The following is a 500,163-nucleotide window of genomic DNA, read 5'->3' as shown; positions in this document are numbered from 1 at the left end:
CTGGCCGGGGTTTCCTGGATGAGTGGGGACACCTTAAATCAAGGAGTCCCCCCTTCCAGGCACTCAAGGGCCAGGGGTGAAGCCCGAGGCTGTCCCCAGCACCCCTGGGTGGTGGGTGCCAGGCTGATAGCCATGTGTGTAAAAAAAGGATATTGTTTTTTTGTTGTGGAACTACAAGGCCCAGCAAGCTTCCCCCGCTTGCTGGTACTTGGAGAACCTCAAGTACCAGCATGCGGGGAAATGACGGGCTTGCTGGTACCTGTAGTTCTACAACAACAAAAATACCCAAATAAAAACACAACACACACACCGTGAAAGTAAAAATTTATTAGAAAAACACTTACACACTCACACATACTTACCTAAATCCCACGCCGGTCACGTCCACTTGTCCAGTAGAAGCCAATAGGGTACCTGTAAAAATTAGACAGATAACTTACCTACATCCCACGCCGATCACGTCCACTTGTCCAGTAGAATCCAATAGGATAGGGGGACCTGTAAAAATGAACATTATACCTACACATCCACAGGAGAGGGAGGGAGAGAGAGAGAGAGAAAGAGTCACACGAACTAACCTGCTGCTGGAGGACGGAGCCGGCGGAGAAGGACGGGGGACAGCCGCACGTACTGTAGGCCCACCGCTGCTGGCTGTCAGGTGAGCAGGAAGACGGAGCCGGCGGGGGAGGACGGGGGGAGAGCCGCACGCTCCGCAGGCCCACCACTGCTGTCTGTGAGGGAGCGGGAGCCACCGGAGGAGGACGGGGGGGGGGGAGAGCCGCACACACTGCAGGCCCACAACTGCTCCCCGCTACCTCCAACGCCACTCACCGCCGAGACCCGCCACCTCCAGCGCCACGTGTGGGTGATTGGACAAGCGGATCCAGCCCTGGATCCGCTGTCCAATCACAGGTGCCTCGCTGACATGGGGGTGGTGTTCCAGTTTAAGTGCTGCTTTCCCTATATTTTTTAATGGGCTTTTACAGCCCAGTGCTTGGCCTCGCCCCCCGCTCTGTCCCCGTTCCCATTATCCACGGGAGGCACTGCTATCAGTGCCTCCCAAAGTACTTTAAGGATCTAAAATTATTAGAATAAAATAAAGAAGATACTTATGACACAGAATATGTGTCATAAGAATCTTTTTTTTATTATTTTAATAATCACAGGGGAGGCACTGCCTCCCCTGACTGCATGTCCCTGACTAGTACATGTCTTTAGCAGGTTGGGAATACCTAAGGAAATCCTGTCTGATTAGGGTACCACATTTATGTCAAAAATCATGAAAGAATTATGGGCCTAGTTTAGACCCTGTCGCTGATGTGCAAAAAGCGATATGAAGCGAATTTTGCCATCTGTGCATACATAAATTAAGAAAATATTAGCCACAAGTGTGCGCTGTGAATAACAGAATTATAAGCAGCTGGAGATCAACTCAGACGATGTCCATTAAACATCAAATAACAGTTTAGAAAGAAAAGAAGTGAGATGTTCACCCTGCGCTTATCTGTTAAAACGTATAGATATTCCACCTCAGTGAAGAGATAAACACAAATGTGCTGTAAACACACAATGAACAATAATACTGAGCTTTTCAAATGATAGCTCAGACTTCAATTGCAGATTTTTTCTGATATCGAAAACGCGTTTAAGTGTGAGCTGTGGCATCGCTTGCCTGGACATTCTTTGGCGCTGGACATTCATTCGGAGGGTGATTGCAGTTTCCGGACCTGCTGACCACCGCTTCACTACTTCCTGGAACAACAGTGGAACTCCGTGAGATGTCCTTTATGTAGCCGTGTCTGTCCTGAAAGGATGGAGAAAATAAAAAATTACCCGAAGGTAATTATTTCTAGGCGCTGAGTGGGGAGGTTCAACACAGCAGCTATATAAAGAGGTTGGTCAGACCTCATACACAAACAGCAAACAAATATATTAATAGCGCTAAATAGTCATAGATGAGATGAGCAGGTCAATATATATATATATATATATATATATATGTTTAATTCCTTAAAAAATTTCAAAAAAACATCAATGAGAATAATTAAAATGAATATAGAAACCCTTGAAAGGGTCTAAGGCGTTACTCCTAATCACATTTATCTGAGAATGGAGGAGATGGTAGGATCTGTTCCTATAATACAGTCCCCTTCTAAGTCCAGGATGGACCCAATTAAGAGTCGGACGTGAACAATAATTACCACAGATGTATCCAAGGGTTGTTAAGTGGCTCAGCACTCCACAATATTGCAGTTCCTTGGTAAAGTGGTAGAGAAACAATGTCCTCAGTTCAAATAGTGTACCTCCAGCAAAGGTCCATGAGGTTCAATGGCGGGGGCTTGGTTCAGGTCCTCAGATCTCCAAGTGTTGTATGTCCAGGGAGTGATGCAGGGGAGCAGCTCACACCAATGCGTTTCGTTGTGTTCACACAACTTTTTCAAGGTGCTCACTGGGCTGTAAACAAGGGTTTATATACCCAACCAATATGGCTGCTCATTTGCATGTGTAAGTGAAATTAACCATCTCATAATATGACCAAATAATGATAGACATTAGTATCCAGAATAAAACACATGCTCATAAATGTAGTATGTTTATTAAAAAACTTTAAAACTTCCAAAGCAATATGTTTATTTTCATATGTAATGGTCACATGACCTTTTGTAAATACCTTGTATGGGCTGTTATACCCAAAACAAGGAATGGTGTCTGATGTAGTTTTACCATATTAATCATGGTCATGCTTCCTGAATAGGAGGAAATCCAATCCACAATTTGATCTATCAGAGTGGGGGTCCCCTCCTCCTCACTCGCATCATCGGCACTACTAGTCCGGGCTAATAGGGGTGGCGCGAACGGATCCCGTCCCATCGCATCATCAGTCCTCGCCCGACCGCATGTATATGACGCGGTGGACTTCCGACACCGCATCATTCCAGCGTGCCCGGGCGCACGTGCCGTGACGCGGCGAATGGTTACCCCGGTTGTCAGGGCAACACATCACTACATGTGTTGTCCTGGCCTGGCTATGTGGCAATTACAATCCCAAGCATTACAGAAAGTGTCCCACATGGTGACGTCTGCATACTTCCGCCAACCACCATGACAACCACAGAAGAAAACACAGTATATCATATATAGTTTGTGTATAATTATGTGTTAGTATAATTTACTTATATTGCGCTATTTGGTAGTTCATTTGGTTCACATACAGGGTTCAGAAAGTAAATAATATTCAAAATGAAAAATAATAGTAAAATTAAAAAATATTAAATAATAAATGGTAATAAATAATGAACAATAAAGGGAGGGTTAATAATAATGGTATATAGCCCTTTACTACAATACAGACTATAAAGATAAATCCAAAGGGATATATAGCACAAAGTACATATATACAAAGGTTATATAACAAGGGAAAAGCACATGGGATCTAGCTTAATAGCATATGTACAGGTTACAGATAGCACATCATATTATGATCTAAATATACTCATATGACACCATATTTGTATATTAATAACAGGAGACAACCATGATATACCAATAAACTAATACCATTAAAATTAGTTCTAAGTCTGACGGGGAAATCAAGGAAAAGGGGGAATAGAGTAAGGAAATATAGCGATAGTGTCACACGCCATGGGCGGCGTTCGCCGCACTTACCCCTGCGTGCCTGCTGGTCTGTGTTGCGGCCTCCGCCTTCGGTGGTCCACGGGCTCCGGCGTCTGGCTGGCGCGGCTCCCGGCGGTTCCCCGGGGCAGGGGCGCCGCCATGACACCCGGCATCACGTGGGCAGGGAGCGGGTGACGTCATCGGACTGTTCCGCCAATCCAGCGGAGGCGGAAGATTCAAAGGCAGATGCCGGGCAGAGCCTCGGCGCCTGAGTATCATCTTTTCCTCTGAAGTGGATGCCAGTGCTTCTGTTCTCGGCGGATCTCTCTGCAGCATACCCCAGTGTCTCCGGCATTTCCAGGTGTCAGTTGTTGCACAGCTTCCAGCGTTCCCAGCCGCTGCTGGGTTCCACTGCTTCTCGGAGTCAGCGTGGGCTGCAGGTTAAACGTCGCTCTCAAGTTATACAAGTCCTCAGTGTCTTTAACCCTCGCTCCCAAGTTATACAAGTCCTCAGTGTCTTTAACCCTCACTCTCAAGTTATACAAGTCCTCAGTGTCTTTAACCCTCGCTCCCAAGTTATACAAATCCTCAGTGTCTTTAACCACCGTTCTCAAGTTCTTCAAATCATCAGTGTCTTTAACCACCGCTCTCAAGTTCTTCAAATCATCATTGTCTTTAACCACCGCTCTCAAGTTCTTCAAATTATCAGTGTCTTTAACCACCGCTCTCAAGTTCTACAAATCATCAGTGTCTTTAGCCACCGCTCTCAAGTTCTTCAAATCATTAGTGTCTTTAACCACCGCTCTCAAGTTCTTCAAATCATCAGTGTCTTTAACCACCGCTCCCAAGTTCTTTATATCATCAGTGTCTTTAACCACCGCTCTCAAGTTCTTCAAATTATCAGAGTCTTAACCACCGCTCTCAAGTTCTTCAAATCATCAGTGTCTTTTAACCACCGCTCTCAAGTTCTTCAGTCACCAGTATCTTTTACCATCACTCACAAGTACTTTCTGGACATTTCTCCATACGCTCCTTCTCTGTTATGTGACATTGTGTTGCCCCCTTCCTGCAATAAAGTCCTTTAATATTTTCACCAAGCTTTACTGTCAGAGTCCTGTATGAGGAAGACCTATATCAAGCCATCCCTGTTCCGACCCAACTGTGGTTCCTCTCCCCTACCATCGGGAGAACCCCCGAGTTCACAACACCCCCAACCTAGGTCAGTGACAGTATACTCAGGCCTCATGGACCCGGGGGATCGGAGCCCAGAGGCAAGTACTATCCAGGACTTGAGTTCTCGAGTACAAAGTCAGGAAGCAGCACAGGGCCAGGTGATGCATTATCTCCAGGAATTATCTGGTCGGTTGGATCAAATTCAGACTTCTCTGGCTTCAGTAGTACCGGCCCCAGCTCCAGTACCCATTCCAGTGGTTGTCTCTAGTAATGTTCCATCCTCCTCTGGAACCAGGTCACACCTTCAGCTCCCTACTCCTTCTCGCTATAATGGGAATCCAAAGAATTGCCGTGGTTTTCTCTATCAGTGCGAGGTACATTTTGAACTGCTTTCACATAACTTCCCTACTGATCGATCCAAGGTGGCATACATTATTTCTTTGCTCGAGGGTTCAGCGTTGGATTGGGTGTCTCCATTATGGGAGCGATCTGATCCATTGGTTTCTAGTTACACCAATTTCATTACGTCATTCCGGAGGATCTTTGATGAGCCCGGCAGGACGACCGCTGCCTCTGCAGACTTGCTTCGTGTCTGACAAGTGGGACAGTATGTGATTAATTTTCAGACCATAACCTCAGAACTGCGCTGGAATAATGATGCTCTTCGGGCTGCCTTTTGGAACGGGCTCTCCGATCGTCTAAAGGACGAGTTGGTCACTAGAGATTTGCCGGATTCTTTAGAACAGTTGATCTCGTTCTGTGTAAAGATGGATCTTCGCATGCAGGAACGAGGTGGCGAACGTAGTCGGTCAGATCGATCAAGGGTCCGATCTCTTCCGTCTAAGCAGACGGTTATTCCAAGTCCTGATGAACCCATGCAGATTAATCGATCTCGGCTGTCCCCAGAGGAACGTCAGCGTCGTCGTGAGGGTAGACTCTGCCTCTACTGTGGAGCCGCGGATCATTTTCTCAAGTTTTGCAAGTCTCGCCCGGGAAACGGGCAGTCCTAGCTTGTTCCGGAGGAGTCGAGCTAGGGGTTTCTTCTAAACCTTCTCCGCCAGTGGACTGTTTACTCTCCGTGTCTCTGTTTACCGGGTCAGTAGCCAAACCCGTTAAGGCTCTGCTGGACTCAGGGGCTGCAGGGAATTTTATTTCCCTTTCCTGTGCCCAGGATCTGGCTTTTCAGTTACGGTCGGTCGAACTACCTATTACGTTGACTGCTATCAATGGTACCCAAATTTCTAACGGTCTGATTTCAAGTTGTACAGTACCAATCAAACTGCAAGTGGGAGCTCTGCATCAAGAACACCTGGAATTTCTAGAGATTCGGGAGATGCCCCACGATCTGGTTCTTGGCCTTCCTTGGCTCAAACTTCACAACCCTCAAGTCGACTGGAGTTCGACACAGATAACATCTTGGGAGTCCTTTTTGTCATTCGAATTGTCTCACCCCTGTCTATCCACACCGTGTATCTTCCAAGTCAGATGAAGGGCTCATTCCGGAGGCCTATCAGGAGTTTTCTGACGTGTTCTCGGAGCAAGCGGCCGATCAGCTACCACCGCATAGACCCTGGGACTGCCCCATTGAGCTCATTCCGGGGAAAATGCCACCTCGGGGTCGCACTTATCCCTTATCATTACCCGAGACCCAAGCTATGTCGGACTATATCAAGTCTAATTTGCAGAAAGGATTCATCCGCCCCTCTACCTCCCCGGCGGGGGCGGGTTTATTTTTTGTGAAGAAGAAGGACGGAGGGCTGAGACCATGTATTGACTATCGTGGTCTAAATGATGTCACCATTAAGAATAAGTATCCTTTGCCACTCATTACGGAGCTTTTTGATAGAGTTCGCGGAGCCCGATTTTTAACCAAGCTTGATTTAAGGGGAGCTTATAATTTGATACGTATTCGACAGGGGGACGAATGGAAGACGGCCTTCAATACCAGGGACGGGCATTACGAGTATCTGGTAATGCCGTTTGGCCTCAGCCATGCCCCTGCCGTCTTCCAGGGATTCATTAATTAAGTCTTTCGGTATATATGCTATACCTAAGTGTAGTGGTATATTTGGATGACATTTTTATATTTTCTAGAAATCTCACAGAGCACAGAATACAGGTCAAGGAGGTACTTCTTCGATTGCGAGAGAATCATCTTTATGGCAAGATTTCCAAATGTACTTTTGAGGTTCCTTCTATTCCATTTCTTGGTTACATCATTTCGGGCACGGAGCTTCGTATGGATCCAGAGAAACTCACTGCCATCCTTGAAAGCGGTACAACGATTTCTGGGTTTTGCAAATTACTACCGGAAATTCATAAAGGGATTTTCTACCATCGTGGCACCTATTACTGCCCTGACCAAGAAGGGTTCTGACCCAAGTCATTGGTCCTCCGAAGCTGTAGCAGCATTCGCTCAGTTGAAGGCAGCCTTTATGTCTGCTCCAGTACTTCAACAACCACATTTTTCAAAACCATTCTTTTTGGAAGTTGATGCCTCCACGGTAGGCATAGGTGCCGTGCTTTCGCAGTACGCTCCAGATGGGAAGTTACATCCATGTAGCTTCCATTCTCGCAAATTCTCTCCTGCGGAACAGAATTACACCATTGGAGACAAAGAGCTTTTGGCAATAAAATCTGCCTTGGAGGAATGGAGATATCTTTTGGAAGGTGCTAAACACCTAATTACAATTTTCACTGATCATAAGAATTTGCTGTACCTCAAGACGGCCCAGTGCTTGAATCCCCGTCAGGCTAGATGGGCGCTCTTCTTTACTCGGTTTTCGTTTGTTATTAAGTACCGGGCCAGGACTTTTAACACCAAGGCTGATGCTTTATCCCATTCCTTAACAGCTTCGGATGAGGAGAATTCCATTGAGAAGGCTTTGATTCTCAGTCCAGTTTCTATGTCAGCGGCTCCCACCGCTCTGGGCCCTCCTCCTGGGAGAATGTCTGTGCCAGCTAAAATTCGACCAAGGTTGTTGCAGTGGGCTCATATTTCCAAGTTTTCCGGTCACCCTGGAGTTCAAAAGATGTGGGAGTTTCTACGAAGGTCTTACTGGTGGGACACTATGAAGAAGGATATTCAAGATTATGTCAACTCATGTCCTCAGTGTGCTCAGCACAAAATTCTTCGTTTGCCTCCTGCGGGGTTGTTGCATCCACTGTCCATTCCTCAGAGGCCTTGGACTCATATCTCTATGGACTTTGTCACCGAACTGCCCCTCTCCAAGGGTCACAATACTGTCTCGGTAATTATCAACCGTTTCTCTAAGATGGCACATTTCGTACCTTTGACCGGGTTACCATCAGCTCCCAAGTTGGCGTTGTTATTTATCCGAGAACATTTCCACCTGCACGGCTTACCTCAGGAAATCGTCTCTGACCGGGGGGTACAATTCACTGCAAGATTCTGGAGAGCTCTCTGTGCGGCCTTACAAATAAAACTCAAGTTTTCATCCGCTTACCATCCACAAACCAATGGGCAAACTGAACGCGTCAATCAAGATTTAGAGACTTTTCTCCGTGTTTATCTCTCTCCCTCGCAAGATGATTGGGTGGAACTGTTGCCATGGGCCGAGTTTGCCCACAATCATCTGTACCACTCTTCGACTGGTGAGTCCCCATTTTTCATTAATTATGGGTTCCATCCTCAAGTTCCTGAATTACCCATTTGTCCTCCGGAGGATGTTCCTGCTGCAGCCTCTACTCTTCGACACTTCAGCCAAATTTGGAGTCGAGTTCATGCTAATCTCAAGAGAGTCTCCGGCCGCTATAAGTTCTTTGCGGATAGGAAGCGACGAGAAGCTCCCCAATACAAGGTTGGTGACAGGGTATGGCTCTCCACCCGCAACCTCCGGTTAAGGGTGCCCACTATGAAGTTCGCCCCAAAGTTTATTGGTCCTTACCCCGTGTTACAAGTCCTGAACCCGGTTGTTTGCAAATTGGGATTGCCTTCCCACCTCCGGATACCAAACTCCTTTCATGTCTCTCTCCTTCGCCCCCTTATTTTAAACCGGTTCCATTTAAAATCCCCGAGGCCAACCTCTGCTGAGTCTGAAGCTGGAACGGACTTTGAAATCAAAGCTATTCTCAACTCTCGTTATCTTCACAAGAATCTACAGTATTTGGTGGAGTGGAAAGGTTTTGGCCCCGAGGAGAGGAGCTGGGTCAAGGCTACTGAAGTTATGGCTCCCCGACTGGTGCGGATTTTCCATTCCAGACATCCAACAAACCTGGAAAGTGTCCGGGGGCCACTCCTGGAGGAGGGGGTACTGTCACACGCCATGGGCGGCGTTCACCGCGCTTACCCCTGCGTGCCTGCTGGTCTGTGTTACGGCCTCCGCCTTCGGTGGTCCATGGGCTCCGGCGTCTGGCTGGCGCGGCTCCCGGCGGTTCCCCGGGGCAGGGGCGCCGCCATGACACCCGGCATCACGTGGGCGGGGAGCGGGTGACGTCATCGGACTGTTCCGCCAATCCAGCGGAGGCGGGAGATTCAAAGGCAGGCGCCGGGCAGAGCCTCGGCGCCTGAGTATCGTCTTTTCCTCTGAAGTGGATGCAAGTGCATCTGTTCTCGGCGGATCTCTCTGCAGCATACCCCAGTGTCTCCGGCATTTCCAGGTGTCAGTTGTTGCACAGCTTCCAGCGTTCCCAGCCGCTGCTGGGTTCCACTGCGCTCCAGTCACCAGTGCTTCTCGGAGTCAGCGTGGGCTGCAGGTTAAACGTCGCTCTCAAGTTATACAAGTCCTCAGTGTCTTTAACCCTCGCTCCCAAGTTATACAAGTCCTCAGTGTCTTTAACCCTTGCTCTCAAGTTATACAAGTCCTCAGTGTCTTTAACCCTCGCTCCCAAGTTATACAAATCCTCAGTGTCTTTAACCACCGTTCTCAAGTTCTTCAAATCATCAGTGTCTTTAACCACCGCTCTCAAGTTCTTCAAATCATCATTGTCTTTAACCACCGCTCTCAAGTTCTTCAAATCATTAGTGTCTTTAGCCACCGCTCTCCAGTTCTTCAAATCATTAGTGTCTTTAACCACCGCTCCCAAGTTCTTTAAATCATCAGTGTCTTTAACCACCGCTCAAGTTCTTCAAATTATCAGTGTCTTTTAACCACCGCTCAAGTTCTTCAGTCGCCAGTATCTTTTACCATCACTCACAAGTACTTTCTGGACATTTCTCCATACGCTCCTTCTCTGTTATGTGACATTGCGTTGCCCCCTTCCTGCAATAAAGTCCTTTAATATTTTCACCAAGCTTTACTGTCAGAGTCCTGTATGAGGTAGACCTATATCAAGCCATCCCTGTTCCGACCCAACTGTGGTTCCTCTCCCCTACCATCGGGAGAACCCCCGAGTTCACAACACCCCCAACCTAGGTCAGTGACAGATGGTAATAGGGAGAGGTGGTCATAACACTGAGTTAAGCTTTGGCGTGAACCTCATCCTCTATGGGCGTTACATTGATGATATTTTTATTATTTGGGATGGGGATTCACTATCAGAACAATCATTTGTTTCAAATTTGAATTCTAATCACTTTAATCTTCAATTCACTCACTTCTTTCACCCTTTCACTATTAACTTCCTGGATATAACTCTAGAGGCCAGGGATAACAAAATATACACCTCCAACTATAACAAGGAGGTTGATACCCACTCTTACCTGCACTACCGGAGCGCCCACTACCCCCCTTGGAAGAAGTACATTCCAAGGGGACAGTTCATGCGGTTGCGGCGCAACTGTACAGAAAAAAACAAATTTTGTAACGGGCCAACTCTATGGTAGAGGCGTTTAGTGGAAGGGGATATCCCTACTCACAGTTAAAAAAGGCTGTTAGAGAGGTTTCAAATCTGGATAGAGATGTTTTACTCAGACCCAACAAAGTACGTGATAAAGAAAGAGATCCTAATGTTGAACTAGATTTAGCTTTTATATCTACATACAATAATGAAAGTATGCAGATCAAAAAGATTGTAAGTAAAAACTTTAACATTCTGAATCAGGACAATTTACTTAGAAGCCACTTACCGCCTAAACCGAAATTTATTTTCAAAAAGAATAAGTCACTCAAAAACATTCTTGCTTCTAGCTTTATCAAAAAAGTTACTACACAGCAGATTATAGGGGACACCTGGTTGATGTCTAAACCTAAAGGCTTTTTTCGATGTGGGGCCACTAGGTGCACCACTTGTAAACATATATTTAGGAAAACCACACACCTTCACGTTAGAGATGGAGAGGACTATGAACTTACTAGTTTCATGAATTGCGACTCAACTTATATTATATATCTCCTCTCTTGTGGATGCGATCAGATATACGTGGGGCGGACAACAAGAAGCATTAAGACTCGCTTCATGGAACATCGCCAAAATATTGTCAAGAAAATCTCTACACATAGTGTCTCTAGACATTTTATAGATTACCATGAGGGGGACCCTACCTCCCTCCATTTAACAGCAATTGAACAGGTGGACTTAAAGAAGAGAGGGGGGGGGGAATCGGTATAGAATTTTATGTAAACAAGAACTGTACTAAATGTTCAAACTAAACACCATATATCCAAGAGGATTAAATGAAGCAGTTGAACTTAACTCAGTGTTATGACCACCTCTCCCTATTACCATCACTATATTTCCTTACTCTATTCCCCCTTTTCCTTGATTTCCCCGTCAGACTTAGAACTAATTTTAATGGTATTAGTTTATTGGTATATCATGGTTGTCTCCTGTTGTTAATATACAAATATGGTGTCATATGAGTATATTTAGATCATAATATGATGTGCTATCTGTAACCTGTACATATGCTATTAAGCTAGATCCCATGTGCTTTTCCCTTGTTATATAACCTTTGTATATATGTACTTTGTGCTATATATCCCTTTGGATTTATCTTTATAGTCTGTATTGTAGTAAAGGGCTATATACCATTATTATTAACGCTCCCTTTATTGATCATTATTTATTACCATTTATTATTTAATATTTTTTATTTTTACTATTATTTTTCATTTTGAAAACTATTTACTTTCTGAACCCTGTATGTGAACCAAATGAACTACCAAATAGCGCAATATAAGTAAATTATACTAACACATAATTATACACAAACTATATATGATATACTGTGTTTTCTTCTGTGGTTGGCATGGTGGTTGGCGGAAGTACGCAGACGTCACCATGTGGGACACTTTCTGTAATGCTTGGGATTGTAATTGCCACATAGCCAGGCCAAGACAACACATGTAGTGATGTGTTGCCCTGACAACCGGGGTAACCATTCGCTGCATCACGGCACGTGCGCCCGGGCACGCTGGAATGATGCGGTGTCGGAAGTCCGACCGCGTCATATACATGCGGTCGGGCGAGGACTGATGACGCGACGGGACGGGATCCGTTCGCGCCACCCCTATTAGCCCGGACTAGTAGTGCCGATGATGCGAGTGAGGGGGAGGGGACCCCCACTCTGATAGATCAAATTGTGGATTGGATTTCCTCCTATTCAGGAAGCATGGCCATGATTAATATGGTAAAACTACATCAGACACCATTCCTTGTTTTGGGTATAACAGCCCATACAAGGTATTTACAAAAGGTCATGTGACCATTACATATGAAAATAAACATATTGCTTTGGAAGTATTAAAGTTTTTTAATATACATACTATATTTATGAGCATGTGTTTTATTCTGGATACTAATGTCTGTCATTATTTGGTCATATTATGAGATGAGATGGTTAATTTCAATTACACATGCAAATGAGCAGCCATATTGGTTGGGTATATAAACCCTTGTTTACAGCCCAGTGAGCACCTTGAAAACGTTGTGTGAACACAACGAAACGCGTTGGTGTGAGCTGCTCCCCTGCATCACTCCATGGACATACAACACTTGGAGATCTGAGGACCTGAACCAAGCCCCCGCCATTGAACCCCATGGACCTTTGCTGGAGGTACACTATTTGAACTGAGGACATTGTTTCTCTACCACTTTACCAAGGAACTGCAATATTGTGGAGTGCTGAGCCGCTTAACAACCCTTGGATACATCTGTGGTAATTATTGTTCACGTCCGACTCTTAATTGGGTCCGTCCTGGACTTAGAAGGGGACTGTATTATAGGAACAGGTCCTACCATCTCCTCCATTCTCAGATAAATGTGATTGGAAGTAACGCCTTAGACCCTTTCAAGGGTTTCTATATTTATTTTAATTATTCTCTCATTGATGTTTTATTGACATTTTTTTATGAATTAAACATGTATATATATTGTATAGAAAAAGAGGAAAAATGGCGCCCCAGGGGTTTACAAATTCCCTTATACAAAGACTATTACTTAACAGGATTTGCAATCAATATTTATACAGGTTTTTAAAACACATAACGGACTGTACTTTTCATAAAAATTTATTAAAACAATTATACAGAAACATGAAGTATATCCATCATTATTACATGTACATTATGATGTAGTTTCTCCTACAGAAATCCATCAATGGGATATGGAGGAAAGAAGGCAACCTTTCTGTTGTATCCTTATTCTTCCTCATTAAATATTCGGAGATAACATCAACAAGAAATACAGTAACCCAACGCGTTTCGTCTAGGAACTAGACTTCATCAGGGGTGCGTCTAGAAATTATAGAACATCCATTCAATAAAATATATGAATATATGAAAATACATAAAAATACATAAGAAAATGTACAAACAATCCAAAAGAACAGTCCTAAAAAACAACAAAGATGGGCAAGACAAGGAAAAAATTGAAAACATGGAATGAGCAGTTGATAATCTCACATAATTAGAAGAGACTTTAAGATGTTATTCATAAATATGGTCCACCGAAAATGTATATATATTGACCTGCTCATCTCATCTATGACCATTTAGTACTGTCCTGAAAGGATGTTTACATACTGTTTTTAACTTCTATGATGTAAGTGTATTTTATTAAAGCTGGTGCTTTTTTGTGAAGAACGCTGCACCAGTGGCGTAACTACAGCCCCTCGCCCCCAAGCCACCGCGAGGACTGCGGGGGCGCCGCCACTGAATTAGAGCAGATTGACATGCGGACGAGCGTCCGCATGTCAATCTGCTGTCTCCTCTCCCTCCCTGCTGTAAGGAGAGACACGGAGGGCACAGCGCGCGCCTCTCCCGTGTCCCTCCTGCATCTACGTCTGGTCTAATAAAGGAAGTGCCGGTTCGTGAGCTCTGATTGGCCCACGAACCGGCACTTCCTTTATTAGACCAGACGGAGATGCAGGAGGGACACGGGAGAGGCGCGCGCTGTGCCCTACACAGCAGTGGGGGAGCGTGGGGGGGCACTGAGGGGACATATATGGCACTGGGGGGGCACTGAGGGGGCATGTATGGCATGGGGGGGCACTGAGGGGGCATATATGGCACTGGGGGGCACTAAGGGGGCATAAATGGCACTGAGGGGGCACTGAGGGGGCATATATGGCACTGGGGGGGTACTGAGGGGGCATATATGGCACTGTATGTGTACCTGGCACATGGGGGGGGCTATATTTGGCACTGGGGGCACGTGAGCACCTGGCACTGTGGGGGAATATCTGGCACTGGGGGCATATGTGGCACTGGGGTGGGGGGGGGCTATATTTGGCACTGGGGGCATGTGAGTACCTGGCACCGTGGAGGAATATCTGGCACTGGGGACATATGTGGCACTGGGAGCACAGCCCTAGCAACAAGCACTACCCCCTAGCAACGAGCATGACACCCAGTGCATAAAACCCCTGGCAACGAGCGTGACACCCAGTGCAAGAAACACCTGGCAACGAGCATGACACCCTGAGCATGAAAACCCCTGGCACCGTGCATGGAACCAAGAGCATGAAACCCCTGGCAACGAGCAGGTAATTTAAAAGTAATTAGAAGCCTTACTGTAGGACTTAATGTGTAATGGGCATTACGGTGTGTGGCATAATGTATCACGGACATTGCGGTGTGTGTCATAATGTGTCACAGGCATTACGGTGTGTGGCATACTATATCAAGGGCATTGTGGTATGTGGTATAATGTCTCAGGGGCATTGCAGTGTGGCATAGGGTATAATGGGCATTGCGGTATGTGTCACAGGCATTACGGTGTATGGTATACTATATCACGGGCATTGTGATATGTGGTATAATGTCTCAGGGTCATTGCAGTGTGTGGCATAATGTATCACGGACATTGCGGTGTGTGTCATAATGTGTCAGGCATTACGGTGTGTTGTATACTATATCACGGGCATTGTGGTATGTGGTATAATGTCTCAGGGTCATTGCAGTGTGGCATAATGTATAACGGGCATTGCGGTATGTGTCAGGCATTACTGTGTGTTGTAAACTATATCACGGGCATTGTGGTACGTGGTATAATGTCTCAGGGTCATTGCAGTGTGTGTCATAATGTGTCACAGGCATTGTATGTGCTATAATCTATCAGGGGCATTGCAGTGTGTAGCATAATGTATAACGGGCATTGCGATTCCTGTCGTCATGTGTCACAGGCATTACGGTGTGTGGCATAATGTGTCACAGGCATTACGGTGTGTGGCATAATGTGTCACAGACATTGTGTGTGCTATAATGTATCAGGGGCATTGCAGTGTGTAGCATAATGTATAACGGGCATTGCGATTCCTGTCGTCATGTGTCACAGGCATTACGGTGTGTGGCATAATGTGTCACAGGCATTACGGTGTGTGGCAAAAAGTGTCGGGGGCATTATGGTGTGTGCATATTGTGTCATGTGCATTATTGTGTGTGGAATAATGTCTAAGGGCCATTGCAGTATGTGGCATAATGTATACTGGGCATTCCGACGGAGCTACGCCCCCTTTTGCAGCATGCGCGCCTTCGGCGCGCGCATGTTTGTCCCTTTAATAGTGCCAATTATGGGGGATGGGGGGGGGGGGGCGCTGAAGAATTTTTTGGCTTGGGGGAGAAAAACTTCTAGTTACGCCACTGCGCTGCACTATTATTTTATTATTGTGCTTATCCCTCCCATGCTATCAAAGCGATTGTGAGGGGAGCACATATGTTGTTTCAGATCCCCTTACTAAAAAGGATGGATCACACACCACAAAGAAAAATCTACAATTGAAGCCTGAACTATCATTTGAAAAGCTCAGTATTATTGTTCATTGTGTGTTTACAGCACATTTGTGTTTATCTCTTCACTGAGGTGGAATATCTATTAGAGATGAGCGGGTTCGGTTCCTCGGAATCCGAACCCGCCCGAACTTCAGGTTTTTTTACACGGGGCCGAGCGACTCGGATCTTCCCGCCTTGCTCGGTTAACCCGAGCGCGCCCGAACGTCATCATCCCGCTGTCGGATTCTCGCGAGGCTCGGATTCTATCGCAAGACTCGGATTCTATATAAGGAGCCGCGCGTCACCGCTATTTTCACACGTGCATTGAGATTGATAGGGAGAGGACGTGGCTGGCGTCCTCTCCGTTTATAGAGAAGAGAGTGAGACTAGAGTAGAGAGAGACACAGTATTTACTTTAGTAATTTTGGGGAGCATTAGGAGGAGTACTACTACTTGCTGAAGTGATAGTGTGACTGTATATCTGACTTGTGGGGGAGACAGTGGGGAGCAGTTAGAGTCTGAGAGCAGGAGTACATATTTTAACGTACAGTGCACACTTTTGCTGCCAGAGTGCCACACTGCCATTGTGACCACACTGACCACCAGTATATATTGTGATTGTCTGCTTAGGAGTACTACTTGCAAGTTGCTGATAGTGTGACCAGTGACCTGACCACCAGTTTAATTAATCACCACCAGTTTAATATATATATATATATATATAATTGTATATAATATATATATAATTGTATACCACCTACCCGTGTTTTTTTTTTTTTCTTTCTTCTTGATACATACTACTATAGTAGCTTACTGTAGCAGTCTGCGGTGCTGCTGAGCTGACAGTGTCCAGCAGGTCCGTCATCAGTCATTACATAATAAATATATATACCTGTCCGGCTGCAGTACTAGTGATATTATATATATATATATATATATTAATTTCATCTCATTATCATCCAGTCTATATTAGCAGCAGACACAGTACGGTAGTCCACGGCTGTAGCTACCTCTGTGTCGGCAGTCGCTCGTCCATCCATAATTGTATACCACCTACCCGTGTTTTTTTTTTTTCTTTCTTCTTGATACATACTACTATAGTAGCTTACGGTAGCAGTCTGCGGTGCTGCTGAGCTGACAGTGTCCAGCAGGTCCGTCATCAGTCATTACATAATAAATATATATACCTGTCCGGCTGCAGTACTAGTGATATTATATATATATATATTAATTTCATCTCATTATCATCCAGTCTATATTAGCAGCAGACACAGTACGGTAGTCCACGGCTGTAGCTACCTCTGTGTCGGCAGTCGCTCGTCCATCCATAATTGTATACCACCTACCCGTGTTTTTTTTTTTTCTTTCTTCTTGATACATACTACTATAGTAGCTTACTGTAGCAGTCTGCGGTGCTGCTGAGCTGACAGTGTCCAGCAGGTCCGTCATCAGTCATTACATAATAAATATATATACCTGTCCGGCTGCAGTACTAGTGATATTATATATATATATATATATATATAATAATTTCATCTCATTATCATCCAGTCTATATTAGCAGCAGACACAGTACGGTAGTCCACGGCTGTAGCTACCTCTGTGTCGGCAGTCGCTCGTCCATCCATAATTGTATACCACCTACCCGTGGTTTTTTTTTTCTTTCTTCTTGATACATACTACTATAGTAGCTTACTGTAGCAGTCTGCGGTGCTGCTGAGCTGACAGTGTTCAGCAGGTCCGTCATCAGTCATTACATAATAAATATATATACCTGTCCGGCTGCAGTACTAGTGATATTATATATATATATATTAATTTCATCTCATTATCATCCAGTCTATATTAGCAGCAGACACAGTACGGTAGTCCACGGCTGTAACTACCTCTGTGTCGGCAGTCGCTCGTCCATCCATAATTGTATACCACCTACCCGTGGTTTTTTTTTTTCTTTCTTCTTGATACATACTACTATAGTAGCTTACTGTAGCAGTCTGCGGTGCTGCTGAGCTGACAGTGTCCAGCAGGTCCGTCATCAGTCATTACATAATAAATATATATACCTGTCCGGCTGCAGTACTAGTGATATTATATATATATATATATATTAATTTCATCTCATTATCATCCAGTCTATATTAGCAGCAGACACAGTACGGTAGTCCACGGCTGTAGCTACCTCTGTGTCGGCAGTCGCTCATCCATCCATAATTGTATACCACCTACCCGTGTTTTTTTTTTTCTTTCTTCTTGATACATACTACTATAGTAGCTTACTGTAGCAGTCTGCGGTGCTGCTGAGCTGACAGTGTCCAGCAGGTCCGTCATCAGTCATTACATAATAAATATATATACCTGTCCGGCTGCAGTACTAGTGATATTATATATATATATATATATTAATTTCATCTCATTATCATCCAGTCTATATTAGCAGCAGACACAGTACGGTAGTCCACGGCTGTAGCTACCTCTGTGTCGGCAGTCGCTCGTCCATCCATAATTGTATACCACCTACCCGTGGTTTTTTTTTTTCTTTCTTTTTGATACATACTACTATAGTAGCTTACTGTAGCAGTCTGCGGTGCTGCTGAGCTGACAGTGTCCAGCAGGTCCGTCATCAGTCATTACATAATAAATATATATACCTGTCCGGCTGCAGTACTAGTGATATTATATATATATATATATATTAATTTCATCTCATTATCATCCAGTCTATATTAGCAGCAGAAACAGTACGGTAGTCCACGGCTGTAGCTACCTCTGTGTCGGCAGTCGCTCGTCCATCCATAAGTATACTAGTATCCATCCATCTCCATTGTTTACCTGAGGTGCCTTTTAGTTGTGCCTATTAAAATATGGAGAACAAAAATGTTGAGGTTCCAAAATTAGGGAAAGATCAAGATCCACTTCCACCTCGTGCTGAAGCTGCTGCCACTAGTCATGGCCGAGACGATGAAATGCCAGCAACGTCGTCTGCCAAGGCCGATGCCCAATGTCATAGTACAGAGCATGTAAAATCCAAAACACCAAATATCAGTAAAAAAAGGACTCCAAAATCGAAAATAAAATTGTCAGAGGAGAAGCGTAAACTTGCCAATATGCCATTTACCACACGGAGTGGCAAGGAACGGCTGAGGCCCTGGCCTATGTTCATGGCTAGTGGTTCAGCTTCACATGAGGATGGAAGCACTCAGCCTCTCGCTAGAAAAATGAAAAGACTCAAGCTGGCAAAAGCACCGCAAAGAACTGTGCGTTCTTCGAAATCCCAAATCCACAAGGAGAGTCCAATTGTGTCGGTTGCGATGCCTGACCTTCCCAACACTGGACGTGAAGAGCATGCGCCTTCCACCATTTGCACGCCCCCTGCAAGTGCTGGAAGGAGCACCCGCAGTCCAGTTCCTGATAGTCAGATTGAAGATGTCAGTGTTGAAGTACACCAGGATGAGGAGGATATGGGTGTTGCTGGCGCTGGGGAGGAAATTGAGAAGGAGGATTCTGATGGTGAGGTGGTTTGTTTAAGTCAGGCACCCGGGTAGACACCTGTTGTCCGTGGGAGGAATATGGCCGTTGACATGCCTGGTGAAAATACCAAAAAAATCAGCTCTTCGGTGTGGAAGTATTTCAACAGAAATGCGGACAACATTTGTCAAGCCGTGTGTTGCCTTTGTCAAGCTGTAATAAGTAGGGGTAAGGACGTTAACCACCTCGGAACATCCTCCCTTATACGTCACCTGCAGCGCATTCATAATAAGTCAGTGACAAGTTCAAAAACTTTGGGCGACAGCGGAAGCAGTCCACTGACCAGTAAATCCCTTCCTCTTGTAACCAAGCTCACGCAAACCACCCCACCAACTCCCTCAGTGTCAATTTCCTCCTTCCCCAGGAATGCCAATAGTCCTGCAGGCCATGTCACTGGCAATTCTGACGAGTCCTCTCCTGCCTGGGATTCCTCCGATGCATCCTTGCGTGTAACGCCTACTGCTGCTGGCGCTGCTGTTGTTGCTGCTGGGAGTCGATGGTCATCCCAGAGGGGAAATCGTAAGACCACTTTTACTACTTCCACCAAGCAATTGACTGTCCAACAGTCCTTTGCGAGGAAGATGAAATATCACAGCAGTCATCCTGCTGCAAAGCGGATAACTGAGGCCTTGACAACTATGTTGGTGTTAGACGTGCGTCCGGTATCCGCCGTTAGTTCACAGGGAACTAGACAATTTCTTGAGGTAGTGTGCCCCCGTTACCAAATACCATCTAGGTTCCACTTCTCTAGGCAGGCGATACCGAGAATGTACACGGACGTCAGAAAAAGACTCACCAGTGTCCTAAAAAATGCAGTTGTACCCAATGTCCACTTAACCACGGACATGTGGACAAGTGGAGCAGGGCAGGGTCAGGACTATATGACTGTGACAGCCCACTGGGTAGATGTATGGACTCCCGCCGCAAGAACAGCAGCGGCGGCACCAGTAGCAGCATCTCGCAAACGCCAACTCTTTCCTAGGCAGGCTACGCTTTGTATCACCGGTTTCCAGAATACGCACACAGCTGAAAACCTCTTACGGCAACTGAGGAAGATCATCGCGGAATGGCTTACCCCAATTGGACTCTCCTGTGGATTTGTGGCATCGGACAACGCCAGCAATATTGTGTGTGCATTAAATATGGGCAAATTCCAGCACGTCCCATGTTTTGCACATACCTTGAATTTGGTGGTGCAGAATTTTTTAAAAAACGACAGGGGCGTGCAAGAGATGCTGTCGGTGGCCAGAAGAATTGCGGGACACTTTCGGCGTACAGGCACCACGTACAGAAGACTGGAGCAACACCAAAAACGCCTGAACCTGCCCTGCCATCATCTGAAGCAAGAAGTGGTAACGAGGTGGAATTCAACCCTATATATGCTTCAGAGGTTGGAGGAGCAGCAAAAGGCCATTCAAGCCTATACAATTCAGCACGATATAGGAGGTGGAATGCACCTGTCTCAAGCGCAGTGGAGAATGATTTCAACGTTGTGCAAGGTTCTGCTGCCCTTTGAACTTGCCACACGTGAAGTCAGTTCAGACACTGCCAGCCTGAGTCAGGTCATTCCCCTCATCAGGCTTTTGCAGAAGAAGCTGGAGACATTGAAGGAGGAGCTAACACGGAGCGATTCCGCTAGGCATGTGGGACTTGTGGATGGAGCCCTTAATTCGCTTAACAAGGATTCACGGGTGGTCAATCTGTTGAAATCAGAGCACTACATTTTGGCCACCGTGCTCGATCCTAGATTTAAAACCTACCTTGGATCTCTCTTTCCGGCACACACAAGTCTGCTGGGGTTCAAAGACCTGCTGGTGACAAAATTGTCAAGTCAAGCGGAACGCGACCTGTCAACATCTCCTCCTTCACATTCTCCCGCAACTGGGGGTGCGAGGAAAAGGCTCAGAATTCCGAGCCCACCCGCTGGCGGTGATGCAGGGCAGTCTGGAGCGACTGCTGATGCTGACATCTGGTCCGGACTGAAGGACCTGACAACGATTACGGACATGTCGTCTACTGTCACTGCATATGATTCTCTCCCCATTGAAAGAATGGTGGAGGATTATATGAGTGACCGCATCCAAGTAGGCACGTCACACAGTCCGTACTTATACTGGCAGGAAAAAGAGGCAATTTGGAGACCCTTGCACAAACTGGCTTTATTCTACCTAAGTTGCCCTCCCACAAGTGTGTACTCCGAAAGAGTGTTTAGTGCCGCCGCTCACCTTGTCAGCAATCGGCGTACGAGGTTACTTCCAGAAAATGTGGAGAAGATGATGTTCATTAAAATGAATTATAATCAATTCCTCCGTGGAGACATTGACCAGCAGCAATTGCCTCCACAAAGTACACAGGGAGCTGAGATGGTGGATTCCAGTGGGGACGAATTGATAATCTGTGAGGAGGGGGATGTACATGGTGATATATCGGAGGATGATGATGAGGTGGACATCTTGCCTCTGTAGAGCCAGTTTGTGCAAGGAGAGATTAATTGCTTCTTTTTTGGTGGGGGTCCAAACCAACCCGTCATTTCAGTCACAGTCGTGTGGCAGACCCTGTCACTGAAATGATGGGTTGGTTAAAGTGTGCATGTCCTGTTTATACAACATAAGGGTGGGTGGGAGGGCCCAAGGACAATTCCATCTTGCACCTCTTTTTTCTTTTTTTCTTCTTTGCGTCATGTGCTGTTTGGGGAGTGTTTTTTGGAAGGGCCATCCTGCGTGACACTGCAGTGCCACTCCTAGATGGGCCAGGTGTTTGTGTCGGCCACTAGGGTCGCTTATCTTACTCACACAGCTACCTCATTGCGCCTCTTTTTTTCTTTGCGTCATGTGCTGTTTGGGGAGTGTTTTTTGGAAGGGCCATCCTGCGTGACACTGCAGTGCCACTCCTAGATGGGCCAGGTGTTTGTGTCGGCCACTAGGGTCGCTTATCTTACTCACACAGCTACCTCATTGCGCCTCTTTTTTTCTTTGCGTCATGTGCTGTTTTGGGAGTGTTTTTTGGAAGGGCCATCCTGCGTGACACTGCAGTGCCACTCCTAGATGGGCCAGGTGTTTGTGTCGGCCACTAGGGTCGCTTATCTTACTCACACAGCTACCTCATTGTGCCTCTTTTTTTCTTTGCGTCATGTGCTGTTTGGGGAGTGTTTTTTGGAAGGGCCATCCTGCGTGACACTGCAGTGCCACTCCTAGATGGGCCAGGTGTTTGTGTCGGCCACTAGGGTCGCTTATCTTACTCACACAGCTACCTCATTGCGCCTCTTTTTTTCTTTGCGTCATGTGCTGTTTGGGGAGTGTTTTTTGGAAGGGCCATCCTGCGTGACACTGCAGTGCCACTCCTAGATGGGCCAGGTGTTTGTGTCGGCCACTAGGGTCGCTTATCTTACTCACACAGCTACCTCATTGCGCCTCTTTTTTTCTTTGCGTCATGTGCTGTTTGGGGAGTGTTTTTTGGAAGGGCCATCCTGCGTGACACTGCAGTGCCACTCCTAGATGGGCCAGGTGTTTGTGTTGGCCACTAGGGTCGCTTATCTTACTCACACAGCTACCTCATTGCGCCTCTTTTTTTCTTTGCGTCATGTGCTGTTTGGGGAGTGTTTTTTGGATGGGCCATCCTGCGTGACACTGCAGTGCCACTCCTAGATGGGCCAGGTGTTTGTGTCGGCCACTAGGGTCGCTTAGCTTAGTCATCCAGCGACCTCGGTGCAAATTTTAGGACTAAAAATAATATTGTGAGGTGTGAGGTATTCAGAATAGACTGAAAATGAGTGGAAATTATGGTTTTTGAGGTTAATAATACTTTGGGGTCAAAATGACCCCCAAATTCTATGATTTAAGCTGTTTTTTAGTGTTTTTTGAAAAAAACACCCGAATCCAAAACACACCCGAATCCGACAAAAAAAATTCGGTGAGGTTTTGCCAAAACGCGGTCGAACCCAAAACACGGCCGCGGAACCGAACCCAACGCGCACTCCCGAAAAGGGGAGTGGCCTATGGAAAAGGGGGCGTGGCCTCGCGGAGGACCCGCAATCGCGAGCCACGCCCCCGATTTCGTCATTGAGGGGGCATGCCCAGCGCTCTGTGAGCTGCTGGCATGCCCTCTCTCCCTCTGTCTGGACTGAATAGACGCTGTGCGCATGCGCACAGCGTCTATTCATCGCTGCTCTGCTAAGCAGAGCAGCGCGTGCAGGAGCCTCCCAACTGCCCCCCCCCACCGCGGGACACTGCGGCCCGCGGGTGGGACAGCGGGACAGTCCCCAAAAAACGAGACTGTCCCGCGAAAATCGGGACAGTTGGGAGGTATGGTTTAAGACATGGAGGGGGGCAGAAATGGAGCGGCAACAATGTGTTTTGTGGGTGTTGATGCTCAGTTTATGGGGTGCGGTTCGGACAATGGAGGCATTTCTGGATCATTGCTGGGGCGGGTCGCAGTGGCTGCGTGATGTCACATGCAGACGCTGTGACCCTTAACATGGTGGGTAGCCATCTGCCTTCACGGACAGCATGCAAAGCGGACTTGCCCTGTGCTGGGCATCCCTCCGCATGTCAAAGAATTAGCATTTTTTCGCACATCTACAATAAAGTCTGAATTGCCCCCTATGCCACCTGATTAAAATTACTCAGTTAAGAACCTCTGTGTATCACACCCAGATGGGTTAGTGGAGAGGTTTAACAAAATTTTAAAACACACTAAAGAAAGTGGTGGATAAAGATGGAAGAGATGGGGATTATTTACTTCCTTATTTATTGCTGGCCATAAGAGAGGTTCCCTAATCCTCCACAGGGTTTTCACCTTTTGATTTGATGTATTGGAGACACCCAAGGGGTTTATTGCCAAAGAGACAATCCAGTCCATATAAAACTGTTATTGAGCATGTTTCTCAGATGCAGGAGAGGATTGTTACAGTGGTGACGATAGTGAGAGAGCACTTGTAACAGGCACAGCAGTGAGTGCAAAATTGCAATGTCCAGTTATGCTTATTCTGGTTCCCACAGTGGACAGTAAACTTGTGGCTATGTTGGAAGGACCCTTTGAAATCTTAGAAAAAGTGGGGGAGGTTAATTATAAAGTGTACCAGTGTGGGAAAAGAAAACCAGAACAAATCTACCATGTAACTCTTATAAAACCTTGGAAGGATAGAGCAGCTATGTCAGCCATCCCAGTGCCTTCAGTAAACCCAGTGCCTTTGGTTCCCGAAGTAACAATAGTTTAAACCCTCTCAACTGTTCAACAGCAGAAGGCTAAATCATTTCTTACTAGAGAAATAACCGCAACTCTGTTCTCAGTATTATTGTGGGTTATACACACTAGGGAACCTCGGACTATTGTCAGACACATGACCACACACCTGTTACACAAAGTGCAAAGAAATATACAAAAACTTTAAAAAGAGAAAAACATTTCAAAACATACCTCAAATATTGTGATGCAAATTAGATTGATTAATCCTACTGTAGTACTTTCTAAAACTTTTAAAGTTATTACTCTCATTTAACCCCCTGGACCAATTGTATCAAGATCAAACATCCATTTTGCCTCTCTTTGAGGTATATTTACTAAAGTACGGGTGTTTTAGAAGTGATGTTGCCTATAGCAACCAAATAACACTTACAACTTATATAGCACCTTCTAGAAGATTATAGCTAGAATCTGATTTGTTGCTATGAGCAACATATCAACTTCTAAAGATTTTAGTAAATATACCCGAGTAGCAGAATACGGGACGTATCCACTTTCAGATTCAGGCACGCGATCTATTATCATGTATTTTAATTACCCATGGGTCTATTCATGAAAGAGTGGAGAAGTTGCCTATGGCAACCAATCAGCTACTCTGTACAATTGTATAGTATGCACATTATAAATGTTACTTATTTATTGCCAGTTATTTATATAGCGCACACATATCCGCAGCGCTTTACAGAGAATACTTGGCCATTCACATCAGTCCCTGCCCCAGTGGAGCTTACAATCTATATTCCCTACCACATGTACACACACACACATTCATGCTAGGGTTAATTTTGTTGGGAGCCAATTAACCTACCAGTATATTTTTGGAGTGTGGGAGGAAACCAGAGTACCCGGAAGAAATCCACGCAAGTACGGGGAGAAAATTCAAACTCCCCACAGTTAGTGCCATGGTGGGAATCGAACCCATGACCTCAGTGCTGTGAGGCAGTAATGCTAACCATTACACCATCCGTACTATTTCAATGTTGATTGGTTGCCATGGGCAACTTCTCCACTGGCTCACTTCTCCACTCTTTTCACTGCTTCATGAATAGACACCCCCCCTCCCACCCCCAGTCTGGTGACCCATATCCATGAAATGGTTTGCCAAAGGTTTGCCGCTCTGGCTACAGCTAGTGGTCATAGGCAGCAATCCTCTGAAGGTATGCTGAGAGCAGTAATAGTGATAAAAAAAAAATCACTTCCCTACTGATCAAAAGCTGCAGCTGCGTGGATGCACGGAACGGACGGCTTGTGCGCGGTCATCTACATGCACACTGTCAGCTGGGCGCACAGCTGCAGCTTTTCAGAAGCTTACTGATGGCAATCCTTTTCCCCTTGTACCATAGAATTGTAATAAAGAATGATTTGTGTGTTAAGGAACTGTAGATGTAATTGTAACCAATCTGTTTATTATGTACGGTATCTGGATGATAGATAGTGTCTAGGTTGACAGTCAATAAGTCAACACCATATGGTCGACATGCATTAGGCTGACAGGTTCAAAAGGTTAACATGATTTTTTTTTCTACATGTTTTCCCAGCATTTACTAGATTTACTATCCACATGGACTATTATTGGGAACAGTAACCTGTGGCGAGCGAAGCGGAGTGAGCCACCTTGCCCGAAGCATGGGGAGAGAAGTGAGCCCACAGGGGTATACATTTTTACTGATGATGGTCACATGTTACCAACCATACAAGATTTGATAAAAAAAAAAAAAGTTAAAGAACACAAAAGACTGGTGTCGACCATTTTCATGTCGACACTTTGACCCTGTCAACCTTTTATCTGTTGACCTTTTGTACCTGTTGACCTTATGCATGTTGACCATTTGATGTCGACCTATTGACCGTTGACCTGAATACTGTAGATTTTATATAGCACACCATTATGAACATCTGAGCTATCACTATGTAGCAACTTGGAGACTGAATTTCGCTAATGCAACTAAGTATACCTTTAGAATACAAAGAAAAACTACACAGATGTGTGAATTGGAACTTTCTAAGTAACCAATATACTGATACAGGGAAGGTGAACAATCCAAGTAATAAACTTCTGTAACTCCACCAAGTGAGAATTTTTAAAAGGCTGGAGTCTAGGTTTTATTCTCTTTATGGTTTCGACCTGTGTTTTTCTTCTGGCTACTTGGAGGTGCTGAAAGTTAGAGAGTAATGATAATGAATTTTGCACAAGGTTTGACGAGTCACTAACAGAAAACAGCTACAGTATATGGTGGGATGGATTGGTGCTGTTTTTAGGGGACGGTGGACGGGATCCCCCCTTAGTCCCAAAAAACAGCCCCTTTCCGCAACCTAACCCTCCCCCATAGTGCTTAAACCTAATCTCCACCCCACCCCAACCCACAGCATAACCCTAAATCCCCCCCCCCCCCCAGTTGGCACCTAAATCAAGCCCCCCTTCCGCAGCCAGACACTAACCCTCCTGACTATACTTACCTTCGGGATTCTGGCTGTTGGGATTCCAGCATTGGGCTCTTGACCTGTTCGCTTCGCCCTTGCTAAGTCACTGTCAGGAATTCTCAGTTGAAAGATGGATACCCTAGCCTTGGCACTCTCACTCCTCCATTTTGTGAAACGGCTGCCATCGCCGTCCTCTCCCCGCCTCCAGATGGCTGTAGACTGTAAATCACTTGTCATATGGAGCCATACTGCGGCTGACGATGCAGGGCCCGTACTACACATGCACAGTAGGGGTTTGGCACTTGTGCAAAATACCGAACATCGATACTTTGAGTGTTTTATTTCCTCTTGTGCTAGGACCTGAATCAGGTCATAGACTACGGCAAGCTACAGTCTGTTCTTCGGGAGGCTTGTCACCTTGCAATAGTCAGGGTTGCTCTGGGAAAGTTTGTAGGGCCTAATTCAGCATGGATCGCAAAAGCAAAATCTTTAATGGGCAAAACCATGTGCACTGCAGGGGGGACGGCAGATGTAACATGTGCAGAAAGAGTTAGATTTGGGTGGGGTGTGTTCAAACTGAAATCTAAATTGCAGTGTAAAAATAAAACATCCGGTATTTAATCTGCACAGAAACAATTTACCCCACCCAAATCTAACGCTCTCTGCACATGTTATATCTGCCCCACCTGCAGTGCACATGGTTCTGAGAAAGATTTTGCTTTTACGATCCATGCTGAATTAGGCCCTTTGTCCCGATCTCTAGGTCTCCTGTAATATTTTGTAAACGTTTGCTGATGACCAGCGTGCTGTGTACATGATCGTTTGTAATGGTAATCCTGTACAATAATCATAAACCACAATACAAGTCATCAAGCCCAGTCCAAATGCGTTTATTTATAAATGGGCCCCTTAGACTCTTATACCCCTTTCACACTGCCAATGCCAGATCCCACCAGGGAATTGGAAATGGGTCCTTCCCGGGTGGGATCCGGCATTGGCAGCTGCTGCTGGCTTCCCCGACGCATCGACCCAGGAGCCCGTTTACGCAGCCACTGACTCGGTATTCCACCCGGGTAGAACACTGCTTTATACCCATGTTGAATTGCTGGGTCAGGCGACCCGCGATTTCGGCAATGCCCCTTTCACAGTGCACGCCGACCTGTGTCGATATCGGGTTATTTGTGCAGTGTGAAAGGGGTATTATATGGTTATTTTGTTGTATTATTATTATTAGTAAATATTATAATAATAATAATAATACTTTTTTCTTTAGTACCTATTGTCCTCTTGAGTTAAGTGATGGTGGTGTGTGGTTGTCTAAACTGGAATTCGGAGCACTTATTAACCAATGCAGTTCCCCTGATAGTAAGAACATAGGTCACCGGTTTCCTGTAGATAAGGATCACTTGTATTTGTACAGCAGCAGCATGATTATCCAGCCAAACTCAACACGGATGTGTACCTATAGTACGCCATTGTGTACATAGACATTACTAGTCTGTGCTAGCAGCCAGGCACATTACTGACTTACGCAAGTGAATCCACAAACACACAATATGTACATCCAGCACTATGTAGCAGAACGGTACTGAGTATAGACCCTTTGCAGCTCATGCGTTAAACGAACACGTTTTATTAAATTTTCAATGTAGAGTTCTTACAGTGACTGTTCCATAATCAAAGATCGGTACACCGATGACTTGTACTTTGTCCGGCGGGAGGTAGGTGGCAGCAATCCATGCAGAGGTGACTTGCTTGTCTCTCCCTCGAACGCTCTCGCTGTCCTGGCGCTCTATATATAAGTAGCGGAATCTGATTCAGCAGTTAGCAGCTGGCTGGGAAAGGTCCTCTCCAGGAAGGTAAACTAGACGCTACCCAGGAGCTGTGGCAGTGCCACGTGTGCAAGGTGAGTGGGTGGGGCTTATGTCATGTCACCATACTGGTGCTAATTCCCATAACCCAGTCCCTGCTGCTCAGGCGGACGGTGACTAGCTGACCATTACTGTCTCATGGGAGCAAATACATGACCTGGTACAGTAGCAAAGTCGTTTGGGTACATGGAGCTTGTAGAGCTGCATCACAATGCATATAGATGCTGCACATCCTGTAGTGCTCATCCTCCCTTACACTGCATTGTGGCACATGCTTACACATTATTGATTGTTTAATATAATATACAGGTGTGTGTGTGTGTGTGAAAGATTTCTGTTTTTTTTTTGGTTTTTTTTTAGGACAACATATAATGCAGTGCTACTACTGTAACATTATTGAAATTAGTGTTCTAATTCAGGACATGGACCCCCTGGGTTAGCATAACCTCACAACACTATCCTTGTGACGATGCTGAAGTTAGCTTCTTATTCGGCCAGCTTCTTATTCACTTCTTATTCAAGCTCTAGCTTCTTATTCACTTCTTATTCGAACTCCAGCTTCTTATTCAGATCATTCAGTTTTGCAAGGGTTAATGAGTCTTGGGTAACAAATTTGACACCGGAAATCAACAGAGTAGGTTCCCTTACATATGACCCACTTGTATTTTGCCTGGCCCAACGCTGTTTTGGGCATGAAATACACTGGCAAAGTGGGCACACACAACATATTTTGACATTTTGAATAAGTAGCTGTAGTTTTGCAAGGATTAACCAGTCTTGGGCCACAAATTTGACACCTGAAATCAACAGAGGGTGGTCACTTACATATGACCCACTTGTATTTTGCTTGGCCCAATGCTGTTTTGGGCATGAAATACACTGGCAAAGTGGGCACACACAACATATTTTACCATTTTGAATAAGTAGCTGTAGTTTTGCAAGGGTTAACCAGTCTTGGGCCACAAATCTGACACCTGAAATCAACAGAGGGTGGTCAGTTACATATGACCCACTTGTATTTTGCTTGGCCCAACGCTGTTTTGAGCATGAAATACACTGGCAAAGTGGGCACACACAACATATTTTACCATTTTGAATAAGTAGCTGTAGTTTTGCAAGGGTTAACCAGTCTTGGGCCACAAATCTGACACCTGAAATCAACAGAGGGTGGTCACTTACATATGACGCAGTTGTATTTTGCTTGGCCCAACGCTGTTTTGGGCATGAAATACACTGGCAAAGTGGGCACACACACCATATTTTGCCAGTTTGAATAAGTAGCTGTAGTTTAGCAAGGGTTAACTAGTCTTGGGCCACAAATTTGACCCCCAAAAACAACAGAGGGTGGTCACTTGCATGTGACCCACTTGTATTTTGCTTGGCCCAACGCTGTTTTGGGCATGAATACACTGGCAAAGTGGGCACACACATCATGTTTTGCTATTTTGAATAAGTAGCTGTAGTTTTGCAAGGGTTAACTAGTCTTGGGCCACAAATTTGACACCTGAAATCAACAGAGGGTGGTCACTTACATATGACCCACTTGTATTTTGCTTGGCCCAACGCTGTTTTGGGCATGAAATACACTGGCAAAGTGGGCACACACACCATGTTTTGCTATTTTGAATAAGTAGCTGTAGTTTTGCAAGGGTTAACCAGTCTTGGGCCACAAATTTGACACCTGAAATCAACAGAGGGTGGTCAGTTACATATGACCCACTTGTATTTTGCTTGGCCCAACGCTGTTTTGGGCATGAAATACACTGGCAAAGTGGGCACACACACCATGTTTTGCTATTTTGAATAAGTAGCTGTAGTTTTGCAAGGGTTAACTAGTCTTGGGCCACAAATTTGACACCTGAAATCAACAGAGGGTGGTCACTTACATATGACCCACTTGTATTTTGCCTGGTCCAACGCTGTTTTGGGCATGAAATACACTGGCAAAGTGGGCACACACACCATTTTATAAATTGCCATTTTGAATAAGTAGCTGTAGTTTTGCAAGGGTTAACTAGTCTTGGGCCACAAATTTGACCCCTGAAATCAACAGAGAGTGGTCACTTGCATGTGACCCACTTGTATTTTGCCTGGCCCAACGCTGTTTTGGGCATGAAATACACTGGCAAAGTGGGCACACACACCATATTTTCCATTTTGAATAAGTAGCTGTAGTTTTGCAAGGGTTAACCAGTCTTGGGCCACAAATTTGACACCTGAAATCAACAGAGGGTGGTCAGTTACATATGACGCAGTTGTATTTTGCTTGGCCCAACGCTGTTTTGGGCATGAAATACACTGGCAAAGTGGGCACACACAACATATTTTACCATTTTGAATAAGTAGCTGTAGTTTTGCAAGGGTTAACCAGTCTTGGGCCACAAATCTGACACCTGAAATCAACAGAGGGTGGTCACTTACATATGACCCACTTGTATTTTGCTTGTCCCAACGCTGTTTTGGGCATGAAATACACTGGCAAAGTGGGCACACACACCATATTTTACCATTTTGAATAAGTAGCTGTAGTTTTGCAAGGGTTAACCAGTCTTGGGCCACAAATCTGACACCTGAAATCAACAGAGGGTGGTCACTTACATATGACCCACTTGTATTTTGCTTGGCCCAATGCTGTTTTGGGCATGAAATACACTGGCAAAGTGGGCACACACAGCATGTTTTGCCATTTTGAATAAGTAGCTGTAGTTTTGCAAGGGTTAACCAGTCTTGGGCCACACATCTGACACCTGAAATCAACAGAGGGTGGTCACTTACATATGACCCACTTGTATTTTGCTTGGCCCAACGCTGTTTTGGGCATGAAATACACTGGCAAAGTGGGCACACACACCATGTTTTGCTATTTTGAATAAGTAGCTGTAGTTTTGCAAGGGTTAACTAGTCTTGGGCCACAAATTTGACACCTGAAATCAACAGAGGGTGGTCAGTTACATATGACCCACTTGTATTTTGCTTGTCCCAACGCTGTTTTGGGCATGAAATACACTGGCAAAGTGGGCACACACAACATATTTTACCATTTTGAATAAGTAGCTGTAGTTTTGCAAGGGTTAACTAGTCTTGGGCCACAAATTTGACACCTGAAATCAACAGAGGGTGGTCACTTACATATGACCCACTTGTATTTTGCTTGTCCCAACGCTGTTTTGGGCATGAAATACACTGGCAAAGTGGGCACACACAACATATTTTACCATTTTGAATAAGTAGCTGTAGTTTTGCAAGGGTTAACTAGTCTTGGGCCACAAATTTGACCCCTGAAATCAACAGAGAGTGGTCACTTGCATGTGACCCACTTGTATTTTGCCTGGCCCAACGCTGTTTTGGGCATGAAATACACTGGCAAAGTGGGCACACACACCATATTTTCCATTTTGAATAAGTAGCTGTAGTTTTGCAAGGGTTAACCAGTCTTGGGCCACAAATTTGACACCTGAAATCAACAGAGGGTGGTCAGTTACATATGACGCAGTTGTATTTTGCTTGGCCCAACGCTGTTTTGGTCATGAAATACACTGGCAAAGTGGGCACACACAACATATTTTACCATTTTGAATAAGTAGCTGTAGTTTTGCAAGGGTTAACCAGTCTTGGGCCACAAATCTGACACCTGAAATCAACAGAGGGTGGTCACTTACATATGACCCACTTGTATTTTGCTTGGCCCAACGCTGTTTTGGGCATGAAATACACTGGCAAAGTGGGCACACACACCATGTTTTGCCATTTTGAATAAGTAGCTGTAGTTTTGCAAGGGTTAACCAGTCTTGGGCCACAAATCTGACACCTGAAATCAACAGAGGGTGGTCACTTACATATGACCCACTTGTATTTTGCTTGGCCCAACGCTGTTTTGGGCATGAAATACACTGGCAAAGTGGGCACACACACCATGTTTTGCTATTTTGAATAAGTAGCTGTAGTTTTGCAAGGGTTAACTAGTCTTGGGCCACAAATTTGACACCTGAAATCAACAGAGGGTGGTCAGTTACATATGACCCACTTGTATTTTGCTTGTCCCAACGCTGTTTTGGGCATGAAATACACTGGCAAAGTGGGCACACACAACATATTTTACCATTTTGAATAAGTAGCTGTAGTTTTGCAAGGGTTAACTAGTCTTGGGCCACAAATTTGACACCTGAAATCAACAGAGGGTGGTCACTTACATATGACCCACTTGTATTTTGCTTGTCCCAACGCTGTTTTGGGCATGAAATACACTGGCAAAGTGGGCACACACAACATATTTTACCATTTTGAATAAGTAGCTGTAGTTTTGCAAGGGTTAACTAGTCTTGGGCCACAAATTTGACCCCTGAAATCAACAGAGAGTGGTCACTTGCATGTGACCCACTTGTATTTTGCCTGGCCCAACGCTGTTTTGGGCATGAAATACACTGGCAAAGTGGGCACACACACCATATTTTCCATTTTGAATAAGTAGCTGTAGTTTTGCAAGGGTTAACCAGTCTTGGGCCACAAATCTGACACCTGAAATCAACAGAGGGTGGTCACTTACATATGACCCACTTGTATTTTGCTTGGCCCAACGCTGTTTTGGGCATGAAATACACTGGCAAAGTGGGCACACACACCATGTTTTGCTATTTTGAATAAGTAGCTGTAGTTTTGCAAGGGTTAACTAGTCTTGGGCCACAAATTTGACACCTGAAATCAACAGAGGGTGGTCAGTTACATATGACCCACTTGTATTTTGCTTTGCCCAACGCTGTTTTGGGCATGAAATACACTGGCAAAGTGGGCACACACACCATGTTTTTCTATTTTGAATAAGTAGCTGTAGTTTTGCAAGGGTTAACTAGTCTTGGGCCACAAATTTGACACCTGAAATCAACAGAGGGTGGTCACTTACATATGACCCACTTGTATTTTGCTTGGCCCAACGCTGTTTTGGGCATGAAATACACTGGCAAAGTGGGCACACACACCATTTTATAAATTGCCATTTTGAATAAGTAGCTGTAGTTTTGCAAGGGTTAACTAGTCTTGGGCCACAAATTTGACCCCTGAAATCAACAGAGAGTGGTCACTTGCATGTGACCCACTTGTATTTTGCCTGGCCCAACGCTGTTTTGGGCATGAAATACACTGGCATAAGTGTATCACTTACATATGACCCACTTGTATTTTGCTTGTCCCAACGCTGTTTTGGGCATGAAATACACTGGCAAAGTGGGCACACACAACATATTTTACCATTTTGAATAAGTAGCTGTAGTTTTGCAAGGGTTAACCAGTCTTGGGCCACAAATTTGACACCTGAAATCAACAGAGGGTGGTCAGTTACATATGACCCACTTGTATTTTGCTTGGCCCAATGCGGTTTTGGGCATGAAATACACTGGCAAAGTGGGCACAAACACCATTTTATAAATTGCCATTTTGAATAAGTAGCTGTAGTTTTGCAAGGGTTAATTAGTCTTGGGCCACAAATTTGACCCCTGAAATCAACAGAGAGTGGTCACTTGCATGTGACCCACTTGTATTTTGCCTGGCCCAACGCTGTTTTGGGCATGAAATACACTGGCATAGTGGGCACACACACCATATTTTCCATTTTGAATAAGTAGCTGTAGTTTTGCAAGGGTTAACCAGTCTTCGGCCACAAATTTGACACCTGAAATCAACAGAGGGTGGTCACTTAAATATGACCCACTTGTATTTTGCTTGGCCCAATGCGGTTTTGGGCATGAAGTACACTGGCAAAGTGGGCACAAACACCATTTTATAAATTGCCATTTTGAATAAGTAGCTGTAGTTTTGCAAGGGTTAATTAGTCTTGGGCCACAAATTTGACACCTGAAATCAACAAAGCGTAGTCACTTACATATGACCCACTTGTATTTTGCTTGGCCCAACGCTGTTTTGGGCATGAAATACACTGGCAAAGTGTGCCCACACACCATATTTTACCATTTTGAATAAGTAGCTATAGTTTTGCAAGAGTTAACTAGTCTTGGGACACAATTGTGAGACCTGCAATCAACAGAATGTGGTCACTTACATATCACCCACTTGTATTCTGCTTGGCCCAACATTGATTTGTGAATGAATTACGCTGGGAAAGTAGGCACAACCACCATATTATGATTTACCATTTTGAATATGTAGCTGTAGTTTTGCAAGGGTTAACTAGTCTTGGGCGACATATTTGATACCAGAAATCAAGGGTTAGATTAGCTCCTTATCGCACAGGGGAGTCATAGAGAGTCTATGTTGCGTTAAAGTTGTCTGAAGTCAGCTCTTATCCTTGCTTGAAGGAAGCTATACTCAGCAGGATTGGGGTGACGGGTCCCAGCAAAGCCCAAGAATATTATGAGTTGCAGCTGAACCCATCTGAGCCTCCAGTGGTCAAACTGGCATAATTGGCCAAACTGAGTAAAACCTGGTTACAGATAAAAACTCTTCTCAGTGGGTAGTGGAAGTGATGGCTCTAGACCAGGCTATACGGGTATCAGACCGTGGTGTAAAACACTGGGCCTTTGCAGGCTGACCCCAGACAATTGAGGAGCTAGCAGTGGTGATTGAGAGGTACCTGACCCTGGGAAATTTTAATAAAGCCAAGCAAGGGTTACAGCCAGTACATAAGCCCAATACCCAGATCCCCATTGTTAAACCAAACAGCCCGTCTCCAGTCATATGTTTTGAGTGCAGAGAGCCCAGTCATGCACAGCGGTACTTCCTAAAGCAGGGTGAGCTAGTGGATTGCAGCTCAGGGAAAACAGTACAACCTGTATTCAGTATGGCACCTGGAATTATTTCCCCAGCTGAAACTACCATTTCATCTGATGGTACAGATTGAAGGCTGGGATATCTGGGCCTTGGTTGATACTGGCAATGAATTGTCTATCATCTCTGCTAACCTGGTTCTTCCCGGGTCTGGCCAGGTTGTGCTTCTGGTAAAGATGCTATGTATACTTGGTGACATAGAAGAATGCCCATGAGTGCACCTGCCGGTGGTGATTAAAGTAAGACCAGTAAAAATGGTAGTCACAGTAGCTTCCAAACCTCTTTATCCACTAATCCTGGGCCAGGACTTCCCACTGTTGCAGGAGTTTGTTACCTGGCATGACATTGGCAGACAGACAAATGTTAAGCTGTCGCAGGGGCCAAGATCTACTGGAAGCCAAGGTTGTATGACTGTAAACCCCTCTCTTGCCAGTGAGATTGAGACACATTAGTCCCCCATTTGCGAAAGAGTGTCTTTGCAGGACTTTAGGCGAGATCAACATAACGATGGCAACTTGTCTAATACTTTTTAAAATGTGGTAGTGGTAAATGGTAAGGTAAACTCTGCTTTACCACCTGAAGGTGTACCTTACTTTATGTGAAAAACATTTTTTTTTACCTTGTAACTTATTTGCAAGGTAAAAGGGTAGACCAGTTGCTGATTCCCCGAAAACACGAGCAGCTGGTACTGAGGGCGGCTCACATGCATTTATGGGGTGGCCATTTAGGGGAGAGGAAAACTCTCCAGCTATGTTTCTCCTGGCCAGGCATTCATGCTGCAGTAAAAGAATATTGTCAGGAATGCCCAGTGTACTAAAAGAATGCACCCCAGACAGAATTTAGGGCGACCTTGGTTTTCCTGACTATAATTTCCATGCCTATTGAGCCAATTTTTATAGATCTGATAGGGCCAGTAGAAAAATCGGATCATGGGCATCAGTATATATTGGTGACGGTGGACTTCTCCACCGGGTACCCGGAGGCCATACCACTATGTAACATGAAATCTAGCACTATTGTCCAGGAGTTCTTGATGCTGTATACCCGTCTAGGAATACCAATAGAGGTCCTGACCGACTAAGGTACCCCTTTTGTGTCTAAATTAATGAAATACCTGTGTCGCCTGTTAAAGGTGGATAGAATAACCATTTCGGTTTACCACCCGCAGACAGACGGCTTGGTTGAATGCTTTAACAGAACCCTTATGCAGATGATGAAAAGGGCAGTGTCACAGGAGAAGCGAGATTAGGACCTACTCTTACCTTAGCTAATGTTGGCAGTTTGAGAGGTACCCCAAGCCTCTTTTTTTATTATTATTATTATTATTATTATTATTATTATCCTTTATTTATATAGAGACTTTATATAGAGACTGTATGGGGTTTAGACCCTTCAAACTCCTCTATGGTAGACAACGCAGAGGGATACTAGATCTATTAAAAGATGGGTGGGAGCAGCAATTGTCCCAAGGGGATGCGGTTAAGATCCCGCCGGACGGAATCCCGGCGGTTGAAATACTGACGCCGGAACCCCGACCGGCACAATCCCGACATATTCTGCCTCCGTGGGTGTCCACGACACCCATAGAGGGAGAATATAAAAGTGTGCTGAGCATAGCAAAGCACCGTGCCTGCAGCGTGGCGAGCAAAGCGAGCCCACAATGGGCTGCGTTCTGCTCGCCACCCCTGTCGGGATTGTGTGGTCGAAATTCCGGCGTCAGTATTTCGACCGCCGGGATCCCATCCTGCGGGATTTAGTACTGATCCCGTCCCAAGAGCCTAACATCGTTCAGTTTGTGTCCCAATTATATGGCTGTCTAAGGCAAATTGCGCCACTTCTGACCAAGCATATGGCAAGAGCTCAACAGGATCAAAAACGCAGTCATGGCGTTACTGCTGTCAACCGGACTCTCAATAGGGGCAACAAGGTACTGATACTTGTGTCTAGGTACGGCAGGAAGGTAGAAGGAAAGAGGTAAAAGTCTACCATGTGAATTTGTTGAAGCCTTGGAAAGTGCCAGTCATCCCTCTTTAGTGGCCATGAAAACCCCAGAATGTCAGGTGCCTACTGAAGTAACTGAGTCCTAGCCAGAAACAAGAAGTGGTAAACTTAGTAGCACAGTACCAGGTTGTGTTCTCTGCCCTCCTGGGGAAAACTCAAATCATACAGCATGACAATGTTACTCCACCCAGGGGGGTGATAAAACAAAGGCAATATTGTATATCTGAGGCCCAACAGGCAGCAGTAAAACGGGAACTGGAAGTGATGCGGCGCTTGGGGGTCACAGAGTAGTCAAACAGTGAATGGAATAATCCCATTTTTTTTTAGAGCCCAAGCTTTTTGGAGCTTTGAGATTCTGTAATGACTTCAGAAAGTTAAATAAAGTTCCTCGGTTTGATTCCTATCCTATGCCCCGGGTTGATGAACTTAGCAATAAGCCTGTATCTAACTACGCTAGATTTACTGAAGGGGTACTGGCAAATTCCTCTGATGGAAAAAGCAACAACAGCCTTCTCTACCACAGTGGGTTTGTTCCAGTCGCACCTTCCAAAGGTGGATGCAGTGTTACAGTCTCTACAGGCACAAGGGTTCACAGCTAACCTGGAGAAGTGTGCCATCATATCTGTGGAGGCAAAGTATCTGGGGTATATTGTATGCCAAGGGTAAGTTAAACCTCAACCTGGCAAGGTGGAAGCAGTCTTCACATGGCCTAAGCTAAAATGTATGTCGCAACTCAGGATATTCTTTGGTCTGGTGGGCTATTATCGTAGGTTCAGGGGTGGAACTTGCAGCGGTGCAACCGGCAGGGCCCCTCCACGATGAAGGGGCCCACAGCCGGAGGCACTACAATGAGTGAGACTGACTCATTACATGCCACCTGCCGGCGCGCTGCAAGCCGCCGCTTCCCCTTAACAGAATGAGGCTGAGCTGCAGTCTGGCCAGAGGGGGAGGAGGATGCAGTGGAGGAGTCTGGAGAAGGAGAAGGGGCCATCTTCCCCTCTCATTCACGGGCAGCCCAGCTGTTTCTTTTTGCTACCGGAGCCGGAGCATCACGTGACCATGCGGCTAAACTGTAGAGTTAGTGCAGCAGCATTCCTTGTAAAGGCGGTAAGGCAGCTGTGTGTTTATTTATTTTTATTTTATTATACATTTTTCTAATTGTACATTTCATCCTGCAAACTCAGAATCGCGGACCTCGAAGAGGCGGAGCTTACATTGAGGGGGCGGAGATTGGGAGGCGGTGGTCTCTCTGCAAATAGTAATGGTGACTGTGCAGTGACATATAACATACAGCACAGCATAGAGTGACCCCACTAAGGCAGCCAGGCACAGGGTCATGTGTTGTCACCCAGGGTGCATGTGCTGCTGCTGGCTGCATGATGCATAGTGTGGACATCTGTCTCCATGGGCCTTGTGTATCCTTGTACAAAGGAATTGTCCCATTTTTATACAGTGAGAAGTCTTCTGAGTTTTTGTGGGAGTTGGATACAATTGGCCGACAGTTATCATATTGATATTCATTATGTCGACATAAAGAACTGTCAACAAACAGTCCCTTGTGATATAGCAGTTTCGTACTTTATACCGGTGACAGCAGTGCCTTTTTCTGGATCACATTGCATTGGCGATGTCTCAGCAGTGTTCTGGTGAGTATTTTCCCCATTATCCCTAATCCCTAAACCTTTCCCTAGTAGCTAACCTTAACCTTTACCCCTCCCCACATCCTAACCCTAGCCACCACCCCAGTGCCTCACCCCCCCCCCCCCCCCCCAGCAGCCTAACCCTAAAACTTTACCGTAGTGCCTACTATATTGGCGTTATGTGTAAAAGGAGCTCTACTGTGTGGCGTAATGTGTATAAGGAGCTCTACTGTGTGGCTTAACATGTATAAGGGGTATTACTGTGTGGTGTAACGTCTATAAGAAGCACCACTGTGTGGCGTAACGTGTATAAGGAGCACTATTGTGTGGCGTAAAGTGTATAAGGACCATTACAGTGTGTTGTAACGTGTATAAGGAGCTCTACTGTGTTGCGTAACATGTATAAGGAACAGTACTGGGTGGAGTAACGTGTATCAGGAGCACTACTGTGTGGTATAAAGTATATTAAGATACTACTGTGTGGTATAACGTATATTAAGATACTACTGTGTGGCGTAACATGTATAAGAGGCACTACTGTGTGTTGTAATGTGTATAAGAACTACTGTGTGGCGTAACGTGTAGAAGGAGCTCTACTATGTGGCGTAATGCGTATAAGAAGCAGTACTGTGTGGCATAACGTGTTTCAGGAGCACTACTGTGTGGCGTAACGTGTAGAAGGAGCTCTACTATGTGGCGTAATGCGTATAAGAAGCAATACTGTGTGGCATAACGTGTTTCAGGAGCAGTACTGTGTAGCGTAATGTATATAAGGAGTACTATTGTTCAGTGTAATGTAATGTAAATCAGTGTAATGTAATGAGGTTGCACTACTGTGTGGCATAATTTGAATTGGTGGTACTATTGTGTGCCCACACCCCTTTTCAATGAGACCATGCCCTATTTTTTGACACACGTTTTGGATCTTGGGCGGGCTGGGGCAACGCATTTTGTTGCACCTCGGCCCACCATGGTCTTGTTCCGCCACTGCGTAGGTGCATGCGCGAATTTGCCACAGGGCAGCATCATTCACTGAATGTCTGAGGAAACAGTCCCCAGACAAGATCTAATCACAGATGTGCTAAATGTAGCACATCTACAATCATGTACTCTGACATGCGGGTGGATGCCCAGCACAGGGCTGGTCCGCCCTGCATGACTGGCCCTAGCCCCCCCCCCCATCCCCCTCGCACAGGTACAAAACCATTGCACGGTGTCGATGATTTTGTACCTGATGAGTAACTCCCTGCAAACGAAGCTCCTGCACGCTGGCAGTCCGCTACTCGCCACATCCTGGGTCGCAGAGTCTGTGTGTAACACCACGCAGCTGCCTCGGGCCACCCCCCAACGGTCCAGACAGGCCTCCGTTGTCCGGACCGTGGTTCTAAAGCCGGTGGCATGCCCCTTCCCGCCACATGACCGCCTCTGCCTGTCAATCAGGCAGAGGCGATCGAAGCCCTGAGATGCTGATAGAATCTCACTGGGCTCCCGGATTGCGCACTCCACAAAGTAATTCAGACGGCGATCGCTGCTGCTGCAGTGATGCAGTCTGAATTACCCCCTAGGCCCGCAGACACTACTTTGCAGAATTTAAGAAAAGCTTTATACGCAGAGACTGTATTGATAGGCTCCTGATTCCAGGTGTCAAATTTGTGGCCCAAGACTAGTTAACCCTTGCAAAACTACAGCTACTTATTCAAAATAGCAATTTATAAAATGGTGTTTATGCCCACTTTGCCAGTGTATTTCATGCCCAAAACAGCATTGGGCCAAGCAAAATACAAGTGGGTGATATGTAAGTGACCACTCTCTGTTGATTTCAGGGGTAAAATTTGTGGCCCAAGACTAGTTAACCCTTGCAAAACTACAGCTACTTATTCAAAATGGCAAAATATGCTGTGTGTGCCCATTTTGCCAGTGTATTTCATGCCCAAAACAGCGTTGGGCCAAACAAAATACAAGTGGGTGATATGTAAGTGACCACCCTCTGCTGATTTCAGGGGTCAAATTTGTGGCCCAAGACTAGTTAACCCTTGCAAAACTACAGCTACTTATTCAAAATGGCAAAATATGCTGTGTGTGCTCACTTTGCCAGTGTATTTCATGCCCAAAACAGCGTTGGGCCAAACAAAATACAAGTGGGTGATATGTAAGTGACCACCCTCTGCTGATTTCATGTGTCAAATTTGTGGCCCAAGACTAGTTAACCCTTGCAAAACCACAGCTACTTATTCAAAAGAGCAATTTATAAAATGGTGTTTATGCCCACTTTGCCAGTGTATTTCATGCCCAAAACAGCATTGGGTCAAGCAAAATACAAGTGGGTGATATGTAAGTGACCACCCTCTGTTGATTTCAGGGGTAAAATTTGTGGCCCAAAACTATTTAACCCTTGCAAAACTACAGCTACTTATTCAAAATAGCAAAATATGGTGTGTGCCCACTTTGCCAGTGTATTTCATGCCCAAAACAGCGTTGGGCCAAACAAAATACAAATGAGTGATATGTAAGTGACCACCCTCTATTGATTTCAGGTGTCAAATTTGTGGCCCAAGACTAGTTAACCCTTGCAAAACTACAGCTACTTATTCAAAATGGCAAAATATGGTGTGTGTGCCCACTTTGCCAGTGTATTTCATGCCCAAAACAGCGTTGGGCCAAACAAAATACAAGTGGGTGATATGTAAGTGACCACCCTCTGCTGATTTCAGGGGTCAAATTTGTGGCCCAAGACTAGTTAACCCTTGCAAAACTACAGCTACTTATTCAAAATGGCAAAATATGGTGTGTGTGCCCACTTTGCCAGTGTATTTCATGCCCAAAACAGCATTGGGCCAGGCAAAATACAAGTGGGTCACATGCAAGTGACCACTCTCTGTTGATTTCAGGGGTAAAATTTGTGGCCCAAGACTAGTTAACCCTTGCAAAACTACAGCTACTTATTCAAAATAGCAATTTATAAAATGGTGTTTATGCCCACTTTGCCAGTGTATTTCATGCCCAAAACAGCATTGGGCCAAGCAAAATACAAGTGGGTGATATGTAAGTGACCACCCTCTGTTGATTTCAGGGGTAAAATTTGTGGCCCAAGACTAGTTAACCCTTGCAAAACTACAGCTACTTATTCAAAATGGCAAAATATGGTGTGTGTGCCCATTTTGCCAGTGTATTTCATGCCCAAAACAGCATTGGGCCAAACAAAATACAAATGAGTGATATGTAAGTGACCACCCTCTATTGATTTCAGGTGTCAAATTTGTGGCCCAAGACTAGTTAACCCTTGCAAAACTACAGCTACTTATTCAAAATGGCAAAATATGGTGTGTGTGCCCACTTTGCCAGTGTATTTCATGCCCAAAACAGCGTTGGGCCAAACAAAATACAAGTGGGTGATATGTAAGTGACCACCCTCTGTTGATTTCAGGGGTAAAATTTGTGGCCCAAAACTATTTAACCCTTGCAAAACTACAGCTACTTATTCAAAATAGCAAAATATGGTGTGTGCCCACTTTGCCAGTGTATTTCATGCCCAAAACAGCATTGGGTCAAGCAAAATACAAGTGGGTGATATGTAAGTGACCACCCTCTGTTGATTTCAGGGGTAAAATTTGTGGCCCAAAACTATTTAACCCTTGCAAAACTACAGCTACTTATTCAAAATAGCAAAATATGGTGTGTGCCCACTTTGCCAGTGTATTTCATGCCCAAAACAGCGTTGGGCCAAACAAAATACAAGTGGGTGATATGTAAGTGACCAACCTCTGCTGATTTCATGTGTCAAATTTGTGGCCCAAGACTAGTTAACCCTTGCAAAACCACAGCTACTTATTCAAAATAGCAATTTATAAAATGGTGTTTATGCCCACTTTGCCAGTGTATTTTATGCCCAAAACAGCATTGGGTCAAGCAAAATACAAGTGGGTGATATGTAAGTGACCACCCTCTGTTGATTTCAGGGGTAAAATTTGTGGCCCAAAACTATTTAACCCTTGCAAAACTACAGCTACTTATTCAAAATAGCAAAATATGGTGTGTGCCCATTTTGCCAGTGTATTTCATGCCCAAAACAGCGTTGGGCCAAACAAAATACAAATGAGTGATATGTAAGTGACCACCCTCTATTGATTTCAGGTGTCAAATTTGTGGCCCAAGACTAGTTAACCCTTGCAAAACTACAGCTACTTATTCAAAATGGCAAAATATGCTGTGTGTGCCCACTTTGCCAGTGTATTTCATGCCCAAAACAGCGTTGGGCCAAACAAAATACAAGTGGGTGATATGTAAGTGACCACCCTCTGCTGATTTCATGTGTCAAATTTGTGGCCCAAGACTAGTTAACCCTTGCAAAACCACAGCTACTTATTCAAAATAGCAATTTATAAAATGGTGTTTATGCCCACTTTGCCAGTGTATTTTATGCCCAAAACAGCATTGGGTCAAGCAAAATACAAGTGGGTGATATGTAAGTGACCACCCTCTGTTGATTTCAGGGGTAAAATTTGTGGCCCAAAACTATTTAACCCTTGCAAAACTACAGCTACTTATTCAAAATAGCAAAATATGGTGTGTGCCCATTTTGCCAGTGTATTTCATGCCCAAAACAGCGTTGGGCCAAACAAAATACAAATGAGTGATATGTAAGTGACCACCCTCTATTGATTTCAGGTGTCAAATTTGTGGCCCAAGACTAGTTAACCCTTGCAAAACTACAGCTACTTATTCAAAATGGCAAAATATGGTGTGTGTGCCCACTTTGCCAGTGTATTTCATGCCCAAAACAGCGTTGGGCCAAACAAAATACAAGTGGGTGATATGTAAGTGACCACCCTCTGCTGATTTCAGGGGTCAAATTTGTGGCCCAAGACTAGTTAACCCTTGCAAAACTACAGCTACTTATTCAAAATGGCAAAATATGGTGTGTGTGCCCACTTTGCCAGTGTATTTCATGCCCAAAACAGCATTGGGCCAGGCAAAATACAAGTGGGTCACATGCAAGTGACCACTCTCTGTTGATTTCAGGGGTAAAATTTGTGGCCCAAGACTAGTTAACCCTTGCAAAACTACAGCTACTTATTCAAAATGGCAATTTATAAAATGGTGTCTGTGCCCACTTTGCCAGTGTATTTCATGCCCAAAACAGCGTTGGGCCAAACAAAATACAAGTGGGTGATATGTAAGTGACCACCCTCTGTTGATTTCAGGGGTAAAATTTGTGGCCCAAAACTATTTAACCCTTGCAAAACTACAGCTACTTATTCAAAATAGCAAAATATGGTGTGTGCCCACTTTGCCAGTGTATTTCATGCCCAAAACAGCATTGGGTCAAGCAAAATACAAGTGGGTGATATGTAAGTGACCACCCTCTGTTGATTTCAGGGGTAAAATTTGTGGCCCAAAACTATTTAACCCTTGCAAAACTACAGCTACTTATTCAAAATAGCAAAATATGGTGTGTGCCCACTTTGCCAGTGTATTTCATGCCCAAAACAGCGTTGGGCCAAACAAAATACAAATGAGTGATATGTAAGTGACCACCCTCTATTGATTTCAGGTGTCAAATTTGTGGCCCAAGACTAGTTAACCCTTGCAAAACTACAGCTACTTATTCAAAATGGCAAAATATGGTGTGTGTGCCCACTTTGCCAGTGTATTTCATGCCCAAAACAGCGTTGGGCCAAACAAAATACAAGTGGGTGATATGTAAGTGACCACCCTCTGCTGATTTCAGGGGTCAAATTTGTGGCGCAAGACTAGTTAACCCTTGCAAAACTACAGCTACTTATTCAAAATGGCAAAATATGGTGTGTGTGCCCACTTTGCCAGTGTATTTCATGCCCAAAACAGCATTGGGCCAGGCAAAATACAAGTGGGTCACATGCAAGTGACCACTCTCTGTTGATTTCAGGGGTAAAATTTGTGGCCCAAGACTAGTTAACCCTTGCAAAACTACAGCTACTTATTCAAAATAGCAATTTATAAAATGGTGTTTATGCCCACTTTGCTAGTGTATTTCATGCCCAAAACAGCATTGGGCCAAGCAAAATACAAGTTGGTGATATGTAAGTGACCACGCTCTGTTGATTTCAGGGGTAAAATTTGTGGCCCAAGACTAGTTAACCCTTGCAAAACTACAGCTACTTATTCAAAATGGCAAAATATGGTGTGTGTGCCCATTTTGCCAGTGTATTTCATGCCCAAAACAGCGTTGGGCCAGGCAAAATACAACTGCGTCATATGTAAGTGACCACCCTCTGTTGTTTTTGGGGGTCAAATTTGTGGCCCAAGACTAGTTAACCCTTCCTAAACTACAGCTACTTATTAAAAATGGCAAAATATGGTGTGTGTGCCCACTTTGCCAGTGTATTTCATGCCCAAAACAGCGTTGGGCCAAGCAAAATACAACTGCGTCATATGTAAGTGACCACCCTCTGTTGATTTCAGGTGTCAGATTTGTGGCCCAAGACTGGTTAACCCTTGCAAAACTACAGCTACTTATTCAAAATGGTAAAATATGGTGTGTGTGCCCACTTTGCCAGTGTATTTCATGCCCAAAACAGCATTGGGCCAGGCAAAATACAAGTGGGTGATATGTAAGTGACCACCCTCTGCTGATTTCAGGGGTCAAATTTGTGGCCCAAGACTAGTTAACCCTTGCAAAACTACAGCTACTTATTCAAAATGGCAAAATATGGTGTGTGTGCCCACTTTGCCAGTGTATTTCATGCCCAAAACAGCGTTGGGCCAAGCAAAATACAACTGCGTCATATGTAAGTGACCACCCTCTGTTGATTTCAGGTGTCAGATTTGTGGCCCAAGACTGGTTAACCCTTGAAAAACTACAGCTACTTATTCAAAATGGTAAAATATGGTGTGTGTGCCCACTTTGCCAGTGTATTTCATGCCCAAAACAGCGTTGGGCCAGGCAAAATACAACTGCGTCATATATAAGTGACCACCCTCTGTTGTTTTTGGGGGTCAAATTTGTGGCCCAAGACTAGTTAACCCTTGCTAAACTACAGCTACTTATTCAAAATGGCAAAATATGGTGTGTGTGCCCACTTTGCCAGTATATTTCATGCCCAAAACAGCGTTGGGCCAAGCAAAATACAACTGCGTCACATGTAAATGACCACCCTCTGTTGATTTCAGGTGTCAGATTTGTGGCCCAAGACTGGTTAATCCTTGCAAAACTACAGCTACTTATTCAAAATGGTAAAATATGGTGTGTGTGCCCACTTTGCCAGTGTATTTCATGCCCAAAACAGCGTTGGGCCAAGCAAAATACAAGTGGGTCATATGTAAGTGACCACCCTCTGTTGATTTCAGGTGTTAAATTTGTGGCCCAAGACTGGTTAACCCTTGCAAAACTACAGCTACTTATTCAAAATGGTAAAATATGGTGTGTGTGCCCACTTTGCCAGTGTATTTCGTGGCCAAAACAGCGTTGGGCCAGGCAAAATACAACTGCGTCATATGTAAGTGACCACCCTCTGTTGTTTTTGGGGGTCAAATTTGTGGCCCAAGACTAGTTAACCCTTGCTAAACTACAGCTACTTATTCAAAATGGCAAAATATGGTGTGTGCCCACTTTGCCAGTATATTTCATGCTCAAAACAGCGTTGGGCCAGGCAAAATACAACTGCGTCATATATAAGTGACCACCCTCTGTTGTTTTTGGGGGTCAAATTTGTGGCCCAAGACTAGTTAACCCTTGCTAAACTACAGCTACTTATTCAAAATGGCAAAATATGGTGTGTGTGCCCACTTTGCCAGTATATTTCATGCCCAAAACAGCGTTGGGCCAAGCAAAATACAACTGCGTCACATGTAAGTGACCACCCTCTGTTGATTTCAGGTGTCAGATTTGTGGCCCAAGACTGGTTAATCCTTGCAAAACTACAGCTACTTATTCAAAATGGTAAAATATGGTGTGTGTGCCCACTTTGCCAGTGTATTTCATGCCCAAAACAGCGTTGGGCCAGGCAAAATACAACTGCGTCATATGTAAGTGACCACCCTCTGTTGTTTTTGGGGGTCAAATTTGTGGCCCAAGACTAGTTAACCCTTGCTAAACTACAGCTACTTATTCAAAATGGCAAAATATGGTGTGTGTGCCCACTTTGCCAGTGTATTTCATGCCCAAAACAGCGTTGGGCCAAGCAAAATACAACTGCGTCATATGTAAGTGACCACCCTCTGTTGTTTTTGCGGGTCAAATGTGTGGCCCAAGACTGGTTAACCCTTGCAAAACTACAGCTACTTATTCAAAATGGTAAAATATGGTGTGTGTGCCCACTTTGCCAGTGTATTTCATGCCCAAAACAGCGTTGGGCCAGGCAAAATACAACTGCGTCATATGTAAGTGACCACCCTCTGTTGTTTTTGGGGGTCAAATTTGTGGCCCAAGACTAGTTAACCCTTGCTAAACTACAGCTACTTATTAAAAATGGCAAAATATGGTGTGTGTGCCCACTTTGCCAGTGTATTTCATGCTCAAAACAGCGTTGGGCCAAGCAAAATACAACTGCGTCATATGTAAGTGACCACCCTCTGTTGATTTCAGGTGTCAGATTTGTGGCCCAAGACTGGTTAACCCTTGAAAAACTACAGCTACTTATTCAAAATGGTAAAATATGGTGTGTGTGCCCACTTTGCCAGTGTATTTCATGCCCAAAACAGCGTTGGGCCAAGCAAAATACAACTGCGTCATATGTAAGTGACCACCCTCTGTTGTTTTTGGGGGTCAAATTTGTGGCCCAAGACTAGTTAACCCTTGCTAAACTACAGCTACTTATTCAAAATGGCAAAATATGGTGTGTGCCCACTTTGCCAGTATATTTCATGCTCAAAACAGCGTTGGGCCAGGCAAAATACAACTGCGTCATATATAAGTGACCACCCTCTGTTGTTTTTGGGGGTCAAATTTGTGGCCCAAGACTAGTTAACCCTTGCTAAACTACAGCTACTTATTCAAAATGGCAAAATATGGTGTGTGTGCCCACTTTGCCAGTATATTTCATGCCCAAAACAGCGTTGGGCCAAGCAAAATACAACTGCGTCACATGTAAGTGACCACCCTCTGTTGATTTCAGGTGTCAGATTTGTGGCCCAAGACTGGTTAATCCTTGCAAAACTACAGCTACTTATTCAAAATGGTAAAATATGGTGTGTGTGCCCACTTTGCCAGTGTATTTCATGCCCAAAACAGCGTTGGGCCAGGCAAAATACAACTGCGTCATATGTAAGTGACCACCCTCTGTTGTTTTTGGGGGTCAAATTTGTGGCCCAAGACTAGTTAACCCTTGCTAAACTACAGCTACTTATTCAAAATGGCAAAATATGGTGTGTGTGCCCACTTTGCCAGTGTATTTCATGCCCAAAACAGCGTTGGGCCAAGCAAAATACAACTGCGTCATATGTAAGTGACCACCCTCTGTTGATTTCAGGTGTCAGATTTGTGGCCCAAGACTGGTTAACCCTTGAAAAACTACAGCTACTTATTCAAAATGGTAAAATATGGTGTGTGTGCCCGCTTTGCCAGTGTATTTCATGCCCAAAACAGCGTTGGGCCAAGCAAAATACAACTGCGTCATATGTAAGTGACCACCCTCTGTTGTTTTTGGAGGTCAAATTTGTGGCCCAAGACTAGTTAACCCTTGCTAAACTACAGCTACTTATTCAAAATGGCAAAATATGGGGTGTGTGCCCACTTTGCCAGTGTATTTCATGCCCAAAACAGCGTTGGGCCAAGCAAAATACAAGTGGGTCATATGTAACTGACCACCCTTTGTTGATTTCAGGTGTCAAATTTGTGGCCCAAGACTAGTTAACCCTTGCAAAACTACAGCTACTTATTGAAAATGGCAAAATATGGTGTGTGTGCCCACTTTGCCAGTGTATTTCATGCCCAAAACAGCGTTGGGCCAAGCAAAATACAACTGCGTCATATGTAAGTGACCACCCTCTGTTGTTTTTGGGGGTCAAATTTGTGGCCCAAGACTAGTTAACCCTTGCTAAACTACAGCTACTTATTCAAAATGGCAAAATATGGTGTGTGCCCACTTTGCCAGTATATTTCATGCTCAAAACAGCGTTGGGCCAGGCAAAATACAACTGCGTCATATATAAGTGACCACCCTCTGTTGTTTTTGGGGGTCAAATTTGTGGCCCAAGACTAGTTAACCCTTGCTAAACTACAGCTACTTATTCAAAATGGCAAAATATGGTGTGTGTGCCCACTTTGCCAGTATATTTCATGCCCAAAAGAGCTTTGGGCCAAGCAAAATACAACTGCGACACATGTAAGTGACCACCCTCTGTTGATTTCAGGTGTCAGATTTGTGGCCCAAGACTGGTTAACCCTTGCAAAACTACAGCTACTTATTCAAAATGGTAAAATATGGTGTGTGTGCCCACTTTGCCAGTGTATTTCATGCCCAAAACAGCATTGGGCCAAACAAAATACAAGTGGGTGATACATAAGTGACCACCCTCTGCTGATTTCAGGGGTCAAATTTGTGGCCCAAGACTAGTTAACCCTTGCAAAACTACAGCTACTTATTCAAAATGGCAAAATATGGTGTGTGTGCCCACTTTGCCAGTGTATTTCATGCCCAAAACAGCGTTGGGCCAAGCAAAATACAACTGCGTCATATGTAAGTGACCACCCTCTGTTGATTTCAGGTGTCAGATTTGTGGCCCAAGACTGGTTAACCCTTGAAAAACTACAGCTACTTATTCAAAATGGTAAAATATGGTGTGTGTGCCCACTTTGCCAGTGTATTTCATGCCCAAAACAGCGTTGGGCCAAGCAAAATACAACTGCGTCATATGTAAGTGACTACCCTCTGTTGTTTTTGGGGGTCAAATTTGTGGCCCAAGACTAGTTATCCCTTGCTAAACTACAGCTACTTATTCAAAATGGCAAAATATGGTGTGTGTGCCCACTTTGCCAGTATATTTCATGCTCAAAACAGCATTGGGCCAGGCAAAATACAACTGCGTCATATATAAGTGACCACCCTCTGTTGTTTTTGGGGGTCAAATTTGTGGCCCAAGACTAGTTAACCCTTGCTAAACTACAGCTACTTATTCAAAATGGCAAAATATGGTGTGTGTGCCCACTTTGCCAGTATATTTCATGCCCAAAACAGCGTTGGGCCAAGCAAAATACAACTGCGTCACATGTAAGTGACCACCCTCTGTTGATTTCAGGTGTCAGATTTGTGGCCCAAGACTGGTTAATCCTTGCAAAACTACAGCTACTTATTCAAAATGGAAAAATATGGTGTGTGTGCCCACTTTGCCAGTGTATTTCATGCCCAAAACAGCGTTGGGCCAGGCAAAATACAACTGCGTCATATGTAAGTGACCACCCTCTGTTGTTTTTGGGGGTCAAATTTGTGGCCCAAGACTAGTTAACCCTTGCTAAACTACAGCTACTTATTCAAAATGGCAAAATATGGTGTGTGTGCCCACTTTGCCAGTGTATTTCATGCCCAAAACAGCGTTGGGCCAAGCAAAATACAACTGCGTCATATGTAAGTGACCACCCTCTGTTGATTTCAGGTGTCAGATTTGTGGCCCAAGACTGGTTAACCCTTGAAAAACTACAGCTACTTATTCAAAATGGTAAAATATGGTGTGTGTGCCCGCTTTGCCAGTGTATTTCATGCCCAAAACAGCGTTGGGCCAAGCAAAATACAACTGCGTCATATGTAAGTGACCACCCTCTGTTGTTTTTGGGGGTCAAATTTGTGGCCCAAGACTAGTTAACCCTTGCTAAACTACAGCTACTTATTCAAAATGGCAAAATATGGTGTGTGTGCCCACTTTGCCAGTGTATTTCATGCCCAAAACAGCGTTGGGCCAAGCAAAATACAAGTGGGTCATATGTAACTGACCACCCTTTGTTGATTTCAGGTGTCAAATTTGTAGCCCAAGACTAGTTAACCCTTGCAAAACTACAGCTACTTATTGAAAATGGCAAAATATGGTGTGTGTGCCCACTTTGCCAGTATATTTCATGCTCAAAACAGCGTTGGGCCAGGCAAAATACAACTGCGTCATATATAAGTGACCACCCTCTGTTGTTTTTGGGGGTCAAATTTGTGGCCCAAGACTAGTTAACCCTTGCTAAACTACAGCTACTTATTCAAAATGGCAAAATATGGTGTGTGTGCCCACTTTGCCAGTGTATTTCATGCCCAAAACAGCGTTGGGCCAAGCAAAATACAACTGCGTCATATGTAAGTGACCACCCTCTGTTGTTTTTGGGGGTCAAATTTGTGGCCCAAGACTAGTTAACCCTTGCTAAACTACAGCTACTTATTCAAAATGGCAAAATATGGTGTGTGCCCACTTTGCCAGTATATTTCATGCTCAAAACAGCGTTGGGCCAGGCAAAATACAACTGCGTCATATATAAGTGACCACCCTCTGTTGTTTTTGGGGGTCAAATTTGTGGCCCAAGACTAGTTAACCCTTGCTAAACTACAGCTACTTATTCAAAATGGCAAAATATGGTGTGTGTGCCCACTTTGCCAGTATATTTCATGCCCAAAAGAGCGTTGGGCCAAGCAAAATACAACTGCGACACATGTAAGTGACCACCCTCTGTTGATTTCAGGTGTCAGATTTGTGGCCCAAGACTGGTTAACCCTTGCAAAACTACAGCTACTTATTCAAAATGGTAAAATATGGTGTGTGTGCCCACTTTGCCAGTGTATTTCATGCCCAAAACAGCGTTGGGCCAGGCAAAATACAAGTGGGTCACATGCAAGTGACCACTCTCTGTTGATTTCAGGTGTCAAATTTGTGGCCCAAGACTAGTTAACCCTTGCAAAACTACAGCTACTTATTCAAAATGGCAAAATATGGTGTGTGTGCCCACTTTGCCAGTGTATTTCATGCCCAAAACAGTGTTGGGCCAGGCAAAATACAAGTGGGTCACATGCAAGGGACCCTACTCTGTTGATTTCAGGTGTCAAATTTGTGACAGAAGACTCATTAACCCTTGCGAAACTGAATGATCTGAATAAGAAGCTGGAGTTCGAATAAGAAGTGAATAAGAAGCTGGAGCTTGAATAAGAAGTGAATAAGAAGCTGGCCGAATAAGAAGCTAACTTCAGCCTCGTATCCTTGTGGGCGTCTGTGGGGAATAGTAACTTGTGGTGAGCGAAGCAGGGCAAGCCACTGTGCCTGGAAGGTGGTGGGCGAAGTGACCCAGTGAGGGTATGCATTATGATGTTCTGAGCAAGTTTAATGATGATCTGAAGCAGTTTAGTTATGTTAACCCGGGGGGTCCCATGTTCTGGACTTGAACCCAATATTAGAATTTACATCAGAGTAATGTGACCATACATCTTTGCCTGTTGCATTTTTAATGGTCCTAAACCATCTTCTTTTCGTATAGTCAAGTGTACATAAAGTTACTAGCAAATGCTTCCATCACAAGATTGTAGCCCATGGTTTGGTACACGAAACCTGGATAAAAAATAATTTAGGATGGTAGAACTATGTGGGCTTAAGGACCTCTGATGTCAGCTGGAGGAGCTAGGCTGGACGGATAGTACTTTATCCACGTCAACCACTACTCCTTTCCTGTGAGTCACTGAGCCTGAAGCGTGGCGGGTGAAGCGAGGATACATTTCGAGTACCATGTTCAGGCCTTGCTCCTCCCCCTTGTGACATCAGAGCTCCTTTCTCCAACTTGGTTTTACCCATAGCCCATTTAGGATGGTTTGTCATACCTCGGAGGAAATGATCTGCCACTGTTGCACATACTTGCTATTGTTACGTTTGTAATGGACTGTAACTTCTGCTTGGCCTGGAGCCAATGCTGTGTTGTGTACAGAATTCTAAGATTAGATGTATATTTTGTGATAAATGCCTGTTTACAGAGATCTTATCTAATCTGAACACGTGAATAAAAACTCAGTTGACTCACTTTCAATTGTTAAATATGTTTAAATGATTTAATGAGGCCAATGATCAGTATTTTGTTTCTGTAGTAATGTGTGAGAAGAAAACACAATTGAATAGTCCAGAAAGAAGTATACGAATATGTTAACTCCAGGTGAAATGGACCTGGGCATGTCTAACTTCCGTTCTAGCAAAGGGTTTCAATGCTGATGGAGTCGTGTGTTCACCACTGTAAGGGTTGTGCCAATGTTTGTCCCCTGTATGTTTACTTATATAGAATATTTATGCTTTGCAATATTACAGCTTGCTTGGATCATCTGAAAAACTTTGAGCAGTCACTGAGACTCATGCCATGTAATGACTAGGAATAGGAGATCATGTGACTTTGGGCTATGTCCCCTTCAATGTGTTCCTCGGCGTGGAGGACTAGTGTGCTGCAGTTGGTGTTTTGCATTTTCAATTCCAAATCTACTAATAAGATTCTTTTTCTCTTATGTTTAATCCCCTCTGTGACCGGACGGTCCCGTACGAAAGCCTTCACCGCTTTCGCGTTCTGTCCCCAGTACACAGAATGGATATTTAGGTCACACGGGACCTGGCCACATAGGGGATTCCCGCTTACCGTCAGTAACCGCCTGTTACTGACTCCACCCACTGCACCGTGGGCGGGTTTATGCTGCCACCACCAAACTCCTAACCTGCCGTAGCGTTTGGAACCACGGTTCTGCTCTGTATGTGCCGACACACTGCCTTACCACACCTGTGTGGTGTTGACGAATCCCCACTAGTCTCTTGACTAGGCCTCTACCGGTAGCTAGCGAAAGGCGGATCTTGGAGACGCTGGTTCACCCTGGACAGCCGGTGAACGGAGCTAGGTTTCGCCTAGCTCTATAGGTTACAAGATGAAGCAGACTTCTTGAGGTGGATGATGTTTAATGCCAACAAATAGTTCTGAAAACAACTCCGCAATACAGCAGATGTTACAGCAGAATGAAACTGGTATAATACACACTGGAGGCTCACAGGCCCAGTGGTGCACCCAGGGGGGGTTTCCGAGCACCCAGAAACCCCCCTCCACAAAAAAAAATAAAAAAAAAATATTTTTTTATTAGCTGCATGAGTATTATTAATGGCTGTCTAGCGTCCTCTGTAGCCTGCTGTCTTCCTGGTGGCACTTGTAAGTGCAATAAAAGTTTACTTTATTTTAATTATAGTACATATATATCCATGTGCATACATATATACACATGTACATACATACATACATACACACACACACACACACACACACACACACACACACACACACACACACACACACACAATATATATACATGTGTATATATGTGTGTGTGTGTACATATATATGTATGCATGTTTAATATGCTGTATGTATATATGTGTGTATGTATGTGTATATATATATATATATATATATATTTCTCTAACGTCCTAGTGGATGCTGGGGACTCCGTCAGGACCATGGGGAATAGCGGCTCCGCAGGAGACAGGGCACAAAAAGTAAGCTTTTAGGATCACATGGTGTGTACTGGCCCCTCCCCCCATGACCCTCCTCCAAGCCTCAGTTAGGTTTTTGTGCCCGTCCGAGCAGGGTGCAATCTAGGTGGCTCTCATAAAGAGCTGCTTAGAAAAAGTTTTTTAGGTTTCTTATTTTCAGTGAGTCCTGCTGGCAACAGGCTCACTGCTACGAGGGACTTAGGGGAGAGAAGTGAACTCACCTGCGTGCAGGATGGATTTGCTTCTTAGGCTACTGGACACCATTAGCTCCAGAGGGATCGAACACAGGCCCAGCCATGGAGTCCGGTCCCGGAGCCGTGCCGCCGACCCCCCTTGCAGATGCCGAAGTTGAAGAGGTCCAGAGGTCCGGAAACAGGCGGCAGAAGACTTTCAGTCTTCATAAGGTAGCGCACAGCACTGCAGCTGTGCGCCATTGTTGTCGGCACACTTCACACCAGCGGTCACTGAGGGTGCAGGGCGCTGGGGGGGGCGCCCTGGGCAGCAATGTATAATACCTTTTTCTATGGCTAAAATACATCACATATAGCCCTTGAGGCTATATGGATGTATTTAACCCCTGCCATATATCGCAAACTCCGGGAGAAGAGCCCGCCGTTTTAGGGGGCGGGGCCTATTCTCCTCAGCACACAGCGCCATTTTCCTGCTCAGCTCCGCTGTGAGGAAGGCTCCCAGGACTCTCCCCTGCCCTGCACTACAGAAACAGGGTAAAACAGAGAAGGGGGGCATATTTTGGCGATATTTTTATATATTAAGCGCATATAACAGAAACAACACCTTTTAGGGTTGTTTATATACATTTTTATAGCGCTTTGGTGTGTGCTGGCAAACTCTCCCTCTGTCTCCCCAAAGGGCTAGTGGGGTCCTGTCTTCGATAAGAGCATTCCCTGTGTGTCTGCTGTGTGTCGGTACGTGTGTGTCGACATGTATGAGGACGATGTTGGTGTGGAGGCGGAGCAATTGCCGGTAATGGTGATGTCACCCCCTAGGGAGTCGACACCGGAATGGATGGCTTTAATTATGGAATTACGTGATAATGTTAGCACGCTGCAAAAGTCAGTTGACGACATGAGACGGCCGGAAAACCAGTTAGTACCTGTCCAGGCGTCTCAGGCACCGTCAGGGGCTGTAAAACGTCCCTTACCTCAGTCAGTCGACACAGGTACCGACACAGATGAATCTAGTGTCGACGGTGAAGAAAGAAACGTATTTTCCAATAGGGCCACACGTTATATGATCACGGCAATGAAGGAGGCTTTGCATATCTCTGATACTGCAGGTACCTCAAAGGGGGGTATTATGTGGGGTGTGAAAAAACTACCTGTAGCTTTTCCAGAATCAGAGGAATTGAATGACGTGTGTGATGAAGCGTGGGTTAACCCCGATAGAAAACTGCTAATTTCAAAGAAGTTATTGGCATTATACCCTTTCCCACCAGAGGTTAGGGCGCGCTGGGAAACACCCCCTAGGGTGGATAAGGCGCTCACACGCTTATCAAAACAAGTGGCGTTACCGTCTCCTGATACGGCCGCCCTCAAGGATCCAGCTGATAGGAGGCTGGAAACTACCCTGAAGAGTATATACACACATACTGGTGTTATACTGCGACCAGCAATAGCCTCAGCCTGGATGTGTAGTGCTGGGGTGGTGTGGTCGGATTCCCTGACTGAAAATATTGATACCCTGGATAGGGACAGTATTTTATTGACTATAGAGCAATTAAAGGATGCTTTTCTTTATATGCGAGATGCTCAGAGGGATATTTGCACTCTGGCATCGAGAGTAAGTGCGATGTCCATATCTGCCAGAAGAAGTTTATGGACGCGACAGTGGTCAGGTGATGCGGATTCCAAACGGCATATGGAAGTATTGCCGTATAAAGGAGAGGAATTATTTGGGGTCGGTCTATCGGATCTGGTGGCCACGGCAACAGCCGGAAAATCCACTTTTTTACCTCAGGTCACCTCCCAACAGAAAAAGACACCGTCTTTTCAGCCGCAGTCCTTTAGTTCCTATAAGAACAAGCGGGCAAAAGGACAGTCATATTTGCCCAGAGGCAAAGGAAAGGGTAAGAGGGTGCAGCAAGCAACTACTTCCCACGAACAGAAGCCCTCCCCGGCTTCTACAAAGCCCTCAGCATGACGCTGGGGCTGTGCAAGCGGACTCAGGGGCGGTGGGGGGTCGACTAAAGATTTTCAGCACACAGTGGGCGCGCTCACAGGTGGACCCTTGGATCCTGCAGGTAGTATCTCAGGGTTACAAGTTGGAATTCGAAAAGTCTCCCCCTCGCCGGTTCCTAAAGTCTGCTTTACCAACGTCTCCCTCAGAAAGGGCGACGGTATTGGAAGCCATTCACAAGCTGTATTCTCAGCAGGTGATAGTCAAGGTACCCCTCCTACAACAGGGAAAGGGGTATTATTCCACACTATTTGTGGTACCGAAGCCGGACGGTTCGGTAAGACCTATTCTAAATCTGAAATCCTTGAACCTGTACATACAGAAATTCAAGTTCAAGATGGAGTCACTCAGAGCAGTGATAGCGAATCTGGAAGAAGGGGACTTCATGGTGTCCCTGGACATAAAAGATGCTTATCTGCATGTCCCAATTTACCCTTCACACCAAGGGTATCTCAGGTTCGTGATACAAAACTGTCATTATCAGTTTCAAACGCTGCCGTTTGGTTTGTCCACGGCACCTCGGGTCTTTACCAAGGTAATGGCCGAAATGATGGTTCTTCTACGAAGAAAAGGCGTATTAATTATCCCTTACTTGGACGATCTCCTGATAAGGGCAAGGTCCAGAGAACAGCTGGAAGTCGGAGTAGCACTAACCCAAGTAGTGCTTCAACAACACGGGTGGATTCTGAATCTTCCAAAATCTCAATTGACCCCGACGACACGTCTGCTGTTCCTGGGAATGATTCTGGACACTGTTCAGAAAAAGGTGTTTCTCCCGGAGGAGAAAGCAAGGGAGTTATCCGAACTTGTCAGGAACCTCCTAAAACCAGGAAATGTGTCAGTACATCAATGCACAAGAGTCCTGGGAAAGATGGTGGCTTCTTACGAAGCAATTCCATTCGGCAGATTCCACGCACGAATATTTCAGTGGGATCTGCTGGACAAATGGTCCGGATCGCATTTGCACATGCATCAGCGGATAACACTGTCACCAAGAACAAGGGTGTCTCTTCTGTGGTGGTTGCAGAGTGCCCATCTGTTAGAGGGCCGCAGATTCGGCATACAGGACTGGGTCCTGGTGACTACGGATGCCAGCCTACGAGGCTGGGGAGCAGTCACACAGGGAAGAAACTTCCAGGGCGTGTGGTCGAACCTGGAGACGTCTCTTCACATAAATATACTGGAGCTAAGAGCTAAGCCTGGCAAAACCGCTGCTTCAGGGTCAGCCGGTGTTGATCCAGTCGGACAACATCACGGCAGTCGCCCACGTAAACAGACAGGGCGGCACGAGAAGCAGAAGAGCAATGACAGAAGCTGCAAGGATTCTTCGCTGGGCGGAAAATCATGTCATAGCACTGTCAGCAGTGTTCATTCCGGGAGTGGACAACTGGGAAGCAGACTTCCTCAGCAGACACGACCTCCACCCGGGAGAGTGGGGACTTCATCCAGAAGTCTTCCACATGATTGTGAACCGTTGGGAAAAACCAAAGGTGGACATGATGGCGTCCCGCCTCAACAAGAAACTGGACAGATATTGCGCCAGGTCAAGAGACCCTCAGGCAATAGCTGTGGACGCTCTGGTAACACCGTGGGTGTACCAGTCCGTGTATGTGTTTCCTCCTCTGCCTCTCATACCAAAGGTACTGAGAATTATACGGCTACGGGGAGTAAGAACAATACTCGTGGCTCCGGATTGGCCGAGAAGGACTTGGTACCCGGAACTTCAAGAGATGCTCACGGAAGAGCCGTGGCCTCTACCGTTAAGAAGGGATCTGCTTCAGCAGGGACCTTGTATGTTCCAAGACTTACCGCGACTGCGTTTGACGGCATGGCGGTTGAACGCCGGATTCTAAAAGAAAAGGGCATTCCAGAGGAAGTTATTCCTACCTTGATTAAAGCCAGGAAGGAAGTGACCGCACAACATTATCACCGCATTTGGAAAAAATATGTTGCGTGGTGTGAGGCCAAGAAGGCCCCAACGGAGGAATTTCAATTGGGTCGATTCCTACATTTCCTGCAGGCAGGATTGTCTATGGGCCTCAAATTGGGGTCTATTAAGGTTCAAATTTCGGCCTTATCGATTTTCTTCCAGAAAGAATTGGCTTCAGTGCCTGAAGTACAAACCTTTGTCAAAGGTGTACTACATATACAGCCCCCGATTGTGCCTCCAGTGGCACCGTGGGATCTCAACGTAGTTTTGGATTTTCTCAAATCCCATTGGTTTGAGCCGCTCAAATCGGTAGATTTGAAGTATCTTACATGGAAAGTAACCATGCTACTGGCCCTGGCTTCAGCCAGAAGAGTATCAGAGTTGGCGGCTTTATCGTACAAAAGCCCATATCTGATTTTCCATTCGGACAGGGCAGAACTGCGGACGCGTCCTCAATTTCTGCCTAAGGTGGTTTCGGCTTTTCACTTGAACCAGCCTATTGTGGTGCCTGCGGCTACTAGCGACTTGGAGGACTCCAAGTTGCTGGACGTTGTCAGAGCATTGAAAATATATATTTCAAGGACGGCTGGAGTCAGAAAATCTGACTCGCTGTTTATCCTGTATGCACCCAACAAGATGGGTGCTCCTGCGTCTAAGCAGACGATTGCTCGTTGGATCTGTAGCACAAACCAACTTGCACATTCTGTGGCAGGCCTGCCACAGCCTAAATCTGTAAATGCCCACTCCACAAGGAAGGTGGGCTCATCTTGGGCGGCTGCCCGAGGGGTCTCGGCATTACAACTTTGCCGAGCAGCTACGTGGTCAGGGGAGAACACGTTTGTAAAATTTTACAAATTTGATACTCTGGCTAAGGAGGACCTGGAGTTCTCTCATTCGGTGCTGCAGAGTCATCCGCACTCTCCCGCCCGTTTGGGAGCTTTGGTATAATCCCCATGGTCCTGACGGAGTCCCCAGCATCCACTAGGACGTCAGAGAAAATAAGAATTTACTTACCGATAATTCTATTTCTCATAGTCCGTAGTGGATGCTGGGCGCCCATCCCAAGTGCGGATTGTCTGCAATACTTGTACATAGTTATTGTTACAAAAAAATCGGGTTGTTTATTGTTGTGAGCCATCTTTTCAGAGGCTCCTACGTTATCATACTGTTAACTGGGTTCAGATCACAAGTTGTACGGTGTGATTGGTGTGGCTGGTATGAGTCTTACCCGGGATTCAAGATCCTTCCTTATTGTGTACGCTCGTCCGGGCACAGTACCTAACTGAGGCTTGGAGGAGGGTCATGGGGGGAGGGACCTGTACACACCATGTGATCCTAAAAGCTTACTTTTTGTGCCCTGTCTCCTGCGGAGCTGCTATTCCCCATGGTCCTGACGGAGTCCCCAGCATCCACTACGGACTATGAGAAATAGAATTATCGGTAAGTAAATTCTTATTATATATATAATATATATACATATATATATATATTAAAAAAAAAGTGAAGTGCAGTAGAGCGCCTACTGGTGTTTATCGAGAATCTGGATTTATAGAATTTTTATGTAGCCAGTTCACCATGTGAAAAGTGCAAAGTGTAAGTTTAAGACGGATTGACTTAGCTTCCTTGGGAACAGCTTCAGTCTGATGATGCTTTTTAGGACATGTAAAACAGAAATAAAACCAACATAGTGTATACTGTTTGAATTATAAATAATGTTTAACGCTTTAGGGACCTTGCTAGTCCCAATATGGAAAAATAAGCTGGATAATAGGTACTGATTCCAGTACACAAGGGCTGGACAGATATTTATAAAACAAGAAATTTTAATATAACAAATCCTGAAGTAAATGTAGGTAGCACACGTACAAAAATAAAATTGTATAAACAGCTTATCTGTCCGTAAACGAAATCACCATGTGAGCAGCAGCCCAATCCTATTGGTGAATGTTAAAATGTCCTGAAGAAAATGCAGGTAGCATACGTACAAGATATAAAATTAAAACAGCTTATCTGTCCATTCAGAGAAGTCGTGGGTGAGTCATAAGTCCTGGTCCCGACGCGTTTCGTCCTGTAACGTAGGACTTCATCAAGGGGATACATAGTGGGAGCACAGCAGGGTATTTATGAGGTAGATCATTAGTCACATGACTACCAGGAAACAGACATCACTTCCTGTGAGGACTGGAATGTATTTACTATTACATTTTTAATATACCTCTACTCAGGCAAGTTAATATAAGTAAAAAGCAGATGTAGAACATATATTGCCATGAATACATAAAAACATAAAAACGAGGGATTTCTATACCAAAAAACGGCTCTGGAGCGGCTGTGAACCGCATTTTTGAGCCGCATGACGTCACTTCCGCCCGGCGCTGTGGAGAGCGGTTGTGCGCCATGTGACACGTGACGTCATGCGCACAACCGCTCTCCACAGCGCCGGGCGGAAGTGACGTCATGCGGCTCAAAAATGCGGTTCACAGCCGCTCCAGAGCCGTTTTTTGGTATAGAAATCCCTCGTTTTTATGTTTTTATGTATTCATGGCAATATATGTTCTACATCTGCTTTTTACTTATATTAACTTGCCTGAGTAGAGGTATATTAAAAATGTAATAGTAAATACATTCCAGTCCTCACAGGAAGTGATGTCTGTTTCCTGGTAGTCATGTGACTAATGATCTACCTCATAAATACCCTGCTGTGCTCCCACTATGTATCCCCTTGATGAAGTCCTACGTTACAGGACGAAACGCGTCGGGACCAGGACTTATGACTCACCCACGACTTCTCTGAATGGACAGATAAGCTGTTTTAATTTTATATCTTGTACGTATGCTACCTGCATTTTCTTCAGGACATTTTAACATTCACCAATAGGATTGGGCTGCTGCTCACATGGTGATTTCGTTTACGGACAGATAAGCTGTTTATACAATTTTATTTTTGTACGTGTGCTACCTACATTTACTTCAGGATTTGTTATATTAAAATTTCTTGTTTTATAAATATCTGTCCAGCCCTTGTGTACTGGAATCAGTACCTATTATCCAGCTTATTTTTCCATATTGGGACTAGCAAGGTCCCTAAAGCGTTAAACATTATTTATAATTCAAACAGTATACACTATGTTGGTTTTATTTCTGTTTTACATGTCCTAAAAAGCATCATCAGACTGAAGCTGTTCCCAAGGAAGCTAAGTCAATCCGTCTTAAACTTACACTTTGCACTTTTCACATGGTGAACTGGCTACATAAAAATTCTATAAATCCAGATTCTCGATAAACACCAGTAGGCGCTCTATTGCACTTCACTTTTTTTTTCATTTTATCCATTTACTGGGCACGAGCTGCCACCCATTGATCCATGGGGGGTGTCAAAATATTTTTTATCTGATCACATTGTATTTCACTTTTGTGTGTATAATTTCAGGATTAGCCTGGGCGCTGTTCTTCATTTTTTTTATATATATATATATATATATATATATATATATATATATATATATATATATACACACACACACTAGTTTTACGGACCCAGCATATACTGGGTCACCTCAGTCCCCACCCCCGTGATTGGCTCCACCCAGTTCTGGAACCCCCCCCCCCCCCATGCAAATCCTGCGTTTGCCACTGAGGCCTCCTCTTTTTATCTCCGTTATGCACACAGTACCACAGGGGGGTAAGCCCTCCCTGTCTTCTCCAACCAATCAGGTTATCGCACAAAATATAAATAAATACAAGTTACATTTCAAAAGTTAAGAATGAGATAAAGCACATTTCTGCTCCTTTTCATATATAACCAAACCAGTGGCTTTCCCAAACACAATCTGATAACCAGGTTCCTGTCTCTTTCACAAATGTAAATGTAACTTGCATTTCGATTGCATTCATCCTCTCACACATAGACAACATTCTTATACTGTAAATTAAACATAATCTGCATCCTACATAATACAGCCTAAGAAATGTTACATCAAACTGTTGGTAAACGAAACCCACTAGTTTGCATTCATAAAACACAATCTGAATTAGCAGCCCCTTGTGTCTCCATGCAAAACCAGTTTTGAATTATCACACCACAGGAGATGCTGAAAGCACAGTCTTCTTTCCGAACCTTCGTTTGTACCTGAAAGAAAACGTCTGCCGACCAAAAAGCCTGCTAATCGACACCCTGCTTTAGCTAGGACAATTAACATATGACTGGCTATGTACAAGTTGCTGAACAACAATTGTCAAGGTCTTTTTAGAAACAAAATACCTTGTACTTTCCTCATAAGTGCCCTGTCCATCAGTTTATCATTCACCAACTGCGCACAGCGCAGCAATATAACATATTAAGACACATTATTAAACATATTTTCTCTAACGTCCTAGTGGATGCTGGGGACTCCGTAAGGACCATGGGGATAGACGGGCTCCGCAGGAGACATGGGCACTTTAAGAAAGAATTTAGGTTCTGGTGTGCACTGGCTCCTCCCTCTATGCCCCTCCTCCAGACCTCAGTTTGATACTGTGCCCAGACGAGCTGGGTGCTTTTCAGTGAGCTCTCCTGAGTTTGCTGAGAGAAAGTATTTTGTTAGGTTTTTTATTTTCGGGGAGCTCTGCTGGCAACAGACTCCCTGCATCGTGGGACTGAGGGGAGAGAAGCAGCCCTACTCTCTGAAGCTAGATCCTGCTTCTTAGGCTACTGGACACCATTGGCTCCAGAGGGATCGTACGCAGGATCTCACCCTAGCCGTCCGATCCCAGAGCCGCGCCACCGTCCCCCTCGCAGAGCAAAGAAGACTTCACAGGCGGCAGAAGACTCCGTTCTTCACTGAGGTAACGCACAGCACTGCAGCTGTGCGCCATTGCTCCCACACACATCACATACTCCGGTCACTGTAAGGGTGCAGGGCGCGGGGGGGGGGGGGGGGCGCCCTGGGCAGCATTTGGGACCTCTTTTGGCAAAAGTTAAACATATATACAGCTGGGCACTGTATATATGTATGAGCCCCCGCCAAAAATTGCATATTTAAGCGGGACAGAAGCCCGCCGCCGAGGGGGCGGAGCTTCTTCCTCAGCACTCACCAGCGCCATTTTTTCTCCACAGCTCCGCTGAGAGGAAGCTCCCTAGGCTCTCCCCTGCAGATACACGGTAGAAGAGGGTAAAAAGAGAGGGGGGGCACATAATTAGGCGCAAAAAACAATATATAAACAGCAGCTACTGGGTTAACATTAAGTTACTGTGTTATTCCTGGGTTTATAGCGCTGGGGTGTGTGCTGGCATACTCTCTCTGTCTCTCCTAAGGGCCTTGTGGGGGAACTGTCTTCAAAAAGGGCATTCCCTGTGTGTGTGGTGTGTCGGTACGCTTGTCGACATGTCTGATGAGGAAGGCTATGTGGAAGCAGAGCGGGAGCAAATGAATGTGGTGTCTCCGCCGACTGCGCCGACACCTGATTGGATGGATATGTGGAAGGTTTTAAATGATAATGTTAATTCCTTGCATAAAAGGTTAGAAAGCCTCAGGACAGTCAGGGTCCCAACCCGTGCCTGATCCTATGTCGCAGAGGCCGTCAGGGTCTCAGAAGCGCCCACTATCCCAAATTGTTGACACAGATAGATGGATTCTGACTCCAGTGTCGATTACGATGATGCAAAGTTACAGCCAAAATTGGCTATATCCATCCGTTATATGATTATAGCAATTAAGGATGTGTTGCACATCACAGAGGAAATCCCAGTCCCTGACAAGAGGGTACATATGTATGGGGAAAAGAAGCCGGAGGTAACCTTTCCCCCCTCACACGAGCTAAATGAGTTATGTGAAAAGGCTTGGGAATCTCCAGATAAAAAACTGCAGATTTCCAAAAGGATTCTTATGGCGTATCCTTTCCCGCCAACGGACAGGTTACGCTGGGAATCCTCCCCTAAGGTGGACACAGCTTTAACACGCTTATCCAAGAAGGTAGCCCTGCCGTCACAGGATACGGCTACCCTCAAAGATGCTGCGGATCGCAAACAGGAGGTTACCCTGAAGTCCATTTATACACATTCAGGTACCTTACCGAGGCCGGCGATCGCGTCAGCCTGGGTGTGTAGTGCTGTAGCAGCATGGACGGATACCGTGTCTGAGGAAATTGATACCTTAGACAAGGATACTATATTGTTGACCTTGGGGCATATTAAAGACGCTGTCCTATATATGAGAGATGCTCAAAGAGACATTAGTCTACTGGGTTCTATAATAAATGCTATGTCAATTTCTGCCAGAAGGGTCCTGTGGACTCGGCAATGGACAGGTGATGTCGACTCAAAAAGGCATATGGAGGTTTTACCTTACAAGGGTGAGGAATTGTTTGGGGAGGGTCTCTCGGGCCTGGTCTACACAGCTACTGCTGGAAAGTCAAATTTTTTGCCATATGTTTCCTCACAGCCTAAGAGAGCACCGTATTATCAAATGCAGTCCTTTCGATCACAGAAAAACAAAGTCCGAGGTGCGTCCTTTCTTGCCAGAGGCAGGGGCAGAGGAAAGAAGCTGCACAACACAGCTAGTTCCCAGGAACAGAAGTCCTCCCCGGCCTCTACAAAATCCACCGCATGACGCTGGGGCTCCACAGGCGGAGCTAGGCCCGGTGGGGGCACGTCTTCGAAATTTCAGCCACAAGTGGGTTCACTCCCAGTTGGATCCCTGGGCAATAGATATTGTGTCTCAGGGATACAAGCTGGAATTCGAGGAGATGCCCCCTCACAGATACCTCAAATCGGCCCTGTCAGCTTACCCCCCACGAGAGGGAAATAGTGTTAACTGCAATTCACAAATTGTATCTTCAACAGGTGGTGGTCAAGGTTCCCCTCCTTCAACAAGGAAGGGGTTATTATTCGACCATGTTTGTAGTCCCGAAACCGGACGGTTCGGTCAGACCCATATTGAATTTAAAATCCCTGAACATATTACCTGAAAAGGTTCAAGTTCAAGATGGAATCGCTGAGAGCGGTCATCGCAAGCCTGGAAGGGGGAGATTTTATGGTGTCTCTGGACATAAAGGATGCATACATTCATGTCCCCATTTATCCACCTCATCAGGCGTACCTCAGATTGTGGTACAGGATTGTCATTACCAATTTCAGACGTTGCCGTTTGGTCTCTCCACGGCACCGAGAATATTTACCAAGGTAATGGCGGAAATGATGGTACTCCTGCGGAAGCAAGGAGTCACAATTATCCCATACTTGGACGATCTCATAAAAGCGAGATCAAGAGAGCAGTTGCTGATCAGCGTAGCACTTTCTCTGGAAGTGTTACGGCAACACGGCTGGATTCTAAATATTCCAAAGTCGCAGTTGGTTCCTACGACTCGTCTGCCTTTCCTGGGCATGATTCTAGACACAGACCAGAAAAGGGTTTATCTCCCGATGGAGAAAGCTCAGGAACTCATGACACTGGTCAGGAACCTATTAAAACCAAAACAGGTGTCAGTGCATCACTGCACTTGTGTCCTGGGAAAGATGGTGGCATCATATGAGGCCATTCCCTTCGGCAGGTTCCATGCGAGGACTTTTCAATGGGACTTACTGGACAAGTGGTCCGGATCACATCTTCAGATGCATCGGTTAATCACCCTATCCCCCAGGGCCAGGGTGTCACTCCTGTGGTGGCTGCAGAGCGCTCACCTTCTCGAGGGCCGCAGATTTGGCATTCAGGACTGGGTCCTGGTGACCACGGACGCAAGCCTCCGAGGTTGGGGTGCAGTCACACAGGGAAGAAATTTCCAAGGTCTGTGGTCAAGTCAAGAGACTTGCCTTCACATCAACATCCTGGAACTAAGGGCCATATACAACGCCCTACGTCAAGCGGAGACCCTGCTTCGCGACCAACCGGTTCTGATTCAGTCAGACAACATCACCGCAGTGGCTCATGTAAACCGCCAAGGCTGCACAAGGAGCAGAGTGGCGATGGCGGAAGCCACCAGAATTCTTTGCTGGGCTGAGAATCACGTAAGCGCACTGTCAGCAGTGTTCATCCCGGGAGTGGACAACTGGGAAGCAGACTTCCTCAGCAGACACGACCTCCACCCGGGAGAGTGGGGACTTCATCAGGAAGTCTTCGCACAGATTACAAGTCGGTGGGAACTGCCACAGGTGGACATGATGGCATCCCGCCTCAACAAAAAGCTACAGAGGTATTGCGCCAGGTCAAGAGACCATCAGGCGATAGCTGTAGACGCCTTGGTGACACCGTGGGTGTTCAAGTCGGTCTATGTATTTCTTCCTCTCATACCCAAGGTGCTGAGGATAATAAGAAAAAGAGGAGTGAGAACAATACTCATTGTTCCAGATTGGCCACGAAGGACTTGGTATCCAGATCTGCAAGAAATGCTCACAGTTGACACGTGGCCTCTTCCTCTAAGACAGGACTTGTTGCAACAGGGGCCCTGTCTGTTCTAAGACTTACCGCGGCTGCGTTTGACGGCATGGCGGTTGAACGCCGGATCCTAGCAGAGAAAGGCATTCCGGATGAGGTCATTCCTACGCTGATAAAGGCTAGGAAGGACGTGTCAGCTCAACATTATCACCGTATATGGCGAAAATATGTTGCTTGGTGTGAGGCCAGGAATGCTCCTACGGAGGAATTCCAGCTGGGCCGTTTCCTTCACTTCCTACAGTCCGGAGTGAATTTGGGCCTAAAATTGGGTTCCATTAAGGTCCAGATTTCGGCCCTATCCATTTTCTTTCAAAAGGAGTTGGCTTCTCTACCTGAAGTTCAGACGTTTGTAAAGGGAGTGCTGCATATTCAGCCCCCTTTTGTGGCACCTTGGGATCTTTAACGTGGTGTTGAGTTTCCTGAAATCCCACTGGTTTGAACCACTCAAAACGGTGGAGTTGAAATATCTCACGTGGAAGGTGGTCATGCTATTAACCTTGGTTTCGGCTAGGCGTGTGTCAGAGTTGGCGGCTTTGTCACATAAAAGCCCCTATCTGGTTTTCCATGCGGATAGAGCAGAATTGCGGACCCGTCCACAATTTCTGCCGAAAGTGGTTTCATCCTTTCATATAAACCAACCTATTGTGGTGCCTGTGGCTACTACTGACTTGGAGGATTCCGAGTTACATGATGTGGTCAGGGCTTTGAAGGTTTATGTAGCCAGAACGGCTAGGGTCAGGAAAACAGACTCTTTGTTTATCCTGTATGCTTCCAACAAGCTTGGTGCTCCTGCTTCAAAGCAAACTATTGCTCGCTGGATCTGTAACACGATTCAGCAGGCTCATTCTGCGGTTGGATTGCCGCTGCCAAAATCAGTTAAGGCCCATTCCACTAGGAAGGTGGGCTCTTCTTGGGCGGCTGCCCGAGGGGTCTCGGCATTACAGCTTTGCCGAGCGGCTACTTGGTCAGGTTCAAACACTTTTCCAAAGTTCTACAAGTTTGATACCCTGGCTGAGGAGGACCTTGTGTTTGCTCAATCGATGCTGCAGAGTCATCCGCACTCTCCCGCCCGTTTGGGAGCTTTGGTATAATCCCCATGGTCCTTACGGAGTCCCCAGCATCCACTAGGACGTTAGAGAAAATAAGATTTTACTTACCGGTAAATCTATTTCTCGTAGTCCGTAGTGGATGCTGGGCGCCCGTCCCAAGTGCGGACTTCTTCTGCAATACTTGTATATAGTTATTGCTTCAATAAGGGTTAAGTTATGGTTGCATCAGGGTTTGACCTGATGCTCTGTTATTTGTCATACTGTTAACTGGTTGTTATCACATGTTATACGGTGTGATTGGTGTGGCTGGTATGAATCTTGCCCTGGATTACCAAAATCCTTTCCTTGTACTGTCAGCTCTCCTGGGCACAGTTTCTCTAACTGAGGTCTGGAGGAGGGGCATAGAGGGAGGAGCCAGTGCACACCAGAACCTAAATTCTTTATTAAAGTGCCCATGTCTCCTGCGGAGCCCGTCTATCCCCATGGTCCTTACAGAGTCCCCAGCATCCACTACGGACTACGAGAAATAGATTTACCGGTAAGTAAAATCTTACTTTAAATACCTGGTGCCTAGCACCCACAACACATTTAAAGCTGGCGCCTAGCGCCAGTGCACAGTTTAAAAGTGGCGACAAGCGCCCATTGTCCTCCTAATGGTGCTGGGCACTAGGGGTTAACCCCTTCAGTGCCACGGCCGCCATTGTCCATGTGGCCACCAGGGCTGTCTGGCCACACCCTCTAAATGTGTTTATTAGGGTTTCATTCCTGTGTGATCTTGATCTCAAAGTATTAGCGTAATAGGGTTCTAATAATGTATCCAGGTTTTTACCCTTGATGAAGTGAGATGAAATTTAGGCTATGGCAGAAATGTGATCGGGTCTAATTTTAACAAGTTGTGTGTGTTTTTTTTTTGTTTTTTGTTTTTTTTGTGATGCTAAAATGGCATTTAAAGATGCATTCATTTTCCTTTTTAAAACAAACGCACCAGGTTTTGCTATAAAAAATATAAAACAATAAGCCTCTTTAAATTCCACAACACATATCCCTGTTAACCTGTGACTTTGATTTAGTTCATTCAATAAACCCCACAATGTCTCGCTACCAGGTTCTCTGAGTAAGAATAGAATATTCTACCGTATTCAATATAAAATACTTTTACTCGCACACAAGGCCATTAACCAAACTATACCAACGTACATCACTTCACTTATCTCAAAATATCTCCCAACCAAGATCTGTGTCTCTCATTACTCGCTCCCACTCACGATTGCAGGACTTTCATCGGGCTGCACCCACTCTGTGGGCTGCCCTACCACGTAGAATAAGACTCTTCTCTAGTGTCCAAACTTTCAAGCGTTCCCTGAAAATTCACCTCTTCAGGCAAGCGTATCAAATTCCAGAACCGCCCACATAACTTTCATAAACCGTCCTATCAAATTGCATCCACTCTGCACAGTCCACACATATCCTCACATGTCTTCTCACCCTTCCTCCAGTCCCCGGTTCATCATTGCTGTGTGACCATATCATACAGACCACCAAGAACCTTTGCAATCTGGTGGACAACTGTGCAATAGATAGCACCTATCCTTGTGTATTAATGCCTATTTCCCTATAGATTGTAAGCTTGCGAGCAGGGCCTTCCTACCTCTATGACTGTTTATTACCCAGTTTTGTTATATCATTGTTTCCAATTGTAAAGCGCAATGGAATTTGCTGCACTATATAAGAAACTGTAAATAAATAAAGGGCAGGTATGTACATTTCTGGGGCTGTGGACAATGAGGTATTTTACCAGCTGTTTCTTACTTTTACAGGCTCTGACCTTTAACACCAGGATGAACAAGAGGATCCTGGAAGGCTTTGCAGCTGAATTCTGCATCCGGGTACTGCTGCTAGGAATCTTTCTGTGAGTCCTACTATCTGTGTGTGCTACCACCTACACAAAATGTGAATGCAGCCTACTAATTACACAGAATCTAGTGACCTCTCTCATGGTTAACGAATACTCGAGGCACTAGATCCTAGCAAATTAGCGGTTTCGCCTCCTTATGGTTTAAAAACAAAATAAACGAAAAATGCATGTTGGATATATACAGGCAGTCTGTCTCTCGAATAGGGTTTATGCAACAATATTAAATTGATTGTTTTTAGAATAACTTCAGATTATGGGGGTTATTCAGATTCCAAAGGATCTGTGGCGGGATGCGCAAAGTACCGATTATCGGTTCTTTGTGCATGCGTAGGACCTGTTCTGCGCATGTGTGAATGGGTCTTGTGACGTAGCACGCAGTCCGGCATCAGACTGTCAGTGATTGACAGGCTGATGCCATTTGAGGATCAGGGAGGTGGCGACGATAGCTGCCACTTCTCCGAATTGAGGCGTGTAGCTGCTATTTAGGGTGAGGGAAGAGACCGTGGGTCTGTGGTTGCATGGAGATTTCCTGGCCTCTGTAATGGATGGCTTTCATATTACTATGGGTTCTGCAAGCTGCCCAATGGTGAGTGACTGATCCATCACGGGCGCAGGTCGAATCACTACTGCAGCAGGAGGCATCTGCTTGTAATAGAGTCCTCCTGCTGCGTTGCCATACAGCAGTTGTGCCAGATCTCTTCTGCCATAGTGATACCCCAATGGTATTAAAAGGTAGTGGCAGCATTCCCAGTTACATAGAAGTGCTGAAACCATGCCCAAGCAGTCTGATCCTCCCCTCTATAGATTGTAAGCTATGTCTTGGCTACATAATTATGCTAATGACCTACTATAATTTTGTATTTGTGTGAAACTGTTAATTTGCTTGTATTAACCTGTGCACATGTGACTTGTCCCTTTGATTCCTCTGGCTACTTACAAATAAATGATGATAATCTTAACAGTGTAGTATTCTAAGGAAGGCTGGTACCAATACCACAATAGAAAAAAAAAGAACCTAAGTAGCACAACTAAAAACTGCACAGGGGTAGAGGAAAGTAACAAGGCTGGTGGTGGCACTGAAAGGAGTAATCGCTTCCCATCTGAACTTGCATTCTCCATTATGCTTTTTCCCCTCAAAATGCTACACACTACCCCATAACAATGTGACATTTTTTATTTTTGTGATTTTTGCTAATTTATTAAAAAAAAAAAAAAATAAGATCACATGTACAGAAGTATTCACAGCCTTTACTCAATACTTTGTTGATGCACCTTTGGCAGCAATTACAGTCTCAAGTCTTTTTGAATATGATACCACAAGCTTGGCGCACCTATCTTTGGGCATTTTTGCTCATTCCTCTTTGCAGCACCTCTCAATCGCCATCAGGTTGAATGGGATAATTGGATTATCCTGGTCGGATATGCTACCCATACCAAGGTTGTACGGATTCATAGCCTGGCTGTTGAGCAAATGTGTTTTTCATCCTATTGAAAAGAAAGAAGCTATCAACAAGTCATGTTATCTTGTATTCAGGGGCTGAAAGAAACCTAATAAGACCAAACATTCCATCAATATCGACAATACTTAAACTTTTTTTCAAGATGGTCTTTATAAAAGCTTGGCAAGAAGTACCCTCAAGGTCCAAATGTCTGCTCTAAGATCACCGCTGCGTAAAAAGCTAGCGGTTAAGGAAGATGTCATGAAAATCTGCCAGGCAAGAAGATGAAACCTTTATTTCACCCACTTCTGGCACCCTGAGTCCTAAATTTTGGTGTTTGAGACACTCAGAATCTGCCTGAGCCTTTGCAAGACTACTTTTTTTTTTTTATAGTCTCACTACGCTGTTACGTTCCTGATTGCTATTGCAGTATACCAGCGCGGAGTGTCTCAGAATTCTCCCTCTATGGGTGTCATGGACACCCACAGAGGGGGCTCTCCTACCACACCAGTATTCCATTGGTGGGATCCCGTCCATCGGTATGCTGACTAAGAGTCCATTCTTATCCTAAATAAAGACACGGGTATCTCTTGGATCAAACCCTGTTTTTCTACCTAAGGTTATTTTTCAATTCTATGGACCAGGATTTTGTTCTTCCTTCATTACTGTATGCCCTAAATCCAGGAATGAAAAAGAAAGCAAATGACTTTCCTTTTTATATATGGTTAGTATAAAATGTAGAAAAGCAATTAAGAAATGTGAGGTCTTAAATCTTGTGCTAGATGGAAAAACTGCTGCTTTCTATACTCACTGTACACTGTCAAGAAAGGAGAAATGGCAGTATGAATGCACAACTACTAAAGCTATGGTTTCTTCCATGAACTGAGAAGGATTAGACGTTATTGTCAAGCTCATCTTCATATGGAACCCACCAATAGTGGAGTCAGCTTTATCATAACCCCACTGCGTACTTGTTGGAGGAGGAAATGGAAACTGGAAACTTATAGCTGCTACTCTAGATTCCTTGACTCCTTCATGGCATTAGTCATTCTCTTTAAAGAGTATTATGGCGTGTTGTGTAAGATCTTACAATTTGGGGAGAATGAGAAAACAACACACCTAGAGGTGTGGCCATATATACCATCCAGGTGTATGTACTCTCTATGGAGAATTAATCACAATATTTGTTGCCATAGAGGACTGAAAGAAGCCAGATTAGCAGGGAATAGGGACCAATGAAGAGTTTTTGTAGCCTATATTGCATGAATTTGCTTAAGCTCTGAAAATAAGTTGTGTGCTGTTTGGATGCCTAACTCTTCTGACCAAATAGGTGGAATTGGGTTGGGAAAGGATTTGTTGTCTAGGCTATTTCAGTAACTGGGTTCATGCAAATGTGACCCTTGCAGACCAGCACTTGGCATATTGTAGATGCAGGTACATGTTTGGTCTTCTCTAGCTGTAAATCAGGCACATATTCAGCAATAGCATTGACTTGTTGAGTCACATTATTATGACCACCAGCTAATAGCTAGTCAGCAGCTAGACACATGTCTGGTAGCCCCTAGGTTTGACTGTAGCGTGTCTATCAGCACTTGCGTACCTTTGTCAGGATTTGATTGTCAGCTACAATTGTTTGGGTGTCAGACACCCATAACAATTGAATTGCCCACATTGTGTCATAGTTGCAGTGCGATGTGACTAGTACATGCCGGTAGACTACTGATTTTGTTTTATATTTTTCGCACTATGGAGCACCGTCTATCATTGTTTTGAGGGGGGGGGGGGAGATAAGTACAAAAATTTAACTGTGCAGGATCCACAAATTATGTGCATCACTGATAAGTCCATTCTCCCATATGAATAGGTAATTACAGAACCTTTATGCTACTCCTCCAACTCGGTTTTACTTTTAGGGGTCAATGAAGGAGTGATTCCAAACCAATGTGGCTTAACAAAGATTAAGGAACTAATGCCAAAAGGAGGTGAGCTTTCTAAAAGTATAAACATGATGGGAAGGCGGAGTCATTACAGTACTATAAGGATTGTAACAAAATATGCAAAAAAGAAATCAGAGCGTCTAAAATAGAAACTGAAAAGCTAATAGCAAAGGAAAGTAAATCCAACCCCAAAAAGTTCTTTAAATTCATCAACAGCAAAAGATTAGAGTATAGGCCCTTTAAAAGGCAAATTGGGCGTCCTAATCAAAGACAATGACATAGCAGAAAAATTAATCATGGTTTTTCTTACCTGTATTCACAAGAGGACCAGACGGTGGGATTGACGCATAACCTCCGCAATTCTGTCCCACTGCTTAATGCTTATTTAAGTGAGGACGTAGTCTGTGACAGATTTAAAATAAAAAAATTAAGATTAATAAATCACCTGGTCCCGACTGAATTTTCCCAAGGGTTATCATGGAGCTACACTCTGAATTAGCAAGACCCCTATATTTGAATTTTCAATGACTCTTACATCAGGCATGGTCCCCAAAGACCGGCGTGTTGCGGAAGTAGTGCTGATATTTAAAAAGGTAAGTAAATCTGAACCGGGTAATTATAGACCAGTAAGTCTTACATCTATAGTGGGGAAAGTACTGGAAGGTATTTTAAGAGATTGAATACATGAGCTTCTTGAAACCAATAAGGTTATTAATAGGAACCAACACGGATTTGTGAAAGATGGATCATGTCAAACTAACTTAATAAGCTTTTATGAGACAGCTAGTGCAAACCTAGATCAAGGTAAAGAGGTGGATATAATCTTTTTAGACTTTGCTAAAGCTTTTGATACAGTACCTCACATGAGACTTATCTACAAATTAAGAGAACTTAGGCTAGGGAGCACAGTATACACTTGGGTTAGAAATTGGTTGGATAAAAGGGAGCAGTGAGTGGTGGTAAATAGTACTTCAGTCCAATTGGAAAAACGTTCCAATTTTTGTGCTACAAGGGTCTGTACTTGGACCAGTATTTAACATTTTTTCCCCCATAAATTATCTAGAAGTAGGTCTAGAGTACAGTGTAAATTTTTGCAGATGCCAAACTCTGTAAGGTTATTGTCAGGAATCGACTTACTGCAGCTGCACCTGTCCGCCGGTGCAACCTCCGTCTGGGGCTCCCATGTCTCGCTGCCACTGGTCACCTTGTCGTTAAATGCTATTCTGGGCCTAAGGACACTCCTGTTGTCAGCAGGCGTGAATGCACGCCGCATTCCCGCCAAACCACTGCATGGGCGCTGCCATGACAGTCCCCGTCAGCTCTTCCGCATCAGCCAATCCAGAGCCTGGCCGCACCTCCCATTCACTCCCAACCAATACCTGCAGACTGGGGGGTATATCAGGAGCAGCAGGGTGAGTCAGTCCTTGCCTTGGACTTCGTGTCATTCCTCTGACCTGTGTCCCTGGCTCCGTTCTCCAGTTCCTCTTTGTACCTGCTCTGCCTTCCAGTCTGGTCCTGCACTACCGTGGAACCACAAGCACCAGCAACCCGGGTACCTGTGATCAGCTTCACACCTTATCCAACTACAGTGTGCTCCAGCCCTCTGCAGTAGAGACTCTCCTCCAGGTGCATCTTGTTAACCTACACCTGTTCGTCAGCCTGCAAGCTGCCAGTGTTATTCCAACCTGCACTGAGGATTTAAACCATTTGTTCCTGTCTCCTGCAAACGGTTACCTGGCTCGCTATTCCCACCATCATCCCTGCTGTGCTCCACGATCCAGGAACCATCAGTTCCCATACCGATACATCGTCCCCTGATCGATTGTTACCCACATCACAGACTTTGCCATAAACTTTCAGCTTCCACGCGGTTCCACCCACAATTGCATATTTTCTGTTGTCATCAGTATTCCTGCTGCCATATTGTTTGAATCAGTTGCTAAATAAACAACACAGCGCACAAATCTTATCCAGCCTCCTCGTTTTCTCCATCCCATCTCCACTGACCCACTAGTGCCCTCTCCGGGAACACAAACTAGACAGAGCCTGACAGTTATAAATTAGGAGGGGGATGCTAAGTCTCTAAAGAACGACTTATTTAGATTGGAAACATAGGCAGCAAAATAGAGAATTCAGTTCAGTGTACACAAATGTAAGGTAATGCACTTTGGTAGCAAGAACAAATACTACCTACGTACTAAATGGGAAGAAACTAGGGAATTCTGTACTGGAAAAAGATTTAGGTGTTCACATAGATAACAAACTTAGCTGTAGGAATGCAGCATAAAAGGCAAACAAGGTATTAGAATGCATAAAGCAGGGAACTGATGCAAGGGATGAGTGTTATAATCCCATTATATAAATCACTAGTGAGGCCACATCTCGAATACTGTGCACAACTATGGGCACCGTACTACAAAAAGGATATCCTGGAACTAAAAAAGGTTCAAAGACGGACGACCAAATTAATTAAGGGGATGGAGATGCTAGAATGCAAGGAAAGGCTTGATAGGCTAGGCATGTTTACACTGGAAAAAAGGAGATTAAGAGTGGACATGATTAACATTTACAAATATATAAGGGGTCAATACACAGCTAACGGGGGATTTGTTTTTGTAAGAACATTACAAAGGACCCGTGGACACCTGCTTAAGTTAGAGAAGAGGAGATTTCGCACACAGACGGAAATGTTTCTTCACAGTAAGGACGATGTGCATTTGGAATTCCCTGCCTGAGCGAGTAGTAATAGCGGACTCGGACGTTACTTTTAAGAATGGGCTAGATAAATTCCTAATGGATAAGGATATACATTGTTATGGTGGGTAAATCAAGCACTATATAGTAATAAAATAAAATGACAAAAAGAGGAATTGACATAACAGCTAAACATTCACTACAGTTAAAATTAGTCTTAAAAATATAAGTGTAGGAGATCACTAACAGGTTGAACTCCATGGACAAATTCTTTTTTCAAACGGTTACTAATTAGGGGCAACGTTCTTGTCTCCCGTGAGTGCGGCTATATGTTGCGCCTACGGGACCACCAGACTCGATGACTTTTGACTGCAGACTACAAGGGGTGCGATTTTAGGTGCCATTGCATTGGCAACTCGAGCCCTTTGTCCTGAATTGAATTGACCCCTTAATGTAGATCTTCTGTAAAAATGTAGTTCATAATTTTTTTTTTTTTCTCACCTCTCTGCTCCATAGGTTGACAGAAATGATGCACCCTTTCCAACGAGTGATACAGCCGGAGGAAATGTGGCTTTATAGAAATCCATATGTGATCTCTGATCGGGTCCCCACTAACAGTATGTTTGTAAGTTTCCATAGGTACTAGACAATACTAGTGTAAAGGAACTGCTCCTCCTTCCCTTTTTTTTTTTACTTTTTTTTTTTTTCTGTAGACCATAAACGCAACTCTATCTTCAGAGGTTTTGGCAAAGGGGTCAGTATATTTAGTACGAAACGGTGTGTGATGTATTCAGTTTAATTGGTCCTTTAAATTTTTTAGCTAAAAAGTGTCGTATAGTAAATTTAGCCCTTTTTTTTTTTTTCTCCTTAGTTTTGTCTAATTTATAATTGGCTGAATAAAGGAATTTGTTATTATTTTTACATTTTATTTATATGGCACCACAAGGGGTTCGCAGCATCATACATATGGCACACATTAGAACAATACAAGGTCCACAGAACTTTAAAGTAACTGAAACTATAACAGCACAGATAACAATTAGCACCACAATTCTCAGCTGAGATGCAAAGCAGTACATCTAGGGCCGGGCAGTCAGTGGAAGAAATGAACGAGAGAAGATGAGGGTATAGATTATCGCTGAGTAGAAGAGAGCTGTAATTGAAGTGTAAGAAGAGGGCTGTGAGAACAGAAGTGAAGAAGGCGCTGCTCCAAGGAGCTCACAATCTAGGGGGAGGGGGGATTACATGAGGTGTGAGCAAGCGGAACATGGCCTGATCGTAGGAAGTAAGCGAGGCAGGGCCGTCGGGCAGCTCTGCGGCGGATCGGTCTGTGTGTAGGGCCCATAAGACTCACGAGCAGCCTCTGCTGATTAAAGTGCTGTAGGCTGTATCTGTATACGAAATGGTACGTTACACTGTTCTCTAGGAAAAATAAGATTTTACTCACCGGTAAATCTATTTCTCGTAGTCCGTAGTGGATGCTGGGAACTCCGTAAGGACCATGGGGAATAGACGGGCTCCGCAGGAGACTGGGCACTCTAAAAGAAAGATTAGGTACTATCTGGTGTGCACTGGCTCCTCCCTCTATGCCCCTCCTCCAGACCTCAGTTAGGATACTGTGCCCGGAAGAGCTGACACAATAAGGAAGGATTTTGAATCCCGGGTAAGACTCATACCAGCCACACCAATCACACCGTATAACTCGTGATACTATACCCAGTTAACAGTATGAAGTATAACTGAGCCTCTCAACAGATGGCTCAACAATAACCCTTTAGTTAGGCAATAACTATATACAAGTATTGCAGACAATCCGCACTTGGGATGGGCTCCCAGCATCCACTACGGACTACGAGAAATAGATTTACCGGTGAGTAAAATCTTATTTTCTCTGACGTCCTAGTGGATGCTGGGAACTCCGTAAGGACTATGGGGATTATACCAAAGCTCCCAAACGGGCGGGAGAGTGCGGATGACTCTGCAGCACCGAATGAGAGAACTCAAGGTCCTCCTCAGCCAGGGTATCAAATTTGTAGAATTTAGCAAACGTGTTTGCCCCTGACCAAGTTGCAGCTCGGCAAAGTTGTAAAGCCGAGACCCCTCGGGCAGCCGCCCAAGATGAGCCCACTTTCCTTGTGGAATGGGCTTTTACTGATTTAGGATGCGGCAATCCAGCCGCAGAATGCGCCAGCTGAATTGTGCTACAAATCCAGCGAGCAATAGTCTGCTTAGAAGCAGGAGCACCTAGTTTGTTGGGTGCATACAGGATAAAAAGCGAGTTAGTTTTCCTGACTCCAGCCGTCCTGGAAACATAAATTTTCAAGGCCCTGACTACGTCCAGTAACTTGGAATCTTCCAAGTCCCTAGTAGCCACAGGCACTACAATAGGTTGGTTCAAGTGAAAAGCTGATACCACCTTAGGGAGAAACTGGGGACGAGTCCTCAATTCTGCCCTATCCATATGGAAAATCAGATAAGGGCTTTTACATGACAAAGCCGCCAATTCTGACACATGCCTGGCCGAAGCCAAGGCCAATAACATGACCACTTTCCACGTGAGATATTTCAGATCCACAGTTTTAAGTGGCTCAAACCAATGTGATTTCAGGAAACTCAACACCACGTTGAGATCCCAAGGTGCCACAGGAGGCACAAAAGGGGGCTGAATATGTAGCACACCCTTTACAAATGTCTGAACTTCAGGCAGTGAAGCCAGTTCTTTCTGGAAGAAAATCGACAGAGCCGAAATCTGGACCTTAATGGAACCCAATTTTAGGCCCATAGTCACTCCCGACTGTAGGAAGTGCAGAAAACGACCCAGCTGAAATTCCTCAGTAGGGGCCTTCCTGGCCTCACACCACGCAACATATTTTCGCCAAATACGGTGATAATGGTTTGCGGTTACTTCTTTCCTAGCTTTTATCAGTGTAGGAATGACTTCCTCCGGAATGCCCTTTTCCTTTAGGATCCGGAATTCAACCGCCATGCCGTCAAACGCAGCCGCGGTAAGTCTTGGAACAGACAGGGCCCCTGCTGTAGCAGATCCTGTCTGAGCGGTAGAGGCCATGGGTCCTCTGATATCATTTCTTGAAGTTCTGGGTACCAAGCTCTTCTTGGCCAATCCGGAACCACGAGTATCGTTCTTACTCCTCGCCTTCTTATTATTCTCAGTACCTTTGGTATGAGAGGCAGAGGAGGGAACACATAAACCGACTGGTACACCCACGGTGTCACTAGAGCGTCCACAGCTATCGCCTGAGGGTCCCTTGACCTGGCGCAATATCTCTTTAGCTTTTTGTTGAGGCGGGACGCCATCATGTCCACCTGTGGCCTTTCCCAACGGTTTACCAACAGTTGGAAGACTTCTGGATGAAGTCCCCACTCTCCCGGGTGTAGGTCGTGTCTGCTGAGGAAGTCTGCTTCCCAGTTGTCCACTCCCGGAATGAACACTGCTGACAGTGCTAAGACGTGATTTTCCGCCCATCGGAGAATCCTTGTGGCTTCTGCCATCGCCATCCTGCTTCTTGTGCCGCCCTGTCGGTTTACATGGGCGACTGCCGTGATGTCTGATTGGATCAGTACCGGCTGGTTTTGAAGCAGGGGCCTTGCCTGACTTAGGGCATTGTAAATGGCCCTCAGTTCCAGAATATTTATGTGTAGGGACGACTCCTGACTTGACCAAAGTCCTTGGAAATTTCTTCCCTGTGTGACTGCCCCCCAGCCTCGAAGGCTGGCATCCGTGGTCACCAGGACCCAGTCCTGTATGCCGAATCTGCGGCCCTCTAGAAGATGAGCACTCTGCAGCCACCACAGCAGAGACACCCTGGTCCTTGGAGACAGGGTTATCAGCCGATGCATCTGAAGATGCGATCCCGACCACTTGTCCAAGAGGTCCCACTGAAAAGTTCTTGCATGGAACCTGCCGAATGGAATTGCTTCGTATGAAGCTACCATTTTTCCGAGGACTCGTGTGCAGTGATGCACCGATACCTGTTTTGGTTTCAGGAGGTCTCTGACTAGAGATGACAGCTCCTTGGCTTTCTCCTGCGGGAGAAACACTTTTTTCTGTTCTGTGTCCAGAACCATCCCCAGGAACAGTAGGCGTGTGGAAGGAACCAGTTGTGACTTTGGAATGTTTAGAATCCATCCGTGCTGTTGTAGCACCTCCCGAGATAGTGCTACTCCGACCAACAACTGCTCCTTGGACCTCGCCTTTATAAGGAGATCGTCCAAGTACGGGATAATTAAAACTCCCTTTTTTCGAAGGAGTATCATCATTTCTGCCATTACCTTGGTAAACACCCTCGGTGCCGTGGACAGTCCAAACGGCAGTGTCTGGAATTGGTAATGGCAATCCTGTACCACAAATCTGAGGTACTCCTGGTGAGGATGGTAAATGGGGACATGCAGGTAAGCATCCTTGATGTCCAGGGATACCATGTAATCCCCCTCGTCCAGGCTTGCAATAACCGCCCTGAGCGATTCCATCTTGAACTTGAATTTTTTTATGTGTGTGTTCAAGGATTTCAAATTTAAAATGGGTCTCACCGAACCGTCCGGTTTTGGTACCACAAACAGTGTGGAATAGTAACCCCGTCCTTGTTGAAGTAGGGGCACCTTGACTATCACCTGCTGGGAATACAGCTTGTGAATTGCCTCTAGCACAGCCTCCCTGCCCGAGGGAGTTGTCGGCAAGGCAGATTTGAGGAAACGGCGGGGGGGAGGTGCCTCGAATTCCAGCTTGTACCCCTGAGATACTACTTGAAGGATCCAGGGATCCACCTGTGAGCGAGCCCACTGATCGCTGAAATTTTTGAGGCGGCCCCCCACCGTACCTGGCTCCGCCTGTGGAGCCCCACCGTCATGCGGCGGACTTGGAAGAAGCGGGGGAGGACTTTTGTTCCTGGGAACCTGCTGTTTGTTGCAGCTTTTTTCCCCTACCTCTGCCTCTGGACAGAAAGGACCCGCCTTTTCCCCGCCTGTTTTTCTGGGGTCGAAAGGACTGTACCTGATAATACGGCGCTTTCTTAGGCTGTGAGGGGACATGGGGCAAAAATGCTGACTTCCCAGCTGTTGCTGTGGAAACTAGGTCTGAGAGACCATCCCCGAATAACTCCTCACCCTTATAAGGCAAAACTTCCATGTGCCTTTTCGAATCTGCATCCCCTGTCCACTGCCGAGTCCATAAGCCTCTCCTAGCAGAGATGGACAATGCACTTATTTTAGATGCCAGTCGGCAGATCTCCCTCTGTGCATCTCTCATGTATAAGACTGAGTCTTTTATATGCTCTACGGTTAGCAGAATAGTGTCCCTGTCTAGGGTGTCAATATTTTCCGACAGGGAATCTGACCACGCAGCTGCAGCACTGCACATCCATGCTGAAGCAATCGCTGGTCTCAGTATAATGCCTGAGTGTGTATATACAGACTTCAGGATTGCCTCCTGCTTTCTATCAGCAGGCTCCTTTAGGGCGGCCGAATCCGGAGACGGTAGTGCCACCTTTTTTGACAAGCGTGTGAGCGCTTTATCCACCCTAGGGGGTGTTTCCCAACGTGACCTATCCTCTGGCGAGAAAGGGAACGCCATTAGTAACTTTTTAGAAATTACCAATTTTTTATCGGGGGAAGCCCACGCTTCTTCACACACTTCATTTAATTCTTCAGATGGGGGAAAAACTATTGGTAGTTTTTTCTCCCCTGTCAAAGTCAGAAAAATGTCTCTATGCACGTTGCCATATTTGCACCGCACACTGGTCCGCGCTGCGCATGCGTACGCTCTCCCGTGAAGGCGCATACCCGCAATAGCGGGCACTCGCAGGCGCGGTATGCGTATTTACGGTAGAGTTTATGTAGTCGTAGCGTGCGACTCATTCGTTACATATTTTCACAATTAATGTAGTTTATAGATCATGGTCCCTTTGATAGTTTCTGAAAGTTTGGTTAATATAGAAGGTCCCTGAGCTAAGGAATCCCTCTTTGTATCGTACGAAGGGTCTAACAGGAATCATACAGCAGTGTTTGGTACCCATCGGAAGAGTATTTAATTAGCAATATTCCGGTGTTGGTTTGGAGCGTATTAATCGCTCGTGCGAATAGTTATGGACATAAGAAGTTTATGTCCATTTCTACTATTTACTCATACTCAGGTATGCGGCGGGAAACTTAGTTCCCCACCCACCTGAGCTGTTTGAAATCGTCACAGCCCACCTGTATGAATCAACCTATGACCTTTTGTTGTGATACAGGGTCGAATTCCTTCATCCAATGGACAATGGGATTGTAGGGACTATGAGATTGCATTGTGTGTGGGGCATAAATAGGCAGGCCGACCACATCCAGCTCTCACTCTTCAACGGTTCTCATTGCTGAAAATCGGGTGCTGGATGTCCAGGCGCATGCGATCGTTTACCCTTGTGCGTAAGTTTCTCTCCGTAATCATTGTCTTTCTGTGAGCCAATTTCTCTCATCTCTCTCCGTCTCTCTCTCTCTCTTTCCCTTCTCTTTCTCTCGTATCTCCCCTAGACTAGTATTGTATTGTATTAGATAGTATTGTATTTTGGTTAGGAAGTCTTTGTTATATTGTAGTGTATCATTTGTACTGTTATCCCCTTTTTACAAGTATATTAGATATAATACAGTTAATAGGCTTTGGAACCTAAACCAGTATCTGTGTATTTCCTATAGTGTTAAGTGTTCACTTGAGCGTCGGTGACGCTCAAGCAGCTTTGTAGTTAGTCAGGTTACACAAGGTTGCACTTACACCCTGTATTCACATTAAGGTATTCCGTGTATTTCATTGGTATAAGGTTTAGACATAAAGGTATAGCGTTGTGAGCGTCTGCGCCGCTGGTGATCTCCTCGTGGTCTCGAGCGTCCGCTACGCCATAGCGAATCATTACTCTAGTCATAGCCAATATCGTGTCCTGTGATCACTGGGCCGTGAGCGAACGTGACGCTTGAGCGTCTCGCCTACGGCTGAGCGATCGTTACGCAACTAGCGTACCATTACGGTACTTCTTAAGTAAACAGCGTACAGTGTTCTTAGACTTCATAAAAGGTTGTTTATACGACAAGGGAATTTAGAATTGTCAATTGGGGACTCGTCCTATCCTTCTCATATCTGCACTAGGTAGATCAGCAGACATTATCCCCCCAGCAAAGGGTGGGAGGTTGTCTCGCAGTGCTGACGGGATAAGCGTCTGCTTCGCTTAGATAAAGAGTGCTGAAGGAATCCGGGAACCGGAAGTAAGAACAAAACGCTTGTGTCTTTTAAAACTGTTTTATTTCTCTTCTGTCTTGCGTATACACGCACGCATACATTTATCTGCATTTCTTTTTTCAAATTTCGTATATCACTATTCCTGTTTGCCAAGTTTTATAGTTGATAGAAAGTGCTAAAAGAGATTTGCTGTTATTTCATAGTAGAGGTAATAGTTAAAGTATAGACCAACACACGGCTTGTCTGGGAGATAAGACAGTCAGTGTGGTGTGCGGTAGATGATCAGGGATCACCTACATTGATAAAAGTAGAAATTGTGTTACGGTGGATCTTTGTTTTGCGTACACGTGTCCCTAACAAAAGACTTGCGTACGCAATCCAAACGGCAGACGCACGCAGCGTACATTACGCAACGTAGCGTCTGGTTACGCCCACGTAGCTCAAGTCACGAAAAGTTGAATTAGCGCAAAGCGATAATTAGCGCAAAGGCGATAAGTAACGCACAGCGGTAAATAACGCGACACGGTAAATAACGCAAATCTATTTTTGAAAAAAATCTGAAATTTAGCTTAACAGATCCTGCTCCTAATTGGTAACACAGTTGGACTGAAGACAATTTCTGCGCAGAAATAGATATAGAAACAAAGTGTACATGTGTTGAGTGAGTGTGTTTTTATTACATAAGTTTATATAACTTAAGAGGTTGAACCAAAAGGAAAGTCGGGTACTCGTCAAGGGACACACGTGTAAGTGACATATACGGTGGCTAGGGAGGCATCCTTGGTTAAATAATATTTGAGCATTAGAGTATAGCGGACCATAAGGTAACAGACCAGGAGGTCATAAGGTAACAGACCAGGAGGTCATAAGGTAACAGACCAGGAGGTCATTAACAGACGGTAACAGACCAGGAGGTCATAAGGTAACAGGTAAAATAGACAAAGAGGTCCGCTATAAAAGTCCAGTGGCACAACGCCTGGGGTGTTGGTGCAGAACCCATATAGGCCATAAGCTCTTGCTGAAGGAATCGCGGCCGGAAACATCGATTCCATTGATCTTTCAGTACATGACAAGTAGTGCTTATGTACTGAACGATTGGACCGCACGTAATTGTGTGCAGTAGTTAGTAATCTGACCTAATACCATTAGAGTAAAGTGGTCACAAACGCTATCTGTACATTCTGACGTGATTTGTGTAATTTTTTATTTTTGGAAGGGAAGTTCGCTGGTCACTCAGGAACTATCTAACAACCCCAACTTTACTGGAAAGAGTAAGTGTCCTTCGGGTAACCCTCATATGTTCCAGTAAACAGAAGGTTCCATAGGGGCCCTGTATCGAGTACGCCAGCACCATATCGGTGTGATCAGGTCGTATTGGTCGAGGTGGGCGAGTGAGTGGGGTACTCGGTAAACCGCCACCGCCGGCCTGCCCAGGACATCTTGGTTTGTTTGTAAGGGTTCGCTGAAAACCTTGAGATAAAGATCCAAGGAGGAATAAGCAACACCTGCAGAATTATGGGGGCCAGTTGTTCAGGTAGGGGGCGATCAACCTCGGTTCGGGTTGATTCAGAGAACCGACCCGTTGGGTCGGCAAGGTACATCATGTGTGAAAAATACGGAAGTCACACAGAATCTTTATGTGATGAATGGGAGAGAATGACTGTACAAGACAGGGACAAATTCCCAAGAATAGGTAGCTTCAGTCCAGACGTGTTACAAAATTTAAGGAGGAGGATATGTCTCATTGAACCAACAAAGAGACGAAGTAAACATTATGATTATGTGCAGTTAGGGCAACAGGAAGGTGAATTACAAAGAGAGTCAATTGACTTTTCTGAATCTTATCTTGAGAGGAGAGACATGGCATCGGGGAGGATTATGGTTGCGGAGAAAAGCACAAGGTTGAACAATAAAAACGCTCTTAGCAACTGTAGTATAGATTATAAGAATAAGTGTAATAACTGTAACAATGATTATTGTAATACTGTTGAATGTACAACTATTAACCTATGCAAGTTGCACCCCATGTCAAACTTCCCTCAGGAATACAAACAAGAAAGTGAGCCCAGAACGATGTCAGCACCTCTTCCAGCAACCATCACAAAAGCCATCCAGGTGGACGCGACCAAATTGGTAAAGGCAATAATCAAACCCCCTAACGGAGGGTCAGGTGAGGTCGTGTCCACAGGTACGTACAATGTTTTATATCACGCACAAACAGATGTACCCCAAAATATAAGACCAACACAAGATGATGTAACTGAGCTCGATCTGGCCAGGGTGATCTCAGTCCCCAATGGGAAGACTGACGATCAGGGAATCATTCCCGTCAAGGACAGTGCAATGCGCTGTCTCTGGTCCCGGACCGAATTGAGATCAATTGTGTCTGAATTTCCTGATCCTAGGAAAAATCTAGTCAAATGTCAAAAGTTTATTAAAGAACTAGGAAACGCCACAGAACCCACCAACAAAGAATGGCGGACAGTGCTGAGGGCATGTTTGCCCTCCAGTGTTGACCCTGAAAAGTTCATTGCTGATTGTAAATTAAACACGGAGGTACCTTGTATGGAAGAACACAATCAGGAATGTATTAGGCAGATTAACCGACAGTTAGGAATATATTTCCCAGCTGCTGTCAAGTGGAATGACATTCTCTCCATAAGGCAAAACGAAAGGGAAAATGTTTCTAATTATTTCAATCGAGCACTACAAATAATGGCTAGAAACACTGGGATCGCAGACATCAAGACAAATGCACAACATAAAGGAATAGCGGTTAAGGTATTAATGAATGGTTTAAAAGATGAATTAAAAACAAGGGTACAGACCACCAACCCAAACTGGAGAGATATCTCGGTGACCGCACTAAGAGAGGCCGTCATCAATCATGATCAGAATATCACCAGATACAGAGAGTCACAAAGAGATGAGTTAATGGCAGCAAATATACAGGCCCAAAACACAAGACCACCCCAACAAAAGCCCCACACCCCTGTGAGAAATCCAGATATGGAAGTCTGTTACAATTGTCATAAAAAGGGACACTTTGCAAGAGATTGTAGATCAAGAGAAAGACAACACCATAATCATAAAAATCCAAGGAATCAGGGAAGTACAGGGGAAACGATTGATGATGATGAGCATCCGAGCGTTTGAGGAGGCATCAAATCAACCAAAACCTCAGGTCATTAACACGTGGAGGAAGCCCAGGATTTGTTATCATTGTAGGAGAGAAGGGCATTATGCTAGCAACTGTAATAACCCACATAAAGTTAGACCCCCTAGACCAAGAAATGAGCAAAATTACAATACACACCATTATAATCAGGGATCACATAGGCAGGAAAGGTGATTATTAGGAATGGAGGCAAGCCTGAGGTAACGGTTAATGAAGTGGGAGGTCATTCACTGAAGACACCGGAATGACCAGGTGAAAAGTTGTAAATGTATTTGTGAAAAATGTTTTTTTTTCTCTCTCTCTCTCTATCCCCATCTCTGACTAGTATTGGTAAGAATTCACACATTGCATACCCACTTGGTCCTTGCAGAAGTCTACCAAACCCCAGCATGACCTCCGCCACAATGTATTTCTGGCCAGATACAGACAGTGGAGTAATGCAGGTGCTGGTGGGAAGGGACTGCTCAAGGAGACCATTAGACACATAGATATGACAGCCTAATAAGTCTGACAATGTTTTTCTAATGCTAACAATGTTTTCTTAATGTTGACAATGTTTAAAAATGCTTTGTTTCTCTTTTCTTATTAATGGTTATTGTCGAGTTATGTAATGTATATATGCACATGAATTGTTCTCTATCTCTTTTTTTTCTTTTTGTGCTTTCTCTCTCTTCTCACTCATGTTTCATGGTTTAAAAATGGTATGTCACCCCTCAGTTGGACCAATGGTAATGCCAGATTTTTGCTCCTTACAGAAAGATCGTCGGTTGGGAAGGAATATTGCATCACCAGAATGTTCGTTTGGAAGACTGAGAGACAACACCTTTGAGAAGACAGCAGAACAAGAAGAACAACAAGACGAGAGAACTTATTATCGTAACAAGTTCTCTCCCCCTCAAACTGTTTTCTTATGCCCCCTTTACAAATTTCTTCTTTTCTCCTCCTGTAAGATGGACTTGCCCCAAGAGACTGCAATATGGATTTTCCCGTTAACCAGGATGTTGACCAGAGCAGTCTGTTTCGGTGAGAGTACCAGTGAGGTCGAGAAAGGATCCAGAAAGGTTCTAATGACTGAGACGGAGGTGTAAATTTCCAATAGCAACCCAATCACCAAGCAAAGGCGAGTACCGGGCACGATCTAACAACCATGTTATCTGTAAACATTTTCTTTGAAGGATTGTTAGCTCAAAAAGAAAATTGTATCTGTAGGCTCTGTGATAATCTGGTTGAAGATGGATGCATAAAGAAATGCCAATCCAGTTTTAATATCCATATGGACCGGCATCCATTGAGTGACTATCACTCCATAGTGGGTAGCGTGTTAAATGAGACAAAATTTTTGGGTATGTTCTCAAGTACCTCAAGGGCATAGCAAATCAGGGCTAGTACCATTTCCTTTAACGGTAGGGGAGGTACTTGAGCTAAAGGGTGGGAGACCGGTGGACCGGAGATTTAACATCTCCAGCCCTCCTAGTTTGAAGCTCCACCAATACCATGTGGATAGGTCCCTCTTATGTTTCAATATCTCCAACCCCCGTAAGCCGGGAAATTGGGAAGTGTCATGGAGCAACCTTACCATGACCTTTTCACACAGAGCAGATAGAATGCCTACAGATACAGAGCTGGTACGCCACATAGCCAGTAGAGGAAAATCTTTTCGGTATCGATATACCTTAGGAAATAGGATTACTAGAGTTGGAGAGGTATCACCAGGATACTGTGCACATATCGTACAAACTGATACGTGCATTAGGCAGATGGAAGAATTAGGGTCAGGAGATTTCACCTGGAAGGTTTGTAACATGGTAATGTCCTTCTCCGTCCCATATGTTCTCCCCGATGACGCATATTTCATATGCGGGAGAAAGGCGTACAAGTGGCTTGCCCCAAACTCTGAAGGATTGTGTTATATTGGAAAAGTATTGCCTGAAGTGATGACTGTTACACATGACAAAATGAAGGACATACACCGTGGTGCCCAAGCTCCTTATACTCACACTCATTACGAGCACCGAGTTAAAAGACAACTGTCAGAAAGGTTAGAGCATCCGGCCTCTGATCTTATCCATGAATCCACCGGGATTCAGGTTCTGGTAGCGTTAGATTTCACTCGCACCGCTCGAGGAGTGATGAATTATAGATACATTTCCGCACTCGCCAATTTGTTAGATAATATCACTGAAATGTATGATGACACGTTTAGATACACTGGAAGAGAACTTCAAGCTTACAAAACGGAACTAGTTCAGCATAGGATGCTTCTTAATTATCTTACAGCAGTAACAGGCGGATATTGTGTTACATTGGCAACACAGTACGGCATAAAGTGTTGCACTTATATCACGAATAGCACCGAGGATCCGGTAGAGGTCATAGACCAAAAGATGGATGATATTCTCCAATTGAAGTGGGAATTTCGTCGGAAACACAATCTCACCCTTGCTGCTGTAGGTATTGAGCTGACTGGTTGGGTGTCATGGTTGAACCCGCGAAATTGGTTCTCCGGTTTAGGAGACTGGGCTCAAGGAGTCATAATGGATGTTGGAAAGTTTCTACTATGTATCTTAGGTGTTGTTATATTTATTGGATTGATATTTAGATGCGGGCAGGCTTTAATGAGGTGCAAACAAAGTACAAGAGTGATGAGCTTGAGGAGCGAGGAAACTGTAATTAACCTGGATTTGATTTATGACCCAATGATAGAAACCAGGATGGGATGAAAATGCGATTATACGGTCCGTTTCTTTCACCTGTTTTTCTGCTTTTCTCCAAGATACAAAGACCCCCTTGGACGAGGAAGTTGACGAGACGCTATACAGACAACAGACAAGCACCAAAGATGAAGTTTTGACCACTTGAGAAATGGACACTTGATGAACTTTGCCATGGATCCCCAGTTTCCCTAGTGCTTTTAAACTCACGCTAGCCCAACATTTTTTGTAAATCTGATGGCTCAGACAAAGCTATTTGCTCATGCCCAAGGAGCAATACAGCGCAAAGAAGACGACTCTCAACAGATACCGAACACAACTTCGACGACAGATGTACATTTCCCTGACATAGAATATCATTGCATTTTCCATAAGTGTTCTTTATCTTCATCTCTACAACCCTCAGGTAATGGCACACATAGACGATAGGGAATACAGGCACAGATATCAGCAACCACATATCTCCCCCATTCATGTATCATCAACTAAAATGTGCTCCCCATTTTGTTCAAAATCCGAAAAGAGCTCGGTAAAGTTTGACAGCCCATCCACAGACCTGTACCACAGGATAAGAAGGAATTCAAATGTATACTTCGCAATACCTCGAAGCTTGATTTACAACACGTACGGCACGATGATACATGACCCTCCAAACATGGACTCATACACACATGCTTCTACTTTCTCACTAGGTCATACCCTCTTCACACCTACTCCTCTCTTCTTCCTTACCCCACCATGGAAATCAATTAACCCCTGACTTGCATTTTTCTCCTTAAATGTTTTGTGGCAGTTATTATTGACTGCCAAAGGGTGGACTGTCAAAGTCAGAAAAATGTCTCTATGCACGTTGCCATATTTGCACCGCACACTGGTCCGCGCTGCGCATGCGTACGCTCTCCCGTGAAGGCGCATACCCGCAATAGCGGGCACTCGCAGGCGCGGTATGCGTATTTACGGTAGAGTTTATGTAGTCGTAGCGTGCGACTCATTCGTTACATATTTTCACAATTAATGTAGTTTATAGATCATGGTCCCTTTGATAGTTTCTGAAAGTTTGGTTAATATAGAAGGTCCCTGAGCTAAGGAATCCCTCTTTGTATCGTACGAAGGGTCTAACAGGAATCATACAGCAGTGTTTGGTACCCATCGGAAGAGTATTTAATTAGCAATATTCCGGTGTTGGTTTGGAGCGTATTAATCGCTCGTGCGAATAGTTATGGACATAAGAAGTTTATGTCCATTTCTACTATTTACTCATACTCAGGTATGCGGCGGGAAACTTAGTTCCCCACCCACCTGAGCTGTTTGAAATCGTCACAGCCCACCTGTATGAATCAACCTATGACCTTTTGTTGTGATACAGGGTCGAATTCCTTCATCCAATGGACAATGGGATTGTAGGGACTATGAGATTGCATTGTGTGTGGGGCATAAATAGGCAGGCCGACCACATCCAGCTCTCACTCTTCAACGGTTCTCATTGCTGAAAATCGGGTGCTGGATGTCCAGGCGCATGCGATCGTTTACCCTTGTGCGTAAGTTTCTCTCCGTAATCATTGTCTTTCTGTGAGCCAATTTCTCTCATCTCTCTCCGTCTCTCTCTCTCTCTTTCCCTTCTCTTTCTCTCGTATCTCCCCTAGACTAGTATTGTATTGTATTAGATAGTATTGTATTTTGGTTAGGAAGTCTTTGTTATATTGTAGTGTATCATTTGTACTGTTATCCCCTTTTTACAAGTATATTAGATATAATACAGTTAATAGGCTTTGGAACCTAAACCAGTATCTGTGTATTTCCTATAGTGTTAAGTGTTCACTTGAGCGTCGGTGACGCTCAAGCAGCTTTGTAGTTAGTCAGGTTACACAAGGTTGCACTTACACCCTGTATTCACATTAAGGTATTCCGTGTATTTCATTGGTATAAGGTTTAGACATAAAGGTATAGCGTTGTGAGCGTCTGCGCCGCTGGTGATCTCCTCGTGGTCTCGAGCGTCCGCTACGCCATAGCGAATCATTACTCTAGTCATAGCCAATATCGTGTCCTGTGATCACTGGGCCGTGAGCGAACGTGACGCTTGAGCGTCTCGCCTACGGCTGAGCGATCGTTACGCAACTAGCGTACCATTACGGTACTTCTTAAGTAAACAGCGTACAGTGTTCTTAGACTTCATAAAAGGTTGTTTATACGACAAGGGAATTTAGAATTGTCACCCCAAACATAATACACTTTTTTGAGGTACCTGGGTTTATATCAGAAATGTGTAATACCTCTTTCATTGCCTCAATCATGCAACGAATGGCCCTAGTGGACATTAAATTAGACTCTTCGTCGTCGACACTGGTATCAGTATCCGTGTCGACATATGTGTCTGCCATCTGAGGTAGCGGGCGCTTTAGAGCCCCTGATGGCCTTTGAGTCGTCTGGGCAGGCACGAGCTGAGAAGCCGGCTGTCCCGCATTTGGCATGTCGTCAAATTTTTTATGTAAGGAGTCGACACTTGCACGTAATTCCTTCCATAAGTCCATCCACTCAGGTGTCTGCCCCGCAGGGGGTGACATCACATTTATAGGCATCTGCTCTGCCTCCACATAAGCCTCCTCATCAAACATGTCGACACAGCCGTACCGACACACCGCACACACACAGGGAATGCTCTGACAGAGACAGGACCCCACAAAAAGCCCTTTGGGGAGACAGAGAGAGAGTATGCCAGCACACACCAGAGCGCTATATAATACAGGGACTAACTGAATTATATCCCCTTATAGCTGCTATAAATTATATACTGCGCCTAAATTTAGTGCCCCCCCTCTCTTTTTTACCCTTCTGTAGTGCAGACTGCAGGGGAGAGCCAGGGAGCTTCCTTCCAGCGGAGCTGTGAGGGAGAAATGGCGCCAGTGTGCTGAGGGAGATAGCTCTGCCCCTTTTTCGGCTGACTTTTCTCCCGCTTTTTTATGGAATCTGGCAGGGGTATTTATCACATATATAGCCTCTGGGGCTATATATTGTGATTATTTTGCCAGCCAAGGTCTAATTATTGCTGCTCAGGGCACCCCCCCCAGCGCCCTGCACCCATCAGTGACCGGAGTGTGAGGTGTACAAGAGGAGCAATGGCGCACAGCTGCAGTGCTGTGCGCTACCTTGGTGAAGACTGAAGTCTTCTGCCGCCGATTTTTCCGGACCTCTTCTAGCTTCTGGCTCTGTAAGGGGGACGGCGGTGCGGCTCCGGGAACGAACACCAAGGACGGGTCCTGCTGTCGATCCCTCTGGAGCTAATGGTGTCCAGTAGCCTAAGAAGCCCAAGCTAGCTGCAAGCAGGTAGGTTCGCTTCTTCTCCCCTTAGTCCCTCGTTGCAGTGAGTCTGTTGCCAGCAGGTCTCACTGTAAAATAAAAAACCTAAAATATACTTTCTTTCTAGGAGCTCAGGAGAGCCCCTAGTGTGCATCCAGCTCAGCCGGGCACAAGATTCTAACTGAGGTCTGGAGGAGGGTCATAGAGGGAGGAGCCAGTGCACACCAGATAGTACCTAATCTTTCTTTTAGAGTGCCCAGTCTCCTGCGGAGCCCGTCTATTCCCCATGGTCCTTACAGAGTTCCCAGCATCCACTAGGACGTCGGCGAAAACATTTTATATACTGATGCAGGTGCGCATAAATATATATATATATATATATATATATATATATATATATATTTTATGAGAGCATGTTTAAATAAATTTTTTTTTTTTCCTGGTGTACGCACAATGTAGAATTGCATGAAGCTTTGACTACATGTCCACAATGTGGACACTTCCACTAGCCAGAGTGGAGCTGCATCATGTAAAGTACAATCCAGCCAAGTTCCATCTCACTCATAGGATGGACATAATCAAAAATGCATATGTGTGCTCCTGTGCCTGCGCTGTAGTGTCCGCACGTGCTAAGTCATCCGTCCAACTTAGAATGGTGAAAACTCCCCCAAGCTCACCAGCCATAAGACATTTGCACTTTAATGCTAGATGGCTATATCTGTATTGTATAACCCTTTTATGGAAAGATCTGTTTCATTCATGCCAGGAGTTGTGTGTTCTGGTTATTCTTCAGCCGCACCTCTCATTTCAAATCTTATTGCACTTGGATACTCAGCATGTCAGCTCGGACGGCTCAGATTTAAAAACTTGTGCTGCTGTTTACATTATACATTGTGTGGTGTCCTCACTAGGTACAGGCTGCGCTGGCCCCACCTATATCATCTTCTGCATGGTCATCACTCACTTAAGTGAAAAAATAAGTAGTCTGTGCTCTTAACCCTAAAGGTTCTTGGTGGGTTTGATGGTCCACATATGAATATGGAAATACTTATGTCCATGTTTTATTCTTTGTTTCCAGCTGATCTCTTTCCTGGCACCTGTTTTGGTCGTGGTCATCGCACGTATTTGCCGCCGGGCGGATCACACGGATACATGGGTAGCCATACTTGGTAATACACTGACTTTAAGTAGTTTGCTCAAAGCACTGTAGGTCTAAAGCTGTGTACGCACTAAAAAGAAATGTCATTCATTCATGTGACAAACAGAATATCTGTGTGTGCACCCGATTCATCTAGGAATGTCCTTGTTCACAGACCTATCGGGCCGGCTCTGCAGCACAGCCGTTATATCGTCCTATCTGGCTGTGTGTATGGCCGGCTGTCTCTTATGCTGACCAAGATGACACAGCTGCACGGGCAAATTCAAAGCCCAGTTGTGAGGTCTAGCCTGACATATTGAGCAGTCAATTGGTAATTATGTACAATTACCAAATTGGTTGCTATGTGGAGGGGAATTCGGTGGTTGCTGAATGCTTTGGCACAGTGTGTACCCAGCATAACATAGCTCCTTTGTGTGGAGTTCAGCGACCCGTCAGGGCAGTCTGAACAGCAGTGTAGGCCCCCTGGGCAAAGCAATGCATCGGGGCCCCTACACATCCTCCAGCAGTAGGGGGTGCCATCAGCTGCAGCTTTGATGTCCCGTGGGAGGTAGGGGGTGTTCTATATCCCACACAGCATGTAGGACATGGAGCAGTAATTTTTGCTAATTATTCCTTTGCTGCACAGATGGAGGGAGAACACTAAACTGTAGAAGGGGGCATTGGGCTGAATAAAGAAGCCCGGGTACATGACTTCCAGGGTGGTAGGGGGTGTTTAATACGCAGGGGAGGGGTGGATAGTGGAGTAGGATTAATATTCATCATTTTCTGGTGGGAGGGCAGCGTGCTTGACTGCAGAAATTTCCAGTTCCTGGAAATAGATCTATCATTCAATGGGATTAAAAAAAAAAAAAACAGATTCCCACCTTTTCAGGAGGTTCTGGGGCCTTGGGGATCAGAGTTCAGGAGCCAGAGCAATCCACCGACGAAACACTAAAACTGCATATCAGGCGTGTGGATCAGCTGCTGGAAGGCTGATATCTCTGGTTCTGGGCATAGTAGAGACAAGCTGCCAGTGTCCACCGGAAGGGGAGAGAACACAAGATATCTGTCTGGGAACAGCAATTATCAGGCTCTGATGGGGATCACTGCTTTTGAAGTCAGATTATCTCTGGTTCCACAGGACCAATTTAAAAAACTGTGATACCCCTGGAAAAAAGTGGGTCCCTCGGCTATCAGACTAGGGCCCATAGACTCGAGGGGCCCTTGGGCAACTGCCCACTGAGCCCATACAAAAAGATGGCCCTGGTGACCGTGCCAGGGGTTGATACACTAAGCAATCCTGCTTCCAGGGCCTGATTTGTTGGTGAGCAATATAACCGTGCCAGTAATGCCTGTACTCTCCTTGCGTGGCCACTAAGAATTTCTGGTTTCCACACCTCTAATAAACAGAGCTTCCAATATATGGCTCTCCATAGCTGCGAGTGTCAAAGATATCCATTCTGTGTGTATGTTCTAGAAACCCTTCCAGTTCTCCCTCTTGTGCTTTTTATAGCAATCACTAAGTCGCATTCTACATTTGTAAGTTTCCGTCCATCTTTATCACCCAGTTAGCCATAATAGGGTTACTTTTATGTATTGCAATGAAAGATCAGTGGTGCAGCTTATTTGATTACTACTTTTCTTCCCTATCCTCTTGCAACACTTTGAAAAGAAGAAATTAGTCAGAACCTAATCTAATAAATTATAAAATGTTTGTGACTGATACAAAGGGGGCTGGAAATGTGTTCCTAAAAACGCAGGCGCAATTGGCGTTTACAAAAAATAAAAATTGTATATGAAAAATTGCGATTACCATAAGGTACATTCAGGTCGGCACCAGTGGCATATGCACCCGCTTTACATCCCATACACTTGTAAGAAAATAAACAATTTGTATAAACATACACCTAAAGTGAATGTATGTGTGACAAACAAAGAAAGCAGCAATCATCGCCAGGCATAATTAGTGTGAGTGCTGGTTGCACCTGCTCCTTCCCACCTGCAATTAATGCAGCTCTCAGGTGTGTATATGTCTGTCTCTGTCTGCACCTGTTAGCACAAGCTCCCCAATACTTTACATGGCCTGTGTTGGGACTCTGCTCTCTACCCACCTCTCCAGACGCAGGCTGGTTTCAGATTCCCATAAGTGTACCCTTTGGGTGCATGCAGAGTGATCCACGCAAGATCTGCTCGGGAAAATAATGCGCACTGTGCATCAATTATTATTTTGATGCAAAATTTCCACTACTTTATCAAATGTGTACGTCATGATTAAAATATTCTTTACAGTTATGGATAAAGCTTCCTTATCCTGTCAGTGCACCTCCTTTCATGATAGCGTTACTATATTTGTGGCCTAATACCAGGATATTGCCCTTTACTACTTCCTCATTGAAATAGATGGTAAGAAAACCTAGAAATAATTTGAACCAACAGAAATGGAGTAACTTGTATATTGGGCAGTGAGATGGAGACAGAAAATATATATAGCTCCAGTGGTCGAAGTGGGGGTATGGAAAAGTGAAGGTTGTAATTATGCTCTCCTGGAAAAGGGGGTGTAGTCACTTAAAAGGCTGTGTGTCCATAAGTATAGTGTACTGCACCATGGGGGTCATTCCGAGTTGTTAGCTCGTTGCCGATTTTCGCAATGTAGCGATTAAGGCAAAAATGCGCATGCGCATGGTACACAGTGCGCATGCGCTAAGTATTTTAGCACAAAACTTAGTAGATTTACTCACGTCTGAACGAAGAATTTTCATCGTTGAAGTGATCGGAGTGTGATTGACAGGAAGTGGGTGTTTCTGGGCGGAAACTGACCGTTTTCTGGGAGTGTGCGGAAAAACGCAGGCGTGCCAGGATAAAACGCGGGAGTGTCTGGAGAAACGGGGGAGTAGCTGGCCGAACGCAGGGCGTGTTTGTGACGTCAAACCAGTAACGAAATGGGCTGAGCTGATCGTAGTGTAGGAGTAAGTCTCGAGCTACTCAGAAACTGCTAAGAAATTTCTGTTTGCAATTCTGCTAATCTTTCGTTCGCAATTCTGCTATGCGAAGATACACTCCCAGAGGGTGGCGGCCTAGCGTGTGCAATGCTGCTAAAATCTGCTAGTGAGCGAACAACTCGGAATGAGGGCCTATATACACATTATGCACCACAATCATAGGACCCCTTATACTATCTAGTACTGGTGTCCCTTGCACATTATCCCACACGGAATGAGCCAAAATTCACATTACACCACACGGAATGAGTCAAAATTTCACATTACGCAACACAGCATGATCCACAATTCAGGGAGACAGCAGAGACAGGCAGAGGGACATAAGGAAGCAGGGAAACATTACCTAATGAGATGAGCAGCGGAGGTGCGGAAGGGACTGGAGTCGGCGGCAGCGGAGGAGCTCATGGTCAGTGAGAAGAAGGCCTTTGGTGTGGTGGCGGGGAGGTCCCTCTGACAATATATGCAACCACTGGAAATCTATTCATGCTGCTATATAAATTTATGTGACACCCCGGTGTAATGAGGTTTTTATATATACTGTATGATGTATAAATGCAGGTCAGATGGTACCTTATGTTAGCACAGCTTCAGGTATCGACTCTTGCTCTGGCACCCTGACTTTGGCAGCATTGTTGCTGCTTCCGTCCAAGCACACCACAGGAGAGAGGCTCTCTGCCGCCTGCCACTGGCCGTTCACTGCTGCTAACCACAAATGGTGGTCAGCGGCAGGCGGCTGTGGGCGGCAGAGATCCTAGAGCCTCACAGGTCCGGCGCTTTACACAGCCGCCTATTCAGCGTGGGTGCCGGGCAAGGACGAGAGCAGCATCCTTAGTGCAGCAGGCTGGCCACTTCCCTTGCCTCCTGCTGCACACTCTTTAAAAAAAAAAAAACTAATTCCAGGTTTAGTGAAAAGAAGTGCCGGTATGTCATACCGCCGCATACCGACCCACTTCTACCACTGTATAGCTCTATAAATAACATGTTGGGTACATGGACTTTGTTTACAGAGTTATATGGCACAGCACACACTTCCTGTATATGTTTAGGTAGCCAGACTCTCTAGCAGAAAATCCTTCTGTTTTATAAAACGCAATACTGCAGAGAGAACAACCCATCTATTACAAACGTTTGCATTACACCGCTTTATTAAGATTTCAGACTACCACACAATGGTACACAGTTGTAAGTTGTTGGTACAAATCTCTACCTTTTAAATAAGCGTGGTCTGTTCCATTTAAAAAATTTGTATACTCCCATGGCTTGTAAAAAGCTTTAGGTTCATAAATCTAGCCCCAGGGAGCAATGTTTGGGTGTGTAGTATGGATCACAGGTGACTACTGTAACCAGTCTGTGGAAAAAAACATTTCTAAGCTAACCTTTTGTTTATATCACAGGCTTTAAGGTGTAAGGTGTGTACACACGGTGAGATCCTTGCTATGTCCTATTTTTTCTTGAGATTTCCCTTGAACTCCCCGGAGGCCAGATAGGACAGATATGCCCCCCCCCCAGTGCCAGATATGCCCCCCCCAGTGCCAGTTTTGCCCCACAGTGCCAGATATGACCCCCAGTGCCAGGTTACATTGCCCCACGGTGCCAGATATGCCCCTCAGTGCCAGGTTACATTGCCCCACAGTGCCAGTGCCCCACAGTCCCCAGTGCTGCCCCCCAACCCCGCTGGATATACTTACGTGTCCTTGGATTTTCTCCTCCACGTGCTGCCGCTGCTTCTTCTTTCTTCCTTCCTCCGCGCTGTGAAGAGAATGGACCGGCGGGGAGTGGCCACATGACGCTGATCGGCATCGCAAGCTCATATCGCAAGGTACTAGAAACACTTGCGATATGAACTAGATAGGACACCGATCTAGCAAGGATTGACTTGCCAGCTCGGTCTATCTTTTCTTGCGATGCCGACCGCGCGGGGACGCGCATCGGGATCGGATAAGGATCGCAAGGTGACTTTCACCTTGCGATCTGCACTATATTTTCATCCGATTCTGACTATATAGTCAGAATCGAATGAAAAAATCGTACCGTGTGTACACACCCTAAGGGTGTGTACACACGGTACGATTTTTTCATTCGATTCTGACAAATAGTTAATCGAGATGTGTGGGTTCAGATTTACTTGGTTTGGATTTTTCGTATTTGGCTATCTAAAACACGTTACAGTTGGATAGCCAATAAGATGCTGTTTTGTGATCGGAGTAAATTTATTATGTTTCTTATATAGCACAGCATATTCCCTTTCGCTTTGAATTGGAAAATGAACACGCACATCTCTAGTTATTAATCAAGACTGTGTATTAAGAAACACCCATTACACTTGTATGCTGTGGGGTTGATATGGTATCCAGTCTTTAGGTCGACCACTATTGCTCGACATGGCCACTAGGTCAACATATCAAAGGTCGACACATGAAAAGATCCACATGAGTTTTTCACAATCCCCCCCCCCCATTTTTGAACTTTTATACTTTACGTTCCACGTGGACTACGATTGGGAATTGTAACCTGCCTGAAACATGGCGAGCGAACACTGTGCACTAATTGGGGTTCCCCGTCACTTTACAAAGAAAACACCAATTTACAAAAAAAACCCTCATGTCTATCTTTTCAATGTCGACCTAATGACCGTGTCGACATGTCATGTGTCGACCTAGTTCCTGTCGACCCAACGATCCACACCTGTTGACAGATGCATGGATATCCTTAAAACCTGGACTGGTAGGGTACATTGAGGACTGAGGGCCTAATTCAGCATGGAACGCTGCTCTTGACACCATTCAGTCCTGTGCAGTGTGCGCACGTGCAGAAGGGAGAGGGCATTGCATTGGCATTTCGTGGGTGTCATTGGGGGGGATGTGCAGTCTAGACAATGGAGGCTTGTGTGGGCAATTTGCGAGGCGGGCTGCAGCAGCTGCGTCCCGAAACATGGCGGGTAGCCGTCTGCCTTAGCTGCATAGTCAGAGTGCAACCCTAAATATGTGAGAGCGCTCGCATGTCTGCGGGGGTGGGGCAGGGCCCGGCATGCGGGGAGCGGACTTGCCCTGTGCTGCGCGTTTCTTCACATGTCCGAGTAAAGGGTTGTAGGTGTGCGATTTTCTACAACCCTTACTGAATTAGGCCCTGACTTTGGGAAACACTGATGTGCAGTAAAAGTTGGGGAAAGGCCCAGGAACAGACCAGATGAATCGCGTTACCAAGAGTCCAGAATGGTTTTGAAGTTGCAGTGAGGGAGATTGCTGGGAGTAACAAAGCTGACAACATGGGCTAATTGTATCTGATTGGACTGGATGTAAGGTGCCAAAGATCGGATGCAAGTAGGATCGAGAACTCTCCACTTTGCTATCTTGTGCACCCATCAAATGTGGGGAGATGAGCTTAGTCCCTACCCCATGGGTAAAGGAATGCAGTGTAGTAGAGTGACCTCCCATTGAGGAGGTGGAGTTTATAATGATAGATGTCCGTAAAATAGTTTCCCAACTCAATGGCTTTTGTCTCGGTCTGACCAGAGTTTAGCCAGCAGTACTACTGTTATGTTGCCCACAGCAAAATGTAATTCCTTTTTTCTACTACTACAAGTGATAAAACATAATATGATGTAGCAAGAAAATTAACCTGTCAAAAACCACTAGAAAGTGTTTCTACACTCAGAACGTTGCAGTATACTGGTGCCCCATCTCTGCTGCTCTCCATCTCACTCTAACACCAGGTTATAGTCGTGGAAAACAACTAGGCAAGAGTTTACAGTGATGATCAGAGTTTCCGTCTGTTAAAATAAATTAGCTATAAATCCATTAAAAAAAAGTTTTTTTCCCCAACTATAATGAATGCAGGGGTTTTACAAATGTACAAAGCAATATTGCCCAGGGAATAAAAAAAACAGCAACCCTATTGTGATAACCAGGCCTCTATTACTAACATTAGGCAGAACATTTACTAAAGCCTAATGTCCGTGTGACTCTGTTATGTGCAGAGCGGAAATCTTTCCTCCTTACCATAATATTGGCAGCGTCTGGAATATGTAGTTAGTTACTGTTTCCTGTTCTTTGTTTTTGCAGCCGCCAGTCTCTCTCTTGCCCTCAATGGCATCTTTACCAATACAATAAAACTCCTAGTTGGAAGGTAAGTGACCTGCAACAAGACGGCCCTTTCCCTAATACGCTGTATGCGGCATTATCTGTACACCTTCCTTGCTCTGGACGAATTCCCCTGACAGACTACTGTAGGAGACCACGTTAGAGATGGAACTGCGCGTACACCCTGGAATTGGACAGACTGTAGCTGAGCGCTATCGTAGTGCAAGTCAAAAGATCCACGTGTGAAGTGTTACAACGCCCTGAAACTAATCTAATTATATTTTTAGTTTGTGTGTCTGTGCATTTGCTTTATTTATTAACCGTTTCTTATACAGGTTGAGTATCCCTTATCCAAAATGCTTGGGACCAGAGGTATTTTGGATATCGGATTTTACCGTATTTTGGAATAATTGCATACCACAATGAGATATCATGGTGATGGGACCTAAATATAAGCACAGAATGCATTTATGTTTCATATACACCTTATACACACAGCCTAAAGGTCATTTAATACAATATTTTCAATAACTTTGTGTATTAAACAAAGCTTGTGTACATTGAGCCATCAAAAAACAAAGGGTTCACTATCTCAGTCTCACTCAAAAAGTCCGTATTTCGGAATATTTCGTATTTCGGAATATTTGGATATGGGATACTCAACCTGTATAACGCAGCATATTCCATTGCGCTTTACAATTGGAAACAACAACAATGATCTAGCAAAACTGGGTAAAAACAGACAGACATAGAGGTAGGGAGGCCCTGCTCGCAAGCTTACCATCTATAGGGAAATAGGCATTGTTACACAAGGATAGATGCTATCTATTGCATAATGGTCCACCAGATTGCTAGGTTCTTAAGGGGTTGTATGATATGATCACCCCGCAATGTTGGCCAAGTGTCAGGAGGGTGTGAGAGTAAAGAAAGACAAAATATGTGGGGTTTATGTGTACTGTACAGAGAGGATGCACTGAAGGTTATGTGGGTGGGTCTGGAATTTGGTAGGCTTGTCTGAAGAGATGAGTTTTCAGAGAACGTTTAAAGGTTTGGAGACTAGAGGCAAATCTTATTGTGCGTGGGAGGGCATTCCACAGAGTGGGTGAAGCCCGGATAAAGTCCTGTCATTTTGAGTGTGAACAAGTAATGCGTGTGGATGAGAGATGCAGATCTTGTGCAGAGCTTAGAGGTCGGGTAGGGAGATATTTTGAGATGAGTGAAGAGATGTATGTTGGTGCAGTTTGGTTAATAGCCGTGTATGTCAGTAAAAGTATTTTATATTTAATATGGCAGAATACTGGTAACCAATGGAGGGACTGACAGAGCGGATCTGCAGACGATGAACGTCTAGCGAGGAAGATTAGCCTCGCAGCTGCATTCAAAATGGATTGTAGTGATGAGAGCCTATGTTTGGGAAGACTGGTCAGGAGACTATTACAATAATCAATGCGGGAGATAATGAGAGCATGGATTAGAGTTTTTGCTGTGTCTTGTGTAAGATAAGGCCGTATTTTGGATATGTTTCTTAGATGTATGTAACATGATCTTGAGACAGATTGAATGTGGGGAACATAGGACAGATCAGAGTCATGTATGACACCTAGGCAGCGAGCTTGTGGGGTAGGGGTGATTGCAGAGTTCTCAACAGTGATAGAGATATCAGGTTGGTAACTACTATTGGCCGGTGGAAATATAATTAATTCTGTTTTGAAAATATTAAGTTTGAGGTGGCGAGATGTCATCCAGGATGAAATGGCAGAAAGGTATTCAGTGACACGGCCCAATACAGATGGTGACAAATCTGGGGAGGATAGGTACAATGTTTTTAAACGGGTTATACACCAATTTTCATAAGTCTCTGCTATCATTATTTATATGGTGCCAGCATATTCCTTTTACAATTGGAAACCAAACAGAAATAAATTGAGACTATGTAATAACAAAAAGACAAGGTAAAAGGTTACACGGTTACAGTCTATAGGGAAATAGGAAGCTATCTAATATGGGGCCTAATTCAGACCTGATCGCTGTGCGGCTAATTTTGCTGTCCTGCGATCAGATAGTCGCCGCCCAAGGGGAGTGTAAATCCGCCTGTGCAATCACATGTGTACGCCGTGCGAAAAATGTCCCTCAGTCAGCGGATAGCTGCAAATCCATTCGCACCTCACTCACCATTGAATGATTTTGCCACTGTGTGCAGTCTGTACGCAGCCCAGGACTTACTCCTACACTGTAAAAACCCAAAAAAAAACAGGCCGATTGGGTCCGGAGCTGATATCACACAGCCTCCCAGAAAACGTTTGGAAATACCTGCGTTTTCCCTGACACTCCCAGAAAATGGCCAGTTACCACCCGCAAACTGCCCCTTCCTATCAATCATCATGTGAATGGCTGTGCGATTGATTTTCGCACCAGCTTGTCGCTGTTTGGCGAAGCCTGTGTGCATTGTGGTGCATGCACAGTCAATCGATAACTGCTGTGCGTTTTCGCACTGTGGGCGATTATCGGGTCTGAACCTGGCCCATAGTGTATTGGTTCAGCCAGACTGCAGAGGTTCTTGGTATGCTGCATGTTACAGTCACACAGGAGTGTTGGCCTGGGGTCAGGTGTGTGTGTGTGTGTGTGTGTGTGTGTGTGTGTGTGTGTGTGTGTGTGTGTAGAAATAGAACATGTAAGATACAGCTTGTGTGGACTGTGTAGAGGGGAAGTAATTGGGTAGAATAGCTTAAGAAGGTTATGTGGATGGTTCTGGAATGTGATAAGCTGCCTGAAGAGGTGACTTTTCAGGGAAGTACTTAAAGTTTTAAAGGCTAGAGCAAAGTCTTATTGTGAGCGGGAGATCAATCCAGAGTGTGTGCGGCCTGAAGTCCTGTAGCTGTGAATGGGTGTAGGTAATGAGTGTGGATGAGAGATACAGCCCTTGTGCAGGGGGGTTGAGTTGGGAGATATATTCAGATGTATGTTGGTGCAGTTTTGCCTTATATAAGCACAAGTATTTTTATATTAAGCGCCGTAAATTACAGGACAGCAATGTAGGGCTGAGGTAAGAGCAACTGAAGAATGTTTTGCTAGAAAAATCAGTCTCTGCTGCATTTACAAAAGATTATAGGTCTTATTAAGAATTTTAAGGTCCCTTTAATACTCTCCCCTCGTGATTTTTTAGACCTCCACCCAAGATTTATTTAGTTTATTCTAAGTGTGGGTGCCCAAGGTTTAAGAGAATAACAATGTACATGCTTCCCATCTTTCTATCTCCAGACGCATCCAGCTCCTCTTTATTGTAGGGAGTCTGTCATGGATGAGAGAATTTGTACATACAGTACTATGTGGGAGGGGCAACATAGTAAATAGAAAATAACTCTTCTGTAACATGTCCCAGCACTGTTGCGGTGCATGTGACTGCTGTAGGCACCATAACTAGAATGCTGCAGGTATGCTCCTTTTTGTGGGTTTACTATTCAGCTGGTCCTGCACACTAAACACGTGTCTATAGTCCATGCCAGACCATCCTTGGTGAAGGAGACGTGAATGTCTCAGCCTTCATGCCACTTGCTTTTTTTTTTTCTTAGGCCTCGTCCAGACTTCTTGTTCCGCTGTTTTCCAGATGGCCGAGAATCGCCCAGACTCGATTGTACAGGTGACCCGGAAGTGGTGATTGAAGGGAGAAAGAGCTTTCCCAGTGGCCACGCCTCATGTAAGCAGCATTTAAAATGAATTGCCACATGATTAAGAAAAATAATAATAATAACAAAATATGTATAATAAATATTATATAATATACTGAGAGTCCAGCACTCCCCTTAGTAAGCTCACTCACCTCAATACATCCGTACATAAATTAATAATGGGGTTTTAGTTCATGAATTGTACAATGCATTTAAGCATGCAGCCCAACATCAAGGGACCCCATCTCTCTGCAAGTCCTTTTGTAACACCTAGACTTTTAAAAACATGCCCACTGCTATCACATCAGTCACATTAAAATATGCTTAACTCCTGCAGTTCCATCGACTCTCCCGCCCTCGCTGAACTTTGCCTACATAACAACTTCCTATTACATCTCCCTTATATGTAGAAGTGACTGACATGTGTACACTTTTGCATCACCCATACTTGCGTCTGTGCTTTGCCAACAGTCAAACATTCAACTATGCATCTCCCCAAAGTGTCTGTTTCAAAACTATTAGGAAAGATGACAACGTGGGGGCTGGCGAGGGCAGATATATGCATGGACATTATGTAGTCCTCTTTGCACGGATGAGACCGAACTGTCACAGCCGTGTATCCTAGCGCCTGTTGGGTGAGTGTCCCTAGTGACTATAAAGGGGGGTACACACAGAGATCTGTGTTTTTAAAATGTAAGCAATCTGACTAGATTGCCTAGATTTTAAGCACTGATCGGCCGTGTGTATGCCTCCCAGCGATAGGGGTCGCGCATCGCTATTGCCGGTGCTAGATTGAGCCTGCATGCAGGCTCAATCTAGCGGGTCGCTCACTTCAGCGCTGTGTGAAGTGAGCGCACCCCCCCTCGCTCAGCACATCGCGCTGTGCTGAGCGGGGGGAGAGATGTGTGCTGAGCGGTCTGTGTTAAGATCGCTCAGCACACATCTCTCCCGTCAGTACTGGCCTTAAGAGATTACTCTGTGCAGTGCTGCACTCTATGGGACTGTTATTGGCCCCCCAGCCCCCATGTACTGTAGTGTAGGTATTAGCTGACCCCTAGGTAGGTATATGATGAGAAATGGGAATTTTTTTTATTTATGTGACACACAATAGACTTTACCAAGCTTTATTTCTAGTAATTGTCTTACTATACTCCATTAAAACACAGCAAAGGGTTTACACACAACACAAAATAAACTTTTCCGTTCCTTGGATACTTTTTTTTTTTTTTAAATTGTTTATTTTAATTTTCAGGTTATAGATAATACAACAGCTCCCCACCACACGTGGGGTGAGCTGCTACGTGTAACAATATACTACCAGAGGCAGAAATATAACCTTAATACAAAGAACATGCGGTTCCCAACATGCGAAAAGAGAGAAAAAAAAACCAAAAAACAAAAAAAAAAACAAATAAGAGCCAATACCCAAACATTTTTAGCGCGAGGAACAGCAGTAAATTATGCTTCGGGGGGAATAGAGGCTATTCAGTCGGGTTGGGAGCCGGGGGTTAAACTCGTGACTATAGCAGTATGAGGAAAAAGACTAAAGAGAGAGAGAGCATGAAGAGAGAGAAGGAGAGACGGGAAAGACGAGGAGGGAATAGAGTAGGGGGGGAGAAGAGACAGGGTTGGAGGGACCGCCGGTGCGCCCCCGGATTCTGCTAACCTCGTACAGGGCGCTAGTACAAAAAGGAAAGTGCTATTTGAGGGACACAAAGAGGACATATTTAGGGCGAGCCCATATCTACTCGTCTGGGTAGGGGATTACAGAAATCATAGTAGGAGAGCCATCGAGCCCCCGGGGGGTCGTAATCCACTTGCGGGAGCCTGAGAATCGAACCATAGTTCCCAACTCAGGAGAAACTGGAAAGATCTATTATGAAGGTATGCAGTGATTTTTTCCATGCTTGCGAGGTACCATACTTTGTTGATGACCTGTTTAATAGGGGGGGTCTCCTTCTGTTTCCATTGGAGGGCAATTGAGCACCGGGCAGCGTTTAGAATCTGTGTCAGTAGTTTACCGGAGTTTGGAGGTGCGTTAGCAATGGGGAGGCCCAGTAGGAAGGACCAAGGGTCTTTTTTTACCTGGGTCTGGAGCACTGCGCTCAACAGGCGTGTGACTGCGTCCCAAAATAGCATGATTTTAGGGCATGTCCACCATATGTGGAGGAAAGAGCCATGTCCGCCGCATCCTCTCCAGCACATGGACGATGAGGAGGGAAACATTTTGTGGAGTCTAGAGGGGACAAAATACCACCTATATAAGATTTTATATGCGTTTTCCTTTACTAGGGTTGAGATAGAGGACCTCGCGGCCGCAGTGAAGACATCCGCCCAATCATAGTCATCAGGCACCGGACCTAGGTCCCGTTCCCACTGGAGTATGAAAGCCGGGGTCGCCGACTGGTCCCATGTCTGGAGAAGGGAATACAGTAGGGAGATGATTCCTCGAGCGAGCGGTTTGTGATAGCAGTAGGACTCCAGAGTGGAAAGAGGTTGGAGCGGGGACGAGTTCGAAAAAGAAGTGACAAAATGTCTTAGCTGGAAATAGGTAAAGGGGTTCGCTTCCGGGAAGTCAAATTTCGTTATGATATCCGGTAAAGGTGCACAGGCACCCTCGGACAGCACGTCCAGAACAAAGCGGATATTCCGTTCCAACCATGGACGCGAGCGGGTCTGAGAAAGACCCGGGGCGAAAGAAGGGTTGTCCCACAAGGGGGTAAGCGCCGAGGGAGATGTCAGCAGGTGAAAGCGACGTGTACAATAGTCCCAGATCTGGCAAGTGAATTCCAGCACCGGGTGCAGTTGTAAATGAGGTGATCTAGTTCTAGGAGGGGATAATAGTAGGGACGACAAAGATGGAATGTGACTAAGCGCCGTCTCCAACTGGAGCCAACGTATGGACTGCATAGGGGCGAACCAGGTCACCGCTTGGCTGAGGTGAGAGGCCAAATAGTAAAGACGGATATCTGGAAAGCCTCTACCCCCGTCTTGTACTGGTTTGCGCAAAGTAGAGAAACCTATCCTAGGGACCTTGTTTCTCCACACAAAGCGGAGCAACCATGAGTGGACTTGTGCCAAAACAGAGTCCGGAACTTTCACTGGCAGCGTCTGAAACAAATAAAGTAGGCGGGGGACAATGTTCATTTTCAGAGCTACAATACGTCCCAGCCAGGAGATAATTAATGATTGCCATTTATGGAGGTCGGCCTTAAGGTTTTTAAGCAATGGCGTGAAGTTTTCCTTATAAAAGTCTCCGTATCGGCGCGTAATAAAGATCCCCAAGTAACGGATTTTAGAAGCGCACCAGGAGAATTTAAAGTTGTTTTGCATGTGGGACAGTCGGGGAGGGGGAATGTGGAAGGGGAGAGCTTCCGTTTTGGACCAATTGACCTTGTAACCCGAAACATGTCCATATTCAGACAGGAGGTCAAAAAGGTTCGGCAAAGAAGTGTGTGGAGAGGAAAGCGATAGTAGGACATCATCCGCGAACAGGGAAATCTTGTAAACAGAGCCCCCCACCTCTAGCCCTCCAATGTCGGGCGAGGCTCGTATGCGGGCTGCCAATGGTTCTATTACTAAGGCAAAGATCAGGGGCGAGAGTGGGCAGCCCTGTCTGGTACCGTTGGAGATGTCCAGATGGTCCGACTGCACTCCATTCACAGATACTCTGGCGGACGGGCTCGAGTACAAGGCCTGGATTCCCGTGAGAAACTCCCCCTGGAAGCCAAAATGAGCAAGAGTTTCGAACAAAAAGGGCCAACCTATCCTGTCAAACGCTTTCTCCGCGTCCAGAGAAAGCAAAAGAGCAGGAGTGTGTGTGAGGTTGATGTGGTGAGCAAGGCTAACAACGCGCCTCGTGTTGTCTCGGGCCTGGAGGCCGGGGATAAATCCCACCTGATCATTATGGACAAGGTGGGGTAAAACACTGTTCAAGCGAAGGGCTAGGATTTTTGCGTATATCTTGATATCCGAATTAAGTAGCGAAATAGGTCTGAAGTTGGCGCAATTGGATGCGTCTTTGCCGTCCTTGGGAATAACTATAATCTTAGCCTCCAGAGCCGATTTAGAAAAAGAAGCTCCCTGTAAAACAGCGTTGAAGAGGGATGAAAGGTGGGGCATAAGCTGGGGGAGAAAAGTCTTGTAATAGGCGGCCGTAAAGCCGTCTGGGCCAGGTGCCTTGGTAAGTTTTAGGGTTTTAACCACTGTGGCAATTTCTTCATCGGAGATCTTTGAGTTTAATTCGGCCGCAACCGGTGGGCTCAGACAAGGCAGTTGGCAGTGGGATAGCAAGGTACGAATGGTCCCAAGAAAGTCCGGGCTCGATTGAGTGGGCCCATGGGCGTTGTACAATTTTTTGTAGAAGCGCGAAAAAGTTTCAGTGATACGTTTGGGATCAGCTGTTTTCGTACCTGGGGAAGACTGGATAGACATAACGTTGTTCCTTGCGAGTTTAGCTCGAAGCCTAGAGGCTAGTAGCCGATCAGCTTTATCCCCTTTTTCGTAAAAGGACTGATTGAGCCATTTCAAGCTGGTTTCTACCTTAGCCGTCAGGAGCATGTTTAGTTCCCCCTAGCCGTGGACAAGGACGAGAGATCTGCTTCGGACCCTGTTTGTTTGTGTTTCCGTGAGAGGGAAGCGACCAAGTCCGAGAGCTCCCGGATGCGTTTGGATCTGGCCCTCTTATTATAAGAGGAGGTACTGATCAAGCATCCACGTATTACCGCCTTGTGAGCGTCCCTCAATAACATAGGAGAAACAGACAGGGATGTATTTGTCTCAAAGTAATGGGAGATTTCAGCGGCTATGTGGGCTTTCGTTTGGGGATTAAGAAGGAGTCTGTCATTCAGCCTCCACACAGGGTGGCGGGCGGGAGGATGTGGACCCGGGACATCCACAGTAACCGGGCCGTGGTCTGACCACGTGCTAGGGTGAATGGAGGTGTCAAGGATACATTGAGCAGGCTCCGAGCTTAAAAATATCATGTCCAGTCTTGTGTAAACATCGTATATAGGGGAATAGTATGTGTAATCCTTAGCATTTGACTCTTTCACTCTCCAAGCATCGAAGAGAAGGTGTCGCGATAGCAGGAGATTCAAAGCAGCTGCATTGCGCGAGTGAGAGGAGCGCATAGATCTGGGCAGAGGTTTAGATCTGTCCAGGGCGCTATCCAGAGTTACATTAAAGTCCCCTCCCAAAACCACGTTACCGCGTCTATGCAGGGCTAAGAGACTATTTAGGGAGTGGAAGAAAGGGGCCTGAAGCTGATTTGGAGCATATATATTCAGGAATGTATAGGGGGAACCGTTTAACAACCCCACTAGCAGCAGGTATCTACCTTCAGGGTCCCTCCATATTTCTGAGGGGGTGAAATCCAGGTGGCTAGCAAAGAGTATAGAGACCCCCTTCTTCTTGCACATGGGGTCGCAAGCATGGAAAGTGTGTGGGAAGGATTTTGACCTAAGTTCTGGATGGGACTTACCCGAGAAGTGGGTCTCCTGTAGAAATATGATGTCGCCTCTAAGTTGTTTAAGGGACTGAAATAAGAGAGAACGTTTACGTGGGCTGTTCAAACCTTTCGTGTTCAGAGTAACTATTCTAAGAACCATGGTATAGAGGTGGAGCACTATTCATGCGGAAGCGCACCAGCGGGACCCCAGGAGAGAGAGGGGAGAGAAAAGGGGAGGAGACCAGAGAAAGAGGAGGAGAAAGAGTAGGAGAACAGAGGAAGAACAGGCATAGATTAGTACCAGTAACTAGAAGATATAGAAAATCCATTCTCACTTGTCGGACCCAAAGAGGAAGCGGACCCGCAGGTCCAGTTCGTCCGACGTCGACCTCGGAGGTCGAGTGGGGGGTGGATGAACCCAGCCGATCGGAGAGGAGACCGGGTCCTGTGTGTGAACAAAACCAATTTAAGTGTACACATTGCAGTTAGTAGGCAAATGGAGCTAACGGGGAAGGGAAAAGGGGAGGGGGAGGGAGGAGAGCAGGTTTAAAAGGAACTGAGGGTAAACATGGTATGGTGAATACAAAGCAACAGTAGTAACACACAAACCAATCTGAGGTAAGAAAAGAAGGTGCGGCCCAGTCGGGCCCCCCCGGGACAGGAGCCCTTGCGGTCAGCCGCGAAGAACCCCTGCCCCGGGGGCCCGAGAAGGCCCACCCACAATAAATTCAATAAGGCAATAAACGGTAAACATTAGTTATACAAAGGGCTCTGCGCCACATGGGAATTCTGGCGAAGTGCAACGAGCCCCCTTAAGTTCCGCTGAGGACCTGTGTGGGTATTATGTCCCTGTAAGGATATCAGCAGATGTGGAATCATGTATCTGGAGAGGTACGGGAAGCTGGTCCAACGGTGTTCCAATTTGAGGAAGGGGCTGCGAGGGGAGGGGAGGTGTTGACTGGGAGGGGGCTTTGGGAGGCGGCCGGAGGGCCGGAGATGTTCAGTTGACGGAGAAGCTGAAGGGCCTCGTCAGGGGACCTGGCAGAGAGGAATTTGCCATCCGCCCTGACTTGGAGGGCAAAGGGAAAGCCCCATCTATATCTGATATTGTTGTCTCTCAGGGTTTTGGTTATGTCCTTTAGTTCCCTTCTTCTGTTCAACGTAACCGGTGACAGGTCCTGGAAGATCAAAAGCTCGGAGCCTTCGAAAGAGGTGATCGGAGACCTCCGGGCTTTGGCGTAGACTTGGTCTTTAACAGCAAAGTAGTGAAAACGTAGAATCACATCTCTTGGTGTTTTAGCGTCTTGAGATTTAGGACGCAGAGCTCTGTGAGCCCTATCTAGGAGTAGCATGTCGTCCGGAACGGAGGGGGCCATTGATCGGAAGAGCGGAGCAGGTAATCCATGAGGTGGGTTTGTTCCACTGTCTCGGGGACGTTACGGATTCGGAGATTGTTCCGACGGCCTCTGTTGTCCAAATCTTCTTGTTTATCCGCTAGCAGCATAACGTCTATACGCATTTGAGACATCTCCTGTTCCGATTCTTGTTGGAAGGCGATGAGCTCCTCTTGTTTTCTTTCAATGGCATCAACTCTGGAGCCCAGGTTGTCCACGTCCGTTTTCAGACCTGAAATAGCCTCCTGCACCTCCGCACGAATTGATTTTTTAATATTGCGCATTTCGGACAGGAGCAGGGCGACGTCCGCTTTTGTGGCGGGGGTAGAGGAAGAGTCATCATCTGAATCTCGGTCAGAGGTGGGTGGAGGTGAGGATAGTTTCCTGGTGGAGGATGGGGTAGAATTCTTGAAGTAGCCCACCAGATTATGGGCGTTCGCCTTTTTCCCCCCTTTAGGCATAATGGTGGAGAGAGGAGAGGTAGATTGGTAGTCAACACCTGGATAGGTATGGGGGAGCTCCTATAGCATTAGAATCACACACGGGATCGGAGGTCTTACATAGCGAGATCACATGGTAGGCGGTTCACAGAGGATGACCCGGAGAGCCCGGCCGGGTGCGTTATAACGTGTAAGTGCATCTCTAAGCTCCAAAAGATTTGGGATCCTCAGATGGCTGATATTTTTATTAGGGTCACCCAAAGCACCGCAGCCGTTGTAAGTGTGGGTGGAAGGGATGGCGCCTGGAGGGTGCCCCGAGTGGTACCGGCGCTTATATGCACACGGTAGTTTATCAGATCCTTGCCTAGTTGCGTCTGAAGGGGGCAGCGTCACCCTCAATAGGGAGTATTTAGGGGGGAAGAAAGCGTGTGCAGGGAAGTGTTCTACCCCAGCAGCTGCGCAGTGAGATATCCCGTCGGTTTGCTGTGTGAAGCTGTGCAGCTAGTTGGGGGTTCAATGCTAATAGTGTATGCTTGGACCAAGTGGTCTAATTGCGTGGAGGTTCAGTTCAAGCGCGGTATAGTAAAGCAGGTGAGGGGATATGCGATCCCCCAGCCACAGGAACGTGGTCTCTACCACACTTTGCTGCAGTGTTGGGCTGTGTAGCGAGTATAATTTAATTTAATTTCCGGGGCCCAGGACAGGGGTTCTGAGGGTTGGGGAGTGCTGCTGTGATATATAACCCGCAGCACGGAGCCCCGCAGGGCATCTAGGGCCGTGCTGGGTCTTCTCCAAGATGGCCGCCGTGTACTCCGCAGTCCCGCCGGGCAGGTCGGCTTTTAACTTGATCCCCAGCCGTGGAGGCAAGTAGGGTCAGCGGGGAGGCCCGCCGGTTGAGTCGGGGGTTGAGGGCGAGGCAGGAAGCCCGATCCGCGGCAATCGCGGGCCCCGTCTGGCCGGCGGTGTGATCCAGGTCCCGGTCCGGAGGCAGCTGACAGGCTGCAACCCGCAGGAGTCCCAGGGGCTGCTCCCCGATTCCGCGGTCTGTGTCCGGCTCCCGTGAGGTGATCTATGTGGGTAGGGGCAGCGTGGAGGGAGGGGAGGGATCCCCAGTGGTGCGCCGGGAGGAACCAGCGAGAGACTCACCCGCTGCGTGAGGCCGCCGCCGCCAGCCGCTCCCAGTCCCGACGATGGCAGCGGGAACTCCGGGGCACGTCAGCTCGGGGGATATCGCCGCCTTCTAGCTTATTAACTTCACCGGGGTGTGAGGAGCACGTCTTCCCGGACTTCTCCGCCAGCAGGCCCGCACAGCTGCGTCTCCGTGCGGGGGGGAGAACCGTACTCCAGCCCCCGGCTTCTAATGGAGGGGAAGGCCGCAACCTGCGGGAACCCTTAAAAGGGCTCCCCGGCTCCGCAACCGAAACACCCCCCGCCCCTGGTGACAAAGGGAGCAGGTAACACGGTTTGTGGGCTTATGCAGTCCGGTAAAGCACTTTTACACGGAGGTAAATGAATAGGGCAGCAGGAGCTCATATCGATCCTTGGATACTTTTGTTTACTTCCACCATGGATGTACCATTTACCTTGCTGCAGGCTATGGAGGCGTAGCCCAAATATTACCCCAGGTTTGTTAGACCCAGTGTTGTGAGAATTTGCAGGCTAGCGCAGATTGTGTTTGTATCAGTTGGATCGCAAGGTCCTTCCTCATTCAACCATTCTACAGGAATAATGATCTCTAGCCAGTACTGTATCATACACACTGTCCTAGGACTTGAATTGTTCTACTTTCTCCAGTTCACATGCAACTTCTGGCCAAGGGTATGGAGTTGGCTGGGGCACAGGTATTATTGGTTCTGCTCAATAGAGGAGACTGCTAATGGGAAGGGGGATCCTCTATCTATTTCTCACTACCCCTTTGTGTCTAACTGCTGTAAGTTGGACAAAGCAATACTAAAAAATAATCATAAGTAAAAATAGACATAAAGACCTAAAGGCTGGAGTACCGCCTCCACTTGAACCAGTTATCTATACATAGGCAATATGTACTGTATCCCACTATGAAGTGTTCTAAGTTATTTGGATTCTCCTCCATATCTCTGAAAAGCTGCCATCCAACTCTATTCTTAGCCTTTCCCCCCCACCCCCTCACTCTCTCAACCAGTTGCCTTTGCCGGGCTGGGCTTCACCGCTCTGTATATAGCTGGGAAGCTTGGAAGCTTTTCCCCCAGTGGTCGTGGACATTCCTGGAGACTGTGCACTTTCCTGTTTCCCCTGCTCTGTGCTGTAGCCATCGCACTGTCCCGCACCTGCGACTACAAGCATCACTGGCAAGGTGAGCATGCGGATCTGCTGGTATAAAGTGGTGGGTTAGTGTCATTATTGCAAAGCATGCCACGTTTTATGGTAACTGTACAAGGATTTCTTTCTCTTGCAGATGTGTGTGTTGGTGCTATTATTGGACTGTTTTTCGCCTGCCTTTGCTACAGACAGTATTACCCCCCACTGACCGACAGAGACTGTCACCAACCCTACAGGAGCAAGGGACGAGTTTCTGGGGCTCAGGAGAGGAAGCTGAGTACTGCAGGGTACAGTCTGGATGTGTAACCACACAAAGGGATAGAGATGACTTTACATTCCTTATATATGGACTTTTAATCTTCTGCCACAATGCATGGCAGCCGCCTCTTATAGCACCGAGGTAACGTCTGCTTTCTCAGGAGCATATAATGGTTTTTATTAGTAGTGTTAATATTGTCACACTGGACTGAATCAAGTTGTGTGACTCACTTGAAGGACATAACCTGTGACTGGGCCAAGCTATAGTCTCTATAGCAGTACCGGATAGTAGTGTTGAGTTTGGTTGCCTAGTTAGGTGCTATCTGCATTGGGGGAAACGTAGCATTCCAGTGCTAAGAAACCATGCATATTTTATAACATGTCGTTACACAGTGTTGGAATTCTATTTAACCTGACGGCAGGATAAGATCACTAAATACTGAATGTGTCTCTTGCTCCTCTCTGCTTTCAGGCCATGGAGGTGTGCACAGAACTGTAGGTACTGTAATTGCTGTTATGGGCACCGCACACTCCACACAAAGCTGCCAGTGCATAACTGAATTTGCCCTGCGTTGTCCAATGATCTTCTCATTTCAAGAAAGGGTAGACTTAGTGTTGGTTATACGTGATGTCCTTGCTGCTGAAAAGATCATACAGTGCTGAGGAAAAAATAAATAAATAAATTATATATATATATATATATATATATATATATATATAAATGTCCAGTAATCTGACTGCAGATTAAGATGGCCATACAGATTTCAGACAGGCAGCCAATGTTAGTGTATGTGACTTGCTAAACACCTACAATATCCTTAAACGGGATGTAGTTATGTGACTGGAGGTCACATTACCTCCCGCTATATCCCGCACCCTCACAATCCCGACGGTTGGCATGCAGACCAGCAGGGACTAACCGAGCCCGCAGAGTGGTGAGCGTAGCGAGCCCGCAAGGGGCTTGCTATGCTCGCTCCCCCCTCCGCCAGCATTCTGCGCCCAGGATCCCGGCTTCGGGATGCTGACTGCCGGGATCCCGATACACACCCTCCTTAAACAGTCCAATTATCTGATGGTTTATCAGATAGGGTAGATGTATTAAGCCTGGAGAAGTGATAAAGTGGAAGGTGATAACGCACCAGCCAGTCTGCTCCTAACTGTCATTTATTCAAACCCAGCCTGTAACATGGCCGTTCAGAGCTGATGCGTTATCACTTTTCACTTTATCACTTCTCCAGGCTTAATACATCTGCCCCAGAGAGATATCTAAGCATAAATGATCACATTGATCGTCAATACTGTAGGATTTCTCATATCTGGTCATCACCAGACAGTATTATCCTAACGCAGAGGTTCCCAAACGCGGTCCTCAAGGCACCCCAGCAGTCCAGGATTTAGGTATATCCATGGCTCAGCACAGATGGTTAAATCAAATTGACTAAGGTGCTAATTAAGTCACCTGTGTCCAAGCATGGATACATTTAAAACCAGGACCGTTGGGGTGCCTTGAGGACTGAGTTTGGGAACCTCTGCCCTAACGTTTTCCTCATATGGGTACCCTATCACGCTTTGTAAATGTGGGGTCACTCACATATGTAAGAAAGGAGTCCCCTCTTTCAAACTATGTGGCCCCCTTAGCAGCTATTATCTAGTGATCTCCTGAACATATAGCCCAGCGTGAGAAAATATATAGCGTTCCATAGATAGAAAGCTATTTTCTCTCCAATGCTGGCACACACAAACCCTGGACACCCTGATTTGAAAGAGGGGAGTCTCCTCTCTCAAACAATGTGCATCTCTAGTGGTTACTGCCTGATCACTAGACAATATCTGAAACGGTATACAAAATATAAAATTTCCCATATACTGAGGTATAGAAGGCCATATCCCCCCCCCCCAGTCTTGCACAAATAAAAAAAGTGATAACTCCTTCAATGGGGTCAATCCAATTGTGTGCGAGTTTCTCTCACACGTAAGTCATCGCAGCAGTAGCTACACTTTACGGTGGCCTGAACTCGCACAAAAGTGCTCGCTGCCCCATAGGGCTAAGAGCAATTTTGTGCAAATTCGGGCACAAATCAGGCTGCAAGTTCTGGTGTCACTGCCGGCATTGAAAAGCAACAGCAACTCGCACCCACTGCATGTAATTGGATGGACCCCAATGTGTTAGGTTATCTTGTTTCTAAACTGACTTTTTGGGCTACTACATTCTTCTTACACATATGAAGTGTTAACTGATACTGTGAAAATGTGTATGTGAGGGGGGAGCAATTTTCAAGCAAAGTGTAGAGTTTCTTTGATAAAACCTACACAGAAAATCCTGCTTTTTACTGTTTTGGAAAGGTGAGTTATTGGCAAAACAAAAACTACAAAGTGTTTTTGAGGTACTTGTAACACCGTAATAAAAAATTTGCTTTATATTGAAATTTGAAGAAACAAAATACAGGTTGTGCTTTTTTTTTTGTATGATTTAGAATAAGTAAAGTCTAATGGTAATTCTTCTCCATTCCCTCCATGGCAGCAATTACTCTGGGATTGCATCCCATCCTCCTATGTTTAAACTAATGTACGTAGCGCCTAATTCAGGTTTGATCGCAAAACGCGATCCAACAGCAAAAATTGCTAACATTTTCTGCGGGGGCCACAGAAAATGTGATTTGCTTCTGTCAATCAGGCAGAGGCATTGGTGGGAGGGGTGCAATGCTCTGTTTCCTACACGGAGCGTTGCGGGTGTGGTGCCGGCGAAACGGGTGGGTTAGACAAATGTATTTATTATTATTTATTTATTACTAGTTATTTATATAGCGCACACATATTCCGCAGCGCTTTACAGAGAATATTTGCCCATTCACATCAGTCCCTGCCCCAGTGGAGCTTATAATCTAGATTCCATATCACATGTACACGCACACACATTCACAAGGGTTAATTTAATTGGGAGCCATTTAACCTACCAGTATATTTTTGGAGTGTGGGAGGAAACCAGAGTACCCGGAGGAAACCCATGCAAGCACAGGGGGAACATACAAACTCCACACAGTTAGGGCCATGGTAGGAATCGAACCCATGACCTCAGTGCTGTGAGACAGTAATGCTAACCATTACACCATCCGCACTGCCCCCGTACAAATGGGGCGTGATCGCGGCGGCTGTGTGATGTCACGTAGCCGCCATGATCAGAAAGATGGCGGCAGGCGCCGTCAGGAGACAATGTTAATTTCTGCTATTAAGCAGAATTTGCGAGGGGATAGGCCCCCAGCATGCGTTCAGAAGCATTGCAAATTCTGCTAATTAGCAGAATTTGCAATCCTTACTGAATTAGGCCCTTAATCCAGCTCCCTCCTCTTCCCCTCTCGTCTTTTTCCTGTCTCCTTGTAAAGACTAGTGTAGGGAAGTTTGAAGTTTTTGATCACAGGACTTACCCCATATTTTATGCCCATGTGCCTTCCGGAGCAGCGGTCTCTGGTTGGTGTGGCACCCCGGGGTTATTACTGAGTATTTGAAGGCAGGTTGGAATGAGTCCGGCTCACCAGAGGACTCGCAAACAGCCTCCTGTTTATGCGCCTCAATGAGCCGCAGTCTGAGGCAGTGGTGGTACCCCTGGGATAGCACTTTGTGTTTTGTAGGTCCTTGAGTCGAGTACAGTGCATGTCGGAAGAGGACCATGCATTTGAAAAAAGGAGCTGCCTTTGACCCTCTGTATAAGCAGTGTAGCAATGTATGGTACTGCTTTCTGTGGATATAGCAAAGTGGAATAAACCCATGTTGACCTATTGTCCCTGTCGACCTTCCATGGTAGACCTAAGTTGAGTCGACCCAACCCCCTTTAGCTAATGACACACTATACAATTATCTGAGAGAGGAGAGAATAGGGGGGTGGCCCAAATGTTTTTTTGTTTTCAATGCCCGCTGTCCGGTCCTACGGCAGGCATTCGGAGCCCCGCCCCCTTGTAGCTGTATACCCCGATTCGGGGGTTGGAGCAGAGGGGGCGGAGCTAATATGAGATCTTTTTACAGAATCACGATATATTGGCTAATGGGCCTAATGGTGAACTGTGTCCCTGGCTCCCAGCAATATCTCCTGGCTGTGGCATCCATCCATTCCTCACCCCTTTCCTCAGGGCAGGCTTCCGTGTAAGTGTGTGCACAGTTTGTGCTCTATCTGTGTATACTGTATGTATGTGCATATGTTCTATTAGTGTATACAGTATGTATGTGTGTATATTTTCTATGTGTGTATGTGTTTTATGTGTATGTTATGTATTTGTGTGTATGAGATCTATGTAATGTGTATCTGTGTATATATATATATGTGTGTGTGTAATATATATATATATATATATATATATATATATATATATATATATATATATATATTAAACAGAAAATAAAACAAACACCAAAAGAAAATACCTTGCCTGTCCGGCACTAACTAAACACAAGACGTTCCTAACTATCACTAAATAAAAAATAAGAATTTACTCACCGGTAATTCTATTTCTCGTAGTCCGTAGTGGATGCTGGGAACTCCGTAAGGACCATGGGGAATAGCGGGCTCCGAAGGAGGCTGGGCACTCTAGAAAGATCTTAGACTACCTGGTGTGCACTGGCTCCTCCCACTATGACCCTCCTCCAAGCCTCAGTTAGGTACTGTGCCCGGACGAGCGTACACAATAAGGAAGGATTTTGAATCCCGGGTAATACTCATACCAGCCACACCAATCACACCGTACAACTCGTGATATGAAACACAGTTAACAGCATGAAACAATAGAGCCTCTCAACAGATGGCTCAACAATAACCCGATTTAGTTAACAATAACTATGTACAAGTATTGCAGATAAACCGCACTTGGGATGGGCGCCCAGCATCCACTACGGACTACGAGAAATAGAATTACCGGTAAGTAAATTCTTATTTTCTCTGACGTCCTAGTGGATGCTGGGAACTCCGTAAGGACCATGGGGATTATACCAAAGCTCCCAAACGGGCGGGAGAGTGCGGATGACTCTGCAGCACCGAATGAGAGAACTCTCCTCCTCAGCCAGGGTATCAAATTTATAGAATTTTGCAAACGTGTTTGCCCCTGACCAAGTAGCAGCTCGGCAAAGTTGTAAAGCCGAGACCCCTCGGGCAGCCGCCCAAGATGAGCCCACCTTCCTTGTGGAATGGGCATTGACAGATTTTGGCTGTGGCAGGCCTGCCACAGTATGTGCAAGCTGAATTGTACTACAAATCCAACGAGCAATAGTCTGCTTAGAAGCAGGAGCACCCAGCTTGTTGGGTGCATACAGGATAAACAGCGAGTCAGATTTTCTGACTCCAGCCGTTCTGGAAACATATATTTTCAGTGCCCTGACAACGTCTAGCAACTTGGAGTCCTCCAAGTCCCTAGTAGCCGCAGGCACCACAATAGGCTGGTTCAGGTGAAACGCTGACACCACCTTTGGGAGAAACTGGGGACGAGTCCTCAATTCTGCCCTATCCATATGGAAAATCAAATAAGGGCTTTTACAAGACAAAGCCGCCAATTCTGATACTCGCCTGGCAGAAGCCAAGGCCAATAACATAACCACCTTCCACGTGAGATATTTCAGATCCACGGTTTTTAGTGGTTCAAACCAATGTGATTTTAAGAAACTCAACACCACGTTGAGATCCCAAGGTGCCACGGGGGGCACAAACGGGGGCTGAATATGCAGCACTCCTTTAACAAATGTCTGAACTTCAGGTACTGAAGCTAGTTCTTTTTGAAAGAAAATTGACAGAGCCGAGATCTGTACCTTAATGGAGCCCAGTTTTAGGCCCATATTCACTCCTGCTTGCAGGAAATGCAGAAATCGACCTAGTTGAAATTCTTCCGTTGGGGCCTTTTCGGCCTCACACCATGCAACATACCTCCGCCATATGCGGTGATAATGAGTTGCTGTGACCTCTTTCCTGGCTTTAATAAGCGTAGGAATGACTTCCTCCGGAATGCCCTTTTCCTTCAGGATCCGGCGTTCAACCGCCATGCCGTCAAACGCAGCCGCGGTAAGTCTTGGAACAGACAGGGGCCCTGCTGCAGCAGGTCTTGTCTGAGCGGCAGAGACCACGGGTCCTCTGAGATCATCTCTTGAAGTTCCGGGTACCACGCTCTTCTCGGCCAATCCGGAACGACGAGAATTGTGTTTACTCCTCGCTTTCTTATTATTCTCAATACCTTTGGTATGAGAGGTAGAGGAGGGAACACATAAACTGACCGGTACACCCACGGTGTCACTAGAGCGTCCACAGCTATCGCCTGAGGGTCTCTTGACCTGGCGCAATACTTCTCTAGTTTTTTGTTTAGGCGGGACGCCATCATGTCCACCTGTGGACGACCCCATTGATTTACAATAATTTGGAAGACTTCTGGATGAAGTCCCCACTCTCCCGGGTGGAGGTCGTGCCTGCTGAGAAAGTCTGCTTCCCAGTTGTCCACTCCCGGGATGAACACTGCTGACAGTGCTAGTACATGATTCTCCGCCCATCGGAGAATTTTTGTGGCTTCTGCCATCGCCGTCCTGCTTCTTGTGCCGCCCTGTCGATTCACATGGGCGACTGCCGTGATGTTGTCTGACTGGATCAGCACCGGCTGGTGTAGGAGCAGGGATTTTGCTTGACTTAGGGCATTGTAAATGGCCCTTAGTTCCAGAATATTTATGTGAAGGGCAGTCTCCTGACTTGACCATAGTCCTTGGAAATTTCTTCCCTTTGTGACTGCCCCCCAGCCTCGTAGGCTGGCATCCGTGGTCACCAGGACCCAGTCCTGTATGCCGAATCTGCGGCCCTCCAGAAGATGAGCACTGTGCAGCCACCACAGAAGAGACACCCTGGTTCGTGGAGACAGGGTTATTAAACGATGCATCTGAAGATGCGATCGGGACCACTTGTCCAACAGGTCCCACTGAAAAATTCTGGCATGGAACCTGCCGAATGGAATTGCTTCGTAAGAAGCTACCATCTTTCCCAGGACCCGCGTACAGTGATGCACCGATACCTGTTTTGGTTTTAGGAGGTCTCTGACTAGAGAAGACAACTCCCTGGCTTTCTCCTCCGGGAGAAACATTTTTTTCTGTGCCGTGTCCAGAATCATTCCCAGGAACATTAGACGTGTCGTGGGGACCAGCTGTGACTTTGGGATATTCAGAATCCAGCCGTGCTGGCTCAGCACTTCCTGAGATACTCCCACTAACAACTGTTCCTTGGATCGTGCCTTTATTAGGAGATCGTCCAAGTATGGGATAATTAGAACTCCCTTTTTTCGAAGGAGTATCATCATTTCCGCCATAACCTTGGTAAATACCCTCGGTGCCGTGGAGAGTCCAAACGGCAGCGTCTGGAATTGGTAATGGCAATCCTGTACCACAAATCTGAGGTACTCCTGGTGAGAATTGTAAATGGGGACATGCAGGTAAGCATCCTTGATGTCCAGGGATACCATGTAATCCCCCTCGTCCAGGCTTGCAATAACCGCCCTGAGCGATTCCATCTTGAACTTGAATTTTTTTATGTATGTGTTCAAGGATTTCAAATTTAAAATGGGTCTCACCGAACCGTCCGGTTTCGGCACCACAAATAGTGTGGAATAGTAACCCCGGCCTTGTTGAAGTAGGGGTACCTTGATTATCACCTGCTGGGAATACAGCTTGTGAATCGCTGCTAGCACCGCCTCCCTGTCTGAGGGAGCAATCGGCTCAGTATCCGTGTCGACATCTACTTGTGCCACCTGAGATAGCGGGCGTTTCAGAGCCCCTGATGACTTTTGAGACACCTGGACAGGCACGAGCTGAAGACTCGGCTGTCCCACAGTCGGCATGTCGTCAAATTTTTTATGTAAGGAGTCTATACGTGCACTCATTTCCTGCCATAATACCATCCACTCAGGTGTCTGACCCCCAGGGGGTGACATCCCTGCTAAAGGCATCTGCTCCCCCTCCACATCATTATCCTCCTCAAACATGTCGACACAGCCGTACCGACACACTCCACACACACAGGGAATGCTCAAACAGAGGACAGGACCCACAAAAGCCCTTTGGGGGGACAGAGTAAGAGTATGCCAGCACACACCAGAGCGCTATATATATACAGGGACTAACTGAGTTATGTCCCTAATAGCTGCTTTTCAAATATAATATGCTGTATACAGTGGCAATTTTAATGCCCCCCCTCTCTTTTCCCTCTTACTGTACTGTAGAATTGCAGGGAAGAGCCAGGGAGCTTCCTTCCAGCGGAGCTGTGAGGGAAAAATGGCGCCAGTGTGCTGAGGAGATAGGCTCCGCACCTTTTTCACGGCGTATTCTCCCGCTTTTTATGGGATTCTGGCAGGGGTATTTACCTCATATATAGCCCCAGGGGCTATATATTGAGGTATTTTAGCCAGCCAAGGTGTTTTTATTGCTGCCTCAGGGCGCCCCCCCCCCAGCGCCCTGCACCCTCAGTGACCGGAGTGTGAAGTGTGTATGAGGAGCAATGGCGCACAGCTGCAGTGCTGTGCGCTACCTTGGTGAAGACAGGATGTCTTCATGCCGCCAATTTTCCGGTCCATCTTCTTGCTTCTGGCTCTGTAAGGGGGACAGCGGCGCGGCTCCGGGACCGAACATCAAGGCTGGGCCTGCGGTCGATCCCTCTGGAGCTAATGGTGTCCAGTAGCCTAAGAAGCCCAATCCGGCTGCAAGCAGGCGAGTTCGCTTCTTCTCCCCTTAGTCCCTCGCTGCAGTGAGCCTGTTGCCAGCAGGTCTCACTGAAAATAACAAATTCTAAGACTATAACTTTCTAAGAGCTCAGGAGAGCCCCTAGTGTGCATCCAACCTCGGCCGGGCACGAAATCTAACTGAGGCTTGGAGGAGGGTCATAGTGGGAGGAGCCAGTGCACACCAGGTAGTCTAAGATCTTTCTAGAGTGCCCAGCCTCCTTCGGAGCCCGCTATTCCCCATGGTCCTTACGGAGTTCCCAGCATCCACTAGGACGTCAGAGAAACACAGGGTTCTCCAGTAAACGCTGTACAGCTCACTTCTATAAAGCGTGTTTCTCTCTTCAGAGAGTCTCCAGTCTCCCCAGGCAGTCTGCCCACACTAATCAGGCCAGCAGCTCTATAACACTTACACAGCTGAAAGCCTGATTAGCCTTCTGTGAGGCCAAAGACCCAAACTGGGCCCAATGTCTGGAACTTGCCCCATCTCTCTTTCAGGGCCCTTATCCAGCTTTTCCAACAAACTGAAAAGGTTCTGACAAAACAAAACATTTTCATAGAAGTTTTCATTCTTCTAATACATGTAAGACAAGAACCTGGGACAAACATACCTGCCCTCAAACACTATTCCAGTGTTCTTGTCACAAAATATATATATATATATATATATATATATATATAGAGAGAGAGAGAGATGGATATACAAATTGATTGGCCGGCACTCCCTCTCCTTAATCAGCAGCCGTGGTGCTCTTTTTTTTAAATTCAATATTTTTTATTGAGATTTTCAATTTTGCTTTAACACTTCACACATACAACACACAAACAGTGTCCACACCCAACATGTGTGGAGACAACAGTACATGTATGCAGTTTATAGTATATTTAGTAAACATTATTACCCATATAGCTTAGATTCACATAGCAACGGTGTCTTAGCTCAACACATCCTAAACATAACAGTTCCCTTAAGCTTATACACACATCAGAATTGCCACATTATGTTACAAATATCATAGCAAGGCAAGACCGGCCGCGGAGACTCCCCGCCCACACAACATCCCATACTAACACCCTGGGAAGAACCCGGGTCTAGCTATATCTCTCTTTGTAATATTTAGAGTCCATCCATCTACTCCATATTGTGGACCATTTCTTCTCCACCTTCCTAGCCAGAAACACAAATCTTTCATGCGCAATTGTTTCATTGACCAAGGATATCCAAGCCCCAGATGTCGGGGCCTCACTGGCCAGCCATAGCCGGGCAATACAGACTCTAGCTAAAGCGCATAGGTTAATAACATATCGCCTACTAGGTGGGTCTAAGGCTTCCTCGTCCACAATCAACAATGTACAAAGCGCAGGAGTACACACGAAGGAGGGAATACCTGTGTCGCACAAGATCCGTATTACCGCCGTCCAAAACACAGACACGCCAGGACACACCCACAGTAAATGCCAGAAGTCGGCATCCACGGCTCCACATCTAGGGCATTGCGAGTTGTGAGCACCCCCGATATGTGCCAATCTCACCGGGGTCATATACACCCTGTGTAGAATGTACAGTTGTATTTGCTGATATCTAACAGAGGAAGTGGAGATCCGATGGGCCCCTATGGCAGTATTCCATGCATCATCTGATAGCAAGCCCACATCCGATTCCCACCTACCTCGAAGGGCCGTGAGAGGGTCACTGTGGTGCATTAGCAGGATACGACCATATATTCTAGAGACTAAGTGTCCCGAGTCTAGTGTTTGCAACATTGTTTTAACCGGGGAGTCAACTAAGACTGGAGGGCCATTTGGGAACTGGGCTGCCAGTGCATGTCTCAACCGTAGGAATTGAAAAAAGAACCCTAAGGGAATATTGTGTGCGTGTTGAAGTTGTTGGAAAGAATTAAGAATCCCATCACTATATATATGGCCCATAGATGTCACTCCCCATCTTCCCCAAACTTCTCGGACCTGAAGATGACTCAGTTCGGGTAACCCATATATGTTATCCAGAGGGGTGTCAGGGTCGACGCCATGGCCCCGCATCACCGAGTGCACCATTTTCCACACCAGGATGGCTTGCTTAATAAGTGGTATTGTGGACATTTTAACACTGCCACAGAGAAGTAGCTGTAATGGGGAGCCCCCCGGGTAGTCGTGATGCAACATCAGCGAATGCAAAGCCAGGGGATCGAGATCATTAACCCACTCCCAGACATGTATCAGTTGCGCCGCGTAGTAGTAGAAACGGAAATTGGGGAGGGCCAGACCCCCCATTTCACGTGTTCTGGTCATGGTATCTAGTTTTAAGCGTGCACGTTTACTGGCCCACACCAGGGAGGAAAGCAACCCGTCTATTTGTTTAAAAATCTTCTGTGGAATATAGACGGGTGATTGCTGCAGGACATAGAGAAGCTTGGGCAGGAAGACCATTTTAACCATATTAACCCTCCCCGTGACTGTTAAGGGCAACTTACCCCACGCCTGCACCCGGCCGCGGAGATATACTATTTGAGGAGTAACATTGAGAAGAGAGAATTTTTGAGGGTCATTAGACACCCAAACACCCAAATATTTGAATGATTCCACCCACTTCAATGGAAGAACCATCAACGGGGAGGCAGGGACTTCGCCCTTAAGTGGGATGATAGAGGATTTCTCCCAGTTTATCAGTAAGCCAGAGTATCGCCCGAACCCATCAATAATTTCCAAGATCCTAGGCATAGACTCAGCATAGCGATCCACAAACATCAGGATGTCATCAGCGTATAGGGCCACTCTGTCCTCCCGAGCACCCACTTTAAGTCCATAAATACCCGTATCAGTTCTCAGAAGACATGCAAGGGGTTCAACGGCCATAGCAAACAGGGTAGGGGACAAGGGACAACCCTGCCGCGTGCCTCTAGACAAGGGAAAGGAGTGAGACACGAAACCATTGACCGCCACCCTTGCCGAGGGAGAGGAGTACATCAGTCGGACATATTTAATAAATTTCGGGCCTATGCCAAATCTTCGCATAACTTCCCATAAATATTCCCACTCCACAGAGTCAAAAGCCTTAGCGGCATCCAGCGAAACAACAATGGAGGAGGAAGGGTCCGCCCGGGGGATTTGTAGGTGGGTAAACAAACGTCTGAGATTAATGGAGGTCGATTTATTAGGCATAAATCCCGTCTGATCCGGGTGTATAATGTGGGAAATAACTGTATTTAGTCTACCAGCCAATATCTTAGCCAAAATTTTAATGTCAGTGGGTAGGAGGGATATAGGACGGTAGGACTCCACTTTCTTAGGATCCTTGTCAGGTTTAGGGAGAACCACAATCATTGCCTCCGCCATAGACGGGGGAAGAGAATCCTGTGTAAACATCTGGCCATATAACTCAAGTAGGTGGGGGACAAAAAAATCCAAGTTATGCTTATAAACCTCGGATGGTATTCCATCCAAGCCCGGGGCTTTACCACTAGGAGAGGCCTCAATCGCTGCTCTAACTTCATCGGGGGAAATGGGCGCCTCCAAAAGGTCGCAAGCCTCCCCGGACAAGGTGGGGAAGCAGACACCGTCTAAGTAATCATTTAATTGTGATGAGGTACAATCTAATTTAGATTCATATAAGCGACTATAGAAGGATACAAATTCAGCCGTCATCTGTGGAGTCTGGGTCAGGTGGACACCGTCAGCGCTCACAATCTCTACCACCACACTAGTAGGTCTGTCTCCCCGAGCCAGAGAGGCCAGATATGTCCCCGGCCTGTCCCCCGTTGCGTAAAAGGTATGGGATGAGAAAAGGAGTCCATGCTGAGTCTTTTCCATTAGGTAGTCTCTCCATTCCCTCTGAGCCGACAACCAGGCTGACCTGGAACTGATCAAGGAATCCTGCAAGTATTGTAGTTCTGCAGCGACAGTCCGGGCCTCCAACTCAGCCTCCCTTTTCCTATAGAAGGATTTGAGTTCAGACACCCGTTTAATCAAACTCCCCCGTAAAAAGGCCTTAAATGTGTCCCATAGGTTAGAGATAGACTGGTCGGTACTATTCAGCTCGAAGAACTCCCGCCATGCGGCCACCATTTCAGATCCTTCACCCATGTGAACGAGCCAAAATGGGTTAAATTTCCACACAGCTTGACCCCTATCACAATTAAAGTCTAAATTAAAGGTCAAGGGGGAGTGGTCTGATATACCTCTAGTCTCATATCTAATGTTACCGACGCGCGGAACCATGTCATTCGAGAGGAGGGCCAGGTCGATCCTAGAGAACGAAGAATGGGAGTGTGAGAAACACGAGTATTGTTTAAGAGAAGGGTGTCTCAGTCTCCATGGATCGACCAGGCCCAATCCCGACACCACATTTGCAAACCCAGACCCCCCAGGACCCGCAGCAGACGGAGACCTGGATAGCCTATCCATGACCACGTCCAGCACATTATTGAAATCCCCCAAGCAGATAACAGACACCCCGGGGGATAAGGCCATGAACCCAGCAACCCTCTTAAGTACATCGGGAGAGTATGGAGGGGGCACATAGACTGCCAGCAGGAGGACAGGAACATAAAATAACCTACATTTCAAAAACACATATCTCCCCCAGAGATCCGTTTGTATAGATTCCATTACAAAAGGGACGGTCCGTTTAATAAGGACTGAGACCCCGCGTGAGGCGGACGTGTGCATAGAGTGGTATGCCCAACCCACCCAGGGCCTCTTCAGTGAGAGAATCTTACTACCTACCAAATGTGTTTCCATAAGGCAAACAATATCAGCGGCATAGTGTTTGAGCTGTCGGAGCACAAGAGACCTCTTAACTTTATCATTGAGCCCTCTCACATTCCACGATACCACCTTAATCCCCGTCATAGTACAGTAGAGGTATAATCAGTGTATCGCCCCGCGGCCGGTCAGCCCCGTCACATACAAATTCTGTAACCAGACACCATTGCTTATAATGCACAGTTGTAGACCATGTACTTGCACTACATACATTTCCGCTCAAAAAATAAACATAACCCATCCCCCTCCCCTTCCCCCCACCCTGTATACCACCCCCAACATGCAGCATACCTGGATCCCAAAACTGAGTGTTCATACCGAAAAATTAAAATAAACCAAACTGTATTGCACCATCGGCCAGTGCAAACACCCCATAATCGGGGCTTAGTTGGTGCAACCACACCTCGATCGGGGCCAAGAATATAATGACTCTCGGGAAAATAGAGATAGCCTCCAGCCACCAACCCCCCCCCCGAAAAAATGTAGGAGGGGAAATCATAGACATCCACCCCCTGGGTCCGGTCACACCCAAAATGAGCATACATGTATAACAGAGAGCCAATCATATCGACCCACAAACATAACCCCCCCCACCCCCCAGAAACAACAGGAGATAATATAAATCCGATAGCCTACCCGAAACATCAACGTAGGCAAACGAGTAGTCACATGCCCTGTCTAACCTGTGAGATCAGAGTAAAATAACTGGGATACAGAGGACATTGACCACAGAATATCACCCCCGCAGCCTATCACCACACATTAATTAACACGCATGTGCAGCCCACATAGTAAATAACAAGAGAAGCACACAAGGAGAGAAAAAAACAAAAAAAACAAATACAGCAAACAGGATAAAGTCAGCGTCAGGGGTAGTTGGAGACTCAGGGGTCTGCAAGGGCACGCCTCGCTGGGAATCGACTATCCAGCCACGCCGCGGCCTCACGAGGAGTTGTGAAAAACTTTGTTTCCCCATCAGCCACCACTCGCAATCTAGATGGGAAGAGCATGGCATACGGCAGGTCAAGTTCACGGAGCCTCCTCTTAACAGACAGGAACTGAGCCCTATCCTTTTGTACATCCACGGCAAAGTCCGGGAAAACCGATATGGGCGATCCGTTCCATTTCAAAGGTCCTTTGGTGCGGGCCAGCCTTAGAACTGTGTCGCGGTCTCGGAAATGAAGGAACTTAGCAATAAAGGTGCGAGGTGGAGCCCCCGGAGGCAGTGGGCGCATCGGAACTCTATGGGCCCGTTCAACGGTAAAATAAGGCGAGAATTCCTCAGTCCCAAAAGCATCCCGGAGCCACTTTACAAGAAATTCTTCAGGAGTTGAGCCCTCTTCCTTTTCCGGCAGGCCAACGAAACGGACATTATTGCGCCGCAAGCGCCCCTCCATATCCGTCAGTTTTTTTGCGCACCTCAGTCATTTGGGATTCCAAAGCATCAGTGCGATGACCCAGCGGCCCGACGGAGTCTTCAACATTGGATATACGGGTCTCAGCCTCTCCCACTCTCTCTCTCACTCGTTGAAGGTCTTGATGGATAATGGAGAGATCAGACTGCACTTGCCCAATCTTGTCCGCCAGACGTGCCTCACTGGCAGTCACCGCCTCTAATACTCTCTGCAGAGCAGCATCCGGATGATCCGAGGAAGCGGAACTATACGCAGGAGATGGTGGTGCTGTTTCAGAACCGGCGCTCTCACCCCCCCGCCGCTGAGAGCCAGGATTCCGGACAAACTTATCCATTGCGCCCGCCGCCGCATTACTTTGGCGGCCGCCGCGCACCATTTTAGACAACACGGTGTCGCTCTACTCAGCCGACCAGGTATATCAAAGCAAATATAGGCAAGCAGGAGGGGGGCGCCCACGCCGACACCCCACAGAAAGGCCAGTGGGTTCAAGGCAGGGTATAAATATATACAGCTAAGCAGCAGGGCCAGAGCCTCCTGATATAATGCAAAGTGACCGCCTGATGGAGCAGGGAATTAGGCAATGTCCCCCCTAATCAGAGCTGTGCGGTAAAGATAAACAGCCCCCAATGTTGACCTCCAGGCAAGGTGAGATCCGGAACGGTCAGCTAGAGATGTGCAGCAGGAGGAGAAGGGGGAAGGGTACAGACCGCCAGCCAGCTCAGTTAGGCCCCCACAGATTAACAATCCGCCCCGTATTAGTAGGTACCGATTTTCAGTCAGGATGGGAGGATGCAGCAGCAGATGGTCAGATCAGTGGACGCAGCGGCCGGCAGCCGAATATGGGCAGGATGAACTTCCAGGCTCCCCAGAGTGTCCAGGCGATACAGCGCCCCAGCCCCGCTCAAAAGTCCCGGACGGCTGCAGCGGGCGGGGAGAGATCGCGGGAGCCGCACTTCCGGTCCCCCGGGCCTGCGGCGGTGCAGGATGGTGCAGGCAGCCTCAGACGTGCTCCGGGTCCTCCCAGCAGGCACACAGGGTGTCAGTCAAGCTCCCCTCGCTCCCCTCCTCAGAGACGCGGGCGGCGGTGGAGAGCCGGAGCCGAACTTCCGGTCCTCCGGGCGGCACAGGTACGTGGCGGTGCAGGGCGCAAAGTGCTCCAGGCGCCACAGTCTCGTCTCGGGTCCCTCAGCAGGCACACAGGGGCGGCAGACGAGCTTTCCTACTCCCCACCACAGAGACGCGGGTGGCGGCGGTGAGCGGGAGCCGAACTTCCGGTCGGAGGTGAGCGCGAGGCGGCAGCTCCAGCGCCGAGCAGGGCCCGCCGGGTAGATAGGGCTGCAGGAGCCAGAGGGACAACGGGATCCGGCCCAAATTCACACCAGGGGGGCAGGAAGCATTCATGCAACGTTGACCCCAATATCAGACCCAGGGGGGGAGTCCAGGATAATGTTTCAGGATATATTGGCTGGAGAGCTGCACAGTACAAGTGCTACTCCATGCCCGTCCAGGCCACACCCCCCAGCCGTGGTGCTCTTTACACTGCCTTCACATAAGCCTCCAAAAGTATGGCACTCAGCGGAGTTCTTAATCACATATCACAAACGCCAGCAAGTTCAGCAACGTTTCGGGTTTTATTTACCCTCTTGTCGTATATGTGCTGTTTGACAAAGGGTAAATAAAACCCGAGACATTGCTGAACTAGCTGGCGTTTGTGATATGTGATTAAGAAGCCCGCTGAGTGACATACTTTTGAAATATATATATATATATACATACACATATACAGTGGTCGAAGTGGGGCGGTATGGTATACTGCCACTCCTTCCACTGACCCAGAAATGAGGAAATTAAATGCAGCAGGAGGCGAGGGAAGTGGCCATCCTGCTGCACATGTTGCTCCCCGTCCCTGCGCGGCGGCCTGCGGCTGTATAGAGCGCTGTACTAGCTCACCGCCACTCACCGCTGCCAGCCACCCACCGCACGCCGCTCACCACAGGCAGCCACCAGCCGCTCACCGCCGCCAGCCACCTGCCGCTCACCCGCAACAAATGAGGTAATGTTCCCCTGCTGTCACCTCTCTCCCTGTCGTTACCATCCCTGTCCCTACTGTCACTCTCTCTCTCTCCCAGCTGTCACTGTCGTCACTCTCTCTCCCTGTCATCACTCTCTCTCTCTCCCAGCTGTCACTGTCGTCACTCTCTCTCTCCCTGCTGTCACTGTCGTCACTCTCTCTCTCTCCCTGTCGTCACTCTCTCTCTCCCTGCGGTCACAATTTCAGCTCATTCAGTTTGCTATAATGTGAATTTTGGATCATTAAGTGTGCTACAATGTGAATTTCAGCTCATTCAGTGTGCTACAATGTGAATTTCGGCTCATTCAGTGTGCTACAATGTAAAATTCGGCTCATTCAGTGTGCTACAAGGTGAAGTTCGGCTCATTCATTGTGCTACAACAGTGATTTTCAACCTTTTTTCAACTCGTGGCACACCGGCAAGACTTTAAAATTGCCAAGGCATACCACCAGTGCCCCAGGAGGAAAAAAAACATTGGCCCTCATAGTAATTAAACAAACACACTGGCCACCACAGTAGCACAAACACATTGGCCCCAAAGTAATACAAATACATTGGGCTCTGCGGTAATAAAAAAAAAAAAAAAAAAAAGTGCTTTCACCCCCACAGATTTCTAATAATGGGATGCAGTTAAAAGACCAGCTGTTGGGATTCTGGCATTCAGGAGACTGACGCCGGAATCCTGACAGCCAGTGAAAGTGGAATCCCAACCTCTGCAGGGTATTCCCACTCGGTTGGTGGGTCCACGCCACAAACTGAGTAGGAATATTACCTGTGGCGAGCTACCGGGCTTGAAGTGTGGTGAGCGCAGCGAGCCCGCGAGGGTACTCGCTGCTGAGATTCCGACCATCGGGATGCCACTGTCGGTATACTGAGAGCCAGCATCCCGTTTGTCGGTAAAACATATCAATTTTATAATAATGCCACACACTTTTCCCCAAGTAATTTCACCACACACTGGGGCAGATGTATTAAGCCTGGAGACAGCATAAGGAAGTGATAAACCAGTGATAAGTATAAGGTGATAAACGCACCAGCCAGTCAGCTCCTGTTAATTTACATATTGGAGCTGATTGGCTGGTGCGTGTATCACCTTGCACTTATCACTGGTTTATCACTTCCTTATGCCTTCTCCAAGTTAACACATCTGCCCCACTGTCCCCCCAGTAATTCCACACTCCCCCATAGTAATTCCACTCACTGCCTCCCATAATAATTCCACTCACTGTCCCCCCAGTAATTCCACACACTGCCCCATAGTAATTCCACTCACTGCCTCCCATAATAATTCCACTCACTGCCCCCCCAGTAATTCCACATGCTGCCCCACATAGTAATTCCACTCACTGCCGACTATAGTAATTCCATTCCGTGCCCCCCATAGTAATTCCATTCCCTGCCCCCCATAATAATTCCACTCCCTGCCCCCATAATAATTCCACTCACTGCCCCCCCCCCCCCCCCCAGTATTTTGAAGCATTGTTTGCACTTGATTCCAAACACCTACAGTAACTAAAAAAATAAAATGTTTTTTTAAAAATATATACCTGCAGCTGGGACGAGTGCTGAGAAGGCAGCACGGAGCAGCATGGATGGAGGAGCAGCACTAGCCAGTGGGAGGGCGGGCACTCCAGGCAGGAATGCGACGTGGCGTGACCTATGAGTCACTATAGGTCACAGGCCGCTCACGGAAGTGCACAGCGCTGCCCGAGCCGGCTACTGATTGTGGCGGGTGGCGGTGGCTGGTCTCTGTGGCTGTCGGCAGCGGATCTCCCTGGCGGGCAGCGGCACACCTAGAGACCGCTTGCGACACACTAGTGTGCCGCGGCACAGCGGTTGAAAACCGCTGTGCTACAAGGTGAATTTCGGCTCATTCAGTGTGCTATAATGTGAATTTCGGCTCGTACCGTGTGCTATAATGTGAATTTCAGCTCGTACCGTGTGCTATAAGGTGAAAGGGGCACCAGTACTAGATAGTATAAGGGGTCCTACTACACTGGACACGCCCCCTTTTGTGTGACCGCCCGCCGAAGTCGCGCGCATAATTGTGTCCTTGACTTTTGCATACCCCCACTTCAAAATTTCCACTTCAACAACTGTGTATATGTGTGTGTGTGTGTATATATATATATATATATATATATATATATATATATATATACACTGCTCAAAAAAATAAAGGGAACACTTAAACAACACAATGTAACTCCAAGTCAATCACACTTCTGTGAAATCAAACTGTCCACTTAGGAAGCAACACTGATTGACAATCAATTTCACATGCTGTTGTGCAAATGGAATAGACAACAGGTGGAAATTATAGGCAATTGGCAAGACACCCCCAATAAAGTTGTTCTGCAGGTGGGGCCGCAGACTACTTCACAGCTCCTATGCTTTCTGGCTGATGTTTTGGTCACTTTTGAAAGCTGGCGGTGCTTTCACTCTAGTGGTAGCATGAGACGGAGTCTACAACCCACACAGGTGGCTCAGGTAGTGCAGCTCATCCAGGATGGCACATCAATGCGAGCTGTGGCAAGAAGGTTTGCTGTGTCTGTCAGCATAGTGTCCAGAGCATGGAGGCGCTACCAGGAGACAGGCCAGTATATCAGGAGACGTGGAGGAGGACGTAGGAGGGCAACAACCCAGCAGCAGGACCGCTACCTCCGCCTTTGTGCAAGGAAGAACAGGAGGAGCACTGCCAGAGCCCTGCAAAATGACCTCCAGCAAGCCACAAATGTGCATGTGTCTACTCAAACAATCAGAAACAGACTCCATGAGGGTGGTATGAGGGCCCGACGTCCACAGGTGGGGGTTGTGCTTACAGCCCTACACCGTGCAGGACGTTTGGCATTTGCCAGAGAACACCAAGATTGGCAAATTCGCCACTGGCGCCCTGTGCTCTTCACAGATGAAAGCAGGTTCTCACTGAGCACATGTGACAGACGTGAAAGAGTCTGGAGACGCCAAGGAGAACGTTCTGCTGCCTGCAACATCCACCAGCATGACCGGTTTGGCAGTGGGTCAGTAATGGTGTGGGGTGGCATTTCTTTGGGGGGCCGCACAGCCTTCCATGTGCTCGCCAGAGGTAGCCTGACTGCCATTAGGTACCGAGATGAGACCCTCAGACCCCTTGTGAGACCATATGCTGGTGCGGTTGGCCCTGGGTTCCTCCTAATGCAAGACAATGCTAGACCTCATGTGGCTGGAGTGTGTCAGCAGTTCCTGCAAGATGAAGGCACTGATGCTATGGACTGGCCCGCCCGTTCCCCAGACCTGAATCCAATTGAGCACATTTGGGACATCATGTCTCGCCCCATCCACCAATGCCACGTTGCACCACAGACTGCCCAGGAGTTGGCGGATGCTTTAGTCCAGGTCTGGGAGGAGATCCCTCAGGAGACCATCCGCCACCTCATCAGGAGCATGCCCAGGCGTTGTAGGGAGGTCATACAGGCACGTGGAGGCCACACACACTACTGCGCCTCATTTTGACTTGTTTTAAGGACATTACATCAAAGTTGGATCAGCCTGTAGTGTGTTTTTCCACTTTCATTTTGAGTGTGACTCCAAATCCAGACCTCCATGGGTTAATAAATTTGATTTCCATTGATAATTTTTGTGTGATTTTGTTGTCAGCACATTCAACTATGTAAAGAACAAAGTATTTAATAAGAATATTTCATTCATTCAGATCTAGGATGTGTTGTTTAAGTGTTCCCTTTATTTTTTTGAGCAGTGTGTGTATATATATATATATATATATATATATATATATATATATATATTTATTATATACACACACACGTGCATCAAAGGAAACCCCCTTTCAAATCCTACTTTTGCCCCTGCAGGGGGTGGTTGCTGGTGGGGGTGCCCCCTGTCTTGGGTGCCCTGGGCCCCCCAAGGGCTTAATCCGGCCCTGACCACAGCCATGACTTCAGTAGATGCAAAAGCAGATGTAGTAGTGTCCACCTCTGAATTACGCCCTCTACTTATTAATTATTTTATTTATGTAGTGCTCTTTCTCCAACAGGAATCGAGGCGCTTTACAGACTTAAAAAGCAATGCACTTTGGACCTTATTCAGTTGCAGTTTTGCTGTTTTAGCAGAACTGCAACTGGCTGTGATCATAAGCTGGGGACTGCCCAGTACAGGGCAAGGCCGGCAGCGATGCGATCGCAATTCAGTTGTAATCGCATTGTTGTTTTGTGGATTCCCCCTGCTTCTAGAGTAGTCCAAATTCTAACTCCAGTTCTAATTCCGGGTCTAACTGCATCCTTGAAATGCATCCTTGACAAATGCAGGCCAAGCCCAGACTGCAGTCCTTGACAATACCACAGAATCACATTATTTTAATTTGTGCTGGTTCCTATAAAAGGCAAGTGGCATTTAGTGGGCAACCACAAGCACACAGTGAACCTGAGTCTGATAAATATAAAGTGATAACTGAACAATCAAATGTGAATGGGAAAATTGGCGTACCGTAAAGTACACGTTTCTTCACCTCATGGTGATTTCATCAGAGGACAGGTGAGCATAAAGATCTAGAAGGTGAGTTGCTGATTTCCCGGCTGCATATAGCAGGTTTACCTTGCAGCAATTTGATTGTATGGGCTGCCCTGACACACTCTCCTAATGTGAGCATTCTCATGCTGAATACAACATATTCTGAGAAGCTGGCCAGGTCGATATGTACATACACACCGAGTTGGTAATGGTGCAGCCCGCTGAACTCCATGTCCACTTCTACTGGAGACACATACTGTATGTGGGTCTTCTTTGTACATGCATGGCATGTCAAATATCACTCACTGGTCACCGATTGCTTGGACTACTGTAATCTCTTATCTGGTCACTGTCTCCCAACTCTCTCCACTCCAATCTGTGCTCATTGCTGCTGCCCGGCCCATCTTCCTCTCCAAACTCACTACATCTGCCTCCCCTCTCCTACTAGTCCTACACTGGCTCTCCTTCCCCTTTAGAACCCAATTCAAACTCATCATTGTCACTTGCAAAGTCCTTACCCAACCCTCTCCTATTTACATTTCTGAGCTCCTCTCCCTTCACACTCTCGCCCACCCACTTCACTCCACAAGTGACTGCCACCTTTCTTCCCAACTGATTTACTTACTCCTATTCTTAGCTCAAAGCAAGGGTGTAGCTACCATAGGTGGAGGGAGTGCAGCTGCCATGGGGCCCAGAGCTTAGAGGGGCCCACCTGCCCTGTCAAAGTTTCATGAATTCTATAACTTTTCACCACTGGCAGGTACATAGGGGCTGGGGAGTTTATCTTACTGCACTGGCCGAAAAGGCTTTTCTCTATCGTCCTAGTGGATGCTGGGGTTCCTGAAAGGACCATGGGGAATAGCGGCTCCGCAGGAGACAGGGCACAAAAAGTAAAGCTTTAGGATCAGGTGGTGTGCACTGGCTCCTCCCCCTATGACCCTCCTCCAAGCCTCAGTTAGATTTTTGTGCCCGGCCGAGAAGGGTGCAATCTAGGTGGCTCTCCTAAAGAGCTGCTTAGAAAAGTTTAGCTTAGGTTTTTTATTTTACAGTGAGTCCTGCTGGCAACAGGATCACTGCAACGAGGGACTTAGGGGAGAAGAAGTGAACTCACCTGCGTGCAGGATGGATTGGCTTCTTTGGCTACTGGACATTAGCTCCAGAGGGACGATCACAGGTACAGCCTGGATGGTCACCGGAGCCTCGCCGCCGGCCCCCTTGCAGATGCTGAAACAAGAAGAAGGTCCAGAATCGGCGGCATGAAGACTCCTCAGTCTTCTTAAGGTAGCGCACAGCACTGCAGCTGTGCGCCATTTCCTCTCAGCACACTTCACACGGCAGTCACTGAGGGTGCAGGGCGCTGGAAGGGGGGCGCCCTGGGAGGCAATGAAAACCTATTTTTGGCTAAAAATACCTCACATATAGCCTCCGGGGGCTATATGGAGATATTTAACCCCTGCCAGAATCCGTTAAGAGCGGGAGACGAGGCCGCCGAAAAAGGGGCGGGGCCTATCTCCTCAGCACACAGCGCCATTTTCCCTCACAGAAAGGCTGGAGGGAATGCTCCCAGGCTCTCCCCTGCACTGCACTACAGAAACAGGGTTAAAACAGAGAGGGGGGGCACTAATTTGGCGTTAGAAATATATAAAAAAGATGCTATAAGGGAAAACACTTATATAAGGTTGTCCCTATATAATTATAGCGTTTTTGGTGTGTGCTGGCAAACTCTCCCTCTGTCTCTCCAAAGGGCTAGTAGGTCCTGTCCTCTATCAGAGCATTCCCTGTGTGTGTGCTGTGTGTCGGTACGTGTGTGTCGACATGTATGAGGACAATGTTGGTGAGGAGGCGGAGCAATTGCCTGTAATGGTGATGTCACTCTCTAGGGAGTCGACACCGGAATGGATGGCTTATTTAGGGAATTACGTGATAATGTCAACACGCGGCAAGGTCGGTTGACGACACGAGACGGCCGACAAACAATTAGTACCGGTCCAGACGTCTCAAAAACACCGTCAGGGGTTTTAAAACGCCCGTTTACTTTAGTCGGTCGACACAGACACAGACAGGGACACTGAATCCAGTGTCGACGGTGAATAAACAAACGTATTCCTTATTAGGGCCACACGTTAAGGGCAATGAAGGAGGTGTTACATATTTCTGATACTACAAGTACCACAAAAGAGGGTATTATGTGGGATGTGAAAAAACTACCGTAGTTTTTCCTGAATCAGATAAATTAAATGAAGTGTGTGATGATGCGTGGGTTCCCCCCGATAGAAAATATGGGCGGTATACCCTTTCCCGCCAGAAGTTAGGGCGCGTTGGGAAACACCCCTTAGGGTGGATAAGGCGCTCACACGCTTATCAGAACAAGTGGCGGTACCGTCTATAGATAGGGCCGTCCTCAAGGAGCCAGCTGACAGGAGGCTGGAAAATATCATAAAAAGTATATACACACATACTGGTGTTATACTGCGACCAGCGATCGCCTCAGCCTGGATGTGCAGAGCTGGGGTGGCTTGGTCGGATTCCCTGACTAAAAATATTGATACCCTTGACAGGGACAGTATTTTATTGACTATAGAGCATTTAAAGGATGCATTTCTATATATGCGAGATGCACAGAGGGATATTTGCACTCTGGCATCAAGAGTAAGTGCGATGTCCATATCTGCCAGAAGATGTTTATGGACACGACAGTGGTCAGGTGATGCAGATTCCAAACGGCACAAAGGTGTATTGCCGTATAAAGGAAGAGGAGTTATTTGGGGTCGGTCCATCGGACCTGGTGGCCACGGCAACTGCTGGAAAATCCACCGTTTTTTACCCTAAGTCACATCTCTGCAGAAAAAGACACCGTCTTTTCAGCTTCAGTCCTTTCGTCCCTATAAGAGTCATATCTGCCCAGGGATAGAGGAAAGAGAAGAAGACTGCAGCAGGCAGCCCATTCCCAGGAACAGAAGCGTTCCACCGCTTCTGACAAGCTCTCAGCATGACGCTGAGACCGTACAGGACCCCTGGATCCTACAAGTAGTATCCCAGGGGTACAGATTGGAATGTCGAGACGTTTCCCCTGCGCAGGCTCCTGAAGTCTGCTTTACCAAGGTCTCCCTCCGACAAGGAGGCAGTATGGGAAAAAATTCACGAGCTGTATTCCCAGCAGGTGATAATTAAATTACCCCTCCTACAACAAGAAAAAGGGTATTATTCCACACTATATTGTGGTACTGAAGCCAGAAGGCTAGGTGAGACCTATTCTAAATCTAAAAAAATTTGAACACTTACAAAGGTTCAAATCAAGATGGAGTCACTCAGAGCAGTGATAACGAACCGGGAAGAAGGGGACTATATGGTGTCCCGAGACATCAGGGATGCTTACCTCCATGTCCCAAATTTGCCCTTATCACTAAGGGTACCTCAGGTTCGTGGTACAGAACTGTCACTATCAGTTTCAGACGCTGCCGTTTGGATTGTCCACGGCACCCCGGGTCTTTACCAAGGTAATGGCCGAAATGATGGTTCTTCTTCGAAGAAAAGGCGTCTTAATTATCCCTTACTTGGACGATCTCCTGATAAGGGCAAAGTCCAGGGAACAGTTGGAGGTCGGAGTAGCACTATCTCGGATACTGTTACAACAGCAGGGGTGGATTCTAAATATTCCAAAATCGCAGCTGATCCCGACAACAAGTCTCCTGTGCTTAGGGATGATTCTGGACACAGTCCAGAAAAAGGTGTTTCTCCCGGAAGAGAAAGCCAGGGAGTTATCCGAGCTAGTCAGGAACCTCCTAAAATCAGTGCATCATTGCACAAGGGCCATGGTAAAAAAATGGTGACTTCCTTCGAAGCAATTCCAGTCGGCAGATTTCATGCAAGAACTTTTCAGTGGGATCTGCTGGACAAATGGTCCGGATCGCATCTTCAGATGCATCAGCGGATAACCCTATATCCAAGGACAAGGGTGTCTCTCCTGTGGTGGTTACAGAGTGCTCATCTTCTAGAGGGCCGCAGATTCGGCATTCAGTTTTGGATGTTGGTGACCACGGAGGCCAGCCCGAGAGGCTGGGGAGCAGTCACACAAGGAAAAAATTTCCAGGGAGTGTGATCAAGTCTGGAGACTTTTCTCCACATAAATATAGCTAAGGGTAAATTTATAATGCTCTAAGCTTAGCAAGACCTCTGCTTCAAGGTCAGCCGGTATTGATCCAGTGGGATAAAACATCACGGCAGTCGCCCACGTAAATAGACAGGGCGGCACAAGAAGCAGGAGGGCAGTGGCAAAAACTGCAAGGACTTTTCGCTGGGCGGAAAATCATGTGATAGCACTGTCAGCAGTGTTTCATTCCGGGAATGGAAACTGGGAAGCAGACTTCCTCAGTAGGCACGACCTCCACCCGGCAGTGTGGGAACTTCATGGGGAAGTTTTCCACATGATTGTAAACCGTTGGGAATTACCAAAGGTGGACATGATGGCGTCCCGTCTGAACAAAAAACGGGACAGGTATTGCGCCAGGTTAAGAGACCCTCAGGCAATAGCTGTGGACGTTCTGGTAACACCGTGGGTGTACCAGTCGGTGTATGTGTTCCATCCTCTGCTTTTCATACCTAAGGTACTGAGAATTATAAGACGTAGAGGAGTAAGAACTATACTCATGGCTCCGGATTGGCCAAGAAGGACTTGGTACCCGGAACTTCAAGAGATGCTCACAGAGGACTTATGGCCTCTGCCGCTAAGAAGGGACTTGTTTCAGCAAGTACCATGTCTGTTCCAAGACTTACCGCAGCTGCGTTTGACGGCATGGCGGTGGAACGCCGGATCCTAAGGGAAAAGGCATTCAGGAAGAGGTCATTCCTACCCTGGTCAAAGCCAGAAAGGAGGTGACCGCACAACATTATCACCACATGTGGCGAAAATATGTTGCGTGGTGTGAGGCCAGGAAGGCCCCACGAAGAAATTTCAACTCGGTCGATTCCTGCATTTCCTGCAAACAGGAGTGTCTATGGGCCTCAAATTGGGGTCCATTAAGGTTCAAATTTCGGCCCTGTCGATTTTTCTTCCAGAAAGAATTGGCTTCAGTTCCTGAAGTCCAGAAGTTTGTCAAGGGAGTATTGCATATACAACCCCCTTTTGTGCCTCCAGTGGCACTGTGGGATCTCAACGTAGTTCTGGGATTCCTCAAAACACATTGGTTTAAAACCAGTCAAATCTGTGGATTTGAAGCATCTCACATGAAAAGTGAACATGCTCTTGGACCTGGCCTGGACCAGGCGAGTGTCAAATTGGTGGTTTTTTTCTCAAAAAAGCCCATATCTGTTTGTCCATTCGGACAGGGCAGAGCTGCGGACTCGTCCCCAGTTCTCTCCCTAAGGTGGTGTCAGTGTTTCACCTGAACCAGCTTATTGTGGTGTCTTGCGCCTACTAGGGACTTGGAGGACTCCAAGTTGCTAGATGTGGTCAGGGCCCTGAAAATATAGGTTCCAGGACGGCTGGAGTCAGGAAAACTGACTTGCTGTTATCCTGTATGCACCCAACAAACTGGGTGCTCTTGCTTCTAAGCAGACTTTTGCTAGTTGGATGTGTAATACAATTCAGCTTGCACATTCTGTGGCAGGCCTGCCACAGCCAAAATATGTAAATGCCCATTCCACAAGGAAGGTGGGCTCATCTTGGGCGGCTGCCCGAGGGGTCTCGGCTTTACAACTTTGCCGAGCGGCTATTTAGTCAGGGGCAAACACGTTTGTAAAATCCTACAAATTTGATAACCTGGCTAAGGAGGACCTGGAGTTCTCTCATTCGGTGCTGCAGAGTCATCCGCACTCTCCCGCCCGTTTGGGAGCTTTGGTATAATCCCCATGGTCCTTTCAGGAACCCCAGCATCCACTAGGACGATAGAGAAAATAAGAATTTACTTACCGATAATTCTATTTCTCGGAGTCCGTAGTGGATGCTGGGCGCCCATCCCAAGTGCGGATTATCTGCAATACTTGTACATAGTTACAAAAATCGGGTTATTATTGTTGTGAGCCATCTTTCAGAGGCTCCGCTGTTATCATACTGTTAACTGGGTTCAGATCACAGGTTGTACAGTGTGATTGGTGTGGCTGGTATGAGTCTTACCCGGGATTCATAAATCCTTCCTTATTGTGTACGCTCGTCCGGGCACAGTATCCTAAAGCTTTTACTTTTGTGCCCAGTCTCCTGCGGAGCCGCTATTCCCCATGGTCCTTTCGGAGTCCCCAGCATCCACTACGGACTATGAGAAATAGAATTATCGGTAAGTAAATTCTTATATTTGATGTATTTTGATGTAAATTCTTATATGTGATGTATTTTTAGCCAGTATAGGTATTTTCATTGCTGCCCAGGGCGCCCCCCCCAGCGCCCTGCACCCTCAGTGACCGTTGGTGTGAAGTGTGCTGAGAGCAATGGCGCACAGCTGCAGTGCTGTGCGCTACCTCATGAAGACTGAGAAGTCTTCAGCCGCCGATTTCTGGACCTCTTCTCTCTTCAGCATCTGCAAGGGGGTCGGCGGCGCGGCTCCGGTGACCCATCCAGGCTGTACCTGTGATCGTCCCTCTGGAGCTAGTGTCCAGTAGCCTAAGAAGCCAATCCATCCTGCACGCAGGTGAGTTCACTTCTTCTCCCCTAAGTCCCTCGTTGCAGTGAGCCTGTTGCCAGCAGGACTCACTGAAAATAAAAAACCTAATAAAACTTTTACTCTAAGCAGCTCTTTAGGAGAGCCACCTAGATTGCACCCTTCTCGGCCGGGCACAAAAACCTAACTGAGGCTTGGAGGAGGGTCATAGGGGGAGGAGCCAGTGCACACCACCTGATCCTAAAGCTTTACTTTTTGTGCCCTGTCTCCTGCGGAGCCGCTATTCCCCATGGTCCTTTCAGGAACCCCAGCATCCACTACGGACTCCGAGAAATAGAATTATCGGTAAGTAAATTCTTATTTTTACATGCTTATTATACATGCTAGTACAGTCAATAACTAGTTATTACCACTTAAAAATATAAATATACTGCTCAAATATTTTTTTAATTTTAAATGGTGGTGCTCCCACAAAGTAATATACAATTGTGCTCATAAGTTTACATACCCTAGCAGAATTTGTGATTTTCTGGCCATTTGTCAGTGAATATGAATGATAACTCACAAACTTTTCTTTCACTCATGGGCCCTCATTCCGAGTTGATCGCTCGGTATTTTTCATCGCATCGCAGTGAAATTCCGCTTAGTACGCATGCGCAATATTCGCACTGCGACTGCGCCAAGTAATTTTACAATGGAGATAGTATTTTTACTCACGGCTTTTTCATCGCTCCGGCGATCGTAATGTGATTGACAGGAAATGGGTGTTACTGGGCGGAAACAGGCCGTTTTATGGGTGTGCGGGAAAAAACGCTACCGTTTCCGGAAAAAACGCAGGAGTGGCCGGGGAAACGGGGGAGTGTCTGGGCGAACGCTGGGTGTGTTTGTGACGTCAAAACAGGAACGACAAGCACTGAACTGATCGCACAGGCAGAGTAAGTCTGAAGCTACTCTGAAACTGCTAAGTAGTTAGTAATCGCAATATTGCGAATACATCGGTCGCAATTTTAAGAAGCTAAGATTCACTCCCAGTAGGCGGCGGCTTAGCGTGTGTAACTCTGCTAAATTCGCCTTGCGAGCGATCAACTCGGAATAAGGGCCATGGTTAGAGGTTGGGTGATACAATTTATTGTCAAACAACTGTGTTTACTCTTTTTAAATCATAATGACAACAGAAACTACCCAAATGACCCTGATCAAAAGTTTACATACCCTGAAGATTTCTCTAACGTCCTAGTGGATGCTGGGGACTCCGTAAGGACCATGGGGAATAGATGGGCTCCGCAGGAGACAGGGCACTTTAAGAAAGAATTTGGATTCTGGTGTGTTCTGGCTCCTCCCTCTATGGCCCTCCTCCAGACCCCAGTTTGAATCTGTGCCCGGACGAGCTGGGTGCTACTTAGTGGGCTCTCCTGAGCTTGCTAAAAAGAAAGTATTTTGTTAGGTTTTTTATTTTCAGAGAGATCTGCTGGCAACAGGCTCTCTGCTACGTGGGACTGAGGGGAGAGAAGCAGCCCTACTCACTGAAGATAGGTCCTGCTTCTTAGGCTACTGGACACCATTAGCTCCAGAGGGATCGTACACAGGATCGCACCCTTGGTCGTCCGATCCCGGAGCCGCGCCGCCGTCCCCCTCGCAGAGCCAGAAGCCGGTGTCAGAAGCAAGAAGACTTTGAAATCGGCGGCAGAAGACTCCAGTCTTCATATGAGGTAGCGCACAGCACTGCAGCTGTGCGCCATTGCTCCCACACTAAACCCACACACTCCGGTCACTGTAGGGTGCAGGGCGCAGGCGCCCTGGGCAGCAATTAGGTACCTCTTGGCAAAAGTTTACATAATATACAGTTGGGCACTGTATATATGTATAAGCCCCCGCCAAAATTGTACATGAAAGCGGGACAGAAGCCCGCCGTCGAGGGGACGGGGCTTCTTCCTCAGCACTCACCAGCGCCATGTTTTTTCTCCACAGCACCGCTGAGAGGAAGCTCCCTAGTTTCTCCCCTGCAGTTACACGGTAGAAGAGGGTAAAAAGAGAGGGGGGGCACATAATCAGGCGCAAAAATCAATATAAACAGCAGCTACTGGGTTAACAGTAATTTACTGTGTTATTCCTGGGTTAATAGCGCTGGGGTGTGTGCTGGCATACTCTCTCTCTGTCTCTCCAAAGGGCCTTATGGGGGAATTGTCTTCAGATGAGCATTCCCTGAGTGTGTGGTGTGTCGGTACGTGTGTGTCGACATGTCTGAGGTAAAAGGCTCCCCTAAGGAGGAGTTGGAGCAAATATGTGTGTGAGAGGGTGTCTCCGTCGACAACGCCAACACCTGTTTGGATATGTGTAATTAAGTGCTAAGGTGAATTTATTGCACAAAAGATTAGAGAACAGACAGGAAATCTACCCATGTCTGTCCCTATGTCGCAGAGACCTTCAGAGTCTCTCAATGCTCACTATCCAAAATAATAGACACTGATATCGACACGGAGTTTGACTCCAGTGTCGACTACGATAATGCAAAGTTACAGCCAAAATGGCAGAAAAGTATTCAATATATGATTAATGTAATAAAAGATGATTTGCATATCACTGATGACTCATCTGTCCCTGACACAAGGGTACACATGTTTAAGGGGAAGAAAGCTGAGGTAAATTTCCCTCCTCTCATGATGAAAAAGAGCGGGAATCTCCAGACAAGAGACTGCAGTTTCCCACAAAGAATTCTCAGGCAGTATCCTTTCCCCACTAGGACCAGGATATGATGGGAATCTTCCCCTAGGGTGTCACGTTTGCCCAAAAGGTAGCCCTGACGTAACAGCTATTCTCAGGGATCCTGCAGATAGCGTGCACATTCTGGTACACTACTCAGACCGGCGATTGTGTCGGCATGGGTTTATAGCGCTGTGGCAGCGTGGACAGGTACCTTATCAGCAGAGATTGAGACCCTAGTATGCATATAGATATATATATGTGTATATATATATATATATATATATATATATTAAAGATGCTGTCTTAAGAGATATGTATATATATAAAACATGCCCAAAGAGACATGAGTATACTGGGTCCTAGAGTCAAAGCTATGTCGATTTCTGCTTGACGTGTCCTGTACAATATGCAATGGACAGATGATGCCGACTTAAGAGGCATATGGAAGGCTGAGGATTGTGTGGAGAAGGGTTCTCGGACCTGGTCTCCACAGCTATAGCTGGTAATTCTGATATTTTGCCTTATATTCCTGCACAGCCTAGGAAAGCACGACATTATCAAATGCAGCCTTTCGAATAAAGAAACAAGAAAGTCCGAGGTGCGTCCTTTCTTGCCAGAGGCGAGGGCAGAGGAAAGAAGCTGCACAACACAGCTAGTTCCCAGGAACAGAAGTCCTCCCCGGCCTCTACAAAAATCCACCGCATGTCGCTGGGGCTCCGCAGGCGGAGCTAGGCCCGGTGGGGGCACGCCTTCGTAAGTTCAGCCACAAGTGGGTTCACTCCCTGTTAGATCCCTGGGCATTAGATATTGTGTCTCAGGGATACAAGCTGGACTTTGAGAAGATGCCCCCTCACCGACGGCCCTGCCGGCTTCCCCCCACGAGAGGGAAACAGTGTTAACTGCAATTCACAAGTTGTATCTTTAACAGGTGGTGGTCAAGGTTTCCCTCCTTCAACAAGGAGGGGGTTATTATTCGACCATGTTGTAGTCCCGAAACCAGACGGTTCGGTCAGACCCATATTGAATTTAAAATCCCAAAGGTTCAAGTTCAAGATGGAATCGCTAAGAGCGGTCATTGCAAGCCTGAAAGGGGGAGATTTTATGGTGACTCAGGACATAAAGGATGCATACCTTCATGTCCCCATTTATCCACCTCATCAGGCGTACCTCAGAATTGCGGTACGGGATTGTCATTACCAATTTCAGACGTTGCCGTTTGGTCTCTCCACGGCCTTGAGAATATTCACCAAGGTAATGGCGGAAATGATGGTGCTCCTGCGGAAGCAAGGTGTCACTATTATCACGTACTTGGACGATCTCCTCATAAAAGCGAGATCAAGAGAGCAGTTGCTGAACAGTGTATCACTTTCTCTGGAAGAGTAACGGCAACACGGCTGGATTCTATATATTCCAAAGTCGCAGTTGGTTCCTACAGCTCATCTGCCTCTCCTAGGCATGATCATAGGCACAGACCAGAAAAGGGTTTATCTCCCGATAGAGAGAGCTCAGGAGCTCGTGACACTGGTCAGGAATCTATTAAAACCAAAACAGGTGTCAGTGCATCACTGCACTCGAGTCCTGGGAAGGAGGGTGGCATCATACGAAGCCATTCCCTTCGACATGTTCCATGCGAGGACCTTCCAATGGGACTTACTGGACAAGTGGTCCGGATCACATCTTCAGATGCATCGGTTAATCACCCCATCCCCCAGGGCCAGGGTGTCTCTTCTGTGGTGGCTGCAGAGTGCTCACCTTCTCGAAGGTCGCAGATTCGGCATTCAGGACTGGGTCCTGGTGACCACTGATGCAAGCCTCCGAGGGTGGGGGGCAGTCACACAGGGAAGAAATTTCCAAGGGCTGTGGTCAAGGCAGGAGACTTGCCTTCACATCAATATCCTGGAACTAAGGGCCATATACAACGCCCTAAGTCAAGCGGAGACCCTGCTTCGCGACCAACCGGTTCTGATTCAGTCAGACAATATCACCGCAGTGGCTCATATAAACCGCCAAGGCGGCACAAGGAGCAGGGTGGCGAAGGTAGAAGCCACCAGAATTCTTCGCTGAGCGGAGAATCACGTAAGCGCACTGTCAGCAGTGTTCATTCCGGGAGTGGACAACTGGGAAGCAGACTTCCTCAGCAGGCACGACCTCCACCCGGGAGAGTGGGGACTGCATCAAGAAGTCTTCACGCAGATTGCAAGTCGGTGGGAACTGCCACAGGTGGACATGATGGCATCCCGCCTCAACAAAAAGCTGCAGAGATATTGCGCCAGGTCAAGGGACCCTCAGGCGATAGCTGTGGATGCACTGGTGACACCGTGGGTGTTCCAGTCGGTATATGTATTTCCTCCTCTTCCTCTCATACCCAAGGTGCTGGGAATCATAAGGAAAAGAGGAGTGAGAACAATACTCTTTGTTCCGGATTGGCCAAGAAGGACTTGGTATCCAGATCTGCAAGAAATGCTCACAGAGGACCCGTGGCCTCTACCTCTAAGACAGGACTTGTGCAACAGGGGCCCTGTCTGTTCCAAGACTTACCGCGGCTGCGTTTGACGGCATGGCGGTTGAACGTCGGATCCTAGCAGAAAAATGCATTCCGGATGAGGTCATTCCTACGCTGATAGAGGCTAGGAAGGATGTGACGGCTCAACATATTCACCGTATATGGCGAAAATATGTTGCTTGGTGTGAGGCCAGGAATGCCCCTATGGAGGAATTCCAGCTGGGCCGTTTCCTTCACTTCCTACAGTCGGGAGTGACTTTGGGGCTGAAATTGGGTTCCATTAAGGTCCAGATTTCGGTCCTATCCATTTTCTTTCAAAAAGAACTGGCTTCTCTTCCTGAAGTTCAGACGTTGTAAAGGGAGTGCTTCATATTCAGTCCCCTTTTGTGCCTCCAGTGGCACCTTGGGATCTTAACGTGGTGTTGAGTTTCCTGAAGTCACACTGGTTTGAGCCACTCAAAACCGTGGAGTTAAAATTTCTCACGTGGAAGGGGTCATGCTATTGGCCTTGGCTTCAGCTAGGCGTGTGTCAGAATTAGCGGCTTTGTCACATAAAAGCCCCTATCTGGTTTTCCATATGGACAGGGCAGAATTGCGGACCCGTCCACAATTTCTGCCAAAAGTGGTGTAATCTTTTCATATAAACCAACCTATTGTGGTGCCTGTGGCTACTAATGACTTGGAGGATTCCGAGTTGCTGGATGTGGTCAGGGCTTTGAAGATTTATGTAGCCAGAACGGCTAGAGTCAGGAAAACTGAGTCGCTGTTTATCCTGTATGCATCCAACAAGCTGGGTGCTCCTGCTTCAAAGCAAACTATTGCTCGCTGGATCTGTAACACGATTCAGCAGGCTCATTCTGCGGCTGGATTGCTGCTTCCAAAATCAGTAAAAGCCCACTCCCCAAGGAAGGTGGGCTCTTCTTGGGCGGCTGCCCGAGGGGTCTCGGCATTACAGCTTTGCCGAGCAGCTACTTGGTCAGGTTCAAACAGTTTGGCAAAGTTTTACAAGTTTGATACCCTGGCTGAGGAGGACCTTGTGTTTCCTCATTCGGTGCTGCAGAGTCATCCGCACTCTCCCGCCCGTTTGGGAGCTTTGGTATCATCTCCATGGTCCTTACGGAGTCCCCAGCATCCACTAGGACGTTAGAGAAAATAAGATTTTACTTACCGGTAAATCTATTTCTCGTAGTCCGTAGTGGATGCTGGGCGCCCGTCCCAAGTGCGGACTTCTTCTGCAATGCTTGTATATAGTTATTGCTTAAATAAGGGTTATGTTTGGTTGCATCAGGGTTGATCTGATGCTCCGTTGTTGTTCATACTGTTAACTGGGTAAATTTATCACGAGTGATACGGTATGATTGGTGTGACTGGTATGAGTCTTGCCCTGGATTCCAAAATCCTTTCCTTGTACTGTCAGCTCTTCCGGGCACAGTTTCTCTAACTGAGGTCTGGAGGAGGGACATAGAGGGAGGAGCCAGAACACACCAGAATCCAAATTCTTTCTTAAAGTGCCCTGTCTCCTGCGAAGCCCGTCTATTCCCCATGGTCCTTACGGAGTCCCCAGCATCCACTACGGACTACGAGAAATAGATTTACCGGTAAGTAAAATCTTATTTTTGGCCTGATAACATGCACACAAGTTGACACAAACGGGTTTGAATGGCTACTAAAGGTAACCATCCTCACCTGAGATCTGTTTGCTTGTAATCAGTGTGTGTGTATAAAAGGTCAGTGAGTTTCTGGACTCCTGAAAGACCCTTGCATCTTTCATCCAGTGCTGCACTGACGTGTCTGGATTCTGAGTCATGGGGAAAGCAAAAGAATTGTCAAAGGATCTGCGGAAAAGGTAATTGAACTGTATAAAACAGGAAAGGGATATAAAAAGTTATCCAAGCAACTGAGAATGCCAATCAGCAGTGTTGAAACTCTAATTAAGAAGTGGAAAATGTATGGATTCTGTGGAAACCAAATCACGGTTAGGTAGACCAACAAAAATTTCAGCCACAACTGCCAGGAAAATTGTTCGGGATGCAAAGAAAAATCCACAAATAACTTCAGCTGAATTACAGGACTCTCTGAAAAAAAGTGGTGTGGTTGTTTCAAGATGCACAATAAGGAGGCATTTGAAGAAAAATGGGCTGCATGGTCGAGTCGCCAGAAGAAAGCCATTACTACGCAAATGCCACAAAGCATCCGGCTTACAATACTCCAAACAGCACAGAGACAAGCCTCAAAACTTCTGGAACAAAGTCATTTAAAGTGATGAGACCAAAATTTAACTTTTTGGCCACAACCATAAACGTTACATTTGGAGAGGAGTCAACAAGGCCTATGATGAAAGGTACACCATTCCTACTTTGAAACACGGAGGTGGATCGCTGATGTTTTGGGGATGTGTGAGCTACAAAGGCACTGGAAACTTGGTCAAAACTGATGGCAAGAAGAAAGCAGCATGTTATCAGAAAATACTGGAGGAAAATATGCACTCATCAGCCCGGAAGCTGCGCATGGGACGTGCTTGGACGTTCCAACATGACAATGATCCAAAACACAAGGCCAAGTCGACCTGTCATTGGTTACAGCAGAATAAAGTGAAGGTTCTGGAGTGGCCATCTCAGTCTCCTGACCTCAATATCATTGAGCCACTCTGGGGAGATCTCAAATGTGCAGTTCATGCAAGACAGCCCAAGAATTTACAGGAACTGGAGGCTTTTTGCCAAGAAGAATGAGCAGCTTTACCATCTGAGAAAATAAAGAGCCTCATCCACAACTACCACAAAATACTTGAAGCTGTCATTGATGTTAAAGGGGGCAATAAATGGTATTAAGAACTGGGGTATGTAAACTTTTGATCAGAGTCATTTGGGTAGTTTCTGTTGTCATTATGATTTAAAAAGAGTAAACACAGTTGTTTGACAATAAATGGCTTCACCCAACCACTAACCATGAGTGAAAGAAAAGTTTGTGAGTTATCATTCTTATTCTCTGACAAATGGCCAGCAAATCACAAATTCTGCAAGGGTATGTAAACTTATGAGCACAACTGTATACTACAACACAGAAGGGGCCAAGCTCTTTAAGAAAAGTGCTTGAAAAAGACTCTAGAGGGCACTCTTTTAGGGTCAAGGGATCAGTAAATATAAAACTTAACTTTTATTACTTATATTCAAAAAAGGATTTAAAAAGGCATGTATAAGATTAACATACATGGAATATATGTTCCACAAAAGGGCAAAATATAAAGACAATACAAAACATCAAGATAAAATACACAAAGTTAAAAAGCACACAGGTTCAAATTTATAACAATAATTACTCCAAGATGTCACTCATAAGTTTGATATCCATGATTAGGAACTGTTTAGAGAATAAATAGACAGTACTAACTGGACACTTTCGGAATTCTGCTGTCCCCCATGTGTTAGGCAGTGAATGGGGGATGAGAGATTCTTACTGGTGTTAGTCCTTAGAAATAAAAGATATCAGAGATTTGGACAGCTTTTCTGCTTTTGGCTGATGTGTAACTGACACAGCGCAGCCAATGAGAGACATACTAGGCTGTCTCCCTCAGTGATAGGTAGTGTTCCTTCTAGGATGATGAAGGGGCAGGGCGCTGGAGTTCGGGGGCACATTGGCACGCGCGTGCCTGAAATGGGGGAGCGGTCATGCAAATTAGGGGGCGTGGCCACCCCCGTCATTTTAGTGGGCGGTGCGGCCCACAGACACTGCTATAAAGGGCGTCTGTGGCCGTCGACGTCACTGTTGGGGGCGTGCCCAGCACCTCCGTCGGTGCTGGGCTTCCCCCAGCTCTCTCCCAATGCGTGAATGGATGCCACTCGCATTCGCGCGGCATCTTTACACGCTGGGAGGGCAGGAAGTGGGCGGCTGTTCTAGCAGGGTGCCGCAAAAGGGGCAGGGGGGGTTTTGCCTTCTAAAAAACGAGCAGGGCGCGGCGCCCTGCTAAAACAGCCTAGAGTGAACACTAATAGAAACAAAATTAGTTACAGTGTGTTCTAAATATCTACAGGATGTTGCTTAATTATCAGAAACAATTATAACATTTTTTGTTTAAAGTGAAAATAAAGCAACAATCACAGTCTGAGGTTTTTTTTTTAGCAGTCTATTAATATGTAATTGATAAAGGTAAATTCATGGTGCATTCAGGGTAAACTCAATGGCAAAGGTGATTCTTTAGATTAAACCAGAAATAAGATTGCTATGTAGACTATCTCATAAATTGCTGTCAATTTCTTCAATGTTGCACATTGGCTCATAGACACCTTAAACAGCTGAAATTGTTACTTTCAGTGCCACATTATATATAATAGCGACCGCCAATAATATATGCATAGCATGAACTGTCTCTGACATCATTTTCTGCCTTTTAAAATGAATCATGCAGGTATAAATACTTTAATCATCTCCACAAAGACCATGATTACTGTTTTTACACTATGTGTTGGCACATTGCTCAGTTATATATCACCAAGGTTCTTCATAACAATCACACATATAAAGATCTATTCACCTAGACTGATAAATCAGATAATACACAGGATTGATTTATCCTCAATAAAAAAGAATCTATATAATCGTCTTAAATGTCTTATTCAGAGATAAATACTATCAGTTTCCATGTTCAGACGAGGGAGGGGGTCATTAACGACGCGCGGGAGTGCGCATCATTAACGACATTGAGTGTACACGCTGGACGAGATTGTTAAAGATCTCGCTCAGATTGGCCCTTCTGAGTGAGATATTTTACTTTCTCGTCTACCGTGTATGGGGCTTAAGGACAATTCCAACCTTCTCCTTGTGCAAACTTCTGTTTCTCTGCAAAAATATGCGCACGGATGGAAACCTCAGGTCGAAGCACATGTTGGGACCAAATGCAGCTGTGCAATGTAAATGACCTTTATTTAACACTGAACAGTGGATTCCTGTGTATATGACATTTTTGCCAATTTTTTATGACTAGTAAAGGGACCTGGCCTATGCCGGGTAATCTTGGTCTGCTCTGTCCCCGCTGTATACTTGGGATGTAGTCAGGATCCTGACATCGGAATCTCGATGCTCACAATGCAGACGGATGCCCAAGGTGAATATTAGGGTTAAAGTTAGTTATAGGGTTAGTCCCTATGGGGAGGGTTAGGGTTAAAATACTTACCGGAATCCTTCGTCATTCTGTGCACTGGGATTCAGATGTCAGGATGCTGACCATCAGTATCACGACCGCCGGTAATTCCATACCAAACCATGGGGCAGATTTATCAACAAGTGATATTCTTCTTATCACTCGTTAAGATTGATAAATGGTGCCCCAACCAATCAGCTCCAAACAGGACTGTGTTAAAAAAATGACAGCTAGGAGCTGATTGGCTGGAGCACCATTTATGATTCGTAACAAAAGTATCACCCATTGATAAATCTGCCCCCATATATTTAGACTATTGTTCGAGTTACAGAGTGGTCCTCCGCCCATACGGGCTGGTCTGTCCCGTTGCTGCAGTGGGAGCTGTTGGGGAAGGGCGGGTGGGTTTGTATGCCGATGGGAGATTGAGGGATCCACAGTCGAAGGGTGTGCAAATTATGTCATCAGCACCAGAATCATATTATCACGCTCCTGTACGGCTCACCTCACTGGGCAATGATGTGGGTGTGGTTAATTGGGTCGACCCTAACTAGGTCGATAGCAGTGGCGTGCGGTGAGGTCAGTGGCTGGTGAGGCACTGCAGCCATAATGTCCGCCGTGTCCCACCGATGCCCGCTACCGCCGCTGTCCCTGTATGCGCTGAAGGTATTGGAGATTTGGAGATTACAGTGGCTTGGCAAAAAGTTACCCAACATGTGATGTTATGGAACTACAAACCCCAGCGTGTCGTGGCAAGACATGCTGGGAATTGTAGTTCTATCAACCTGTGGAGAGCCACAGGTTGGCCAGGCCAGCTACAGGGGCTTATCGTGTGCCTATCTATATAAACAATAATGCAACTTCCTGGCTGCACGGTGCCCGCCTCACCTTGTAGGTGTTCTCAGTGATCGTGGCCATGGCTTCAGGGTCCCGGGACATGACTTCGGCTGTCTCCTGGTCACCACACGCAGTCACACGGGCAGATTACAGGGGCAAATGCAGGATTTCTGTAGGGGGGTTTCCAAATATTTGATTTTAGTGCTGTTGTTGCCAGGCCAAGAAAATAAGATTTTACTTACCGATAAATCTATTTCTCGTAGTCCGTAGTGGATGCTGGGACTCCGTCAGGACCATGGGGAATAGCGGCTCCGCAGGAGACAGGGCACAAAATTTAAAAGTTTGACCACTAGGTGGTGTGTACTGGCTCCTCCCCCTATGACCCTCCTCCAAGCCTCAGTTAGGATACTGTGCCCGGACGAGCGTACACAATAAGGAAGGATTTTGAATCCCGGGTAAGACTCATACCAGCCACACCAATCACACCGTACAACTTGTGATCTGAACCCAGTTAACAGTATGACAAACGTAGGAGCCTCTGAACAGACGGCTCACAACAATAACAACCCGATTTTTTTGTAACAATAACTATGTACAAGTATTACAGACAATCCGCACTTGGGATGGGCGCCCAGCATCCACTACGGACTACGAGAAATAGATTTATCGGTAAGTAAAATCTTATTTTCTCTGACGTCCTAGTGGATGCTGGGACTCCGTCAGGACCATGGGGATTATACCAAAGCTCCCAAACGGGCGGGAGAGTGCGGATGACTCTGCAGCACCGAATGAGAGAACTCCAGGTCCTCCTTAGCCAGGGTATCAAATTTGTAGAATTTTACAAACGTGTTCTCCCCTGACCACGTAGCTGCTCGGCAGAGTTGTAATGCCGAGACCCCTCGGGCAGCCGCCCAAGATGAGCCCACCTTCCTTGTGGAATGGGCCTTGACAGATTTAGGCTGTGGCAGGCCTGCCACAGAATGTGCAAGTTGAATTGTGCTACAAATCCAACGAGCAATCGTCTGCTTAGAAGCAGGAGCACCCAGCTTGTTGGGTGCATACAGTATAAACAGCGAGTCAGATTTTCTGACTCCAGCCGTCCTTGAAATATATATTTTCAATGCTCTGACAACGTCCAGCAACTTGGAATCCTCCAAATCGCTAGTAGCCGCAGGCACCACAATAGGCTGGTTCAGGTGAAACGCTGAAACCACCTTAGGCAGAAAGTGAGGACGCGTCCGCAGTTCTGCCCTGTCCGAATGGAAAATCAGATATGGGCTTTTATACGATAAAGCCGCCAATTCTGACACTCTCCTGGCTGAAGCCAGGGCCAGTAGCATGGTTACTTTCCATGTAAGATATTTCAAATCCACCGATTTGAGTGGCTCAAACCAATGGGATTTGAGAAAATCCAAAACTACATTAAGGTCCCACGGTGCCACTGGGGGCACAACCGGGGGCTGTATATGTAGTACTCCTTTTACAAAAGTCTGGACTTCAGGAACTGAAGCCAATTCTTTCTGGAAGAAAATCGACAGGGCCGAAATTTGAACCTTAATGGACCCTAATTTGAGGCCCATAGACAATCCTGTTTGCAGGAAATGTAGGAATCGACCCAGTTGAAATTCCTCCGTCGGGGCCTTCCTGGCCTCACACCACGCAACATATTTTCTCCAAATGCGGTGATAATGTTGTGCAGTCACCTCCTTCCTGGCTTTTACCAGGGTAGGGATGACCTCTTCCGGAATGCCTTTTTCCCTTAGGATTCGGCGTTCAACCGCCATGCCGTCAAACGCAGCCGCGGTAAGTCTTGGAATAGACACGGTCCCTGCTGAAGCAGGTCCCGTCTTAGAGGTAGAGGCCACGGATCTTCCGTGAGCATCTCCTGAAGTTCCGGGTACCAAGTTCTTCTTGGCCAATCCGGAGCCACGAGTATCGTTCTTACTCCCCTTTGCCGTATAATTCTCAGTACTTTTGGTATGAGAGGCAGAGGAGGAAACACATACACTGACTGGTACACCCATGGTGTTACCAGAGCGTCTACAGCTATTGCCTGAGGGTCTCTTGACCTGGCGCAATACCTGTCCAGTTTTTTGTTGAGGCGGGACGCCATCATGTCCACCATTGGTCTTTCCCAATGGACCACAATCATGTGGAAGACTTCTGGATGAAGTCCCCACTCTCCCGGGTGCAGATCGTGTCTGCTGAGGAAGTCTGCTTCCCAGTTGTCCACTCCCGGCATGAACACAGCTGACAGTGCTAACACATGATTTTCTGCCCAGCGGAGAATCCTTGCAGCTTCTGCCATTGCCCTCCTGCTTCTTGTGCCGCCCTGTCTGTTTACGTGGGCGACTGCCGTGATGTTGTCCGACTGAATCAACACCGGCTGACCCTGAAGCAGAGGTTTTTCCAGGCTTAGAGCATTGTAGATTGCTCTTAGCTCCAGTATATTTATGTGAAGAGACGTCTCCAGGCTTGACCACACGCCCTGGAAGTTTCTTCCCTGTGTGACCGCTCCCCAGCCTCTCAGGCTGGCATCCGTGGTCACTAGGACCCAGTTCTGTATGCCAAATCTGCGGCCCTCTAACAGATGAGCACTCTGCAACCACCATAGCAGAGACACTCTTGTCCTTGTGGACAATTTTATCCGCTGATGCATCTGCAGATGCGATCCGGACCATTTGTCCAGCAGATCCCACTGAAAAGTTCGTGCATGGAATCTGCCGAATGGAATCGCTTCGTAAGAAGCTACCATTTTTCCCAGGACTCTTGTGCATTGATGCACAGATACTTTTCCTGGTTTTAGGAGGTTCCTGACTAGATCGGATAACTCCCTGGCTTTCTCCTCCGGAAGAAATACCTTTTTCTGAACAGTGTCCAGAATCATCCCTAGGAACAACAGACGTGTCGTCGGGATCAGTTGGGATTTTGGAAAATTCAGAATCCACCCGTGTTGTTGGAGCACTACTTGGGTTAGTGCTACTCCGACCTCCAGCTGTTCTCTGGATCTTGCCCTTATCAGGAGATCGTCCAAGTAAGGGATAATTAAGACACCTTCTCTTCGAAGAAGGATCATCATTTCGGCCATTACCTTGGTAAAGACCCGGGGTGCCGTGGACAATCCAAACGGCAGCGTCTGAAACTGATAATGACAGTTTTGGACCACGAACCTGAGGTACCCTTGGTGTGAAGGACAAATTGGAACATGAAGGTAAGCATCCTTGATGTCCAAGGACACCATAAAATCCCCTTCTTCCAGATTCGCTATCACTGCTCTGAGTGACTCCATCTTGAACTTGAATTTTTGTATGTACAGGTTCAGAGATTTTAGATTTAGAATCGGTCTTACCGAGCCGTCCGGCTTCGGTACCACAAATAGCGTGGAGTAATACCCCTGTCCCTGTTGTAGGAGGGGTACCTTGACTATCACCTGCTGAGAATACAGCTTGTGAATGGCCTCCAATACCGTCGCCCTGTCGGAGGGAGACGTTGGCAAAGCAGACTTTAGGAAACGGCGAGGAGGGGACTTCTCGAATTCCAACCTGTAACCCTGAGATACTACCTGCAGGATCCAGGGGTCCACCTGCGAGTGAGCCCACTGTGCGCTGAAATGTTTGAGGCGACCCCCCACCGCCCCTGAGTCTGCTTGTAAGGTCCCAGCGTCATGCTGACGCCTTTGTAGAAGCCGTTTGGAATCCGCATCACCTGACCACTGGCGCGTCCATAAACTTCTTCTGGCAGATATGGACATCGCACTTACTCTTGATGCCAGAGTGCAAATATCTCTCTGTGCATCTCGCATATAAAGAAATGCATCCTTTAACTGCTCTATAGTCAGTAAAATACTGTCCCTATCCAGGGTATCAATATTTTCAGACAGTGACTCCGACCAAGCCACGCCAGCACTGCACATCCAGGCTGAGGCGATTGCTGGTCTCAGTATAACACCCGTATGTGTGTATATACTTTTTAATGTATTCTCCAGCCTCCTATCAGCTGGATCCTTGAGGGCGGCCGTATCAGGAGACGGTAACGCCACTTGTTTTGATAAGCGTGTGAGCGCCTTATCCACCCTAGGAGGTGTTTCCCAGCGCGCCCTAACCTCTGGCGGGAAAGGGTATAATGCCAATAACTTCTTTGAAATTAGCAGTTTTCTATCTGGGGTAACCCACGCTTCATCACACACTTCATTCAGTTCCTCTGATTCAGGAAAAACTATCGGTAGTTTTTTCACACCCCACATAATACCCCTTTTTGTGGTACTTGCAGTATCAGAGATATGCAAAGCCTCCTTCATTGCCGTGATCATATAACGTGTGGCCCTACTGGAAAATACGTTTGTTTCTTCACCGTCGACACTGGATTCAGTGTCAGTGTCTGGGTCTGTGTCGACCGACTGAGGTAAAGGGCGTTTTACAGCCCCTGACGGTGTCTGAGACGCCTGGACAGGTACTAACTGGTTTGCCGGCTGTCTCATGTCGTCAACCGACTTTTGTAGCGTGCTGACACTATCCCGTAATTCCATAAACAAAGCCATCCATTCTGGTGTCGACTCCCTAGGGGGTGACATCACCATTACAGGCAATTGCTCCGCCTCCACGCCAACATCGTCCTCATACATGTCGACACACACGTACCGACACACAGCAGACACACAGGGAATGCTCTGATAGAAGACAGGACCCCACTAGCCCTTTGGGGAGACAGAGGGAGAGTTTGCCAGCACACACCCAAGCGCTATAAATATATATAGGGACAACCATAATAAGTGTGTTCCCTTTATAGCAGCTCAAATATTATAAAAATCGCCAATAAGTGCCCCCCCTCTCTGTTTTTACCCTGTTTCTGTAGTGCAGTGCAGGGGAGAGTCCTGGGAGCCTTCCTCGCAGCGGAGCTGGGCAGGAAAATGGCGCTGTGTGCTGAGGAGAATAGGCCCCGCCCCCTTCTCGGCGGGCTTCTTCTCCCGGTTTTTTTTGGAACCTGGCAGGGGTTAAATACATCCATATAGCCCCAGGGGCTATATGTGATATATTTTAGCCAGAATAGGTATATTACATTGCTGCCCAGGGCGCCCCCCCCAGCGCCCTGCACCCTCAGTGACCGCTGGTGTGAAGTGTGCGGAGAGCAATGGCGCACAGCTGCAGTGCTGTGCGCTACCTCATGAAGACTGAGACGTCTTCTGCCGCCGGTTTCTGGACCTCTTCTCTATTCGGCATCTGCAAGGGGGTCGGCGGCGCGGCTCCGGTGACCCATCCAGGCTGTACCTGTGATCGTCCCTCTGGAGCTAGTGTCCAGTAGCCTAAGAAGCAAATCCATCCTGCACGCAGGTGAGTTCACTTCTTCTCCCCTAAGTCCCTCGTTGCAGTGAGCCTGTTGCCAGCAGGACTCACTGAAAATAAAAAACCTAACAAACTTTTTCTAAGCAGCTCTTTAGGAGAGCCACCTAGATTGCACCCTGCTCGGACGGGCACAAAAACCTAACTGAGGCTTGGAGGAGGGTCATAGAGGGAGGAGCCAGTACACACCACCTAGTGGTCAAACTTTTAAATTTTGTGCCCTGTCTCCTGCGGAGCCGCTATTCCCCATGGTCCTGACGGAGTCCCAGCATCCACTAGGACGTCAGAGAAAGATGCATAATTGGCATGTAACAAGCTATAGTCTGCCCCAAACACATTGCCGTGAGTCCCACCCCCTTCCAGACAGGTCAGGCACCAAGAACACACACACACACCCACCCACCCACCAGCAGCACCCCCACCCCTCCATAGAAAGCAAAGATATCAAGATCACCCCCACCCACCCACCCCCTCCAGACAGTTCAGGCACTAAGATCACTGTCACCAGCAGCACCCCCCCCCCCCCCCCCCCCCTTCCAGACAGTGCAGGCATCGGGATCATACCCCACCCCCCCACAGAGCAGGCACCAAGATCATAACCCACCCTCACAGTGCAGGCACCAAGATCATCCCCCCCCCCCCCCACACACACAGTGCAGGCGCCAAGATCATACCCCCTTCCCCCACACAGTGTAGGCACCAAGCACCAAGATCATACCCACCCCACCCCCACCCCTCATAGGCAGACTGCACAGTACCACCACGGCACTCGCAGCCTGTCCCATTCCCCAACATATACAGAGAGTGACAGCGCCTCCTACTTGCCCCCTCCTGCGTGCGCGTGTGACTCCCCAGGCATCCCTAGAAGATAGGATCCCGGCAGCAGCTCTCCCTCCTCTCAGCACACCTGGCTCTGCCCTGCGCCCCGCACCATGCCCCCGCCTCAGCTCAGCCTCTCGGGTCCTTACTGTCACAACTTTCGGGGACCGGCGGCAGCGGAGAGGTGAACCGGCAGCAGGGCCGGTGAGGTCAGCGGGTCCTTACCGTCAGTACTTGCGGGGACCGGCGGCAGCGGAGAGGTGAGCCGGCAGCAGGGCCGGTGAGGTCAGCGTCATCAGCCGGGGAGGTGCGCACCTGCGTGGGGAGAGGGGTGGAGCGGACACCGGTAGAGAAGTAGAGGGGAGGGGGTGAGCTGGCTGCTGGAGCTTGTAGGCAGGGACTCGGGAGCAGTGTATTAGTGACAGGGGCGTGCTCTCATATGGGCTGAAAGCACGCCCCTGTCAAAGCGGCACTTCCAGTAAGTGCCACTTTTGCTTCTTTTTTTAATGGGCTTTCACCGCCCAATGCTTGGCCCCGCCCCCCGCTTCCGGTCCTTTCTCACAGATAGCGGGAGGCACCGAGAGCGGTGCCTCTGACATACCTTAAAAGCATTTTTAAATAAGGTAAAAATTATAAAAATACAGTAAAGGCTAAAGAAGATACTTATGACACATAATATGTGTCATAAGTATCTTCTTTGTATTATTTAATCATTAATGATGACAGAGGAGGCACTGCCTCCCCTGACTGCACGTCCCTGGTTGATAGTCATTAGCTCGACCACTATTGGTCGAAAGTGACTAGGTTGACACCTGAAATAGGTCAACACAGTCATTAGGTCGACATGGAAAATGGCGACATGAGTTTTTTCGACAAGGTGTCTTTGTAAACTATGAAAAAGTAAAAAAAATGGAAGAAATTGTGAAAACTCATGTTGATCTTTCCATGTGTCGACCTACTGACCACATCGAACAATAGTGGTCGACCTAATAACTGTCGCCCTAAAGACCGGATACCGGATGAGGTAGGGTGCTCTCCATCAAGGCCATAAGACTACGCAAGAATTCGAGAGCATCCTGGAAGTATCGGGAACTGTAGTGTATGTGCTGCAAAATCAGTGTGTCCTGAAGTAATTCCACATATAGAAAAAGCACCCATTACTCATGGGTCTTCAGCCTTCGGTCCTCCAGCTGCTGTGCAACTGCACATCCCAGCATGCCCTGCCACAGTTTTTCTATTAAGGCATGCTAAAACTGGGCAGGACATGCTGGGATATGAAGTTCCACAACAGCTGGAGGGCCAAAGGTTGAAGACCCATGCATTACATGTATTCCCAAATAGCCTGGCTTAAAAATTAAATAACAACTTAGTTTTGTGCATAGTAATAAGCAATGCTTCCAGTTCCACAGCATACACACACAACCCCCCAGGGTAGATGCTAGAATCAAGTGGGCTAAGGGACCTTTTCCGTAAGGGGGAGGAGTTACGACGCAAGGGGGAGGAGCTAGGCCAGCGGGATAGTTCCTCTACTATCCACGCCACCATTACCTTTAGTAATTAGGTGGTGAGCGAAGCGGAGCGGAGCGAGCAACCGTGCCCGAAGCGTGGCGAGCGTACTTTTCGGGTACCCTGTTCGCCCGTAGCTCCTCCCCCTGGTGACGTAGCTCCTCCCCTCAATACGTCACAAGGTCCCTTCAGCCCCTCCGATATAGAACCAACCCCCAGCCCAGGCCTCACCCAGCCACTGACTCCCTCCCCTTCTCTGACAGTGATTGGCAGCCTCCATCACCCTGACAGTACTATACACGACTCAATGCCAACCAACCCAAGTGCCAGCAGCCGCGCACCGAGATCTCGCGAGGCTGCGCCTTAACCCTTCCCCTCCACGCGAGATCACGCATCAAGGCATCACGTGCACGCCCACCTCAGCCCCCCGGAACCGGGCAGGTCATGTGACGCTGAGGGTAAGCTGGCTGTGTTGTCGGCAGATGGCAGCAGGCTGCTAGGGGTAAGTGGCTGCTCCGTGTTCCCATAGCAGCGGGGCAAGTGACCTGGCACAGCTGTACTGCGCCCCCTGGCTGCTGTGTGTTGCAGTGCATGGCTTGTCTTCCACTGGCTGCTAGGGATTAGTGCTGCTGTTTGGGGGATTACCAAATTGGCACCAGGGCACACAGCGATGGGGCCCACAGGCAGTGTAGCCCAGTGTCAGTGTGGTTACATAATGTGTCTGCTCATCCTGTCTGAGGCTCTTGCGGATCTTCAGCACTTGTGCTGTTTATTTTAATATTTACTAAACCCCCCCCCCCCCCCCCCCCCCCTTCCCCCATTACAACCAAGTGTAGGAGTGACAGTGCCATATAATGTATGATATTCCTTATCTCTGTCACTCCTACACTTGGATGTAATATATTAATATGTTCATTGTGGTGAGCTGCATGATCGGCTCGGAGTATTTATATTGTTTGTTTGTTGTTGTAACTTTATGAGTATATAGATTTTGTGCTTTGATTGTTGCCATGGTAATTATTTTATTGTTTGACGTGCAGCACTTAGGTAAGCGTTAACGTTATGTTACTGCGACTTGCCTCTGGACTGACGTTCCCGCGCCGGAGGCTGCAGCCAATCCTGATGTTTTCATGTGGGTTCTCAGGGCTTTATAGGTATTTATGTTTCTTTGTTTTGTTATTCTTCCTGACGAAAATCCCTGTGAGGATTGAAACGTTGATATACAGCATATTGCGTCTGTGAGTTTAATTCATAACAGTTTCTGAGTGCCGTACATCTATCTATCTATCTATCTATCTATCTATCTATCTATCTATCTATCTATCTATCCTTCATCCACTAGGGCAGGGGTGGGCAATTCATTTCTATAGGGGGCCAAATGAAAAATCTGAACTGTGTTGAAGGGCCGAACCAATGATAACTTGAACTTAATTTATGAATTGTGGTGTAGGTCAAAGAGGAAAATATGCAAAAGAGGCTAAAAGTAATAAACAGTTTACTTTAAAACAAAAACAAGCATTACATCACTGTTTCATTTTATTTTTAACTTGTTAATCTTGACAAATACTAAAGAGGTGTTTGCGGTATGTTAAAGATAAGCAACTGATCAACTTTAGACAAAAAGCAATAAATGCCTTTGATGTTATCAGTTCAGTTACTTGTTCAGTGAGAAAAATCCAGTCTGTCTTGGGCTTGAACAAGTGCACTGAAATCTGTCTGAATGTCTGAGGTGGCTATGCGAAGGATAGCTGAGAGGTGATCATCAGTGATAGAGGATCTGTGTTTGTTGAACTTCATCACTGAGAATGTCTGTTCACATGTGTAGGTAGATCCAAAGAGGACTAGAATCCTCAGAGCATGTCTCCTCATGTGTGGAAAGTTCTCCTCTTTGAGTGAAGAGTAAAACTCAAGCAGTGGGACTGACCTAAAGTGCTCTGCCAGAAGTGTGTCAGACTGCAAGTCAATGAGTTCCATATGAACATCACTGGGTGCATTATCCACACTGCAGGTGAAGGGAGAAGAAACCATGTTCATTTCACTCTCAAGTGTTTTGAAGTCTTGAAATCGCCTTGAAAACTCACCATGCAGTGCTTCTAACATGGATGTGTACCTGTGGAGGTGATCAGCTGATGGTGTGGCTTCCTTTAGTGTTGGCATGTGAGTGAGAATATTGTCCCCAATTTGGTTTGAGAGAAGCTGCAACTTTCTCATGAAAGCCTTCACTGAGCTGTACATTTCATGCACAAAAAGGCCCTTGCATTGCAGTTTGACATTCAGTTCATTCATCTGAGCAGTCACATCTACAGCAAAACCAAGGTCTACCAGCCAGTCTGCATCTGAAAGCTGAGGGATGTCATTTCCCTTCTTCACACAGAACTCCAAGATCTCCTCTCTCAGGTCCCAGAAAACTTTCAGCACTTTTCCCAAGCTGAGCCACCTGGCAGATGTGTGGTAGCTGATGTCACGATGTTCAGTCTCAATTTCATCCAAAGTGCAACAAACTGTCTGTGATTCAGTGCTCTTGCTCTGATGAAGTTAACTGTTTTAGTTACAACATCAACAACATGGTTCATTTTTAATACTGACTTACACAACACTTCCTGATGTATAATACAATGCAAAAATGTTAATTTCTGCTCAGGGTTCATTTCTGACACTTTATCCTGCATTCTCTTCAAAAGACCAACATTTTTCCCCATCAGATTTGGACAACCATCTGTTGTCACGCCTACAAGTTTGTCCCATTTCAGTCCCAACTTGTCCAAACATGCATTTACCTCTGTTAATAAATCACTCCCTGTTGTTGTCCCTTTCATTGACTGCATGGCTGGCAGCTCCTCCGTTATTTTGAAGTCTGCAGTAATCCCCCGTAAGAAGATGAGTAGCTTGGCAGTGTCACGTACATCGCAGCTCTCATCCAGAGCCAGGGTAAAACAGTCAAAGTTAACTGCTCGGTTCTTCAGCTGAAACTCCAGATTTCCTGCGTTGTCCTCAACCCTTCTCGTTACAGTGCGCCGTGAGAGGGGGATGTTCTCAAATGCGCCCTTTTTCTCTGGGCATATTAGCGCAGCAGAGTCCACCAAACACTCCTTAATAAACTATCCGTCAGAAAATGGTTTACTTTTTCTAGCTATTTTATAAGATATGACATAACTTGTCTTGGCAGCTGTATCTCTGGATGCGCTAAGTTTTGTAAAAAGTGTTCGTTGAGTTTGCAGCTTGGCTAGCAAAGCCCCCGACTCCTTTGCATGCTCTTGGTCAGATAAGTTCTTATATTTATCCTCGTGTTTGGTCACGTAGTGGCGATTCAGATTGTAATCTTTAAACATAGCGACTTGTGTACCACAAACTAAGCACAGGGTTTTACCCTTGATTTCTGTAAATAAATATTTAGCAGTCCATGCCTTGTTGAAAACGCGGCATTCGGAATCAACTTTTCTATTTTTAATGTGAGCCCACATTTTTTGGGGGACAGTATTTAATAAATAGGCGCTAATAAATACGCTTCCCGTCTGGGGTGGCCTCAGTTCTTGTGGCTGAGCACAATACCCTAGTGGCGCTCACGTCCTGGGCACAATAACCCTGATCCTCAGGCTGGCTTTATCTGCTCACGGGAGCTGAGGACGTGACAGCTGCGGGACGTCTAGGGCGGGGTCCGCTGGGCGGCTGCGACCTGGGCGGATCACAATACCCCAGTGGCCTCAGATCCTGATCCTCAGGCTGGCTCGATCTGCTCAATTCCTGGGCTTAGCACAGTAGCTCACGTCCTGGGCGGCGCACAATACCCCACCCATGCATTAATGATAAATCTATGGTGCAGGCAGGTGAGGGCCGGACAGGGATTGACAAAGGACCGTATGTGGCCTGCGGGCCGTACTTTGCCCAGGTCGGCACTAGGGGACACAGGAGCATATAAGGTATAGACATGTATAATTGGAGTGGAGCCCTGGCACTCTAAAGGTCCATATACACTAGGTGACTTTGGCCTGAACATCGTTCATTTTGGTCACTTTGAACGATTTTGAGGTCAAAGTCTGCCAGTGTGTATGGGCTAGCTCCCGCATCATCACCAGCGAGGTGGCCCGTCGGCTGGTTTTACCAGCATGTTTGGAGATAATGTTTCATTTTTCATCCATCATCCATCACTGTGTACGGCCACGAGCGATGATGGCTGAAAGATGAACGGCTTTCAGCCCGGCGGACCTGCCCTGCTCACTTCCCAAGACCCACCGACAGAGCTGGCACAATGAATGCGCTCAGGGAGGCACCATGCTACAGAGGCGCTCTCCCCGCTCCACTGATATCCAGTATCAACTGCTGCTGCTGCACCTGTCAAAGTGTGCATGCAAGGCAGCGGCAGAGCAGCAGCGCCGATCCCATGATCAAGTCCCTGCTCCCCTACCCTCATCTACAGCAGCTATCCAGTGGCCGCGGACCCCCGACATCGTAGTGCTACCCCCCTATCATAGCCAGGCAAGAGGATGGCTCTGCGCCGTTGCGGACAGTGATGTACTGCAGAGGTGTGTGGTGGCATACATAGAAGCCATACTCCCTCATGTCATGTATGGCTCCAGACACAGACAGTACTGCAGCTGCTGGCCTTCCTTGCTACATCTATGGGGACGATTCAATTCACTGACAGTTGAATAGTGCCGGGAGTTAGCTCCTGTTGCTATTCAATTCAGCTCAAGTTAAGTCGGCGAAGGCCCGTTCTCCCGGACTTAACAGGTTGAATTGTCGGGAGAACGGGCATTCTCTGACTTAACTCCCCGGCGCGATGCTGATTCCCGACAGAATCAGCCTCTCGGCAGCACTTTTGTCGGATTTCTTCTCTCATCCCCCGGGGGGGTGAGAGAAGAATTCCCGACAATTGAGGGTCAATTGTCGCTGTATTGAATAGCGACGGGAGCTAACTTCCGGCGCTATTCAACTGTCAGTGAATTGAATCGACCCCTATGTCATTGTCAGCCAACCTGACTTCTCCTCACTGTGCCTGTGCTGCTTATTTACATACCCCTGTCCCAGCTGAACTAATGTGCTGGTCATAATAAAGTATTTTTTTGTTACCGTTAATTTAAACCCGGATATTGCAGTCATAACATAAGCAGTAAAATCAGAATTCTTCTATCACTATTAACAGGTCAAGTTGGTAAGTATGTAGTGCAAAACTTATTACACTAGAGCAGTCTTTTTCAACCAGTGTGCCGTGACACACTAGTGTGCCGCGACCAGTTACAAGGTGTGCTGCGGAGTCGCTCACTGCCTGCACCTTCAGAGCGAACTGTGGCCCAGGCTCTTCTTAGAGGAACAGTCGTGACCCGGGTGTGACCGATGCCTTGAAGACGTGGCGGTGTGAAATCATAAGTCACGGCCGCGTCATCTCACCACCCGGCCAGCTCACCCGCCTGCATACACATCTTCCAGTTCCTGCCCACATCCACAACTTTCCCTGCCCACCCACATCCACACCTGCCCGACTGCCCACTGCTCAGTATTCGCAGCACTCCACTATGAACAACCCCCACCACTAAGAGACAGGGAGGAGGACAGCTGACAGGAAGGGGCTAATATTTGTTATTTTATTTCTCCTGTGGGGATGAAAAGGATTTATGGGGGGAACAATGTGACTAATTCATGTAGGAAGCAATAGGATTTATGTGGGGAGCAATGTGATGATTTTTGTGGAGAGCAATAGGATTTATGTAGGGAGCAATATGATTTATGTGGGAAGCAATGTGATTGTTTTTTCTGTATGTATGTGTGGATTTTTTTTTTTTTTTTTTTTACTGAGGGCCAATGTGTGTGTTTTTTTTCCGTGGGAAACTGATGGTGTGCCTTGCCAATTTAAAAATATTGTTTGGTGTGCCGCGAGTTAAAAAAGGTTGAAGATCAGTTAGAGTATTACTGGAGAATAGGGGTGATTTGTATCAGAAGATATGTGACAATGTTATCTGTAAAATACATGAATGATGGGATAGTCCAATGCAAGTAGCAGCTGAAAGAACAATGGGGGTCATTCCGAGTTGATCGCTCGCTGACGATTTTCACAGCGCAGCGATCAGGTGAAAAAACTGCATTTATGCGCATGCCCCGCAATGTGCACGCGCGACGTACGGGTACAAAGGCCTTTGTGGTTGTACAAGAGAAAATTCCTGGCGCTATGATTAAACAGGTGTGTGAGCAGCTCTCTCCGGGGCAATTTGGTATTTCGCCCCTGAAATTGAAACAGGAAGACCAAAAAAATGAGAAAGCGCTATTCACATCTGATGTGGATTTTATTTTTCATTAGTTATCAATTTTTACTAAAAGCACATTATATGTATTCAATGCCGGCCGGCAATACACAAAAAAAAACATAAAATATTACAATACAATCAATAATAATATTCTAGACATAACCTTTCATCTGCATATTATGAGTACGATGACTCTAATTTATGGTATGTCTGTATTAAGACAAGTATTTACATGCACATAGTGTATCAACCTGAGAATCTTCTTATCTTCAGATATTTTGTTACTATTATACTCAGGCAGATGATAGACGTGTGCCTTTGTAACAATATTAAACCATGCTTATGTCCATATATCCCAGATTAATGGAGTACGTATATTAGCAATGAATTTGGCAATCCTGTTGTTGGTTTGTTAAAGATGTTAATTGCAGTTCATGAAAGAAAGCTGGTGCATATATGGTCACTGTGCCACAATGTATATATAGAGAATAAAAGTACCGTAAAGATGCCTCTGTTCAAGCGCAATGATTAGAATGCTCCTCCTGGCTGATATTCCGCAAGTGCCTTTGGTTGGAGTTGAACAGGTGTCCGCTTGTATCCACGGTATGCTCTCTTATTCCTCCCGGCCGGTATACACCACCCTCGGCCTTATCCGGAGTCCGTGAGCGGGTGATTGTGAGAGTTTCTCACCTCCACAGGAACTGTGCTCAGCTGGCCGGCTGATGAACTCGGTCTGCAGTGTACTGTGACCGGAGATGCTGACGGACGCGTTTCTCCGCCTATTCGCAGATATCGGCGGCTTCCTCAGTGTCATGAACTTTCTCCTCTAACTCCTCCTTATTAAATAACCATTCCATTAGTTGGTCCATGTGCATTCAATTAATTAATCATTCCCTTTCTCCACAGGCATATGTCCCTATCTTAATATCATTCATTATTACTTTCTATATTGCCTAGGAAACACTTTATATATACATATATAGAAGTATAATGTGCAATCCAAATACTTAAAAAAACACATATAAAAACGAAATTTATAATCCCCTATTTTGTATTGCCAATACGACGTGCATTACTGTACGCCAATAATGATTGCATTCTTTTACATTTTTATTTATTCATTTATTTCCTTTTATGTTTGTATGAATAAATGTCTCCAATTATTACAGTTTAATTATCATGAAAAACATAATACGCAATCCTTTGTTTACCGAACTCCACTACATTTTATTAATATTTATAGAAAATTCCCATCAATTATCTTACCACCTAATATAGTGAACAGTATATATCAACCATAATTTATCTATTTTGGGTATGTACTTATTGAATAATTGTTGTACTTAGTCTTAAAGTTCTAATGTACCCTGAGAGGCCCACATATACCTATTCCCTCAGTCTATATATACATGCATGCACACATGCAATGTATATACCACTGCCCACCAATGCTTATTTATTTAAAAGCCCGTAATATATACATTGCTGGCACAGGCCAGCAATGTACATATTCTGGCACCACTGCCCACCAATGTATAACCCAGTCTACTATGTAAATAGCCTTTCAATAAAAGATTTTCAGCGCAGTCTTTCACCTCCTAAAAATCTCTTGCTCTTTGGGAAAATAGCTCAGTGTGTATGCACTACTTTGGTGAAAGATACATCTTTCAGAGATGTTGTCAAAGTCTTTTGAAATGAAAATCTCCTAGTGTGTATGGGCCTTTACTCTTTTTCAGTAAGTGTAGCTGGCTGCTCCCTCTCTATATCCCTCCAAGCCCAGTTTAGATTAGTTCCTCAAGGAGCCAGGTGCAACAAGAGCTGTCTTCAGCCCTTTTTACTTTTTATTTTATTTATTTTGCTTGATCTTCACTGAAGACTTCAACAGGCAGGCTGTACAGTACTGTCTGCAATAGGGAAAGCCTCTGGGGGGGACCCTTCATAGCTTACTGAAAAGCTTGTTCCCGAGTCTCCGGCCACAGGATCAGCTGACCCTGGGGACCCAACATCTTACTGAAAAGCTGCCGTCATGGTCTCGTGGCCTCCCGCACACCGGATAGCGTAGGCAGTGATGAGTATCCCACCATTGTGGGCCCCTTTAGCTGCGGGTGCCTCACAGCACGGTTGTGTCATTGTGCTGGCAAATCCACATGCCCTTGTATCTGTGATTGCAAGTACTAGTGAAGTAGCGGGGCGTTTACTGCCGGCTGCTCTCTGCTTCTGCCAATACAGGCATGGCAGAGCTGCCCCGACAGCGCTGCTTGGATCTAATTGTCCAGCCACACATCAGCTCCAGATATTAGTTGCACCAAATTACTGCCATTATTTACAATTCAGGGAACTGCTGGGAGGCAGGGCTAAGGGTCGGCACCCATTGAATAGGCTGCCCTTTCTCAGGGGCCGTGCTGGGACATCAGTATTACAGATCCCAGGATTATCAGCTTCCCGTTAGTCCACCAGGAGATAGACACCTTCAAAATTCTGCATTGCCATCTACAGCCACATTAGTGGCCAGCTGCAGATTCTATTCTGGCGCTTGTTGGCTTCTCTAAATCGATAAGGAGCTAATTGTTATGTGTATATATTATGTGTATTTCTCTGTATGACCCCTCTCTCATGCAGTGGGAATCTTTGTCTTATTGCAGTGTGTGGGCAGGGCGGGGTAGGGATGGCCATCAACAGTCGATGATTCAAAATCATCAATGGTGTATGGTCGATGTTGAATACTTTAGCCTTCGATGGTGGAGAACCACATCCAGATATTTTTTTCCACCCTTTACAATGTGTCTGGACACGGAGCATAGCCCCCTGACACCAACGAAGCCCCGTCCCAAGTCACTGTTTGGCCCACAGTCCACTTCATAGTAAAGTAGGGTGAAACAACCGATGGATCCCTAGAAGATAGTTTTATAGCATTGATGGTTGTCCTGAATGGTACCATCGATGTCAAGCATCAATGGATAACCCACCGATGACTATCCCTAGGGCGGGGCAGACCAGTTTGAACTAGCCTTTGTTCAAGTAATCTGACACCACTGCTGGCTACTGTAGCTCTCAGGCTATCTATCGTGTTAGACTGTGTAGTTTTTACATGGTAATGCCTGCAAGCACACAGTCTCATTATTCAGCTTGTTTGTACAAATATCTGTCAAGCAGGTACACTGTATACTGTGAGCTGCTGCTCCGTGCTTAGTCTTTGGTTTCTTTGCCTAATAGGTTCCCTATGATAGTAGTCAGGGCCATTGGCCTGTCCGATTCAGGGTACTAGAGCAGGGGTGGGCAATTATTTCAGCTGAGGGGCCACTTGACACTTTCTTGTCACTATCCGTGGGCCACGCATAAAATAGCAGCTCCCCCCACGTGCCAAAAATATAGGGACGTGGCTTCGTGTGGAAGGGGCATGGCCAAAAAATAATACAGATTCATATTAGGCTGCTCCATTATTCAAATTGCGCCACACAGTAGCGCCACTTACACACATTACACCAGGTAGAGCCCCTTTTACACACATTATGGCAGGTAGAGCCCCTTTTACACACATTATGGTAGGTAGAGCTCCCTTATACACAGTATGGATGGTAGAGCACCCTTTTACACATTACAGCAGGTAGAGCCCCCTTTTACACATTAACATTTTATTTGGGATAATCATTGCACAGCAAGCAAATTATCCAGTGTCTTATGGCCCCTGGGGAAAGGTGTGACACAGTGATAGAACTCGGGGGTGACACAGTGACAGAACACGGGGGGGTGACACAGTGACAGAACACGAGGGGGGGGGGGTGACACAGTGACAGAACACGGGGGTGTGACACAGTGACAGAACACGGGGGTGTGACACAGTGACAGAACACGGGGGTGTGACACAGTGACAGAACACGGGGGTGTGACACAGTGACAGAATACGGTGGGGGTGACACAGTGGCAGAACACGGGGGGTGACAGAACACTGGGGTGTGACACAGTGACAGAACACTGGGGTGTGACACAGTGACAGAACACGGTGGGGGTGACACAGTGACAGAACACGGTGGGTGACACGGTGACAGAACACTGGGGTGACAGTGACAGAACACGGGGGGCAGGGCTGTTTCTAGCCAATTTGGCTCCCAGTGCGAGATTTCAAAATGCGCCCCCCCCATAGATCTAAAAACAAAAAATGCGCGCGCCGAATGTGCGCGCGCTCCCGGAAAGGGGGTGTGGTCTCATTAAAATGGGCGTGGCCTCATCTGATATCACGGCCACCACAGGAAAAAAAAAAGGCCCCATTTTACACACTACGGCAGGCAAGAGTCCCCATTTTACACATTACGCAGGCACATGTCCCCATTTTACTTAGTGCGGCAGGCACGTGTCCCCATTTTACACAGTAGGCAGGCAAGAGTCCCCATTTTACACATTACGGCAGGCAAGAGTCCCCATTTTACACATTGCGGCAGGCATGTGTCCCCATTTTACACATTGCGGCAGGCATGTGTCCCCATTTTACACAGTATGCAGGCAAGAGTCCCCATTTTACATATTGCGGCAGACAAGTGTCCCCAATTTACACATTATGGCAGGCAAGTGTCCCCAATTACACAGTGCAGCAGGCAAGTGTCCCCAATTACACAGTGCAGCAGGCAAGTGTCCCTAATTTACACAATGCGGCAGGCAAGTGTCCCCAATTTACACATTACGGCAGGTAAGTGTGCCCTATTACACAGTGCAGCAGGCAAGTGTCCCCAATTACACAGTGCCGCAGGCAAGAATCCAAATTTTACACAGTGTGGCAGGCAAGTGTCAAGTGGGGGGGAAGGAAGGGAGAGAGAGACAACTTACATATGAAGGATCTTCCCGCTCTTCGGGTTGGCCGTCTCTCCTTCCTCGCGCCTCCTCCTTCCAGCTTCCTCGTGCCTCCTCCTTCCAGCCCTCCTCCATCTTCCCGAATACTCCTGCTCGGGGGGCGGAGTTTCGCGGAATGACACGAATGCGTAGTGACGTCACGTCATTCCGAGAAACTCCGCCCCCCGAGCAAGAGTACTCGGAAAGACGGAGGACAGGGAAACCGGGACCTGCAAAGTGCCGCGGTGCGCGCCCCGTGCGGTTGTACGGCTCGCCCGCCGCAAGAAACTGCACTGGCGGGGGGTGTCACTGTGACAGAACATGGGGGGGTGACATGGTGACAGAACACGGGAGGGGTTGGTACAGCGAGAGCTAAAGATCTCTACCCCCAACCTAAAAACAGTCTGACGCCACTGCCCGCACACACAAATATACGCACACTAACACACACACTTTATTTCTTTCACTCACTTTTTCCAGTAACTCACTGATCTGGCTGGTAGTGGCAGGAAGGATTGATCTGTAGTAGTCTGCGCTTGTCCCGTGTAGCCCCGCCCCCTCGACGGTCCGTAGCTCCGCCCCTTTTTCGGCTGAACACAGCCGTTGTCACTGGGGACTCTGGAGGCGCCGTGCAGCAGCAGTAGGGGAGACTGCATCGGCAGCTTGAAGGTACTGCAGAGCAATGACAAGCAGTCGGGCCGCTTGTCATTGCTCGCTGGTGGGAGGCAGTGGGCCAGGCAGGATCGGTTTGCGGGCCGCATCCGGCCCGCGGGCCGTATTTTGCCCACCCCTATACTAGAGTGACACATACTGTAACAGGTTTATGCTAAGAGAAGGTCTCTGTATGTTTACTAGACCAGTGGTTCTCAAACTCAGTCCTCGGGACCCCACACGGTGCATGTTTTGCAGGTCTCCTCACAGAATCACAAGTGAAATAATTAGCTCCACCTATGGACCTTTTAAAATGTGTCTGTGAGTAATTAATACACCTGTGCACCTGCTGGGTTACCTGCAAAACATGCACTGTGTGAGGACCGAGTTTGAGAACCCCTGTACTAGACTATATGAACTGCTAGACCAGGGGTGTCCAACCTTTCACCTTCCCTGGGCCACATTAGAAGATGAAAATTTGGTTTGGGCCGCACATAAAATAAAATAACAGTAACGATACCTGATCATCCAAAAAAAACATATAAAACATAGTTAACATATTAAACTTACTTGGAAATGAAGTTAGTGAGATGTTTGATATTGTTTCTCAGCCACCGGAACCGAATCCAAAACACAAAACCCGAAAAATTTCCGGTGCACATCACTACTTAATATACAGTGATGTTTGAGGCTTTTAAAATACAATTCTGTAGGTGGCAGGCCTTGCGGGACAGGTTGTGCAGGAAGATGCGCAGTTAAAGGCTGAAAACAAATAAAATCACATTATTTATAGGACAAACCACAGAGAAACAACAGGAGAGGCTGCAGTAGGGGATTGGAAAGGGCAAAAGAGGACACACATTTATATTCCAGTCGGGACTGCTATTTTGTTTGTTTTTTTTTCCTCTCTCCCTTCAACGTATACTGTTTCACTAGGGGAGACCACTGCTATTTTCTCAATGAATGTAACAAGTTTACTTAATAGAAATGAAACCAGCTGAGTCTTTTGTTCATTAACATAAGAAAAACTCTTAAACATTCAATAAAGATTTGTCCTGATTTGTGCTTATTGTAAAGAGAGAAAAAAACTACATTTGAAATGTAAGCCCCGGTCTGCCCCTCCTGCCCGGACTCCCTTACAGAGAATTGTGCCTTGCAGCTGATGGCCTGAATGCTTTTATTTCAGAAGGGGGAAGTCCTCTCGTAGAGCCTGAAGTGTTGCCCTGTCTTGTATGGAGTGAAAGGAAGGGGGTTTGGCAAGGACACCATGTACCGGTAGCCGCCCGCAGCACGCACCTACTTTTTTTTAGCCAGGATTTGCTAGTTTAGCCGCGGCCGCCGGCGCCAGAGACTCCCGCCTCCAGCTCCGTGCTCGCTCTAGCCGGGTGCACGCGTGTGACGTCATGACGTCACGCGCGATGTGCCTGCGCCCGCATCCCGGAAGCACAGAGAGCCGCGTCTAGTGCTGCTGGCTCCCCAAACTTGAAACTTTAGAAAACTTTAGAATAGAATTTCTTAAAAAATTAAAAATTGCACTGGGCCGCATTACTAGCCGACCTGGGCCGCATGCGGGCCGCGGGTTGGACAAGCCTGTGCTAGACCATCCTTATGTCTGATACCTTGGTATCGCACTCCATTATTGGGCATGGCTGTATGTGTGTCTGTGGGGCCATGTTGGTGTATCCACCCTCTCATGCCCGTGTTTGCCTGTACCTACTACGGTACAGCATCTATGACATCTAGCATACTATATCCTTATAAGTTGTGTGACTGTTATTGTCCTATTCCTTTTGGAGTTATAGACCCTATCAGCAAAGGGTTATGGTACCCTTCTCAGAGTCTATTCTACTACTCCTATTAGTGTATGCACTGTGAATATTCACTATAGCAGTGGTTCTCAAACTGGGGTGCCTCAGGGCACTTGCAGACGGTCCAGGGCCAATTCAAATTATACAAGACACAAAGGGAAATTAACAGCGCTACCTTTGATGAATTTTAAAAATGAATCGTGTAGCAGAATAGTCTAAACAACCCTTATTTATTAAGGAAGGATAAAAAGGAGTTTGTTAACTCACAGGTTAATGTCACTAAAACATTTACAAGCAATGATAGACATACATAAAAATGCTCAAACTGCATAAGAATTTCTAAATGGCAGCATTCATATATTGTCCTCTTATCCGTGGTCAATTATCAGGGACTTGTCATACAGTTCTGTGGGCTACAGTCCATATATATCTAAAACATCAGATATCAGCCACAATCAAATCCTCATTCTTTCACCTGAGGAACATAGCCAGAATCAAGCACTTAATTCCCTCAGATGATATGCCAAAAGTCATACATGCATTTGTATCATCTCGTTTAGACTACTGTAATGCCCTCTACCTTGGTCTACCAGCAAAAGAATTGCAGCGCTTACAGCTGGTGCAAAACACAGCTGCCAGGCTATTAACCAACCTGCCCCGTTCTAGCCACATAACACCCATCCTCTACTCCCTTCACTGGCTGCCTGTACGATGGCGAATCATCTTCAAGATTGGCTTACTGAGTTTCAAAGCATTACATGACCAAGGCCCAAGGTACCTGAAACAGCTTCTGACCCCATACTGCCCCACTCGATTACTGCGATCTGTAGATGAAGGACTTTTAGCAGTACCTAGAATCTACCGTAATTCATCTGGGGGTCGAGCTTTTAATCATGTGGCTCCGACTCTATGGAACTCACTTCCCCGCACAGTGCGAGAGGCCCCAACTATAGAATCCTTCAAAAGTAGACTCAAGACCTTTCTGTTTACTCAAGCATTTCCATAATGTCCCTTTTAGTATCTTCATGCTTCTGTATTTTATGAAAATGTACTTCATAATTTTCTGTATTATATTATGCTATGTATCTGTTAAGCGCCTTGAGTCCTATTGGAGAAAGAGCGCTATATAAATAAAATTATTATTATTATTATAAAAACGTGGTCACTGACCAATGGCAATGGTCCCAGATGTTTTTTGATATTTACTGGTCCCAAGGTATTTGTGAAGGGAAAAGTCCTCCTCGTGTTGAGCCTTTTGTAGCAGGATTTCACCAAGATGGCAGTGGTTCACAGCACGATGAATGGAGTACCCTTTAACCTTTGTGGTTTGGACCAGAGGTGACCCGGATCGTCCAATGGATGGTAGATGGAATCAGAGTCCACAGAGTCCCCTAGACCAAGGTGCAAAGAGGAACAAGCCTTTAGGATCTTGTCAATGGAAAGCCCATCTGCCTCTGGGCAGTCACTTTATAGGGCTGGAGATGCACTGAATGTGAAGTTTTCTGTTTCCACCTTCAGCACAGATACACGACACTCATGCATGTCACCTTGGTCTATGGGACTCTGTGGACTCAGAGATTCCGGACAAAGTGAAGAAATGTCCTTTATACAGCAGATTCTCCTACACAGCCAATTTTCCTGGGTGTCCGATTGTCCCTGATTTTCCAACATATCTCTTAAACCATAGCATTACTTTTTCAAGCTCCTGTTTGAGTCCTAAGCTTTGTACAGGATCTTTTGGTATCTTCTTGCAGTCAGCCTGTGGTTGTTACCATAACAGCGGGAGCCTTTTTGTTCCAGGATGCCTGTTGAGGCTATGTTTTCTGCAGCACAGTGTTCTCCAGTGGCTTTCTCTTCCCTCTGATTCAGGTCAGTCCAGGAGGAAGTAATCAGAATCAGAATCAGCTCTATTGGCCAGGTATACTTGCGTATACTAGGAATTTGTCTTCGGTTTGCTATACAACAGCCAAGTAGGTAAGCAGGTGTGTGTGTGTGTGTGTGTGTGTGTGGGGGGGTGGGGGGGGGGGGGGGGGGCAAGTAAAGTTACACAGATAGGTATACCGTAGGAACACAAGTTAGTTACATGTACGTCTAGTCAGTCAATGTTCAGGAGTTCATCAGGCGGACCGCTTGGGGAAAGAAACTTTTGAGGCTTCTGGTGGATCTGGCGGGGACATCCCTGTAACGCCTGCCTGAAGGAAGCAAGTTAAACATGCTGTGGCCGGGGTGTAGCTGGTCTTTTACTATCTTCATTGCCCGCTTTTTAGCTCTGGACAAGTACAGGTCCTGGACTGAGGGGTTAGTATGCTGGACTTTTGACTAGGTTTGCTCATACACTTGTACAGCCTATTACTTCTTGGTCCTTTGGCTAAGCTCGGGTGTATTATCTATTCTTATCAGTTTTTCTATCTGATACGCTTCCTTTCTGGGGCCTATTTATTAAAGGAAATTTTAGAATAGGGAGAAAAGCTTTCTCTTTCTAATCCTCGCCTTGACCTGGATTACAGTACTTCCAGGACTGATACACAATGCTTATTTGTGTTGGACTCTTTAGTCTTGGTGGATTTCCACGATGGTCCTGATAGACAGGTTTTTTGTGAGAGATAGGTGTCAGGGTTTGGTGCTCTTTCCTGTCGCTATCCCTTCCTCAAGGGTCAGGCTGCGATTCACACGCTTATGAATTTGGCCACTACTGGCTCCTGCTTTCCACTCTTCTCAATCATTGTGTTTTCTGTTTGTCCACTAAAAAAGGAAAGGCGCCTGTGATAGAACCTGTGTTGAGATGCTATTTGCTGCTCTCAGAATAGGGTATTAGCGTCCCTATATAGAGTAAACAAGCAAAAAAGGAAAGAGAGCGCAAATAGACTTGAATTATTCCATATTTCTCTGACGTCCTAGTGGATGCTGGGAACTCCGTAAGGACCATGGGGAATAGCGGGCTCCGAAGGAGGCTGGGCACTCTAGAAAGATTTATGACTACCTGGTGTGCACTGGCTCCTCCCACTATGACCCTCCTCCAAGCCTCAGTTAGATCTTGTGCCCGGCCGAGGTTGGATGCACACTAGGGGCTCTCCTGAGCCCTTAGAAAGAAAGTATAGATTTAGGTTTTTTATTTTCAGTGAGACCTGCTGGCAACAGGCTCACTGCAGCGAGGGACTAAGGGGAGAAGAAGCGAACTCACCTGCTTGCAGCCGGATTGGGCTTCTTAGGCTACTGGACACCATTAGCTCCAGAGGGATCGACCGCAGGCCCAGTCCTTGGTGTTCGGTCCCGGAGCCGCGCCGCCGTCCCCCTTACAGAGCCAGAAGCAAGAAGAGGTCCGGAAAAACGGCGGCAGAAGACATCAGTCTTCACCAAGGTAGCGCACAGCACTGCAGCTGTGCGCCATTGCTCCTCACACACACTTCATACTCCGGTCACTGAGGGTGCAGGGCGCTGGGGGGGGGGCGCCCTGAGAAGCAATAAAAACACCTTGGCTGGCAAAAACTCCACAATATATAGTCCCAGAGGCTATATATGTGGAAAATACCCCTGCCAGAATATGGAAAAAAGCGGGAGAATAGGCCGCGGAAAATGGGCGGAGCTATCTCCTGCAGCACACTGGCGCCATTTCTCCTTCACAGATCCGCTGGAAGGAAGCTCCCTGGCTCTCCCCTGTAGTTTTCAGGCTCAAAGGGTAAAAAAGAGAGGGGGGGGCACTAAATTTAGGCGCAATATTGTATATACAAGCAGCTATGGGGGAAAATTCACTCAGTTATAGTGTTAATCCCCTCATTATATAGCGCTCTGGTGTGTGCTGGCATACTCTCTCTCTGTCTCCCCAAAGGGCTTTGTGGGTCCTGTCCTCAGTCAGAGCATTCCCTGTGTGTGTGCGGTGTGTCGGTACAGCTGTGTCGACATGTTTGAGGAGGAGGCTTATATAGTGACGGAGCAGATGCCGATAAATGTGATGTCGCCCCCTGTGGGGCCGACACCAGAGTGGATGGTTAGGTGATAGGTATTAACCGACAGTGTCAACTCCTTACATAAAAGGGTGGATGATGTAACAGCTGTGGGACAGCCGGCTTCTCAGCCCGTGTCTGCCCAGGCGTCTCAAAGGCCATCAGGGGCTCAAAAACGCCCGCTCATTCAGATGGCAGACACAGATGTCGACACGGAGTCTGACTCCAGTGTCGACAAGGTTGAGACATATACACAATCCACTAGGAACATCCGTGACTTGATCCCGGCAATAAAAATAATGTGTTACACATTTCTGACATTAACCTCTAAAAATGGGGTTTTTATGTTTGGGGAGAAAAAGCAGGCAGTGTTTTGTTCCCCCATCAGATGAATGAATGAAGTGTGTGAAAAGCGTGGGTTCCCCCTGATAAGAAACTGGTAATTTCTAAAAAGTTACTGATGGCGTACCTTTTCCCGCCAGAGGATAAGTTACGCTGGGAGATATCCCCTAGGGTGGATAAGGCGCTCACACGGTTGTCAAAATAGGTGGCACTGCCGTTTTAGGAACGGCCACTTTGAAGGTACCTGTTGATAAAAAGCAGGAGGCTATCCTGAAGTCTGTATTTACACACTCAGGTACTAGACTGAAACCTGCAGAGCGTGCTGCTGCAGCGTGGTCGGTGACCCTGTCAAACATACTAGTTTGCTAACATGAGAACATATTAAAGACGTCGTCTTATATATGAGGGATGCACAGAGGGATATTTTGCCGGCTGGCATCCAAAATGAATGTAATGTCCATTCTGTCAGGAGGGTATTAGAGACCTGTCCCTGGACAGGTGATGCTGACCTTAAAAGGCGCATAGAGATTCTGCCTTATAAGGGTGAGGAATTATTTGGGGATGGTCTCTGGGACCTCGTATCCGCAGCAACAGCTGGGAAGAAATATTTTTTCCTCAGTTTTCCTCACAGACTAAGAAAGCACTGTATTATCATGTACAGTCCTTTCAGCTTCAGAAAAGCAAGCGGGTCAAAGGCGCTTCCTTTCTGTACAAAGACAAGGGAAGAGGGAAAAAGCTGCACCAGTCAGCCTGTTCCCAGAATCATAATTCTTCTCTCGCTTCCTCTGAGTCCACAGCGTGACGCGGGGGCTCCACAGGTGTAGCCAGGTACGGTGGGGGGCCGTCTCAAAAGTTTCAGCGATCAGTGGGCTCGCTCACAGGTGGATCCCTGTTTCATTCAAGTAGTATTTCAGGGGTACAAGCTGGAATTCGAGATGTCTTCCCCCCGCCGTTTCCTCAGATATGCCTTGCCGACAACTCCCTCAGGCAGGGAGGCTGTGCTAGAGGCAATTAATAAGCTGTATTCCCAGCAGGTAATACTTAAGGTGCCCCTACTTCAACAAGGACGGGGTTACTATTCCACACGGTTGGGGTACCGAAACCGCATGGTTCGGTGTGACCCTTCTTTATATTTAAAATCCTTGAACACATGTATAAAAAATTCAAGTTCAAGATGGAATCGCTCAGGGCGGTTATTGCAAGCCTGGACGAGGGGGATTACATGGTATCCCGGGACATCAAGGATGCTTACCTGCATGTCCCTATTTACTATCCTCGTCAGGAGTACCTCAGATTTGTGGTACGGGATTACCATTACCAAGTCCAGACTCTGCCGTTTGGACTGTACATGGCACCGAGGGTGTTACCAAGGTAATGGCCGGAATGATGATACTCCTTCGAAAAAGGGGAGTTTTAATTATCCCGTACTTGGACAATCTCCTTATAAGGGCGAGGTCCAAGGAGCAGTTGCTAGTCGGGGTAGCACTATTTTGGAAAGTGCTACAACAGCACGGTTGGACTCTAAACAGTCCAGAGTCACAGCTGGTTCCTACGACACGTCTACTGTTCCTGGGGATGGTTCTGGACACAGACCAGAAATAAGTGTTTCTCCCGGTGGAGAAAGCCAAGGAGCTGTCATCTCTAGTCAGAGACCTCCTGAAGCCAAAACAGTTATCGGTGCATCTTTGCACGCGAGTCCTGGGAAAAATGTTAGCTTCCTACGAAGCAATCCCATTCGGCAGGTTCCATGCAAGAACTTTTCAGGGGGACCTGTTAGACAAGTGGTCCTGGTCGCATCTTCAGATGCATTAGGCTGATAACCCTGTCTCCAAGGACCAGGGTATTTCTACTGTAGTGGCTGCAGAGTGCCCATCTTCAAGAGGGCCGCAGGTTCGACATACAGGACTAGGTCCTAGTGACCATGGATGCCAGCCTTTGAGGCTGGGGGGCAGTCACACAGGGAAGAAACTTCCAGGGACTTTGGTCTAGTCAGGTGACTTCCCTACATAAAATTCTGGAACAGAGGGCCATTTACAATGCCCTGAGTCAGGCAAGGCCTCTGCTTCAAAACCAGCCGGTCCTGATCCAATCAGGCAACATCACGGCAGTCGCCCATGTAAACCAACAGGGCGGCACAAGAAGCAGGATGGCGATGGCAGAAGCCACAAGGATTCTCCGATGGGCGGAAAATCATGTGTTAGCACTGTCAGCAGTGTTCATTCCCGGAGTGGACAACTGGGAAGCAGATCTTCTCAGCAGACATGACTTCCACCCGAGAGTGTGGGGACTTCATCCAGAAGTCTTCCAAAGAATTGTACACCATTGGGAAAGGCCTCTGCCGCTCAGACAGGACCTGCTGCAGCAGGGGCCCTGTCTGTTCCAAGACTTACCGCGGCTACGTTTTGATGGCATGGCGGTTGAACGCCGGATCCTAAAGGAAAAGGGCATTCCGGAGGAAGTCATTCCTACGCTGATTCAAGCCAGGAAAGATGTAACTGCAAAACATTATCACCGCATATGGCGGAAATATGTTGCTTGGTGTGAGGCCAAAAAAGGCCCCAACAGAGGAATTTCAACTAGGTCGATTTCTGCATTTCCTACAAGCAGGAGTGTCTATGGGCCTAAAATTAGGCTCCATTAAGATACAGATCTCGGCTCTGTCGATTTTCTTCCAGAAAGCATTAGCTTCAATACCTGAAGTTCAGACATTGTAAAAGGAGTGCTGCATATTCAGCCCCCGGTTGTGCCTCCAGTGGCACCTTGGGATCTCAACGTGGTGTTGAGTTTCTTAAAATCACATTGGTTTGAACCACTAAAAACCGTGGATTTAAAATATCTCACGTTGAAAGTGGTCATGTTATTGGCCTTGGTTTCGGCCAGGCGTGTATCAGAATTGGCGGCTTTGTCATATAAAAGTCCTTATCTGATTTTCCATATGGATAGGGCAGAATTGAGGACTCGTCCCCAGTTTCTCCCTAAGGTGGTATCAGCTTTTCACTTGAACCAACCTATTGTGGTGCCTGCGGCTACTAGGGACTTGGAGGATTCCAAGTTACTGGACGTAGTCAGGGCCTTGAAAAATTATGTTTCCAGGACGGCTAGAGTCAGAAAAATTGACTCGCTATTTATCCTGTATGCACCCAACAGGCTGGGTGCTCCTGCTTCTAAGCAGACTATCGCTCGCTGGATCTGTGACACGATTCAGCAGGCGCATTCTGCGGCTGGACTGCCGCATCTTAAATCAGTGAAAGCCCATTCCACAGGGAAGGTGGGCTCATCTTGGGCGGCTGCCCGAGGGGTCTCGGCTTTACAACTTTGCCGAGCTGTTACTTGGTCAGGGGCAAACACGTTTGCAAAATTCTACAAAATTGATACCCTGGCTGAGGAGGACCTGGAGTTCTCTCATTCGGTGCTGCAGAGTCACCCGCACTCTCCCGCCCGTTTGGGAGCTTTGGTATAATCCCCATGGTCCTTACGGAGTTCCCAGCATCCACTAGGACGTCAGAGAAAATAAGATTTTACTCACCGGTAAATCTATTTCTCGTAGTCCGTAGTGGATGCTGGGCGCCCATCCCAAGTGCGGATTGTCTGCAATACTTGTATATAGTTATTGCCTAACTAAAGGGTTATTGTTGAGCCATCTGTTGAGAGGCTCAGTTATATTCATACTGTTAACTGGGTATAGTATCACGAGTTATACGGTGTGATTGGTGTGGCTGGTATGAGTCTTACCCGGGATTCAAAATCCTTCCTTATTATGTCAGCTCGTCCGGGCACAGTGTCCTAACTGAGGCTTGGAGGAGGGTCATAGTGGGAGGAGCCAGTGCACACCAGGTAGTCATAAATCTTTCTAGAGTGCCTAGCCTCCTTCGGAGCCCGCTATTCCCCATGGTCCTTACGGAGTTCCCAGCATCCACTACGGACTACGAGAAATAGATTTACCGGTGAGTAAAATCTTATTTTATTATATCTAAAATTGCACATACACCAAAATTAGTTTAAACTATACCAATTGGCAACTGGATTTAAAACAACTTAGTACTTTAAAAATATATTTCATAGCATAGGATCCCTAACACTCGAATATCCTTATGGTTCCACTCAAGTAATACCCTACTGATTACCAGATAATTTTCACAGGTGTCCTTTAGTGAAATCAATGTAGAAAGAGTCCAAGAATGGTGAAAGACCCTTATTTATATCCACCAGTCACGTCCTGTGTGATAATACATGTATTTATACCATAATCATGGTTATTGTTTCTTTTAAGAAAGAATTGAAACAGTTAATGTAGCAAATATACTGATGCTTCAGGTAGCTAAAAGTCAGTTTGTAAAGCAGGCTTTATCTCATATTGCAGCCTCTAGAGCGTCTCCGTCTGCCGCTCTCTACCTTAATCACTTATTGTGTTCAGAGCGGTTAGGCTTACCGCTTCCCGAGAGTTTTGGTCCAAAAACTGGTGGATATAAATAAGGGTCTTTCACCATTCTTGGACTCTTTCTACATTGATTTCACTAAAGGACACCTGTGAAAATGATCTGGTAATCAGTAGGGTATTACTTGAGTGGAACCATAAGGATATTCGAGTGTTAGGGATCCTATGCTATGAAATATATTTTTAAAGTACTAAGTTGTTTTAAATCCAGTTGCCAATTGGTATAGTTTAAACTAATTTTGGTGTATGTGCAATTTTAGATATAATAAATATGGAATAATTCAAGTCTATTTGCGCTCTCTTTCCTTTTTTGCTTGTTTTCTGTTTGTCGGCTGACTACTGGATGTATTTTCATCATCTCTGGACATGGTTAGCCTTCTTTGTGTGTCTCTCGTACTGTTTCCATGTGCACATTGGATTCCCGGACGGCTCAGCGGTACTGCAGTGCGGCGATGTGAGGGGCGTCCTGAGCCAGCACAGAACCCTACACTGACCATTTCCAGCCTGTCGGGGTTCGCGGATCTCAGCCAGCACAAATTTTCTCAGGCCAGTATTATCTTCAAGAGCGGGAAGACAGCGGCATTGGAGGGGCGGAGCTTCTCCTCAGAGCGGACCCAGCAGTATTCAGCGCCATTTTTCCTGCCTGCAATCACTGCCAGTGGATGTCCAGGTCCCTTCAGAGCAACTCCAGCTACCTGTACGGTACCAGGGGGTTGTAGAAGGGAGGGGAGGCTGTATGTAGGCTGTGTCACCTATTAAGGACACAGTCAGCACTGGTTAGGGTCTCCCTATACCTCTGATAGTGCTGTGTATGTGTTGGCTCTAATCTCTGTGTGTCTCTGCCATTCTTGGGGGAAACTCTGTCTAGTAAATACCCTGTGTGTTTGTGGGGTGTTTACTGTGTGTGACAACATGTCTAGGGACACTGGGGCAGATGTATTAACCTGGAGAAGGCATAAGGAAGTGATAAACCAGTGATATGTGCAAGGTGATAAAGGCACCAGCCAATCAGATCCATTATGTAAATTAACAGTTAGGATCTGATTGGCTGGGGCCTTTATCACCTTGCACATATCACTGGTTTATCACTTCCTTATGCCTTCTCCAGGTTAATACATCTGCCCCACTGTTTCATATGCTGCAGAAGATTTGTCTTCCCAGGAAGACTCCATACCATGTAATCAGGTTTGCACTGTTGTAGCGCAGATCCCAGCTAGAGAGCCAGAATGGTTAGTCTCTCTGAGGGGGACTATTTCTCAGAAACTGATAGGGTTGCTAGGACTGAGCATGCCACTCAGGTCCTACAATCCTCTATGGTTGTATGGTCTGATACTGCTTCCTCGGTGTCCCCTGCGGTACATTCTCAAAAATGTGCACTTGCAATGCTTATGCAGGATGACACGGACACCGACTCTGACACTGCAGACGGTGACGGGGATGTGTCGAGGGGGGCCGCATCACTTGTTAAGGGGGTGCAGTTGATGATTGAAGCTGTAAGGGATGTTTTACATATTTCTGACACAGCTCCTGAGCAGGTGGAGGAGGCCTTTTCTTACAGATAATAAGAAGCCCCCCCTTACCTTCCCGGCATCCAAAGAATTAAACGCTATCTTTAAAAAAGCCTGGGAAACTCCGGATAAGAAATTTCAGATTCCTAAGAGGGTCTTGGTTGCTTTCCCCTTCCCAGAGGAAGATAGAAAGAAATGTGAGTCCCCGCCGTTAGTCGACGCCTCTGTCTCCAGGCTGTCCAAACAGGTGGTGTTGCCAGTCCCGGGATCTACCACGTTGAAGGACCCTGCAGATTGCAAGGTGGATGCTTCGCTAAAATCCATTTACACGGCTTCCGGGGCTATATGACGGCCTACTATAGCATGTGCTTGGATTGCAAAAGCTCTTGCCAGGTGGTCAGTCACTCTGCAGGAGGAGTCGACTTCGCTGGATAGAGGTGACGTTGATTTATTTTTATGCCATATTCAGGATTCTGCAGGGTTCCTGGTAGATTCCATGAAGGACCTGGGTTCCATGGCTGCGGGGATCTCCTCCATGTCCGTCTCGGCTCGCAGGGGTCTCTGGCTGCGCCAATGGTCTGCGGACGCGGAATCCAGGAAGAGCTTGGAGGGCCTACCCTTTACAGGTCAGGCTCTCTTTGGGGAGGCGCTGGATGCGTGGATTGCCACGGCTACCGCGGGTAAGTCTCCTTTTCTCCCCTCAGCTGCACAAGCTACGAGGAAGCCTTTTACACCAGCCACGTCACAGTCCTTTCGGCCCGCAAACTCTAGAAAGAACAAGCCTTCAAACACCTTCTTCAGAGGTGGTCGTGCTAAAGGAAAGAATCCTGCTCCCGCAGGTTCCCATACCCAGAAGCCCGCTTCTGATACCCCTAAGTCCTCTGCATGACGATGGGCAGCTAGGCCTGGAGGAGGAGGGTCAGGTGAGGGCAAGACTCCGAAAGTTCAGCCACGTCTGGGTGTCGTCTGGCCTGGACCCCTGGGTCCTGGATATAGTGTCCAGGGGGTACAGACTGGAGTTTCAAGATCCCCCACCTCACCGTTTCTTCAAGTCAGGCTTGCCAGCTCTGCTGGCAGACAGAACAATTCTTCTGGAGGCCATCAGAAAATTGGTGGTGTCAGAGGTCATTGTTCCAGTTCCACCTTTGCAGTGGAACAAGGGTTATTATTCGAACCTTTTTGTGGTACCAAAACCGGATGGTTCGGTACGGCCTATTCTAAACTTAGTCTTTGAACCCTTATCTCAGGGAGTTCAAATTCAAGATGAAATCTCTAAGAGCTGTCATCTCAGGACTGGCGGAGGGGGAGTTCCTGGTGTCTTTGGACATCAAGGATGCTTACCTCCACATTCCCATTTGGTTGTCGCATCAGGCATATTTCAGGTTTGCACTGTTGGACGATCACTATCAGTTCCAGGCGCTGCCGTTTGGCCTCTCCACAGCACCAAGGATCTTCACCAAGGTGATGGCGGAGATGATGGTTCTCCGCAAACAGAGGGTGAACATAATTCCATATCTGGACGATCTCCTGATCAAGGCGTTGTCCAGGGAGAGGTTGCTGCGATCCATCGCGCTCACGACACAGCTGCTCAGGAAGCATGGTTGGATCCTGAACCTTCCAAAGTCTCATCTGGAGCCGGCAAGGAGGCTGTCTTTCCTGGGAATGATCCTCGACACGGAAGTGCAGAGGGTATTTCTCCCGATGGAGAAAGCATTGGTGATTCGAACAGTGGTCCGGGATGTCTTAAAGCCTACCTGGGTATCGGTTCATCAGTGCATCCGCCTTCTGGGGAGGATGGTTGGCACCTACGAGGCTCTGCAGTATGGCAGGTTTCATGCTCAACCTTTTCAGCTGTACCTCTTGGACCAGTGGTCGGGCTCTCACCTACACATGCACAAGAGGATAAGCCTGTCTCCGAAAGCCAGGATCTCACTCCTCTGGTGGCTACAACTTCCGCACCTTCTGGAAGGCCGAAGGTTCGGAATTCAGGACTGGTTCCTTTTAACCACAGATGCAAGTCTAAGAGGTTGGGAAGCAGTCGCTCTGGGGGAAACCTTTCAAGGAAGGTAGTCGAATCAAGAATCCCTTCTCCCAATAAACATCCTGGAGCTAAAGGCCGTGTACAACGCCCTTCTGCGAGCAGCACACCTTCTACAGGGTCAGGCTGTTCATCTGCAGTCGGACAACGTGACCACTGTGGCCTACATAAACCGACAAGGCGGAACGAAGAGCAGGGCTGCAATGTCAGAGGTGTCAAGAATCCTCCTGTGAGCGGAAAGGCAAGCTGTAGCGGTGTCAGCAATCTTCATTCCGGGAGTAGACAAGTGGGAAGCAGACTTCCTCAGCAGACACAATCTCCATCCAGGGGAGTGGGGCCTCCATCCGGAGGTGTTCGAAGAGGTAACCGGTTGATGGGGGGGTTCCTCATGTAGACATGATGGCCTCCTGCCTCAACAAGAGGCTGGGGAGGTACTGTTCCCGGTCAAGAGACCCTCAGGCAGTGGCGGTGGACGCACTGGTAACACCGTGGGTGTTCCCGTCAGTGTATGTGTTCCCTCCACTTCCTCTGATTACAAAGGTTCTTCAGCTGGTAAGAAGAACAAAGGTTTTGGCAATCCTCATTGCTCCGGACTGGCCAAGGAGGGCTTGGTATGCGGATCTACTGGATCTTCTGCTGGAAGATCCAAAGCCCTTACATCTTCGGGAGTATCTGCTACTGCAGGGGCCGTTCGCCTATCAAGACTTACCACGGCTACGTTTGATGGCATGGCGGTTGAACGCCAGATCTTAGCTCGGAAAGGTATCCCGAGTGAAGTCATTCCTACCCTGATTCAGGCTAGGAATGGGGTAACGTCAAAACATTACCACCGTATTTGGAAGAAATATGTTTCTTGGTGTGAATCAAGAAAATTTCCTGCGGTGGAGTTTCAACTTGGACGTTTTCTCCTTTACCTGCAAGCGGGAGTGGATGTGGGCCTGAGATTGGGATCCATCAAGGTCCAAATCTCTGCTTTGTCCATCTTTTTTTCAAAAACAATTGGCTGTCCTCCCTGATGTTCAGACCTTATTGAAAGGGGTTCTGCACATCCGGCCTCCCTTTATGGCGCCAAGGACACTCTGGGATCTAGATGTGGTGTTGCAGTTCCTACAATCTGCTTCGTTTGAGCCTCTACTGGAGGCTGACATCAAGTTTCTCACGTGGAAGGCGGTCACTTTGTTGGCCTTGGCTTCTGCCCGACGCGTGTCGTAATTGGGGGCTTTATCTTGTAAAAGTCCTTATCTGATCTTCCATGAAGACAGGGCGGAACTTAGGACTCGTCCACAGTTCCTGCCTCAGGTTGTATCGGCTTTCCATATCAACCAACCTATTGTGGTGCCAGTGGCTACTGACTCCTCAATTGCTTCAAAGGCCTTGGATATTGTCAGGGCTTTGAAGATCTATGTGAAGAGGACAGCTCGTCATAGAAAAACTGTCTCTCAGCCTGTATACGGGCGTGCTTTTTAATAAATATTTAATAGTTTTTATAAATCTGACTTCAATTCAATCTTTTACCTAGTTACAACAAGGAAAGCACAATGGTTATAAATTATTTGGTATTCAACAACACTTTTACAGCAGCTAAGTCATGAAAAAGAAATAAACTATGCATAAAGGTAATCTGAGGCCAGGGCTCTGCCACTTACAGTTCTCAGGGCAAGCATGCTAACAATACCTATGGACTGCCCTTTTTTCCACTCTGTTGCTTTGGCAGCGGCCCAGCTTCAGATGTTCTAATGCACATAAACGTTAAGCTAGCCAAATTGTAATTTCAAGTGTCTTTTATGAAATAATAAGTCGTTCTGTAAATAGTCACTTTCATAATATGAGCATTATGAGGTTAACAGAATAATCAATAAATGATTGTGCAAAATTTACAGTACAGTAATAATATACATAGTAGGGGACCACATTCTGCTACACTCGTGGCAGTAGTCCAGCCCATGTGTTGTCCCTGCTTTATGTCTGCACCTACCGGCCATGATTGGGAGTCCAAGAGGTGTTGCACTTTTGATCCTGGCATGGCCACTATTGTTCAAACAGGAGCCATAACCTCCTCGCCCAAAATGTTCATAGTTCCCACACTGGTCCTCTGGCAGAAAGTGGAAAAATGCATTGGTCCTCAGTGACAGTGGAGGGGCTATTCAGTAGGTATGCTGCCTGCCTCTCCTTGAACCTCTGCTGGGATTGGCTGTTGCAGGTCTGGTAAAATGACTTTCCAAAAAATGGAATTATGTCTGATTGTTACGCTACTTGCCCCAGTTTAACACCAGTGATGATTTTCTGCATCTCCTACTTAAAGTGACCTGAAAACTCCTAGAGACCTATACATGGAGGAACATATGTATGGCCCATTTAATTGGTTTACAGACATTTTGCAGGGACTATGTGCTGCTCAAGCCTTAACATTACAGATACATGTCAGGGAGATAAAGTTACTGAAGGGGACACCTGTGGATCCTGTAGGTAGATGAGCATGCTTGCTCCCTGTGTATACCTGGGGAATAGGGCATTCTTACTACCTTATTTCCTTTCAATATGTATATAATGTGCATCATTCTTTCCCTTTTTTTGGATTACCCTGCTGACTTCCTTTCTCAGACTCCCTTTCTGTGGTATTCTCAGCATGATGTTGCTCCATGAAACCACTTGGTAAGGTGGGTCTTTGTCACCCAATAACCCCCTTTGCTACATCCAAGAAAATATAACGGTCAGTCCAACCATTCACCTTCCATCCTAATATTGATGGTCGCCTATTAAATACTTAAAACCTGATCTAGAGTCTGACATAAGTGAAGTTGCCCGACATAATGATGTGCCTTGGCGCAAATACTAGTGCGCTTCACATATACACATCATACGACCATATTTAAAGTTGCACGTACCTTGCTTTTACAGCCCCTTCAGTATGGAGAGGCGGACCCCTTCAGTATGGAGAGGCAGATCTGGAAAGGACATGCATGTAACAGTTGATGATGATTGTTTCATGTGTTTTAATAGCATTCAGGTGCAAGCAACTCAAAATATAGGGTTAAGTGCATTATCGCATGGAAAGTGAATAAATGGAGACTGAAAAAGTACCAGCCAATCAGCTCCTAACTGCCATTTTTCAAACACAGCCTGTGACATGGCAGTTAGGACCTGATTGGCTGGCACTTATTCACGCTTCATTTCTCTAACGTCCTAGTGGATGCTGGGGACTCCGTAAGGACCATGGGGAATAGACGGGCTCCGCAGGAGACAGGGCACTTTAAGAAAGAATTTGGATTCTGGTGTGTTCTGGCTCCTCCCTCTATGTCCCTCCTCCAGACCTCAGTTTGAATCTGTGCCCGGACGAGCTGGGTGCTACTTAGTGAGCTCTCCTGAGCTTGCTAAAAAGAAAGTATTTTGTTAGGTTTTTTATTTTCAGAGAGATCTGCTGGCAACAGGCTCTCTGCTACGTGGGACTGAGGGGAGAGAAGCAGCCCTACTCACTGAAGATAGGTCCTGCTTCTTAGGCTACTGGACACCATTAGCTCCAGAGGGATCGTACACAGGATCGCACCCTTGGTCGTCCGATCCCGAAGCGGCGCCGCCATCCCCCTCGCAGAGCCAGAAGACAGAAGCCGGTGTCAGAAGCAAGAAGACGTCGAAATCGGCGGCAGAAGACTCCAGTCTTCATATGAGGTAGCGCACAGCACTGCAGCTGTGCGCCATTGCTCCCACACTAAACCCACATACTCCAATCACTGTAGGGTGCGGGGCGCAGGGGGGGTGGGGCGCCCTGGGCAGCAATTAGGAACCTCTTGGCAAAAAGTAGCATATATACAGTTGGGCACTGTATATATGCATGAGCCCCCGCCATTATTTTACACACAAACGCGGGACAGAAGCCCGCCGCTGAGGGGGCGGGGCTTCTTCCTCAGCACTCACCAGCGCCATTTTCTCTCCACAGCTCCGCTGAGAGGAAGCTCCCCAGGCTCTCCCCTGCAGAATCACTGTAGAAGAGGGTAAAGAGAGAGGGGGGGCACATAAATTTGGCGCAAAGACAATAAATACAGCAGCTACTGGGTTAACACTAAGTTACTGTGTGACTCCTGGGACATATAGCGCTGGGGTGTGTGCTGGCATACTCTCTCTCTGTCTCTCCAAAAGGCCTTGTGGGGGAACTGTCTTCAAAAAGAGCATCCCCTGTGTGTGTGGTGTGTCGGTACGCTTGTGTCGGCATGTTTGACGAGGAAGGCTATGTGGAAGCGGAGCGGGAGCAAATGAATGTGGGGTCGCCGCCGACGGCGCCGACACCCGATTGGATGGATATGTGGAAGGTTTTAAATGATAATGTTACTTCCTTGCATAAAAGGTTGGATAAAGCTGAACCTTGGGACAGCCGGGGTCTCAGCCCATGCCTGATCCTATGTCGCAGAAGCCGTCAGGGTCTCAGAAGCGCCCACTATCCCAAATTGTTGACACAGATGTCGACACGGATTCTGACTCCAGTGTCGATGGCGATGATGCAAAGTTACAGCCTAAAATGGCTAAAGCCATCCGTTACATGATTATAGCAATGAAGGATGTGTTGCACATCACAGAGGAAACCCCAGTCCCTGACAAGAGGTTTTATATGTATGGGGAAAAAAGGCAAGAGGTGACCTTTCCCCCTTCACAAGAATTAAATGAGTTATGTGAAAAGGCTTGGGAATCTCCAGATAGAAAACTGCAGATTTCCAAACGGATGCTTATGGCGTATCCTTTCTCGCCAACGGACAGGTTACGCTGGGAATCCTCCCCTAGGGTAGACAAAGCTTTAACACGCTTATCCAAGAGAGTAGCCCTACCGTCACAGGATACGGCCACCCTAAAAGATGCTGCGGATAGAAAGCAGGAGGGTATCCTGAAGTCCATTTATACACATTCAGGTACCCTACTAAGGCCGGCGATTGCGTCGGCCTGGATGTGTAGTGCTGTAGCAGCATGGACAGATACCTTATTTGAGGAACTTGATACCTTGGACAAGGATACTATAGTGCTGACCCTGGGGCATATAAAGGACGCTGTCCTATATATGAGAGATGCTCAAAGAGACATTAGCCTACTGGGCCCTAGAATAAATGCAATGTCGATTTCTGCCAGAAGGGTCCTGTGGACTCGGCAATGGACAGGCGATGCCGACTCAAAAAGGCACATGGAGGTTTTACCTTACAAGGGTGAGGAATTGTTTGGGGACGGTCTCTCGGACCTGGTCTCCACACCTACGGCTGGAAAGTCAAATTTTTTGCCATATATTCCCTCACAACCTAAGAAAGCACCGTATTATCAAATGCAGTCCTTTCGATCACAAAAAGGCATTAAAGTACGAGGTGCGTCCTTTCTCGCCAGAGGCAGGGGTAGAGGAAAGAAGCTGCACAATACAGCTAGTTCCCAGGAACAGAAGTCCTCCCCGACTTCCACTAAATCCACCGCATGACGCTGGGGCTCCACAGGCGGAGCTAGGCCCGGTGGGGGCGCGTCTCCGAAATTTCAGCCACAAGTGGGTTCACTCCCAGGTGGATCCCTGGGCTATAGAGATTGTGTCTCAGGGATACAAGCTGGAATTCGAAGAGATGCCCCCTCACCGTTACCTCAAATCGGCCCTGCCAGCTTCCCCCTTAGAGAGGGAAATAGTGTTAGCTGCAATTCACAAATTGTATCTTCAGCAGGTGGTGGTAAAGGTTCCCCTCCTTCAACAGGGAAGGGGTTACTATTCGACCATGTTTGTGGTACCGAAACCGGGCGGTTTCAGTCAGACCCATATTGAATTTAAAATCCCTGAACATATACCTGAAAAGGTTCAAGTTCAAGATGGAATCGCTCAGAGCGGTCATCGCAAGCCTGGAAGGGGGGGGATTTTATGGTGTCTCTGGACATAAAGGATGCATACCTTCATGTCCCCATTTATCCACCTCATCAGGCGTACCTCCGATATGTGGTACAGGATTGTCATTACCAATTCCAGATGTTGCCGTTTGGTCTCTCCACGGCACCGAGAATATTTACCAAGGTAATGGCGGAGATGATGGTGCTCCTGCGGAAGCAAGGGGTCACAATTATCCCATACTTGGACGATCTCCTCATAAAGGCGAGGTCCAGAGAGCAGTTGCTGATCAGCGTAGCACGCTCTCGGGATGTGTTACAACAGCACGGCTGGATTCTAAATATTCCAAAGTCGCAGCTGATTCCTACGAGTCGTCTGCCCTTCCTGGGCATGATTCTGGACACAGACCAGAAGAGGGTTTATCTCCCGATGGAGAAGGCTCAGGAGCTCATGACACTGGTCAGAGACCTATTAAAACCTAAACAGGTGTCGGTGCATCACTGCACGCGAGTCCTGGGAAAGATGGTGGCATCATACGAGGCCATTCCATTCGGCAGGTTCCATGCGAGGACCTTTCAATGGGATCTGTTGGACAAGTGGTCCGGATCACATCTACAGATGCATCGGCTGATCACCCTATCCCCCAGGGCCAGGGTGTCTCTCCTGTGGTGGCTGCAGAGTGCTCACCTTCTCGAGGGCCGCAGATTCGGCATTCAGGACTGGGTCCTGGTGACCACGGATGCAAGCCTCCGAGGGTGGGGGGCAGTCACACAGGGAAGAAATTTCCAAGGGCTGTGGTCAAGTCAGGAGACTTGTCTTCACATCAATATCCTGGAACTAAGGGCCATATACAACGATCTACGTCAAGCGGAGACCCTGCTTCGCGACCAACCGATACTGATTCAGTCAGACAAAATCACCGCAGTGGCTCATGTAAACCGCCAAGGCGGCACAAGGAGCAGGGTGGCAATGGCGAAGCCACCAGAATTCTTCGCTGGGCGGAGAATCACGTAAGAGCACTGTCAGCAGTGTTCATTCCGGGAGTGGACAACTGGGAAGCAGACTTCCTCAGCAGGCACGACCTCCACCCGGGAGAGTGGGGACTTCATCAAGAAGTCTTCACGCAGATTGCAAGTCGGTGGGAACTGCCACAGGTGGACATGATGGCATCCCGCCTCAACAAAAAGCTACAGAGGTATTGCACCAGGTCAAGAGACCCTCAGGCGATAGCTGTAGACGCACTAGTGACACCGTGGGTGTTCCAGTCGGTCTATGTATTCCCTCCTCTTCCTCTCATACCCAAGGTGCTGAGAATCATAAGAAAAAGAGGAGTGAGAACAATACTCATTGTTCCGGATTGGCCAAGAAGGACTTGGTATCCAGATCTGCAAGAAATGCTCACAGAGGACCCGTGGCCTCTGCCTCTAAGACAGGACTTGTTGCAACAGGGGCTCTGTCTGTTCCAAGACTTACCGCGGCTGCGTTTGACGGCATGGCGGTTGAACGCCGGATTCTAGCAGAAAAAGGCATTCCGATTGAGGTTATTCCTACGCTGATAAAGGCTAGGAAGGACGTGACGGCTAAACATTATCACCGTATATGGCGAAAATATGTTGCTTGGTGTGAGGCCAGGAATGCCCCTACAGAGGAATTCCAGCTGGACCGTTTCCTTCACTTCCTACAGTCGTGAGTGACTTTGGGCCTGAAATTGGGTTCCATTAAGGTCCAGATTTCAGCCCTATCCATTTTCTTTCAAAAAGAACTGGCTTCTTTGCCTGAAGTTCAGACGTTTGTAAAGGGAGTGCTGCATATTCAGCCCCCTTTTGTGCCTCCAGTAGCACCTTGGGATCTTAACGTGGTGTTGAGTTTCCTGAAGTCACACTGGTTTGAGCCACTCAAAACGGTGGAGTTAAAATATCTAACGTGGAATGCTATCAGCCTTGGCTTCAGCTAGGCGTGCGTCAGAATTAGCGGCTTTGTCACATAAAAGCCCCTATCTGGTTTTCCATATGGACAGGGCGGAATTGCGGACCCGTCCGCAATTTCTGCCAAAAGTGGTGTCATCTTTTCATATGAACCAACCTATTGTGGTGCCTGTGGCTACTCGTGACTTGGAGGATTCCGAGTTACTAGATGTGGTCAGGGCTTTGAAGGTTTATGTAGCCAGAACGGCTAGAGTCAGGAAAACGGAGTCACTGTTTATCCTGTATGCACCCAACAAGCTGGGTGCTCCTGCTTCAAAGCAAACTATTGCTCGCTGGATCTGTAGCACGATTCAGCAGGCTCATTCTGCGGCGGGATTGCTGCTGCCAAAATCAGTAAAGGCCCATTCCACAAGGAAGGTGGGCTCTTCTTGGGCGGCTGCCCGAGGGGTCTCGGCATTACAGCTTTGCCGAGCTGCTACTTGGTCGGGTTCGAACACTTTTGCAGAGTTCTACAAGTTTGATACCCTGGCTGAGGAGGACCTTGTGTTTGCTCATTCGGTGCTGCAGAGTCATCCGCACTCTCCCGCCCGTTTGGGAGCTTTGGTATAATCCCCATGGTCCTTACGGAGTTCCCAGCATCCACTAGGACGTTAGAGAAAATAAGATTTTACTTACCGGTAAATCTATTTCTCGTCCGTAGTGGATGATGGGCGCCCGTCCCAAGTGCGGACTTCTTCTGCAATGCTTGTATATAGTTATTGCTTAAATAAGGGTTATGTTTGGTTGCATCAGGGTTGATCTGATGCACCGTTGTTGTTCATACTGTTAACTGGGTAAATTTATCACGAGTGATACAGTATGATTGGTGTGACTGGTATGAGTCTTGCCCTGGATTCCAAAATCCTTTTCTTGTACTGTCAGCTCTTCCGGGCACAGTTTCTCTAACTGAGGTCTGGAGGAGGGCAGGGCCGGTGCAAGGTTTCTCGGCACCCTAGGCAAAACCTCTGCCTACTCCCTGCCCCCCCCCCCCCCCCCACATCCTCACCCTTCTGTTGAATAGAAACAAAAACCCACTAAGCATGACATGTTGATGCCGGCGGGCGTGACATCAGCATTTCAGCTCGCCATGCCCGGAGGCACCAAAATGGGACTTTTCGCATTGCGCCGGACAGTTTAGTCGGTGACCCGACTGATTTGGGAGCGATCAGTGTGAAAACATGTGACATTTGTATATCGCCCCTGCAAACTCCTGTTACTTTAGATGGGAGATAAGGGGCGGCAACATTTGAATTTCGCCCTTTATATCTTGGGTCCAGGCACCCCTAAGCCTCTTTCCCCCATAACATTGACACTCCTTGCACAGAACACCCGGCACCTGTTACCAGCAAACCGTGGAAGTTACCATCACTCAGTGCCGGAGAGAACAGTGTTTTCTGGAAGCCGGAGCGGCTGTGCGGCTGACCGCTCGAGCGGGCTTTAGCAACAGTGTTAGCCCGCTCGTTGGAACTGTCGGGCTGCCCGTACGGAAACCTCCCATCAGTGTGATTCATCCTGCCATACGGACAGAAGCCGCCAACTCATTGCACCACACCGCTACAATCCACAGGTAACAGTTGTTTATTACACCGTGCAATCCCGGGGACGCTCGGGCTACACTTAAAGCTCCTCAAACTGGCAAACAGGTCCCGTATTATAAGCATAAGGGACAGAGTGAGCAGAGGTACCTGTGATTCTTTACATTTGTGGTGCACAGTCCTTGGACAAAAATATCAGTGTCCTCTGGACTCTATCATTGGGTGCAAATTAATACGGAGGATCCTATTACGGACTGAACTTGTGGCATAATTTTTTGCCAGTCTGGACATTTTACTATTCAGCACACTTATTTTTATGAATGAGAACCATCTTTTTATAATTGTTATGAAGTTGAGGGTGTTGTGACCACACCAGATCTTAATATCACAAAAATAAAATATATATATGTTTTTATATGGTTATATGTTTTAAATAAATATTTACAATTGAGAATGGTGTGGAACAATTAATTGGCTCTATAGCGCGACCTCTTTCTGATTCAACTCCTTGCACAGAGCTGTCTTTTACATTGGACATAATGTGCAGTTGCCTATGGCACCAAAAATTATAGGGGCCCACCCGTGGATATCACCAAGGGCAAAGCAGGATTTTTTTTTATTTATTTTTTTTTGGGGGGGGGGGGGGGGGGGGGTTTCCAGAGATATATAATTTTTTATATATATATATATATATATATATCACAGAGCGAGAGAGAAAGGCAAAGGGGGACAGAGAGTGGGAGGCATGGGGAAGAAAGAGAGGCATGGGGGAGAGAGAGGCATGGGCACAGAGAGTGGCATGGGGTAGAGACAGAGAGAGAGAGGGGGGAGAGAGAGAGGGAGCATGGGGAGTGAGACAGAGCAAGAGATGCATGGAGAGAGAGAGGGGGGCATGGGGAGATCGAGTGGTAGTGCAGGCAGGGGGCAGGATGTAGGTAGTAGTAGGAAGGGGCAGGATGGGAGTAGTAGTGCAGAGCAGGGGGCAGGATGTAGGTAGTAGTGGGAAGTAAGGGGCAGGATGGGAGTAGTAGTGCAGAGCAGGGGGCAGAATGTAGGTAGTAGTGGGAAGTAAGGGGCAGGATGGGAGTAGTAGTGCAGAGCAGGGGGCAGGATGTAGGTAGTAGTGGGAAGTAAGGGCAGGATGGGAGTAGTAGTGCAGAGATGGGGGCAGAACGTAGGTAGCAGTGGGAAGTAAGGGGTAGGATGGGAGTAGTAGTGGGAAGCAGGGGGAAAGCTTGGTGTAGTAGTCATGAGGTAGAATGGGAGTAATAGTGCATAGAAGGGGGCAGGCTGGGAGTAGCAGTGTGGGAGAACGAGAGATGTTGGGGTGAGAGAGACATGGAGAGAGAGCGAGATGTGGGGGAGAGAGAGTGGGAGGGGTAGAGTGAGATGACAGAGAGACACAAGGGACTGATAGGGATTGAAACCTGCAAGGCTGCATGCTGCTCCACAGTCACACGATTAGCTGCAATGTCCAGTTCTCGCCTCCTCTGCCTTCTGAGATGAGTTCCTTGTGCGGCCACACTGCTGTCACTCACTGTCTGACTGCGGGCCGCGCGGTGCTTTACTGTCTGACAGTGGGCGCGGCTACCCACCGGAACTCCCGCTGCGCCAATTTGTCCCCATCAGAATAGAAGACAGGCCGCTGTGCCCGCCCACCTGCACCACACAGCAGATCACACGCGGCTGTCAGCTCCCGGCTCTGAGTGGGAGCTGGGAGATGCATGCTGCAGTTCCCCAACGACGTTTACCATGATTGGGGCATACACAGCTGCAGTGCCAGCTCCTCGATTCAACAAATAAAAAAATCAGTCAGCTGCGCCGATATATCGGTGTGCAGGGGGGGTTTCCAGGTACTCGGAAACCCCCCCCCCCCTGTGTGCACGTATGATCACAGCCACCAGGATTAATAGTACCGCCCCCACCACTGAAAGTAACCATCACTGCCACCCATTGTATGTATGTGTGTATATATATATATATATATATATATATAAAAAAAAAAAAAATATATATATATATATATATATTGTGCTTTAGTGATAGCATTACTGTGTCACACAAACACACACAGACACACACAGACACTATATATCCATATATACATATACTATATATCCATATATACATATATATTTATAACTAACTTACTTAACATGTACCAGTGGGGTCAGCAGGATGAGAAGCCACACCAGAGAGCCAGGTCACTGTCAGCAGCCACACCAGAGAGCCAGGTCACTGTCACTGATGGGATTGGGAGTCAGGTGTATCTCTTTGCAGTGCAATTCACGGGTATGTGGATAGGGGGCGGTGCCAAATGCAACAATAGGCGGGACTTAAATTGGGGTCCGTGGCTGCTGTCTTTGTGGAAGATAAAACATTTTGGTTTGTCAGGGATGGATTGGTGGGGGAGGTGGGGAGAGGGGGGCGGGCGTTTGGTAAGTCCCCCTGGCTGCAGCTGGTGCCAGCATCGTGTGAAAAGACAACGGACATCCTTTTTTTTTTTAAGTGTCTCAGCGGCGCCCTCCAGTGGCTGGCGCTCTAGGCAGCTGCCTAAAGCTGCCTAGTGGTAGCGCCGGCCCTGGAGGAGGGGCATAGAGAGAGGAGCCAGTGCACACCAGAATCCAAATTCTTTCTTAAAGTGCCCTGTCTCCTGCGGAGCCCGTCTATTCCCCATGGTCCTTACGGAGTCCCCAGCATCCATTACGGACTACGAGCAATAGATTTACCGCGAAGTAAAATCTTATTTTTATCACTTTCCAAGAGATGATGCATCTAGACCAGTGATGGCTAACCTTGACACTCCAGCTGTTGTTGAACTACACATCCCAGCATGCCCTGCTACAGTTTTGCTATTTGGCCATGCTAAAACTGATGCAGGGCATGCTGGGATGTGTAGTTCAACAACAGCAGGAGTGTCAAGTTTAGCCATCACTGATCTAGACCATAGACTGGAAGCACATATGTGCTCATATGCAAACAGGACATTTTTTTGTTCAACTCTCAGGGGTCTATTCATGAAGCAGTGAAAATACTGGAGAAGTGAGCCTGTGGAGACGTTGCCCATGGCAACCAATAAGCTGCTCCGTACAATTGTGTATTATGCAAATTATAACTGTTACTTCAATGCTGATTGGTTGCCATGAGTAAATTCTCCACTGGCTCACTTCTGCATACTTTTCACTGCTTCATGAATAGACCCCTAAGGCGTCTATTTACTAAGCCTTGTCTGGAGATAAAGTTGCTGGAGATAAAGTAACAGCCAATCAGCTCCTAACTGCTATGCCACAGGCTGTGTTTGAAAAATGACAGGAGCCGATTGGCTGGTCATTTATCTCCAGAGACTTTATTTCCATCCAAAGCTTAGTAAATAGACCCCTAAATCCGTCTTAGGGTGACAGCGTATTTGTGAATGGGTGAGATAGGCCTAGTTCCTCTGTTGTAGAATAGAGGAAGGTACAATGACAACATGCTCTCTACTTTCCTAAGGGGCTGGGAATGACTAGTCATAGTGTGACTGAGACTTCATATAGACTGCTCCTATTTAGATGGCTGGGTTATTTCAGCATGTTCATGGAGTCACAGACAGAGCCTTAAAGAGCTAGTTAGCTGTTCCTGAAAATGGAGGAGCAATGCAGTAAATGATATGTATCAGTTATACGTGATGAGAATATCTTCACTTGTCCCAAATAACTGATTTTTTACTTTTGCATGTTCTAAGATGCAGATCCTTTAAATAACTGTAAATAAGCTGTAACTTGATTGAATAACATTTAACAGCATCTCTTTGTTCTATGTTTATCTTACTGTACAAATTTACAGTTTATTAATCATGCATTTTTTGGGTGGATACAATACAGCAACTTCTCTATACAACAGATCTAGGCATGGAAAGACTTGTCCTTAAGTCAATAGCACAAAGTACAAAACCCTGATCTTTATAGAGTAGGTCTGTGACCAGGTCTGAAGACTGTACTCATTGAATGATCAACAGAAGAACTCGATCTAGCCAACTAACATGAAATATTAGAAGCAGACCCTGCACCATACTATAATGTTAGCCTGCTATCCCAAATGACATGAAGCATGTGCCCTACCAAATGTAATGTTAGCCAGACAAGGTGTGATTTCATTGAAAACTCGGATTAGATTTTCTTGATCGGATTTACACAAATGGTGCCAGACTGGAGAGTGTTAGAGGTTTTACACCTTCCTGAGGAAGGTTATCTAGTTGCCCTACCTTACGCTAAATAACTCTCATTATTTGTGAGGTTAGCAAACCCTAGGGATGTGGGACTTTCACAAAGAAGATAATTTTGGCATTCATGGATCAAAAATGTCTTTAATTCTTTGCTTAATGGATCCATTCAGTACGCAAGCATGTTGTTACTCCCATGCAAGTACTCCTATTGCTGTGTGCTAGCTGATAATGTACTAGGCTGGGGGCGGGTTGTGCAGAACCTCTTTAAGTTGAGAAAATAACAATTTTCCTTCACTAGAATTCAACCCATTTGTGTTTGAAGACTAGATGAGATGCTTTTATGTAAAAAGGTCACCAAATTAGTAGTAATAGGGGATAATTCAGACCAGATCGTAGCAGCACATTTGTTAGCAATTGGGCAAAACCATGTGCAGTGTAGAGTGTGTGTGGGGGGGGGGCAGATATAACGTGCAGAGAGAGTTAGATTTGGGTGGAGTGTGTTCAAACTGAAATCTAAATTGCAGTATAAAAATAAAGCAGCCAGTATTTACTCTGCACAGAAACAAAATAACCCACCCAAATCTAACTCTCTCTGCAAATGCTACATCTGCCACACCTGCAGTGCACATGGTTTTGCCCAACTGCTAACAAATTTGCTGCTACGATCAGGTCTGAATGACCCCCATAGTTCCCATCTTTGTGTAATTAAAGTTTGTTTAACTTGTAGAGAAGTTCCCTCGGGTACATAAAGGCTTTCAAGGTACCAACTTCCATAGTGATCAACTAGAGCCACCATGAAGTCCAAGCAGCTTTCTCAAGAAGTGCGGGACACAATTGTAGAGCTGCATAAAGCAGGAAAAGGGTACAGAAAAATTTCAAAGGCAATGACTATCCCTGCCAGCACAGTGTGCTCTATCATTAGAAAGTGGAAGACTCATCATACCACCAGGACTCTGCCCAGATCAGGTCGCCCTCCCAAGCTCTGCAGCCAAGCACGCAGAAAACTGGTAGAAGATGTCACTCTGCAGCCATTGCTGACCATGAAAGATCTCCAGAATTCTGTGTCTAAGATGGGCGTCCATGTCCACACATCAACAATAAGACGTTCCCTACAGGAATCCCGGGTTTGTGAAATGAATGTACGTCAGGACTTTATAACTTTTTTTTTTTTTTTAAATAAATTCTCTACTTTTAAATCACCTTAAATCATTGGCGTGTGCAGTGCATCTGGAAAGTATTCACAGCGTTCGCTTTTTCCACATTTTGTTATGTTAGATCCTTATTCCAAAATGTAATAAATTAATTTTTCTCAAAAAATTCTATACACCATACCCCATAATGACAACATGCAAAAAGTAAATCACATGTACATAAGTTTTTACAGCCTTTGCTCAATTCTTTTGTTGATGCACCTTTGGCATCAATTACAGCCTCAAGTCTTTTTGAATATGATGCCACAAACTTGGCACACCTATCTGTGGGCAGTTTTACCCATTCCTCTTTGCAGCTCCTCTCAAGCTCCATCAGGTTGGATGGGAAGCATCGGTGCACAGCAATTTTCAGATCTCTCCGGAGATGTTCAATCGGATTCAAGTCTGGGCTTTGGCTGGGCCACTCAAGGGCATTCACAGAGTTGTCCTGAAGCCACTCCTTTGATATCTTGGCTGTGTGCTTAGGGCTGTTGTCCTGCTGAAAGATGAACTGTCGCCCCAGTCTGAGGTCAAGAGTGCTCTGGAGCAGGTTTTCATCCAGGATGTACAAACAAAAAAGGAAGAAAAGACACTGCGCTAAAAATAAAGGCAAGTTTAGCCTAGAAGTGCTGCTAAAGGAGGTGGAGTCACTACCTAACCCCACAAAAAGGTAGAAGCATAGAAAACAAAGTTTCCCCAGCGCAAATCATAGGGTAATCAAAACTATGAATCAAATTTTTAAAAACATGTTTATTTTGAAAAAGGAAGAATTTATATCTATTCTAAAACAGCGTAAATTATTACACTAGTGAAACAACCTATTACCGGTAAACATATACAAAAGATAGACTACATATAACATAAAGGATGGATTTTCACCAATTATTGCTCAGTTCTTTAAAATACTTGTACAGTCTCTATATAATTAAATGCGGTGAGGATGCGCTTCTCAGCGACTTACTCCTTCCCCTAGAAGTAAACAATGAGCTGGTAGCACTGAATATTCCACGTCTGGTGATCTTAAACAGAAGGGAAGTGGATATTTCACAGCTGTTGATTTTTCAAAACCACTATGGGTGCTGTGTGCAATTAGTATGGTTGAAGCTGTGCTGATACCCTAAAGGTCTCTATGTAACTCAGTTTCAACAAGGGTATTTTATCCTTCCCCTAAAGTCAGTGAATATTCCACGTCTGGTGATCCGTGATTTGTCTCTATGAGCCCAGCCTCCAAAAGTATGAATGTAATTCAGGCTGTACAGTACCTCATAGTGGTCTCTCCACAGACCTTTCAATGTGCAGTGTCCAAAGAGAAGACTGTCCCTGAAGTGAATAAGGTCCAGATTCCGCCAGCGGATTCCCGTACACGCCGCTCTTAGCGCTAGACGGCGTTGTATAGGATCGATGCATTCTGCGCTCTACGCGTTTCACCTACAAGAGGTTTCGTCAGGATGGCATCATCCAGGATGTGTCTGTACATTGCTGCATTCATCTTTCCCTCTATCCTGACTAGTCTCCAAGTTCCTGCCACTGAAAAACATCCCCACAGCATGATGCTGCCATCACCATACTTTACGGATGTTATTGGCCTTGTGTTGAGCGGTGCCTGGTTTCCTCCAAACAGGATGCCTGGCATTCATGCCAAATAGTTCAATCTTTGTCTCATCAGACCAGAGAATTTTATTTCTCATGGTTTGAGAGTCCTTCAGGTGCATTTTGGCAAACTCCAGGCGGGCTGCTGTGTGCTTTTTACTAAGGAGTGGCTTCCGCCTGGCCACTCTACCATACAGGCCTGATTAGTGGATTGCTGCAGAGATGGTTGTCACCTCCCTGATAAGGGCCCTGCACCCCCGATCACTCATTTTAGATGGCCGGCCATCTCTAGGAAGAGTCCTGGTGGTTCCGAACTTCTTCCATTTATGGATGATAGAGGCCACTGTGCTCATTGGGACTTTCAAAGCAGCAGATATTTTTCTGTACCCTTCCCCAGATATGTGCCTCGAGACAATCCTGTATTGGAGGTCTACAGACAATTCCTTTTACTTCATGCTTCGTTTGTGCTCAGACATGCACTGTCAAGTGTGGGACCTTATATAGACAGGTGTGTGCCTTTGCAAATCATGTCCAATCAACTGAATTTACCACAGGTGGACTCCAATTAAGCTGTAGGAACATCTCAAGGATGATCAGTGGAAACAGGATGCACCTGAGTTCAATTTTGAGCTTCATGGCAAAATCTGTGGATACTTATCTACATGTGATCTGTTTGTTTTTTATTTTTAATAAATCTGCAAAAATCTCAAACACTTTTTTCACATTGTAATTATGGGGTATTGTGTGTAGAAGTTTGAGGAAAAAAATGAATTTATTTCAGTTTGGATTAAGGCTGTAACTTAACAAAATGTGGAAAAAGTGAAGCGCTGTGAATACTTTCTGGATACACTGTACAATGTAGTTGATGCTTTATTAAAAAATGTATCCCCCTGATAAAATGGTTTCTTTAACAGTTCTACCATATAAGTCAAATTCCCCTTTTATGGAGATCCATGATGCCTCCCTTACTAGAAAACCAGCTCATGCAAATGCTATTTGCAAGGGAGATTTCAGAGGTGGAAAACTGGCTGATTCTACCTGTTCTCCAGTTTTGACAGACTTATTATAATTGATGTGTAATGGGCTGTCCATTATTTGTATACACCCTATTTATGAGTTGGTGACTTTAAATAGTTCTGTTGTCAATATAATTTATCTCTTTTTCCTTTTTGGGATCTGTTCAATGCCTGTCGGATCCTCTCAATTCAATATTCAATTCAGTGTTCAATTTGCGCCCAATTTCGACAGGTTTTTGCCTGTTTTCGGAATTGTCAGAAATGGGCCAAAAAACAGGTGGAATCGCCCGCAAATTTGACAAAACACATGGATCCGCGGCTAATCCGCCAATCCACTTGTTTTCCGACAAGTCAGATTTTTTAATAAGTCGAAAAAACGTCACTATAATTGAATAGGTCAAGTCCAAATTCGACCTAAAAAAGTCGGAAAAGTACAGTTTTTCCGACTTTTTATAAAGATCCAACAGTAATTGAATAGACCCCTATATTGGCATGTCCAAGTCGGACTTCTCTAAAGGGCCCCATACACTAGAACGATAATGCCCGATTTTGGGCATTTGGCCCGATATATCTGGTGAAATCAGGCATTTTGGAGGTGTCTCTGATCCGATCTGATGCGCTTTCCCGTGAGCATCGGGTCGGATCCTCCAGATTGAACGTGCTGCACTCGTGATATGTCGGACCCCGCAGGCATGGCTGGGATCACACAGGATATATTGTATGCAAAAGGACAGCATACGATGTATCTTGGGCGATCCTGCCTTCCGGGAGGCTGCCGGGGTGATCGCCTGCGACATGTCAGACGGACATGTCGCAGTAGTGTATGGGGCCCTTAGCAGTATCCAGCCAGTCTCAGAAGGTCATCTGTGGGGAAGAAAGTATGACCAATAAATCTGATAAATATTTTCCTTAGTCAGTGGGGATGTGTCAGGAAACTGCTGCTGAAAACAGTGGCTCATGGATCCCTCCTCATTTTCTAGGATCACAAGGAATCACACTGCGGACTGCTGGGAGCTTGTTATACTTCTGTCTGCAGAAATGTAACTTGTTCTTTCTTGAAGTACTTCGATGATAGACCTCTTATGGGATCAGTTACATTTCTTTGCAGTGTAACCAGCTGATTTTATATAGAGTGTAGTGCCTAATCCAAAAAATAATCTTGTAATCCCGGTGGAGGGTGACACTCACCAATTCAGAGAAAAATATGATAAAATAACAAAGCAAGCTTTTTTCAATATGATGAAATGAAACAGACATACATTACTATATGCATTCATACATACATCTACACACACACACACACACACACACACACACACACACACACACACACACACACACACACACACACACACACACACACACACACACACACACACACACACACACTAGTTGGGCACTACTTTCTACAGAAAAGTCCCAAAAGAGTGTTAGATAAAATGTCATAAAGATACGCTGCTCTCCAAAATAAGGCATGAGATGCTGGTGCCCTCACCAAACTTGCAAACAGTAGAACTAAAGTGCGGCACTCAGCTTTCAGTAATAATAACAATTGGGACAGTCATGCCATATTTACCAATATTTCAATGCTTTTATAGCACTATCGTCCGGACCTCCAGACGATAGTGCATCAAAGCACTAATACATTGATGAACATGGTGTGACCGTCCTTATTATTAATATTGTTGAAAGCTTGATGCCGCACTTTGGCTCTAAAAATAATAATAATTAGAAATGTGTGTGTAAATATATATATATATATGTATATGTATATGTATGTGTGTATATATACATATATTAGCTAGAACTGCATAATTGTGCTGAAATGTGTGTATGTTGCCTGAATTTTGAAGTCTTAAGCAATAGACTGTATTTTGCCAACAAATGCTAAGAATGTGGCATCTAATTTTCAGTCAGATGATATGAGAGATTTGAGAGTGTTTTTCATATGAATATCAAATCTTACATTTTCTATCACTTTGTGGACTGATGAGAACAGACAGACATGGATTACAGGTTATAAAGAAGCAGCAGAAAATGAGTGGCGTGCGCTTAACATTACAGCTTGTTTTAGAATCCATAATTTAATGTTACACTAACTGCTTACCATCTGTGTACAGTTGGCTAGAATTCCAGTCTGTGGAAATACATCTAGATTATTACTCCCTGTTCTTTTCCTAGCCAAAACATACAAATTGTTTATTATTTGTCCTCCGCCAATTGTGGTTTTCTCCACCTAGCTCCGCCTAAGGGCAAATATTCCAGCTAATCCCATTTGATACCTTGTTGAAAGGGCTCAAAGTCTGAAGTAGTATTTTAGATAGAGGGAGCGGCATATACTGTACAGTGACTTCTCTGTGAATGTAAGTGCTGTTTCACTTTAGAGCTCTATTCCTTTATTATTGATATAGGAGATGTCTTCACATGGCAAAACGGAGGCGTCTCCATCCTCCGTACCCTCGATCACCATTGAGACAATGGAGATTCCATTGACCTATGAGGCGGTGATTCCTCACTGGTTCTACCACAAGATACAGGATGACAGAGGGTCCTGGAACCCCTTCAGCAGGGAGGATTCTGAGAAACTGGAGGCAGCTTTCTGCTCTGGTACAGTATGTGAGAGAACCACAGACTATACGTACAGGGGTGAACACAATAAGGAGTGGCAGTACAAATGGTCATGGAGGGCATAGCGAGGCTGTATAGTAAAGGAAGAGAACATTTTTTTTGCTACGTGATAAGACAACTGATAGTATCAGAGAAGTTTAGCGCATTCATAAATTAGTGTAATAACATGGAAGTAATTGGATTTATGTGTTGAACATCTAATCCTGTTAGTATTAATGTAATACAGCTCATTAAGCCTTTAATCTAGGATTTGAGCCTTTCATAGTTATAAGACTGCAGTGTGGACATCTCTTTGGATCCTTTTCCTCAGGACTTCTACAATGGCTGTTGACCTAGGGACAAATTGTTGGGGCAAGACAATTGTACTTTCTGATCATTTTATTTTTTGATTGTTTTCCCTTAAATGTTTTTGTAGGTGATTCTATTTTATGGGGTTGTTTTTTTGGTAATTATTTTGCATGACAGTGATGTTCTGTTTTGTAACGCTGCTTGTTTGTTCTCTTTATCAGGACAAAATCCAAACAGTATTGTAATCCCAGTTTGTGGGGGTCGCTATGATGTGTACCTGGGCAGTCGCAGGATGCTGTCTGTGTACTGGGACGAGGAGGACTCTGAAGCGCAGAGATGCACCTGGTTCTACCAAGGGGATAAGGACAATAAATATGTTCCATATGCAGAAAATTTCAGTGAGATACTGGAGGTAAATATCTGCCTTTCTCTTTCACGTCCTATCCTGAAACATTTTATAGTAATCTGTCCCAGTAATCTGCCTTTAATAGAAATGAGAGCGTGTAGCATAACGTTATTATTATTATTATTTATTATTATTTTTTTATTATTGTAGTTGTATTAGTATTAAAGTGCTAAGAAAAGACAAGTGCACAAACACCACAAATGGCCACAAATATGAGTTTACAGTCTCAATAAATTCACTAATGTGAACTGTTGCAATTATTTAAAATAGTCTGTGCTTGGATAGAGGAATCGGGTATTCAGTACAGTATTCATTTGTCTCTTGTGATGAGCAGTTTTTTGCTGTACAAAGCCAATTTGACCTTCATCCTTGTGTCCGCCTGTAGTGGTTTTATGGAACCATTTCCTGAACAGGCGCTAATCTTATTCGGGATACCTCTACTGCCTGTCTCGGCTACCATGGAAATGTTGCACATCCCAATAGACGGGTATCTGGGAAAGCAATATAATTTATACCCAAATTTACATTACTCAGTAGCATATCATTACCTAGACATACAGGGCAGTAAGGTTGTACAATGTTTCACTTTGCTGAGGTCATATATTTGTTTCCCTATACTGTATGCGTGTGTATGTATGTATGTATGTATGTATGTATGTATGAATGTATGTTCTCCCTGTCTTCATGTGCGTATCCTCCAGGTACTCTAAAATAACCTATGGGCCCGATTCAGACCTGGATGCAACCATGCGGTCGCTTGCAGCTGCCGCATCCAGGTGATCTGCACACGCGCACCGGCCGTTGTGCGCGTCCTTACACACTATGGCCACATCCCTGAAAGATGCGGCTGCAATGTCATTGACAGGCATGAGTGTTGGGGGGGCGGGGTTATGGCATTGCGGAGGCGGAATTATGGCATTGCGGGGATAGCACTGGGTTAATGGGGGCGGACTGGGACCATTTTCGGGGTGGCTGCATGATGTCACACGCAGCTGCTCTGAAATAAAGGGCAGGCAGCACTGCCAAGGGTTAACCTTAGAACCGATGCCTCTGCAATCTAATTGCGGACACATTGGGGGGGCGGCCTTAGACATGCTGGACGGCCTTGCCCTGTGCTTGGCGGCTCCCTGCACGTCCGGAGATGAACACAGATCTGGCTGTGTATGTAGCAATCTGCGTTCATATCCGAATAACCCCCCTATGAACGGTTTATCAGAGGGTCAGCTGAGTCGGCATGGGCTAAATCCTTGGCTCAGTCTGTTTCTCAGCTCACGCATCTTGCTTTGCGAAACACCTGGTGTAGGTGATAGGAACAGTCCCTCCACCTTATTTAATTAAACTTAATTGATTCCTGTGCAGCTGATTATGCTATAGCAGGTCTTATCTGGTCTCTTATTGATATCCCCCGGTGATCTAGTTTGGGCACAGTGCATGGCTAACTCGGTGCAGGTGTTGTTAAAGTTTCTTCTTTAGGGAGGATTTAGAAATTCTTGCCAGTCTAGACTGTGGAAGGTTCTGCTATGAGGAGGATCTGATGCGGAGTTCTCTTCTAAAGAAGAAGGCGATGTAGTGGAGTAATCTGATATGAACTATGCTTCTATGCTGATGAACTCCATCTAAGCCAGTATAGTGCAGATAATTTAGCTTGGACAACTAAAAGGGGTTGGGTATGAAATGCCGGATGTCGTGATACAGCAACATCCTGACAGGTGAAATTCTGACAATGGGCAGTAAGTAGCTTAACCCTACCCCCCTGCAGCCTAACCCTAATCCTCTCAGGGTGGTGCCTAAACCTAACCCCCCCCCCCCCCCCCTCCACACCTTAAACCTAACTATCTCCTCCCCGCGGCCTAACCCTAAACCCCTCCCTGGTGATGGCTAACCCTAAGTAACCCGGGGGTCTCCCAAACCTAACCCCCTTCCCCCACCATCCCTGGGGTAGTACTTACCAGCTCCGCTGTCTCGACAATCGGGATCCCGGTGGTTGGTGTCCTTGCCCCTTTCGAGATTCCGGTTTCTGCATTCTGTCGTGTCAGGATTCCGGTGCCGGCATCTTGTGCGCTGGGGTTCCGAGTGGATTGTAACCGCATCCCACTAAAAGGTCATCTTTAAGTCTACTTTTGTTTCAGTTGGGGGCTTCACTGTTGTAGTGTCCTCTTTGTTTAACAAGGTGGTGGAAAAATAGTTGGAGAATCACTTTGAGGCCTAGATCGGAGTTTGTGATGTAAGTTTAAAACTTTCCCAGATACCTAGAAGATGCTGGTATTATTTTAGCTAGAATTGCGTCTTCAATGGTTTTACCTTGCCAAAGTCTATAGCTAAAAGCTTGGGACGGTGGTCTAAGAAGACTCTGGGGTCGCTCTCTTTTTCTATTGTTGTCTTTGGCCTGGAGATGCATAAGACCATCAGACAGATGAGAAGCAAGAATAAATAGTTCATGCCAGTGAATTTTCTTAAAGTGCAAAAAATTAATTTGTCAAGAAAGCAGACCTCTAGTCCCCTGAGAACTCATTGGCCAAACCCTCAGACACTGTCTGCATGACAGGCACTCGGGTAAGTGCTCTGGTGGGGGGCTGCTACTCTCCTGTAGTGGGCCAAACAGGGTGAAACTTGCTGGCAGACTCTCCTTCGCAGATACCCAACTTGACTTTGGATCATTATCTGGACCTGGTCACCAATGAAACTGAGCCTATGTTAGAAGGGGGCATCTTCCCACCAGTGTATATTTTCTTCTGTGCATAACTGACTAAGGGTTATATCTACTGTTGGCTTGGTCTAGAATCAAGAGAGTGATTGTATATTTAATGCTTCTGTATTCTTTAATTTTATGATGTCTGGTTGCTAGAGGAGTGGAATGTAGGAACTCAGCAGCCGGACATCACTTCAAGGGAATTGTGGGTATAGCTCTCTTAGGAAGGATTGTATAAGTCAGAGGTTACCAAATGTGGTCCTCAAAGCACTGTAACGTTCCTTTTCCACCACTAAGCACGGGTCGCGGCCGGTATCCTGACACGGGTTGGTGACGCTGCTAGCGACGCGGCAGGGGCGGCGCTGGGAGATCACATGATCTCCCAGCGCCGCCCTTCCATAGACTGTGTACGGGAGCCGTGTCGCATCGACACGGCTTCCGTTTACACTACACAGCTTACCGGGTTGAACTCGTGTTCAACCCGGTAAGCTACCCGGGTAGGATTCCCGGATCACTTGATCTGGGTTGATCCTTTTCCACTAGCAAAAAACACGGGTAAATGCGCGCTCCCGTGCATTTACCCGTGTTTTTTGAGCAAGTGGAAAAGGGCTATTAATTAGTACTTCACAATGTTCTCGGAAGACTGGGGGCAGGGCAGGGTGCAGAGGGTTCCCTGCATGCATTCCCGAAAAAAAGGAGCGTGGTCCATTGGGGAGGGGGCATGGCCTGCCTGGGGGGCGTGTCCTGTGACACATCCTCAATTCATCACACTTTGGGGCGTGGCCAGCACTTACGGAGGTGCTGGGCCTCTCCCAAGCTCTCTCCATAATGTGAATAGATGCTATGCACATGAGCACGGCATCTATTCACTTGACGGCAATCGGGTAATGCACCTTTTTCCACCGAAGAATGCTGCAGCCCGTGGGTGGAGACGGCACCGAGCAGCTGTCGGCAGTGCGCATTTTGCAACTTTAAAACCAGGAAGGGCGTGGTGCCCAGTTAAATCAGCCTAGTGTGAACACTACTGCTGTCAATTTGATTTAACCATCTGTGCTCAAGCATGGATAGCCTTAAAACGGGGGGTGGGGGGGGGGGATGATTCAGATCTGATCGCTGGGCTGCAAACTTTGCTGTCCTGGGTTCAGATAGTCGCCGCCCCCATGGGGAGTGTAAATTTGCCGTGCAAGTGTGCGAACGCATGTGTATGCAGAGCTGCAAAAATCTAGTGTGTACGCAGCCCAGGACTTACTCCTACAGTGTGATGAGAACAGGCTGATTGGGGTCAGAGCTGATGTCACACACCCTCCCTGAAAACACTTGGGCATGCCTGCGTTTTTCCGGACACTCTCTATAAACGATAAGTTGCCACCTACATATGGCTTCCTCCTGTCAATCACCTTGCGAACGCCCGTGCGATCTGATTTTTCTCACCATCCTGTCGCTGACCGGCGATGCCCTTTGTTGTTGTCCGAAGCGCATGCGCATTGCGGTGCATGCACAGTTAGGACCTGATCGCCCCCGCTCTGTGAAAATGCACAGCCAGGATCAGATCTGAATCACCCCCCTGGATCATTAGGGTGCCTTGAGGACCGCGTTTGGGAACCTCTGGTCTAAGTCCAGGTAGTATCCATCACTGCACTCGGAGTACAAAAATCTATTGATTCTTTTCATGTATAATAATTTATTGGCATTGGTGCAGGCGATCCTCAAAATAAACTATTCAAAATAATCTCACAAACCATAGTATGGAAAAATAAGAATTTACTTACCGATAATTCTATTTCTCATAGTCCGTAGCGGATGCTGGGGACTCCGAAAGGACCATGGGGAATAGCGGCTCCGCAGGAGACTGGGCACAAAGTAAAAGCTTTAGGACTAGCTGGTGTGCACTGGCTCCTCCCCCTATGACCCTCCTCCAAGCCTCAGTTAGGATACTGTGCCCGGACGAGCGTACACAATAAGGAAGGATTTTGAATCCCGGGTAAGACTCATACCAGCCACACCAATCACACCGTACAACTTGTGATCTGAACCCAGTTAACAGCATGATAACAGAGGAGCCTCTGAAAAGATGGCTCACAACAATAATAACCCGATTTTTGTAACAATAACTATGTACAAGTATTGCAGACAATCCGCACTTGGGATGGGCGCCCAGCATCCACTACGGACTATGAGAAATAGAATTATCGGTAAGTAAATTCTTATTTTCTCTAACGTCCTAGTGGATGCTGGGGACTCCGAAAGGACCATGGGGATTATACCAAAGCTCCCAAACGGGCGGGAGAGTGCGGATGACTCTGCAGCACCGAATGAGAGAACTCCAGGTCCTCCTCAGCCAGGGTATCAAATTTGTAGAATTTAGCAAACGTGTTTGCCCCTGACCAAGTAGCTGCTCGGCAAAGTTGTAAAGCCGAGACCCCTCGGGCAGCCGCCCAAGATGAGCCCACTTTCCGTGTGGAATGGGCTTTTACAGATTTTGGCTGTGGCAGGCCTGCCACAGAATGTGCAAGCTGAATTGTACTACAAATCCAACGAGCAATCGTCTGCTTAGAAGCAGGAGCACCCAGCTTGTTGGGTGCATACAGGATAAACAGCGAATCAGATTTCCTGACTCCAGCCGTCCTGGAAACATATATTTCTCTAACGTCCTAGTGGATGCTGGGGACTCCGAAAGGACCATGGGGAATAGCGGCTCCGCAGGAGACTGGGCACAAAGTAAAAGCTTTAGGACTAGCTGGTGTGCACTGGCTCCTCCCCCTATGACCCTCCTCCAAGCCTCAGTTAGATTTTGTGCCCGAACGAGAAGGGTGCAATCTAGGTGGCTCTCCTGAGCTGCTTAGAGTAAAAGTTTAAATAGGGGCGGAAAATCATGGGATAGCACTGTCAGCAGTATTCATTCCGGGAGTGGACAACTGGGAAGCAGACTTCCTCAGCACGACCTCCACCCGGGGAGAGTGGGGACTTCACCCAGAAGTCTTCCACAGGATTATAAACCGTTGGGAAAAACTCGACAGGTATTGCGCCAGGTCCAGGGACCCTCAGGCAATAGCTGTAGACGCTCTGGTAACACTGTGGGTGTACCAGTCAGGGTATGTGTTTCCTCCTCTGCCTCTCATACCCAAGGTACTGAGATTGATAAGATGGTGAGGAGTGAGCACTATATTCGTGGCTCCGGATTAGCCAAGAAGGACTTGGTAACCGGAACTTCAAGAGATGCTCACGGAGGATCCGTGGCCTCTACCTCTAAGAAGGGACCTGCTCCAGCAAGGACCCTGTCTGTTCCAAGACTTACCGCGGCTGCGTTTGACGGCATGGCGGTTGAACGCCGGATCCTGAAGGAAAAAGGGCATTCCGGATGAAGTCATCCCTATCCTGATCAAAGCCAGGAAGGATGTAACCGCAAAAACATTATCACCGCAATTGGCGAAAATATGTTGCGTGGTGCGAGGCCAGTAAGGCCCGACGGTGGAAATTCGACTGGGTCGATTCCTACATTTCCTGCAAACAGGAGTGTCTATGGGCCTGAAATTGGGGTCCATTAAGGTTCAAATTTCGGCCCTGTCAATTTTCTTCCAAAAAGAACTAGCTTCAGTCCCTGAAGTTCAGAAGTTTGTAAAAGGGGTACTGCATATACAGCCTCCTTTTGTGCCTCCAGTGGCACTTGGGATCTCAATGTAGTTTTTTTTTGGATTCCAAAAGTCACATTGGTTTGAACCACTTAAATCTGTGGAGTTAAAATATCTCACATGGAAAGTGGTCATGCTGTTGGCCCTGGCCTGGGCCAGGCGCGTGTCAGAATTGGCGGCTTTATCCTGTAAAAGCCCTTATCTGATTTTCCATACGGACAGGGCAGAATTGAGGACTCGTCCTCAATTTCTCCCTAAGGTGTTTTCAGCATTTCACTTAAACCAACCTATTGTGGTGCCTGCGGCTACTAGGGACTTGGAGGATTCCAAGTTGCTGGACGTAGTCAGGGCCCTGAAAATATATGTTTCCAGGACGGCTGGAGTCAGAAAATCTGACTCGCTGTTTATCCTGTATGCACCCAACAAGCTGGGTGCTCCTGCTTCTAAGCAGACGATTGCTCGTTGGATTTGCAGTACAATTCAGCTTGCACATTCTGTGGCAGGCCTGCCACAGGCAAAATCTGTAAAAGCCCATTCCACACGGAAAGTGGGCTCATCTTGGGCGGCTGCCCGAGGGGTCTCGGCTTTACAACTTTGCCGAGCAGCTACTTGGTCAGGGGCAAACACGTTTGCTAAATTCTACAAATTTGATACCCTGGCTGAGGAGGACCTGGAGTTCTCTCATTCGGTGCTGCAGAGTCATCCGCATTCTCCCGCCCGTTTGGGAGCTTTGGTATAATCCCCATGGTCCTTTCGGAGTCCCCAGCATCCACTAGGACGTTAGAGAAAATAAGAATTTACTTACCGATAATTCTATTTCTCATAGTCCGTAGTGGATGCTGGGCGCCCATCCCAAGTGCGGATTGTCTGCATTACTTGTACATAGTTATTGTTACAAAAATCGGGTTATTGTTGTTGTGAGCCATCTTTTCAGAGGCTCCTTCTGTTATCATGCTGTTAACTGGGTTCAGATCACAAGTTGTACGGTGTGATTGGTGTGGCTGGTAATGAGTCTTACCCGGGATTCAAAATCCTTCCTTATTGTGTACGCTCGTCCGGGCACAGTATCCTAACTGAGGCTTGGAGGAGGGTCATAGGGGGAGGAGCCAGTGCACACCAGCTAGTCCTAAAGCTTTTACTTTGTGCCCAGTCTCCTGCGGAGCCGCTATTCCCCATGGTCCTTTCGGAGTCCCCAGCATCCACTACGGACTATGAGAAATAGAATTATCGGTAAGTAAATTCTTATTTTTCAGGGCCCTGACTACGTCCAGCAACTTGGAATCCTCCAAGTCCCTAGTAGCCGCAGGCACCACAATAGGCTGGTTTAAGTGAAATGCTGAAACCACCTTAGGGAGAAATTGAGGACGAGTCCTCAATTCTGCCCTGTCCGTATGAAAAATTAGGTAAGGGCTTTTATAGGATAAAGCCGCCAATTCTGAGACACGCCTGGCTGAAGCCAGGGCTAACAGCATTACCACTTTCCATGTGAGATATTTTAAGTCCACAGTGGTGAGTGGTTCAAACCAATGTGATTTTAGGAATCCCAAAACTACATTGAGATCCCAAGGTGCCACTGGAGGCACAAAAGGAGGCTTTATATGCAGTACTCCCTTGACAAACGTCTGAACTTCAGGAACAGAAGCCAGTTCTTTTTGGAAGAATATTGACAGGGCCGAAATTTGAACCTTAATGGACCCTAATTTGAGGCCCATAGACAGTCCTGTTTGCAGGAAATGCAGGAAACGACCCAGTTGAAATTCCTCTGTAGGGGCCTTCCTGGCCTCGCACCACGCAACATATTTACGCCAAATACGGTGATAATGTTGTATGGTTACATCCTTCCTGGCTTTGATCAGGGTAGGGATGACTTCATCCGGAATGCCTTTTTCCTTCAGGATCCGGCGTTCAACCGCCATGCCGTCAAATGCAGCCGCGGTAAGTCTTGGAACAGACATGGTCCCTGCTGGAGCAGGTCCTTTCTTAGAGGTAGAGGCCACGGGTCTTCCGTGAGCATCTCTTGAATTTCCGGGTACCAAGTCCTTCTTGGCCAATCCGGAGCCACGAGTATAGTCTTTACTCCTCTCCTTCTTATGATTCTCAGTACTTTTGGTATGAGAGGAAGAGGAGGGAACACATACACTGACTGGTACACCCACGGTGTTACCAGAGCGTCCACAGCTATTGCCTGAGGGTCCCTTGACCTGGCGCAATATCTGTCCAGTTTTTTGTTGAGGCGGGACGCCATCATGTCCACCTTTTGGTTTTTCCCAACGGTTTACAATCATGTGGAAGACTTCTGGGTGAAGTCCCCACTCCCCCGGGTGAAGATCGTGTCTGCTGAGGAAGTCTGCTTCCCAGTTGTCCACTCCCGGAATGAACACTGCTGACAGTGCTATCACATGATTCTCCGCCCAGCGAAGAACCCTTGCCACTTCCATCATTGCCCTCCTGCTTCTTGTGCCGCCCTGTCTGTTTACGTGGGCGACTGCCGTGATGTTGTCCGACTGGATCAACACCGGCTGACCCTGAAGCAGAGGTCTTGCCTGACTTAGGGCATTGTAAATAGCCCTTAGTTCCAGGATATTTATGTGAAGTGACGTTTCCATGCTTGACCACAAGCCCTGGAAATTTCTTCCCTGTGTGACTGCTCCCCAGCCTCTCAGGCTGGCATCCGTGGTCACCAGGACCCAATCCTGAATGCCGAATCTGCGGCCCTCTAGGAGATGAGCACTCTGTAACCACCACAGGAGAGACACCCTTGTCCTTGGAGACAGGGTTATCCGCTGATGCATTTGAAGATGCGATCCGGACCATTTGTCCAGCAGATCCCACTGAAAAGTTCTTGCGTGGAATCTGCCGAATGGAATCGCTTCGTAAGAAGCCACCATCTTTCCCAGGACCCTTGTGCATTGATGTACTGACACTTGGCCTGGTCTTAGGAGGTTCCTGACTAGGTCGGATAACTCCTTGGCTTTCTCCTCCGGGAGGAACACCTTTTTCTGTACTGTGTCCAGAATCATCCCTAGGAACAGCAGACGTGTCGTCGGAATCCGCTGCGATTTTGGAATATTTAGAATCCATCCGTGCTGTCGTAGTACTACTTGAGATAGTGCTACTCCGACCTCTAACTGTTCTCTGGACCTTGCCCTTATCAGGAGATCGTCCAAGTAAGGGATAATTAAGATGCCTTTTCTTCGAAGAAGAATCATCATTTCTCTAACGTCCTAAGTGGATGCTGGGGACTCCGTAAGGACCATGGGGAATAGCGGCTCCGCAGGAGACTGGGCACATCTAAAGAAAGCTTTAGGACTAACTTGTGTGCACTGGCTCCTCCCCCTATGACCCTCCTCCAAGCCTCAGTTAGATTTCTGTGCCCGACGAGAAGGGTGCACACTAGGGGCTCTCCTGAGCTTCTTAGTGAAAGTTTTAGTTTAGGTTTGTTATTTTCAGTGAGACCTGCTGGCAACAGGCTCACTGCATCGAGGGACTAAGGGGAGAAGAAGCGAACTCACCTGCGTGCAGAGTGGATTGGGCTTCTTGGCTACTGGACATTAGCTCCAGAGGGACGATCACAGGTTCAGCCTGGATGGGTCCCGGAGCCGCGCCGCCGGCCCCCTTACAGAGCCAGAAGAGCGAAGAGGTCCGGAAAAATCGGCGGCAGAAGACGTTCCTGTCTTCAATAAGGTAGCGCACAGCACTGCAGCTGTGCGCCATTGCTCTCAGCACACTTCATACTCCGGTCACTGAGGGTGCAGGGCGCTGGGGGGGGCGCCCTGAGACGCAATAAAAAAAATACCTTACATGGCAAAAAATGCATCACATATAGCTCCTGGGCTATATGGATGCATTTAACCCCTGCCAGAATATACAGAAAAACGGGTGATAAGGCCGCCGAAAAGGGGGCGGAGCCTATCTCCTCAGCACACTGGCGCCATTTTCCCTCACAGCTCAGTTGGAGGGAAGCTCCCTGGCTCTTCCCTGCACTACAGAAAGGGTTAAAAAAAGAGAGGGGGGCACTAATTAGGCACAGTATTAAAACATACAGCAGCTATAAGGGGAAAAACACTTATATAAGGTTATCCCTGTATATATATATAGCGCTCTGGTGTGTGCTCTCCCTCTGTCTCCCCAAAGGGCTAGTGGGGTCCTGTCCTCTTATCAGAGCATTCCCTGTGTGTGTGCTGTGTGTCGGTACGTTTGTGTCGACATGTATGAGGAGAAAAATGATGTGGAAACGGAGCAGAGTGTCTGTAACAGTGATGTCACCACCTAGGGGGTCGACACCTGAGTGGATGTACTGTTGAAAATTACGTGACAGTGTCAGCTCTGTATAAAAAAAACAGTGGTTGACATGAGACAGCCGGCTACTCAGCTTGTGCCTGTCCAGACGTCTCATAGGCCGTCAGGGGCTCTAAAGCGCCCGTTACCTCAGATGGCAGATACAGACGCCGACACGGATACTGACTCCTGTGTCGACGGTGAAGAGACAACCGTGATTTCCAGTAGGGCCACACGTTACATGATTGAGACAATGGAAAATGTTTTATACATTTCTGATAATACGAGTACCACCAAAAAGGGGTATTATGTTCGGTGAGGGAAAAACTACCTGTAGTTTTCCTGAATCTGAAAAATAAAATGAGGTGTGTGATGATACGTGGGTTTCCCCCCGATAACAATTGATAATTTCTTAAAAAGTATTGGCTGTATACCCTTTCCCGCCAGAGGTTAGGGTGCGTTGGGAAACACCCCCTAGGGGGGATAAGGCGCTCACACGCTTGTAAGAACAAGGGCTCTACCTTCTCATGAGATGGCCGCCCTTAAGGATCCTGCTGATAGAAAGCAGGAGGGTATCCAAAAATGTATTCACACACATACTGGTGTTATACTGCGACCAGCAATCGCCTCAGCCTGGAGGTGCAGTGCTGGGTTGGCATGGTCGGATTCCCTGACTGGAAATATTGATATCCTAGATAAGGATAGTATATTATTGCCTATAGAGCATTTAAAAGATGCATTTCTATATATGCATGATGCACAGCGGAATATTTGCCGACTGGCATCAAGTATAAGTGCGTTGTCCAATTCTACCAGTAAAATGGTCAGGTGATGCGGATTCCAAAGGGCATTTGGAAGTATTGCCTTTAAAAGGGGACATTTGGGGTCGGTCTTTTAGACCTGGTGGCCACGGCAACAACTGGGAAATCCACGTTTGTACCCCAGGTCGCCTCTCAAAATAAGACGCCGTATTATCAGGCGCAGTCCTTTGTTGGCAAGCGGACAAAAGGTTCCTCTTTTCTGCTCGTGACAGAGGGAGAGGAAAAAGGCTGAAGAGATTACCCAGTTCCCAGGAACAGAAATCATTTCCCGCCTCTGCAAAAGCCCTCAGTATGACGCTAGGGCCTTACAAACTCAGGCACGGTGGGGGCCCGTTCTCAATGAATTTCAGTGCGCAGTGGGCTCACTCGCAAGTAGACCCCTGGATCCTTCAGGTAATATCTCAAGGGTACATATTGAAATTCGAGACGTCTCCCCCTCGCCGTTTCCAAAAGTCGGCTTTACAGACGTCTCCCTCTGACAGGGAGGCAGTTTTGGAAGCCATTCACCCAGCAGGTGATAATCAAGGTACCCCTCCTGCAACAGGGAACGGGGTATTATTCCACACTATTGTGGTACCGAAGCCAGACGGCCCGGTGAAACCGATTCTAAATCTAAAATCTTTGAACACTTACATACAGAGGTTCAAATTCAAGATTGAGTCACTCAGAGCAGTGATTGCGAACCTGGAAGAAGGGGACTACATGATGTCTTGGGACATCAAGGATGCTTACCTTCATGTCAAAGTTTACCCTTCTCACCAAGGGTACCGCAGGTTATGGTACAGAACTGTCACTATCAGTTCAGACGCTGCCGTAGGGATGGTCCACGGCACCCCGGGTCTTTACCAAGGTAATGGCCGAAATTATATCCCTTCGAAGGAAGGGAATTTTAGTTATCCCTTACTTGGACGATTCCCTGATAAGGGTAAGATCCAGGGAACAGTTGGAAGTCGGTGTAGCACTATCTCAGGTAGTGTTGCGGCAGCACGATTGGATTCTCAATATTCCAAAATCGCAGCTGGTTCCGACGACTTGTCTTCTGTTTCCTAGGGATGTTCCTGGACACAATCCAGAAAAAAGGTGTTTCTCCCGGAAGAGAAAACCAGGGAGTTATCCGAGCTAGTCAGGAACCTCCTAAAACCGAACCAAGTCTCAGTGCATCAATGCACAAGGGTTCTGGGTAAAAATGGTGGCTTCCTACGAAGCAATCCCATTCGTTAGATTCCACGCAAGAACTTTCCAGTGGAACCTACTGGACAAATGGTCCGGGTCGCATTTTCAGATGCATCAGCGGATAACCCTGTCACCAAGGACAAGGGTATCCATCATGTGGTGGTTGCAGAGTGCTCATCTTCTAGAGGGCCGCAGATTCGGCATTCAGGACTGGGTCCTGGTGACCACGGATGCCAGCCTGCGAGGCTGGGGAGCAGTCACACAGGGAAGGAATATCCAGGGCTTGTGGTCAAGCCTGGATACATCACTTCACATAAATATCCTGAAGCTAAGGGCCATTTACAATGCTCTAAGCTTAGCAAGACCTCTGCTTCAAGGTCAGCCGGTGTTGATCCAGTCGGACAACATCATGGCAGTCACCCACGTAAACAGACAGGGTGGCACAAGAAGCAGGAGGGCAATGGCAGAAGCTGCAGGGATTCTTCGCTGGGCGGAAAATCATGTGATAGCACTGTCAACAGTATTCATTCCGGGAGTGGACAACTGGGAAGCAGACTTCCTCAGCACGACCTCCACCCGGGAGAGTGGGGACTTCACCCAGAAGTCGTCCACATGATTAAAAAACTCGACAGGTATTGCGCCAGGTCAAGAGACCCTCAGGCAATAGTTGTAGAGGCTCTGGTAACACCGTGGGTGTACCAGTCAGTGTATGTGTTCCCTCCTCTGCCTCTCATACCCAAGGTACTGAGATTGATAAGATGGAGAGGAGAAAGCACTATATTCGTGGCTCCGGATTGGCCAAGAAGGACTTGGTAACCGGAACTTCAAGAGATGCTCACGGAGGATCCGTGGCCTCTACCTCTAAGAAGGGACCTGCTCCAGCAAGGACCCTGTCTGTTCCAAGACTTACCGCGGCTGCGTTTGACGGCATGGCGGTTGAACGCCGGATCCTGAAGGAAAAAAGGCTTTCCGGATGAAGTCATCCCTATCCTGATCAAAGCCAGGAAGGATGTAACCGCAAAAACATTATCACCGCAATTGGCGAAAATATGTTGCGTGGTGCGAGGCCAGTAAGGCCCGACGGAGGAAATTCAACTGGGTCGATTCCTACATTTCCTGCAAACAGGAGTGTCTATGGGCCTGAAATTGGGGTCCATTAAGGTTCAAATTTGCGGCCCTGTCAATTTTCTTCCAAAAAGAACTAGCTTCAGTCCCTGAAGTTCAGACGTTTGTAAAAGGGGTACTGCATATACAGCCTCCTTTTGTGCCTCCAGTGGCACTTTGGGATCTCAATGTAGTTTTGGGTTCCAAAAGTCACATTGGTTTGAACCACTTAAATCTGTGGAGTTAAAATATCTCACATGGAAAGTGGTCATGCTGTTGGCCCTGGCCTGGGCCAGGCGCGTGTCAGAATTGGCGGCTTTATCCTGAAAAAGCCCTTATCTGATTTTCCATTCGGACAGGGCGGAATTGAGGACTCGTCCTCAGTTTCTCCCCAAGGTGGTTTCAGCGTCTCACCTGAACCAACCTATTGGTGGTGCCTGCGGCTACTAGGGACTTGGAGGCCTCCAAGTTGCTAGACGTTGTCAGTGCCCTGAAAATATATGTTTCCAGGACGGCTGGAGTCAGGAAATCTGACTCGCTGTTTATCCTGTGTGCACCCAACAAGCTGGGTGCTCCTGCTTCTAAGCAGACTATTGCTCGTTGGATTTGTAGTACAATTCAGCTTGCACATTCTGTGGCAGGCCTGCCACAACCAAAAATCTGTAAATGCCCACTCCACAAGGAAGGTGGGCTCATCTTGGGCGGCTGCCCGAGGGGTCTCGGCTTTACAACTTTGCCGAGCAGCTACTTGGTCAGGAGCAAATACGTTTGTAAAATTCTACAAAATTAATATCCTGGCTGAGGAGGACCTGGAGTTCTCTCATTTGGTGCTGCAGAGTCATCCGCACTCTCCCGCCCGTTTGGGAGCTTTGGTATAATCCCCATGGTCCTTACGGAGTCCCCAGCATCCACTTAGGACGTTAGAGAAAATAAGAATTTACTTACCGATAATTCTATTTCTCGTAGTCCGTAGTGGATGCTGGGCGCCCATCCCAAGTGCGGATTGTCTGCAATACTTGTACATAGTTATTGTTACAAAAATCGGGTTATTATTGTTGTGAGCCATCTTTCAGAGGCTCCTCTGTTATCATACTGTTAACTGGGTTCAGATCACAGGTTATACGGTGTGATTGGTGTGGCTGGTATGAGTCTTACCCGGGATTCAAAATCCTTCCTTATTGTGTACGCTCGTCCGGGCACAGTATCCTAACTAAGGCTTGGAGGAGGGTCATAGGGGGAGGAGCCAGTGCACACCAGTTAGTCCTAAAGCTTTCTTTAGATGTGCCCAGTCTCCTGCGGAGCCGCTATTCCCCATGGTCCTTACGGAGTCCCCAGCATCCACTACGGACTACGAGAAATAGAATTATCGGTAAGTAAATTCTTATTTTCGGCCATTACCTTGGTAAAGACCCGGGGTGCCGTGGACAATCCAAACGGCAGCGTCTGAAACTGATAGTGACAGTTCTGTACCACAAACCTGAGGTACCCTTGGTGAGAAGGGCAAATTGGGACATGGAGGTAAGCATCCTTGATGTCCAGAGACACCATATAGTCCCCTTCTTCCAGGTTCGCTATCACTGCTCTGAGTGACTCCATCTTGAACTTGAACCTTTTTATGTAAGTTTTCATGGATTTCAGATTTAAAATGGGTCTCACCGAGCCGTCCGGCTTCGGTACCACAAACAGCGTGGAATAATATCCCTTGCCCTGTTGTAGGAGGGGTACCTTGATTATCACCTGCTGGGAATACAGCTTGTGAATGGCTTCCAATACCGCCTCCCTGTCGGGGGGAGACGTTGGTAAAGCAGACTTCAGGAACCGGCGAGGGGGAGACGTCTCGAATTCCAATTTGTACCCCTGAGATACTACCTGCAGGATCCAGGGGTCCACTTGCGAGTGAGCCCACTGCGCGCTGAAATTCTTGAGACGGGCCCCCACCGTGCCTGAGTCCGCTTGTAAGGCCCCAGCGTCATGCTGAGGACTTGGCAGAAGCGGGGGAGGGCTTCTGTTCGTGGGAAGAGGCTGTTTGCTGCAGTCTTTTTCCCCTTCCTCTGCCCCGGGGCAGATATGAGTGGCCTTTTGCCCGCTTGCCCTTATGGGGACGAAAGGACTGAGCCTGAAAAGACGGTATCTTTTTCTGCTGCGAGGTGACTTGGGGTAAAAAGGTGGATTTTCCAGCCGTTGCCGTGGCCACCAGGTCCGATAGACCGACCCCAAATAACTCCTCCCCTTTATACGGCAATACTTCCATATGCCGTTTGGAATCCGCATCCCCTGACCACTGTCGCGCCCATAATCCTCTTCTGGCAGAATGGACATCGCACTTACTCTTGATGCCAGAGTGCAAATATCCCTCTGTGCATCTCGCATATATAGAAATGCATCCTTTAAATGCTCTATAGTCAATAATATATTGTCCCTGTCCAGGGTATCAATATTTTCAGTCAGGGAATCCGACCAAGCCACCCCAGCACTGCACATCCAGGCTGAGGCTATTGCTGGTCGCAGTATAATACCAGTATGTGTGTATATACTTTTAAGGATATTTTCCAGCTTCCTATCAGCTGGTTCCTTGAGGGCGGCCGTATCAGGAGACGGTAACGCCACTTGTTTTGATAAGCGTGTGAGCGCCTTATCTACGCTAGGGGGTGTTTCCCAACGCGCCCTAACCTCTGGCGGGAAAGGGTATAATGCCAATCATTTTTTAGAAATTAGCAGTTTTTTATCGGGGGAAACCCACGCTTCATCACACACCTCATTTAATTCATCTGATTCAGGAAAAACTACGGGTAGTTTTTTCACACCCCACATAATACCCTTTTTTGTGGTACTTGTAGTATCAGAAATGTTCAAAACCTCCTTCATTGCCGTGATCATGTAACGTGTGGCCCTACTGGAAAATACGTTTGTTTCCTCACCGTCGACACTGGAGTCAGTGTCCGTGTCTGTATCGACCTGAGGTAACGGGCGTTTTATAGCCCCTGACGGTGTTTGAGACGCCTGTACAGGTATTAACTGATTTGCCGGCTGTCTCATGTCGTCAACAGTCTTTTGTAAAGTGCCGACACTATCACGTAATTCTTTCCATAAGACCATCCAGTCAGGTGTCGACTCCCTAGGGGGTGACATCACTAACACAGGCAATTGCTCCGCCTCCACACCATTTTCTTCCTCATACATGTCGACACAGCCTACCGACACACAGCACACACACAGGGAATGCTCTGACAGAGGACAGGACCCCACTAGCCCCTTTGGGGAGACAGAGGGAGAGTTTGCCAGCACACACCAGAGCGCTATATATATACAGGGATAACCTTATATAAGTGTTTTAGATTCTGTATAGATTCTTATGCCAATTTAGTGCCCCCCCTCTCTTGTTTTACCCTGTTTCTGTAGTGCAGGACTGCAGGGGAGAGTCAGGGAGCCTTCCTCCAACGGAGCTGTGAGGAAAAAATGGCGCTTGTGTGCTGAGGAGATAGGCTCCGCCCCTTTTTCGGCGGCCTTTCTCCCGCTTTTTTGTGGAAAACTGGCAGGGGTTAAATACATCCATATAGCCCAGGAGCTATATGTGATGTATTTTTAGCCATTTAAGGTATTTTCATTGCGTCCCAGGGCGCCCCCCCCCCAGCGCCCTGCACCCTCAGTGACCGGAGTGTGAAGTGTGCTGAGAGCAATGGCGCACAGCTGCGGTGCTGTGCGCTACCTTATTGAAGACAGGACGTCTTCTGCCGCCGATTTTCCGGACCTCTTAACTCTTCTGGCTCTGTAAGGGGGCCGGCGGCGCGGCTCCGGGACCCATCCATGGCTGGGCCTGTGATCGTCCCTCTGGAGCTAATGTCCAGTAGCCTAAGAAGCCCAATCCACTCTGCACGCAGGTGAGTTCGCTTCTTCTCCCCTTAGTCCCTCGATGCAGTGAGCCTGTTGCCAGCAGGTCTCACTGAAAATAAAAAAACCTATCTAAACTTTTACTCTAAGCAGCTCAGGAGAGCCACCTAGATTGCACCCTTCTCGTTCGGGCACAAAATCTTAACTGAGGCTTGGAGGAGGGTCATAGGGGGAGGAGCCAGTGCACACCAGTTAGTCCTAAAGCTTTTACTTTGTGCCCAGTCTCCTGCGGAGCCACTATTCCCCATGGTCCTTTCGGAGTCCCCAGCATCCACTAGGACGTTAGAGAAAACAAGTAATGTCTGAAAAAATGTCGAAGACTGTTCTTATTTCATAAATGACAGTTGGACTGGAATACTAGTCGAGTACTTTGTTTTATGCTGATTTAATGAATATTCATTTTGATATCTAAAACAATTATGGGGAGAAAAAGTTTATAATGTTGTTTGTAATTAAAAAAAATGTGTATGCCTTTAATAACCTTTTAAAAGGACCTCAATTAAATTTCATTGTAATTTGAATATGTCTGTTTCTGCAGGATACCTACATGCAAGCAGTGACCGGTAATGAGTGGAAGAGGAGACTGCAATCGCCCTCTAGAGAACTGATCATTCTGCATAACCCCAAGGTAGAGAAAAGAGATCTTTAGATATGGCTGATTTACTTTTAAACAGAGATGGTATAGTGGGAAGCTGGTAAAGGATGGCTCAGAAAATCTTGAGCAGGTATAAATTGTTGAGCCATGATGACCTGCACATATTGGGATTTACTCCACCCTGCTGATACCTGTTGCATCAACTTCTCAATAGCTAACACAATATATTGTATGATTTTGAAAGTAAGATTTTTGGTACTTGCTTAAATCCGTTTCTCTTAATCCATCATTGTACACTGGAATAAAATATGGGCCCTCATTCCGAGTCGTTCGCTCGGTAATTTTCTTCGCATCGCAGCGTTTTTCTGCTTAGTACGCATGCGCAATGTTCGCACTGCGACTGCGCCAAGTAATTTTGCTATGAAGATAGTTTTTTTACTCACGGCTTTTTCTTCGCTCCGGCGATCGTAGTGTGATTGACAGGAAATGGGTGTTACTTGGCGGAAACACAGCGTTTTATGGGCGTGTGGATAAAAACGCTACCGTTTCCGGAAAAAACGCGGGAGTGGCTGGAGAAACGGAGGAGTGTCTGGGCGAACGCTGGGTGTGTTTATGACGTCAAAACAGGAACGACAAGCACTGAACTGATCGCAGATGCCGAGTAAGTCTGAAGCTACTCTGAAACTGCTAAGTAGTTTGTAATCGCAATATTGCGAATACATCGTTCGCAATTTTAAGAAGCTAAGATTCACTCCCAGTAGGCGGCGGCTTAGCGTGTGTAACTCTGCTAAATTCGCCTTGCGAGCGAACAACTCGGAATGAGGGCCCTGGTGTAGATGATTCCGTCCTAGGAGCAGGCAAAAGTGCAGACTTAAACTTATTTGTGAGCTCTGTCCTCCCCCTGTGCATCACTTTATCCTGGCGTCATCAGTTTCCACTCTAATAAGCCCATCGTTACATTATCTGTACAAAGGGCCTAATTCAGCATGAGTTGTAGTTGTGAAAAAAAATCGCACAACTACAGCTCTTTACACCAGCATGCGGGGGGACGCCCAGCACAGGGCAATTCTCCTCCCCCTTCCCCCTGCATGCCTGGTCCTGCCTCCGGCTAACATGTGCTCGCATGATTAGGGTAGTCCCCTGCCTACGCAGCCTAGCTACGAAGGCAGACGGCTACCCGCCATGTTTAGGCTTGCAGCAGGTGCGTGTGACGTCACGCAGCGCTGCAACCTGCCCCACAAACTGTTCAGACACGCCTCTGTTGTCCGGACCACGCCCCCCCAACCGGTGCGTTAACGCCGTGTCACTAGATCTTTCAGTTGCTTCTCCTTTAAGTAGCTCCTCAGCACATCAAGTTCTCAATAGTAGCGGTCATGAAAGATAAAAAGGTGCCAGAATCTAGTGTAATACGTAATTTAATAATGACCACAACAATGGTCCCAATAAAATGACAAACAAAATCCTCATAAAAGAATTCTCCCAATGGGAGCTTTTTTTGGTTTATATTATTCCAAAACTACACACCGTACTTGATAGTAGTAGTGGTGCTGCCGCTCCCGCCGGCGGATTCGTTGCTCAGCTTGATGTGCTGAGGAGCTACTTAAAGGAGAAGCAACTGAAAGATCTAGCGACGTGCCTGCTGATCTGTGCAACACAGGAACGTAACTAATCATTTAAATATGATTTTTAATCATTATTGAGGGTTAGATTGAAGGCGCCTATACGAATTGTGTATTATTCTTTTGTACTGTCTATGTTCATTTGGGGTGAGGGAGGCACCCTATAAGTACAGAATTTGTTAAGGCTGCATTCACTGCGCACCAGGGATTACACAAATTTATTTTCTGTTTGCTATGTTCCAAAGATGCCCACTAAGGGTGAGTAGGCTCCACTATGGTTGCATGCAAAAGCTTACACCCAAAACTGATGTCTTTGGCTACATAACCATTACATTTATAGCACTTGGCGAAACAGAATGACCAGGGGTCTGCCATGCATAACTGCTCCACAGTGTTGCACCAGTTGAGGCGCTTATCGTGTAGCCGCTGTGATCCATCGAAGTCCCAACTGCTTTGTCACTTGTCAAGTTCAGGGATGATGGCCAGCTTGCATTGGAAAAATATGGAAAAGCATAAGATTGAGCTTGAACAAAGATGTGTGGATCCACGTTCTTTCACACAGCAAATGTAACTCTTCCAAACGTGGTAATTCACTATAGATGCTGGTTTCCTGACCTTAATCCTGGTCTGATTTACCTGTTCAAAGCCCTTAACATTGAGGATCATGCCTTCAAAAACCATGCTATAAAGGCCTAAAGAGCTGTGTACTGTCGAAAATATGGGCCCTGACTGAGGAAATGTGGTCAGATGGCCAGTCACCACGGAAGCTTCACCACAATACTGACGAGGTTGGTGTAGCAGGACAGACGCCCCAGTAGGGACTCAGATTTATTTAATGATCCCGTGACATTTCCTATCAGAGCTATCCTTTATGGACATTGAATCAGGAATGGTGATGGTAGTGGTTTTTGCCACCTGAGGTGAATTATTCTTCTTAACCCAAATCCTCATCTAAAAACAGATATGAAGAATTGAATTTCTTCGGAATTTGATATTGCAAATTTAGCTTCTTCCAAGCTCCTCCCAGGAATCTGTAAGGTGAGAAGCAATGGAAAAAGTACTGCAGTTCTCTTTTGTTACGTTTGAACATGGAAACCATAGCAACATCAGGTTCTACCAGTATCTAGAAATCTAAGGCATAGATTACAGCCCTTAGACTAACTGTGCCCATTCCTTGGGCACAAAAAAAAAAACATTGACATAGTTAAACTTAAGGTGTGTAGAGGTGGAGGAGGCAGCCTGCAAATACATTTACATCTGTTCCTGTTCCTAAAACATCACCCTCTACCAACCCATTCTATTCCACTGTCCCCCAGATAGGATGTCAGTGAGAGGTGAAAGGACATCTGCAGTTGCCTTACACTTAGCCACATTAGCAGCTGTAGAATACTACAGATCTCCGCTTTCCCTTGCCTGTAGGACGGGGAGACTAATGACATACGCACTCCTTTGGGTGAGTAATGGTGCATACACACTGGGCGTTTTTGCCCAGTGTGTATGCTGAGCGATGATGTGAAAATTGCTTTCCGCAAAATCACAGATTTTCATGGGGGTGAACCACTTTCCACAGTAGTAAAACAGGCCGACGGACAGCGGCGGCCAGTGTTGATGTGGGAGCACACATTAGCGCTCACCGCTCATCTCAAGTCCATACACACTAGGAGATTTTGAGCTCAAAGTAGCTCAAAACGCCAAAAGTGAGCTACTTTGAGCTCAAAATCGCCTAGTGTGTATGGACCTTAAGAAATATTGGGCATTGGTCCCTTACAGTTCTAGGGCTTGAGAAGTAGGATGGGTTATTGGAGAGGCGTGTACTACGATATACCCGCCCAGGATCCCGACCGCCGGAATGCCGGCAGCCCCTTGCGGTCTCGCTGTGCTCGCCACGCTGTGGGCATGGTGGCACCATGCTATTTATTCTCCCTCCAGGGGGGTGTCGTGGGCACCCCGAGAGGGAGAATAGTTGTCGGGATCCCGACAGCCAGGATATCGAGTGCCTCTCATTGGAGAGATAGAACTCTAGAGCGCTCTCTCTCTCTCTCTCTCTCTCTCTATATATATATATATATATATATATATATATATATATTTACTCAATTCTTACGAATAAGAAAAAAGGGCGGCACTCCAATATTCCAATAAGAAAAATTATTTAGTGAAAATTCATGTCAGGTCGTCAACGTTTCAAGGCCCTCGGGCCTTTTCGCCAGGACGCTTTACAATAGTGCAAAGTGATGAATACAAAGCATTACAAACCGAAGTTAATGACATACCTTTTATAAGATGCAGATGTCCGCAGGTGCTGGCGTCCGTCGTCCTCCCGTCCGGCAAAAGTGACGTACTTCCGAAACTGACGTCACCCTGGCGCCCGTCCGGCTGGCAACTAGGTCTCCATAGCAACCGCCGCGGCTCTCCCACTGCCTATCGGCGTGCGCCCCCCCATGCGGTTACTACAAGAATGTGCATGAGCATATCTATACAGTGAAAACAAAACATTAAACCGGGTGAAAAATATATATGGATTACTGTGGAAAAGTTGGTGATATAAACAGTGATAGTGCTCAAATACATAGCAACAGTGTAAAAATTAAAAACAGTACCAGAGATATAATCAATGTCGTGGTTAATCCAAAACGTCTCTTTGCTGCTAATGTATACTAAAAGTATGTATATTCTCTTATTTATTCATATATTAAGTCTACCGTGTGCTTACGACTAAGGTGTACCTACAACTTTTTGGAATCATCCTATTCTTACAAAGGACCACTAGCATAACTATCTGAAGGACTCTAATTAAATTTTATGCTACTGAGACAGATGGAGTTATCTCTACTTAATCTATCGTTATGTTTCATAAAAATATACTCCAAGAGATCTTTTCATTGAGACCCCTTGGAGCTATCGTGTCAAGAATGTAAATCCATTTGGACTCACATTGACTCAACCGCCTCTTCCTGTCTCCTCCTCTGACATCAAGGGGGACATGGTCGATGAGCTTATATTTCAAGGAGGTCAGTGGATGATGAGCTTTTTTAAAATGGCGTGCCACAGGTTTGTTGCAGTATGTATGTATATATATATATATATATATATATATATATATATATATATATATATATATGTGTGTATATATATATATATATATATATATATATATAGCAAGCTGGTGGTGCGGCACTCCAAGGATTTTGACAGTAAATAGATAACAACGTTTCAATGCCGTTTATTCAAAGTGGCATTTTCATCAGGTAACAACATACAATACAAAGATCTGACCTTAGATACCCATACTACCACGTGTAGAGCCGCGCGCCGCAGCGGGACTGCACACCCGGCAGCCGCGCATGATCAATGACGTCATGGCGCGCCGAAAGACGCGTCATTAGACGTGTGTCAGATGAACCCGTAACCAAGGAGACGGACAACAAAACAATATAATAACCAGACACAGAATTGCCGATGCACCTAAAGTTCAGGCTGATTCCTAGGATCATAATAGAAACATGACATTATACCGATAAGGTGCTGTAATACGCGACCTGGCAACAAGAAATGCCATAGCAACAGTGCAACTTATCAGCAAACAACTGAATACTAAACACTGTACAGAGAAATCACAAATGTGCAAGCCCGCCCTATATATGCACAAATATGAATACGTAAATATCTAGACCAGGCATACAGGGCATAACGATAAATGAAGATACGTTAAAGCGCTATGTTACCTAATAAAAAGTAAAGCAAAACCTGAAAATAAATGACAGAATAGCAGAAAAGAATATTGAGAACATAATTGTAAATCAACCGTGTAAGGCCAATGTACTAATGCCCGAATGCTCGTTTAGGCCCTTAGGAGCCAAGGTCCCTAGACAGAAAATCCAGCGATCCTCGCATTGTAATAGTTTGAGACCACGGTTGCCCCCACGTATAGAGTGTGGGACGTGGTCAATCATTCTGTACTTCAACGTGGTAAGGTTATGTGCAGCCTTAGCGAAATGTCTCGCGACAGGCTGATCACTCTTACCCGTAAATAATGCAGCTTTGATGGCAGAGCGGTGTGCTGCCATCCGTTCCTTAAATGGACGTTCCGTCTTGCCTATATAAGATAGGCCACACGGACAGATGATTTGATAAACAGTAAAAGTTGAATTACATGTAAGTCTATGTTTAATAAGTAATGATTTGCCGCTATGCGGGTGATAAAAAGTATCACCTGGAATCAGGTACTTACAGGTTACACATGTACATCTGATGCAACCTGTTTTACCACGATAGATGCCGGGGGTGGGCTCTGTTATGTCTGCTTTAACAAGGTCGTCACGAATGTTACGTCCCCGCTTATAGCAAGACAACAAGTGTGTGTCTAAAAGACCACAGCCTGGGTCCGATTTAATGATGGGCCATAAATTTTTAGCTGTTATCTTAATGCCAGGGCTGACTGATGTATACTGAGTAACCCAGGGCAGAGTGCTCTTCTTAGGTTTAGTGTTAGATTGCAATAAGGACATTCTGTCCATATTTAAAACCTTGGCTTTAGTTAGTTGTAACTTGGCAAAATCGTACCCACGCTTCAGAAATGTATTAAGTAATACATCGATCTGGGTCTCTGCTTGCTTAATATCGGAGGTTATACGCCTTATTCGAATGAACTGCGAGTAAGGGAGCCCTTTAATTAATGATACAGGATGACAACTATTAGCCAAAAGCAAATTGTTGCGGTCAGTAGGTTTTGAATAAAGGTTAGTTGAAATAATGCCATCAGCAATGGAGATAGCCACGTCCAAAAAATGAATATCAGTAGTACTGAAAGAAAAAGTGAATTTTACTGGGCTGGTACTAGAGTTATGTGATTCAAGGTGCCTGACCAAATCACAGCTGTCCCCACGCCAAAAAATGAGCAGGTCATCTATATAGCGGCAGAAAAAGAGAGTTCTATCAGCAATTGAGGGGTCAGAAAAAAATATGTCTTGTTCAACGTCGAACATGAAGATGTTAGCGTATGAGGGGGCTACTGCCGCCCCCATAGCACACCCAATCAATTGCAGATAGAATGCCCCATTGTAAAGAAAAAAAATTTTGGTCAAAATAAATTGAAGAATCTCCACTAGAAAAGAAACATCGGGACCATCATAAGACGTTTGATCATTCATAAACCGTCTCAACGCCATCAAGCCCATAGCATGGGGGATGACGGTGTACAGGCTGACTACGTCAATTGAAAACATAGTGACATCAGAAGATAAGACTGGAAGAGCTAGTAGTTTCACTAAAAGTGATGATGTGTCCAGCAAATATTTCGGGTGTTTCCTTATAAGTGGTTGTAATGTCGCATCTAAATAAACTGACAGAGGTTGTGTAAGACTGCCACGGGCAGCAATTATAGGTCTGCCCGGGGGGTCAGTAAGCGACTTGTGTATCTTTGGTATAGAATAAAACAGGGGGACTAACGGGAATGCAGGTAATAAGGCTTTACTTAGTTGTTCTGTAATAGTCCCATTGTCCACCGCCTGTTTGAGAATGGTAGATAATTCTCCTTTAAATAGTTTAGTAGGATCTTCAGAGAGTCGTCGGTAAGTCTGGGAGTCATCCAGATGGAGAGCAACCTGTTTCTTATAGTTCACCAAGTCCTGGATCACCAGGGCACCCCCCTTGTCTGCTGGGCGAAAAATCAAATCTTTATTGCTAGCCAAATCCGCTAAGGCTGATTGTTCCGTAGAAGATAAATTATGACGATGCGGAGGTCGACTTAAAGTGCTCGTATTGACGTCATCATGTAATAAACGCACGAATGTCTTTATTGAGGGGTTGGACGATTGTGGTTCAAAAGATGACTTGGGAACCAATTTCATCAGCTGGGCAGGTAGATCAGGAGTAGAATGATCCTGAATTAATACAGTGGTGGGTATATTGCGTTTGCTGTAAAATTCATTCAACTTCAACTGTCGGTGTAGTCTGTGTTGTTCCACACTCCACTCGAGCGGATTAAATTTGGTGGTAGGTACGAAAGATAATCCCTTGGATAAAACAGCAGTCTCTGCAGGGGATAATTCGTAGGATGATAAATTAACAATTAATGTTTCTTCGTGGTCTGTTTGTTTCCACGTCCCCTGCCTTTTGTTTTGGCCGCCACGTCTTGTGTATTTGCACTTCCGCGAGTATAATGAACCCGCGCGGTCACCCCTAAAGGGTCCGTCTGTCCGTGGGGAACTGCATCGTAACCACCTCTGTCGTTATCGCTGGTAGATGAATTGAACTCGGTTGAAGAGTCCATTTGTCTCCCTCCTGGTCTCCTGTTACGTCTGAAGAATGGTTTTCTGAAATCGGATCCTGTAGCAGGATAAGTCCATTGGTATGCTGTGTTAAGTTCATAGTCCGCGTCAACTTTGGCCTGTTTGGTCTTTTTGAACTTAATCAAGTCCCTCTTGTAAACCTGCAATTGGGACTTCTTACTCGTTCACCTTGACAAAGGGGTGTTAGCACCCCAAAACGTTGGATGGTTTTTATTTGCACCAGAATGGATTAAACACAGTTTGCTTTAAATATCCATGAGTCTGTCCCTGAGTGCCGCTGCATGCTAGGATTTGCTGTATGTATGTATGTATGTATGTATGTATGTATATATATATATATATATATATATATATATCTCCAAGCAGAAGTCCCGGCACTCCCTTCACTCTGTGTAACTGGCTGCGGTGCCCTTCTCGAGAAGGTGAACTCTTTCTCAATGTAGATAGTAGAAAGCAGGCGGCACTCAAGCAGACTCATAGGTGAAAAAAGGTGGTTAGTTTAATCCAACATGTTTCGGGGAAATCCCCGTCCTCAGGGCCTAACTAGCCAAAGTGAACTACACAAACAATATAAATACACATGGACAGATACAAAACGTGATTAAACAATTATACTCACCTGTTCAACGGCGCCGAATGCCCGCTCGTGGATCCGGCCATCCTCCGCGTCGCCTCCTGCTGACGTCAGTTGCAGGCCGCGCCGCCAGCCGATCTCCATGGAAACCCCCCGGAGACGTCAGTGCGCAGCCCTGCCGCCCGCCTCTCAGGGGGGACGCATACTCATGTATCCAACCACTGCTGAGCGTCGTGCCGCGTCACACGTGTCTCATAGCAACCTAATATAAACAATAAACAATAAAGAATAAACAATAGAGAAAACAAGGTGAATAAAGAAAATGACATAAATTAACACTGATCAAACAATACACCTATACAATGGATATAACCAATCCTATCTAGTGAAGTATATTAAAGTATAGGGGTTAATATACTTCACTAGATAGGATTGGTTATATCCATTGTATATGTGTATTGTTTGATCAGTGTTCATAATTTGTCATTTTCTTTATTCACCTTGTTTTCTCTATTGTTTATTCTTTATTGTTTATTATTGTTTATATTAGGTTGCTATGAGACACCTGTGACGCGGCACGACGCTCAGCGGTGGTTGGATACACGAGTACGCGTCCCCCCTGAGAGGCGGGCGGCAGGGCTGCGCGCTGACGTCTCCGGGGGTTTCCATGGAGATCGGCTGGCGGCGCGGCCTGCAACTGACGTCAGCAGTAGGCGACGCGGAGGGTGGCCGGATCCACGAGCGGGCGTTCGGCGCCGTTGAACAGGTGAGTATAATTGTTTAATCACGTTTTATATCTGTCCATGTGTATTTATATTGTTTGTGTAGTTCACTTTGGCTAGTTAGGCCCTGAGGACGGGGATTTCCCCGAAACATGTCGGATTAAACTAACCACCTTTTTTCACCTATGAGTCTGCTTGAGTGCCGCCTGCTTTCTACTATCTATCTATCTATCTATCTATCTATCTATCTATCTATCTATCTATCTATCTATCTATCTATCTATCTATCTATCTATCTATCTATCTATCTATCTATCTATAAATATGACCTCTGCAGCTGTATTATAGACTACAGATATTAAGCAATACGATTATGTATTGATGCTTATATCTAAAATTCTCATTGCCCCTCTTGTTGTTTTCGCAGCTTATGGTTCATTACCAACCAACAGGAATACCAGATGAGTGGGGAGCAACACCAAGTGAGCAGGGTCGTCCCAGAACAGTGAAGAGAGGGGTTGAAAATATCTCTGTGGAAATACTTCCAGGTAATGAGCCACACACAATACGTGGGGGTGTCACCTATGAATTGCCTCCTGTGCTTAATATATCCTTTTCTCATACGTCCTAGAGGAAGCTGGGGTCCACTTCAGTACCATGGGGTACAGATGGCTCCGCAGGAGCAATGGGCACCTCAAGACTTCTCAAGGGTGTGAACTGGCTCCTCCCTCTATGCCTCTCCTCCAGACCTCAGTTTAGAAAATGTGGCCAGGCAGACTGGATGCACTCTTCTCTGAAAGACTTTGTTAGGTTTTTTATTTTCAGGGAGGACTGCTGGCAACAGTCTCCCTGCTTCGTGGGACTTAGGGGGCAGAAGTAGGAACCAACTTCCTGAATAGTTCCGTGGCTCTGCTTCTGGCTGACAGGACATTATCTCCTGAAGGGTACTGAACGCTAGCTGCAGCTATGTGCTCACTCCCACAGCCCGCCGTCACCCCCCTTACAGAGCCAGAAGACAGATGAGTGTATAAGAAGAAGGATCTTCATCGTGACGGCTGAAAGGTGCCACGCAACGGGCGGGAACGCTGCGCGCCATGCTACCCGGTAACACAGGCACAGCAGGGTGTGGTGGGGGGGCGCCCTGGGAAGCATGAAACCTACTCAAAACTGGCAGATACAGGGACATAAGTTGCTGAGGCACAGTCCTACCCCTGCCAGTATAAATATTAGTATTGAAAGATCTGAGGGGAAACGCGCCATTATGGGGGCGGGGCTTCCTCCTCAGGCAGCCAGCACACTGCTCAGTGCCATTTTCTCTATCGTCCTAGTGGATGCTGGGGTTCCTGAAAGGACCATGGGGAATAGCGGCTCCGCAGGAGACAGGGCACAAAAAGTAAAGCTTTTCCGATCAGGTGGTGTGCACTGGCTCCTCCCCCTATGACCCTCCTCCAGACTCCAGTTAGATTTTTGTGCCCGGCCGAGAAGGGTGCAATCTAGGTGGCTCTCCTAAAGAGCTGCTTAGAGAAAGTTTAGCTAGGTTTTTTATGTTACAGTGATTCCTGCTGGCAACAGGATCACTGCAGCGAGGGACTGAGGGGAGAAGGAGTCAACTCACCTGCGTGCAGGATGGATTGGCTTCTTGGCTACTGGACATCAAGCTCCAGAGGGACGATCACAGGTACAGCCTGGATGGTCACCGGAGCCGCGCCGCCGGCCCCCTTGCAGATGCTGAAGACAGAAGAGGTCCAGAATCGGCGGCTGAAGACTCCTGCAGTCTTCTAAAGGTAGCGCACAGCACTGCAGCTGTGCGCCATTTTCCTCTCAGCACACTTCACACGGCAGTCACTGAGGGTGCAGGGCGCTGGGAGGGGGGCGCCCTGGGAGGCAAAATAGTACCTATAAAGGCTAAAAATACCTCACATATAGCCCTAGAGGCTATATGGAGATATTTAACCCCTGCCTGATTTCTCAAAATAGCGGGAGACGAGCCCGCCGGAAAAGGGGCGGGGCCTATCTCCTCAGCACACGGCGCCATTTCCTCTCACAGCTCCGCTGGTCAGGACGGCTCCCAGGTCTCTCCCCTGCACTGCACTACAGAAACAGGGTAAAACAGAGAGGGGGGGCAAATTTATGGCGATATTTTTATATAACAAAGCAGCTATAGGGGAGCACTTATTATAAGGCTATCCCTGATATATATATAGCGCTTTTGGTGTGTGCTGGCAAACTCTCCCTCTGTCTCCCCAAAGGGCTAGTGGGTCCTGTCTTCATTAGGAGCATTCCCTGTGTGTCTGCTGTGTGTCGGTACGTGTGTGTCGACATGTATGAGGACGATATTGGTGTGGAGGCGGAGCAATTGCCAAATATGGGGATGTCACCTCCTAGGGGGTCGACACCAGAATGGATGCCTTTATTTATGGAACTACGGGATAGTGTCAACACGCTAAAGCAGTCGTTTGACGACATGAGACGGCCGGACAATCAATTAGTGCCTGTCCAGGCGACTCAAACACCGTCAGGGGCTGTGAAACGCCCTTTGCCTCAGTCGGTCGACACAGACCCAGACACAGGCGATGACTCTAGTGGTGACGGTGACGAATCAACCGTATTTTCCAGTAGGGCCACACGTTATATGATTTTGGCAATGAAGGAGGCGTTACATTTAGCTGATACTACAGGTACCACTAAACAGGGTATTATGTGGGGTATGAAAAAACTACCTATAGTTTTTCCTGAATCAGAAGAACTAAATGACGTGTGTAATGAAGCGTGGGTTGCCCCTGATAAAAAGCTGATAATTTCAAATAAATTATTGGCATTATACCCTTTCCCGCCAGAGGTTAGGGAGCGCTGGGAAACACCTCCTAGGGTGGACAAGGCGCTAACACGCTTATCAAAACAAGTGGCGTTACCCTCTCCTGAGACGGCCGCACTTAAAGATCCATCAGATAGGAGGATGGAAAATATCCAAAAAAGTATATACACACATGCAGGTGTTATACTACGACCAGCTGTAGCAACTGCCTGGATGGGCAGTGCGGGGGTAGTTTGGTCAGAATCCCTGATTGAAAATATTGATACCCTGGACAGGGACAATATTTTACTGTCGTTAGAACAAATAAAGGATGCATTTCTTTATATGCGTGATGCACAGAGGGATATATGCACACTGGCATCACGGGTAAGTGCTATGTCCATTTCGGCCAGAAGAGCTTTATGGACGCGACAGTGGACAGGCGATGCGGATTCAAAACGGCATATGGAAGTTTTGCCGTATAAGGGGGAGGAGTTATTTGGAGTCGGTCTATCAGATTTGGTGGCCACGGCTACAGCCGGGAAATCCACCTTTCTACCTCAAGTCACTCCCCAACAGAAAAAGGCACCGACTTTTCAACCGCAGCCCTTTCGTTCCTTTAAAAATAAGAGAGCAAAGGGCTATTCATATTTGCCACGAGGCAAAGGTCGAGGGAAGAGACAGCAACACGCAGCTCCTTCCCAGGATCAGAAGCCCTCCCCGGCTTCTACAAAAGCCTCAGCATGACGCTGGGGCTTCTCAAGCGGACTCGGGGACGGTGGGCGGTCGTCTCAAAAATTACAGCGCGCAGTGGGCTCACTCGCAAGTAGATCCCTGGATCCTGCAGATAATATCTCAGGGATACAGGTTGGAATTAGAGACAGATCCACCTCGCCGTTTCCTGAGGTCTGCTTTACCAACGTCCCCCTCCGAAAGGGAGACGGTGTTGGAAGCCATTCACAAGCTGTACTCTCAGCAGGTGATAGTCAAGGTACCTCTTCTGCAACAAGGGAAGGGGTATTATTCCACTCTTTTTGTGGTACCGAAGCCGGATGGCTCGGTAAGGCCTATTCTAAATCTGAAGTCCTTGAACCTGTACATAAAGAAGTTCAAGTTCAAAATGGAGTCACTCAGAGCAGTGATAGCGAACCTGGAAGAGGGGGACTTTATGGTATCCTTGGACATCAAGGATGCGTATCTCCACGTTCCACTTTACCCCTCACACCAGGGGTACCTCAGGTTCGTTGTACAAAACTGTCACTATCAGTTTCAGACGCTGCCGTTCGGATTGTCCACGGCACCTCGGATCTTTACAAAGGTAATGGCCGAGATGATGATTCTTCTTCGAAGAAAAGGCGTATTAATTATCCCATACTTGGACGATCTCCTAATAAGGGCGAGGTCCAGAGAACAGCTAGAGATGGGATTAGCACTGTCTCAAGAAGTGCTAAAACAGCACGGGTGGATTCTGAATATTCCAAAATCCCAGTTAATGCCGACAACTCGTCTGCTGTTCCTAGGGATGATTCTGGACACGGTTCAGAAAAAGGTTTTTCTCCCGGAGGAAAAAGCCAAGGAGTTATCCGAGCTTGTCAGGAACCTCCTAAAACCAGGAAAGGTGTCTGTACATCAATGCACAAGAGTCCTGGGAAAAATGGTGGCTTCTTACGAAGCGATTCCATTCGGCAGATTCCACGCAAGAATTTTCCAAAGGGATCTGTTGGACAAATGGTCAGGGTCGCATCTTCAGATGCACCTACGGATAACCCTGTCTCCAAGGACAAGGGTGTCTCTTCTGTGGTGGTTGCAGAGTGCTCATCTATTGGAGGGCCGCAGATTCGGAATACAGGATTGGATCCTGGTGACCACGGACGCCAGCCTGAGAGGCTGGGGAGCAGTCACACAAGGAAGAAACTTCCAGGGAGTATGGACGAGCCTGGAAACGTCTCTTCACATAAACATTCTGGAACTAAGAGCAATATACAATGCTCTAAACCAGGCAGAACCTCTGCTTCAGGGAAAACCGGTATTGATCCAGTCGGACAACATCACGGCAGTCGCCCATGTGAACAGACAGGGCGGCACAAGAAGCAGGAGGGCAATGGCAGAAGCTGCAAGGATTCTTCGCTGGGCAGAGAATCATGTGATAGCACTGTCAGCAGTGTTCATCCCGGGAGTGGACAACTGGGAAGCAGACTTCCTCAGCAGACACGATCTTCACCCGGGAGAGTGGGGACTTCATCCAGAAGTCTTCCACATGCTGGTAACCCGTTGGGAAAGACCAATGGTGGACATGATGGCGTCTCGCCTCAACAAAAAACTGGACAGGTATTGCGCCAGGTCAAGAGATCCGCAGGCAATAGCTGTGGACGCGCTGGTAACGCCTTGGGTGTACCAGTCGGTGTATGTGTTTCCTCCTCTGCCTCTCATACCAAAAGTATTGAGAATTATACGGCAAAGAGGCGTAAGAACGATACTAGTGGTTCCGGATTGGCCAAGGAGGACTTGGTACCCGGAACTTCAAGAGATGATCACGGAAGATCCGTGGCCTCTACCTCTAAGGAGGGACTTGCTTCAGCAGGGTCCCTGTCTGTTTCAAGACTTACCGCGGCTGCGTTTGACGGCATGGCGGTTGAACGCCGGATCCTAAAGGAAAGAGGCATGCCGGAAGAAGTCATTCCTACTTTGATTAAAGCAAGGAAGGAAGTAACCGTGCAACATTATCACCGAATTTGGCGAAAATATGTTGCGTGGTGCGAAGATCGGAGTGCTCCGACGGAGGAATTTCAACTGGGTCGATTCCTACATTTCCTGCAATCAGGATTGTCAATGGGTCTCAAATTGGGATCTATTAAGGTTCAAATTTCGGCCCTGTCGATTTTCTTTCAAAAAGAATTGGCTTCAGTCCCTGAAGTCCAGACCTTTGTTAAGGGAGTGCTGCATATTCAGCCTCCTGTGGTGCCTCCAGTGGCACCGTGGGATCTAAATGTGGTTTTGGACTTCCTAAAATCTCATTGGTTTGAACCACTAAAAAAGGTGGATTTGAAATATCTCACATGGAAAGTGACCATGCTTCTAGCCCTGGCTTCTGCCAGGAGAGTGTCAGAATTGGCAGCTTTATCTTACAAAAGCCCATATCTGATTTTCCATTCGGACAGGGCAGAACTGCGGACTCGTCCGCATTTTCTCCCTAAGGTGGTGTCAGCATTTCATCTGAACCAGCCTATTGTAGTGCCTGCGGCTACAAGTGACTTGGAGGACTCCAAGTTACTGGACGTTGTCAGAGCATTAAAAATATATATTGCAAGGACAGCTGGAGTCAGAAAATCTGACTCGTTGTTTATATTGTATGCACCCAACAAGATGGGTGCTCCTGCGTCTAAGCAGACGATTGCTCGTTGGATCTGTAGCACAATCCAACTTGCACATTCTGTGGCAGGCTTGCCACAGCCTAAATCTGTAAAGGCCCACTCCACAAGGAAGGTGGGCTCATCTTGGGCGGCTGCCCGAGGGGTCTCGGCATTACAACTTTGCCGAGCAGCTACGTGGTCAGGGGAGAACACGTTTGTAAAATTTTACAAATTTGATACTCTGGCTAAGGAGGACCTGGAGTTCTCTCATTCGGTGCTGCAGAGTCATCCGCACTCTCCCGCCCGTTTGGGAGCTTTGGTATAATCCCCATGGTCCTTTCAGGAACCCCAGCATCCACTAGGACGATAGAGAAAATAAGATTTTACTTACCGATAAATCTATTTCTCGGAGTCCGTAGTGGATGCTGGGCGCCCATCCCAAGTGCGGATTATCTGCATAAGTTGTACATAGTTATTGTTAACTAATTCGGGTTATTGTTAAAGGAAGCCATCTTTCAGAGGCTCCGCTGTTATCATACTGTTAACTGGGTTTAGATCACAAGTTGTACGGTGTGATTGGTGTGGCTGGTATGAGTCTTACCCGGGATTCAAAATCCTCCCTTATTGTGTACGCTCGTCCGGGCACAGTACCTAACTGGAGTCTGGAGGAGGGTCATAGGGGGAGGAGCCAGTGCACACCACCTGATCGGAAAAGCTTTACTTTTTGTGCCCTGTCTCCTGCGGAGCCGCTATTCCCCATGGTCCTTTCAGGAACCCCAGCATCCACTACGGACTCCGAGAAATAGATTTATCGGTAAGTAAAATCTTATTTTATCTCCTACCAAGCTGCAGAGAAGAACGCTGGTCCTCCTCCACTTCTGAACCAAGTATCAGGGTGCAAAACATGGGGGGCACGGTGTAATTTGGTGCTATAGTGTGAAATTATCATTATAAAAGCGCTACAGGTCTGTGGGCATTTTGTGTTTCACAGAATATTTATCACTGGCGCTGGGTTTTGAACTGGCAAATCCTATCTGTGTCCTTCTGACAGATTTTACTGTGGGTCTGTCCCCTATAAGTCCCGGAGTGTCTGTGGTGTGGTTGTGCACGTGTGTGACATGTCTGAGGCAGGGAGCTCTTCCCCTGAGGGAGCCATTTTAGGGACACAGAGTTGTACACCACGAGCCTGAATGGGTGAAAGAATTACGTGATAGTGTGTATCATATCAGTAAGAGATTGGATAAGTCTGAGTCTCATGCAGAAAACTGGAGAAAATCAGTGGAAGATGTGATTTTTCATAGTTCTGCTTTTTCGTCCACAGGCGACCCCTCTGGGTCACATAAAGGACCATTTGCACAGATAGTACAAACTGATACCGACACGGACTCTGATTCCTGTGTCGACACTAATGATTCCAGGGAAATAGATCCTAAATTGGCAAAAAGCATTCAATACATGATTGTTGCTATAAAGGAGCTCTTGGAAGTTACGGAAGCCTCTCCTGTACCTCAGGAGAAAGCGAGCTCTTGGAAGTTACGGAAGCCTCTCCTGTACCTCAGGAGAAAGCTTATTTTTATAAAGGAAAGAAAATTAATGTTACTTTCCCTCCTTCTCACGAGCTGAACACTCTTTTTGAGGGAGTTTGGGCAAACCCTGAAAAGAAATTTCAGATTCCCAAAAGGAATCAGGTTGCTTATCCTTTCCCGGCAGAGGACAGGAAAAGGTGGGAGTCACCCCCGGTGTTAGACAGTGTCCTGTCACGGTTAACAAAAAAGGTGATTCTCCCTGCACCTGGGACGGCTTCACTAAAGGAGCCGGCAGACCGCAAGTTGGAGACTACGTTAAAATCTATTTATGTGGCCAATGGTACACTGCTCAGGCCCACTATTGCTTGTGCGTGGGTGAGTAGTACTATCGAAAAATGGTCAGATAACTTGTCATCTGAAATTGACATGATAGATAGAGACGAGATACTCCTAAAGTTAGGTCATATCAAAGACGCTGCTGCATACATGCTAGAAGCCATGAAAGATATTGGGCTCTTGGGTTCAAAAGCCGCTACCATGGCAGTCTTGGCTCGGAGGGCGTTGTGGATTCGCCAGTGGAATGCTGACGCAGATTCCAAAAGAAATTTGGAGGCTCTCCCGTATAAAGGTGAGGACTTGTTTGGAGATGGGCTGGATGCGTTGGTCTCTGCGGCTACCGCAGGTAAGTCGACATTGTTGCCTTATGCTCCTGCACCGGCGAAAAAGACACATCAGTCTCAGATGCAGTCCTTTCGGCCCAACAAATACAAAAATGCCAAAGGTACCCTCTTCTTTGCAGGTAGAGGGAGGGGAAGAGGGAAAAAGTCCACAGCGTCTCCAGGATCGCAGGAGCAGAAGTCCACCCCTGCTTCTGCCAAATCTGCAGCATGACGTTGGGGTGGGAGCACGTCTGAAACTTTTCAGTCAGATCTGGGCTCGATCTGGCCTGGACCCATGAGTCTTGCAAATAGTGTCCCATGGTTACAAGCTGGAGTTTCAAGACGTCCCCCCATGCCGATTTTTCAAATCGACCTTGCCAGCTTCTCTTCCAGACAGAGGAGTAGTAACGGCTGCAATTCAAAAATTATGTCAGGATCAGGTCATTGTCCTGGTACCCTTGTCACAGCAGGAAGAAGGTTTTTATTCAAGCCTCTTCGTAGTTTCGAAGCCGGACGGCTCGGTCAGACCAAATTTAAACCTGAAATCTCTGAATCTCTACCTGAAAAGGTTCAAGTTCAAGATGGAATCTCTGAGGGCAGTGATTTCCAGTCTGGAGTAAGGAGATGTCATGGTGTCGGTGGACATAAAAGATGCCTACTTACATGTTCCCATTTATCCTCCACATCAAGCTTATCTGAGATTCGCAATACAGGATTGCCATTACCAGTTCCAGACGTTGCCGTTCGGACTCTCCACGGCACCGAGGGTGTTCACCAAGGTGATGGCGGAGATGATGGTCCTCCTTCGACAACAAGGAGTCCATATAATCCCTTACCCGGAAGATCTCCTGATAAAAACGAGATCCAAGCAACGGTTGGTGCAGAACATTGCACTCTCCCTGTCAGTACTCCAACAACACGGTTGGATCATGAATTTTCCAAAGTCGCAGTTGGAACCGACGACAAGATTGTACTTTCTGGGGATGATACTGGACACAGAAGTTCAGAGGGTATTTCTTCCGGTGGAAAAAGCTCTGGAGATCCAGAGAATGGTCAAACAAGTTTTGAAACCAACAAGAGTGTCGATCCATCAATGCATTCGGTTGTTGGGAAAGATGGTAGCGGCCTACGAGGCCATACAGTTTGGCCGATTCCATGCCAGAGTATTCCAGTGGGACCTGTTGGACAAGTGGTCCGGATCCCACCTACACATGCACCAGAAGATAAACCTGTCCTCCAAAGCCAGGATTTCACTCCTGTGGTGGCCGCACAGTTCTCACCTATTATGGGGACGTAGGTTCGGGATTCAGGACTGGGTCCTAGTAACCATGGATGCAAGTCTCCGAGGCTGGGGAGCAGTCACACAGGGAAAAAGTTTCCAAGGAAAATGGTCAAGTCAGGAAACCTATCTTCACATAAGCGTTCTGGAATTGAGAGACATTTACAACGGCCTTCTACAAGTGGTGCATCTTCTTCAAGATCAACCCGTGCAGATCCAGTTGGACAATGTAACAGCAGTCGCGTACATAAACAGTTAGGGCGGAACGAAAAGCAGAGCAGCAATGGCAGAGGTGACAAAGATCCTCCTCTGGGCAGAAAGACATGCAAAAGCTATGTCAGCAATTTTCATTCCGGGAGTGGACAACCGGGAAGCAGACTTCCTCAGTAGACACGATCTCCATCCAGGAGAGTGGGGCCTCCACCAAGTAGTCTTCGCAGAGGTGACAAGTCTTTGGAGAGTTCCTCGAGTAGACATGATGGCATCTCGTCTCAACAAGAAGCTTCAGAGATATTGTTCCAGATCGAGAGACCCTCAAGCAATAGCAGTGGATGCACTGATAACCCAGTGGGTGTTTCGGTCGGTATATGCTTTCCCTCCTCTTCCACTAATACCAAAAGTTCTCAAAATAATAAGAAGAACAAGGGTTCGAACAATCCTCATAGCCCCAGACTGGCCAAGGAGGGCTTGGTATCCAGATCTTCAGGAGTTGCTCATAGAAGATCCTCGGCCTCTTCCTCCTCGCGAGGATCTGCGGCAGCAGGGGCCGTGCGTGTAGCAAGAATTACCGCGGCTACGTTTGACGGCATGCTGTTGAGCGCCGGATCCTAGCCCGAAAGGGTAATCCCAAGGAAGTCATTCCCACTCTTGTTCAGGCCAGGAAAGGAGTAACGTCTAAACATTACCACCGTATTTGGAGAAAATATGTGTCTTGGTGTGAATCCAAGAAGGCTCCTACGGAAGAGTTTCAGTTAGGACGTTTTCTCCATTTTCTGCAGGCAGGTGTGGATGCGCGTCTAAGATTGGGTTCAATCAAGGTTCAGATTTTGGCCTTGTCAGTTTCTTTCAAAAACAATTGGCCTCCCTTCCAGAAGTCAGACGTTCGTGAAAGGGGTACTGCACATCCAACCTCCATTTGTGCCTCCAGTGGCACCATGGGACCTTAATGTGGTGTTGCAGTTCCTTCAATCAGATTGGTTTGAACCTCTGCAGGAGATAGAATTGAAGTTTCTCACTTGGAAAGTGGTGATGCTCTTGGCCTTGGCGTCCGCAAGGCGGGTGTCTGAATTGGGAGCCTTGTCTCACAAGAGTCCTTACCTGGTCTTCCATGAAGATAGGGCAGAGTTGAGAACTTGCCAACAATTTCTTCCAAAGGTGGTTTCATCTTTCCATATATGCCAACCTATTGTGGTGCCGGTGGCTACTGACACCTTCACTGCGTCAAAGTCTCTTGATGGTGGTTAGAGCTTTGAAAATTTATGTCACAAGAACAGCTAGGATACGGAAAACAGAGGCTCTGTTTATCCTGTATGCTCCCAACTAGGTTGGGTGTCCTGCTTTTAAGCAGACCATTGCGCGCTGGATCAGAGGGATGATTCAGCACGCTCATTCCACAGCAGGATTGCCGATACGGAAGTCGGTAAATGCCCATTCTACTAGAAAGGTGGGCTCATCCTGGGCGGATGCCCGGGGGGTCTCGGCATTACAGCTTTGCCGAGCGGCTGCTTGGTAAGGGTCAAACACGTTTGCTAAATTTTACAAGTTTGACACCTTTGCCGATGAGGACCTCAAGTTTTGTCAATCGGTGCTGCAGGGTCATCCGCACTCTCCCGCCCGTACTGGAGCTGGTTCCGGTATGAATGGTCGACCATGTTATGGTCGACAGTCATTAGGTCGACCACTATTGGTCGACATTGACATGGTCGACATGGACACATGGTCGACATATGAAAAGGTCGACATGAGTTTTTTTAACTTTTTTTGGTGTCGTTTTTTGCGTAAAGTGACTGGGAACCCCAATTAGTGCACCGCGTCCCCTCGCATGGCTCGCTTCGCTCGCCATGCTTCGGGCATGGTGCCTTCGCTCCGCTACCGCTTCGCTCGGCACACTTTACCGTTCCAATCGTAGTCCATGTGGATCGTAAAGTATGGAAAAGTTCCCCAAAAGAAAAAAAAGTAAAAAAACTCATGTCGACCTTTTCACGTGTCGACCATTTTCATGTGTCGACCATTGTCATGTGTCCATGTCGACCATGTCAATGTCGACCAATAGCGGTCGACCTAATGACTGTCGACCATAACATGGTCGACCATGTGAACGGATACCCTGGAGCTTAGGTATAGACCCCATGGTACTGAAGTGGACCCCAGCATCCTCTAGAACGTATGAAAAAACAGGATTTTAATACCTACCGGTAAATCCTTTTCTCCTAGTCCGTAGAGGATGCACGACCCAGTGCGTACTTTACCTGCAGTTATTAGTTTGTAGTTACACAAGTGTTGTGTTATGATTATTTTTCAGCATGTTGCTGCATTTGTTCATGCCCGTTGGCATGTGTTATGTTGAATGCCATGTTCTGCAGCATGGTTGAGGTGTGAGCTGGTATGAATCTCACCATTAATTTAAAAAGTAAATCCTTTCCTCGAAATGTCCGTCTCCCTGGGCACAGTTCCTGTACTGAGGTCTGGAGGAGGGGCATAGTGGGAGGAGCCAGTTCACACCCTTGAGAAGTCTTGAGGTGCCCATGGCTCCTGCGGAGCCATCTGTACCCCATGGTACTGAAACCCCAGCATCCTCTACGGACTAGGAGAAAAGGATTTACCGGTAGGTATTAAAATCCTGGGGTTTTTTATGTTTCGCTCTCTGCAATAGGGGAACATAGATTGTGGCAAGTCAATGAAAAAGTAACTGGACCTTACTGTATATTCTTTTCTTTTTTCTTTTTTTTTTATTGTCTGTCTACTCAGCTGACTAAGAAGTCATTTTGATTGCCATGAAGATTAGCCAGCAATCCTGTTCAGTTCACAGGCTTTAAAAAAATAAAAATTAATTATGGGAGTTGAAATCCTCCTTCCTTATCCTTACACCATTTATTAACCACTGTTAGGCTTGCTTTCACAATTATTAAATTATTATTCATTAATAATGAATCCTTTACTCCAAGAAAAGGATTTAACATCAGTAGAGGAATCTTTTTTTTTTTTTTTTTCTTCTCTTTTTGCAGTGCGCCCTTCTTATGTGCTTTTTATGTGTTTTCAGGGGAGCCAGCCCAGATTGATCATTTAGTCTTTATGGTCCATGGTATCGGACCTGCCTGTGACCTTCAGTTTCGAAGCATTGTGCAGTGTGGTAGGTTATGTCTACTATTATGTTTACTATGTTAACCAACCAGCCCCGTTCTAGCCACATAACACCCATACTCTACTCCCTTCACTGGCTGCCTGTAAGATGGCGAATCGTCTTCAAGATTGGCTTACTGAGTTTCAAAGCATTACATGACCAGGGCCCAAGGTACCTGAAGCAGCTACTGACCCCATACTGCCCCACTCGATTACTGCGATCTGTAGATGAAGGACTTTTAGCAGTACCTAGAATCTCCCGTAATTCATCTGGGGGTCGAGCATTTAGTCATGCGGCTCCGACTCTATGGAACTCACTTCCCCGCACAGTGCGAGAGGCCCCAACTATAGAAGCCTTCAAAAGTAGACTCAAGACTTTCCTGTTTACTCAAGCATTTCCATAATGTCACTTTAGTATCTCCATGCTTCTGTATTTCATGAAAAGCTGTTCTGTACTTCATTATTTTCTGTACTATTTTATGCTATGTATTTGTTTAGTGCCTTGAGTCCTATTGGAGAAAGAGCGCTATATAAATAAAGTTATTATTATTATTATGACTTGGGGAAAGAAAGCTGCGAGCTGTGATCTCCCTAGCATTGCTCCTGACCATCAGCATGCGTGAATCTGTCAGCGAAGTCTAATTTATTTTTCTTTTCCCCAGTCAATGATTTCCGGTTTGTATCCTTGAATCTGCTTCATGCTCACTTCAAGAAAGCTCATGAACAAGACCAGATTGGTCGGGTTGAATTCCTCCCTGTGAACTGGCACAGCGCACTGCATGCTGATGCTACTGGAGTAGACAAGTATGTGCATGTTAAAGAGTCTTCTACACTGGGGCTGATTCAGTTAGACTTTGGCCTCCGTCCGATCCTTACACTCTAGTGCCTTGGCGGATTTACGCCCAGGATTCCTACTCATTTAGCTTTCATCCCTTAGAGGCGCCAGCTGAAACAAGCAAGACTTGTGTACCTTTGTCTCAGAGTACATACAGCATGTTTGTTTCTACTGTTATAAATAACAGCACAAATGTTGCAGATACTGTAAAATCAGGACCCTGACTAAAGAATAATGCACTTCACAGTTTGGTTGTTATAATAAAATCCATAATAGATTAAGAGACTCTATACCTACAGGGTTCCTTCTGATTAAGCAGTTTGGTGAATTTTAGAAAATCTGGTGAATTTGGTGAATTTTAGAAAGTCTGATCTGACTGAGATGAAGGAAGCTTTCACTGCAAGTACAAATAAACAGCAAAAATACAAACAACCACAAGGTGGTAGCAACAGCACATAATTGGGCATCAGTTAAGACGCTTTGTTGTTGTTAAGTGTCATCAAGTTGCTGCCGACTTACGGCGACCCTATGGATCTTCTGTCAAGCGGCTCTGTGTTGATAGTGTGGTATCCATAGATGCTTTACCAGAATACAATAGTAATACTTAAGCTATAAAACACTCATTAGAACTGTTTTATTCTGGTAAAGCGTCTTAATTGATGGCCATGTATGTGCTGTTGCTGCCACCTTGTGGTTGTATGTATTTTTGCTGTTTATTTGGACTATTGTGAAAGTTTCCTTCACTCTAATAGGCTGTCACCGGGAACCATGGGAGCGCACGCTACAGTTCTGTGGCGTCACCTGCACCGATTGGGTGGTGCATGAAGGCGGCATTCTACACTTTGATTGGCTTTTCCCCGCCCGGCACTCAGTTGTTGTTGTTTTAAATGCCACTATATATATATATATATATATATATATATATATATATATATATATATATATATAATTTTATTTTTATTTTTCACAGATTTTAGCTTCATATACAGTACGTGAGCACTCACCATCATAGACAGCATGGCTACAATACTGCTTCATCTATGACATTTCACACTTGCTTGAACACTGGTTACTCATACCGGAAGACTGCAAATTTGTTCTAGCAGATCCTGTAATCACAGAGGAAGGAATTTAACTGTAAACATAGTCATGTCGTTATGTTTTTATAATGAAGCTATTATTGGATTTTCTAATTTGCTATAGCTGACTTTATTTAAATTAAGATCAAATAATCAGGTCACTCACTTCAGTATGAAATGCCGACAGCGGAATCCCATCCGCCAGAATGCCGACAGCGGGGCGAGCCCTAGAAAGCTCCTTGCGGGCTCGCTGTGCTCACCACACTGCGGGCACGGTGGCTCGCTGCGCTCGCCACAGGTTATATTCTCCCTCTATGGTTGTCATGGACACCCACAGAGGGAGAATAGTCTGTGTCACCGATATTCCGGTGGCGGCATTTCACCGATAGTCGGGTTTCCGGCGTCAGCATTGTGACCGCCGGAATCCCGACTAGCGGTATTTTAGCCACTTCCCACTCACTGTATTATGTTTTAGTGATGATTGCCATAGTATATCTTCTATGTGCTCTGAGGATGAACAATGGGGGTAATTCAGACCTGAACGCAGCAGCAAATTTGTTAGCAGTTGGGCAAAACCATGTGCACTGCAGGGGGGGCAGATATAACGTGCAGAGAGAGTTCGATTTGGGTGGGGTGTGTTCAAACTGAAATCTAAATTGCAGTGTAAAAATAAAGCAGCCAGTATTTACCCTGCACAGAAACAAAATAACCCACCCAAATCTAACTCTCTCTGCAAATGTTATATCTGCCCCCCCTGCAGTGCACATGGTTTTGCCCAACTGCTAACACATTTGCTGCTGCGATCAACTCTGAATTACCCCCAATGCTGCTTAAAACTACTCAAAGGTTAACTCTGATTTTCCAGTGACATCCAGAGAATAACCCTGCCCAGCATCGGTCGCCTGCGTCAGTTCACCAATGAGACTCTGTTGGACCTCTTCTTCTACAATAGTCCCACCTACTGCCAAACCATTGTAAACACAGTGTGTGGGGAAATGAATCGCATCCACCGACTTTTCATGGAGAGAAACCCCACGTTCAAAGGACATGTCTCAGTAACCGGACACAGCCTTGGTGGGTCAATTTTAATAGAAAATGGAAAGTGACCAATAATTGGTTTATCGGTGGTCTTCTAGTGTGACTTTCTGTTCTTTTGGGAGATGGATGTATATCAACTGATGTTTTGCTAAAAACTTTTTTTCCTATTGTGGTTTTTGGAGATAAATAGCATTGTGTTCATCCACAGTTGGTAATGGTGTGGCCATTTCATATCTGCTAAGCAAAATAATCATACATAAATAACTCATGTTAATAGATATTAAACAAAGTTCTCTAGTCTGGAACATAGTGTATATATACGCCAGTGATGGGTATAATGAAATTAATTTTATTTACTCCACAACCTGCTTGATTTTGGCTGCTTGCCAGGGGCATTTTGTGGAATTTTGTATTTCTTGTATTTTGATGAGTCAAAATCAATTCTTGAAATGAATCCATCCTGTCTAATGTGCTCTTGCTCTCTGTCAGTCAACTTTCATAATGTACCATATCCCAGAGGAGCTTATACATGGCTTCAAATTATAGCTGGCTCCCCATTGGATGACAGCCCCTTTCCCATCTTAAATCTGCTTTCATTATTAGAGCTGCCTTTGGATCCTTAGGTTCTCAGAAAATATTATGGACATTTACAAGCAAAGGTTCCCACTAATTGTACCTTGATCACTTAAATTGGGAGGGCCTCACCTGGCCTCCCACTTCATACAAATTACATCTAGCTTTGGCCCCATCGAAACAGCTGGGTAAAACTGATGAATAGCCATTTGTTAATGATTGGTAATTTTACAGCAGGAATTTCAGCAATTATTTTAAAGGCAAAAATAGCATAGTTTGACTTTATAGTGTCTTCTTGAAACTCTTTGACCATGCTTCTGAAGCTGCTTCCTAGAGTAACATTCTGTATTACTATTTGGGACTTCCCAGCTTGGCCTTTCCTCTAACCGCTCTCTCAGGATTATATTTTTGGTATATTCTGTCTTCCCTCCTGGAATTTCTGTCATTTGGTTTTCTCACTGGATTTGAGACAGCTGCCACTATCAGGGGTGTTTTAAGAGCGGAGGAGGCCCGTGTTCAGCCTCCTCCGTTCGGGCCCCCTCCTCTCTGCCCGGAGCACTGTAGAGTCTGAGCGAGGCTGCCATTTTCCCTGAGATTTCTCTACTGCGCATGCGCAGAATTCAGTGAAAATGGCCGCTGAGCCATTTTCACTGTGTTCTAACAGCACTGCGGATGCCGGCGCTGGACTTCAGAGGGGTGAGTATTTTAAAAATGAGTGCAACGTGTGCGGTGGGGGCCCCCTCTGGACTCAGGAGCCAGTGTGCACCGCACACACTGCACCCATTATAGAAACGCCAGTGTCTACTATGTAACGTGCTTTTTAGGTATTCAAACAACATGTCCCTCTCTACCGTTTGGACCAATTCACTACCACCCAACCAAACATGTCTTCCTTTCATTCCCATTGAACATATACAGTGTAACTAGTCACCCTGCATTAAATGGAGAGAGCTGTGCATACCACCAATTAAGATTGGCTTGGAGGAATTAAATGAAAGACTCAAGTGTAGAAGTTGCCTATAGCAACCTATCAGATTCTACCTTTCATTGCATATAATGTACTAAATGTTTGTTGACTTTTAAAAAATCCCCCCCCAAAAAAAACTCAATAATGTAACAGTGTCTCTTCTCTAGGATCTCTCATTCTGTTTGATCTACTCACTAACCAGGTTGATCCCACACTAAGTATTCACATAAGAGCAAAGGTAATTTTCATTGCTTTATTTTATATGTATGTTAAATTGGAATAGTCACTACTTTTATAATTTTTCCAAAATCTGTCCCTTCCACTAACTTGCATCCAACTAGAGTCACACCGTATTAGAGCTTTTGTGATTGCACTTCTGTATTATGGCATCACAGCAGGACTCAGATTAGCAGCAGACTACTGAAATGACTTGTGTTAGATGTGTGTTATCACTCACCTCTTGCTATCCAGCGCATGGGTGGGTGAAGCTGTGGAACTAGACCGTTTAAATCTGCTTGAAAACAAGCACTAAGCCTATGGGGAAATTTGAGAATCAGAAGTCTGCATCAGGGTAATACGGTTACATAATTCTCTCAATGATCTGCTAGTTACGGGGGGAAACCTTACTTTTCTCTAACGTCCTAAGTGGATGCTGGGGACTCCGTAAGGACCATGGGGATTAGCGGCTCCGTAGGAGACTGGGCACAACTATAAAGAAAGCTTTTAGACTACTGGTGTGCACTGGCTCCTCCCACTAAGACCCTCCTCCAGACCTCAGTTAGATTCTTGTGCCCGGCCGAGCTGGATGCACACTAGGGGCTCTCCTGAGCACCTAGAAAAAAAGTATATTTAGGTTTTTTATTTTCAGTGAGATCTGCTGGCAACAGACTCACTGCAGCGAGGGACTAAGGGGAGAAGAAGCGAACCTACCTAACAGGTGGTAGTTTGGGCTTCTTAGGCTACTGGACACCATTAGCTCCAGAGGGATCGACCGCAGGACCCGACCTTGGTGTTCGTTCCCGGAGCCGCGCCGCCGTCCCCCTTACAGAGCCAGAAGCACGAAGAAGGTCCGGAAAATCGGCGGCAGAAGACTTCAGTCTTCATTAAGGTAGCGCACAGCACTGCAGCTGTGCGCCATTGCTCCTCATGTACACCTCATACTTCGGTCACTGATGGGTGCAGGGCGCTGGGGGGGGGGGCGCCCTGAGGGCAATAAATAACACCTTGGCTGGCAAAATATACATCATATATAGTCCCAGAGGCTATATAGATGTAAAATCACCCCTGCCAGTATCACAGAAAAAGCGGGAGAAAGTCCGCCGAAAAGGGGGCGGGGCTTCTCCCTCAGCACACTGGCGCCATTTTCCCCTCACAGTTCCGCTGGAAGGAAGCTCCCTGGCTCTCCCCTGCAGTCTGAGAATACTACAGAAGGGTAAAAGAGAGAGGGCGGGCACTAAATTTAGGCGCAGTATAGATATATATATATGTAATATATATAAAAAAGCAGCTATAGGGAAATCACTCATTGATAGTGGGATCCCAGTGTTATATAGCGCTCTGGTGTGTGCTGGCATACTCTCTCTCTGTCTCCCCAAAGGGCTTTGTGGGGTCCTGTCCTCTGTCAGAGCATTCCCTGTGTGTTTGCGGTGTGTCGGTACGGCTGTGTCGACATGTTTGATGAGGAGGCTTATGTGGAGGCGGAGCAGATGCCTGTAAATGTGATGTCACCCCCTGTGGGGTCGACACCTGAGTGGATGGTGCTGTGGAAGGAATTACGTGATAGTGTCGACTCCTTACATAAAAGGTTTGACGACATACCTAATGTGGGACAGCCGGCTTCTCAGCCTGTGCCTGCCCAGGCGTCTCAAAAACCATCAGGGGCTCTAAAACGCCCGCTACCTCAGATGGTTGACACAGATGTCGACACGGATACTGACTCCAGTGTCGACGACGAAGAGACTAATGTAACTTCCAGTAGGGCCACACGTTACATGATTGAGGCAATGAAAAATGTGTTGCACATTTCTGATGTTAACCCCGGTACCACAAAAAAGGGTATAATGTTTGGAGAGAAAAAACTACCAGTAGCTTTTCCTCCATCTGAAGAGTTAAACGAAGTGTGTGAAGAAGTGTGGGCTTCCCCTGATAAAAAGATGGTAATTTCTAAGAGGTTACTAATGGCGTACCCTTTCCCGCCAGAGGATAGGTCACGCTGGGAAACATCCCCTAGGGTGGATAAAGCGCTCACACGCTTGTCGAAAAAGGTGGCACTACCGTCTCCGGATACGGCCGCCCTGAAGGAATCTGCTGATAGAAAGCAGGAGGCTATCCTGAAATCTATATATACACACACAGGTGTGATACTGAGACCGGCTATAGCTTCAGCCTTGATGTGCAGCGCTGCTGCTGCGTGGTCAGATTCCCTGTCAGAAAATATAGATACCATAGACAGGGACACTATTTTGCTGAACGTAGAGCATATAAAAGACGCACTTTTATACATGAGGGATGCACAGAGGGATATTTGCCGGCTGGCATCCAAAATTAGTGCTATGTCCATTTCTGCCAGGAGAGGGTTATGGACTCGGCAGTGGACAGGTGATGCAGATTCCAAACGACACATGGAAGTTCTGCCTTATAAGGGTGAGGAATTGTTCGGGGATGGTCTCTCGGACCTCGTTTCCACAGCAACAGCTGGGAAGTCTACATTTTTGCCCCATGTTCCCTCACAACCAAAGAAAGCACCGTATTATCAGGTACAGTCCTTTCGGCCCAATAGGGGCAAGCGGGTTAAAGGCGCGTCCTTTCTGCCCAGAGGCAGAGGTAGAGGGAAAAAGCTGCAGCATACACCCAGTTCCCAGGAGCAAAAGTCCTCCCCGCTTCCTCTAAGTCCACAGCATGATGCTGGGGCTCCACAGGCAGAGCCAGGTACGGTGGGGGCCCGTCTCAAGCATTTCAGCAATCAGTGGGCTCGCTCACGGGTGGATCCCTGGATCCTTCAAATAGTATCTCAGGGGTACAAACTGGAATTCGAGACGTCTCCCCCCCCCGCCGTTTCCTCAAATCTGCCTTGCCAACCACTCCCTCAGGCAGGGAGGCAGTGTTACAGGCAATTCAAAAGCTGTATTCACAACAAGTGATAGTAAAGGTGCCCCTACTTCAACAAGGAAGGGGTTACTATTCCACAATGTTTGGGGTACCGAAACCGGACAGTTCGGTGAGACCCATTTTAAATTTGAAATCCTTGAACACATATATCAAAAAATGTAAGTTCAAGATGGAATCGCTCAGGGCGGTTATTGCAAGCCTGGACGAGGGAGATTACATGGTATCGCTGGACATCAAGGATGCTTACCTACATGTCCCCATTTACGATCCTCACCAGGAGTACCTCAGGTTTGTGGTACAAGATTGTCATTACCAATTCCAGACGTTGCCGTTCGGTCTCTCCACGGCTCCGAGGGTCTTTACCAAGGTAATGGCGGAAATGATGATACTCCTTCGAAGGAAGGGAGTTTTAATTATCCCGTACTTGGACGATCTCCTGATAAAGGCGAGGTCCAGAGAGCAGTTGTTGGTAGGGGTAGCACTATCTCGGGAAGTGCTACAACAGCACGGCTGGATTCTAAACATTCCAAAGTCACAGCTGGTCCCTACGACACGCCTGCTGTTCCTAGGGATGGTTCTGGACACAGAACAGAGAAAAGTGTTTCTCCCGGAGGAGAAGGCCAAGGAGCTGTCATCTCTAGTCAGAGGCCTCCTAAAACCAAAACAGGTGTCGGTGCATCACTGCACGCGGATCCTGGGAAAAATGGTAGCTTCCTACGAATCGATTCCATTCGGCAGGTTTCATGCAAGAACCTTTCAGTGGGACCTGTTGGACAAGTGGTCCGGATCGCATCTTCAGATGCATCGTCTGATAACCCTGTCTCCAAGGACAAGGGTGTCTCTGCTGTGGTGGCTGCAGAGTGCTCATCTTCAAGAGGGCCGCAGATTCGGCATACAGGACTGGGTCCTGGTGACCACGGATGCCAGCCTTCGATGCTGGGGAGCAGTCACACAGGGAAGAAACTTCCAAGGAATATGGTCAAGTCAGGAGACTTCCCTGCACATAAATATTCTGGAACTAAGGGCCATTTACAATGCCCTAAGTCAGGCAAAACCCCTGCTTCAAAACCAGCCGGTACTGATCCAGTCAGACAACATCACGGCAGTCGCCCATGTAAATCGACAGGGCAGCACGAGAAGCAGGACGGCGATGGCAGAAGCCACAAGGATTCTCCGATGGGCGGAAAATCACGTGTTAGCACTGTCAGCAGTGTTCATTCCGGGAGTGGACAACTGGGAAGCAGACTTCCTCAGCAGGCACGACCTCCACCCGGGAGAGTGGGGACTTCATCCAGAAGTCTTTCAAATGATTGTAAACCAGTGGGAAAAACCACAGGTGGACATGATGGCGTCCCGCCTAAACAAAAAGCTAGAAAAATATTGTGCCAGGTCAAGAGACCCGCAGGCGATAGCTGTGGACGCTCTGGTAACACCGTGGGTGTACCGATCGGTTTATGTGTTCCCTCCTCTTCTTCTCATACCAAAGGTACTGAGGATAATAAGGAGAAGAGGAGTAAGAACTATACTCATTGTTCCGGATTGGCCAAGAAGAGCGTGGTATCCGGAACTTCGAGAAATGATGTCAGAGGACCCATGGCCTCTACCGCTCAGACAGGACCTGCTGCAGCAGGGGCCCTGTCTGTTCCAAGACTTACCGCGGCTGCGTTTGACGGCATGGCGGTTGAACACCGGATCCTGAAGGAAAAGGGCATTCCGGAGGAAGTCATTCCTACGCTGATAAAAGCTAGGAAAGAAGTAACCGCGAACCATTATCACCGCATATGGCGAAAATATGTTGCGTGGTGTGAGGCCAGGAAGGCCCCAATGGAAGAATTTCAGCTGGGCCGGTTCCTGCACTTCCTACAGTCAGGGGTGACTATGGGCCTTAAATTGGGTTCCATTAAGGTCCAGATTTCGTCTCTATCGATCTTCTTCCAGAGAGAATTGGCTTCACTACCTGAAGTTCAGACTTTTGTTAAGGGAGTGCTGCATATTCAGCCCCCTTTTGTGCCTCCAGTGGCACCTTGGGATCTCAACGTGGTGTTGGATTTCCTAAAGTCACATTGGTTTGAGCCACTGAAAACCGTGGATTTAAAATATCTCACGTGGATAGTGGTCATGTTGTTGGCCTTGGCTTCGGCCAGGCGTGTTTCAGAATTGGCGGCTTTGTCATGTAAAAGCCCTTATCTGATTTTTCATATGGATAGGGCAGAATTGAGGACTCGTCCCCAGTTTCTCCCCAAAGTGGTATCCGCTTTTCATCTGAACCAACCTATCGTGGTGCCTGCGGCTACGAATGACTTGGAGGCTTCCAAGTTGTTGTATGTAGTCAGGGCCCTAAAAATGTATGGTTCCAGGACAGCTGGAGTCAGGAAGACTGACTCGCTTTTTATCCTGTATGCGCCCAACAAGTTGGGTGCACCTGCTTCTAAGCAGACTATTGCTCGCTGGATCTGTAGTACGATTCAGCTTGCACATTCTGCGGCTGGACTGCCGCATCCTAAATCAGTAAAAGCCCATTCCACGAGGAAAGTGGGCTCTTCTTGGGCGGCTGCCCGAGGGGTCTCGGCTCTTCAACTTTGCCGAGCTGCTACTTGGTCAGGGGCAAACACGTTTGCTAAATTCTACAAATTTGATACCCTGGCTGAGGAGGACCTTGAGTTCTCTCATTCGGTGCTGCAGAGTCATCCGCACTCTCCCGCCCATTTGGGAGCTTTGGTATAATCCCCATGGTCCTTACGGAGTCCCCAGCATCCACTTAGGACGTTAGAGAAAATAAGAATTTACTCACCGGTAATTCTATTTCTCATAGTCCGTAGTGGATGCTGGACGCCCATCCCAAGTGCGGATTGTCTGCAATACTTGTATATAGTTATTGCTTAACTAAAGGGTTATTGTTGAGCTATCTGTTGAGAGGTTCAGTTGTTATCATGCTGTTAACTGGGTATTGTATCACGAGTTATACGGTGTGATTGGTGTGGCTGGTATGAGTCTTACCCGGGATTCAAAATCCTTCCTAATTGTGTCAGCTCTTCCGTGCACAGTATCCTAACTGAGGTCTGGAGGAGGGTATTAGTGGGAGGAGCCAGTGCACACCAGTAGTCTAAAAGCTTTCTTTATAGTTGTGCCCAGTCTCCTGCGGAGCCGCTAATCCCCATGGTCCTTACGGAGTCCCCAGCATCCACTATGGACTATGAGAAATAGAATTACCGGTGAGTAAATTCTTATTTTAAGTGGTCCTAAGCTGTGGATGCTAAAAGGTTGAGCACCTCTTCACCTCGCAAAGTTGAATTGTGAAATAACTTTGTTGCAGGCTTCAGTGCGCAGTGCAGGACCTCAGACACCCAGACACACACTGCAAAAGGTTCTAGAGGAGTTGGAGCTGACTGACCTGATCAGTGTGTTTGAGAAAGAAATGATGGACATCGATACTCTGGTAAACATGGCTTTATTTCTAGCATATAATGATGTTCCGCATGCTCCTGTTGCAGGACTGCATGGTCATATTCAGCGCTGGATGTGTTTTGTGTTTGGCTACAGGTTATGTGCACAGATCAGGACTTGAAGGGTCTAGGAATCCCTTTGGGGCCACGGAAGAAAATCCTCAACTATGTAAAACACAGAGGGCATCTAAAGGTAAGTCTGTCCGATTAACACCTTGTTGAGTGTGGTTATGCTTAGGGAGGCCAATCCTGGGCCGTTTTTTTCAATCCCGGTATTGGAATTGAAAAACGCTCAATCCCAGGATCCTGGGATTGAGTTGATGGTGGCACTGGCAGGCAGTAGCAGGACTCAGTGGCTGCACTCCATCCTCCTTACCATCCCTCAGTCCTTATCTCTCTCAACCCCTCAGTCCTTATAACTCTTTCGCCCCCCACCTACCCATTCCCTACGAGTACTGGCCTCCGTTTGTGCTCCTCTCTGCGACTGCCTGGGCTGACTCCTTCTTTGATGATACCAGGAGCTGCCCCCACCAAGCAGACTGTCACACATGAACCAGTTGTTGCTGTGCACGCTGGGCTTGCTGAGTGACAGTTGTTGAGTGTGGCTGGTGTTGGGCTGCGCAGCGTGACCGCTGACGTCATGTCACGCTGCGCACAGCTGGGGGTAAGGGGAGACGGGCAGTGTCTGATCTAGTGCTGCGCCGCCCTGCATTAAAAAATAAAATAAACTTCATGCACTAATCCTGAAATCCCAGGATTGGTAGCTCCAATCCCAGGATTGAAATCCTGACAATTTTAGGCCAAAATCCCAGGATCCCGACGAGGTGCGCTTCAGAAAATTGATCATTCTGTATTTGTTGGCTCTGCTGGGTTCTGAGAGGGAACCACCCTTTGTATTGACAATAATAGGATCATTTGCTCAACTCCGGCACTCACCTGCTATGTGTTATCACTTTTCTTCTGTCGCTAAAGTGTCTGAATGTAATTTTGTAGGACAGTGGTTCCATAGCTTTTTTCTCTCCTACGTCCTAGAGGATACTGGGGTCCACATTAGTACCATGGGGTATAGATGGGTCCACCATGAGCCTTGTGCACTTCAAGAAATCAATAGTGTGGGCTGGCTCCTCCCTCTATGCCCCTCCCACCAGACTCAGTTTAGAAAATGTACCCGGAGGAGCCGGTCACACTTAGGGAAGCTCCTGAAAAGTTTTCTGCATTTATTTTCTGTTTGTTGTTTTCAGACAGGGCTGGTTGGCACCAACCTGTCTGCTTTGTGGGACTTAGGGGTGGGGGGACGGCCCAACCTCTTATAGGGTTAATGGTCCCGTTCCCCGCTGGCAGGACACTGAGCTCCTGAGGGACCTATTCACAAGCCCCACCACGGCGAGCGTACAGTCCCGCAGCACGCTGCCACCCCTAACAGAGCCATAAGTAAGAAGAGTGATGAGTAGGTGGCCGGCGTCCCGGTTAGCGGGTCGCTGGCTGTAATGGCGGCATCAGGGTATGGAGCGCAGCACTGACATGTAGGATGCGTCTTCAGGCTCAGTATAACATAACATGCTGTATGTGTGTGTGTTTCCGCTGTGAGGGGCGAGCTGAGCTTTTTAACATTACCCTACACTGCCAAACAGCTTACAGGGGTTCTAACCCGCTGTTGAGCTTCTCAGACACCTCAGCCAATATAATAAAACCGGTAAGACCGCGCACCATTATGGGGGATCCAGCAGCTCCCAGCACCATTTTCCCTCTGCAGCTCACATTGACAGGACTTGGAGGGAAGCGCAGCTCCTCCACAAAGACTCCAAGTTTCCTCAGCGGTACCACGGGGTCATAGTAAGGGGGGGAGCGGTGTTAGAATACTAAGCCCTATTAAGGAGCTTAGTTTGCAACCCAGCTGAGCTTGGCTTTAGCATAAAGGCCGCGGTGTGGCTGGCTTCATCTTCTCTGTGTTTCCCTGTGGGCTCTGTGTGGGTTAACTGTGCTTTCACCTTTACTGTGGGTGGGTGGGTGGGTGTGTGTGTCCCTTCACATACCATGTGAAGGGAGTGTGTTTCCTGCACAGCAGTGTGTTTGTCTTCCCTGGGGGATTCACTACAGTGTACCCAGGATAGTACAAATTCTCAGGCTAGTGGGTTTGAGCCCGCATGGTTGGATTCCCTTAAAGGGATGATTTCACATATTTCTAATAAATTATCCTCTGTGGAGGACCTGATGACTAGAGTTTCAGTTCCTATACCAGCATCTCAGACCCCTGCTATTTGTCCACAAAAGCGTACTCTGGCCCAAATCCTGCAGACTGACACTGATGATGACAGACTCGGAGGAGGGTGAAGTGGACTCATGTGGGGGGGATGCAGCCCTGTCACAAGGAATACAGGCCCTGATAGAAGCTATTAGAGAAGTCCCGCACATTCCTGACAGGGTGGCGGAGGTGGATGAGGAATCTTATTTTAATGTAAAAAAGAAATCCACTGCTACTTTCTCATACGTCCTAGAGGATGCTGGGGATGCTTCAAGAACCATGGGGCATAGACTGGATCCGCAGGAGACATGGGCACTTTAAGACTTGAAATGGGTGTGAACTGGCTCCTCCCTCTATGCCCCTCCTCCAGACTCCAGTTAGATTCTGTGCCCAGAGAGACTGGTCACACACTAAGGAGCTCTCCTGAGTTTCTCTGAAAAAAACTTTTGTTAGGTTTATTATTTTCAGGGAGACCTGCTAGCAACAGGCTCCCTGCACCGTGGGACTGAGGGGAGAGAAGCAGACCTACTTCTCTGAGTTCAAAGGCTCTGCTTTTTAGGCTACTGGACACCATTAGCTCCAGAGGGTTCGATCACTTGGTGCGCCTAGCTGCTTGTTCCCGGAGCCGCGCCGTCATCCCCCTCACAGAGCCGGAAGACGGAACCCGGGTGAGTATGAGAAGATCAGAAGACTTCCGTGACGGCAGAAGGTGCCCCGCCAGTATAAATATAAATTTAAGCGGGACTGAAGCGCGCCATGTAGTGGGCGGAGCTTAGCCCACACAGCTCTGACCAGCGTTATTTTCTCTTCAGAGACGCTTGCCCTGACCTCCACACTGCTGTGCAAGTAACAGGGTGCAAAACGGGGGGGGGGGGGGGGCACAAGTGATTTGGTGCTAATTGATATGTAATATAAAGCGCTAACAGGTCTGGGCAGTCTTTTTTACTCGCTTCAGTACCTGGATAGGCGCTGGGTTGTGAGCTGGCAGAACTCTCTCTGTGTCTCTCTAACAGGCTTTGTTGTGGGTCTGTCTCCTATAGCCCCAGTGTGGTTGTGGGTGTCGACATGTCTGAGGCTGATTGCTCTTCCCAGGAGGAGGCTGGAGTGGGGACAGAAAAGAATGAGAGTGACCGTGTCGGCACCGCCGACGGACGATTGGGTAAATATGTTGAGTGTTCTGAATGCAAATGTGACTCGGTTGTCTAAGAGGTTTGATAAATCTGAGTCTAAGAACCAGACATGGAGAAAATCCATGGAGGATGCATTGTCACAAGCTCAGACCCCTTCGGGGTCACAGAAATGTGCTTTTACCCAGATAGCAGATACAGATACCGACACGGACTCTGATTCCAGTGTCGACTATAGTGATGCCAGATTAGATCCTAAACTGGCTAAGAGCATTCAGTACATGATGTGGCAATAAAAGAAGTGTTGCATATAACGGAGGACCCTGCTGTCCCTGATACTAGGGTCTGTATGTATAAAGGAAATAAACCTGAGGTAACGTTTCCTCCCTCACATGAACTGAAAGCTCTTTTTGAAAAGGCTTGGGAAAATCCTGACAAGAAGATACAGGTTCCCAAAAGAATTCCAGTGGCATATCCGTTTCCTTTTGGGGACAGGAAAAAGTGGGAGTCAACCCCCACGGTAGACCAAGCTTTATCGCGTCTATCCACAAAGGTGGAGCTTCCGTCTCCTGACACGGCAGCCCTAAAGGATCCTGCGGATCGTAAACAGGAAAATAGACAAAAATCCATTTATGTCACTACGGGTTCGCTACTCAGGCCTGCCGTTGCTTCGGCATGGGTGAGTAGCGCTATTGAAAAGTGGGCAGATAACTTGTCATCTGAGATAGATACCCTAGACAGGGATAATGTGCTTTTGACCCTAGGTCATATCAGGGACGCTGCAGCATATTTAAAAGAAGCTGTAAGGGATATTGGCCTTTTGGGATCAAGGGCCAATGCCATGGCAGTCACTGCAAGGAGAGCATTGTGGATTCATCAATGGAATGCTGATGCTGACTCTAAGAATGCGATGGAGTCGTTACCGTTTAACGGTAGTGTCTTGTTTGGTGACGGCCTCACTGACCTGGTATCTACGGCTACCGCGGGTAAGTCGTAATTTTTACCTTATGTTGAGGCACAACAGAAGAAAACGCCCCACTACCAGATGCAGTCCTTTCGGCCCAATAAATACAAGAAAGGACGAGGCTCCTCCTTCCTTGCTGCGAGAGGTAGAGGAAGGGGAAAAAGGTCACCGGCTGTGGCAAGTTCCCAAGAGCAGAAGTCCTCTCCAGCTTCTACCAAATCCAGCGCATGACGCTGGGGCTCCACTGCGGGAGTCCGCACCAGTGGGGGCACGTCTGAGGCTCTTCAGTCAGGTCTGGGTGCACTCGGACCTGGATCCTTGGATATTAGAAATAGTAGACCAAGGGTACAAATTGGAGTTTCAGGACATGCCCCCTCACCGATTTTTCAAATCGGCCTTGCCAGTTTCTCTTCCAGAAAGAGAGGTGGTATGCGCTGCGATACTAAAGCTGTGTCAAAATCAAGTCATTGTCACGGTACCCCCGTCACAACAGGGGGAGGGATTTTATTCGAGTCTGTTCGTGGTACCGAAGCCGGATGGCTCGGTCAGACCGTTTCTGAACCTAAAATCTCTCAATTTCTTTCTAAAAAAAGATTCAAATTCAAGATGGAATCTCTCCGAGCAGTGATCTCCAGTCTGGAGGAGGGCGATTTTATGGTGTCGGTCGACATAAAAGATGCCTACTTACACGTTCCCATATATCCTCCACATCAGGCTTACCTGAGATTTGCGGTGCAGGATTGTCATTACCAATTTCAGACGTTGCCGTTTGGTCTATCCACGGCTCCGAGGATTTTCACCAAGGTAATGGCGGAAATGATGGTTCTCCTGCGCAAGCAGGGAATCACAATTATCCCGCACTTGGACGATCTCCTCATAAAGGCGAGGTCCAAGGAGCAATTGTTGAAGAATGTTGCCCTTTCACTGACGATTCTACAACAACATGGTTGGCTCCTAAATTTGCCAAAATCACAGTTGGATCCAACGACACGGCTGTCGTTCCTGGGTATGATTCTGTATACAGAATTACAGAGAGTTTTTCTTCCAGTGGAAAAGGCTCTGGAAATACATAACATGGTAAAACAGATTCTGAAACCGTCAAGAGTGTTGATTCTTCAATGCACTCGGTTCCTGGGGAAGATGGTGGTGGCCTACGAGGCCATTCAGTATGGCAGGTTCCATGCCAGGGTGTTTCAGTGGGACCTGCTGGACAAGTTGTCCGGGTCTCACCTGGACATGCACCGGAAAATATTCCTATCTTCCAGGACCAGGATCTCCCTTCTGTGGTGGCTGCACAGTTCTCACCTTCTGGAGGGACGCAGGTTCGGGATTCAGGATTGGATCCTGGTGACCACAGATGTAAGTCTCCGAGGCTGGGGAGCAGTCACACAGGGGAGAAATTTTCAGGGAAAATGGTCAAGCCAGGAAGCTTGTCTGCACATAAACATTCTGGAATTAAAAGCCATTTACAATGGCATTCTGCAAGCGGACAGAAATTGTTAGTGTTTACTGTAATATAGTGGGCTAACAGCCTCACTGGGGCTGTGCAGCTCAGGGTGTGCTGGTGTCCATCTCTCTATGTCTCCTCTCACATTGTGCAGTGTATGTCACACCAGATTCTCTCCATTATCTACTGACTGTTTCATGTGAACAATGCAGTCAGTCTTCACAAACTAGTGAAGGGGCTGGAGTAGAGGGTCCAGAGCCCTACTGGTTAGGGTCTCTTAAAACGATGATGTAGATATGTCATCACAGATCACTGCTAATGTGCAGAACACTCAGCTACTACAACAAGATTTTGCATATTTAGCTGCTAGGGCAGAAGCACAGCCCCCCTCTCTCATGCAGGTCCACAGAAACGTGGGTTACCTGCTCTACTCTCTGATACAGATGATGATATACAGGAGGATGGGGATGAACTGGATCCTGTTAGTGGAGATCCTGATTCTGCTCAGTGTATTGAACCCCTAATTCTGGCTATATGGGACATGTTAATGCTCACTCTAGAGGACGCTGCGTCACAGCAGTCGTTTTTCTTTATACAAAACAAGCCTAATGTCACTTTGCCTGACTCTACAGAGTTAGATGGCCTATTCAAGCAGGCCTGGAAAAATCCAGACAAAAAATTCCAAGTGTCCAAAAAGTTTTTTGCGCACTTTCCCATTTGCTCCTGAAGGTAGAAAATTTTGGGAGGAACCCCCCTGGGGTGGATGTATCCGTCTCTCACCTGTCTAAAAAGGGGGTGCTGCCCGTCCTGGGCTCCTTTACCATGAAGGATCCTGAGGATAGAAAGATAGAGACTACACTAAAGTCTATATACACAGCAGCAGGTATATCACAAAGGCCGGTCATTGCGGGTTGCTGAATGACCCATGCCATTCATTTCTGGGCCTCTCTGGGGATATGCCCTTGGTTACTATGGTAACCCTCCTAAAACACATTCAGGACACTACACGTGTCCTCTCTGATTCGCTCAAGGAGATAGGGAACATTAATGCTAGGACTTCTGCCATGGCAGTGTCGGCGCGCACGGCCTTGTGGTTGTGTCAGTGGACTGCGGACGCGGTATCCAAACGTAGTGTGGAATCCCTTCCCTTTTCTGGGGAATGGCTCTTTGGGGTTGAATTGGATACCTGGATTTCCAAAGTTACGGCTGGGAAATCCACGTTTCTCCCCCCTTGGGCCCCGCCGGTGAGACGCTCCTTCCCGGGGCCGTCTGTCCAGTCCTTTCGTTCTCACAGATTTTGATCTAAGGCCAGGGGTGCCTCCAATGCGACTAGAGGCTCCAGACGTAAGTCCAGAAAGCCTGCAAGCACCAGCTGTCAGGAACAGACCACCAGGATCTTGAGATTGGAGCTCAACTGCGTCACTTAAGCCGCGTCTGGGAGACGTCCTGGCAGGATACCTGGGTTAGAAATCTCATTTCTCAAGGCTACAAGCTGGAGATCGACAGTACTCCTCTCCAACGATTTTACAAATCCAGCTTACCAGCTTTGGAGGATAGGCAAGTTATGTTGCAAGAGGCCATCCAAAAGTTGGTCCATTCTCAAGTTATTGTTCCAGTACTGATACCGCAACGCGGCAAGGGGTTTTAGTCCAACCTATTTGTGGTAACGAAACCGGATGGTTCGGTAAGACCCATTTTAAATCTAAAATCCTTGAATCCTTATTTGAAGGTGTTCAAGATGGAATCCCTGCGAGCTGCGATTGCAGGCCTTGAGGAACAGGAATTCATGGTCTCCACGCCTACCTCCATATTCCGATTTGGCCGCCTCATCAGGCGTACCTGCTGGACGATCATTTCCAATTCCAAGCACTGCCCTTCGGCCTGTCCACAGCCCCGAGGGTATTCACGAAGGTGATGGCGGAGATGATGTTCCAACTCCAAGTCCAGAGGGTCAATGTTGTCCCTTTCCTGTATGATCTTCTGATCAAAGCAAGATCCAAGGAGTTTTTGTTGCTCCATATCGACCACACTATCCAGCTTCTGTCACACCATGGGTGGATCCTGAATTTACAGAAGTCCCACCTGGAGCCAACTCAGCGACTCCTGTTCCTGGGGATGTTGCTGAATACTGTGGCCCAGAAGGTGTTCCTACCAGAGGACAAGGCGAGAACACTTCAGGAGATGGTCCGCACGGTGCTCCGACCTACTCGAGTGTCCATCCTTCCTTTGCATAAGATACGAGGCAATCCAATATGGGAGGTTCCATGCCAGAACTTTTCAGCTGGATCTACAGAGCAAATGGTCCTGATCACATCTGCATATGCACCGGATGATACGGCTGTCACCTCGGGCCAGGATTTCCCTCCTGTGGTGGCTGAAGTCCTCCAGTCTACTGGAGGTCCGACGTTTCGGGATTCAGGATTTGACCCTCCTCACGACTGATGCGAGTCTAAGATGATGGGGAGCTGTCACCCAAGGGGCGCAGTTCCAGGGCATGTGGTCAGCCCACGAAAGCCTCTTTCCGATCAACATTCTGGAACATCGGGCGGTCTACAATGCTCTGCTTCAGGCCTCTCCTCTGCTCAGGGATCACGCGATCCAGGTACAGTCGGACAACGCCACAGCAGTGGCGTACATCACTCGACACGGAGGGACAAAAAGCAGTCTGCATGCGAGAGGTGTCAAGGATACTCCTTTGGGCAGAAAGAAATGCAAGAGCAATGTCCGCAATCTTCATTCCGGGAGTAGACAACTGGGAAGCGGACTTCCTGAATCGTCACGATCTCCACCCAGGGGAGTGGGTTCTCCACCAGCAGGAACAGGTGTACCAGCAGATCATTTACATTTACTAGTGTACTAATTAGCACGAACGGCTTGTAAGGTAGAGTGGCAAGTTTAATCTTGCTATGTATAATGGAGAGAGATAAAAGCTCCTCCCTAAGTTCCTGGATGCCAAATCACTGTTCTTAGTATCTCTGTACAGTTTTCTCTAACGTCCTAAGTGGATGCTGGGGACTCCGTAAGGACCATGGGGAATAGCAGCTCCGCAGGAGACTGGGCACATCTAAAGAAAGCTTTAGGACTATCTGGTGTGCACTGGCTCCTCCCCCTATGACCCCCCTCCAAGCCTCAGTTAGATCTCTGTGCCCGAACGAGAAGGGTGCACACTAGGGGCTCTCCTGAGCTTCTTAGTGAAAGTTTTAGATTAGGTTTTTTATTTTCAGTGAGACCTGCTGGCAACAGGCTCACTGCATCGAGGGACTAAGGGGAGAAGAAGCGAACTCACCTGCGTGCAGAGTGGATTGGGCTTCTTAGGCTACTGGACATTAGCTCCAGAGGGACGATCACAGGCCCAGCTTGGATGGGTCCCAGAGCCGCGCCGCCGGCCCCCTTACAGAGCCAGAAGGCAGAAGAGGTCCGGAAAATCGGCGGCAGAAGACGTCCTGTCTTCAACAAGGTAGCGCACAGCACTGCAGCTGTGCGCCACACTTCACACTTCGGTCACTGAGGGTGCAGGGCGCTGGGGGGGGGGGGCGCCCTGAGACGCAATAAAAACACCTTGGATGGCAAAAAAAATGCATCACATATAGCTCCTGGGCTATATGGATGCATTTAACCCCTGCCAGAATCCATAAAAAAGCAGGAGAAAAGTCCGCGAAAAAGGGGCGGAGCCTATCTCCTCAGCACACTGGCGCCATTTTCCCTCACAGCTCCGTTGGAGGGAAGCTCCCTGTCTCTCCCCTGCAGTCACTACACTACAGAAAGGGTTAAAAAAAGAGAGGGGGGCGCTAATTAGGCGCAGTATTAACTATACAGCAGCTATAAGGGGAAAAACACTTATATAAGGTTATCCCTGTATATATATAGCGCTCTGGTGTGTGCTGGCAAACTCTCCCTCTGTCTCCCCAAAGGGCTAGTGGGGTCCTGTCCTCTATCAGAGCATTCCCTGTGTGTGTGCTGTATGTCGGTACTTTTGTGTCGACATGTATGAGGAGAAAAATGATGTGGAGACGGAGCAGATTGCCTGTAATAGTGATGTCACCCCCTAGGGGGTCGACACCTGAGTGGATGAACTGTTGGAAGGAATTACGTGACAGTGTCAGCTCTGTATAAAAGACAGTGGTTGACATGAGACAGCCGGCTACTCAGCTTGTGCCTGTCCAGACGTCTCATAGGCCGTCAGGGGCTCTAAAGCGCCCGTTACCTCAGATGGCAGATATAGACGCCGACACGGATACTGACTCCAGTGTCGACGGTGAAGAGACGAATGTGACTTCCAGTAGGGCCACACGTTACATGATTGAGGCAATGAAAAATGTTTTACACATTTCTGATAATACGAGTACCACCAAAAAAGGGGTATTATGTTCGGTGAGGAAAAACTACCTGTAGTTTTCCTGAATCTGAGAAATTAAATGAGGTGTGTGATGATGCGTGGGTTTCCCCCGATAACAACGGATAATTTCTAAAATGTTATTGGCATTATATCCTTTCCCGCCAGAGGTTAGGGTGCGTTGGGAAACACCCCCTAGGGGGGATAAAGCGCTCACACGCTTGTAAGGGCTCTACCTTCGCCTGAGATGGCCGCCCTTAAGGATCCTGCTGATAGAAAGCAGGAGGGTATCCTAAAAGGTATTTACACACATACTGGTGTTATACTGCGACCAGCAATCGCCTCAGCCTGGATGTGCAGTGCTGGGTTGGCGTGGTCGGATTCCCTGACTGAAAATATTGATACCCTAGATAGGGACAGTATATTTTTGCCTATAGAGCATTTAAAAGATGCATTTTTATATATGCGTGATGCACAGCGGAATATTTGCCGACTGGCATCAAGTCTAAGTGCGTTGTCCATTTCTACCAGTAGAGGGTTATGGACACGTCAGTGGTCAGGTGATGCGTATTCCAAACGGCATTTGGAAGTATTGCTTTATTAAGGGAGGAGTTATTTGGGGTCGGTCTTTCAGACCTGGTGGCCACGGCAACAGCTGGGAGTTCCACGTTTGTACCCCAGGTCGCCTCTCAACATGAGGAGACGCCGTATTATCAGGCGCAGTCTTTTCGTGGACAAGCGGGCAAAAGGTTCCTCATTTCTGCCCCGTGACAGAGGGAGAGGAAAAAGGCTGCAGAGATCAGCCAGTTCCCAGGAACAGAAACCCTCTCCCGCCTCTGCCAAGCCCTCAGTATACGCTGGGGCTTTACAAGCAGAATCAGGCACGGTGGGGGGCCCGTCTCAATGAATTTCAGCGCGCAGTGGGCTCACTCGCAAGTAGACCCCTGGATCCTTCAGGTGATATCTCAGGGGTACAAATTAGAATTCGAGACGTCTCCCCCTCGCCGTTTCCTAAAGTCGGCTTTACCGATGTCTCCTTCTGACAGGGAGACAGTTTTGGAAGCCATTCACAAGCTGTATTCCCAGCAGGTGATAATCAAGATACCCCTCCTGCAACAGGGAACGGGGTATTATTCCAGACTGTTGTGGTACCGAAGCCGGACGGCTCGGTGAGACCGATTCTAAATCTAAAATCTTTGAACACTTACGTACAGAGGTTCAAATTCAAGATTGAGTCACTCAGAGCAGTGATTGCGAACCTGGAAGAAGGGGACTACATGATGTCTCGGGACATCAAGGATGCTTACCTTCATGTCAAAATTTACCCTTCTCACCAAGGGTACCTCAGGTTTATGGTACAGAACTGTCACTATCAGTTCAGACGCTGCCGTATGGATGGTACACGGCACCCCCGGTCTTTACCAAGGTAATGGCCGAAATGATGATATTCCTTCGAAGGAAGTGAATTTTAGTTATCCCTTCCTTGGACAATTCCCTGATAAGGGTAAGATCCAGGGAACAGTTGGAGGTCGGTGTAGCACTATCTCAGGTAGTGTTGCGGCAGCACGATTGGATTCTCAATATTCCAAAATCGCACCTGGTTCCGACGACGTGTCTTCTGTTCCTAGGGATGATCCTGGACACAGTCCAGAAAAAGGTGTTTCTCCCGGAGGAGAGAGCCAGGGAGTTATCCGAGCTAGTCAGGAACCTCCTAAAACCGAGCCAAGTCTCAGTGCATCAATGCACAAGGGTTCTGGGTAAAATGGTGGCTTCCTACGAAGCAATCCCATTCGGCAGATTCCACGCAAGAACTTTCCAGTGGGACCTGCTGGACAAATGGTCCGGATCGCATCTTCAGATGCATCAGCGGATAACCCTGTCACCAAGGACAAGGGTGTCCCTCCTGTGGTGGTTGCAGAGTGCTCATCTTCTAGAGGGCCGCAGATTAGGCATTCAGGACTGGGTCCTGGTGACCACGGATGCCAGCCTGCGAGGCTGGGGAGCAGTCACACAGGGAAGGAATATCCAGGGCTTATGGTCAAGCCTGGAGACATCACTTCACATAAATATCCTGAAGCTAAGGGACATTTACAATGCTCTAAGCTTAGCAAGACCTCTGCTTCAAGGTCAGCCGGTGTTGATCCAGTCGGACAACATCACGGCAGTCACCCACGTAAACAGACAGGGTGGCACAAGAAGCAGGAGGGCAATGGCAGATGCTGCAAGGATTCTTCGCTGGGCGGAAAATCATGTGATAGCACTGTCAGCAGTATTCATTCCGGGAGTGGACAACTGGGAAGCAGACTTCCTCATCACGACCTCCACCCGGGAGAGTGGGGACTTCACCCAGAAGTCTTCCACATGATTAAAAACTCGACAGGTATTGCGCCAGGTCCAGGGACCCTCAGGCAATAAGCTGTAGACGCTCTGGTAACACCGTGGGTGTACCAGTCAGTGTATGTGTTCCCTCCTCTGCCTCTCATACCCAAGGTACTGAGATTGATAAGATGGAGAGGAGTAAGCACTATATTCGTGGTTCCGGATTGGCCAAGAAGGACTTGGTAACCGGAACTTCAAGAGATGCTCACGGAGGATCCGTGGCCTCTACCTCTAAGAAGGGACCTGCTCCAGCAAGGACCCTGTCTGTTCCAAGACTTACCGCGGCTGCGTTTGACGGCATGGCGGTTGAACGCCGGATCCTAAAGGAAAAAAGGCATTCCGGATGAAGTCATCCCTATCCTGATCAAAGCCAGGAAGGATGTAACCGCAAAAACATTATCACCGCAATTGGCGAAAATATGTTGCGTGGTGCGAGGCCAGTAAGGCCCGACGGAGGAAATTCAACTGGGTCGATTCCTACATTTCCTGCAAACAGGAGTGTCTATGGGCCTGAAATTGGGGTCCATTAAGGTTCAAATTTCGGCCCTGTCAATTTTCTTCCAAAAAGAACTAGCTTCAGTCCCTGAAGTTCAGACGTTTGTAAAAGGGGTACTGCATATACAACCTCCTTTTGTGCCTCCAGTGGCACTTTGGGATCTCAATGTAGTTTTGGGTTCCAAAAGTCACATTGGTTTGAACCACTTAAATCTGTGGAGTTAAAATATCTCACATGGAAAGTGGTCATGCTGTTGGCCCTGGCCTGGGCCAGGCGCGTGTCAGAATTGGCGGCTTTATCCTGAAAAAGCCCTTATCTGATTTTCCATTCGGACAGGGCGGAATTGAGGACTTGTCCTCAGTTTCTCCCCAAGGTGGTTTCAGCGTCTCACCTGAACCAACCTATTGGTGGTGCCTGCGGCTACTAGGGACTTGGAGGCCTCCAAGTTGCTAGACGTTGTCAGTGCCCTGAAAATATATTTTTCCAGGACGGCTGGAGTCAGGAAATCTGACTCGCTGTTTATCCTGTGTGCACCCAACAAGCTGGGTGCTCCTGCTTCTAAGCAGACTATTGCTCGTTGGATTTGTAGTACAATTCAGCTTGCACATTCTGTGGCAGGCCTGCCACAGCCAAAAATCTGTAAATGCCCACTCCACAAGGAAGGTGGGCTCATCTTGGGCGGCTGCCCTAGGGGTCTCGGCTTTACAACTTTGCCGAGCAGCTACTTGGTCAGGAGCAAATACGTTTGTAAAATTCTACAAAATTGATATCCTGGCTGAGGAGGACCTGGAGTTCTCTCATTTGGTGCTGCAGAGTCATCCGCACTCTCCCGCCCGTTTGGGAGCTTTGGTATAATCCCCATGGTCCTTACGGAGTCCCCAGCATCCACTTAGGACGTTAGAGAAAATAAGAATTTACTTACCGATAATTCTATTTCTCATAGTCCGTAGTGGATGCTGGGCGCCCATCCCAAGTGCGGATTGTCTGCAATACTTGTACATAGTTATTGTTACAAAAATCGGGTTATTATTGTTGTGAGCCATCTTTCAGAGGCTCCTCTGTTATCATGCTGTTAACTGGGTTCAGATCACAGGTTATACGGTGTGATTGGTGTGGCTGGTATGAGTCTTACCCGGGATTCAAAATCCTTCCTTATTGTGTACGCTCGTCCGGGCACAGTATCCTAACTGAGGCTTGGAGGGGGGTCATAGGGGGAGGAGCCAGTGCACACCAGATAGTCCTAAAGCTTTCTTTAGATGTGCCCAGTCTCCTGCGGAGCTGCTATTCCCCATGGTCCTTACGGAGTCCCCAGCATCCACTACGGACTATGAGAAATAGAATTATCGGTAAGTAAATTCTTATTTTTTCTATTACAGTACTAATTAGCACGAACAGCTTATAATGTACAGCACAGAGTCTCACAAAACAGATTCTCTAACGCCGACGATCTACAGTACTGTGTTGCTCGAACAGTTAGTTGCGTCAGAATACACAAATTTATATTTACTGTAATGTCCATAGGTGCTCATTACCGCTGTGTATTTTAGATAGCGAATGAGTCACTCCTGCAGATTTTCCCCGATTTGTGAGAAACCTGTGTGCACCCTTCCTTTGAATGTTTGGATTACACAGAAAAAAATAATAATAATAAAATGAATGTCATGGGAACACACACAAAAAAAAATATTGACACTTTGGGAATTGAACCCGGGACTCTCAGCATGGCAGACGGGAGCCCTCATCGCTAACCCACAGCACTGCATGGAAGATTCTCATGTTCATGTGTAAAAGTACTGCACAGAGCGATTCCTTCCCATTGGTGTTTGTTTATGTCGTTAGGGGACTCGGACGCTCATTTCGTGCACTGTACATACTGTAAAGTCAATGAGCTACATTATTCCTTTCACACATTAGTTGCGTCTGCATACACAAGTGTTTTAACACTTTCGTTTGTGTCTGAATAAACTATATTTTCTTTTTTACTCTGTCCGTCTGACCATTGGTCACCATCTGTGTGTACACTATGCCGTACAGGACTGTATATTAACATTACAGTTGTCACTAACCATTTGCCAGAGCTTGTATTGTAGATCAGTCCTCCGCTATTCAAACTAAAGTACTGGATTAGTGAAGCATTAACCACCCAGTGATGGAGATGTGTATTGCATGCTGAGTATCAAGTCGTGCCTCTACGCGCCTGTCCGTGATTAAACTCTGCAACCTAAGCTATCGCCTAGTCATGACTAAACCTCTGTCTAGGCGCAAAAACAGTCAAGATAACGGAGGACCCATCTGTACCCACAAAAGCATACACTTGCCCAGATAATGCAAGCTGACACTGATACCGTCTCTGATACAGGGAACGGTGATGGGGATATGTAGGGGGTGGTGGGGGGGATTAATCCCTTGCTAAAGGGGTGCAACTAATGATTGAAGCCATTAGGGATGTTTTGCACATTACTGAGAAGGTACCTGAGTAGGAAGAGGAATCTTATTTTACCGTAAATAAGAAATCCTCGCTTACCTTCCACGCTTCTAGGGAGTTAAAAAAATTCAGATCCCTAAAAGAATTCTCATCCCACCTATAGTAAACGCTTCTGTATCTAGGTTGTCTAAAAAGGTGGTTTTACCTGTCCCCGGTTATACCGCCTTAAAGCAGCCGGCTGACCGCAAGATTGAGACTACGCTCAAACCACTATACACTGCTACGGGTTTGGCTTTAAGGCCCACTGTTGTGTGTGCGTGGATTTCTAAAGCTATAGTAAAGTGGTCAGGCACATTACTGGAGGAATTATATACTATGGATAGGAGTGACATTGACTTGTTTTTACGTCACATACAGGATTCTGCAGGTTTCATGGTGGAGGCCATGAAGGACATTGCCCTGCTTAATGCACGGGCTACTTCCATGGCAGTCTGGGTCCGCAGAGGTCTCTGGCTGCGTCAATTGACTGCGGATGCGGAGTCCAAGAGAAGTGTGGAGAACCTATCCTTCACAGGTCAGGCTCTGTTTGGGGAAGCGCAGGATGCGTGGATCTCCACGGCAACTGCGGGTAAGTCGACCTTTCTTCCCTCCGCAGCTGCACCGGCTCGGAAATCTTATTCTACGCCTACACTGCAGTCCTTTCGGACCACAAAATGTAAAAAATCCAAAGGCCTTCTTTAGAGGAGGTCGGGGAAAATCCAGAAAACCTACACCAACAGATTCCCAGGAACTGAAACCAGGTTCTGCTTCCTCAAAATCTTCAGCATGACGGTGGATCTACCAGCCCGGGGAGTGGGCAGGTGGGAGCAAGACTAGAAGATTTCAGTCACATCTGGGCGTCTTTGTGCCTAGACCCCTGGGTAACAGATATTGTTGCCCAGGGGTATAGACTGGAATTTCAGGAACTCCCACCTCACAGATTCTTCAAATCAGGCTTACCAGCTTCGCTGACAGAAAGTACAATCCTGCAGGAAGCCATTCAAAAATTGGTAAACACAAATGTAATTGCTCCAGTTCCACCTCACTTGACAAACAAGGGTTAGTACTCAAACCTGTTTGTGGTACCGAAACCAGACGGTTCGGTAAGACCAATATTGAACCTAAAGTCATTGAACCCCTAGAAGGGGGAATTCCTAGTATCCTTGGATATCAAGGATGCGTACTGTCACATTCCGATCTGGCCACCTCACCAGGCCTATCTCAGGTTTGCACTACAGGACTGTCACTATCCGTTCCAGACGTTGCCATTTGGCCTCTCCACTGCACCGAGGGTGTTCACCAAGGTCATGGCAGAGATGATGCTCCTCCGCAAGCAGGGAGTGAACATAATTCCATATCTGGACGATCTATTGATAAAGGCATCTTCCAGGGAGAGGCTGTTGCGGAGTATTGCTCTCTAAACTCAACTACTCAAGGATCATGTGTGGATCCTGAACCTTCCAAAGTCACATTTGGAACCAACACGGAGTCTACCCTTCCTGGGGATGACACGGATGTCCAGAGGGTGTTTCTACCTGTGGAGAAAGCGTTGGTGATCCAATCAATGGTCTGGGATGTCTTGAAGTCCGCCCGGGTATCGGTTCAACAGTGCATTCGCCTTCTGGGAAAGATGGTAGCCACCTACGAGGCTCTACAGTACGGAAGATTCCATGCACGGTTCTTCCAGCTGGATCTCCTGGTCAATTGGTCGGGATTGCATCTTCACATGCACCAGCGGATACGCCTGTTGCCAAAAGCCAGAATTTCACTCCTCTGGTGGCTCGAAACTTCTCACCTACTCGAGGGCCGCAGGTTCAAAATTGAATTCTTCTAACCACGGATGCAAGTCTCAGAGGTTGGGGAGCAATCACCCAAGGGGAAAACTTCCAAGGAAGGTGGTCCAGTCAGGAATCTCTCCTTCCAATAAATGTTCTGGAACTGAGGGCAATTTACAATGGCCTTCTACAAACGGCACATCTTCTACAAGATCAAGCCATTTAGGTTCAGTCGGACAACATTGCAGCGGTGTCCTACATAAACAGGCAGAGTGGAACGAAGAGCAGAGCTGCGATGTCAGAGGTAACAAGAATCATCCTCTGGGCAGAAAGACACGCGGTGGCGCTGTCGGCGATCTTCATTCTGGGAGTGGACAACTGGGAAGTAGACTTCCTCAGCAGACACAATCTCCATCCAGGAGAATTGGGCCTCCACCCGGAAGTATTCACAGAGGTAACAAGCCGATGGGGCGTACCTCAGATAGACATAATGGCCTCTCGCCTCAACAAGAAGCTTCGGAGGTACTGTTCCAGCTCACGAGACCCACAAGCGGTGGCGGTGGACGCCCTGGTAACTCCGTGGGTGTTCCGGTCGGTGTATGTGTTCCCTCCGCTTTCGATCATCCCAAGGATTCTCAAACTAATAAAAAGAACGAGGGTTCAGGCGATCCTCATTGCTCCGGACTGGCCGAGAAGGGCTTGGTACGCGGACCTTCTTGAATTACTGCTGGAGGATCCAAGGCCTCATCCTCTTCGCGAGGACCTTCTTCAACAGGGGCCGTTCGCCTTTCAAGTCTTACCCCGGCTACGTTTGATGGCATGGAGGTTGAACGCCAGATCTTAGCTCGAAAGGGCATTCCGAACAAGGTCATTCCTACTCTAATCAAGCTAGGAAGGGAGTAACGGCTAAGCATTACCATTGGATTTTGAAGAAGTATGTCTCTTGGTATGAATCCAGGAAGTTTCCAACGGTGGCGTTTCAACGTGGATGTTTTCTCTTTCTGCAAGCAGGTGTGGATGTGGGCCTACGCGTGGGCTCCATAAAGGTCCAGATTTCGGCCTTGTCCATTTTTTTCCAAAAACAATTGGCTCCTCTCCCTGAGGTTCAGACATTCTTGAAAGGTATTCTGCACATCCAGCCTCCCTTTGTGCCTCCTACGGAACCTTGGGATCATAATGTGGTGCTGCCGCATTAATTCGACCCTTTACAGGAGGTGGACATAAAGTTTCTTACCTGGAAGGTGGTCACGCTGTTGGCGTTGGCATCTGCAAGACGTGTGTCTGAATTGAGGGAATATAATATTATAGGCATTACTGAAACTTGGTGGGACGAATCTCACGATTGGACAGTCAATCTAGAGGGTTACACACTATATAGGAAAGACAGACTAAAATAAACGGGATGGAGGGCTATGTCTTTACATAAAGCCATTTCTAAAACCTGTTATACAGGAAGATATTCAAGAAGGGACTGTAAATACTATTGAGCCGTTATGGGTAGAAATTGCATGCAGGGGTAAAGGAATAAATAAGTTATTATTGGGGTTATGCTACAGGCCGCCTAATATTAATGTGTCTGACGAGAAATTGTTACTGAACCAAATTGAAAGAGCAGCAGGAGTAGGAGACATAGTAGTGATAGGAGACTTTAACTATCCCGAGATAAACTGGAAAATCAATTCATGTGATACTGCTAGGGGCAATATGTTTTTAAACACGCTAAATGATAATTACTTAGTTCAATTAATCGAGGAAACAACTAGGTACAATGCAATCTTAGACCTGGGGGTAAATTTACTAAAATTTGTATTTTTCTGAATGAGGTTAAAGTTCAAACACGAATGACATCGAATGTGTGAAATTGCAACTTTTTGAATTTTTTACGCCTCATTTACTATGCTGTCGTATTCTGCATTTTCGAGTTTTCCGATGTCGATGTCATTCGTATTTTCGGCCAGTCTTTTACGGGAGTGAATAGTAAAACACTGCCGACATTAACACAATGTATCTCGCCCGGATCTGTGAAATCCGTGCAGGGCTTCATTGTGCACCTTTAAAAAAAAAAAATTTGTGTTAAAAATCAAGAAAAAAAATTGTGTGGGGTCCCCCCTCCTAAGCAAAACCAGCCTCGGGCTCTTTGAGCCGGTCCTGGTTGAAAAAATATGGGAAACAAATTGACTGGGGATCCCCCATATTTAAACAACCAGCACCGGGCTCTGCGCCTGGTCCTGGTACAAAAAATACGGGGGACAAAATGCGTAGGGGTCCCCCGTATTTTTTGAACCAGCACCGGGCTCCACTAGTCAGAGAGATAATGCCACAGCCGGGGGACACTTTTATCTTGGTCCCTGCGGCCCTGGCATTAAATCACTAACTAGTCACCCCTGGCCGGGGTACCCTAGGTAACATAGGTAAGCCCATAGATAACAGCGACCACAATATGGTCACATTCAATATAAGTTTTCATAAGCAGTCCTATACTGGCTCAACTAGGACTCTAAACTTTAGCAAAGCCAACTTTGACATGATGAAGGAAGCGTTAAGGGACATTGAATGGGAAATTCTGTTTCAAGGAAAAAATACAGAGAAATGGGATGTATTAAAATCACTGCTAATTAATAATACTCGTAAATTTATTCCCACCAGCAGCAAAAAAAGGAATAAAAATCCCAAACCAATGTGGTTTAACAAAAATATAAAGGAATTAATGGACAAAAAAAGACGAGCATTTAAAAAATACAAATCTGAGGAGGATGCGGAGTCATTTCAACACTATAAGGACTGTAACAAAATATGCAAAAAAGGAATAAGAGCGGCTAAAGTAGAAACTGAAAAACTAGTAGCAAAGGAAAGCAAAGCGAATCCCCCCAAAAAACTTTAAGTACATCAACAGCAAGAGACTAAAGAAGGAGAGTATAGGCCCTTTAAAGGACAAGAGGGGAGTCTTGATCAAAAATGATAATGACATAGAAAACAAACTAAACAAGTTTTTTTCAACGGTATTTACCAGAGAGGACCAAATGCTGGGGCTAACACAAAATCTCAACACAGATAATGTCCCACTGCTAAATGCTTATTTATGTGAGGAGGTAGTCTGTGACCGATTAAAAAAGTTAAAGATTAATAAGTCACCTGGTCCCGATGGAATTCACCTGAGGGTTCTTATGGAGCTGCATGCTGAACTAACAAGACCTCTATTTTTGATCTTCATGGATTCGGTTAAATCGGGCATGGTTCCCAAAGACTAGCGTATAGCGGAGGTAGTGCCGATATTTAAAAAGGGGAGCAAAGCTGAACCAGGTAATTATAGACCAGTTAGTCTTACATCTATAGTGGGGAAAGTATTGGAAGGTATTCTAAGGGACAGTATTCAAAAGTTCCTTGAAGCAAATAAGGTAATTAAAAGGAACCAACATGGATTTGTGAAGGACAGATCATGTCAGACCAACTTACTTGGCTTTTATGAAACAGTAAGTGCGAACCTGGATCAGAGTAAGGAGGTGGATATAATCTTTTTAGACTTTGCCAAAGCTTTCAACACTGTACCACACATGCGTCTTATCTACAAGCTACAAGAAATAGGGCTAGGGAGCACAGTATGCGCTTGGGTCAGTAATTGGTTCGATAATAGGGAGCAGCGCGTTGTGGTCAATGAATCATTTTCAAATTGGACTAAACTACTAAGTGGTGTGCCACAAGGGTCTGTACTTGGACCACTTTTGTTCAACATTTTCATCAACGACCTAACAGTAGGTCTAGAGAGCATGGTATCAATTTTCGCAGACGATACCAAATTGTGTAAGGTTATAAATACGGAGGGGGATGCTGAGTCTCTTCAGAATGACTTAACTAAACTGGAAACATGGGCAGCAAAATGGAGAATGAAATTCAACACAGACAAGTGTAAGGTAATGCACTGTGGGGGCAAGACCAAAAATAACACCTACATACTAAATGGGGTAATTTTGGGGGATTCTGTACTGGAAAACGGCTTAGGTGTTCACATAGATAACAAATTAAGCAGCAGTACCCAAAGTAGGAGTGCAGCAAAGAAGGCTAACAAGATATTAGCATGCATAAAACGGGGATTGATGCAAGGGAAGAGAGTATTATACTCCCATTATATAAATCACTAGTGAGGCCTCATCTTGAATACTGTGTGCAGTTTTGGGCACCATATTACAAAAAGGATATCCTGGAGCTAGAAAAGATTCAGAGGCGGGCGACCAAACTAATCAAGGGCATGGAAACGCTGGAATACGAGGAAAGGCTTGCAAGGCTAGGCCTGTTTACATTGGAAAAGAGGAGACTAAAGGGCCCTACTCATTTCCCGATGCGCCGCCGAGGTGCCCGACGTCCGATACGGCCGACGAGCGACCCGGCGGCGGGGGGGCAGTGACGGGGGGAGTGAAGTTTCTTCACTCCCCCCGTCACGCGGCTGCATTGAAGTGCAGGCAAATATGGACGAGATCGTCCATATTGGCCTGCATGCACAGCCGACGGGAGACCAGCGATGAACGAGCGCGGGGCCGCGCATCGTTCATCGCTGGAGTCTCCACACTGAAAGATATGAACGAGTTCTCGTTCATTTATGAACGAGATCGTTCATATCTTTCAAAAAATCGGCCAGTGTGTAGGGCCTATAAGAGGGGACATGATCAACATCTACAAATATATAAGGGGTCAATACACAGAGCTTGGGAGGGACCTGTTTTCTATAATCAGCACAGAGGACACGTGGTCACTCGCTTAGGTTAGAGGAGAGGAGTTTTCGCACATTGAGGCAAAAAGGTTTTTTCACAGTAAGGACAATACGTGTTTAGAATTCCCTGCCTGAGAGAATAGTAACTGCGGACTCAGTCAACACCTTTAAGAATGGGTTAGATAAATTCCTATTGGATAAAGATATTCAGGGTTATGGTGCGCAGGCACGCATTATAGTTAATATAACTAGTCCTAACATAAAAATAACTAGTCCTATAATAAGACTGCATAGGAGACCACAAATAGGTTGAACTCGATGGACAATTGTATTTTTTCAACCTTAGTTACTATGTTACTATGTCGCACAAGATCCGCTACTTGATTTTCCACAAGGATAGAGCTGACCTCAGAACATGTCAACAATTTCTTCCAAAGGTTGTGTTGGCTTTTCATATCAACCAACCTATTGTGGTGCCACCTCGATTACCTCAAAGTCCTTGGATGTTGTACAGGCTTTGAAAATGTATGTGAAAACAACTACTCGTCACAGGAAGTCGGACTCATTGTTTGTCCTTTGTGATCCCAACAAGATTGGGTGTCCTGCTTCTAAGCAGACAATTTCTCGCTGGATCAGACTTACTATCCAGCATGCATATTCTACGGCGGGATTGCCGATTCCAAAATCTGTTCAGGCACACACTAACCGTAAAGTGGGTTCTTCCTGGGCGGCTGCCCGGGGTGACTCGGCTCTTCAGCTTTGCCGAGCAGCTACTTGGTCAGGGTCGAACACGTTTGCTAAATTCTACAAGTTCGATACTTTGGCATCTGAGGACCTAAAGTTTGGTCAATATGTTCTGCAGGAACCTCAGCACTCTCCCTCCCATGCTGGGATCTTTGGTACATCCCCATGGTACTAAATGGACCCCAGCATCCTCTAGGACGTAAGAGAAAATAGGATTTTAGTTACCTACCGGTAAATCCTTTTCTCGTAGTCCGTAGAGGATGCTGGGCGCCCACCCAGTGCTTCCTTTTCCTGCATTGTTACTTGATTAAGTATTGTTGGTTCAGTCGTTGCTGAATCGTTTCAAGTTGGTTAGCTTGGCTTTCCTTTTTGTTAAGTGTGAGCTGGTGTGAATCTCACCACTATCTGTGTTTCTATTTCGTCCTAGAGGATGTTGGGCCGCTCAAAGAACCATGGGGTATAGACTGGATCCGCAGGAGACATGGGCACTTTAAGACTTTCAAAGGGGCGTGGCCTGGCTCCTCCCTCTATATCCCCCACCAGACTCAGTTTTAGAAATGTGCCCGGACGAGACACAGGGCACTAGGAGGAGCTCCTAGAGTTTCTCTGAAAGACTTAATGTTAGGTTTTTTATTTTGGGGAGATCTGCTGGCTACAGACTCCCTGCTTCGTGGGCAAGAGGGCAGAGCAGTCTAGACCCACTTCTGATGAGTTCCAGGGCTCTGCTGCTGCTGACAGGATGCCTTCAGCTCCTGAGGGGAGACGAACGCCGGGCTCTCCTGGATGCTCCCTCCCACAGCTTGCCGTCCCCCCTCTTCAAGCCAGAAGTCAGAAGACAGGTGAGTATAAGAGGAAAAGACTTCTCTTCATTTGAAGACGGCATATGAGAGGTACCGCGCACCGGCTTTGCTCAGTGCGCGCCTGGCTCCCGGACAGTACACAGCGATGGTGCAGGTTGCTGGGGGGGGGGGGGGCGCCCTGGGGAGCGCCCTGGGGAGCAAGTATATACCTCAAATAAGGCTGGCATATGTCTACAGTGCCCAGGCACTGCCCGCAAACCCCAGCCAGGATAAAAAAAATATAACAAAAAATGCGGGAAGAAGCGCGCCATGTTGGGGGCGGAGCTTCTTCCTCACTGCTTACTCGGCGCCATTTCCTCATCCTCACAGCAGCGCTGGTCCTTCCTCACAGGCAGCAAGGACCAGAGGGGCTAAAAACGAGGGGGGGGGCGGCAGTTTTTATTAAATATAAAAATGTATTGTCGCTGAGGTGTGGGCTGGATTGTCCCTCTGTGTTCCCTGACAGACTTTTCTTTAGGTGCTGTCTTATATATGGCTGTATATGATGTGTATGTACATAATGTTTATAACTATATATGTATATATGTTCAATGGGGAAATGTTGGTGCTTGTGTGTCAACATATCTGAAGCCGAAGTTCCTCTCAGGAGGGAAATATAGTAGGGACACAATAATGTTATGAGGGTAGCCGGGTCGGCACCGCCGATGGCTCAGGGGTTAACTACTTGCAAAATGTGACTCTCCCATAGTCAGATTTTAATTATGGGATCTATAAAAGATTAGTTTTCTTGCAGATCCAGGACCCCACGGGGTCTCAATAATGTAGTTGCCCAGTTGACTGACACAGGTACCGACACGGGCTCTGTTCATGTGTCGACTATGCTGATTCCAGATTAGATGCTAAAATGGCAGTGCGATTTCAGTACATTGTTGTAATAAAACTGTGTTATATGATAAGGAAAAGAAACCGGTGTTTACATTTCCTCACTCTTCTATACTGAACGCTGTTTTTGCAGTAGTCTGGGACAGCCCTGACAGAATAATCTCGACTCCTCGTAGGATTACAGTGAAGTCCCCATTTTTTCCCCTGCTGAGGGAAAATGTGGGGATTGCCTCCCAAAGGAGGACAAAAGTCCTATCTCATTGTAAAATCAAGTGGCTCGGACAGCCTCTGGTACAGCAGCCCTCAAAGACGCTACGTTACTATACATTGTAACGGTACACAACTCAGTCTGATTATACTTTCTGTGTGGGTGGGTAGCGCCATTGAGACGCAGACAGAGAACTGGTTCTCTGATTTGGGATGCCCTGGATAGGGATAGCATCCTCTTGACGCTCAGTTATCTGGGACGCTACAGCGTTCCAATTGAAAACTGCGAGGGACATTGCCCTTTTATAAAAAGGTGCCATGTCAGTCGCTGTTAGGCGTGATTTGGGGGTTCACCAGTAGAATACTGTTGCTACCTCTAGGAATTATAGGGACTTTCTACCATATGAAGGTGGTGTTTTTTGCTTAGATACAAAGGCCGCGGGTAAGCCGTCCCCTGTTTGTTTACGGTAGGTTCCTACGCTACTACAGGTGACACACCACTATCATATACAGTCCGATATATGCTAGAGAGGACAAAGTTTTTTCCTTCCTTGCTTCTAGGGTAGGAGAAAAAAGAAAAAGAGAACCCGCCTCCTCGGGTTCCCTGGAGCAGAAGTCCTCCCCGGCTTCTGCCAAATCCACCGCATGACGCCGGGCCCCCCTTTCAGGGGCCCGCACCGGTGGGGACACGTCTACAGCTTTTTCAGTTAGGTCTGGGTTCGCTCGGGTCTAGACCCTTGGGTATTGAGTATTGTGTCCCAAGGGTACAAACTGGAGTTTCAAGACGTGCCCCCTCGACGTTTTTCATATCAGCCTTACCTGCTTCGCTGCAGGATAGGGCGCTGATCTGCGGTGCAGTACAAAATCGGGTTGTGGTCCCGGTACCCCTAGCGCAACAGGGGCAGGGCTTTTATTCAAGCCTGTTTGTGGTGCCGAAGCCGGACTGCTCGGTAAGACCAATCCTCAACCTGAAATCTCTCAATTTCTTTCTGAGGAAATTCAAGATGGAGTCTCTCAGAGCGGTGATCTCCAGTCTGGAGGAGGGGGAATTTATGGTTTCATTGGACATAAAGGACGCTTACCTTCATCTACCCATTTATCCTCCTCACCAGAGTTTCCTGAGGTTTGCAATCCAGGATACACATAACCAATTTCAGACGTTACCGTTTGGTCTATCCGCGACTCCGAGGATTTTCACCAAAGTAATGGTAGAAATGATGGTTCTCCTGTGCAAGCAGGGTGTTACAATTATCCCGTACTTGGACGATCTCCTGATAAAGGCGAGGTCCAAAGACAAATTGTTACAGGACATTGCAATGTCCCTGTCTGTTCTGCAACAGCACAGCTGGCTCCTAAACTTGCCGAAATCACAGTTAGTCCCGACAACACGCTTTGCGTTTTTGGGCATAATACTGGACACGGTCCAGCAGAGGGTGCCTCCCTATAGAGAAAGCTCTGGAAATTCAGAGTTTGGTAAAACTCTTGCTGACACCGAAAACGGTATCCATCCATCACTGCATTCGATTACTGGGAAAGATGGTAGCGGCATACGAGGCCCTCCAGTTCGGGAGGTTCCATGTCAGGGTGTTTCAGTGAGACCTGTTGGACAAGTGGTTCGGATCCCACCTGCATATGCACCGGAAGATCTCCCAACACCAGGATCTCCCTCCTGTGGTGGCACAACAACTCTCACCTCCTTGCAGGACGTCGGTTCGGGATCCAGGACTGGATCTTAGTGACCACGGATGCAAGTCTCCGAGGTTGGGGGGGCAGTCACTCTGGGGTGACCTTCCAGGGAAGATGGTCAAGTCAAGAAACTCATCTTCACATCAACGTTCTGGAACTGAGGGCCATTTACAACGGCCTTCTACAAGCGGAACATCTTCTTCGAAATCTGCCGGTTCTGATCCAATCGGACAATGTCACGGCAGTAGCTTACATAAACCGCCAAGACGGCACAAGAAGCAGAGCGGCAATGGCGGAAGCCACAAAGATTCTTCGCTGGGCGGAGAGGCATACAAGCACTCTGTCGGCAATATTCATTCCGGGAGTGGACAACTGGGAAGCAGACTTCCTCAGCAGACACGATCTGAATCCAGGAGAGTGGAGCCTCCATCAGGAGGTTTCACGCTGCTAACAAATCGATGGGGGGGTTCCCCATATAGACATGATGGCGTCTCGCCTCAACAAGAAACTTCCGAGGTATTGTTCCTGGTCCAGGGACCCTCAGGCGGACGCGGTGGATGCACTGACAACACCCTGGGTGTTCCCCTCAGTGTATGTGTTCCCTCCGGTTCCTCTCATCCCAAAGGTGCTGAGGCTTCTAAAAAGAACAAGCATACCGGCGATCCTTGTGGTCCCGGACTGGACAAGGAGAACTTTGTACCCGGATCTTCTGACGTTACTGGTCGACGATCCCTGGCCTCTTCCTCTGCGCGAGGACCTGCTGCGGCAGGGGCCGTTCGTCTATCAAGACTTACAGCGGCTACATTTGACGGCATGGCGGTTGAACGCCAGATTTTTGCCCAAAAGGGTATTCCGAGTGAAGTCATACCTACTCTTATCCTTGCCAGGAAGGGTGTGTCGTCGAAGCACTATCACCGTATTTGGAGGAAATATATTTCCTGGTGCGAGTCCAAGAAAGCTCCTGTGGAGATATTTGACCTTGGACGTTTTTTTCTCCATTTTCTACAAAATGGTGTGGATGCGGGCCTTAAATTGGGCTCCATTAAAAGTGCAGATTTCTGCTTTGTCCATTTTCTTTCAGAAACAATTGGCCTTACTTCCTGAGGTGCAGACCTTTGTGAAAGGGGTGTTGCATATCCAACCTCCTTTTGTGCCCCCTGTGGCACCTTGGGACCTTAACGTGGTGTTATCGTTCCTTCAGTCACATTGGTTTGAACCTTTACGTAAAGTGGAGTTGAAATTCCTCACTTGGAAGGTTGTCATTTTATTGGCATTGGCATCCGCTAGGCGGGTGTCAGAGTTGGCGGCCTTGTCTCACAAGAGCCCTTATTTGATCTTCCATGAAGAGCGTGCTGAGTTAAGAACTCGGCAACAATTTCTGCCAAAGGTGGTTTCCCCTTTTCATATTAACCAACCTATTGTGGTGCCAGTGGCTACTGGCGCTTTGGCTGAGGATAAGTCTCTGGATATGGTCAGAGCTTTGAAAATCTATGTAGCCAGAACGGCTCCATTGCGGAAAACAGAGGTTCTGTTTATTTTATACGCTCCCAATAAGATTGGATGTCCTGCTTCCAAGCAGACCATTGCCCGCTGGATTTGTCAAATAATTCAGCAGGCTCATTCCAAGGCAGGCTTGCCGTTACCGAAATCGGTGAATGCCCATTCCACTAGGAAGGTGGGCTCCTCCTGGGCGGCTGCCCGGGGTCTCTCGGCATTGCAACTTTGCCGAGCTGCTACTTGGTCGGGGTCAAACACGTTTGCTAAGTTTTACAAGTTTGATACCTTGGCCGATGAAGACCTTAGTTTTGGTCTATCGGTGCTGCAGAGTTATCCGCACTCTCCCGCCCGTTTTTAGAGCTTTGGTATAATCCCCATGGTTCTTTGAGCGGCCCAACATCCTCTAGGACGAAATAGAAAATAGGATTTTGAATACCTACCGGTAAATCCTTTTCTATGAGTCCGTAGAGGATGTTGGGCGCCCGTCCCAGTGCGTACTCTATCTGCAGTGTAGTTCTGGTTAAACACAGTTGGTGTTATGGTTTTTTTTTTCAGCTTCTTGCTGAATCTTGTTCATGTCCGTTGACATGTGTTCAGTTATCTGCCTTGTACGGCATGCTTATGGCGTGAGCTGGTGTTGTGCTCACCTTTGTTGTTAAAATGTCCGTCTCGCCGGGCACAGTTCCAAACTGAGTCTGGTGGGGGATATAGAGGGAGGAGCCAGGTCACGCCCCTTTGAAAGTCTTAAAGTGCCCATGTCTCCTACGGATCCCGTCTATACCCCATGGTTCTTTGAGCGGCCCAACATCCTCTACGGACTCATAGAAAATAATTTACCGGTAGGTATTCAAAATCCTATTATTTCTTTCTCTCAAAGTATGTCCGTCTCGGGCACAGTTTCTAGACTGAGTCTGGTAGGAGGGGCATAGAGGGAGGGGCCAGCCCACATTATTTAACTCTTAAAGTGCCAGTGGCTCCTAGTGAACCGTCTATACCCCATGGTACTAAATAGACCCCAGCATCCTCTATGGACTACGAGAAAAGGATTTACCGGTAGGTAACTAAATCCTATTTTTGTATGGTCCACTAAAGATGTATGTAACTGTGGAGCCAATTGATTCTTAATTTAAGTGACCACTCCACGCATTTTTGAGGAATAACTAGTAAAAGATACCACTGAATAGCCAATAATAGTCCGTTTTAAAACATCTGCTTGTAATAAATGCGTCTCTTGTAACATTACTACATCCATATTAAGTTTCCGTATACAGGTTGAGTCTCCCTTATCCAAAATGCTTGGGACCAGAGGTATTTTGGATATCGGATTTTTCCGTATTTTGGAATAATTGCATACCATAGTGAGATATCATGGTGATGGGACCTAAATCTAAGCACAGAATGCATTTATGTTACATATACACCTTATACACACAGCCTGAAGGTCATTTTAGCCAATATTTTTTATAACTTTGTGCATTAAACAAAATGTGTGTACATTCACACAATTCATTTATGTTTCATATACACCTTATACACACAGCCTGAAGGTCATTTAATACAATATTTTTAATAACTTTGTGTATTAAACAAAGTTTGTGTACATTGTGCCATCAGAAAACAAAGGTTTCACTATCTCACTCTCACTCAAAAAAGTCCGTATTTCGGAATATTCCGTATTTCGGAATATTTGGATATGGGATACTCAACCTGTATATGTAAAAATCTTTTTCCATTTTATAGGGGAGTTAATCCCACCCACATTCCACGAGCATATTTTCAACGGAGCCATAATAGAACATATCTAAAGATGGTCAGGCATGGAACAGATTGAGTGTAAGAAAACAGTAGAAAGCAGTACATATGAGTCTGGAGAGTGTTGGTATTACCATGCACATACTGTAATGTGTAAATAAATAGTCATTCAGGGTAGAGAAATAATTTCCCGAAGAGCTGGTCAGTGTGAAGCATATCAGATATAAAATGCACCAGCACATCTTGGCGAAACAGGAGGTAAAAATGGAAGGAGAGAGACAAGGAGGAAACATAGAAACATAAGTAAAGCAGGCAAACATATCACCTGCATGCCTTCAGGTTTAAAAGAAGACTTCCTGACAAACAGTACAACCATGAAACAAGTAGGTGCTTAGACAGTGTAACACCACAGCTGCGAGAAACCAATGAGGCAGGCTCCCAGGAGCCACAGCACATGTTGATCATTCCACATCATGCAGTGATATACCAAAACGCCCTTTAAGAAAGACAAACATTTTAAATGCAGTAGGATATGTTGACTGTAAAGCAACCGAACTTACACCACCACCAATGATATATTAATATCAGCATACGAAAGTTAAGAAACAAATAATAGAATAAATATGTAGAGAAAACTGTTCACATATTAGTGTATATTAATAACCAGTAATACGATACCAGCCAACATTGGAAGGGAGAGTTAAGCCTCCCTCGGAGTATTAAAGATAAGGCAATAATCATAGTAATAATACTCTCTCTTGAGTCCATATGTGTAGGAGAGGGCAGGGCAGCTGCGTCATCGGGTGTAGCAAAGTCCACATATGAATCTTCTGTAAAGACCTGTAGCCGCGCTGGGTATAATAAGGTACATCGACAATTATTATTCACAAGATCTGCACACACCTCAGAAAATCCTCACCTGGCCCTGGTCACTTCGGCAGAATAGTCTTGAATAAGAATTATTTGTGCCCATCCCAGGTGATGGAACGGTTACATCTGGAAGCTTGCCATAGGGCTTCACGGTGTAAAAAGTTAGGGCATCTGAATATAGTGACCCTGGGACACGCATTAGCTTGTGAGGGACCTATCCTGTGTACTCTTTCTATAACCATGCCATCGCAAGAGTCTCGTACCTTCAATAAATCAGGTAGTGAATCCATGAGAAAACGGACTAATGCATCACCTTTCACCGACTCTGGGAGGAGACCTACAATCCTTAAATTGTCCTTCTCTATCGATTTTCAAGGTCATCCACCTTGTTTAAAACCTGCATGTGCTCTTTATATAGTGTCATACTGTCGCTTTAAGACCGAAACATCATGGAAGTTTTCACTCAGTCTGACCTCATTAGCTAAATTTTATTCTTTGTGTGAGGTGTATGATATTCTCATTGGCCTCTCTCAGCGCTTGTTTAAAAAAGTCAGCTTGTGCTTGCATCATGGGAGCCATAGTCTCCTTAATGGCTGCCACTATATCAACATAGGAAGCCAGGGTCCCGGGCTGCATGACTATGGATGAGGTCCCAGAGGATGAAGAAGAGGTAGCAGGGGATAAGGAAGGCTTCTGCAAAGCCACTGAGGGTGCGGTCGCAGGAGCCGTGGGTGCCGCGACCGCCATCTTGGATTTGCACCTCTCCTCCTGGCGCTGGGCATCAGAAGGGAGAAATACCTATCCATACACAGAGGAGGACTTTCCCTGTATGGTGGTGGTTTCGGTCCAGCTGCACAAGCCCTCACTGGGACTGTATATTTAGTATGTGCTGCATCAGTGAGGGAGCTGGCTCAGGCTTCAGCCATCTCCATTGGGGGTGGGACCGAAAGTCCATCTTACATATCTGTTTATAGATTTTTTTACCGTTTTCTCATTAATATGTAGCAGTATAGAGCTAAAAATCCTTAATATTAGTACACTGGTAGGTTAATTGGCTCCCCAAAAAATAGCCCTGGAGTGTATCTGATAGTGAATACAGATTGTATGGCTAATTAGTGTTTGTAAAGTGCTGCAGAATATGTGTACTCTATATAAATAACTAGAAAAAAAAATACCATTCTAATAAAAGGGACAAAGGGCTGACATTAGCAGACATACAGTTTTAAACCCATAACAATGTATTATTATTTATGTATTATTCATTAAGCATTCCTTATTTAGTGCAGCATATTCCATTGCGCTTTGCAATTGGAAATAACTGTGATAAAACAAAACTGGGTAATAACAGACAGTCATAGAGGTAGGGAGGCCCTGCTCGCAAGCTTACAATCTATATGGACGTAGGCATTGATACACAAGGGTAGGTGTCCACAAAGCCTTTTTGAGGCCAGCCGCAGGGGGTTTCTTAGCCATACTGCGTGTCACCACTGCACTGGGCCATGGGGATATAGATCTTCTATTGGTATTATTGCATCTATCACTACACTTACTCCTGTGCTGGCAATTACACAGCAAAGTAGATGAAATTAAGGAAAACTCAACTTCCTAAGGAAACGTCTACAACTAAACTTGTAGTCAAGGGAGGTAATAAGCTTAAGTTTATGCTTGCAAATGCACGAAACCTAACAAATCAAACAGGGGAATTAGAAACGATTGCACTTAAGAACCAGTATGATGTCATAGGCATTACAGAGACATGGTGGGACGATTCTCATGACTGGGCAGCAAACATGGAGGGGTACACCCTCTTCAGGAGAGATAGGACTAATAAAAAAGGAGGGGGTGTTTGTCTTTATGTTAAGCCATTCTTTAAACCATATCTAAAGAAGGTCATTTACGGGGGGACTGAAGATAACGTGGAGTCATTATGGGTTGAGATTTCGAGTGGGGGTGAAGATACAAAAAAGGTTTTAATGTGGACATGCTACAAACCACCAGGTATTAGTGTGTCTGATGAATTACAACTCTTGCAGCAAATTGAAAAAGCCACAGGAATGGAGGAGGTCATTATCATAGGGGACTTTAATTACCTGGACACCCGGAACACCGAAACAGCAAATACAACTAGGGGAAACAGGTTCTTAAACATGCTAAAAGATCATTACTTGTCCCAGGTAATAGAGGAACCAACTAGACATAGGACTATACTGGACCTAGTACTAACTAGTAATGTGGAGATAATATCAAATACTAAAGTAGGGGAGACCCTGGGAAATAGTGATCATAATATGATCACATTTGATATCAGCTTCCAAAAACAATACTATAAGGGTCTAACTAAGAATTTTAGCTTTAGAAAAGCCAATTTCGACTTGCTGAAACAAGCAATGAAGGACATAAATTGGGAAATTGTGTTTCATGGTAAGAATACAGCTGAAATGTGGGATGTTTTTATAACTGAGCTCAATAAGTACACTCATTTGTTCATTCCCAAGGTTAACAAAAACAGGAGTAGGAAATTCAAGCCAATGTGGCTTAAGAAGGTCAAGGAACAAATGGATAAAAAGAGGAGAGCTTTGAAAGCATTTAAGTCTGACTGGAAGGCGGAATCATTCCAGGTCTACAGGGAATGTAACAAAAAATGCAAAAAAGAAATCAGAGCAGCCAAAATAGAAAACGAAAAACAAATCGCAAAGAAGAGCAAAACAAACCCCCAAAAGTTCTTCAAGTATATAAACGGTAAAAGGCTAAAAAAGGAGAATATTGGACCACTAAAGGGCGAGCTAGATGTCTTTATTAATGACGATAGGGAATAATCAGATTTATTGAATAAATTATTTTCATCAGTATTCACGAGAGAGGACCGGTTGATGGGAGAAGTGCACAACATAAGCGATAATAGCGACCTTTTGCTAAGTACTTGGTTAAACGAGAAAGTGGTTTGAGAGAGATTAAGATAAATACATTTCCTGGGCCAGATGGACTACACCCCAGGGTTCTTATGGAACTTAACTCCGAGCTATCGAGGCCCCTATATTTGATTTTCAGTGAGTCAATTAGATCAGGAATGATACCAAAGGACTGGCGTACAGCAGAGGTAGTCCAAATATTTAAAAAGGAAACTAAAACTCATCCTGGCAACTATAGACCGGTAAGTTTGACATCAATAGTGGGGAAAATACTGGAAGGAATATTAATGGTTAGTATACTAGAGTACTTAGATACCTCCAAGGTTATTAATAGGCACCAACATGGTTTTGTGAAGGACAGGTCATGTCAAACTAACTTAATAAGCTTCTACGAGAAAGTGAGTTACAATATTGATCATGGTATGTGATCTTTTTGGACTTTGCTGAGGCCTTTGACACAGTGCCACATAAGAGACTAATTTTCAAATTGAGAGAGCTTGGGGTGGAAAACACTATTTGTACTTGGGTAAGTAATTGGCTGTACAACAGAAAACAGTGAGTGGTGATAAACGGGATGCTTTCTTAATGGGCCGCAGTGCTTAGTGGAATACCGCAGGATTCAGTACTCGGGCCATTGCTGTTTAACATATTAATGACCTGGGAGTGGGCCTAGAAAGCACAGTGTCAATTTTCGCAGACAACACTAAACTGTGTCGAGTAATTAATTCAGGCAAGGCTGTTGAGTCTCTGCGGAATGATTTATCCAGACTGGAGGTCTGGGCAGACAACTGGAGAATGAATTTCAATATAGAAAAATTTACAGTTATGTATTTTGGGACTAAGAATAAATGGGTAGCCTATAAATTAAATGGGGAAAATGTAGGGATAACCGTAGTTGAAAAGGATTTGGGTGTGCTCATCGATAATAGACTTAGTAGCAGTGCGCAGTATCAAAATGCAGCAACAAAAGCAAATAAGGTGTTAGCATGCATAAAACGGGGAATGGAGACAAGATATGAGAGTGTGATCCTGCCACAGTATAAATCTTTGGTGCGGCCACACCTGGAATATTGTGTACAGTTCTGGGCACCTCACTATAAAAAAGGTATCTTGGAACTCGAAAGGGTTCAGAGGCGAGCCACCAAACTGGTTAAGGGGTTAAAGGCACTGAATTATGAGAAAAGACTAACAAGGTTAGATATGTTTACACTGGAAAAGAGGCAGCTGATAGGGGACATTATTAATATTTATAAATACATTAAAGGACAATACAAGGACTTATTAGACAATCTGTTTATCAAAAAAACGCTACACAGGACACGAGGACACCCCCTGAGGTTAGAAGAAAAAAAAATCATACACAACGGAGGAAAGAGTTCTTCACAGTAAGAACAGTAAAGATCTGGAATTCCCTACCAGAGGAGGTAGTAATGGTGGACTCACTAAATAAGTTCAAAAATGGATTAAATTCCTAACTGATAGAAATATCCAAGGATACAGCATCTAAGTGATATAATTTTATAATACCGGTTGAACTCGATGGACATCTTGTCTTTTTTCAACTTCACCATCTATGTAACTATGTAATATATAAGTGTTCTGTTTGTACACATAACTATTTAGACGTCTTGCTCAAGATAACAGAGCCTACAGTATTGTATTAATTCTGGGGGCACGCACAAGAAGGAAACTGATTGGCATTAACTGTAAACTTAAAAATGTGGTTTATGGATGCAGGGGTGCATGGTGAAACCTGTCAATCTAAAGTAGTGTATTCTTGCTATGGTCGATTTGATGGGACATCTGACTTTAATATTTTTATTTTTAAAATAAGTAATTTAAAGGAAGAACATATGTATGGTCCCCCCACATCGCTTAACAAGCACTAGTGTTTCTGGCTAGATGGCATTGAAAAAAAAATCAGGAGGACAAAGCATGGGGCTCCCCCAATTTTTACATTACCAATACTAGTTTTGACCAGCCAGGGCTAGTTATACCATAGAATGGAGACACACAGGGTTGGGATACCCCAGCATGATTCCATCAGGGCTAGACCAAATGGCACCATGGCTGGTTTCCCCAGAGGAGAGGGTCCTACAAAAAAAAAGTGTGCGCCCCCCCTCCTTGGAACAACCATCCCTAGTATCTCTGTACTCCAGGGCTTTTGGTATGGAGGTAAATTACGAAATAATACTGTCTTTTACAGGTGGACTACTAGTCCCAGAAAGGCTGCAAAGGCATGACGGCACTGGGAGAACCAAACATCCACTGGCACCTATAGTCCTCCTGTAAAAACAAGTATTAAAGTCTGTACCCACACTGTAGTATAAAATCCTTTATTATACAAACACTCAACCACACCCTTCCCCATTTATTACTCACTCCGGCCAATGGGAGAGGCCCTTTTCAGTCTCTGTAGGCATCCAGGGTCCTCGACAAAAAACATAATGGACATTGCAACTTCTCTGTTTTGGGACCCCACTGGTAATGACAGGTCACTGGTGGACACACATCCATTTGAATTAATAGAATCACACCAATTGGTAAGAGATTGGAAACTGATCGATAACAGGGAGAGGGGGAGGTGCAGTAATCCTCTATCAGACTCCAGCGGTCTGGGCACGCACTGCCAGAGTACAGAGCCCGATGGTTGTTTGTGAGGTTGGTTAGGTGAAGACAACCTGGACCTGCATATTGCAGAGTCACTGTAGATTCAAGGAGGCCGTGTTGATCACATCCTTGCTATGTGGTGGCATATGTTTGGCTGGGCTCTGTGTCTGAAACATGGATAGAGATTACCCTTGCAACTTATGAATTACAAAAAATAAAGAACATAATACAAAATGTATAACATAGGTGTACAAACTGTAGGGTTCTGAAGACTACTCATTAAAAGCAATGTTCAAGGTCTACCCTGCTCTTCCAAGGAAACAAAACCTTTGGAGCACATTTACATTGTCTTTAGCATGAAGACTGTTTACTTAGTGGGCAGCATAGGGGTTCAGCGGAGTGACCGTGTTGGGTGGCCACGCGGCATTTTATCCATACTTTGCATAAACTGCTATGCTGGCACCATAACCTTACTGAAGGGGCAGCCTTAGGATGTCCCCATGGCCCAGTGTCCCGCAAACAGATAGTGAAAACATACTTAAAGTTTTCCAAAGTCCTCCCAGTTTTGTTTCTCCCTTTTTTAGTTTGGATTTCTTCTGATTCTGTCCTAGTTAATAAAATAACACAGTTCCCTGCAGGATGGGGTTATAGAAGAGGGAGGAACACAATCCCACATATGGAACAGTGGAAGCCCTGTACTTTTTTGTCAACAGTGTTTGCTGGAGAGCAGGCTTCATTAACTTGATGCAGCTCTTCAAGGGTGTGGCTTAGTGAACAGGGTGTGGCTTTTACAGGAGCCCCACTGATATCACTTAAGGGGATGTGGCTTTGCGGGGGACGCCCCGATTAACTCACTCAGGAGGTGTGAGGACTGACCCCGGAGACTTACGTATGCAATAAAACAGGATTTCTATTATTAGGTAATATTCTTTTCTCAGAATCTTTTGAATGACAATGAAGCATGGGGATACAGTTTCCATTAGGACTTAAATAATTAAAAAAACGGACGTTAGTGGGCTGAGGGGACTGTCTCCTGGGCTTCCAGTCGCTGACGTGGCAGGTAGTGACTGTTAGAACCCCAGGCTGCTATGCACCATCAGGCACCACATTGATGCATTTTTTCAGTTATGCGACCATTGTAAATATTTAAAGGGGAATATCCAATTAGTGGCGAAAAGTCATTGGGTGCAAAAAGTTTTTTGCGATTTTTCCCAATGTTTTACCGATATGTGATTACAGGCTATCTCATTAGATCACCCATAAATAAAAATAATCCTTTTTTTGTTGCCAAAAAAATGTGTGTTTCTGTGTTCGCGTCCCCAATAAGGCCGGTGCTTATCAAGGATTTTGTTTCGCCTGCCTGAGGCCAGTGAAACAAAAACCCTGATAAGCCGCAGCTCGCGCCGTCTTTTCGGGGACAATAGAATAGCCTCATGTAATACAATTACCCACCGTAAATGACCGTGGCTAATTGGATACTGCCCATTGTTTTCCGTTTTCTTACCATGTTGGGCCTTTATTTCCACTTTAACATCGGTCTAGGTCATAATAAAATACATTATTTAATTTATTCAAATCCTCGGAACGCTTTCATCTTACCTTTTAGTCTGCCCAATGCTTCCTTTATATTATGCACCCAGGCGATTATCTCATGTATGTCGCAATTTATTGTAAACAATATTTATAGAATGTGATGCACTGATGTAAAGGTCATGCATAATGGTAATAATCTCTTGTTCATATTCATAGGAGTCTAACTGCACAGCTATGGAAACATCTCTTACGAGTGACCTAACGCAACCTCCCCTGACGTCTGGCAGCACTTTCAATGTGGTGAATTATGAGTACTTTGATGTTGGAATTGGACAGGTGAGTATCGATCAAATCTGCCCTCCCCTATTGTCGAGCGCTGTAAGGATAATAGGGGTCATGTTAGTATGTTCTAAAAACTATCCTACACTTATAATGCTATGAGTAGCTAAATCTAATTAACTAGTCAGTTGGATCATTGGTATTGCAGGGTCTTTTTAATTAGTTTAATGGAATTACCTTATTTTTATAGAGATTGTGTAGTCTATAGACAATATTTCTTATTGTGAAGGACACTCACACTGGTGTCAGACAGGATGTTTTGCAACCAATAGAATGTGTAAAAATCTTCCCAAGATACAGTTGCTGATAAGTAGATATATCAGATGTATGTTAATGAAGTAACAATAACTGCAGTAACCTAATAGGGCTAGTGGATACACACTGAACTGTTCACTAAGGAAAAGAAGAGATATAAAACAACAATAAAGTTGTGACATGGCAGAAAAAGCAATCAAGGCACTTGAAATGTGATACAGTATGAAAGATTTATTCATTAGCAGTATATTAATAAAAAATTCCTAACTGATTAGAAATGAATATAAAAGTACATTTGTACACAAGTTATTCAAATATAAAATATCAATTTGAGCTTAATAACTGTATATAGAAAAAGTGTATAAGGTCAGTAGCAGCTTCATTGTACTGGCAAGTAAAGGCCTGCTGTTATTATTCAAGTCTGTAGCTTTAGGCATTCTCAACCTCAAGACACACTAAGGGGGGAATTCAATTTAGAGCGAGGTAAAAAACCTTGCTTACCTCTCACTCAATCTTGTATTACTGCGGGTATGCGCACTCCCGATACCCACAATATCCAGTAAAGCGAAATATATTGTCGCAGAGTTTTTAGCGCTGAAAACCCAGCGGCTCGTAAAAATAAAAAAAATACACCTTTCCGGAGGTTTCTGGTGGTCTCTGCAGCTCACGGTAGTCTCCCCTTTATCTTCCGACTGGGGAGGGGGCTGCTGGGCAGGCAAAAGGGCTGCTGGGAGATGTAATTCTCACAAGTAGCCGGCTCTAGGGGGGGATCACACACACACTAACACACACTCACCTCACATGCTGCTGCAGAGAACCCAACTTTTCGATTCTGGATGCAGAAGACCCTGCTTTGGAAGGTGAGTAATTACTGACTACTTCAGCTGATTGAACACTTCCAATTTATTAATTAGTCATCTGGGGGTTGCAGAGCAAGTCCAAGTGATTTTTTCCTAAAATAAATGATTTTAGGAAAAATGTAACTTGTGGATGTGCTTGACAAAAGATTCAGTAATTTCTATAGAAATCTCTGTGCCTCATTTTCAGTCCTGTGATTGAATATTAAAACCCCGCGGCTGTGGGAAAAATCCTGCACTGTGGAGTTTTTCAAATTTCCCATCGGCAGTTGAATCTGACCGTAACATTGAAGGTTTTGGTGATATCCAGGCTTCAGCACAGATAGTTAAACAAAATGACTGAGGTACTAATTAAGTCACCTGTTCTCAAGTATGGCTATCATGTTAGTGTGTCTTGAGGACTGAGGTTGGGAATGCCTGCACATGAATAATTATATGATACAACTTTAATGGGGAGTATTAATTACCAAAGTCCAGCGTTGAATGCGAACTTCCGAGGTAAGGACCTGACTTGTGTCACCAAAATAGCAATCCGTTACAGTGTGATGCCTGAGGTCTGGACTCCGGATGTTTTTGTTGTTTACTGCAGAAGTCCTCAGACAGGTTGTAACAAGCTTGATGACTGCTTAATTCAGGTACAGAGGATGATAGACGGGCAGCTGCTAGGTGGGCTATAAAGTGCTGATGCCAGATGAACAGCGAACAGGCCAAACAGCGGATGTTGCAGGAAGTGTCCTGAGCCTTTGACTAGTTTCACTTCTAAATTGAAGATTTATCAAAGCGCTTCAATTTAGGAGCGAAACAAGTCGAAGATGCAGCAGCGCTGGAAATAGTGTTTGTCTCTGAAGCAGGCACTATAATCCAGAGGTGCACCCAGAAGGTCTTCATCCTTTCAGACTTGGACACTTTCTCTTACTAAGCCTCAGAGCTGCAGAATGTAGATTGTCAGTGGTGATCCTGGCCCAGCAAAAAAATGGCTGAGCCATTCCCATCTGTGACTTGTAGTTCACGTATTACTATAAACGGATTTTACACTATAAGTTAAGACCTCACATTTCTATACCGTGCATCATTCAGGCACACATGAGGAAACGAATAATCTTCCGGTCATTTGTCACGGTAATGCAAGTTTCCAGTGAGTTGTTGCGTTTTGTTTGAGTCCCTGCTAAAAATCTGCAGTTGATAGCAGACCACTAAGAGCTCTATTCCACTGTAATAGAAAATGATTCATTAATGAGGCATATTTCATTTTAATTTGTTTTCAGGTTCGAATTGATTACCCCCAGCTCAGCTTCCATCCACATATTTTCTTTGCCTGGGGTTCCCCCATTGGAATGTTCCTCACTGTACGAGGTTTGAAGAGGATTGATCCCAACTATCAGTTTCCCACATGCAAACGTTTCTTTAATATCTATCATCCAGTAGGTATAGTTTTTTCTCCATGTGAATGACAATGCAAGAGGCATAAATGAATAAGTAAATTAGTATGTGTTATAATTAATTTCTGGCTCCTGTATTTCTAGTTTGACCCAGTTGCTTACAGGATTGAACCAATGGTTCTCAGGGAAGAGGAGTTTGAGCCGATGTTGATTCCTCACCATAAAGGCAGGAAGAGAATGCATTTAGGTAACTCCATTCCACTTTGTATTTTATTTTATTACCACTTTATATTTTCTTCATTGACCTAACTCAGGTTATTTAAGCAATATCAAATTATAATTCTCTGGCATCATGTGATGGCCACTGTGATGTAGCTGTTCCATTAAGAGGTTTGGCACTTTTTAAGAGAGATATCTGAAACTCCTCCAACTACTATATACCCTCTATAATGAACTTTGTGTTTCCTGGATGCTGACAAGGAAAGAATGCTTTCTAACAAGCTGCCTATGGCAGTGTTGATATTTATATATGTGTAACCACTTCTGTGCATCCTCCATAGCAGGACAACATGAGTGGGCTGAGGGGACTGCCTGCGGGGCTCCCAGGCACTGACGTGGCAGGTAGTGACTGTTCCAACCCCTTGCTGCTATGTACTATCAGGCGCCACAGTGCTCTACTACGCACTTGAGGAGCTGCATCAGTTTGATGAACCCTGCGCTCCAGCGAATAGGATTGACAAAGAAGTGCAGGGCTTCCATTATTCCATAGGTGGGACAGGTTGGTGCTTCTGACTAAGCATAGTCGGTACGCTAGAGGATGGAGGCCATGTTTTTGCTAGGCCCTGGGCATAGCTGCTAATACCAGGCAGCCTAGTAAAGGGCAGACTAGATGGGCCAAGTGGTTCTTATCTAATCAAATTCTATGTTTCTATGTTTAGTAACACCGCCTTGGTGGGCTTTCCTCACAGAAAGAAGTCTGCCAGAAACACACATGCAAAGGGGCATGCAGCTCCTGCTCTCCTTTTGTATATCCATGCTGTAGTGAAGGTCACTACCCACTGGGGTAAATGGTTATTGCAGGGCTAACTTTCTCTTGATTATTTAATTCCAGAACAAGGTCTGATAGGATTGCATGTGTGGATTTTTTTCAAATGTACCTCAGCGTTAACTAATGGACAGCCAAGTGTGTCCGGCTTATGTGCAACATGTATGGCTTAGGATTGGTGCCATGCCTTTGGTAGAACAAGCCTGGGCATCCTATTTCACACAGTCTTTTAAGGTAGTGTCTTATTCAGCTGAGTACTGGATAAGTTTGCTAGACGTGTGAAGGGGACCTGAAGGAACCCACAAAAGCACAAGGAGAATATGCAAACCCAACACGGTTAGGGCCTTGGTGGGAATCGAGCCCATGACCTCAGTGCTGTGAGGCAGTAATGCTAACCATTACACCGTCCGTGCTATCCGGAAAGGATAAAAACATGTCCAGATTGCAACGCTCCATTTTTCATGGATGACTGAAGAAAGGAAACCAGGATAGGTGGGCGAAGTAATCAGCTTCCAGGCTCTCAAAACATCAGTCTCAATGATCTCTTGGGACAGCCTATGGTAGGTGCTAAACTGCTTCTCTTCCGAGATCGTTTCAGTTCAGTACAGATTCCAGGGTAAAAGGAATCAGAGATATATAATAAAGGAATCAGAGATATATAATAAATCTCCAGAGGACCTGTCCAAGGCACTTTTCCTGCACTGGCACATCTAGAGAAACAGGGAGCCTAGCTGTCTGGGAAGCTATTCATTCACAGGATACACTTATTGAGTATTTTTCTCTGTGATTTTCAGTCACCATGTACCTCTTGAATTCTCTGTCTGTGCTAATACACTGCACAGGGGGTTCTTGTTAAGGTTTTAGACTGCTGATATTGTACTGGGTTGCCTGTGAATTGAGCTTACAGGTATGTCAGCTACAAAGGGCAACGGTTCTGCGGCTGATACCACAGTGCGTGGTGGTGACGCTGCAGACACATTAGAAGAAAACATAGCAGAGGTTTCAGGTTCTGGGGGTTCCCTACCCCCAGTGGGACAGTAGCAACGGGGGTTCATAATGACCCACCTTGGGCTACTTTTTTCACGTTATTAAGTACGCTGGTAACTAGACTTACGCCCCCTATGGGACCTCAAGTGCCGATACAACCGCATATTGTCCCTGTGGTTAATCCGCCATGGGCAGATCACCTGTCTACTCAGTTACAGCAATTGAACCACTCACTGACCAAACAGAAATCTAACTCTCGCCTGCTAAAGACCAAGGGGTCCTCTAAGCGGGCCATTACTTCCTCACAATCCACCCACGTCCCAGACACCTCGTCTGATGAGGATGGCTTGTATACTAACCCCACAGACACTGATCCAGATACTTCTGATGGGGAATCTGTCTCACAGGTGGATGTTACTGACTTATTGGAGGCTATCAGACTAATTCTTCAAATTACTGACGACCCAGAGCCTGATGCTACCTCCTCGAAACCGGACATATTTAAACGTCAGAAGGTTGTTAAACAAGTTTTACCTCACTCTGACCATTTAGTTGACATACGTCGGGAATCCTGGGAAAATCCGGGAAAGAAATTCACACCTCACAAGAAAATGCTGGCTTGCTATCCCCTTGGAGCGAAGTAAAAATTGGGAAACACCCCTGCTGGTGGATTCGCAAGTGGCGCGGCTGGTGGTATCCTCAGCTCTGCCTGTAACTACCGTCACTTCTCTGAAAGAATTGACGGATAAGCGTGTGGAGGGTTGCTTAAAGGCGATTTACACCCTAGCAGGAGCTGTGCATCGGCCCACTATTGCAGCGACATGGGCTGCTGAAGCTATTGAAGCGTGGGCTCAGGAGGTGGAAGCAGAGCTGCCTTCCAATTTTTCTGATAATGCTAGACAATGGAGAAAGGAAAACAGTGAGAGACTAAGGGGTATATTCAATTAGCAGTGATAACGGACTTTTCACGTGAAAAGTCCGGTTTTCAGGTGAAAAACCGGACTTTTCACGTGAAATGCAATTACAGCCTATTCAATTATCCTGGAAAATGTATCGGTGATCATGTTTTCACTAATTTCACTTCACCTTCTCTGAAGCAGGTGAAAAGTTGGGAAAAGTCACTATTTTAAGGGAAAAATGTTTGGATATGGTACAGAACTCCTGGGACACCCCCCTTTATGACTAATTAGGCACGTTGAAGTTTTTAATTATTTTTAATTGGCCAATAATGACATGTCATTTTTGGGGTAAAAAAGTAAAAAGTGATGGAAATTGGGGTTCAAGGTATGGGACAGGTATATTGGGGTGCTTTATGAGTGGGACAGGTGTTTTTTAGGCTTGCAGATGGGAGTAATCGGTCTGTTTCCACTTTTTTTTAAAGTACCCTAAAATGACCCAAATATATACTTATACCCATTTTCATGTACCCCAAATTTAATGAGAGCATTTATTTTGCTCAAAAAAACTTGCTTTCTATCATTTTTTTGCATTTAAAAAAAAATGCATATAACCGCCATTTCACACAATTTAAGTCCCCAAAAACTCTCTAATATGATCTCTAACACACTTCTCTTCTGTTTTCCTATGTTAGTTTAGCATTTTTTGGGGTACAGGCTGATTTCCCCATTTTCACCTGCACTTTTCACTGCAAGAATTTTCATGTGAAACCCGGTCGGAATTGAATAGGTCGAAAAATGGAGCGTTGTCGCGGCAATTTTCGGCCGATTACCGTGAAAAAATTTCGGGCGAAAAATTGCCGCGAATTTGCGGAAAATTGAAAAAAACGGAGCGTTTTCGCGTCAATTTTCGGCCGATTGCCGCGAAAAAAATTTCGGTCGAAAAATTGCCGCGAATTTGCGGATAATTGAATACCCTAGTAAGTCTCGAACTGTAAAACCCGGCGCTCAGTGTTTCTTTTGAGCAGCTGAGTAAAAACAGCTTGCTAGGCTGCAGAATTACACAGATACTTAAAACAAATAAAGATTACTCTGCGCTGTGAAACACTCTGTAATTTAACTGTGTGTGGTCATGGAGAATAATTGACTTAGTTAGACTCAATGTAAATAAAATGAATTATTTTATCCAAAATGTTTATAAACCACAAACATATGACACAAACTGACAATTAATGTCAGATAAAGAACTTCTTATACAAGAAATAACGAATTTATAATGAACAGACAGAAATAATCTTATTCATATATGATGAAAGCTGTTCAATTAACTTATGAATAAGAAGGGTATATAAAATATATAGAATATACACTAAAATCAGATTGAAAAGGTGCTCTCTCAGATGATATAAAAATTTCTACACTGGCGTCCCAGTGTGTTATAGAATGCTTGTCCCGCAAACAATTCACGGTAATGGTTATGGAATGATTTACAGTGTGCTCAAATAATAATTACCCACGTGTTGGTTCCTGATTCCTTACAGGGTCCCGTTGGCAGTAGTACATGTGGTGTAAGTTGCAGTAAGTCACTGTATAGTGGCACTTGGAGTGACAGCCCCGCAATAGGACCTTGTGTGTCCCTGCTCTGAATCGAGCGCTGCCCGCTGGTGTGCTATGAGTAATCTTTATTTGTTTTAAATGCTAGACAATGTCTTTTGTATATTGTCACAGCCTCTCATTACATTAAGGAGGCGGCTTCTGATGCCAGTATTCTGGTGGCCAAGGCTTCTACGTCAATTTTGGCTCGCCGGATTCTCTGGTTACGGTCCTGGTCTGTGGATCTGGATTCAAAGAAAACCCTGGAGGTGCTCCCTTTTAAGGGAGACATTCTTTTTGGAGAGGACCTCAAAAAGATAGTGGCTGACTTAGCTTCTGCTAAAACAGCGTGTCCACCTAGTTCTGCTCCTTCGGTTCCGAAGGTTAAGAGTACTTCCCTTTCGTCCTTCAGGTAAAGCAAAAGGTCAGGCGTACCCAACACAGGCTCACACTTCCAAAACCACTAAGCCCAAACCTAAACGTTCCTGGGCTGCCCGTTAGCCTGCTTCCAAAACTGACAAGCCTGCAGCATGACGGGGCGGGCCTCCCTCTGGGGAATCCCAGGGTGGGAGGCCGACTTCTAGGGTTTACCCAGGAATGGTTGAAGACCACTTCCGACGCCTGGGTACGGGAAGTCGTCACTCACGGTTACGCCATAGCCTTCAAGAATCATTCTCCTTGTGCTTTTGTGGGTTCCTTCAGGTCCCCTTCACACGTCATGCCCTTCTGGACACAGGAGTGGTGGTACAGGTGCCTCTGGCTCAGAGAGGCAAGGTGTACTATTCACCGCTGTTCCTAGTCCCGAAACCGAATGGGTCCTCTCGGCCCATTCTCAATATCAAGTCCTTGAACAAATTTGTGAGAGTCTCCAAGTTTCGTATGGAAACTCTTCGCTCTATTGTTCTGGCCTTGGAGCCCGGGCATTATACGGTCTCCCTGGACATACAGGATGCTTCCCTGCATATTCCTGTTGCAATGTCGCATCAGTGGTAACTGAGGTTTGCTGTGGGCAACCTCCATTATCAATGTCGGGCTTTACCTTTCGGTTTGACCACGGCCCCGCGAGTCTTCACGAAGGTCATGGCAGTTATAACAGCTGTACTCCGCCGTCAAGGGGTCAGGATCCTCCCATATCTGGACGACTTGTTGATCCTGGCGAATTCCCCAGAAATTCTCCTATGTCATCTGCATATGACGCTCCAGTTTCTGCAAGCCCACGGGTGGCTCATCAACTGGAAGAAATCTTCCCTGGTCCCTGCTCAAAGCATGGTGTACCTGGGGGCGTTGTTGGACACTCACAACCACCAGTGGTTGTTCTTGTCTCAGGAGAAGGTTCTGAAACTTCAGGACAGATTCGATGCTTCCTATCTCATCCGCAAGTGTCGATACACTCAGCGGTGCAAGTACTAGGTCTCATGGTGTCGGCTTTCGACATGGTGCAGTATGCTCAATTCCATTCCCGCCTTCTGCAGAAACTGATTCTTGCCAAGTGGGACGGCCTGTCTCACCGGATCAGGTCTCAAATGATCTCCTTGTCTCCGGAGGTCCGTCTGTCAATAAGCTGGATCTCCATATGGGTCCTTCTGACAACGGATGCCAGTCTGAGAGGTTGGGGTGCGGTATTGGAGCAACACTACCTTCAGGGTCGGTGGACCAAGGAGGAGTCTCTCCTCCCGTTAAACATTCTGGGACTGCGGGCGGTGTTCAATGCACTGAACTTGGCCCAGCATTTAATACAGAACAGACCTGTTCAAGTACAGTCCGACAACGCCACCATGGTGGTGTACATAAATCATCAAGGCGCACTCGAAGCCGCATGGCAATGAGGGAAGTATCAAGGATTCTTAATTGGGCGGAACGCCATCTGCCAGCCATATCAGCAGTGTTCATTCCAGGGGTCCCAAACTGGTAAGAACGTACACGCCGGAGAGTGGAGCCTCCATCCAGAAGTATGTCAACTCCTAGTGGACAAGTGGGGCCTACTAGATGTGGATCTGATGGCGTCTTGACACAATCACACAAGGGATCCTCAAGCAGCGTTCGTGGGCGCACTGGCAATTCCATGGAACTTTCGGCTGCCATACGTGTTCCCTCCAGTGTCACTCCTGCCCAGAGTAATAAGGAAGTTCAAGCAAGAAGGAGGAATCCTACGTCTGATCGCTCCATCGTGGCCCAGATGGCATTGGTTCTCAGATCTTCAGGGTCTCTCGATAGAGCGTCCCCTTCTACTTCTGCAGCACCCAGATTACCTCGTTCAGGGCCCCTGTGTATATCAGGATTTGGCCCGGTTGGCTTTGACGGCGTGGCTCTTGAAGCTTTGGTTCTGAGGGCCAAAGGATTTTCTGAGGCGGTCATTCAAACTATGTTGAAGGCCCGTAAACTGGCTTCTGCTCGGATTTATCATAGGGTCTAGAATTCTTACTTTGCTTGGTGCACCACTAACAATCATGACACTTACAAGTTTAGTACAGCCAAACTTTTGGCCTTTCTACAACAGAGCCTGGACTTGGGCCTTCGTCTGGCCTCCAGCAAGGTTCATATTTCTACCTGGTCAGTTTGGTTCCAGAGAAAAATTGCGACTCTACCTGATGTTCATACATTCGCTCAGGGTGTGTTACGGATTCAACCTCCTTACATCCTGCCTGTGGCTCCTTGGGATTTGTCGGTGGTTCTGGAGGCATTACAAGAGTCTCCATTTGAGCCTCTTGAATCTGCAGACCTTAAGTGGCTTTCTCTTAAGGTATTGTTTCTGCTGGCTATTGCCTCTGCTAGACGGGTGTCGGATTTGGGTGCCTTGTCTTGTAGGTCCCCCTATCTGATTTTTCACCATGACCCGGCGGTTCTTAGAACACGTCCCGGGTACCTACCTAAGGTGGTGTCTTCTTTCTACCTTAATCAGGAGATTGTGGTTCCGCCCTTTGTCTCACCTGAATTGTCTTCCAAAGAGCGGTCTTTGGATGTGGTATGGGCTCTCCGTATCTATGTGAAGAGGACAGCTCCCATCAGGAAGTCTGATTCTCTCTTTGTACTGTTTGATTTTCACAAACGTGGCTGGCCTGCTCACAAGCAGACCCTGGCCAGGTGGATTTGAATGGTGATTGCACATGCTTAAGTACAGGCTGGTCGTCCAGCTCCTGCGACTATGAAGGCCCATTCTACTCGTTCTGTTGGACCTTCTTGGGTGACCCGCCGTGGTGCGACCCTTGAACAATTGTGCAAGGCGGCTACGTGGTCCTCAGTGAACACTTTCATAAGGTTCTATGCCTTTGATACATCCGCTTCCCAGGATGCTTCCTTTGAACGCCAGGTTCTTTTGCCCACTACAGTGCGTCCCCTCCCATGAGGAACTGCTTTAGGACATCCCCAATGTTATTCCCTGTGGAACCCAGTGTACCCCGCTGCAGAAAATGAGATTTATGGTAAGAACTTACTGTTAAATCTTTTTCTGCGAGGTACACTGGGTTCCACAGGGCGCCCACCCTGATGCACTTAGCTTCTTTGGGTTTGATTGGCATTAGCCGCTGACACCTTCTCCTGTCATGAGAATATGGTGTATGCGGCTACTAACGATTGTCGTCTCTTTTACCTGCTATTGCATTGGACTGGTTAACAAAACTGAGCTCCTGTGCACGGAGGCGGGGTTTTAGAGGAGGCGGCGCTATGCTTTCTGGGAACAGTCAAAGCTTTTAGCCTGTTGGTGCCTCGGATCAAGATCCTACTCAACAACCTGATGTTATTCCCTGTAGAACCCAGTGTACCTCACAGAAAGAGATTTAACAACGGTAAGTTCTTACCATAAATCTCCTTTTTTGGTTGCATCTCAAGGTGGGATAGTGTTTGGCCAAGAAAGTTTGTGCAAAACACATTCTTATGATGGAAAAAGGCCAATTGTGACAAGTCCCACTAGCAGGATCTGTTAGTTTATAGCCTGTTCAACAATTTGCGTAACTGACTTTCTCAAGCATTGCTTTTGAAGTCGTTATTCTTAAGGCAAATAGGTATGTTCCATCTTGGAAATTATCATATGGTTTGGAAGACTTCTCATAGAAACATAGAATTTGACGGCAGATAAGAACCACTAGGCCCATCTAGTCTGCCCCTTTTTGAACCTTAATTCTTTGTAATTATGTTCATATGCCTATCCCAAGCATGTTTAAATTGCTCTACAGTCTTAGCCTCTACCACCTCTGATGGGAGGCTATTCCACTTGTCCACTACCCTTTCTGTGAAGTAATTTTTCCTTAAATTTCCCCTGAACCTCCCCTCCTCCAGTCGCAGTGTATGTCCTCGAGTTCTGATACGTCTCTTCCTTTAAAGAATGTTTCCCTCCTGATCTTTAAGACCCTTGATATATTTGAAAGTTTCTATCATGTCCCCCCTTTCCCTTCTCTCCTCCAAACTATACATGTTAAGATCTTTTAGCCTTTCCGGGTAAGTTTTGTGATGTAGGCCATGCACCATTTTACTTGCCCTTCTTTGTACACTCTCTAATGTATTTATATCCTTCTGGAGATATGGGTGGTCATTCCGAGTTGTTCGCTCGGAAAATTTCTTCGCATCGCAGCGATTTCACACTTAGTGCGCATGCGCAATGTTCGCACTGCGACTGCGCCAAGTAAATTTGCTATGAAGTTAGGTATTTTACTCACGGCTTTTTCTTCGTTCAGGCGATCGGAGTGTGATTGACAGGAAGTGGGTGTTACTGGGCGGAAACTGTCCGTTTTTATGGGCGTGTGGGAAAAAACGTTACCGTTTCTGTGAAAAACGCGGGAGTGGCTGGAGAAACGGAGGAGTGTCTGGGCGAACGCTGGGTGTGTTTGTGACGTCAAACCAGGAACGACAAGCACTGAACTGATCACACTGGCAGAGTAAGTCTCGAGCTACTCAGAAACTGCACAGAGATGTCTTATCGCAATGTTGCGAATCTTTCGTTCGCAATTTTAAGAAGCTAAGATTCACTCCCAGTAGGCGGCGGCTTAGCGTGTGCAATGCTGCTAAAATCGGCTTGCGAGCGAACAACTCGGAATGACCACCATGGTCTTCTGAACTGGACACAGTATTCCAGATGGGGCCGCACCAATGACCTATACAGTGGCATTATCACTTCTTTTCTCATACGTCCTAGAGGATGCTGGGGACGACATCAAGACCATGGGGTATAGACGGGATCCGCAGGAGACATGGGCACTCTAAAGACTTTTCATTGGGTGTGAACTGACTCCTCCCTCTATGCCCTTCCTCCAGACCTCAGTTTTAGAAATGTGCCCAGGTCGACTGGATGCACTCTGAGGAGCTCTACTGAGTTTCTCTGAAAAGACTTATGTTAGGTTTTTTATTTTCAGGGAGATCTGCTTGCATCAGACTCCCTGCTTCGTGGGACTGAGGGGGCAGAAGCAGAACCAACTTCCTCAGAGTTTCATGGCTCTGCTTCTTGCTGAAAGGACACCATTAGCTCCTGAAGGGAACTGAACGCTAGCCGTCTCTAGATGCTCACTCCCACAGCACGCCGTCACCCCCTCACAGAGCCAGAAGTCAGAAGACAGGTGAGTATAAGAAGAATGATCTTCTATCAAGTAAGTGACGGCTGAGGTGCGGCGCGGCTGGCGGGAGCGCAGCGCGCCATTGCTGCCCACACACACAGGCACTAAAGGGTGCAGGGCGCTGGGGGGGGGGGGGGGGAGCGCCCTGGGCAGCAAGAAAAATACCTCAAAACTGGCTAAAAGGGGGCATAAGTTGCCGCTGGCACAGCCCTACCCCCGCCAGTGTTTATATGAGTGTAAGGATGCGCCATTGCGGGGGCGGAGCTTCTTCCTCAGGCAGACAGCACACTACTCAGCGCCATTTTCTCTCTCTCCTCAGGCTGCAGAGAACACGCTGGTCCTCTCCTCCACTTCTGACAAGTACAGGGTGCTATTAAAGGGGGGCACAAAGCAATTGTGGTGCATTTAATAGTGTGATTTACTGTTTAAAGGCGCTGTTTGGCTGTGGACATTCTGTGTTCACAGGGAATACTGGCGCTGGGGTTGTGAACTGGCTGCTCCTATCCTGTGTCCCTCTGACAGATTTTACTGTGGGTCTGTCCCCAAAATAAGTCCCAGTGTGTCTGCTGGTGTGCTGTACACGTGTGAGGCATGTCTGAGGCAGGGAGTTCCTCCCCGGAGGAAGCCATTTTAGGGACACAGAGTTGTAATGTGGTGGCGCTACCGGCACACCAAGATCCTGCATGGGTGAAAGAGATACGTGACAGTATGCATCTGATTAACCGTAGATTAGATAAGTCTGAATCTAAGGCTGCATGCTGGAGAAAAACTGTGGAAGATGTGATTTTTCAGGATGCTGTTATTCCTTATGCATGCGGCCCCTCTAGGTCACATAAGAGACCATTTGCAAATGTTGTAAACACTGATACCGACACAGATTCTGACTCTTGTGTCGACGATAGTGAATCCAGAGAGATAGATCATAAATTGGCAAAAAATATACAATATTTGATTAGGGCTATAAGGGACGTGTTGGAGGTTACAGAAACCACTCCTGTACCTCAGGAGAAGGCATATTTATGTATGGAAAAGAAGTTCAAAGTCACGTTCCTGCCTTCACACAAACTAAATGCTCTGTTTGAATGGATGTGGGTGAATCCTGATAAAAGATTTCGTATTCCCAAAAGGATTCACATAGCTTACCCTTTCCCGGCTGAGGACAGGAAAAAGTGGGAGTCACCCCCTGTGTTAGACGGTGCACTTTCCAGGTTGACAAAGAAGGTAATTCTCCCTGCTCCTGGCACGGCTTCTCTTAAAGAGCCGGCAGACCGCGAAATGGAAACAACATTAAAATCCATTTATGTTACCAATGGTACACTGATTAGGCCCACTATTGCCTGCGCATGGGTGAGTCGCGCTATTGAAAAATGGTCAGAAAGCGTGTCATCAGAAATTGACACGATTGATAAGGAGACGCTGCCGCCTACATGCTGGAAGCAATGAAGGATATTGGACTCTTGAGTTCACAGGCCGCTACCATGGCAGTATCGGCTAGGCGGGCGTTGTGGATTCGCCAGTGGAACGCGGATGCAGATTCCAAAAAGAAACATGGAGGCTCTCCCATATAAAGGTGAGGCCTTATTTGGCGATGACCTGGATGCGTTAGTCTCGGCGGCTACGGCATGTAAGTCGACAGTTTTGCCCTCTGCGCCTGCACCGGCAAAAAATATCTATCACCCGCAAATGCAGTCCTTTCGGCCCAATAAATACAAAAAGACGAGAGGTTCCCCCTTCTTTGCAGGAAGGGGAAAGAAGCTCACAGCGGCTCTAGGTTCCCAAGAGCAGAAGTCTACCTCTACTTCTGCCAAATCCCCAGCATGACGCTGGAGCTCCCTTGCGGGAGGCTGCTCGGGTGGGGGCACGTCTCAGACTCTTCAGCCAGGATTGGATTCTGTCTGTCCTGGATCCCTGGGTGTTGCAAATAGTATCCCAGGGGTACAAGCTGAAGTTTCAAGACGTTCCCGAATGCCGATTTTTCAAATCGACCTTGCCAGTTTCTCCGTCAGAAAGAGAAGCAGTAACAGCGGCAATCCAAAAATTATGTCAAGACCAGGTGATAGTCCTGGTACCGTTGTCACAACAAGGGAGGGGTTTTTTATTCAAGCCTTTATGTGGTTCCGAAGCCGGACGGCTCGGTCAGACCGATCCTAAATCTAAAGGATCTGAATTGTTACCTAAAAAGGTTCAAGTTCAAGATAGAATCACTTTGGGCAGTGATTGCCAGTCTGGAGGAGGGGGACTACTTGGTGTCGGTGGACATAAAGGATGCTTACCTGCATGTTCCCATTTATCCTCCTCACCAGGCTTATCTGAGATTCGCGGTTCAGGATTGCCATTACCAAATCCATTCGGTCTCTCCACGGCGCCGAGGGTATTCACCAAGGTGATGGCGTAGATGATGGTTCTCCTTCGTCAGTAAGGAGTCAATATAATTCCTTATCTGGGCGACCTCCTGATAAAGGCGAGATCCAGGGAGCAGTTGTTAGAAAACATCACTCTCTCTGTCAATACTCCAACACGGGTGGATCATAAATTACCCAAAGTCACAGTTGGAACCGACGACAAGGTTGTCTTTCCTCGGGATGATTCTGGACACAGAAGTTCAGAGAGTATTTATTCCACTGGAAAAGGCTCTGGAAATCCAGAAAATGGTAAAACAGATATTGAAACCATTGTGTGTGTCGATCCATCAGTGCATTCGGTTGTTGGGGAAGATGGTGGCGTCCTACGAGGCCATACAGTTTGGCAGGTTCCATGCCAGAGTATTCCAGTGGGGCCTGCTGGACAAGTGGTCGGGGTCACACCTACACATGCACAGAAAGATAATCCTGTCGTCAAAAAACAGGATTTCGCTCCTGTGGTGGTTGCACAGCTCTCACCTGCTAGAGGGACGCAGGTTCGGGATTCAGAACTGGATCCTGGTAACCACGGATGCAAGTCTCCGAGGCTGGGTAGCAGTCTCTCAGGGAGAAAACTTCCAGGGACGTTGGTCACAACAGAAAGCCTGCCTCCACATAAACATTCTGGAGCTAAGAGCCATTTACAACGGCCTTCAACAAGCGGTACATCTTCTTCAAGACCGTACCGTGCAGATCCAGGCGGACAATGTAACAGCAGTCGCATACATAAACAGGCAGGGCGGAACTAAAAGCAGAGCGGCAATGGCAGAGGCGACAAAAATCCTCCGCTGTACAGAAAAACATCTACAAGCTCTGTCGGCAATATTCATTCCGGGAGTAGACAACTGGGAAGCAGACTTCCTCAGCAGACACGATCTCCATCCAGACTATGAAGTCTTTGCAGAGGTGACAAGTCTTTGGGGAGTTCTTCAAGTAGACATGATGGCGTCTCGTCTCAACAAGAAGCTTCAGAGATACTGTTCCAGGTCGAGAGACCCTCAAGCAGTAGCAGTGGATGCACTGGTGACCCAGTGGGTTTTTCCGTCAGTATATGTCTACCCTCCACTTCCGCTGATCCCAAAAGTACTCAGGATCATAAGAAAAACAAGGGTTCGGGCAATCTTCATTGCCCCAGACTGGCCAAGGAGGGCTTGGTACCCAGATCTTCAACAGTTGCTCATAGAAGATCCTCGGCCTCTTCCTCCTCGAGAGGGGCCGTGCATGTACCAAGACTTACCGCGGCTACGTTTGATGGCATGGCTGTTGAGCGCCGTATCCTAGCCAGGAAGGGTATTCCCGAGGAGATCATCCCCACCCTTATTCAGGCCAGAAATGGAGTAACGTCGAAACATTACCACCGTATTTGGAGAAAATGTGTGTCTTGGTGTGAATCCAAGAAGGCTCCTACGGAAGAGTTTGAGTTGGGACGTTTTCTCCATTTTTTGCAGGATGGTGTGTAGGTGGGCCTCCGATTGGGATCAACCAAGGTCCAGATTTCGGCCTTGTCCGTGTTCTTCCATAAACAATTGGCCTCTCTTCCAGAGGTTCAGACCTTTGTGAAAGGGGTTCTGCACATCCAGCCTCCATTCGTGCCTCCAGTGGCACCATGGGACCTTAACGTGGTATTGCAGTTCCTTCAATCGGATTGGTTTGAGCCTCTACAAAAGATAGAGTTGAAGTTTCTCACTTGGAAAGTGGTGATGCTTTTGGCTTTGGCATTCGCAAGGTGGGTGTCTGAATTGGGGGCCTTGTCTCACAAGAGCCCTTACCTGATCTTCCATGAAGATAGGGCAGAGTTCAGGACTCGTCAACATTTTCTTCCAAAGGTGGTTTCATCTTTCCATATAAACCATCCTATTGTGGTGCCAGTAGTTACTGACACATTCACTAATTCAAAATCTCTAGATGTGGTTAGAGCTTTCAAAATCTATGTCGCTAGAACGGCTCGTATACGGAAAACAGAGGCTCTGTTTGTCCTGTATGCTCACAACAAGATTGGCTGTCCTGCTTCCAAGCAGACTATTGCATGTTGGATTAGAAATATGATTCAGCAAGCTCATACTTCGGCTGGTTTGCCGTTACCGATGTCGGTGAAGGCCCACTCCACTAGGAAGGTGGGCTCATCCTGGGCGGCTGCCCGGGGGGTCTCGGCATTACAACTTTGTCGAGCAGCTACTTGGTCAGGGTCAAAACATTTGCTAAGTTTGACACCTTGGCCGATGAGGACCTCAAGTTTGGCCAATCGGTGCTGAAGGGTCATCCGCACTCTCCCGCCCGTACTGGAGCTTTGATATAGACCCCATGGTCTTGATGTCGTCCCCAGCATCCTCTAGGACGTATGTGAAAATAGGATTTTGATAACCTACCGGTAAATCCTTTTCTCCTAGTCCGTAGATGATGCTGGGCGCCCGTCACAGTGTGTACTTTACCTGCAGTTTAGTTATTAGAGTTACACAAGTTGTGTTTTCTTGGTTTCAGCATGTTGCTGCAATTGGTTCATGCCTGTTGGCGTGTGTTATGTTGAATGCCATGTGTGCGGCATGGTTGAGGTGTGAGTTGGTAGACATCTCTCCACTAGTTAAGTAATTCCTTTCCTTGAAATGTCCGTCTCCCTGGTCACAGTTCCTACAACTGATGTCTGGAGAAGGGGCATAGAGGGAGGAGCCAGTTCACACCCAATGAAAAGTCTTTAGAGTGCCCATGTCTCCTGCGGATCCCGTCTATACCCCATGGTCTTGATGTCGTCCCCAGCATCCTCTACGGACTAGGAGAAAAGGATTTACCGGTAGGTTATCAAAATCCTATTTTTTCCTGCTACTGATTTCTCTCCCTATGCAACCAAGCATCTGACTTGCCTTTCTCATTGCTTTGTTGCATTGCTTTCCTGCCTTCAAGTCACTTGAAATAGTGACTCCTAAATCCCCTTCCTCCTCTGTAGTTTCCATTATAGTACCCTTGATACTATATTTAGCCTTTGGGTTTTTGAGACCCAAGTGCATGATTTTGCATTTTTTAGCATTAAACTGTAGTTGCCACGTTCTTGACCATTTCTCAAGCCTACCTAGGTCATCAATCATTTGTTTTACCCCTTCCGGTGTGTCTATCCTGTTGCATATCTTTGTATCATCTGCAAAAAGGCATTACTTCCCTTCAATACCATCTGCAATGTCACCAACAAAGATATTAAAGAGAACTGGACCAAGTACAGATCCCTGGGGTACTCCGCTGGTAACATTTCCCTCCATAGATTGCACTCCATTAACTACAACTGTCTGTTTCCTATCCTACAACCAGGTTCTTATCCATTTAACTGTTTTATAATCCACTCCCACGCTTTCAAGTTTATTTAGCAGTCTGCGATGTGGGACAGTGTCAAATGCCTTACTAAAGTCTAGATATGCTACATCTACAGCTCTCCCTTGATCTATTATTTTCGTCACAGAGTCAAAAAAGTCAATAAGAATTGTTTGGCATGATCTCCCACCAGTAAATCCATGCTGTTTTGGATCCTGTAACTTGTTTGATTTAAGATATTCCACAACTCTTTCTTTTAATAGTTTTTCCATTACTTTCCCTACTACTGATGTAAGGCTTACTGGTCTGTAGTTACTTGCTTCTTCCTTGCTTCCACTTTTGTGCAGTGGAACTACATTTGCTCTTTTCCAGTCCTCTGGAATAGCACCTGTATTTAATGACTGGTTAAATAATTCTGTTAAAGGTGTAACCAGCATATCTTTTAGCTCTTTGAGTATCCTTCGGTGTATCCCATCTGGTCCCATTGATTTATCCACTTTTCATTTTTAAAGTTCTATTAGAACCTTCTCCTCTGTTAATGTACTTTCATTTACCTTATTTTTTATTAATGTCCTTGCAACTTAACTGTGGCCCCATCCCTTCTTCTGTAGTAAATACTGAGCAAAAATAATTATTTAGGTTATCTGCTATTGCCTTGTCTCCCTCCACCAAATGCTCACTCTGTCTTAAGTCTTATTATTCCTCCATTTGATTTTCTCCTTTCACTTATATACTTAAAAAAAAGTTTTGCCCCCTTTATCTACTGACTTGGCCATTTTCTCCTCAGCTTCTGCCTTTGCACGTCTAATCACTTTCTTAGCATCCTTCCGTCTGTCAAGATACACCTCTTTGTCGTTATTATTTTGAGTCTGTTTGTATTTCCTAAAAGCCATCTTTTGTGCTTTCACACTAGTTGGTACTTATTTTGTGAACCACACTGGCTTCCTTTTCCTGGTGCTTTTCCTAACCCTTTTCATACAAAGGTCAGTTGCACTTAGTATTGCACTTTTCAGTTTTTCCCACCTCTCCTGCACTCCTTCCAAGTTCCTCCAGTCCACCAAAGAATCATTTAAACATCTCCCCATTTTTGCAAGTCTGCATTTCATGGTGCGAAAACCACTTCTTTTCAGTTTGCTTCTGTTTTAGTTGGTGGGTTAATTTTTCTTCTTTCAGAAGTCGGGGGCACTCCTATAGTATGTTCATACTTTTTTATTTTGTGGAGAGTGATGCATGTGCATCACAAATCCCTCATTGGTAATTGTGTTGTTGGTATTAAAAGTGATATGAGTAGTCTTAGGACAAAACCATCCTTTAAGCCTAAAGTGGTTACTGTTTCATTAAGCAGAACATTTGTGACACCCAGCATTGCGTAGAAATTAAACTTTAGAGGTAGAGGGATCTCTCCACTTGTTGGCCTTGTTAGTCTCTGAAGACCTGCATAAAGGACTCTTGAATTAGAAAAACCGATGATCTTTTGGTCCTGTATCATGCTCACTAGAGAGATAGTATTGCGTCCGCCAGATCGGAGCCTGCACAAAGGCCCCCTCCTCTCTGAAAATATTTCCATTGAGTGGTCAGCTTGTCTTTGGTGTGTGAGTTTTATTGAGTATTTCAGGTTACTAGTTTTGGGTGGAGGTGCTGAGCGCCACAATGGAGTGTTGCCACATGTAATGGCAACTTTGGCTGTATGAGAAAACAGAATTCCTCCAAACGGGGAACATTGGGGTATAGATGGTGCTGGAGAAGTCTGAGCACTAAAAGGTTAAAAGTGTGACAGCACAGGCTTTTCCCCTCTTTACCGCACCTGTTGCACTGAGAAGTCAGTTTTTTAGTGCCCTTAGGTGACTGTGCACATTTGCCAATGCTTCTGTAGCAGCTTAATTTTTATCTAAAATTTTTGTTTTATTTTTACTATTTTCTAATGGAACAGGCTGATGAGTCTCTGCCATGGCAGGACTCTGCCCGCAGCCTGTTCCGACTACAGAAGCCAAAGAATCACTTACAGCCAATATACATATGCTTAGTTTCACTGGTCCCAGGTAGGAGACTTCTGATAAGTGTGTGTGTGCGATAGTGTATGAGAATGTCTCGGAGAGCTGAATGAGAATGTATCGGGGAACTACCTGCTTCTGGGTCCCTATGTTTATACAGTAAAATAATGGGTGTATACAACAGTGGGTTTCATCTCCTTCCATTGGTCCAGAGGCTAGACCTCTCAAGAACTCGACGGCTCATAGGTCAGTGTTAGGACTTTTTCTCCTATGTTGCAAACACATGTGTCTGCTCCCAGGGCCATGACTATGAACCCAATTTCAAGTCTTTAGGAAGTCCTTTGTATTCATACATTTGGTCATAACTAATCGTTGCAATGTGCTACAATCTACCCATAGCTATCAAATTAATACACACATTCTCCTGATCATTTTGACACTAAGCATGATCTATTTAACTTGTTCCGTTCCAATAATACATATATATCTGATGTTACACTCTATTATATAAACACATTATAATGTCTGGTGCTTGTCAGGTTTTGCCTGTGTAATTTATGTGTTGTATGAAATATGTGTTGACTATATCTTTGTGGCTTGTCTGTGTGGATGCGTATTCTACCGTGTATCCTGTGCACGCTGCGTGTATGCGCACGAACAGAGATCTCTCTGTTTGGAGTTTGTATGTTGTCTGTATGTAATATTTTTTACTTCGACACTTTATTAGTAGCTCTGGCGTCATTGCGGGGGCAGAGCTACATCAGAGTGGGCTTAGCAGCATTTTGGCGCCTTCCTCTGCATAAGCAGCAGCAGCCTCATACAGCTCCTCCAAACGTTCATACGCTGGATCACTGGTACCGGGTGTAGAGCGGGAGAAGCTACTATTAGTGCACAGTTTACATTCCTCTGGGGAATTCTCTGTACAGACAGTATCACTGTTATATAATATACAAAAAACGCTGACAGTCTCACTGTGGCTGTAAAGCGTTGGGTGCGCTGGTGTCCTCTCTTTTGTGTCTCCTCTCACATGCAATAGGGCAGGCTTGTATTGTATTCAGTCTGTGTTGTATGTGTATTGTATGTGTATTTCATAATGGTGAAACAGAAGTTATGCAGTGTATGTAATGCCAGATTCTCCCCTATTTCGTCTGGCTCCATATCATGTGAGCAGTGTAGTCAGTCATCACAAGATGCTGATAACAATGTGGGGGAGAGTCCAGAGCCTTCCTGGCTGGGGGCTATCAAAACTATGATGTCTGATATGTCATCTCAGCTCACTGTCAATGCCAATAAAACACAAGAACTGCAACAAGCAGTGGCTAGCCTAACTGCCAGGGCTGACGTTTCCCATCCCCCATTGTCTACTACAGGTGCACAAAAACGTGCTTTATCGGCAATCGTATCAGAAACTGATGATGATGTACAGGTTGATGGTGGTGATGTGGATCCCATTAGTGGGGATTCCACCCCTACACAGGGTATTGAACCCCTCATATTAGCTATACAGGATGTGTTAAAGCTCCCCCTGGAGGACGCTGCTCATCAGTAGTCATTTTTACTCCCACAAGACAAACTGACAGTCACTTTTCCTGATTCCAAGGAATTTGATGATTTATTTAAATTAGCCTGGAAAAATACAGATAAAAAGATTAAAAGGTTTTTGAATACCTTCCCCTTAGCTCCTGAAGGCAGGAAATTCTAGGAAGAATCTTCAGCAGTAGATGTCTCAGTCTCTCGCCTTTCTACAGTACAGTAAAGGACTCTGGGGATAGGAAAATTGAGACCACTCTGAAATCTGTCTACACTGCTGCAGGTGTAGCTCAAAGACTGGTCATTGCAGGTTGTTGGATGACACATGCCATTCATACGTGGGCTACTCAAATTCAAGAGGGTCTTTCAGGTGATATGACCTTGGTTACTACTGTAACTTTCCTACAACACATTCAGGACACGGCAAGAGTCCTCTGTGACTCCCTTAAAGAGATTGGCAATATTAATGCTAGGACCACTGCTATGGCTGTGTCTGCACGCAGAACCATATGGTGGCGTCAGTGCATTGCAGACGCTGACTCCAAACGTAATGTGGAATCTCTTCCCTTCACTGGTGAATGGCTCTTCGGAAGTGAATTGGACGTATGGATTTCCAAAGCTACTGCTAGGATATCCATGTTACTCCCTTCAGGGGCTCTGCCTGCTAGGTATACCTACCTGGGACCGTCTACTCAGTTCTTTCGGTCCTCCAGATTTCGATCTAGGGCCAGGGGTGCCTCCAACGCAGCTAGAGGCTCCAGACGTAAGCCTAAGAAACCAGCCGCTGCCAGCTCTCAAGAACAGAGCCCCAGTTCAGCTTCCACAAAGACTTCGGCATGACAGTGCCGGCTATCTCGTGGTAGGAGCTCGGTTACGTCACTACAGCCATGTCTGGGACAGTTCCTGTGAAGATGCCTGGGTAAGGGACCTTATCTCTCAGGGTTGCAAGCTGGAGTTCAACGGTGCTCCTCCCCAATTATTTTTCAAATCATCCTTGCCAGCTTTGGAAATTATGCATTCTACGCTACTACGGGCCATCGACAAGTTGGTCCAGTCCCAGGTCATTGTTCCAGTACCCCTGCTACAGCAAGGGCAAGGTTACTACTACAGCCTATTCGTAGTGCCAAAACCAGATGGGTCTGTGAGACGCCTACCTCCATATTCCAATTTGGCATCATCAGGCCCATCTGCGGTTCGCCCTCCTGAACGATCACTACCAGTTTCAGGCGTTGCCCTTCGGCCTGTCTACAGCTCCGAGGGTGTTCATGAAGGTGGTGGCGATAATAATGTTTCATCTCAGAGTCCAGGGGGTCAACATTGTCCCTTACCTGGATGATCTCCTGATAAAAGCGAGTTCCAGGGAGCCTCTACTGCTCCATATAGATCGCACTACAAAACTTCTGTCTCACCACGGGTGGATCCTGAATCTACAGAAGTCCCAACTGGAACCGTCTCAACGGCTCCTGTTTCTCGGTATGCTACTGGATACTGGAGCTCAGAGAGTGTTCCTCCCAGAGGACAAGGTGGGAACACTTCAAGAGATGGTTCGCAGGGTTCTCCGACCTTCTTGAGTTTCCATTCATCTTTGTATAAAATTGTTGGAAAAAATGGTGGCCTCGTACGAGGCGATACAGTTCGGAAGGTTCAATGCCAGACCCTTCCAATTGGACATCCTGAACAAGTGGTCCGGTTCACATCTTCAGATGCACCGGATGATTCAGCTGTCACCCCAGGCTAGGATTTCACTCCTGTGGTGGCTACAGTCTTCCAACCTGCTTGGAAGGTCAATGCTTCGGGATTCAGGATCGGATCCTTCTCACGATGGATGAGAGCCTGAGAGGATGGGGAGCTGTCACCCAAGGGGCGCAGTTCCAGGACAGGTGGTCTGCCCAAGAGGCCCTACTTCCAATCAAAAAGGCCTGCATGCGAGAAGTGTCAAAAATACTTCACTGGGCGGAAAGAAATGCGTGAGCACTGTCCGCAATTTTTCATTCCTGGAGTGGACAACTGAGAAGCGGACTTCCTGAGTTGCCACGATCTACACCCGGGGGAATGGGGATTACACCCTCAGGTGTTTCAACAGATCTTCGACAGGTGGGGATGCCCGCAGATCGATGTGATGGCGTCTCGCCTTAACAAGAAGCTTTGCTGCTACTGCTTGCGAACCAGAGACCCTCAGCGAGTGCAGTGGATGCGCTGACGTTGCCTTGGCCTTACCGGCTGGTCTATCTATTTCCTACGATTCCGTTGATCCTAAGGGTGCTCCTGCAGATCAGACATCACGGAGTACAAGCAATCTTGATTGCACCAGATTGGCCCCGGAGAGCGTGGTACGCGGCTCTTCTGGACATGTCCATAGACGACCCTTGGCCTCTGCCGCTAAGAAAGAATCTTCTTCAGCAAGGACCGTTCGTCTACCCGGACTTACGGCGGCTTCGTTTGACGGCATGGAAGTTGAGCGGAACATCCTAGCTCACAAAGGGCTTTCCAAAAAAGTAATTGCCACTACGGTGCAAGCCAGAAAACCTGTGACATCAAAACACTATCATCATATCTGGCGGAGATATGTTTCTTGGTGCGAGGAACGCACATATCCGTCTGCAGAATTCCACTTGGGACGATTCCTTCGTTTCCTACAGATTGGAGTGGATAAAGGCTTACGTCTTGGATCCATTAAGGTCCAGATTTCAGCTCTTTCCGTCTTCTTCCAGATGAAGTTGGCTAACCTGCCTGAATTTCAGACCTTCTTACAAGGGGTGCTTCGCATACAACCTCCATTTCTGCCGCCTACGACACCTTGGGATTTGGATGTGGTGTTACGCTTTCTACAGTCCTCCTGGTTTGAACCTCTGATGACTGTAGAAGACAAGTACCTCACGTGGAAGACGGTGATGTTATTGGCCCTGGCTTCTGCTAGACATGTCTCAGAATTGGGGGCCTTATCGTGTAAAAGTCCCTACCTGGTCTTTTAGGAGGACAGAGCGGAGCTCAGGACTAGACAGCAGTTCCTGCCGAAGGTTGTCTCCGCGTTCCACCTGAATCAACCTATTGTGGTGCCGTCCTACTCTGACACTTTGGCTCCTCCGGAGTCTTTGGATGTTGTGCGTGCTTTGAAGATCTATGTCAGGCGCACAGCTCGGGTCAGAAAGACGGATTTTTTGTTTGTGCTCTATGATGCACAGAAAAAGGGTTGTCCTGCTTCAAAGCAGTCTCTTGCTCGTTGGATTAGGCTTACTATCCAACAGACCTATGTGTCGGCAGCCTTACCTGTTCCTAAATCTCTGAAGGCCCACTCTACAAGGTCAGTGGGGTCTTCCTGGGCGGCGTGGAGTCTCGGCCTTGCAACTATACCGAGCGGCTACCTGGTCGGGGAAGAACTCCTTTGTGAAATTCTACAAGTTTGATAACCTGGCCAAAGAGGATACCCAGTTTGTGCAGGCGGTGCTGCAGAAGTATCCGCACGTTCCCGCCTGTTCTGTAAGCTTTGGCACATCCATATAGTACTAATCTGTCCCCAATATCCCTTATGGATGCTAGAGAAAATAGGATTTTAATACCTACCGGTAAATCCTTTTCTCCTAGTCCATAAGGGATATTGGGCACCCGCCTCTGCAGTGACTTTCTGCAGGTTCTCGGTTATGTGTTTTCTGTTCAGGTGTTGCCGTTTTCTGTTGCCAGCCGTTGCTGGTCCGGTTATGTTATGGTGTGCTTGTGTGTTATGTTCCTTCTCTCAAGTATATAATTTCTCCTTCGGGCACTGTTTTACCTATAACTGCCTGTGGGAGGGGACATAGAGGGGAGGAGCCAGCACACCCAGTTGAAGAAATTTAAAGTGCACTGGCTCCTTTGGACCTGTCTATACCCCATTGTACTAATCTGTCCCCAATATCCCTTATGGACTACGAGAAAAGGATTTCCCAATAAATCATTTTGTCTGATTCCGTGGATGGCCTTGGATGCCCTCCCTGACTCTCACGGCACTCTGTTGTTGAGCTCCATGACTGCATGGTTACCTACTGTGTCTGTATCTTCCTTCTCTCCTTCCTCTGTCCTTTTGGCTTTGTTAGATACATTCGCTTCTCAGGTGGCGTATAGAGAGGAAGGAGCCCATGTTGTCACTCTTTTAACCTTTAAGTGCCAAGACTACTCAAGCTCCATCTATACCCCAGCGTCTCCAGTGACCCCCATGGTAAACAGAAAAGGATTTATCTGCAAGTACAAATGTCCAGGTTTTTTCCCCCCTTTGGACTTGTTTTGGGAAACACCACATATCCACCCTTTATGTACTGGTTCTTCTGTAAAAAAATTATAAAATATATATTTAAATGCTTAATATGTATACCTGTACGATATGGCGGCCGACGTATAGTTACTGCGGTACACCTCAGAACACTGTAAGAAGGACTGAACCATTCCTTGTTCTGGTCCTTATTACACTGCACTGTGCCGCATGCAGCATGAATATCACATGTGACTGCGGGAGCGTGCAGTTTGGCCGTAGATATTGAACATTTCGGCCAATATGTCTTTCCATTACGGCTGTAAAGTTCATATCGGGCCAATATCGCTCCAATGTGTACCCAGCTAAGACACCCTGCATAGGACACCCACAGTTATGCTAAATGGTAATTAAATGTATAAATTGTGTATAGATGTAAAATACAAATCAAAATGTTTTGTCAATTTTTTTTAATTTCTTTTTTTTTAATACACCATTCTCTATAATAGTATTTATTCCACTGCTATAGGAGACTAAATCTAGTAAACTTTGTTCTTGATTGTCGCTTATTATATTATATGGTATGTTGAATGTTCAAGTAGTAACTTGTAACCCCTCATTATTATAGCATAAAGCTCATTCTGTACTGAATTGTGAATATTATAGCGTTCTCCTGACCAATTCTCTTTTCCTCTCAGAATTGAAAGAAGGATTAACTCGCATGGGCACAGACATCTTGGGCTCCCTGCGGGTTGCTTGGCAAACATTTACCCGGCCTCCTGTGCCTTCCTTACCACCTCCTACTGCGGAAGCTGCAACGCTGTCTGTTTCCGACCTTTCTCTTGCAGCAGACACCAATTCTGGTAATTTTCACATATACCTTTGAGCCACCAAATATCGCATCGGCCAGTCAAAGTAAATGGTGAAGTGTCAGTTTTTGTTGTCGTACTGACTGCGCAACCAGAAACTTCTTAATCCAGAGACAAAATGTATACTCAATAAGACACAGGAAAGACACCATGGGGGCAATTCAAATGTTTGAAAAGTCGGTTGGGTGTCTGTTTTTCCCTGTCTATTAGATAGGAAAAAAGAGACACCCAACTGACTTTTCAGACAATTGAATATCCCCCTATGGAGGATATTTGTTTGAAAAGTCAGTTGGGTGTCTATTTTTTCCTATCTAATAGGAAAAAACAGACACCCAACTGACTTTTCAAATAATTGAATATCCCCCTATAACACTCTTACGGATAATTAACACTTTACTCCACACAGGCTCACACACCCAGGGGAATACATATGATATAAAGCGGTGTCCTAGTAGCCACTGTAAAACATTGGGTGCAAAAAATTTAATTTTTTTGCAGTTTTTCCCAATTAGATCGCCCGTACAAAAAAAACCCCTGTGTTTTCGTGAGACCCAGCTCCGTTTTCGCTTGACAACAGAGCTGTTTCCGGGGTCAAAAACTCCCGATAAGCCGCGGCTTGTGCTGGCTTATCGGTGGCTAATAGGATTGTCCCCGGCTAGACCTTTAGTCGCGGTAATTTACGGGTGCTTCTGAATCTGGCCCTTCTGTGTTTTTAGATACATGATTTGTGCATTGTCCTAATACCCAGCGAGGCCTACTTGCTCCTCATAAAGAGTACTATTATCTTCAGCCTTCATTTCAGCTTTTAAGTGCCATTTGGACTGATCAGAGGTCCAGACTGAACAGAATTTCTGGTGGGTAATAACCAAGACCTAATAAACCCATTTCTGGTTGTTGCAGATTCAGTAGTGGCTAAGATAAGGAAGGCTGTAGGGGTCACATTCTGTGGGTGGATTTAACTCTTTGCAGGGACATTGTATGAGGAAAACAAGTATATATAATAACCATACATTTGTCATTGTCACATGCTTTAAGGAACATCAAAGAAGTGCTTCCTGCATTCTTCTTGATGAGAGGTGTACCTGGTGGCCTTTCTGTATTGTTTATGCTTGCTAGATAAATCTTTGTGTGTGGTACAGAATGTCGACATGAACAAAAAGTTGATGTGAAATGCTGACATTCACATAATGTTAACATTGTGTATATATCGACAGTCATTATGTCGTCCATTCAGATTTGCAGTGCAGAGGTGCGTATGCCTAACCCTATTATTGTAAAAAAATAAAACCGTCTGTTGACATTTTGACTGTTGTCATGTTAAATGTTGATATTCAGACCGTGTCGACATTCTCTTGTAGACATTATGAAAATACGTTGATCAGCCATAACATTAAAACCACAGACAGGTGAAGTGAATAACATTGATTATTTCTTTACGTCACCTGTCAATGGGTGGGATATCTTATGCAGCAAGTGTTCTTGAAGTTGATTGGAAACAGGAAAAATGGGCAAATGTAAGCAACTTTGACCAGTGCTAGATTGTGATGGCTAGATGACTTGGTCAGAGTAACTCTACAATGGCAGGTCTTGTGGGTTGTTCCCAGTGTGCAGTGGTTTGTACCTACCAAAAGTGTTTGAAGAAAGGACATCGGTGAACCAGCGACAGGGTCATGGCACCCAAGCCTCATTGATGTGTGTGGGGAGTGAAGGCTAGCCTGTCTGGTCTGATCCCACAGAAGAGCTACTGTAGCACTGGCTACTAGAGAAACATGTCAGAACACACAGTGCTGCGGAACTTGCTGCATATGGGGATGCCCATGCTAATCTTTGTCCACCGCCGAAAGCATCTAAAATGGGCATGTGAGCATCAGAACTGGACAATGGAACATGGAGCAATGGAAGAAGGTGGCCTGGTCTGATAAATCACAATTTATGTTACATCATGTGGACGGCAGGGTGCATGTGCGTTGTTTACCTAGGGAAGAGATGAGACCAGGGTGCACCATGGAAAGAAGACAAACTGGCAGAGGCAGTGTGATATTCTGGGCAATGTTCTGTTGGGAAACCTTTGGTCCTGGCATTCATGTGGTAGTTACTTTGACACTTACCACCTACCTAAACATGGTTGCAAATGAAGTAAACCCCTTCATGGCAACAATATTCCATGGTGGCAGTGGCCTTTTTCCGCAGGATAATGTGTCATGTGCCACACTGCAAACATTGCTCAGGAATGGTTTGTGGAATATGACAAAGAATGACTTGGCCTCCAAATTCCCATATCTCAGTGTGATAGAGCATCTGTGGGATGTGCTGTAAAAACAACAACCAGCCATGGAGGCCCCACTTTGCAATTTACAGGAATTAAAGGACCTGCTGCTAACGTCTTGGTGCCAGATAGCATAAGATACCTTCAGAGGTCTTGAAGTCCATGCCTTAACAGGTCAGAGCTTCTTTGCTTGTACAAGGGAGACCTATACAATATTAGAAATGTGGTTTTAATATTTTGGCTGATGTGTATATTCTAAATCTCTACACACATTCACTTAAAGGATGCATTCATTCTACACTTGATTAAGCTTGATAGTCCAGAAGATGTGAGCGATATTGATTATCTTATGCTAAAGCTGGTTAGTTTCCACTACGATAATTGTATATTTTACTGGTAGCTTTACTGGGACAATTAACTAGCTCTTTAAGCTACTCTCTGAAAATATGATTCACTTACATGGTCTCCTTTGAAATGACTGCTTTATCCACTGGGTATAATAGCCATCTTCAGGGAGCAATTCCAAGACTGACACTTCATTCTCTAGTTGTAGTACGTCTAGGTCATGGGTGATCCTTCTGTCAGATTTAACTGTTCATTCTTTTTTATGTGCACGTGAAAGGGAGAATGTTGTCTTCTTTCAGTTCATCTTCAACTGAATTAGTAAAGCAATTTGCCAGGTTTATGCAGGTTCCCTATTCCCTCTGAGATAACAAAGTCAGTGCATTTGGTCTTTTTTGGGAGGCACTGGTAAAAACGCTCTCTTCAGAGTGGCCATCTTCCATCCCCCAGGTAACTTTTTCTATGTTTTCCAAGATGGATGTGGTCACTTTAGCAGAGTGACAACATATTCCACCACTTCTGGAGAGGGTAGGAACAGGGTAACAGATACGGTGGATATCCGGGATGCAGTCAGTTTACCTCCAATCAAAATCCAGACGTTCAAAATCCCGACACCAATTGACCGATGGTCAAAATCCCGACAAGGTCAAAATCCCAGCATGGACAAAATACCGACATTCAAAATACCGAGAAGGTCAAAATACTGACATGTAAAATGCCGACAGGTCAAAATACCGACATGAGTTTTTCACAATTTTTTTCATTGAAACCGACTTGTTCATACTTTACCATCCCAGTGGACCTGGAGGGGAAATATAATAGTGTGCCGAGCGCAGCGAGGCACCGTGCCCGAAGCATGGCGAGGGGACGCAGTACACTTTATATGGTGTCCATGTTGACTTATGTCGACATACACACAAAAAACAACCAAAAACGCATGACGGTATTTTGACCTGTCGGCATTTTACATGTCGGTATTTTAAATGTCGGTATTTTAAATGTCGGGATTTTGACCTTGTCGGGATTTTGACCATCGGTCAATTGGTGTCGGGATTTGGAACGTCGGGATTTTGATTGGAGGTATTTCATACCGATCCCGGATATCCCAACATCTGTATTCACCTGCTGCAGATAAAGGTAAGGAGATTTGTGTCTATGTATCCCGACCTGTAAGGCGGACACTGAAAACCCCTATTTCTCTTTCATCCACTAGGGGACACTGGCGCAGCATTATACAGTAGGGGTGTGAAGCTTGCAACCGGAGGTGTGGCACAATCTAAAATCAAACATTGTCTGCACAGCCGGCTCCTCCCCCTTCACGCCTCTCATCCCCCAGTTTGAAAAATTGTGCTGGAGGTACAGCACGTGGGAGTTACTGCTCCTAGAAGGAAAAGACTGAATGATACTTCTATTGTGCTGCGTCAACCTAAAAAAACGGGAGACAAAGCAAAAGAATATTTGAGAGACAAAGATCCCTTCTGAAGGGACCTGCATCTCTCTACAGGAGATCCTCGGCAGCCTGATAAGGGTGGTGAGGAGAGCAGCAGTCAATGACCTGTAAGTACCAGTTCTTTAGTTACTGTATGGCCTTAGTCACACTGATCTCCCCTGTTAAACGGTAGGGAGATCAGAAGCACCGCAGCAGGAAGCTCTCCTAGACAGGGGGAGAGGATTGCGCGTGCCGCCCGGGAGAGCCTTTCAGCGGGTGCCAGCCAAACAGAGCAGCTCGGTAAGGAAGCGCTGTGCTACGGAAGATGGCAGTTTGTATAGCCGAGGGGCGGCGGGTGACGGGCACATTCACTTAGACACGCGGCAGCCAGCGCCCCCACAGGAAAGAGTGTTTGTTCGTATTATAGTAGGGGAGTTAGCATAAACAGTAATGGAAACTCGGATTCAGTAGCGATCCTAGTTTAATAAGTTAGTGTCCGGTCCCTTGTTGTGACTCTCAGGGACTACTATATAGTAACATAGTAACATAGTATCTGAGGTAGAAAAAAGACAATTGTCCATCGAGTTCAACCTATTTGTGGTCTCCTATGCATGATGATTTGACTAAAATTTCTGACTGATGCTGCTGTCAGCCGTTGCATTTTATCCCTATTTATAGTAACTATAATGCATGACTATGCACCATACCCCTGGATATCCTTATCCATTAGGAATTTATCTAACCCATTCTTAAAGGTGTTGACAGATTCCGCCATTACAACTCCCTCGGGCAGGGAATTCCAAACACGTATTGTCCTTACCGTGAAAAAGCCTTTACGACGTATTGTGCGGAATCTCCTCTCCTCTAACCTGAGCGAGTGTCCACGAGTCCTCTGTGTTGATCTAACCAAAAACAGGTCCCGCGCAAGATCTGTGTATTGTCCACTTATATATTTGTAGATGTTGATCATATCCCCTCTTAGTCTCCGCTTTTCCAATGTAAACATGCCTAGTCTTTCAAGCCTTTCCTTGTATTCCATCGTCTCCATGCCCTTAATTAGTTTGGTCGCCCTCCTCTGTACCTTTTCTAGCTCCAGGATATCCTTTTTGTAGTACGGTGCCCAGAATTGTACACAGTATTCAAGGTATTCAAGGTGTGGCCTCACTAGTGATTTATATAACGGGAGTATAATACACATGGTTGTCACCACAAAATTTCAATTGCGGCCATCTTAAAAATTATTTCAGGTGCCAAACTTGGTTCAGGGGGGATACTCCTCCCCTCAGTGAGTCAGCCAGTTAGCTCGGGGGAAATATCCTTACACTAGATGAGGCTCCCTCTGCTGTTAAAAGTTATATAGGTCTTTGCTGACAAGGATCTCCTGTACTTTCTCATACGTCCTAGAGGATGCTGGGGATGCTTCAAGAACCATGGGGTATAGACGGGATCCGCAGGAGACATGGGCACACTATAAGACTTTGAATGGGTGTGAACTGGCTCCTCCCTCCTATGCCCCTCCTCCAGACTCCAGTTAGATTATGTGCCCAGTGAGACTGGATGCACACTGAGGAGCTCTCCAGAGTTTCTCAGAAAAATACTTTTATTAGGTTTATTATTTTCAGGGAGACCTGCTGGCATCAGGCTCCCTGCATCGTGGGACTGAGGGGAGAGAAGCAGACCTACTTTTCTGAGTTCAAGGGCTCTGCTTCTTAGGTTACTGGACACCATTAGCTCCAGAGGGTTCGATAACTTGGTGCGCCTAGTTGCTTGTTCCCGGAGCCGCACCGTCACCCCCCTCACAGAGCCAGAAGACAGAATCCGGGTGAGTATGAGAAGATCAGAAGACTTCAGTGATGGCAGAAGACGGCGGTTGAGGTACCGCGCTGCGCGCCATGCTCCCACACCTAACACGGCACTGCAGGGTGCAGGGCACAGGGGGGGCGCCCTGGGCAGCATGAACACCTCAATCAGCACTGGCATAAGTGATAACAGTGCCTAGGCACTAGTTAAGGGACCCCCGCCAGTATAAATATTAATTTAAGCGGGACTGAAGCGCGCCATGTAGTGGGCGTGGCTTAGCCCACACAGCTCTGACCAGCGCCATTTTCTCTTCACAGAAGCTGCAGAGACGCTGGCCCTGACCTCCACACTGCTGTACAAGTAACAGGGTGCAAAACGGGGGGGCACAAGTGATTTGGTGCTAATTTATATATATATATATATATATATATATATATATATATATATATATAAAGCGCTAACAGGTCTGGGCAGTCTTTTTACTTGCTTCAGTACTGGGATAGGCACTGGGTTGTGAGCTGGCAGAACTCCCTCTGTGTCTCTCTTACAGGCTTTGTTGTGGGTCTGTCTCCTATAGCCCCAGTGTGGTTGTGGGTGTCGGTACGTGTGTGTGTGTCGACATGTCTGAGGCTGAGTGCTCTTCCCAGGAGGAGGCTGGAGTGGGGACAGACAATACTGTGAGAGTGGCTGTGTCGGCACCGCCGACGGATGATTGGGTAAATATGTTGAGTGTTTTAAACGCAAATATGACTCTGACTAAAAGATTTGATAAATCTGAGTCTAAGAACCAGACATGGAAGAAGTCCATGGAGGATGCTTTGTCACAAGCACAGACCACTTGGGGGTCACAGAAACGTGCATTTACCCAGATAGATGATACAGATACCAACACGGACTCTGATTCCAGTGTCGACTATAGTGATGCCAGATTAAATCCAAAACTGGCTAAGAGTATTCAGTACATGATTGTGGCGATAAAATAAGTGTTGCATATATCAGAGGACCCTGCTGTTCCTGATACAAGAGTCTGTATGTTTAAAGGAAAGAAACCTGAGGTAACGTTTCCTCCCTCTCATGAACTGAACGCGCTTTTTGAAAAGGCTTGGGAAAATCCTGACAAGAAGATACAGGTTCCCAAAAGAATTCCAGTGGCATATCCGTTCCCCTCTGGGGACAGGGAAAGGTGGGAGTCAAACCCCACGGTAGACAAAGCTTTATCGCGTCTATCCAAAAAGGTGGCGCTTCCGTCTTCTGACACGGCAGCCCTAAAAGATCCTGTGGATCGTAAGCAGGAAAATACACTAAAATCCATTTGTCACTACAGGGTCGCTACTCAGGCCTGCTGTTGCTTCGGCATGGGTGAGTAGTGCTACTGAAAAGTGGGCAGATAACTTGTCATCTGAGTAAGATACCCTGGACAGGGATAGCGTGATTTTGACTTTGGGTCACATCAGGGATGCTGCAGCATATTTAAAATAAGCTGTAAGGGATATTGGCCTTTTGGGATCAAGGGCCAATGCCATGGCAGTCTCAGCAAGGAGAGCTTTGTGGATTCATCAATGGAATGCTGACGCTGACTCTAAGAAGGTTGTTTGGTGACAGCCTCACTGACCTGGTATCTACAGCTACCGCGGGTAAGTCTTCGTTTTTACCTTATGTTCCTGCACAGCAGAAGAAATCGCCTAACTCTCAGATGCAGTCCTTTCGGCCCAATAAATTCAAAAAAGGACGTGGGTCCTCCTTCCTTGCTGCGAGGGGAAGAGGAAGGGAAAAAAGGTCACAGTCTGTGGCAAGTTCTCAAGAGCAGAAGTCCTCTCCGGCTTCTACCAAATCCACCGCATGACGCTGGGGCTCCTCTGCGGGAGTCCGCACCGGTGGGGGCTCGTCTCCGACTCTTCAGTCAGGTCTGGGTGCACTAGGAACTGGATCCTTGGATAATAGAAATAGTAACCCAAGGATACAGGTTAGAGTTTGAAGACGTGCCCCCTCACCGATTTTTCAAATCGGCCTTGCCAGCTTCTCTTCTAGAAAGGGAGGTAGTAAGCGCTGCAATACTAAAGTTGTGTCAAAATCAAGTTATTGTCACAGTGCCCCCGTCACAACAGGGGGAAGGTTTTTATTCGAGCCTGTTCGTGGTCCCGAAGCCGGATGGCTCAGTCAGATCGATTCTGAACCTAAAATCCCTCAATTTCTTTCTAAAAAAATTCAAATTCAAGATGGAATCTCTCCGAGCAGTGATCTCCACTCTGGAGGAGGGGGATTTTATGGTGTTGGTCGACATAAAGGATGCCTACTTGCATGTCCCCATATATCCTTCACATCAGGCTTACCTGAGGTTTGCTGTTCAGGATTGTCATTACCAATTTCAGACGTTGCCGTTTGGTCTGTCCATGGCTCCGAGGATTTTCACCAAAGTGATGGCGGAAATGATGGTTCTCCCGCGCAAGCAGGGAATCACAATTATCCCATACTTGGACGATCTCCTCATACAGGTGAGATCCAAGGAGCAGTTGCTTAAAAATGTTGCCCTTTCACTGACGATTCTGCAAAAACATGGTTGGCTCCTAAATTTGCCAAAATCACAGTTGGGTCCGACGACGCGGCTGTCGTTCCTGGGTATGATTCTGGATACAGAATTACAGAGAGTTTTTCTTCCAGTGGAAAAGGCTCTGGAAATACAGAACATGGTAAAACAGATTCTGAAACCAGCAAAGGTGTCAGTTCTTCAATGCACTAGGTTGCTGGGGAAGATGGTGGCGGCCTACGAGGCCATTCCGTATGGCAGGTTCCATGCCAGGGTGTTTCAGTGGAACCTGTTGGACCAGTGGTCCGGGTCTCACCTGTACATGCACCGGAAAATAATTCTATCTCCCAGGACCAGGATCTCCCTTCTGTGGTGGCTGCACAGTTCTCACCTTCTGGAGGGACGCAGGTTCGGGATTCAGGATTGGATCCTGGTGACCACAGATGCAAGTCTCCGAGGCTGGGGAGCAGTCACACAGGGAAGAAACTTTCAGGGAAAGTGGTCAAGCCAGGAAGCTTGTCTACACATAAAGATTTTGGAATTAAGGGCCATTTACAATGGCATCCTGCAAGCAGAACATCTTCTTCGAAGTCTGCCTGTTTTGATTTCAGACAACGTGACAGCAGTGGCGTATGTAAACCGCCAGGGCGGAACAAGGAGCAGAGTGGCGATGGCCGAGGCCACGAAGATTCTTCACTGGGCGGAAAGACATGCCAGTGCTCTGTCAGCAGTCTTCATTCCAGGAGTGGACAATTGGGAAGCAGACTTCCTCAGCAGACACGATCTCCATCCAGGAGAGTGGGGTCTTCATCAAGAGGTCTTTGCAGAAGTGACAAGTCGTTGGGGAGTTCTTCAAGTAGACATGATGGCGTCCCGCCTCAACAAGAAACTTCAGAGATATTGTTCCAGGTCGAGGGACCCTCAAGCAATAGCGGTGGACGCCCTAGTGACACTGTGGGTGTTTCCGTCGGTCTATGTGTTCCCTCCATTTCCACTCATTCCAAAGGTGATAAAAATTATAAGAAGAACAAGGGTTCAGGCGATACTCATTGTTCCGGATTGGCCAAGAAGGGCCTGGTATCCAGATCTTCAGGAGTTGCTCATAGAAGATCCCTGGCCTCTTCCTCTTCGGGAAGACCTGTTACAACAGGGTCCGTGCGTGTATCAGGACTTACTGCAGCTGCGTTTGACGGCGTGGCGGTTGAACGCCAAATTCTAGCCTGAAAGGGTATTCCCAGTGAAATCATTCTCACACTTCAGGCTAGGAAAGAAGTAGCGGCAAAGCATTACCACCGTATTTGGAGGAAATATGTGTCTTGGTGTGAATCCAAGAAGGCTCCTACGGAAGAATTTCACCTGGGGCGTTTGCTCCATTTTTTCTACAAGCAGGTGTGGATGCGGGCCTAAAGTTAGGCTCCATTAAAGTACAGATTTCGGCCTTGTCGATCTTTTTTCAGAAAGAATTTGCCTCCTGTGGCACCATGGGATCTTAATGTGGTGTTGCAGTTCCTGCAATTGCATTGGTTTGAACCTTTGCACAAGGTTGAGTTAAAATTCCTTACTTGGAAAGTAGTCATGTTGTTGGCCTTTGCGTCCGCAAGGCGAGTGTCCGCAAGGCGAGTGTCTGAGTTGGCGGCTTTGTCTCACAAAAGCCCCTATTTAATTTTCCATGCTAATAGAGCGGAGTTGAGAACTCATCAGCAATTTCTACCGAAAGTGGTTTCATCATTTCACGTGAACCAGCCTATTGTGGTGCCAGTGGCTACTGATGTCTTGGCGAATTCAAAGTCTCTCGATGTGGTCAGAGCTTTGAAGGTCTATGTCGCCAGAACGGCTCAGATTAGGAAAACAGAGGCTCTGTTTGTCCTGTGGGCTCCCAACAAGATTGGGGCTTCTGCTTCTAAGCAGACTATTGCGTGCTGGATTTGTAATACGATTCAGCAGGCTCATTCTACGGCAGGATTGCCGTTACCGAAATAGGTGAAAGCCCATTCTACCAGAAAGGTGGGCTCATCCTGGGCGGCTGCCCGTGGAGTCTCGGCGTTACAACTTTGCCGAGCTGCAACTTTGTCGGATCAAACACCTTTGCGAAGTTTTACAAGTTTGATACCCTGGCTGAGGAGGACCTCTTGTTTGGTCAATCGGTGCTGCAGAGTCATCCGCACTCTCCCGCCCGTTCTAGAGCTTTGGTATAAACCCCATGGTTCTTGAAGCATCCCCAGTATCCTCTAGGACGTATGAGAAAATAGGATTTTAATACCTACCGGTAAATCCTTTTCTCTTAATCCGTAGAGGATGCTAGGCGCCCGTCCCAGTGCGGGCTGTATCTGCAGTTTGGTTATAGTTACGCTCATGTTGCGTTGCATTGCGTTCAGTCAATCTGTGACTGTTGTTGGTCATGCCGTTGCATGCGTTGTTTGTTGTATGCCATGTTGTGCGGCATGGTTGAGGTGTGAGCTGGTATGTATCTCACCATTAGTATTAAAGTAAATCCTTTCCTCTAAATGTCCGTCTCCCTGGGCACAGTTCCTATAACTGAGGTCTGGAGGAGGGGCATAGAGGGAGGAGCCAGTTCACACCCATTGAAAAGTATTAAGAGTGCCCATGGCTCCTGCGGAACCGTCTATACCCCATGGTCATGAAGTGGACCCCAGCATCCTCTACGGACTAGGAGAAAAGCATTTACCGGTAGGTATCAAAATCCTGTTTTTCAGAGGATTTCTATGAAAAAGATCCTGAGGAAAATAAGAGGAAGTCGTCAACCCCAACATAACAGCTGAATCACAGTTGGGTGTGTGAGGGTGGCAATACGGCTGGTGTTTTCATATATATATATATATATATATATATATATATATATATATATATTATTGATGTTTTCTTTTCCTTTCTCTTTTTGTATAACAATAATTCAGTCAGGTGAGTTCAGTTTACCTTTACTTCCATCATCCGTCTCAGTCTTTCCCTCCCAAGTTTAAAGGGTGAAAGTACTGCGGTCTGGTCTGGGACGGGATTTAGTCAACATGTCTAAAGCACTAACCAAGACGTCTAAAACATATTATGTTTGCACGAAATGTAGCAAGAAGAGTACGAGGGTTGGCAGCTACGGGGTGTGCGATTCGTGTGTAGACAAGGACGCCCCACCCGGGAGCAGTGCTCCCTCTAGGTCATGGGAACATGTCCTAGCGGATGAAATCTCCAAAGAAATGGCAGAGACCCGCAAACAGCAATCAGAATGGGCTGCGGGATTCTCAAAGACTATGGAAGAATTTATGATAAGAATAACGCCGCCAGCACAAGCCGTAACCAATGAGCGCAAGGCAGTTAAAAGACCTCTACCTATCTTACCAGAGGGGTCAGAGGAGGAGGATGGTCTTGTTATTGACGCAAATGAAGGCGAGTTGATTGAAGCTACCCTGGATGCCGGTTCTCAGAAAGAGGCTACGGCAGTCACGGGTCTAGATTCCCTTATTGAAGCAGTTAAGGAGGTTCTAAACTTTAAAGAAGACGAAGTTAAGGAACCAGAAGATTTTGATTTATTTGCATCCCAAAAGCAGTTTTCTGCAGTGTTTCCCATTCCTAAATCTCTTCATACTCAGATGGAGGAAGCATGGAAGCAGCCGGATAAACGATTTCAATTTCTAAAAAGGTTTCAGGTAAATTACACTTTACCAAAGGGTGTCATGGTGAAGTGGGAAGTTCTGCCAGTGGTAGATGCTTCTTTAGGTAGGTTGTCTAAAAAGACAATTTAACCTATACCAAATGTAAGAACTTTGAAAGATGTGTCAGATTGGAAGGTTGACGCAGCTTTAAAATCAATCTTTGTGGCAGCAGGTGCAGCTCACAGGCCTACAATTATCAGTGCTTGGGTGAACAAGGCCATGGTAGCATGGGCTGGACGTGTATAGTACAAACTATTGAAGAGGAAAATAGCCTGGAAGAAATTACTTAACTGGCAGAACATATTCGTGAATCGGCTTCATATATGTGCTAGGCCTCAAGGGATACTAGCAAGATAGCGTCACGCATCTCGGCATCGGCCATATCGGCTAGAAGAATTTTATGGCTCAGAGAATGTCAAGGAGACTCTGTTTCCAAAAAGGCTATAGAAGCCATTTCCTTTGTTGGGGAGATGTTTTTCGGTCCCGAGTTAGACAAGTGGATTTCGCAAGCAACAACAGGGAAATCCACTTTTCTTCCTACTCCCTATGTGAGAACCGCTCCTCAGGTTAGGAGAGGTTATTCGGATCCAGTGTTTAATTCATTTAGATCGCATTCCTTTCGAGACCGAGGTAGAGGTTTTGGCGCACGGACACATGGAAACAGAGGTAGAGGCCGTTCCCAGGCAACAGCCAGAAAACAGGATAAACCAACTGAAAAGACCATGGCATGACTGTCTCCCAGCTCACCTGGGGTCCCCCTCGGTGGGCGCACAGCTGGAGAGTTTTCTGGACACCTGGGCCAACACTTCATCAGAGGTATGGATAAACAATATTATCTCTCGGGGTTACCGAATAGATTTTCAACAGCGTCCTCACAGTCCGTTTTTATGACAGGATTGCCTCGGTGTCCTCAGAAAATAAAGGCTTTACTGACAGCAATTCAGAAATTGCTTTGCACAAATGTAATTATTCCAGTCCCGGACTCTCAAAGAGGAACATTATTTTATTTGAATCTTTTTATCGTACCAAAGCCGGACGGAACGGTCAGACCCATACTCAATTACGAATTTTTAAACCAGTTTCTGAAGGTCTACAGATTCAATTCAAGATGGAATCATTTCAGTCGGTCATTGCAGGTTTAGAACAAGAGGAGTTCATGGTGTCCATGGACATGAAGAATGCATACCTTCATATCCCGATTTGGACCCCTCATCAGGCATACTTCAGATTCGCTTTAGAGAAGGATCATTACCAGTTCAGGGCTTTGCCGTTCGGTCTATCATCAGCATCGAGAGTTTTTACAAAGGTCATGGCGATAATGGTCGCAAAATTGACAACAGTAGGGGTCACGGTCATACCTTATCTAGACAATCTGCCGATCAAGGCCTCTTCTCAGGAACAGCTGATCAGAGATGCTCATTCAACACGGTTGGATAGTGAACTTAAAAAAGTCCAACTTAATATTAACACAAAGGATTCAATTCCTAGGTCTAATATTGGAAACAGTACAAATGAATGTTTCTACCAGAGAGCAAGGTCCAGGACATACAGAGGCTGGTGGATCAAGTATTAAAGACTCAGACTGTTTCCCTACATCTATGCGTATGGCTTCTTGGAAAGATGGTGGCGTCTTTCGAGGCTCTACAGTACGTCAGAATTCACTCCAGATCTTTCCAGATGAGCCTTATTGCTCAGGGAGCGGGTTTGCACTGGCTTCTTCATCGCAGAATACGGCTGTCACCACAAGTTCGAACCTCACTGATTTGGTGGTCATTACATAGGAATCTTGCAGCGGGCAGGAGATTCGGCATTTGGGATTGGAGGATCCTCATAACGGATGCCAGTCTCAGAGATTGGGGTGCCGTCCTAGATGACCATCAGTTTCAGGGCAGATGGACATCACAAGAAAGATATCTACCCATAAACATTCTCGAACTGAGAGCAGTTTACAATGCTCTTCTCTTGGCCGAGAACATGGTGATGGGTCAATACTTGAGGATACAAACGGACAATATTACAACACCGGCATACATAAACAGTCAGGGGGGAACAAAGAGCAAGATGGCATTAAAAGAAGCCACAAAGATCTTGTTGTGGGTAGAAAGGCGAAACGTCCTCTCTGCAGTGTTTATACCATGAGTAGACAACTGGGAAGCGGATTATCTCAGTCATCAGGACATGCATCCAGGAGAGTCGTGTCTATACCCACAGGTGTTCGAGTTGTTGGTGAGGAGATGGGGCCTACAGTACCTCAGGTAGATCTAATGGCATCTCGAAACAACCATCAGCTGCCCAGGTATGTGGCCAGAACGAGAGATCCAGCAGTGGAGGGAGTGGACGCATTGACACTTCCTTGATGTTACAGAAGGGTTTAAATTTTTCCACCTTTCCCGCTCATTCCCAGGGTTCTAAAGAAGGCGAAACGGTAAAGAGTGTGGGCAATTCTAATAGCACTGGATTGGCCCCGCAGGAGTTGGTACTCGGACTTGCGGGGTTTACTGACGGAAGATCCTTGGAGGTTGCCTCAGAGAGACTTGCTCTCTCAGGGGCCGTTCCTCCACCCAGACCTGAACAGGCTGCGTTTAACGGCGTGGCTCTTGAAACCCGGATCTTAAAAAACAGAGGGATACCAAAAGCGGCCATTCCTACTATGATAGCCGCTCGAAAGCCAGTCACAGCCATGCACTATTACAGAATATGGAAGAGATACATGGACTGGTGTCAGAAACGGGGGTGGGACTTGAAGGAATTCCACTTGTCTAGGCTTCTACGTTTCCTCCAAGCCGGTTTAGATGGAGGCCTAAGATTAGGTTATTTGATGGTTCAGGTTTCAGCTCTCTCCATCCTATTTCAACAGCGTTTAGCATCTTTACAGGAAGTTCAGACTTTCTTGCAAGGAGTTCTGAGGATACAACCTCCCTTTCGTCCTCCCACTGCACCGTGGGACCTAAACTTAGTGTTGGACTATTTACAATCAACTACCTTTGGAGAGAGCAAAGCTATTACTTGCCTTAGCTTCGGCCAGAAGAGTCTCTGAGTTAGGAGCCTTATCATGTAAGAGTCCTTTTCTAATTTTCCATGAAGATAGGGCGGAACTCCGTACAAGGGCAGAGTTCTTTCCTAAGGTAGTTTCGGGGTTTCATGTGAATCAGCCGATTGTGGTCCCATCTTTTCAAGGAGCTGCAGATGGGGACGTGTCTTTGGACGTGGTAACAGCTATACGGATATACGTACAGGTTAAGTCGTCTATCCGAAAGTCGGACCATTTGTTTGTTCTTTATGATGGCCCAAAGAAGGGTTGGCCAGCATCTAAGCAGACTCTGGTCAGGTGGATTAGGTTTGCCATTAGGCAGGTTTATGTATCAGGTGGCAGACAAGTTCCGGTTCAGGTTGGTGCACATACCACTGGATCCGTGGGTGCCTCATGGGCGGCTGCCAGAGGTGCCTCTACTACTCAGCTTTGCAGAGCGGCAACGTGGTCATCAGCACACACGTTCACGAGATTCTACAAGTTTGATACATTTGCGTCCAAAGATTCTAAGTTTGAACGTTCAGTTTTGCAGGCCACTGACAGCACTCCCACCCTTGGGAGTAACTTTGGGACGTCCCCTACTGTATAATACTGCTCCAGTGTCCCCTAGTGGATGAAAGAGAAAAGAGGATTTTGGTACTTACCGATAAATCCATTTCTCTGAATCCACTCGGTGACACTGGACGCCCGCCTCAGTGCTGTCAGCCTGCTGTGTTCAATGTTCTTGTTTAAACAGTTCGTGCAAACAGAGTTAGTTTTTCTGTTAACAGAGTTCTTGGATGCTGTTTGATGTGTTGTATGGTAGGCTCCTCACAATTGTTTTGTAGTTTCATGTTCTATTCTCTCCGTCAAATTTTCCAAACTGAGGGATGAGGGGCGTGAAGGGGGAGGAGCCGGATGTGCAGACAATGTTTGATTTTAGATTATGCCACTCCTCCGGTTGCAAGCTTCACACCCATACTGTATAATGCTGCTCCAGTGTCCCCGAGTGGATTCAGAGAAATGGATTTATCGGTAAGTACCAAAATCCTCTTTTTAATTTACACCTATTGTGCTGGTTGTCTTGTTTGGCTAATAGAAAGCTTAGGATGTGGAAGGGTGTTAATAGGGGAGAAAACCAATCTGCCTTCTTTTAATGATCTATAGTCTGTGTTACTTCTCAAAACCTTTATCTCATTGCTGTGTTATTTTTCTGTTTGTCTGCAGCTGTGAAATCAGAAGAAGTTTCTGTGAAGGAAGAACCTGTACATCTTGATGTGGGAATGCTAAATGGAGGGCAACGGTTTGATTATGTTCTCCAGGAGAAACCGATCGAGAGCTTCAATGAATATTTGTTTGCATTACAGAGTCACCTGTGTTACTGGTAATAACCACAGATATGCTTAACTAGCTTTCACTCCTATGATGTAGTCCACATATTGCCAATATATTCTACAGCAGCACACACATTCAGAAGTAGTTAGGGAGCCACCATAAAAAAATTGGGTTTTCTGGAAGCCAATAGAAGACAGAGGAAGTATGTTTATAATATACTGCAAAGAAGGAAGTATAATAAATAATAGCATTATCCTTGTGCAAGATCGATTATTTAAAAAGGGAAGCAAAACTCATCTTGGTAATTATAGGCTGGTAAGTTTGACATCTATAGTGGAGAAAATCTTAGAAAGTATATTAAGTGATAGCATTCAGGAGTACTTAGAGTCCTGCAAAATTATTACCAAGAACCAGCATGGGTTTGTGAGGGACAGGTCTTGTCAAAGAGACTTAGGCCCTCATTCCGAGTTGATCGCTCGCTAGCTGCTTTTAGCAGCAGTGCAAACGCTAAGCCGCCGCCCTCTGGGAGTGTATCTTAGCTTAGCAGAAGTGCGACCGAAGGTATTGCAGAACTGCTCCAAAAAAAGATTGTGCAGTTTCAGAGTAGCTCGAGACTTACTCCTAGCTAGCGATCACTTCAGTCTGTTTAGTTCCTGTTTTGATGTCACAAACACGCCCTGCGTTCGGCCAGCCACTCCCCCGTTTCCCCAGGCACGCCTGCGTTTGCATCTGTCACGCCTGCGTTTTTCAGCACACTCCCGGAAAACGGCCAGTTACCTCCCAGAAATGCCCCTTTCCTGTCAATCACTCAGCGGTCAGCAGTGCGATTGAAAAGCGTTGCTAGACCTTGTGTGAAACGGCATAGTCTTTTGTGACAGTACGTTGCGCGTGCGCACTGCGCACCATACGCATGCGCAGAAATGCCACTTTTTTACCTAATCGCCGTGCTGCGACCGAAAGCAGCTATCGAACAACTCGGAATGACCCCCATAATTAGCTTCTGTGAGGAAGTAAGTGCGAACTTAGACCAGGGAAACGCAGTGTATGTGGTATATTTAGATTTTGCTAAAGCCTTTGACACGGTACCGCACATGAGGTTGGTTTAGGAAACACAATTTGTAGTTGGGTTAAAAATTGGTTGGAAAATAGAGAGCAGAGAGTTGTGGTCAATGGTAAGTATTCCAACTGTGATAAAGTATTAAGTGGTGTACCCCAAGGGTCTGTACTAGGGCCTATTCTATTTAACATATTTTTCTCTTACGTCCTAGAGGATGCTGGGGTCCACATTAGTACCATGATGTATAGGTGGGTCCACCAGGAGCCATTGGCACTTTAAGAGTTTGAGAATGTGGGCTGACTCCTCCCTCTATTCCCATCCTACCAGACTCCGTTTAGGAAATGTGCCCGGAGGAGCCGGTCACAGCTAGGGGAGCTCCATAGGAGTTTCTTTAGTTTTATTTTTTTGAATAGAGTTTAGGCACAAGGAGGCTGCTGGAAACAGCCTCCCTGCTTCGTGGGACTAAGGAGGGGAGTAGTTTCCGCCCTGAGGGGTGCAAGCCACTATCTCCACTGACAGGACACTGAGCTCCTGAGGGGACAGATCGATTGCCGCCACAGGGGATCGCTCACCCCAGCAGCACGTCTCCAACCCCCTTACAGAGCCAGAAGGCGTCGGTGGCGAGTTAGTCACCGGCCCCCTGACAAGGCGGAACATATGTCATCTCAGGATGATCCCATTCCATGTAATCAGGATTGCTCTGGTTTAGCACAGATTCCATTAAGAAAACCGGAGTGGTTAACCTCTATCAAGAGAGTGATTTCTCAGATTTAGCACAAAAGGAAAATGCAACTCAGGTTTTACAGACCTCTATGGCTGTTTGGTACAGGTCGGCACCTTCAGAGCCCCCTAGCACTCACTCTCAAAAACGTGCTCTTGCCCAGATTTTGCAAGACGACACAGGCACTGACACGGTAGACGGTGATGGGGAAGTGCTGAGGGGGGCACCATCTCTTGCAAAAGGGGTGCAGTTAATGATTTAAGCCATTAGAGATGTATTAAATATTGTTGACACAATACCTGAGCAGGTTGAGGAGACGTACTTCACTGATACTAAGAAACCATCGCTAACCTTTCCTGCGTCTAAAGAATTAAATGCTATATTAGAAAAATACTGGGAAAACCCAGAGAAAAAATTCCAGATCCCAAGAAAGGTTCTGGTTGCATTCTCCTTCCCTGAGGAGTTTAAAAAGAAATGGGAAACCCCACCCATAGTTCACGCATCGGTATCCAGACTGTCAAAAAAGATGGTTTTACCTGTCCCGGGATCTGCCGTGTTGAAAGAACCGGCTGATCGCAAAATTGACACTACGCTCAAATCCATATACACGGCTTCAGGGGCGATATTACAGCCTACTATTCCCTGTGCATGGATTTCTAAAGCTATAGTAAAGTGGTCTGGCACGTTACTTGAGGAATTGGATACAATGGATAAATGTGACGTTGAATTGTTGTTACGTAACATACAGGATTCTGTGGGATTTACGGTGGAATCCATGAAGGACCTGGGTTCGATGGCTGCTGGGATATCTTCCATGTTGGTCTCAGCTCATAGAGGGCTCTGGCTGCGCCAGTGGTCTGCCGACACGGAATCCAAGAAAGGCGTGGTGAACCTACCAAACACAGGTCAGGCCCTATTTGGGGAAGCGCTAGATGCGTGGATCTCCACAGCAACGGCGGGTAAGTCACCCTTTCTTCCTTCAGCTGCGCCTGACACGAAGAAACCTTTTTCTTCAGCTACGTCACAGTCCTTTCGGACTCCTAAAACAAGAACAAAAAAGCCGCATAACACCTTCTGTAGAGCAGGGCGGCAAAATCCAAAAAACCTGCTGCTGCAGGCTCCCAGGACCAGAAGTCTGCTTCTGGTACATCAAAATCCTCAGCATGACTGTGGACTGCACGGCCTGGAGGAGGGACCGGTGGGGGCGAGGCTCAGAAGGTTCAGTCACGTTTGGGTGACGTCAGGCCTGGACCCCTGGGTGTAAGATATTGTGTCCCAGGGGTACAGGCTGGAATTTCAGGAGATCCCGCCTCACCGATTCTTCAAATCAGGCTTGCCAGATTTACTGCCAGACGGGGCCATTCTACAGGAAGCCATCCAAAAATTAGCAGGGTCACAGGTCATTGTCCCATTTCCACCTTGTATGCACAACAAGGGTTACTATTTGAACCTTTTCGTGGTACCGAAACCGGATGGTTCGGTCAGACCAATTTTGAATTTGAAATCGTTGAACCCCTATCTGAGGGAGTTCAAATTCAAAATGGAATCTATGAGAGCAGTGATTTCAGGTCTGGAGGAGGGGGAGTTTCTAGTATCCCTGGATATCAAGGATGCGTACCTCCACATTCCGATTTGGCTGCTGCACCAGGCTTATCTCAGATTTGCACTATTAGACAGTCACTATCAGTTTCAGGCTCTGCCATTCGGCCTTTCCACAGCATCGAGGGTGTTCACCAAGGTGATGGCGGAGATGATGGTTCTCCTCCACAGGCAGGGAATAAACATAATTCTATACGTGGACGATCTGCTGATAAAGGCAGTATCCAGGGAGAGGTTGTTACAGTCGGTTACTCTTTCGACTCAACTGCTCAGGAATCACGTTTGGATCCTGAACCTTCCGAAATCACATTTGGAGGCGACAAGGAGATTGTCTTTCCTGGGGATGGTCCTCGACACTGAAGTGCAGAGGGTGTTTCTTCCAATGGTGAAAGCGGTGATGCAGTCTGTGGTCCGGGATGTCTTGAAGCCTTTCCGAGTATCAGTTCATCAGTCCATTCGCCTTCTGGGGAAGATGGTGGCCTCATACGAGGCTCTACAGTACGGCAGATTCCCCAAATGGATCTCCTAGACAAATGGTCGGGGTCCCATCTGCACATGCACCAGAGGATACGTCTGTCGCCGAAGGCAAGGATTTCGCTCCTCTGGTGGCTGCAAATGCCTCACCTTCTGGAGGGCCGCAGGTTCGGAATTCAGAACTGGATTCTTCCGACCACGGATGCAAGTCTCTGAGGTTGGGGAGCCGTCACCCAGGGGGAAACCTTCCAAGGAAGATGGTCAAATCAGGAAGCCATTCTTCCAATAAAAATTCTGGAATTAAGAGCCGTGTACAACGGTCTTCTTCAAAAGTAGACTCAAGACTTTCCTGTTTACTCAAGCATTTCCATAGTGTCCCTTTTAGTATCTTCATGCTTCTGTATTTTATGAAAATGTACTTCATAATTTTCTGTACTATATTATGCTATGTATCTGTTAAGCGCCTTGAGTCCTATTGGAGAAAGAGCGCTATATAAATAAAATTATTATTATTATTATTAAGTGGCTCATCTTCTACAAGATCGGGCCATTCAAGTACAGTCAGACAATGTAACGGCGGGGGCCTACATAAACCGACAGGGAGGAACAAAGAGCAGAGCTGCAATGTCAGAGGTGACAAGAATCCTACTCTGGGCAGAAAGGCACGCGTTGGCGCTGTCAGCGATCTTCCTTCCGGGCGTGGACAACTGGGAAGCAGACTTCCTCAGCAGACACGATCTCCATCCAGGGGAACGGGGCCTCCACCCGGAGGTGTTCACAGACGTGACCAGTCGTTGGGGCGTGCCTCAAATAGACATGATGGCATCACGTCTCAACAAGAAACTTCGGAGGTACTGTTCCAGGTCCAGAGACCCACAAGCAGTGGCGGTGAATGCCCTGGTAACTCCGTGGGTGTTCCAGTCAGTGTATGTGTTCCCTCCACTTCCACTCATTCCAAGAATCCTAAAGCTCATAAAGAGAACAAGGGTTCGGGCAATTCTCATTGCTCCGGACTGGCCAAGGCGAGCTTGGTACGCGGATCTTCTGGATCCACTGCTGGAAGAACCGTGGCCTCTTCCGCTCTGTGAGGGCCTTCTGCAACAGGGGCCATTTGCTTATCAGGACTTACCGCGGCTACATTTGACGGCATGGTGGTTGAACGCCAGATCTGAGCCCGTAAGGGTATTCCGAGCAAGGTTACCCTGATACAGGCTAGGAAAGGGGTAACGTCTAAACATTACCATCGCATTTGGAAAAAATATGTGTCTTTGTGTGAATCCAAGAAATTTCCTATGGTGGAGTTTCAACTTGGACAGTTTCTCCTCTTCCTGCAAGCAGGTGTGGATATGGTTCTGCGTTTGGGATCCATAAAGGTCCAGATTTCAGCCTTATCTATTTTTTTCCAGAAACAATTGGCTGCCCTCCTTGAGGTTCAGACCTTTTTGAAAGGGGTTCTGCACATCCAGCCTCCCTTTGTGGTGCCGACTGCACCCTGGGATCTTAACGTGGTGTTGCATATCCTGCAATTGGATTGTTTGAGCCTCTACAGGAGGTTGAGGTCAAGTTTCTCACGTGGAAGGCTGTCACTTTGTTGGCCTTAACTTTTGCTCGATGTGTGTCGGAGTTGGGGGCTTTATCCTGTAAAAGCCCCTATTTAATCTTCCATGAAAATAGAGCTGAGCTCAGGACGCGTCAGCAGTTCCTTCCAAAGGTTGTGTCGGCTTTTCATATCAACCAATCTATTGTGGTGCCAGTGGCTACTGACTCAATGACATCAAAGTCCTTTGACGTGGTGAGGACTTTGAGGATCTATGTGAAGAGGACTGCTCATCACAGAAAATCGGACTCTTTGTTTGTCCTGTATGATCCCAAGAAAATTGGGTGTCCTTCTTCTAAGCAGATGATTTCTCGCTGGATTAGGTTCACTATCCAGCATGCATATTCTACGGCAGAATTGAAAGGCCCACTCTACTCGTAAGGTGGGTTCTTCCTGGGCGGATGCCCGGGGTGTCTCGGCTTTACAACTTTGCCGAGCGGCTACTTGGTCAGGGTCGGACAAGTTTGCTAAGTTCTACAAGTTCGATACTTTGGCCTCTGAGGACCTAAAGTTTGGTCAGTCAGTTCTGCAGGAGCCTCCGCGCTCTCCCTCCCGTTCTGGGAGCTTTGGTACATCCCCATGGTACTAATGTGGACCGCAGCATCATCTAGGACGTAAGAGAAAATAGAATTTTAATTACCTACCGGTAAATCCTTTTCTCGTAGTCCGTAGAGGATGCTGGGCGCCCGCCCAGCGCTTCTTGATCCTGCAGTGGTTATCTGGTTCAGTTTAACTTTGTTCTTGGTTGAGTACTGCCTTTGTTACTTGGTTAAGTAATGTTTCAGCTTTGCTGAGTTTCAAGCCAGTTAGCTTGGTTTGCCTTGTATGTGTGAGCTGGTATGAATCTCGCCACTATCTGTATATAATCCTTCTCTCGAAGATGTCCGTCTCCTCAAGCACAGTTTCTAGACTGAGTCTGATAGGAGGGGCATAGAGGGAGGAGCCAGCTCACACCCTCAAACTCTTAAAGTGCCAATGGCTCCTGGTGGACCCGTCTATACCCCATGGTACTAATGTGGTCCACAGCAGCCTCTACGGACTACGAGAAAAGGATTTACCGGTAGGTAATTAAAATCCTATTATAAATGACCTGGAGGATGGTCTTGAGAGCAAAGTGTCCATTTTCACAGATGTCACTAAACTGTGTAAAATAATCAGAAAAGATAGAGATGTTGACTGTCTACAGAATGACTTAATCAAATTGGAAGTTTGGGCGGGAAAGTGGAGTATGCGGTTTAATATAGAGAAATGTAAAGTTATGCATTTTGGGACAAAGAACAAACATGCTATTTACAAATGAAATGGGGAAATGGTAGGTGTATCAGTAATGGAGAAAGATTTGGGGGTTACTCATCGACAATAGACTTAGTACTAGTGCCCAGTGTGAGTGAGCAGTAGTAAAGGCAAATAAGGTATTAGCATGCAGAAAATGGGATGGAGACGAGGGAAGAATGTGTAATCCTGCCACTATATAAGTAATTGGTACGGCCACATTTGGAATACTGTGTACAGTTCTGGGTACCACACTATAAAAAAAGACATATTGGAACTTGAAAATGTTCAGAGAATAGCTACTAAATTGATCAAGGGCATAGAGTCATTGGACTAAAATGAAAGGTTAACCAGATTAGATATGTTTACATTACAAAAGAGGCAACTAAGAGGCAATTTGTTTAACAAGAGATTCGTAAACAGAACATTTGGCCACCACCTAAGGTTAGAGGAGAGGACTTTTCAAACCCTGCGAAGGAAGGGTTTCTTCACAGTGAGGGCGGTAAAGCAGTGCCGTAACTAGACATTTTAGCGCTGTGTGCAAGAAACAGCATCGGCGCCCCCCACTCCCCCCCTCCAAATATAAAACCGGGCCAATGTGCGCCGTAGGCAGCAGAGTCCCCCCTTTTTACACATTGGGCAGCAGAGTCCCCCTTTGTTATATATTACAGCAACAGAGCCCCCTTTTTCACATTAGGCAGGGAGAGTGTGTTTGAATGTCACATTAGGCGGGGAGAGTGTGTGTGTGTCACCTTAGGCAGGGAGAGTGTGTTTGTATGTCACATTAGGCGGGGAGTGTGTGTGTGTGTCACATTAGGCGGGGAGAGTGTTTGTGTGTCACATTAGGCGTGAAGAGTGTGTGTGTGTCACAGGCAGGGAGAGAGTGTGTGTGTGTCACATTAGGCAGGGAGTGTGTGTGTGTGTCACATTAGGCAGGGAGAGTGTGTGTAAGTGTGTTTTTGTTGTCACCTGTGGGGGCGATCCGGCAACCTGACAGGCGCAGACACTGTTCTACAGGCGCTCCCACTCCTATTCCATTGCTGATGCGGCAGTGGGTCTAACAGGCGTCCTCAGCAGAGACAGGTCAAACCACAGCAGGGCCTGCAGATGGCTTCAGTAGCGCTCCCTCTCCTCCTTTGCAGCGGCAGCAGGTCTCACAGGAGGAATTAGCTGAGGCAGCGGCGGCTCATATACGGCAGCAGGCAGCTTCAGTAGCGCTCCTTCTCCTTTGCAGCGGTGGCGGGTCTCACAGGAGGAATTAGCTGAGGCAGCGGCGGCTCGTGTACGGCAGCAGGCGACATCAGTAGCGCTCCCTCTCCTTTGCAGTGGCGGCGGGTCTCACAGAAGGAGTTACCACACGGGGGACTGTGCTGTGTAACACCAAATGGCTCCTGTGCCACCGCTCCCCATCCCTTACAGAGGCGGCGGCGGGACACAGGTGCCGGTGGACAGCGTAGCTAAAATGCTCGTACGTGGTGGTGTGCTGCCTGATGGTGCACCTTCAGTGCAGTTGCGCTGTGGGCAAGGCACCATCGGCACACACCTAGTTATGGCCCTGCGGTAAAGATATGGAATTCTCTGTCGGAAAAGGTTGTACTGGCAGACTCAATCAATAAGTTTAAAAAAGGGTTGGACAAATTCTTAGAAGAAAAAGAAATCCAAGGATACAACCTCTAATAAGTAGATTACATACGTATAGGTTGAACTCGATGGACAAACTGTCTTTTTTTCAACCTTAACAACTATGTTACTATGTATAATGCTGTAATAATATTTTTCATTATCTTTAGTCCATGTGGGAACATTAGGGTGTAGACGTGTTGCACTGGTGCTTAGGCACTTTTGAATTTGTCTCCAAAAGTCCAAGCAGCTACTCCTCTTTATGCCGTAGCCTGCTGGAAATAGTTTTCTGTTTTGTTTTGTTTTCAAAATCCTCCATCGTAACTTGTTTCTCTCTTTTTCTGGCTGCCATTGTTTATTTATTTATTTATTTATTAATACCGTAGTGGCATCTGTGCCTGGAGCAGGCTCAGGATTTACTGTGTACTGTATCTCCTCCTGTCACCTGTATGCCCTCAGACTGACAGGCTTCCAGGGGGAAATAAAGTCACAGCAACTGCAGGTAATGACTGGGATCCCTTTGCCCTCCTGCACCATCAAGCACTGGGACTGACACAGCACCATGCACCAGAGCCGTCTTAACAGCAGTGTAGGCCCCTGGACACAGCAATGCACTGGGCCCCCTACCCATTCTCCAGCGGTAGGGGTGGTGGGTGCTATCAGTGGCAGCATTGATGTTCCGTGGGCGGTAGAGGGTGTTCTATCTACAGCTCAGCATGTAGGACCTGTAGCAGTAATTTCTTCTTATTACTCCTTTACTGCACAGATGGGGCTAAACTGTGGAAGGGGGCATTGGGCTGAATGAAGAAGCCCTGGTACATGACTTCCAGGGTGGTAGGTTATGTTTAATACGTAGGGGAGGGGTGGCTAGTGGAGTGGGCTTAATATTTATCATTTTCTGGTGGGAGGGCTGCTTGCTTGACTGCAGATATCTCTAGTTCCTGAAAATATATTCTTAGCTTTGGATGGGATAAAAAACTAAAGAGTCCCACCTATCAGGAGATACTGGGGACTTGGGGATCAGAGTTCAGAAGCCAGAACAATTCACCAATGAAAATCTAAAACTGCATATTAGGCGTGTGGAGCTGGAGCAAGGATCAGCTGCTTGAAGGCTGATATCTCTGGTTCTTGGGATATTAGTAGAGACAAGCTGCTAGTTTCCACTAAAAGGGGAGAGTCCCTTCTTTTGGAGAATACCCTCAGAAATTCTCTAAGTCAGACAGAACCTGAGAGATCTGGCTGGGAAGAGCAATTAACAGGCTTGGATGGGGACCACTGCTTTCAAGTCGGATATTTCCGGTTCCCCAGGGCCGATTTTAAAAAATCTGGTACCCCTGGAAAGAGGGGACCCTCAGCTATCAGCCTAGGGCCCTTATTCTCTTGGGGCCCTTGGGCAAGAGCCCATTGAGCCCATACGAAAAGATGGCCCTGCCATGCACATGATGTGGCGTCTGCAGAGTGGAACCAGGATTTAGTCACAGTCAGAAACTGTGGCCTGCAGGGGAGGAGTGGATGCATATACTGTACCCCTTTCCAATGGGCGTTGGGTTGGAGGGTAAGGTTATCGCAGGCATCCCTGCACTATTCACAGGGGAATGTCCTTATGGTAGCAATCACTTAATTCTGGGTTCAGAGATCCAGTGTGCTGTCCTTAGACGGTAATCCTCCTTGGCGTGTACTCACATTAGCAATCCCGGCAAAAAACCGCAGCAGCAAGCAGCAGCTTCTTTTACTTCACTTCCATCCTCTTGATCTGCAGGGATGTAATGGGTGAGGGGGTTGGGTGCTGTTTCTGTGGTGATGCTTTTTTTGTTTTTAGTATGTCTTTTGCTGTTCCACATTCACCTTGGAATTGTACAGTACAGCTGTTTTCTCTTACGTCCTAGAGGATGCTGGGGACTCCATAAGGACCATGGGGAATAGACGGGCTCCGCAGGAGACATGGGCACTAAAAAGAACTTTAGATATGGGTGTGCACTGGCTCCTCCCTCTATGCCCCTCCTCCAGACCTCAGTTTGATACTGTGCCCAGAGGAGACTGGGTGCATTACAGGGAGCTCTCCTGAGTTTCTCTGAGAGAGAGAATTTTGTTAGGTTTTTTTATTTTCAGGGAGCCTGCTGGCAACAGGCTCCCTGCATCGTGTGACTGAGGAGAGAGAAGCAGACCTACTTAAATGCTAGGCTCTGCTTCTTAGGCTACTGGACACCATTAGCTCCAAAGGGAGTCGAAACGCAGGTCTCCCCTCGCTGTTCGTCCCGGAGCCGCGCCGCCGTCTTCCTCACAGAGCCGGAAGATAGAAGCGGGGTGAGTATAAGAAGACAGAAAACTTCAGAGGCGGCAGAAGACTTCAGATCTTCTCAGAGGTAACGCTGCGCGCCATTGCTCCCACACACAACAAACAGCGGCAGGCACTGATGTGTGCAGGGCGCAGGGGGGGCGCCCTGGGCAGCAATAATAAACATCTAGGACTGGCCAGTATAGATATATAGGCTCTGCGGGCTGTATATTTAAATCCTCCGCCAGTTTTTGAAGAAATCGAGCGGGACCGAAGCCTGCCGCTGAAGGGGCGGAGCTTGATCCCTCAGCACTAACCAGCGCCATTTTCTCCACAGCACACCGCTGGGTAGCTGGCTCCCCGGACTTTCCCCTGCTGAACACGGTGACAGAGGGTTTTAAAGAAGGGGGGGGGGCACATAATTTGGCGCAGTTATTATATAAAGAAAAGCGCTATCTATATATATCTGGGATTTTTCCAGGGTCATTGGCGCTGGGTGTGTTCTGACATACTCTCTCTCTGTCTCTCCAAAGGGCCTTGAGGGGGAACTGTCCCCAGATTAGAGATTTCCCTGAGTGTGTGGGGTGTCGCTACGCGTGTGTCGGCATGTCTGAAGCGGAGGGCTCTTCTATGGAGGAGGTGGAGCAAATGAGTGCGGTGTCTCCGTCGGCAACGCCGACACCTGACTGGTTGGATATGTGGTATGTTTTAAATGCAAATGTGAATTTATTACACAAGAGGTTGGACAAAGCGGAGTCCAGGGAATGTACAGGGAGTCGAACCCTGCCTTTCACTATGACGCAGGGACTTTCTGGGTCTCAGAAGCGCCCACTATCCCAAGTAGTTGACACTGATACCGACACGGATTCTGACTCCAGTGTCGACTATGATGATGCGAGGTTGCAGCCTAAATTGGCTAAAAGTATTCATTATATGATTATTGCAATAAAAGATGTGTTGCATATAACAGATGACCGCTCGGTACCTGACACGAGGGTACACATGTTTAAAGAAAAGAAGCCTGAGGTTACTTTCCCCCTTCTCATGAGCTAAATGAGTTGTTTGAAAGGGCTTGGGAAACTCCAGATAAGAAACTGCAGATTCCCAAGAGGATTCTTATGGCGAATCCTTTCCCGACTAAGGACAGGATACGGTGGGAATCCTCCCCAAGGGTGAACAAAGCGTTGACACGCTTATCCAAAAAGGTAGCGCTGCCATCTCAAGATACCGCAGCCCTCAAGGATCCTGCTGATCGCAGACAGGAGACTACCTTGAAGTCTATTTACGCACATACTGGTACAGTACTCAGACCGGCGATAGCGTCGGCTTGGGTTTGTAGCGCTGTAGCAGCGTGGACAGATACCTTATCTGCTGATATTGATACGCTGGATAAGGAAACCATTTTATTGACCTTGGGTCATATTAGGGATGCTGTACTATATATGAGAGATGCTCAGAGAGACGTTGGCCTACTGGGTTCCAGAGCCAACGCGATAGCGATTTCTGCTAGGCGAGCCCTGTGGACTCGACAATGGACGGGTGATGCCGACTCGAAGAGGCATATGGAGGTTTTGCCTTACATGGGTAAGGACTTATTTGGGGAAGGTCTCACGGACCTGGTTTCCACAGCTACTGCAGGTAAATTAACTTTTTTACCTTATGTTTCCTCACAGCCTAAAAAAACGCCACATTATCAGATGCAGTCCTTTCGGTCGCATAAATCCAAGAGAGTACGGGGATCTTCCTTTCTTGCCAGAGGTAAGGGCAAGGGAAAAAAGCTGCCAACTACAGCTAGTTCCCAGGAGCAGAAGTCCTCCCCAGCTTCTACAAAATCCACCGCATGACGCTGGGGCTCCGCTGAGGGAGTCCGCTCCAGTGGGGGCACGTCTTCGACTTTTCCGCCACGTCTGGGTTCAATCACAGGTGGATCCCTGGGCAATAGACATTGGGGTAAATTTACTAAGGTGGGAGATTTTTAGAACTAGTGATGTTGCCCATAGCAACCAATCAGATTATATCTATTATCTGCTAGAAGCAGCTAGATAAATGGTAAGTATAATCTGATTGGTTGCCATGGGCAACATCACCAGTTCTAAAAATCTCCCACTTTAGTAAATTTACCCCATTGTTTCCCAGGGTTACAAGCTGGAATTCGAAGAGGTGCCTCCTCGCCGGTTTTTCAAATCGGCCCTACCGGCTTCTTCCCCAGAGAGGGAGGTAGTTTTAGCAGCAATTCAAAAATTGTGTCTTCAACAAGTGCTGGTCAAGGTTCCCCTGCTTCAGCAGGGGATGGGGTATTGCTCAACCCTGTTTGTGGTCCCGAAACCGGACGGTTCGGTCAGACCCATTCTGAATTTAAAATCCTTAAACCTATACTTAAAAAGGTTTAAGTTCAAGATGGAATCACTCAGAGCGGTCATCGCCAGCCTGGAAGGGGGGGGGGGATTATATGGTGTCCCTGGACTTAAAGGATGCATACCTTCATGTCCCCATATATCCGCCTCATCAGGCGTTCCTGAGAGAGGATTTTCACCAAGATAATGGCGGAAATGATGGTGCTCCTGCGCAAGCAGGGAGTCACAATTATCCCGTACTTGGACGATCTCCTAATAAAAGCGAGATCAAGAGAGCAGTTGCTGAACAGCGTAGCACTCTCCCTGAGGGTGTTGCAGCAGCACGGCTGGATTCTCAATCTCCCGTAGTCACAGTTGGTTCCAACGACCCGTTTGCCTTTCTTAGGCATGATTCTGGATACAGACCAGAAAAGGGTTTTTCTCCCGATGGAAAAGGCCCAAGAACTCCTGAACTTGATCAGGGACCTCTTGAAGCCAAAAAGGGTGTCGGTGCATCACTGCACTCGAGTTCTGGGAAAGATGGTGGCGTATTACGAGGCCATTCCATTCGGCAGGTTCCATGCAAGGACTTTTCAGTGGGACCTTCTGGACAAGTGGTCCGGGTCGCATCTACAGATTCATCAGATGATCAGCCTATCCCCCAGGGCCAGGGTATCTCTCCTGTGGTGGCTGCAGAGTGCCCACCTTCTAGAGGGTCGCAGGTTCGGCATTCAGGACTGGGTTCTGGTAACCACGGACGCGAGCCTCCGAGGATGGGGAGCAGTCACACAGGGAAGAAACTTCCAAGGTCTGTGGTCAAGCCAGGAGGCTTGTCTACACATCAACGTACTGGAATTAAGGGCCATATACAATGGCCTTCGTCAAGCGGAGAATTTGCTTCGCGACCTACCGGTTCTGATTCAGTCAGACAACATCACTGCAGTGACTCATGTAAACCGTCAAGGCGGAACAAAGAGCAGAGTGGCAATGGCGGAAGCCACCAGGATTCTGCGCTGGGCAGATAATCACGTAAGCGCTCTGTCAGCGGTATTCATTCCGGGAGTGGACAACTGGGAAGCAGACTTTCTCAGCAGACACGATCTACATCCAGGAGAGTGGGGACTTCATCAGGAAGTCTTTGCAGAGATTGCAAGTCAGTGGGGACTGCCTCAAATAGACATGATGGCGTCACGCCTCAACAAGAAACTTCTGAGGTATTGCGCCAGGTCAAGGGACCCTCAGGCGGTAGCAGTGGACGCCCTGGTGACACCATGGGTGTTCCAGTCGGTCTATGTGTTCCCTCCTCTTCCTCTCATCTCCAAGATATTGAGAATCATAAGACGAAGAGGAGTACAGACAATTCTCATTGTTCCAGATTGGCCTCGAAGGGCCTGGTATCCGGATCTGCAGGAAATGCTCACAGAAGATCCGTGGCCTCTTCCTCTCAGAGAGGACCTGTTGCAACAGGGGCCCTGTCTGTTCCTGGACTTACCACGGCTGCGTTTGACGGCATGGCGGTTGAACGCCGGATCCTAGCGGAAAAGGGCATTCTGGATGAGGTCATTCCTACTCTGATAAAGCCTAGGAAGGACGTGACAGCAAAACATTATCACCGTATATGGAGGAAGTATGTGTCTTGGTGTGAGTCCAGGAATGCTTCTCCGGAAGAATTCCATCTGGGCCGTTTCCTTCACTTCCTACAGACTGGAGTGAATTTGTGCCTAAAATTAGGCTCCATTAAGGTTCAGATTTCGGCCATATCCATTTTCTTTCAGAAGGAATTGGCTTCTCTCCCAGAAGTCCAGACTTTTGTGAAGGGAGTGCTACATATCCAGCCTCCTTTTGTGCCTCTGGTGGCACCATGGGACCTTAATGTGGTGTTACGGTTCCTTAAGTCTCACTGGCTTGAGCCTCTTCAAACGGTGGAATTAAAGTATCTCACTTGGAAAGCGATCATGATGTTGGCCTTGGCATCGGCAAGGCGAGTGTCTGAGTTGGCGGCTTTATCTCATAAAAGCCCCTATCTGATTTTCCATGTGGATAGAGCGAAGTTGCGGACTCGTCCTCAATTTTTGACTAAGGTGGTTTCCTCTTTTCATATGAACCAACCTATTGTGGTGCCTGTGGCTACGCGGGACTTGGAGGATTCCGAGTCCCTTGATGTGGTCAGGGCATTGAAAATTTATGTAGCCAGAACGGCTCGGTTTAGGAAAACAGAGGCACTGTTTGTCCTGTATGCAGCCAACAAGGTTGGCGCTCCTGCTTCTAAGCAGACTATTGCTCGCTGGATCTGCAACACGATTCAGCAGGCTCATTCTACGGCTGGATTGCCGTTACCAAATTCAGTAAAGGCCCATTCCACTAGGAAGGTGGGCTCTTCTTGGGCGGCTGCCCGAGGTGTCTCGGCATTACAGCTTTGCCGAGCGGCGACTTGGTCGGGTTCAAACACCTTTGCAAAGTTCTACAAGTTTGATACCCTGGCTGATGAGGACCTCATGTTTGCTCAGTCGGTGCTGCAGAATCATCCGGACTCCCGCCCGTTTTGGAGCTTTGGTATAATCCCCGTGGTCCTTACGGAGTCCCCAGCATCCTGTAGGACGTAAGAGAAAATAAGATTTTAAACCTACCGGTAAATCTTTTTTTTTTCTCCTAGTCCGTAGAGGATGCTGGGCGCCCGTCCCAGTGCACACTAATTTCTGCAAGACTTGTATATAGTTTTGGCTTGCATAAGGGTTATGTTACAGTTTTGATCAGTCTCGGGCTGATGCTGTTTTGTTTCATACTGTTAACTGGTTCGTATATTCCATGTTATATGGTGTGGATGGTGTGGGCTGGTATGAATCTTGCCCTTGGATTAACAAAAATCCTTTCATCGTACTGTCCGTCTCCTCTGAGCACAGTTTCTCTAACTGAGGTCTGGAGGAGGGGCATAAAGGGAGAAGCAAGTGCACACCCATATCTAAAGTTCTTTTTAGTTCCCATGTCTCCTGCAGAGCCCGTCTAGTCCCCATGGTCCTTACGGAGTCCCCAGCATCCTCTACGGACTAGGAGAAAAAGCTTTACCGGTAGGTTTAAAATCTTATTTTTCTCCGGCAGGGTCAACAAGTTATCAACAGGATAACAATGGGATATGATAGAGCGACAGCGGATTGGCACCAAACGATCACAAGCTTTCAGTCCTCCCAGGATGCAACGGCCTTGTCCATATATTCCCGCCCACTAGCTCAGGCAAATCAGTTTTTTGTTTGGTGCGGCAGGAGCTGGACCATGGTCACAGGGCTGCTGTTCTTGGCAGCCCTAAGCTTTCTTATTTTATTTTTATGGTCTTACTATGTTTTTGAGCGATCTTTCTTAACAGCGTCTTATACGCATATTGGAAAGAATCGCTCCAGCAACTCTCCGCCGGGTCGCAACAACGATTACCCATGTGTACAGTGCTATCTCAAGGGGCGTCTGTGTCGGACATACTAGCAGGTCCAGCAGACGTTACCAGGCTGTGGTCGGAGCACGGGGAGAAGATAAGGCATTGGTTCCCCGTAGTCTGGGAATACGGACACAGCCGGACTGTATTGGGAGAAGACTACCAAACAGTAGCTGACGCACCGCCACCACGGGTGCTCCAGCGCTAGGCCTTAGGGATCATAAGGCACCAGGATTAGTATGAGGCTGTGATCCCTAGGGTTGATGTCAGCAGTGGGGAGTTAGACGCTATCCTTGTTGCACCTCCCCCCAGTCCATGACCAGTTTCCTCGAGTCTCCCGCCATGAACTGTTGCCTCCCTTCCATCTCAGACGCTACCACGAGGGGTCTCGGTCGCAGCATAGGCCGCTGAGTCTGTGTTCACTAAGCGCTACCACGAGGAGACCAGGTCGCAGTACAGGCGTCTGTATGACTGGTGCGTCTGTGTCCACTTAGAGTTCCCGGAGCGGCAGTGTACTCTAGTAGCGTCTGGATCCACTCAGCGTTCGCTAACGTATTAATCGATCTTGGAAGTGGGGTGAGTCTCCCTTTATCCCACTCTACTGAGTACGGGTTATGCAGCACTAAATTTCTATCTACTTTGTCAGTATGAATAGTTAAGTTTAAGTGCCTATTGCATATGAGTCTGTGTACATTACTGTGGTTTTCTTCGCATTGCGTCTGAATACTTTTAGATCTGTATAAAACAGAATTCAGTAATATGTACTCCTACATACTTTACAATGTGTTTGTAGTTGATTATGTGCTCATATGACTAATATATAACGTGACTGACTGCTAGTGTGATTGCTGACTTTATTATATGTTTGTCAGTTGCTTCTTCTGGTTCTCAATGCTGGTGCATGGGTAGGGTCAGATTGATATCACTTTAGAAGGTTAAAGTGATTACAGGCACAAATTGTATAGTACACTGTTAAAGTGCTTTATCATGTCTAAGAGTGGCAAAGGTGACGAGGGTACACTCACAGTAACACCAACACTCATATCATGTTTGTCTAGCAAAACTGTATTATCCTCTCAGGATCTGGTACAGGATGGTTTACGTGCAAATTGTTTTGCGTTTCAGCAGATTACAAGCCAGATCCCTGTTCAACGGCAGGTACAGATAGATCCACCTTGGGCGATGTTTGCACAGACCTTGTCCAGTATAGCTAAACGGGTAATTCCTACAGCTTCGCTACCAGGAAAGGGGCACACTAATAACCCATACATGCAGCTCCCTACCTATGGTATACCATTTCCCTCACCAGCTTCTCCAAAGAGACAAGCTGATAAACCAAGTGTAAGTAAACCGTCAACTTCACAGGTTACACAGGATGATTCATCGGACGATGAAAGCTCTATATACTCTACTTCGGCATACGAAGAACAAGTAGAAGGTCTCAGCTCAGTGGATGTAGCTGAGTTAATTAGAGCAATAAAAGCCATTCTATCCTTAGAGGATTCAGCAGAGCCTGTGTTAAAAGTCACCTGTATTTAAACGGCCCAAAGTAGGTAAGACTGCGTTTCCATGGTCAGACCAGCTAACGGAAATCATGGAGGAGGCTTGGGCTACACCCAGTAAAAAAAATATAGAATTCCCAAAAAATGGGATTCCAATTATCCTTTTCCAACTGGGTACTGTTTAAAATGGGAAATGGCTCCCAAAGTAGATTCGCATGTCATTTGATTAGTGCGAAAATCTATGTTGCCTTTGCCATCAACGTCATTGGATGATGTCATGGATAGAAGAGTGGATGGTTTTCTGAAAACCATATTTCCGCTGTCTGGGGCATTCATAAGGCCAGCCATGGCTTCAGCTTGGATGGCAAAAGCAGTTGCGGCCTGGATAGAGGTACTGGAAGACGGTCTTTCAGCACCTTCTAGGGAGCAAGAATCCTATATAGCTCATATAAAACTGGCTTCATTATTCTTGGAAGAAGCAGCATTAGATATGGGCACTATGGCCTCCAGGGCATCAGCTTCAACAATAGCTGCTCGCAGAGCACTTTGGTTACGTACATGGAAAGCTGATTCAGAATCTAAGAAGGTTCTGGAATCTTTGCCTTTTACGGGAAGTATTCTGTTTGGTAAAGAATTGACAAATATTCTGGAGTCAGAAGCAGACTCCAAAAAGGTAAAAATTCCTTCCACATATAACCCCAAATGTAGGGGTCCCGCTTTTCGGCCCTTTGGGTCACAAGGAAAAGCAAACGGAAAAAGTGATCGTAAGCAGCCCCAATATAATAAATTTGGTAAGGTGAAAAAGCAATGGGCTACCAGAACGCCAGCATCCAAACCAGAGAATAAGCCATCAGCTTGATGGTGCGGGCCTCCTCCTGGGGGACCCCGTGGTAGGGGGCCGACTTCTTCAGTTTGCACAGATATGGCAGCAGTCTACAGCAGATGCCTGGGTGCAAGCAGTGGTATCTCTAGGATATGTTTTTCCCTACAAGAAGCATGATGAAGGCCAGGGCTTTGCAAGAAGAAGTTCAGAAATTGCTTCAGTCAGGAGTAATCATTCCAGTACCCCCTGCACAACGGGGACAGGGGTTTTACTCCAACCTGCCTTTGGTTCAGAAGCCAAATGGGTTATTCCGGCCAATTCTAAATCTCAAAATGCTGAACAAATACATTTGGGTCCCACGGTTTCACATGGAAACGTTACACTCCATAGTTTTGGCCATGGAACCAGGGGATTATATGGTATCCCTGGATATTCAGGATGCTTACCTACATGTTCCTATAGCACTGTCCCATCAGTGCGATCTCAGGTTCGCTATCCTCCAACAGCATTTTCAGTTCCAGGCATTACCGTTTGGGTTAGCTACGGCACCCAGAGTATTTACCAAAATCATGGTGGTTATGGCAGCTTATTTTCGCAAGCAGGGGATAAGAATTTTTCCATACCTCGATGACCTGTTAATTCTAGCACAGGAATTGCTCTTGGACCATCTCCAACAGACAATAACATGTCTGCAGAGGCACGGATGGCTCATAAATTGGGCAAAATCATCTCTACTTTCGTCACAATAGATGACTCACTTGGGGGCTGTACTGGATTCAAGTCTGCAGAAAATATTTTTACCTCGGGACAAGATAGTCAAGCTACAGTCAAGGACTCAGGAGTTGTTACACAGTCAAACAATATCAATCCATGCAGCGATGTGACTGATGGGTTTAATGGTGTCAACATTCGACATGGTGGAGTATGCACAATTCCACTCAAGACCTCAGCAGTGTCTGATTCTGGCCAGATGGAAAGGAATACATCAGACAATAAAGAAACAGACTATGGTACTTTCACATAAGGTAAGAAAGTAATTAGCCTGGTGGCTACAAACATCCCATCTAGACAAAGGGAGACCCTTTTGGATATCAGATTGGGAGATCCTGACAACAGATGTCAGTCTTCAGAACTGAGGCGCAGTCTCTGGAAGATTATGGTTCCAGGGACAATGGACCACAGAAGAAAGTCACCTGCCAATAAATCTGTTAGAACTTTGGGCTATATACATGGCACTGATTCAGGCAAAGGACACTCTTCAAGGAAGACCAGTCCAGATCCGCTCAGACAATGTAATGGCGGTAGCATACCTCAACCATCAGGGAGGAACGCGCAGTCAAACAGCAACAAACGAGGTAAGTCACATACTAAAATGGGCATTACTCCATCTTCCAGCATTTTCCGCAGTATTCTTTCCGGGAGTCCTAAACTGGGAAGCAGATTTTCTAGGTTGACACGCCATTCATGCAAGCAAATGGGCTCTACACCCGGAAGTCTTTCAGACTCTGGTAGACAAGTGGGGTTTGCCAGAGATAGATCTCATGGTGTCCCGCCTGAACAACAAAGTACCCGTATGTACGGGTCAAAAACAAAGGATCCCTGAGCGATCTTTGTGGACGCCCTGTCAGTGAAATGGGAGTTTCATCTGGCGTATCTGTTTCCTCCGATCATCCTGCTATCCAGGGTGGTGAGGAAGATAAAAGAAGCAAAAGGTGCCGTGAGTCTAATAGCTCTGGCTTGGCCCAGAAGGCATTGGTACACAGATCTGCAGAGAATGTCGATGGATGCTCCACTTCTGCTTCCTCAACGTCCAGATCTACTAATGCAGGGTCTTTGTTATCACAGGCATCTGGATCGACTATCGTTGACGGCGTGGCTCTTGAAACCTCTATCCTGAAGTCAAGAGGATTCTCACAACAGGTAATTCAAACAATGCTTAGAGCAAGGAAACCCTCCTCAGCTCACATTTATCACCGAATATGGCAGGCCTATATTCATTGTTGCAGTGAAAGAACTATGGACCCGAAATCTTTCCAAATTTCTAGGGTCTTAGATTTCGTTCAGGCGGGAATGGATAAAAATTTGAAAGTGGCTTCCTTGAGAGTACAAGTATCAGCATTGACTGTATGGTTCCAAAAGAAAATTGCCAATTTACAGGATGTGCGTACTTTCTTCCAGGGAATGCTGCGCATTCAACCTCCTTTTGTTCCTCCTACAGTGCCTTGGGTCTTAAATTTAGTCCTGAAAGCCCTTCAAGTTGCTCCATTTGAACCACTTAATAAAGTGGATCTTAAATGGTTGACAGCTAAAGTTCTCTTTCTACGGACTATGGCATCAGCTAGAAGAGTGTCAGATTTAGGAACAATGTCATGTCGTTCTCCTTTTCTGATTTTTTTATCCAGATAAAGCAGTTCTTAGAACTAGGTCTGGGTATCTTCCTAAGGAGGTGTCTAAATTCCACCTCAATGTAGAAATTGTAGTCCCGGCTTTTCAGGTATCGGGACTTTCTGCTGGAGATGCGTTGTTGGACGTAGTCCGGGCATTAAGGATCTACGTGGATCGTAGCAGTGCCATCAGAAAGACAGATTCTCTCTTCATTCTACGGATTTCACAAGAGAGGATGGCCTGCTGCTAAACAGACGCTGGCAGGATGGCTTTGAATGACGATTTCAGAAGCATATTCTCAAGCTGATCTCCCTGTTCCGGCTAATGTCTCTGCTCACACTACTCGTAAGGTAGGTCTTTCATGGGCAGCACAAAATGGTGCTTCAGCAGAACAGATATGTATGGCAGCCACATGGTCTTCCATTAACACATTCATTAGACATTATGCCTTGGATACTTTTGCCTCTCATGACGCTGAATTTGGGCGCAAGGTTCTCCTGTCCAATCAGGAGCGTCCCCACCACTAAATTGCTTTGGGAAATCCCATTGTTATCCTGTGGATAACCTGTGGACCCTGCCGGAGAAAAATACATTATACGTTATATGTTGATAACGGTATTTCTCCTAAGTCCACAGGTTCCACAGGGATCCCACCCTGACGCACCTGATTTGAGGATCTTTCTACTCACTAAACCTCTTCCTTCTTGTACGGAAGGGTGTGCATGTGTGTTCTTCTCGCCTGATTAGGGCTCTACATGATGCTCCTGCCTAAATGCTTTGGAATACAACTGATTTGCCTGAGCCAGTGGGCGGGGATATATGGACGGGCCCGTTGCGTCCTGGGAGGACTGAAAGCTTGTGATCGTTTGGTGCCAATCCGCTGTTGCTCCATCAAATCCCTTTGTTATACTGTGAAACCTGTGGACTTAGGATAAATACAGTTATCAACGGTAAGTTCTTACCATAACGTATATTTTCTTCTCCCCTTGTCTTTTAGTTATGTCCGTAAATGGGGGCATGTCGAGGGTAATCCTGGAGGAGAGACAGTGACAAACTTTTTGCCATGCTACAAATGCGTGCCAGATTGCCTTGTTGGATGCCCTATGCACTGCATTTGAAGCAGAAGGCCAGCAGATTCTCTCCTCTGTAGGGACTCCTACCACTTAATGGCTTGGGATCCATGCTTGGCAAAGCCAGTACAAGGTCTGGGTAATGTTTCACCATTCTTGTAAAGAATTAAGTATATAATTAGACCAATGAAGTATAAGATACTGGTGGTTTTTCAGTCATGGGAGGGATCAGACCCTGAATTTTGCTCCCATCAGGAAAGTTAAGCATCTGTACACTATGAGCCTAGGGCCAGGTACACATCTGTGGGAGGGATCAGACCCTGAATTTTGCTCCCATCAGGAAAGTTAAGCATCTGTACACTATGAGCCTAGGGCCAGGTACACATCTGTTTACCCAGCCGATCTGATGGGCGGTGGGACCCTGCATCAGCAAATGCATACACAGTTACACGATACAGGTGATGACGGTGCAATGCAGGATGCTTTGCTTCATTCAGCAGCATGGCATCATACACAATATCTTCTACTTGGCTGTGCAGCACAGCCGACTGGAAGATATTGCATGGGACCGACGGGAGCGAACAATCGGCCATACACACTTAACAAAATGCCCGAATTGTCTTTCCATTTTGCCCTAAAATGACAGATTGTGCCGATATTGTTTAAGTGTTTACCCACCCGAAGATTGCCAATAATATCTCTGACTCTGGTAGACCTTAGGAAAACCATCACTGCTAGATTTTGCTTTCTTAAGATAAAGCAAAGGATCAGAGCTCCACTCATTGTGGAAGTCAGCAGAGAGGAAAACAGGATTGGACATCTAAATATCCAGCTCCTAAGCCTTCAGAAAAAAAGATTCATGGGCTGGTGGTTTCTTCCAGGGCTGGTGGTTTGATACCACCTCAAATGCCTGCGCGAGAGAATTTGGCCTGGTTGTTCACGATGATAATGGCATTGATAATTGCCCCTTTGAGATCCAGTGGGTTGACTGTCCTTCCATACCTGCACAGTCAGAGTAGGCCAACCAGGGCTGCTGTATGCACAGGTTTTGGAGATGTCCCAGACCTAATATTTTTATGATTTGATCACCAAATACCCCTTCCCACCGTATGTTCTATTTGGGGATTTTCAGCATAAAAGATTGTCAGTCACTTCCTGGTGGTAGAAGGGCAAAAACCTCAACAGGAAGGTTCCTTCGCCATTTGTATTGGAGAATCGTGACAACAGTTGTCAGCCTTGGGTGGATCATTCATTGGATGGAGTCGAATCTTCTAGCCGGTATTCATTCCCATGTATGTAAAACTGGAAATCAGATTTTATCTACAGACCAGCCCTTTAACCCGGAGAATGCTCCTTTCACCTGTAAGTCTTTTGGACAGGTGACCTCGGATCGATGTTGATGTGTTGGTATCTTGGTTGAACAATTAGGTACAGTGTTTCTGCTCTAGGACAAGGAATCAGAGGCTGTGAGGATTTTGGTACACAGATATTGCAAACATGGCAGATGGCCCTTTGTGGCATCTGCCTCCAAGATAAGATCCATGAAGTTAGTGCCCCTTTCGTCTCTGGAATTTAGATAGTCTGGCTTTATTAATGTGGCTGTAGAAGCCATGATTTTTAGAGCTAAACACATCCCTGACGGCGTTCTAAAGATTAAAGCTAGAAAGCCAGTCTCTGTCAAATATCATAGGGTTTAAAAGTCCTAAATGTACTATTGTTATAGGAAGGTGTTTCCTGCATCTAATTTTTTGTTGGCCCATTACTGTGTTCTTGCAGGGGCTTCTAGGTGAGGTTTTGAGACTTAGGACTAAATTTACTAAAGCTTCTAAAAATAAAAAATGATGATGTTGCCCATAGCAACCAATCAGATTCTGTCTATCATTTTCTAGGATGCAATAGAGAAATGATAGAAATCTGAATCTGGTTACTATGGGCAACATCACCGCTTTGTATTTTAGAAGCTTTAGTAAATTTACCCCATAGTCCTTGAAAGTACCGGGTTCAGCCCTTCCAGTTTTCTTTCAGAGAAAACATTTTTATTTTTCTGGAAATGCAGTCCTTCTTACAGGGAGTGATGCATGTGCAGTCTCCACACATTGCCCCAATTGCTCCTTGGCATCTCAGCTTTGTGATAATGGCTTTAAAGAAACCTCCCATTAAACCTTAACATTTGGAGGAGATGAAGTTCATTATTTGGAGGTTTGCTTTTCTTTTGGTCATTTCCACAGCTAGGAGAGTTTCTGAGCTCTGTCCTGCAGCTCTTGTTATCTTATATTTCATGGCCGTTCTTTGGACTAAACCTACCTTCTAAATCCGTATATTGGGTTTCTGACCTTAGACCTGGTCTCTTGACGAAGAGCTCGCTTTACTCTGTGGACATTTTAAGTGCATCGAGGACCTTTTTAGTCCTTTACTGTATCCACAAGTGAGGTTGACAGTCCTCAAAATAGAACATTGGCAAGTTAATTATTTTGGAGTAGGTAAGCTTATTTTCGAACCAGGTCGGTCACATTCTACGAGGTCAGTGAGTGCTTCCTGTATAGTGAGTTGTGTCTCTCCTGAGCAGATGTGTCAGGTGACCACTTGTTCTACATTACACACAGTCTGTAAATTTTACATAGTTATCATTGTTACATCCAAAGATGCCAATTTTGGGATGAAAAGTGCTGCACGCCGGAACCCCCGTTGGCACCTTTCCATTGCTACAGCTCTGGGAGCTCTCCAGTGTTTTAGTGTAGTATTTCTTTTTCATCCACTAGGGGTCACTGGAGTACTCTTTGATATGGACGGCTTAGCAGAAACAAAGGCACTGAATATTTAAATTTAGAACTCTCCACCCCTCCATATCCCAGAGTACCTCAGTGTACGACCTCAGTGTTTTTTCTGTGCTCACAGCACTAACAAGGCTTGTGGGAACTTCCCACACTTTGTGGAAGATTTTATTAATTTTTCATTTTTACTTTTTACTATAGCACATCCCTTCCCAGTTTCTGGAAAAACATGGGTCCGGGATAGTGCCGCTGCACGGGCAGCGCATGGCGTGTCGGTCCTCACAAAGAGCACCCTCACAGCCACAGGCAGCCCACTGCTCCTGCAACAGCTGGACGGAGCTTACACATAGAAGCCCCGTCGCAGCCATGAAGGAGTGATCAGATGGCAGAAGAGCTGGACGGAGCTTACAGAAAGAAGCCCCGTCGCAGCCATGAACGAGAGAACAAGAGCTGGACGGAGCTTACACATAGAAGCCCCGTCGCAGCTATGACCGGAGAACTCTGAGCTTAGAAGCCCGTCGCAGACCTCCTACAAAAGGTATGCTGGGGAAACGGGGCGGTCAGCGCAGGCTGCCGCCCCGCTGTGTGGGGTCCGTTGGATGCGCCCGCTCACTGCCGCTCATAATAGCCGCCCCAGCCGCTCCGTCCAGCGCTCCGTCTGCCCGCTCCGGCCGCCCGCCCCAGACGCTCCGTCCTCCCGCCAGGCGCTCCGTCAGCGCTGTATTGAAAGTGCAGCGCCCAGAGGGGAGACCCGCCGCAGCTCGGCTAGCGACAGCTACGCGCCCCGGCTAGCTGATCTCCGCTGCTCTGAAATGTGTCCCTCGCCTCCCTGCAATGAGCTTCCCGGCTCACCGCTAAGACAGCGCTACAGGGAGTACAGAGAGGGGGGGGGGGGGACCTGGCTGATTACAGCGCGGCTGCAAGGGGAAAGAATAGCAGGCTGCCATATCTATAGCAATGTTAATACAAAATTAACTGCAGGCAGAGTTTATATTAACTGGATTGTGACCTGCCTGTGATTATCACTGTTTACTAGACTGTGATTATCAATGGATAATAGTCTATTGAGTCTATATTAACACTGCAGCAGGTATGGTAATCTGTCCTGTGATTTTCAGTGTAAGCATGGCATGGGGGCCATTTTAACCATGTTTCCTGTTTCTTCCAGTTTGTAATTCCAGAACATTCCTGCCCTACATCTCTACTCCACACGGAGGCGCAGGGGTGTTAGTGGAAATTTTGGTTCAGGTTTCACATAGGCTAGCCATGTGAACTGTATTTCGACATAAATATATATATATATATATATATATATATATATATATTACACACCTTAAGTAAAGATTTTACTGGGTTGTGCAAGTGTCTGGCCTTTGCCTATTGTGTTGTCTGTGTGTATAAGGGGTAAGGCTCCAACACAGACTAAAAACAAGGTTTACTACAATGTCTGTACATAAATCTACCACAGATTCAGTTGCTTTGTAGGTTTCCCCTCCGGAAGCCGGTTCATTCCCAGATCCTATGTTAAGCATTGACAATTCAAATTGACTCCGCTCGACAGGAGCGGTAAGATCGGAGTCTCGGAAGTTACTCCGCCAGCTCTAACGGAGGAGTCTCAGCTTTTCCAAAGGTCCAACTTCCCTTTGGGTACCAGGGTGTTAATTTAACTGGTCTTATAATTTAATGCAGTCTGACAATTCTATGTCAAACCTCACAGCGATAACTACGAGTGAGAAGGGTACATTAGACCAGCAGTCAGATAGTGCGGGGTTTGGGCAACCATACATTGCTAATGACCAGTGAGTCAATGTCTCAAATTTACAGAGACTAAGGAGACTCTAACATCTAATCCGTCGAATTTAATAAACGACAGATCTTCAATGAGTTTCTTATTCAGAATATCTGACTAAGATTTAAGTCTATTTACCCGTTTCCACATCTAAATGGGAGAATCCGCCATTGGTGAATTCGTCTGTGTCAAACATTATAAAGACCCAAGATACATTTGGGTCACTAGACTATGTATGGAAACAATGACGATCACGTTAGACTTATCGTTAATGAGAAGCTGCAGAGTATCTCTGTAAAGCTTCTGCTGACGCCTGTTACCTCGATTCTCGCTTTTCATCGTCGCTAGTTTCAGCACGACAAGGCCAGAAGTTGTTTGGTCCTAAATTTGATATTCAGACCAAGGCGGGGGAGGGGGGTAAAGTCTAGCCATTGCCTCCTCCGGTGTCAAAACGGGAATACTCTGGTCCGGCGTTTAAAGCCTTTAGACTTCAGTCTTTTCAAGGCTGTGGTACAAAAACAGTCACGCCTTGTAACGCCAGGGCGCTAAAGTCACAACAAGCCAGTGGCTTGACGGCCTCTCAGGCCATCTCGAATTTCCAATTGTGGAAGCGCGCCTTTACACGTTACATTTGCCGGGTTTCCAGACATCCACTCATGGATGTATCCGCTATTTAAAGGTTAAAAGACAAGACTGCCTCTGTCGGACGAAATTAGGCGTTTTGGCAGGTTGCCATTCAGTCTCTGCTGGTTTCAGCTGTTTTTATTTCAAGGCCTGGTACACCAACAGAGTCAGGGTTATTTATTCCCCTCTGTTTGGGGTACCGAAGCCGGAGGGCTCCGTCGCAGTCTCAATCAGCAAGTCACTTACTACAGATTGAAAATGGATTTTCTGCGGTTAGTATTTGCATATTTGGAGCCACAAGATTGCATGATTGCGCTTGATCTTCAGGATGCGTATTTACCCATTCCGGTTTGGTCACCGCATCACAGGTTCTTGCGTTTTGCAATACGCCACAACCATTACCCGTTTCAGGTTCTACCGTTTGGCCTCTTGTCAGCGCCTCGGGTATTCACCAAAGTGATGTTGTTGATGATAGCTCATCTCAGAGCCCTGGCAGTGACAATCGTTCCATACTTAGACGATCTGCTCATAAGAGCTCTGTCTCAACAGAGGTTCCTCTTACTTGCGCTGCTAACGTACACCACGGTTGCAGTGTCAAGTTCAAAAACAATCGCATCTAATTCCGTCTGAACGACTTCAATTCCTAGGTATGATTACAGATACGGTAAATCAAAGATTTACCTACTACACCAGAAAGAACAGATTATACCATCTGGTACAATTAGTGCAAAAGCCACGCACACTAGCGGTACATTGGTGTATTCGCCTATTAGGTACAATGATGTGTTTTCGAAGCGCTTCAGTTCGGCGGGTTTCACTCGCGTTTCCCACAGGGGGGCGAGGGTGTCTCTACTCTGGGCGAGAGTCTCAGAGGTTGAGGAGTTGTAGTTTAAAAAGGTCAGCGACAGGGTTTCTAAAACGGATCACGACAGATTGCTGTCTATAAATGTCCTGGAACTCCGTGCAATTTACAATGCACTACATGCTTCGCTTTCAGTCTGTCCAAGTGTAGTCAGACAACGCAACGGTAGTTGCATACACAACAACCAGGGAGGACCGAGAAGCCGCATGGCAATGCGGGAGGTAGCTCGAATCCTCAATTGCCCAGAATACCACAAGGTGATATTGTCGACTGGGTTCATTCCGGGAGTGGACATCTGTTAGACAGATGATCTCAGCCGTCGGGATTTTCATCCAGGAGACTGGGCATTAAATCCAGAGGTGTTTCACATGTGGGTCCACAGGTGGGGTTACCCTCAGGTGGACATGATGGCATCTCGCCACAATTACAAACGCCCAGTATGTGTACAGAACGACAGATCCCAAGGTCAGTGGCGGTGGATGCTCTCACATTCGCGTGGTCGTACAGCCTCGTGTGTCTGGTGCCACCGTTTTCCGCTGCTCTCTCCTTTGCTAAAACGGATCATAAGACAGTTCGTCACAGTCATACTTGTGATATCTCATGGGTTTCGGAGAGCTTGCTTCTCGAATCTCCATGGAATACTCGCACACGATCCTTGGCCGCTCAACCAACCCGTTACAACAGGGACCGTTCTTTTACCCCTATTTACCGCGGCTGCGGTTGACGGGGTGGTTGTTGAGACCGCCCTCTTAAGAAAAGAGAGAGGGCATTACAGTATCGGTTATACCAACCATGTTACGAGCTAGGAAGCCGGTTACGGCAGCTCATTATTACAGAATTTGGCGTGCCTATATAGGTTGGTGTGAAGCTCGGAAGTTTCCGACATCATCTTTCAAGTTACCCGTATTCTGTTATTTTACAGACGGGGTGGGATGGAGAACTGCGTTTATCTACACTGAGGGTGCAGGTATCTGTGTTGTCAATTCATTTTCAAAGACCATTGGCTCTATTGCCGTCGGTACACACCTTTCTACAGGGTGTCCTCAGAGTGCAGCCTCCATTTATCCCACCTACAGTGAGACTTGAAGCTGGGTTCAGATTTCTTACAGTCTTCATATTTTGAACCCTTACAACAAGTGGGGATTAAGTTCTCACTTGGAAAACGTTTTTCTCTGACGTCCTAGTGGATGCTGGGACTCCGTCAGGACCATGGGGAATAGCGGCTCCGCAGGAGACAGGGCACAAAATTTAAAAGTTTGACCACTAGGTGGTGTGTACTGGCTCCTCCCCCTATGACCCTCCTCCAAGCCTCAGTTAGGTTTTTGTGCCCGTCCGAGCAGGGTGCAATCTAGGTGGCTCTCCTAAAGAGCTGCTTAGAAAAAGTTTGTTAGGTTTTTTATTTTCAGTGAGTCCTGCTGGCAACAGGCTCACTGCAACGAGGGACTTAGGGGAGAAGAAGTGAACTCACCTGCGTGCAGGATGGATTTGCTTCTTAGGCTACTGGACACTAGCTCCAGAGGGACGATCACAGGTACAGCCTGGATGGGTCACCGGAGCCGCGCCGCCGACCCCCTTGCAGATGCCGAATAGAGAAGAGGTCCAGAAACCGGCGGCAGAAGACGTCTCAGTCTTCATGAGGTAGCGCACAGCACTGCAGCTGTGCGCCATTGCTCTCCGCACACTTCACACCAGCGGTCACTGAGGGTGCAGGGCGCTGGGGAGGGCGCCCTGGGCAGCAATGTAATATACCTATTCTGGCTAAAATATATCACATATAGCCCCTGGGGCTATATGGATGTATTTAACCCCTGCCAGGTTCCAAAAAAAACGGGAGAAGAAGCCCGCCGAAAAGGGGGCGGGGCCTATTCTCCTCAGCACACAGCGCCATTTTCCTGCCCAGCTCCGCTGCGAGGCAGGCTCCCAGGACTCTCCCCTGCACTGCACTACAGAAACAGGGTAAAAACAGAGAGGGGGGGCACTTATTGGCGATATTTATAATATTTGAGCTGCTATAAAGGGAACACACTTATTAAGGTTGTCCCTATATATATTTATAGCGCTTGGGTGTGTGCTGGCAAACTCTCCCTCTGTCTCCCCAAAGGGCTAGTGGGGTCCTGTCTTCTATCAGAGCATTCCCTGTGTGTCTGCTGTGTGTCGGTACGTGTGTGTCGACATGTATGAGGACGATGTTGGCGTGGAGGCGGAGCAATTGCCTGTAATGGTGATGTCACCCCCTAGGGAGTCGACACCAGAATGGATGGCTTTGTTTATGGAATTACGGGATAGTGTCAGCACGCTACAAAAGTCGGTTGACGACATGAGACAGCCGGCAAACCAGTTAGTACCTGTCCAGGCGTCTCAGACACCGTCAGGGGCTGTAAAACGCCCTTTACCTCAGTCGGTCGACACAGACCCAGACACTGACACTGAATCCAGTGTCGACGGTGAAGAAACAAACGTATTTTCCAGTAGGGCCACACGTTATATGATCACGGCAATGAAGGAGGCTTTGCATATCTCTGATACTGCAAGTACCACAAAAAGGGGTATTATGTGGGGTGTGAAAAAACTACCGATAGTTTTTCCTGAATCAGAGGAACTGAATGAAGTGTGTGATGAAGCGTGGGTTACCCCAGATAGAAAACTGCTAATTTCAAAGAAGTTATTGGCATTATACCCTTTCCCGCCAGAGGTTAGGGCGCTGGGAAACACCTCCTAGGGTGGATAAGGCGCTCACACGCTTATCGAAGCAAGTGGCGTTACCGTCTCCTGATACGGCCGCCCTCAAGGATCCAGCTGATAGGAGGCTGGAGAATACATTAAAAAGTATATACACACATACGGGTGTTATACTGAGACCAGCAATCGCCTCAGCCTGGATGTGCAGTGCTGGCGTGGCTTGGTCGGAGTCACTGTCTGAAAATATTGATACCCTGGATAGGGACAGTATTTTACTGACTATAGAGCAGTTAAAGGATGCATTTCTTTATATGCGAGATGCACAGAGCGATATTTGCACTCTGGCATCAAGAGTAAGTGCGATGTCCATATCTGCCAGAAGAAGTTTATGGACGCGCCAGTGGTCAGGTGATGCGGATTCCAAACGACATATGGAAGTATTGCCGTATAAGGGGGAGGAATTATTTGGGGTCGGTCTATCGGATCTGGTGGCCACGGCAACGGCCGGAAAATCCACCTTTTTACCCCAGGTCACCTCCCAGCAGAAAAAGCCGCAGGCTTTTCAGCCGCAGTCCTTTCGTTCCTATAAGAACAAACGAGCAAAAGGACATTCCTATTTGCCCCGAGGCAAAGGAAAGGGTAAGAGACTGCAACAAGCAGCTCTTTCCCAGGAGCAGAAGCCCTCCCCGGCTTCTACAAAGGCGTCAGCATGACGCTGGGACCTTACAAGCAGACTCAGGGGCGGTGGGGGGTCGCCTCAAACATTTCAGCGCACAGTGGGCTCACTCGCAGGTGGACCCCTGGATCCTGCAGGTAGTATCTCAGGGTTACAGGTTGGAATTCGAGAAGTCCCCTCCTCGCCGTTTCCTAAAGTCTGCTTTGCCAACGTCTCCCTCCGACAGGGCGACGGTATTGGAGGCCATTCACAAGCTGTATTCTCAGCAGGTGATAGTCAAGGTACCCCTCCTACAACAGGGACAGGGGTATTACTCCACGCTATTTGTGGTACCGAAGCCGGACGGCTCGGTAAGACCGATTCTAAATCTAAAATCTCTGAACCTGTACATACAAAAATTCAAGTTCAAGATGGAGTCACTCAGAGCAGTGATAGCGAATCTGGAAGAAGGGGATTTTATGGTGTCCTTGGACATCAAGGATGCTTACCTTCATGTTCCAATTTGTCCTTCACACCAAGGGTACCTCAGGTTCGTGGTCCAAAACTGTCATTATCAGTTTCAGACGCTGCCGTTTGGATTGTCCACGGCACCCCGGGTCTTTACCAAGGTAATGGCCGAAATGATGATCCTTCTTCGAAGAGAAGGCGTCTTAATTATCCCTTACTTGGACGATCTCCTGATAAGGGCAAGATCCAGAGAACAGCTGGAGGTCGGAGTAGCACTAACCCAAGTAGTGCTCCAACAACACGGGTGGATTCTGAATTTTCCAAAATCCCAACTGATCCCGACGACACGTCTGTTGTTCCTAGGGATGATTCTGGACACTGTTCAGAAAAAGGTATTTCTTCCGGAGGAGAAAGCCAGGGAGTTATCCGATCTAGTCAGGAACCTCCTAAAACCAGGAAAAGTATCTGTGCATCAATGCACAAGAGTCCTGGGAAAAATGGTAGCTTCTTACGAAGCGATTACATTCGGCAGATTCCATGCACGAACTTTTCAGTGGGATCTGCTGGACAAATGGTCCGGATCGCATCTGCAGATGCATCAGCGGATAAAATTGTCCACAAGGACAAGAGTGTCTCTGCTATGGTGGTTGCAGAGTGCTCATCTGTTAGAGGGCCGCAGATTCGGCATACAGAACTGGGTCCTAGTGACCACGGATGCCAGCCTGAGAGGCTGGGGAGCGGTCACACAGGGAAGAAACTTCCAGGGCGTGTGGTCAAGCCTGGAGACGTCTCTTCACATAAATATACTGGAGCTAAGAGCAATCTACAATGCTCTAAGCCTGGCAAAACCTCTGCTTCAGGGTCAGCCGGTGTTGATTCAGTCGGACAACATCACGGCAGTCGCCCACGTAAACAGACAGGGCGGCACAAGAAGCAGGAGGGCAATGGCAGAAGCTGCAAGGATTCTCCGCTGGGCAGAAAATCATGTGTTAGCACTGTCAGCTGTGTTCATCCCGGGAGTGGACAACTGGGAAGCAGACTTCCTCAGCAGACACGATCTGCACCCGGGAGAGTGGGGACTTCATCCAGAAGTCTTCCACATGATTGTGGTCCATTGGGAAAGACCAATGGTGGACATGATGGCGTCCCGCCTCAACAAAAAACTGGACAGGTATTGCGCCAGGTCAAGAGACCCTCAGGCAATAGCTGTAGACGCTCTGGTAACACCATGGGTGTACCAGTCAGTGTATGTGTTTCCTCCTCTGCCTCTCATACCAAAAGTACTGAGAATTATACGGCAAAGGGGAGTAAGAACGATACTCGTGGCTCCGGATTGGCCAAGAAGAACTTGGTACCCGGAACTTCAGGAGATGCTCACGGAAGATCCGTGGCCTCTACCTCTAAGACGGGACCTGCTTCAGCAGGGACCGTGTCTATTCCAAGACTTACCGCGGCTGCGTTTGACGGCATGGCGGTTGAACGCCGAATCCTAAGGGAAAAAGGCATTCCGGAAGAGGTCATCCCTACCCTGGTAAAAGCCAGGAAGGAGGTGACTGCACAACATTATCACCGCATTTGGAGAAAATATGTTGCGTGGTGTGAGGCCAGGAATTCCCCGACGGAGGAATTTCAACTGGGTCGATTCCTACATTTCCTGCAAACAGGATTGTCTATGGGCCTCAAATTAGGATCCATTAAGGTTCAAATTTCGGCCCTGTCGATTTTCTTCCAGAAGGAATTGGCTTCAGTTCCTGAAGTCCAGACTTTTGTAAAAGGAGTACTACATATACAGCCCCCGGTTGTGCCCCCAGTGGCACCGTGGGATCTTAATGTAGTTTTGGATTTTCTCAAATCCCATTGGTTTGAGCCACTCAAATCGGTGGATTTGAAATATCTTACATGGAAAGTAACCATGCTACTGGCCCTGGCTTCAGCCAGGAGAGTGTCAGAATTGGCGGCTTTATCGTATAAAAGCCCATATCTGATTTTCCATTCGGACAGGGCAGAACTGCGGACGCGTCCTCACTTTCTGCCTAAGGTGGTTTCAGCGTTTCACCTGAACCAGCCTATTGTGGTGCCTGCGGCTACTAGCGATTTGGAGGATTCCAAGTTGCTGGACGTTGTCAGAGCATTGAAAATATATATTTCAAGGACGTCTGGAGTCAGAAAATCTGACTCGCTGTTTATACTGTATGCACCCAACAAGCTGGGTGCTCCTGCTTCTAAGCAGACGATTGCTCGTTGGATTTGTAGCACAATTCAACTTGCACATTCTGTGGCAGGCCTGCCACAGCCTAAATCTGTCAAGGCCCATTCCACAAGGAAGGTGGGCTCATCTTGGGCGGCTGCCCGAGGGGTCTCGGCATTACAACTCTGCCGAGCAGCTACGTGGTCAGGGGAGAACACGTTTGTAAAATTCTACAAATTTGATACCCTGGCTAAGGAGGACCTGGAGTTCTCTCATTCGGTGCTGCAGAGTCATCCGCACTCTCCCGCCCGTTTGGGAGCTTTGGTATAATCCCCATGGTCCTGACGGAGTCCCAGCATCCACTAGGACGTCAGAGAAAATAAGATTTTACTTACCGATAAATCTATTTCTCGTAGTCCGTAGTGGATGCTGGGCGCCCATCCCAAGTGCGGATTGTCTGCAATACTTGTACATAGTTATTGTTACAAAAAAATCGGGTTGTTATTGTTGTGAGCCGTCTGTTCAGAGGCTCCTACGTTTGTCATACTGTTAACTGGGTTCAGATCACAAGTTGTACGGTGTGATTGGTGTGGCTGGTATGAGTCTTACCCGGGATTCAAAATCCTTCCTTATTGTGTACGCTCGTCCGGGCACAGTATCCTAACTGAGGCTTGGAGGAGGGTCATAGGGGGAGGAGCCAGTACACACCACCTAGTGGTCAAACTTTTAAATGTTGTGCCCTGTCTCCTGCGGAGCCGCTATTCCCCATGGTCCTGACGGAGTCCCAGCATCCACTACGGACTACGAGAAATAGATTTATCGGTAAGTAAAATCTTATTTTCTTCTAGCCTTAGCTTCGGCAAGGCGTTTTTTTTTCAAATTTGGGTGCCTTGTATTGCAAGCCACCGTATTTGGGTTTCCTGATGACAGAGCGGAACTTCGGACGAATTCCGATTTCTTACCAAAGCTAGTGTCATTTTTTCACATCAATAAACCAATAGTGGTTCCTGTGTTGACAGCACATTCTAGAATTCTGAATGTGGTACGCGCATTACGCGTTTATATGTCCCGAACGTCTACAGTTCGTAATACGGAAACGTTGTTTGTTCTCTATGATGCTGCCAAGTGGGGTTAGCCAGCTTCTCAGCAGACATTATCCAGTTGGATAAAACTGACTACACGTCAGGCTTACCTTAAGGCTAAGTTACAGTCGCCTACGTCAGTAATAGCTTATCCCACAGGTTCTGTGGGAACGTCATGACCAGCTGGTCGTGGAGCTTCTACGACGCGGCTACATGGTCTTCAGTGCACACGTTTGTGCGCGTTTACAAGTTTGAAACGGTTGCGGCATTAGCATCTAGCTTTGGCCGCCTACTGTTACAGGTGTCAAACAGCTCTCCCGCCCACGAGGGAAGCTTTGGTACGTCCCAAGAGTACTCCAGTGACCCCTAGTGGATGAAAAAGAAAATAGGATTTTGGTACTTACCAGGTAAATCCTTTTCTTTGAATCCATAGGGGGCACTGGACCCCCACCCAGAGCAGTTTTACCTGGGTTGTATTAAGCTCAGAGGAGCTTATGGTAACACATTTTCACCGATTGGTTCAAATTATAAAGGTTTATCGGTTATGGTGTCAACTGTTTAGTTGTCAGTAACGTTATGTGTCAACTTTGTTGTTGTCCGTTATGTTATAGGAATTCTCCATTGTCAACCTCTCTATAGTTCCTGTTCGGCTCAGTAAAAAACACTGAGGTCGTACACTGAGGTACTCTGGGATATGGAGGGGTGGAGAGTTCTAAATTTAAATATTCAGTGCCTTTGTTTCTGCTAAGCCGTCCATATCCAAGAGTACTCCAGTGCCCCCTATGGATTCAAAGAAAAGGATTTACCTGGTAAGTACCAAAATCCTATTTTTCTCTGATGCCATTTTGGGCAACTAGATGTTCACCCTTATTGCTCTTTTTTGAAATGTTTTCTTTATTTTGGTTCTCGATTCTTGGATTTTTGTTGGGGAACCTTTTTCTTCTCTCCCTCACTTTTTCTTCTGGCTGTTTTGAGTGCTTTGTTAGAAAAAGTATCAATATTTCCAACAGACTAGGGGCATACAGTACCAGTTATGGCAGGTCTCCTACCTGCATTGAGAGAACCTAATTTTTAGAGGGGGGGGGGGGGGGGGGGGTTTAAGGTACCGGTAAGTATTTTCTCATATGTCCTAGAGGATGCTGGGGATGCTTCAAGAACAATGGGGTATAGACGGGATCCGCAGGAGACATGGGCACTTTAAGACTTTAAAAGGGGTGTGAACTGGCTCCTCCCTCTATGCCCCTCCTCCAGACTCCAGTTAGATTCTGTGCCCAGGGAGACTGGTCACACACAGGGGAGCTCTCCTGAGTTTCTCTGAAAAAAGACTTATGCTAGGTTTTTTATGTTCAGGGAGCTCTGCTGGCAACAGGCTCCCTGCTTCGTGGGACTGAGGGGAGAGAAGCAGACTTACTTCTGTGAGTTCAAAGGCTCTGCTTCTTAGGCTACTGGACACCATTAGCTCCAGAGGGTCCGATCACTTGGTACGCCTAGCTGCTCGTTCCCAGAGCCGCGCCGTCACCCCGCTTGCAGAGCCAGAAAAAAGAAGCATGGTGAGTATTAAGAAGAATCGAAGACTTCAGTGACGGCAGAAGACTCCAGGTCTTGAGGTACCGCGCTGCGCGCCATGCTCCCACACACACAGCGGCACTACAGGGCGCAGGGGGGGCGCCCTGGGCAGCATGTAGACCTGAAATAAACTGGTAAAAGTTATATGAAAAGTGCCTGGGCACTTAATATAGACCCCCGCCAGTATAAATATACTAAAATGAGCGGGACTGAAGCGCGCCGGTGAGGGGGCGTGACTTTGCCCTCACAGCTCTAACCGGCGCCATTTTCTCTTCACAGAAGCTGCAGAGACGCTGGCCCTGACCTCCACACTGCTGTACAAGTAACATGGTACAAAACGGGGGGGGGGGGTGCTATTATCTTTATTATAAAAGCGCTAACACGTCTGAGGCATTGTATATAAAGTTTCAGTACCGGGATAGGCGCTGGGTTGTGAGCTGGCAAACGCCCTCATGTCTTTCTTACGGGCTTTGCTGTGGGTCTGTCCCCTATAGCCCCAGTGTGATTGTAGGTGTCGGTATGTGTGTTTCGACATGTCTGAGGCTGAGTGCTCTTCCCAGGAGGAGGCTGGAGTGGGGACAGAAAAGACTCTGGGAGTGACCGGTTCGGCACCGCCGACAGCTGATTTGAGTAAATATGTTGAGTGTTTTGAATGCAAATGTGGCTCAGTTGACTAAGAGATTAGATAAATCTGAGTCTAAAGGCCCATACACATTAGACGATGTCGCTCTGTGAGCGACATCGTCTAACGTTTCCCCCTCCCGGGCCGGCCGGTCGGCGGCCGCCTGTACGCACTGAGCGATATGACCGCTCATAACGCTCAGTGACATCACGCCCCCGCCAGCCCTGCATGAAGGTCGTGGACGACAGTCCACATCCTTCATGCATGCCCTACCGACAGCGACGATCGTTGCCGACACACGGGGCCGCGCATCGGTCGTCGCTGGCGGCATACACACTTAACGATAAAATGAGCGACGTCGCTCAAGGAGGGGGAAAATGAGCGATGTCGCTCATTATATCGTTAAGTGTGTATGGACCTTAAGAACCAGACATGGAGAAAATCCATGGAGGATGCATTGTCACAAGCTCAGACCCCTTCGGGGTCACAGAAACGTGCATTTACCCAGATAGCAGATACAGATACCGACACGGATTCTGATTCCAGTGTCGACTATAGTGATGCTAGATTAAATCCAAAACTGGCTAAGAGCATTCAGTACATGATTGTGGCGATAAAAGAAGTATTGCATATCACAGAGGACCCTGCTGTTCCTGATACAAGAGTCTGTATGTTTAAAGGAAAGAAACCTGAGGTAAGGTTTCCTCCCTCTCATGAACTGAACGCTCTTTTTGAAAAGGCTTGGGAAAATCCTGACAAGAAGGTACAGGTTCCCAAAAGAATTCCAGTGGCATATCCGTTTCCCTCTAGGGACAGGGAAAAGTGGGAGTCAACCCCCACGGTGGACAAAGCTCTATCGCGTCTGTCCAAAAAGGTGGCGCTCCCGTCTCCTGACACAGCAGCCCTAAAGGATCCTGCGGATTGTAAGCAGGAAAATACACTAAAATCCATTTATGTCACTACGGGTTCGCTACTCGGACCTGCCGTTGCTTCGGCATGGGTGAGTAGCGCTATTGAAAAGTGGGCAGATAACTTGTCATCTGAGATAGATACCCTGGACAGGGATAGCGTGATTTTGACTCTGGGTCATATCAGCATGTTTAAAAGAAGCTGCGAGGGATATTGGCCTTTAAGGATCAAGGGCCAATGCCATGGCAGTCTCGGCTAGGAGGGCATTGTGGATTCATCAATGGAATGCTGAGGCTGACTCTAAGAAGACTATGGAGTCTCTACCGTTTAACGGTAGGGTCTTGTTTGGTAACAGCCTCACTGACCTGGTATCTACGACTACCGCGGGTAAGTCATCATTTTTACCTTATGTTCCTGCACAACAAAAGAAAACGCCCCACTATCAGATGCAGTCCTTTCGGCCCAATAAATACCAAAAGGACGTGGGTCCTCCTTCCTTGCTGCGAGAGGAAGAGGAAAGGGAAAAACGTCACAAGCTGTGGCAAGTTCCCAAGAGCAGAAGTCCTCTCCGGCTTCTAACAAATCCACCGCATGACGCTGGGGCTCCTCTGCGGGAGTCCGCACCGGTGGGGGCACGTCTCAAACTCTTCACTCTTCAGATAGTAGAAATAGTAACCCAAGGGTACAAATTAGAGTTTCAAGACGTGCCTCTTCACCGATTTTTCAAATCGGCCTTGCCAGCTTCTCTTCTAGAAAGGGAGGTAGTATGCGCTGCAATACTAAAGCTGTGTCAAAATCATGTCATTGTCACAGTACCCCCGTCACAACAGGGGGAGGGTTTTTATTCGAGTCTGTTCGTGGTCCCGAAGCCGGATGGCTCGGTCAGACCGATTTTGAACCTGAAATCCCTCAATTTCTTTCTAAAGAAATTCAAATTCAAGATGGAATCTCTCCGAGCAGTGATCTCCAGCCTGGAGGAGGGGGATTTTCTGGTGTCGGTCGACATAAAGGATGCCTACTTACACGTTCCCATATATCCTCCACATCAGGCATGCCTGAGGTTTGCTGTTAAGGATTGTCATTACCAATTTCAGACGTTGCCGTTTGGTCTGTCCACGGCTCCGAGGATTTTCACCAAGGTAATGGCGGTAATGATAGTTCTCCTGCGCAAGCAGGAAATCACAATTATCCCGTACTTGGACGATCTCCTCATAAAGGCGAGATCCAAGGAGCAATTGCTGAAAAACGTTGCGCTCTCACTGACGATTCTGCAACAACATGGTTGGCTCCTAAACTTGCCAAATCACAGTTGGTTCCGACGACACGGCTGTCGTTCCTGGGTATGATTCTGGATACAGAATTACAGAGATTTTTCTTCCAGTGGAAAAGGCTCTGGAAATACAGAACATGGTAAAACAGATTCTGAAACCGGAAAGAGTGTCAATTCTTCAATGCACTAGGTTGCTGGGGAAGATGGTGGCGGCTTATGAGGCCATTCCGTATGGCAGGTTCCATGCCAGGGTGTTTCAGTGGGTCCTGTCGGACAAGTGGTCCGGGTCTCACCTGGACATGCACCGGAAAATAATCCTATCTTCCAGGACCAGGATCTCCCTTCTGTGGTGGCTGCACAGTTCTCACCTTCTGGAGGGAAGCAGGTTCGGGAATCAGGATTGGATCCTGGTGACCACAGATGCTAGTCACCGAGGCTGGGGAGCAGTCACACAGGGGAGAAACTTTCAGGGAAAATGGTCAAGCCAGGAAGCTTGTTTGCACATAAACATTCTGGAATTAAGGGCCATTTACAATGGCATTCTGCAAGCAGAACATCTTCTTTGCGGTCTGCCCGTCTTGATTCAGTCAGACAACATAACAGCAGTGGCGTACATAAACCGCCAGGGCGGAACAAAGAGCAGAGCGGCGATGGCCGAGGCCACGAAAGTTCTTCGCTGGGCGGAGAGACATGCAAGCGCTCTGTCAGCAGTCTTCATTCCAGGAGTGGAAAACTGGGAAGCAGACTTCCTCAGCAGACACGATCTCCATCCAGGAGAGTGGGGTCTTCATCAAGAGGTCTTTGCAGAAGTGACAAGTCGTTTGGGAATTCCTCAAATAGACATGATGCCGTCCCGCCTCAACAAGAAACTTCAGGGATATTGTTCCAGGTCGAGGGACCCTCAAGCAATAGCGGTGGACGCCCTAGTGACACCGTGGGTGTTTCCGTCGGTCTATGTGTTCCCTCCACTTCCACTCATTCCAAAGGTGATAAAGATTATAAGAAGAACAAGGGTTCAGGCGATACTCATTGTTCCGGATTGGCCAAAAAGGGCCTGGTATCCAGATCTTCAGGAGTTGCTCATAGAAGATCCCTGGCCTCTTCCTCTACGGGAGGACCTGTTACAACAAGGACCGTGCGTGTATCAAGACTTACCGTGGCTGCGTTTGACGGCATGGCGGTTGAAGGCCAAATCCTAGCCCGAAAGGGTATTCCCAGTGAAGTAATTCCCACACTTCTTCAGGCTAGAAAAGAAGTAACGACAAAACATTACCACCGTATTTGGAGGAAATATGTGTCTTGGTGTGAATCCAAGAAGGCTCCTACGGAGGATTTTCAGCTGGGGCGTTTGCTCCATTTTTTGCAAGCAGGTGTGGATGCGGGCCTAAAGTTAGTCTCCATTAAAGTACAGATTTCGGCGTTATCAATCTTCTTTCAGAAAGAATTGGCCTCCCTTCCAGAAGTTCATCATTTCACATAAACCATCCTATTGTGGTGCCAGTGGCTACTGACGCCTTGGTGGAATCGAAGTCTCTCGATGTGGTTAGAGCAGGCCTGGCCAACCTGTGGCTCTCCAGCTGTTGTGAAACTACAAGTCCCATCATGCCTTGCCACAGTTTTGCTATTAGGGAATGCTAAAACTGTGGCAGGGCATGCTGGGATGTGTAGTTTCACTACATCTGGAGAGCCACAGGTTGGCCAGGCCTGGGTTAGAGCTTTGAAAATCTATGTCGCCAGAACGGCGCAGATTAGGAAAACAGAGGCTCTGTTTGTCCTCTGGGCTCCCAATAAGATTGGGGCTCCTGCTTCCAAGCAGACTTTTTTGCGCTGGATCTGTAATACGATTCAGCAGGCTCATTCTACGGCAGGATTGCCGTTACCGAAATCGGTGAAAGCCCATTCTACCAGAAAGGTGGGCTCTTCCTGTGCGGCTTCCCGGGGGGTCTCGGCATTACAGCTTTGCCAAGCTGCTACTTGGTCGGGTTCAAACACCTTTGCAAAGTTTTACAAGTTTGATACCCTGGCTGAGGAAGACCTCTTGTTTGGTCAATCGGTGCTGCAGAGTCATCTGCGCACTCCCGCCCGTTCTAGAGCTTTGGTATAAACCCCATGGTTCTTGAAGCATCCCCAGCATCCTCTAGGACGTATGCGAAAATACGATTTTAATACCTACCGGTAAATCCTTTTCTCTTAGTCCGTAGAGGATGCTGGGCGCCCGTCCCAGTGCGGTCTGTATCTGCAGTTTGGTTATGGTTACACTCGTGTTGAGTTAAGTTCAGTCAGTCTGTGGCTGATGTTGGTCATGCCGTTGCATGCGTTATTGTTGAATGCCATGTTGTACGGCGTGTTTGAGGTGTGAGCTGGTATGTATCTCACCTTAGTTTAAAAATTAAATAAATCCTTTTCCTCTAAATGTCCGTCTCCCTGGGCACAGTTCCTATAACTGGAGACTGGAGGAGGGGTATAGAGGGAGGAGCCAGTTCACACCCCTTTTAAAGTCTTAAAGTGCCCATGTCTCCTGCAGATCCCGTCTATACCCCATGGTTCTTGAAGCATCCCCAGCATCCTCTACGGACTAAGAGAAAAGGATTTACCGGTAGGTATTAAAATCCTATTTTAACCCTGTTCCTTACTCACTCCTCCCACAGCCTAACTCTAATGTTTCCCACTGATACAGCCTAACCCTAACACTCCCCCTAGTACCTAACCCTATCCCCAATGTGTATATACTGTTAACAGAATGCAATTTTATTTTTGTTTGTGCAGGACCTCAGAAGATACTGCATTGCTATTTCTTAAAGAGATTTACCAAACCATGGGGATCAGCATGGACCAGCCTCTGCAATAACCATACAAATCTGACCGAGCTGGCACGGGAGGGGGTAAGGAAACATCTCTTGGCAAATGTGTGTTTATGTGGGTGTGTGCATATATCTGAGTACAATATATTTTATTTTCTACTGCGTCACATTACAGTACATTAGTAATTAACCAATCACATTCTATTACACTCACAAAACTTACAGTATATGCAGGCCAGAGGTCTTTGTTTCCTTGTAAAATATAAGTATTTCTCTATTGTCCTAGTGGATGCTGGGGTTCCTGAAAGGACCATGGGGAAATAGCGGCTCCGCAGGAGACAGGGCACAAAAGTAAAGCTTTCCGATCAGGTGGTGTGCACTGGCTCCTCCCACTATGACCCTCCTCCAAGCCAGTTAGATTTTTGTGCCCGGCCGAGAAGGGTGCAATCTAGGTGGCTCTCCTAAAGAGCTGCTTAGAAAAGTTTAGCTTAGGTTTTTTATTTTACAGTGAGTCCTGCTGGCAACAGGATCACTGCAACGAGGGACTTAGGGGAGAAGAAGTGAACTCACCTGCGTGCAGGATGGATTGGCTTCTTGGCTACTGGACATCAGCTCCAGAGGGACGATCACAGGTACAGCCTGGATGGTCACCGGAGCCTTGCCGCCGGCCCCCTTGCAGATGCTGAAGTAAGAAGAGGTCCAGAATCGGCGGCAGAAGACTCCTCAGTCTTCTAAAGGTAGCGCACAGCACTGCAGCTGTGCGCCATTTTCCTCTCAGCACACTTCACACGGCAGTCACTGAGGGTGCAGGGCGCTGGGAGGGGGGCGCCCTGGGAGGCAAATGAATACCTATTTTGGCTAAAAATACCTCACATATAGCCTCCGGAGGCTATATGGAGATATTTAACCCCTGCCAGAATCCGTTAAGAGCGGGAGACGAGGCCGCCGAAAAAGGGGCGGGGCCTATCTCCTCAGCACACAGCGCCATTTTCCCTCACAGAAAGGCTGGAGGGAAGGCTCCCAGGCTCTCCCCTGCACTGCACTACAGAAACAGGGTTAAAACAGAGAGGGGGGGCACTAATTTGGCGTTAGAAATATATAAAAAAGATGCTATAAGGGAAAACACTTATATAAGGTTGTCCCTATATAATTATAGCGTTTTTGGTGTGTGCTGGTAAACTCTCCCTCTGTCTCTCCAAAGGGCTAGTGGGTCCTGTCCTCTATCAGAGCATTCCCTGTGTGTGTGCTGTGTGTCGGTACGTGTGTGTCGACATGTATGAGGACGATGTTGGTGAGGAGGCGGAGCAATTGCCTGTAATGGTGATGTCACTCTCTAGGGAGTCGACACCGGAATGGATGGCTTATTTAGGGAATTACGTGATAATGTCAACACGCTGCAAGGTCGGTTGACGACATGAGACGGCCGACAAACAATTAGTACCGGTCCAGACGTCTCAAAAACACCGTCAGGGGTTTTAAAACGCCCGTTTACTTTAGTCGGTCGACACAGACACAGACAGGGACACTGAATCCAGTGTCGACGGTGAATAAACAAACGTATTCCTTATTAGGGCCACACGTTAAAGGCAATGAAGGAGGTGTTACATATTTCTGATACTACAAGTACCACAAAAGAGGGTATTATGTGGGATGTGAAAAAACTACCGTAGTTTTTCCTGAATCAGATAAATTAAATAAAGTGTGTGATGATGCGTGGGTTCCCCCCGATAGAAAATTATGGGCGGTATACCCTTTCCCGCCAGAAGTTAGGGCGCGTTGGGAAACACCCCTTAGGGTGGATAAGGCGCTCACACGCTTATCAAAACAAGTGGCGGTACCGTCTATAGATAGGGCCGTCCTCAAGGACCAGCTGACAGGAGGCTGGAAAATATCATAAAAAGTATATACACACATACTGGTGTTATACTGCGACCAGCGATCGCCTCAGCCTGGATGTGCAGAGCTGGGGTGGCTTGGTCGGATTCCCTGACTAAAAATATTGATACCCTTGACAGGGACAGTATTTTATTGACTATAGAGCATTTAAAGGATGCATTTCTATATATGCGAGATGCACAGAGGGATATTTGCACTCTGGCATCAAGAGTAAATGCGATGTCCATATCTGCCAGAAGATGTTATGGACACGACAGTGGTCAGGTGATGCAGATTCCAAACGGCACAAAGGTGTATTGCCGTATAAAGGAAGAGGAGTTATTTGGGGTCGGTCCATCGGACCTGGTGGCCACGGCAACTGCTGGAAAATCCGCCGTTTTTACCCTAAGTCACATCTCTGCAGAAAAAGACACCGTCTTTTCAGCCTCAGTCCTTTCGTCCCTATAAGATCATATCTGCCCAGGGATAGAGGAAAGGGAAGAAGACTGCAGCAGGCAGCCCATTCCCAGGAACAGAAGCGTTCCACCGCTTCTGACAAGTTCTCAGCATGGCGCTGAGACCGTACAGGACCCCTGGATCCTACAAGTAGTATCCCAGGGGTACAGATTGGAATGTCGAGACGTTTCCCCTTCGCAGGCTCCTGAAGTCTGTTTTACCAAGGTCTCCCTCCGACAAGGAGGCAGTATGGGAAAAAATTCACAAGCTGTATTCCCAGCAGGTGATAATTAAATTACCCCTCCTACTACAAGAAAAGGGGTATTATTCCACACTATATTGTGGTACTGAAGCCAGAAGGCTAGGTGAGACTTATTCTAAAAATTTTTTTGAACACTTACAAAGGTTCAAATCAAGATGGAGTCACTCAGAGCAGTGATAACGAACCAGGAAGAAGGGGACTATATAGTGTCCCGGGACATCAGGGATGCTTACCTCTATGTCCCAAATTTGCCCTTCTCACTAAGGGTACCTCAGGTTCGTGGTGCAGAACTGTCACTATCAGTTTCAGACGCTGCCGTTTGGATTGTCCACGGCACCCCGGGTCTTTACCAAGGTAATGGCCGAAATGATGATTCTTCTTCGAAGAAAAGGCGTCTTAATTATCCCTTACTTGGACGATCTCCTGATAAGGGCATAGTCCAGGGAACAGTTGGAGGTCGGAGTAGCACTATCTCGGATACTGCTACAACAGCACGGGTGGATTCTAAATATTCCAAAATCGCAGCTGATCCCGACGACACGTCTGCTGTGCCTAGGGATGATTCTGGACACAGTCCAGAAAAAGGTGTTTCTCCCGGAAGAGAAAGCCAGGGAGTTATCCGAGCTAGTCAGGAACCTCCTAAAAACAGTGCATCATTGCACAAGGGTCCTGGTAAAAATGGTGGTTTCCTACGAAGCAATTCCATTCGGCAGATTTCACGCAAGAACTTTTCAGTGGGATCTGCTGGACAAATGGTCCGGATCGCATCTTCAGATGCATCAGCGGATAACCCTATATCCAAGGACAAGGGTGTCTCTCCTGTGGTGGTTATAGAGTGCTCATCTTCTAGAGGGCCGCAGATTCGGCATTCAGGATTGGATGCTGGTGACCACGGAGCCCAGCCCGAGAGGCTGGGGAGCAGTCACACAAGGAAAAAATTTCCAGGGAGTGTGATCAAGTCTGGAGACTTTTCTCCACATAAATATACTGGAGCTAAGGGTAAATTTATAATGCTCTAAGCTTAGCAAGACCTCTGCTTCAAGGTCAGCCGGTATTGATCCAGTGGGAAAAACATCACGGCAGTCGCCCACGTAAACAGACAGGGCGACACAAGAAGCAGGAGGGCAATGGCAAAAACTGCAAGGACTTTTCGCTGGGCGGAAAATCATGTGATAGCACTGTCAGCAGTGTTTCATCCCGGGAATGGAAACTGGGAAGCAGACTTCCTCAGCAGGCACGACCTCCACCCGGGAGAGTGGAAACTTCATCGGGAAGTTTTTTCCACATGATTGTAAACCGTTGGGAAATACCAAAGGTGGACATGATGGCGTCCCGTCTGAACAAAAAACGGGACAGGTATTGCGCCAGGTCAAGAGACCCTCAGGCAATAGCTGTGGACGTTCTGGTAACACCGTGGGTGTACCAGTCGGTGTATGTGTTCCCTCCTCTGCTTCTCATACCTAAGGTGCTGAGAATTATAAGACGTAGAGGAGTAAGAACTATACTCATGGCTCCGGATTGGCCAAGAAGGACTTGGTACCCGGAACTTCAAGAGATGCTTACAGAGGTCTTATGGCCTCTGCCGCTAAGAAGGGACTTGCTTCAGCAAGTACCATGTCTGTTCCAAGACTTACCGCAGCTGCGTTTGTCGGCATGGCAGTGGAAAGCCGGATCCTAAGGGAAAAAGGCATTCCGGAAGAGGTCATTCCTACCCTGGTCAAAGCCAGAAAGGAGGTGACCGCACAACATTATCACCACATGTGGCGAAAATATGTTGCGTGGTGTGAGGCCAGGAAGGCCCCACAAAGAAATTTCAACTCGGTCGTTTCCTGCATTTCCTGCAAACAGGAGTGTCTATGGGCCTCAAATTGGGGTCCATTAAGGTTCAAATTTCGGCCCTGTCGATTTTCTTCCAGAAAGAATTGGCTTCAGTTCCTGAAGTCCAGAAGTTTGTCAAGGGAGTATTGCATATACAACCCCCTTTTGTGCCTCCAGTGGCACTGTGGGATCTCAACGTAGTTCTGGGATTCCTCAAATCACGTTGGTTTAAAACCAGTCAAATCTGTGGATTTGAAGCATCTCACATGAAAAGTGACCATGCTCTTGGCCCTGGCCTGGACCAGGCGAGTGTCAAATTGGTGGTTTTTTCTCAAAAAAGCCCATATCTGTTTGTCCATTCGGACAGGGCAGAGCTGCGAACTCGTCCCCAGTTCTCTCCCTAAGGTGGTGTCAGTGTTTCACCTGAACCAGCTTATTGTGGTGCCTTGCACCTACTAGGGACTTGGAGGACTCCAAGTTGCTAGATGTTGTCAGGGCCCTGAAAATATGTTCCAGGACGGCTGGAGTCAGGAAAACTGACTTGCTGTTATCCTGTATGCACCCAACAAACTGGGTGCTCTTGCTTCTAAGCAGACTATTGCTAGTTGGATGTGTAATACAATTCAGCTTGCACATTCTGTGGCAGGCCTGCCACAGCCAAAATATGTAAATGCCCATTCCACAAGGAAGGTGGGCTCATCTTGGGCGGCTGCCCGAGGGGTCTCGGCTTTACAACCTTGCCGAGCAGCTACTTGGTCAGGGGCAAACACGTTTGCTAAATTCTACAAATTTGATACCCTGGCTAAGGAGGACCTGGAGTTCTCTCATTCGGTGCTGCAGAGTCATCCGCACTCTCCCGCCCGTTTGGGAGCTTTGGTATAATCCCCATGGTCCTTTCAGGAACCCCAGCATCCACTAGGACGATAGAGAAAATAAGAATTTACTTACCGATAATTCTATTTCTCGGAGTCCGTAGTGGATGCTGGGCGCCCATCCCAAGTGCGGATTATCTGCAATACTTGTACATAGTTACAAAAATCGGGTTATTATTGTGGTGAGCCATCTTTTCAGAGGCTCCGCTGTTATCATACTGTTAACTGGGTTTAGATCACAAGTTGTACGGTGTGATTGGTGTGGCTGGTATGAGTCTTACCCGGGATTCAAAATTCCTCCCTTATTGTGTACGCTCGTCCGGGCACAGTACCTAACTGGCTTGGAGGAGGGTCATAGGGGGAGGAGCCAGTGCACACCACCTGATCGGAAAGCTTTACTTTTGTGCCCTGTCTCCTGCGGAGCCGCTATTTCCCCATGGTCCTTTCAGGAACCCCAGCATCCACTACGGACTCCGAGAAATAGAATTATCGGTAAGTAAATTCTTATTTTCAGTCCGTATATATGATGAGCAGGAAACTGATTACTGTAGTTTTTTTTTTTTAAACAAAAAATGAGTAAACCTAGTAACCGAGTTTTCACTCGTATTACCTGTATCGTGGTAACAGCTGTGGAAGTTATCTATACAATCACACAGAACCAACTTTTCATTCAGCACACCAAGGCTTTAGAGGGGGGTTGCTTCCTCTTTCCTCATGTATCTCCTCCCTGGTGAGCTCCTGCACAAGGTTGACAATCACATCAGAAGCAGCAGCCATTCTAACAGCTCTTTCACTCCCCTTCTGTATTCAGCCCACAGTGAGGTATTGGGTTTGAGGGAAAGATCTGTTGAGCCAAGTTTTTTTCCTGACTTAATATAGGCTGTTAAAGCCTTGATTTTCAGAGCAAAGGGCAGTTCTTAGAGCGTTGTTCAGACCATGTTTAGGCACATGAAACTGGTTTTGACAAAGAATTACGATATGGTAAACTTTTCTCATTGATTGAAAGGCAAGGGCTCACTATTTTGCGTACATATATCAGAGCGTGGCCTCACACCCTAAGACCAAGGGCGTAACTACCATAGCTGCAGGGAGTGCAGCTGCTATGCGGTCCAGATCTGAAAGGAGTGCACCTTCCCTGTCAGAGTAACATTTCCTATGTAATTGTTTTACCATTGCATATATGTGCATGCGTGTATATACAGAGAGATACTTGCCATAATTTCTCTGACGTCCTAGTGGATGCTGGGAACTCCGTAAGGACCATGGGGAATAGACGGGCTCTGCAGGAGACTGGGCACTCCAAAAGAAAGATTAGGTACTATCTGGTGTGCACTGGCTCCTCCCTCTATGCCCCTCCTCCAGACCTCAGTTAGAATCTGTGCCCGGCCAGAGCTGGGTGCTCCTAGTGGGCTCTCCTGAGCTTGCTAGAAAAGAAAGTATTTGTTAGGTTTTTTATTTTCAGTGAGATCTGCTGGCAACAGACTCACTGCTACGTGGGACTGAGGGGAGAGAAGCAAACCTACCTGCGTGCAGCTAGCTTGTGCTTCTTAGGCTACTGGACACCATTAGCTCCAGAGGGTTCGAACACAGGGCCTGACCTCGATCGTCCGTTTCCGGAGCCGCGCCGCCGCCCCCCTTGCAGAGCCAGAAGACAGAAGAAGAATGATGAAATCGGCGGCAGAAGACTCCTGTCTTCATTAAGGTAGCGCACAGCACTGCAGCTGTGCGCCATTGCTCCCACAGCACACCACACACTCCGGTCACTGTAGGGTGCAGGGCGCTGGGGGGGGGGGGGGGGGCGGGCGCCCTGGGCAGCAATTTTAATACCTTTTGGCAAAAGAATACACATAATACAGTCAGTTAACTGTATATGTGTAAAAAACCCCGCCATTAAGTTACAGAAAAAGCGGGACAGAAGCCCGCTGCTGAGGGGGCGGGGCCTTCTTCCTCAGCACACCAGCGCCATTTTCCCTTCACAGCTCCGCTGGAAGCACGCTCCCCAGGCTCTCCCCTGCAGTATCCAGGTACAAGACCGGTTAAAAAGAGAGGGCGGGGGGGCACATAAATTTAGGTGCAAATCGATACAGACAAGCAGCTATTGGGAAAATCACTTATTAGCAGTGTAAATCCCTGTGTTATATAGCGCTGTGGGGTGTGCTGGCATACTCTCTCTCTGTCTCCCCAAAGGACTTTGTGGGGTCCTATTCTCAGTCTGAGCATTCCCTGTGTGTGTGCGGTGTGTCGGTACGGCTGTGTCGACATGTTGATGAGGAGGGTTATGTGGAGATGGAGCAGGGGCAGATAAATGTGGTGTCGCCCCCAACGGGGCCGACACCTGATTGGATGGATATGTGGAAGGGTTTAACCGACAGTGTCAACTCCTTACATAAAAGGTTCGATGACGCAGCAGCCTTGGGACAGCCGGGGTCTCAGCCCGCGCCTGCCCAGGCGACTCAGAAGCCGTCGGGGGCTCATAAACGCCCGCTAGCTCTGATGGTAGACACAGATGTCGACACGGAGTCTGACTCCAGTGTAGATGAGAATGAGACAAATGTACAGTCTACAAAAGCCATCCGATGCATGATTACTGCAATGAAAGATGTATTGCACATTTCTGATATTAACCCGGTTACCACCAAAAGGAGTATTATGTTTGGGGAGAAAAAGCAGCCAGTGACTTTTCCCCCATCTGATGAATTAAATGATTTGTGTGAAGAAGCGTGGAGTTCCCCTGATAAGAAACTAGTGATTTCTGAGAGGTTACTGATGGCGTACCCTTTCCCGCCAACGGATAGGTTACGTTGGGAAACATCCCCTAGGGTGGACAAGGCGCTAACACGCTTATCTAAAAGGGTGGCACTGCCGTCTCAGGATACGGCCGCCCTAAAGGATCCTGCGGATGGAAAGCAGGAAGCTATCCTAAAGTCTGTGTATACACACTCTGGTACTCTACTGAGACCTGCTATTGCTTCAGCCTGGATGTGTAGTGCTGCAGCAGCATGGACTGATACCCTGTCAGACAACATTGATTCCCTCGACAGGGATACTGTTTTGCTAACCATCGAACATATAAAAGACGTCGTCTTATATATGCGGGATGCACAGAGGGACATTTGCCTGCTGGCATCTAGAATTAATGCAATGTCCATTTCTGCCAGGAGAGTATTATGGACTGGTGATGCTGATTCTAAAAAACACATGGAGGTTTTGCCTTATAAGGGTGAGGAATTGTTTGGGGATGGTCTCTCGGACCTCGTATCCACAGCAACTGCTGGGAAGTCGACTTTTTTACCTCAGGTTCCCTCACAGCCTAAGAAAGCACCGTATTATCATATGCAGTCCTTTCGGCCTCAGAAAGGCAAGCGGGTCATAGGAGCATCCTTTCTGGCCAGAGGCAAAGGTAGAGGAAAGAAGCTGCACCAGGCAGCCAGTTCCCAGGAACAAAAATCCTCCCCTGCTTCCACTAAGTCCGACGTATGACGTTGGGGCTCCACAGGCGGAGCCAGGTGCGGTGGGGGCGCGTCTCCGAAACTTCAGCAACCGGTGGGTTCGCTCACAAGTAGATCTCTGGGCTGTACTAATTGTATCTCAGGGATACAAGCTGGAGTTCGAGGCGACTCCCCCTCGCCGTTACCTCAAATCAGCCTTGCCAGCTGCTCCCAGGGAAAGGGAGGTAGAACTGGCGGCAATTCACAAGCTGTACCTCCAGCAGGTGATAATCAAGGTCCCCCTCCTTCAACAGGGCAGGGGTTACTATTCCACAATGTTTGTGGTACCGAAACCGGACGGTTCGGTGAGACCCATTCTGAATTTAAAATCCTTGAACACTTAAATAAAGAAGTTCAGGTTCAAAATGGAATCGCTCAGGGCGGTTATTGCAAGCCTGGAAGAGGGGGATTTTATGGTGTCGCGGGACAACAAGGATGCTTACTTGCATGTCCCCATTTACCCACCTCACCAGGACTACCTCAGGTTTGTGGTACAGGACTGTCATTACCAATTCCATACGTTGCGGTTTGGTCTCTCCACGGCATCGGGAATATTTACCAAGGAAATGGCCGAAATGATGATACTCCTTCGGAAGAAGGGAGTTATAATTATCCCGTACTTGGACGATCTCCTCATAAAGGCGAGGTCCAGAGAGCAGTTGTTGGTCAGCGTAGCACTCTCTCAGGAAGTGTTGCAACAGCACGGCTGGATTCTAAATATCCCAAAGTCGCAGCTGATTCCTGCGACGCGTCTGCTTTTCCTGGGCATGATTCTGGACAAGAACAGAAGAAGGTGTTTCTCCCGGTGGAGAAGGCCCAGGAATTGTCATCTCTGGTCAGGGACCTCCTGAAACCAAAACAGGTATCGGTGCATCACTGCACGCGAGTCCTGGGAAAGATGGTGGCTTCTTGCGAAGCAATTCCCTTCGGCAGGTTCCATGCAAGGATCTTTCCGTGGGATCTGTTGGATGGTCCGGATCGCATCTTCAGATGCATCGGTTGATCACCCTGTCCCCAAGGGCCAGGGTGTCTCTGTTGTGGTGGCTGCAGAGTGCTCATCTTCTCGAGGGCCGCAGGTTCGGCATACAGGACTGGGTCCTGGTGACCACGGATGCAAGCCTCCGAGGATGGGGGGCAGTCACTCAGGGAAGAAACTTCCAAGGACAGTGGTCAAGTCTGGAGACTTCACTACATATAAATATAACTAAGGGCCATTTACAATGCCCTGAGTCAAGCAGAGCCCCTGCTTCAAAACCACCCAGTACTGATTCAGTCAGACAACATCACGGCGGTGGCACATGTAAACCGCCAGGGCGGCACAAGAAGCAGGATGGCAATGGCAGAAGCCACAAAGAATCTTCGATGGGCGGAGAATCACGTGCAAGCACTGGCAGCAGTGTTCATTCCGGGAGTGGACGACTGGGAAGCAGATTTCCTCAGCAGGCACGACCTCCACCCGGGAGAGTGGGGACTTCATCAAGAAGTCTTCACACAGATTGTAAATCGCTGGGAACTGCCACAGGTGGACATGATGGCGTCCCGCCTCAACAAAAAGCAAAAAAAATATTGCGCCAGGTTAAGGGACCCTCAGGCGACAGCTGTGGACGCACTAGTGACACCGTGGGTGTACCAGTCGGTTTATGTGTTCCCTCCTCTTCCTCTCATACCCAAGGTACTGAGGATAGTAAGAAAGAGAGGAGTAAAAACTATACTCATCGTTCCGGATTGGCCAAGAAGAACTTGGTACCCAGAACTACAAAAAATGATCTCAGATGACCCATGGCCTCTGCCTCTCAGACAGGACTTGTTACAGCAGGGGCCCTGTTTGTTCCAAGACTTACCGCGGCTGCGTTTGACGGCATGGCGGTTGAACGCCGGATCCTAACGGAAAAGGGCATTCCAGATGAAGTGATTCCTACGCTGATAAAAGCTAGGAAGGATGTGACTGCCTGAAGTTCAGACGTTTGTTAAGGGAGTGCTGCATATTCAGCCCCCTTTTTTGCCTCCAGTGGCACCTAAGGATCTTAACGTTGTGTTGGATTTCCTGAATTCACACTGGTTTGAGCCACTTAAAAATGTGGAGCTAAAGTATCTCACGTGGAAGGTGGTCATGCTGTTGGCCTTAGCTTCGGCTAGGCGTGGGTCAGAATTTGTGGCTTTGTCATGTAAAAGCTCGTATCTGATCTTCCATATGGACAGGGCAGAATTGAGGACTCGTCCCCAATTTCTCTCAAAGGTGGTATCAGCGTTTCATTTGAACCAACCTATTGTGGTGCCTGTGGTTACTCGGGACTTGGAGGATTCCAAGTTGCTGGACGTAGTCCGGGCTTTGAAAATTTATGTTTCCAGGACGTCTGGAGTCAGGAAAACTGACTCGCTATTTATCCTGCATGCAGCCAACAAGCTGGGTGCTCCTGCTTCAAAGCAAACTATTGCTCGCTGGATCTGTTGCACGATTCAGCAGGCACATTCTGCGGCTGGACTGCCGCATCCTAAATCAGTGAAAGCCCATTCCACAAGGAAGGTAGGCTCCTCTTGGGCGGCTGCCCGAGGGGTCTCGGCTTTACAACTTTTTCGAGCTGCTACTTGGTCGGGTTCAAACACATTTGCATATTTCTACAAGTTTGATACCCTGGCTGAGGAGGACCTTGAGTTTGCTCATTCGGTGCTGCAGAGTCATCCGCACTCTCCCGCCCGTTTGGGAGCTTTGGTATAATCCCCATGGTCCTTACGGAGTTCCCAGCATCCACTAGGACGTCAGAGAAAATAAGAATTTACTCACCGGTAATTCTATTTCTCGTAGTCCGTAGTGGATGCTGGGCGCCCGTCCCAAGTGCAATACATGTATATAGTTATTGCTTCACTAAAGGGTTATTGTTATGAGCCATCCGTACAAGAAGGCTCAGTTGTTGTTCATACTGTTAACTGGGTATGGTTATCACAAGTTGTACAGTGTGATTGGTGTGGCTGGTATGAGTCTTACCCTGGATTCCAAATCCTTTCCTTGTTGTGTCAGCTCTTCCGGGCACAGTTTCCCTAACTGAGGTCTGGAGGAGGGGCATAGAGGGAGGAGCCAGTGCACACCAGATAGTACCTAATCTTTCTTTTGGAGTGCCCAGTCTCCTGCGGAGCCCGTCTATTCCCCATGGTCCTTACGGAGTTCCCAGCATCCACTACGGACTACGAGAAATAGAATTACCGGTGAGTAAATTCTTATTATCTCCTTTAATCCAAGACACCCATGATGTACATAAATTCTGTGCTAATTTAAAACCAGGCAAAATGCAGGCTTGAATTTATTCAGCCAAAGAACCTGTATTAATTATACTTTCTCCTACGTCCTAGAGGATGCTGGGGACACCAAAAGAACCATGGGGAATAGACGGGATCTGCAGGAGACGTGGGCACTCTAAGACTTTGAAAAGGCACTGGCTCCTCCCTCTATGCCCCTCCTCCAGACTCCAGTTTTAGAATTGTGCCCAGTGAGACTGGACGCACTACAGGGGAGCTCTACTGAGTTTCTCTGAAAATACTTTTTTGTTAGGTTTTTTATGTTCAGGGAGGTTGCCCTTACACTCTAGTGAGTGTAAGGGCTCAGCTTCTGGCTACAGGACACCGTTAGCTCCTGAGTGTTTGATCGCTGGGTACGCTCAGATGCTCGCTCCCACAGCCGGCCGTCACCCCCCTTACAGAGCCAGAAGTCAGAAGACAGGTGAGTAGAAGAAGAAAGAAGACTTCAGTGACGGCATTTTCCTGAGGTACCGCGCAGCGGATGGACGCTGCGCGCCAAGCTCCTGCTTACACACACAGCACTTCTGGGCGCGGGGGGGGGGGGGGGTGAGGGGTGAGGGAGGGAGGGGTGCCCTGGCAGCTTAAAATACCTCAACATAAGTCTGGGAAGAGGGGACATTACTGTATAATACTGTCCTAACCCCCGCCAGTATACTCCAAAGAGCGGGATGGAAGCGCGCCATTAGGGGGCGGAGCTCCGTCTCCACAGCTCACTCAGCGCCATTTCCTCACTGCTGGCTGCAGAGACGCTGGTCCTTCCTCTTCACTGCTGACAAGTATCAGGGTGCAAAACAGGGGGGGGGGGGGGGGGGCTCCAGGCTATTCAGTGCAATATTGTATAATATAAAAAGTGCTACAGGTCCGGGGCATTTTGGTTAAAGCTTCTGACCCATTGATTTGGCGCTGGGGTGTGAGCTGGCAAATTCCCTCTGTCTCTCTCTGACGGGCTTCTTTGTGGGTCTGTCCCCTATAAGTCCAGTGTGTCTGTGGGTGTGTATTACACATGTGTCGGCATGTCTGAGGCTGAGTGCTCTTCACAGGAGGAGACTGTATTAGAGGCGCAAAAGGTGGTGGGGGTGACCATGTCGGCACCGCGACTCCTGATTGGGTGAATGTATTGAATGCTTTGAATGCTAATGTAGCTCGTATTAGTAAAAGATTGGACAAGTCTGAGTCTCAGACCCAAGCATGGAAGAAATCTGTGGAAGATATGTTAGTACAAGTTCAGGTCCCCTCGGGGTCACAGAAACGTACGTTTACCCAGTTGGCTGACACTGATACCGACACGGACACTGATTCCAGTGTCGACTATAGTGACTCCAGATTAGATCCTAAATTGGCAAAGAGCATTCAGTACATGATTGTGGCTATGAAAGAGGTATTGCATATCACTGAGGACCAGGCCCGGTGCTACCCGCTCAGCAAAGGGATGCAGTGCAGGTAGGCGCCGGGCAGGAGAGGCGCCTTCACTGCTCTGCATCCCTGCTGAAGCGCCGTCCTGTCCCCCCTGCTGCTGGCTGCTGCGTCTGCCCTGTCACACTGACAGGCAGCCGCAGCAGCGCCGACAGCATGACTCCTTCCCCTCTCTCCCCTGTGACAGTGAGAGGAGAGGAGTGTCAGTTTGCGGTCTGACGAAAGGGGGTGGGGCTACATGGACCAAGGGGCGGAGCTACACGGACCGGGGGGGGCGGAGCTACACGGACCAGGCTAGCAGACTGTGGAAGATCTGGCCAGCAAGATTGTGGTAAGGGGATGCAAAAAGAGTGTGAGAGAGAAAGTGTGTGTGTGTGTGTGTGTGTGTACATGGATGTGTGTGTTTGTTTGTATTTAAAAAGGGGACGCTGTCTGCCGTAATGTGTAAAAAGGGAGACACTGTTTGCCGTAATGTGTAAAAAGTGGGACGCTGTCTGCCGTAATGTGTAAAAAGGGGACTCTGTCCGCCGTAATGTGTAAAAAGGGGCCGCTGGCTGCCGTAATGTGTAAAAAGGGGGACGCTGGCTGCCGTAATGTGTAAAAAGGGCATGCTGACCGCGCCCCTATATTTTTTGCATGCGCCTGCGGCGCGCACTGCCCCTATTTTACATGCAGGGGAGGGGGGCGATGCCCTCTCTTGCACACAGCGGTAAAATGTCTAGTTACGGCACTGTCTGTGTGCAGGGCCGTAACTAGCGCTGCACCGAGTGTTTGTGGGCAGAGAGTTCACATCCATACGCGTGCACGGATCTCCTGCAGCTCGGGGGCCCAAGAGGCCATGTTAACCCCCCGGCCCTGCATGTAAAGTATGGGAGGGCGCAAATTTATATTTTGCAGGAGGGCGCCGAACACCCTAGCACCGGCCCTGCTGAGGACCCTGCTATTCCGGATAAAAGGGTTTGTATGTACAGGTTGAGTATCCCTTATCCAAAATGCTTGGGACCAGAGGTATTTTGGATATGGGATTTTTCCGTATTTTGGAATAATTGCATACCATAATGAGATATCATGGTGATGGGACCTAAATCTAAGCACAGAATGCATTTATGTTACATATACACCTTATACACACAGCCTGAAGGTCATTTTAGCCAATATTTTTTATAACTTTGTGCATTAAACAAAGTGTGTCTACATTCACACAATTCATTTATGTTTCATATACACCTTATACACACAGCCTTAAGGTAATTTAATACAATATTTTTAATAACTTTGTGTATTAAACAAAGATTGTGTACATTGAGCCATCAAAAAACAAAGGTTTCACTATCTCACTCTCACTCAAAAAAGTCCGTATTTCGGAATATTCCGTATTTCGGAATATTTGGATATGGGATACTCAACCTGTATAAGGAAAAGAAACCTGAGATAACGTTTCCTCCCTCTCATGAACTGAATACTTTTATTTGATAAAGTCTGGGAAAGTCCTGACAGAAAATGTCAGATTCCCAAAGGGATTCCGGTAGTTTATCCGTTTCCCACTGGGGATAGGGAAAAGTGGGAGTCACCCCCCATTGTGGACAAGGCCCTATCGCGGTTGTCTAAAAAGGTGGCTCTTCCGTCACCTGACATGGCAGCCCTTAAAGACCCTGCAGATCGTAGGCAGGAGGCTATGTTAAAATCCATTTATACGACCACAGGTACACTACTCAGACCGGTCATTGCCTCTGCGTGGGTGAGTAGTACTATTGAAAAGTGGGTAGATAACTTGTCATCTGACATAGATTCGCTAGATAGGGATAACATCCTCTTGACGCTGGGTTATATCAAGGACGCGACAGTTTACCTAAAGGAAGCTGCGAGGGATATTGGCCTTTTGGGATCAAAGGCCAATGCCATGGCAGTCTCAGCTAGGCAAGCATTATGGATTCATCAGTGGAATGCTGATACTGACTCTAAGAAATATATGGAATCCCTACCGTACAAAGGTGGTGTCTTGTTTGGTGACGGCCTCGCTGATTTGGTACCTACGGCTACCGCGAGTAAGTCATAATTTTTGCCTTATGTGCATTCGCAACAAAAGAAGACACACCACTATCAAATGCAGTCCTTTCGGCCCAATAAATACACGAAAGGGCGAGGTTCTTCCTTCCTTGCGGCTAGAGGAAGGGGAAAGGGTAAAAGATCACCAGCCGTGGCGGGTTCCCAGGAGCAGAAGTCCTTCCCAACTTCTGCCAAATCCAGCGCATGACGCTGGGGCTCCTCTGCAGGAGTCCGCACCGGTGGGGGCACGTCTCAAACTCTTCAGTCAGTTCTGGGTTCGTTCGGACCTGGACCCATGGGTTTTACAAATAATATCCCAAGGGTACCAACTGGAGTTTCAAGACGTCCCCCCTCACCGATTTTTCAAATCGACCTTGCCAGTTTCTCATCCGGACAGGGAGGTAATTTGCAACGCCATACAAAAGTTGTGTCAAAATCAGGTTATAGTCAGGGTTCCCCAGTCACAACAGGGAGAAGGCTTTTATTCAAGTCCGTTTGTGGTTCCGAAGCCGGATGGCTCGGTCAGGCCAATCCTAAACCTCAAATCCCTCAATTTCTACTTAAAAAATTTCAAATTCAAAATGGAGTCTCTCCGAGCAGTGATCTCCAGTCTGGAGGAAGGGGATTTTATGGTGTCGGTGGACCTAAAAGATTCCTACTTACATGTTCCCATTTATCCTCCACATCAGGCTTACCTGAGGTTCGCACTTCAGGATTGTCAGTACCAATTTCAGACGTTGCCATTTGGTCTATCCACGGCTCCGAGGATTTTCACCAAAGTAATGGCAGAAATGATGGTTGTCCTTCGCAAGCAAGGAGTCACAAATATCCCATACTTGGACGATCTCCTGATAAAGGCAAGATCCAGGGACCAGTTGATGAAAAACGTTGCCCTGTCCCTGACAGTTCTTCAACAACATGGTTGGCTCCTGCACTTGCCAAAATCACAGTTAATTCCGGCAACGAGGTTGTCATTTTTAGGGATGATACTGGACACAGAAGTACAGAGAGTTTTTCTTCCGGTGGAAATGGCTCAGGAACTTCAGAGCCTGGTCCAACAAATGCTGAAACCACCAAGAGTGTCAATCCATCAGTGCACTTGGTTGCTGGGGAAGATGGTGGCGACCTATGAAGCCATTCAGTTTGACAGATTCCATGCCAGAGTTTTTCAGTGGGACCTGTTGGACAAGTGGTCCGGATCCCACCTGCACATGCACCGGAAGATAGTCCTGTCTTCAAGGACCAGAATATCACTCCTGTGGTGGCTACACAGCTCTCACCTCCTGGATTAGGTCCTAATAACCACGGATGCAAGTCTCCGAGGATGGGGTGCAGTCACGCAAGGGGTAAACTTCCAAGGAAGATGGTCAAGCCAGGAAACTTGTCTCCACATAAACGTTCTGGAGTTACGGGCCATTTACAACGGCCTTGTGCAGGCGGAACATCTTCTTTCCAATCTGCCCGTGCTGATCCAATCGGACAATGTGACAGCAGTAGCGTACATAAACCGCCAGGGCGGAACAAAAAGCAGAGCAGCAATGGCAGAAGTCACAAAAGTTCTCCGCTGGGGAGAGAAGCATACAAGAGCGCTGTCAGCGACTTCCTCAGCAGACACGATCTCCATCCAGGAGAATGGAGCCTCCATCAAGAGGTCTTCACAGAGTTGACAAGTCGTTGGGGAATTCCTCACATAGACATGATGGCGTCGCGCCTCAACAAAAAGCTTCAGAGATATTGTTCCAGGTCCAGGGACCCTCAAGCAATGGCAGTGGATGCACTGGTGACACCATGGGTGTTTCCGTCGGTGTATGTGTTCCCTCCACTTCCTTTCATTCCAAAAGTTCTAAAGATCATAAGAAGAACAAAGGTTCAAGCAATCCTCATTGTCCCAGACTGGCCAAGGAGGGCTTGGTATCCGGATCTTCAGGAATTACTCATAAGAGATCCCTGGCCTCTTCCTCTACGCGAGAACCTGTTACAGCAGGGGCTGTGCGTATACCAAGACTTACCTTGGCTACGTTTGACGGCATGGCGGTTGAACGCCAGGTTTTAGCACGGAAGGGTATTCCCAGTGAAGTCATTCTCACACTTCTTCAGGCCAAGAAGGGAGTAACGTCTAAACATTACCACCGCATTTGGAGGAAGTATGTGTCTTGGTGTGAATCCAAGAAGGCTCCTGCAGAAGAGATTCAGCTAGGACGTTTTCTCCATTTTCTACAAGCTGGTGTAGAGGCGGGCCTAAAGTTGGGTTCAATTAAGGTTCAAATTTCAGCCTTATCGGTTTTCTTTCAAAAACAATTGGCCTCCCTTCCAGAAGTTCAAACTTTCGTGAAGGGTGTGTTACACATCAAACCTCCATTTGTGCCGCCTGTGGCACCGTGGGATCTTAACGTGGTGTTGCAGTCCCTTCAATCGCATTGGTTTGAGCCTTTACAGTCAGTGGAATTGAAGTTTCTCACTTGGAAAGTGGTCATATTGTTGGATTTGGCGTCCGCAAGGCGGGTGTCTGAGTTGGCGGCCTTGTCTCACAAGAGCCCTTATTTAATCTTTCATGAAGATAGAGCGGAGTTGAGGACTCGGCAACAATTTGTGCCGAAGGTGGTTTCATCTTTCCACATGAACCAACCTATTGTGGTGTGCCAGTGGCTACTGCCTCTTTCGTTGAGTCAAAATCTTTGGATGTGGTCAGAGCTCTGAAAATCTATGTCGCCAGAACGGCTCGGGTTAGGAAAACCGAAGCTCTGTTTGTCCTCTATGCTCCCAACAAGATTGGGTGTTCTGCTTCCAAACAGACCATTGCACGCTCGATTTGTAACACTATTCAGCATGCTCATTCCACGGCCGGATTGCCATTTCCGGATTCAGTGAAGGGCCATTCCACTAGAAAGGTGGGCTCTTCTTGGGCGGCTGCCCGAGGGGTCTCGGCATTGCAACTTTGCTGAGCTGCTACTTGGTCGGGTTCGAACACTTTTGCGAAGTTTTACAAGTTTCATATCCTGGCCGATGACGACCTCGAGTTTGGTCGATCGGCGCTGCAGAGTCATCCGCACTCTCCCACCCGGTCTAGAGCTTTGGTATAACCCCATGGTTCTTTTGGTGTCCCCAGCATCCTCTAGGACGTAGGAGAAAATAGGATTTTAATACCTACCGGTAAATCATTTTCTCTTAGTCCGTAGAGGATGCTGGGCGCCCGTCCCAGTGCGTACTGTATCTGCAGTTATTATTTCTGGTTATACACATGTTGTGTTATGTTTATAGTCAGTCTGTTGCTGACATTGGTTCATGCCGTTGGCTTGGGTTCTATTGAATGCCACGTTGTGCGGCGTGTTTTCGGTGTGTGCTGGTATGAATAACACCTTAGTTTAACAATAAATCTTTTCCTCGAAATGTGTCCGTCTCCCTGGGCACAGTTCCTATAACTGGAGTCTGGAGGAGGGACATAGAGGGAGGAGCCAGTGCACACCCCTTTTCAAAGTCTTAAAGTGCCCATGTCTCCTGCATATCCCGTCTATACCCCATGGTTCTTTTGGTGTCTCCAGCATCCTCTACGGACTAAGAGAAAAGGATTTACCGGTAGGTATTAAAATCCTATTTTAAATATGCTTATTTACTGTAAAATGTCAGACAGAGAGTCTTCATAGTCCTGGCTGCTGGAGGAAAATTTGTCCAATGCTTTACCTGCTCAGAATGCAAGGCTAAGTTACCTAATGGATGCTCAGTACAAGACCCCTGTGTGTTATACGTGAAGCTGGGTCCAGGGTCTATTTCTGCCACTTAGTGATGTAGCTGATTGTGCTTGGCCAGTGCTTTGGCATAGTCCTTTATCAAGCTGACCAAGAGGCCAGTACACCCAGATGTAGGTGAATAACATCCCCATATAAGATCTAGCGGTGATCCAGTTGCTTATCCCAACCTCCAAGAGCTTTTCAGGGCCCGTAATCTTGAACATACTGCTCACCCTTGGAGAAAAGGCTGAATTTTGCTTCCAGTAGACGTCATAGACCCAAGTGGTACTCTAAGACTATAGCCTTGAAAAAGCTTAGATAAGTGAAATGCGCATAGGCACGTGATATAATAATGATTTGTGTTTAGCAGCTGTATACTATACTGCACTAGATATATGATTTGACAAGTGTGATCATATCGGAGGCAGCAACGGGGAATATACCCGATATTATACAAGCATACTTTTATTTCATTAATGCATGTTGGGAACGCTCACTGCTATCCAATCAATGCTGTAATATAAATAATAACAAACTTTACTGCTAACCGTAAATATGATTAACATTTTACACTATACTGCTTGTGTAATGCACATTACATAAATGTGACACTTATCCCCAAAACAATACACTGAGTCCAACAAAGTGGATAATTAATATTGGCACACGGACAATGGGGGTAATTCCAAGTTGATCGCAGCAGGAAAATTTTTAGCAGTTGGGCAAAACCATGTGCACTGCAGGGGAGGCAGATATAACATGTGCAGAGAGAGATAGATTTGGGTGTGGTGAGTTCAATCTGCAATCTAAATTGCAGTATAAAAATAAAGCAGCCAGTATTTACCCTGCACAGAAGCAAAATAACCCACCCAAATCTAACTCTCTCTGCAAATGTTATATCTGCCCCCCCCCCCCCTGCAGTGCACATGGTTTTGCCCAACTGATAAAAAATTTCCTGCTGTGATCAACTTGGAATTACCCCCAATATCTTACACTGTATCCAGGACTATAAAAAGACTTAAGATTATAATATACAGACAACTGAGAAATGTATGGTGTGTACAGCATACTATGTGTGCCTAAAGGAACTGAGGATATAATCTACTAATAGTGGAGGAACGCACAATGTTTAAAACATTGTTTCTCTAACGTCCTAAGTGGATGCTGGGGACTCCGTAAGGACCATGGGGAATAGCGGCTCCGCAGGAGACTGGGCACATCTAAAGAAAGCTTTAGGACTATCTGGTGTGCACTGGCTCCTCCCCCTATGACCCTCCTCCAAGCCTCAGTTAGATCTCTGTGCCCGAACGAGAAGGGTGCACACTAGGGGCTCTCCTGAGCTTCTTAGTGAAAGTTTTAGTTTAGGTTTTTTATTTTCAGTGAGACCTGCTGGCAACAGGCTCACTGCATCGAGGGACTAAGGGGAGAAGAAGCGAACTCACCTGCGTGCAGAGTGGATTGGGCTTCTTAGGCTACTGGACATTCGCTCCAGAGGGACGATCACAGGCCCAGCTTGGATGGGTCCCAGAGCCGCGCCGCCGGCCCCCTTACAGAGCCAGAAGACAGAAGAGGTCCGGAAAATCGGCGGCAGAAGACATCCTGTCTTCACCAAGGTAGCGCACAGCACTGCAGCTGTGCGCCATTGCTCCTCAGCACACTTCACACTTCGGTCACTGAGGGTGCAGGGCGCTAGGGGGGGGCGCCCAGAGCAGCAATAAAAACACCTTGGCTGGCGAAAATACATCACATATAGCCCCCAGGGCTATATGGATGAATTTTAACCCCTGCCGGAATCCATAAAAAAGCAGGAGAAAAGTCAGCGAAAAAGGGGCGGAGCCTATCTCCTCAGCACACTGGCGCCATTTTCCCTCACAGCTCAGTTGGAGGGAAGCTCCCCTGGCTCTCCCCTGCAGTCACTACACTACAGAAATGGTTAAAAAAGAGAGGGGGGCACTAATTAGGCGCAGTATTAACAATACAGCAGCTATAAGGGGAAAAACACTTATATAAGGTTATCCCTGTATATATATAGCGCTTTGGTGTGTGCTGGCAAACTCTCCCTCTGTCTCCCCAAAGGGCTAGTGGGGTCCTGTCCTCTATCAGAGCATTCCCTGTGTGTGTGCTGTATGTCGGTACGTTTGTGTCGACATGTATGAGGAGAAAAATGATGTGGAGACGGAGCAGATTGCCTGTAATAGTGATGTCACCCCCTAGGGGGTCGACACCTGAGTGGATGAACTGTTGGAAGGAATTACGTGACAGTGTCAGCTCTGTATAAAAGACAGTGGTTGACATGAGACAGCCGGCTACTCAGCTTGTGCCTGTCCAGACGTCTCATAGGCCGTCAGGGGCTCTAAAGCGCCCGTTACCTCAGATGGCAGATATAGACGCCGACACGGATACTGACTCCAGTGTCGACGGTAAAGAGACAAATGTGACTTCCAGTAGGGCCACACGTTACATGATTGAGGCAATGAAAAATGTTTTACACATTTCTGATAATACGAGTACCACCAAAAAGGGGTATTATGTTCGGTGAGGAAAAACTACCTGTAGTTTTCCTGAATCTGAGAAATTAAATGAGGTGTGTGATGATGCGTGGTTTTCCCCCCGATAACAACTGATAATTTCTAAAATGTTATTGGCATTATATCCTTTCCCGCCAGAGGTTAGGGTGCGTTGGGAAACACCCCCTAGGGTGGATAAAGCGCTCACACGCTTGTAAGGGCTCTACCCTCTCCTGAGATGGCCGCCCTTAAGGATCCTGCTGATAGAAAGCAGGAGGGTATCCTAAAATGTATTTACACACATACTGGTGTTATACTGCGACCAGCAATCGCCTCAGCCTGGATGTGCAGTGCTGGGTTGGCATGGTCGGATTCCCTGACTGAAAATATTGATACCCTAGATAGGGACAGTATATTTTTGTCTATAGAGCATTTAAAAGATGCATTTCTATATATGCGTGATGCACAGCGGAATATTTGCCGACTGGCATCAAGTCTAAGTGCGTTGTCCATTTCTACCAGTAGAGGGTTATGGACACGTCAGTGGTCAGGTGATGCGTATTCCAAACGGCATTTGGAAGTATTGCCTTAATAAGGGGAGGAGTTATTTGGGGTCGGTCTTTCAGACCTGGTGGCCACGGCAACAGCTGGGAAATCCACGTTTGTACCCCAGGTCGCCTCTCAACATGAGAAGACGCCGTATTATCAGGCGCAGTCTTTTCGTGGACAAGCGGGCAAAATGTTCCTCATTTCTGCCCCGTGACAGAGGGAGAGGAAAAAGGCTGCAGAAATCAGCCAGTTCCCAGGAACAGAAACCCTCTCCCGCCTCTGCCAAGCCCTCAGTATGACGCTGGGGCTTTACAAGCAGAATCAGGCACGGTGGGGGGCCCGTCTCAATGAATTTCAGCGCGCAGTGGGCTCACTCGCAAGTAGACCCCTGGATCCTTCAGGTGATATCTCAGGGGTACAAATTAGAATTCGAGACGTCTCCCCCTCGCCGTTTTCCTAAAGTCGGCTTTACCGATGTCTCCTTCTGACAGGGAGACAGTTTTGGAAGCCATTCACAAGCTGTATTCCCAGCAGGTGATAATCAAGGTACCCCTCCTGCAACAGGGAACGGGGTATTATTCCACACTGTTGTGGTACCGAAGCCGGACGGCTCGGTGAGACCGATTCTACATCTAAAATCTTTGAACACTTACATACAGAGGTTCAAATTCAAGATTGAGTCACTCAGAGCAGTGATTGCGAACCTGGAAGAAGGGGACTACATGATGTCTCGGGACATCAAGGATGCTTACCTTCATGTCAAAATTTACCCTTCTCACCAAGGGTACCTCAGGTTTATGGTACAGAACTGTCACTATCAGTTCAGACGCTGCCGTATGGATGGTCCACGGCACCCCGGGTCTTTACCAAGGTAATGGCCGAAATGATGATATTCCTTCGAAGGAAGGGAATTTTAGTTATCCCTTACTTGGACGATTCCCTGATTAGGGTAAGATCCAGGGAACAGTTGGAGGTCGGTGTAGCACTATCTCAGGTAGTGTTGCGGCAGCACGATTGGATTCTCAATATTCCAAAATCGCAGCTGGTTCCGACGACTTGTCTTCGGTTCCTAGGGATGATCCTGGACACAGTCCAGAAAAAGGTGTTTCTCCCGGAGGGGAAAGACAGGGAGTTATCCGAGCTAGTCAGGAACCTCCTAAAACCGAGCCAAGTCTCAGTGCATCAATGCACAAGGGTTCTGGGTAAAATGGTGGCTTCCTACGAAGCAATCCCATTCGGCAGATTCCACGCAAGAACTTTCCAGTGGGACCTGCTGGACAAATGGTCCGGGTCGCATCTTCAGATGCATCAGCGGATAACCCTGTCACCAAGGACAAGGGTGTCCCTCCTGTGGTGGTTGCAGAGTGCTCGTCTTCTAGATGGCCGCAGATTCGGCATTCAGGACTGGGTCCTGGTGACCACGGATGCCAGCCTGCGAGGCTGGGGAGCAGTCACACAGGGAAGGAATATCCAGGGCTTATGGTCAAGCCTGGAGACATCACTTCACATAAATATCCTGAAGCTAAGGGCCATTTACAATGCTCTAAGCTTAGCAAGACCTCTGCTTCAAGGTCAGCTGGTGTTGATCCAGTCGGACAACATCACGGCAGTCACCCACGTAAACAGACAGGGTGGCACAAGAAGCAGGAGGGCAATGGCAGAAGCTGCAAGGATTCTTCGCTGGGCGGAAAATCATGTGATAGCACTGTCAGCAGTATTCATTCCGGGAGTGGACAACTGGGAAGCAGACTTCCTCAGCACGACCTCCACCCGGGAGAGTGGGGACTTCACCCAGAAGTCTTCCACATGATTATAAACCGTTGGGAAAAACTCGACAGGTATTGCGCCAGGTCAAGGGACCCTCAGGCAATAGCTGTAGACGCTCTGGTAACACCGTGGGTGTACCAGTCAGTGTATGTGTTCCCTCCTCTGCCTCTCATACCCAAGGTACTGAGATTGATAAGATGGAGAGGAGTAAGCACTATATTCGTGGCTCCGGATTGGCCAAGAAGGACTTGGTAACCGGAACTTCAAGAGATGCTCACGGAGGATCCGTGGCCTCTACCTCTAAGAAGGGACCTGCTCCAACAAGGACCCTGTCTGTTCCAAGACTTACCGCGGCTGCGTTTGACGGCATGGCGGTTGAACGCCGGATCCTGAAGGAAAAAAGGCATTCCGGATGAAGTCATCCCTATCCTGATCAAAGCCAGGAAGGATGTAACCGCAAAACATTATCACCGCATTTGGCGAAAATATGTTGCGTGGTGCGAGGCCAGTAAGGCCCGACAGGGGAAATTCAACTGGGTCGATTCCTACATTTCCTGCAAACAGGAGTGTCTATGGGCCTGAAATTGGGGTCCATTAAGGTTCAAATTTCGGCCCTGTCAATTTTCTTCCAAAAAGAACTAGCTTCAGTCCCTGAAGTTCAGACGTTTGTAAAAGGGGTACTGCATATACAGCCTCCTTTTGTGCCTCCAGTGGCACTTTGGGATCTCAATGTAGTTTTTTGGGTTCCAAAAGTCACATTGGTTTGAACCACTTAAATCTGTGGAGTTAAAATATCTCACATGGAAAGTGGTCATGCTGTTGGCCCTGGCCTGGGCCAGGCGCGTGTCAGAATTGGCGGCTTTATCCTGTAAAAGCCCTTATCTGATTTTCCATTCGGACAGGGCGGAATTGAGGACTCGTCCTCAGTTTCTCCCTAAGGTGGTTTCAGCGTCTCACCTGAACCAACCTATTGTGGTGCCTGCGGCTACTAGGGACTTGGAGGACTCCAAGTTGCTAGACGTTGTCAGGGCCCTGAAAATATATGTTTCCAGGACGGCTGGAGTCAGAAAATCTGACTCGCTGTTTATCCTGTATGCACCCAACAAGCTGGGTGCTCCTGCTTCTAAGCAGACTATTGCTCGTTGGATTTGTAGTACAATTCAGCTTGCACATTCTGTGGCAGGCCTGCCACAGCCAAAAATCTGTAAATGCCCACTCCACAAGGAAGGTGGGCTCATCTTGGGCGGCTGCCCGAGGGGTCTCGGCTTTACAACTTTGCCGAGCAGCTACTTGGTCAGGAGCAAATACGTTTGTAAAATTCTACAAAATTGATACCCTGGCTGAGGAGGACCTGGAGTTCTCTCAATTGGTGCTGCAGAGTCATCCGCACTCTCCCGCCCGTTTGGGAGCTTTGGTATAATCCCCATGGTCCTTACGGAGTCCCCAGCATCCACTTAGGACGTCAGAGAAAATAAGAATTTACTTACCGATAATTCTATTTCTCGTAGTCCGTAGTGGATGCTGGGCGCCCATCCCAAGTGCGGATTGTCTGCAATACTGGTACATAGTTATTGTTACCAAAAAATCGGGTTATTGCTGTAGTGAGCCATCTTTTCTAGAGGCTCCTCTGTTATCATGCTGTTAACTGGGTTCAGATCACAGGTTGTACGGTGTGATTGGTGTGGCTGGTATGAGTCTTACCCGGGATTCAAAATCCTTCCTTATTGTGTACGCTCGTCCGGGCACAGTATCCTAACTGAGGCTTGGAGGAGGGTCATAGGGGGAGGAGCCAGTGCACACCAGATAGTCCTAAAGCTTTCTTTAGATGTGCCCAGTCTCCTGCGGAGCCGCTATTCCCCATGGTCCTTACGGAGTCCCCAGCATCCACTACGGACTACGAGAAATAGAATTATCGGTAAGTAAATTCTTATTATATTTAATAAGTAATCCAACTGTTCCTCGATGTATACATTTACCAGCAATCCTAGTGCAATGTGCTTAAAATAATTATAAAGTCTGTAAGAGTGATAGATTGAATTACAAAGAAGCCATAAACACAGGAGCCATTTTTTTTTTAGAATTGCAGACACGATTATGTAACTCTTAACGCTATTTATTCATATACTGTACCTTGAATGACAGTAACTAGACTGTATCTAATAAAAAGACCTGTATTACACAAACTATTCAACAGCCCAAGACTGGATATTATTGTAACATTGCTTAAAATAACCAAAGGATACCATCATCTCAAAATAGTTACAAAGTCTTTCAGTGTTATAACTGGTATTGCTTTGGAATCCAGATAAGCAGAGCAAATACATATTGTAGTTCAGCTAATTGAGGACAAATATTTATTGTGAATATTTGAAATTAAGGACAGGACACAAAATTATTTTTAACCCCCCCCCCCCCCCCCCACCCACCTTTTTCTTCATTCACTATTTTTAGCACATTATACCTTTTTTTTATTATTTTCTTTATATTTCACTCTATTTAGACTCATTGTAGGCTAACAAGTACACAATAAACACAAAGAAATATACATAAGCCTTACATGCTAAATTAATATGGTGCAACTCTAGTACCTGTTTTCTGGAAATAAATTAATAAAATGATATTTTAATGTTACTCTGAGGGATAGTGTGCACTAGGGATATCCATCAATGGTACCATTGATTAAGGTACCTCTATAAGGTAACCATTGAAGGTCCTCCCTACTTTAGTACTGAGCAAGTCAAACACCACTCAGTCCCTGGGGGCGTAACTTCATGGTTGTTGGGGGCAGAGCTAGACAAAATTCAATAGCTTCTTTTCATTGATGGACGGAGGCCATCTGGTTCTCCCACATCAATAGTTTAAGTAGTTAACATTGGTCATAAACCATCGTTGATTTCAGATCATTGATGGCCATCCCTAGTATGCACCCATCCATAATCTGATTCGCTTCTTTCTTGTAGTGGTTAAATCTGAGTTTATCCTCTTTTGTAGTCTCTTAGATGTAGCGTGAGCCTTGCAAATCTGTGTGGAGAGAAATACACCCATTGTGCAAGCCTCACTTTTTTCGGTCTTCTACGATGATCATGATAACGGCTGGCCTTCTGGTGAGAGAGTGTCATGGGTTGCACAACATTGCCCTTTCTGGTATCACTGGGGAGCGGCAGAGAGGGGATGGACTTAGAGACCAAGAAATCTGTTTTGTACTTGTGCCCTGCTCTAGCATTAGCGCCCTCTATACCCCAAAGTATAGCAGCGTCCCACAAATGGATTCACAGACAGATTTTACTAGAGGTGCAGACATCGTATATTTCAACTTATAAGGCTACGTCATACTGAGTCATTAAGCTAAATGCATCTTCAATAATCATTTTACAGCTGGTTATTTAAGTTCATAATATCACATAAATGAACACCTTTTGTGAAGTGGGTAAGTCAGTATTTATAAGACACTGCTTGATACATTTTAGACTGTAAACATTCTTTGTCCACATTAAGTGGTAATTTGATATGTAGTTGAAAAACTGTGTGGTATGACATGTCGACATTCAGAATGTCACATGAATGTTATGTCAACATTGTGCATTTCTACAGTTGGCATGTCAACAGCACATGTTTATGTTAAGGAAAGGTTTAAAGGTTGTTTCCCTAACCCTAAACCTAACATTAACATGAACTGTTGACATTCTGAAAAGCTTGATATCCAACGTGTTTATAAGCCGGAATAGATTGTACCAACTACGGTATTATACTAGATAACTATGAATGGCTAGTAGAGAAAATATAGCTGGACTCTTCATCTTTCAGCACTGTCTTTCCCAGGTCTGACCCGGTATTTGGAAAACTGTTGCGACCTGGGACAGACCCAGACTGACTAAATAAATAAATATATATATATGTATATGTGTGTGTGTAATATTTTTATTTATTTATTTATATATATATATATATATATATATATATATGGAGAGAGGGCCCATGGGGGCATCCCCACAACTTGAATGGTGTTGCATTAAGGAGCTGACAAGTAGACAGCACTCTGTGGGCTTGCATGCAAAATGAAGAATCAGGAGATTCCTGTAGGCCAGGCTTGTCAAACTCATGGCCCTCCAGCTGTTGTGAAACTACAAGTCCCAGCATGCTTTACTAGCTGATCAGTGGAAGGTATGCTGGCAAAGCATGCTGGGACTTGTAGTTTCACAACAGCTAGAGGGCCACGAGTTTGACATGCCTGCTGTAGGCCACTGTTTTAGGTTTCAGACCATAAATTCAGTGAACGCCGCAGATGGAGCTGGGGGCAATCTGGACATATTTATTTTTATGGGTGCTATGTAAGACGACCCTTTTTGTTTCTTGTTCCCTGAGGACGGGTCATTAAAAATCTGCAACATTTAACAACAGGGGTTTCCTGTTTCTTCATTATATATGCAAGTTTGCAGGGTGGTGTTTACTTGGCATGTTATGTGAGGGTGATTCTAAAGCTCCTGAGTGGTAACACCATCCTCTTGTTCCCATGTTTGTAATTAAGTTTCATATAGATATATTTTAAACATGAAAATACCTGTATCAATATTAATTTTTGCATTTAGGATGAAGACACTTTATAATTTAACATAGTACTCACAGTTGTAAAATTGTACTGTTCGTTACGTAAAGTACAAACACTTTATATTCAAAAGCTACAATTTATAAACGAATTTCTTACATTTTAATATAGCTTTACAATTAAGCCTGTTTTTCTTATGAGCTTTCCAGCACCCTAACTGCAGGATTATCTGGCTGTGTGACTATTGTAATCTCCCACTTTCTTCAGGTTGGTTGTGAATATTGTAAAGGCGCAACTGATCTCAATTCAGTTTTATTTCTGCCCCTCTCAAAGTCTTTTACTTTCCAAATACCAGAGATATGCCCTTAAACTACAGAACTGATAACTAACCATTTGCTTGTTTGATGTTCTAGGTACGTTTGGGTAATGCACTCATTGCAGCTTTCATCTTCTGAGAATGAACATTTACTTATGAGAACAATGGACAATGTCAACTATTACTCCATCTTTTCTGGAAGAACACACTTGTGATTACCCCTCAAGTCTTTGTCTTAAGCTTATTTCACACTTCACTGTTATATGGACAATAGTATTTCAGGGGGTTTAGTAGTATACAGGATTCATGATGAAAATGCCATCATTCTACATATTCAGTAGAAAAGACACATACTATAGCTTGTAACAATATACTCTGTTGTGCTTTTTATCTCTGTATTTTTTGTTGAATGTTGAAACTCAAATAATTGTGATGTGGCAACATCCGTGATATTACTTTTGTTTTCTCCATTGATGTATCTGGCCCTCCCTGTGTATCTGGCCCTTCCTGACTTTCCCATTGCAATGAGTGGCCAGGTCATTAATCAGCATATTTGCCAGTCACACATCTCTCAATACTTCCAGTTAAAAATCTCATTAATTTCTTTTTTCAAAATATTTATCCAAGCCACATTATTCCCATTGGCAGGAAACTTGGTACTGTCCTGAGGTAATGTGGATTATTACTGGGGTACAACAGATCCACAGGTTAGGTGAATCTTACATAAAAGGTAAATCCTGTCGGAAATGGGCCTGTATTAACTCACTATTCACCTTGGCTGTCTCTACAAACCCAGTAGACCACTATGGAAAGTAAGGACCTCCTGAAAACCACTGAAAATGAAAAAATAATTATTGATGTTCCAAAAAATACAAATCACAGGTCTGGAGTATATCCATTTTTGTTCACACTTTAAAAAAAATTGGCATATAATATTTATTTTTTATTTCAAACGCCATGAAGAACTGTACGTATAACAGCTACACCTAGGGGTCTATGTACTAAACCTTGGAGGGTGATGAAGTGGAGAGAGAGATCAGCTCCTAAATGCCATGTTACAGGCTGTGTTTGAAAAATGACAGGAGCTGATTGGTTGGTCTCTGCAAGGCTTAGTAAATAGACCCCATAAACGTAGTTATGAAATTATTATTATTATTACATTTTATTTATAGGGCGCCACAAGTGTTTAGCAGCGCCGTACAAAGGACAGTACAGGGAGACAAAACTTAGCATTAGAAAACTTATACTCTACTCCAATGAATATTCCCACAAACAAACCTATTGCTTTGCATTAGTAGCAAGTATAATAGTAAGAGGCAGATATACAGGATCTCCTTGACATCAAGCTCTCTCTCACTCCAGTAGCCCATTGCCATTCATTGAGATTTGTTGTTCCACAGATTGCCTCTCTGCTTTAATTTACTGTACAACTCCAACATCTTTATTTTTAAAGAGATCCTTTCCTCCACACCCGAGGCCATTCCTGAGAAACTCACTACTGACTCCATGGATAATTTGTGTTCTCAGTGCAAATGTAATAATAGCATTAAATGCATGATGTAGCAGATGTTACTCTTTGCAATCTATACGTTTACACTGAATGTTGGATTTCATCTGCATTGAAAAGACTGTTGAGCCTAGGAGACATGGCCATTATCTGTGGAGGTAAAGTATACTTTTTTTGTTGTTGGTGGGGATGGAATGCAAGGATATCGACCATTGGATAGAGGAGACTACTGACTATGCTAATTGGAGTCAGAGCCTAAAGCCAGGTACAACCTGCAGATACATTCTGCAGATCTGTTCAGTACTTTGACCAGACTGAGCAATTGTCAGATCGGGGGGCACCTGTATACAATGCGAAATCTTTAGCTCAGTGTGTGCTGATTCAGTGGCATCGGGAGCTAGGAAATGAGATGTGCAGCACATCAGATCCCCACCTGGCTATTTCAGGAGCATCTGCAGCTTTTTATCATCTAGCACTCTTGTATACACACTATTCAATTATCAGTCCGACCATACAATTAATGGTTGATTGGCCTGAAAAATTGTATAGTGTGTACCCGACTTTGGATTAGTAAACTTTGCAATTTTCACCAAATCCAGTCCGAGTGACGTGGGCAGCATTGGAGCACCTGAGATCAGGGTGTTCCTGATGTGTGTGGGTGATCCCTTTAGGTTTACATTTCAGACTTTCTCTAGTTGCCATTTGAATTAATAACCATAAACCATATAAAATCTGCAATGAGAACATGCCCTTTGCATGTTGTTGGAGTTGTAGGAGTCACATCATGTAAACTGTGTGCTGTATTATCTGTTCAGATTTTTGGTATATGTTGTGGCTTTTGTTTCCTCTGATCTGTTTTTGTCAAATAATAGCCACCCTAGGGTTACTGTATCATTTTTGTATAGCCTTTTCTTTATAGCACAGGGGTGGCCAAGTTTGGTCCTCTAGAATTCCATGTTTCCCAGATTACCTGTAGATCATGAACATTTGTCAGTTAGTTATGACCACACCTGTGCACCAGCTAGGAGATCTGGAAAACATGAACTGTTAGGGGTGCTTGAGGACATATTTTGGCCATCCCTGTTACAGCACACAAATTAGCTTATATAACCACTTACTAAAACTCATGCTATTGTTCCACAACGCTGTACTTGTATGCCTTATGTGCCAGTTGTGCACTTTTCCTCCTATAGGTTTTCATAATGTTGTAATGTATATATTATATAAATATAGCAAAGATATAATCCAGCATGTGTCTCTTCCTGAACAGCATTTTGTGTTCTATTTATTAAAGAACACTTGTTTTTAAGCACCTGTCTATTGTTTTTGCATTTGTATAACACGTTGAATGACTTTTATATTCTAGTACAGTGGATCTTAATACCAGAGTAGTGGGTGGAGGATCAGGATAAAATGATGGGGGCAGATCAGACTGCGAGACAGGGGGAAGACAAGATCCCGGGTTGCGATCACTCCTTACACCCCTGCTCTTGCCTGCCTAGGGGCTCCGGACATACCCATAGCAGTTGTCTCTTCACCACTGGGATTAATTAAAGCAAGTGTTTTGACAAGACTAGGCAAGAATTTTTTTTATAAACCATCAATCGTGGCTTTTATTAATAAACATTTTTTCTGCAGCAGGGTACTTAGGGTTTCCACAGGGAATCATCGGGGTTAGTAGGTGGATCAGGAATCTGGGCACCAAACAGTTAAAGCTTTAGCTGTCCCAAGATTCTCTGCTTCACTCCTCTATAACCCCACCTACAGGCACAGGCAACTCAGTTTCAAGTTGGTGCCTGTAGAATAGCAGGTGCACTGAACAGTTGGCTGCCAAAGCAGCCCTAAAAGCTTTTTATTTTCTCTATCATCCATAAGGGATACTGGGGTCACTTAGTACGGTGGGGTATAGATAGGGTCCAAAGGAGCCGGTGCACTTTAAATTCTTCAAACAGTGTGTTGGCTCCTCTCATCTATGCCCTCCCCCACAGCTCAGTTTAGAAAAGTGTGCCCTCAGGAGAGGATGCACACTTCTGAAGCTCCAGAGGATGTTTTCTTCAGTTTATTTTAAATGTTTATTATTTTCAGGTAGGCTGTTGGGCAATAGCCTACCTGCACCAAAGGATGCTGGGGAAGGGGGTGGGGGACCTGCCGACTGGAGGTGCTGAGTCAGATCCTGCTGACAGGACAGCGGTCCTAAGGGTCAGCATACCACAGGCATTGCGCTCTCGTGCACACACCCTCAGCACAGAGCCTGAAGAACAGAGAGTGGTGAGTTTTGCGGGGGGGGGGGGCGCTAGCCGGGTCCCCCCGGTTCTTGGCACGGGCATATGGACTCTCTCTGGGGTGATCCCATAGGTTTCCCCCCTCCCGCGCAGACTGGCAGCGGCAGTGAAAATTGGTGGAGGAACCTTATTTTGCACATTCTTGGGGACATTGCCAATATAAAAAAAACCTGTTGCTCTGGCACCATGGCAGGGGGCAGACCTACCTCAGAGTGAGACCAGCGCCCCCCTGGCGCCATTTCCTGCGCTCTCAGCGCTGCAGCAGGACAGCCAGCTCCTCCAGAGGATACTCAACAGCCAGACACTGATACAGGGGTGTAGTTAAGGGGGAGAGCCCGCTGTGGGAACCCTTCTCAGGCTCCTCACACATAAATCAACCATATTGCCTAACTTTCTAATCTCTGAATTGTTAGTTACAGGCTGGTGCTGGTCCCTTCTCTTTGAGTCTCTCCACACATACTGGGCTGGACATGCTTGCTTGTACGTACGTGTGTGTGTGTGTGTGTGTGTGTGTGTGTGTGTGTATGTTCCCTGTCAGCGTGGTGAAAAGAGCGGTCTGTTCTATCTGTCACACCAGGTTTTCTCCCTCCCCTGCAGATTCTCATCCGTGATCAATGCAGTCAGCTTTCACAAGATAGTGGGGCTTCTGGGGGTGATTTACAGAAACCAGCTTGGCTAGGTTCTATTAAAACTATGATGACTGACATGTCCGATGAGTTAACTACTGCTAGACAGGAAAGGCAGCAGTTACAACAGTCTATGGCTGCTCTGACTAAATATAAAACAGGGCAGACGTGTAACCCCTCTCTCACATCCACTACCCCAAAAGCGGGGGTTACCTGACATCCTCTCAGAATCTGAGGAGGAGTTGCCAGAGGTGGAAGGGGGGGGGGAGGGGGAGCTGCAAACTACTGCTGAGGTGGATGATTCCTCTCCGGCGCAGAGTCGCTTATCCTTGCTATAAGGGATGTTTTGCCTGTTCCTGGTAATGAAGCAGATATACAGCAATCCTTTTTCTCTGCACAGAAAAAAGTGCTGGTCACCTTTCCTGATTCAAAGGAATTGGATGATCTTTTCAAGGATTACTCCTGACGAGAAAGTCCAGGTGATAAAGAAATTGGTTGCTGCTTTTCCTTTTGCTCATGAGGGGCGAAAGGTCTGGGAGACTCCGACTGCTGTTGATGCTTCGGTATCACGCCTGTCGAAAAAGACAGTGCTACCTGTTCCGGGGGCTACTGCCTTAAAGGAACCTGCGGACAGGAAAATAGAAACCACCTTGAAATCTATTTACCGTACGTTCCAGCAGGAGCCTCCCAAAGGCATGTTATTGTGGGCTGTTGGGTGACTCACACCATACATACCTGGGCAGGTAACCTTCAGGAGATCCTAACTGGGGATAACTCTCAAAACAATTAAAAGCATAGGCATTATTAATGCTCGTACTTCTACCATGGCGGTTTCTGCACGCAGGGCGCTGTGGCTACGTAAGTGGGTGGCGAATGCAGAGTCAGAACGGAGTGTAGAGGCTTTGCCTTTCACAGGAGATTGGCAATTTGGAGGTGAGTTAGACACATGGATTTCGAAGGCTACTACTGGAAAATCCACGTACCTCCCGTCTGCAGCTCCACCGGCTAGACTCTCGTACACTGGGCCTTCACTACAGTCCTTTTAGGATGGCACGGTTTAAGGGAAAAGCCAGAGATACCTTAAATGTGGCAAGAGACTTCAGAGGTAAGTCTCGTAAGCCCGTCACCACAGGATCTCAGGACCAGGGCGTCAGCTCTATCTCCTCTAAATCCTCAGCATGACAGTGTCCCTCCGCTCATGGGGGATCTCAGGGTGGGAGCTCGACTGAGATTCTACAGCATCATTTGGAGAAGCTCCTGCCAGGATGCTTGGGTAAAGGACCTGATCTCCCAGGGCTACAAACTGGAGTTCAAAAGTTCTCCCCCTCGCAGGTTTTTCAGATCGGGCTTACCGGCTTCCGAGGACATGCGCCTTATGCTACAGGTTGCCATTCATAAATTGGTTTAGACTCAAGTCATTGTTCCAGTGCCACTTCAACAACGGTGCAAGGGATATTATTCCAGCCTTTTTGTGGTACCAAAACCGGACGGTTCAGTGAGGAACTTTTTGAACCTCAAACCCATATCTGTGGTTTTCTGGTTCAAAATGGAGTCTCTGAGAGCAGTGATCTCAGGTCTGGTGCTAGGGGAGTACTTAGTCTCTCTGGACACAAAGGACGCGTACCTCCATATTTCGATATGGCCGCCTCATCAAGCCTACCTCAGGTTTGCTCTGCTGGATGAACACTACCAGTTCCAGGTGCTGCCCTTCGGCCTGTCCACGGCTCCAAGGGTTTTCACAAATGTGATGGTGGAACTGATGTTCCAACTCACGATTCAGGGAGTGAACATTGTCCCCTATCTGGACGATCTGTTGATAAATGCAAGATCAAAGGAACAACTGTTGGACAGCATCTGCCGCACGACAACACTACTGTCACACCACGGTTGGATTAGAAACTTACAAAAATCCTTCCTTGAGCCGGCCCAGCGTCTCCAGTTCCCAGGGAAGATATTAGACACCGTGGCCCAGAAAATCTTCCTTCTTGCAGACACAGCCAGGACGCTTCGGGAGGTAGTTTGAAAGGTTTTGCAGCCGAACTGGGTCTCAGTACATCTTTGCACTCGCCTGTTTGGAAAGATGGTGGCCTCCTACGAGGCTATTCAATACAGCAGATTCCATGCAAGGACATTCCAACTGGATCTTCTGAAGAAATGGACGGGTTCGCATCTGCAGATGCACCAGGTCATACGTGTCTCACCGCAGGCCAGAATTTCTCTCCTGTGGTGGTTGCAGTCCTTCAACCCTCCTGGAGGGTCGGAGCTTCGGGATCAAGGATTGGATTCTCTTAACCACGGACGTGAGCCTTCGAGGTTGGGGAGCTGTCACCCAAGGGGCACAGTTCCAGGGCAGGTAGTCTATACTGGAACTCAGGGTGATCTACAATGCTCTGCTACAGGTATCTCCTCTGCTTCACGGTCGAGCCACGGACAACGTCAGTCGGACATCGCCATGGCAGTGGCGTATGTCATTCAGCAGGAAAGGGATGAAGAGCAGGGCCTGCATATGGGAGGTGTCCAAGATATTCCTCTCGGTAGAAAGGAATGCAAGGGCGGTATCGTCCATATTCATTCCGGGAGTGGAAAACTGGGAGGCAGACTTCCTACGTCCTCATGACCTACACCCAGGAGAGAGGGGACTCCATCCGCAAGTATTTTGACTGATAACAGATCAGTGGGGCTGTCCACAGATCGATTTGATGGCCTCTCGGCTCAACAAAAAGCTGAGGCATTATTGCTCCAGGACAAGGGACCCTCTGCTGGCAGTGGAGACGCTGTCAACGCCATGGGTTTACCGGCTGGTGTCGGTTGCCTCTGATTTCGTTACTCCCCAAGGTTCTAAAAAGAATCAGGAGGGAGGGAGTTCAGGCAATTGTCATTGCCCCGATTGGCCTCGAATAATTTGGTATGCTGATCTTCTGACAATGGCAATTTAAGACCCCTGTCCTCTACCTCTGCAGGAGGATCTTCTTCAGCAAGAGCCGTTCATCTACCCGGACTTACGGCGGCTTCGTTTAACGCATGGGCTCCATAAAAGTTTAGATCTCGGCCTTGTCCATTTTCTTTTATAATTAATTGGCTCCTTTGCCTGAAGTCCAGATGTTCCTACAGGGTGTTCTTCGCATACAGCCTCTCTTTGTTCCGCCCATGGCACCTTGGGATCTTAATGTGGTTTTGACCTTTTTGCAATCCTCTTGGTTTGCACCACTGATGTCGGTTGAGGGCAAGTAACTTACGTGGAAGACTGTTATGCTGTTGGCATTAATTCAGCTGGGCGTGTTTCGGAACTTGGAGCTTTGTCCTGCAAGAGTCCCTATTTAGTCTTTCATGAGGACAGAGCTGATAAAGCTGATTAATTTACAGGACAGAAAAAGCAATACCTTTAACTTATATTTGTGCAGGCCACTGTGACCGCTAAGCGTGTGTGTGTAACCCCTAACAGATGCGTACACGTTGCGTAAGCACGCCATCACGCTGTAAGCACGGAGTAGCTACGCGTGAGGCGGAATACACTTTATAACCCCTAGCAGGAAAGGAACACGACACCAATTGTATTTAAATATGTTGGGGTCCGACCCACCAACAGTTACTTACTAAAAGGGGGTTACAACAATAATACAAATACAATAAGAGAAACAGGCTGCAATCAATGAAACATACGTTTGTTTCCCCAGCGTCACCCGGTCCTCGGTCAATCAAGATAGATGACTTTCAGAGAATGTGTGGCCGGTCAGGCAGCTCGGCTTTTTATACATTTGTTCAGTTCATTACACAATAGACACTGTATGCTCTTCTTCCAATGGTTTGGGGGTGGGAAGTATCCTGTGCACTGGGGATCATTGGTCAGCTCAAGCAGTGGGCGATGGTTAAGTCTTGGGATGTGATTTCTGTTGTTTGCATCTGAGTTCCCGCCCCATGACCAGTTAAACCCATCACATTAATCATACATAAATCTGGTATTATTAATAACTTATTGTTGCAATATGTGACAATATTCTCATACCCACCAGATTACTGCTTATGTGACCCTGAACAATATGATCCCAACCATGATATGATTATCCATTTCCATCCTCAAGATATACACACACATATATATATATATACGTACGTACGTACGTACGTACACACACACACATATTCCTGCTATTACAATTTGTTAGGAAATATATATATATATATATATATATATATATATATTTCCAAGAGTTTAGACTATGAATGTTATACCTCAGATATCTACATGTCTGGTATGTAGTTTGTCAGCTGTTTCTAATCGAGTTCTTTCCAGTTAAACAAGGTTTCTGGATATTGTCTTCTTGTTTGTCCTGGCTTCAAGTAAAACAATATATTCCTTTGAGAAAGTCGCGTGTTCCGTGACGAAACGCGTTAAGCTCCTCCCATTATACTCTGATCGTCGACTGGTTCATATTGGCACTGCTCCAATTTACCAGAGACTGCTCCGGCTAGCGCTTTCACTCAGCGCCTCCTCTCCGCTGGCCGTTACTGCTTAAGGAGACTCCAGCCTCAGCCAGAGGACTTGTCCTGCTACACACGGCAGCCCTGGTTAGCGCCGATGCACGGCGCCTCCAGCTACTAATGATAGAAGCATAATTGACGGCACCTTGGTTAGCGCCGATGAACGGCGCCTCTAGCTACCAATGATAGCAGCATAATTGACGGCACCGGACGGCATACCTTTCTCCTCATGTGAGTGGGCACATTAAAGGATTTCTACCAGCCCCCTTGAGATTTTAGGAAAAAGCCTCTTGATATAAAGATACCTCTCGCCACACGGGAACAGCCTTCATCAGAGCAATTTGCTCAATTACCATCTTTCATTAATCCAAATAGAGGGCTATAGTGGACTGCACCGGGGACGCTCGGTGCTAATAGCCCAGGAGAGGTGTAACTATACAATTTTCTTGAATTAAGCCATCTGTTCCCGGGACTTCCATCAATCTTAAGTGCACGTTGCCTCTGCACTTATAGAAAGCTTGCTGTTTCACATTTTATGTGAATGATACAATTCTAGTGAGCAGCCATATGAATGTCACATGGATGTTACATTTTTTTAACATTACCAATAACAAACTCACTTTGTGGATACTGTTATTTGTTTATTGACAACTATGGTCCTTTCAGAGTATATATAAACGTATAACCTTGCTATACATTGTGCATACATTTTTATTGGTGTATTAATATTTTAATAAAAATTCCTTTATATATTATTGTGTTTGTCAGCTCTCCAATAACACGGTATTTTAACAACATAATAAGCGCAGCCAATCTTCTTTTTTCTTTCCAGTTAAACAAGGTTTCTGGATATTGTCTTCTTGTTTGTCCTGGCTTCAAGTAAAACAATGACAGTCCAGTACTTACTGTCTTCGACAGACACTGGACAACTCTAGAACAATGGGGGTAATCAAAGGTATTTGCCTTCTTCATAGGATTACAAAGCTTTGCGTAAACAAGTCAGTCTGGTACATTCACGGCACTTGTTTGTGCTTGAGTTTCTAGGAGAATAATTTGTGTGAACAGTAGCTTGCTATTAGAAGGATGTACAGACAGTGTGATTTATACATTATATGGGTAAAATATTGAATATGGCTTTTGATGGCTTTCTGTGCGAATGCATATTTTACCGTATTTACTCATACCACGTGCTTACACGCAAGACCGTGTGAGTGGTTATACATAGCTTGCGTGTATGTGTATGCATGGTGTTTGTACGTGATGAGTGTGCCTATAATATTTTCGACTTTGGCAGAGCGGAGCTCAGAACTCGTCAGCAGTTCCTGCCTATGGTGGTTTCTGCATTTTACCTGACTCAGCCTATCGTGTTTCCGGCGGCTTCAGCCGCTTCCTCCAATTCTGAGTCCTTGGATGTGGTGCGAGCCCTGAAGATTTATGTCAGGAAGACCGCTGCTGTCCGAAATTCGGATTCCCTCTTTGTGCTGTATGATGCTCACAAGAAGGGTTGTCCTGCTCCAAAGCAGTCGATTGCCCATTCGTTTTAGGCTTACTATTCAACAGGCGTACGCTTCTGCGGCCTTGCCTAATCCTCGCTCTGTCAAGGCCCACTCTACTAGGTTGGTGGGTTCTTCGTGGGTGGCTGGCCATGGTGTCACGGCTTTGCACCTATGCCGGGCCGCTACCTGGTCGGGGACAAACACGTTTGTCAAGTTCTACGGGTTTGATACCCTGGCTAAGGAGGATGTCCAATTCGGACATACGGTGTTGCAGATGTCTTATCACATTCCTACCCATTCTGGGAGATTTGGGATGTCCCCATTTTACTAAGTGATTCCAGTATCCCTTATGGATGATAGAGAAAGTAGGATTTTAATTACTTACAAGTAAATCCATTTCTGCAGCATGGTACACTGTGTTCCACAGGAAAACATTGGGGTGTAGAGTGGATCTTGATCCAGATGCACCAACAGGCTAAAGCTTTAGGCTGTCCCAGGATGCATTGAGGCCTCCTCTGTAACCCCGCCTCCAGTCACTGTGAGCTCAGTTGTGAGTTGGTGCCTGTAGCAGCAGGTAACCTGATGGGTGCTGTGCTGGGCAGCCCTGAAAAAGCCTATTAAGAAGACTTCAAGGGCCGCAGCGCTATTACATGTCACGGTGACATTCAGCGCTACGTCTCCATCACCTCCCAAGCGGAGTCGCATACTCCCCCGGCCTGTTCCTGGGCCTCACACTTTTCCGCACTCCCTGACTAACACGCTGGGCGCCATCTAATGAGTATAGCTGCGGCTGGTCTCTGGGACTGCAGGGCAAGGTCTCCCTTGTAAAGCCACCTGTATACAGCGCCGTGACTGTACAAACACTTGAGTATTCTACATGTCCTTATACAGACAGCGTTAGTTAAGAAAAAGTTGACCAAATACAGAATATAAGGAACGAGTATTCTGATATATACCTCCGGTCTAGGTGGGTCATTCTGAGTTGATCGCTCGCTAACTACTTTTTGCAGCCATGCAAACGCACAGTCACCGCCCACTGGGGAGTGTTTATTTGCTGTGCAAGGGTGCGATCGCATTTGCAGCCGAGCGGTACAAAAATAGTTTGTGCAGTTTCTGAGCAGCTCAGAACTTACTCAGCCCTTGCAATCACTTCAGCCTGTCCAGTCCCGGATTTGACATCAGACCTCCGCCCTGCAAACGCTTGGACACGCCTGTGTTTTTCAAAACACTCCCAGAAAACGGTCAGATGCCACCCTCAAACGCCCTCTTACTGTCAATCTCCTCGCGATCGTCTGTGCGAATGGATTCTTCGATAAATCCATGGCACAGCAACTATCTGCTTTGTACCCGTACAACGCGCCTGCGCATTCCAGTGCATATGCATGCGCAGTAGTGACCTGATCGCTGCGCTGCAAATAACGGCAGCTTGCGATCAGGTTGGAATGACCCCCCAGGTCCGCACTGTGTTTTATTTATATATATATATATATATATATATATATATATATATAAATATCTGCATTGCTAATGTGATTGTGTGTGCCTGTATCTGCTGTAAGGTTTCACTTTCAATATTTCAGAGATATCTATCACTATATTCCGTTCCCTAATGTACTACTAGGTGCGTCAGGGTCATTTATATAAGCGTCACAGTATTTACCTATTAAGCGTATTCTACTGTGTACTCAGTCACATAATACCGGATTTATTCGCAGGTGTTGTGTACTGGGTACTTGGTCACAAACTATCGGATTTATTCGCAGGTATTATACTCTGGCTTCATCGTACTAAACCGCTCTGTGTTGCATTTGTGTATAATGTCTAACGGAAAAAGCAGTAAGTCTGGATGCTCCTGCATCATGCAGAGCATGCGCCAAAGATTTACCAGTGGGGGAAGCTGTGTATGATGGTCTGTGTACTATGTGTCATACACCTTCTACTCAGTCCGCAGCTCCTGTATTCAATCAGGAGCCACCCTGATCCGTGTTGTCAAGCCTACTGGGTACTCTAGTGGAAAGCCTCATGCCCTCTATGGGACCACCTGCACCATTACAGCCTCAAATAGTCCCTATGGTTAATCCGCCTTGGGTAGAAAAGTTGCAGCAGTTAAATCATTCCTTGGTCAGACAAAAATCTACCCCAGGTTACTCCTATGTCTCTACATCATCTAAGCGGGCTTCTTCCTCCTCACAATCCACAAATCTCTCAGATGTTTCATCTGAAGAGGAGGGGGAGCATACTGTCCTGTGAGACACTGAATCAGGCATTTATGACGAGGATTCTGCAATGCAAATTGATGTCCCTGCTGTAGTGGTTGCTATTAAGCAAATCCTACAAACCACATGATGAGGAACCCACTACTGTCACCAAGAAAACAGACATGTTTTTTAAACGGCAGAAGGTAGCCATCAGGTGGACATCAGGCATCAGGCAGGAACTCTCGTCTAATCCAGGGAAGAAATTCCCTCTAAACGGGCCTTAGCGCGCTACCCTCTCCCTGCAGAGTTATGTAACAAGTGGGAAAATTCACCGCCTGTGGATTCTCATGTCACCCGCCTAGTGGTGTCATCCACTCTGCTTGTCACCACTGTCACTTCACTGAAAGAACCAACAGATAAGCATGTGGAGGGATGCCTGAAATCTATTTACTCCCTGATAGGTGCTGTACATAGACCCACTATTGCTGCCTCCTGGGCTGCTAAAGGTATTGAAGCATGGGTTCAGGCATTAGAGGAAGAGCTGCCCGAGGAGATATCTGACAATCCCAGACAATACCTGTCTCACATCACCACTGCCTCTTATTATATTCAAGAGGCGTCCTCTGAGGTGGGTGTGTTGGCAGCCAAGGCGTTGACTATGTCTGTTCTAGCTGTGGTTGATATCATGGAAGGTGGACCCGGACTCCAAAAAGACCTTGGAGGTACTCCCTTTTCTCTGACGTCCTAAGTGGATGCTGGGGACTCCGTCAGGACCATGGGGAATAGCGGCTCCGCAGGAGACAGGGCACAAAATTAAAAGTTTGACCACTAGGTGGTGTGTACTGGCTCCTCCCCCTATGACCCTCCTCCAAGCCTCAGTTAGGTTTTTGTGCCCGTCCGAGCAGGGTGCAATCTAGGTGGCTCTCCTAAAGAGCTGCTTAGAAAAAGTTTGTTAGGTTTTTTATTTTCAGTGAGTCCTGCTGGCAACAGGCTCACTGCAACGAGGGACTTAGGGGAGAAGAAGTGAACTCACCTGTGTGCAGGATGGATTGGCTTCTTAGGCTACTGGACACTAGCTCCAGAGGGACGATCACAGGTACAGCCTGGATGGGTCACCGTAGCCGCGCCGCCGACCCCCTTGCAGATGCCGAAGAGAGAAGAGGTCCAGAAACCGGCGGCTGAAGACTTCTCAGTCTTCATGAGGTAGCGCACTGCAGCTGTGCGCCATTGCTCTCGGCACACTTCACACCAACGGTCACTGAGGGTGCAGGGCGCTGGGGGGGGCGCCCTGGGCAGCAATGAAAGTACCTATTCTGGCTAAAAATACATCACATATAGCCCCTGGGGCTATATGGATGTATTTAACCCCTGCCAGGTTGTCAGAAAAACGGGAGAAGAAGCCCGCCGAAAAGGGGGCGGGGCCTATTCTCCTCCGCACACAGCGCCATTTTCCTACACAGCTCCGCTGCTAGGAAGGCTCACAGGCTCTCCCCTGCACTGCACTACAGAAACAGGGTAAAAACAGAGAGGGGGGGCACTTATTTGGCGATATTAATAATATTTAAGCTGCTATAAGGGGAACACACTTATTTAAGGTTGTCCCTATATATTTATAGCGCTTGGGTGTGTGCTGGCAAACTCTCCCCCTGTCTCCCCAAAGGGCTAGTGGGGTCCTGTCTTCTATCAGAGCATTCCCTGTGTGTCTGCTGTGTGTCGGTACGTGTGTGTCGACATGTATGAGGACGATGTTGGTGTGGAGGCGGAGCAATTGCCTGTAATGGTGATGTCACCCCCTAGGGAGTTGACACCGGAATGGATGGCTTTGTTTATGGAATTACGTGATAGTGTCAGCACGCTGCAAAAGTCGGTTGACGACATGAGACGGCCGGCAAACCAGTTAGTACCTGTCCAGGCGTCTCAAACACCGTCAGGGGCTGTAAAACGCCCTTTACCTCAGTCGGTCGACACAGACACCGACAGGGACACCGAATCTAGTGTCGACGGTGAAGAAACAAACGTATTTTCCAGTAGGGCCACACGTTATATGATCACGGCAATGAAGGAGGCTTTGCATATCTCTGATACTGCAAGTACCACAAAAAGGGGTATTATGTGGGGTGTGAAAAAACTACCTGTAGTTTTTCCTGAATCAGAGGAATTGAATGAAGTGTGTGATGAAGCGTGGGTTACCCCCGATAGAAAACTGCTAATTTCAAAGAAGTTATTGGCGTTATACCCTTTCCCGCCAGAGGTTAGGGCGCGCTGGGAAACACCCCCTAGGGTAGATAAGGCGCTCACACGCTTATCAAAACAAGTGGCGTTACCGTCTCCAGAAACGGCCGCCCTCAAGGACCCAGCTGATAGGAGGCTGGAGAATACACTAAAAAGTATATACACACATACTGGTGTTATACTGCGACCAGCAATCGCCTCAGCCTGGATGTGCAGTGCTGGGGTGGCTTGGTCGGAATCACTGACTGAAAATATTGATACCCTGGATAGGGACAATATTTTATTGACTATAGAGCATTTAAAGGATGCATTTCTTTATATGCGTGATGCACAGAGGGATATTTGCACTCTGGCATCAAGAGTAAGTGCGATGTCCATGTCTGCCAGAAGAAGTTTATGGACGCGACAGTGGTCAGGTGATGCGGATTCCAAACGGCATATGGAAGTATTGCCGTATAAAGGGGAGGAATTATTTGGGGTCGGTTTATCGGATTTGGTGGCCACGGCAACAGCCGGGAAATCCACCTTTTTACCTCAGGTCACCTCCCAGCAGAAAAAGACGCAGTCTTTTCAGCCGCAGTCCTTTCGTTCCTATAAGAACAAGCGGGCAAAAGGACATTCATATCTGCCCCGAGGCAAAGGAAAGGGTAAGAGACTGCAGCAAGCAGCTCCCTCCCAGGAGCAGAAGCCCTCCCCGGCTTCTGCAAAGGCCTCAGCATGACGCTGGGACCTTACAAGCGGACTCAGGGGCGGTGGGGGGTCGCCTCAAGAATTTCAGCGCACAGTGGGCTCACTCGCAGGTGGACCCCTGGATCCTGCAGGTAGTATCTCAGGGTTACAGGTTGGAATTCGAGACGTCTCCCCCTCGCCGGTTCCTAAAGTCTGCTTTGCCAACGTCTCCCTCCGACAGGGCGACGGTATTGGAAGCCATTCACAAGCTGTATTCTCAACAGGTGATAGTCAAGGTACCCCTTTTACAACAGGGAAAGGGGTATTACTCCACGCTATTTGTGGTATTGAAGCCGGACGGCTCGGTAAGACCTATTCTAAATCTGAAATCTCTGAACCTGTACATACAAAAATTCAAGTTCAAGATGGAGTCACTCAGAGCAGTGATAGCGAATCTGGAAGAAGGGGACTTTATGGTGACCTTGGACATCAAGGATGCTTACCTCCATGTCCCAATTTGCCCTTCACACCAAGGGTACCTCAGGTTCGTGGTACAAAACTGTCATTATCAGTTTCAGACGCTGCCGTTTGGATTGTCCACGGCACCCCGGGTCTTTACCAAGGTAATGGCCGAAATGATGATCCTTCTTCGAAGAAAAGGCGTATTAATTATCCCTTACTTGGACGATCTCCTGATAAGTGCAAGGTCCAGAGAACAGCTGGAGGTCGGAGTAGCACTAACTCAAGTAGTGCTCCAACAGCACGGGTGGATTCTGAATTTTCCAAAATCCCAACTGATCCCGACGACACGTTTGCTGTTCCTAGGGATGATTCTGGACACTGTTCAGAAAAAGGTGTTTCTTCCGGAGGAGAAAGCCAGGGAGTTATCCGAACTCGTCAGGAACCTCCTAAAACCAGGAAAAGTGTCTGTGCATCAATGCACAAGAGTCCTGGGAAAAATGGTGGCTTCTTACGAAGCGATTCCATTCGGCAGATTCCATGCACAAATTTTTCAGTGGGATCTGCTGGACAAGTGGTCCGGATCGCATCTGCAGATGCATCAGCGGATAAACCTGTCACCAAGGACAAGGGTGTCTCTGCTATGGTGGTTGCAGAGTGCTCATCTGTTAGAGGGCCGCAGATTCGGCATACAGAACTGGGTCCTAGTGACCACGGATGCCAGCCTGAGAGGCTGGGGAGCGGTCACACAGGGAAGAAACTTCCAGGGCGTGTGGTCAAGCCTGGAGACGTCTCTTCACATAAATATACTGGAACTAAGAGCAATCTACAATGCTCTAAGCCTGGCAAAACCTCTGCTTCAGGGTCAGCCGGTGTTGATCCAGTCGGACAACATCACGGCAGTCGCCCACGTAAACAGACAGGGCGGCACAAGAAGCAGGAGGGCAATGGCAGAAGCTGCAAGGATTCTTCGCTGGGCGGAAAATCATGTGATAGCACTGTCAGCAGTGTTCATCCCGGGAGTGGACAACTGGGAAGCAGATTTCCTCAGCAGACACGATCTACACCCGGGAGAGTGGGGACTTCATCCAGAAGTCTTCCACATGATTGTGGTCCGTTGGGAAAGACCAATGGTGGACATGATGGCGTCCCGCCTCAACAAAAAACTGGACAGGTATTGCGCCAGGTCAAGAGACCCTCAGGCAATAGCTGTGGACGCTCTGGTAACACCATGGGTGTACCAGTCAGTGTATGTGTTCCCTCCTCTGCCTCTCATACCCAAGGTACTGAGAATTATACGGCAAAGGGGAGTAAGAACGATACTCGTGGCTCCGGATTGGCCAAGAATGACTTGGTACCCGGAACTTCAGGAGATGCTCACGGAAGATCCGTGGCCTCTACCTCTAAGAAGGGACCTGCTTCAGCAGGGACCTTGTCTATTCCAAGACTTACCGCGGCTGCGTTTGACGGCATGGCGGTTGAACGCCGGATTCTAAAGGAAAAAGGCATTCCAGAGGAAGTCATCCCTACCCTGATTATCGCCAGGAAGGAAGTGACTGCACAACATTATCACCGCATTTGGAGAAAATATGTTGCGTGGTGTGAGGCCAGGAAGGCCCCCACGGAGGAATTTCAACTGGGTCGATTCCTACATTTCCTGCAAACAGGATTGTCTATGGGCCTCAAATTGGGGTCCATTAAGGTTCAAATTTCGGCCCTGTCGATTTTCTTCCAGAAAGAATTGGCTTCAGTTCCTGAAGTCCAAACTTTTGTCAAAGGAGTACTACATATACAGCCCCCGGTTGTGCCTCCAGGGGCACCGTGGGATCTCAATGTAGTTTTGGATTTTCTCAAATCCCATTGGTTTGAGCCACTCAAATCGGTGGATTTGAAATATCTTACATGGAAAGTAACCATGCTACTGGCCCTGGCTTCGGCCAGGAGAGTGTCAGAATTGGCGGCTTTATCGTACAAAAGCCCATATCTGATTTTCCATTCGGACAGGGCAGAACTGCGGACGCGTCCTCAGTTTCTCCCTAAGGTGGTGTCAGCGTTTCACCTGAACCAGCCTATTGTGGTGCCTGCGGCTACTAGCGATTTGGAGGACTCCAAGTTGCTGAATGTTGTCAGAGCATTAAAAATATATATTTCAAGGACGGCTGGAGTCAGGAAGTCTGACTCGCTGTTTATACTGTATGCACCCAACAAGCTGGGTGCTCCTGCGTCTAAGCAGACGATTGCTCGTTGGATTTGTAGCACAATTCAACTTGCGCATTCTGTGGCAGGCCTGCCACAGCCTAAATCTGTCAATGCCCACTCTACAAGGAAGGTGGGCTCCTCTTGGGCGGCTGCCCGAGGGGTCTCGGCATTTCAACTCTGCCGAGCAGCTACGTGGTCAGGGGAGAACACGTTTGTAAAATTCTACAAATTTGATACCCTGGCTAAGGAGGACCTGGAGTTCTCTCATTCGGTGCTGCAGAGTCATCCGCACTCTCCCGCCCGTTTGGGAGCTTTGGTATAATCCCCATGGTCCTGACGGAGTCCCCAGCATCCACTTAGGACGTCAGAGAAAATAAGAATTTACTCACCGGTAATTCTATTTCTCGTAGTCCGTAGTGGATGCTGGGCGCCCATCCCAAGTGCGGATTGTCTGCAATAATTGTACATAGTTATTGTTACAAAAATCGGGTTATTATTGTTGGGAGCCATCGTTTCAGAGGCTCTTTTCGGTTATCATACTGTTAACTGGGTTCAGATCACAAGTTGTACGGTGTGATTGGTGTGGCTGGTATGAGTCTTACCCGGGATTCAAAATCCTTCCTTATTGTGTACGCTCGTCCGGGCACAGTATCCTAACTGAGGCTTGGAGGAGGGTCATAGGGGGAGGAGCCAGTACACACCACCTAGTGGTCAAACTTTTAATTTTGTGCCCTGTCTCCTGCGGAGCCGCTATTCCCCATGGTCCTGACGGAGTCCCCAGCATCCACTACGGACTACGAGAAATAGAATTACCGGTGAGTAAATTCTTATTTTAAGGGATACATCTTGTTTGGGGAAGACCTAAATATAATTGTAACTGAACTGGCGGCTGCTAAGACTGACTTTCTCCCAAATACTAATCCTTCTGCAGAGAGGGCAAAAGGTACCACTTTTTGTTCCTTTCGACCTCAAGGGAAAGCAAAAGGTCAGGCACACCTGAGACAATTTCATGCTTCCAAAACCACTAAGCCCAAGACAAAGCAGTCCTGGGCAGGCCATCAGCCTGCTTCTAAACAAGACAAGTCTGCCACATGATGGGACGGGCCTCCACCTGGGGTACCTCAGGGTAGGAAGCCAACTTCTGCAGTTCACCCAGGTCTGGTTGAAGACCACTTCAGACGTATGGGTGTGAGAAGTCTCTCACGAGTACGCAGTCCCCCTCACCAGTTTTGCACCACCGTCATCCATTCAGATCCACTAAAGGCACAATCTCTGCATCAGGTTGTGAGTTCTTTCCTGTATACAGGAGTGGTAGTGCCGGAACCTCTGTCCCAGAGAGGCAGTGGTTACTTCTCGACCCTGTTTCTAGTTCTGAAACCCAATGGGTCTCTCCGGCCTATTCTCAACCTCAAATCACTTGTTAAAGCCTAATTATTTTCAAAGAATTGGGGAGTCTCCATTGTGATGATATTCAGCATATAGAATTAATTATCAAAGAAGAGGCCACGCCCATTTATCTGCGCAGAGAGAGACGTGACCCAAGACAGACTTCATCAATGATGCCCGTCCCTTCAGGGGATCTCAGGCTCACATATACAGTACATAATTATACAATAATCATAATTGATTAATCAATGGGGCATGTATTCAGATAACAAGGGGATTATTGATTGGCTGATGGTCACAAACAGGAAATCCCCATATGATCAGCTGGGCTAGATGAAATGACTGATCTTTTCCTGAAGATGGCAGACTGGTTCCATGAGTCTTGAATCTCCCATTCAAACCAATGGAGTTTCTTAATACGCCTTGTCAGCAAAGAGGTCATCTCTGTTCATGTGTCATGGTGCTCTTTTCCAGAGCCGTAGGTTCATCTGATATTAACTTATCAAAACCCATAAAATGTAATTAAGTTCTGGTTATTTAAATAAGAGGGTCTTTATCTAAGCACCACGTATGCACTTATGTTCTTAGTCACAAGCAAGGACAAAGGTTGACAGAAACTTTCCACTGCAAGAGAGACTGATCATTATTGGAATTAAAAAGAGCCATTTACAGATATCTCATTATAAGTCTAAAAGCACGATTTCTGAGACAATATAGATATATTTGATTTTTCTGCATCATTCCTATCTCTTGTTTATTCTCTAAACACAGCATATAGTAAATCAAATATTCATCATATTCAAAAATTTCCTTCAAATGAGTGAGATGTGAGATAGTAAAAGGAAAATTAATTCTCTGGATGCAATCGCTGGCACGAGTCCATTGAGTATCTATGCGAAAAGTCTCAACCCTCCAGAAAACTTGGATAGATAAATGAAAGGGGTAGCGACAGGATGTATTCTTGTTTTCTTCAACCTAGCTATAGATTGAGGTTCCTTCTTACTAAATGTACATACATGATGCATGAGTGTGTAAGCACCTTTTAGCGTATATTTCTGATAATCTTGACTATGTGTAATAAACTACTGATTCACTATGTGTGGGCTACTGCAGTGTAGGTAACGGGAGTCATCACCATAAGCTTGGTTCTTGGCTTCCTTTCAGGCCGTGTTTACTTTCCCACATGATCGTCCAAGAATAGGCAGGCATTTGATTGTTACATAAATTATAAAATTATAAGTATTATTATCATAACATAGTGTAGTATGTGGTAAAGCCATTTTTAAATTCCGGCTCCCATCCATCCAAAAGGGTCCCAATCAGCCGATTGGGTCATATGTTCTTGTATATCCTGCAACAACTTAACCTTTTGTTCAATGAGATTATAATTATCTGAGATGTTGAAACAACACATTCCTTTGAATTGTTCACAACCACTTCCTGCTTTAAGTAGTGGGTAATCAATGGCTACTCTATTTTGTATCATACCATCTCTCACTTCTCTGAGTTCTTCATTTATGAGAGCTATAGCTGTACTTGGTGCATTGATAATTGTAGCTAGTCTAAAAAGGTTATACTTCCCAGGTCTATCACAAGACTATATAACAAGCCAAAAGGCATATCAGTACGGGTATGGTTTTATAGTCGTTTAATTGTAAATAATTTTATTTTAGCTCTATAAACATGGGATATAAATACTTTTGATAAGCATGTCTCAATTGATAGGTGATTATATGTATCAGTATCTTATTTTTACATCATTTAGTACATATTCCTAGCGTTGTTCATTATGTTTTCATATGCCATGGTCAGTGTGGGGAACATACTGTATGTTATTTTTCCTTAAACCATTATGGACCATGATGTAGGGAAAAATGTTGTCAGTCACATAGAATCCACAAGTGAATTGTTACCTTACTTGCCACAGCATCGGGAACCTGGTTCATTCCGCTCCACATCCTGTTTCCCTCCTCGTTCAATCTTGTATGAAATATATATTATCTGCCATCCAATCTATCATGGACAGGTCTATTCCTAAACTTAATACACCTTATAGGGATTTGTGATTTCTTTTATTTATCAGGTTCAGGGCAGCAGGACATTCTCATCTGTCCCACATTCTTTTATTTTACCATCCTTACCATCCTGTCCTTTGAACAGTTCCTCCAAACCTAGGTTGAGATCAGCCCCCCTCGTTGGTGCCTTTAGCTTCTCCAGGTGGGTTTCTCTCTGCAACTTTCCTAGGTGGAGTTAGTCCTTGACCTGGTCCTTCCCCAGTGATCTACTGTATAAGGAGACCTGAAAAGAGAATTGCGGACCATTCATAAACTCACCAGGCTTCATATCATGCCAGCTGGTCCCAGCACTGCTGTTTGCCTGTGAGGAGACTATGCTGTGGTGTAAATTTTCCTTTAAGGCATGGATATAATCTGTGGTGCTGTTATTTAATTCAGCATGATCTTCTTTTGGGTTTACGCTATAATCTGAGCATGTGCCAATGAAAATCTAATTTGGAAACAGGTTCTTGGGAACAGGGTTAGTGGAGCAATAGACATCAACTGGTGTATATGCAAGACTACGCCAACTCCACACTGTTCCCTGTGACTGTTGACAACAAAAATTATTACCATGGTGGGACTCTGAGGCCAAAGACCTATAGGGCAGTGTGCTTGTGGATTAGATTCTCATGATCAAATATACATATTTGTCTATCAAAATGTGGCCAACCAGTGTTTCTGGCTGCCCGCTAAACACTTCACAATATACTAAAACATATTTCTTATAAGGTGGATAGAGTTATTCTATATCTCCTGGGAAAGGTCCTTGTGCAGAGCGGGGTATTCTCTCCCATTACATTACATTCATAGGAAAGAAAACTTAAACTGTTATCTTTACGGATCTACTACAGATACCGTTATTATCTGGTTCACATCCATTTTCCCTTCCACAAGGAAGGAAATTTTCATAGGTTTATCATTTCACTATTATACAATATTTATTTTTCCATAGGAACAGGATAATATCTTATATTTCTTCATAGTGGTTCATCGTCAAGTAATCATGGAATCAATGTCTTTATATTGTGTTTTGTGACTGTACAGTTTCCTTTGACATTGCAATATCATTGTCGTGTGTGGGATGACTAGGTGGTATCTCATTATCTTGCTTACTACAATAGTCTCATTCTTTTGTCCTTCTGAAGACGGACCCTTCTTCTAGTCTTCAAACTTTCACGCAATATTCATATTGCTCCATCTATTATACTACATACCTTTCCATTTTCCACTTTTATATCTTTTCTAATATAAAACTTACTGAAATATGCGCCATACAGCTATTGATATTAATAATATATTTTCCTATACCAAATATGTTCTACTCCCCCCCCCTTTGGGCAACCTTGTCAGAAAAACCAAACCTGTATTGTTTTATAATGCTTGTACCACTTTGTTGACTTCCACATTACAATAATAAACTCTTGTGTTGTTATATGGTCAAATAACTGTTACATCGGAATGGAGATCTTCCTTTGGAATTCAGTGGTGCTTTGGTCTTCAAGCAGTGATCTCTGTACACCTGGATTGAGACTCATAGAACACACTCAGCAGGTCTTCTTGCCTATAAGAGCCGCTTTTCCCATAAGACTCTATATGTCTACCGGTACTGGGATGCCCACCAGGACTTACGCCACTGGCGGTAGTGTGAGCTCAACCCCTAGGTGACCTGGATCAAAGCCGGCAGGAACTGAACCCTAAGAGAACTACATGGGCAGTGGGGTGAAGGGAAGGCAAACAATTGCATTGCATAATAACTAAAACTAAAGTACTGAGGGGATGAGGGACTCTCGGGGAGAGGTTTATACTGAGGAGAGCTTAACTGAGATAACCTACTTGCTTGGAGCAGTGCCGTGACGAGGCATTTTAGCGCTGTGTGCAAGAAACGACATTGGCGCACCCCCATGTAAGATAGGGGCAGTGCGCGCCGTAGTCGCGCAAAAATATATATATATGGGCGTGGCTTCATGGGGAAGGGGTGTGGCCACAAAATAATAGCAATTCATACTACGGTGCACAGTAGTCTCCATTATTCAAATTACGCTGCACAGTAGCGCCACTACACCAGGTAGAGCCCCTTTTATACGTTACAGCAGACAGCGTCCCCTTTTTACACATTACGGCAGACAGTCCCCCTTTTTACACATTACGGCAGACAGCGTCCACTTTTTACACATTACGGCAGACAGCGTCCCCTTTTTTACACATTACGGCAGACAGCGTCCCCTTTTTTACACGTTACTGCAGACAGCGTCCCCTTTTTTACACATTACAGCACACAGCGTCCCCTTTAACATTACGGCAGACAGCGTCCCCTTTTTACACATTACAGCAGACAGCATCCCTGTTTTTACACATTACGGCAGCCAGTCCCCCTTTTTACACATTACGGCAGCCAGACCCCCTTTTTACACATTGCGGCAGCCAGGCCCCCTTCTTACATATTACGGCATATGGCGTACCCCTTCTTACACATTGAGGCAGCCAGTCCCCCTTTTTACACATTACGGCAGCCAGTCCCCCTTTCTCTAACGTCCTAGTGGATGCTGGGGACTCCGTCAGGACCATGGGGATTAGCGGCTCCGCAGGAGACAGGGCACAAAAATAAAGCTTTAGGATCAGGTGGTGTGCACTGGCTCCTCCCCCTATGACCCTCCTCCAAGCCTCAGTTAGGTTTTTGTGCCTGTCCGAGCAGGGTGCAATCTAGGTGGCTCTCCTAAAGAGCTGCTTAGAAAAAGTTTTTTAGGTTTTTTATTTTCAGTGAGTCCTGCTGGCAACAGGCTCACTGCATCGAGGGACTTAGGGGAGAGAAGTGAACTTACCTGCGTGCAGGATGGATTGGCTTCTTAGGCTACTGGACACCATTAGCTTCAGAGGGAGTCGGAACACAGGTCTCACCCTGGGGTTCGTCCCGGAGCCGCGCCGCCGACACCCCTTGCAGATGCCGAAGATGGAAGAGGTCCAGAAGCAGGCGGCAGAAGACTTTTCAGTCTTCCTGAGGTAGCGCACAGCACTGCAGCTGTGCGCCATTGTTGTCAGCACACTTCACACAGCGGTCACGGAGGGTGCAGGGCGTTGGGGGGGCGCCCTGGGCAGCAATGTATTATACCTTTTTATGGCTAAAAATACATCACATATAGCCCTTTGAGGCTATATGGATGTATTTAACCACTGCCAGATCTCACAGATTCCGGAGAAGAGCCCGCCGAAATAGGGGGCGGGGCTTATTCTCCTCAGCACACAGCGCCATTTTCCTGCTCAGCTCCGCTGTGAGGAAGGCTCCCAGGACTCTCCCCTGCACTGCACTACAGAAACAGGGTAAAACAGAGAGGGGGGGCACTTTTTTTGGCGATATTAATATATTTAAGCTGCTATAAGGATACAACACTTATATAGGGTTGTTCCCATATATATTATAGCGCTTGGGTGTGTGCTGGCAAACTCTCCCTCTGTCTCCCCAAAGGGCTAGTGGGGTCCTGTCTTCAATAGAGCATTCCCGGTGTGTCTGCTGTGTGTCGGTACGTGTGTGTCGACATGTATGAGGACGATGTTGGTGTGGAGGCGGAGCAATTGCCGGTAATGGTGATGTCACCCCCTAGGGAGTCGGCACCGGAATGGATGGCTTTGTTTATGGAATTACGTGATAATGTCAGCACATTACAAAAATCAGTTGACGACATGAGACGGCCGTCAAACCAGTTGGTACCTGCCCAGGCGTCTCAGACACCGTCAGGGGCTGTAAAACGCCCTTTACCTCAGTCGGTCGATACAGACCCAGACACGGACACTGAATCTAGTGTCGACGGTGAAGAAACAAACGTATTTTCCAGTAGGGCCACACGTTATATGATCACGGCAATGAAGGAGACTTTGCATATCTCTGATACTACAAGTACCACAAAAAGGGGTATTATGTGGGGGGTGAAAAAACTACCTGTAGTTTTTCCTGAATCAGAGGAATTGAATGATGTATGTGATGAAGCGTGGGTTAACCCAGATAGAAAAGGGCTAATTTCTAAAAAGTTATTGGCATTATACCCTTTCCCGCCAGAGGTTAGGGCGCGCTGGGAAACACCCCCTAAGGTGGATAAGGCGCTCACACGCTTATCAAAACAAGTGGCGTTACCGTCTCCTGATACGGCCGCCCTCAAGGATCCAGCTGATAGGAGGCTGGAAACTACTCTAAAAAGTATATACACACATACTGGTGTTATACTGCGACCAGCCATCGCTTCAGCCTGGATGTGCAGTGCTGGAGTGGTCTGGTCGGATTCCCTGACTGAAAATATTGATACCCTGGATAGGGACAGTATTTTACAGACTTTAGAGCAATTAAAGGATGCTTTTCTTTATATGCGAGATGCTCAGAGGGATATTTGCACTCTGGCATCGAGAGTAAGTGCGATGTCCATATCTGCCAGAAGAAGTTTATGGACACGACAGTGGTCAGGTGATGCGGATTCCAAACGGCATATGGAAGTATTGCCGTATAAAGGGGAGGAATTATTTGGCGTCGGTCTATCGGATTTGGTGGCCACGGCAACTGCCGGGAAATCCACCTTTTTACCTCAGACCCCCTCCCAACAGAAAAAGACACCGTCTTTTCAGCCGCAGTCCTTTCGGTCCTATAAGAACAAGCGGGCAAAAGGACAGTCATATCTGCCCCGAGGCAGAGGAAAGGGTAAGAGAGGCCAGCAAGCAGCTCCTTCCCAGGAACAGAAGCCCTCCGCGGGTTCTACAAAGCCCTCAGCATGACGCTGGGGCTTTACAAGCGGACTCAGGAGCGGTGGGGGGTCGACTCAAGAATTTCAGCGCGCAGTGGGCTTGCTCACAGGTGGACCCCTGGATCCTGCAGGTAGTATCTCAGGGTTACAGGTTGGAATTCGAGAAGTCTCCCCCTCGCCGGTTCCTAAAGTCTGCTTTGCCAACGTCTCCCTCAGACAGGGCGACGGTATTGGAAGCCATTCACAAGCTGTTTTCTCAGCAGGTGATAGTCAAGGTACCCCTCCTACAACAGGGAAAGGGGTATTACTCCACGCTATTTGTGGTACCGAAGCCGGACGGCTCGGTAAGACCTATTCTAAATCTGAAATCTTTGAACCTGTACATAAAAAAATTCAAGTTCAAGATGGAATCACTCAGAGCAGTGATAGCGAATCTGGAAGAAGGGGACTTTATGGTGTCCCTGGACATAAAAGATGCTTACCTGCATGTCCCAATTTGCCCTTCACATCAAGGGTACCTCAGGTTCGTGGTCCAAAACTGTCATTATCAGTTTCAGACGCTGCCGTTTGGATTGTCCACGGCACCTCGGGTCTTTACCAAGGTAATGGCCGAAATGATGATTCTTCTGCGAAGAAGAGGCGTATTAATTATCCCTTACTTGGACGATCTCCTGATAAGGGCAAGGTCCAGAGAACAGCTGGAGGACGGAGTAGCACTAACCCAAGTAGTGCTGCAACAACACGGGTGGATTCTGAATTTCCCAAAATCTCAGTTGACCCAGACAACACGTCTGCTGTTCCTGGGAATGATTCTGGACATGGTTCAGAAAAAGGTGTTTCTTCCGGAGGAGAAAGCCAGGGAGTTATCCGAACTTGTCAGGAACCTCCTAAAACCAGGAAAAGTGTCTGTGCATCAATGCACAAGAGTCCTGGGAAAGATGGTGGCTTCTTACGAAGCAATCCCATTCGGCAGATTCCACGCACGAACTTTTCAGTGGGATCTGCTGGACAAATGGTCCGGATCGCATCTGCAGATGCATCAGCGGATAACCTTATCGCCACGGACAAGGGTGTCTCTTCTGTGGTGGTTACAGAGTGCTCATCTGTTAGAAGGCCGCAGATTCGGCATACAGGACTGGGTCCTGGTGACCACGGATGCCAGTCTGAGAGGCTGGGGAGCGGTCACACAGGGAAGAAACTTCCAGGGAGTATGGTCAAGCCTGGAGATGTCTCTTCACATAAATATATTGGAGCTAAGAGCGATTTACAATGCTCTAAGCCTGGCAAAACCCCTGCTTCAGGGTCAGCCGGTGTTGATCCAGTCGGACAACATCACGGCAGTCGCCCACGTAAACAGACAGGGCGGCACAAGAAGCAGGAGAGCAATGGCAGAAGCTGCAAGGATTCTTCGCTGGGCGGAAGATCATGTGATAGCACTGTCAGCAGTGTTCATTCCGGGAGTGGACAACTGGGAAGCAGACTTCCTCAGCAGACACAATCTACACCCGGGAGAGTGGGGACTTCATCCAGAAGTCTTCCACATGATTGTGAACCGTTGGGAAAAACCAAAGGTGGATATGATGGCGTCTCGCCTCAACAAAAAACTGGACAGGTATTGCGCCAGGTCAAAAGACCCTCAGGCAATAGCTGTGGACGCTCTGGTAACACCGTGGGTGTTCCAGTCAGTGTATGTGTTTCCTCCTCTGCCTCTCATACCCAAAGTACTGAGAATTATACGGCAAAGGGGAGTAAGAACGATACTCGTGGCTCCGGATTGGCCAAGAAGAACTTGGTACCCGGAACTTCAGGAGATGCTCACGGAAAATCCGTGGCCTCTACCTCTAAGACGGGACCTGATTCAGCAGGGACCGTATCTATTCCAAGACTTACCGTGGCTGCGTTTGACGGCGTGGCGGTTGAACGCCGAATTCTAAGGGAAAAAGGCATTCCGGAAGAGGTCATCCCTACACTGGTTAAAGCCAGGAAGGAGGTGACTGCACAACATTATCACCGCATTTGGAGAAAATATGTTGCGTGGTGCGAGGCCAGGAAGGCCCCCACGGAGGAATTTCAATTGGGTCGATTCCTACATTTCCTGCAAACAGGATTGTCTATGGGCCTCAAGTTGGGGTCCATTAAGGTTCAAATTTCGGCCCTGTCGATTTTCTTCCAGAAAGAATTGGCTTCAGTTCCTGAAGTCCAGACTTTTGTAAAAGGAGTACTACATATACAGCCCCCGGTTGTGCCCCCAGTGGCTCCGTGGGACCTTAATGTAGTTTTGGATTTTCTCAAATCCCATTGGTTTGAGCCACTCAAATCGGCGGATTTGAAATATCTTACATGGAAAGTAACCATGCTACTGGCCCTGGCTTCAGCCAGGAGAGTGTCAGAATTGGCGGCTTTATCGTATAAAAGCCCATATCTGATTTTCCATTCGGACAGGGCAGAACTGCGGACGCGTCCTCATTTTCTGCCTAAGGTGGTGTCAGCTTTCACCTGAACCAGCCTATTGTGGTGCCTGCGGCTACTAGCGATTTGGAGGATTCCAAGTTGCTGGACGTTGTCAGGGCATTGAAAATATATATTTCAAGGACGGCAGGAGTCAGAAAATCTGACTCGCTGTTTATACTGTATGCACCCAACAAGCTGGGTGCTCCTGCTTCTAAGCAGACGATTGCTCGTTGGATTTGTAGCATAATTCAACTTGCACATTCTGTGGCAGGCCTGCCACAGCCTAAATCTGTCAAGGCCCATTCCACAAGGAAGGTGGGCTCATCCTGGGCGGCTGCCCGAGGGGTCTCGGCATTACAACTCTGCCGAGCAGCTACGTGGTCGGGGGAGAACACGTTTGTAAAATTCTACAAATTTGATACCCTGGCTAAAGAGGACCTGGAGTTCTCTCATTCGGTGCTGCAGAGTCATCCGCACTCTCCCGCCCGTTTGGGAGCTTTGGTATAATCCCCATGGTCCTGACGGAGTCCACAGCATCCACTAGGACGTTAGAGAAAATAAGATTTTACTTACCGATAAATCTATTTCTCGTAGTCCGTAGTGGATGCTGGGCGCCCATCCCAAGTGCGGATTGTCTGCAATACTTGTACATAGTTATTGTTACAAAAAAATCGGGTTGTTCTTGTTGTGAGCCGTCTGTTCAGAGGCTCCTACGTTGTCATACTGTTAACTGGGTTCAGATCACAAGTTGTACGGTGTGATTGGTGTGGCTGGTATGAGTCTTACCCGGGATTCAAAATCCTTCCTTATTGTGTACGCTCGTCCGGGCACAGTATCCTAACTGAGGCTTGGAGGAGGGTCATAGGGGGAGGAGCCAGTGCACACCACCTGATCCTAAAGCTTTATTTTTGTGCCCTGTCTCCTGCGGAGCCGCTAATCCCCATGGTCCTGACGGAGTCCCCAGCATCCACTACGGACTACGAGAAATAGATTTATCGGTAAGTAAAATCTTATTTTTTACACATTGCGGCAGCCAGGCCCTTTTTTACATATTACGGCAGACGGTGTACCCCTTTTTACACATTGCGGCAGCCAGTCCCCCTTTTTACACATTATGGCAGATGGTGTCCCCCTGAGAGAGAGAAAGAGATACTTACCATCTCCCCGCTGACAGGCTCCTCGTGCTGGCAGGTCCCTCGGTGCAGACATCGGACAAGGAGGAGGAGGGAGGGGGACTGGAGTTGCAGCAGCGCTATTTCATTGGTAGTAAGCGCCGCTGCAGCTGTCCCCTCTCCTTCCGTAGTGGCTGCCTGGCGCTGCTGTGGATGCTGGGATGGAGGAATCGCATCCACAGCAGCGCCGGGCAGCCAATACGGAAGGAGAGGGGACAGCGGCAGCGCCGCTTACTACCAATGAAATAGCGCTGCTGCGGCTCCAGTCCCCCTCCCTCCTTCTCCCCTGCCCGGCGCTGCTCTTTCCTCCACAGCGCGGCAGCACACGGCGCACACAGCAGAGGCAGCATGTAATGAGTCAATTTGACTCATTACATGCCGCTGGCCGTGCACCCTCAGGGCAACTGCGCTGTGTGCCAGGCCCACTTGGCACACACGTAGTTACGGCCCTGGCTGGGAGGAATAGTACTATATGTAGCATCTAGTACTTAACTAATACTAAAGAAAAATAAAGATACATAATACAGCAAGGTCATTTTATAGAAGGCTTGTACGGTGTAAAAGCTGGACACTAGATCTGGCACTGTCGATGGATGCTGAGAGCCTGGGATTGGAACAGAGTGATGAGGGCTCCTGCAGCAACTAGGAACTATGACTAGCATGGAATGAGAGTAGGGAAACACATATATAGGAGATAATACCCAATCAGAGCAGTCAGGGAGACTAGGCCCTCTGATGAGGAGACTTAATGCCCCTGCTCAGCTATATACACAGAAAAAACTCCTCATTATATTGCAGCTGAAGCTGAACACAAAGAAACATGCTGAAATCTAATGATCTGGGAATGTAAAAAAAAACATGGCAAACTGATACAATAGAAATAGATTACAATAAGCCTAGGGTAACTACAGGTAAATTAAATTAAGGGTTATGACCATTAAAGTTTGAAGATATAATATTTAGAAAAAAAACCACAGCAATATGAGGAAAATGAGGTAGAGAAAAAATTACATTATGTCGGTAGATACGTTACTTCTGTGTGGTATGTCCTTGGCGTTATTTAGAAGGGGATGTCTGAAATAATAGGTGACTCAATTAAGCGGGCAGTAGCCAAAAGAAAGGAACAAGTTTAAAAAATTCACCACATGTATTTGGTAATAAAAAATACAACCAGGGTTGAATTTGTAGGTGGAAAAAAATAAAAAATAAATATTTCAGCATCGTTCAAACTATGGGGGTGATTCCGAGTTGTTCGCTCGCTAGCTGCTTTTAGCAGCATTGCACACGCTAAGCCGCCGCCCTCTTGGAGTGTATCTTCGCTTAGCAGAATTGCGAACGAAAGATTAGCAGAATTGCGAATAGAAATTTCTTAGCAGTTTCTGAGTAGCTCGAGACTTACAGATTGCGATCAGCTCAGGCCGTTTCGTTCCTGGTTTGATGTCACACACACGCCCAGCGTTCGGCCAGCCACTCCCCCGTTTCTCCAGACACTCCCGCGTTTTTCCCTGACACGCCTGCGTTTTTCCGCACACTCCCAGAAAACGGCCAGTTTCCGCCCAGAAACACCCACTTCCTGTCAATCACACTCCGATCACTTCAACAATGAAAATTCTTCGTTCGGGCGTGAGTAAATCTACTAAGTTTTGAGCTAAAATACTAACCGAATGCGCACTGCGTACCATGCGCATTTTTGCTTTAATCGCTCCGTTGCGAAAATTGGCAATGAGCGAACAACTCTGAATGACCCCCTATATGCGCTTAAACACTGTGGAAATAAATAGTAATGTTAATATCATTCTTAAAATTCATAGTAACAGCAAATGTTTTTCCCATAAATACATTCACATATACCATATATACACATGCATACATACATACACATAGAAAAATTTGTAATGTACTGTAAACGCTGCGCCAAAAACAAAACATTTAACTTGCATATAATGTTATGACAAATATATTTATGAAATAAGGTTTTGAAGTATATGTTCAAAGAGTTAAATAGCTTCCAATCAATGCCTGAAGGGAAGATGTCTATAAGTAATATGATCTGTTGTTCATCTAGGGGTATGTTGGGTTTCCTACATACAGGTGATTTCATTGATATAAGTTCTTTTATTCCATTTTTTATTATTTATTTATTTATTTATTAACAGTTTCTTATATAGCGCAGCAAATTCCGTTGCGCTTTACAATTTGAAATAACAATAACAAACTGGGTGATAACAGTCATAGAGGTAGGAAGGCCCTGCTCGCAAACTTACAATCTCTAGGGAAAAAGCACCTTTCCTTGTGTACATATGCCTATCTATTGCATAGAATGAGAAGACGTGAGGATATGTGTGGACTGTACAGAGTGGATGCAATTTGATAGGAAGGTTTATGAAAGTTATGTGGGCGGTTCTGGAATTTGATACGCTTGCCTAAAGAGGTGAGTTTTCAGGGAACGCTTGAAGGTTTGGAGACTAGAGGAGAGTCTTATTGTGCGTGGTAGGGCATTCCACAGAGTGGGTGCAGCCCGATGAAAGTCCTGCAGTCGTGAGTGGGAGCGAGTAATGAGTGTGGATGAGAGACGCAGGTCTTGTGAAGAGCGAAGAGGTCGGGTTGGGAGATATTTTGTGATAAGCGAAGTGATGTACGTTGGTGTAGTTTGGTTAATGGCCTTTGTGTGAGTAAAAGTATTTTAGATTGAATGCGGTAGAGTACAGGTAACCAATGGAGGGACTGACAGAGTGGATCTGCAGACGATGAACGTCTAGCGAGGAAGATAAGCCCTGCCGCTGCATTCAGAATGGATTGTAGTGGTGAGAGTCTCATTTTGGGAAGACCAGTTAGGAGACTATTGCAATAATCAATGCGGGAGATAATGAGAGCGTGGATTAAAGTTTTAGCAGTGTCTTGTGTAAGGTATGGTCGTATTTTGGATATGTTTTTTAGATGCATGTAACATGATCTTGAAAGAGATTGAATGTGCGGAACAAAGGACAGATCAGAGTCAAGGATGACACCTAGGCAGCGAGCTTGTGGGGTAGGGTAGATAGTCGAGTTTTCAACAGTGATAGAGATATCAGGTTGGTACCTACAATTGGCCTTTGGAAATATAATTAACTCTGTCTTTGAAATATTCAGTTTGAGGTGGCGAGATGTCATCCAGGATGAAATGGCAGAAAGGCATTCAGTGACACGGTACAGTACAGATAGGGACAAGTCAGGGGAGGATAGGTAGATTTGAGTATCATCTGCGTACAGATGATACTGAAATCCAAAAGAGCTGATTAGTTTACCAAGAGATGAGGTATAGATAGAGAAAAGCAGAGGACCCAAGACTGAGCCTTGCGGTACTCCAACTGAGAGAGGTAGCGAAGAGGAGGTAGATTCAGAGAAGCGAACACTGACGGAGCGCTTAGATAGGTACGATAGGAACCAAGAAAGGGCTGTGTCTTTAAGACCTAGGGATTGTAGTGTCTGTATGAGAAGAGAGTGGTCTACAGTGTCAAATGCAGCAGATAGATCTAGAAGAATAAGTAGTGAGTAGTGGCCTTTAGACTTCGTAGTGACCAAATCATTAACCACTTTAGTCAGTGCCGTCTCTGTGGAATGTTGGGAACGGAAGCCTGACTGAAGTGGGTCCAACAAAGTGTATGAGTTAAGAAAGTGTGTAAGTCGAGTGTAGGCAAGTCTCTCAAGTAGCTTAGAGAGACAAGGGGGCTGAGAGATAGGGCGGTAGTTTGAGAGAGCATCAGGGTCAGAATTTTGTTTTTTTTAAATGGGAGTAATCACTGCATGCTTGAAAAGTGTAGGAAAAATACCAGTAGAGAGAGAGAGATTACAGATGATAGTTAAAGTAGGGATGAGCACCAGAGACAGAGCTTTACTTATTTGTGAGGGTAAAGGATCAAGAGGAGAGGTAGTAGAGAAGCAGGATGAGAAGAGTGATGATACTTCATCTTCATTTGTGGGATCAAATGAAGAAAGAGTGCCAGAGGGTTCAGGTAAAGAACGGAGCAGGTCACTGGCTGCCGAAGAGCATACCATTTCATCTCGGATCTTATCAATCTTCTCCTTGAAGTAGGAAGCAAGATCATGTGCCTTGATAGTGGTGTGTGGGGTAGGTGCGGGAGGATTCAGAAGTGTTTTAAATGTATTAAAGAGTCGTTTGGGGTTAGAGGCTTGAGCAGAGATAAGAGTTTGGAAATATGTTTGTTTGGCAGTGTCCAGGGCATTTTTATAAGAATGGTAGACAGTCTTATATGTGAGGAAGTCACTTGAAATACGAGATTTACGCCACTGACGTTCAAGTTTTCATGTGAGTTTTTGTAGTTGTCTTGTTAATTTGGAGTGCCATGGTTGACATCTAAGCCTACGTGGAGTGTGATGGGTAGCTGGAGCCACTTCATCAAGGGCTAGTTCTAGAGTCTCATTAAGGTGTGATACAGCCATCTCAGGAGAGGTGAATGCAGAAATAGGTGAAAGCAGTTGTCGGAGTGAAGTGGAAAGTTCTTGAAGATTAATTGTGTTAATATTTCTGCGGGTTTGAGGAAGATTGGAGGACTTCAGCAACACAGGGTTTTAATTAACAGAGGAGAGCATGCAGGTGATAAGGTTGTGATTTGAGAGGGGGAAAGGAGTGTTAGTGAGTTCAGAGATGGAGCATAGTCTGGTGAATACTAGATCAAGGCAGTGGCCCTCCTGATGAGTAGAGGAGTCAGTCCATTGGGAGAGGCCAAGAGAGGAGGTAAGAGAGTAGTTTGGAGGCGTGCGCAGTAGATTTTGGACAATCAATAGCAATATTGAAATCACCCATGATAATGGTGGAGATGTCAGAGGATAGGAAGTGAGGGAGCCAGGCAGAAAAATCTTCTAAAAATTGTTTTGGATGCCCAGGTGGGCGGTAGATAGCTGCGCAGAGAGAAAGGAGACTAAACCCTAATGGAATGTACTTCAAATGATGTAAATGTGAGTGATGGAACCTGTGGTAGAACAGTGTATGTAAAAGATTGGGAAAGTAAAAGTCCAACTCCTCCTCCTTTATGGTTATCGGGTCTGGAGGTGTGTGTAAAGTGGAGACCACCATGTGCCAGTGCTGCAGGGGAGGCTGTGTCAGATTGTGTGAGCCAGGTTTCTGTTATAGCCAGCAGATTGATGATGTTGGATATGAAGAGGTCATGGATGGATGTTAATTTGTTACAAACAGAGCGTGCATTCCATAAGGCACATTTTAGTGATCTGGAGGGTGATGGAAGACATGTGATGTTTATGTGGTTAGCTGGATTTCTACGTTGCTGTGAATCAGGTGAATGTGAGCGATGCAAGTGGCAGGGTCCTGGATTTGGTGAAATGTCACCAGCAATCGAAGCAGAAGAGAGAGATAAATGTGGGTGTCAGAGGTTTGTGAAAGTTTTTTATGGTGAGCGGTTGTAGATGTTATTGTCAATGAGTATAGGGAATTAAAAAGCTCATGAGTGCTAATAAGAGGGGAGTGTAGAATTGAGGGGGCAACATGTACAGAAGGCTGAGTTGCTGGGAGACTGAATGATGCAATGGTCTTTATGACTACTCCACGAAGAGCAATGCAGGAAATCAATTTGTGGAACATAGTTAGTTTGAGATGAAACCAGTGTTATCTAGGCTGAGAGTGTAAGGTTTCACTTGTTCAATTTCATATTGTTCTTGTTCATATTGCAACTCTGGTTCACTTCCTACTGTAGAAACTGTTTGCTCTGTAGTAAGGCTATGTTCAAGTTCAAGTTTATTGTCATCAGCCAAAACAAGTTGACAGACGAAATTACAATTGTACAGGGCATCAAGTAGTAGCAGGCGACAACATAAAAAAAACCCTAAAAATAAATCATTCATTCAACATACGTACAGCAGATGGGATAAAACTAACCCTAAAACGGTTGGTACGAGTTAACAAAGTACGAAACCTCTTCCGAGATGGAAGTTTGTCAAAAAGCATACTAAAAGGATGCGCGCTATCTAGTAAAATACACCTAGCTATGTGATTTAGAAGTTGGAGTGTGTGTCTGTTGGGTGATAACTGTGACAGGTGTGTAACAGCACTTGTGCATTGCTTTCTAGTGATTTTGGAATATCTAAATAAATGCCATCCGCTGTGCAGTAAATGGTGCCTTTAAGTTTGCATGGTAGGTCACGACCTAGCAAGTTTGCTGGTGCATTGGATGCTAGCAAGAAAGCATGTGTATCATTTAATGGACCTATCTGTATATTACTAAAAGCTAGTATTGGCAGGTGTTGTCTTTGCCCTGAGACTCCTACCGCTGACATCTGATTGTGTGGGGCATGATTGCCCACCTGGGGTCCTTGGTTATCATGCTGGTGGTAGGGAGTCTGTGTGGGGCCGCTGGGTGTCCCCGCATTTCTATGTGGGTATAATCTGTGCTGTGAGGCTACTTGACTTCTGTAATATCTAGCTCTATGGCCGTACTTACCACATGTAAAGCATGCCATTAGGTCTGGGTGTCTAGGGCCCTGGTATACTGGACCTATGTTTCTAGTTGTGTACTTACCTCCCTGCAGTCCCTGCCATGAGTTTCTCTTCTGCTGACTATGTCTTAGCTGTCTGGGGTCGGAATGGCTTTGTGCAGCTGGTCCCTGACTGTTTTGAACTGTCTGTGGGTTTGTTATAATTTGTCTGTTGCTGAATTTGTGCAGGAGGAATGTGATCTACAACAAGGACTGGAGTGGGTTTGACAAGATTAAGTTCATGCGCTCTTGAGAGTGTCCAAGTTCTGTATGGAAACGCTGCGCTCAACTGTACTGGCGATGGAACCTGGAGACTATATGATATCCCTGGATATTCTGGATGCGTACCTGCATATATCTATTGCCAAGTCACATCAGCAGTATCTGCAGGTTGCTATTGGCAACCTACACTATCAGTTCCAGGCTCTGCCATTTAGACTGTATACGGCTCCTCGGATCTTCACCAAGGTCATGGTCGTAATGATGGCACATCTCCGTCGCCAGGGAGCAAGGATCCTGCCCTATCTGGACGACCTGCAGATCCTGGCAAACTCCCACAATGTACTCCTCAGTCATCTACAACTGTCGCTAAGCTTTCTACAAGCCCATGGGTGGCTCATCAATTGGAAGAAATCCTCGCTGTTCCCAGCTCAGAGCATGGTGCACCTGGGGGCACTCCTGGACACACAGTCAACGTCTGTTCTTGTCTATGGAGAAAGTCCTGAAGCTTCAGGACAGGATAAGATGCTTCCTTTGTCACCCCAGAGTGTCAATACACTCGGCGATGCAAGTACTTGGCCTGATGGTGTTGGCATTCGACATGGTAGAGAATGCTCAATTTCATTCCCGCCCTCTGCGAGGTTAATTCTTTCCAAGTGGGATTCCTCATTGGATCAGGTCTCACATGATAACTTTGACTCCAGAGGTTCATTGATCGCTGACCTGGTGGCTACAGGACCAGCAATTGGACAGGGGCCATCCCTTCTGGATCCCCAACTGGGTCCTGCTGACAATGGATGCCAGTCTGCGGGGATGGGGTGCAGTGTTGGAGCAACACTCTTTCCAGGGTCATTGGACAAAGGAGTCTCTCCTCCCGATAAACATTCTGGAACTGCGGGCAGTGTTCAAAGCGTTAACTCTCGCCCTGCCTCTGGTACAGAACAGGCCTGTTCAAGAACAGTCAGAAAACGCCACCATAGTGGCATACATCAACCAAGTCTTTCAACTCCTAGTGGATATGTGGGACATACCAGATGTAGACCTGAGGGCATCTCGACAAATTCAAAAGTTCTGGTCTTCTGATCAAGGAACAGGGATCATCAAGCAGTGTTCGTGGACACACTAGCCATTCCATGGAACTTTCGGCCGCCTTGCGTGTTCCCTCCAGTGTCACTCCTGCCCAGGGTGCTGTGGAAGTCCAAGCAAGAAGGAGGAATACTACTTCTAGTCGCTCCGACAGGGCCCAGACGGCATTGGTTCTCAGACCTGCAGGGTCTATCGACAGAATGTCCTCTTCTACTTTCTCAGTGACCGGACCTCCTCATACAGGGCCCTTGTCTCTATCCAGACCAGGCCACACTGGCTTTGACGGCGTGGCTCTTGAAGCATCACTCCTGAGGGCCAAAGGATTCTCTGAGGTGGTCATCCAAACTATGTTGAAAGCGCGCAAATCAGCATCTGCCCGGATCTATTACAGGGTCTGGAATTCTTACTTCACCTGGTGTGCTGATAAGAACTATGATGCCTACAGATTCAAAACATCCAGAATCCTGGCTTTCCTGCAACAAGGCCTGAACTTAGGCCTTCGTCTTGCCTCCCTCAATGTTCACATATCTGCCTTGTCGGTGTGGTTTCAGAGAAAAATTGCGTCTATACCCGACGTTCATACATTCACTCAGGGTGTGTTAAGGATTTAGCCTCCCTATGTCCCTCTGGTGGCTCCATGGGTCTGTTGTCCTGAATGCCCTGCAAGAGTCTCCATTTGAACCTCTTGAGTCAGACCTTAAATAGCTCACAGCCAAGGTCCAGTTTTTGCTGGCTATTGCCTCTGCTAGAAAGGTGTCGGTCCTAGGTGGTTTGTCCTGTCATCCACCCTTTCTAATTTTCCATCATGACTGGGCAGTTCTTAGAACTCACCCAGGTTATTTAATATAAATATACAAATAGAGTGCGCTGTCAACGGCAGCCTGTACAGGGAAGGTCAATTCCATTAGAAATATATATATAAAGAAGAAGAAAAGTACTGGCGCCGGTTGAAATTCAAAAACACAATACAGGTTGAGTATCCCTTATCCAAAATGCTTGGGACCAGAGGTATTTTGGATATGGGATTTTTCCGTATTTTGGAATAATTGCATACCATAATGAGATATCATGGTGATGGGACCTAAGTCTAAGCACAGGAGCATGAGGAAGCTGGCATCCATTAGACCAGCGAAACGCGTTGAGCTTTTCCCTGTAGGACCACAAGTACCAGCACCCATATCCACCTCCTGGCGTTATTTGGACCCATTAGCATCCACTGGATCAAATTCCGGCACAAGTTTCTCTACAGACCCGGACTTATCCCCAATTGCCATCTGGACTCCATTTGCATGGGATTCCTAGGGGACTCTATCCGGAAGCAAGTCTGATAAAAAGATATACATGAAATAACTTGTGGGCAAATGTGGATTAGTGTCCTAGCCAGGAACTGTGGACATTCAAATTGAAAGGGTTAATAGTACTTTGTGGTTTCCTACAGTGTTCATTTTTATTGTTGTTGTTTTACCCTTGAGAGATAAGAAAATCTCCTAGATAAATTTATTAAAGATATATTTTATATTTTTTATATATTGTGTTTTGGAATTTCACCCAGGTTATTTACCTACCTCTCAACCAAGAGATTGTGGTCCCGGCCTTTATCGCTTCTGATTTGTCCCCCAAAGAGCGGTTTTTGGATGTAGTAAGGGCTTTCCGTATATATGTGGAGAGGACTGCCTCTATCAGAAGGTCAGATACCCTTTTTTGTACTGTTTGGTTTCCACAAACGTGGCTGGCTGACGAATAAGCAAACCTTGGCTAGATGGATTAGAATGGTGATTGCACAAGCTTATGCGCAGGCTGGACTCCCAGCTCCTGCTGCTATTAATGCCCATTCTACTCAGTCTGTTGGACCTTCTTAGGCGGCCCACCGTGGCGCGTCAGCAGAACATTTGTGCAGAGCAGCTACGTGGTCCTTAGTGAACACGTTCAATGGGTTCTATGCCTTTGATACTTCCGTCTCCCAGGATGCTAACTTTGGACGCTGGGTTCTCAAAGGCGCTAAGACTCGTCCCCTCCCTTGAGGAACTGCTTTAGGACATCCCCGATGTTTTCCTGTGGAACACAATGTACCCTACTGCAGAAAAGGAGGGTTATGGTAGACTTACCATTGTTAACTCTCTTTCTGTGAGGTACACTGGATTCCACAGGGCGCTCACCCTGATGCACCTAGCTTCTATGGGTTTGTATAGCATTAGCCGCTGGTCCCTTCTCCTGTCGTGAGAATGTGGTTCTATGTGACTAACATCTGCCTTCTCTCTTACCTGCTCCTCCATTGGACTGGTTAACGAAACTGAGCTCACAGTGCCTAGAGGCTGGGTCACAGAGGAGACCCCAATGTATCCTGGGACAGCCTAAAGCTTTAGCCTGTTGGTGTCTCTGGCTCAAAATCCACTCTACACCCTGATGTTTTCCTGTGAAACCCAGTGTACTTTTCAGAAAGAGAGTTAACAATGGTGAGTCTACCATAACGCTACTTTACTCGTAGTCCATAAGGGATACTGGGTGCCCACCTCCGTGCTTCTACTTTTTCTGCAAGTTTTGTTCTTTTGTGAAGTTGTTTGACTCAGCTGTTGCTGTTTTTGTTTTCTCTGGCTGTTGCTAGTTTTTTTGTTCTGCTGTGTGCAGTTTCGTTGATCTCACCACTCGTCGTCTTGTCATGTTTCCTCCTCTCAAGTATGTCCATCTCCTTTGGGCACAGTTTTCCTAGACTGAGCTGTGGGGGAGGGCATAGAGTGGAGGAGCCAGCACACCCTGTTTGAAGAATTTAAAGTGCACCGGCTCCTTTGGACCCCATCATACTAAGTGACCCCAGTATCCCTTATGGACGACGAGAAAATGATTTACCGGGAAGTAATTAAAATCCTATTTTTGTCAAACTTTACATTATTCTTCAGGGCTGGCAGCACTATAAGTCAAGGTGACTTAAATGTTGCAGCTTCATCACCCCCACGCCACATACTACCACTGGCAACGCCTGGATACTTGCAGCGGAGACATGGCTCTGGCACCACTGCAGGTTTGGACCCAGGACTGCGTGGCCGACTCCGGGGGGACAGGTAAGAGGGATTCACTTGTTGGACCCGCTGTTAAATTGTAGTCCACAGCGGTCTGAGTAGACTGACCACAGTGCTGGTGTGGACACTGTCTTCGAGCAGGGACCCTACTAGACCACCAGGGCAAGAGGGCACAGTTCCAGGTGATTTAACACCTATTTCTCTTACGTCCTAGAGGATACTGGGGTCCACATTAGTACCATGGGGTACAGACGGGTCCACCAGGAGCCATTGGCACTTTAAGAGTTTGAGAGTGTGGGCTGGCTCCTCCCTCTATGCCCCTCCTACCAGATTCAGTTTAGAAAATGTGCCCGGAGGAGCTGGTCACAGCTAGGGGAGCTCTACTGAGCTTTTCTAGTTAAAGTTATTTTTAGAGTTTATTTTTTTTTACAGGAGGCTGTTGGCAACAGCCTGCCTGCTCCGCCACAGGAGACCGCTCGCCCCAGCAGCATGCCGCCAACCCCTTACAGTGCTGAAGAGTGGTGAGTGAGACACCGACCCCCCTAGCAAGCAGGGGGCCGGTGTGAAGATGGCGGCAACGGGGAGGGAGCGCAGTATTAACTGCGCTCCTGTGAAGGTTCAGAGGCACATGGTGCAGCGCTGTGAGGGGCGCCCTGAGCCAGCGCTTAACCCCACACTGGTCATCAAGTCTGTCGGGGTCCGTGGATCTCAGCCAGCAAGTTTTACCTCAGGCCAGTATAATTCTTGAAGAGCGGGTAGACAGCGCCATTAAGGGGGCGGAGCATCTCAGAGCGGACCCAGCAGCGTTCCAGCACCATTTTCCTGCCTGCACAGCGCTGGATGGAAGAACAGGTCCCACCACAGCAACTCCAGCTATCAGTACATGGTACCAGGGGTTGTAGAAGGGAGGGGAGGCTGTAAAATTACTGTGTCTCCTATTAAGGGACACAGTCTGTGCTGACAAGGGATTTCTGTGACAGGACGGTACCGTACGAAAGCACTCGCCGCTTTCGCGTCCCGTTGGCTGCGCACAGAATAGAAGGTCAAGCCGCACGAGGCCTGACCACATAGGGGATTCCCGCTTACCGTCAGTTACCGCCTGTTAGACTCCACCCACTGCGCTGTGGGCGGGTTCTCGCTGCCACCACCAAACTCCTAACCTGCCGTGGCGTTTGGAACCACGGTTCTGCTCTGTATGTGCCGACGCACTGCCTTACCACAGCTGTGTGGTGCTAACGAATCCCCACTAGCCACTTGCTAGGCCTCTACCGGTAGCTGGCGGAAGGCGTAGCTTGGAGACGCTAGGTGCTTCCCTGGACAGCCGGAGGACGGGGCTAGGTTTGGCCTAACCCTGTAGGTCACAAGATGAAGCAGTCTACTTGAGGCAAGGATGTTTATTGCTCAATAACCTTTAAAAAGGCTCCTCCCTATTGCTAGGGGCAACAGCATACAATCAGATGTTTTCAGCAGAATAAGATGTTACAATACACCTCCTATGGGCCAACTGCCCTCCTTTTATCCCTCTCCAAGACCCCTTACCACAGGGGGTAAGCCCGCCCTGTGGTGCACAACCAATCAATGTTTACCCATAAGCTGTGCATGCCTTGGTCTCATGCACAGCTAACATTGTCCCCTATGGACAGTGGGGAGTGGTCGTCCTCCTTTGACTCTCCCATCTTGGAGAATCAGGATACTCCCTGGTGCCGTTCAGTCTGGCTGGGGGAAAGTTTTCCCTCCTAATCTGACTTCCAGAAACCTGCCCGGGACCCAGCTCACTGCCTGCAGCCTGGATTTGGGCTCCAGAGCTGGGCAGCCTGGCTCCCCGGTCCAGGTCTCTTGGCCACTACGGGTGATCTCCCTGGAGCTCCAAGAAACCACTCAGCTTGTTTCATAGCTGAGCTGCTTCTCTCTCTCCCTGTGCCCCTTGGAAGTGTGAGGCTGGATGGGAAAGCATTCCGTTTTTGGGGAAAAGGTCTGGGAGAATCCATCAGCCTGCACAGCCATGGATTCCCCCCTCCTGGGACACACAACCAAGTAAGTGCAATTTACCTATAAATACATTATATTTAAATCACACTGTACATGTTATACATTTAAATACACTCTGAGCCTGCACAGGCTCCACATACCTAGGCACTGCAGTGCCTTACAACACACTGTAGGTCATTACATTTAAACAATGTCTGGTTGGTTAACTACTGTACCCTAGTCCTGCAGCCTGGCTGCTAGGACCCTGTCTGCACTGGAGGTATGGGGCTGGCTTCCCCCCATCCTCCAGCCTGCCTGTAATGCCTGCCACTGGGGTCCAGGGAGCTGGCTCTCCCTGTCCCCCCAGTGGGGCACTCGCTTTGTGGCCTCGCCGCACGCAGCGGCGCCCCCCCCCTGTACTGAAGCCCGGCGGCCCGGGACACTTGTCCCGGCCGCCGTGACTCTGGCTCTGTTGCAGCGCTGAGGCGCCGGGAGCGTAGCTCCCGGACCCCAGCGCTCATCAGCCTGCTCGGCAGCCTAATTTCACCCACGCCGCTAGGGAGCTGGCTAGCCCGGTCCCCCATGAGCGGCGCTGACTTGTGGCCTCGCCGCAGCGTCCGGCGGGGAGCCGGGCTGCGGCGCACCCCCCTCGCTGCCCAGCAGCCCGGGATGTTCGTCCCGGCTGCCGCGGCTAGCCACCTCCAACGGGCTGAGGCGCCGGGAGCAGAGCTCCCGGCCCCCAGCGGTGGCTCTCCCTTCTCCCCGGCGCGCACACTCCAGTGCGCCCGGGGCTGCACCGACCGCTGCCGGGAGAGGAGCTCCCGGACTCCGGCGGTCAGCGGCTGCCCTCTCCCCCGGCGCGCACACTCTGCTGAGCGCGCCGGGGGATGCCCTCACTGCCGCGGTTTCCGGAGGGGTCCGGGACCACGGCACACCATAAAAAATACATTTTTTAAAACATATTTCTAAACACGGCGCCTAGTGCCCACGGTATTCAAATCTGTCGCCAAGCGCCCATTGTCTTTTGAAATGGCGCCGGGCACTAGGGGTTAACCCCTTCAGTGCCGCGGCGGCCATTTCCCTCGTGGCTGGGGCTCTCCGGCCACACTCCTCCCCCCCCATTCAAGCGGGTCAACCAGGGACCCATGTCCCAACGATTTGGGTCCTGGTCCCGCAGTCCGTTGGGGTGAAGGGGACGCTACCTGGGGGGTGTAGGCTCTGGCCTAGACAGTTCATCCATAGTGTAGTGGGCCTCTCTTCGTGGGTGCACAATGTTCAAATAGTCCACCTGAAGTCCAAGTTCAAGGCTCCACCACAAAAGTCTGTCCAATTCCCCCAAGGTAGGTTGCAGCCACCTAACAGGTAGGTGGTAAGTCACCACGGTGGGGGGCCGGTTACAAACAAGTGCCACCCACGGTGTCCCAATTGTGGCATACCCCACCTCCCACAATAACAGTATACTGCTCAACCAGGCCACAGGGTGCTCCTGCCCATGTGGCTCTTTCTGGCTCGGTACGGCTCCCAGTCCGTGCAGTGGCGCATTAGTTCGTAACACACAGTCCTGGTCAAGAATGTGCGCCATCAGCACTGGAGCGGGTACCCGAGCCTCCTTCAATGACTGGAATGCCAACTCGCAAGCGGGTGCAAAGTCCACTGACTTGGGAATGCCCTTCCTAGCCATCTCTGTCAAGGGGTTCACTACAGGACTAAAGTCAATGACAACATGTCCGTAGGGCCTTACAGGTTCTAAGGTCAGTACCGGTCTGGGGAATGTGGGTCGGGGACAGCCTCTGGTTGCCTCCACCCCCTCTGGTTTGGGCCTACCCCTGTCTCTTCCCACATGGTGCCCCAGGCACTGCACCTCCGTCATACCTATCTGGCAACTGTCTGCCCGAACTGTCAGACCTGCCCTCCAATCCTCTTCTGTCGACCTATGACTCGGGAAACCTACCCTGTCACCTAGGCCTACTCTTCCCTCCTCGTCCACTACCTGTGCCACAGTGATGGCGGCCAGACCACCAGCCTCTGGATCCTGTGTGGCATCCACTACAGGGAGGCTGCGTGTCTTCCCCGATCTACTGTGCACAGGCAAGGGACCTGCTATGTCCACAGCATCTTGCTGCAAGGGTTCTCCTATGGGCAGAGGCCCAGAGACAACACAACCGCTGGAGTGCCCCGGCTGCCAACGCATGGCACCAGCCTTACAGTTGGTCTGGGCGTCATCCGACATTCCAGACCAGAGTAAGCTCTGTGTCAGGCACTTCAGGGTTCAGTCTGTCTCCGGGTTACTGTCCAAAGGGCTTTCGCTGGCAACCAACACCGGTTGCGCAGGAACGTTCCCTGAGGGGACCAGTTGGACACATTCCCTATCTGGTCTATCCCCTCCCACTTTCCTGTCTACCCTGTACCTTAACCCTTCCCGCCAGGTCAAACTTCCGGCCCCAACCCTGTCAAGGCCGCTGCCAGAGTGGCGCCTCATGCCTTTCGGGGATGGGTCAGAGAGTTGAGCCTCCCTAAACTCCTGCCTGTGGCCCTCAATCTCTCCTAAATTGGGACACTCTACAGGGGGATCTAGGTGGAGACTACTAGGGTCAGTCTGGTAGGGGTCAGTCATGGAAAAGTCAGTGTGGTTTCTCATACTCACTGCCGGAGTTGGCAAACCACTTGGGTCAGGAGCATCATTGGGCACCCCCACAGGATCAAACGAGCTGGAACCGACATCCTCTGCGTTGCTAGTGGACGTAGGCATACCAGAGGCAAAAGGCATGCGGGGTCGATGTACTGATCTAGCCGCTGTAATCTTTTCCTCTGGGCTGGTTGATGCTGTGGTTGGCTGTGCTGGCAGTTGTCTAGCAGCTGTAGTCTTTTCCTCTGGGCTGGGCTGTGCTGGAGTAGCTGATGTCAACGGTGGTTTTGGAACTTGACTCCGGGGAATGGCGCCAACAAACGTAGTGACGATCCCACCACCCAGATCATTTCCTAGGACCACATCAGTTGGGAGACCATCCATGACGGCAACTTCTCGCAACTCTGGTCCAGCTCCCCAGTCCAGGTAGACTCTTGCCATGGGAACCGCTTTCTCTGTTCCTTCTGCCAGGGTGACCGTGGCAGTGCGACCCTGCAATACTGCAGCAGGATCTATAAGGTGGGGGCTCACCACAGTGATTGAGGCCCCAGAGTCTCTTAGGCCTTCTCCCTGCAGGGGTCCCACGTGGACTAGCTGCAGGTGCCTCCACATGTTGTGTAGGGGCTGTTTGGCCATGCAGGTGACTCTCTCCGCAAACTGCACCTGTCTCTCGCCACACTCCATCGGACTGACTGGAGGGGGAACAGTCTCTGTAATCTCATCTCCTCTCGTCAAACAAGCAAGCCGGGCTCCAGCACTCGGATTTGGGGCACGAGTCTGGGGTGCTTGGGATGCAGGACAGTTCATCCTCAGATGTCCGATTTTCCCACAGCCGTAGCACTTCTTCTCCAGTCGTGGCACCGATGATCTCTGATCAGTTGCAGGGACGCTGCGGTGCGGTTGCTGACCAAGAGCACCCGGGTTGGAAGATGCTTGTCTTTGGGGGTGATGAGCTGAAGAGGGGGGTCCCCTTGGTGGTGCAGTCTTTTGGAGCTGGCTGCTGGCTGGGCGCTTCTGCCCCTGTGGCCGAATTGCCACATATTTGTCGGCTAATTGGGCAGCCATTTTTAAGCTGGGTGGCTCCTGATCTAGCACCCACTCCTTCACTTCTTGGGCACACCTGCAGTAGAACTGCTCCCTGCAGATCAGGTCAATCAGTGCGTCCCATGTAGTGGCTTCCGAATCCTTCACCCACTTCACCACGTACTGCCGCAGCTGGGTGGCAAACTGCTCATGGGTGCTGCTAGGATTCTTGGACAAGTCTCTGAACTTCTTCCTGTAAGACTCTGGAGTGATGAAGAATCGCTGGAGGAGGGCCTTCGCGACTTCGTCGTAGTTCCCACAGTCCTCCGTGGCCACTCCTCGATAGGCCTCCAAGGCCTCTCCATGCAGAGTGGGCACCAGGTGTCTCACCCACTCTGACTTGGGTAAATCATGTAGTTTACAAGTCCTTTCAAAAACTTGCAAATGTCCATCAATGTCCCCATCACTGTCTGCAAACTTGGCAAACTGAATGCGTCCCAATCTGTGTACAACAGCTGACAACGGCTCCCAGGGTACCACAGCCTGTGGTGCCCGCTCATCACGCCACATCTGGATGATGATCAAGCGTTCTTGCTCCGTTGCCCTTTCCCCCAATTCCGCTAGCCGATCTGCTAGGGTATCCGAGCCGCCCCCCCTGGGACGTTGGGATCCTGGCCCCGCTAGGGATTGCTGGGAAACATTGCTGCTGTGAGAGAGGGCGTGGCTTGTGGTTCTCACCGGTTCCTTACGAAGGTCCACTGTTGGGCCGTCCTCTGCGATGCTGACGCCGTCAGTGCTTTCCACCTCCGCCCGATGAGACTCCTCCACGCTCCTGAGCGCCGCCTTCATGACGCTTCTGGACGCGTTGGAAGGGATATCCACACCCTTCTCCTGGCACACGATCTCCAGATCATCCTTGGACATTCCGCTGAATTCCGCCATCTTGTGCGTTCTCCTGCGCTGCAGTTACTCCTCTCCTGAGTAACTCGGCTTCTCCAATCGGTTGATGAAAAGCCACCTGGGAATATCCCACCACTATGCCACCAATTTCTGTGACAGGACGGTACCGTACGAAAGCACTCGCCGCTTTCGCGTCCCGTTGGCTGCGCACAGAATGGAAGGTGAAGCCGCATGAGGCCTGACCACATAGGGGATTCCCGCTTACCGTCAGTAACCGCCTGTTACTGACTCCACCCACTGCGCTGTGGGCGGGTTCTCTTTGCCACCACCAAACTCCTAACCTGCCGTGGCGTTTGGAACCACGGTTCTGCTCTGTATGTGCCGACGCACTGCCTTACCACAGCTGTGTGGTGCTGACGAATCCCCACTAGCCACTTGCTAGGCCTCTACCGGTAGCTGGCGGAAGGCGGAGCTTGGAGACGCTAGGTGCTTCCCTGGACAGCCGGAGGACGGGGCTAGGTTTAGCCTAACCCTGTAGGTCACAAGATGAAGCAGTCTTCTTGAGGCAAGGATGTTTATTGCTCAATAACCTTTAAAAAGGCTCCTCCCTATTGCTAGGGGCAACAGCATACAATCAGATGTTTTCAGCAGAATAAGATGTTACAATACACCTCCTATGGGCCAACTGCCCTCCTTTTATCCCTCTCCAAGACCCCTTACCACAGGGGGTAAGCCCACCCTGTGGTGCACAACCAATCAATGTTTACCTATGAGCTGTGCATGCCTTGGTCTCATGCACAGCTAACATTGCCCCCTATAGACAGTAGGGAGTGGTCGTCCTCCTTTGACACTCCCATCTTGGAGAATCAGGATACTCCCCGGTGCCGTTCAGTCTGGCTGGGGGAAAGTTTTCCCTCCTAATCTGACTTCCAGAAACCTGCCCGGGACCCAGCTCACTGCCTGCAGCCTGGATTTGGGCTCCAGAGCTGGGCAGCCTGGCTCCCCGGTCCAGGTCTCTTGGCCACTACGGGTGATCTCCCTGGAGCTCCAAGAAACCACTCAGCTTGTTTCATAGCTGAGCTGCTTCTCTCTCTCCCTGTGCCCCTTGGAAGTGTGCGGCTGGATGGGAAAGCATTCCGTTTTTGGGGAAAAGGTCTGGGAGAATCCATCAGCCTGCACAGCCATGGATTCCCCCCTCCTGGGACACACAACCAAGTAAGTGCAATTTACCTTTAAATACATTACATTTAAATCACACTGTACATGTTATACATTTAAATACACTCTGAGCCTGCACAGGCTCCACATACCTAGGCACTGCAGTGCCTTACAACACACTGTAGGTCATTACATTTAAACAATGTCTGGTTGGTTAACTACTGTACCCTAGTCCTGCAGCCTGGCTGCTAGGACCCTGTCTGCACTGGAGGTATGGGGCTGGCTTCCCCCCATCCTCCAGCCTGCCTGTAATGCCTGCCACTGGGGTCCAGGGAGCTGGCTCTCCCTGTCCCCCCAGTGGGGCACTCGCTTTGTGGCCTCGCCGCACGCAGCGGCGCACCCCCCTGTACTGAAGCCCGGCGGCCCGGGAGACTTGTCCCGGCCGCCGTGACTCTGGCTCTGTTGCAGCGCTGAGGCGCCGGGAGCGTAGCTCCCGGACCCCAGCGCTCATCAGCCTGCTCGGCAGCCTAATTTCACCCACGCCGCTAGGGAGCCGGCTAGCCCGGTCCCCCATGAGCGGCGTTGACTTGTGGCCTCGCCGCAGCGTCCGGCGGGGAGCCGGGCTGCGGCGCACCACCCTGGCTGCCCAGCAGCCCGGGACGTTCGTCCCGGCTGCCGCGGCTGGCCACCTCCAACGGGCTGAGGCGCCGGGAGCAGAGCTCCCGACCCCCAGCGGCGGCTCTCCCTTCTCCCCGGCGCGCACACTCCAGTGCGCCCGGGGCTGCACCGACCGCTGCCGGGAGCGGAGCTCCCGGACTCCGGCGGTCAGCGGCTGCCCTCTCCCCCGGCGCGCACACTCTGCTGAGCGCGCCGGGGGATGCCCTCACTGCCGTGGTCTCCGGAGGGGTCCGGGACCACGGCACACCATAAAAAATAAATTTTTTAAAACATATTTCTAAACACGGCGCCTAGCGCCCACGGTATTCAAATCTGGCGCCAAGCGCCCATTGTCTTTTGAAATGGCGCCGGGCACTAGGGGTTAACCCCTTCAGTGCCGCGGCGGCCATTTCCCTCGTGGCTGGGGCTCTCCGGCCACAGTCTCCCTTTGCTGAAAGCACTGTGTGTGGGTTGGCTCCGATCTCTGTCTCTCTTGCCTTTATTGGGGGAGGGGGGGGGGGGGGGACTGTGTCGGCCCCCACCTGTGTGTGTGTGGAGTGTTTGGTGGTCTCCTTTAGCTATGTCCAGGGACACTGTGTCATATGCTGCAGAGGATTTATCCTCCCAGGATGATCCCATTCCATGTAATCAGGATAGCACTGGTTTAGCACAGATACCAGCAAGGGAACCAGAGTAGTTTTCCTCTATCAAATCTTGGATTTCTGAGATTTAATACAGGGTTTCAAGTAGTGAATTTGCAACCCGGGTACTACAGAGCTCTATGCCAGTGTGGCCTGTTTCTGGTACCTCAGGACACCCTGCTATATACCCCCACAAATTGTGCATTCTGACACTACAGATGGAGATGGGGATGTGCTACGGGGGTCCGCATCTCTTGCAAAGATAACACGTTTAAATCATTGTATACTGCTTCAGGGGCCATATTACGCCCCACTATTGCTATTGCATGGATTGCAAAGGCGATAGTAAAGTGGTCGGCTACCTTACTTGAGGATTTGGATACGATGGATAGGGATGACGTTGCATTGTAGTTACGCAACATACATGATTCTGCAGGTTTTATGGTAGAATCCATGAAAGATCTGGGTTCCATGGCTGCGGGAATATCTTCCATGTCTGTTTCAGCTCGTCTGCAACTGTGGCTGTGCCAGTGGTAGGCCGACGCGGAATCCAGAAGAAGTGTGGAGTCCCTACCCTATACAGGTCAGGCTATCTTTGGGGAAGCTCTAGATGCATGGATATCCACCGCTAAAGCGGGTAAGTCTCCGCTTCTTCCCTCAGCAGCACCTGTTCCGAAGAAATCTTTCTCTCCAGCTGCAACGCAGTCCTTTCGGCCTAACAAGCCTAGAAAGACCAGAACATCCAATACCTTCTGTAGGGGAGGTCGGGTTAAGTCCAAGAAACCTGCCGCTGCAGGTTCCCAGGAACAAGAGCCTACTTCGGGTACGCCTAAGTCCTCCGCATGACGGTGGACAGCACGCCCCGGTGGTGGGGTCAGTGGTAGCAAGACTCGGACACTTCAGTCATGTCTGGGTATCGTCCGGCCTGGATCCCTGGGTGATAGATATTGTGCTCAGCGATACAGGCTGGAATTTCAAAGTCTCATCGCTTTTTCAAGTCAGGCTTACCAACTCTGTTGGAGGACAGCACAGTACTGCAAGACCCTGTCCAAAAGCTGGTGGAGTCACTGGTCATTGTGCCAGTGCCACCTCACATGCTGACCAAAGGTTACTATTCGAACCTTTCCGTGGTACCGAAACCGGATGGTTCAGTCAGGCCCATTCTGAACCTAAAATCATTGAACTCCTTTCTAAAGGAGTTCAAGATCGAGTCTCTCAGGGCGGTGATATCAGGTCTGGAAGTAGGGTAATTCCTGGTATCACTGGATATCAAGGATGCATACCTCCACATTCCGATCTGGCTGCCGCATCAGGCTTTTCTCCGCTTCGCATTGCTGGACTGTCATTTCCAGTTCCAGGCCCTACCATTCGGCCTCTCCACAGAACCGAGGGTGTTTACCAAGGTGATGGCGGAAATGATCATTCTCCTCCGCAAGCAAGGTGTGAACATCATTCCATATCTGGACGATCTGCTGATAAACGCATCGTCCAAGGAGAAGCTACTGCAGTCCATTGTTCTCACAACACGACTGCTCCAGAGTCACGGTTGGATTCTGAACCTTCCAGAGTCACATTTGGAACCAACCCAGAGGTTGTCATTTCTGGGAATGATCCTGGATACGGAAGTGCAGAGGGTGTTTCTTTTGCAGAAAAAGGCATTGGTGATGCAAGCTATGGTCCAGGATGTCCTGAAACCACCCCGGGTGTCGGTTCATCAATGCATTCGCCTATTGGGAAAGATGGTGGCCTCTTACGAGGCTCTCCAGTATGGGAGGTTCCATGCTCGGACCTTCCAACTGGATCTCCTGGACAAGTGGTCGGGATCTCACCTCACATGCACCAGAGAATTCGTCTGTCGCCAAGGGCAAGGATTTCACTCCTCTGGTGGCTCCAATTGCCTCACCTTCTGGAAGGTTGCAGGTTTGGGATTCAGGACTGGGTGCTTCTAACCACGGATGCAAGCCTCCGGGGCTGGGGAGCAGTCACTCAGGGAGTAACCTTCCAAGGTTGGTGGTCAAGCCTGGAAGCCGGCCTGCCCATCAACATCCTGGAACTAAGAGCCTTCTACAACGGTCTTCTTCAGGTGGCCCCTTTTCTGAGAAATCGGGCAATTTAAGTGCAGTCAGACAATGTAACAACAGTTATCTTCATTCCGGGAGTAGACAACTGGGAAGCAGCCTTCCTCAGCAGACACAATATCCATCCAGGAGAGTGGGGACTCCATCTGGAAGTGTTCAAGGAAATAACAGCTCTATGGAGCTTACCCCAAATAGACATGATGGTCTATTGTCTCAACAAAAATCTTCAGCGTTATTGTTCCAAGTCGAGGGACCCACAGGCAGTGGCAGTGGACGCCCTGGTGTCTCCGTGGGCGTTCCAGTCAGTGTACATGTTTCACACCATTCCCACTTATCCCAAGAATCCTAAAACTCATAAGGAGAACAATGGTTCAAGCGATCCTCATTGCCCCCAGACTGGCCAAGAAGGGCTTGGTAGGCGGACCTTCTAATTCTACTGCAGGAAGAGCCGAGGCCTCTTCCTCTTCGGGAGGACCTGCTGTATCAGGGGCCGTTCGCCTATCAAGACTTACCGCGGCTACGTTTGATGGCATGGAAGTTGAGTGCCTGATTCTTGCTCAGAAGGGCATTCAGAAGAGGATTATACCTACCCTCATACAGGCTAGGAAAGGGGTAACGTCTAAACATTACCATCGTATTTGGAAGAGATATGTCTCTTGGTGGGAGTCCAAGAAGTTTCCTACGGTGGAGTTTCAACTGGGACGTTTCCTCTTCTTGCAAGCAGGAGTGTATATGGGTCTGAGGTTGGGATCTGTGAAGGTCCAGATTTCAGCCCTATCCATTTTCTTTCAGAAACAATTCGCTGCCCTCCCTGAGGTTCAGACCTTTTTGAAGGGAGTTCTGCATATCCAACCTCCCTTTGTACCGCCTACGGCATCTTGGGACCTTAACGTGATGTTGCAGTTTCTCCAGTCGGATTGGTTTGAGCCTCTACAGGAGGTAGAGGTCAAATTTCTTACATGGAAGGCTGTCACTTTGTTGGCCTTGGCTTCTGCTAGACGTGTACGAGCTGGGGGCTTTATCCTATAAAAGCCCTTACTTGATCTTCCACGAAGATAGAGCTGAGCTCCGGTCTCGTCCGCAATTTCTTCCAAAGGTTGTGTCGGCATTTCATATCAACCAACCTATTGTGGTGCCAGTGGCTACTGACTCCTCAATTACATCAAAGTCCTTGGATGTCGTAAGGGCTGTGAAGATATATGTGAAGAGAACTTCTCGTCACAGAAAGTCGGACTCTCTGTTTGTCCTATATGATCCCAAGAAAATTGGGTATCCTGCTTCTAAGCAGATGATCTCTCGCTGGATCAGGTTCACTATCCAGCACGCTTACTCTACGGCAGGACTGCCGTGTCCAAAATCTGTTAAGGCCCACTCTACCCGTAAGGTGAGGTCTTCCTGTGCGGCTGCCCGGGGTGTCTCGGCAGTGCAACTTTGCCGAGCTGCAACTTGGTCTGGGTCGAACACGTTTGCAAAGTTTTACAAGTTTAATACTTTGGCCTCTGATGAACTGAAGTTCAGTCAATCAGTTCTGCAGGAGTCTCAGCACTCTCCCTCCCATTCTGGGAGCTTTGGTACATCCCCATGGTACTAATGTGGACCCCAGCATCCTCTAGGACGTAAGAGAAAATAGGATTTTGGTACCTACCGGTAAGTCCTTTTCTCTTAGTCCGTAGAGAATGCTGGGCGCCCGCCCAGCACTTCGTTTTCCTGCAAATGTTATTTGGTTCAGTACAACTTCGATTTAGTTGAGTACTGCATTGTTACTTGGTAAGTAATGTTTCAGCTGTTGCTGAGTAGTCAAGCTAGTTGTCTTGACGTGCCTTGTGTGTGTGAGCTGGTATGAATCTCACCACTATCTGTGTATAATCCTTCTCTCGAAGTATGTCGTCTCCTCGGGCACAGTTTCTAGACTGAGTCTGGTAGGAGGGGCATAGAGGGAGGAGCCAGCCTACACTCTCAATCTCTTAAAGTGCCAATGGCTCCTGGTGTAGCCGTCTATACCCCATGGTACTAATGTGGACCCCAGCATCCTCTACAGACTATGAGAAAAGGATTTACCGGTAGGTACCAAAATCCTATTTTTAATATGGCCCATAGTACCTGGGGTTGAAGACCAGTATAGAGGAGGCGGCACTTTGACCTGCAGCCCCTTCCCCAGCTCTGGGCGCCATCTACTGCAGATTTCCCATTCTTGAGCTGCCTCACTCTCCCTCTTCCCTCACAGAGACCGGGCGGCCATCTTACAGCAAGGCAGCAAGCAGGTCCCTGGGATTGCTGGGCTGTGCCTCCCTGTAAAAATGCCTGAACAGGCCAGGTTTTTTATATTACTTAATTATCCTACCTGCCTCATAAGGCTGTGTTCATTGATATAAGTGTTCCCTGCAGTTATATTGTATACGTTTCTGCAATATCCTACCTGCCTTAGGGCTGAGTAGTTGTTATAAGGGTCCATTGCAGTACCATAGTATAATTTTCTGCATTGTGAGTGACTGTGTGCCTTTTCTGCTGTCTGGTTTCACTTTCAGTGTATCTCAGATATTTATCACTGTTTTTTCATACCCTGCACTTCAGCGCTATTTAGGTTATAACTCCTAGATTAGATCTATATAAAATTATTATATCTATGTTTTCAGTCACATAATACCCTGTACTAATTGCATTGAATATATTGTACTGTGTTCGTCCACTTTGTTTGCCAAAATGTTTAACAAAAAGGGATGCAAACAGGCTGAAGCTCCTGTGTTACTCATGCAGTGTTTGTTCAGCCGGTGTGTCTGAGGAGGATATGTTACATGATGGTCTATGTGCTATATGTTACACTGCTCCCGGTCAATCTGCTGCTCCTGCCCCCACACAGGAGCTTCCATGGGCAGCCTTTTCCACACTGTTGGGTACTCTGTTAGAACGCCTTGCGCTCCCTATGGGTCCACCTCTGGCTTTGGCTCCTAATGTAGTACCTATTGTGAATCTGTTGTGCGGAAAAAAATTGTCTAATCAGCCGCAACAATTAAATCAGTCCTTGACTAGACATAAGGCTCCAACAGGACACAAACATGTCACTGGTCTCTCTAAGCAGGCTATTTCATCCTCGCAATTCACACAATTCTGTAGAGGAGGGAGAGCATTCGGCTCTTTCTGACACAGACTCCTGTGTTGCAGTGGAGGAAGCTCCTGTGTTAGTAGATGTCCCTCCCCTTGTGGATGCTATAAAGCACATTCTCCAAGTTGGTTAAAACTGAATTACCCCATTCTGATTACTTATTGGACATTAGACGGGAACCCTGGACTACCCCCGGTAAGAAGTTCCCTGTCTCTAAAAGGGCTTTAGCTTGTTATTCTCTACCAGCAGAGTTATATAACAAATGGGACAATCCACCGCCGGTGGACTCTCATGTTACCCGCTTCGTGGTACTGCCTGTTACCACTGTTACCTCTCTGAGGGAACCGACAGATAAACATATTGAGGGTTTCTTGAAATCTATTTATTCCCTTACAGGGGCTATACATACTGTATATGAACAATGACTGCTTTCTGGGCCACAAAGGCTATGGAAGCTTGGGTTCAGGTAATGGAAGAGGAGCTGCCTGAGGATATGTCTGAGGAAGGCAGACTATATCTGCCTCTTATTAAAACCACTTCTTATTATATCCAGGAAGCATCGTCTGAGGATGGAGTGTTAGCCACCAAGGCGTCTGCTACGTCCATTCTGGCGCGCTGCATTCTGTGGTTAAAACCTTGGAAGGTGAACCTAGATTCCAAGAAAACCTTGGAAATTCTCCCCTTCACAGCAGATATTCATTTTGGGGAAGAACTAAATAATATTGCGTCTTCTTTGATGGCACCCAAGACATCTTTTCTACCCCGACTAATCCTGTTCAGAAGGCTAAAAGTACCACTTTTCGTCCTTTCAGCCACAATAAAATGCTAAGGGTCAGTCATTCTCTTGACAATCTCGCTCTTCCAAATCCTCCAGGTGCAAGGTCAAACAGCCCTGGGTAGTCTATAGAAAACCAAAAAATGGTGTTAATCTGTGTCCAAGGCGCGTGAAACATAAATTAAGAATAAACTAAATACATCCCTTGTGGATGAACATGGGGAGTCTTCTCCAAGTGATGTTGGCTGGAAAGTTCTTCAAGTCAATCTTTTCTTTGTAAGTGACTCCCAGTTCATGTGAAAAGATAAAGACAAAAAGGACCAATGTGTAGCACTATTTTCAACAATCAAAATCAATTCATTTGAGACCTGGATACGTTTCAACTATACAATTTGAATCTGAGGGGATTTATAAAGATACCTTTACGGGAACCCACTTACTTGTTTCTGTGTGAGTGGGGTACGCCCATAGTCTCTTTGTATGGAAAACTCTCCCCATGTTCATCCACAAGGGATGTATTTAGTTTATTCTTAATTTATGTTTCACGCGCCTTGGACACAGATTAACACCATTTTTTGGTTTTCTATGTATTATTCTGTAAAATTGGTGGTTTTTACTTAGGTGTTTATTAGTGGACAGGCAGCGGTGCGCCATTTTGGAAAAAAACCTCCCTCCTTTTTCTCTAGCCCTGGGTAGTCTGTCAGCCTGCCACAAAAACAGACAAGCTCGCAGCCTGATGGGCTGGGCCTCCCCCTGGGTACCCTAAGGTAGGATACCGACTTTTGTACTTCACACAGGTTTGGCACACGACCACTTCAGATGCTTGGGTGCTAGAAGATGTCTCCCACGGGTACGCCATCTCATTCAAGGGACATTCCCCCCCCACCAGTATTTCACCACGTACCTACCATCGGACCCGATAATGGCACAAATCTTACAAATTGTGGTTAGTTCTCCCCTACATTCAGGAGTGGTTGCGCCAGTTACTCAGTCCCAGAGGGGCAGAGGTTACTACTCGGCCTGGTTTCTGGTTCCAAAACCCAACGGGTCGCTCTGGCCTATTCTCAACCTCAAATTTTTAAACAAGTTTGTGAGAGTAAAGTTTTGCATTTAAAGTTTGTGTTCAATAGTGCTAGCCAGGAGCCAGGGGACTACATGTTTCCCTGGATATACAGGATGCAAATCTACATATTCATATTAACTCTTCGCATCAGCAGTTCCTGCGGTTTGCTATTGGCAACATCCATTATCTGTTCTGGGCACTATCATTTGGTCTGGCTACGGCTCCTCGCTAAGTCCTCCCTGGTTCCGTCTCAAAGAATAATACACCTAGGGGAGCTTTCAGATACTCACAGTTAAAGACTGCATCTGTCGCAAGACAGGGTCCTGAAATTGCAGGACAAGATTTCTTCACCATCCTCGGGTGTCTGTACACTCGGCTATGCATTTTCTCGGTCTGATGGTGTCATCTTTCGACATGATTGATTACACTAAACTTCATTCCTGCCCTCTAAAATGTTCCTCTTCAAGTGGAACAGCTTACCTCATCGGATTAGTTCTGAAATGATTTCCTTGACTCCGGAGTTTCGTCTGTCACTGACCTGGTGGCTTCAAGACCAGCTACTGTCCAATTGCCGTCCCTTCTGGATCCCGAACTGGGTCCTTCTAACAATGCACGCCAGTCTTCGTGGCTGGGGAGCGGTGACAGAGCAGCACTCATTTCAGGGATGTTGATTGGAAGCAGAGATTCTTCCCTGATCCAATGTGTTGGAGCTGAGAGCAGTGTTCAATGCATTGACTCTAGCTCGACCTGTTCTACAGAACAGACAAGTTCAAGTCCAGTTGGATAATGCCACCGTGGTGGTCTATATCAATCAAGGTGGCACTCTCAGCCACATGGCACTGAGGGAAGTGTCCAAGATTCTGCATTGGGCGGAATGCTAGCTACCGGCCATATCGGCGATATTCAACCCTAGTGTACTCACCTGGGAAGCAGACTTCCTCAGTCATTAGGTTTTTCAACTTCGGATAGACAGATGAGGGCCTCCCGGACTTGGATTTCATGGCCTCTTGCCACAATCACAAGGTTCCAGTCTTCGGATCTCGAACCTGGGATCCTCCGGCAGCATTCGTGGATGCATTGGCGGTCCCGTGGACCTTTCACCTGCCTTACATCTTCCCTCCAGTGTCACTTCTGCCTCGGTTCCTTCAGAACTTCAAACATGAAGGAGGAAGACTTCAAGCTGGACCTGGGCCACTCCAATAGATTTCTGAGGCACCAAGGATGGTAGAGAAAAAAATAAAAAGTGACCCAGCTGAAGAGGCTGAAAGGCTACACTCTGCTCCTTCTTACTATGGAATGTGTGCATTGAATACATGTACCCATATTACTAATTATTTCTCAGCGGTAACAAAGTCATACCTCGCAACATGGCCCTTTCCAGGAGGGACAACATGCTCTGTTCCTGGACTTTCTTTTACATAGTTGTTGAGGTTGAAAAAAGACAAATGTCCATTGAGTTCAACCTACATTACATTATATATATATATATATATATATATATATATATATGTGTGTGTGTGTGTATCAGTGGCGTAACTACTGCCCCCGCAGTCCTCGCGGTGGCTTGGGGGCGAGGGGCTGCGGGGGCGCCACTGATTTACAGCAGACTGACATGCGGACGAGCGTCCGCATGTCAGTCTGCTTTCTCCTTCCCTCCGCCGCTTGTTGGAGGGACACGGAGGGACAGTCTCTCCTGTGTCCCTCCTGCTGCATCATCTCCGGCGGCCGCGGGTCTGATAGGGAGAAGTGCCGTCCGTGCGCTCTAATTGGCTCACGGACGGCACTTCCCCCTATTAGACCCGCGGCCGCCGGAGATGATGCAGCAGGAGGGACACAGGAGAGGCTGTACCCTCCGTGTCCCTCCAAAAAGCGGCGGCGGCGGCGGGGGGGGGGGGGGGATGGGATGATATCTGGCACTGGGGGGAATAACTGGCAGGGGAGGGATATCTGGCACTGGGGCATTGTCTGGCACTGGGGCATTATCTGGCACTGGGGGGGAATATCTGGCGGGGGGGGGGGGTGGATGTCTGGCACTGGGGGGAATAACTGGCAGGGGGGGGGATATCTGGCACTGGGGCATTATCTGGCACTGGGGGGGAATAACTGGCAGGGGGGGGATATCTGGCACTGGGGCATTATCTAGCACTGGGGGCATATATGGCACTGAGGGGGAATATCTGGCAGGGGGGGGATATCTGGCACTGGGACATTATCTGGCACTGGGGGCATATATGACACTGGGGGGGAACAACTGGCAGGGGGGGGGGGATACCTGGCACTGGGGCATTATCTGGCACTGGGGGCATATATGACACTGGGGGGGAATAACTGGCAGGGGGGGGGATATCTGGCACTGGGGCATTATCTGGCACTGGGGGCATATATGGCACTGGGGGGGAATATCTGGCAGGGGGGGATATCTGGCACTGGGGCATTATCTGGCACTGGGGGCATATATGGCACTGGGGGGAATATCTGGCACTAGGGGCATATATGGCACTGGAGGGTGGGAATATCTGGCACCGGGGGCATATATGGCACTGGGGGGGGGGATATCTGGCACTGGGGGCATACATGGCACTGGGGGGGGCATATCTGTCACTGGGGGCATATTTGGCACTTGGGGGGAATATATGGCACTGGGGGCATATCTGGCACTGGGGGCATTTGTGGCACTGGGGGGGAATATCTGGCACTGGGGGCATATGTGGCACTGGGGGGGTATATGTGTACCTGGCACATGGGGGGGGCTATATTTGGCACTGGGGCATGTGAGTACCTGGCACCGTGGGGGAATATCTGGCACTGGGGACATATGTGGCACTGGGAGCACAGCCCTAGCAACGAGCATGACACACAGTGCATGAAACACCTGCAACGAGCATGACACACAGTGCATGAAACACCTGGCAACGAGCATGACACCCAGTGCATGAAACCCCTGGCAACGAGCATGACACCCTGAGCATGAAAACCCCTGGCACCGTGCATGGAACCAAGAGCATGAAACCCCTGGCAACGAGCATGACACCCAGTGCATGAAACCCCTGACAACGAGCAGGTAATTGAAAAGTAATTAGAAGCCTTACTGTAGGACTTAATGTGTAATGGGCATTACGGTGTGTGGCATAATGTATCACGGACATTGCGGTGTGTGTCATAATGTGTCACAGGCATTACGGTGTATGGTATACTATATCGCGGGCATTGTGATATGTGGTATAATGTCTCAGGGTCATTGCAGTGTGTGGCATAATGTATCACGGACATTGCGGTGTGTGTCATAATGTGTCAGGCATTACGGTGTGTGGTATACTATATCACGGGCATTGTGGTATGTGGTATAATGTCTCAGGGTCATTGCAGTGTGGCATAATACATAACGGGCATTGCGGTGTGTGGCATAGGGTGTAACGGGCAGGGCATTGTGGTATGTGTCACAGGCATTACGGTGTATGGTATACTATATCACGGGCATTGTGGTATAATGTATCACGGACATTGCGGTGTGTGTCATAATGTGTCACAGACATTGTATGTGCTATAATGTATCAGGGGCATTGCAGTGTGTAGCATAATGTATAACGGGCATTGCGATACCTGTCATAATGTGTCACAGGCATTACGGTGTGTGGCATAATGTGTCACGGGCATTACGGTGTGTGGCATAATGTGTCGGGGGCATTACAGTGTGTGCATATTGTGTCGTGCATTATTGTATGTGGAATAATGTCTAAGGGCATTGCAGTATGTGGCATAATGTATACTGGGCATTACTATAATGAGGAAAAATGACAAATAATGTAAGGGGCATGAATCAGGATTATTTTTCTTTCCTGTGGTGGCAAACGTATGGGCGTGCAGGTTGCAGAACTGTGGTATAAGGTAGTCTTTTCCTGCAATGCCACGCCCCTTTATGCGAAACCACGCCCATTCCAACGAAACCACACCCCTTATTTTGCCGCCGGGGAAACGGTGGGAGTGCCTGGGCGAACGCTGGGTGTGTTTGTGACGTCAACCAGGAACGACAAGCACTGAAATGATCGCACAGGCAGAGTAAGTCTGGAGCTACTCTGAAACTGCTAACTCGTTTGTAATCGCAATATTGCGCGTACGTCGGTCGCAATTTTAAGAAGCTAAGATTCACTCCCAGTAGGCGGCGGCTTAGCGTGTGTAACTCTGCTACATTCGCCTTGCGAGCGAACAACTCGGAATGAGGGCCATATATATATATATATATATATATATAGTGTCCTTGTATGGGCGGCACTCAGAGACTGTAACGAGCAGTATGTGTGAAAAAATCCCCGCAGGGCAAATTTCATTTTGACGTTTCGGGGTATTATTCCCCTTCCTCAGACAATGAAATACATCAAAAGCAGAGCAATTTATAAGTAAAACAACCCTTACCCTCCAGTGCAGCTCCAGTGTGTCCCCAAGCTCCCGGCTGCCGTCCCGCAGTGGCACTTCCGGTCGCGGGCTTCACGTGTGCATTGAATACATGTCCCCATATTACTAATTATTTCTCAGCGGTAACAAAGTCATACCTCACAACATGGCCCTTTACAGGAGGGACAACATGCTCTGCTCCTGGACCTTCTTGTACGTAGTTGTTGAGGTTGAAAAAAGACAAATGTCCATCGAGTTCAACCTATATTACACTATATATATATATAACCAGCAGGAAATAACGAGGCGGCACTCTGAGTCTTGTAAAGCAGCAAAACATGTAATCATGCAGATCAACGTTTCAGGGTTTCCCCCTTCGTCAGGATTAGTGCAATGCAACATACAGTGTGTTTAAATACAACTTACCCCCTTTACAGAGCATCCCCTCTGGCCGGTGTCGCTGGCCGCGCCGTCCCGGTCTTCAGACTGATGTCACCAGTGTCTCACAGGAAGTGACGTGCCGGCGCCGGGAGGCGCGTCCGTAGCAACCCAGCCTAACAACCACACGTAAATACACAAAAATCATTGTGAAACAATGCCGTGAAGAGCATCATATAAGACACGGCTTAGTGAAAAAACCACAATACGAGCTGCCATATATTAGCTGTTAAAACAACAGTATTAAAAATGTTTCCAAAATACTAAAAGTGACTTAATCTGTGCAGAAAATATATTGTGTCTTCATTAAGGATAAAACACACATACTGAAAGCTAAACCCCTGTTAGATGCCAAGGTGCCCCCATTTTTCACCCCTACTGTATGATCCTAAACTATTAAAATAGGATAACACTATTCTTCCCTTTCTTTATCTCTGTACTTAAATGTGCAGTTCCAGGCAAGTTCGCCCCCTATATACACTGGGGGCATACATTGCCTGTGCTGTCCATCCCAAGGAACATATACTGCCATTTCTACTACGTACTAAGGGGGATTGGTAGTGTAAAGAATTAGTCACGATTTTAACCTCCTACCGCCTATGTTGTTAAATGAAATTAATTAGACCAAGGTTGTCATTCAGGCCTGCAGGTCTAAGGGTATTTAACCTATGAATCCACATAGATTCTAACTGTAGGAGTTTTCTTCCCCTGTCACCCCCCCGCAAAGATTCTGGCACGTGGTCAATAATTCTATGTTTGAAGGTGGCCATGGTGTGTCTGTACTCAAGAAAATGTTTAGCAACCGGTTGATCCCCTTTGCCTGAAGCGAGGGCATTTCTTATTGCCAACCTGTGCTGTGCCATCCTTATTTTAAACTGACACTCGATTTTACCGATGTAATACCTGCCACAAGGGCAAATAATCGCATAAATCACGAATTTGGTGGTGCAAGTCAGGGGCCATCTGATTGGAAACCTCTTACCTGAACATGGATGCACGATGTGATCCCCCACAGACATGTGTGAGCACGTCGTGCATCCTGTGCATTTGAAACAGCCGTTTTTGCGTTTCAAGAAGTGCTCAGGTATTACTTTGAACTTAGCCATATCAGTTTTGACTACCATGTCTTTGATGCTCCGACCCCTGACATAACTAGGCATGACCCGTTGGTGGCGAAACATCGGTAATTCCGGATCAGTTGCCACCAGGGGCCATAATTTTTTTAACTCCTTGCGTACCTGATTACTGTGGACATCAAATTCACAGACCCAGGGAATTACGCCATCCAGTTATTTCACTTTTTTAGGTTTCAGGCACTCGTCTCTATTTATTTTTTCTGCTTTCCCTCTGGCTTGAGCCAATAATTGTCGTGGGTAGCCTCTGGCTCTCAATCTCAGCTCCATCTCACAACTGGCATTGTGGGTGCATATGCTGCCTGGCACTGTGTGGGCATTTCTCAACTGGCAGTCTGGTGTAAAATGATAACTGGCATTGTGGGTGCATATGCTGCCTGGCACTGTGTGGGCATTTCTCAACTGGCACTGTGGGTGAAAATGATAACTGGCATTGTGGGTACATATGCTGCCTGGTACTGTGTGGGCATTTCTCAACTCGCACTCTGGTGTAAAATGATAACTGGCATTGTGGGTGCATATGCTGCCTGGCACTGTGTGGGCATTTCACAACTGGCAGTCTGGTGTAAAATGATAACTGGCATTGTGGGTGCATATGCTGCCTGGCACTGTGTGGGCATTTCTCAACAGGCACTGTGGGTGAAAATGATAACTGGATTGTGGATACATATGCTGCCTGGCACTGTGTGGGCATTTCTCAACTGGCACTCTGGTGTAAAATGATAACTGGCATTGTGGGTGCATATGCTGCCTGGCACTGTGTGGGCATTTCTCAACTGGCACTCTGGTGTAAAATAACTGGCATTGTGGGTGCATATGCTGCCTGGCACTGTGTGGGCATTTCTCAACTTGCACTGTGGGTGAAAATAACTGGCATTGTGGATGCATATGCTGCCTGGCACTGTGTGGGCATTTCTCAACTGGCACTGTGGGTGAAAATGATAACTGGCATTGTGGGTGCATATGCTGCCTGGCACTGTGTGGGCATTTCTCAACTGGCACTGTGGGTGAAAATGATAACTGGCATTGTGGGTACATATGCTACCTGGCACTGTGTGGGCATTTCTCAACTGGCACTCTGGTGTAAAATGATAACTGGCATTGTGGGTGCATATGCTGCCTGGCACTGTGTGGGCATTTCTCAACTTGCACTGTGGGTGAAAATAACTGGCATTGTGGATGCATATGCTGCCTGGCACTGTGTGGGCATTTCTCAACTGGCACTGTGGGTGAAAATGATAACTGGCATTGTGGGTGCATATGCTGCCTGGCACTGTGTGGGCATTTCTCAACTGGCACTGTGGGTGAAAATGATAACTGGCATTGTGGGTGCATATGCTGCCTGGCACTGTGTGGGCATTTCTCAACCGGCACTCTGGTGTAAAATGATAACTGGCATTGTGGGTGCATATGCTGCCTGGCACTGTGTGGGCATTTCTCAACTGGCACTGTGGGTGAAAATGATAACTGGCATTGTGGGTGCATATGCTGCCTGGCACTGTGTGGGCATTTCTCAACTGGCACTGTGGGTGAAAATGATAACTGGTATTGTGGGTGCATATGCTGCCTGGCACTGTGTGGGCATTTCTCAACTGGCACTGTGGGTGAAAATGATAACTGGCATTGTGGGTACATTATGCTGCCTGGCACTGTGTGGGCATTTCTCAACTGGCACTCTGGTGTAAAATGATAACTGGCATTGTGGGTGCATATGCTGCCTGGCACTTTGTGGGCATTTCTCAACTGGCACTGTGGGTGAAAATGATAACTGACATTGTGGGTACATATGCTGCCTGGCACTGTGTGGGCATTTCTCAACTGGCACTCTGGTGTAAAATGATAACTGGCATTGTGGGTGCATATGCTGCCTGGCACTGTGTGGGCATTTCTCAACTGGCACTGTGGGTGAAAATGATAACTGGCATTGTGGGTACATATGCTGCCTGGTACTGTGTGGGCATTTCTCAACTCGCACTCTGGTGTAAAATTATAACTGGCATTGTGGGTGCATATGCTGCCTGGCACTGTGTGGGCATTTCACAACTGGCAGTCTGGTGTAAAATGATAACTGGCATTGTGGGTGCATATGCTGCCTGGCACTGTGTGGGCATTTCTCAACTGGCACTGTGGGTGAAAATGATAACTGGCATTGTGGGTACATTTGCTACCTGGCACTGTGTGGGCATTTCTCAACTGGCACTCTGGTGTAAAATGATAACGGGCGTTGTGGGTGCATATGCTGCCTGGCACTGTGTGGGCATTTCTCAACTTGCACTGTGGGTGAAAATAACTGGCATTGTGGATGCATATGCTGCCTGGCACTGTGTGGGCATTTCTCAACTGGCACTGTGGGTGAAAATGATAACTGGCATTGTGGGTGCATATGCTGCCTGGCACTGTGTGGGCATTTCTCAACTGGCACTGTGGGTGAAAATGATAACTGGCATTGTGGGTACATATGCTGCCTGGCACTGTGTGGGCATTTCTCAACTGGCACTCTGGTGTAAAATGATAACTGGCATTGTGGGTGCATATGCTGCCTGGCACTGTGTGGGCATTTCACAACTGGCAGTCTGGTGTAAAATGATAACTGGCATTGTGGGTGCATATGCTGCCTGGCACTGTGTGGGCATTTCTCAACAGGCACTGTGGGTGAAAATGATAACTGGATTGTGGGTACATATGCTGCCTGGCACTGTGTGGGGATTTCTCAACTGGCACTCTGGTGTAAAATGGTAACTGGCATTGTGGGTGCATATGCTGCCTGGCACTGTGTGGGCATTTCTCAACTGGCACTCTGGTGTAAAATGATAACTGGCATTGTGGGTGCATATGCTGCCTGGCACTGTGTGGGCATTTCTCAACTTGCACTGTGGGTGAAAATAACTGGCATTGTGGATGCATATGCTGCCTGGTACTGTGTGGGCATTTCTCAACTCGCACTCTGGTGTAAAATGATAACTGGCATTGTGGGTGCATATGCTGCCTGGCGCTGTGTGGGCATTTCACAACTGGCAGTCTGGTGTAAAATGATAACTGGCATTGTGGGTGCATATGCTGCCTGGCACTGTGTGGGCATTTCTCAACTGGCACTGTAGGTGAAAATGATAACTGGCATTGTGGGTACATATGCTGCCTGGCACTGTGTGGGCATTTCTCAACTGGCACTGTGGGTGAAAATGATAACTGGCATTGTGGGTGCATATGCTGCCTGGCACTGTGTGGGCATTTCTCAACTGGCACTGTGGTTGAAAATGATAACTGGCATTGTGGGTACATATGCTATCTGGCACTGTGTGGGCATTTCTCAACTGGCACTCTGGTGTAAAATGATAACTGGCATTGTGGGTGCATATGCTGCCTGGCACTGTGTGGGCATTTCACAACTGGCAGTCTGGTGTAAAATGATAACTGGCATTGTGGGTGCATATGCTGCCTGGCACTGTGTGGGCATTTCTCAACTGGCACTGTGGGTGAAAATGATAACTGGCATTGTGGGTACATATGCTACCTGGTACTGTGTGGGCATTTCTCAACTCGCACTCTGGTGTAAAATGATAACTGGCATTGTGGGTGCATATGCTGCCTGGCACTGTGTGGGCATTTCACAACTGGCAGTCTGGTGTAAAATGATAACTGGCATTGTGGGTGCATATGCTGCCTGGCACTGTGTGGGCATTTCTCAACAGGCACTGTGGGTGAAAATGATAACTGGATTGTCGGTACATATGCTGCCTGGCACTGTGTGGGCATTTCTCAACTGGCACTCTGGTGTAAAATGATAACTGGCATTGTTTGTGCATATGCTGCCTGGCACTGTGTGGGCATTTCTCAACTGGCACTCTGGTGTAAAATGATAACTGGCATTGTGGGTGCATATGCTGCCTGGTACTGTGTGGGCATTTCTCAACTTGCACTGTGGGTGAAAATAACTGGCATTGTGGATGCATATGCTGCCTGGTACTGTGTGGGCATTTCTCAACTCGCACTCTGGTGTAAAATGTTAACTGGCATTGTGGGTGCATATGCTGCCTGGCACTGTGTGGGCATTTCTCAACTGGCACTGTGGGTGAAAATGATAACTGGCATTGTGGGTACATATGCTGCCTGGCACTGTGTGGGCATTTCTCAACTGGCACTGTGGGTGAAAATGATAACTGGCATTGTGGGTGCATATGCTGCCTGGCACGGTGTGGGCATTTCTCAACTGGCACTGTGGGTGAAAATGATAACTGGCATTGTGGGTACATATGCTACCTGGCACTGTGTGGGCATTTCTCAACTGGCACTCTGGTGTAAAATGATAACTGGCGTTGTGGGTGCATATGCTGCCTGGCACTGTGTGGGCATTTCTCAACTTGCACTGTGGGTGAAAATAACTGGCATTGTGGGTGCATATGCTGCCTGGCACTGTGTGGGCATTTCTCAACTGGCACTGTGGGTGAAAATGATAACTGGCATTGTGGGTACATATGCTGCCTGGCACTGTGTGGGCATTTCTTAACTCGCACTCTGGTGTAAAATGATAACTGGCATTGTGGGTGCATATGCTGCCTGGCACTGTGTGGGCATTTCACAACTGGCAGTCTGGTGTAAAATGATAACTGGCATTGTGGGTGCATATGCTGCCTGGCACTGTGTGGGCATTTCTCAACAGGCACTGTGGGTGAAAATGATAACTGGCATTGTGGGTACATAAGCTGCCTGGTACTGTGTGGGCATTTCTCAACTCGCACTCTGGTGTAAAATGATAACTGGCATTGTGGGTGCATATGCTGCCTGGCACTGTGTGGGCATTTCACAACTGGCAGTCTGGTGTAAAATGATAACTGGCATTGTGGGTGCATATGCTGCCTGGCACTGTGTGGGCATTTCTCAACTGGCACTCTGGTGTAAAATGAAAACTGGCATTGTGGGTGCATATGCTGCCTGGCACTGTGTGGGCATTTCTCAACTGGCACTCTGGTGTAAAATGATAACTGGCATTGTGGGTGCAAATGCTGCCTGGCACTGTGTGGGCATTTCTCAACTTGCACTGTGGGTGAAAATAACTGGCATTGTGGATGTATATGCTGCCTGGTACTGTGTGGGCATTTCTCAACTCGCACTCTGGTGTAAAATGATAACTGGCATTGTGGGTGCATATGCCGCCTGGCACTGTGTGGGCATTTCTCAACTGGCACTGTGGGTGAAAATGATAACTGGCATTGTGGGTGCATATGCTGCCTGGCACTGTGTGGGCATTTCTCAACTGGCACTGTGGGTGAAAATGATAACTGGCATTGTGGGTGCATATGCTGCCTGGCACTGTGTGGGCTTTTCTCAACCGGCACTCTGGTGTAAAATGATAACTGGCATTGTGGGTGCATATGCTGCCTGGCACTGTGTGGGCATTTCTCAACTGGCACTGTGGGTGAAAATGATAACTGGCATTGTGATTGCATATGCTGCCTGGCACTGTGTGGGCATTAATCAACTGGCACTGTGGGTGAAAATGATAACTGACATTGTGGGTGCATATGCTGCCTGGCACTGTGTGGGCATTTCTCAACTGGCACTGTGGGTGAAAATGATAACTGGCATTGTGGGTGCATATACTGCCTGGCACTGTGTGGGCATTTCTCAACTGGCACTCTGGTGTAAAATGATAAATGGCACTGTGGGTGCATATGCTGCCTGGCACTGTGTGGGCATTTCTCAACTGGCACTGTGGGTGAAAATTATAACTGGCATTGTGGGTGCATATGCTGCCTGGCACTGTGTGGGCATTTCTCAACTGGCACTCTGGTGTAAAATGATAACTGGCATTGTGGGTGCATATGCTGCCTGGCACTGTGTGGGCATTTCTCAACTGGCACTGTGGGTGAAAATGATAACTGGCATTGTGGGTACATATGCTGCCTGGCACTGTGTGGGCATTTCTCAACTGGCACTGTGGGTGAAAATAACTGGCATTGTGGATGCATATGCTGCCTGGTACTGTGTGGGCATTTCTCAACTCGCACTCTGGTGTAAAATGTCAACTGGCATTGTGGGTGCATATGCTGCCTGGCACTGTGTGGGCATTTCTCAACTGGCACTGTGGGTGAAAATGATAACTGGCATTGTGGGTACATATGCTGCCTGGTACTGTGTGGGCATTTCTCAACTCGCACTCTGGTGTAAAATGATAACTGGCATTGTGGGTGCATATGCTGCCTGGCACTGTGTGGGCATTTCACAACTGGCAGTCTGGTGTAAAATGATAACTTGCATTGTGGGTGCATATGCTGCCTGGCACTGTGTGGGCATTTCTCAACAGGCACTGTGGGTGAAAATGATAACTGGATTGTGGGTACATATGCTGCCTGGCACTGTGTGGGCATTTCTCAACTGGCACTCTGGTGTAAAATGATGACTGGCATTGTGGGTGCATAAGCTGCCTGGCACTGTGTGGGCATTTCTCAACTGGCACTCTGGTGTAAAATGATAACTGGCATTGTGGGTGCATATGCTGCCTGGTACTGTGTGGGCATTTCTCAACTTGCACTGTGGGTGAAAATAACTGGCATTGTGGATGCATATGCTGCCTGGTACTGTGTGGGCATTTCTCAACTCGCACTCTGGTGTAAAATGATAACTGGCATTGTGGGTGCATATGCTGCCTGGCACTGTGTGGGCATTTCTCAACTGGCACTGTGGGTGAAAATGATAACTGGCATTGTGGGTACATATGCTGCCTGGCACTGTGTGGGCATTTCTCAACTGGCACTGTGGGTGAAAATTATAACTGGCATTGTGGGTGCATATGCTGCCTGGCACTGTGTGGGCATTTCTCAACTGGCACTGTGGGTGAAAATGATAACTGGCATTGTGGGTACATATGCTACCTGGCACTGTGTGGGCATTTCTCAACTGGCACTCTGGTGTAAAATGATAACTGGCGTTGTGGGTGCATATGCTGCCTGGCACTGTGTGGGCATTTCTCAACTTGCACTATGGGTGAAAATAACTGGCATTGTGGGTGCATATGCTGCCTGGCACTGTGTGGGCATTTCTCAACTGGCACTGTGGTTGAAAATGATAACTGGCATTGTGGGTACATATGCTGCCTGGCACTGTGTGGGCATTTCTCAACTGGCACTCTGGTGTAAAATGATAACTGGCATTGTGGGTGCATATGCTGCCTGGCACTGTGTGGGCATTTCACAACTGGCAGTCTGGTGTAAAATGATAACTGGCATTGTGGGTGCATATGCTGCCTGGCACTGTGGGCATTTCTCAACTGGCACTGTGGGTGAAAATGATAACTGGCATTGTGGGTACATATGCTGCCTGGTACTGTGTGGGCATTTCTCAACTCGCACTCTGGTGTAAAATGATAACTGGCATTGTGGGTGCATATGCTGCCTGGCACTGTGTGGGCATTTCACAACTGGCAGTCTGGTGTAAAATGATAACTGGCATTGTGGGTGCATATGCTGCCTGGCACTGTGTGGGCATTTCTCAACTGGCACTCTGGTGTAAAATGATAACTGGCATTGTGGGTGCATATGCTGCCTGGCACTGTGTGGGCATTTCTCAACTGGCACTCTGGTGTAAAATGATAACTGGCATTGTGGGTGCATATGCTGCCTGGCACTGTGTGGGCATTTCTCAACTTGCACTGTGGGTGAAAATAACTGGCATTATGGATGCATATGCTGCCTGGTACTGTGTGGGCATTTCTCAACTCGCACTCTGGTGTAAAATGATAACTGGCATTGTGGGTGCATATGCTTCCTGGCACTGTGTGGGCATTTCTCAACTGGCACTGTGGGTGAAAATGATAACTGGTATTGTGGGTGCATATGCTGCCTGGCACTGTGTGGGCATTTCTCAACTGGCACTGTGGGTGAAAATGATAACTGGCATTGTGGGTGCATATGCTGCCTGGCACTGTGTGGGCATTTCTCAACCGGCACTCTGGTGTAAAATGATAACTGGCATTGTGGGTGCATATGCTGCCTGGCACTGTGTGGGCATTTCTCAACTGGCACTGTGGGTGAAAATGATAACTGGCATTGTGATTGCATATGCTGCCTGGCACTGTGTGGGCATTTCTCAACTGGCACTGTGGGTGAAAATGATAACTGGCATTGTGGGTGCATATGCTGCCTGGCACTGTGTGGGCATTTCTCAACTGGCACTGTGGGTGAAAATGATAACTGGCATTGTGGGTGCATATGCTGCCTGGCACTGTGTGGGCATTTCTCAACTGGCACTGTGGGTGAAAATGATAACTGGCATTGTGGGTACATATGCTGCCTGGCACTGTGTGGGCATTTCTCAACTGGCACTGTGGGTGAAAATAACTGGCATTGTGGATGCATATGCTGCCTGGTACTGTGTGGGCATTTCTCAACTCGCACTCTGGTGTAAAATGTCAACTGGCATTGTGGGTGCATATGCTGCCTGGCACTGTGTGGGCATTTCTCAACTGGCACTGTGGGTGAAAATGATAACTGGCATTGTGGGTACATATGCTGCCTGGTACTGTGTGGGCATTTCTCAACTCGCACTCTGGTGTAAAATGATAACTGGCATTGTGGGTGCATATGCTGCCTGGCACTGTGTGGGCATTTCACAACTGGCAGTCTGGTGTAAAATGATAACTTGCATTGTGGGTGCATATGCTGCCTGGCACTGTGTGGGCATTTCTCAACAGGCACTGTGGGTGAAAATGATAACTGGATTGTGGGTACATATGCTGCCTGGCACTGTGTGGGCATTTCTCAACTGGCACTCTGGTGTAAAATGATGACTGGCATTGTGGGTGCATAAGCTGCCTGGCACTGTGTGGGCATTTCTCAACTGGCACTCTGGTGTAAAATGATAACTGGCATTGTGGGTGCATATGCTGCCTGGTACTGTGTGGGCATTTCTCAACTTGCACTGTGGGTGAAAATAACTGGCATTGTGGATGCATATGCTGCCTGGTACTGTGTGGGCATTTCTCAACTCGCACTCTGGTGTAAAATGATAACTGGCATTGTGGGTGCATATGCTGCCTGGCACTGTGTGGGCATTTCTCAACTGGCACTGTGGGTGAAAATGGTAACTGGCATTGTGGGTACATATGCTGCCTGGCACTGTGTGGGCATTTCTCAACTGGCACTGTGGGTGAAAATTATAACTGGCATTGTGGGTGCATATGCTGCCTGGCACTGTGTGGGCATTTCTCAACTGGCACTGTGGGTGAAAATGATAACTGGCATTGTGGGTACATATGCTACCTGGCACTGTGTGGGCATTTCTCAACTGGCACTCTGGTGTAAAATGATAACTGGCGTTGTGGGTGCATATGCTGCCTGGCACTGTGTGGGCATTTCTCAACTTGCACTATGGGTGAAAATAACTGGCATTGTGGGTGCATATGCTGCCTGGCACTGTGTGGGCATTTCTCAACTGGCACTGTGGTTGAAAATGATAACTGGCATTGTGGGTACATATGCTGCCTGGCACTGTGTGGGCATTTCTCAACTGGCACTCTGGTGTAAAATGATAACTGGCATTGTGGGTGCATATGCTGCCTGGCACTGTGTGGGCATTTCACAACTGGCAGTCTGGTGTAAAATGATAACTGGCATTGTGGGTGCATATGCTGCCTGGCACTGTGGGCATTTCTCAACTGGCACTGTGGGTGAAAATGATAACTGGCATTGTGGGTACATATGCTGCCTGGCACTGTGTGGGCATTTCTCAACTCGCACTCTGGTGTAAAATGATAACTGGCATTGTGGGTGCATATGCTGCCTGGCACTGTGTGGGCATTTCACAACTGGCAGTCTGGTGTAAAATGATAACTGGCATTGTGGGTGCATATGCTGCCTGGCACTGTGTGGGCATTTCTCAACTGGCACTCTGGTGTAAAATGATAACTGGCATTGTGGGTGCATATGCTGCCTGGCACTGTGTGGGCATTTCTCAACTGGCACTCTGGTGTAAAATGATAACTGGCATTGTGGGTGCATATGCTGCCTGGCACTGTGTGGGCATTTCTCAACTTGCACTGTGGGTGAAAATAACTGGCATTATGGATGCATATGCTGCCTGGTACTGTGTGGGCATTTCTCAACTCGCACTCTGGTGTAAAATGATAACTGGCATTGTGGGTGCATATGCTTCCTGGCACTGTGTGGGCATTTCTCAACTGGCACTGTGGGTGAAAATGATAACTGGTATTGTGGGTGCATATGCTGCCTGGCACTGTGTGGGCATTTCTCAACTGGCACTGTGGGTGAAAATGATAACTGGCATTGTGGGTGCATATGCTGCCTGGCACTGTGTGGGCATTTCTCAACCGGCACTCTGGTGTAAAATGATAACTGGCATTGTGGGTGCATATGCTGCCTGGCACTGTGTGGGCATTTCTCAACTGGCACTGTGGGTGAAAATGATAACTGGCATTGTGATTGCATATGCTGCCTGGCACTGTGTGGGCATTTCTCAACTGGCACTGTGGGTGAAAATGATAACTGGCATTGTGGGTGCATATGCTGCCTGGCACTGTGTGGGCATTTCTCAACTGGCACTGTGGGTGAAAATGATAACTGGCATTGTGGGTGCATATGCTGCCTGGCACTGTGTGGGCATTTCTCAACTGGCACTCTGGTGTAAAATGATAACTGGCATTGTGGGTGCATATGCTGCCTGGCACTGTGTGGGCATTTCTCAACTGGCACTGTGGGTGTAAAATGATAACTGGCATTGTGGGTGCATATGCTGCCTGGCACTGTGTGGGCATTTCTCAACTGGCACTGTGGGTGAAAATGATAACTGGCATTGTGGGTACATATGCTGCCTGGCACTGTGTGGGCATTTCTCAACTGGCACTCTGGTGTAAAATGATAAACTGGCATTGTGGGTGCATATGCTGCCTTGCACTGTGTGGGCATTTCACAACTGGCAGTCTGGTGTAAAATGATAACTGGCATTGTGGGTGCATATGCTGCCTGGCACTGTGTGGGCATTTCTCAACTGGCACTGTGGGTGAAAATGATAACTGGCATTGTGGGTACATATGCTGCCTGGTACTGTGTGGGCATTTCTCAACTCGCACTCTGGTGTAAAATGATAACTGGCATTGTGGGTGCATATGCTGCCTGGCACTGTGTGGGCATTTCACAACTGGCAGTCTGGTGTAAAATGATAACTGGCATTGTGGGTGCATATGCTGCCTGGCACTGTGTGGGCATTTCTCAACAGGCACTGTGGGTGAAAATGATAACTGGATTGTGGGTACATATGCTGCCTGGCACTGTGTGGGCTTTTCTCAACTGGCACTCTGGTGTAAAATGATAACTGGCATTGTGGGTGCATATGCTGCCTGGCACTGTGTGGGCATTTCTCAACTGGCACTCTGGTGTAAAATGATAACTGGCATTGTGGGTGCATATGCTGCCTGGCACTGTGTGGGCATTTCTCAACTGGCACTGTGGGTGAAAATGATAACTGGCATTGTGGGTACATATGCTACCTGGTACTGTGTGGGCATTTCTCAACTGGCACTCTGGTGTAAAATGATAACTGGCGTTGTGGGTGCATATGCTGCCTGGCACTGTGTGGGCATTTCTCAACTTGCACTGTGGGTGAAAATAACGGGCATTGTGGATGCATATGCTGCCTGGCACTGTGTGGGCATTTCTCAACTGGCACTGTGGGTGAAAATGATAACTGGCATTGTGGGTGCATATGCTGCCTGGCACTGTGTGGGCATTTCTCAACTGGCACTGTGGGTGAAAATGATAACTGGCATTGTGGGTACATATGCTGCCTGGCACTGTGTGGGCATTTCTCAACTGGCACTCTGGTGTAAAATGATAACTGGCATTGTGGGTGCATATGCTGCCTGGCACTGTGTGGGCATTTCACAACTGGCAGTCTGGTGTAAAATGATAACTGGCATTGTGGGTGCATATGCTGCCTGGCACTGTGTGGGCATTTCTCAACTGGCACTGTGGGGGAAAATGATAACTGGCATTGTGGGTACATATGCTGCCTGGTACTGTGTGGGCATTTCTCAACTCGCACTCTGGTGTAAAATGATAACTGGCATTGTGGGTGCATATGCTGCCTGGCACTGTGTGGGCATTTCTCAACTGGCACTCTGGTGTAAAATGATAACTGGCATTGTGGGTGCATATGCTGCCTGGCACTGTGTGGGCATTTCTCAACTGGCACTGTGGGTGAAAATGATAACTGGCATTGTGATTGCATATGCTGCCTGGCACTGTGTGGGCATTTCTCAACTGGCACTGTGGGTGAAAATGATAACTGGCATTGTGGGTGCATATGCTGCCTGGCACTGTGTGGGCATTTCTCAACTGGCACTGTGGGTGAAAATGATAACTGGCATTGTGGGTGCATATGCTGCCTGGCACTGTGTGGGCATTTCTCAACTGGCACTCTGGTGTAAAATGATAACTGGCATTGTGGGTGCATATGCTGCCTGGCACTGTGTGGGCATTTCTCAACTGGCACTGTGGGTGTAAAATGATAACTGGCATTGTGGGTGCATATGCTGCCTGGCACTGTGTGGGCATTTCTCAACTGGCACTGTGGGTGAAAATGATAACTGGCATTGTGGGTACATATGCTGCCTGGCACTGTGTGGGCATTTCTCAACTGGCACTCTGGTGTAAAATGATAAACTGGCATTGTGGGTGCATATGCTGCCTTGCACTGTGTGGGCATTTCACAACTGGCAGTCTGGTGTAAAATGATAACTGGCATTGTGGGTGCATATGCTGCCTGGCACTGTGTGGGCATTTCTCAACTGGCACTGTGGGTGAAAATGATAACTGGCATTGTGGGTACATATGCTGCCTGGTACTGTGTGGGCATTTCTCAACTCGCACTCTGGTGTAAAATGATAACTGGCATTGTGGGTGCATATGCTGCCTGGCACTGTGTGGGCATTTCACAACTGGCAGTCTGGTGTAAAATGATAACTGGCATTGTGGGTGCATATGCTGCCTGGCACTGTGTGGGCATTTCTCAACAGGCACTGTGGGTGAAAATGATAACTGGATTGTGGGTACATATGCTGCCTGGCACTGTGTGGGCTTTTCTCAACTGGCACTCTGGTGTAAAATGATAACTGGCATTGTGGGTGCATATGCTGCCTGGCACTGTGTGGGCATTTCTCAACTGGCACTCTGGTGTAAAATGATAACTGGCATTGTGGGTGCATATGCTGCCTGGCACTGTGTGGGCATTTCTCAACTGGCACTGTGGGTGAAAATGATAACTGGCATTGTGGGTACATATGCTACCTGGTACTGTGTGGGCATTTCTCAACTGGCACTCTGGTGTAAAATGATAACTGGCGTTGTGGGTGCATATGCTGCCTGGCACTGTGTGGGCATTTCTCAACTTGCACTGTGGGTGAAAATAACGGGCATTGTGGATGCATATGCTGCCTGGCACTGTGTGGGCATTTCTCAACTGGCACTGTGGGTGAAAATGATAACTGGCATTGTGGGTGCATATGCTGCCTGGCACTGTGTGGGCATTTCTCAACTGGCACTGTGGGTGAAAATGATAACTGGCATTGTGGGTACATATGCTGCCTGGCACTGTGTGGGCATTTCTCAACTGGCACTCTGGTGTAAAATGATAACTGGCATTGTGGGTGCATATGCTGCCTGGCACTGTGTGGGCATTTCACAACTGGCAGTCTGGTGTAAAATGATAACTGGCATTGTGGGTGCATATGCTGCCTGGCACTGTGTGGGCATTTCTCAACTGGCACTGTGGGGGAAAATGATAACTGGCATTGTGGGTACATATGCTGCCTGGTACTGTGTGGGCATTTCTCAACTCGCACTCTGGTGTAAAATGATAACTGGCATTGTGGGTGCATATGCTGCCTGGCACTGTGTGGGCATTTCACAACTGGCAGTCTGGTGTAAAATGATAACTGGCATTGTGGGTGCATATGCTGCCTGGCACTGTGTGGGCATTTCTCAACAGGCACTGTGGGTGAAAATGATAACTGGATTGTGGGTACATATGCTGCCTGGCACTGTGTGGGCATTTCTCAACTGGCACTCTGGTGTAAAATGATAACTGGCATTGTGGGTGCATATGCTGCCTGGCACTGTGTGGGCATTTCTCAACTGGCACTCTGGTGTAAAATGATAACTGGCATTGTGGGTGCATATGCTGCCTGGCAATGTGTGGGCATTTTTCAACTGGCACTGTGGGTGAAAATGATAACTGGCATTGTGGGTGCATATGCTGCCTGGCACTGTGTGGGCTTTTCTCAACTGGCACTGTGGGTGAAAATGATAACTGGCATTGTGGGTACTTATGCTACCTGGCACTGTGTGGGCATTTCTCAACTGGCACTCTGGTGTAAAATGATAACTGGCATTGTGGGTGCATATGCTGCCTGGCACTGTGTGGGCATTTCTCAACTTGCACTGTGGGTGAAAATAACTGGCATTGTGGATGCATATGCTGCCTGGCACTGTGTGGGCATTTCTCAACTGGCACTCTGGGTGAAAATGATAACTGGCATTGTGGGTGCATATGCTGCCTGGCACTGTGTGAGCATTTCTCAACTGGCACTGTGGGTGAAAATGATAACTGGCATTGTGGGTGCATATGCTGCCTGGCACTGTGTGGGCATTTCTCAACCGGCACTCTGGTGTAAAATGATAACTGGCATTGTGGGTGCATATGCTGCCTGGCACTGTGTGGGCATTTCTCAACTGGCACTGTGGGTGAAAATGATAACTGGCATTGTGGGTGCATATGCTGCCTGGCATAGGTAAGTCTCGTAAGCCCGTCACCACAGGATCTCAGGACCAGGGCGTCAGCTCTATCTCCTCTAAATCCTCAGCATGACAGTGTCCCTCCGCTCATGGGGGATCTCAGGGTGGGAGCTCGACTGAGATTCTACAGCATCATTTGGAGAAGCTCCTGCCAGGATGCTTGGGTAAAGGACCTGATCTCCCAGGGCTACAAACTGGAGTTCAAAAGTTCTCCCCCTCGCAGGTTTTTCAGATCGGGCTTACCGGCTTCCGAGGACATGCGCCTTATGCTACAGGTTGCCATTCATAAATTGGTTTAGACTCAAGTCATTGTTCCAGTGCCACTTCAACAACGGTGCAAGGGATATTATTCCAGCCTTTTTGTGGTACCAAAACCGGACGGTTCAGTGAGGAACTTTTTGAACCTCAAACCCATATCTGTGGTTTTCTGGTTCAAAATGGAGTCTCTGAGAGCAGTGATCTCAGGTCTGGTGCTAGGGGAGTACTTAGTCTCTCTGGACACAAAGGACGCGTACCTCCATATTTCGATATGGCCGCCTCATCAAGCCTACCTCAGGTTTGCTCTGCTGGATGAACACTACCAGTTCCAGGTGCTGCCCTTCGGCCTGTCCACGGCTCCAAGGGTTTTCACAAATGTGATGGTGGAACTGATGTTCCAACTCACGATTCAGGGAGTGAACATTGTCCCCTATCTGGACGATCTGTTGATAAATGCAAGATCAAAGGAACAACTGTTGGACAGCATCTGCCGCACGACAACACTACTGTCACACCACGGTTGGATTAGAAACTTACAAAAATCCTTCCTTGAGCCGGCCCAGCGTCTCCAGTTCCCAGGGAAGATATTAGACACCGTGGCCCAGAAAATCTTCCTTCTTGCAGACACAGCCAGGACGCTTCGGGAGGTAGTTTGAAAGGTTTTGCAGCCGAACTGGGTCTCAGTACATCTTTGCACTCGCCTGTTGGGAAAGATGGTGGCCTCCTACGAGGCTATTCAATACAGCAGATTCCATGCAAGGACATTCCAACTGGATCTTCTGAAGAAATGGACGGGTTCGCATCTGCAGATGCACCAGGTCATACGTGTCTCACCGCAGGCCAGAATTTCTCTCCTGTGGTGGTTGCAGTCCTTCAACCCTCCTGGAGGGTCGGAGCTTCGGGATCAAGGATTGGATTCTCTTAACCACGGACGTGAGCCTTCGAGGTTGGGGAGCTGTCACCCAAGGGGCACAGTTCCAGGGCAGGTAGTCTATACTGGAACTCAGGGTGATCTACAATGCTCTGCTACAGGTATCTCCTCTGCTTCACGGTCGAGCCACGGACAACGTCAGTCGGACATCGCCATGGCAGTGGCGTATGTCCTTCAGCAGGAAAGGGATGAAGAGCAGGGCCTGCATATGGGAGGTGTCCAAGATATTCCTCTCGGTAGAAAGGAATGCAAGGGCGGTATCGTCCATATTCATTCCGGGAGTGGAAAACTGGGAGGCAGACTTCCTACGTCCTCATGACCTACACCCAGGAGAGAGGGGACTCCATCCGCAAGTATTTTGACTGATAACAGATCAGTGGGGCTGTCCACAGATCGATTTGATGGCCTCTCGGCTCAACAAAAAGCTGAGGCATTATTGCTCCAGGACAAGGGACCCTCTGCTGGCAGTGGAGACGCTGTCAACGCCATGGGTTTACCGGCTGGTGTCGGTTGCCTCTGATTTCGTTACTCCCCAAGGTTCTAAAAAGAATCAGGAGGGAGGGAGTTCAGGCAATTGTCATTGCCCCGATTGGCCTCGAATAATTTGGTATGCTGATCTTCTGACAATGGCAATTTAAGACCCCTGTCCTCTACCTCTGCAGGAGGATCTTCTTCAGCAAGAGCCGTTCATCTACCCGGACTTACGGCGGCTTCGTTTAACGCATGGGCTCCATAAAAGTTTAGATCTCGGCCTTGTCCATTTTCTTTTATAATTAATTGGCTCCTTTGCCTGAAGTCCAGATGTTCCTACAGGGTGTTCTTCGCATACAGCCTCTCTTTGTTCCGCCCATGGCACCTTGGGATCTTAATGTGGTTTTGACCTTTTTGCAATCCTCTTGGTTTGCACCACTGATGTCAGTTGAGGGCAAGTAACTTACGTGGAAGACTGTTATGCTGTTGGCATTAATTCAGCTAGGCGTGTTTCGGAACTTGGAGCTTTGTCCTGCAAGAGTCCCTATTTAGTCTTTCATGAGGACAGAGCTGATAAAGCTGATTAATTTACAGGACAGAAAAAGCAATACCTTTAACTTATATTTGTGCAGGCCACTGTGACCGCTAAGCGTGTGTGTGTAACCCCTAACAGATGCGTACACGTTGCGTAAGCACGCCATCACGCTGTAAGCACGGAGTAGCTACGCGTGAGGCGGAATACACTTTATAACCCCTAGCAGGAAAGGAACACGACACCAATTGTATTTAAATATGTTGGGGTCCGACCCACCAACAGTTACTTACTAAAAGGGGGTTACAACAATAATACAAATACAATAAGAGAAACAGGCTGCAATCAATGAAACATACGTTTGTTTCCCCAGCGTCACCCGGTCCTCGGTCAATCAAGATAGATGACTTTCAGAGAATGTGTGGCCGGTCAGGCAGCTCGGCTTTTTATACATTCGTTCAGTTCATTACACAATAGACACTGTATGCTCTTCTTCCAATGGTTTGGGGGTGGGAAGTATCCTGTGCACTGGGGATCATTGGTCAGCTCAAGCAGTGGGCGATGGTTAAGTCTTGGGATGTGATTTCTGTTGTTTGCATCTGAGTTCCCGCCCCATGACTAGTTAAACCCATCACATTAATCATACATAAATCTGGTATTATTAATAACTTATTGTTGCAATATGTGACAATATTCTCATACCCACCAGATTACTGCTTATGTGACCCTGAACAATATGATCCCAACCATGATATGATTATCCATTTCCATCCTCAAGATATACACACACATATATATATATATATATATATACGTACGTACGTACGTACGTACGTACGTACGTACGTACGTACGTACACACACACACACATATATTCCTGCTATTACAATTTGTTAGGAAATATATATATATATATATATATTTCCAAGAGTTTAGACTATGAATGTTATACCTCAGATATCTACATGTCTGGTATGTAGTTTGTCAGCTGTTTCTAATCGAGTTCTTTCCAGTTAAACAAGGTTTCTGGATATTGTCTTCTTGTTTGTCCTGGCTTCAAGTAAAACAATATATTCCTTTGAGAAAGTCGCGTGTTCCGTGACGAAACGCGTTAGGCTCCTCCCATTATACTCTGATCGTCGACTGGTTCATATTGGCACTGCTCCAATTTACCAGAGACTGCTCCGGCTAGCGCTTTCACTCAGCGCCTCCTCTCCGCTGCTAGCGGCCGTTACTGCTTAAGGAGACTCCAGCCTCAGCCAGAGGACTTGTCCTGCTACACACGGCAGCCCTGGTTAGCGCCGATGCACGGCGCCTCCAGCTACTAATGATAGAAGCATAATTGACGGCACCTTGGTTAGCGCCGATGAACGGCGCCTCTAGCTACCAATGATAGCAGCATAATTGACGGCACCGGACGGCATACCTTTCTCCTCATGTGAGTGGGCACATTAAAGGATTTCTACCAGCCCCCTTGAGATTTTAGGAAAAAGCCTCTTGATATAAAGATACCTCTCGCCACACGGGAACAGCCTTCATCAGAGCAATTTGCTCAATTACCATCTTTCATTAATCCAAATAGAGGGCTATAGTGGACTGCACCGGGGACGCTCGGTGCTAATAGCCCAGGAGAGGTGTAACTATACAATTTTCTTGAATTAAGCCATCTGTTCCCGGGACTTCCATCAATCTTAAGTGCACGTTGCCTCTGCACTTATAGAAAGCTTGCTGTTTCACATTTTATGTGAATGATACAATTCTAGTGAGCAGCCATATGAATGTCACATGGATGTTACATTTTTTTAACATTACCAATAACAAACTCACTTTGTGGATACTGTTATTTGTTTATTGACAACTATGGTCCTTTCAGAGTATATATAAACGTATAACCTTGCTATACATTGTGCATACATTTTTATTGGTGTATTAATATTTTAATAAAAATTCCTTTATATATTATTGTGTTTGTCAGCTCTCCAATAACACGGTATTTTAACAACATTATAAGCGCAGCCAATCTTCTTTTTTCTTTCCAGTTAAACAAGGTTTCTGGATATTGTCTTCTTGTTTGTCCTGGCTTCAAGTAAAACAATGACAGTCCAGTACTTACTGTCTTCGACAGACACTGGACAACTCTAGAACAATGGGGGTAATCAAAGGTATTTGCCTTCTTCATAGGATTACAAAGCTTTGCGTAAACAAGTCAGTCTGGTACATTCACGGCACTTGTTTGTGCTTGAGTTTCTAGGAGAATAATTTGTGTGAACAGTAACTTGCTATTAGAAGGATGTACAGACAGTGTGATTTATACATTATATGGGTAAAATATTGAATATGGCTTTTGATGGCTTTCTGTGCGAATGCATATTTTACCGTATTTACTCATACCACGTGCTTACACGCAAGACCGTGTGAGTGGTTATACATAGCTTGCGTGTATGTGTATGCATGGTGTTTGTACGTGATGAGTGTGCCTATAATATTTTCGACTTTGGCAGAGCGGAGCTCAGAACTCGTCAGCAGTTCCTGCCTATGGTGGTTTCTGCATTTTACCTGACTCAGCCTATCGTGTTTCCGGCGGCTTCAGCCGCTTCCTCCAATTCTGAGTCCTTGGATGTGGTGCGAGCCCTGAAGATTTATGTCAGGAAGACCGCTGCTGTCCGAAATTCGGATTCCCTCTTTGTGCTGTATGATGCTCACAAGAAGGGTTGTCCTGCTCCAAAGCAGTCGATTGCCCATTCGTTTTAGGCTTACTATTCAACAGGCGTACGCTTCTGCGGCCTTGCCTATTCCTCGCTCTGTCAAGGCCCACTCTACTGGGTTGGTGGGTTCTTCGTGGGTGGCTGGCCATGGTGTCACGGCTTTGCACCTATGCCGGGCCGCTACCTGGTCGGGGACAAACACGTTTGTCAAGTTCTACGGGTTTGATACCCTGGCTAAGGAGGATGTCCAATTCGGACATACGGTGTTGCAGATGTCTTATCACATTCCTACCCATTCTGGGAGATTTGGGATGTCCCCATTTTACTAAGTGATTCCAGTATCCCTTATGGATGATAGAGAAAGTAGGATTTTAATTACTTACAAGTAAATCCTTTTCTGCAGCATGGTACACTGTGTTCCACAGGAAAACATTGGGGTGTAGAGTGGATCTTGATCCAGATGCACCAACAGGCTAAAGCTTTAGGCTGTCCCAGGATGCATTGAGGCCTCCTCTGTAACCCCGCCTCCAGTCACTGTGAGCTCAGTTGTGAGTTGGTGCCTGTAGCAGCAGGTAACCTGATGGGTGCTGTGCTGGGCAGCCCTGAAAAAGCCTATTAAGAAGACTTCAAGGGCCGCAGCGCTAGTACATGTCACGGTGACATTCAGCGCTACGTCTCCATCACCTCCCAAGCGGAGTCGCATACTCCCCCGGCCTGTTCCTGGGCCTCACACTTTTCCGCACTCCCTGACTAACACGCTGGGCGCCATCTAATGAGTATAGCTGCGGCTGGTCTCTGGGACTGCAGGGCAAGGTCTCCCTTGTAAAGCCACCTGTATACAGCGCCGTGACTGTACAAACACTTGAGTATTCTACATGTCCTTATACAGACAGCGTTAGTTAAGAAAAAGTTGACCAAATACAGAATATAAGGAACGAGTATTCTGATATATACCTCCGGTCTAGGTGGGTCATTCTGAGTTGATCGCTCGCTAACTACTTTTTGCAGCCATGCAAACGCACAGTCACCGCCCACTGGGGAGTGTTTATTTGCTGTGCAAGGGTGCGATCGCATTTGCAGCCGAGCGGTACAAAAATAGTTTGTGCAGTTTCTGAGCAGCTCAGAACTTACTCAGCCCTTGCAATCACTTCAGCCTGTCCAGTCCCGGATTTGACATCAGACCTCCGCCCTGCAAACGCTTGGACACGCCTGTGTTTTTCAAAACACTCCCAGAAAACGGTCAGATGCCACCCTCAAACGCCCTCTTACTGTCAATCTCCTCGCGATCGTCTGTGCGAATGGATTCTTCGATAAATCCATGGCACAGCAACTATCTGCTTTGTACCCGTACAACGCGCCTGCTCATTCCAGTGCATATGCATGCGCAGTAGTGACCTGATCGCTGCGCTGCAAATAACGGCAGCTTGCGATCAGGTTGGAATGACCCCCCAGGTCCGCACTGTGTTTTATTTATATATATATATATATATATATATATATATATAAATATCTGCATTGCTAATGTGATTGTGTGTGCCTGTATCTGCTGTAAGGTTTCACTTTCAATATTTCAGAGATATCTATCACTATATTCCGTTCCCTAATGTACTACTAGGTGCGTCAGGGTCATTTATATAAGCGTCACAGTATTTACCTATTAAGCGTATTCTACTGTGTACTCAGTCACATAATACCGGATTTATTCGCAGGTGTTGTGTACTGGGTACTTGGTCACAAACTATCGGATTTATTCGCAGGTATTATACTCTGGCTTCATCGTACTAAACCGCTCTGTGTTGCATTTGTGTATAATGTCTAACGGAAAAAGCAGTAAGTCTGGATGCTCCTGCATCATGCAGAGCATGCGCCAAAGATTTACCAGTGGGGGAAGCTGTGTATGATGGTCTGTGTACTATGTGTCATACACCTTCTACTCAGTCCGCAGCTCCTGTATTCAATCAGGAGCCACCCTGATCCGTGTTGTCAAGCCTACTGGGTACTCTAGTGGAAAGCCTCATGCCCTCTATGGGACCACCTGCACCATTACAGCCTCAAATAGTCCCTATGGTTAATCCGCCTTGGGTAGAAAACTTGTCTAAGTTGCAGCAGTTAAATCATTCCTTGGTCAGACAAAAATCTACCCCAGGTTACTCCTATGTCTCTACATCATCTAAGCGGGCTTCTTCCTCCTCACAATCCACAAATCTCTCAGATGTTTCATCTGAAGAGGAGGGGGAGCATACTGTCCTGTGAGACACTGAATCAGGCATTTATGACGAGGATTCTGCAATGCAAATTGATGTCCCTGCTGTAGTGGTTGCTATTAAGCAAATCCTACAAACCACATGATGAGGAACCCACTACTGTCACCAAGAAAACAGACATGTTTTTTAAACGGCAGAAGGTAGCCATCAGGTGGACATCAGGCATCAGGCAGGAACTCTCGTCTAATCCAGGGAAGAAATTCCCTCTAAACGGGCCTTAGCGCGCTACCCTCTCCCTGCAGAGTTATGTAACAAGTGGGAAAATTCACCGCCTGTGGATTCTCATGTCACCCGCCTAGTGGTGTCATCCACTCTGCTTGTCACCACTGTCACTTCACTGAAAGAACCAACAGATAAGCATGTGGAGGGATGCCTGAAATCTATTTACTCCCTGATAGGTGCTGTACATAGACCCACTATTGCTGCCTCCTGGGCTGCTAAAGGTATTGAAGCATGGGTTCAGGCATTAGAGGAAGAGCTGCCCGAGGAGATATCTGACAATCCCAGACAATACCTGTCTCACATCACCACTGCCTCTTATTATATTCAAGAGGCGTCCTCTGAGGTGGGTGTGTTGGCAGCCAAGGCGTTGACTATGTCTGTCCTAGCTGTGGTTGATATCATGGAAGGTGGACCCGGACTCCAAAAAGACCTTGGAGGTACTCCCTTTTCTCTGACGTCCTAAGTGGATGCTGGGGACTCCGTCAGGACCATGGGGAATAGCGGCTCCGCAGGAGACAGGGCACAAAATTAAAAGTTTGACCACTAGGTGGTGTGTACTGGCTCCTCCCCCTATGACCCTCCTCCAAGCCTCAGTTAGGTTTTTGTGCCCGTCCGAGCAGGGTGCAATCTAGGTGGCTCTCCTAAAGAGCTGCTTAGAAAAAGTTTGTTAGGTTTTTTATTTTCAGTGAGTCCTGCTGGCAACAGGCTCACTGCAACGAGGGACTTAGGGGAGAAGAAGTGAACTCACCTGCGTGCAGGATGGATTGGCTTCTTAGGCTACTGGACACTAGCTCCAGAGGGACGATCACAGGTACAGCCTGGATGGGTCACCGTAGCCGCGCCGCCGACCCCCTTGCAGATGCCGAAGAGAGAAGAGGTCCAGAAACCGGTGGCTGAAGACTTCTCAGTCTTCATGAGGTAGCGCACAGCACTGCAGCTGTGCGCCATTGCTCTCGGCACACTTCACACCAACGGTCACTGAGGGTGCAGGGCGCTGGGGGGGGCGCCCTGGGCAGCAATGAAAGTACCTATTCTGGCTAAAAATACATCACATATAGCCCCTGGGGCTATATGGATGTATTTAACCCCTGCCAGGTTGTCAGAAAAACGGGAGAAGAAGCCCGCCGAAAAGGGGGCGGGGCCTATTCTCCTCCGCACACAGCGCCATTTTCCTACACAGCTCCGCTGCTAGGAAGGCTCACAGACTCTCCCCTGCACTGCACTACAGAAACAGGGTAAAAACAGAGAGGGGGGGCACTTATTTGGCGATATTAATAATATTTAAGCTGCTATAAGGGGAACACACTTATTTAAGGTTGTCCCTATATATTTATAGCGCTTGGGTGTGTGCTGGCAAACTCTCCCTCTGTCTCCCCAAAGGGCTAGTGGGGTCCTGTCTTCTATCAGAGCATTCCCTGTGTGTCTGCTGTGTGTCGGTACGTGTGTGTCGACATGTATGAGGACGATGTTGGTGTGGAGGCGGAGCAATTGCCTGTAATGGTGATGTCACCCCCTAGGGAGTCGACACCGGAATGGATGGCTTTGTTTATGGAATTACGTGATAGTGTTAGCACGCTGCAAAAGTCGGTTGACGACATGAGACGGCCGGCAAACCAGTTAGTACCTGTCCAGGCGTCTCAAACACCGTCAGGGGCTGTAAAACGCCCTTTACCTCAGTCGGTCGACACAGACACCGACACGGACACCGAATCTAGTGTCGACGGTGAAGAAACAAACGTATTTTCCAGTAGGGCCACACGTTATATGATCACGGCAATGAAGGAGGCTTTGCATATCTCTGATACTGCAAGTACCACAAAAAGGGGTATTATGTGGGGTGTGAAAAAACTACCTGTAGTTTTTCCTGAATCAGAGGAATTGAATGAAGTGTGTGATGAAGCGTGGGTTACCCCCGATAGAAAACTGCTAATTTCAAAGAAGTTATTGGCGTTATACCCTTTCCCGCCAGAGGTTAGGGCGCGCTGGGAAACACCCCCTAGGGTAGATAAGGCGCTCACACGCTTATCAAAACAAGTGGCGTTACTGTCTCCAGAAACGGCCGCCCTCAAGGACCCAGCTGATAGGAGGCTGGAGAATACACTAAAAAGTATATACACACATACTGGTGTTATACTGCGACCAGCAATCGCCTCAGCCTGGATGTGCAGTGCTGGGGTGGCTTGGTCGGAATCACTGACTGAAAATATTGATACCCTGGATAGGGACAATATTTTATTGACTATAGAGCATTTAAAGGATGCATTTCTTTATATGCGTGATGCACAGAGGGATATTTGCACTCTGGCATCAAGAGTAAGTGCGATGTCCATGTCTGCCAGAAGAAGTTTATGGACGCGACAGTGGTCAGGTGATGCGGATTCCAAACGGCATATGGAAGTATTGCCGTATAAAGGGGAGGAATTATTTGGGGTCGGTTTATCGGATTTGGTGGCCACGGCAACAGCCGGGAAATCCACCTTTTTACCTCAGGTCACCTCCCAGCAGAAAAAGACGCAGTCTTTTCAGCCGCAGTCCTTTCGTTCCTATAAGAACAAGCGGGCAAAAGGACATTCATATCTGCCCCGAGGCAAAGGAAAGGGTAAGAGACTGCAGCAAGCAGCTCCCTCCCAGGAGCAGAAGCCCTCCCCGGCTTCTGCAAAGGCCTCAGCATGACGCTGGGACCTTACAAGCGGACTCAGGGGCGGTGGGGGGTCGCCTCAAGAATTTCAGCGCACAGTGGGCTCACTCGCAGGTGGACCCCTGGATCCTGCAGGTAGTATCTCAGGGTTACAGGTTGGAATTCGAGACGTCTCCCCCTCGCCGGTTCCTAAAGTCTGCTTTGCCAACGTCTCCCTCCGACAGGGCGACGGTATTGGAAGCCATTCACAAGCTGTATTCTCAACAGGTGATAGTCAAGGTACCCCTTTTACAACAGGGAAAGGGGTATTACTCCACGCTATTTGTGGTACCGAAGCCGGACGGCTCGGTAAGACCTATTCTAAATCTGAAATCTCTGAACCTGTACATACAAAAATTCAAGTTCAAGATGGAGTCACTCAGAGCAGTGATAGCGAATCTGGAAGAAGGGGACTTTATGGTGTCCTTGGACATCAAGGATGCTTACCTCCATGTCCCAATTTGCCCTTCACACCAAGGGTACCTCAGGTTCGTGGTACAAAACTGTCATTATCAGTTTCAGACGCTGCCGTTTGGATTGTCCACGGCACCCCGGGTCTTTACCAAGGTAATGGCCGAAATGATGATCCTTCTTCGAAGAAAAGGCGTATTAATTATCCCTTACTTGGACGATCTCCTGATAAGTGCAAGGTCCAGAGAACAGCTGGAGGTCGGAGTAGCACTAACTCAAGTAGTGCTCCAACAGCACGGGTGGATTCTGAATTTTCCAAAATCCCAACTGATCCCGACGACACGTTTGCTGTTCCTAGGGATGATTCTGGACACTGTTCAGAAAAAGGTGTTTCTTCCGGAGGAGAAAGCCAGGGAGTTATCCGAACTCGTCAGGAACCTCCTAAAACCAGGAAAAGTGTCTGTGCATCAATGCACAAGAGTCCTGGGAAAAATGGTGGCTTCTTACGAAGCGATTCCATTCGGCAGATTCCATGCACAAATTTTTCAGTGGGATCTGCTGGACAAGTGGTCCGGATCGCATCTGCAGATGCATCAGCGGATAAACCTGTCACCAAGGACAAGGGTGTCTCTGCTATGGTGGTTGCAGAGTGCTCATCTG

At 47.0% G+C, this 500,163-nt stretch overlaps 2 protein-coding genes, 2 long non-coding RNA genes and 1 other non-coding gene across 13 annotated transcripts; 3 read left to right on the top strand and 2 right to left on the bottom strand.

Annotated features, from left to right (window-relative positions):
* The first annotated feature begins 28,886 nt into the window (after positions 1-28,886).
* PLPP5 (phospholipid phosphatase 5) lies at positions 28,887-116,929 on the top strand. Of its 2 annotated transcripts, none has more exons than XM_063931533.1 (8): positions 28,887-28,992; positions 70,214-70,305; positions 76,898-77,006; positions 93,862-93,952; positions 100,982-101,045; positions 104,569-104,693; positions 114,109-114,279; positions 114,382-116,929. In XM_063931533.1, exons 2-8 carry the CDS (start codon positions 70,235-70,237, stop codon positions 114,549-114,551), a joined length of 801 nt encoding a protein of 266 aa, XP_063787603.1. In that variant the 5' UTR covers positions 28,887-28,992; positions 70,214-70,234; the 3' UTR covers positions 114,552-116,929. The 2 variants fall into 2 exon arrangements, with proteins under 2 accessions (XP_063787603.1, XP_063787604.1); XM_063931534.1 differs by lacking the exon at positions 28,887-28,992 and adding an exon at positions 29,022-29,117.
* Positions 71,468-161,753, bottom strand: LOC134936484 (uncharacterized). Of its 5 annotated transcripts, none has more exons than XR_010180500.1 (4): positions 161,719-161,753; positions 153,790-153,908; positions 73,998-74,089; positions 71,468-71,796 (listed from the first exon to the last, which is right to left on the bottom strand). It is a non-coding gene; the product is annotated as an uncharacterized LOC134936484 (long non-coding RNA). The 5 variants fall into 5 exon arrangements; XR_010180499.1 differs by lacking the exon at positions 161,719-161,753 and adding an exon at positions 161,631-161,712; XR_010180498.1 differs by lacking the exon at positions 161,719-161,753 and adding an exon at positions 161,442-161,547.
* On the top strand, positions 161,638-414,358 carry DDHD2 (DDHD domain containing 2). Of its 4 annotated transcripts, none has more exons than XM_063931530.1 (19): positions 161,638-161,857; positions 201,437-201,848; positions 206,917-207,112; positions 207,643-207,833; positions 225,948-226,037; positions 235,637-235,757; positions 248,077-248,166; positions 248,819-248,960; positions 250,936-251,144; positions 252,816-252,886; positions 259,070-259,192; positions 259,297-259,392; positions 296,835-296,954; positions 299,335-299,490; positions 299,593-299,695; positions 323,641-323,805; positions 340,072-340,228; positions 382,580-382,695; positions 411,640-414,358. In XM_063931530.1, exons 2-18 carry the CDS (start codon positions 201,504-201,506, stop codon positions 382,659-382,661), a joined length of 2,457 nt encoding a protein of 818 aa, XP_063787600.1. In that variant the 5' UTR covers positions 161,638-161,857; positions 201,437-201,503; the 3' UTR covers positions 382,662-382,695; positions 411,640-414,358. The 4 variants fall into 4 exon arrangements, with proteins under 4 accessions (XP_063787600.1, XP_063787599.1, XP_063787602.1 ...); XM_063931529.1 differs by having other exon boundaries at positions 161,638-161,901; XM_063931532.1 differs by lacking the exon at positions 201,437-201,848 and having other exon boundaries at positions 161,643-161,857.
* LOC134938197 (U2 spliceosomal RNA) lies at positions 177,264-177,447 on the top strand. Its single transcript, XR_010180809.1, has one exon. It is a non-coding gene; the product is annotated as a U2 spliceosomal RNA (small nuclear RNA).
* LOC134936485 (uncharacterized) lies at positions 227,975-250,097 on the bottom strand. The gene is made up of 3 exons (XR_010180503.1): positions 249,996-250,097; positions 229,897-230,097; positions 227,975-228,654 (listed from the first exon to the last, which is right to left on the bottom strand). It is a non-coding gene; the product is annotated as an uncharacterized LOC134936485 (long non-coding RNA).
* Positions 414,359-500,163: the final 85,805 nt, after the last annotated feature.

This window comes from Pseudophryne corroboree, chromosome 6 (assembly GCF_028390025.1).
Source record: "Pseudophryne corroboree isolate aPseCor3 chromosome 6, aPseCor3.hap2, whole genome shotgun sequence".
Taxonomy (NCBI): Eukaryota; Metazoa; Chordata; class Amphibia; order Anura; family Myobatrachidae; genus Pseudophryne; species Pseudophryne corroboree.
Note: the sequence above shows the minus strand (reverse complement) of the source record. Positions and strands in the feature narration are given on the sequence as shown.

Excerpts from the sequence above, each read along its gene's own strand:
- PLPP5 (XM_063931533.1), top strand. The coding sequence starts at position 70,235 with ATGAACAAGAGGATCCTGGAAGGCTTTGCAGCTGAATTCTGCATCCGG. Across the intron at positions 77,007-93,861 it reads TCCCCACTAACAGTATGTTT|CTGATCTCTTTCCTGGCACC; the intron begins GTAAGTTTCCAT and ends CTTTGTTTCCAG. Across the intron at positions 114,280-114,381 it reads CTACAAGCATCACTGGCAAG|ATGTGTGTGTTGGTGCTATT; the intron begins GTGAGCATGCGG and ends TTTCTCTTGCAG.
- DDHD2 (XM_063931530.1), top strand. The coding sequence starts at position 201,504 with ATGAAGTCCAAGCAGCTTTCTCAAGAAGTGCGGGACACAATTGTAGAG. Across the intron at positions 252,887-259,069 it reads GTATTCACATAAGAGCAAAG|GCTTCAGTGCGCAGTGCAGG; the intron begins GTAATTTTCATT and ends ACTTTGTTGCAG. Across the intron at positions 296,955-299,334 it reads TTGATGTTGGAATTGGACAG|GTTCGAATTGATTACCCCCA; the intron begins GTGAGTATCGAT and ends ATTTGTTTTCAG.